The sequence below is a fragment of the Heterocephalus glaber genome, unplaced genomic scaffold (assembly GCF_053883595.1).
Source record: "Heterocephalus glaber isolate CG9 unplaced genomic scaffold, H.glaber_assembly_v1.0 deba00001068, whole genome shotgun sequence".
In the NCBI taxonomy this organism is placed as follows: domain Eukaryota; kingdom Metazoa; phylum Chordata; class Mammalia; order Rodentia; family Bathyergidae; genus Heterocephalus; species Heterocephalus glaber.
In genome coordinates this window covers 695,481-1,176,339 of record NW_028258188.1, presented here as the reverse complement: position 1 = coordinate 1,176,339, position 480,859 = coordinate 695,481, and the positions used below count along the sequence as shown (strand labels likewise).

The 480,859-nt window shown below is 39.0% G+C and overlaps 7 protein-coding genes, 1 non-coding gene and 5 pseudogenes across 37 annotated transcripts; 7 read left to right on the top strand and 6 right to left on the bottom strand.

Annotated features, from left to right (window-relative positions):
- The first annotated feature begins 13,389 nt into the window (after positions 1 to 13,389).
- LOC147828465 (uncharacterized) lies at positions 13,390 to 14,279 on the top strand (annotated as a pseudogene).
- Positions 14,280 to 20,127: 5,848 nt separating this feature from the next.
- LOC101701986 (creatine kinase U-type, mitochondrial-like) lies at positions 20,128 to 21,299 on the bottom strand (annotated as a pseudogene).
- Positions 21,300 to 27,420: 6,121 nt separating this feature from the next.
- LOC147828464 (U6 spliceosomal RNA) lies at positions 27,421 to 27,525 on the bottom strand. The gene has a single exon (XR_015450775.1). It is a non-coding gene; the product is annotated as a U6 spliceosomal RNA (small nuclear RNA).
- Positions 27,526 to 39,047: 11,522 nt separating this feature from the next.
- Positions 39,048 to 48,287, top strand: Awat1 (acyl-CoA wax alcohol acyltransferase 1). Its single transcript, XM_004872602.3, has 7 exons — positions 39,048 to 39,236; positions 40,083 to 40,190; positions 40,436 to 40,506; positions 41,365 to 41,569; positions 42,590 to 42,761; positions 44,471 to 44,670; positions 44,887 to 48,287. Exons 1-7 carry the CDS (start codon positions 39,161 to 39,163, stop codon positions 45,039 to 45,041), a joined length of 987 nt encoding a protein of 328 aa, XP_004872659.1. The 5' UTR covers positions 39,048 to 39,160; the 3' UTR covers positions 45,042 to 48,287.
- A 13,117-nt stretch (positions 48,288 to 61,404) lies between these two features.
- Positions 61,405 to 98,878, bottom strand: P2ry4 (pyrimidinergic receptor P2Y4). 5 transcript variants are annotated; one of them, XR_002391662.2, is made up of 4 exons: positions 98,529 to 98,878; positions 64,553 to 65,598; positions 63,587 to 63,668; positions 61,405 to 63,158 (listed from the first exon to the last, which is right to left on the bottom strand). XR_002391662.2 is itself a non-coding variant. In XM_004872604.3 (3 exons), exons 1-3 carry the CDS (start codon positions 98,748 to 98,750, stop codon positions 63,650 to 63,652), a joined length of 1,287 nt encoding a protein of 428 aa, XP_004872661.2. In that variant the 5' UTR covers positions 98,751 to 98,878; the 3' UTR covers positions 61,405 to 63,649. The 5 variants fall into 5 exon arrangements, 4 of the variants coding, with proteins under 4 accessions (XP_004872661.2, XP_021106170.1, XP_087066011.1 ...); XM_004872604.3 differs by having other exon boundaries at positions 61,405 to 63,668; XM_021250511.2 differs by lacking the exon at positions 63,587 to 63,668.
- Positions 88,072 to 94,553, top strand: Arr3 (arrestin 3). Its single transcript, XM_021250513.2, is given in 15 exon segments — positions 88,072 to 88,263; positions 88,382 to 88,441; positions 88,999 to 89,046; positions 89,048 to 89,070; positions 89,732 to 89,867; positions 90,046 to 90,099; positions 90,218 to 90,248; positions 90,518 to 90,535; positions 90,538 to 90,583; positions 90,970 to 91,104; positions 92,715 to 92,795; positions 93,071 to 93,094; positions 93,575 to 93,627; positions 93,891 to 93,900; positions 94,415 to 94,553. Coding segments are annotated over 15 exon segments (1,008 nt in total). The 3' UTR covers positions 94,512 to 94,553.
- Positions 98,879 to 99,022: 144 nt separating the features above from the next.
- Positions 99,023 to 101,995, bottom strand: Pdzd11 (PDZ domain containing 11). 3 transcript variants are annotated; one of them, XM_004872608.4, is made up of 7 exons: positions 101,875 to 101,995; positions 101,120 to 101,219; positions 100,596 to 100,679; positions 100,332 to 100,388; positions 99,988 to 100,086; positions 99,685 to 99,745; positions 99,023 to 99,549 (listed from the first exon to the last, which is right to left on the bottom strand). In XM_004872608.4, exons 2-7 carry the CDS (start codon positions 101,204 to 101,206, stop codon positions 99,515 to 99,517), a joined length of 423 nt encoding a protein of 140 aa, XP_004872665.1. In that variant the 5' UTR covers positions 101,207 to 101,219; positions 101,875 to 101,995; the 3' UTR covers positions 99,023 to 99,514. The 3 variants fall into 3 exon arrangements, with proteins under 3 accessions (XP_004872665.1, XP_012923897.1, XP_087066012.1); XM_013068443.3 differs by having other exon boundaries at positions 101,856 to 101,954; XM_087209886.1 differs by having other exon boundaries at positions 101,784 to 101,953.
- A 19-nt stretch (positions 101,996 to 102,014) lies between these two features.
- On the top strand, positions 102,015 to 227,736 carry Kif4a (kinesin family member 4A). Of its 4 annotated transcripts, none has more exons than XM_004872609.3 (31): positions 102,015 to 102,171; positions 102,443 to 102,583; positions 102,693 to 102,807; positions 105,305 to 105,495; positions 106,974 to 107,066; positions 110,447 to 110,613; positions 110,845 to 110,939; positions 147,341 to 147,457; positions 149,287 to 149,462; positions 154,043 to 154,104; positions 168,685 to 168,817; positions 171,586 to 171,644; positions 171,756 to 171,861; positions 176,674 to 176,730; positions 177,719 to 177,904; positions 181,116 to 181,219; positions 182,438 to 182,582; positions 183,537 to 183,647; positions 199,336 to 199,419; positions 199,979 to 200,092; positions 206,345 to 206,500; positions 206,629 to 206,729; positions 211,155 to 211,284; positions 212,450 to 212,620; positions 212,995 to 213,102; positions 214,270 to 214,347; positions 214,706 to 214,804; positions 215,539 to 215,721; positions 224,509 to 224,625; positions 226,378 to 226,500; positions 227,006 to 227,736. In XM_004872609.3, the coding sequence occupies exons 2-31, from the start codon at positions 102,464 to 102,466 to the stop codon at positions 227,207 to 227,209; spliced, it is 3,705 nt and encodes a 1,234-aa protein (XP_004872666.1). In that variant the 5' UTR covers positions 102,015 to 102,171; positions 102,443 to 102,463; the 3' UTR covers positions 227,210 to 227,736. The 4 variants fall into 4 exon arrangements, with proteins under 4 accessions (XP_004872666.1, XP_021106173.1, XP_087066004.1 ...); XM_021250514.2 differs by having other exon boundaries at positions 102,059 to 102,171; positions 102,280 to 102,583; XM_087209878.1 differs by lacking the exon at positions 226,378 to 226,500 and having other exon boundaries at positions 102,059 to 102,171; positions 102,280 to 102,583.
- On the top strand, positions 158,506 to 161,810 carry LOC110347209 (protein DBF4 homolog A pseudogene; annotated as a pseudogene).
- Positions 227,737 to 229,990: 2,254 nt separating the features above from the next.
- Positions 229,991 to 240,812, top strand: Gdpd2 (glycerophosphodiester phosphodiesterase domain containing 2). Of its 14 annotated transcripts, none has more exons than XM_021250520.2 (17): positions 229,992 to 230,244; positions 231,423 to 231,473; positions 231,893 to 232,005; positions 232,258 to 232,361; positions 232,665 to 232,758; positions 232,961 to 233,020; positions 233,251 to 233,349; positions 233,525 to 233,618; positions 233,767 to 233,912; positions 234,037 to 234,119; positions 234,313 to 234,463; positions 237,133 to 237,354; positions 237,570 to 237,718; positions 239,478 to 239,625; positions 239,772 to 239,854; positions 240,028 to 240,122; positions 240,213 to 240,812. In XM_021250520.2, the coding sequence occupies exons 3-17, from the start codon at positions 231,901 to 231,903 to the stop codon at positions 240,263 to 240,265; spliced, it is 1,686 nt and encodes a 561-aa protein (XP_021106179.1). In that variant the 5' UTR covers positions 229,992 to 230,244; positions 231,423 to 231,473; positions 231,893 to 231,900; the 3' UTR covers positions 240,266 to 240,812. The 14 variants fall into 14 exon arrangements, 10 of the variants coding, with proteins under 10 accessions (XP_021106180.1, XP_087066008.1, XP_021106179.1 ...); XM_004872615.4 differs by having other exon boundaries at positions 229,994 to 230,244; positions 240,094 to 240,122; XR_002391665.2 differs by lacking the exons at positions 240,028 to 240,122; positions 240,213 to 240,812 and adding an exon at positions 239,205 to 239,310 and having other exon boundaries at positions 229,991 to 230,244.
- A 9,989-nt stretch (positions 240,813 to 250,801) lies between these two features.
- Dlg3 (discs large MAGUK scaffold protein 3) lies at positions 250,802 to 314,503 on the top strand. Of its 8 annotated transcripts, none has more exons than XM_004872618.3 (21): positions 250,802 to 251,226; positions 254,362 to 254,415; positions 254,670 to 254,720; positions 255,136 to 255,260; positions 255,473 to 255,642; positions 255,943 to 256,079; positions 256,421 to 256,565; positions 257,166 to 257,325; positions 258,858 to 259,014; positions 259,606 to 259,708; positions 284,530 to 284,644; positions 302,120 to 302,296; positions 302,536 to 302,611; positions 305,377 to 305,422; positions 307,075 to 307,116; positions 308,366 to 308,416; positions 308,979 to 309,080; positions 309,564 to 309,736; positions 310,148 to 310,257; positions 311,032 to 311,123; positions 312,249 to 314,503. In XM_004872618.3, the coding sequence occupies exons 1-21, from the start codon at positions 250,867 to 250,869 to the stop codon at positions 312,353 to 312,355; spliced, it is 2,553 nt and encodes an 850-aa protein (XP_004872675.1). In that variant the 5' UTR covers positions 250,802 to 250,866; the 3' UTR covers positions 312,356 to 314,503. The 8 variants fall into 8 exon arrangements, with proteins under 8 accessions (XP_004872675.1, XP_004872674.1, XP_087066003.1 ...); XM_004872617.3 differs by lacking the exon at positions 305,377 to 305,422 and adding an exon at positions 303,422 to 303,521; XM_087209877.1 differs by lacking the exon at positions 254,362 to 254,415.
- Positions 314,504 to 374,097: 59,594 nt separating this feature from the next.
- Positions 374,098 to 374,318, bottom strand: LOC101702330 (small integral membrane protein 15-like; annotated as a pseudogene).
- Positions 374,319 to 396,964: 22,646 nt separating this feature from the next.
- Positions 396,965 to 401,936, bottom strand: LOC101709868 (small ribosomal subunit protein eS24-like; annotated as a pseudogene).
- Between the last annotated feature and the right edge of the window lie 78,923 nt (positions 401,937 to 480,859).

Sequence of the window (480,859 nt, the reverse complement as noted above, 5' to 3'; positions counted from 1 at the left end):
ATTTATAGCTAAGTGGATGCACATTGAGGTGATACTCTTAAGTGAAATAAATAGGACACACATGAATAAATACAGAATAGTTTCTTTGGTGTGAGAAACTGAAAGTGTAAATAAGGACTAAATGTATAATAGGTAATGTGAAATAGGAAGAAAAGGGGCAAAGTGGAAGGAAGTGGGAGGGCTAGGGGAAAGGATAGAAGGGAGTGGGATTAATATGAGAAAATGGAAAAATAGGAACAAAATCTTTGTAAATAGGGAGAAATGGAAGGGTTGAAGGGAGGACTGGGCAAGGGTGAAAAATAAGAACCAAGAGAGACTATGTAAAGGTGCAAATTTCTAATGATGAATGTCATTATATAGTATACCTAAAATGTATCAATGATTAGAATGAATAATCGATAATGTAAAATAGGAAGAAAAGGTCCAAAGGGGTAGGGGTAGTGGGAGGGGCAGGGGAAAGGAAAGAAGAGAAAGGAAAAATGATGAGAAATGGAAAGAATGGAAATAAAGTCTTTGTAAATAGGGAAGGGTGGAGGGCATGAAGGGAGGGCTAGGAATGGGGAGAAAATAAGAACCAAGATGCATTATGTAAAGGTACAATTCCCAATGAGAAATGTAATTGTGTTGTATACCTACAATGTACCAATAAAAGAATTTAATTTAAAAAAAATGTGTTTAGAGGTGACTCAGTTTATAACCAATAAAATTCTCACAGTAATGCTCAAACTCCTGTTTACATTGATACCACATAAACTGATTACAAGCTGAGTCCAGCTGAACTAGGAAGAGAATTGTAACAATAGTATAGCAGAGGGAAGAGGGGATCAAATTACATAAGGTCTTATAGGTCCGGGAAAGTGCTTTGGACACCATTCTGAATTCCGTGAGAAACCACTGAAAAGTTTTAAATGGGGAATTAATGAGGTCTGATCCCCTTTACAGTACTCTTAACTTGTTTTGGTCTGTTTTCTTCAAAACTGAACATGTTTGCTCTCTCCCCAATACATAAGAAATGTCAAATTGATTTTTTAAAATTAAGAAAAGCTATGGCTTAATATTGAAAAACAGTATTTTGACTTCTGACTGCATTGATGATGGATAAGCAAGCCAAGCAATAATTTTGGCAAAAACAAACACAAAACATTGTTTCTCCTGAGAGCACATAAAAATAGGCAGAGCGAGATATCAAAGGAAGACATTTCATGCACAACAAAGTATACATCTAGTTTAACAGCTACAAGAAGAAAATGGATTGCTATACCACTAGAGCTGAGGGAGAAGGTATCAGCAGGTCCCAACATCAAAGCACTGAAGAAGTTCCTGCCAAAGTTAACTGCACTCAGGGAAGAGGAAGGCTACTAGTTGCAAACAAAGGCCTAATATCAATGAAAGAAGACCAGGTTTTTTTGTAATCTAATGCTGTCACAAATCCACAGAGCAGAGACCTACAAATCAAAGCCTAGCTGGCTATAAAACAGGTCGCTGAATTATTATATTCTCGAAGGAGCTCAGCCATAAAGATTGGGGTTATTTTTGGTACCAGGGATCGAACTCGGTTCCTTGCACTTGCAAGGCAGGCGGCGAAACCACTGAGCTAAATCCCCAGCCCTGCCATAAAGATTTGATTGAAATAATTGAGCAAGGAATCACTGAGTTGCCAAAGAAATTACTCTGCTCCAAATATTTACCATGTGCCACTACACATCTCACTGGCAACAAAAACTTTCCAGAGAGGTGATTCTATTTTAAAATGTACTTGGGCTGGCCCTACAGCTTGCTTCACTAGCACCTATGGCTGCTCAGCTGTTCAGTGTCCTGTGACTCTTGTCAGTATCACTGCCAGGAGGGTAGAGATGCTTCAGTGCAAAGACTTCAAAGTGGGACAATATATTTATAAAGATTCATAAATAAGTTATGGAACACAAGCACCAAGTAACTACAAACTACACAGCTCCTCTTGCATGTTTTTGTTTTGTTTCCTTTTGGTTTTGCAGTACTGGGGATCGGACGTAAAGCCTTCTCACTGAGCTACACCCACAGCGTTTTTAATTTTTAAATTTTGAAACAAGTTCTCACTACATCACCTAGTTGTCCAGGCTATGCTTAATCTTACCATCCTACTACCTCAACCTCCCGAAGTGTTTGGATTGTAGATGTGCACTACCACTCCCATCTCTATGCATGTTTTCCAGGTGCCAATATAACTTGTAAGGATTTTAGTGGCAACACAACATACTCTACTGGAATAAGGTTATTTTTTCTCAAGCTCTTATCTTACTGAAATGTAAATGGTCATTTTTACAATTTGCATTGTCCTTTTTTCTTTCTTTTTTATAACTTATTCTTTTCATTAGTACATATTTGTTATATACATTGATCACATTCCTCACAGGGAATTTGTATTTGTACATAACACATCTCAATTCTTCTTATTTTCCCACTCCCCTCTGCTCCTTTGAACCCATCTTCCCCTCCCCATTTACAAACATTTTTGTTTCCATTTTTTCCCTTCCATTCTCTTTTTGTCCTTTTCCCTTCCTTCCCTTCCTCCTCCCTACTCCCTTGTTCCCCTTCCCATTTGAACATGTTCTTCCTGCTTCCCAATATCTGTCCTCCATTGTGCTCTTTATTTGCCCTTTGGGTTTCTCCCACAAGAGAAATAATGTGATATCTAAACTTGTATGTCTGATTTATTTCACTTAAGATTATGGTCTCAAAGTGTATCCATTTTTCTACAAATGATCCAAATTTATCCTTCTTTATGGCAGAGTGGTACTCTCTTGTATATAAATATCACATTTTCTTTATCCATTCTTCTTTTGATGGGCATAAGGACTATATCCAAGATTTAGTTGTTATAATGAAATGGCACTCAGAGGGCGGGCAGACCAAGGAAGAGAGCTGCACTCAGAGAATTGAATTTATTCTCTAGTTAGGGGCCCAGTGGAAGTCACCTTCCAGAGTCTGAGCCCTGTTTCTCCATTTGTTCTCATGTTTATCTGTTCTTTATCCAGGGTGGGGAAGCAAGCAGAATTTTACAGAAGCAGAACTTAGTAAAGGGTAGGGAGGTAAAAATTATTTTTATAGTTTATCTCTAAGACATAGGGAGGTGGGCAACTGTGTTTCAACAGTGCACCTTCCAGACACAGTGACCTTCGTGAGTTTAGCAGGAAGGGCAAGCCTTAGACTGTCAGCCTTGAGACTGTCAGTCTCTGCCAAGTTTTTAGACTGTCAGTCTCTGCTCTGTCTTTTGTTTTTTCCATTTCAATAACTTGTGCTGCTATAAACATGGGTATGCATATATCACTATAGTACAATTCTTTTAACTCTTTTGGAAAGATACCTGGAAGGAGAATAACTGGGTTAAATGGAATCTCTAATTCTACTTTCTTGAGGAATCCCCATACTGACTTCCACAGAGGTTTTACCAGGTTACACTCCCACCAGCAATGGAAAAGGATTCCTTTTTCCCAACAGCCTCACCAGTATTTGTTATTGGTTGATTGCTTGATGATAGCCACTCTTTCTAAAGTGAGATGGAATCTCAGTGTTGTTTTAATTTGCATTTCTCAAATGACCAGTGATGTTGAATATTTTTTCATATATTTACTTGTCATTTGTACTTCTTCTCCTGAGAAGTGTGTATCCATTTCAGATGTCCATTTTTTAATTGGGTCTTTAAATTTGGGAGTCTGATTTTTTTTTTTTGGTACTGGGGATCGAACTCCAGACCTTGTGCTTACAAAGTAGGCACCACAATCACTGAGCTAAACCCCTGTCCCTGGAGTCTGATATTTTTTAGTTCTTTATGTATTCTATATGTTAGTCCTTTGACTGAGAAGTAAATTTTTTTCTCATTTTGTGAGTTGTCTATTCATTCTTTTGGTGGTTTCTTTTGCTGTGCAGAAGCTTTTGAATTTAATGTGATCCCAGCTGATGATTCTTTGTAATATTTCTTGTGCTATTGGGGTTTTCTTCATTAAGTCTTTACCTATATCTATGTCTTCTAGAATTTTACCTATTGTATCTTCCAGCAGATTTTTTCTGTTTTAATATTTAGATATTTGATCCATTTCAGTTTTAGTTTAGTGCATGGTGAGAAATATAGGTCTAGGTACAAGTTTGGACATGTGGAAAGCCAGTTTTCCCAGCACCATTTATTGAAGAGGCTATCTTTCTTCTAATGAGGTGTTTGGCCCCTTTTTCAAAGATAAGGTAGCCAACTGTGCTATGAGTTTTTCTGCATCTTCCATTCTGTTCCACTGATTCTCAGGTCTGTTTTTCTGCCAGTGCCATGCTGTTTTTATCACAGTAGATTTGTAGTACAACTTCAAATAAGGGATGGTTATGCCCCTTGCCTTGCCCTTGTTGCTCAGACTTGCTTTTGCAATTCTAAGTCTTTTTTGGTTCCATCTGAATTTTAGGATTGTTTTCTCTAATTCTGTGAGATATGCTACTGGTATTTTGATTGAGATTGCATTAAATTTGTATAATAGTTTAGGAAGTAAGGCCATTTTACTATATTGGTTTTGCAAGAACAGGGAATATCTTTCCATTTTTTGATATTCTCTTCAATACACTTTTTCAGAGCACTGTAGTTTTCAATCTTTCACTTCCTTTGCTTGACTGATTTCTAAGTATTCCATTTTTCTTGATGTGGCTGTGAAAAGTGTGATTTTCCTAATTTCCTTCTCAGTGAGTTTGTTATTTGTGTATAGGAAGGCCATTGATTTTTGAGTATTGATTTTGTATCCTGCTATGCTGCCACATTTGATTGTTAAATCTAGGAGTCTTTTGCTGAAGTTTTGAGCATCTTCTATGTAAAATATCAAGTTGTCAGCAAATAATGATCATTTAATTTCTTCCTTTCCTATCCATATTCCTTTCATTTCTTCCTCTTGTCTAATTTTTCTGGCTAATGTTCCAGAAGTATATTAACAGGAGTGGTGATGGTGGGCATCCTTGTCTTGTTCCTGATTTTAGAGTGAAAGCTTTCAGTTTTTGTTGGTTTAGTATGATTTGGCTGATGGTCTGTCACAAAAGGCTTTTATTGGATTGAGATAAGGATGTTCTATTACAATTTTCTGTAGAGTTTTTATCATGAATGAGTGTTGGATTTTGTCAAATGCTTTTACTGCATCTATTGAGATGGTCATGTGATTTTTGTCCTTGGTTCTGTTAATGCGGTATATTACATTTACTGATTTGCATATGTTGAACCATCCCTGCATCCCAGGGATCCATCCTACTTGGTGATGGTGTATGCTTGATTATTTGTTGCATTTTGTTTGCCAGGATCTTATTGAGAATTTCTGAATCTATGTTCATTAAGGACATTGGCCTGTAGTTCTCCTTTTTGGTTGACTCCTGCTCTGGTTTTTGGTATGAAGGTAATGCTTGCTTCCAAAAAAGAGTTTGGGAGTATTGCTTCCCTTTCAATTTCATTAAAGAGTTTGAGGAGTAGCAGCATTAGATCTTCTCTAAAGTTCTTGTAGAATTCAGTGAATCTACCAGGACCTGGACTCGTCTTTGTTGGTAGTTTTAAAATTACTTCTTCAATTTCATTGACTGATATTGGGTTACTTAGATTTTTTTTTTTTTGCAGTACCAGTGATCAAACTCAAGACCTTGCACTTGCCAGGCAGGCGAAGTTCCACTGAGCCACATCCCCAGCCCAGAACTTTTATGTCTTCTTGATTCAACTTTGGTAATTTTTATGTATCTAGGAATCTGTCTATTTCTTCTGTGTTTTCCATTTTATGGGAGTACAGTTTCTCAAAGTAGGTATCGATGATCTTCTGGATTTCTGTAGGATCTGATTTTATCTTTTGCATTCCTAATTGCATGGATTTGGGTCTTTTCTTTTCTTTTCTTTTATAAGGTTGGCTAAGGGTTTCTCTATTTTATTTAATCTTTCAGAGAACTAATTCTTCCATTCACTGATTCTTTGTGTTGTTTTCTTAGTCTCAATTGCATTAATTTCTGCTCTCATCTTTATAATTTCCTTCCTGGTATGGCTTTTGAGTTTAGCTTGCTCTTCTTTTTCTAGAACCTTGAGGTTCAACATTAAGTTATTTATTTGAGCTTGCTCTGTTTTTCTGATGTGGAAATTCATCACTATAATTTCTCTTGTAGGACCGCTTTCATTGCCTCCCATACGTTCTGGTATGTCATATTGGCATTATTGTTTAGTTGTAGAAACTGCAATCTCTTCTTCAATTTCATCTGTGACCCATTAGTTATTAAGGAGGATGTTATTTAATTTCCCTATGTTTATGTAGTTTTTGTTGTTTCTTTTGCCATTTTCTTTCAATTTCATTGCACTATGATCTTATAATATGCATGGGATAACTTGAATTCCTTTGCATTTTCTTAAGCATATTCTATGGGCTATTATGTGGTCTATTTTGGAGAAAGTTCCATGTGCTGCTGAGAAGAATATGTGTTCTGATTTTGTAGGGTGGGATACTCTGTAGATATCTACTAAGTCCATTTGTTGAAAGGCTTGATTCAGCTCTGATATTTCTTTGTTGATTTTTTGTGTAGTTGATCTGTTTGTGACCGTGGGGTATTGAGGTCCCCCATTACAATTGTATTAGTGCTTATGTGGTTTTTCATATCCATTAGTGTTTGTTTTATATAGTTCAGTGTGCTGGCATTGGTGCAAACATTGTTATCACTTCCTCTTTGATTATTCCCTTAACAAGTCTATAGAGACTTTCTTTGTCCCTTCTGATCAGTCTTGGTTTGAAATCCACTTTGTCTGAAAATAGAATAGCTACCTCTGCTTTTTTCCCAGCTCCCTATTGCATGGAATATTGTTTTCCATCCTTTGACTTTCAGTCTATGACTTTCTCTTTGAGTTAAATTGCTTCTTGTATGCAGCATATTATTGGATCTTGTTTCTGATCCATTCCACCAATCTGTTTCTTTTGATTGGAGATTTCAGTCCATTCACATTGATGTTTATAGGTATGCATTGATTTATCCTTGTCATGTTATTATTTTCCTAATTGTTGGTTCCCTTTCTTTCCCTTCTGTTTAATTTCTTCCCTTTTTAGATCTCCCCCTAAAGCCTCATGCTTTCTCAGAGGTGGCTGAGTCTAGAGTGTGTGATAGACTCATGGTGGGGCTAGGCCCAAGGGCACTGGGATTAAGGGCATGAGTGCTACCTACCCTAAGTAGTCTGAATAAGATAAAAGGGGCAGAAAGATGCTGTTAAGGCTTCTTGTTGCCTTTGTGTGTTCTGTGGCCATGATCTGTAACCCCTCTGCCATGTGCCACTCTGCCTTGGAGCCAGCAGACTATAGACTGAAACCTCTACAAACTGTGAGCTAAATAAACCCTTCCTCTTTAACTTTGGGTGTCAGGTATTTTGTCTCAGCAATGAGAGAAAAGTAACTAACATACTTTGCCTGGTGGGTTCATCCTACTGGGATTCATGAAATTGTCTTCACTGCCTTGTTCTGGAATATCTTTCAGAAATTTTTGGAGTACTGGTTTGATAGTTGTGAATTTCTTCAAGTGTTCCTTATCATGGAAGGATCTTATTTCTCCAGCAGTTGTGAAAGATAATGTGGGGTTCATCAGTCTGGTTGGAGAATTGTTTTCTTTTAGGGCTTGAAATACTTCACGCCTTGACTTAAGGGTTTGTGTTGAGAAGTCTGCTGTGATTTGTTTCTTTTCTCTAATAGCTTTTAGTATTCTGTTTTTGTGTTGAATTTCTGGAATCTTGACTATTATATACTTTGGTGTAGTTTTTTTCTGATCATGGCTATTTGGAGTTCTATATGCCTTCCTGATCAGTACTTCAATTTCTTTTTTCATACTTGGAAAGTTTTCTGCCATTACTTCTGTTAACAGGTTTTTATGTCCTTTGTGCTATCTTCTGATTTTTCATTGATTCCAATTAATCTTATGTTATTCTTCTTTGCATCATCTAGCAGCTGTTGGATTGATTTTTCATTGTCCCTTGCTATGTTTAAAAAGTCTTTCATTTGATGATTGCTAACCACAAACTTGTCTTCTAGATATGATATTCTATCTTCACACTGGTTGATTCTGCTGGGTATAATTTTGATAGAATTTTTAATCTCCTGGATATCTGTTTTAATCTGTTTTATAGAGTCCAGTACTTTTCTATGTTGGGCATTCATGGTTTCCATCACTTTCCTAAGCTCCTGTATTTTTTTTGTCTGTATCTACTCTAGGCACACTAACCAAGTCCTTCATTATGGTCACCATCTCTTTAGTTATCTGTGTAATTATTTTTGATTTTTTTCTACAGCCTCATTTATCTGCTTTGTTACTTCTGCCATGACCATTTCAGAAAGTTCATCTGAGTGACTTTTGACTTCTCCCACCTCAATGCCCCCCTGGATTTTCCTCAGGCAAGCTGAAGGTCTGGTGTCGCACCTTGCTTCCATGTTTTCTCATTTTCTATTTTTTGTTTTCTGCATTGATGCTTATAAATTGCTTACAGTAGGTAGCTTTATTATTAGTATTGAGACCTCTTTAGGAAATGACTATCTTCCAGAGATGTCTTCTGAGTGTAGCTGGCTTTTGGATTTTGAGTCTTTCCCAAGATCCTGCCTCTACAATTTATTAGGGATAGAAGGTTGCTGCCTGTTTGTTCTAGCACCCAGTTCTTTGGTAGTAGATTGTGGTATTGTTTATGGCCCCTATACTATCTTGGTATTGGCATACAAGGAAGAACAACTGATCACAGCAACTATGTCACATTGGCTAAAATAGTACAATCAGTATTAACAATACCATCAAGCACAATCTAGAAAATGACAACTTGTGATAACTATGATAACTATGAATTTGCCAACTTTAACCCTAGGTACATGATTTAAAGTTACATAACAAAACCTAAAACAAATTAGAAATTATATACTGTAAATATCCACTCAATAGAGCATTTTTCTGGGGAGAAAATTTAAAAGGGATAAGAGGAAAAAATGGAAATAAAGTCTTTGTAAATAGGGAAGGGTGGAGGGGGTGAAGGGAGGGCTAGGAATGGGGAAAAAATAAGAACCAAGATGCATCATGTAAAGGTACAAGTTCCCAATGAGAAATGTAATTGTGTTGTATACCTAAAATGTACCAATAAAAGAATTTAAGGGAAAAAAAAGAGGAAGAAATAGAGAAATAGAAGAAGAGAAAGAGATTAGAAGCAAGGGTGACAGACAAAGGGAGATTACTCAAGCTTCAGGAAACTAGCGAAGAAGATAGAATGGAAAGGAAGAAAAAAAACAAAAACAAGAACCCAACAAAACAAAGGAAAACTAGAAACAGTGTTCACACTCATGAAAAAACAAAAAAGAAACAATCGAGAGAAAAAAAAAAAGCAAATGACCACAACCAAAACAATTTTTTTAAACCCAAAACAAAGAAAAAAAAAAGATTTCTCTGTGATTTTAAGCCTGTTATTTTCTTGGGTCTACAGTTTTGTGGTAGTGTCCAATTCAAGGCATAACTCTGCTGTCTCTGGTATACAAAGGAGACAGACCGAGCCCAGATCTGTGCTGGATGATCCTAACAAGCCTGCAGTTGTATTAGGGTGGGGTAGGAGTTCTGGTGCTTTCAACTCTGCAGAAGTTCAGGCTGATCCTGGCCACTGGTTGTGTGGTTGGGTCCTGAGTTGTTCAGCCTAGAACACTCTCTGTGTCTCTTGCTGGCCTGACCATGGCTCCTTGACCATGGACATCTCCCATGGTTGTTCCTCACCCAATCACTGTGGGATTTCAACACCTTGAACCCTGGCATGAAGCTGACCCACAGCTGTGCTGAGTTCTGGTTGGCCCCTCCGTAAAATGGCATTCAGCTAAGCACCCCCTCCAGGGGACACAGCATTTGCTTGAACTAGAGTCATTCACCAGCTATTGTAATGCACAGCATCCACTGCTTCATTCCACATGTTCATTTCTCCCTGGAGGCCTCTGGGGTCATCTGCCTTCACTGTGTGCTTTGAGTTCAATCTCTTCACTTTCTCTGTGGGCTCCAATTTTCCCATCAGATCCTTCCTGGGTCCTGGGGATCCACCTCCCTCTTTCTTTTCTTCCCTAAGTTATTATTTTTCAGTGTGTAGATTCTAAATCTTTGAGATGTTGATTTATTGCTGCTTACTGCTCCACTGTCTTTCTGGAAGTCCCATTGTCTTTTTCTTAAGCGGTTGAGAGAAGATTGATTTACCTGGATGTCCTGCTTTGGATTTGTTATTTTCCATTGTAGGGTTTTGTGGAATTGGGAGCCTAATTGATATTGATTTCATTCTTATTTCAAAGCAGATTATTGGGACTTCAGATCAAAGTACAGTGGTGCCTCAGTTCATGAACTTAATTGCAACCGGAATTGTGGAACAAATTCTCCATCCAAAATCATGGAAAGAATTAATTTATGAACTAAGGTACCACTGTAGCTACAGTATAGATTTTTTTCAATTTTTATTTTTTATTAGTACATGTTTGCAGTACAAAATGATTTGGCACATGTACATAACATACCTTAATTCTATTTTCATCCCCTTTTCTCCCCTCCCTCCAACTCTTGGTCCACTTCCCTTTCGGAAAAGATCTCTGTCTCCCTATTTCCTATTCTGTATCTTTTATTTTGCTCTTTATTTACATTTTAGTTTCTCAATGAGATATTTAAGCTTGGTATTAAAGTAGACATTAAAGTAGATATTCAAACATTAAAATAAGATAGTGAATAGTGCTGGAGCAAAAACTGATACACAAGTCAATGGATCAGAACACAGAGCCCAGAAACAGATATATTAATACACACTCACACACACACACACACACACACACACACACACACACTGAATACAGAAGAAGCCTCTCAAACAGGGAAGAGGTGAATTGTTTGCTAAATGATGCTACAGGGGAAACAAACTATTATTTGAGGGGGAAGAGCTATAATGTCATCTCATACTATATACCTAAATATATTCTAATTAGATCACACAATTTTATTGAAATTATCAAACCATAAAAATAATAGAAGAAAATACAAGGAGCCTCAGAAAATAGGCTCAACATTTAAAGTCCCTCAGCATGTGGTTCCCTTGTAGACTCTTCCCATAGGAGAAAAGGGAGGGGGCCTCTTCTGAGCCTAAAATGTTTTTTCTCTGGCCCTGATGTTTTCTAGGCCAAAGCAAGATCTGAACCCAATGACACAACACTATTATCTAAATACATGGCAAAATTAATGGTCAAGGTCTCTTAGGGTTTGTGGAGCTGAAAAGAATGAAATGGAGTCTCTACCCAGCCATCCCTCAGCTGACTTCCCTGAGGTGCCATAGGAGCACACTCACTTTTATTCTGTATCTGCATAGCAAGAAAGTATCAAGAGAGACAATGGAGATGTTGGAAGGGAAGTAGATGGGAGGAAGGTTCCTCGTTGGGAGGGCCCTTCAAACTCATTGCTGCCCCCAGGCCCAAGATTGTAACAGAAAACCCAGCCTTCCTGGGCCTCCACCACACAAACCACCACAGCCTCAAGGCATAGTGTCTGAGGAAGAATTAAAAATATTTTAGGGCTCCCAAGACCTAGTGGTGATTTTTCTCAATAACCAATTTCCTCCAGTAATTGGAAGAAAACAGAGCTCAGGAATAGCCTATAATAGGGAACTGATGAGTCAGAAAACAACAGTCAGGCTGATAGCTGGAGGAGGACTCCACTCCCTTTGCAAACCCAACTTCCTAGAAGCAAGCCAAGTAACACAGCCCAAAAGCATCTGTGCAAACAAATCTTCCCTGAAGACAAGCAGAGCCTTGGAGATGCTTCATCTTTATCCCCAAGATCTCTCACATCATATGACATATGTAGGTTTTGACAGCACATGGTATTTCTAGAGGATTAGCAGTTCAAATGTGTCATCCTTACATGTCACTCCATGCTTTCAAGCTATTGCTGCATTATTCATTCATTATTTTTGCAAATGCTTACAGAGCCCTTCTACGTAGCAGGCACTGGTCTAGATGCTGGGATCACAGCGCTGAATAAGGCAAAGACCCTGCTCTTCTGGAGTTGACATTTTAGTTAGAGGAGGCAGACAATCAAGCAAGCAACACCAGCAGGTAGCAATAACTGCCATTAATAAAAAGTAAGATAATAAGGGAGCAGTGGGCTAGGAGGTGTCCTATTTGAGCTGGAGTAATAAGGAAGGTCCTCCCTGGATATATGTTACTTGGACAGACATCTGAACAAAGTGAGGCAGGCAGTCATGCTAATGTCAGGAGAAGAACGGTCTAAGGAGAGGGACTAGAAAGAAAAAACCCTGAGGGAAATCTACTTGGTATTTTCAGGGAACAGCAAGATGGCCTGTTGACTCCAAAGAATGGAATGAACAGGAGAAAAATGGAAGAGAAGATGAGAGAGCCAGAAAGGGACTAGAATGAGCAGAACCTCATAGTCCAAGTGGATTGACTTTGGATATTTTTTCTAAATGGCAGAAGGAATTGTTGGAGGGTTTAAAGTTTCTTTATTATGAAAGTTTTAAACATACACCAAAGAAAAGATAGTGTAATGAACTTTATAAACTCATCACCTAGATTCAACAGTTATCAAGATATTACTGCTTGCTTCATCTATTTCATTTTTGTTCCCTTTCTTTTCTTTGATCGTTCGCTTTCTTCCTGTCTTTCTTTTTTCCTTTCTTCCTTTCTTTTTTCTTTCTTTTCTCCTCCATTTTACCACAGAAGTATTTTACAGTAAACTTCACCTTTATGTATTTTACATCTAAAAAGTATTGCCAAGAATTTTTATATTTCCATTTTCTTGCATAAAAATAAAACTATTGGCCAAGCATGTTGGTGCACATGTGTAATCCCAGCACTCAGGAGGCTGAGGCAGGAGGATTGCTATGAGTTCGAGGCCACCCTAAGCTACATGGTGAGTTTAAGGTTAGTCTGAACTATATAGTGAGACCCTCCCTCAAAAATAAATAAATAAACCTTCCTTCCATCCTCCCTCCCTCCCTCTTTTCTCTCTCTCTTCCTCCCTCCCACCCTTCCTTTCTTCCTTGCTTTCTTGCTTCCTCCTTCCCTTTTTTTTTATTCCCTCCTCCACTTCTTGTCATGCCAGATCCCTAATCTTGCCATTAGGCGGCACAGACTTCAAATTGTCTTAGAAAAGGGAAAAATTCGCCTCTGTAAGTAGAAACTTTAGGGTTGAGAGACTTGGCTCTCTCAGAGCTCTCTAGCTAAAGATGAAAAGGTGATAAGGTCCCACCCTATAAACTATTGTTGATGTTTGGAGACAGCGGGAGATTTGTTGCTTTTAGACATACAGAATTGCTCTGAATTATTCAAGGACTACAGTTCTTCTGCAACCCTCACTTCAAAATATCTGGCACCTCTTAGGCTACAGGTCAAGGTGACATAAGGCAAGAGCCAAAGAGAAGATTAGCTAGACTGTTTGCTAAAATGAAGACCAAAAATGACATGACAGAAAGAAACATAGACGCAAATGCGAAAATACTAGCTGAAATCAAGCAAGAAGTTGTTAAAGAAGACTGCAACAATAAAAATGCTGAAAATGGAGAAAACAAAATTATAGAGGCACTAGCTCTTAAAAAAGAATTGAGGAAATAAAAGATGAAAAAAGTGATGACACTGGAAAAGAGGGAGGAGAAAAGAAAGAAGCAGTGACAGCAGAAGAAACACAAAATGGAAAAGATCAGAAAAACAAGGAAGATCAAAGTAAAGAAGAGAAAGAAGAAGATGAAACACAAGGTCAAGAGGGAAAAGAGGACAAAGATAGAAACAAGAAGGGAGAAGATGGAGAAAGGGAAGATTATCAAAATGAAAAAAGAGATAAAGAGGATGAAGATGGAGAAAGGAAAAAAGAGGAAAAATATGGAAAAGAAAAAGGAGGTGATGAAAAAGAGAAAGGTGGAAAAGAGAAGGAAGATGGAAAAAAAAGGATAAAGATTGAAAAGAGAAAGGAGATAAAGAAAAGAAATACGAAAAAGAGATATGGACAGGAAGATGAAGGTGGAAATGCAGAAGAAGATGGAAAGGAAAAAGAGAAAGATGGAAAAGAGGCAGAAGGAGAAGACAAAGAAGATGTAAAAGAACATGGAAGAAAAGATGAGAAAGATGCGAGAGATGAAGATGAAAACAAAGCTGAAATTGGAAATGAAGCTGAAAAAGATAGAAAGAGAAGCTGAAAAAGATAGAAAAAAAGAGTCTCTGAATACTGTTTAAAACTGCCCTATATAGTTTCATAATTTGGTAAAATGTAGCTTCATGTAATATTAAAAGAGATAAATATTTTATCACATGTTTTATAACTTTTTTGACATTTCATGACACATACTTTTTATTAGTCACAAAATGCCTAACATGAAATTGAATCTAAAAATTTTGTGACAATAGTAGTGGAATATATAAAAAACATGCTTTCAAATTTGTCAGTGAATTTTGCTTTCTGTATGTTCTGTTTCAATCTTTGAACTTGAATTATATATATGAATATATATATATGAATATATGAATGATAGAATATAGAATGATAGTTTCACAATGTAGGGGGTTTCCAAAAGAATAAGTTTCATTCAACATTCTTAGGGTACTCTAAATCACTTTTATAAAGAAGGTGAACCATTTTCATTTAAGGCTATGAGTTAGCAGTACCTTTCCTAAGTATAATTTTATTAATAACTTTGAAAAATATAAAATTGTAATTATGCTTTTCAAAGAAATACAAACATTTATTTTAGAAGGGTAGTTTCAATTGTATGTGTTTGTGAAAAGTTTTCCTACAATGCACAATTTTTTACTGGATGTATCTTAATTAAAAAGACTCTTCAAAAATGACTGTAGTTTGTTATATCTCAAAACTGTGTCTAGTGAAACATTGTAACTAGATTTTTATATTGTGATGCTGATGACAGCATTTAAAATTTTTCAATGAGATACAATTATCATAAGATTCACTACTTTAGTAATTTCTAAGTGTGAAGTTCATTGTTTTTAGTATGTTCATAATGCTTTGCAAACATTACATCTGTCTACTTCCAGAGCATTTTCATCACTCAAAAAAAAATACTCATTAATAGTTTCTCCTTTTTCTCATCAACTATGCACCACCCTCCATCCTCTGCCAATGATTTCAAGTTCTGTGAAATTGCCAAATCTGAACAGTTCAAATAAATAGAATCATGTAATATGTGTTTGTGGCCTTTTGTGCTTGGCTTCTTTACCTTGGCATAATGTTTTCAGGTTCATCCTTGTCATAACCTGTCATTACTTCATTCCTTTTTGTGGTTGAGTAATAGTTCATCTCATCAAAATAACCCATTTTCTTTTTTGATGGACATTTGGACTTCTACATTTTGTCAGTTATGAATAATGTTGCTATGAACATTCATCTACATGTTTTTCATTTCTCCTGAGTATATATCTAGGAGTGAAATTACTGGGTCTAGCAGTAATTCTGTGTTTAACCTTTTGAGAAACTTCCAAACATTTTCAAAATTGCTTCAACATTTCGTATCTCTATCAGCAATGTATGGAAATATTGACTTTTCCATATCTTTGCCAATACTTTTTATTGTCTGACTTTTATTAAATTAAATTTCACTTGAGTGAAAAATAAATAAATAAATAAAGCTATTAGCACACCTAATTGAATTAATAATTCCTTGGCATAATATAATATTCAGTCTATTGTCAAGTTGCCCTCATTGTCTTCAAAATTATTTTCCCAGTTCACTTATGATGTGCATAAATTATTATAATGTGCAATAGCCCCTTGTCTCCTCTCCCCCCTTTTTCATACCAGTGATTTCTTAAAGAAACTAGATCATTGTCCTATAAAAAGTTCTGTACAGTATTTATAGTTGTCTGTTTTCCTCCTTGTGATGGCTTTAAACTTGTCTTTTTTCCTCTTATTTCCTGTAAACTATAAGTTAATCTGAAGCTTGTTTAGATCCAGGTTCAATTTTGGAGGCAGGAGTACTTTTAGTGATTTCAATCAGAAGTATGAGTGATGACAGTCTGATGTTTTATTGCAACACACAACATCAACCTTTCACCTCACAATTTTAACAGCCATCGATGACCATTACCTGTCATAACTCTTTCACCATAGGTTGTACAATAATGTTTTTTATTTCTGTCATTCTCTCCAACAAACTATTTGTTATAATACCATATATTCAGATTATTCTCACTTCCGACTATGCCCCCTCTAACCTGTTACGTTCCTCTCCCTACAAGTAACCATCTTTGTTAATTTTTCCTTCTAGACTTCTTTTTGCAATTAGAAGTATTTATGTGTATAGATATAAATATGTATATATGGGTAGGTATGTATATGTACATACTCTTATTTCTTCTAGCACAAAAGGTACATTAATGTATACGCTAGTCTGTATCTTTCTGTTTTCACTGAAAGATGTCCTGGAAATCCTCCACATTACTGTCTAGAGCTCTTCCTGGAGAGGTTCTGAGTAGGGGAATGGCCAAAGCTAACTTTGGGTTTGGAAGTCTTCATCTAGCTGAATTATAGAAAATAGAATTTAAAGGGCAAGTACCAAAGCAGGGGGTGTGGAGGCATTAAAGGGGACAGCAAAAATCTAGAGAGACATGGTGGTGAGCCAACTGGCTCATGCAAATAAAGAAAACTCGCTGGAGTTGATCGGGCCCTGGATCTCTGAGTAGAGTTGCCACAGCAGCACAGACACCAAGCAGATCTTTATCTGATTTAAGGCATATTTTATTTAGAATCTCTGTCATATGCACTGAACCTGCATTCTGACACACACAAATTATTCTAGTTCTAACATGCTTTTATATTATTTTATTAATTTTATTGGTAAATTTTAGGTATACAACATAATGACATTTATCATTGGGAACGTGTACCTTTACATGATGTATCTTGGTTCTTATTTTTTCCCCATTCCCCTCCCCTCCCTTCAACCCCTCCACCCCTCCCCATTTACAAAGACTTTCTTTCCATTTTTTCCTTTTCTCATGTTAATTCCATTCCCCTTTTTCCTTTGCCCTACCCCTCCTACTTCCTCTTCTCCTTTGTACCTTTTCTTCCTATTTCATATTATCTATTATACATTTTAGTCCTTATTTACACTTTCAGTTTCTCACACCAGAGAAACTATTTGGTATTTACATGTGTGTCCTATTTATTTCACTTAAGAGTATTGCCTCAATGTGCATCCACTTAGCTATAAATATCTCTAATTTCTCATTTTTTATGGCTGAGTAGTACTTCATTTTATTTTAAAACCACATTTTCTTTATCCAGTCTCCAGTTGATGGACAATTGGGCTGCTGCCAAGTTTTAGCTGTTACAAACTGTGCTGCTATGAACATGGGTGCACATATATCATTGTGGTATGATTTTTTTAAATTCTTTTGGGAAGATACCCAGAAATGGAAGAGCTGGGTCAAAAGGGACTTCCAATCCTAGTTCTTTGCGGTATCTCCATATGGATTTCCACAGTGCTTGCACCAGTCTACACTCCCACCAGCAGTGGAGTAGGGTTCCTCTTTCCCCACAGCCCTGCCCGCATTTGTTATTGGTTGATTTCATGATAGCAGCCATTCTTTCCGGGGTGAGGTGGAATCTCAGCATTGTTTTCATTTGCATCTCTTGAATGACCAGTGATGTTGAACATTTTTTTATGTTTACTTGCTATTTCTACTTTCTCTGAGAAATGTCTGTTCATTTCAGATGTCCATTTTTGGATTGGATCTTTAAATTTGAGAGATTTGATTTTTTTAAGTTCTTTATACATTCTAGATAGTACACCTTTGTCTGAGGAACAGCAGGTGAAAATTTTTTCCATATTGTGGGTTGTCTCTTCACTCTGTTGGTGGTTTCTCTTGCTGTGAAGAAGCTTTTTAATAAAAAGAGATCCCACTTGTTGATTGTTTGTGCTAGTTCACGGGCAAGTGAGGTTTTGTTCATGAAATCTTTTCCTATACCAGTGTCTTTAAGAGTTCTACCTAACCTCTCTTCCAGCCAGTTAGTGTTTCTGTACATATTTAGATTTTTAATCCATTTTGATTTTAGTTTAGTGCATGGTGAAAGATATTGGTCTAGTTTTAATCTTTGGCAAGTTGAAACCAAATTTTTCCCTCACTATTCAATAAAGAGGCTATCTTTCCTCTAGTGAGGGTGTTTGGCTCCTTTGTCGAAGATGAGGTGGCTGAGTGTTTCTGGAGTTGTTTCTGCATCTTCTAATCTGTTCCACTGGTCCTCAGGTCTGTTTCTTTGCCAGTACAATGCTGTTTTTATCACAGTAGCTTTGTAGTATAGTTTCAAGTTGGGGATTGTGATACCCCCTACCTTGTCTTTATTGCTGAGAATTGCTTTTGCTATTCTAGATCTCTTCTGGTTCCAAATAAATTTTTGGATTGTTTTCTCAAGGCCCATGAAGTATGCTGTTGGAATTTCAATTGGGATAGCACTGGATCTATATAGCAGTTTTGGAAATATGGCCATTTTTATTATGTTCGTTCTTCTTACTCAGGAGCAAGGGATGTCTGTCCATGTTTTCATATCCTCTTTGATCTCTTTTTTCAGAGTACTGTAGTTCTCAGAGTAGAAGTCTTTGATTTCTTTTGTTAGGTTGATTCCTATGTACTTCTATTTTTGGAAGCTATTATGAAAGGAATTGTTTCCCCTATTTCTCTCTCAGTGAGTCTGTTGTTCGTGGACAGGAAATCCATTGATTTTTGTGTGTTGATGTTATATCCAGCTACGTTACTGAATATGGTTATTAAGTCTAGAAGACTTTTGGTGGAGTTCTTAGGGTCATTTATATAGAGTATCATGTCATCTGCAAATAGTGACAATTTAACTTCTTTGTTTCCTATCTTTATTCCTTTTACTGCTTTCTCCTGTCTCATTGCTGTGGCTAATGTTTCCAAAACTATATTGAACAAGAGTGGTGACAGTGTACATCCCTGTCTTGTTCCTGATTTTAGTGTGAAGGATTTAGGTTTTTGACCATTTAGTATGATATTGGCTGTTGGATTTTCATAGATGGCTTTTATCAGATTAAGGTAGAGACCGTCTGTTCCAATTTTTTGTAGGGTTTTTATCAGGAATGCATATTGGATTTTGTTGAAAGCTTTTTCTGCATCTATTGAGATGATCATTTAGTTTTTGTGCTTGGCTCTATTAATATAGGGTATTACATTTATTGATTTGCATATGTTGAACCATCCCTTCATCCCTGGGATGAATCCCTCTTGGTAGGAGGTATGATCTTCTTGATGATCTTCTGCATTCTATTTGCCAGTATCTTATTGAGGATTTTTGTATCTGTGTTCATTAGTGAGATTGGCCTATAGTTCTCCTTTTCGGTTGAGTCTTTCTCTGCTTTGGGGATCAAGGTGATGCTTGCTTCCCGGAATGAATTTGGGAGTATTGCTTCCCTTTCAATTTCATTGAAGAGTTTAAATACTACTGGCAGTAGTTCCTCTCTAAATGTCTTGTTGAATTCAGCAGTGAAGCCATCAGGGCCTGGGCTTTTCTTAGTGGTAAGCTTTTAATTACATTTTCAATTTCATTGATTGACATTGGGTTGTTTAAAATTTTTAGGTCTTCTTCATTCAACTTTGGTTATTCATACGTATCTAGGAATCTGTCCATTTCTTCTGTGTTTTCCATCTTATTGGCGTATAGGTTCTTTTTTTTTTTTAATAGCAAGGTGTCTTTACTAGGATGGAGGCAGGGGGTGGGGGGGACAGGTTCAGCGCAAGTAGAATTATCCACCCCTAAATGGGCAGAAGTCCTGGGGATCTTGAGTCATCTGCTGGAGATGCTGAGTTAATGCCTGTTGTGGATAAGAGGTGCAGGAATTCGGATATCCTGGCCTCTCTCCAGACGTCGCTCACGGTCAATCCAATAGTTCACTCCATCGATGACAAGCTGTACCAGCTCCACCTGGAGGACACTAATCCTTGATCTCTGCTTCCCACAATCTGTATTTCTGTCTTTAACAACGACTGACTCTCTTGCTCTGGAAATTCATTTTCAGTTGCCTCCCTGCCCAACCAGAATTTCATTTCAGACTCTATTACATTCTCGCAGCTCAGTCACTGTCAGTTCTCAGCTCTTGTAGACCTGCACTGCTCCTCCCCTCACTCCTCAGAACCTCACCTCTGACTTGCCCAGCCGATCCAAGTTAGAGATGTCAAAGACGCTGCCTGTGGCCACAGTGTCTACTCCTCCGGTACCACGCTTCTGGAGTCTCAGGTTCTCCAGGATCTTTGGGAATTGGTTATCTTTGTTTAGCAGGGGTAGTGTGATGTGCACTCCTGCCCAAAGTCCAGTGCCCAGGTTAGATGGACAGGTCAAGATGTATCCCAAATGCTCGTTCCACATAAACTCCCAGCCATGCTCCTGGATCAGCCACTCCACCTCTTTGAGGCCCCGGCAGAATCTTTCAAACACTCTCTTCATGTTGCCACCCTTCTCCATGGAGATGACCCTCGTGTGATCCTCCTCATTCACCCGGATCAAGAAGCTCTTCTCATTGTTATGCCAGATTCCACGAGCATCCGGCCAGTCTCAAGCCATTCCTGCTGCAGTCAGCAATGGGAACACAGGCTTATCAGACAGGAAGTGGTCATCAATAAGCTGCTGCTGCTCAGCCTCTGTCATCTCACTGAGCCTGTAGTACCGTCCAGCCAGGTCACCCTTTAGACCACTCAGCGCATCCACCACAACACGTTCCACCTCTCGTTGCTCAGCCCGAGTGCAGGCTGGAGGCAGACTGAGCCCCCGGATACTTCGGCCAGTTCTGACTCGTGAGGACAGTGCATACCGCTCATCAAAGTAAACAGAACGGATCTTACTGGCATCCAGGTCAGTGGTGTGCTTCATGGTCCGGGGGTCACATCCATTGTGCCGCTCTTGAATCACAGGGTCAAACAGCTCAGCAAATACCTCATAGGTCTCCTCATCTCCAGCCACCATGCCCACAGTCTTGATGAAGGGGTGGCCAGGGTTGTCCATGCCAGTCTGGATGCACTGATCAAGGGTCCAACCAGTGGGTGTGGTCTTGTCGAAGAGCTGTGCATAGACTGCTGGGGTCAGGTTACTGGCCATGCAGTTGTTGTGCTTTCGGAGGTCTGGGTACTCAGCGCTGTTGGGTGCACTGGGTGTGAGGCTGGGGTTGAGCTGGAATTGTTAGCTCGCTCCTCCTTGTCCTTCTCCTCGGCTCCGTACCTTGGTGTATGGGTTCTTGGAGTAGGTATTGATGATCCTCTGATTTCTGCTCGGTCCCTTGTAATTTCACCCATTTCATTCCTAATTGCATGGATTCGGGCCTTTTCTCCCTTTTTCTGATAAGGTTGGATAAGGGTTTGTCAATTTTGTTTATTCTTTCAAAGAACCAATTCTTTGCTTCATTGAGTTGTTTGTTTGTTTGTTTGTACTGGAGATCAAACTCAGGACCCTGTGCTTTCAAGGCAGGGGGCAGAACCACTGAGCTAAATCCCCAGCCCTTGCTTCATTGATTTTTTGTATCATTCTCTTAGCCTCCATTGTATTGATTTCTGCTCTGATCTTTATAATTTCCTCCCTTCTATGAACTTTGGGTTTATCCTGCTCTTCTTTTTCTAGAAGCTTGAGGTTCAGTATCAGGTTGTTTAATTGAGTTCGCTCTGTTTTCCTAATATGAGTGTTCACTGCTATGAATTTCCCTCATAGGACTGCTTTCATTGTGTCCCATAGATATGTTGTATTGACATTGTCATATAATTCTAGAAACTGTCTAATTTCTTCTTTAATTTCCTCTGTGACCCATTGGTTATTCAGAAGTGTGTTGTGCAATTTCCATGTGTTTACGAAATTCATCAGTTTCTTTTGCTAATGGTCTCCAATTTCATCACACTATGGTATAATAATATACAGAGGATAACTTCAATTCCTTTGCACTAACTTAGACATGTTCTATGAGTGAGTATGTGGTCTACTTTGGAGAACAACCCATGTGCAGCTGAAAAGAATGTGTATTCTGATTTTGTGGAGTGGAAGACTCTGTAAACATCTGTTAAGTTCATTTGTTCAAGAGTTTGATCGAGTTCTAATATTTCATTGTTTATTTTTTGTCTAGTTGATCTATCTACTTGTGATAGTGGGGTATTGAGGTCCCCCACTACTATTGTATTAGTGCTGATTTGATTTTTCATGTCCATTAGTATTTGTTTTATATAGTTGGATGCACTAATGTTTGGTGCATATATGTTTAGGATTGCCATCTCTTCCTCATGGAATGTTCCCTTTACAAGAATGTAGTGTCCTTCTTTGTATCTCTTAATCAGTGTTGGTTTGAAATTCATTTGTTCTGCAAAGAGGATAGCTACTCCTGCTTTTTGGGGGGGTTCCTGTTGAATGGAGTATCGTTTTCCACCCTTTAATTTTCAGTCTATCAGTTTCTTTTTGAATTAAGTGTGTTTCTTGTATGTAGCATATTGTTGGATCTTGCTTCTTGGCAATTCTGCCAGTCTATTTCTTTGGATTGGTGAATTGAGACCATTAACATTGATGGTTATAACTGATATGTATTGACATATCCTTTTCATGACTTTTTATTTTTGTTGGATTCTACCCCTTTGTGTTTAATTTCTTGTCATGCCTGATGGATTCATTCTGCTGGGCTTCCTGGGGTTGTGATCCTCATTGTCTTTCCCTAGGATATTGTCTCAAATTTTTTGGAGTGCTGGTTTGGTATTCATCAGGTGCTCTTTGTCATAAAAGTATCTTATTTCTCCATCAATTTTGAAAGATAGTTTTGCAGGATACATCAATCTGGGTTGGAGGCTGTTTTCCTTTAGGGCTTGAAATATGTCACTCCAAGCTCTTCTTACCTTGAGGGTTTGCATTGAGAAGTCTGCTGTGATTCTGATGGGATTTCCTTTGTATGTGATTTGTTTCTTTTCTCTAACTCCTTGTAGAATTTTGTTCTTTTGTTGGGTTTCTGGAATCTTAACTATTATATGCCTAAGTGTTGATTTTTTTTTTGATCATGCCTAGTTGGAGTCCTATATGCTTCACTTATCTGTATGTCAAGTTCTTTTCCCCTACTTGGGAAGTTTTCTGCCATTACTTCTGTGAACAGTTTTTTTTATGTCATCCACACTCTCTCCTGTTTCTTCATTGACTCTGATCAGTCTTATGTTTTTCTTCTTTGCATTGTCTAGCAGTTGCTGGATTGATTTCTCATGGTCCCTTACTATTTTTAAGAAATTTTTCTTTTTCTGGTCACTAATTGCCATCCTATCTTCTATATCTGAAATTCTGTCCTCATATTGGCTCATTATGCTGTATAAACTTTCAGTGGAGATTTTAATCTCCTGGAAATCTATTTGCATCTGTTTTATGGATTCCATTTGTTTCCTATGTTGGGGTTCCATCATGTTCCTCAGCCCCTCTATTTTTTTATCTGTGTCTGCTCTAGATTTATTAATCATGTCTTGCACTACAGGCACAATCTCTGTTGTTATCTGAGAAATTTTTTATGATTTCATTTTTTCCAGATCCCCTTTTGTTGCCAGTTCAGAAAGCCCAGGTGGTTGAGTATCAGATTGTTTCACTCATTGCCCTTTGGGGTTGCTGTAGGTGATCTGGAAGTCTGATTTTGAGACTTGATTACGTGTCTTCTCATTTCAACAGATGCAGCATCCTTCACCTTTGTTGAGGCAACTTTTTGCTCACCCAGTGGCCTTCAATTCCCAGCAAGCCACCTAGTGGCCTTTCCTCTGCTGCTCACCAGTGCACCAATTCCTGGGTTCAGAATGTTTGCCTTCTGGATCCCTGAGCTGACCTGTTGTCTGGGCAGTCTTCTGGCTGGGGCCTGTGCACACTTAGGATGGTATCTAGGAGGGCCTCTGGTTAAGGCCTGTCCCCCTACATAGAAAACTCTGGGAGGGCTTTTGGCTGGGGGCTGTGCACCCCAGTCCCTGGTTCTGAGCTGGCTTTTGTCTAAGGTCTCCATGCACTTATTGATGGTATCAGGGTGGGTCTCTGGCTGTTGCTTGTGTGCCAGTGCAGCTCTTTTCTGGGAAGGCCTTTGGCTCTGGCCTGTGTGCCCATGTGGCTAGGGTCAGGGCAGGTGCCCTGGCTGGATCTGCCTGTAGCCACACTGCTCTGGTCCACACCACTGCTCACTGAGATCTCTAACATGCTTTTATCATTTCAACTGAAAGTCAAGACACCACCTTTTTGTGTTGATTGAGTTGGTTATGTCAACCTGAGCAAAGAAGAGGTGAATGGGTATTTGAGGTAGAGGGAAAAACATGAGTAAGACTTCCAAGGCTGTGAAATTTGGCTTTTATCTCAAAACAGTAGCCCTTGAAAATAGTAAAGACAAAAGGAATTTTCAAAGCATTAAATGGTAGTAAAGGAAATGCAAATCAGGGACTAGGAAATTAGAATAGAAACCCAGCCCTAGGCCTTGCTTCTACCCAACAGGCAGTTAGTCACTGATGACCCAAAATGACCTACTTTCTCAAAGATTTGACATAGCTAATCTTTGATTTCACTTCCTACTCTTTGCTCTAGTTTTTGCTCACTATACTTCAGCCACACTAGCCCATTTGTTCCTCCTTAAATGGATTACTCCTGCTCCTGACTCAGGACCTTTGTACCTACTGTTTTCTCTGTCTACAATGACTCTTCCTCTAGATAGCCACATGCCTTCTCTGACTGACCTATCTAAAATTGCAACCAACCCCTTTCCTGTCCACCCTATTCTGGTTTATTTTACTTGGTAAAATGCAACACTACATGGCATGATATAATATTGCATGTCTATTTGTTGTTTGCCTTCCCTTTCTAAAATGTAAGATTGTGTCTAGCTCACCTTTTTAACCCCAATACTTAATACACTGCATGAAACACAGTCAGCATACAAATTTTTTTTATTGAATGAATGGTATATAAACTGTCATTCACTAAGCCCTTCTACTAGTACTTTTCTTCAAGCAGTCTTAGCTAGAGAAGATGAGAGGCATCAATAGTGGGGAGAGGAGAGCTAGGATGGGAAACTTGGCCCTGAGCCTAAAAGCACAGGGGAAAGAGCTTGGAGAGGACCCAAGAGGCTTAGCTTAGCACCATTTTCAAGCTGAGAAAAGCTCAGATTAACTTTTGTGGAGACTTACATTTTTATTTATTTATTTACTTACTTACTTACTTATTTTTGGTACCAGAGATCAAACTTGGGACCTTGCACTTGCGAGGCAGGCAACATAACCACTGAGCTAAATCTCTGGCCTGAGACTTACATTTTCTGTAACTAACTAAACCTACTTTTTGTACAGCCCTTTCTTTTCTCCAAATTTATGAATACTCTTCTAAGAAAATCAAACTTTTTAAACCCTTGGAAGAAAATAATAATATCTTAATGACCTCAGAGAGGGGAAGATTTTATTTAAAAAACACAAAAGGAGCCTGGCTGTGGTGGCACACACTTGTAATCTCATCACTCAGGAGGCTGAGGCAGAAGGATCATTGCAAATTTGAGGCTAGCCTCTGCTACATAGTGAGTTCAAGGTCAGCCTGAACTGCATAGTGAGACCCTGTTTCAAAAAAAACAAAAAACCATAAAAAACACAAAAAGTGCAAATGTCAAGGGAAAGTATTGATAAATCAACCATATTAAAATTAAAAACATAAAATTTCTAAAGACAATGAAAAGATAGTCTACAAGGTAGGAGGAAAAGGACTAATTCAACCAATATTTCTGAGTACTTACTATGTGCCAGGCACTGTAAACAGTCCTTCAGATATATCAGTGTGTGTGTGTGTGTGTGTGTGTGTGTGTACAGCTGGTCCCTGAGTCCTGTAGTTTGAACCTTGGTGTCCCCCAAAGACCCATGTGTTAAAGACTTCAGTGCTATTGGGAGGTGGTGGAACAAATTTTAGGAGGTGGGGCCTGTCCAAAGGAATCGAAGTAATTGAGAGTGTGCCCTTAAAGAAGGTATTGGGACCCTAGCCCTGTCCTCTACCTCTCACTCTGCTTCTTGGCCATCATGAGAATACTAGGCCTCTTCTACCATGTGTTTCCACTATGATGTACTGTGTCACCTCAGGGACAAGGCAATAGGGCCAAGCAATCATAAACTGAAACCTCTGAAACAGTGAGCCAAAATAAACTTCAGGTATTTTGGTACATGTTTGCAGAACATGTTTACATTTCTCACGGGGTGTTGGTATATGTACATAACACATCTTAATTCTTTGTTCATCCTCTTTCCCTTCCTCTCCTCCCCCTCCTTCCCCCCCTCCATCTCTTGTCCCCTTCCCTTTTGCAAAAGATCTATCTCCCTATTTACTATTATCTTCTTTTATTTTGCTCTTTATTTATAGTTTGGGTTTCTTATATAGTGGTGCCTCGATTCACAAATGCTTTTGTTTCCCAACAATCTGGAAAGTGTTTGGCAAAATTTTGTTTTTGTTTGCAAACTCCATCAGGTGATGAACATGACCACAACCATCTTTCTCACACAAACACAAACATGGCCATCTTTTCCAGAATTGTGGAACAAATTTTAAGTTTGTGAACCGAGGTACTTCTGTAATAAATTTGTGTATCTGATTTATTTTACTTAACATTGTAGTCTTAAGGTAAATCCATTTTTCTACAAATGACTCAAGTTTATCCTTCTTTATGGCACAGTGTGTATAAATGCCACATTTTCTTTATCCAGTCTCTATTGATAAACATACAGGCAGCTTCCAGATTCAGCTATTATGAATTGTGCTGCTATAAACATGACTATTAATGTATCACTATAAAATGATGAGTTTAACTCTTTCAGAAAAATACCTAGAATGGAATAGCTGGGTCAAATGGAATTTCTATTTTTAGATTTTTGAGAAATCTTCATACTGATTTCCATAGTGGTTGGGCTAGTTTACATTCCCATCAACAGTGTAGAAAGGTTTCTTTTGCCCTGCAGCCTCTCCAACATTTTTTCTTATTTGATTTTTTGATGGTGATCTTTTCCCAGGGTAGTGATGCTGAATATATTAAATACATTTACAGTATTTTCTTTTTCTTTTCTGTTAGTGTATGTTTGTGATACATAATAGTTACATTCACTTTGGAAAATTAGTATATATATGTGATATATATGTGATATATAGTATATATATCACATCTTAATCCTTCATGTATCCCCTTTCCTTCCTCTCCTTCCCTCCCATCTCCTCCATCTCTAGATCCCCTTCCCATCCCCACAAAGTCTGTTTGTCTGTTCTCTATCATCTATCTTTTATTTTGCTCTCTAATTATTTACATGATGAATTTCTCCCATAAGAGAAATCATGTGATATTTAAGCTTCTGTGTCTGATTTATTTCATTTAACATTATGATCTCAAGGTGCATCCATTTTCCCACAAATAACTCAAATTTATCAAGAAATATGGAATACTTTATACATTTGTGTATGATCCTTGTGCAGGGGCTATGCTAATTTCTGTATCCTTCCAATGCTTAGTATATGTGCTGCTGAAGCAAACACTAATGTATACTTTTCTTTGGGTTTTTGGTGATGGTGGCCTCACTGTCTCTGTCTAGGTGTTCCATAGGTGTTTCTTGCTGTGCTGGCTTAGTGGTCATGTATTTATTCAGAATGTTTTTTGTCATGGAAAGCCTTTACTTCCCTGCCAATTTTGAGGGCTAATTTTGCAGTATATACAAATCTACGCTGACAATTCTTTTCTTTGAAGAAAAGAATTGAAAATTTCACCAAGATCTCCTGAGAAATCTGCTATTATTCTGATAAGCTTGCCTTTATGGGTTACTTGCTGTTTTTCTTTAACAGCTTTTAGTATTCTCTCTTTCTGTTAAATTTCTGGATTGTGGTTATGATATGCTGTGGAGAGTTTCTTCTCTGGCCATGGCTATTTGAGGTTTTACATGCCTCTTCTACTTGAACATTGAATTGAATTCTTTCCCTAGATTTGGAATTTTTTTCTGCTATGATTTTGGTGAATAAATTTTTATGTCCCTTGTGTTATCTATCTTCTAATTTTTTTGCTTTATTTTTGGACAGGGTCTGGCTATTCAGTTCAGGCTGGATTTGAACTCACTATGTAGTCCAAGAACCCATGGCGATCCTCCTGCCTCAGCCTCCCAACTGCTGAGATTACAGGCATGCACTACCAGGCCCAGCTAATTTTTCCTTTATTTCTATAATTCTGAGTGTTTTCTTTTTGAGTCATCTAGCAGGTGTAAGATCCAGTTTCCACAGTATCATGTTGGATTTAGGGTATCACTGAGTACATGATCTGGTACATCAGCTTTGTCTTCAAGTTCTGACACTGTCCTCACATTGGTCAAACCTACTATGTGTACTTTCCATTGAATTTTTCATAGCCAGGATTTCTGTTTCATTTCTTTTTGTAATTTCTAATTCTTTTCCAAAATGGTCTTTAATATTTTATATCATCTTGTTTAACTCAATCAGCTTGTTGTTTGTCTCTCCTTTAAGCTCACTGAGTATTTTATTAATTAAATTCTTTTTCTGTTTATTTAAATCCTCTTTATGCTCATTAAATTTCTTAAGAATTTTCTTATGTGTTTCCTCTTTTATCTCTTCAAACATTTTGACCATTTTCTTTTTGAGTTCTTTGCCTGTAACTTCCTTTACTTCAGTGCCTGTAAGATCAGCTTTGGGGGGTGGTGGTTAGGGGTTTTGGAGGCACCTTGCTGCTTTGGTTTCTTATGTTTCTCTTGCTTTTGTGTTGAAGGTTGAAGATTTATTAGGGTAAAAATACTCTGTCCCTACTGTGGAAATCTCTACAGTTAGATTCTATCTCCCTGTGATGTATCCTTGAGTTTGGTTATGTTTTGGTATTTATATCTCTCTACAACTTACTCAACACAATCAAGTCAGCCCCAGTCACTGTGTTGCAAGGAAAGAACAATTATTGATTGTTGGGAGCAATGCTACATAATTCTAGGGATAAATCATTTGGTTAGCCTAGTTCTCTTGCCTACAGCCCAGCTACAGAATAACTCCAGTTTGGCCTCCGGTCACAACTGAGACTTCAGTGATCCAGTGATGCTGTGATTCTCCAGGACAAGAAACATCCTGGGAGAACAAACACCTGCTCAGTTCCTCATTGTTCTTGGACTGATTAACATCTTGTTTGCCGGAGATGTACTGAACTCTCTGCAAGCCTTCCGTTACACCTTGTTTATCCCAATGTGAACTATTGAACTCTCTGCAAGTCATCTGTTACATTTGTTTCTCCCGATGTACTGAATAAAAGGTGTGGTAAGCTGGGGGCTTTTGTCTTTGCTGCCCAGAGCAGCACTGATCAGACCCAAAGCTCAGCTTCTTCTCGGTCTCATTTTTCTACCTTTCCTGTAATTCGCCGTGTGCTGCCGTGGCTCGCAGGAGACCAGGACTAACTGCAGAGGTTCTGGTAACGTCCCCTTCCCCTGTCCCCTACAATTGATTATATCAGCATCTACAGAACCAATCATACATCAATCATATAATTTAAAACTTGTTTTGACAATTTCGTACTTTTTTTCCTTTTGATAATGCAGCAAGGCAATGGATTGGTGCTGATGACAAGTAGGCCGGGATGTAGAGGATGAGGGAAGGAGTTAGGAAGAAGAAAAGAAATAAAATAGTTCAGCAAGAAGGGAAGATGAAAACAGAGATAGCAGCAATTGAAAGTAAGGAAAGAGATAAGATTTGCTGAAGTTATTTTTATATCTGGAATGGAAGGAAGGGGGTGTTGAGAGGTTATCTTCAATGGCAGGGAAAAGAAAGAAGCAGGAGGGAAGTATGACTGTAGATTGAGGGAAGCTGTAAAGAGTTGGAGCCAGTTAATAAATGTATAGGAAGCTTGTGTTTGAATCCTGCACGCCCAATTTTTGGTGCAAGTTACTCTAATATGACCATGAAATATACTTTTTAAACTAAAGCACTACATAACATTCTCCATTTCACATATACAAACATCCATACATAGATGATATAGATATCAGATGAAAACAGACCAGGAAAAGAAAAGAGAAAAGAAAAAGAAAAGATAAAGACAAAAAACATTGATAAAAGAAAATAATAAAAAGCACACACACACAAAAATTAGAGAGTTCTCTTTGGGTGGACAGAGCTCTGTTAGATTTCACTGTGTTCCCATGGGCATGACTAGCTAGCTGAATGTTTTGTATGTTTTGTCTCCATCCTATGATCAGACACCTTTCATTGGCTTGAGGGGTTGAGGGAGGCACATCAGGACCAGTCAACCACTCAGTTCACTGATTTCTGGGGCAGGGTGGAGGGACTTCTTCAATTCCACTTCCTTCCCTGGTGATCCTTGCAGCTATTTATGACTGCTTCCTACACACTGCTGTGAGTGAGTGCACCATGCAGCTCCCTTGGATCTCCTACTCCTCTGTGCCTTCTCCTAGCTCTTTGTCCATGCCTCTCATAGAATTTCTATATAGCCCAGGAGTTCGGTGGTGCCTGGAGTTGGAAGGGGTAGGCATTTGCATAGAACTCAGTAGTCTAGATGCCAATGGGAGGGTGCTCATGTGGGTTTTTCTTTTGTGGTGAATGGGACAGATCCCACATGAGCACCATGCTCTGTGGTGGCTCAGAAGGCATAGCGCTTTGTGGAGTTTGGGGAATATGCCTACTGTGGCACCAGGCAAGTGACTCTTCTCCACCCCCGGATCACTCCAGTCACAATCACTGCCTGCCTCTGCCTGTTTCAGGGTCCCTATTCAGAACCACATTCTTGCTTTGTTCAGTCCCAAAGACTCATTGGTCCCAACTCAATATCTGCCCTCTGATTTTCTGGCCCCTAATCTTCTTTAGAGTCCTAATCTGAGGAGTCTTACCTCTGTGCATATTTCTCCTGTGCCCAGTCTCCCAGTGGAAAGGGAACTGGGACAGGTGGGCCCTGGGGGAGGGGTGAGCAGCTGGGCACAGATCACAGGCACCTGGGTGCAGGTCACCTGGGCTCAGATCACCACCACCTGGGCCCAGATTACAGCCACCAGCTGTTTCCCCAGGCTTCTTCCCTCTTCCCTCAGCTTCTTCCTTCAGAAGTTGGGTACTTTCCCAAAATAGCCCATTTGCCAGAGCTGAGTGCCAGGGCTGAGAAAAGACCCTGATTTTCCCTCTAGACACTGAATATTCCCTCTGAGACTGAATATTGTCTGCTGAGTTCCTCCTTTAAATTGCCTTCCTGTGCCTGGATTTTTTTCTTTTGCTTCTGTTTCCAGTAACTGCAGATCCTGGCAAGTGACCTCCATGTATCTCGTGAGTGCTGCTAGCTCTAATCCCCCATCTTCTCTAACCAATTTAACAATATTTTCAAGCTTATGATAGGTTTATCCAGATGTAACCCCAACATAAGTCAAGGAGTATCTGCGTCAAATGCAGGCAACCTTACTCAATGTATTATTGTTTAGGGAGACTTACATGCATATGTGATAAAATTACAAATAAAAGCAAGCCAATGATAGACAAATATATAAGTGTAGTGGTTACTTACGATGGGGGAGGACATGGGGAAATAAGATCAGGCAGAGGCACACAAGAACCTTGGAATATAATAGTAACATCTATCTCTTAACGTGGGCAAAAGAACATGTGTTCATATTATTATTCTTTCATATATATGATACATTTATTTCATAATAGCACAAAGACAAAAATGAAATGGAAAATCTATCAGATCTTAAAGGATTATATGCTGTTTTTAAAAACAAGAAGATTGGAAAGGAGCTGGAAGGCCATGTTGGTTTCTGCTAGTTCATCCACTGTTCTATGCCAAATCATTCTGATGTTGACTGGCACCCCATTTTCTTCCAGGGTTACAAATTAGCAGCAGTTGAGCCTAATCTTTTCCAGTTGTGTTTAATTTAGACCAAACAGTTACCTTTGTTTTTAAAAATTAAAATGGGAGCCAGGCGTGATGGTGCACACCTCTAATCCCAGCACTCACGTAAGCTGAGGTAGGAAGATCACAAGTTCAAGTCCAACCTGGGCAAATTAGTGATTTAGCAAGAGCCTGTCTCCAAATGAAAAATTTTAAAAGGAGTGGGGATGTAGCTCACTGCAGAGGACCTAGGTTCAACACACATACCACAGAAAAAAATTGAAATGAAAGCTGGGCCTAGTGGCACAAGCCTGGCCTGTAGTCCCAGATACTTGGAGGCTGAGGCAGGAGGGTCACTTAAACCCATGAATTCTGGACCAGCCTAGGTATAAAAAAGAAAAACAATTTTATAAAATAAAATAGAATTTGAAATGGTTTGAAAAAACAAAAAACATATATACATGTCTGCATAGAGATAAATATGCACAATATTAACAATTATTGAATTTAAGAGGTAGATTATATGCAAGCATTCAGTATATTGTTCTTTTAACTTTCCTATATGTTTGAAGTTATTTACAATAAAAAGCTGGAAGGCCTTTATGAGCACGCCCTCTCTGGGTCACCACACTCCCCACAATTCCCTATTAAAACTCTCTGCCTAGAGCCCTCATTTCTAGTACCTCTGGTCCCTAGAGATGTTTGGGTTTGCAATCTCTGGCTCAGCTTGTAGGTCTTGACTCCTAGATTTCCCTGTCTCCTGAATATAAACTGGTCATGGTATTGGAGCATGGCAGATGTCCTTCTCATTCCCATAGGCTGAATAAACCATACAGGAAGTTTTGTTTTTAGAACAGGTCAAGGACAATAAAAGCTGATGCAATTCCCCTCCACCCTGCAATGAAAGGTAGCCCTCTCCATTCACCCCCAGCAGCTACAATAACTTTGACAAATGCAACTATATTGTATAAGACAAAGGTAGGCAGTAGAAAAGTCAATCCACACTAGCCAGCTTCTCCCACAAGATTAAATGGAGATGTTTATGATTCTTTACAACTCAGAGCCAAACGTGAAAAGAATGGGTAACTAAGCTCTTCTAGAACATGAAATGGGGTATGTGACTGTGTCAAGGAGATAATGTATGTGATGAATGATTGTTACCTGTGGTTATGGGCAGCTGTTCCTGAACTTGTAAGTTAGGAGTTCCTTGAAGTTGCATATTTGCAGCCTATAAACTTCCTTTTCAGATTGATCAGCTCTCAGTTTCCTACCATCCAATCACCTTAGGGAAATGGAAGCAGCTTCCCAGTTAGCATTTGCTTAGCCACATTCTGCGATATGACAGCTTCTTTGCAAACTGCGGTTCTCACTCCCACAGCTACTACACTGCACTGAACAAAACCTCAGTCGCTGCCACCCCCAGCTTGGCTATTTCTACACACACCATAGTGCATGAATTCATCCAATTGGTTAGCATACAAAACAAGCTTAGAAGGAGCATGAAGATAGCCAGAGGCAGGCAGGGCAACTTGGGGTTTAATCTGCAGTTAGCCAGTGACACTGCATAGCAGGCCAGGCCAGCATGCCAAACCAGGTGGGTAAACGACAAAATCCCTGATGGCTGTAATTACATAGACAGAGATCAAGGTCACTTGGCTCTCTCAGCTCCAGTAATCTCTTACCTAGGACTATCCTTGGGTGGTTTTCCCTGACTTTATCACCTTTTGGAATGGTCTTGCATTTTGGTTTACTCTTGCTTTGACCTCCCCACCTTGCTGACTTCTCAGATTTCAGATCTTCAACTTGTTTCTTGATATCTAGATCTCCATATGAGTAGGCATGAGCTTAGGAAAATTTTGACACATATCTATCCTTCTCTGTGACCTACTTTAGGTAGTTGCTGTCCACATCCTATTGTGACAGAACTCACTTGAAAGTTTGTTCCTGCTGTGATGAATCTTTACAGGCCAGGGACTGAAGATAAGCAAAGAAGAACTTGATTCCCAAAGCTGCAGCATAAAGAAATAACTTCAAGCTGTGATTTAGGGGCAAGACAATACGTTTCATATGTGGTGCTGGAGAAAGAAATTCCTATTGGGAAAATGTAGATCAATAAAGACAGATGGGGGATCAATAGATAGGAAAGAAGGTCATCCATAAAACAATGATGAAACTATGTCATCCGCCAGGATTTATGGTTAACACAATTCTATGAGGTCATGTCAATAAAAACAATAACAATTACAAAAGGAAAGGATCAGTGTACTTACTAATAACCGGGTCTCCACATCTTTAGGCTTCCTAATCTCTGTTGGCAATTACTTCATTTTCTTTGATACAATTCAGAGTGGCCCAGTCCACCTACATACCAAAAAAGTCTCCAGATGCCCTAGATATTCTGGCCTAGGAAACTGCAAAACACTCCTACTGTTAGCTTAGATGAGACTAAATTCATTTTCTTTTTTCCCAAAAGAAAAAGAAAACAATCCACAAGCATAGCAACTGACATGCTGATAAAACACTGATGTCTTACCTTAGTTTATCCTGGGTACAGACTGACATCAATGATCCATCACTTACAAGTCCCATTTTTCCAGATTTCACCTCAGGACTGGCCTTGGCTTGCATTTGAGTATTCCCTCAGTTTGAGCAGTGATGATTCTAAACTGCAGCACTACCAGGGCTGATAGGATGGAGGCATCACAAAACCTGCTTCTTCGGCTGTTTAGAGACTCTTCTCAGACCCAGTCATCCACTTGGAGAGAGAGGCTGAGTCTGCTGACCTGACTAGCTGGTCCCTGGACACTACCCAGGTTAATGGTGGCTTGAGAATGCCTCTCACTTTCTGCATCACTAAGTACTAAAAATGGCTAGTAGAAAGGACACTGAGCAGTGCTGCTGAAAGGGCTGTAGGTAAAGAAGGTTTCTGATCAGTGACTTTTCACCTACAATTGAAAGACCTAGAAATTTCACCAGATTGTAGAAGAATCTGGTCTAAAAATTAGTGCTTCTTCTGTAGTAGAAGATTGTAATATGGGCATGGTGGCACACACCTATAATCCCAGCACTCAGAAGGCTGAGACAGGAGGATGACCACTAGTTCAAGGCCAGCCTGGGCTACATAGTGAGTTCAAAGTCAGCCTGAACTACATAGTGAGACTGTGTCTCAAAAAAAAAAGATTGGTTAAATGGATTATGGAATTATGGAATACCCCTACAACAAAATGTTAGAAAAACATTTAGCATAGAAGAAAATTGACATGGAAATTGTCCACAGTGTGCCATTAGATGAAAAGACAGGTTATAAAATGGGATATAGAATATGATCTCACTTTAATTAATTATATAAAATAACTAACATTTAACTTTTAATATGAGCATATTTTATATGAGCAAAGCATTGAGTAAAGTGCTTTGCATGAATTATTTTATGTAAATGGCAATCCTGTAATGTGAATATATATTCATCATCTTGCAGATGAGGAAACTAACACTAAGAGGTTAAGTCATTTGCCACAGTTCACTTAAATGACAGAACTGAGATACAGACCCAGGTATGTTAGATTCAAGAACTCAAACTCTTTAATAGTGGCACCATTATCTATGCCTACATTTGTAGAGAAAAAAGTCAAGAAAGATGGATAGCAAGATGTTACTGGTTCTTGTTATTATTTTTTCTGTGAAGTGAGATTGTGTGACTTTTGCTCCCTTTATACTTTCTCTAGAACTCTAAAAATTATGTGATTTACATGGATTAATTTCATAATCAGGAAAAAAAGATCAATTTCCATTCTGAAAAAAGCCAACAAGCTATTATCTGCAACCTGTACACAGCAAGCTACTGAGGAATAACTTAATTATTACAAGGACTCTTGAATTCTCTACCAAACCCAGTTGTATAGAATGAATAAATAATATGCTTGTACATATTTTCATGCTTGTACATATTTTTATGCTTGTACATATTTCTTTTCAAACATATGCAAATACTATCTTTATGTTTGTGCATAGTGGCTTTAGTTTGTCATATATTTCTCAATTGATATAAAAAATACAACTGCTATCATGTAGAGGTCCATGTCATTTTTATATATATATATAGAGAGAGAGAGAGAGAGAGAGAGAGAGATCAACTTTCTGTACCTTGAGTATCTTCTGTACAATTTACATCTTTTTTTTCAGGGAGGCAAGAGGAAATAGAGGGGGAAACTGAGAATTCATAAATTATTAAAAGTTAACCTGGGAGGCTTGCTTCCTGGAGAAGATAGTTTATAAGGATGAGAGAATGTGGAGATGGAGTTGGCCTAGGATATTCTCTTCTGGAAAGACAAAGTGCTAATCTCCCCTGTATTGCCTGCGACAAGGCCCCATCCTTACCCACAGGGTAATGTCAACACACCAGCAGGTCAGTGGGGCTGCAATGCCTGAGTACTAACACTTGCTGTAAGGCCAGGCTGGTTTCCAGTCACCAGGAAGACTTGGGTTAGGAGGGCGCTCAGAACAGTAAGGGAAGCAAAGTGTGTGAGACTTTCTGTTTTGCCAAACTGCCTTGAAGTTCAGCATCTCCCTTCCTTTCTCTTTCTTCCTTTTCTTTCATAATGTGTCCTTTGTCCTCTACTACTGTATAGCTTATTGTCTCCCACTTGAAGTCCCCAGGAAATACTCTCCATAGAACTCCAGTCATCTCATTACACATTAGAAACCACTGGATCACAGACCTGAAACATAAGACACGTGTTGATTGTTCACTCAACGCTGAGGCCCTACAGCTTTTCAGGCATGAAGAACAGTTACACCGACAAAGAAAATACAGTCTCAATCCCTTTTGATGCATACAATTTTCAGATGGAAAAAGCAAAAAACATACACACACACACACACACACACACACACACACACACACAACCTGATTTGCTTTAATGGGCATGAAGTTAAAAAAGGTAAGAGACAGATCTGAGAGATGAGCAAGGGCTTTGCCCTTTGCCTCCCCCTCCCACTTTGGCCTGTATGTGGGACTCACCTAGGACCTAGGCTCCACACCCCATCTCATGGAAGCTGGATCTGAAGCTCAAAACACTGGCCAAGGAAAAAGTCTTTAATAACTCAAGGATAAGTGAGGGAAGAAGAAAGTGAGGTTGCTCTATACTAAAAGCAAATTAGGATCTTGCCAAAGAGATTATATCTGAATCCTATCCAGTCTGTATTCAGCTTCCAATCTGCAGGAAATACAGAAGAACATGCTGACATGCACTGTGACCAGCAATAAGCAAAATTCAGACTGTGGAAATTCAGAAAGGCCAAATGATATGGTTCTTCAATAGCAAAATCTTAAGGAAAGGAAAAGAGGAACCTGTACATTAGAACAGACTTGAATGCTTCAAAACTTTCAAGATCAAGAAAAATAAGGAAATGCTAAGAAACTGTCACAGATTGGAGGAGACTAAGGAGACCTGATGATTAAATGCAACACAGAATCCTGGTAGGATCCTGGAGCAAAAATGAACATGAGTGGAAAAACTGATGCAACCCAAATAAAATCCAGAATTTAGTTAATAGAAACTCACCAATATTGATTTCTTAGTTGTAATAAATATGGCATGGTTACATAAGATGTTAACATAGATGGGAAACTGAGTGAAGGGCATAGGAAACTCTCTGTACTATCTTTGGAATTTATAAATTTAAAATTATTTCAAAATAAAAAGTTAAAAATAGAGAACAACTAAAAGACTACTCATAGGGGAAGTACATTTGGGTTTAAAAAAAATAGAAGCTAGGCATGGTACCACATGCCTGTAATCCCAGGACTCTGGGAGGCTGAGGCAGGAGGATCACAAATTTTAGCCCAGATTGGCCAATTTAGTGAGACCCTGTCTCAGAATAAAAGAGATTTTTAAGAAGGCCCTGGGTTCAATCCCCAATATACAAAAGAAGGAAGAGAGGGAGAAGGCACAAGAGGGAAGAAAAAGGAAGGGAAGGAAAGGGAAGGGAAAGGAAGGGAGAAATGTTAGAATAATGATTACTTTAGAAGGAGAAAGAGGGTTGTGACTGGAATGGGGCACATGGAAAAGGTTCTGGGGTCAGTAGAAAAGTTCTCCTTCAGCTAGTGGTAATTACAAGGTATTTGTCTTATAATTAAGGCATACATTTGCTTTAAGTATATTTAAGTACACTTTCTTAAGTATTTGTATTCTGTTTTACAATGAGAGAGAGAAGGGAGGGAGAGGAAGAGGGCAAGGGAGAGGGAGAGACAGATAAGAAACATAACATCCATCTGGGCAAGATGGTACCGTAATCCCAGCACTCTGAGAGGCTGAGAGCAGGGAAATTACAAGTTCTAGCCCAGCCTGGGTGGCAATATAGCAATTTAGCAAGACTCTGTCTCAAAATAAAATTTTAAAAGAGCTGGAGATTTAGCTCAGTATGAAGGTTTTAAATTCAATATCCTCCCCCCCCGGGGGGGGGGGTGAACCCAAATATAACAAATTGAGCTTGTTGGAATGAATGGGGTATTAGATATTGTTAGGGAATTGTTAGATTTGTTAAGGGTGATAATAGTGAAGTTATTATGGAAGAAAACACAGTAAACACAGTATCTGTATTTTTAGTAGATGCATACTGAATAATTTAGGGATAAGACACGTTTTAGAATTGTTGTCAAATACTCAAAAAGGAGTGGGGAGATAGCTGAAACAATATGGAAAAATGTAAATAGCTTTTTTTTGTTTGGTTGGTTTGGTTTTTTCTCCAGTGCTAGGGACTGAACAATAGTTGTTGAAAATGAAAATTTCATTTTTGAGTTTTTTATATGTTTGGAAATTTTTATAATAAAATGCTACAGGAGTGAAGCAGCCCCAAACCAGGCTGTTTCAGCAGTACAGAGACCCAATCCTAGGCACCCTTCACCCCTAACCCCACAGAACTCCCTTCCCACCAGCCATCTCCCTAAGCTCCCAACCCCTATAACCTCTGTGAGGCCCGTGAGGAGGTTTTCCCTGTTGGTCTCTATGTCACTTGGACTGGATGATAATCACTTTCCCCTTTCTCCATCCTGATGTCCTAATAATCTCAGGAAAGAAAGTCAAAGGCCAGATGGGCTGGGCCAGACCTGATGGCACAGTCTTCACTGCTTTATAGCCCGGCCCTACTGTGGGTGGAATTGGGGGTGGGACAAAGAGGGGAATGGGCAGGTGCCAACTTCTCATAGTCATATGCGTCCACTATTGAGTGAGCTTCCAGAAGCTGGTGACATCTTCCCTGGAACACTGCTCTGAGAACTTTGCCTCCTTCAGGTTCCAGGGCATCATGCCTTATTCTAAGCAGCCTAATAACTTCCAGATTCTGAGCCTTCTGCAATGGCCCTTGAGCTACCTTGCCATATGTGAGTACCAACCCAGGAGTGCACAGTAAGAAGCCAAAGTAAAGGCCAGTGCCAGATCTGGGGTGATGTTGATGATCATGGGATGTCTCATCTCTGGCTTTTTGATTATATGAGATGTACTAGTGTGTAAAGACAAGGAGTTTCAAATATGGTGAGTGAAGAGATTGAATTTGGGGCAGAGTAAGGAAAGAAGTGTGGTAGAACAGGGTCATGGTAGAGACGAGTAGATCCTCACTATCTAGCCAGGGAGTGCTTTCTTATGGGGAGTGAGACAGAGGAATCATTAGTGTTTATAGACTTAGAGAAATCTGGCCTGTGTCTGAACAGTAGAGTTTCTACTCTGGGAGGGAAGTGGTAGTATGGAGGAGGAAAGAGAGGCAATGGAAGGAGCAGTGAATGGACAAGGGGACAAGAATGGTGCATGGGAAACAGTAGAGAGATGAAGTTGTTCGGTGGGCAAGATATACAGAGAAATGGATAGTATAAGTGCAAAGGAAGGTGGGCTAGAGATGATTGATAGGGAGTGAGACAGGAGACAAGGAAAAAAAAGGTGTTGGCCAAATAAGAGAAGGGGGGAAGCAGGTGGCATGCAGAGAGCAGAAGTACCTCTATGGCACCTGGCAGAGAGGCAGGGAGACAGGGTTGACAGGTAAGAGGAGAAATGCAGCTTGCATGTGGTAGATGAGAGAAGACATTTTTGAAGGCTAAGTAGCCATATATGATGGATGGGCAGGATCTGGCTTGTGCTGAAGGCCGGGATAGTATGGAGGGCTAGCTGGTAATGAGACTGGACATGGTCAAGTACTGCTGGAAGTACAAATTTGATCTGACCGCATTCCTCATCAGTTTGGATCTTGCAGCCATTGTTTGTTTATCTGCTGTTTACACCCTTGTGGCCACTACCAGCAATTTACTTTGTCTGGTTGTTCCTGGACTGGAAGACCCCAGAGCAAGGTAAGACTCATGGACCTAGAAAAAGAATGCTCCACCTTAACCTGCAACCCTGCATGATGAATCCCACTCACCAGACCTCAGGTCTCTCCTCCATGTTCTCAGAGCCATAAGAGCTAGTCTGGATGAGACCATCCTGGTACTTCTTCCTTTCTCACCTCATTAGCAGAGTTATGGTCCCAATAAACTGGTAGGGAAGCCCTGCGTGGCACATGCTGACTCACCTCCCTCTGGCATTTTTGTCTCAGGTGGCAGGCGTTCAGCCTGGGTAAGGAACTGGTATGTCTGGACTCACATCAGGGACTATTTCCCCATTATGGTAAGAGGCTTTTCCCTAATGTGTCCCTTCCAGATCCCAAAATGCCGGGCATTTATATAAATAGCTAGGATTGTCCATAAGGAAGATGAAGATCTCGAGATAGTCTCAGCCCAGGCTAGATAATTTTGGGATCCTCTGTACTCTGCTCAGATACTTGGACCCCCTTGGCAGGACCTGCCAGACTGCAGGCAGAGACCAAGCAGGGTTCAGAGCAGTTTAACAACCATGAAGCAAAAGCCTCCTCTGACCTATTTGTTTGGGCTACAGAGAAGTGAATAGGAGGCGTTTCTCTGCCATCAAGGAGCTCACCTCTAATGAGAAGGACAGACAAGTATATAATGAGAATTTGGTATAAGGCAGAGAAGTAGTTCAGATGGTGGATATTAAGGATATAGTGCTATCTAAGCAGAGTTTTCAAGGTTCAATTAGTTAGCTACCAGTATGTGGGTGCTGGAAAGGAGTTTGAAGACAATACCAGGATGAGGTTCTAGAAATATACTGTTCTGCTGAACCCCTGGGCATTTTGGAGTAGACAAAAAATACTGCCTTGATTGTTAGAGCAGAGCTTCCTGGCCTTTGTCACATAACAGAGCTAAAACAAAAAATGGTTATGTGCATAAAGCATACTGACATAAATGGCCAAGCCTACTTGAAGCCAAAGGCAAGTGGCCAGACAGTTGTGCCTTGCCTAGGTCCTGCTTTTTTATCCCAGAGCTAAGGAGACCTATCTCTTGGCCTCCTGAAACCTGGGCCTACCCTGTTTATTGGAAAGCTCTCTTTCAGAAAGCAACCCCAATTCCTGAAGGATCTTCACGTAGCTCATTTTGTCCCCTCTGGCCTTTCTATCCATGACTGTAGATCCTGAAGACTGAAGACTTGTCACCTGAGCGCAACTATGTCATGGGAGTTCACCCGCATGGCCTCCTAACCTTTGGTGCCTTCTGCAACTTCTGCACTGAGGCCACGGGCTTCTCAAAGACTTTCCCAGGCATCACTCCTCACTTGGCCACTCTGTCCTGGTTCTTCAAGATCCCCCTTATTAGGGACTACCTCATGGCCAAAGGTGTGTCTGACCATACTGGAGCTTCTGGTCCATTTCTCTCCTTGAAAATGTACCTTTTTAGGACCCCCATGATCACAGCATAGTGGTTCAAAGTATGTGCACTGGAGGCGATACTCTTAAGTGAAACAAACAGGACACACATGTGTAAATACCGAATAGTTTCTCTAGTGTGAGAAACTGAAAGTGTAAATAAGGACTCAAAGGTATAATAGATAATGTGAAATCGGAAGAAAAGGGGCAAAGGGGAGGGGGAAGTGGGAGGGGTAGGGGAAAGGAAAGAAGGGAATGGGATTAATATGAGAAAATGAAAAAAATGGGAACAAAGTCTTTGTAAATAGCGAGGGATGGAGGGGTTGAAGGGAGGGCAGGGGAAGGGGGAAAAATAAGAACCAAGAGAGTATGTAAAGGTGCAAATTTCCAATGATGAATGTCATTATATTGTACATCGAAAATGTACCAATAAAAGGATATACAAAAAAAAACAAAAAAAAACAAAGTATGTGCACTGGAACTAAACTGCCTGGGCTTGAGCATTGGCTCTTGCCACTTGCTGTGTGATTTTTGGGCAAATTAGCTAACCTCTATGGGCCTGAGTTTCCTCATTTAGAAAGTGGTGCTGATGACAATAATCTGACCTCAGATGTGGCATAATGAGATAATGTAAGCAAAGCATTGGACATTAACACCTGGCACAGGGCATGTGCTCAATAAACAGTAGCTGTTGTTACTAATGGAAAAAGAAAGTAGAATTCTAGTCAAAATATGGAAAGTCCATCTGGTTATCCCACTGAAAACCTTCCTGCTGTAATTTCCATTTCAGTGCCTTCTCCAAAGTGTAGGTATTGTCTCAAAATGAAGCATATTCTGTTTTTCCACAGCCTTCTCTTCACATTCTTTAGTCCCATCTAGTTGAGCCTCTTCTCCTAGGACCCACGGATACAAAGAAGCCAGTGTGTTCCCTCTCTGCTATTTTCCCTTCTGATAAGTTTGTTCCTCTTTCTTCTCCTCAATTCTCTGCAGGTGTGTGTTCTGTGAGCCAGCCAGCCATTGACTACCTGCTGAGCCACGGCACTGGCAATCTCGTGGGCATTGTCGTGGGAGGAGTGGGAGAGGCCCTGCAGAGCGTACCCTATACCACCACTCTCATCCTCCAGAAGCGAAAGGGCTTTGTGCGCACTGCCCTCCAGCATGGGTAGGTATCCCCCAAAGGAGGAGTGGGTGACCCTCTCAGAGTAGCATGACCCTGTAGGTGATGTCAAGATAAGTCCCACACAAGTCTTTCCTCAAGGAACTTTCTAATGAGTAGAAGAGATGAGCAAGAATTTCAAAATTGTTTATGTCGTCACTACTTCTGAGTTTCCAGGAAGCCAAACCATAACCCCAAGCAGCTGGGCTAAGGCTACCTTAGCAGATCATGACTGATAGAGATAATCTACATCTGTCTCTTAATGATAAGTTCAAGAGGCACTATAGTATGCTGTACTGAGTTTGTGTGGGAGCAGAAGTAGGGGCCTGATTTAAAAGCCTGGCTCCATTGGGCTGGGGATTTAGCTCAGTGGTTTCGCCGCCTGCTGTGCAAGCACAAGGACCCGAGTTTGATCCCCGGTACCAAAAACTAAATAAAAAATAAAATAAAATAAAAGCCTGGCTCCATGGGCTGGGAGTAGAGCTAGTGGTAAAGTTATGGCCAGGCATGCACACAGCCCTGAGTTTGATCTCTAGCACCATACACAATACACATAAAACAATAATAAATTAAATAAATAAAATTCTGGCTCCTTGATGTACCATGAACTTTGGGACAGGTTACTTAAACATTACTGAGCCTTGGGGTTTTCATCTTCATAATGTGGCTACTGATCATTGTATCTATTCCTTAGAGTGACTGTGGGCTTTGAATAAATCTATCCATATAAAACACCTACCACATGCCTGGTATGCTGTAAGTAATAAATTTTAGCCACTCTGACTTAGGGGCAAAGAGGAGCCCTAGGCTAGAGCTACAAGTTGCCCTATCAGGCCAGCATTCTAGCCCATGTATGCAAGTTCAATTGTCCTATTCACATTCATAGAGGCGGGGAGTCTATCTTCTAAGGACCTTGTCTGGGGGCCCTGCCCATGAGTCTGGAGCATAAGGTAAGCCAGGGAGCTTTGAACTGGGAGGAAGCGGTCCTGGGTTCTAGCCCAGGTCCTCCCTGACTGCCTGAGTGGCCTTCTCCCTTCCGAACCTGGGCTTCAGATCCCCCGCTGTGTCTCCACTGTCTTTGTTGTAAGGATCCAGTAAGAAAGATATGTTGAAGTGTTGAGAGATGGGTATTAGCAGGTCATAAAGATTTACATGAAAGAAACTCTGTTCCCTTTACTCTTCTCTCAGTTAAGAAACTTAACTATCCTGATTCTCTACTTAGGGCACTATTCGGGGTTTGATCTCATGGTCTCTGGGCAATAACTTTTCTCTTCTCTAATCCCATCACTCACGAACAGCTCCCTTGAGTGAGGGGCATATTATATATGTACATCTATGCAGAGTTACCCTCAACTTCTCTGCATGTTAACCAACAGAAGCAGTCAGGTGTTTCCCTCCTTGATGTTTCCTCAAAGCTTTTCATGCTGTGGGTCTCTGGTGGTCTCTCTGGCAGAGTCCAACACCTCTTCCCTCCCTATACCCCCATTTCTTGCCCTCGTAATGCTGGCCCAGAGATAACACTCTCACTGCCCTGGAAAATTTCAGGACAAGAGTCTCTAGATAGGGGTGTTCTGTTTGGAACAAGAAGAAGTGCCTTAGGTCACTGGGATTTTATCATAATACCATAGATGTGGGCCTGACCACAAACAAATGTTCTTCCAAAGTGGTTCCCATTCTAGCCTGTGTTTGAAAAATAAATTGGAGTTTTCCTACAGGGCTCATCTGGTCCCCACCTTCACTTTTGGAGAAACTGAAGTGTTTGACCAGGTGCTATTCCAGGAGGGCAGCAGGATGTACAAGTTCCAGAACTTCTTCCGCCGAATCTTCGGTTTCTATTTTTGTGTCTTCTATGGACAAGGCTTTCACCAAGGCTCCGTTGGTCTCTTCCCATACAGCAGGCCTATTGTCACTGTGGGTAAGTGTTGCTCTCAATCCCTGAGGGCACTTCAACTTTCTTAACCTCCATCTCAGCACTCCCTGCCCTGACCCCATTAAAGAAGAGGGCAGCAGAGGGGGAGAAGCTGGGAGCCAACTTCGGCTTCCAGAGGATTGGGCACAGGAAGAAGAGGAAGCTAAAGGAAGCAGAGATTCTAGCACTTTCACTCTTCTCTTTTCCCATCTCTCTTGGCAGTCGGGGAGCCTCTGCCACTGCCCCAAATTGAAAAACCAAGCCAGGAGATGGTGGACAAATACCACGCACTCTATATGGACGCCCTGAGCAAACTCTTTGATAAGCATAAGACCCAATATGGCTGCTCAGACAGCCAGAAGCTGCTTTTCTTGTGACTGAAGACACTGCATGCATGCCTGAGAGCACTGGAGCTCCTGCCTTGGAGAGGAGACTCAATTGCTGCTAACCCAAAAAAAGGCCTGGAAAGGGAAGAGAGACTAGGGAGGCCCTGAGTGGTAGAGGAGGACATTAGAAGTTCCTTCCTGGCCACCGTGAAGCCCTCAAAGGAGCTGTTCCTGAGGAGTGTCAGAGGGGAGCATCCCAAGACATCTCTGCTGGCTCCCCCACTCTGAGCCTGACACCCAAGGTACTGAAGGACTCGAATGATAGCCAAGCATTCTTCAATCCATTTTTCAAAAATCTTAATACAATTTTAAATTTATATATAATTTGCATATCACAAATCTAACCTGTTAAGGTGCAAAATTCAATCGTGTTTAGTATATTCACAGAGTTGTGCAACTACCGCTGCTACCTAGTTTTAGAATGTGTTTCAGCACCCCTAATGAACCCAGTACACATAAGCATCACTGCTCACTCCTCTAGGCTCTGGAAACCACTAATCCACTTTATTTCTATGGATTTACCTAATCTTAACATTTCATATAAATATAATAAGTAGTCTTTCATGATTGGCTTCTTTCTCTTATCATGTTTTCAAGGTCCACCATATCTTAATATGTCTTTTTATGGCTCAATAATATTCTGCTGTATATATATATATACCTCATTTTCTTTTCTTTTTTTTGGTATCAGGGATCGAACTCGGGACCTTTCACTTGCGAGGCAGGTGCCAGAACCACTGAGCTAAATCCCCGGCCAACATTTTCATTTTTATCCATTCATCGAGTGCTGGGCATTTGGGCTGTTTCTAAGATTTAGCTATTATAAACTGTGCTGCTATAAAAATGGGTGTGCATATAGCACTGTGGTATGATGCTTTCAACTCCTTCAGGAAGATACCCAGCTGGGTCCAATGGGACCTCTAATCTTAGTTTTTTAAGGAGTCTCCACACTGATTTCCACAGTGGTTGCACCAGTCTATACTCACACCAACAGTGGAGAAGGATTCATTTTTCCCCACAACCCCACTGGCATTTGTTACTGGTTGATTTCTTGATACTAGCCATTCTTTCTGGAGTGAGATGGAATCTCAGTGTTATTTTAACTAACATCTCTCAAATGGCCAGTGATGTTGAACATTTTTTCATATATTTATTTGCCATTTCTACTTCTTCATCTGAGAAATGTGTATTCATCTCAGATGCCCATTTTTGGATTGGGTCTTTAAATTTGGGGGGAGGAGTCTGATTTTTTTTCAATTCTTTATATGTTCTAAATACTAGTCCTTTGTCTGAGGGACAACTGGCTAAAAATTTTTCCCACTCTATGTGTTGTCTTTTCACTCTGTTGGTGACTTCTTTTGCTGCACAAAAACTTTTTAATTTGATGTGATCCAAGTTGTTGATTCTTTGTAGCATTTCCTGTGAGACTGTGGATTTGTTCATGAAGTCTCTGCCCACACCTATGACTTTAAGAATTCTACCTGTTCTCTCTTCTTGCAGACTTAGTGTTTCTGTTTTAGTATTTAGATCTTTGATCCATTTCGATTTTAGTTTAGTGCATGGTGAGAGACAGGGGTCTGTTTTTAGTCTTTGGCATGTGGAAAGCCAGTTTTCCCAGCACCATTTATTAAAGAGGCTATCTTTCTTCCAGTGAAGAAATGTGGCCCCTTTGTCAAAGACAAGGTGACTGAGTTGTGTTTGGGGTTATTTCTGCATCTTCTAATCTATTCCATTACTGCTAAGGTCTGGTTTTTTTTTCCTGTTGTTTTTATCACAGTAGCTCTGTAATATTTCAAGTCAGGGATTGTGATGCCCTGTTGAAGTATTTTCACAGTCTTTTATGATTTTTTTCAGTCTTTACTGCATTAGCAGACGCTGTGGTACTGGGAATTGAATGCAGGGCCTTTACATTGAACTACATCGCCAAACCCCTCTTTTTCAAAAAAAACATTTTGTATTTTGAGACAGGATCTCACTAAGTTGCTAAGTTGCCCAGGTTGGGCTCAAACTTACAATCTTCATGCCTAAGCCTCCTAGATTACAGACGTGTGCCACACCTGGCTGCATTTCTCAAAATTATCTGAAAATGGAACCCTTGTTTCAAAAAACACCTATTAACACTTCACAGCACACTTAGAGTTCCTCTAGATACAGTCTTAGAAATGCTGGCCTGAAGGATAAAATTCAACCTCCTTACATCAAAGTAGGAAATATAAGAAAGATGCCTGGTTTGGCTTGGGAGCTGTCAGATTGGGAGACGCCTTTGTAAGAGAAACTAGATTTATAGACTGAAACAAACTTTCATAGGGATGATCAGATGGTCATTGAATAAAAGGAGAATTGGATTTGAATTACTCCTTGATGGGTTGTTTCTTCCAAGAAGGGGAAATGAGAGCAGAGTTTCCCAGGAATGTCTCATGCGCACACATAGGAACAAGGCTATCTGTGCTTCATGGTCATAGCTCCCCGGAAGAGTAAAAGAACAGATGAACAGCAGTTTAAGCCTTTGCTATTTTTTTTTACCAGCCATATAATTTATTTTCAATACAACAGAAAAACACCCTTTTAGCCAAGTCCTCCATCAATGTTTCATAGACATTTTAATATCCATATATATCCTCTAGAACCAGATTAGGTCTTAAGGCACTTCCTTTAAAAATGCAAGAACCCTATAAGCAAAATGCTATCACAAAAAGTCCTTTGAATGAATTCTGAGGTAAAACAGAAAAGTTATTGAGTGCCAAAATTTTACAATAACAATCGTGATCCATTAGTTTTGTATTATATGACAATAAAAGTTATCCATGTGACACCATGAGAGCCAAAGGTTATAATGGGGTGTCACTGCCAAAATTTAAATTAAAAGCTTACTTGTACAATAAAATCCTTGTTATTAAATAAAGAAGGCAAAAATTACATGTATGAAATTTAGTCTTATTCATTCTTAAGTAAGAATAGAAATAAAAAGTGTAATGAAACCAGTTTTCATTTCATTTTTATAATAGTAGTATTACAAGTAGAGAATATAAGTGGAAATGAGAAGAAAATGAATGTTTGTTAAACATTATTCAGTATTGCTGACATTAGATTACTAAGATTCAGTTCCATACATGTTCGACTTTGCTGATATTCTGATTAGGCCATTCTAAAGTTGATAAACTGTAGAAGACAATGTTGAAGAAATAATTTGATTAAACTTTACTTGTGTTTCAATCATTAACTTTAATTATTGGGTGACTGAGGGTGAGGTAACTTCAACTTAAATATACATTGCCATCAAAGAGTACCAAAGTGTTCGCATTCATTTACCTAATATTTCACACCAGGGGTCCATCTTTAGTCAACATTTTCCTTACTGGTATCAATCTAAAGATTTTCTTTAAACTAAGAAAGGATTAGTCATTCCAATGAGCAGATACAAACAGCAAAACTTTAATGTGTACAAGTGTTAATTATTTTACTGCCATAGACAGAAGTCTCTTTTGACTATTTCAGCTCTGCCCTAAAGCCATTTCATATATGTAAATTTTTTTTTTTCAAAAAAAGATGTTATAGGAGACAAATTATATACAAAAGTGAAGGAAGAGATTCATTCTCTTTCTGTCTGGACAGGAAATAATACTTGGCATTGGGGCGTGGCCAAATACAGAACTAAGAGATCTTCAAAACCTTCACACTATGAATTCCCCATTCAACGCTCTGGCCCCAAGCAAACAATCCTTACCTCTCAAGTGTGTGGGGCAGGTTTGTTTCAAGAATCCCATGGATTCTTGATATTCCCACTGGGAATATCACCATCTCTGGAGTTCTGGAAACTTTTCTAACCCTCCTCCCTCTAGTCAAAGCACTGCCACAGTTATTTTCTTTTCAGATAAAATTTTTATTTCAGTTTAAAATCAACAACTATATCAATTCATCAATGAGTAACTATTGATTACAATGTCTACTATATAAGGTAGGGTATTAAATGCATCTAGCACAAGAAAATTATAAGAAAAGCTTTTGAGAGTTTCTTAAACTCTTCTAGATTTCACAGATCATTTACTAACACATAATGAGAATTCTATAAGTGTATAAGTTATATCAAAACTTGGAATTTTTTAAATAACTGAACACTTACATATGTGACCTATCTGTATGCAATCTTTTTTTCATATTTATACACATATGCACAAATATGTAATCACTTAGAGTGAGAGCCATAGCATTTCTCACAGGGTTTTAGTTTAAATAATAATATGAAATGAAAATAAAAACAAATGCGTGATAGAAAAACATTAGAAAATGTCAGACAGAAATGAAAGTGATTGTTAAGGTGTATCAAAGGGGAAATTTAACTGTGAGGATACTCCCACGAAGAGAGAGTTAAGTGATGACCTCCCCATTCTTAGTTCTGGGTCATATCTCTATTAATGGCAGTCCCAGCATACATTTTTCAAAAATAGTAGGTAGCAAATTCATAGAACAAAAAAATATATTGAACCATTCACATATCCCTTAACACCCCTATCACTCTTTGTGTGTATATTTGCCTTTTAGAATGTAAAGAAAGTGAGGGAGTTTGGTCAATGGAGCCTAACTATTACATACAATATATTTTCAATTCCAACTGATGATTTGTGGTGATCTTGCTGTGTATTAAACTTCTGGGTAAAGACTTTCCATACATTATCTCAGTTAATCTCATGACATAGGTATAATTTGCCTCATTTTGCACATTCAAATATTAAGATTCAGAGAAGTTAAATGACTTAAACAATGCTATACATTAAATCATTACAGACCAAGAATCCACACTGACAGCCTAATTTAAAAGTGTCTGATAAACCCTATTCTAGACAGGAATCTGCCTCACTTCCTCAATCACCACTGTGGCACAGACCTTAGACATATGGCTGTAGCTTTGGTCCTTTTATGAATGTTTTTAGATGCCCTTAGAACTTCCACACAACAAGTCCCAAGCACTCAAAATTGCACTGGAGACTAGGTAGATGCCTTTCCTGAGAATGTCTTGAAGAGCTGAAGTGTCAGTAACTCAGATTTTTTTTCACAAATCATGTTGTTCCTGGAAAGGGGTTCACCTCATTGTCTAATGTATAAAAACAGTATTGAAACTCAGATTTAGCAACATCCCTTTGCTTTTTCTTTATTAGGATCGTCCAGGCACTCTTCCTCAAAAATTCCCTCTTCCCATATCTTTCTTCCTCATTATCACTCTCTCCCCCGTAATGGAATTTCTCCATCTCCCTTTCTCTTTCTCCATTTCTCTCTGAATGGTTTTGAGATACCCTAATACTTTAAGCATTTGCTCCTTACTCTGGATACCATAATGACTTCATACATGATGATCAGTAAGGGAAACAGTCATACTTCATACATGATGATCAGTAATCATGGAATATAAGTGAGAAGAAACTTTTCCAATGAGTGGCCAGGATGGTGACCTGTAGTGACCAGGGCTTTGTCTGAGGAAAGGATGGAGGCAGAAAGTGAGCAGAGCCGGGCATAGCGGCAGGCATGTCTGTAGTCCCAGCACTCAGTAGGCTGAAGCAGGAGGAGAGCCTCCAGTTCAAGACCAGCTTGGGCTATATAGTGATCTCAAAGCCAGCCAGAACTACATAGTGAGACCCTGTCTCAAAAAAATGAAAAAATGAGAGAGAGAGAGAGAGAGAGCAAGAGATCAGCATACTTAAGTGATGTCCAGAGAGCTGCCCCATGGAAGGGAGAGCTGTACTTGGTCATAGGTTTTTAGATGCAGGCTATGAAGGTGTTCAACACCTCTTCATACATATATCAGTTGATTGGTCCATCATGAAGGCCATCAAAGGTCTCTCACACTCTGGTTCCTATTAATCTTATCAACATTATCTTCAATCAGTCCCCATCATGATCTAAAGTACTACACTGGATAACATCGTATTTTCTGAACATGTTCACATCACATTGTTTCTACCATGGTAAAGCCCACTTGTCTTTTAGGCCCACACCAAATATCACCTAGTAACTGATGACTTTAGCAGGTGGAATGAATGGCCCTTTCCTTCATTCTTCCATAGCTTCTTGTTGGTTCTACTATGGGTCTCACCATATTATACTACAGTATAATTATTTACTTCTAGGAAATCCTTTCCTACTAGTTGAGAGCTTCTTGAGAACAGGAGCTACCTCATATTTGTTGCAGCATTCTTTTTTTTTTTTTGTACCAGGGATCGAACTCGGGACCTTGCGCTTGAGAGTCAGGCAGCAGAACCACTGAGCTAAATCCTGGCCCCTGTTGCAGCATTCTTAATGTCTACAACAGGACCTACAATGTTATAGCTATAGCATATAAATATACTATATAGTATATAGTATAGCTATAGTATATTTATATTTCCAGGCAGTAAAGAGTTTCATGAGATCTTTCATAGAAGAAAAGCACTAACAACGCAGATAAAATCAGGATATATGGGTCAAAAGTATGCTAAATAATGAAAGTCTAATGAATTAAATCATGTGGCAAAAACTACATAAAAGAAAAGCGGATAGAAGTTTGGGGGAAATTTTATATTTATCAAAAATATTTGGAAATTGAAGATTTAATATAGCTTCAACAATCTGCAAGTAAGCATCAGTACACTGAAGCTCCATGAGCAGAGGAGCTATGAGTGTGTGGCTTGCTTCTCTATCCCTACCCCTCAGCCCACTGCTTGACTCACTGTAGGTGCTCAAGATGTAACTGTTGAACAAATGAATCCAAATGGTCTATGATATGTGGGCAATTTCCAATTTTGCTAAAGCAAGTCATTTAGCTAGTGAATGAAGTGAACTGTATCAAAATTGAAACTCGGCTTTGTCACTCTTTACGTATGGGAAAGCCCATTAACTATTAAGGGTATATAAAGGAGAAATTTGCTATTTTCAGATATACCTTTACTGTACTTCATGAATAGATGGAAATCAGAGGGTTTCAAGATGTAAACCTTGAGATATAGTCTCACACATCAAAGACCTCCTTTGTAATTTAATTGCAGACCTCAACACTCTGCTGACAGAATATGACAAATCTAGTTGACAAAAAGTTGATTTTAAAAAGTGTGACATCTGAGCAAGGTGGTATGTACCTGTGGTCCCAGCCACTTGGTAAGCTGAGTCAAAAGAGTCCCTTTCACTCAGGAGTTCAACACCAGCATGGGCACCATAGCAAGGCTATGTCTCAAACAAAACAAGACAGAGGAGAGCTGGGGGCATGGTTTAGTGTTAGGACACTTGCCTGGTATGCACAAGGCTCTGTGTTCCATTCCCAGAATAGCCCCACCAAAAAGTGCAGAGATCAATCGTACATCAAATAAGTATGACAAAAACTTAGTGAGCAGGACATGGAATTACACTTTCTTTATAAATGTACACAAATCATTCACAACTACTATTTACATTTTTGAACATTTAAAAACAGTAAATAAAAAGGCAGAAATTCTACATACTATAGTCATTGAACACACTTCAGTAAACTTAGAAATAAATAATAAATATAGAATTAGTGTCTACAGCTAAGGGAGAATTAAAAATATTCTCTTGACACTTGGCTCTGAAATTTAGAGAATATGGAATATGTTGGGAGAAATGAATAAAATATAATTATGCATGTAAAATGTATGGAAAAACAAAATGATCCTGGAGTATCTCAAAAAGTCAGAGAGCAAAGAGGTGCTCAAATAATGAAAGGACAGGACAGGCATGGTGGCACACACCTGTAATCCCAGCACTTGGGAGGCTGAGCACTGGGCAGGAGGATCGCTGTGAGTTTGAGGCCAGCCTACGCTACATAGTGAGTTCAAGGCTAGCCTGGACTACACACTGAAAACAAACAAACAAAAAACAACAACAAAAAAAGACAGGACAGAGGTATGTCAAAGGGACACAGGAGCAATCTGAAAAGGCTCCCAATGACCTACCCTGAACAATTTAAGCAACAAGACAAAAAGCATAATATTGTATTGTAATTCAAATATATTAGTAATATAGCCAATAATATCCACTTTTGGCTATAGTAAAATAATATAAATTAATGTAGTTACACAATAATGAGTTTATAATATAAATGATATTTTATAAATATTTATCAGTACTATATCACATATGATTATATATGACATATGAGCAAATACTGATATAAATAAAGTATTGACTATTTGAACAAATGGCAGGAAAGGGCGAATCTCCTTTACAAAAGAAGTGCTGTATAAATAATATACATGGGTACCTCCCCCTCCAAGAGATGGTGCTTAATCCCCTCCCCACCTCCAAGTACAGGCTAGACTTAGCAACTCAATTTCAAAGAAAAAAAAAATTTCTGAAGAAGATAGTAACTCTGCATTCCAAAAATATCCCAAATTGAGGGATATTTTTACAAAATACTTGGCCAGTACTCCTCGAGATCATCAAAGTCATGAAAACAAGGAAAGACTGTGAAACTGTGACTAAGGAAACATAATGACTAACTACACTAGATATCCTGAATTGCATCCAGAAACAGAAAAAAGATATTAGTAGGAAAACTGGTGAAGTCCTAATAAAGTCTGGAGTTTAATTAATAGTAAATTAATGTCAGTTTCTCAGCTTTGACAAATGTGTTATGGTTATACAAGATGTTAATACTAGGAGAAACTGAGAAAGGGGTATACAGGAAAGCTGTGCATCATCTTGCAGCTTTCCTGCAAATATAAAATGATTCTAAAATACACAATTTATTTAAAAATGTATGAGTTGCTGCTAAATCCATACTAAGAGGAAAACTTACCACTTTTAAATGGTTTATTAGTAAGAAGAGAAGAGGGGGATAAAGGGGTATTTCAGTTGGCAGAGTGTTTGTTAGTATGTACAATTCCCAGTACAACCAAAATAATTATATCGCCACCTTAAAAGCTGAGGCCAGGCATGGTGGCACACACCTGTAGTTCCAGCATTTGGGAGGCTGAGGCAGGAAAATCACCAGGAGTTGGAGGCCAGCCTGGACTACATAGTGAATTCAAGGCCAGCCTGAACTACATAATGAGACCCTGTCTCAAAAAAACCAAAAACAAAAAAAAACAACAACAACCAAAAAAAGCTGAAAAAGTGAAGGGAAAGCTAATTAATCATAGCATATATAAAATAAATCTAATGCCTAATGGTCTTTTTTGATGAACAAACTTGTTTGCTTTTCATAGATTGTATTGTTAGTAATAATTTTAGATTTACTGAAAAATTGAAAAGATGGTACAGAGAATTCCCATATACCCTACACCCAGTTTCCCTTATGGTTAACATATTAGTATGGTATACAGTTGTTGTTATAATTTTTTTATTAATACGTGTTTCCAGCATATAACTTTTACATTCCTTGGGCCGGGGATTTAGCTCAGTGGTGCCACACCTGCCTCATAAGCGTGAGGTCCTGAGTTCGATTCTGGTACTGCAAAAGAAAAAAAAACTTTTACATTCCTTGTGTGAAATTAGTACATGTACATAACACATCTTAATTATTTTTTCATCCCCTTTCCCTCCCCTCCTTCCCTCCCTTTCTTGATCCCCTTCCCGCCTGAGAAAGGTCTATCTCCCTATTCCTTATTTTGCTCTTTGTATATAATTTGTGTTTCTCATATAAGAGAAATCATGTGATATTTAAGCTTGTGTGTCTGATTTATTTCACTTAACATTATGGACTCGAAGTGCACCCATTTTCCTACAAAAGATTCAAGTTTGATTAAAGAATCAGTATTGCTGCATTAGTATTAACCATACTTTATTCAGGTTTCCTCAGTTTTTAAGTCCTTTTACTGCTCCATGATCTCATTCAGGATACCACACTACATTAAGTATTATGTGTCTCTTGGCTCCTCTAGGCTGTGATCGTTTCTCAGACTTTCCTTGACAATTTGGAGGAGTGTTGGTCAAGTACACTGTAGGATGCCCCTTTATTGGAATTTTTATGATATTTTTATCACAATTAGACTGGTGTTATAGGTTTTAGGGAGGAAGACCACAAGATAATGAGTCATTTTCATCACATCATTACACAGTACCTACTATCAACATGATGTTTCACTGTTGATGTTGACTTTTAACACTGGGTGAAATAGTATTTGTCACATTTCTCCAGTGTGTAGGTACTCTTTTCCTCTCTCTTTTCACACTGTAATCTGGGAAGACGTCTCTATGCATAGCTCACATTAAGGAATAGGGAATTATGGTTCCTTCCTTGAGGATGAGACATCTACACAAATTATTTGAAATCCTTCTGCACTAGAGATTTGCCTCTAGCAATTTTTAAAAACTTCGATGAAGCCTAATTATTTCATATAATTATTGGGGGGTTTTTTTGATCCTAAGAAAATTTTGCCTACCCCATAGGGTTCTTTTTGCTTGTCTTTCTTTTCAGATCCTTCTGTAGTAAGAGTGCATTGCATTGTAATAATGAAAAGCAAGTTTTAAAATTCAAAAAGAATTCATAAATTTTCAGATGTAAGGTTTTTTCCCCCTACATTTTAAAAAGTTTTATTTCTAATTTTTTTTGTTTTTTATTAGTATGTGTTTGTGATATATAATTAAGTACATTCACCTTGGGTAACTGGTACATATACATACTGCATATTAATCTTTTAATTCACTCATTCCCAGATACCCTCCCCATCTCCACAAAGTCCACCTACCTATTTCCTATCAATATATTTTCTTTTTTGTTCTTTAAATTATTTATATTTTGGATTCCTCTTACAAAAGAAACCATGCAATATTTAACTTTCTGCATCTAATTTATTTCACTTAGCATTATGGTCTTAAGCGTACACATTTTCCTACAAATGACCCAAATTTATCCTTCTTTATGGCTGATTAGTACTCCATTGTGTATATATACCACATTTTCTTTATCTATTCATCTATTGATGGGCCTATAGGCCACTTTCAGGCCTGTTGGTTTGGCAATGTCTTCACAAACCAAAAATTAAAAACCCAAGTTTTATAAAACAGATGTATAAATACCCATAAAACTTTGCAAAAATCATCTCTGACACACCAAAACTATCAATATGTGAAGAATCAGTAGCAAAAACATTTTAACTGTGGTACCATTTATTTTGATGGAAAGTCTGGGTCACAACCAAGTCAAGGGAGAAACAAGACCAACATTGCAGGAGTGGGGCATTTTTCATCTTTCATGTCTACTAGGCATCCAAGTCAGAAAATCCCCTGGCAGTTTTAAATATGATTCTGGGTACAGTAAAGAAGTAAAAGTGGATTAGATCACATGGGAGAGGGAGGAAGGGAAGGAAGCAAGGAGGTGGAAGGGAAAGGGGAGGGTGAAGGAGAGGGAACAAGAAAGAAGCGTGAGGAGAGGGGAGGGAAAGGGAGTGGGGGTAGGAAAGGAGAGAGGGAGAAGGAGAAAGAAGGAAAGAAGAAAGAAAGAAAGAAAGGAGAAAGAAAGAAAGAAAGAGAAAGAAAGAGAGAGAGAAAGAAAGAAAGAGAAAGAAAGAAAGAAAGAAAGAAAGAAAGAAAGAAAGAAAGAAAGAAAGAAAGAAAGAAAGAAAGAAAGAGAGAGAGAGAAAATTGCTTTTGAGTCTACTGTGGACAGCTCAGTTTTTCTGCTGTCTTCTCACTTGGTAGGCTGGTCCTAATCTACTTAGGGGCTGGATTTTCCTTGATAACCTATGGCCCTGATAGCCTCAGACACTCACTCATTCATTCACTTTGTTCGGTAATATTTGTTGATTACCTATTAAGAGCTAGGCATTTTGGGAGACACAGAAATAAGACAGACACCCACCCTTTGTGCTCAAGAATTTTTGCACTTTCCTTTTGGTAACAAGCCACATCTCAGCTCATTCTGGAAATAACAGCCCTAGAAATTATGTGAAGTAAACCAATCAGTGAGTTATTCTGATATCTTTGGAAAGAAATGGGAGCATCTAGGATCTCAGAGTAAAAGAGGAGTATAAATGCATGTAGACAGATCTTCATTACAAATGGTATTTGATATTGGTTTTAGTCACTGTCATTGGTTGATATCTTGTGTAGGGATAAATCCAAATTGGAAGATAATCAAATATTTTTTATTAACTATTTCTGAGTATCTTACCTTCCCTAAATTCTCTTAGGTATTTGATACCATTCTCTACTTTCTTAATCTTTTTTTTTCCTTCATTCAAATTGTTTGGTCTTTTACAAAATAATTGTTAAAATCCCTCTTTTTGAAAGTCTCTTCCTTGATGCAAATGCCAGAGTTCCAAACTGTGTCTTTTCAAACCATCACTCAGGACATCCTTCAATGATCAGTTCTTAGCCCTCTGCTTCTCAAGATCAAACGTTAATTTTTTTGTCATGATCTAAACTATTACTTCTAAGCAGAACCAGCTCCAAATTTAGAATTCTGGCTGTTAATCCAGCTACATTAAAGTTGTAAATTGTTGGGATCCCTGCCCACAGGAACAGTATGTGATGTTTCTTCATTCATTACTCCATTGACTTTTCACCACAGCCTGTCAGCTAGGTATTACTGTACCAATTTATCAATTGAAGTTTAGAGAGATCAAGTAACTTGGCCTAATCAGCTGGGGATTGTGGGATGACGAAGTAGAAATGTGGGAAAAGTGAAAATTCAAATATGCCACCTCTTTCCCACATCCAGGAAGACCAAGAAGTGAGTGGCCTCTGTAGTGGAATAGGAGAGGCTGATGTTCCTTCAGAACATCTTCCCGTTGCCCTCCTCAGCCCCACTGTTCCTAACAACTCTATAGGTCTGTAATTTCTTGGGGGTTCTTGTTCTGTCTTAAAGTGGAAATATACCTAGGAGAAGAGACAATAAACCAAACTACTAACATATAATCATTATCTATCAAGCACCATTTATTAAGCAAACAGGATGATATAGTAACAACCATTTATATTTGCTTAGCTCTCTAGATTTGCAGAGCCTCACTATAATCTGAAGAAGTTCTTAGGGCTGAGATTATGATTTTCATTTTATAGATGATGAAATTGTGGCTGAGAAAGTTTAAGTGACTCATCCAAAGTGAAACACTTGAGCTCCACTTTCAGAGTCAGAGTTCAAACTTAGGTCTTTTGATTTTCAGTCCTATGTTCTTTCTCTTCTACCCAGTAACTCAAGAGGTAAGTAAATAGCAATTCAAGATAATAGTATAAGTAATGTTAAAAGGTATTAAAAGTGCCAAGTGGGTGATATAAGTAATAATTACAGGTGGAATGACCAGGAAGGTCACTGGTGGTAAACATCAGCCTACAGGGCCTCAAAGAGGAAGTGAGACTGAAATCTAGCCTTGGAAACTGGGTAGGAAAAGGACAGCAGGAGACCAAAGAGAGAACATTCTAGTGTTGGTGACAGAAAGAATAAAAGTACAGAGGTCAGAAATTGTAAGTCTTGTTTGGAGAAAGAAAGAAGAGACTGACTTAACTAGAGAAGAGAGATTTGTATTTAGGAAGAATGGTAAATAAGATCGAAAAAGCCCTCTTGAATTTCTGACTAAAAGATTTTGACTTGTACACAATAGAAAACCATGAAAGAGTTTTGAGTAAGGGAATGAAATTCTGAGAAGAGTGTTGGGCATGTTAATTTGTCAATGTGCATCGTGTAGGATGCATTTGTGTGAAAAGAGACCAGAGGTAAGGATCAATTAGAAATCTGAGTCAGTCAGGGAAAAAGTGACAAGAGCTGCTATTGGAATGGTAGCACTGGGACCATAAAAGGAGGCCAATTGGAATCAGCAAGCCAAAACAAACAATGCCAGAATCTGGTGATACAGGGAGAAAGAAGAGTGGAAGTTGCCTGAGAGTTTTCAGGTCTAGGTGAGTTGAAGACAGAAGATGCCATGAGCAGAAATGAGCCAAACTGGTAGGAAAACTGGTTCAGGGAGTTTCATTTTTCATATCTTGGGTTAGAAATAACAGTGGCAGATTTAAGTGAAAGTGTCCAGGGGGCAACGGAAGACATACAGCAGAGCTTGGGAGAAAGGTCAGGTTTAGAAGTAAGTTGGCATCATGGAATGGAAGGAGCCATGGCAGTCTGGAGATCTAGGGCCCAACCTCTCATCTGCCCCTAATTTAGTAATTCATAGGTAAGTCACCTCTCTGAGTCTGTTTCCTCACCTGGAATGTGAAGGAGTGCTCAAGTCCTACATGATCTCTGAGGAATTCTCAAGGACCATGAGTCAACTAAAAATAGTCAGTTGCATATATGTTCTCTAAAAAAAAACCAATAATCTGATGAGGGACTGTTATTAAATCATCCCCAAAGGCTATGCCTCTCTGACGGATCTCAGGAACTCTATTCACTTAGGACATAAAAAAAGAAAGAGATGTCAACAAAGAAGACAGGAAGTAATCGGAAAGATAAAAACAGAAGTAAAAAGATTCTAAATTAAGGGGATAAAATGAAGAATTAAAATTATGGTATTACAATAAATGGAATAAATAGTTATATGAACTATAACAAAGAACTAACACCTATATTAAATTAAAACTAAATTTAGTTATAAGTGTTGCACCCAGTGAGAAAGAACCAACCAGAGACTGATATTAAATCCACACAGGAGTTTAATACCGGCCGGGACCCGAGCTGAGCATCAGACTCGAGCCTTGACTGGGGGTTGACAAACATGTTTTATAAACCTTTGAGGCCAACAGTTTCTAGGCCCCCCTATGGGATGGAACTAGTAAAGCAAGCAAAAGGTACAGAAGCGGAACGTCCTGCTGTTAGAACATTTGTAAAACAATAGTTGATTAATTGTTATTTCTAAAGAGACTTTCTAAGGGGAGGAGGTTTTTAAGCTTCCTCCTTCTGAGTTCATCTAAAGGGCAGGCAGGTGGGTCAAGCAGCAATATGGAGTCTGTCTTGCTAACTAGGGTCCTTCAATAAGAATACCACTAAAATGCCAACTGGAGAAGAATGTAAACAACAAATATAAGGGAAAGTGTGTTCAGTCCCATGACTAATCACGTTCATGAAATTAACAGAATAGGAAGCAGACCAAGAGATGGAGGGAGGGAGGGAGGAAGAAAAGGAGAGGCAGTCGTAAAAGAATCCTGATGTGTTGTGTACATGTAGCAACTCCCAATAATAAATGTAATCATTATGTACTGCAAACATGTACTGATAAAAATTTTAAACTAAAAAAAATTAACAAAACAAATTAATTTTGAAACATCCAAAATATTTCTTACAAAGTTTGATGATAGAACTGCAAGGGAACTGGAACACTTATCTGTTATGACATTGAAAATCTGTGCAGTCATTTCAAAAACCACGGTCCATAAAAATGTTCATGCTCTTTAGTCTGATAATCCCACTCCTGGGAATTTATCTTAGAATTAGGAAATTATGGAAAAAAATCCATACACATTAAGATGTTAAGGACACAGAAAACAAAATATATTATATATGTAGGCAAACTGACAAAACTTGGGACATGGAAAAATGAAAATTGTTGTGTAGGATTTAAAAGTATGTATTTTCTCTTAAAATTGCCTTTAATGTTGTCCTAATGAGATGCTTAAATGCTGTCTTTATTAAAAAAAAAATTCAAAGAGGCCATGCAGTAGAATCAAGTGAAATACGTCAAAGAGAAATGTAGAGAATGGATCATTAGAGGTTTTGCTTAAGAGGTAATTTTGTACTGGTGAGTGCAGGAAAATAAGAAGGAACTCAGGTTCAGAGAGTTAAGGAGCAATTTTGTGTTGAGGAATAGCAAGGTTAAGGTATCAGTGGTAAAGTTTTGTATTTGCTGTTTTTAAGGTGCTATGAAATCAGTGATAGAAGAGACTGACAAAGATGAAGAGATATAATAAAAGAACAAGAGAGAGGACCCCCTCTTCTTTTGGGATTACAGGGAAGAAAGACAAGGTAAATAAAGAAGCAGTGTTATTTTGAATGAAGTAGAGAGAAATTGGGGTATTACATCCTCTGTTTTGCAAGAGGCAAAGTAACTTTCCTAAGCAATCACACGAGTAGGATGGAGTTGGGGCCTTGAGAAGGAGAAAAATACACAAAACAGTCACTACGGACATTTGCTAGAAATGCAGCAGGGTAAGATGAAGTTCCCTAGGAAGTGAAATTTTAGTGGGTCAAACCAGCCTTTATAGCATTGGCCCCAGGTGAAAGCCAAGGTGTTTAACTAAAGCTGGAGTACAAGGGAAGGCAGACCTGAAGTAGCAGACCAGGAAGTCCAGGCAGTTAGTCTCCATTAAGCAGAAGTGATGGAGGAGAGAGCAGGCTTACTGAGCTTGGCTGATGGGTAGGAGAGGTGATGGGCTAAAGGGAGACAATGGAGATGAGGAGCAGCCATGAGACTGGGAAACTAGTAAGCAGTGGAGAAGGCCAGTTCACTCTTTTTTATTAAATTAATTTTATTGGTACATTTTATTGGTACATTTTAGGTATACAATTCATTTACATTTATCATTGGGTGCTTGTACCTGTACATGATGTATCTTGGTTCTTATTTTTTTTCCCCCATTACCTGTGTGCACCCCCTCCACCCTTCCCTATTTCCACAGATTTCATTTCCATTTTTTTTCTTTTCTCATAGTTTTCCTTTCCCTCTTTTCCTTTCCCCTTCCCCTCCCTTCACTCCTTCGTCTTTGGACCTTTTTTCCTATTTCAAATTATCAATTATTCATTTTAATCATTTTAACCCTTATTTACACTACCAGTTTCCCACACTAGAGAAACTATTCGGTATTTACACATGTGTGTCCTATTTATTTCACTTAAGAGTATGGCCTCGATATGTATCCATTTAGCTATAAATGACTCTAGTTTTTCGTTCTTTATGGCTGAGTAGTACTCCATCTCATAAAAAAAAACACATTTTCTTTATCCAGTTTCCAGTTGATGGGTATTTGGGCTGCTTCCAAGCTTTAGCTATTACAAACTGTGCCACTATGAACATGGGCACACATATTTCACTGTGTTATGATTCTTTTAATTCTTTTGGGAAGATACCCAGCAGGGGAATAGCTGGGTCAAATGGGACCTCTAGTCCTAGTTCTTTGAGGTATCTCCACACTGACTTCCACAGTGGTTGCACCAGTCTGTGCTCCCACCAACAATGGAGAAGGGTCCCTTTCTCCCCACAACCCCACCAGCATCTGTTGTTTGTTGATTTCTTGATAGCAGCCATTCTTTCTGGGGTGAGGTGGAATCTCAGTGTTGTTTTCATCTGCATCTCTCGAATGACCAGTGATGTTGAACATTTTTTCATATATTTGTTTGCTGCTTTTACTTCTTTGTCTGAGAAATGTCTGTTCACTTCAGATGCCCATTTTTGAATTGGGTCTTTGAATTTGGGGGGTCTGATTTTTTTCAATTCCTTTTATATTCTAGATCATAGTCCTTTGTCTGAGGTACAACTGCTAAAATTTTTTTCCCATATTGTAGGTTGTCTGTTAGCTCTGTTGGTGGTTTCTTTTGCAGTGCAGAAACTTTTTAATAAGATGAGATCCCAGTTGTTGATTCTTTCTGCTAGTTCCCGTGCTGCTGAGGTTTTGTTCATGAAGTCTTTTCCTATGCAAACATCTTCAAGAGTTCTATCTTATCTTCCAGCAAGTTTAGTGTTTCTGTCTTAATATTTAGATCTTTAATACACTTTGATATTAGTTTAGTGCATGGTGATAGGTATGGGTCTAGTTTTAATCTTTGGCAGGTTGAAATCCAGTTTTTCCAACACCATTTATTAAATAGGCTATCTTTCCTCCAATGAGGGTGGTTGGCTCCTTTGTCAAAGATGAAGTGGCTCAGCATGTCTGGAGTTATTTCTGGATCTTCTAATCTATTTCACTGATTCTCAGGTCTGTTCCTTTGCCAGTACCATGCTGATTTTATCACAGTAGCTTTGTAGTATAGTTTCAAGTTGGGGATTGTGATACTCCCGGCCATGTCTCTGTTGCTTAGAATTGTTTTAGCTATTCTAGGTCTCTTATGGTTCCAAATGAATTTTTGGATTGTTTTCTCTAGTTCTGTGAAGTGTATTGTTGGAATTTCAATCAGCATTACATTGAATCTCTACAGTATTTTTGGAAGTATGGCCATTTTCACTATATTGGTTGGGAGAGGTCCTGGGTAAGGAGGGTCTCAGATATCTAAGGAGAAAGAAGGAGATCTTTAAGGAAAGGAAAAGGGGCCCAGGAATACTAAAGTCATTTTTCTGTAGTCAGCCCCAATCCAAATATCCAGACAGAGAGACCTCTTACAACCCAGCAAGAATTTGGTATCACTAGACAAGTAAAAGATTGGAGACAGATCAGTAAGGGTGGGGTGAAAGAAAGGCAAGACTTGGATCTGACTCAGAAAATCAACTGGCTAGAAGACAATTTCAGAGGAAAGGGCCTGGAAATATAAGCCCACCCCTCCCATGAATGCTTGCAAAGAACTTCTCATTTTCCAAGGCTTACAAAAGATAGCTTCCTAAATTCCATGTTCTCACCCAATCCTATAAACCCATAAGTGCTGAGAGAGTGCTGGAGCAAGGAGACAAGTGAATGGGTGGGAAATTCTGAAAGGACCATACTAGACCCAGTTGCCTGGCCTGGCCTCAGAGTCCCTTGATGTGAAGGAGCTCGTTACAGATTTATCATTTATCTGGGAAGGATCTAGAGAAAGGGGAGAGACAAGAGAAGAGTAAGTTATGGACATCAATTTCTGTCACTGCCACATGCTCTGTACAAACCTGCTCTACCTCTGGGTACCAGCACTTGGAGCCATTAACTCAGGAGTTCCTCCCTCTCAGTCTGAACCACCCACTCTTTCATTAAAAACAGGAGAGCTATCAAACATGTTCTCAGCAAACATGTAAAGGAGGCCCAGTCCCATTCCTGTTCCTGGAACAGCTTGGGTCCTGCCCCTTCAGGCTTCCCAGAGTCCCCACCCTCCTGGCTGCTCACCAGTTCATAGTGCCATGCCTCCAGTGGCTTGTGGAGCCCTGGCACACAGGCTCCCTGAGATTGCACCCTATTTCAGCACCTAGGTAGGCAAGACTATCCTGTCTTCAAGAGGGAACCAGGAAGTGGGTGTGGGTGCTACACATGGCACATATGGCATGTATGATATGCCAGTGCAGCCTACTTCCTGCTTCTGGCTATCACTATCAGATAAATCAGACCAATTCTACAATTACCCCACCCTCTCCACCCCTGCAGTTGAATGCTCTTATCTGGCTGGAGAAATGCATGCCGTGGGAGGATGTGGGGGAAGTTGAGTAAGGAAGAGGACTGGAGAAGCCTTGCAGAATCCAGAAACAGGACTAATGTCCCTGGGAAAGGACAGAAACAAAAAGAAAGTAGAGGTAGTGAAGTAACCACTACTACCTTTATCTAAAAGGGAGAAGGGAAACGAAGCACTTTGCCAGGGGTCACTAAAGAAGACCCTCACCTCTGCCCCACACTCACTCCTTTTCCCTTCACTTCCCAGCTTCCAGTTTTACAATCTATCTTCCCTAGGGGCAGGGAAGCGGCTGTTGTGGGAGGTGCTTGCCCACCTGCAGCTGCTATTCTCAGGCAGGGACACCAGCGCCAGGGAGGAGGCAGCTGTGCGGGACTGGGGTCTGCCACCTCTGCAGAGGTGTTGGAACTGGCGTCGGTACTTGTCCCCAGTGAGTAGGTAGAGCACGGGATCCAGGCAGCTATTGGCACTGGCCAGGGGCCGAGTCACTTTGTAGGCCACGTTGACAATATTCAGCGTCTGGCAGTCAGCTTCCAGTCGCCTTGCTAGGTAATAAATGGTGCGCGTGATGTGGAAAGGCACAAAGCAGACAGCAAAGACAGTCAGGACTACAGTGATGGTGCGGAGAGAATGGAGACGAGAAAATGACTGTGCAGACCCTGGCAAGGGCTGATATAGGCGCTGGACCATGAGCCCGTAGCACACCAGAGTGACCAGACAGGGCAAGCCAAAGAGCAGCCCCATGATCGCTGAGCTAAAGTGCACGTAGTGGGCAAACTTCTCAGGCCGAGTGGTGTCATGGCACAGAATCGTGGTCCCCCTGGTGCTGGTTGTGACAAAGAACAGGTTGGGGACAAGGCAGCCGGCTACTACCAACCAAACTCCTAGGCAGAGAAGGGCTGCAAAACGAGGGCGGCCCCAGCGTAGTGCCCGCAGTGGGTGGCAGATGCCCAGGTAGCGATGCACACTGATGCAGGTGAGGAAGAGGACACTGCAGTAGAGGTTCCAATAGAAGAGAAAACGAATGAACTTGCAGAACCCAGTGCCAAAGGGCCAGTGGTTGCGGGCTGCATAGTAGTAGACGAGGGTGGGCAGTGACAGCACATACAAGGTGTCTGACAATGCCAAGTGAAACATGTAGGTGGCTGTTGCATCCCAGGGTCGGAGTCGAAAGAGGAAGAGCCAGAGAGTTGGGGCATTGAGGCCCAGGCCCAGCACAAAGACAACTGTATAGCTCACAGGCAGCAGGATGAACTTGAACTCCTCATTAAACCAGCAATCCAGCTCCACCTCATCTTCTCCAAGACCAGGGCTGGGGCCCAAGGAGGTGAACAGCGAGGACTCTGCAGTGGCCATGGCCTCCTAGAGACAGAAAGGGCAGAAGTAAGGGTGGCCGGATTTCCCTGGTGCCTCCCCCATGGTGCCTTCACCTCTGATCCTGCCCTGGTCCCAGTTCCCTGTACTGTATGTGCCCCTGACACCTTCCCTCCACCTGGATATACCCCAGGAGCTTCATCACCACCCTTGCCCAAGAAGTTTGGCACATCTCCTACCTGCTCCCTTTGAAGCGGAGCCCAGTTGACTCTGTCACCCTTTCCCTTGGAAACCAGAGGGCAAATTCAAGGGGGTGGGGCTTAGGGCAGGTCCTGTCCCTCCTCCTGTCCCATCTCTGGAGATCATCACAGCTAGAAAGGACCTTGGAAACTATCTAGTCCAACCCACTCAGCATACAGATTGGGAAACTGGAACTCAATAAGATTATGATTTAACTACTTCGAAATGATTGTGGGAGGGAGTACTGTACACAAGGACACATCCAAGTTTACAGAAGAGCCAGGCCCTGGAGATAAGTAAATTACAAGAAGATAATATAAAACTGTGGAAGCAGAAACATGGGAAATAAATTTTAACATGGGGAACTACAAGACAATACATTGAAAGATTTTAGAAAATCTAAACTACAAAGGTTAATAAAAAATATGGTAAACTTTATTACAATAAAGCATATTGTCTTTAATTCTCCTCAAAATATTCCTCCTCACTTTGAACATACTTATTCCATTGTTCTTGCCATTTACTGAAGCAGTTTTGGAACCCCTATTTTATGAGTGTAATAAATTTATGAGGTGTAATAAAAAATACAGTGAATGCTGTTGCTGAGTGCCATGCAAAGGAGAGGAAAGCTCAAAAAACATGGTGTGCCCTCATCCACCTTATTCACTGGATCTGGCACTGCATGATTTCTGGCTCTTCTCCAAAATCAAAATGATCATGAAAGAAATGTTTTGATTCCTTCAGGACAGCAAGGTAGCCATGACAGCACAACTAAAAACACTCATGAAAGAGAACTTCTAGAACTGCTTCAGAAAATGGCACGATTTGTGTAGAGATGGGAAAGGGATCTAGAAGTGGGGGAGGTGGAACAAGGTGGGGGGGAGTAAAAAGGATCAAGATTCTATGTGTATACGTATCACAAACACGTGCTAATAAAAATTATTTTAAAGGTAGCAAGAACAATTAGATAAGTGTATTTGAAATATTGGGGGTATTTTGAGAGGGATGAATGGCAATGTGTCTTTTACTATAATAATTTTTTTAAAAATTAAATATAACCCTATTTTTGGCCACACCTCACACATTTTAACTCCATATGCTAATAATTATAGCAAATGTTTATACAGCCTTTACTATGTGCTGAGTACTGTTCTAAGGATTTTATAGTTATTAATACCTCACCAACTATGTATGAAGTAGGTTCTATTATTGTCCCTACTTTGCTGAAGAGAAAAGTAAGGCCTGGGTAATTTATTTTGCTAATTAGTGGTAGAATCAATTTTTGAAACCAGGCAAGCCTGCTTTTGGACCAGACTGTAGTATCTATGACTTACATTGGCATGCTTAGTTGCCCCTCTAAGCAACTGGCCATGATCCATGGAAGGATCAACAAATATTTACTGAGAGCCTTCTGTGTGCCTGGTCCAGCTCTAAGCACTATGAGTGAACAAAACAAACACTACCTCCTAATCTAGTGATGTGTACATGCTGCTGGGGGTTAATAAAGTTAATGAGTAAAATATGCAGATTGTGATCACTGTTACAGGGAAAAATAAAGGAGGAAAGGGAAATAGAGAATGACAAGAGGAAGAGAGAATTGCTGTTTTAAATACTAGGGTGATTTGAATAAGGACAGGGTACTGTGAGGAAGGGGAAACAGAAGATGAGGTCAGAGAATTTGTCAGGGACCAGATCATGAAGGTCCTTTGAGGTCATTGTAAGGGTACTGGATTTACTGAGTGAACAGAAGGCTTATAGAAAAAGGCTTATAAGGGGCTGGGGATTTAGCTCAGTGGCACCAAGCCTGCCTCAAAAGCACAAGGTCTCATGGTTTGGGTTACACTGTAGAGGGCCCACTGGCCAACTCTATGCTGAGAATAGACTGCAGAGCTGGAGGCATGGGAATGATTAGGCAAGAGACTGTTGCCAATAGGGATGATGGTAACTTGGACACAGTAGCAGAGATGACAAAAAGTGGCTAGATGCTGGATAGATTCTGAAGGAGAGACAAGATTTACTGATGTGGGGTGTGAGAAAGAGGAGTAAAAAATGACTCCAAGGGAAAGATAGCCTATTTTAAAAATGGTCTTGGGAAAACTGGCTATCCACACGCAGAAGATTGAATCTAAACCCATGTCTCCCACCAAGTACTAAACTAAAAAATAGATTAAAGATCTAAATATTAAATTAGGAGCATTTAACCTGCTGGAAGATAAAATACGTAAAAATTTTGAAGTCATAGGCATTGGCAAGGCCTTTCTGAACAGGGCCTCAGTTGAACAAAAAATAGCACCAAGAATCAACAAATGGGATAAGATCTGGGCATGGTGATGCATGCCTACAATCTAACCACTTGGGAAGCTGAGGCAGGAGGATCACTGTGAGTTTGAGGCCAACCTGGGCTACATAGTGAGTTCAAGGGCAACCTGAACTATATAGTGAGACTCTGTCTTAAAAACCAAAAAAACAAACAAAACAAAAGGGATCATATCAAATTTTAAAACTTCTGCACAGCAAAAGAAACAACCCAACATAATGAAAAGAAAACCTACAGAATGGGAAAAATTTTGCCAGAGATTCCTCTAACAGAGAACTCATATCAAGAATATACAAAGAACTAAAAAAAATTAGACCCCCAAAATGGAAGACCCAATCAAAAAATGGGCAAGCAAAAGGAATAGACACTTCACAGAAGAAGTACAAATGGCCAATAAATGCATGAGGAAATGCTCAACATCACTGGCCATTAGAGAAATGCAAATAAAAATAACACTGAGATTCCATCTTAGCCCAGAAAGAATGGCCATCATCAAGAACTCAAATAATAACAAATGCTGGAGAGGATGAAGGGAAAAAGGAACTCTTCTACACTGTTGGGGGGAATATAAATTAGTACAACTACTATGGAATAAGTGTGGTAATTCCTCAAAAAACTGAAACTAGAAATTCCATTTGATGAAGATATTTCCCTTCTAGGCATGTTTCTGAAAGTGTTGAAGATATCCTATTACAGTGATACATATATGCCTATGTTTATGTCAGCACAATTCATAATAGTTAAATCTTGAAAGCAGCCCATATGTCCATCAATAGATGAATAAAGAAAATGTGTTTATACACAATGGAGTACTACTCTGCCATAAAGAAGGATAAATTTGAGTCATTTGTAGGAAAGTGGATGCACTTTGAAACCATAATGGTAAGTGAAATAAATCAAACACAGAAGGTTAAATATCATATGGTTTCTCTTATATGAGAAACCCAGAGTAAAAATAAAGAGCAAAATAAAAGACAGATAATAAGAAGTAAGGAGATAGATCATTCTCAAAAGGGAAGAGGAGCAAGAGATAGAGGAAAGGGGAGAGAGAGGAGGTATAAGGGATGAAATAAATGGAAATTGAAAGGTGTTATATACATGTACCAACTCGACACAACAAATGGAAACATTATGCACAGCAAACGTATTTTAAAAAGGAAGGGGATCAAGAGATGGGTGGAAGGGGGGAGGGAAGGGAAAGGGGATGAAAAAGGAATTAAGATGTATAACGTAAATGTACCAACTTCCCACAAGGAATGTAAACATTATGTACTATGTACATGCACTAGGAAACTAAACTAAAATACAAAAAAAATTTAAATAACCCCGAGATTTCTGATTTCAGCAACTAGAAGAATGAAGATGCTGCTGACAGGTGTAGGGGAAGGCTGTGAAAAGAGCAAGTTTGGGGAAAGATGAGTTCATTTCAGCCTATAAATGCTGAGATGTCTAGCTGGGCATGGGTGCACACCTGTAATCCCAGCACTCTGGGAGGCTGAGGTCGGAGGATTGCAAATTTCAGCCCAGCCTGGGCAACTTAGCATGACTTAAAGAGACCCTAATTTTTCTTAATTTTTGTTAATTTGGGTTTTTGTTTGTTTGATTGCTTGTTTTTGTTTTTTGAGAGTGAGAACACTGTTTTTAGTTTTGTTTTATTCTTGTTTTTGTTTTCTCCTTCTTTCCTTCCTTCCTGTCTTCACCAGTTTCCTGAAGCTTGTGTAATCTTTCCCTGTCCTTCAGCCTTGCTTCTAATCTCTTTTTCTTCTTTCATTTCTGTATTTTTTTCCTCTTCTCCCTTTTAAATTTTCTTCACTTAGAGTAAAATCACTCTATTGAGTGGATATTTACTGTATATAATTTTCTGATTTGTCTTACATTTTGCTATATAACTATAAATCTTGTACATAGGGTTAAAGGTGGCAAATTACTAGTTATCTCACTTTGTCATTGTCCAATCTGTGTGTGATGGTATTGCTATTATTGATTGTACTACTTTAGCCAACCTGACATAGTTGTCGTGATCAATTTATCTTCCTTGTATCCCAATAACTAGATTGTCTGGGACTTATAAACAATACTACAGCCCAGTACCAAAGAACTGGGTGGAAGGCCAAACAGGCTGCAACCTTTTATCCCTAATAAATTAAAGAGGCAGGATCTTGAGAAAGACTCAAAATCCAAAAGCCAGCTATGCATAGAAAGCAACTCTGAAATATAATTTCCTAAAAAGGTCTCAATACTAGTAATAAAGTTACTTACAATAAGCAATTTACAATCATCAATGCAGAAAACAAATTTTTAAGAATAGAAAATGAGAAAACCTGGGAGCAAGATGCAACCCCAGACCTCCAGGTCACCCAAGGCAAATTCAGGGTGCATTGAGGTGGAAGAAATAAAAAACCACTCAGATGAACCTTCTGAAATGGTAGTGGCAGAAGTGAAAAAGCAGGTGAATTAGTTTCTAGAAAAAAAAACCAAATGAGAAATAATTACATAGATAACTAAAGAGGTGATGACCATAATGAAGGATATGGTTAGTGAATCTAGAGTAGACACAGATTTAAAAAAAAATAGAGTAGTTTAGGAAAGACATAGAAACCATGAATGCCCAACATAGCAAATCATCAAAAAGATTATACGCCATGACCAAGTCGGGTTCATCTCAGGAATGTGGGAATGGTTCAACATACACAAAGCAATAAATGTAATATATCATATTCTTTTTCATTAAGTTTATTGGTACATTTTATGTATGCAATACAGTTACATTCATCATTGGGAACTTGTATCTTTATACGATGTACCTTGGTTCTTATTTTTTCCCCATTCCTCTGCCCTCCCTTCAACCCCTCCACCCAATATATCATATTAATAGAACCAAGGACAAAGCCCACATGAGCATCTCAACACAGGCAGAAAAAGCATTTGGCAAAGTCCCGCATCCATTCATGATTTTTAAAAAACTAAAGAAAACTGAAATAGAAGGACTTTATCTCAATCTGATAAAAGCCATCTATGACAAACCAACAGCCAACATCATACTAAACCGACAAAACCTGAAAGCTTTCATTCTAAAATCAGGAACATGACAAGGATGCCCACTATCACCACTCCTATTCAATATAGTTCTGAAAACATTAGCCAGAGCAATTAGGCAAGAGAAAGAAATAAGAATAGGAAAGGAAAAAGTTAAATTATCATTATTTGCTGATGATGGATACTCTACATAAAAGAACTCAAACACTTCACCAAAAGATTCCTGGAATTGACAACTAAATTTGGCAGCATAGCAGTATACAAAGTCAACACTCAAAAATCAATAGCATCTGAACCAACAATGCCATCCCTATAATAAAACCACTTTCTACATCCTGCCAGATCTGACTTCTAATTGTTTGTTTTGTTAAACAAATTTCTATCTATGTTCATACTTTTTCTTCTATTATCTTTATCCAGTTTTAGGATTAGCACAATGTTGAGTTCCTAAAATGAGGGGAGAAGTGTTCCTTCTTTTTCCTGCTTTAATTGTTTGATATAATTCATCAGTTAAAATGTATATGAGCCTGTTGTTGTCATATAGGTAGGTTTTCAAGCTAGGAATATACTTTCTTTATTAGGTGCTATTCAAATTTTATATTTCCTCCAGAGTCAGTTTCATTAATTTGTCTTCTAAGGTACTTCATAGAAGTTGTCAAATTTATTTCCAAAAAGATTTTTGTAATATGCTTTCTATATCCTTTTAAATGCTCTAAAATCTGTGGTAATGTCCTCTAAGTTTTGATATTATAATTTTTAAAATGTGTAATTGATATTGTGTAATAGGAAGAAAAGGTCTAAAGGAGTAGGGGAAGTGGGAAGGGTAGGGGAAAGGAAAGAAGGGAAAAGAAAAAATATGAGAAAAGGAAAAAAATGGAAACAAAGTCTTTGCAAATAGAGAAGGGTGGAGGGGGTGAAGGGAGAGCAGGGGAAGGGGAAAAAGATAAGAACCAAGAGACTCATGTAAAGGTACAAGATCTCAATGATGAATGTAACTGTATTTTATACCTAAAATGTACCAATAAACTTAATGGGGGGAAAATCAATAGCATTCCTGTATACAAATAATAAACTCACTGAAAGAGAAATTAGGAAAACAACACCTTTCATAATAGCATAAAGAAAAATGAAATACTTAGGAATCAATCTAACAACAGAAGTGAAAGACCTCTACATTTAAAACTATAGTACTCTGAAAAAAGAAATTAAAGAAAATATCAGAAAATGGAAAGATATCCCCTGTTCTTGGATAGGCAGAACCAATATAGTGAAAATGGCCATACTTCCAAAACTGTCATACAGATTTAATGCAATCCTGATCAAATTATTAACAAAATACCTGAAAGAACTAGAGAAAACAATCCTAAAATTCATATGGAACTAAAAGAGGTCTAGAATAGCAAAAGCAATTCTCGGCAACAAGAGCAAAGCCAGAGGCATCAGAATCCCCAGTTTGAAGTTACACTATGAAGCTACCATGTTAAAAACCACATGGTACTGGGAAAAAAAAGACCCAAATATTAATGAAACAGAATAGAATATGCAGAAACAACTCTAAGCACACTCAGCTACCTTATCTTTGACAAAGGGGCCAAACACCTTCACTGGAAGAAAGATAGCCTCTGCAATAAATGGTGCTGGAAAAACCGGCTTTCCACATGCCTGAAAATTGAACCTAGACCCATATCTCTCACCATGCACTAAACTAAAATCGAAATTTATCAAACATATAAATATAAAAACATAAGTACTTAATCTGCTGGAAGATAGAATAGGTAAAACTCTAGAAAATATAGTAGTAGGCAAAGACTTCATGAACAAAACCTTGATCACACAGGAAATATCACAAAGAATCAACAACTGGGATCACATCAAATTAAAAAGCTTTTCCACAGCAAAAGAAACCACCAAAAGAGTGAAGATACAACTCACAGAATGGGAAAAATTTTACCAGCTACTCCTCAGACAAAGAACTAGCATCTAGAACATATAAAGAACTCAAAAAATCAACCCCCCAAATTTAAAGGCCCAATCCAAACATGGGCACCTGAAATGAATAGACATGTTTTAGATGAAAAAGTACAAGCAGCAAATAAATATATGAAAAAATATCACTGGTTGTTCAAGCAATGCAAATTAAAACAACACACCCAGATTCCACCTTACTCCAGAAAGAATGTCAAGAAATGAACCAATAACAAATGCTGGCGGGTGTGTGGGGAAAAAGGAACCTTTTTCCACTGTTGGTGGAGTGTAAACTGGCACAACCACTGTGCAGGGTCACTATCGAGATTCCTCCAAAAACTAAAACTAGAGATTCCATCTGACCTAGCTTTTCCCTTTTAGGTATCTTCCTGAGTTAAAATGCACCATACCACAGTGATATATGGAGCACTATTTATAATAGGTAAGTATTGGGAACAGCCCATATGTCCATCAAAAGATGAATGGATTAAGAAAATGTGGTTTTTATATACAGTGAAGTACTACTCTCCCATAAAGAAGGATAAGCTTGAGCCAGGCCTGGTGGTGCATGCCTGTAATTCCAGTACTTGGAAGGCTGAGGCAGGAGGATCTCAAGAGTTCGAGGCCAGCCTGGTCTACATAGTGAGTTCAGGGCCAGCCTGAACTACAAAGGAAGACCCTGCCTCAAAAAAAAAAAGGATAAACTTGAGACATTTTTAGGTAAATGAATGCACCTCGAGACCATAATTTTAAGTGAAATAAATCAGCCACACAAGTTTAAATATCACATTGTTTCTCTTATGTGAGAAACCTGAAGGTTAAATAAAGAGCAAAATGGAGGATAGATATTGGGAAGTAGGAAGAACATGTTTAAATGTGAAGGGGAACAAGGGAGGGGGAAGGGGAAAGGAAGGAAGGGAAAAGGGGATTTTAAAAAAGAGAATGGAAGGAAAAAATGGAACCAAAGTTCCTGTAAATAGGGAGGGGAAGAAGGTTTGAAGAGAGGGGAGGGGAATGGGGGAAAAGGAAGAATTAAGATATATTGTATACAGATACAAACTGTCTATGACAAATGTGGTCATTATGTATGGCAAACATGTACAATACTACTAAAAAAACCACTAAAAACAGAACTACAAATGACCCAGCCATACCATTATTTAGTATAAATAGTATATTCCCAAGAAATTAAAGTCAGCATTCTATAGTGAAAAAAAAAAAAACAAGTTTTGCTCAGTTGACCAGGCTGGCCTCCAATTTGTGTCCTCCTGCTCAACCTCCCAAATTGCTGGGATTACAGGCATGTATTACCAGGCCCAGCCTATAAGATATTTTTTTAATATTACTTTGTTTTCAAGGATAAACCTGGCCTCTTCAGAGGAGGTGGAGTGTGATTTCAAGCTTGGTGCACACCCAGGTGGAAGTGCCACACTAGAGAAGCCCAGCCTGAGGCAGCCTCTTTCTCCTACTACTTCAAACTGGCTTAGCTCTGTTAACAGCTCACCTGACAGTTTTGATAGATCTGTTTGTCCCTAGACACAGCTGCAGCTGCTGCTGCCACCACTGCCACCCAGTGGCTACTTCAGGAAAAGACCTCTTCCAACATTCCCCAACCGGAAGTCCTAGCTTCCACTATTCTCAACAGGGCCAAAAGGAAAGAAGGGCTGCAAGGCCAGTCACACTCTTTGAAATTCTTCTTTGCTTTGGTTTCTGTGACTTTGAATTACTCTTCATCTCCTGTTCTTCTGGAGTTCCTTCTGACTCCTTTGTCCTTCTTCCCTGAAATGTGGCCCTTCCCCCAAGGAGCTTCTCTTTCCCTCCCCTCTCCTTCCTCTCACAACCTTCTCCACCACTTCTCTCCAGCCCCTCAAAACATCCATTCCCATGACTTCAAGTCCACTTAGACATTATCAATAATTCTAATGACCAAGTGACTCCAGCATACAGATTTCTCTCTAATCAAAAGCCTTCCAGGTGAGCCCGGGATTTAGCTCAGTGTTTCCGCTGCCTGCCTTGCAAGGGCAAGGTCCAGAGTTCGATCCCCGGTACCAAAAAAACAAAACACAACAAACAAAAGCCTTCCAGGTGAAGTTATGATAACATATGTTCTAGAGGGTTTTTTCCTTCAAATTATTTGTGCTGTTGTCCAAAAAATGCCTTCTCATTCAGAGTTAAGAAAGTAGGTATTAGGTGGGTGTGGTGGCCCATCACTGTAATCTCAGCATTCAGGAAGCTGAGGTAGGAGGCTCGCTGCAAGACCAGCCTGGCCTACATAGCAAGTTCAAGGCCAGCATGAAGTACCTAGCAAGGCCTCATCTCAAAAACCCAAAACCCCAAATCAAACTAAACACAAAAAAGTAGGTTCTGGTGCTGAGGATATAGCTCCATGGGAGATCATTTGCTTGGGATGTGCATGACCCTGGGTTACACCCCAGCATTGCAAAAATAACTAAAAGGAGCACCTTGCCCATAGTAAGTATTTCATAATAGTTTGTTGAAAGAATGAATGACTGTTATAGTTTGTTGGGTTGAATGGTTTCTGCATGTATAATTTAAGCCCTATATATGTTGTTTGGTATAACATACACCCACTTGGCTGTTTGCCATCCATTCTATTTACATCTGGAATTTTGTAGGTACAAAGTTTATCTTCTTTCCCCTGACAGAGACAAATAAGGTGTATGGATACCATTATCGCTTATGCCCTTCAATTCTATTACTCCTCCAATTTTTTCCAGTCCTCTCTTTCCTGGCCCCTCACATCTAATATTCATAAGTATCTTGATAAGTTTCCCTGAAATATTTTTGTTTCCTTGGGGACTAAAGAAAGAAAGGAGGAGAAAGACATCTCTTTCTTTAAGTAAGGAGAGAAGGAAAGAGAAAAAAAGAAGGGAGCAAGGGAGGGAGGGAGATAAGTGATATAATACAGACTTTGGAGTCAGACAGTCCCAGACTTGAACTCTGGCTCCATCACCTACCAGCTGTGTGACTGTGAACAAGTCTTCCTGAAACTCCATTTCCTCATATATGGAATGGGGACACTGTCACCTAGGTTTTTGTTTGGGGAAAAAATGAGGCAATGTACATAAGAACCCAGCTTGGTGTCTGGCAATTATCATCCTCATCATTGTTAGTAGAAATTAAAATATAGGTGCATTTGGAGGGTGTGAGAGGTTCACCTTGATTGCTTGGGTTTTCTTTATGAAGTGAAAAAATGAAGTCACCTGCTAAGGATAAGTAGAAGAAGACAGTTACTCAACCTTGATGAAAAAAAGCAGTAATTTGAAACTTACTAATAAAACTATAGTAAAGTGACTGGTTCCACACAATTGTATCCAGGTTACACAATTATATCATGTGTTTTCTCTGTAGTGTGCCCTTTGAGTCTTTCTAAACATCTGTTCTTTATCTCCAGCAAATCTGTTAACCTTAGAGCAAAGGCTGGACCACTTTGTTCAGCACCCAGGATAGTGTGACAAATCTTTGTTTCTGTCGCTGGATCCATCTATCTCCTTTGCACCTCTGCCAGTGACCTAATAATGCCCTTGTCCACATCCTACTTTAATCTGTTGGTTTGCTTTCAGTTGTAATAGTAACAATTCCAACTCATTTGACTTTTTTTTTAAAAAAGGAAATGCACTATCTTGTGTATAAGTCCAGAGTGGGTGACTTTGGAGTTGATTTATTCAGTAGTGCAACAATGTCATAAAAATTCCTGATATCTTCTATCTTTCTCATCTGCAACCCTCAGCATGTTGTTTGCAGCTCTCATGGCCACAAGGTGGCCACTGTAGTTCAGGAATTGCATTCAAACTTGGTGATATGCAATGGGAAGGGAGGAAGGCCTCTCTTCCTGTGTTTATCAGTCGGGAAACCCCTTTCAGAATCTTCCCAGCATACCTCCCTTCACATCTCAGCCATCATGCATGTAACTAAACCAGTCACTGATCAAGGGGGGTGAAATGACCATGATTGACTTAGAGGAGCATAGGAGCCAGGTGAAATACACTTTACAAATGGGGATTCTGCTCACAAAGAGGATGGGGGAGATGGCTATTGGGTTGGTAAACAACTCTATCTGCTATAACCCTTACTAAATAGCCCACACCTTCCTCACACAGAGATCATTTCCTAACTGGAAGGCTTGATTGAGAGTATCATTGGGGTGTGCAGAGCAAGGGTGAGTAAGGACCTGGAAATAGCTCTCCCATCAATCTATGCTAGAGACCATAAACTCCACAATCAACAAAGCATTCCTTTGCCTTCTTCTCCATGCATTCTTGTAAAATGCAAGTACTCCTGGTCAAAGGGGCACAGGGGAATTTGGGGTAATGAAAATGTTATATATCTTTATCTTGGTGGTGGCTACATATGTGTATACATAAGTATATTAGTTTCCTATGGATGCTGTAACAAATTGCCACAAATTTATTGGTTTAAAACAGTACATACTTTTCTTTTATAGTTCTTGAGATCAGAAATATGAAAATATCAATGGGCCCAAATCCAGGTGTCAGCAGACCTGTACCTAAACTGCAACAGTCACCTTGTGACCATGAGAGACTATGGGAGAGAACCCATTTTCTTGCCTCTTCTGCTTCTTGAGCTGCATTTCTTGGCAATAGCCCCTTTCACTGTCTTCAAGCCCAGCAGCATAACATCTTGCTTCAGGCCTCACATTGCCTTCTATCTCCATAGTGAAATCTCCCTCTGCCTCTGTCATAATGAAACTGGTGATTATATGTATTTAGGGCCCACCTGGTTAATACAGCATAATCTCACCATTTTAAGATTCTTAATTTAATCACATCTACAAATCACCCTCTATCATGTGAGGTAACATTTGTAGATTGCAAGGATTAGGACCTGATATCTTTAGGGGTTATTATTCAGCTTACCACGGTAGGTAAAAATTCATTGAGATGCTCTTAAAATTTGTGCATTTTGCTGTATGTAAATTATACCTCAGTCAAGAAATGAACACGCTAGACAGGAAACTATAAAGCAGACAGACTTTTGGAGATGGAAAGGAGATGGAGGAGGAAAGAAGAGGGGGTAATGGGGAGGAAAATAACAAAATATGTTATATGCATGTACCAATATACCAAAATGAATCCCATTCTGTATTACTGATACAGTAAATCCTCGACTTATGAACATTTGAGTTGCAAACTTCACGGGTGGACTGTATAAGACTTACTTTGTTGGTTCATGAACAAATTCAACTTATGAACAATTCTCCCAGAATGGAACTTATTCGTAAGTCAGGGGCTTACTGTATGCACTAATTTAAAGAGAAATGTGGGCTGAGGATTTAGCTCAGTGGTGCCACCGCCTGCCTCGAAAGTGCAAGGTCCTGAGTTCTATCCCCAGTACCAAAAAATAAAAATAAAAAATAAAAAGAAATGCACATACTCCTGGAAAAGGCATAATGATTTAATTTCCATCATAATAATGAGCTAAAGACCTAACAGGTCTACTTTCTTCCTACTGAGGGGAACCATGGGCCTGACTTGCAAGAGGGATAAGTACTTGGATGGGAAGCAGGTGCTATGACTGTGGGTCTGGTGAAGATTAGTACAAAAGTAGATTCATTCTGACCTTTCACGTCCTCACTGTCAACAGCCTTGGCAAGTATTTGAATCTTTCCCAAATGCCTAACATTAATTTCTATCCTATTCTGGTCCCTGAAGGATCTGGGCTTCTAGCTCTACTTGGGAATTCCTGAGAAAGAGAATTATAGCAACTAAATGACAAGGCCACAGAGTGCATATTGGCCAGGAATGTAAGGACTAACCCAGTTAACTGTGCAAAGAGATTACAGGGCTGCTGTGTACAGCCCTCAGTGAGAAGCCGGAGTTAGAGAAGGCTCTGTTCAGCCCTCTGAGCCACAGAAGACACTGCATGGCAGGGATCAAGAGCTGTGACTGTAGAAAAGAACTACAGAACAGCTAGTTCTAAGGGGAAGCAAAAGGGGCCAAGGTCCTGGATCCTGTAGAACTTGGAGGTTCAGTCTCTAAGTTCTCCAGGCTCACAAAGGGTAGGCCTGAGTCCTATGGGAAGGACAGTCAAGGACTGTCCTTGTTGTTGTCCCTGTCTTTGTCCTTGCTATCATGTCAGTCCTGACAGCTGCAGGGACAGAAATATCTCTGATTCCATGAACAGTCACACAAGGCAAGGGAAGCTTCTTAGAGCACGGACTTAGTTTTAGAGATTGGAGAGGTGGGGCAGGGGGAAGGGGGAGTTACTCTAGGTGTAGGTGATATAGAAGTCAATTGCCTGTTCCCTCCACTTGCTATGTCCCGTCAGGAGATCCTTTCCTAGGCCAGGAATCCTGGTACCCTCTCCAGCAAAAAATGAAGTTCAAGTCTCACATATATGTGTACATGCAGCTTATTACACTCAGCTCCTGGCTCCTGCCCCCACCACCTGCAGGAGATTGACTCCTGCCATACACATTACCTGGGATAATCAGTGCTTCTGATTTTTATCAGTTTCAAGAATCCAAAGTCCCAAATGTGAGGAGTGATTGAGGGCTGGAGAAGGGGCATTCTGTCCTCTACCCTTGGTTTTTATGTGGCCTGGAACAGCTGATCAATATATGCAAAGACTGGAGTGTGATACAAGTTCTCCTTTCAGAAACAAAGGCCAATACTTTGATCCCTTCTATTTCTGTCCCCCACAATGCTTCACCTTTAAGGTATTCAAGTCCATGTTGATCCCAGCCCTCTAGTTTAAGGCTTCACAAGGCCAAAACTGGGTAGTTTCCCCTCTTAAACTCTCCCACCTTTAATATCATCAGAATTCCTTACCCTCACTCTGTTCTAGCAACAACAACTTGTTAATCTTCTAGCCACTAATCTTGTAGCCACTAATCTGCTTTCTAAATTCTTGGTACCTGGGCTGTTTATAGCAGCGTTTCATTCTTCCTCCTCCAAACTCTATTCTCTGACTCCCACCCATCTAAACACTCCAAGAGCTGTGAATATAAGAGGCTGGGGAGGCAAGCATAGCAACCAGAGCTGGAGGCTAATGTGAACTTCATTTCTCTTCCAGGTAATATTCCAAAGGCCCCTATCTCTAGCCCATATTGAGCCACATACCCCTTACCCTTAGTATCCCCCTTAATATGTTGGGGGAAGTTGAGGGGCATCTTTCCTGACACAAGCAGCAGGCATCCAGGCAGAGAAACCTGGAAACTCTCCTGAGATCACCCTTCAGACCAGGCCTCATATGCCCCATAGGAAAGCACTAGAAAGACACCTTCCTCTTTCCAAGGTTCCCTAGCATCTGGGGAGATGTTAAGATAAAGATGCAGATCTGAAAAAGTTAGTGAGAGAGATGGATAAGTTCAAGAAAGGCTTTCAACTTCCATAGAGGTTTCTGCAACCAACACCATGAAAATGAGAGCAACAGTCCCTTCTCTCCTACACTTTCTCTCTTCTTTTTTTTTCCTTTTCCTTCTTAGCTGAAGGTCAAGGTCATCATGAAGTGAACTCAGGGTTACAATCTATTGGAGGAACATAAGGAGACAAAATTAATTCATTTGTTCATCTTAATTCATGTATCTAACAAACATGTCTTGGCACCTACTGTATGCCAGGTGAGGTCCAGCCTCATCAAATCCAAGAAACACATTATCCTCACAATTTTCTGGATAGAAGCCTCTGTCCAGACTATTTCCAGACAAGTTCATTCTCTCTGCAGTCTCTCAAGAGTGCTCCAGTCATTCCACAAAGTCCAAACGTTTTTGGAGAATAGAGAATATGGTTTGTCACAATTTGTACAAAATAAGAGGGTTTCCCCTTGTCCAGGATAGGTAAGAGTATGGCTGAAGAAGTACCTTTGGCAAGAGGGAGAATGGGAAACTCTTGATGGTGGTGAGGTATCTGTCTATGGAGGGGAAAGTTAATCACACTAGGTGAGTTTGGATGGTATACTGCAGGCAGATTAAAGAGAATAGGGAACAAATGACAGAGCTTTCTTCTTTCTGTCACTCATCTCCAAAAAGGCTCATCATCAACTCCATGGCCAACATCTCCAAGTAAGTAAGAGCTCTTTCTAATTCTATGAAACTGTGAACTGCTTTCTACCCAAACTCTAATATTTACCTTTGGGGCAGAGAGAAACCTCTTCCCAACTTGTGGCCTTAAACTCAACCCCAACTGCCTCTACTTTTTCTCCATCTCATTCTCTTGTAGCTTCTTCTCCTAATCCTGGGACTATTTCCTTTTCTCCTCACTTTCCTTTCTTTTCTTTCACTTCCTCTCCTTTTTCCTCCTCTTCCAATTTCCCCTCTCTCTTTCTGGTTTTCTCCCCAAAGGGTGTTTAAGAAGACCAGCTCCAATGGGAAGGTAAGAAAACCTGGCCCAGCTGGGCAAATGAGAGGGTGAAGGGGTTATGTGGGTACATCCTTCAAAGTTTTAGGGGTTTGGATTGGAAGTTTCAGGGGATTCATTACAAAAAATGACTGTGAGACTGACATGGGAGATTGTTCTATAACAGCTTTCCATCTACCTGGGGAAACGGGACTTCGTGGACCACGTGGACACTGTGGGGAGAAGGGAATGAGAGCCAGGGAGTAAAAGAATACCCAGAGGAACCATGCAGAAAAAGGCTGATTGAATGGAAGAATGGGAAAAACCACTTCAGGGATCAACTTTTGTTTCATAGTGTGAGAATTTTTCTGACCAGGGTGCCATCTCTCCCTCTTTCCACAGATGGTGTAATCCTGGTTGAACTTGATTACTTAAAAGGTTGAAAGAGTAAGTGGAAGACCCTGTTAGTCTTGTATATTTCAGGGGTTCCAAACAGAAATGTCACATGCCAGACAGGCAACCTAAAACAGTGGACTAAGACAGAAGTGTAGATGAAAACCAGAAAGTGACAGGAACTGTGAATAACTTGTCTGATGGGGGCTGAAAACTGAGAATTCCAGCTCATTGTGACCAATTTTTTGGTTGTTCATAAGAACTGGAGGACTGAGGATGTATCTCAGCAATAGAGCATTTGTCTAGCATGCACCAGGCCCTGGATTTCATCCCCAGTACTGAAAAATTAAAAAGAACTGGAAATGAAGCTCAGAATAAGACCTTTAGGTGCCCAAAGTCAGAAAAGATCATGGTGCTCCTTCTCCAAATAATGTCGAGAACAAATATATTTCTAAAGCATAAATAAAATTGTTATTTTGCAAAATTATACAAAACTTACATGTGTACTGAAATTAATATGTTTGCAACAGGGCCATAATTCACATATCTCGCTGCTGGGTAGCTTGAACCACCAGTGGTACATGCATGACTGTCCCATCAGGTGGCTTTTTATTAATTTTATTAGTAAAAAGAACAATAAAAGTGATTAGATCTGTTTGTACTGCCAGTAGTACAAGCCACTCGATGGGACAGTCATGCATGTACTATTGGTCGTTCAAACCGGCAGCAACATGATAAAATATATTCTTTCTAAAATTTCTGATTGTTTCCATTATTGTTGGTGGCATCCTGCTTGGCTATTGATCTAACTATGAGTTTAGACTGTCTATGGAATGATTTAGTGCATTAGAGAACCATGTTTTTATGCAAATTTCCCGATTTTCAAATGTTGGCAACTCATTAAAAGATTTTAAAAGGCCTGGCTATATCAAAATACTTCTTTTTTCTGTAGGCTGAATGTGACCTTCAGGCTGCCATTTTGCAACCTCTGGTCTATGTTTTTCCATTTCTCTTTCTGTATAGGGAAACTGCCAAACCTTTCCTTTAAAAATATACAAACAGGGGCCAGGGACTTAGCTCAGCGGTACAGCGCCTGCCTGGCAAGCGAAATGTCCCAAGTTCAATTCCCAATACGAAAAAAAAGAAATGAAATAACAACCACAGGAAGCAACAGTAAGAAATATTACTCTGGTAGCAATAATATAGATCAAGAATACATTGAAAAAATTTTTCATTGCGTTTTTTTTCTTTTAATTCTCACTATGGATTATCCCCACTGGGAGCCAACTAGACTGAAAATTGGGTTTGATTTGAAAAAGGTTCAGAACAAGCTGATGAATACTAATTCAGATGTAGCCTTTAAATATTGAGGAATAAAGTATCCTTGATCTCTAAGATAAAACAAAGTAGATAAGCAATCTAGCAGGTTTCAAATATCAGAGGACATTTAAGGTACATATAGTCATGAATTAACCAATTTCCTTAAGGTCCCCAAGTACTTTATATTTCTAAAGGCTAAATAAGTTTTTCATATTTCTAAAACCTCAGTCAGTTTTTCACATTTCTACAAAATCTTTGGAATAACTCATAGAAATAAATATTTAGTTTTAAATAACAAAAATTTTAAAGACATTTTTAGTTAACTAGGTGTGGTGGGGCATGCCTGTGATCTGACCATGTGGGCAGAATGAAGCAGGAGAATGGAAAGTTTGAGCCTAGCCTGAAAAAATGCTCAATTAAAAGGCAATGAGATACCTAAATACCTAAGGTGGCCTTGTGTTTAGTTATAGAAACAAAACAACTCAGGGCATATACACAACAGATATTAACAGCAATTACCTCTGGAATGTGATATATTATGGTGGAGCTTTGATTTCTCTTTTTGGTTCTATTCTATGATGTTCATAAAATTAATATATATTAGTTTTATATTAAAACAAATATAAGTGAATAACACTAGAATAGATGTTGGCTTTTAAAACAAAATAAATGCTGAGCGTGGTGGTGCACACCTGTAATCCCAACACTCAGAGGCTGAGGCAGGAGGACTGCTGGGAGTTCAAGGCCAGCCTGGACTACATAGTGAGTTCAAGGCCAGCCTGAGCTGCATAGCGAGACCCTGTCTTGAAAAGAAAAAAAAAAGAAAGAAAGAAAAGAAAAACCAGCTATCTGGGGATGGTGGCACAGGCCTGTAATCCCAGCACTCTGGGAAGCTGAGGCAGGAGGTCTGCAAGTGTGAGCCCAGCCTGGGCATTTTAGTGACTTATTGAGACTCTGTCTCAAAATTTTAAAAAGAAAAAAAATTTAATTGGTGAAGTAGCTCAGTGTGAAGGCCCTGTCTCAATCCCCAGTACCACAAAAATAATTAGTAAAAAACAAGCTGTCTCCTAACACCAAAAAAGGATTATTCAAAGCTGCTAAAGAGCACATGAGAGCTTGGGTGGCAGCTGAGGACTTATTCTACAGCTCTCCCTACACAAGCAGACAAAGTGAGCCCAGAGCAATTCATCTGGTTAACATCCTCACCGCTGGCCCACAAGATCCTCTTCTGCCTCACCCCTTCTGAGCTTTTCTGTCTCGTTCCACATCTGTTTCATTTCCTCCCTCCAGCTTCCTTCTTCCAGCCGCCTATTTTTGTTGGTGCTGGGGATGGAATCTAGGACCTTCTGCATGCTAACCATGCACTGTCACTGAGCTACACCTCCAGCCCCACAGCCACCTCTTGTCCATCTCCTTTCTCATCTTCTGTCTTTTCCTTTCCTTTATCCCTTTGCTTTTCCTTTTCTTTATCTCTCCTTTCTTCCACTTTCATTGGCCATATTTGAGAACCAAGGTGAATTTATTTGTTGTATCTTCTGAAAATTGTTTGTCTTCATTGTAGAAAATTTAGAAACTACAAATAGTGCTCGCTTCAGCAGCACATATACTAAAATTGGAAAACACAGGTAAAAGAGAGACTGCAATCCTATCATCCTCAGTCATGAATAATCACTAATTATATTATAATTCTTACTTATCACATTTTTTGTTCAAATATGTCTATATTTTTATTTAAATGTTATACTATAAATAATATTTTATAACCTTTTAAACCTATGTCAGGATATAAAAAAACTGCAGGGTATGGTGCACACGCCTGTAATCCCATCATTCTGGGAGGCTGAGACAGAAGGATCACAAATTCAAGCTCAGCCTGGGCAACGTAGCGATTTAGTGAGATACTGTCTCAAAATGAAAAATTTTTTAAAGGGGCTGGGGATGTAGTTCAGTGTGCATATCTGGGGTTCAATCCCTAGTACTAAAAAAAAAAAAAAGGAAAAAAGATACATAGTACAACTTTTGTCGTTGCTCAGTACTATACTCTATGGTTGTACCATAATGTGTTTACAGTTTACCATAATTATATTTACAATTTTCAATTGTTGGACATTCATTTTGTTTTCAAATTTTTGGTATTATGAACAACCCCACAAGGCACGTACTTAGGGGTGTGTGTGTGTGTGTGTGTGTGTGTGTGTGTATTATCTAATAATTCCTTCAGCCTAAATGCTTAGAAGCTGAACTAATACCCAAAGGGCATCGTAAATTTTTAAACTTTTCTCTATTTATTGCCAAATGGCTGTCCAAAAGGTTTGTATCAACTCTCCCTCCTGCAGTATAACAGGCTGCCTATTATCCCAATCCTTATAAAAACATTGGTATCATTACTTTCAATCTTTGTTATATTTTTAATATAGATTCATTTTTCTTGTTCTTAATTTTAAAAGCAGATAATCTGATATTCAGTATATTGATCTCTTCAAAACACTACAGTAACTTGCTTTCTACTCAGGGGTACCTGTTGATAATTTTCTTTTTTCTGGGCCAGGGCCCCTGATAAAATAAAGATACCCACCTCTGTTCTACATCTTTCCTTGCTTCACTCTGTCACTGTGGCCTTGGACGGGTATTCCTCTAATCCATCCCACATTCCATTAATGCATTTCAGAGGGTTTTCTATCTTAAGTGTCAGCTGCAAAGTATGAGTTCATAACTGTTCAATTTCTGCCAAGATTCCTGTCAGTGTCATCGTCATCATCATCCATATCTACAATCATTATACAGTTTCCTTATAACTGTACATCAACTGCTCACAAGCATTCTAATTGAAATGAAGTTGGGAACCCATGAATCTAATCTTTGGAGTCAGACAGGCATGTATTGTAATCCTTAACTGCTTCTGAGTTCATTTAACATAATTGCAAAGTGCTGATAATAACAGAGGATTGTTGTGAAATCTAAATAACATATGTAGAGCTTCTAGTACAGTCTTGTTATTGACAAGCAAAATAACTCAGAGAACTCAAAGGATTTGTAAAAGTCTTATCCAAGCCCAAGTATTTTGACCCTAAATCTTTTAATTTGTTTATTTAGTTAGTTAGTTAGTTTGCAGTAATGGGGATTTAACATAGAGTTTTTGCACTGAGCTACATCTCCATCCTTTTTCAGGGGATGTGAGACAGGATCTCACTATGTAGCCCAGGCTGGCCTTGAATTCACAGCAATCCTCCTGCCTCAGCCTCCCAAGTGCTGGGATTACAGGCATGCAACACGATGCTTGTCTTCTGACCTTAAATCTTATTGATTCTTTTTAAATTATGAAAAAAGGCATAGAGAACTATATAGCGAATGTCTGTACCCATCCCTTTGCTTTTAAAAGAATTACAGAATCAAACTGAAGCCAGCCTCCTGTGTGTCCTTCCCTAGACTTATCTCCCTTTCTCCTTCCTTCATCCTTCTTCCCCCCCACCCCAGGTAACCACTAATTTCAATCTGGTGTGTATTATTCCCATGTTTCTGTACTTCTATTCTATACTTATGTATCTGTGATCAACTTTGATATTGCTCTACATACACGGTTTTCAACTTTATATAAATAGTAACATATAGTGCATATAATTCTGGTGCTAGCTTTTTTTAACTCAATAGTAAAAAACTTTAACCATGTCAATACACATCTTACTCCATTTCTGCTATAAAAAATACTTAAGCCTGGGTAATTTCTAAAAAACAAATTTATTTCTCACAGTTTTAGAAGGCCAGGAAGTCTAAGATCAAGACAATCAGCACATTCAATTGTCTGGTGACAGTTTCCCTATACTTCCAAGATGGTGCTTTCTTGCTGCCTCTTCCAGAGGGTCGGAACATTTTTGCCCATTCTAACATGGCAGAAGGTGGAAGGGCAAGAAGGCCAAATGTTGCATGAAGCTTCTTTCATAAGGACCTTAATCCCATTCACAAGGGAAAAAATCCTCATGACCTAATCACTTCTTAAACTGAGACTATCTTGATACCGTCACAATAGTTATTAAGTTTCAATACTTAAATTTGGAGGGGACACATTTAAACCATAGCATTACATGAAGCTCTAGTTCATTTATTTTAACTTGTTTCATATTTAATTATATGAATATTCTATAAATTTATTACCCATTCTGTTGATAAATATTTAGAGTATTTCCCATTTTACATTCTGGCAAACATTGAAGCTAAGGGCATTCTAATATGTATTTCCTTGTAAATGTGAGCAAGAGCTACTGTAATGTAGTAGAATTCTTAAGATATGAGCAAATTCAATTTTACTGGATAGTGCCAGTTCTCCAGTGGTTGAGTCATTGTATATTTTCACCAGTAGTGCATAAGAACTACAATTGCTCCACATATTCATGAACACTCAGCATTGTCAGATTTTATAACTTTTGACAATTTGATGGGTGTGAAATGTAATCCCATGTGGTTTTAATTTGAATTTATCTGATTACTAATGAGACTACACGTTTTCATATGTTACTGGCTATTCCATTTTGTCCTTTTGCAAAGAGCTTATTCACATTCTTTGAACACTTTTATATTAGTAGTAGTAATTAGTGTTAGTATTTAATTATAATTTATTTAAATATTTATATTATAATTATTAGTATATTATAGATGAATGGAAGTTCTTATTTATTTCAGATGCTAAATTTTTGTTTGATATATGAGTAACAAATATTTTCTCTCTGGCTTTCCTTTTCTCTTTCTTTTAAAACTTTTAACATAAAGGAGATTAAAACTTTTACTGTTAGACAAATGTATTACTCTTTTTCTTAATGATCGGACTGTCTTGATTGTATTACATTGCCTCTCTTTGTCTTCCTGTGACCCAGTTAAGGTCTCCTTTTCCACTCAGGCCTGACAGGTCACTCTCTTCCTCCTTTGCCTGCAGTGTTCGTCATGTTGACATGGGCTTTTCGCTATGGCCGTGATGACTTGGATGTCATTGGTCTGACATTCCACAGAGATCTGTATGTACAGACTCAGCAAGTGGCTCCAGCTGAGCTCAACAGCCCCCAGGTTCCCCTCACAGTCTTACAGGAGCAACTGCTACACAAGCTGGGAGACAATGCCTACCCCTTTACCCTGCAGGTACTGATCCCAAGTCCTGGGCAAGGTTTCAAGGGAAGATTAAGAGAGAAAGCTAAAGAAGAACAGAAGAGAGGAGTCCCTATTTCTTCTGTTCACTGATCTCATTTTGGTCCCCTAGATGGTTACCAACCCTCCCTGTTCAGTGACACTGCAGCCAGGTCCCAAAGACTTGGGAAAGGTGAGATCTGGGTTCTGAGAAAGAGGGTGTGCTAGTCAGCTTTCCACCACTGTAACAAAATATCTGAGATAATCAACTTAAAAGGAGGGAAGATTTGTTTTGGCTCACAGATTCACAGGTTTCAGTACATGGTCTTGTGGCCTAGCTGCTTTGCATCATTGTGGAAGCATATGTTAGAGGAGGCCTGTTTAACTTGTGGTGGCCAGGAAGCAAAAAAAGAGGCAGAAGGGGGCTGGAGGAGTCCCAATCAATATCCTCTTAAAGAGTACAAAGTTCCTCCAACCAGAACCAACCTCTTAAATGTTCTGTCATATCCAAATAGTGCCACAGGCTATCAAACAACCCTTTGACACATGGGCCTTTGGGGATCATTTTTCATATCCAATCTCTCCCAAAGGGGCAGACAGGTAGTGCCAGGGAAGAAGAACAGAGGTACAGATGGACAAGACTAGAGAAGTAGACAGCTAAGGGATGGGGCTAGGCATTTTCTTATAGGCCCACAGAGAAAGGAGAAACAGCATTGCAAATGAGTTCTCTTTGCCCCATCCTCTTTACAGGCTTGTGGGGTTGACTTTGAAGTGAAGAGTTTCTGTGCTGAAAACCTCCCCTGAGGAGAAAACCTCTAAGAAGTATTCTTGGTCCTCTCCCAAAACCCTGTTCTTAAGCTCCTGCCAGGAACCAGATCCTGTTCTTAAGACAAAAGCAGGACTACTTCTAACCTCTATAGCACCATACCCACTAATTCGGATACCCAGTTTTGAGTCTTCTACTTCTCTTCTTCACTCTAGGGCAGGAGTCAGCAAACTTATGTAAAGGGCCAAAAGAGAAATATTTAGGTTTTGAGAGTTACAGTTTCAGTTGCAAGACTCAACTCTGCCATTGTAGAACAAAGCTGCCACCAATCCTACATAAATAAATAAAACGTGGCTATGTTCCAATAAAATCTTATTTATAGATTCTGAAATTTGAATTTTACATAATATCCATGTGTCATGGAATATTGTTCTTTGATTTATTTCAACAATTTACAAATGTAATAACCATTCCTAGCTCACAGGCCATATAAAAATAGGCAGCAGGAAAAAAAATAGGCAGCAGGCCAGATTTGGCCAGTGGACTATATTTTCTAAGCCTCAGTCTACATACCTACATTGAGAATCTACAGGAGTTCTCTGAGGGAGCCTTTCTCCTGTCACTGTACTCAAGCATAGACTGGGCTATGGGAGTAGCATGGGGAGGTCTGTGGTTCCAAAAGGTGATGTTCTGGCTAACTTCCTGGTCCCTCCTCAGAGACTCTGTGCAGCTGGTTGTCCGGAAAGTGCAGCTTGCACCCTTGGAGTCAGGCCCTGGCCCCTATGCCCAGACCATCCACCGCTTCCTTCTGTCAGCTCAGCCCCTACAACTCCAGGCCTGGATGGACAGGGAGGTTAGTGACCAGACTTTCTGCCTCTGACCTGGAGACCATCTGATACTCTTTCTTCACCAATTTCCTCCTTGAGTGGGTAATGATGGGAACCAGTGCAGCAAAAATGTTAAGGAAATTCTAGGTCTTGATCTGAACATTCTTCCTCCAACCTTGTGATTGGCTTCTCCTCCTGCTTCAGGTTCACTACCATGGAGAACCCAGCTCTGTCAGTGTTTCTATCAACAACTGCACCATGGGCCAGGGATTTAGCTCAGTGGTTTCGCCCCTTGCTGTGCAAGCGCAAGTACCCAAGTTCAATCCCCGGTAAAAAAAACCAAACCAAACCAAACAAAAAAAAAAAACAACTGCACCACAAAGTCATCAAAAAAATCAAGATTTCAAGTGAGCTTCTTTACTTATAGCCCTATACCTGGCCCCCAAATTACTGATAGCTTTCTTTCTAATACACTGCTCCACTTACCTGTCTGTATTAATTTTGGTTTTCCCTCCAACACAAGCTTATTAAAATATATATATATCTTTGCCACTGAGCACATATTACTGAATCATATATGGGGTGCCCATGTATAAGATAGCATCTGTGAACAGTGAGCAGGGGTTTTATGGATGGCTCACTGATTATAGTCGTGTGCTTTTCCTGGCTTGTTCAGTTGACCAGATCACAGATATTGTTCTCTAGACAAGTACACCAAGACTGTGTTCATTCAGGAATTCACATGAGATGGTGCTGGGGATGGGGTCAAAGCTAAGGGTTGGGATGGTGGGAAGAGGGCTAAGAGGCAGAAAAGGGGTTTGGGGAAAGGAAGGAGGCAGGAATGAAGAAGGTTGAGGTGAGTGCTAAAATGTAGAAAGGGAAGGATTTTAGAACTAGAGGGAGGGGAACTAACTTGCCCTCAGGAGGACGGACCATCAGCATTCTAAGAGAGGGTAGAGGCATATGCATTCCCCATCAGAGCAAATCCCCCTACTCTTCAGAGTTAGATATGTCACTTCTCTTAGATAATCCAGTAGCATTTTGGGATTGTGTAAGATACTTCTGAAAGTGAAGGTATACTTGGCTGGCAAACCTAGCCTAACTTCTTCTCTTGTAATCCTTTCAAAGGGAGACTGTAGCTACTAACTCCAGTTTCTCCCAGAGCTTTGCAGTCACCCCACTCCTGGCCAACTGCCAGAAACAAGGCCTGGCACTGGATGGCAAATTCAAGCATGAAGATACCAATCTGACCTCTAGCACAATGTAAGATCAAGTGTAACTTCCAACCTCCATTTCCTACCTCTAACTTGTTCCATATACTATATATAGTTTCATTTTCAGTGAAGCCTACTTACTTTTTAAATATCTCTTGGCCAATGTTCAGACCCCTTCCAGGCCTGAGAGCCAACAGGAAGCTAAATGATGCCTATGGGACCAATGGTAGCCTTTGGCCATAGGCAGAAAGAAAGGAAAATGTGTAGGATAAAATCTTTATGTATAATTCACAGTTCACAGAGGCCTTACATATGTGCTATGTTATCTCATCAGAATCCCATTAAAGTAGGCTGGACAGGTACTCTTATTCCATTTTACACTTAAGGACCCTGGGACTCAGAGAAGGAACTTGTCCAAGGTTGTACAAATAACAGAGGTAGACAGGATTCTCTTATATGTCATCTGGCTCTAAACACGGATCTCTACAGCAGCTATTCTCCAGAGACTATAGTGTGAAAGACTAGGGAATGAGAAATGTAGGAAAAGGAGGATAAAAGGGACAATGATATGAAGGAACTGATAGAATTCTGTGATGTCTTTAATTTGGTCTTATGTCTTCAGAGGCCCTAGTGTTAAATGTGTCCTCCACCAAAAGCCATCTGCCATCTGAAAAGCATAAATTCATTGACCTCACTCTATGCCTTATCAACCAAGTAGCTATAGACTGTTATTGCTAGAAATACCTTTAGAAATCATCCAAATAGCATTATTTTACAGGTAGGGTATCAGCAGCCCAGAGGAATAAATAGACTTTCCCACAATCATACAGCTTTCAGTGTCTTATTTTTCCATCAGCAGGTTTTTATTGATCCCTATTAAATGGCCATTCCTATGCATAGCAATGTGTGGGATACAAAAAATGTTTAAGATAGTCTCTGCCTGGGCCAGGGATTTAGCTCAGCGGTGCCATCAGCTAACTGCCTCTCAAGTGCAAGGTCCCAAGTTTGATCCCTGGTACCGAAAAAAAAAAAAAAGATAGTCTCTGCCTTTAGTTAATGTATGGGCTAGATGAAGAACAAATAATAAAAGTGCAATCTAACAGTTAAATGTTAGTACATGTAGCTCAGATTATGAGTCCAACAGAAGTTAAAAGAAGCCAACATAATTGGCAATGCCTTCCTAGAAGAGGTAGAATGAGCTAGATCTTCAGAATGTGCAAGATCTGGATACCAGCGGAGGAAGAAATGAACATTCCAGACTGGGAACGTAGCATGTGCCCAGGCTAGAAGGTGAAAATCTACAGGACATTTTCAGACCATAGAAGGAGGACAGGTCTGCCTATGTTGTATCCCAGGTGATAGGGGAGTTAGGGCAGAGAAGGTTGGAAAGAGTAGATGAGGACAGATTGTTTGGGTCTTGAAAGTCAAGCAGAATAGTTTTATTCAATAAGGTAGGCTCTTCAACAGAGAATAATATGGTAAAACTGAATTTTAGGAAGAGAAATGTGGTCCCAATAGGTAGGAGAGATTACATCTTGGGAGATCTTCTGAGAGCAGATATAAAGTGATAGACTGTGGTGATGAGAATGAACAGGAAGGAAGTAGAGAACTAAATGAATTACTTCTCCCAAACACAAAAATGGATACTACAATTTCTAGTCTTCGACCTGGAATGAACAAGGAGCTGCTGGGGATCCCGGTGTCCTACAAAGTCAGAGTCAACCTGATGGTGTCTGGAGGGTAAGTGAGGGTTGGAGGTCTGTCTGGGCAGGGCTAGGGAGCCAAGAGTTTTCTATTGTTTTTTTCCCACCACTTGGACTTACCCAATCAAGCTGTTCCCCTTCTCTCAAACTAAGTTCCCAAACGTGTAAGCTCAGTGAGCAAGTCACTTTCTTTCCAGAAACTGATTCTGTGACTAAGTTGACCTTATTTATGATCCTTTATCTCCCAGTAAAATTAGGTTGCCTCTTGCTCATTTTTTCAGCTGCTAATTTTGGGTATTATTCTACCCACAGCATCCTAGGAGATCTGATAGCCAGGTGAGAGGCTATGCGGTGAGAGGATGGACAGAATGGGGAGGATGAGGGGATAAGGAAACCGAAAGAGTGACTAGTCAAGCCCCATGTGGTGGCACACACCTGTAATCTCATCTACTAGGGAGGCTGGGGCAGGAGGACCACAAATGTGAGGCCTGCCAGGGAAACTCATCAAGAATCTGTCTCAAAGGGGGAGGGGGATGTAACTCAGTGGTGGAGTGCTTGCCCAGCATGTATAAAGTACTGGGTTCAATCTCCAGTACCACACTAGTGTGGGAGGGGGTTGGGATATAGCTCCATGGAAGAACACTTGCCTAGAATGCACAAAGTCCTGAGTTTGACCCTGAGTATCACAAAAATAAATTAATTAAAAACAGCAGCTAGGAAGTCTGAAGGCATCCTACAACTGGAAAACTAAGGGAGGATGGTTCAGTGACTGGGCTTGTAGTGATATCAGTAAATCCACTTTGGGAATCCTTGCAGTGATGTTGGTGTTGAGCTGTCCCTGATCCTGATCCACCCAAGGCCATCTCATGGTGAGTGACCAAGCAGGGCTTACAGGAACAGTTGTGTCCAGGTTTGGAGGCCGAGAGGTTCTGATCTTATGTCTTGAAGACTAGCAGTTTGGGTAGAGATGGAATGTCAATAAGCAGGTTGGGTGTATGTGTTTTCTGGGGAAGTTTGTGCAGGAGGGGAAGAACTCAAAATGGAGGGGAAAGAATAAAAACATTTCTTCAGAGAACTGAAGAACTCATCAGCTTCAGCTCCATTTCTTTCTCCCTCCCCATGCCTGCTACAGAGGCTGCTAGGTAAGGGAATATGAGGCTTGGGAGCCCTCATTGCTACCCTCCATTTAATGACAATGGAAATGAAAAGGCTTCCCCACAGTGTTGCTTTCAATACATGTGCAGTAGAAACATATAGTTTGGCTTCCTGTCACAACTGAGTGCTTTTCATGTGCCCTCCTTTCCCTTTCTACACCTCCCACCCTCTACACCCTGCTCTTGTGGGAATCGTCCTTCCCCCTCATGCATTCTATTTCCCTTTTCCCTTCTGCCTGTCCACTTGCCCTTACTTTCTTCTTCCATTCTCCTATTCCTTCCTTCTGTGCCCCCACTCTGTTCTTACTTCTTTTCTAGCACTCCTAGGGGACTTTTGTGTTGGGAGAGTGGTGAGGGAAGCCAGTGTGGTCAATGTGTGTGGGGGGTGCTACTGAGAGGGGGTTTGGGGACTGAGCTGAGAAGCAGGGAGGGGATCTCTTCTCTGGGGTCAGGAAATGGTAGTGAATGGGGCTCCTAAGCCCCCATTCTCCTCTGCTGAAAGCTCTGAGGACATAGTCATAGAGGAGTTTACTAGGCAGGAACAAGGCGGAGCCGAGACCCAGAAGGCTTTGGCTGCGGAGGGAGATGAGGAGAGCTGAGCACCTAGATCTGACGCTCCTCTGTGTGGGAGCCCCACTGTAATGCTCTAATAAATCCTTTGGTCCAGACGTGCCTATCACTGTCCTTGCTATTTCCTCCTCGTGAAGAGTACTGAGAATGATCCTTCCCTTCCAACTCCCCTCTCCTTACTCCCGTGATTGTACTATCCTTAGCACATACTTTTCCCCTCTGTGGCCTCAGACTTCTCTCTGGCATTGTAGCCCGCCTTCCCTCCATGGATCCTTCAGTCTTCTCTCTGGCTGTGGCCATCCTCATCCCCACCCCATCATCCTACTCTTCGGATCACCCTACTGCTGTAGGTTGTGGCGCTGCAAGAGCCTGGGAGTAAGCTGAGAGGACAGGGCCGCGCCTAGACCTGGGTCCATCCTCACTGCCATTGGGGAGACAGCAGGTGGCAAAGGGCCAAATGGGGGAAGCCAGTTTTGCTCCCCACCCCCACCTGCTGCAATGTATGCTTTTGGACCCTGTGAGACCGGAAGCAGAGACTGGAGGTTTTGGCCTGGAGACCAACATGAAATACAAATACCAGGCTCTGTGCCAATCCAAATCAATATTCTGGGAGAGCAGAGCAGCCAGTGCTGGTCTGGGTTGGGCTTTGGAGATGGGAAGGTTGAATGGTATGAAGTGGGATGGGAGCTTCTCCTGGAAATGGAGTTCCTCCTCTTTGGGAGTTTGGAGTATGTGTGTGTTGGAGGTAGGGGTTCATGGAGACTGATGGGGAGAAAGGGCAATGGTTGGGCTATTTAACTCCCTCTCCTACAATGCCGAAGACATCCATCCTCATCTGCTTCATGAAGGAAAGATTGGACTGTTTCTTTGGCCAACTCACTTGGAGTGCTTTTCCTGTTATCCGTTGGAAGGGCTGGTAAGTTGAGCCAGGACAACCTCCTTAAGGGGCATTCTCTACTTGTGGTTCTAAGACTGCTTGGTATTGGGAATAGAGGAGGGGGGGGTCATGGAAAGTATGATTCTCTGTTGCAGGCAACTACTGGAATTAACTTCCAGTCTAAGACCATGCACTTAGTGGACCCAAAAGTGTTAAAAGTTCATACCATTAACTCTATTCCTTAACCCCTTCAGCTCATTAACAGGTTAGCATTTCCCCAAATTAGCCTCCCTCAAATTACCAAACCCTGTGATGATTCTTATTCTCTCTGCCCTTATTTATCTCCAACTGTAACATAAAGTTTAAGATGCTGTGAACCCTTAAATCTGCTGTTCTACAGGGTGTTTCCTTAATCACAATAGTATCTTGGGATTGGCTAGACCTGTCCTAGAACTTGGTTTGAGGCAACAGCAGCCACTTTTCAGATATCCAGTCTCCTCTTAGGTTCTAGTTTTTTTGTTTTGTGGTACTAGATTGAACCTAGGGCTTTTGCACTTGGCTACATCCCCAGATCTTCCTTTTTTAAAGACAGTCTCATTAAGTAGCCCAGGCTAAGCTTGAACTTGTGATCCTCCTGTCAACCTCCCATAGGGCTGGGATTCCAGCTATGCAGCATCCTAGTGCTGGGATTAAAGAGTTAGGTACTAGCTCTTAAAAAGCTAGTTTCTTTTCCATTTTTGCCATCTTCCTCCTAAATATTTGTTTTATACAGGTTCAGCTGCAGTTATGTGATGGCTGGCCAGGAATGCTTTTGCAGCCTAATTCTACAGCTTAATTTGTAGCCTAGCTGTATTTGCAATTCAACTATTGCAGTGGTTGTCTATGATAACACAAGTGAGTTACAGGATTTTGACAAAGAGGTTACGAAGGAAGCAATAGAGAGGTTGGTAAGACTAGTAAAGACAGGTACATTATTCTCTCCAAACTTCTACGAAGTGTTTCAACTCTGCAACATATTTTCTTGCAGACATTTCTTTCAAGGAGATGGTAAGTGGGTAGCTGTGTGGTAGGAAAGAGGCTACAATGTTGTCATTATGTTAGTGGGTAAGGAGACTGATCTGAACAACAAAAGGTCAGTGTAAGCACAATTTCTTCTGGCACACTTCAAATTCAAACTCTACAGGGAAGGCCCACAAATGCTATTTACTTGGAGAGAGTTATCAGTGTCAGAGAGCAGAAAGGTCATGGGTTTAAGGATTCAAGGGTTCCTGGCCATAGGGAAGCATCATTACACTTCACAAGGATCTACCCTTATCCATTAATTCTAGGTTACCACTTTCTGGGCCCTTCCATTGTTTCTCATTTGTCCAGACAAGTCTGCAGAACTATCTTCTGCTTAACTGATGATGGAAAAGGTCTTGAATAATGTTTATATTATTGGCTGAAAAGACTGTGTTGAGAAGGAAAGCCACTCAGTAAGTGCTTAAAAGCAAATGGACAGCACCACTGTCTTTTCCAGAGGATCATCTCTGGTTTTCTAAAAATCAGGATGTGAAATACAGAAATTTTTCCTTAAAAAAAAAAGAGCATATGAGACATCAGTATCATTTACCGAGAACCAAAACTGGTTACAATGTGAAAAATATAATAATACTCATTTCCTTTTAGAATATTTCCATTGTACTGTCTCTACTACCCACCACCACTTTCTTTTGGATAACTTCCCATTGTCCTATTGCAGGGTGGGGGGCAAGGTTCATCTTCCCACCATGCACCACAAAGGTCTGAAATTAGCCTGAAATTTTCATTTGCTTGTCACCATTCACACGTGCATAGCTATCTCTGGTACATGGTTTCTGCCCTTTTTTCCAGAAGTAACTTCACCTCTGGTGAAAGAAGGGAGTGTCCTTCTTCCCAGCTTTGCTGGGGTAGGGAACACACAAGCAGAGAAGGCAAACTTCCTTTGCTGAGTTGATGGCCAGGCTAATTTTTCTGCTTCTGTGGAACTTAAGGGATAAAGGGAATAACTTAGCCCAAAGTAGCTCCTTGGTTTGCCTTTAGGTGATGGGGATCAGTCAGAATTCCTCATGCTTTTGCTAGAAATTGTCCTTGGGAGTTGAGAGTTGACTGTAGTTATCTCATTCTATTACCTTCCATAACATATACTTCAGCGGTTAACATCTACCTGGAGCCTTTTAAGTATTCAGGCATCAAAACTATTGTTTCTATCAATAGCTTGGGCCATCTCTGCCTAATCTGATAGATTTATGTCATTTGGACTTTCCTTACAGCCTTATCCCCACCCTCAGGTATAGGGTTTACGTAGCTGGCCACTTACCCTCTTCTAGCTCCTAGGCATAGGAGTATACAGAACCCCCGAAAGTGCTACCAATTTTCTAGACTGCATCTCACAGCTTCTTGCAGTGCCTGGGAATTCTACCTTTCTTTCTCAAACAGCTGAAAGACATCTACAGGAAGTGCAGTTCTACAGTAGCTGGGATAATCTCAAAGGCCAATACAATTCATTCTCCACCATTTCCTTACATTCACCCTCAATAACTGCTCCTTTAGCCTCAGCCTGTTATTCTTACACTCTCCTGACACTGTATCTATACTTCCACAATGCAACTGCCTCATGCTGGTGTCCCAACACAGAAACATTTCAAGACCTCAAAGCGAGATCCTTCCCCCTCTTTTTATCATGTTTACCACACTTCTTAGATGAGTTTTTTTAATCTCTTAATCACAGCGTGAGTCTCGGACCTCAACATGGCCACCTCAGCCAATATATTTTTGTGGGAGTATCTAAACCTCTATTTTCTTTCTCAGATGGCCACTAGGGGTCAGCAGAGCAAATAGGCCCAGCATAGAATAAAAGATTTCCCAAGAAACAGAGACAGAAATTTACTTGCAGCTCTGTTGGCAAGGGACAGCGCCCGCCTAGCACTGTTACGGAGCCTCTAGAAGGAGTATTTCAGAAGAGCTGGGGTGGTATATATGGGAAGAGTCAGAGTTTCCTTATAGATATATCAGTATTTTCAACAGTGTTTCCCAGTGTTCAAAAAGACTTACCTTGCTTATTTAAAAAATCAGATTTCCACATTCTATCTTAGACCAACAGAATCACTCTCCAGGGGAAGAAATTATAAATATTCTTAAATTATCTTACATTCTTAAGCTCCACAGAATCCTTTCGAGGCAAATTTGAAGCTTTCATCACAGGGCACTTCATTCCTACTGCTATCAATAGATTGGTAACTAGATATCTAACAACATGGCAGAAAGTTCTTTGGGGTGGGGGTGGGAAAAAAGAGCAAAGTTGGTAGTTAGCCAATCTACAAGTTAGAAATTGGACACAATTTCTTATTGCTGCCTCTGAAAAGAAGTGCATCCAACCCTTGGTCTAAGTTCCAGATCAAAGAATCTAGCAAGGAAGAATTATATTAATTCTGTCCCCTCCAGACAATGTCCAAAGCTCCTAGGGGAAGAGTTACTGTTTTTTCCAGTACCCTTCACCCTATGCCATTCTTTGGTTACATTGTATATAGCTAGGGTTCTGTGGCCCCTCTAATGTTCTGGCCAGGCATAGAGGTTGCAGTTTCTTCCACTGATTTCTGTTAGAAGAGCTTTTTTTTTGTCTCAAGAGCATCTTATGTCCAATCATTATCATTCAAAAGTCACAACATTTATTCAGTATTGTGTTTAACTTTTGAGGGGCAAGGATGGAGAACAGGCAAATAGTGTCTCATTGGAGTCCCCAAAGTGTATATGAGAGTTCCAGTAGTATAAGGATGGGATGAGATGGCCAGGAAAATCAAATAGAAGATTCTTTTTTTCTACTGATTTTTGTAATCAAAATGTTAACATGTGTAAGCACCTAGCCTATGGCATCCAGTAAATGTGTTATCTTTTCTAGCTGGGTTCTCTACAGGCTAGGCTTATCCTAGACTTCACCATCCTTCTTTCATGGAATGAAGCTCATCGAGAAAACCAGGGAACTAAAAATACAGTACAGTTTGGGCAATGCAGTTGGCTGTATGTCTCTGCATCCACCCCACCCAATGTGTCAGGAAGGGGCTGAGGAAAGAATTTCCTAAGTGGCTTCCCTGGGGCCCAGTCAGCTTGGGCTGCAACTGTCTAGTGAGCTGCAACTCTCTAGTGCACAGTCCTCTCTTTTTGGCGATGATAATCTGGGGGGAAGAAAAAAGAAAAGAAGGAACAGAACAGGTTATTTTCACGCCTGAGCTCCCAATTTCCCATTCCTAACTTCTGCAGCTTCTAGTCATCAGTAATAGGGGCCTGTCAAGTAAAAAAGTGGCACTTACTGTAGGGAAAGAAGCGCACACGCATGCTGATTTCACGGGCTGTCTTCAGGATCTCAACAGCCTGGAAGAAACATAACAGCTTGTACAAATGAAGAGATGTAACCCATAGCAAAATCACAACAGGTGGAATGAGATTTGACACTCCAACCCTCTGGGTCACTAATAGCCACTTCCTTCTGGTTCATTTCTCAAGGAGAGATGCTTTTATATCAAATTACAGATTAGGCTAACTTTATCCAACATGTCCAACCCATCCAACTGGGATGGCTTCTTGCATCACCACAGCCCAAGTGCTGTGCTCACCTTGCTGTGCTCAATATCTTGGAAATCCACATCATTCACAGCCAGAACTTGGTCCCCTTCTTGAAGTCCTGCTCGATGTGCATCAGAGTCAGGAATCACCTGGGTGGGGTAATTTCAGAAGGTGAAGTTCAAATATAAGGTGCTATTGTTTTTTCTGTGACAATGCAGGGAGACACATGACTTGCTTGCCAAATGGAAAGTTTTGAATAAGAAAGGGGGTGTTACCATGTATGCCTATTCTGAGTCTATCAACTCACCATTCTCTGGGCTCTTGGGATATCAGGGTGCTACAATCTAATAACAAAGGGAAGTAGCTATTCCTATTGCATACCAGGTGTACACACCTTGGAGATGAAGATGCCTAGCTGGGAAGCCTTTCCTCCTCGGATGTTAAATCCCAACTGTAAGACAAGAGCACAGAATTGGAGCTCAAGATACACCAAAAACACAAGCACGGTGAGTAGCAGCATTGTATAACAGCTCAGGTGGTGTGTTCCTGAGGGAAATGAGAATTTGTGGAAGTGGTGTTTTCCAACCCATCCCATCAAACGACCAAGTTCTGGTATGGACAGATCTAGCCTAGAATTAGAGGCTCTCTATAAGCTTACCTGAGCTCCAGGAGGCTTCTTCAGTGTGACAATTCGGGGCAGAAACTGGGTCAACTCATTGTTGTAGTCTGGGTGGTATACTCTCTGCAAGGCAGCAACCCCAGAAATCTTACTACCAGTATTAGATGTCACACTTACCTTTTCTGGAAAACTAATGCATCATCCCGAAATCAGGAAAAGATCACAGACTTAATTTAGGTAGAATAAGTAACACTGTCCCAATAAGTAGATGTTTAGCATGAGGACATACCAGCAACCCAGTGGCTCCCCACTTTTCACATTTTGACAAAATGAAATGTAGAATTCCAGAATTCACTGGTGTAAATGGATCCTGACAGAAGCCTTCCACAAGACATTCCCAATGTTCGCCTGTTGCTCAAAATTCATCTTCTGTGTCTTTTGGCTAAAACAAGGGCTGAGATTCACTCTCCATTTAACTTTCTAACCCTGTCATCCTACTTTTCATGCATCATCTCATGCCCAGGGGAAAAAATTCCCTTCTTGGGAATACAGATGGTTCCCACCTCATGAGGAGGAATCCATGCTGGGGGATTCTCATAGGCAGGCAGGAAAACCACTGGGTAGTCATCATAAGGAATCCGGCTGTCCATCTTGGGCAAGGTCCTGGAAAGAAAGGGTGACTTGAAGTAAAAATGATTCAAAAGGGAGGGTAGTATACCAAGTTTCAGAAAGCAGTTCCAAAGCATCCAAGGCTGTCAGTCGACATTTAGGCACTAAGCTTGAAAGAGGAACTGGGCGTGGTAATGCACCATAATCCCAGTACTCTGGGAGGATGAGGGAGAAGAATCACAAGTCAGGGGCTAGCCTGGGCAACTTAGAGCGACCCTGTTTCCAAAATTAAAAAGGGTAGGGGATTAGCTCAGTGGTAAAGAGACCCTGGGTTCAATCTCCAGCTCGGGGTGGAGGGTGTAGATTAGAGAAGGACAAAAGAGATGAGAAAAACCTAAATATATGGATGCAAAGCAACTTGCTAGAGTACCACCCTAAAAACATGATCTCAATTATTGCAAAAATCCTGTAGAACAGATGTTACCGTCTCCATCCTAGAGAAAAGGAAAACAAAATCGTGTCTAAAAATATCTATTTTCTAAGTTTAAGGAAGTGCTAACCCCAGCTATCCACAATCACCCTATAATCTCTAGGGGTAATAAGTAATGATGGAGTCACCACATCCGCTCTTCCTTAACCACTGAGCCACCTTTAGATCCTCCTCCCACACTGCCAGAGTCTAGCGCTCACTACTGCGTAAACGTCTCACCACACCAGCAGCCAAGCCTCAGCAGCTCCAAAATAAAGACCCTGCCAATTCAGCCTGGGAACCGGAACCGGATGCCGGCTAACATCAAATAGGGGCGGGGCCGGGCTGCGTTGAGATTGCCCGCCCCTTCCTAACGCGTCATCCCGCGAGCGCCGACAAGCGTGCTCCGCCCGCAGGCTGTCTGCGCTTCGATTGGCTGGCGCCTCTGGGGCTGATTTGAAACTTGGCGGTTAAAGTTCCGTTTGGGATCCGGCGTCAGGAGAACGGGAAAGACCGCGGGAAAGGACGTTTAGTTTGGTGAGTTACGGGGCCACACCTTAGCTCAGATTTTGCCTTTCCCATACCTTGGGGCTTTAGGTTTTTTGGTTGCTGTTTTTGTTCGGTTTTTTTTCCTCTTCATTTCAGATGCCTACTTACTCTTGAGAAAGTCGGGCTGACCGGCCTATCCGTCGTGGCCAGATCAGAGAGAGTAACCTCCGGAGGCAGCGATTCCAATGCAGAGCGTTCTCCTATCCCTGCCAACTTACCAAGATCTTTTAGCAAACCTCTTCCCCGCTCTCCCCCGCAGAGACGGTTTTGCGCTAGGGTCATGAAGGAAGAGGTGAAAGGAATTCCTGTAAGAGTGGCACTACGTTGTCGCCCTCTAGTCCCTAAAGAGATCAGCGAGGGCTGCCAGATGTGCCTTTCCTTCGTGCCCGGAGAGCCTCAGGTGAGTAGCAGAATCCAGGACTTTTTCTCTGAATAGATGGGACTGAATTGCAGTGAAGGTCGTGGTCTAGCCTCTTTTCCCCTGATGCCTTGTCCCTTGCCTTCTGCAGGTGGTGGTCGGTAATGACAAATCCTTTACCTATGATTTTGTGTTTGACCCCTCTACTGAGCAGGAAGAAGTCTTCAATACAGCAGTAGCACCACTTATTAAAGGCATATTTAAAGGTGAGGCTATCTAATTTGCCGACGTTTCTTGAGCACGTACTTTGTGCCAGGCACAGTACTTGGGTTCTGCAAGTCCAGGAATGAGTGAAACATGATTCTTGCCTTCAAAAAGCCCACAGCTAACTGGCATGGTGGCATACTCCTATAATCTCAGCAGGCGGATCACTGAATATTTGAGGCCAGCCCGGGCTAAACTACACAGTGAGACCCTGTCTTAAAAAACCAAAACAAAACAAAACAAAACGCCTCCCAAAGTCCACAGCCTAATAACGGTTGTGAAACATAATAACATTTGTGAAACCTAATAACATTTGTGAAATACTCTACCCTTGAAGCTTGTTCATACTGTATTTTCTTTCTGTGGTTCTGTTAATCTTTTACTTGTACATATTTTTCTTTGTCCTGGAACCTCATTAGAGCTCTTTGATGGGTGCTGATGGTGATCAGTGTGCTAACCTGCTGGAGTTCCAGGCCTCAATATTCATTCTGTAGTATTTACTCAGGGATAAGTAATGTGGTTTTCAGACCTTGAAAGAATTCAAAGTCCAGGGGGTAGGAAGAGAGGTAGATGATACATAAATAATTTGGACTACATAAAAGTTTTAAAATTTGTTGCACCTATCTTTAAAAAAAAACATTTTAAAAGTTACAAATATACAATAGAATCAGTCCTGCTATGAAAGTAGCACAGTTTTCGTGCAAAGTGATATGAAAAACAAAAGGACATTAACTCTGTTTGGAGGATTTGGGATGAATTTCACAGAAAAGGGAACCTTTGAGATTGGTCTTGAGTGATGAGAATTCTTTTAGGTGGAGAAAGGGATTTCCTACAGCCCCTGAATACTATGACCAGTTAGGCTTTGATGTTGAATACCATAGCACTAGATAGTAGCCTGAAGATGTCTAATTGTTATCCTAGTACAGTGGTTATTCAAAATTCAAAACATTCATTTAAAAGAAGTAGAACAATAGCATACTAATGCTTTAAAGGTGAAAAATGCATTGTACCTAATCTGGTGTAACTGAAACAACTGGCAAAACTGGAATGGGATTTGAGGATTAGATGGTAGCAAGTAGCTATGCAAATTTCATTAGTATGATGGTTGTGCTGGATGTCATGCTTATAGTTTTAATAGTTACTACTTAATTAGCAAGTTATAACAATTGAGGTTTAGGTTGCAGTAAGCCCATCTATTGTCTAATTGTTTCTTTTTAAAACCTTGCTATGGATGTTAGCTGGGTTTATCTGCTTTTAATTTCAATCAGAACTTTTAATTCATAGGATGAAAGGAAAATGTTGAAGTAACTAGTAATCTGGGTTCTCTGATGAAACAGAATATAAACATTTTTACTAGAACTACACTGAAACAGAAATAGACTAGGTCTTTCTGCAAACAGACTGATTACATTGGTGATAACAGAAAGCATAGCTACTGTTCAGTAGTGAATTCCATTTATTTATTTATTTACTTATTTATTTTTTTGGTACCAGGGATCGAACTCGGGACCTTGCACTTTCGAGGCAGGCAGTGGAACCACTAAGCTAAATCCCCAGCCCATGAATTCCATTTAATAACTTAGAAAACACAAGCAGAAAAAAACAAAATATCACTTACTATACTAGGAGATAAACATCAAAATGTTAATAATGGATATCCTTTTGATCTTTTCATATGCATTTACTTAAACTTAACAGTTTTAACTTTTTGTCAGTTATTATCATGAACATCTTAAATAGATGATTTATCAATGCTCTATAAAAGTTAAGGATATATATCATGTTGAATCATACTTAAATAATGATTTTTCTGTGAGAAGCCAGATAATGTGGTTTGAGTACATTCTAAGTTCAGATAGGGAGTAGATACTTTTATAAATAGTAAAAAACAATGTTGCTGCCTTTTCAAATGAAGACTCTTAATCAAAGAAATACAAGCCAAAACTCCCTTCTATTTATATAGCTTCTAAGACTTTCTTTAAATTCCCATAATTTAAAATTGCTCAAGGTAGGCAGACAGAATTATGTCTCTGAAAGGCTTTTAACTGTGGTTTGATTGCTTTCATTATTTTAGTCATATCTAAGTATTTGCCTTTGTAGCTTAATTGAGAGGGCACAATCTGAGGTTGATATTCTTCTTTGCTTATTTTGAGTGGTATAAAGTCCTGGCATCCACAGAACTTTTCTTTGTGTCTGCTATTCCTAAGAAGTTCTGTCTTAGCCGGGCATAGTAGCACATGCCTGTAATCCCAGCCCTCACCCGTAATCCCAGCACTTGGGAGGCTGAGACAGGAAAATCTCTGCAAGTTCAGGACAACCTGGGCTACATAATGAGATCAAAGTCAGCCTGAACTACATAATGAGAGCGTCTCAAAAAAAACAGTCTGTCTTAAGGCTGCAATCTCACTTTTGTTACAAGTAATTGCTGAAGGAAATTGAGTATATTGGTTGAATGAAAATGTTTGAATGCTGCTATGCATATAACCTCTATTTTGCCAGGATATAATGCAACCGTCCTGGCCTATGGGCAGACTGGCTCTGGAAAAACTTATTCGATGGGAGGTGCATATTCTGCTGAGCAAGAGAATGAACCAACAGTTGGGGTCATTCCTAGGGTAATACAATTGCTCTTCAAAGAAATTGATAAAAAGAGTGACTTTGAATTTACTCTGAAAGTATCTTACTTGGAGGTAAGTGATTTATCTTTAATTATTCTTAATTCAAAATTATCTTTGGATAAAGAAATAAATCCAAATCAGATTTTTCCTGGCATGGTTCAGATTAGTAAATTGTATTTTTAGTAAGTAACATTTTAATAAATTGATAGAGAAAACTTACTGGCTCAGTTAGATCTGACTCCCACTTTGTTCTTATTAAGATAGTCTTTAATAATTGATTATTAGAGGAGTTCACATTGCCATATTAAAAATGATAAAAATTCTTTAATTCTAGTTTGGCCTCTATTACTGATTCCCTGTAGAGTGTGCAGAAAAGTATTTGATTTTCCTTCACTTTTGAGACAAGTTATAATGCACCTTAACACTGAGCTATGTAAGTGGTAGTAGAATGTGTTTATTTACTATGTGCCAGACACTGTTTTAGGCACTTGGGTATATCACATACTTGAAAGATATCAGTAAACAAAGCAGATAAAAACAGCTGCCCTTATAGGAGTTTGCATTCTAGTATATATCAGCATACAAGTAGATTGGTCGATTATATCTAACCTTATGATACCAAAAAGACATTTAATTTAAGCATGCAATTTTAAATTTAAGTGAATACTTCATCCTAAAGTTGAATCTCAGTATGTTAAGAGGCATAGGAGATACAGAGTTAGAAGAAAGGGAGTTAGACATCACTAAGATTACCCTTCTTGAGCTTAGATTACCCCAGTTGTGACCAAGATAATTGAATGTAAAAATAACTTTGGTACCTGGTATGTTAAATAATGGCATCGGCAATAATATCAATCAAATAATCATGCTTGCTATTTGTTAAACTTTGTTCTAAGTACTTAAAATTCTGCTTGCTGTTGAAATACTAGTTGCTACTTTTCCTTTTTGTTTCCTTTGCTCTCTACCTCCAACTTTCCCTTCCCCAAGGACCCATTGTTTACATTTTAACAAAGTATGTGAAGCTGATGCTGTTATGAAACTATCAAAGAACTGAATTTGGGCATTCATATAATTTTACATTTGTCTGCTTTTCCTAAGAGACTGTATTAGGAGGGCAGTCTCAGCTTTGGGGATATAGTTCAGTGGTAGAGCACTTACCTGGCATGTGTGGGTTCTGAGTTCCCATCCCTAGCACCCAAAAAGTAGGAGGGAGAAGAAGAGGGTACAGTTTCAATTTTCTTACAAGTAAATTTGTGAATTCATTTTTATAAAGTATCAAATGGTTACTTATAAGGTTAAATTCCTTTTTTTGTGGTGCTGGGGATTAAACCCAGGGCGTCATGCATGCTAGGTAAGTGACCTATCACTGAACTACATCCTCAGCCCCTCAAAGTCCTTTGCTTAATTCTAAAATATAATACGTGCTTATTGTAACCAAATTTTAAATATAGAAAGTTGCAGTGTATTTTAAAAGTTACCTATGACCCCACTGTTCAGAGATTACCACTGTTAACATCTTGTTTTTGCCACTTCATTTTCAACAATATCAGATTTACAATGAAGAAATTTTGGATCTTCTATGCCCATCTCGAGAGAAAGCCTGTCAAATCAATATCCGGGAAGATCCTAAGGAAGGCATAAAGGTGTGTTTGTCTTTCATTTGATGTTATTAAAAATGTTAGCAACTACTAAAATTCACATCCCTTTTCTTTGCCACTGGTTTTAAATGACTACTAACATCTTAGTCCTTCAGGTTTTATGTGGTTCTAATTCCTTTTGTTGATCTAGAATTCCTAGGTGAGGTCTTATGGGGAAGGAAGGTAGGGAAGATTCATTATTTTATCACCTTCCTGTTACACCCTGAAGGAGTGCTAATGTCAATTAAACATTTATTAATTATTTACAGAGTTATGAGGCTGAGCTGTCCAGTACGGTAACCACTAGCTACAAGTAGCTATTTAAATTTAATTTAATTAAAATTGAATAAAATTTTAAATTCAGTTCCTCATATACACTAATCACATATCCCTTGATAGGTATGGTTTATATTGCCATATTGAATAGCACAGATACACAGAACGTATCTATGATCATAGAAAATTCTGTTTTACAGTATTGTAATAGGATGCTATTAGAATGTGAAAAATTAAATATGACGTTTTAAAAATTTGCAATACCGTAAGAGTTCGGTTATTTGAGATTCTCTGGTATAGATACAGGATGAGGAAGCAGAGACTGAGTATACAGGAGTGGGAGAATCAGGCTGGAAATAAAAATAGGTACCACAGACTTAGAAAAATGTGGAGAAATAATAACTTAGACATCTCCTTTTCCTCTTCTCTGCACAAAGAATAAACATTAGCTGGGCATGGTAGCACACGTAGGAGGCTGAGGCAGAAGGATTGTCATGAGGCCAGCCTGGGCTACATACAGTAAGTCCCTGACTTATGAATGTGTTCTGTTCTGGTAGAATGTTCATAATTCTAATTCATTCATAAGTCTGACAAAGTGAGTCTTACACTGTTTTCCCTTTAGTTTCTATGGTTGCTGCTTTGCGCTTCCTAGCAGTCCCCTCCACATCACCTCTGCTTTTCCTCTTGCTTCCGGACATCCTGGGCTCGGATTGAGCTTGTACTATTGTACACTAAGCACACAGCAGCACAACTGTAACAATGTTCGGCAGACATTGATTTATTCGCATCTACGAATGTTTGTAATGTAAGGTCCATTTGTATCTGTGAAAGTTCGCAACTTGAATCTTCATAAGTCAGTGAATTACTATAGTGAGTTCAAGGCCATCCTGAACTACATAGTGAGACCCTATCTCAAAAAAACAAAACGAAGAAACATTGGAGGTTTGGGGTACAGGTAAGGGGCAGATGCCTGTGCTCCTGAGGGTTTTTTTTGTTTGTTTTGTTTTTTTCTCCTAGGGTCACTGTTAGCTAGGTACTAATGCAAATTTGAAGGATGAGGCCTGATAAGCTTGGAATATAGGAAGACTTTGGATAGTGGGAATAATAAACCTGGGCAAAATACATGGTATCATCAGAAAGAGTGTTGGTACTGAGCCAGCTCTTGATCCTGTTCTAAGATCTTTTATCCCATGCTAAGGCAAGAAGTAAATCCCAGCCATTGTTGGAGGTGCAATAGGCAATTCAAAAAAGCATGTGATCCTAACAAAGATTAGGGTGTATTAAGACAAGTTTGTAAACATTTTTTCAGATGAGATAGATGGGATTTAAGTAAGGAGAGGAAAGAAGTAAGAGTATTCTTGTAGAAAGGAATAGCTTCATCAGGAAAGCAGAATAGGTCTAGTCCAATCTGTCTGGATTAGAGGATTTGGCTGGGAAGTAACAGGACATATGTTAGGATCAGATTATGAAGCCAGGCTAAAGAGCTTAGTTTTTGAAAGAAGGAGAAAAGAAAGTAATAGCACAGCATAGAATAGAAAGTAATAGAACACCATAGAAATTATTGAATACTTCTGAACGGAAGGTTGCCATGGCTACTTTTATTAAATTTTTATCTTTTTTATCTTATGTGTGTATCTTTCCAAATATATTAGTTCCTGGAGTTTAGGAGAATATTTTAAAATGTCTTTGTATTCTCATCTAGCACAAGGCTTAATACTTAGGTGACATTTTAGGAAACAAGATTTTAGGAAGACTAAATAGAAATTAGTTGAAAAATAGAAAGACTAAAATGAGGAAGACAAATGGGAAAGTGTTGCTTTCTTTTTCAGACATGAATATGGACCTGAACTCAGGAGGTAGGTTTAGAAAGGAAAAGGAAAAGGTGGAGTCAAAAGAAGAATGTCTTGGCCGGGGATTTAGCTCATTGGTTTCGCTGCCTGCTGCGCAAGCGCAAGGACCTGAGTTCGATCCCCGGTACCAAAAAAAAACCCCAAAAAACCAAAAGAAGAATGTCTAAAAGCTGATGATAGGTGAGATATGGAAGAGTGGCAAGAATTGAAGGTGATCTGAGGTTTTAAGATATAAGAGCTGAGATATTAATAGAGATGAAGAAGCAGAAGAGGGAATCAATGTTAGTGGAAGGAAGATAAGTTTGTTATAATGTACTGATTTCAAAGTATACACAGCAGGGAGTTAGAAATAAAGAAATAGATATTAGAGCCACAGGTACAGATTTGGGACCTACGTAATAATAAAGTCATAGCATATTGGGACTAGAAGGGACTTTATAATCATCTAGTCCCATTCAAAAGATTTCAACTTGTATAAGTTCTCCCAGGTAGATACATACCAAGCCTAAGACTATTTCCCTGGCTTTCTAATCCAGAGAAAACAATACTGTGCTATTTCCTCTGGTAAAAATGAGATATAAAATGGGTCAGAGGTACTTGCAGGCACATGGAGTCATTTGGGGGATAAAGTAGTAAAGAGATACCATAATTGATTGTGGTGGACTTATTCTCCTTTGGGGCCAAAGTTTACTTGTGGCTCCCTGGAAGTCACCTAGCCATCGCTACCCTAAAATCTGGAGATCTTCTCTAGGTCCAGTATTGGCTAATACCCTTGTTTCTGAAGTTCCTGGGGAAAATTACAGACCTTGATTTCCATTCACTTCATAGAGTTGCTAGTTTAAGCAGTCCTCATTTATAGAGGTATTCTATTTGTAGAGGTTCTACTGGAACATCAAGACTTTTTTTTTTGAGGCAGGGTCTCACTATGTAGTTTAGGCTGGCCTTGAACTATGTAGCCCAGACTGGCCTTGAACTTGTGGCAATACTCCTTCCTCAGCCTCCCGAGTGCTAGAATTATGGACGAGTGCTAGAATTATGGACGTGCACCACCACGCCCAGCCAAGACATTTTCTTTAAAACCACCAATCCCTATTACAGTGGTACCTCAATTCACGAACTCAATTCTCTCCACGATTCTGGTCCCAAACTGAACTAGATGAGAACTGAATCAAATTTCCCCATAAGGTCAACATGGAACCTAACCATTAAATTTGATTCGAGGTATGAATCATAAGGGAATTTTTTCTTTCTTGAAATTAGATTATAGGACTCACTGAGAAGAATGTTTTAGTTGCCTTGGATACTGTTTCCTGTTTGGAGCAGGGCAACAACTGTAGGACTGTGGCCTCCACAGCTATGAACTCCCAGTCTTCCCGATCTCATGCCATCTTTACAATCTCCATAGAGCAAAGAAAGAAAAATGACAAGTAAGTTATATTTAAAGAGTCAAGGTTTTTTTTGTTCTATTAAGGATGAATACTAGGCTGCTTCTTCAATGATTTGGCAGATCATCAGACATTAGTATTGTAAGCATTAGTGACCAATGGGGCTGTTTTTATTGACTTGAAAGAAAACGATAGCTGGCAGATCAGCTTTGATACTCAGCTACTCTCAAGTTTGTGTACTATTTTCATTTGTGTGTTCTGTCATTATCATAGGAATAGCAGCTTTCGCTCTAAGCTGCATCTTGTAGACCTTGCTGGATCAGAAAGACAGAAGAAAACCAAAGCTGAAGGGGATCGTCTAAAAGAGGGTGAGAATAATTTAAGGTCACAATTGTAGATACAAACCTCTGTACTGTAGTTTGTTGGTGTTTTGACTGGGATATTTCAGGTCACATTCTAATAGCTATTAATTCAAATTAGAGGCTGATTTCAGAATGGTAAAAAAAAGTTATTTTTTTCCCTTGCACTCATTCTAATTCAGGTATGAGATTTGAATCTGACTCTTAGTTTGATTTCATCTTGTCCAGGAAAATTTTAGTTTTTGTTTTGTTTTACACCCCCTCAACCACTTAAAATTAAAAATCAATATTCTAATTCTGTCATTCCAAATATTCACTGTCCGCTCTAGTTGTTATGTATAAACCTCACCAGTGTGATTTACATACGTTCATCAAGTTGTTAGATTTAAATGATGAAACTCCTAAGGCTAGAAAAGCCCCACAGTGTATGTTATTAGAAACCTTCATCTAATATGATAGTAACTTGGTGATCTACATGTTTTGGGAATGGTTTTTTGAGGGATTATTAATCTGTCTAACAAAAATTAATATCCAACGTTTCTCAATTTCATTCTTTAAGGATTGCATAAATGATTTTGTCAAATACCTTGCTAAGTGCAGATATACTATGTCTACCATAATTCTTACAGCTACTAGCTTAGTAACAGTATAACAAAGAAATAAGGATTAACCTTTTTCTTAGTGAATTCAGGCTGCTTCTAGTGCTCATTCTTCCATTTGTAGAATCTTGTAAGCTATCCTTGTAATAATCCATTCTAGATTTACTGGTCTGTAGTTAATGGAATTAACATTTACCCTCTTTTTGAAAATTGAAATTACATCTGCCCAGTCTTCTGGAACATTTTTCTCCATGATTCCTCAAAGATCACTGACATAGCTTCAGCAGTCATGTTTGAAATTACTCTGTTCTCTGGGCTATTTGTAATTCGTTTGACCCAGGACATTTGAATTCTTACTAAAGTAGTTGAGTTCTCATTTACTACCTCTTCAGTTATATTCGGATTTGATTCCCTCTTTGGAACTAAAAAGGGGGAAACAAAAATAGTAATTGAGGAATTTTAACTCTGTCATTTATCATCAGAGCTGGGACAGAACCCTCATTCAGTTTGTTCTGAATATATTCTAAAATGCCCTTTTAGTTCTACATTTGCACTTTGAAATTTAACCTTCTTTGTACTGTTTTTAAAGATTTTTTTTTTTTGAGACAGGGTGTTGCTACGTAGTTCTGGCTGGCCTTGAACTCACTATGTAGTACAGGCTGGCCTCAAACTTGTGGCAGTCCTCCTGCCTCAGCCTCATAAGTGCTACCACACCTGGCTTTAAAGATTCTTATACCTTCTTTATATTCTTTTAAGTATACAGTCTCAGTTGTCTAATAGATTTATTAAGATATAATTCAAATACTATAAAATTTACCCACTTAAACTGTAATATCTGATTTTGCTATAATCAAGAGTTATGCAGGCATCACCACAATCTAATTTTAGAACATTTTATCACCCTGAAAAGAAGAACCATACCTATTAGCACTCATTCCTCATTCCCAACTCTTTCCCTAGCCTGAGACAAATACTAACCTACATTCATATAAATATAATCATATAATATGTGATCTTTTGTGACTTTTTTCACTTAGCATAAGGTTTTCCAGATTCATTTATGTTGCAGCATATATCAGTACTTCATTCTTTTAAATTGCTGGATTGTATAGCTATACCACATTTTGTTTATCCATTCATTGCTTGTATCTGATTTTGTGAACATTCGTATATAGTTTTCATGTGGGCAAATATTTAATTTTCTTTGAGTATATACCTATATACCTGGAATTGCTGGGTCATATGTTAACTCTTCAACTTCCTTTTTTAAAAAAATCAAGGTATAATTAACATACCATAAAATTTAACCTTTTTATAAGTATAAATTTCAGTGGTTTTTAGTATATTCATAAGCAATTGCATAACTATCACAATAATAAATTTTAGAATATTTTTATCACCTCAAAAATCATACCCATTAGGAATCACTCCCTATTTTCCGCCAAAGTCTGCCTCCTCCTCGTGACTAATTCTTTGTATAGATTTTTCTATACTGGGCATTTCATATAAAAGGAATTATGTAATTTGTGGTCTTTTGTCACTGACTGCTTTCACATAGCATATGTCTTCAACGTTCATCCATGTTGTAGCCTGTATCAATATATTTTTATTGCCTAATGATATTCTGTTGTATGGAAAAGTATATATTTCTCTGTCTATCTAAGAATGTAATTACTGGATCATCTGGTAGCTCTATGTTTAACTCACTGAAGAACTGCCAGATTGTTTTCCAAAGCAACTAGATCATTTTACATTCTCACCAGCAATATAGGAGGGTTCTTACTTCTCCACATTCTCACTTGTTTTGTCTTTTTAATTATAGCCATTCTAGTGGGTGTGGAGCGGTATTTGGTTTTCATTTATATTTCACTGATGGCTAATGTTTTTGGGCATTGGTTCATGTGCTTATTGGTAATTTGTCTATCTTTGGAAAAATGTCCATTCATATCATATTTAGGTCTTTGGTCTATTTTTAGTTAATTTTTGTATATGGTGTGAAATTGTTGTCCACCTTCAATTTGTATATGGGTATCCAGTTATCTCAGCATCATTTGTTGAAAAGACTATTCTTTTCCCATTGAATTTTCTTGGCCTCTTTGCCTAGACACACTTTTAGAGTCTCTATTCCACTCATCTTTATATCTATCCTTATGTTAGCATCATGCTGTCTTTATTACTGTGTATTTGTATTTGTAGTATGTTTTGAAATTGAGAAATGTGAGTCCTCCAAGTTTATTTTCAGGATTGGTGTGGGTTTGAGTTTTTGGTTGTTTTTTTTTCAAATTTTTAAAGCTTTTAAAGCTTGTTTTAAGCTTCTTGTGTTAAATTTGTTTTTTTTTAGTATCATTGTGAATGGAATTGTTTCTTAATTCTTTTTCAAATTGTTTATTGATCTTGTATCAGCAACCTTAACAGAACTTGTTTATTAGTGCTAATAGTTTTGTTTTTTTTTGGTACCGGGGATCGAACTTGGGACCTTGCTCTTGTGAGGCAGGCGCTGAGTCCTTATAGTTTTAATAATGTTCTTTAGGATTTCTATATACAAGATCATATCATTTATTATATCAAGATCAACTCTTGCTTTTTTCCAGGTTTCATTGGATAGAATATTGTTTTCTCTCCTTTGAGTTTTTTTTCTTTTTTTTTTTCTCGGTACCGGGAACTCAGGACTGTGCCTGCAAGCACAGCGCCACTGAGCTACATCCCTAGCCCTATCCTTTGATTTTTTAATCTGTGAGTTTTTTTGAATTAAATATTTTTCTTGTATACTGCGTATTGTTGAGTTTTGTTTCTTGATCCATTCTTCCAATCTGTGTCTTTTGATTAGGGAATTGAGACCATTCCCATTGAGACTTAATACTGAGAGGTACTGACTTATTCCTGTCATTGCATTATTTTCCTGTTGCTGATTTTCTTATTTTTTCCCTCTGCTGCTTGGCTGTTCATCCAATCAAGTGTATTCATTCTTTTTGACTTATTGGCATTGTTGGCTTCTTAGTTTTCTCATTGTTGAGACAAAATACCAGATCCCCACAAGTTAAGGGAGGGAAGGTTTATTTGATTTATAGTTCCTAGAAGTTTCAGTCCATAATTGGCTGGCTCCAAGGCAAAATGACAGGCAAAGACATCAAAAATCAACAAGAAACCATAACAGTGTCTTTCTGCTGCCCCCTTTTATCTTATCCAGACTTAGGTGGGTACTTAGGGTGGGTAGCACTCACACCCTTAATCCTAGTGCCCTTGAGCCTAGCATTGCACCATGAATCAATCCCAGTGTCACACACTCTAGATTCAGCCACCTCTGAAAAAGCCCACCTATGACTGCATAACGCTTTGGGGGGACATCTAAACACAAGCTATAATAGCTTCATTTTCTCTTTTTAAGATATCCTTGAGAAATTTTTGTAACACTGGTTTGGTGGTCACGAATTTCTTGAGGTGCTTCTTGTCATGGAAATAACTGCAGGATGCATAAGTTGGGGTTGGTAGTTGTTTGCTTTTAGGGCTTGAAATATTTCAGTCCCTCCTGGCCTTTAAGGTTTGTGTAGAGAAGTCTGCTGTAATTCTAATGGGTTTACCTCTATATGTGATTCATTGCCTTTCTCTAACAGCTTTTAAGATTCTGTCCCTATGATGGACTTCTGGTGCTTTGAGTATAATGTGGAGTGGAGAAGTTCTCTTTTGGTCCTGGCTACTTGGAGATCTGTATGCCTCACTTATCTATGTTTATTTCTTTTCCAATATGTGGAGGGTTTTCTGCCATTACTTCAGTAAACAAGGTTTTTATGCCATTTGTGTTGTCTTCTGATATTTCACTTACTCCAATTATTCTTAGTCTTCTTTGCATCATCAAGCAGTTGTTGGATTCATTTTTCATATTTTCTTGTTGTATTTAAGGTGTCTTTGAGTAGTAGTTGGTCTTTGAAGGTATCCTTGTCTTCTAATTATGAAATTCTGCCCTTAGATTGCTTGGTTCTACTGCCCACATTTTCAGCATGATTTTTAACCTTCTGGATTTCTGATTGAAACCTTTTCATGGATTCTAATTCCTTGGTAAACTGCTCATTCATGTTTTATATCATATTTGTTTAGCTCATCTAGCTTTTTTTAGTGTCTTCTAAGAGTTTCTGCATCTTATTGTTTATTACTTCCATTCTGTTTAATTATATCTTCATTAATCCTTAGTACCTCTTTGAACTGTTTTTCTAACCTTCTCTGTTATCCTTTCAACTTATTCAGCTCTGTGGCTTATGCTATTCTGCTCCTCTGTGCTGCCTAAATTGGCTTCAGGGAACTTTGGAATTTTTTTTTAATTTTTTTTTTTTTAAGTTTGGAATTTTTGGAGGCATTTTGTTGCTTTGTCTTCTCATTTCTATTGTTTTTGTTTGTTTGTTTTGTGTTGTGACTTGTGGGATGTTTATATTCTAAAGACTTTGTTACTGGTCTAGAGATTTCTTTAGTTGCTTTTCAGTGATGCTCTTTGGGGGTGGCTAAGTATAATCCTTTGCCACAACCCCAAGATTCTACCATCTGGTTAATTTAGGAGGGGAGGATGAAGTGTAGTTAGCCTAGGAAGCAAGTTCTCCGGGGATGTACTCTAGTACTGTTAACGTCACAAAGGTAATAGGAGTGTTGGCTTACAGAGAAATAGTAATGATGATGTGACCTTAATATCAAGCAACTCAGCTACAGTAGTATTGTCCAAGAAAAAGTAGATATTAACATACCATAAAAAACAATTATGGGGCCAGGGATTTAGCTCAGTAATGCCATGCCTGCCTGACAAGCGCAAGGTCCTGATTCCCGGTACCAAGAAAAAAAAATTATGTGCCACCCTTAATCCTAGAGGAGCAATCTGCAGTTATGGTGTAAACATTAAGACAACCTGGGTATGAACTTACAGCTAATATGTACTAAATGCAACAGCTGTATTTCCACTAATGGTAGAAAAGAATTCAACAGTAATTTTACAGAGTTAACCATCAAAAGATTAAAAAAACAGAGTTTGGGATTGGAGGAATCCAAGAGGAAAACTTTGAAACCTTAAACTCTATGGTATGAGAAGGAGGGGAGAAAAGTGGCCCCGAGGATCTTATTAGGGAGTAGAAGGATTGTTTGTAGAATTAAGTAAAGGTAAGAGAAAAAACTCGTGTGAAATAGTAGATAAAAGAAAAAGAGAGGGCCAGGGATTTAGCTCAGTGGCACCTCACCTGCCTCGCAAGAGCAAGGTCCTGAATTCGATCCTGGTTACTGAAAAAAAAAGAAAAAGAGAAAAAAGAAAGAAATTATATAGGGAGTAAAAATGAGAGAAGTAATTAAAGGGAGAAACATTAAAAGGGAGAAGAGGAAATAAAGAAGAAAGAGATAAGAAGCAAGGCAGAAAGACAAAGAAAGATTTCCGGAGCCACAGGAAACTGGTGAAGAGGAGGGAAAGATAGAAAAAAATAAATAAATAAAAACAGCTCACTCACAAAAATCAAACACAGAAAGCCAAAAAAAAAATGGAAATTTCTCTGATTTTGAGCATGTGGTTGTCTTCCAGGATCTGTAATTTGGGGCCAGTGTCTAATTCAAGACATGTCCCCGCTCACACTAGTAAATAAAGAAGATAGTCAGATCCCAGATCTGTGGTGGATATAGTTACCAACAAGTAGTAGGATTAGGGCAATGGTGCCAATTTTGGGACTTTCAAATTCAGAGCAAGTCAGACTGAGCCTGGCCTCTGGCTGTGGGAGTGGGGCTTGAGTCTTTTAGTTTAAACCCCTCTTCTTGGCCTGATCATGGCTCCCTGACCACAGCTGTCTACTGTGGCTGTCCTTCACTCAGTCACTGTGGGAGCGTAACACTGGGAGCACTGAAATGAAGCCAGACCGCAGCTGTTCTGAGTTCCAGGTTTGGTGTTCAACCACTCTCTCCAAGGGATAGAATGGCGCTTGGACTAGAGTCATTCACCAGCTGTTTAAGCAGATGGCATCCACTACTCTGTTCCACTACTGTGTTTTTCCCTGAAGGCCTCTCAAGTCCCCCACTTTCACTTTGTCTCTGTAGATAAATGCTTCCTTGCTCATTACCCATGAGCTAAGAACTAGGAGAAAATATAGATTATGCCTTCCTTTTCTCACAATGTGTTCTGCCTTTTCAATTTCTCTATTGGCTCCAGTTTTCCTGTCGTGTCCTTTCTGAGTGCCAGGGACCTACCTACCTCCTCCTTTTCTTCCCCTAGTTGTTACTTTCCAGTTTCTGGATTCAGAATATTTGAGAGGCTGAGTTTTGTTGCTTACTACTTTGCCATTTTCTGGGAATTCCTTAATTGGCATTTTAAAGATTTTGAATGCTATTACATTAAAGGAGGAGAAACTGAAAGCCTTTCCTCTAAAATCAGGAACAAGACAAGGATGTTCTTTATCACCACCACCCCTGTTCAACACAGTCCTCAAAACATTAGCCAGAGTAATCAGGCAAGAGAAAGAAAAGGGATATGTATAGGAAAGGAAGAAGTCAAAATATCATTAGTCATAGATGGAGTGATTCATTACTTACAAGACCCAAAAAATTACACCAAAAGTGTCTGGTAGTTGATAACTAAATTCAGCAGCTTAGCAGCATACAAAAGAAATACACAAAAATCAGTAGCATTCCTACACTATACTAATGAACTCACTGAAAAAACAATTAGGAAAGCAATACCATTCACAATAGCATCAAAAAAAATTAGATGAGATCGGGTGCATTCAGGGTGGTATGGCCGTAGACAGCATCAAAAAAATTAAATGCTTGGGTGTTAACCTACTTAAGGAAGTGAAAGACCTCCACAAAGAAAATTCCATCACTTTAAGGGCCTGGGATTTAGCTCAGTGGTTCCATCGCCTGCCTCACAAGCGCAAGGTCCCAAATTCGATCCCCGGTACCAGAAAAAAGAAAATTCCATCACTCTAAACAAGGAAATCGAGGAGGACATCAGAAAATGGAAAAATATCCCCTGTTCCTGGTTAGCCAGTACCAACATAATCAAAATGGCTGTACTTCCAAAACTAATATACTGATTCAACACAATCCCAATCAAAATACCAACATTATTTTTCATAGAGCTAGAGAAAACAGTCTTGAAATTTATATGGAATCAGAAGAGACCCTGAACGGCAAAAGCAATCCTGAGTAACAAAGCAAAGCTGGTGGCATCATAATCCCAGACTTGAAGTTGTATTATAAGGCTACAGTGTTAAAACAGCATGGTACTGGCACAGAAACAGTCATGTAGATCAGTGGAACAGAATAGAAAAAGGAGAAACAACCCCAGGCAAATACAGCTATTTTATCTTTGATGTAGGACCCAAAAATATGCCCTGGATTAAAGACAATCTCTTTAATAAATGGTGCTAGGAAAGTTGGATAGCCACATGAAGAAGATTGAGTCTAGACACATATATCTCACCATGTACTAAACTCAAATCAAGATGAATCATAGATCTGTGTTAAAACAATCTATTAGAAGATAAAATAGGTACAACTCTTAAAGACATAAGCGTAGTCAAGGACTTTCTGAACAGAACCCCAATATAATATAATGCTGAATTTAATACTGAGAATCATCAAATGGGATCATATTAAAGAGCTTCTGCACAACAAAGGAAACAACAGAGTGAAGAAGAGACAATCTACAGAATAGGAAAAAATTGTGCCAGCTATTCTTCAAATAATGGATTAATATCAAGACTATATAAAGAACTCAAAAAATTAGGCCCCCCAAATAAACGACCCAAGCAAAAAAGGGGCAACCAAAATGAATAGATACTTCTTAGAAGTACAAATGACCAATAGATACCTAAAAAAATACTCATCATCACTGGCCATCAGAGAAATGCAAATTAAAACTATACTGAAATACCATCTTACCCCAGAAAGAATGTCTATCATCAAAAACTCTAGTAATACCTAGACGTAGTGGCATATACCTGTAATCCCAGCACTTGGGAGGTTGAGGCAGGAGGATTGCCATAAGTTTGAAGCCAGCCTGAATTACACAGTGAGACCCTGTCTCAAAAAAAGTCAAACAAACCCTCTAATAATAACAAATACTGGCCAGGATGTGGGGAAAAAAGAATGCTACTACATTTTTGGTAGGAAATAAACTATGGTAGTACAATCACCATGGAAATCTGTGAATATTCCTCATCAAACTAAAAATGGAAATTCCTTTTGACTCAGCTCTTCCCCTCCTAGGTATCTTCCCAAAAGAGTTTAAATCACTTAACAGGGATATGTGCATCCCCATGTTTATAGTAGCACAATTTATAATGGCTAGATTTTGGAAACTATATATATGTCCAGCAGGTAAATGGATAAAGAAAATGTATTTATACACAGTGGAATACTATGCAGTCATAAAGATAATCTTGAGGCATTTATAGGCAAATGGATGTAACTTGAGAACAATGTGAAGTGAAATAAATCAGACACACAAGCTCAAATATCATATTTTTTCTCTTATATGAGAAACAAAGAACAAAACAGAAGAGTGATAAATAGAAAATAGGGAGAAGTTCAAATAGATTCATCAGATTACAAATTCCATTGTTTAAAAAATATTTCAGATAGGGAGTGGTGGCACACACCTGTCATCCCAGCACTTGGGAGGCTGAGGCAGGAGAACTGCAGTGAGTTTGAGGACAGCCTGGGCTACATAGTGAGTTCAAGGCCAACCTGAGCTGCATAGAGACCCTATCCCAAAAAAGCAAAAGGAAAAAACCCCAAAATATTTCATTACACACATATCCAGTTGTTCCAGCACCATTTGTTTAAAAAAACTTCATTTACCTACTGAATTCACTTAGTATCTTTTTTGGGGGGCGGGGATACCAGGGATCGAACTCAGGACCTCTCACTTGCCAGGCAGGCACTGCGCCACTGAGCTACATCCCCCGCCCAACTTAGTGTCTTGGTGTATTTAGTTGACTGCAGTAAGTCCCAGATTTATGAACATTTAAGTTGTGAACTTTCACAGGAACGGACCTCTCATTGCAAACATTGGTAGATACGGACAAATCATGGAAGTAGCTCATGTGTCTGCTGGACATTGTCACAGTTGTGCTGCTGTGTGCTTACTGTACAGTGTATAGTGTAAAGTATTTTTGTGTGTGTTTGGTTTTTTTATGCTTTACATTGTATATGCCAACGGTGTGTAAGATTCACTTTGTCTGACTTAGGAATTAATTGGACTTACAAATGAACCAACTTAGGAATGCTCTCCTGGAACAGAACTCATTTGTAAGTGAGGTATTTGCTGTATATTTGTGTGGAAGCTATTTCTAGACTCTGTTCTGCCCTTTGAGTTTTAAATTTAGAGGGGAGGTTTGAGACAGGGTCTCGCTGTGTAGTTCAGGCTGGTCTTGTGGCAGTCCTCCTCCTCAACTTCCTGAGTGCTGGGATTACAGGCTTGTGTCACCACACTGGGTGGTTTTTAAAATCTTTAACCCTTTTAATGTCTAGATTATGGTATGTTGTCTTCTCTGGAAGGCATGTTCCCATCACTTTTTTCAGAATTGTTTTGATTATTTTCTCTTCTAGATGAATTTTAGAATAAGATTGCCAAGTACTATGAAAAGTATTTTTGTAGTTTTTATGGAGGATTAAATTCAGTTAATAAAATAAGGAGAATTTTAGTCTTTCCATCTAGGAGCACAATCTCTCTGCATTCATTCAAGTCTTCTTTTATGTCATTAGTAAGGTTTGTAGTTTGTTTTTTTTAAGGAATATTCACTCCAGTTTTTTTTTTCCCCCATTAAGTTTATTGGTGCATTTTAGGTATACAATACAGTTACATTCATCATTGGGATCTTGTACCTTTACATGATGTATCTTGGTTCTTATTTTTTCCCCATTCCCCTGCCCTTCCTCACCCCCTGTAGTTTTCTTAATATAATTCTAATACTACATATTTTGTTAGGCTTATTCCAGAATATTATAATTTTTATTACTATCTTAAATATCTCTATTTTTCTATTCCTGTCTAGGAAAAGTAATACATTTTAAATTTTGATCTTATATCTCACCACCTTGTTGAATTGGTCTCCTAATTTCTCCTCATTTTTCTGTCAAGTGTCATGAATTTTTTTTTTTTTTTTTTTTTGGTACCGGGGATCAAACTCGGGACCTTGCGCTTGCGAGGCAGGTGACGGAACCACTGAGCTAAATCCCCGGTCCAAGTGTCATGAATTTTTGAGGTGCATATTCATGCTGTTTTCAAGTAGATGTTTTGGTCTCTTCCTTTCCAACATTTCTATCTTACTTCTTATCTTTTATCAGTATAAGGTTGAATAATACAAGTGATAGTAAATATTGTTTTCTTTTTTATCCCAACAAGAAAGTTGCTAGTGTTTCACCTTTAACTCTCTACTGTACATTTCTGGGAGAAACCATTATCAAGATAAGAAAGTGCACTTTTATTCCTAATTTGCAAAGAGTTACTTTTTTTGTATATGTGTGTGATGCTAAAGAGTAAATCCAGGGCCTCACACATTCTAGCCACATGTTCTATAACTGAGCTTCACGCCAAGCCCAAGAGTTACATATTTTTAGAATAAGAAATGAGTGCTGAATTTTGTCATTGATTGAGAATTAATTATTGTATATTTTTTTCCTTTTTTAACCTACTGACAGATTGAATTATAAAAATAAATTTTCTGTTATTTCCTGAATTGATCATGAGAGGTATTCTTTCTGTATACTGCTGGATTTGCTGTCTAGCCATCTATCTAATATTTTCTCAAATTGTTTCTATGAGATAGTGGCCTATAACTTTTTTGTATATATGTTCTCCTGTCTGGTTTTAGTTTCAAAATGTTACCAACAATATAATATCAAATGTGTTGGGAAACTTTTAATTCTTTTCTATACTCAGATAAGTTTATATAACATAGGAGTCAAGTCATTTTTTAAACTTTTTTTTATTAGTACATATTTGTCATTTGTATTGATGCCATTCATCATGGGGAATTTGTACCTGTACATAATATATCTTAATTCTTTTTTTCCCCATTCTTCCATCCCTTTAAACCTTTTTCCCCTCTGCATTTACAAAAAGTTAGTTTCCATTTTTTCTCTCCATTCTCTTTTCCTTTTCCCTTCCTCCCTTCCCCTCTCCTCCCTCCCTTAAATGTGTTCTTTCTGCTTCCCAATATCTATCCTCCATTATGCTCTTTATTTACCATTTGAGTTTCTCACACAAAGGAAACAATGTGATATTTAAACTTGTGTGTCTCATTTATTTCACTTAAGGTCATGGTCTTGAGATACATCCATTTACCAAAAAATGTCTCGAGTTTATCCTTCTTTATGACATAGTAGTACTCCATTGTGTATAAAAACATCCATTGATGGGCATATGGGCGGTTTCCCAAGATTTAGCTATTATAAATTGTGCTGCTGTAAACGTGAGTATGCTACGGTATGCTTTTAACTCTTTCAGGACAAAAAGGGGAATAGCTGGTTCAAGTGGAACTTCTAGTTGTATATACATCTACTCTGTTTTCTTTCTATTACATTTGACAGGTTGGTTGACTAAATCTACTTTTTTTCTATTTTATTTTGTATAAATGAATTCTCAGGTTGTTTTATTTTATATAAATACTACATTTATTCTTTATATTATTTCTTGAGTTGAAAGATTGGTTCACTTCTTTCCTTCTCTTTTTATTTTCTAAGAAAGCTTTACAAGCTTTACAAGCATGTACAAAGAAGTCAGTATGGTAAAATGAGCCCTCCCCCATACTTATTATGCAGTTGCAACAATGATCAATTTATGTCCAACCTTCTTTCATCTATAGCCCACCCACTTTTTCCCTTTGATATTATTTTGAAAAACTCCCAGATTTGTTTCAGTTTGCATCAATAAAAAACTACAAGTTTTAAAAATATACTCACCTAAAATTAAAAGCAATACTTTAATATAATCTAATTAATGTTCAAATTTCCAGTTGTCTCATAGATTTTACTTATTTGGATCAGAATCTAAATAAAGTCCACACTTGATAAGTCTTTTAAATTTCTTATCTATTTATTTATTTAGGTTTTTTGAGACAAGGTCTTACTGAGATTCAGACTGGCCTTGAACTCACTGTGTAGCCCAAGCTGGCCTTGAACTTGCAGTGATCCTCCTGTCTCAGCCTCCTGAGTGGTGGGATTACAGGCATGCACTGCCATACCTGGCTTTTATTTTTTAATTTTTATTTTTTTGATACTGGGGATTGAACTCGGGTCTTTGCGCTTGCGCAGCAGTCGGCGAAACCACTGAGCTAAATCCCCGGCCATGCCTTGCTTTTAAATCTTTTATCTGTAGATGTTTCTCCTTCATCTCTCCGTACCCATCAGGTTCATGAAGTTTATTGAAAATTCAGGTTGCCTGTAGAATTTTCCAGTCTGAATTTCACTGATTCCATATACATGTAGTTTAACATGTTTCTCTTTTGCCTGTATTTTCTGCAAATTGGTAGTCAGATCTAGATATTTAATTACATTCAGGATCAATTTTTTTCTGTTAGTAGCACATATTGTTTCGTTTTGTCTCTTTTGGTGGTATAGCTTATGTATTTACTATTGTCCTTGTCTGAAAAGATATATTTAAAGCCATACATTTCTTCTAAGTGCCACCTGTATGTAATATTACAATTTTGAGAACTAGTGTTCTTGCTTTTCATTTCTAAATTGGATGATATGCGTTTTTCATTTTCTCTCTAACCTTAGGTAGAAGGTGCTTCTATTTCCTTTTGTAAATTCCTAATTTATTAAATTATGATCAATGAATGTGTTATTTCTTGAAATTTAGTGTGATACTTGTTCTGTCTTTATTAAAAACATATATAGTGATATATATTACATAAATATGTATTATATATACAAATATATACTTATATAAATTATATAAATATTTATATAGTCACATATGTATTATAATGCACATATAATTATATAAATATTTTATATATTCATATATGTATTATATTTATATAACATATGTACTTTATGTTTATATGTATATATGTGGTGATGGATTGAATCCACAGCCTCGTGCATGGTAGGCATGCTACATCCTCAGCTCTCCATGTACCTGTATATTTTTAAAGTTTGTACAGTATTTCTTTTGGATACATAATTATATAATTCTATATTTACCTATTAAATTATCTTGGTAATTTTATTATTCAAATCCTCATGTTCTTTCTTCTATGTTCTGTTTACTTCTATGTTATTTTCTCAAAATGTGAACAAGGATTTGTCAATATCTCTTTTTATTTCCTAGTTTATGTTATATATTTTTAAGCTAGGTTGCCAGCTATATAAAATATTAAGACATACATCATCTTAGAGCAAGGGTGGTAAACCTGTGGCACACATGCTACAGCCAGGTGTTGGAAAACTCTAAAAGGTTCTCCATCACTGTCTTAGAGGATTATATCTATTTTGTCCCATTGGTATTACCTCATCTACTTTCTGTTAGCCCATATCTAGTAGTCTTTTTCTGTCCCTTATTATAAGAGAAACTATGTAGCTTGATTTCATTCATTCCTACCAAATCTAATATTCTCTTTTAACAGGGGGTGTTATTCTACATATTTTTATGTGTTTGTTTGGAGGTTTCTAGTCACTGACAACTTGCCCACTGGTCTAATCTTCCTCTGGTGCCACAACCAATTTCCTTGACCATTGTCCTAGGGTTCCTCCCTATTTTTGAATTCACTACATTCAAGTCTGCAGTACTATAGTGGAGTTGATGCCACCATTTTATAGCAGTTGTCTCATGTATTTAGCTCAGTGGTTCCGCCACCTGCCTCGCAAGCGCAAGGTCCAGAATTCGATCCCCGGTATGACAAAAAAAAGGTGCTTTAATGTACATTTTTTTATGTTAGTCTGATTCGTTTGCTTACAACCTATCAGGAATTTAGTACGGTTCCTTATCTACCAGTGATGGTAACATCTGTAAAGACTTTTAGAGACTAAAGGATTTTATTCAGTTACATTAGAGGGTATGACATACATATTCTGAATTTCTCATTTTAGCTTCAGAGTTTCTCACATGTAAACTACAGTCATATCTTGGTACTCAGCTGCTTTGAAACTCATCAAATTTGGTACTCGATGCATTTTGACAAGAAATTTTTGTCCTGGTCGTTCATTTGTTTTGTACTCAAAGTGCACTCTAGAACATAGCAGTATCAGTTGCCTAATGACTTGCTACTCTGTTCAGTCAAAATATTTTTTTGGTTGCTTGTCATGTTTGGTACTTGTTGCACCTCTTGGAACCAATTAACAGTAAGTACCAAGATACCACTCTACAATTTGAATATTACCCTCTTAGAGTTGTGGGGATTAAGTCAACTCACATTTGTAAAACACATAATAATTCCTAGTAAATAGTAACCTCTTCATAATTATTAATTCCTTCTTTTGTGTTTTTACTGGTTATAAGAGGTGAGGAATATTAGGGCCTTACTAATTTTTATAAACAATCTCAGCTGAACTAAAACTGCTAGACGCTTGATAAGGTGCTTGGGACCTTGAGGTAGATCTAGAGAGTGAAAGAGGGTTTTATAGTTGTGGCTTCTATCAGTGGAATTCAGTTTTCTTTAGCTACTAAATCACCATTCCCAAACACAAGTCTCCTATTAGGGGGAATTGCTTTCTCTCTATCCAGAGATAAGAAAGTTGTTAACCCTTCTGCAATATTTTCAGAGGGTAGATACAGCCTATCAAAATATTACTACTACTGGGCATGAGGGAAAGGAAATGTACTTCTCTCAGATTTGATTTGAGAGGCAAAGTTGATGAGAAAATCATGATTGAGTCCTAGATCAAGTGAAAGATGCCAATAACTGAAGGAAAGCTAGTGAGAAAACAAGAAATAAGTATGGACAAATGCCACATAATGATGTTTTGGTCACTAATGGACCACATGTACCGGTGGCCTCAAAAGGTTATGTCTCCTGGTAAATCATACTCATCTAAGTTTGTGTAAGTATACTCTGTAATGTTTGCCACAATGATGAAATGGACAACTCCTAGATACATAGAAATTACCAAAGTTGAACGGAGAAGACCTAAAACTTCTAAACAACCCAATGTCAATCAATGAAATTGAAAATGTGAATAAAAACTTAACAATGAAGAAAAGCCTGGGTCCTGATGGCTTCACTGCTGAATTCTACAAGACATTTAGAGAACTATTGTCACTACTGTTTAAACTCTTCAATGAAATTGAAATGAAAGCAATACTCCCGAATTCATTCCTGGAAGCAAGCATCACCTTGATCCCCAAAGCAGAGAAAGACTCAACCCAAAAAGAGGACTATAGGCCAATCTCACTAATGAACATAGATGCAAAAATCCTCAATAAGATACTGCAAACAGAATGCAGAAGATCATCAAGAAGATCATATACCCTGACCAAATGGGATTCATCCCGGGGATAAAGGAATGGTTTAACATAGACAAATCAATAAATGTAATACACTATATTAAAAGAGCTAAGGACAAAAACCCTATGATCATCTCAATAGATGCAGAAAAAGCATTCGACAAAATTCAACACCCATTCATGATAAAAGCTCTACAGAAAATTGGAATAGATGATCTTTATCTCAACCTGATAAAGGCTATCTATGAAAAACCAACAGCCAACATCATACTAAATGGTCAAAAACTAAAAACCTTCATGCTAAAATCAGGAACAAGACAAGAATGTCCACTATCATGACTACTGTTCAATATAGTTCTGGAAACATTAGCCACGGCAATTAGACAAGAGAAAGAAATTAAAGGAATAAAGATACAAAAGAAAGAAGTTAAACTGTCATTATTTGCTGACGATATGATACTTTACATAGAAGACCCAAAATACTCCGCCAAAAAACTTCTACACTTAATTGACAGATTCAGTAGAGTAGCTGGATATAAGGTCAACACTCAAAAATCAATAGCCTTCTTGTACACAAATAACAGACTCACTGAGAGAGAAATTAGGAAAATAATTCCTTTCACAATAACATCCAAAAAATGAAATATCTAGGAATCAGTCTAATGAAGGAAGCAAAAGACCTCTACATTGAGAAATGCAGCACTCTGAAAAAAGAGATTGAAGAGGATATAAGAAAGTGGAAAGACATCCCCTGTTCCTGGGTAGGAAGAATCAATATAGTGAAAATGGCCATACTTTCAAAACTGCTAAACAGATTCAATGCAATCCTGATTGAAATCTCAACAGTATATTTCACAGAACTAGAGAAAACAATCCAAAAATTCATTTGGAACCAGAAGAGACCTAGAGTAGCAAAAGCAATTGTACGCAACAGAGACATGGCAGAGGATATCACAATCCCCAACTTGAAAGTATACTACAAAGCCACTGTAATGAAAACAGCAGGTACTGGCAAAGAAATAGACCCAAGGATCAGTGGGTTGTTTTTGTTTTGTTTGTGGGATCAGGGATCGAACTCAGGACCTTGCACTTGTGAGGCAGGTGGCAGAACCACTGAGCTAAATCCCCCCCGGCCCAAGGATCAGTGGAATAGATTAGAAGATGCAGAAACAACTCCAGACATACTTAGCTATCTCATCTTTGACAAAGGAGCCAACCATCCTCACTGGAGAAAAGATAGCCTCTTTAATAAATGGTGCTGGAAAAATTGGGTTTCAACTTGCCAAAGATTAAAAATAGACCTGTATCTCTCACCATGCACTAAACTAAAATCGAAATGGAGCAAAGATCTGAATATTAAAACAGAAACACAACCAGCTGGAAGAGAGGTTAGGAGAACTATTGAAGACATTGGCATAGAAAAATATTTCATGAACAAACCTCAGTCGCATGTGAACTAACAAAAAGAATCAACGGCTAGGATCTCATATTATTAAAAAGCTTCTGCACAGCAAGAGAAACCACCAACAGAGTGAAGAGACAACCCACAATGTGGGAAAAATTTTTACCAGCTGTTCCTCAGTAAAGGTCTGCTATCTAGTAAATATAAAGAACTCAAAAAAAAATCAGACCACCCAAATATAAAGACCCAGTTCAAAATGGGGATCTGAAATGAGCAGACATTTCTCAGACAAAGAAGCAAAAGCAGCAAATAAACATATGAAAAAATGTTCAACATCACTGGTCATTCGAGAGATGCATATGAAAACAACACTGAGATTCCACCTCACCCCAGAAAAAATGGCTGCTATCTAGAAATCAACCAATAACAAATGCTGATGGGGTTATGGGGAGAAAGGAACCCTTCTTCATTGTTGGTAGGAGTGCAGACTGGTGCAACCCTTGTGGAAGTCAGTATGGAGATTCCTCAAAAAACTAGGATTAGAGGTCCCATTTGACCCAGCTATTCCTCTGCTTGGTATCTTCCCAAAAGAATTAAAAGAATCATACCACAGTGATATATGCTCACCCATGTTTATAGTGGCACAGTTTGAAACAGCTAAAACTTGGAAACAGCCCAATTGCCCATCAAGTGGAGACTGGATAAAGAAGATGTGGTTTTTTTAATGAAATGGAGTACTACTCAACCAGAAAGAATGAGAAACTAGAGACATTTATAGCTAAGTGGATGCACATTGAGGTGATACTCTTAAGTGAAATACATAGGACACATATGTGTAAATACCAAATAATTTCTCTGGTGTGAGAAACTGAAAGTGTAAATAAGGATCAAAATGTATTATTGATAATTTGACATAGGGAGAAAAGGTCCAAATGTGTAGGGGAAGTGGGAGGGGCAGGAGAAAGGAAAGAAGGGAAAAGAAAAATATGGAAACAAAGTCTTTGTAAATAGGGAAGGGTGGAGGGGGTAAAGGGAGAACAGGGGAATGGGGAAAAAATAAGAACCAAGATACATCATGTAAAGGTACAAGATCCCAATGATGAATGTAACTGTATTGTATACCTAAAATGTACCAATAAACTTAATGAAAAAAATAAATCTTCGTTTAATTAGAAATGATTTCTCATTTGTGTGAAATTCAAATTTAATTAAATATCCTGGGGCCGGGGATTTAGCTCAGTGGTGCCACCGCCTGCCTCACGAGTGCAAGGGCCTGAGTTTGATTCCTAGTATCCAAAAAAAATCCTGTTTTGGTTTTTGTTTTTATTTTTTACTTTACATGTTTAATTATTTACTAAATCTAGTAAACCCCAATTCAACCTTGAGCCTATGGGATTCATACATGCATATAGTTGTAGTTCATTTATTTTATTTTATTATATTTATTTTGTTTTTCTTTTTGGTACCGGGGATTGAACTCCTCGGGTCCTTGCGCTTACAAGGCAGGCAGCTGAACCACTGAGCTAAATCCCTGGCCCACATTCATTTTATATAGTATTCCACTGATGAATAGTTTATCCTCTTAATAACTAATAATTGATACTTTGAAATAGGAAAAAGTCCAAAGGGGCAGGGGTGGTGGGAGGAGATGGGGAAAGGAAAGAATGGAAAGGAAAAATTATGAGAAAAGAAAAAAAAATGGAAACGAAGTATGTGAATAGGGAAGGATGGAGGGGTGAAGGGCGCACAGGTAATGGGGAAAAAATAAGAACCAAGATACATCATGTACAGGTACAAGCACCCAATGATAAATGTGAACGTATTGTATACCTAAAATGTAGCAATAAAAGAATTTAAGCAAAAAAAAAAAAAAAGAATAGTTTATCCTCTTACTGTTAGATGGACACTTGGTTAATTTCCATTTTGGACTTCTCTTGAATAGTACTGCTATGAATATTCTCTTACAGGTATTTTCATTGAATATATGTACCCAAATTCCTTCAATCCTTATTCCTTCTGTAGCTGCAACCCTTAAGACAGACTTGTCAAAAAAGTTCATTGTGCTTAGCAACACTTGTGATTCACTCTTAGTTTCATTTCTGTAGTAAGATATAGCACACATACATTAAATTGCATAAATCCTGTATATATTTTGCTAAATAATTACTTCGTGAACACCTATGTAACTACCACTTAGGTTGCCAAACAAAATACTTGCAATACCCATGTGTATCCCTCTCAGGCTATGACTCTGTCCTTCCCTCTCCAGGTAACCATTCTACTGATGTTGGTGATGGTTCTATTGCTTTTCTTAATAACAGTGCCACCTGCATATATATCTCTAAATTGCATTTGGCTATTGTTAATCTTTATGCAAGTGGAATCATACTGTATGTAATCTGTTAAATCTTACATCTTCTACTTAACACTGTATTTCAGATTCCTCTGTTACATATAGTTATAGTTCATTTATTTTCATTTCTGTGTAGCATTCCACCATATGATTATACCAGTATTTATTCTTCATACTGTTGATGGATATTTCAGTTTCCAGTTTTTGGGTATTATCAACAATGCCCTAAGAACATTCTTTTTCATGTATCACGATGCAGGTGTATTAAAATTTTCTAGGGTATAAACCTGGAAGTAGAATTACTAGGTCACTGGGTACCCATACTCTAAACTGTCTCCCAAATGTGAGACTCCCTTTTGCTCCTTCTCCACCAACACTGTTGTATTCAAATTTTTAATTTTTCAAACTGAGTCATTGTGGAGTGATAGTTCACTGTGGTTTTAATTTTTATTTCCTTGATGGCTTTGGCCTGATCACCTTTTCATATGTTTGTATATTTTCTTTTCTATAAAATGCCTGTTCATATCTTGCTTGTTGTTTTTCTAACGAGTGTCTATCTTTTTAAAAACTGTCCTTAAGGCTGGGGATTTAGCTCAGTGGTGCCGTTGCCTGCCTCGTAAGCGCAAGGTCCCTAATACGATCCCCGGTACAAAAAAAAAACAACAAAACTGTTCTTAAAAAGTAGTTCTTAATATACTGTAGTCACTGGTAATTGTATTTATTGAAAATCTCCATCTTCCTGTATGTTTTGCAAAAATCTTGTTCATCTTTGACTTGTCCTTTTACTCTCATTTCATTTATACTTTGTTTTGTGTCTTATTTAAGAAACTCAATACCTCAAGATGCTGAAGATATTCTTCTATATTATCAAATAAAAGCTTTACAGTTTTGCCTTTCACATTTAAGCCTTTAACCCATGTACAGCTGATTTTTGTACATGATATGATATAGGAGTATATTTTGCCATATAAGTACCCATTGTCGCTGGTACTATTTATTTTAAAATTCATTTCCCTACTGATAAGAAGTGCCATTTTGTTATATATTAAGCACCTCCAAAATTCCATGGTATGCTTCTGGGTTCTCTATGAAAATAAAATTCAGCTGGCATAATGGCACATGAGAGGCTGAGGCAGGACTTGATTTTAGGCATTCTAGGTCAATCTGGGTAACATAGAGAAACCCCCACCTCAAAAAAAAAATTCAGAATTTGGTCTTTTAAATCTATGTACATAGTATCTTTCTCTGTTTAGTAGGAGTTCTGTAAAATATTTTGAAATAATTTTTCTGGTAGAAGTCATATACATCTTTCATTCTGTTCTTAGGTAATTTGTATTTTGACAGAATTGTGATATTTTAAAACATTTTATTGAATTATAATAGGTAGACAGAAAAATAGGTCTACCATAAATCTATTTATTGGTTGCTGAATTCTCATGAACAGAGTAAACCCAAGTAACATGGTCTTTTATTTATCTTTTACTTTTTATTAATATGTATTATTTGTACATATAAACAGGATTCAGTTCCCATGTGGATACTGCGTGCACTGATCAAATCCGGTCTCTTTTTATCTGCCCTATATCACTCCACTCATCCCAAACCCTATCATTGCATTCAGATTGACTTTTAGCTTCCATATATGAAAAAAGATGTGTAGTACCTGTCTTTCTGTGTCTGGCTTATTCACTTAACATGATGTTCTGTACCTCCATTAGTATTTTACTGCAGATGACAGAATTTAATTGTTCTTCATGGGTGAATAATGCTTCCATATCTCTGTTGTGAATAGTGCTGCAGTAAACTTGGGTGTGCAAGTATGTCTTTGGTATGCTGATTTCATTTCCTTTGGATATATACCCAGAAGTGGGATAGCTGGATCATACAGTAGATCTCTTTTTAGTTTTTTTCAGAAAACTTCATGCTCTTTTCCATAGTGACTGTACTAATTTACATTCCCACCAATAGTGTGGAGGGGTTCCTTTTCTACATCCTTGTCAGCATTTGTTATTTTTTGCTTTTTTGATAATTGCCATTTTGACTAGAGTGACATGGAATCTCAGTGTAGTTTTCCTTTGCATTTCCCTGATGGCTAAAGAAGCTGAGTATTTTTTCACATAATTATTGGTCATTTGTACATATTTTGAGGTGTCTTTTCAGGATATTTGCCCATTTTGATTGGATCACTTATTTTGTTAAGTTTTTTGAATTCCTTATATATTCTATATATTAATCCTCTGAGAAAGATTTTCCCCCATTCTGTAGGTTGTTTACTTTGTTGATAGTTCCCTTTTCTATTCAGAACCTTTTTAATTTGATATGCTTTCGTTTCTTGAGGTATTAGAATCCTATTCAGAAAATTGTTGCCTGTTTCAGTGTCCTCAAATGTTTCTTCACTGTTTTCCTCTAGTAGTTTCAAAGTCTCAGATCTTACATTAAGATCTTTCATTGATTTTGAGTTGAATTTTGTACAGGGTGAGAGGGGCCTTGTTTCTGTCTTCTGCATGTGAATATCCAGTTTTTCCAGCACCATTGGTTGAAGAGGCTATCTTTACCCAAGTTATGTTTTTGGCCCCTGTGTCAAGAATCAGTTGGCTGTATAGATACATAGACATTTCTGAGAACAATTTTGTTCCATTGGTCTAAGTGTCTAATTTTAATGCCAATGCCATGCTTTATTTTGTTACTATGGCACTGTAGTATGTTTTGAACTCTAGTATTGTTATTTCTAGCATTGCTCTTTTTGCTCAGGACTGCATTTGCTGTGGGGTATTTTATACTTCCCTATGAATATTTCCATTGTTTTTCTAGTTCTGTGAATAATGGTATTTTTATATTGATGGGGATTATATTGAGTCTAGCTTTGAGTGGTGTGGTCATTTTAACAATATTAATTTTTCTAATCTATAAATATGGGAGATCTTTCCATCTTCTAGTGTCTTTGATTTCCCTCATCGGTGTTTTATAATTTTTATTGTAGCTGTCTTTTTTGATTAGGTTTATTCCTATGTATCTTAATTTTTTGAAGCTACTATGAATGGGATTATTTTCTTTTTTCTCAAAAAGTTCATTATTGGTATATGAAGCTAATGAGTTTTGTCTGTTAATTTTGTGTTCTGCCACTTTGCTGAATTTATCAGTTCTAAGAGTTTTTTTGGTGAGTATTGAGGTTTTTCTATATAAAGAGTTTTTATCAATTATAAACAGGGACAATTTGACTTTCTTCTTTCCTATTTGTATACCTTTAAAAATTTATTTTCTTAGTTTTTGATATATGAGAATAAAATTTATTTTGGTGATACTGGGGATTGACCTCAGGGCCTTTGCACTGAGCTACATCCTCGGGCCCTTTTAAAATGTTTGTATTGAAACAGGGTCTCTAAGTCACTTAGTTGCCCAGGCAGGGCTCAAACTTACAATCCTCCTGCCTCAGCCTTCTATACTGCTGGGAATAGAGGCAAGTGCCATCATGCCCGGTTCAAATTCACTTTTTTTTTTTTTTTGGTACCGGGGATCAAACTCAAGACCTTGTGCATCCAAGGCAGGCACAAGCTAAATCCCCGGCCTACAAATTTACTTTTTAATATTGACTTTGTATCTAGCAACTTGATTCTCTCTGGATTTGGTTATCTGTCTTTGCCTACCTTGTTAAAGCCACTATGTATAAGATCACCAAGGATATTTTAATTAGCAGAACTAATTGATTCTTTTCAGCACCCATCTTAAATTCTACCTTTCTGGGGCATTGACATTTAAATATACTTTTTTTGAAACTCTTTTCTTGGTTTGTAACTCTTTACTGTTCCTGTTCTTCCTCTAACTCAAACTATTTCTTTTTAGTCTCTTTTGTCTTTTCTTCTTCCTGTTCCATTGGGGTAATCATTGCACTCAGTGTCATCTCCCCAGTGAGGAATGTGTATCCTCTACCTTCTGCTGTTTCCTCCACAGAATTATTATGGAGATACTCCTGCTTCCAGTCTGTCCCTGCAGCTTCTGCAAAGTCCATGCCTTCACCCTGCACATATAGATAAAAAAGCTTCATAAGTCTTTGACCTCTACAACCCACTCCATTCTAAATACTATAGCTAGATTAAGCTCCTTAAAATCTATTTTGTACATAGCATCTCACCTGAATACAAATTTTGAAGTGCAACATCACTCACTGCTTATAGGATGAAGTCTAAAAACCATAGCCAGGCTTCCCTTTGTATCCTGGTCCTAACCTATTTCTTTGGACTTCTTTTATAGCTTTGGTATCCACACACTCTATTTGAGCTATATAGTCCTCATAACATGCCCAGCTAGTTCTGGTATTTACACAGTTGCATCATGGCTAACTCTTCTTGCCCAGGATGTAGTGTGTACCTGCCTTAACTCCACTTTTGCAGTCAAACTCTACAACATAGCCATCTTTCAAGGCCAAGCTTATGTCTTAGGGTTTTTGATATTGCCTTTTTTAACTATTTCATCTTCTGATGCATTTTTTTTCTCTTCTTGGAAATTCTGTAATACCAGGAGACTACAGTGTTATTTCCTGGCTCCTTCGTATTTCCAGTATCATCTCCTATCACTTTCCCACAAATTGCAAGGTTCAGCATACCATTCCATTCATCATTTGTCCACACAGTTCTTTTGTTTCAGATATGAGGGCTATTGTGCCTGAATGTTTTCTGGTGTTTTTCCCCCTCTTTACTCTCTCAGAAATGTGGTTTTATCAAATATCCCAGCTCCTTCTATGTTTTGCTTTGTTTATTTTATTTTATTTCTTGCAGTGCTGGGGAACTGAACCCAGGGCTTTATGCATGCCTGGTAAGCACTCTACCATTGAGTTATACCTCCCAGACCTGTGTGTTTTTAACCTCTCAAGTCTCTATTGGCTTTCTCCCTCAGCATAGAAATATATTGTTTCTCTTATTTTAAAAGAAAGCAAAATCCTTCATCTTCCTCTTATTACTTCACTCTTCTCTTTCTCTTTACCCCTGTTTTTTTCCACCCCTGCATCCTCATCCCATTGAAACTATCGGTTGTAAAGATCAACCAGTGACTTAGCAACTGAACGTGTCAGGCCCCTTTGAGTTCTCCTCTGACTTGGTGACTCCACAATGTCTGACACCCTGACCTTACCCTTCTGGACAATCTCATTCCTCCCTTGACTCAGTGACACTGCCCTTTCCTGATTTCTTCTCGCTTTTCTGAGGAATTTGTCTTAGGTTCTTCTTTTACCTGCCCTTGTGTGAAATAGCCCAGGTTCTTTTTTTTTTTAATAACAATATTTATTGGTACATTTTAGGCATACATAATGATCACACTCATCGTAGGAAATTTGCGTAGGAAATGATCTACCCTGCCTCTTTTTTCCCATTCCCCGCTCCCCTCAAGCCCCTGGTCCTCCCTATGTACAAAAGCTTTGCTTCTATTTTTCCCTTCTATTTTTACTTTTTTTTCTTGCCCTTCCTTTGTCCCTCCCTTCTCCCTTGTTTCCCTTCTTATTTGAACATTTTCTTTCCATTTGCTAATATCTACTATACATTTTGGTCCTTATTTACACTTTTTGTTTCTCACATGAGATAAACAATACCATATTTAAATGTGTGTCAGATTTATTTCACTTAAGAGTATGGTCTCAAGGTCCATCCATTTAGCTGTAAATGTCTAAAGCTCATCCTTCTTTACGGCAGAGTAGTACTCCATTGTATTAAAAAAAACCACATCTTTATACATTCTTCGTTGATGGGCATTTCAGCTGTTTCTAAGATTTAGCTATTACAAACTGTGCCACTATAAACATGGGTGTGCATATATTGCTGTAGTATGATGCTTTTAATTCTTTCAGAAAGATACCAACAAAGGGAATAGCTGGCTTGAATGGAACCTCTAGGCTTAGGTTTTTGAGAAATCTCCACACTGATAGCACTCCCACCAACAGTGGAAGATTCCTTTTTCCCCACAGCCTTACTAGCATTTGTTATTTGTTGATTTCTTGATGATAGCCATTCTTTCTGGAATGAGCTGGAATCTCAGTGTTGTGTTAATTTGCATCTCTCGAATGACCAGTGATGTTGAAAATTTTTTCATATATTTATTTTGCTGTTTCTACTTCTTTATCTGAGAAGTGTCTATTCATTTCAGATGTCCATTTTTGGACTGAGTCTTTAAATCTGAAGGGTCTGAAAGGATGGCAAAAAATGTTTCCCACACTGTGGGTTGTATTTTTACTCGATGGTTTCTTTTGCTGTGTAAAAGCTTTTTAATAAGATGAGATCCCAGTTGTTGATTCTTTGTGATATTTCCTGTGCAATTGGGGTTCTTTTCTTAAAGTCTTTTCCTACACCAATGTCTATAGGAGTTTTAGCTATTCTTTCTTCCAGCAGATTTAGTGTTTTGTTTTACTATTTAGATCTTTGATCCATTTCAATTTTAGTTTAGTGCATGGTGAGAGACATGGGTCTAGTTTTAGTCTTTGTTATGTGGAAGCCAAATTTTCCAGTACCATTTATTAAAGAGACTATCTTCCAGTGAAGGAATTTGGCCCCTTTGTCAAAGATTAGAGTGTGTTTAGAATTGTATTTGCATCTTCTAATTTGATCCACTGATTCTTGGATTTGTTTGTTTTTTGTTTTTTCTGTTTTGTTTTGGCCAGTACCATGCTGATCTTACTACAGTAGCTTTGTAGTATAATTTCAAGTTGGATATTGTGATGCCTTCTGCCTTGCCTTTGTTGACCAGAATTGCTTTTGCTATGTTAGGTCTTTTTTGATTCTAAATGAATTTTAGGATTGTTTTCTCTAATTCTGTGATATATGCTATTGGTATCTTGGTCAAGATTGCATTAAATCTGTGCAACAGTTTTGGAAGTATGACCATTTTTGTGGTGTTGGTTCTTCCTACCCAAAACATAGGCTATCTACTTTCTGATATCTTCTTTGATCTCCTTTTTCAAAGTACTGTGATTTTCCATGTAAGGGTCTTTTACTTCCTTCATTAAATTCATCCCTAGATATTTCTTTTGTTTTTAATGTTATTGTGAAAGGTATTATTTCCCTAATTTCTCTCAGTGAGTTTGTTATTCCTGTACATGAAGGCTATTGATTTTTGAGTGTTGACTTTGTATCCGGCCATGCTCCTGAATTTGGTTATTAAATCGAGACAGCTTTTGGTGGAGCTTTTAGGGCCTTCTATGTAGAGTATCATGTCATGCGCAAATAATGATAATTTGACTTCTTCCTTTCCTATCCTTATTCCTTATATTTCTTTGTCATGTCTATTTGCTCTGGCTAATGTTTCCAGAACTATATGGAATAAGAGTGGTGACAGTGGACATCCTTATCTTCTTCCAGATTTTAGAGTGAAAGCTTTCAGTTTTTGTTTATTTAGTATGATGTTGGCTATTAGTTTGTCATGAATGGCTTTTATCAGACTGCGATCAAGACCATCTTTTCCAATATTGTGTAGGGTTTTTATCATGAATGAATGTCAGACCTTGTCAAATGCTTTTTCTTTATCTATTGAGATGATCATATGATTTTTGTCCTTGGCTCTGTTAATATAGTGTATTAAATTTATTGATTTGCATACGTTGAACCATCCCTACATCCCTGAGATGAATCGTACTTGGTCAAGGTTTATAATCTTCTTAATGATTTGCTGTATTCTGTTTGAGGATTTTTGCATCTAAGTTCATTAGGGAGATTGACATGTAGTTCTCTTTTTTGATTGGATCTTTCTCTGGTTTTGGTATCAGGGTAATGCTTGCTTCCAGGAATGAATTTTGGAATATTGCTTCCCTTTCAATTTTATTAAAGAGTTTGAGAAGTAGTTGCATTAGGTCTTCTCTAAATTTCTTGTGGAAATCAGCAGGGAATCCATCACCTGGGCTTTTCTTTGTTAGTAGTTTTTTAATTATATCTTCAATTTCATTGACTGATATTCGTTTATTTGGAGTGCTTATATCTTCTTGATTCAGTTTTGGTAATTCAAATGTATCTAGGAATCTGTCCATTTCTTCTTTGTTTTCTGTCTTATTAGAATACAAGTTCTTCAAGTAGCTATTGATCTTCTGGATTTATGCAGGATCTGTTGTGGTTTCACTCTTTTCCTTCCTAATTGCATAGATTTGAGTCTTTTCTTTTTTGATAAGGTTGGCTAAGGGTTTGTCAATTTTATTTAATCTTTCAAAGAACTAATTCATTGATTCTTTGTATTTTTTTAAGCTCCATTGCATTAATTTCTGCTCTGATTTTTATAATTTTCTCCCTCATACAAGTTTTGAGCTTGATTCACTCTTTTCTAGAAGCTTGAGGTTCAACATTAGGTTGTTTATTTCAGCCCACTCTGTTTTCCTGATATGGGTATTCACCACTATAAATTTCTCTGCTTTTATTGTATTCTATAAGTTCTGGTATGTTGTATTAGCATTATCATTTAATTGTAGAAACTGTCTGATTTCTTCAATTTCATCTGTGATCCATTGTTTGTTGGGGAGGGTGTTGTTCAATTTCTATGTGTTTATGAAGTTCTTTTGCCATTGATTTCCAATTTCATTACACTATGGTCTGATACTATGCCTGGGAGAATTTCAATTCCTTTACATTTACTTAAGCATGTTCTATAAGCTAGTATGTGGTCTGTTCTGGAGAATGTCCCATGTCCACTTGAGAAGAATGTTTATTCTGATGTTGTGGGGTGGAACATCTATTAAGTCCATTTGTTCTAAAGTTCTAATACTTTATTGTTTTTTTGTCTAGTTGATCTATTTGTAACAGTGGGGTATTGAGGTCCCCAATTACAACTGTATTAGTGCTTATTTGATTTTTCTTGTTCATTAATATTTGTTTTATATAGTTGAGTGCACTGCTACTTGATGCATATATATTTATGATTGTTATCTCTTCTTGGATTGTTCCCTTTACAAGGATGTAGTTACCTTCTTTGTTTCTCTTAATCAGTCTTGGCTTGAAATCCACTTTGTCTGCAAATAGAATAGCTACCCCTGATTTTTTCCAGGTTCCTGGTTTATGGAGTATTGTTTTCCATCTTTTGACTTTCAGTCTATGAATTTCTTTTTTAATTAAATGTATTTCTTGTATGCAACATATTGTTGGAAACTGCTTCCTGATCCATTCTGCCAATCTGTTTCTCTTGATTGGTGAATTGAGACCATTAACATTGATGGTTATAACTGATAAGAATTAAACTATCTCTGTCATGTTATTTTCCTGTTGTTGGCTCCCTTCTTTCCTCTTCTGTTTAACTTTTTGCCTTGCCTGGTGGATTCATTCTGTTGGGGTTCATGGAGTTGTAATCCTTGTTATCTCTTTCTAGAATATCCTTCAGAACCTTTGGAGAGCTAGTGTGGTGGTCATGAATTTCTTCCAACGTTTTTTGTCATGGAAATATCTTATTTCTCCATCAGTTTTGAAAGATAGTTTTGTGGGGTATATCAGTCTGAGTTGTGTCAGGTAAGAGGGCCGAAAACCAAGACCAGACCAGGCCACAGCAAGCCTTTACTAGGGGAACAGATCCGCCAGGCTGTCTCTGAACAAAGGAGAGACAAAAAGCAATATGGCCAGGACAGCAAGTGCCTTTTATAGGAGCGGGGGTGGGGCTTGTAGGAGCTGAGGTGGGGTTGAGTGAGGTAGTGGCTAGGGAATGGAGGAGTCGGTGACATCACTAAATGGTAGGAGGTGAGCGAGTATTAGGTTACTCTCTAGGTGGGATCAGGGGCATGCTGGGAAGAAGGGTTTGTTCTTTGGTGGGAGCAACCATCTTGGCGTGACGTCACACAGGGGAGGGGGCAAGGCACAATAGAAACAGGGCAGCTACTATACATAATAGCTTCTGAGGTAGTGGGAGACCTATCAGGTTGGAGGGTGTTTTCCTTTAGGGATTAAAATACTTCATTGCCAGCTGTCCTGTACTTGAGGGTTTGTACTAAGAAGTCTGCTGTGATTGTGATGGGCTTTCCTTTATAGGTGATTTGTTTCTTTTCTCTAACAGCTTTTAATATTCTGTTCTTGTGCTGAATTTCTGGAATCTTGACTATTATATGTTTTGAGAAGGGTTTTTTTTAATCATGCTTTGCTTATCTGTATGTCATTCTTTTTTCCTGTTTTTATGAAGTTTTCTGCCATTCTGTGAACAGGTTTTTTTATGTCATTTGCACCTTTTTTTGGTACCAAGGATCGAACTTGGGACCTTGCGCTTGTGAGGCAGGTGGCGGCATCACTGAGCTAAATCCCCAGCAACTCTGATCAATCTTATGTTATTCTTCTTTGTATCATCTAGCACCTGCTAGATTGATTTCTTTTTCTTTTTTAGTACCGGGGATTGAACTCGGGTCCTTGCGCTTGCGCAGCAGGTGGCAAAACCACTGAGCTAAACCCCCAGCCCCAGGATTGATTTCTTATGATCCCTTACTATTTTTGAGAAATCTTTCTTTTCATGATCACTAATTGCAATACTGTCTTCTATATCTGATATTCTGTCCTCACATTGGCTCGTTCTTCCATGTATACTTTCAGTGGAGTTTTTAATCTCCTGCATATATGTTTGAATCTGTTTCATGGATTCCATTTCTTTACTATGCTGGGTGTTCATGGTTTCCATCATTTTTCTGAACTCCTCTTTTTTTTTTTAATCTGTATCTGCTCTACAGTTAGTAAGCATGGCTTTCATTCTGGTCACCAACTGTAGTTTTCTGAGAAATTATTTATGCTTTGATTTTTTTCTAGAGACTCATTCATCTGTTTTGTTACTTCTGCTGTTACCACTTCAGAGAGTCCAGGTGGGTGGTTTTTGGATTGTTCCACCTCATTGCCCCCTGGGTTTGCTTTTGGTGAGCTAGAAGCCTGGAGAGGGGTGCATCTTGTTTAGGTGTCTTCTCATTTTCTATTTATTTTTTAGTTTAATTCCTGGGTTGATGCTTGTAAATTGCTTATGGTGAGTACCTTTAATGCCAGTATTCCAGACCCTTAGGAAATGACTACTTCTCAGAGGTGTCTTCCAAGTGTAGCTGGCTTTTGGGTTTTCACTCTGTTGCAAGATCCTACCTCTTCAGTTTATTGGGAATAACAAGTTTCTGTCTTCTTGGCCCAGCCACTGGTTCTTTGGCACTGGCTATAGTTTTGTTGTTTTTTTTTTAAGACCCTTAGGCACTCTCAGTCTTGGTATACCAGGAAGAACAACTGATTACTACAATTATATGCAATAAATAGGCCTTTAATATGGTGATTTTATCCTTAGGGAAGAAGATTTTAGAGGGATTGGGGGAAAGATAGAGAGATAGAAGAAGAAGAGATTAGAAGCAAGGCTGGAGGACCAAAGAAGATTGTACAAACTTTAGGAAAGTGGTGAAGAAGGTAGGATGGAAAGAGAAAGAAAGAAATGAAAACAAGAACAGAACAACAAAAACCCAGAAACCATGTTCAAACAATCAAGAAAAAACAAAATAAATCAAGAACCAGAAAAGAAGAAATAAAAAGAAACTAGAAAAGAGTCAAGAAAAAAACGAAATAAATCAAGAATAAGAACCCCCCCCAAAAAAGAATAAGATCCAGAGAAGAGCATATAATTTTCTAGTTTGTTTTAGATTTTGTTATATAACCACAAATCTATTTCACACGGTTAAAGGTGGCAAATTAATAGTTACCACAGTTTGTCATTTACTAGGCTGTATTTGATGCTATTGTTATTGCTGATTATACTACTTTAGCCAAGGTGACATAATTGTACTAATTTTAAAGTCCAATTCAAGACGTGTCTCTGCTGTCACTGGTAGACAATGTGAGTAGACAGAGTCCAGAGCCAAACTGATTAATCCCAGAAAATCAGCTGTAACTTTGGGGTGGGGTAGTAGATTATCCCAGATGGTCTGCACCTTTAGTTCCATTGACATTCAGTCTGGCTTCTGGCTGTGATGCTGGAACTGAGTTTTTGAGCCTGCAACATTCCAAGCACCTCTTGCCATCTTGAACTATGCTCCCTGCCAATGTGAACTCCACTCCCTAACCTTCCACTGACTTGAACTTGGCACCCTCACTGAGACACCGGGAGCCACTAAATGGAGTCCGCCCATAGCTGTTCTGAGTTTTGAGCTCAGTTGACCCCTCTCCAAAATGGCTACTGGGCAATCACCCTCTCTTGGGGGATGTCTGAACCAGAATAACTCACCAGCCACTGCAGTCTGCTGCATCCACTGGTGTATTTCTCTGAGGAGGCCTCCGGGGATGTCTGAACCAGAATAACTCACCAGCCACTGCAGTCTCCTGCAACCACTGGTGTATTTCTCTGAGGAGGCCTCCGGGGTTGTCAGTAGTCACCATCTATCTATAGGTTTGACCCACCATTCCCATGTCATGTGTCGAGGCTCTGCGAAAGAACACTGCTTGTTATCTCCCTCCTCTTTGTTGAAGTCTTTTCACTCTCCCAGTGGACTTCGATTCTTGCTTTAGATCCTGGTTTCCCGGGACCCATTTCCCTCCTTCTTCTCCTCATGCCACTATATTCTAGTGTCAGGACACCAAATCTCAGAGAGGCTCTTTCTCTTCTGCTCACCGCTTCACCATCTTCTTGTGCAATTATATTTCTTGAAAACCTTCCATCTTTTTAGTTTTTTTCTTTAGACTTTCTGGACTTAGGATCTTTACTATCTTTTTATTTCACCTGAAGTTTAGAGGTTATTTTCTTAAAGTCTAGAGTACTGATATTTGTTCATGACCCTTGTTCCCCTACAACCAGATTTCCATTATTTCACTTCTATAGTCAGTTATTCCTTATGTGTCAACTTGAAAGCCAAGCATTCCTTTTTCGCTTACAGTATCATTTGGGTGAAGAAATTGCTATCTGAGCAGATAAGGGATTTTTTGGGTATTCTACTTTTACCCTTATACAACTTAGAAAATATCCAAATTACCCAAAATTCTCTACTCTGTTAATAATAACTTACATGTAGGACTGAATATGTGGCTTAGCCATAGAGTGTTTGCCTAGCATATGTGAGACTTTTGGTTCATTCCCCAGCACTGCATGCATAAATATATAATATGAGGATAGCTTTTAACAGATCACATTTGATTTTTATCATAGTCCTGTGAAAATAGACATTGTCCTTATATTATGGATTTTTAAAAGTTTCAGTTGTTTGTCCAACATTACACACATTGGTAAGTGGCAGAACTAGCCTTTAAACTAAGATTCTCTGTTTATAATACAGTGTCCTCACTATATCCCCTCTCGGTTCTAGCCTCTGGAAGTTTTCTGATCCATTTCAATAACAGATCATTCTCTTTCTCTCTGACCAGGCATATCATATCTATATTATTTTACTCCAGCCTTTCACCTTAATTTGCTCCACCATTCTACCAGCCTTAGGCTCATACATATTTTTTTCACATATATAGCAGGGTTTCTCATCTCATTGACATTTTGGGTCAAATAATTGGTGGAAAGGGAGCTACCCTGTGCATTACGGGACAGTGACCCTTGGTCTCTGCTCACTAGTTGCTAATTCCACATGCTTGTCCATCAAGTTGTGTCAACTAAATGTCTCCAGATATTGTCAAATATCCCCATCAGAAGCAAAATTGCCCCTAATTGAGAGCCACTGCATATAGAGTTAATTTTCCTCCTATCTAGCTTTTCTCTCTTGCTACAAATGTACCTTTCTATTCCACTTGTAAAATCTATTGTAATGTTCCTCTATGGTAGCTTTGAAGTTATATTTCCCTTTTAATGTAAAAACCTCATTTATTTGTTTCCATAGTGAGCAAATACCCAATGGAACTGAATAACATTCTTGACTCTCCTTACTCTATCTGTTCTCAACCTTAAAGTGAAAACAACACGTCACATTATTTTTATGGGCATTTTACTCTGTAGCCATCCTTGATCAGAAATTTTAAGCCCTGCAAACATATTTTTTAATCCTTCTCAATTTATCATTTTAATGTCTTAACAGAAAACAAATTCTATTTCATGATGATTTCTTTCTAGTAAGATATTCATGCCCCCTTAGCTACCATTACAAAGCCTCAACTCTCATTTGAAGAAGAAAAAAACCTAGTAATTCTAATTACTTTATCCTTAAGTCTGTGTTTTTTGCTTTCCATGATGGCGAACCTTTTAGAGCTTTCAATGATATAAACAGCCTGCTGTGACACATGGCCATAGGTTCGCTACCACTGGCTTAGACTCTAAAAACCGTAGATTCTTTTCAGGTTTCATCTCAAAATTTGTTTTGTTCTTATATGAAACTATAGATAGAAGTTTTGTTCAGCATCTTCGAAAAAATACCAGCAGTCTCTCCTTTATATACAGATAGCATTTGGACTAATAAGATGGCACAATGTTCTATTTGGCTAAAAAGGGAAAGAAAAGGAAGGAAAGAACTAATATAAGGATTAGTGTAGGTATTGGCAAGCAGATTTGATAAATCTCAGCAGGCTCTTCTTCCTGGGTGGGATAAATAGCTCTGCAAAATAGTGTCTCTTCCAATTGGCTAAAAAAGGAAAAGAAAGGGATGGTTCCTTAAAGAAATTGGTTTTGTTTTAGATTGGGGAGATTCAAGCATGTGTGTGGACTCAAAAATTTGTGAAGGGAAAATAAATTGGAGATCTAAGAGAAAGGGGGAAAAAAGATCAAAGGATCAAAGGTCGCAGAAAAAAATGAAGGGAATAGAAACATGGGCAAAGGCAAATGACAGGGGCTTGAGAATAATGGCAGCTATTTTTTCTGAAATAAGGGAAAGGAGAAAGGAGTGAGTAACAGCTAAGGAATTAATGCGAGATGAGGAGAAGGACAATTAGGAAGCACTTGTGGATAACTTCAATCTCTATAAAGTATCTGGTGAAATCATCTACTAATAGAGTGGAAGTAGATGTACAGTCCTGAAAATGATGAGTGTTTAAAATAGCTGACATGTTTAATGAGATTTGGTTGATCAAGTAAGAACGAGGAAGAAAAGATTGACGATTAACTAAGAGTTCAGCTAAGGTCAGTAGTGTATTGTAATGGATCCAGTCCATTTAGTTATATTATTTCTTCAGCATTGTAGCATGCAAATACAGACACATACATACACACACACACACACACACACACACACACACACACTCAGAGTTGGTTTAACCTATTCTATGGTGGGAATGGTAGAAAATCATGAGTCTAGTGAGTGCTTGGGAAAACAAAGCTGAAATGGTTGAACATGGGGTTTGGAAGAAACACTTTGAGTCCCAAAAGAGGCTGATCTACTGAGAATATTAGAAAATGTCAGTAAATTGATAGTTGCAATAAAGGTGAAGAACAGAACCCATGAAAGATGACGTTAGAGAGGAAACTGAAGTTAGGGTCTTATAAATCTACTCGTTTCAAATTATAAGGGAGCCCAAAGTATGGCTGAATAAGTAAAGGCAGACTAGAACTAACAATAAGGATGCCATGTGTCTTACTCCATTTATGCTACTTTAACAAAATACTTCAGGTTGGGTAATTTGTAAACAATAGAAATTCATTTGTCATTCTGGAAGCTGAGAAGTCCAAGATCACAACATCAGCACATCTTTTCACTGCATTTTTACAAAAGTGGAGGGGATAAAAAAAATGAACACTTTGTCCTCACATGACAAAAGGGACAGAAGGGCATAAAGTCCTGGCTAGTTTCCTCCAGCCCTTTTAAAAGGCATTAAGCCTACCTATAAGGCAGAAACTTCCTGGCCTAATAACCTTCTGAAGGCCTTACCTCCTAATACTGTTGCACTGGAGATGAAATTTCAACACGAATTTGGGAAAGGATCCACACATTCAACTATAGCACCATTATTTATCACTTAACATTGTTTTATATATATATATATATATATATATATATATATATATAGTGTCTTATTTAATTCCCACTACAACCCAATAAAGTGGATAGATTTGCTTCATTTTATGAGGAACTTGCCCAAGATCATATCTCTAATCATTCACAGAGCCAGGATTGGAACCTAGGACTGTCTGACATCAAAGGCCATGCAATTAACCAGTGTACTATATAGCCTTTCCACAGTAAACATAATAGTGGGAAGTTAGGTGCTTTAGAGGAGCCTCAGAATTAGAGTGGAAAATAATCCTTATCCTTTTCGAAGGAATAAGTGGAAAGGTATTCCAGTATGGCATAAGAAAGAACATAGGACTTGACTGAAATCCTGAGATGGAATCTTAGACCCACTACTTACTAGCTGTTTGACCTTAGACAATCCATTTAACCTCTGATCTAGCTGCCTTAACTGTAAAATGAAAATGATAGTAAAAGTAATAATAATAAGATTGTAAAAAGTATTCATCCAATTTCATAGCATTTAAGGATTATGCTAATTTATGTAAAAATAAATAATTACAGATAGTTGTTGTCATAGTGATAATTTTCTTTGTGTGTTGTTTCCATGGAAAGGGCAAGAAGTGATGATGGACTCTGTTGTGCAAATTCAACACTTGGGCATTTGTCCTTTGACATAAACATGCACTCTGAAAAAAAAACAGGATTAAGAAGTTTCCTTAGGATTAATAACAATTATATCTATGGGATCTTTATTTCTTTCCTTTTTCAGAAATATAGGTAGGTTAGATTCTTTACTGAGCAATTTACCAATCACTTTTGTGCTCTGCTATTAGGTATTAATATTAACCGAGGCCTCTTATGCTTGGGAAATGTAATCAGTGCTCTTGGAGATGACAAAAAGTGTGGCTTTGTGCCCTACAGAGATTCCAAATTGACTCGACTACTTCAAGGTAAGCCCAAAGTGCCTCTAAAAATAAGAGAGGGTAACTTAGAATGATAGTGCTAAGAAAGCAAAGGTGAAACTGCTAAAAGAAAAACAACAACAAAATTACTATTTGGGCTATCACATACACAGCTGTCTAATAGGGGGGCTAGCTAGCTCTTGGTAATCAGGTTTCTAAGATAATGAAAAAATATTTTCATATGCTTTTGAGAGCCAAAAATGTATAGATGTACTTAGTGCTTTGCACCTGAAAATGAACTTTGTTACTGTTTCTTTAATTAATAATGCTGCTCAGCAGAAATCTCTAGAGAGTTAAAAATCTACCAAGAGGGGGCATCCTAAGAATGTTTAATCTCAATAGTGGCTTTATTTAACTTTCCTAGGCCACTTCTCAATTGTTTTAACCTAATTAACTACTGAAATCATAGTTTCTCTTGGCAATAGGGACACATGCAATAGGATTCTAAAAGTTATATCATTTTGGACATCAGAAACTAAAATCAAAATGGATCAAAGATCTAAATGTTAAAACAGAAACAATCTGCTAGAAAATAAAATAGGCATAGGCATAGACAAGGACTTTCTGAACAGAACCCCAGTTGCACAAAAAATAAGGGCATAAATCAACAAACGGGATCATAGCAAATTAAAAATCTTCTGCACTGGGCTGGGGATTTAGTTCAGTGGTTCCTGTGCCTGCCTCGTAAGCACAAGGTCCTGAGTTCAATCCCCGGTACCAAAATAAAAAAAAAAATCCTCTGCACAGAAAAGGAAACAACAAATAGAGTGAAGAGAGAGCCTACAGAATGAGAAAAAATCTTTGCCAGTTGCCACTCAGAGAGAACTAATATCTAGAATATATAAAGAACTCAAAAAATCAGACCCCTGAAAATAAAAGACCCAACAAAAAATGGGCAACTGAAATGAATAGACACTTCTCAGAAAAAGTACAAATGGCCAATAAATACATAAACAAATGTTCAGCATCTCTGGCCATTAGAGAAATGCAAATTGAAGCAACACTGAGATTTCATCTTACTCCAGAAAGAATGGATATCACCAAGAAATCAAATAATAACGAATGCTGGAGCATCGGGGGGAAAAGGAACTCCATTATGGAAATTGGTATGGAGACTCCTCAAAAAACTGAAAATTAAAATTCCACTTGACTCTGTTATTCTCCTAGGTATCTTCCCGAAAGAGTTAAAGACATCGTATTACAGTGATACATGCATACCCATGTTTATAGCAGCACAATTTATAATAGCTAAATCTTGGAAGCAGCCTATATGTCCATTGACAGATAATGGATTAAAAATGTGGTATTTATACACAATGGAGTACTACTGTGCCATAAAGAAGGATAAAGGAATAATTTGTAGGAAAGAGATGTACCTTGAGGCCGTAATGTTAAGTGAAATAAATCAGACACACAAGCTTAAATATTGCATGGTTTCTCTTGTTAGAAACCTAAAATATAAAGAGAAAAATAAAAGATAGGTAATAGGAAATAGGGAGGTAGATCTTTTGCAAAAGGGAAGTGGACCAAGAGATGGAAGGAGTAGGAAGGGTAAAGAGGGGGAAGGAGATAAAAATGAATTAAGATTTGTTATGTACATTTATTAACTCCCCATGAGGGATGTAATCATTATGTACTGCAAACATGTACTAATAAAAAAAAGAAAAATTGAAAAAAGAAATCTTAGTGTACTAGGAAATTTGTAAGTACCTAAGAATTTTTTCTTGTCTGAGTTTGAAGTAACCAACCCAAATGAGCAGCTTGTGCATGTATCCTACTTGATTTCATTTTATCCATTGTTCTTTGTTGTTTTTCAGATTCTTTAGGAGGTAATAGCCATACTCTTATGATAGCCTGTGTGAGTCCTGCTGATTCCAATCTAGAAGAAACGTTAAATACCCTCCGATATGCCGACAGAGCAAGAAAAATCAAGAACAAACCTGTGGTTAATTTTGATCCCCAGACAGCTGAACTTAATCATCTTAAACAACAGGTATAAAGGACTTAGATTTTTATGGGAAAAAATTACAGGTGTGTGAGGGGAATAATAGAGCTTCTGTTTCTCAGCTTCTCTATCAGAAATTTAGAGATGTTCCTTAAGCATTGTTAGAGTATCTCTTAAAGTAAATCCTATTAATGTGTTTGCTGTCATTTGAGATTGGGAATGGCATTGGGGGTTTCACTGATTAAAAAGTAAGCAGTGAGAGATGAAGCAAGAGAGGTAAACAGAGGCCAGATCCTAAAATTTTGTATTTGACCTATTAACGAATTTGCAACACAACTGGAAGGTAAGAAGAACCGTTGAAGGGTTTTAAGTAAGAGAGTGATTTAAGGAAATCTGTGTTTTAAGATCACTCCAGCAAGTATAGAGAAAGTAGACCAGGTGGACATGGCTAGAAGTAGGAAAATGTATTAGGCTGTTGTAATAACCCTGGTGAAAATGACAATAGCAACTGAGATAAAGAGAAGGGGACAAATTAGAGAAAAAATCAAGAAGAAAGTAGAATGGGCATGATTTACTTGATAACAGATTTGAAGTGAGAAAAGAAAGGTGAATGGGAAGAGACTAGGTTGGTTCCCAAGATTTTGGCTTGGACAAATAATAAGTGATAGTGCTAATCATTGTCAAGAAATGCAGGAGGAAAACCAGGGTCAGATAGGATAATGGAGATAAGTTCAGTTTGGGCCTGTCAGTAGAAATGCTGAAACACAGCTGGCTGTATGGGTGTGATATAGAGAGATGTGAGCTAAAGACATAGGTTTAAGAGTCATCAGCATTTTGATGGTATCTGAAGTTAGGGAGTGGATGAGCTCAAAGAGTGCCTGTCACATTAAAAGCACTCACTAAATATTTGCTGAATGACAAATAAAGAAAAGAAGATTAAAATCAGAACTCTACAGAACACCAGCACTTAAGGAATGGGGAAAGGAAAGAAGACGAGAGAGACTTCAAAGGAATAGAGAGGAAGAAATCAATATTATAATGCCCAACGGAAGAGCATTTCAAGGAGAGTCATTGAAAGTATACATTACAAAGAAGTCTAAGATAGGGATTGAAAAATATCCATTGACTTTTATCAACAAGGAGGCTATTGATGACCTTTTTAAGAAAGGCAAGGAAATGCAAAGAAAAAGTTGCTGCAGAAAAACTTGATAGAATGGTGGATAAGGAAGTACAGGAAGGCAGTAGTCTCTTCTTTCAAGAAGGCAAGGTGAGAAAAGGCAATAACCAGGTAATCAAAGGTTAAGGGATGTATGTCTCTTTTGGAAATGTGGAAAAGACTTGAACAGATAAAAGAACTACTTGGGAGAGACTGAAACTAAGAACAGGGACTCAGTCAAAATCATCAAAGTGTGAGTACTGTAGTCAGATAATAGGGTAGAGGGCTTGAAATCACTCTGGGCAGTAATGGAAGACCTAGCTAGCTTGGACCATAAATTTGTGGTGGTATTAATATGACTGGCTGTGCAACAACTTAGTTGCCCTGGTAGAGGAACTGAGAAGGTAGAAACTGGATTGGTTCAGGTTTAAAGGGGTATTATGGTTTCTTGCCTTTTAACATTTAGAGGATGGTTCTCTGCCTACAGGAAATCAAGTGTTTCCCAAGTGTCTGGTGCACACTCCCTCTCTGGATTTTCTCCTCAGCAATAGCTACTAGTCAGTTAATCTCTTTCCTTTCCTTTTCCTTCCTCTCCATTCTTCCAAGGATTTTTATAGCGAATATAAGCAATTTACCTTTTCATGATATAATCTGAATTATAAAATGCCACATTCCATTCTGTCTCCTGTTATGCTTATTCCATTTGCCAAAATGCCCTTCCTGTTCACTTACTTGCTCATTCATTCCAACAATGAATATCTATTGAACAATATTATGTGCCAGATACTATGCTGGAATACTTTATTCAACGATGTAGCATTTGCTGCGTTTGTGGAGCTTATTCCTTAGCATGAGGTACAAACACTGAACACTTAATCAATAATATAATATTATAAGGGGCTGGGGATTTAGCTCAGTGGTTTTGCTGCCTGCCTCACAAGCACAAGGTCCTGAGTTCGATCCCCAGTACCAAAAAATATATATATATAGATATATATATAACATTATATAATTATAAATCAAGATAGTGTGCTCTGAAAGTATGGAACAGCATCTTCAGTTATATATTCAGTCTGGGAAGACTTCTCTGAGGTAGCAACATTCGACCTATTAAGAAAAATAAACAGTGCAGAGAAGAAGGAAGAAAATTCTAAGGAGAAGAAACAGTATGAGTAGCAGAGTACCATGGATCATTGACACTATAAGTAAATGGCCCAGGTTCAAATCCTGTCTCTATAGCTTACTAGCTATGTACTTAGGGCAAGTTTTCTTTACTTCAGTTTCCCTGTCTGCACAATTTAATAGAGATTTGTGAAGGTTAAATGAGTTAGTACATATTATGCACTTAGAACAAAGAATGTCAATGTGGCTAGCATGTAGAGAGCAAGGAAAGAGTATTCCAGTATGAGGATAGAGGGAAGCCAGAGGCCTGGTCAAAGATTCATGGACTATTTGAAAAATGATGTTAAACGGGATGATAACACTGAGAATTTACATTTTTAAAAGACGGTCTGGAGGGCCAGGGATTTAGCTCAGTGGTTCCGCCGCTTGCCTTGCAAGCGCAAGGACCCGAGTTTGATCCCTGGTACCAAAAACAAAACAAAACAAAACAAAAACAATTTTGGGCCGGAGATTTAGCTCAGTGGTTCTGGTGCCTGCCTCGCAAGCGCAAGGTCCCGAGTTCGATTCCCGGTACCAAAAAAACCAAAAACCAAAAAACAGAAAAAGATGGTCTGGCTATGTGAAAATGGATTATATTGGCAATAGAATGGATTTGTGGAGACCATTTGAGGAGGTACTACAGTAGGCCAAGTGAGAAATACTGCTGGCTTGGACTTAGGATGGTGACAGTAGTGATGGAAAGAAGTAATCTAATCAGTGAATTGGATAAAGAAATGAGAGTATGATACCCAGATTTTTTGCTTGTGGGACTGAATATTCACTGACCTGGGGTTTACTGGAAAAGGACCAGGTTTAAGGATAACATAACCAAATGGAAATATCAAGTAGATAATTGAATCTAAAGCTTTAACATTTAGAAAGATCTGGGATTGAGATAAATTCAGGAGTCACCAGTTTGTATATGGTAATTAAAACAGTAGGCAGAGAAGAAACTTTTTGAGGAGAATATAAGGAGACAGAACAAAGTGAGAAGACTAACACTAAGCTTGAAGGACTTGACCATTTAATGGATGAGTGGAACAAACATGAACCCAGAGAGACACAGAGATATCCAGCTAAAAGAGTAGAAGAAAAACCGGGAAAATGTGGTGCCTGACAAGCCAAATGTTACCAATCAAATAAAATAAAGGTTGAAAATGCCCATTGGCTTTAGTGACATACAGATCATTGGTGACCGTAGCAAGTTATTTTAATGGAATAGTGTGAGCAAAAATCAGATTGAAATACGTTGAGGAATTAGAGGTGAGCAAAAGGAAATAGAGGCAATTAGTATGGGCTTTTCTCTCAACCTTTAACTGGGAACAAGAGAAAAACGAGGCAATAGAGAAGAAAGTATATTGGGAAAGATGCTTTTGTCTTAAAATAGGAGAGACTTCAACATACTTTAATCTCAGTAGAAAGGATACTATAGAAAGAGAAAAGTTGAAGATACACAAGAGAGAAGGCATAACATATGGAGTAAGAGTCACAAGGAGGTAAGAGTAGAGCTCATTGCACAAGTGAGGATACTAGTCTTAGGATCAGAATGGCTCCTCTTTTGTCATAGGAAGGACTGGGAAAGATGCTTGCACACATACCCTGGTTTAAGATCCATATCCACAAAGCCTACCTTAGCTATTTTGATATTTCATTGATTTGCTCCTTCTCAGAACCCTAAAGCAGTTAATTATACCTGACATTTTAATATTGTCTTATTTTCTGCTATTTCAGCCTTTAGGCTTATCTTATTCAACTAGATGTAACCTTAAGAGTAGGACCATACTTTATTTTTATATGCCCCCTACATTGTCTATCCCAGTGCTGTGTTTGATTTTTTAAAAATAGGCATTCAGTAAAAAATCCTTAAGATGCTTAAATAAAAGGGACATCTTGCTGGTTATGATGGCACACACCTATAATCCTAGCACTCTAGGAGCCAGATGCAGGAGGAATTACAAATTTTGGCCCAGCCTAAACAACTTAATGACTAGGTAAGGTCCTGTCATAATAAAATGTTATAAAACGCTGAGGCTGTAGCTCAGTGCAAAGTCTCTGGGTTCATCCCCAGTACCACAGAAAAATAAAAAAGACATGACTCATCTTCTAAGTAATAGTTATTCACGCAAAATGCAGATTGCCCTTTTATCATTGATGCATTAACCATGATGCCTTCTGTAGTACCTAAGATCTACCATTGATTTCATAGGCATTGAGTAAAATTATCCTACTGCTAATAGTAGTAATTTCACTGCCAAGAAATAAGTAGCTTTTGATTGATGACTAGCTGATTATTTTTCTTTGCTTCTCCCAGGTACAACAGCTACAGGTCTTGTTGCTGCAAGCCCATGGAGGTACCCTGCCTAGATCTATAAAGTAAGAGTCATAGATTAATTTAAACATATTCTAGTAGTGGCTGTTTCTCCTGGTAGTTGTTTTCCTCAAATATCCTAGTTTCTGATAGCAGTTAGTGGATCTTAGCAACCTTGCTGACTACTAAGGACTTAGCTAGTTATCTTTGAAGCAATTTGATTTAATAGAAAGAGCCTCAAATTTATATATTAGAATGCTACTATTTGAAGGGCTGCTGCTGTCTCTTCTTCCCCTTCATTTATATGACTATTTAGTTCTGTCTGCATAGATGCCTGGGTATTTATTTTATTCTATGGGTTAATATCCAATACTATCATTCGTTTTAGTCTTCAGATTGTTTATTTTGTTTATTCACAGAGCTCCTCCAGGTTAACTCTTATGTGTGCGTGGTGTGTGTGTGTAACAAGATATTTAAGCATTTTCATAAGATATTCCAAAATGTATTTTCTCTGCCCCATGTCTGAAATTAACTATATCTCCAAGGAGCCGTGGTTTTGTTTGTTAAAAAATGGTGCTTAGAAACCAAGATCTGGGTGCTGGCATTAGTTGCCCTCATTGTTACTGGTATCACTGCTTCTAGCCGCTCTCAGTGTGTAGAGCTCAGAAATATCTGCATGCATGTATAATAACCCACACATACACTCATCTGTATTTTTGTGTCTATCCATATCTAGTATTAGAAACCATGATTTTATACTTTTAACTGTGATCCTATTCTGACACTACAGGGTTCATTTTAGTCTTCTCTCCTTTTTATAATATCTTTAATAGTAAGAACCCTTCTCATTATCTGCAATCTGTATTTACATGTTCAATTCTAGTATATACATAAAGAAGTTTCAGCATTGCTAACCCCTGTGAGAAACACTTTTATGAACTGGATTACAACATTTATGTACAGTTTTTTCGGCTTTTAAACTTTGAGTATCCAGGCAGGATATATTTTCCCATAGTTATTGTTTATATTCCATTTTGGGTCACCCTCATATCTTGATTAGTTTTAATTGCTTGATTATATCTTAGTTTTGTGAAGTATTATAATGGATTTAAGAATCTTGTTATGTAAAAAAATTTACCAAGGGGCCGGCAATTTAGCTCAGTGGCACCATGCCTGCCTTGCGAGCGCAATGTCCTAAGTTCGATCCCTGGTACCAAAAAACAAACAACAAGAATTTACTCAGAGCAGAGAAATGCAAATAAAAATCCCAATGGGATATCCTTTCACATCCATTAGGATGACTACTGTTAACTAATTAAATAAATATAAATATATACAGTAACAGAAAATAACAAATATTAACAAGGATGTGAGGATATGAAGAAATAACCCGTGTGTACTGTTCTGGGATTGTAAAATGATATCACTACTGTGGAAAATGGTATGGAGATTCCAAAAAAATTTAAAATAGTCCTATATGATCCAGCAATACAACTTCTAGGTATTTTTCCAAAAGAATTGAAAACAGAGTCTTAAAGACATATTTTCACAACCATATTTATAGCAGCATTGTTCACAATAGCTTAAAAGTAGAAACAACCCAAATGTCCATCAACAGATGAATTGATAAACAAAAGGTGGTTAGTGAATTCAGTAAGACCATAAATAGGTCTCAGACCTCATTTTCCCCACAGAACAATCAAAGATTAACTAACAACTATCTACAAATAAAAATATCTTGTTGAAAACTCCAAAACATGGAACTAAGTCTGAGTCACTTGGCATGTTTTATGGAACTGAATTGAAATTTACATTGAAAGGATAGGAGAAACTTTCTCACTTTGACAATATCACCTCTCCCCCTCTTGCCAGTGAGCGCAGCAGGATTCTCCAGGGCACATGGTTTCTACAATGGGGAGAGAACCAGGAAGGTGGAAATCCAGCTTTCCTAGCATTCTGAACTGTTTCCTAGGAAGCCAACTCCATCTCATAGGAAAAAGAAAATATAGGGGAAACTATAAAGATAGACCACCTGAAATATGGTAAAAACAAAGTTGGGGGCGGGCCCACAAAGACCAGCCTACAGTTTGGTAAAAGCTCAGTGTTCCTACTGGCAATAGTGCTCCATCAGAGGTACCATCAAACCAAATGGATTACCCATAAAACCAAATGGATTATTCCAGAAATAGAAAGTTTTGCTACCTGGCTTCAATCTTTAGATGACCAGCCTCCAGGCCAAACTTCATACCCTACCCCACGGCCCAATCCAGGGTAGAAGACCCCAGCAGTAAATTTCCACAAACAAGTATAAGATCTGCCACACTGGAAACTTCATCAGTGCTCATAGCAGCCTCAAAGTCCATCCTCAGACCCCACTCAGGGAGGAAGACAACCACTGCAGCAAATTTAGACAAGAAGCAGACTCTAGTTCTGTCACATCTGGAAGTTTAATCAGCACTCTGCTCAACCTCAAAGTTCACACTCAGATTGTACCCAGGGAAGGAAACAAATCTTAACTGTACATTTCTACTGAGCAATTGCTCATTCATCCCTATCCACTTAAACCCAGGGCTCCTTCTGAAACCCTGTCCAAATGCTCAATTCAAATAGCAGTACTTTCTGGTCAGGGAATACATCCTGTAGTCCAGAGAGATCAGAAGCAATAGAATTGCCCATTCAGCAATTTAGTCTGATAGCAGAGCTCAGTTAGTAGTCTTGCTACATGCCAAAGCCTACCTGCCTAGCCCACAGATTCAGAGTAAAGGCAGCTGTCTGGTCATGTAGAGAAATAGAAAGTAATTTTCGCCTGTCCAGGGTAATTACCAGCTGGCTCATCCAGAATCATAGACTAACTAGTAAAGGTTAAGCTAGAAAAGGTGACGTTCACCCTAAGTATATTAATAGCAATGTAAGAAAGGACGCAAGGATTACAGAGACTTGAGAAATTATGATAATTCCAAAGCTCCAACAATGGATCCTAAAGAAAGTGAGATCTATAAAAAAAATAGAGTTCAGAGTAACCTTCTTTAAAAAGGTCAGTAAAATGTAAGAATATACAGATAAAAAATTAAATGAGATTTGCAAAACAGTATATGGACAATATGAGAAGTTTGACAAAGAAATAGAAACAAACACAAAGCAAAATAAAAATTCTAGAGATGAAGAGTACAATGACTAAACTGACAAATGGAATAGAAATTTCAACAGTTGGCTTAACAAGGCATTCAAAAACAGAACATTTGAAATTACCCCATCATGGGCTGAGTATGTAGTTCAGTGTAGAAAGCTTGCCTAGCATGCATGAGGCCCTGGGTTCAGTCCCTAGTACTGCAGAAAAAAAAAAGGAAAGCCTACTAGAATTATGAGATGCCATATATAATTTAAAAAATAATGGAAGCTGGATTTGGTAGTACATGCCAGTAATCCCAGCCCTCTGGGAGGCTGAGGCAAGAGAATCACAATTCAAGCCCAGTCTAAGAAGTTTAGTGACTTAATAAGGCCTTGTCTTGAAATAAAAGCTAAAAAAGGGCTAGGGATGTAGCTCAGTTGGAAGGCTCTGGGTTCAATCTCCAGTACCCATAGATAGATAGATCGATAGATAGATAGATAGATAGATAGATAGATAGATAGATAGATAGATAGATAGATAGATAGATAGATGGATGAACCCAGGCATGGTGGTACACACCTGTAGTCCCAGCTACTAAAGAGGCTAAACTGAGGAGAACTACACGTTCTAGGCCAGCTAGGGCAGCTTAGTGAGATCCTATTTCAAAATAATAAAAAGAACTGTAGATTTAGCTCAGTACTTGATGGGGTCAATCCCCAGTACCAAAAAAAAATCTTCCAGGTATAGGAAGAGCAAAGATCAACAATTAGATTTAGCTCAAAGAGGAATTCACCAAGCTATATAATAAAGCTATCAAAAATCACAAATTAAAAATTCTGAAAAAAAATTCTGGCAGCAGTTAGAGATACATAGGTCACATATAGAGGAGTTCCAATATGATTCTAATTGGACTTCTTAGAACAAAACCTGCAGACCTGGAGAGTGGGATGAAATATTAAAAGTTCTAAAGGAATAAAACTCCTGTTATGGCTTGTATCTAGATGTAGTTCCAAAGCCTTATGTGCTCATAGGCTGGATCATGGGTGTGTGATACTGGATTAAGGGTGTGATAACTGGATTAGCCCTCTGGTTCTAGGTGTGCATGGTGGATTTACTCTAGAGCGAAGACCTGGGTGTGGGTGACACCATCTAATAGGCTTATTGCCTGGATAGAATAAAAGGGAAAGCAGAAGGAAGGTTGTTGCTTCGTGCCTGCCTTGCCATGGACTATTTGTCCTCTGCTTTGGAGCCAGCTGATTATAGACTGAAACCCTCTACAAACTGAGCTAAAATAAACTTTTCCTCCTTTAACCCATGGGTGCCAGGTATTTTGTATTTAGGATACTCTAGAACTTTAATGGTTGTATGTGAGGTAATATCTCTAGTATAAGGGTTAAAAAACAAGATTATTAATATCTATAGCTAATAAATTATCAAGGAATACGTACTACAGAATGATGTAAATTCAAGATCAAAAATAGAAAATATGGGAAATAGGAATAAAGTGTAGAATTGCATTCAATTAAAGTTAAGCAGCTTTAAATAGATTGTTATAAGTGTAAGATGTTCTTTGTAATCCTCATGATAACCCAAAAGGAAACATTTGTAGAAGATAGATACATAAAACAAAAAAATTCAAACCACAAAGGAATACAGCATGAGAAGAAATAACCAAAACAACCAAATAACAACTAAATGGCAGTAGTCCTTACCTATCAATTACTTTGAATGTAAATGTATTAAATTCTCCAATGAAAATACATAGAATAAATAGAATTAAAAAAAAAAAACAAGACTCAACTACATACTGCCTAAAAGAGATTTACTTTACTCTAAAGGACACTCATATACTGGAAATAAAATGATATAAAAATATGTTCCAATCAAATCAAAAGCAGAAATGAGTACGGATACTTATCTCAGGTAAAACAGACTTTAAGTCAAAAGCTGAAAAGAAACAAGACTTTATATAATAAAGGGGTCAGATTAAGAGGATATAATTATATATGAGGTGTGATTTAAAAATATAGTGAATTTAAAAATTTTTTACAGTAAAAGACATGTTGCCATTAACCTCCCTTAAAATACTACCCCTCACTCCAAACACACCTATCCCTTTGTTCTTGCCACTTTCTGAAGCAGTTCTGGAACTCCACTTTCATGAGTGCCTTTAGTTGCACTGTTATGGGTACCTTGAAATCCTTACTGGAATCACAACATTTACCTTTGATGGTCATTTTGACTTTGAGAAAGAGTCAGAAGTTGCACAGTGCCAGATCCAGTGAATAAGGTGGATCATCACACACCATAATGTTTTCATGAGCCTGCCTTTCCATTGGACGTCAGTTGGCAGCATTTGATCACATCTGGTAAACACGCTCCAGAAAGCAGCAAAAATGATGGAATAAGTGTGTTTGAAGCAAGGGGGGGTATTCTGAGGGGAGTTAATGGCAGTGTGTCTTTTACTCTAATAAATTTTTAAAATTTAAACATTCACTGTACATTTTGATCATGTACAGCTATATTGGAACATAGGAACACTTAAATATTTAAAGCAAATATGAAAGGACCTGAAGAGAGAGATCAATTGTGATACAATAATACGTAGTAAGGGACTTTAATACCCTACTTTCACTATTGGACAGAAAATATCCACACATAATAAGGAACCAGTCTTTCCCCTTCCTCCTCTATGGCTTGGAGCCAGATCCAGCTATGGAAAGTCGGCCTAGAGGTTCAGCAGCTCTACTGCATGGAGACTGACTAACAGAAGGAAAGAGGTGCCTGTTCTACCTGTCTGCAAGCATGGAGAAGCCTTGTTTTCATGGTCATCTAGCTCAGCACCCTGCCTGGACCCAATCTATAGGTACCAGGTGGCTGCCATGAACTCCAGAGCAGGAAGAGCCACATCAAAGGACATTTCCAGGGTGGAATCCAAGTCAAAAATGCAAAAAACAGACCATGCTTGAAATCTCTGAAAACTAATAACAGACTAGTAAAATCCAAATATAAGCCACTTTGGGTAAAAGTATTTTACCTTGACTTAACTTCTGTCACCTTATCTGAAAAACTGAAAAAAAACATAAAGGATCCAGGAGGGTGAATTGAAAAAATTATCAGCAAAAATACCGCTATTTTATTTCAAACAATAAGGATGGAAAATTTGCACAAATAATGAGTTGACTTTGTACTGTACCACATCCAGAATCTGTATATACTGCAGAAACCATTTCATCTCATCTCAGTCATGATGGAAGCTAGTATAAGTCTCCAAACACAGTTTTTATAGTGTGTTTAAGCAAAGGAAAATTATTAGTTGAAAAAGGTATCAAAGGTTAGATCTTATTCCTTCAAATAGTATATTATCAAATGACTTATTATGGGGAGTAAAAAGTCTTCATATTGATGACATTAGCGACTACACTAAATAAAAGAAAAGGGGTGTATTTACTCAAGAAATTGAGTACTATTGTTAGAGACACAGGGAAAAAAGTTGGTATTGAAACAAAAAACAAGTCTATGGCCATACTACCCTGAATGCACCCGATCTCATCTGAAACACAAAAAACAACAGGAAGACTCAAAAAGTCTTTTATAAAAATAGAAGATAGGAGCCAACTTTGTAGGCCATTTTATGTTAAGTTGACCAATATGGCTTTTATAAACTATTCTGTTCAGAAGCCCTGCCATCCATTTGTTGTAGATAAGCTGATATCCAAAAGCAAACTCGGGGTAAACTAAGTCCAAATGGATGGTGTAAATTTGATGGAACCCCAATTCAATTCCAGTTGAAAGAGAAAAAAAAAGATATTGTGAATGTTGCTTATAGGAATATGAAGATCTTGAAATTCACCTCACTGGGCAACATAAGAACTTTGCAAACAGTAACCAGTATCAAGTTGTTGATGATACTGTATCTGAGTTAATTTTTGATTTTGTGGAATCTGAAAGAAATACGCCTAGAAAAGAAAAGAATAAAATAGGGTATTTGATCCCTTTCTCCTATTTCTTCAAATATCTAGAAAAAGACTAAACCAAAAGAAAAGTTAGAATTCCAACATATTTCTCAAAAGAACTTCAGAGAAAATAATGTACATATGATTAAGCAGAATTTCCTGTATGAAGAAATGCTGGAACCTAAACTAAAGCTTGCATTCATTTCAGAACCCGTTCCTTACCCTTAAAACAAATTGCGATGACTTAATGAGAAAATGACTACTGAATGTCCTATATAAATGCAGCTGAAAATAACAAAAATAGAATTTTACACAGCTACCTCCATGTAAAAACAAACAGGAATACATTCTTGACATTTCTGAGCATAAATGAATTATAAATGTCAGTGACTTAGAAGAACTAAGTATAGATCATTGTCCAAGTAGGCTACGCACATCTATACAAATTTCTCATTTCAGTATGGGCAATTGTGCATCTCAACCAAAACAAAAGTCAGATACTATGCTTTATCTAGGAAAAGATACAGGGAAAAGAACCTTCATTCAATATTTGGTCATGATTATGGTCTGATAACAAACAGTTCAAAAGAGCACCTAACAATAAAGGCAAAATGTCCATCCTGTCATCCTCTTGAGGAATTTATTGAATGTAAAATCAAGAATACGAACAATTTCTTTTGGTAAAATCTACCAAAAAGTGAGAATATTATTAGGATGAAATAAAAGAAAATCTAGAAATGTTACCATGTGATGGATCTGACAGATAGATTCCAAGCTCTTGTGTAATTGCCAAGGGTACACCCAATGGTAAAAGAAAAGCTGCTACGTTTATTTAAGATAATGGGAAGATGTGCTGGGGAAGATCCATTCCAGCAGAAACAAAAAGGGTAGCAGGAACAGAAAAGTGTTTTCAGGGGCAACAGGGAAATAAAAAACACAGCACAAGGCACAGATAAATCAGGCTTTCGATATAAAAATATGCACCTTTGCCCAGGTGCCTCTCATTGGGTCTCTAGGTAAAATTGACAGGAATGATTGACAGGGTGTTGAATCATCTTCAAAGGCTTTTAGTGCACAGGACTTTTCCACAGTTCTTTCTGATTAAATTATAAACATGAGATGCAGTCCGTATTTAAGAACCATTAACAAATTTCTAGTGGGGAAAGGCTATTCAAGGTCAGGTTTGGAAATCTAAGGAGCATGTGCTTTGGCCTGGGGCTTCAGAGATTTTCTGGGTCTTTCTCATTTTATTTCTGCTTGTCTTAGAACAATGGAAGGAGGATTGGCCCTGGAGTGCTGCCCAAACTAGTGAGTGGAGGGAAGTGGTCTCCCAGTCCCCATTGTACTACTAGAAACAAGTGCTGAATCAGATAACAAAAGAACTATATTTCTTATTGTACAAGAAGAAAACCAAATTTGTAGCTCACCAGTACCATCTCTACTGGACTTATTTCAGACTAGTGAAAAGAAATAAGAATTTTTGGGTTTCACAAGCTACTGAAAACTGTGATATATGTAATATTTTAGATATTTGGGAAGAGGACAAATATTTGTTCAAATAATCAGCATTTTTATTTTCCCCTTCAATTTGTACATTTACTGGCTTTTAATCTTTAAAAATGCATATTTGAGGGCCGGGGATTTAGCTCAGTGGTTCTGCTGCCTGCCTCTCAAGCGCAAGGACCCGAGTTAGATCTCTGGTACCAAAAAAGTAAATAAATAAAATGCATATTTGAGAAGTGGTAAGATAGTCTTACAATTTTTATATATGTGTACAGTAATTCTTAGGATTTTTGCTGACTTTGTCTATAGAGCCATATTTGTATATTACAGGTGATATTTACATTTTTACAGTATTGAACACATATTATAGAAAATTATAAAATAATCTGGACTCATTTACATACTTTAAAAAAATGAATAAGGAAACGTTGGATTTGACTGACACCTTTGGCCAAATAGACCTAACTGACAAAAAGAACATTCCATCCAACAACAGAAAGCATACTTCTCCGATTCAGAGAGAACATTCTCCAGGATAAATTGTATGTTAGGCCCCAAGACAATTTGTATCATATTTAAGAAAACTGAGATATGAAGTATGTTTTTAGCCACAGTGTTATGAAACTAGAAGTCAATAATGAGGAGTTTTAGAAAATTTCACAAATACATGAAAATTAAATAATACAATCCTGAAAACCAATGGATCAATGAAGAATTTAAGAGAAATCTAAAAATATCTTGACAAACAAAAATGGAAACACAAAATACTAAAACTTATGAGATGCAGCAAAAGCAGTAATAATAGCAAAAATTTTTATTAACAAATGCCTAGATCAAAAAAGAAGATCACAAATAAACATGCTTCAAGGATGAAAAAGCAATCTAATCCCAATGTTAGCAGAAGGAAAGAAACAGTCATTTTTCCTTATCCACAGGGGATATTCCAAGACCTTCAGTAGATGCCTGAAAGGGGATAGTATCAAATCACATGTATACTGTTTTTTCCTATACATACCTACCTACAATAAAATTTAACTTATACATTAAGCCACTATAAGAGATTAACAACATTACTAATAAAATGTAACAATTATAGCAACATATTATACAGTAGTAGTTTTTGCTTTGGGGCTATTACTAAGTAAAATAAGGATTACCTGAACACAAGCACTTTGGTAACATGACAGTCAATCTGATAACCAAGATGGATACTAAGTGACTAATAAGTGGGTGGTTCACAAAGCATGGATTTGATAGACAAAGGGATGATTCACATCCCAGGTGGGACAAAGCAGGATAGCACAAGATTTCATTATGCTACTCAGAATGACACACAATTTAAAACTTATGAATTGTTTATTTCTGGAATTTTCCATTTAATATTTTTAGACAGTGGGTAAGAAAATGAAACCATGAATAAATGAAAACATGGATAAGGGGTGACTACTATACTCTTATGGTATACATGTGCCAAACATTAATTCAACCTCTCTGTGTATGTGAATTTTGGTTGTTCTTAATATTTTACAATTACAAACATGATCCAGTGAATTACCTACTGTGCATATACAGAGTCCACTAAAAAAATGTATGGACACTTCAGGAAAAGAAAAACTTGTAAAATATTTGATACAAAATTTATTGAGACTTCATGAGATTAATACAAGTTACCTTTGGCCTCTATAATTACAAGAGGTGCTCAAGTGGTGGCCATCAGCTTCCAGACATTTATTAGTATGGCTAACTGCTGCTTGGGTAACCTTGGCCATTAAGACTGCTGCACGTGCATTTTCAATTTCTTCTCTAAGGTCTGGCAGTATAATGGGTTTTCTGCACCATCCTCTAGGGTCCCCCATATGAAAATAACACCATCTGCTGAAAAAACATCCTACTATTTATCTTTTCCTGAAGTGTGCATACAGTTTTTTGGGTGGACTCTGCACTTCTGTATTGTTAGATGTTTATCTTCAGCTGGGGTTGGGGATGATGCTGAATGCCTGTAATCCCAGCTATTCAAGAGGTGCTGATTCAGGAGTATCACTCAGACTGAGCAACTTATTGAGACCCTGTCTCAAAATGGTAAAGGACTGAGGATGTAGCTCAGTAGTAGAGCAACCCTGCATTCGATCTTCAATACTAGGACAAAAAGTTTATCGTCTGGGTAGATTTCTAAAAGTAAGATTGCTGGGGTAAAAGGTAAGTGTATGTGTAGTTTAGTTAAGTATTCCCTTCCAGAAGAGTTGCACCAATTTTCATTGCCACAAGCAGTATGAGAGTGCCTGTTTTACTACAGCCTCACTAATGGAAAATGTTGCTATACTTTTTCAATTTTCTCTAGTCTGATAGGCTAGAAATGCAGTCTTAGTGTTCCAATTTGCATTTCCTCATTCCTTTTATCTCTTCCTTGGTAAAATGTCTATTCATGTCTTTTCACATTTTCTGTTGGGTTTTGGTCCTTTGTTTCTTTTTTTTTTTCTTCTTCTTTTTTTGTGATACTGGGGATGGAACTCAAGACCTTGCTTTGTTTGGTATTTTGAGACAAGGTTTCACTATGGAGTTCAGGCTGGCCTTGAACTCACTACATAGCTCAGGCTGGCCTTGAACTCCTGGTGATTCTCCTGCCTCAGCCTCCCAAGTGCTGAGATTACAGGCATGCACCACCAAGCCCAGAATTGGTATTTTGTTTCTTGTAAAAATAAATTATGGTAAAATATATGTAATATAAAATTTATCATTTTAATCCTTTCTAAGTGTACAATCAAGGTGACATTAAGTACAATGTTATGCATCCGTTACAGTGGTAATGGTAACACCATTTAATATTTCCATCTATAGTGTATATAGGCTCCAATTTCTTCATATTCTTACCAATACTTATTTTGGTATTTTTTAATAGCAAACCCTAATTTTGGCCCTTATTTTTTGTCAGTTCTTTGAATATTAATGATACTAGCCCTTTATCTGTGGTGTATTTTACAGATATTTTTCTCAATTTGTCAGTTGTCTTTTACTTTTGTTGTGGTGTGTTTTGGTCGTGCAAAAATTTATTTCTTTATTTCTTTACTTGTTTATTTGTATTAGAGATTGAAACTGGAGCCCGTCCACTGGGCTACATCCCCAGCCCTTTTTTATTTTTTATTTTGAGACCAGATCTCCCTAATATTTATTTTATCTGTACTATTCAGTGATTTTTAGTAAATTTATAGCTGTACAACGATCACCACAATCCAATTTTAGAACATATTTGTCAACCCAGGAAGATCCCTTTTGCCCATTTAGTGTTGCCAGCCCAATCAGCCACTAAAACTGTTTCCTGTCTGTATAGATTTACCTGCTATAGACATTTCATATACATGGAATCATACAGTTTATGATTTTTTGTCAGCTTCTTTAACTCATGTTTTTTGTTTATTTTGTAGTGCTGAGAATTAAACCCAGGGCCTTGCACATGCTAGATAAATGATGTATTACTGATCTACATCCCTAACCATCAGTCATGTTTTTGAGGCTCATCCATATTATAGCATGTATCAATATTTCATTTCCTTTTATTGCTGAATAGTATTCTGTGGTCTGAATAAACTACAATTTGTCTATCCATTTGCCAATTGATAGACTTTCACATTATTTTCCACTTTTTGACTATTATGTGTAGTGCTGTTGTGAACATTCACTTGTAACTCTTTATGGTGGGCATGTTTTTGCTGGGTAGATAGATACCTAAGAGTGGAACTGCTGGATCATATGTTTCACTTTTTAAAAAACTGCCAAACTATTGTCCAAAGTGGCTATACCATTGACATTCTCTTCATGCTTCTAGACTTTGATTCATAATTAGAAATAATTTCATCTGCAAAAATAGTACTCTAAGAAACAATTGAATCAAATTCAATTCAATGTTTTACACAGAAATAAAGATGCTATTTCTTTTCTCAAAACTGTATTTATATTTTTAAATACATTCCACAAGGCTGCTTACAAAAAGCACATTTTACATATATGAATATTTTTACATTTTGTCCTTGGATTATGATATTTTGTTTTTGGTTGAGTGTCATTGGAGCATTTGTATTTATTTTTTTGTGTCAATTTGCACCTGCTCAACTAACTTGAATTCCTAGCATTGCCAACTAAATAGGATGTCAAATAGGAAACACTGGTTTTCTGTTGAATTTTCTTTTTTGTCTGATTTTTATCTAGTCCTTGCCCTATTTTCTACTTTACTCTTAAAGTTTTTCCCATCACATGTGTATCCTATTTCATGTCATGGTCCTATACTGCTTTGTTGTACTCTTACCAAGAACTCTTTTATTCCTTACTACTCTGAGCTTTTATATCCAGTGTTCTCTGCATTCCTGTATGACCTATCTATGAAGTTAGCATAGTAGTTGAGAATATGAATTCTCAAATTAGACATGGAGCTCAAATCCCAGTTTCACCAGAACCCACTAGTTGTGTGGCTTTGGCTTATTTAACCTTTTTGTGCCATAGTTTTCTCAGTTGTGAAATTGGGGTGGCAATAGAGCTGTTGTAAGAATTAAATACATTTAATATCTATACAGACAACATTTATAATAGAGCCTAATACACAATGCTACAGATGTGTTAGCAAAGTTACAGTGTTTTAATATTCAAGCATTAACCTCAAATTGCACTGAACCACTTACTCCTAAGTGCTGAATTTTCCTTGGAAAAAATCAACAATTGACTAAAATGTGATTCTCCTATTTAGAAAAATGTTTTAGGGGAAAAATTATTGAGTTAAAAATATCATTACTTTGAAGCTAATTAACTTACATGAACGGCATGGAAGTTTTCAGTTTATAAGGAAATAAACAGTAATCTAATGCTAAATTTAATAATAGTTTATTTTATAATCCTTGTTTTAATACAACATTCCTTCATAAGAGCCTTAGCAAATTCTTAACTGTAACATGAGATCTTACGTGTGGCCTTGCCATTAACTTTTTGATAAATAGCTGGCTGAGATCTTCTGTAAGAATTGATAGAAATCTTAAAGTGGGTGAGGGGTCATCTCCTCTTCCTGAAATCCTTTTCTGTCCTTTATTGAGATAGAGAACAACTGCTCCCTGTCCTTTTTTTCTCTATCATAGCCTTGACAACTATTCATTTTTCCCTTCGGCTTTCTTCAGATCAAATCTTCATATTTCTTTTGTCTCTTTTTAACCAGTCTTTTCAATCTTTTGAACATTTCCTCCCAATGAATTTTAAAAAATACCCTATATCTATTAGTCTCCTTCTTTAGCCTAGAATTGTTACCAGTTAATATGCATACTTTCCAAAGGTTCTTGTCTATATGCATGTATTCTTTTAAGCTCTTCTGTCCCTTCCAATCATATTTGAAATGGACACCACTGTTGCTATCACCCACTCTAAGCGGTTTAAAATCAGTAGGCAAGAGGCTGTAGAATCATCACTTTCAAGCAAAACAAGCATTTAGAAGGGAACACTTTAAAAGAATTGTGAAAGGTGTTTTCAGTGGCCACTGCTCATCATTTCAACTTTCTGACTTGTTAAATTCTATTTATAACAAATGTGTAACAAACTGGTATTGAGCTAGTTAAATTTTAACCTTGAGCAGTATCACTTCTATCTCTTCCATATCTCTTTCTTCCCTACTTCCCTAATATTTTTAGTACATGTTTGCAAGTATATAGTAATTTCATTCATCGTGAAGAATTGGTACATGTATATAACACACACCAACTTCTTTTTTTATGCAGTGTTGGGGATTGAACCCAGGGTCTTGAGCCTGTGAGGCAAATGCTCTACCACTCAGCTACATCCGCAGCCCCTACTTCCTTAAGCCAAAATAAAAGTTAGTCATTCCTGTTATAACCATATCTGGCTCTAAATTATGACCTTCTTCCAAGCATTAAAGTACTTCATAAATGTGTTTTTTGTTCATGCAGTATGCTCACTGAGAGGATAGATAGGATTAGACTCACTTTTCCCAGTTGTGAAGTAATTTGAATCCAGTCCCCACCCAAAAGTTTTGTGGAATATGTTTATATGTTATCAGGTAGTTTTCTAAAATGTTACTTTCTTTGTTTTAGTGTGGAACCATCAGAGAATCTACAATCCCTGATGGAGAAGAATCAGTCCTTGGTAGAAGAGAATGAAAAGTTAAGTCGTGGTCTGAGCGAGGCAGCTGGTCAGACAGCCCAGATGTTGGAGCGAATCATTTTGGTGAGGCCTCAAGACTGAAATACAATCAGCTTGGACATTTACTACCTTTACTTTCCAAAATATTTAACATGCTTCTCATTATGTAAGACAAATTATGTGGAAAGAAATGTATTTTTTTTTTGCTATTTCCTAAAGGGAGCCCTGTGTGATAACTACATGGGTATGTAATCAAACATGCAAAATAGGTAAAATAATTACGGTGAATACCTATATATCTACCACAGAGAATCTACATGCATTCCATTTTAAAAGATTTTTAAAATACCAGAAAGGAAAGAACCAAGTGCTTTTGTTATTGTAAGTTCTGCCTAACATCCTTAAGACAGGTTGAACATCCCTAATCTGAAAAGCTGAAATCAGAAATGTTCCAAAAATCCAAAACTTTGAGTGTTAACTTGGCACTATAGTGAAAAATTCCACACCTGACCTCATGTGACAAGGCACAGTCAAAGCACGGGTGCTATAAAAATATAGAAAATGAGCTTTAGGCTGTGTATAAGAAGTATATGAATCATAAATGAATTCTGTGTTTAGACCTGAGTCTCATCCCTAAGATATTTCATGATGTATGCAAATATTCCAAAATCCAAAAAAATTGAAATACAAAGCATTTCTGGTCCCTCGCATTTAGATAAGGGATATTCATCCTGTACCAAGGAGCTGTTTCCTCACTAAGATTTTTAGTTCTTCTCTAGCTCCCTTTCTCTAATATTGTTACATTTCCTATCCCATCCGAACAGCTGCCATGGTGAAATAGGACATCTGGGAAATTAATTTTAATTCACTTTCCATATGATTAATTTCCAAATAGTAGACCACTATGTGACTGATTATACTAGTTTTTTTATTACTTATATATGTTTGTGGTACATAATAACTACATTCATTGTGGAGAATTAGCATATATTTATATATACATATATATGTATAATCTTGATAATTTTATATCAATGTTCCCTCCAGTCCTCCCCTCTCCCCCTCTTCCCTGGATACCCTTCCCCATCTATAAAATGTCTACCTCTCTGTTTGCTACCATCTTCTTTATTTTACTCTTTAAATTTGTATTTTGGGTGAGAAACCATGTGATATTTATCCTGTGCGTGATTTATTTCACTTAACATTATACTCTTAAGATCTACCCATTTTTGTACAAATAATTCAAATTTGTCCTTCTTTATGGCTAAGTAATACTCCATTGTGTATCTACACCACATTTTCTTTATCTGTTCATCTGTTGATGAGCATCTAGGATGTTTCCATAATTTAGCTATTGAGGTTACACCAGTTCTGAATCCTACTGTCTGTCTAATAGTTACCTCCTGGATCAGTATGTGCTGGCTCTCACTAAACATTTTTTTATTCATCTAAATACATCTCAATCATTTGTTGCACAACAATTGCTGCAAGCAAAAATGAGTTTCCACCAGAATGTAATTGAACCTCTGTAACTTACATACCTTCGTGTATGTTTGCTCTCTAGTCAAAAAGAGGTAAGCTGTGGGCCGGGGATTTAGCTCAGTGGTTTCGCCGCCTGCTACACAAGCGCAAGGACCCAAGTTTGACCCCTGGTACCAAAAAAAAAAAAAAAAAAAAAAAAAAAGAGGTAAGCTGTTTAAAGTTTTCTTTAAAGGAAGCCAAATCCTACATCAATTATATTGTTCATTGCTAGCAGAAGGGTGAGAGTGGAGCCAGGCATGGTAACACAGCAGTAGTTCCAGGCTGAGGCAGGAAAACTGCAAGTTCAAGCCTAGCCTGGGCAACCTAGCAAGATCCCATCTCAAAATTAAAGGTGGGGGTGGATATTGCTCAATGTAAGGCCCTGAGTTCATCCCTAGTACCTCAAACACAACAAAAGAAAAAAAGAAGAGAAAATGAGATCCAAGGGATTTTATATATTATTTTCTGTCTCCAATGCTGTATTTTATGCATTTGAAGCAACTCTAGAAGCCATGTCTAACATGTATGTGAGTGTGGATGACATAACAGACAGTGCTTACTATTCTAGCCACATATCATCTGACCTCTGCAGGGTTGTTACAGTGGCTGTCCGAGGTAGGCTTATTATTTGATATCTTGTCAAAATTTCATAACAAACATGACATTTTTGTCCACTGTAAACTTTCTTACCCAAATTGTATAATAGCCAGCGTGTCACAGATTCTGTGATTGAAATAAAACTGAAAATATCATTTTCCCCAAAACATAGCTGCCTTCTGCCATTTCTCTTTGCACTAACATCACTCTTGTGTTTTACCTCTTTTCTTGCTTTCTTTTGCTAAAACTAGCCTATCGTATCAGACATTGTAACTTAAAAAAAAATCAGCTCACATTTAGTGTGAGGCCCTTTTATGTTTTAAATGCCCTGATACTGGGGCTAAGAAACAGTGCAGTGTAGAGGCAGTTTAAAGTGATTTTTTTTTTCAAATAACAGGGAATAACATGCCAGGAAGTATTGCTTCTTCCTCTAGTTGCAAATTTCTTTATGGAATAAAGGCTTCACACTCCACTCCATAGTTTAAACTTCATGACAAGCATAAAACCCAGCTGCTCGGATGATATTTTTAGTAGTTCATATTGACTTTAGGGCTAATTTCCATGACTGTTAAAAAACACATTGGCAGGAAATAACCAAAGACCATTGAAACCTCAATTAGAGCAAAAGAAGCAGCTTCTCTACCCAGGTTTTCATCCATAGGCGATGCGAGAGCATATAATTAGGTGAGCCTGTCAAGGACTGCCACTTATGATCTTTTGGGTCTTTGTTGCAGACAGAGCAAGCAAATGAAAAAATGAATGCCAAACTAGAAGAGCTCAGGCACCATGCAGTGTAAGTTTCCTACCAGATATTTGTGTCTATGCTACCTTTGTTTCTCTAATCATGGATCTTCTGGTCTTTACAGTATGATTAACTCTTGAGTTCTTTTGCTTGAATTTTCAGCTGTAAACTGGATCTTCAAAAGCTGGTGGAGACTTTGGAAGACCAGGAATTAAAAGAAAATGTGGAGATAATTCGTAACCTGCAACAAGTGATTATCCAGCTCTCGGTAAGCCAAGTAGAAGCACTGTATACAACATGTGTTACTTTCATTTGTTTCTCTTGAAGTATATAGGTATTTCTAACTGGGCTTTTGCTGAAACTACTGGACTGTGAGCTGCTTGAGGGCAGAGACCATAAATCATTGAATATGATCTAAACATTGAGTTTGTTAAAACACTCATAAGCCAGGTACAGTAACACACACTTATATCTTAACTATGCAAGGGGACAGAGCTATGACAATCACAAATTTGAAGTCAGCCTGGGCAACTTAGTGAAACCCTGCCTCAAAATAAAAAATAGAAAGGACTGGGGATGTAGTTCAAGTCCCTTTAACACTCACACACACACATACAAACACACAAACACACTCATAGGTCACATGTAATGATACATTGATACAGTATTTCCATATTCTAGTCAAACACCATAAGCAGCAACATAGCTAGACAAAACTGTCTAGGTAGCAAGAGTAGCAGTCATTGATTTGCTGTCTTCTCAGTGTAGGCTAATTCAATAAGGCCCCCATTTTAAATAAGCTGGGTTCTGACAGATAGTTTAAAGCAGCCAGGAATACTGTAGGTCTCTTCTAACCAATAATAAATACATTTGAATGACTATTCTGCCATAAATTTTTATTTATTTTTAGAACTGTTACAGTAGGTGTTGGGTATGTTTTAGGGATAGGGGAGATTATTTATTTACTTTTTTGTACCAGGGATCAAAATCAGGACCTTGTGTTTGCCAGGTAGGCGCTGTGCCACTGAGCTACATCCCTGGCCCGATTATTTATTGTTTTTTTCCCCCATAAGAAAAATTTTCACAATCCTACCACCCTAAAAGATCTATTTTTATGTTTGGTATTCCTCCTCTTCCTTAGTCCTTAGGCATATATATGTTTTTTAAAAATTAAAATCGTACCATAACATTATATTAAGAGGTTGTAGTTAGGTTTTTTAATCTACACAATATTTATTATTGGTAAGCATTATTTGTAAATGCCTGGTGGTAATTTGTAGTTCTTGTAAGGAAGTTTTTATTTTGCCAGAACAGTCAGTCTCCTATCCCTGGTTTCACCCAACACTTTTTAGAGTTGCCAATAGAGTATCACAAAATTATCCATTATATATTTACTGTGTGTGTGTGTGTGTGTCTATGCATGTGTGTATGTTCCTGGGGAATGAACCCAGGGCCTTGCACATGCTAGACAAACCACTGAGCTATATCCACAGTCCTAGATTTCTTCTTAAAGAGTAAATGAAAAAACAAAACCAAGCAACGTTAGCAGGAGAAAAGGTTATGATGACCACTTCTAAGAAATTAAATGAATAAAGTCCCCAAAACTAGTAGGCAGTGTTTTAGATAAAATACTTCTATATAAAACTCATGATCAGTCCGAAGTGACAGTTCATTTATCCAACAGTTAGGGCACAGTAATTGAGAACTTAAGCTCCAGAGTCAGACACATTCTGGTGTGAAACCACTTCTGCCACTTATTTACTATATATCCTTGCTAGATGTTGTATTACTGTCAAAAGGAAATATTAAGTGACTTAAATGGAAGTTAAAAGCATTATTCAGTTGATGTACTTGGGGAGCACCTGAACTCTAGATAACTGCCCAAGTGGAGGCAAAATGGAGTTTTATAGGGTGAAGAGAAGAAAAACGTGTCCTGTGGTTTGGCTCAGGTGGCAGTTTTTATTGTTAATTGCTGTGAAACTTTTGGTTAGAGGTTGTTCCTGTCTTTATCCTTCTTCCTCAGGATAGTGATCAGTTTATTTTTTAAGAGTTCTTTTTGCAAGCTTTGTAGTTTATAAGTTGGTTAAAGTTCACAAATAGGAATGATAGCACAAAAAGTGGGAAGGAGGTGAGGATTGAAGACAAAGAAAACCAAGAACCCTTTATTCTATCTGTTTTAATCCTTTCATATTAGCAGTATGAGCAAAGTGCACTGGGAGCACTCAGGAAGGGATGACTAACTGTTAGCCTAGAAAATTCAGGGAAGTATCACAGAAGAAATCAGCTCCTAAAATAGGAATTTGCCATACAGACAAGGAAGATAGGACAGTCTATACAGATGAAAAGCTGTATGCAGAAGAGGTACAAAAGTTTAGAAAACTGTAGGATGTTCAATGTGGCTAAAGTATAGAATGCATACCAGAGAATGGCTATCATAAGAGAAATGTCACCATCTATAGCTCTACTTAAATATAACTGAAACATCTGATATGTGAAGATCTTGTGTAAATTGCCTCTGAATTAAAATAATCTAAGCTGAAGGAGCCTACTGGAGCCCAAATTAACAAGCTTAGAAAATAATGATCCAGGACATCATTGTTCATGGCCACCACACCAATCTTAGAGGGTTTCATACTGCCTCACTTCTGGACCTTTTGAGTCACATGGCAAAGATGAAAGAGACCTATGAAACTAAATTAATAAAATAAGATAAAGCATCCTCACTTAGGATCTGGCAACACGACTGGTGCCTGGTGTGCCTGTAGAGGAAGTTGTTAGTGGTAGCTGACTCAGAGGAACTGTAGAATTGCTGTCTGACACTAAAATGCACTTGGCACACTCAGTAGCAGAGTGCTAAAGATTGCCACAAGCTGATAAAGTTCCTGGCTTGCATCCACTGTCACAGTTAGGCAGAGTAAACCTTTTTATCCAAGGCTCCTGCTGGACCCTTGAATCAGAGTTCTCTACATCTATTGTTTGGAGACCCTCCCAGCTACATATTTTTTTGGAAATACACAACAATGTATCCTGTGGCTCTTATTAAGACTCACTACAGTGAAAGCAAAATGTTTCAAACATAAGTGCTTGTGGCCTTCATTCTGGATTAAAACTATTTTTATTTTAAGTGATGGATGAACACCCTCTTTTCAGTTTTGAAGGCAACCTTTGTTCCTAGATATTCCTCCTAGGGCTTTAAGCGCCAAACTGTAACATTTCTTCCCTTAAAATATAATTCAAGCAGACCTACCTATGAGGAAATTCATGCTGTCCTTTCACTTCCTACAAAATCAAATAATATTCTTGTTTATACTCTCTCCTCAAAGACCAGTTTTATAAAAAAGCATTTTTGTGTGCCTGGTAATGGTATTACCTTCAGCCTACAAGTACAAACTTCATTTTGGAAGATTTTGATAGTTAATGTAGCACAATGTACTCTAACCTTAATGCCCTGACCATTACCTTTAGCAAATCATATCTTTTACATACAAGAGATTTTAAATTGTAGCCTTAGAACGGGGCATTGGAAGAGAAGAGGTCCATTAGATTAAAATATCTAATTTTTACATATTTACATTTAAGATTGTAAAAGCAGAATCCTATGTTCATGCAAAACATTTTGCTGTAGCCCTAAGCTTAAACCTTAACATTGTGAAATTTCATTAAACCAAAAGCCAAAGATTAATCCATCTACTTTGATCCTGACCTTCTGGAAGGTACTAGAAAAAGGTCTCCCTAATATTCACAGATAGCACTATAACCATTGCTTGTACTGAAAATTGAAACATAGAAAGAGAGAAAAGAATGACTATTAACCTACAATAGATTGCCAGGCTCTGGTTTTTTAAGAAGAATTTAGTCTGTCTTATACTTGGAAAATCATCACTACTGTAAATCAGATGAGAAAGATTATGGAAACCTTAGAGCTTCCTTTGAGTGCTTTTTGAGCCTGACTGGTTGGGAATCTGGGCAGAATACAGGAAATGCTTTATAAACAGCACTTATTAAGGGTCTCTCCACTCCTTGCCTTAAAGATACTGAGAGTCAAGTTTCGATAACTATGGTAGCACATTCATGTAATCCCAGCACCTGGGAGGCTGAGGCACAAGTCCAAGGACTACCTGGGCTACATAATGAATTCAAAGCCAGCCTGAACTATACCTTGTCTCAAAAGAAAAAAAAAGCTATGTAATGTTTCACAGTGCTGGTATAGAGACTATTGACTCCATGTACTAACCCTAAATTCTTTTTTTTCTATTAAGCCAATAGCTCTTTTACCCATGACTTCCTTAGTCCTGTGACTTCCTGGAAACAATACTTTCTTCCCAGGGCTTTGCAGTATCACTTAAATAGAAGCAATAATCTATATGTTACAAGGCCAAATAAAGCCTAGATTCCAGTGATGAGAACAGATCTTGCTCATATGATAGTCTATGAATAAATTAGTCCTAATGAGTGGATTTACATTTCTCTAAAGAAGGAATTTGCCTACAAAAGAAATTCGTCATTCTCTTGGGAAGAGGGAACTAGTACTTACCCTTTTCCTCCTAGTAAACCTACAGCAGTAGTTTTGTATGATCAGTTCTTATCTATAAGAGAGACAGAGGTGCTACAGTACATTTTGGCAATGAGCACATTTTTCTGGGGTACCTACCTAGGGCACTGATGTTATTTAGGATGGCATGCCCATAAGAAGTGGCTAGGCTTGTATATTAATAGAGGTAGACTTTGTGGTAGAAACATAAAAAGAAAAGGTAGAATTCTATAAAATGGGGTAAACTTTAGCTTCTTGAGCTGGTTGTTTTCCTCTCAGCGATTTGTAGCAGAGCAAGAATATTGCAACAAATATGTCAGTTGTCATATGACTTTTTTTTAACAAAGACTACACAGTTGCCCCTTATGAAGAAGAAAGACTTTTGAGAGTTAGGAAATGGAAATCTATGTCTGTCAGGATATCTGACTTGAAAATAGATCCATCACCTTAGATGATCCTTGTGTATACTTGAAAAAATAACCAATATAAAATCAACTAATGAAATTTACTTCAAAATATGTTCCTAAATGGAAACATTTGTCACTACAGGATGAAACTGTTGCTTGCATGGCTGCAGCCATCGATACTACAATAGAACCAGAAGCTGTAAGTAACCGGCCCTTTTATATGGAGCCAGGAGCCCTAACTGTACTATTTCCTATAATGTATCACTTTACTGAAAAAGAGAATCTGTGATCACTACCATTTTCCTTAGAATGCCCTGGAAATCCAGAAATCTTTAGTATAAATCTCAGTTATGTAAAATCTTTGACTTAGGCTCCATCTCTAATAGTATAACTAGTGATAAATAGAACTGCTCAAGGGTATCACATTCTGCATTTGCCATGTGGCTTACTGATTTCTTATTAGATGTTAATATTCTGCATCAGCTGTCTAGCAAGTTAAAATGAGGAGAGAATAAATTTGGTCCAGATAGCATTAGAGGAGAAATGGAAGAGATTTATTTTTTTCTGAGCATACTTTTCTGTGGATGGAATGATTAGGGGTGAAAATAACCAAAGAAATTATTTTGAGTGATCAGATCTCAAGGATAAATAAAATGTATTTGATGTTGCAGAGTAAAGTCAAAATGAAAGGTCAGAAAATGGTTCACTTGAGACAGCCTTTTACCCCTAAAATGAATATATATTGGTAGTTTTCATATTCTGAAAGAAGAAAAATAGAAGACAAATGAGGCACGAAGGGTCAGTTAGATGAGAATAAACGAGTCCTTCTTTTCCCTTTCCACCATTCCCAAAGTGCCATTTCCAGTGCCTTTTCTCCTCTAAGGACCCCTTGGAAGGAGGTAACAGTAAGGAATGTTGGCCAGATCAATAAAGAAAAGAAACTTACTTGGCTCTAAAAACGTCAAAATATTTGAGGGTACTTCTGTGAACACTGAAATAGACTAGCTTAATTCATTTCAGATGTTTGAAGCAAATATTGTATGAGAAGCCGCAGTAGTGAAGGAACAGAGGTATTGCTAATGGAGGAATGATTGTAAAACTTGATGAAGTAGTGCCTAAGGAACTCCAATTTCTAGTATCTCTTACAAACAAGTATCCTCTGTTACCCTGATCATTATCTTTTCCAGCAAGTGGAAACCAGTCCAGAGACCAGCAGGTCTTCTGATATTTTCACCACTCAACACGCTCTACGGCAAGCTCAGATGTCAAAGGAGCTGATTGAGTTGAATAAGGCCCTTGCACTGAAAGAAGCCCTAGCTAAGAAGATGACTCAGAATGACAGCCAACTACAGCCCATTCAGTTCCAGTACCAGGTAACATATTTTCTAGAAAAACATTTGTTCTTGTGTATCATCTTTGGCTGAATGGATAGAAAAAAAGCACACCATTTTTGGCAATGAAAAAATAACATGATATGCATGATCTGACAGTAGAAGTGTACTTTTTTTAACAATGTGTTCAGGATAAGGGACCTGTATTTTTGTTCCATTTAATCTCATGGCTTATGCCATAGGTATTTAACAAATAATTTAATAATATTATAATAAATATGGTCCCTACATGTAGAGAAATTGTATTCTAATAACTTCTTGGTTTCCAAGAAAGGCACATCCCTTAGTAGGTGTTCTGAGTTACAGTATGGATTACGAAAAGACTAGTAGTAGATGCCACATGAGTTGGCAAGTCACTAACCTTTTCCCTAGTGGTAGTTCTCAGTAGCCCAATAAATTAATAATCAGGTCTTTACTTTCTCTGTCCTGGTTCACTTCCCTACGTCTGTTGCCTAGCCATCAACCTGGGACTATCATTCTGGGACTTTGCTTCAGTTCTCATCTCTTTGCTGAAACACATTCCATGCCTTCCTTCTCCTTGGTTTACCTCTTTGCTTTGGTGGAATATAACCCCAATAGCTTTCTGAGGAAGTATACATGAAAGGAAAATGTTTTAAAGCTTTGCATATAGGAAAATAGTGGTTTTTTAAAAATTCTTAAACTCATTAGTTTGGCTGGGTTTATAACTCTATGGAAATTGTTTTCCTTTAGAATTTTGAAAGCCTTGCTCCATTGTCTTCTATTTCCAATGTTGTCTATTATGATTCTTTGTAGTTGACCTGTATCTCCCCACTCTAGAAACTTTCAGGATCTTTTCTTTGTCCCCAAGTGTTATTTAATTTCACAACTATGAGCCTGAGCATGGTTCTTTTCTCATTCATTGTCCTTGGTGCTTAGTGGGTCGTTTCCATCTAAAAATCTGTGTTCTTTGGGAAATTTTCTTATATCATTTCTTTGATAATGCCTTTTCTCTATTTTCTCTTTCTTGCACTTCCCCTTAATCAGATATTGCATATCTTAGATTTTCTTTCTGTTTTTCTTACTTCCTTTCTCCTATTTCTATTTGTCTTTTTATTTCACTCTGAGAATTTTTCCTTCCACTTCTTTGGCTATTAATTTCTAATATTTATTTTTGATCCTCTTAATTATTTTTTCTATTCTTTTTTTGTTAATGCTCTGCCCATATCCAAGGATAGGATTAAAGTTTATCAAGGTTTTCTTCTCCCTGCCTTGCCTCTCTGTATCCTTCACATTTCCTTTCTTTAATGTTTATTCTCTTTCATGTAAGAAGATGTAATACATACTGTATATGTAGCAGTATATTGTGTAATATATTACATATTATATGCAACAGTATATTATGTAACATATATGTAAAGGTTTAAATGTGCAATATATACATTTTTAAATGTCTACAAAATATGTTTATAAGATTTACACCAAGATGATAAAAGTGGCTAATTCTGGAGAGAGGACTAGAATTTTGGAAGAGAAGAAGCAATCAAAGGGACTTGACTTGTATGTGTTGTCTGGATTGTTTTTTGCAAAGACATATTTATAAGCTACTTCTATGAGTAAAAATAAATATATATTTTTTATATATTATTTTTATTTTCTTTATTATTATTGGTAAGTTTAAATATGTAGAGTAGCTATAAAATAATGAGTTTGATTTTCAGTACTTATACTTAATTTGCTCAGTTTTTTGCTTGTAAAATAGCTCTAGCCTATTTAGAAAGCTTTTCTGATATAACCCTACCTAGCCTCCCTCTGCTTCTTTGTGTCAATCCACTACTGATCTGGGACCTCTATACAGCCTCCTTTGTTGCCAACCACTCAACAGTTTCCTATAATCTTTTTTAGCTATAAGAACAAAATAGAACCTGATCATTGGGTTTTCTCAGTCTTGGAAATTGCTAGATTTCAGTTTCTATAATTTGTTTTCTAAATGTATGCAGAAGTGCAGTTGCTATTGATTGAACAGATAATTTTGAAAGTTCTGATATTTGTGCAGCTCTTTACAATTTATAAAATATCTTTAACTTTTTATCTTAATTGATCTTTCCTGCAACTCTGTGAGGTAGGTGTTCTTAGGTTTTTTGTTTCTTTACACTACAGAGAATTGAATCCAAGGCCTCATGCATGCTAGGCAAGTGGTCTACTAATAAGCTACATCCCCAGCTCTTTTGGGGGGGGGGCGGGTACTGGGGATTGAACTCGGGACCTTGTGCTTGCAAGGCAGGCGGCAGCACCGCTGAACTAAATCCCCTGCCCCCCAGCTCTTTTTTATTGTTTCATTTTGAGACAAGGTCTTACTAAGTTGCCCTAGCTGGCCTCAAATTTGTGATCTGTCTGCCTCAGCCTCCCAAATAGCTGAACTATAGGTGCGGCTAAAAGTGCAGGTGTGCCACCACACCTGGCTCATGTTACTGTTAATTAGTCACGAAAATAGACAAACTCTTAAAAGGCCTAAGGACTATCACTAGGTCCAATGATTCACTAGAAGTAAATAGTCATAGTTAAGGTATATAACACATGGGCCAAGTCTGTAGGAAACCAAGTACAAGCTTCAAAAAAATCCTCTCACAGTGGAATCACACAGGAGGTCCTTCATTCCTCCATCAAGGGGTTGTGATCATGTGTGAAATGTTCTGTTTCAGAAAGCTAGGAGTCCAAGGCTTTTACCAGGAGTCAGTCACGTAGGCATTCTCTGCCTTATACATACCAAGATTCTAGACTCCCAGAAAAAAGGCAAGTATTCATGGTAAATCACATTGTTTGCACAATTTAGGCATTGGTGAGCCACTCTTATCAGTTAGAGAATGGCAGGAACCCTACCAAAATCTTAGTTCCCACACACGTGCCAAGAGCCAACTTCACAAGGCTTTTTAAGGATAGCGGTCTTCAGCCTGGTATAATTAACTCTTTTCTGACAAAAACTAAGACCAAAAGTGATTTTTCATAAAATACTTAAATAAGATAGTGGGTATTATAGTCAAGACTCACTTTGGATTCCAAGTTTATACTTTTCCTGCTACATAACTAATTTCCATTGAATCAAGAGCAAATGTTTTTAGTGTACAATTGAAGTGGTGAAATTTAATTCACAGTTCCTCAAGACATGGAATGTTGAAGTGATTTTCTTCCTGTGCTATGAAATGCTTTATTTCTCTTTGACCTATAATCTTTCTAGGATAACATAAAAAATCTAGAATTGGAAGTCATCAGTCTGCAGAAGGAAAAGGAAGAATTGATTCTTGAACTTCAGACAGCAAAAAAGGATGCCAACCAAGCCAAGTAAGAATAAAGTCAATGAAAGTTAAGTCCTTACTATGTATAAGGAGCTTAGAGGGAATAGAGAAGTAGAAGACCAGTTTACTGTCCCAAAGGATTTAAATCTAGAGTGAAAGGAGACCTAAACATGAGAAAAATTAAGTAATTAAGATATTAAAATAACATTCAGCGTAACAATAAAAGAATGCCATAACATAGTATACAATTAGTAGTCAAATAAATTTCTTAGGCAGTAAATGTGTTAAGAGGTCAGAAGCAGTCAATTCAAGCTGACTGATCAAGGAAAGATTTATAAAAAGTTAGCATGGGGACATGTTTTTGAAAGATTATCAGACCTACTAGACAAAAAACAGTTTCCTTGCCCCTGCATTGATGGTAAATTAGCTTGTGGATACATATTAATGTCCAGGCTAGTGATTAAAAAATCATTCTGACTATCCCTTAATTAGTTAAGAATATCCTCAGTGACTCTGTTTTATATCTATTGAATCTGAAGCTCATGTTAAAAAGTTATACTGAATGTTTACTTTCTGTTTAGGTTTATGTAATAATCATCAGAATTATTCCTTACATGTAAAATGAAATGAACAGTCTCAAAGAACTATGCTTTTGACACATATTGGTGGCAAGGAGTATATTAAAGCAGTTCATTGTTGTATATATTATATTTTTTAAATGTTTTGGTCTAGTATGAAGCTCTCATTGAGACAGTTTTGGTTGTTTGGACAGTATTTATTTTTTTTAAAGATGATTATCAAGGTTCTGAGACTCTCATATTGAATTTTTAGCTATAAAGATTTTATTTTTCCCTTTTTATTAGTATATGTTTTTGATATATGATAAATACATTAATCATAGGGAATTAATACATATACATATGAAATCTAGATCCTTTTTAGTCCCCCACCAGCCTGTCTCCCCCATCCCAAGATCCCCTTCCCACCTCTACATAATCTATTCTCTCTGTTTCTTATCATCTTTTATTTTACTCTTTAAATTATTTGTACTTTTGGTTTCTTACATAAGAGAAACCATGTGATATATAACCTATGTCTGATTAACTTCATTTAGCATTATGGTCTCAAGATGCATCTATTTTCCAACAAAGGACTCAAATTTATATTTCTTTCTGACTAAGTAGTTCTCCATTGTGTATGTATACCACATTTGGAGTCCAACTCTGTTGCTGTTAGTCTTCACTCCTACTGCATCTGTGTTTAGGTTGAGTGAGCGCCGTCGCAAACGTCTCCAAGAGCTAGAGGGTCAGATAGCTGATTTGAAGAAGAAACTAAATGAACAATCCAAACTTCTGAAACTGAAGGAATCCACAGAGCATACTGTCACCAAACTGAACCAGGAGATACGGGTAATAAACTCTCATCTTTGTATTTACTGCATTAGAATTTACAGATGAAGTTCTTCCATTTAGAATTATACCATACATGTTCTTTCAGGTGAGAAAGTAGCAAGCACAACAATAATTTCAAGTGTGAGTATTTCCACAAATATCTCTTTGACAGGTATTTTGCAGGTTATCATCTATAATCTGAATAATAAAACTATGCTTTGATATTCAATTTCTCTTTTTTTTACATTCAGAGTTCAATGTTAGATTCTCTGAAATGAAAGGACAAAGATCTCTCTCTCTCTCTCTCTCTCTCTCTCTCTCTTTCTCACTCCCTCCTTCTCTCCCTCCCTTATTTTGAGACAGTGTCTCAACTACTGTATACAGTCCAGGCAAGCTGTGGAACTTGCTACGTAGCCCAGACTGGCCTCAAACTCATGATTTTCCTGGCTTGCCCTCCTAAGTACTGGGATTACAAGCATGCCCAGCAAGACATCTCAATATTTGGTGATGATATCCTGATCACCTTCCATGAGTATGTAATTTTATAAAATAGTAGCAAAATGATAGACACCTAGAAAATATTCTCAGTTATTGAATGTTCAACACCTAACATCTGCCAAATGGTGGTTATAAGTCACTTGCACTGAAACCTTTAAAATATAATGGTTGGTGGGTGTATTTGTCCTTGAGGCTTAGTAAGTATTTCCTTGAAATTTCATTTATATACTGTGAATTTAGGGCTGTATTTAGCTTGTAGGTACAATTTTCTTTTATTTCTTCTAAGTGTTCATTTGTATAGTCTATACTTGGAAACCTTGTAGAAACATAGAGGTATTGCAAGCCTACTCAGAAAATCTGTTGGTGGCCTTCTCAGCTTAGCTCTAGGTTTTCTTAATGGTAACTATCCATCTGCACATAAACCTAGAATAAAATACAGATGACTAATACTTGTACTGGCTTTTGTTTTTACAGATGATGAAAAACCAGCGAGTACAGTTAATGCGTCAGATGAAAGAGGATGCTGAGAAATTTAGACAGTGGAAGCAACAAAAAGACAAAGAAGTGATCCAGTTAAAAGAACGAGTAAGTAACGAAAACTTCTCAAAAGCTCAGCTAATAAATTCTTCTCTAGACTGATTCCAAATATTAAAGATTGTCTTCAAATACCTGGTATCTCTGAAACTAACATTTTCATGAATTTAACAGCTTGATATTAAGTGTCTACTATGTGCAAGGTATGGTCTACTAGGTACCATAGGAAATAGAAAAATGAACAGTGCATGAGCCCTGCCCTTTGAAGAATGTTTTGTCTAAAGAAGAAGGTAAAACATAAGCATGAATTTCTCAAATACAAGGAATAAAGAAATCTGGGTTTTATGAATGGTATAAAAAAATAGTATCTAAGAGAAAGGAAAATATACTTCAGTTGGAGTAAAAACATGATAGTTGAACAGGCCCTAAACAAGAGAAAGGATTTTGATAAAGATAAGTACAGATGTTCCATCCCAAATAGGCTGAACAGCAGGAACAATGACAGAGATGACAATTTTGTAGATATATTCAAGAAAGAGTGAGTGGTCCGAGTAGGATGAGGATAGCAGTAGCAGATTCAGCTGGAAAGGCAAATTGAACCTGTATTGTTAAAGATCCAAGAAGTCTGAAATTTATTTTGTTAGTAATATAAAAGTGTTTATGGTTTTTGAGGAACAAAATTAAATCAACAAAATATCTAAAAAGATATGTCTAGAAGTAATGTGTAGAATGAACTAAAGTGTTGAGAACTTAGAGACTAGAACACATGAAGATCTTGCATGATCCAAAAAGATTGTAAGGACCTGAATTAGAGTAGTAATAGTGTTCTTGGGAAGCTCACTGGAAGAAACATTGATTTGGGGAAAATTCTAGAATTGGCCAGAATTAATGTGTTGGGTCAAAAGATAAGGAAGAAGGAGAAGCACTTTTAAAATAGCAGCTTGAGCTTTATGGACTTTCTTTCCAGCAAAACAGCCACAACAATAAAAACAAAAAGTCTCTGGAAACTGTCCTAAGGACATACAGCAAATGAAACATTTATAATTAAATCTCTGTGAGAACAACAAGAATCCATGGCATCTGAGGTATGGCCATTTATTCAAGAAAATCTATTAAATCTTGATATAAACTGCAAGAATCCATGACATCTGAGCTATGACTCCTCATCCCTCAGCCTCCCGTCTGTGACTGTAGTTTCTTCTCAGTAGGACCAGACCTGTAGCATTTTTCATTTCCCATAGCTCCATGTTGCTAAATCTCTATTTTAGGCAATAACAGCTAAGAAGTCTGGCACCCTTTCTTTCACAAAGTTCCCAAGCAGTACCCCTACTTCAGAAGGCTAAGAATACTGAGCTCTGATCATCCAAACCCCCCTAATCATGAGCTATAGATTTCATGTCAGGAGAGGCAAGCCAAGAAGAACAGAATACTGTATACCAACCCCTACCCAGAACCCTACTTGTAAAATCATTCAGAGAAGTAAGATGCTGTTCCCACACCCTGCTAACAATCAGTAGTGTAGAAGTTCTGCGTACAGGAAAAGCAGGCCATAGAAGTAGTCACAGAAATGTAGCCTTTCCTAAAGTGATTGACTGTCTGGAGATAGAATTTAGGGAATACATATAAGATTCTTTATTCATTTATTTTTTTGGTACCAGGGATCGAACTTGGGTCCTTGCACTTGTGCAGCAGGCGGCGAAACCACTGAGCTAAATCCCCAGCCCCAGAAAATTATCTTTCAAGAATGAAGGCAGGGCTGGGGATTTAGCTCAGTGGTTCTGGCACCTGCCTCGCAAGCACAAGGTCCCAAGTTTGATCCCCAGTACCAAAAAAAAAGAATGAAGGCAAATAAAAACATTCTCAGATAAACAAGAGCTAAGAAAATGTATTACTAGAAAACCTGCCTTATAAGAAATACTAAAAGAAATAAAAGCATGTGATGCTAGAGAGTAACTTGAATCTGCACAAAAAACAAAGAGGACCAATAAAGGTAATTTAAGTAATTCTAAGAGTATATTTCTTTTCCTTTCTTTTACTTGATGTAAATAGCAGTTGTATAAAACTATATATATAATTATATACATATAATGTATAGGCCTATAATATATAGAAATGCAATATATTTGACAACAGCTCAAAGGAGGTGAATGGGAACAAAGTTGTATTTAAGAAAATATCTGGTAATGTGAATACACAGGAGGAAATGAGAAGAGTCAGAACTTTTCTGAATGAAAAAGTTGGTATAATAAATTATAAATATGTACTTGCTCCTCCCCGTCTCTCAACTTAAAAGATATAAATGATAAAAAATAGTAATTACAATAACATGTGTGAGAGTTATTTATAGATGTTATGTGCATAGCAATAGCACAAAAATGGAAAAGGGAATAGGGTCATACAGGAATAACATTTCTATGTCTCATTGGGTTTAAGTTAATATAAATCTAAAGATTCTGATGAGTTAAGGTGTTTATTGTAAGCACTAGAGCAGCCACTAAGAAAATAAATTAAACGATATAGTGACATAATCATTAAGGAATTAATGTTACACTGGAAAATAGTACAAAAAAAGCAGAGAAGAAACAAAGAAACAAAAAGTATGTGACATGTATAAAGCAAAAAGCAAACTTTAAGACAAAAATTCAACCATATCAGTAACATCAGATGCTCCCATGGGATACACTGTCTGGCAGATGTGGCCACTTCACACTTAACCCCAACAACACTAATGCTACAACAGAAAGATTTTGCAAGCAATCTGCCGAGTTTTACAGGATTCTGATCATAAATACCTGAAGGATTGGATAAAGGAAGAATTCAAAAGAAACAAAAGTGCCCCCAAAGAGTATATAACCCAGATGATGATTACTTAAGGAAATACTGTATGCAGCTCAAAGAGTTAGACAAAAACACTTGCTTTAGCAAAATCTTAAGTATGACATTGTTCTGAAGGATTTTCAAAGTTTCCATATATTTCGTTGGGTTTAGACTCAACAGTGAGCAGTATAAAGAAAAGTGGAACTACTTGTATGTATGGTACTTGAGTAAAATATCAGAAGATAGAGCATGGTATGTCATAGAAAGCAAAGAAAAGCACATCAAAAAAATTGCCTTCACACTAAAAAACATACCTCAAGTTTTGAAAATGTTTCTGTGTCATTAGTTTTTATAAGAAGCAAAAACCACTAATGGCCAGTTAACACATGAGAAGATACTTAACACAATCATCAAGAAATTTAAAATCAAATCCACCGTGAAATATCACTTCATATCCACTAATATGGTTACAGTTAAAAAAGGAAATAGTAATGTTACTGAAGATGTAGAGAAATAGGAACCTCATCTATTGCTATAGGAATGTAAAATAGAATAGCCACTTTGAAAAGTAGACTCAGTTCCTTAAAAGGTTTAATAGACTTACCATATGACTTACAAACTGTGCTGCACTGTTTCAAAAATATTTTAGTATATATGCTAATTTGTTTCATTTATACTACTTGCTTCTCTTAGTTCATTAAAAAGAAAATTTTGTTCTATTGTGTTTCTTCTTTGTAAGAATCTCTTTTGTCTGTCTTGTAAGCTTAGTAATTACTTTGAAGATAGTGATACAGTGTATTAACTTTTCTTATTCTCTTACTATTTTGTTATAAAATTTTGCTTTATTTTCACATAAATTTTAAGAATTATGTGCTAAAAAGGTTGGACAAAAGATAGAATAAATGGTACATGTGTAAGAAATCACAATAAATATCAAAAACATTTTTTTTAAAAAAAAGAGAAACTGTGCTTTTAGGTTTATAACCAACAGAATTGAAAACACGTTTACAAAAATTTAGTTTGTAAATGTTCACAGTAGCATTATTCATAACATCCTAAAAGTGGGAACAATCCAAATCTTCATAGACAGATAAATGGATAAATAAAATATAGTTACAATAAAATATTATTCAGAATAAAAAGAAATGAAGAACACTTACATGCTTATATGTTCACAGATGAACATTGAAAACATTCCTAGGTGAAGAAGCCAGTCACAAAAGATCAGAATGTATGACTCCATTTATATGAAACTCTGGAATAGGCAGAAAGATTAGTGATTGCCTAAGGCTGTGGGTAGAATCGAGAGTTGAATATGGATCTTCTTTTCAGGGTGACAAAAGCACAGTATTCTAAAGTTAGATTGAGATGTTGTACAACTTTATCAATATACTCAAATTCATTGAATTATACATTTAAAATATATGATATATGAGTTCTATCCCAAAGATGTGTTTAAAACAGCATGAGATGTAGAGCAGGAGGTATACTGACCTAGGGAGTTAAAACCTTGTACATTACTCCTCAGGATTATTAAGGAATGTTCTTCAGATATGCTATGGTTTGACAATCAGAAGACTATCTAAAAAGATATGACTAGACATCTAGTTCTTTGTTGGAAAAAAAGAAGCTTCATGAACACATTGAAGCACCTGCCAAAAAGAGGACTTCAGGCAACTTTATGATGAAACTTCTATGATAACCTTAATATCTACATGGAAAGAAACTTTTAAAAATGAAGGAAGATCTTAAGTGCATTAGTTTCTCCTCAGTGAAAAGTAAAACTAATGATACATATATATTTCAGAGACAAAATAGTATTTTACAACTAAAGTTAAGTTCAGAATACTTTGAAAGAGACCAAACTTATACAATTAATTTAGAGAGAGATGTGGAAGTTAAAGCTTGTGGAAGATGCTGGGATTGGCAGGTCTGCAAACCCAAGTCCTCTGTGCATCAAAGGAATAGAGCAAAGAAGCTAATCCAGTAATCTGAAAGATGTAGACAAAATTATACAGAATACTAAAGGATATCTACTTCTGGACTGTGTGCGAGAAGACAAACATAAACTGATAGTGGCATATGATACTGACCTAGATTGCCAAGGTCCACCACCACCTCCCATTTTCTCAGACCCCACAAGAGAAAGTAATTCTGAATACTCTTTCACAGGGATAATCTAATGCAAAATACTTGCATAAGCAAATTTTCTGGGTTTTTAGATAGATGTATATATTAGTCAAACTATTGCAAAATGATCTGACAAACATCTATGAAGTTTCCAAAAAGAGAATACTTTGGAAATACTTTTATGTGTATATCATGGTTGAAATACAGACTCAAATATGGCTGTTTCTAGTAAATCTAAAGCTTGAAACTAAAAATATCCTTTTATGAGGTGTAGAAGTCTGTAACTTTTGGTGATGTTCTTCCTAGCAATATTGTACATAGAACACTTAAGGAGCATTTGTGGTTTGAATTTGCAAGATGCAAGTATTAGACTTCAAGAAAAATCTAAGCTGGGATTTGTTTTGTTTTTATAGTTCTGGAGTTTGAACCCATGACCTTTGTACTGAGCTACATCCCCAGCCTTTTTTTTTTTTTTTTTTTTTTAATTTTGAGGCAGGGTTTTGCTAAATTGCCCAGGCTGGGCTCAACCTTATGATCCTCCTCCTGCTTCAGTCTCTCACAGTGCTAGGATTGCAGGCATGTACCAGCATGCCTGGCTCTGATTTTTTTTTAAGCAATTAAAACACTGAAAGTTCTTATTTTCCAGAGGCTAAGATTACTGTAATGTACATGCTGTTAACTTTATCTCTAAAGAACCGTTTAATTTTTAAATTTATATGCTTTGATTATCCCCTCTGAATTATAAGACATGTCTTGTTATTTAGCCCAATAGAAGATTTATTTAGCAATTTCTTATGTATGAAACCAGTCATTAAGGTACTGACCCAAGTGGAACTGCTGGTGAAACATTTTATTTGTCTTGAAGTGATCTTTATCAATAAAGTGGATTAAACAAATTACATTTCTAGGTGTTCACAGTAAACTATATTCTTAAATTTTTTTTTTTTTTTTTTTTGGCGGTACCAGGGATCCAACTCAGGACTTTGCGCTTACAAGGCAGGCGCAGTGCCACTGAGCTAAATCCCCAGCCCTAACTATATTCTTGTTTAAATGTTAAACTTTTGCTCTGAAAGTTTAATTTTAAGATATTTTAATGTTCAGTATATATTTGAACTACAATAAAGCAATCCTTTTTTATTTTATTTTGTTTTATTTTTGGGTTTTTTGAGACAGGATCTCACTATGTAGTTCAGGTTGGCCTTGAACTCACTATGTAGCCCAGGCTGGCCTCCAACTCACAGTAATCCTCCTGTCTCAGCCTCTCGAGTGCTGGGATCATAGGTGAGTGCTACCACTCTTGGCCCATTTTGTATTTAAAAGATGTTTTAAGTATAAAAGTTTTGTAGCACAAGTAACTAAGCTGATTTATTATATAACATATTGATTGCTCCTGTGTCATTCCACCATTTTAAATCGTACCAGTAGATTGGAAATTTTAGGTTCATGGCACAAGAACTGCTGTGGATGTGCCCACAGATAGATAACTTTCTAATAGTTAAGGAAAGCAGAATATATTCTCTATTATTTATATTAATGTAGTCATGCCAGCAGATACTTGTATGAGATACAAGAATATAATCCATATAATCCCCATCTTTTATGAATGAGAAAGGAAAGTGCTAGTAAAAATAAAAGGAAGCAGCCTTCATGTACCTTGTAGAAAAAAAATGAGATTATGTATAATAACATTCCAAGAAGACCAAAAATAAATTGTTGCTCTCTCAAACTAGAAATTGCCAGAGGCTATTTCCTTGTATGAGTCAAGTATTTGAGAAATTATATTAGTATCAAATTTACTATTTTTGTTTATTGGAAGAAGTAAATCACTTTTTACCCACTTATTTGTATAAAAAAATGCTATACTGTGTCTTGCTTTTCTGCCTCATGAACTTAAGCCAACATATTCATATTTATTTGACTTAATATTAAAGAAAAAGTATTTCCCCTTATTTAAAATTATTTAATTTTTAATTTTACAAATGAAAAGGATAGTATTAATGTGACTGGATTAAAAAGTCTAATCATAAACAGATTATAAGACAAGATTAAAAAACAAGATCTATAATAAGATATGCTGTCTACCAAAGGTACATATTAGAATGAAAGATACAAAAAATTTGAAGGTAAAAATACAAGAAGAGATCTACCATTCAAACAACCATGAAATCTGAAGTGGCTGTACTAATATCAGACAAAATACTTTAAAACACAGACTATTACTAGAGATAAAAAGGACATTTTATGATAAAAGGATCAACCCATCAGGAAGACATAATTCCAGTCATATGTAATGTAATAGTGGTGATATATTCTGAAGAATGTATTGTTAGGTGGTTTTATCCTTGTGAACATCAGAATGTATACTTATACAAATCTAGATGGTATCAGTCAACAGACACAGAAAACAAAATATATAAGGCTGCATACTTTTTTTGTAAGAAGGATTATACTCGAAAATAATATAGTACAGTAATTACATAAACTAGTAGCATAGTCTTTTATTATCATTACCAAGTATTACGTACTGTACATAATTGTATGTACTGTAGGTTTATATGATTTACAGCATAGTTTGTTTACACAACACAAACATGAGGGTAATGTTTTGTGCTATGATGTCACTACCCAGTAGGAATTTTCTAGCTTCATTATAATCATATGGAACCACCATCATAAATGCAATCTGTCACTGAGAAAAATGTTGTTATGTGGTGCATGGTTGCATAAATATACATGTGTACCTAGTAATAGCCCCCAAATATAGGAAGCAAACACTGGCATAAATGAAAGGAGAAATAGACAAATCATGTTACATTTAGAGACTTCAATAACCTACTTTTCAATAGTGAATGGAACAAGTAGGCATAAGATGCTCAAGAATATCAAAGATTTCAACAATGTTATAACCTAGGATTTTCACATCTGTCTTCATAAGAAATATCAACATGTAGCTTATATGCTATACTAAACTATAAACTAGACTTAAGCATCTATAGAACATTACAATCAACTTGAGCAGGCCATATCTTCTGCTCAAGTGCACAGGGAACATTTTCTAGGACAGACCATATGCTAGACAATAAAACATGCCTCAAATAAATTTTAGAAGATTGTAACAATACAGTCTTTTCCAACCACAGTGGTAAGAAATTGGAAGTCAGTAGAAGAAAGGAATTTGAGAAGCTCACAAATATGAGGAAATTAGACAATACAGTTCTAAATAAATAGTGGGGCAAAAAACAAGTCACAGGAAAGGTAAAAAAAAATATGATGAATGAGAACAAAGATAACATACCAAAAGTGCAGTGAAAGCAGTATTTAAAGGGATTTTATAGATGTAAATACCTATACTAAGAATGAATAAAGAGCCAGGTGTTGTAGCTCACAGCTGTAATCCCAGCTACTTGGGAGGCAGGAACAAAAGGATTGCCAAGTTTGAGGACAGCCTGGGCAACTTAGTGAGACTGTTTCAAAAGAAAAGTTTAAAAGCTGGGGCTGTAGCTTAGTGGTAGATGGTCCCTAGATTTCATCCCTAGTACCATCCAAAAAAAAGAGATAATACACCATGACCAAGTGAGGTTTGTCTGAAAAATGCAAGAAGACTTATTTAACATCTGGAAGTAAGTTAATGTACGGTATTGGTGAAATAAGGGACAAGAACTACATAATCCTCTCAATAGACACAGAAAATGCAGTTGACAAAATCTAGCACTGTCATGATAAAACCACTCAAGAGTTAGGAATAGAGGGAAACTTCCTCAACCTGATAAAGAACACTGTTACCATTTTATTTATTTATTTTTGGTACTGGGTTTGGAACTCAGGACCTTGTGTTTGCCAGGCAGGCACGGTGCCACTGAGCTACATCCCCAGCCCTGTTACCATTATTCTTGATGATGAAAGACAGAAAAGATTTCCCCCTTAGGTCAGGAACAAGACAAGGATGTCTGTTCTTGCCACTTCTATTCAACGTTGCCCTGAAGGTTCTAGCCAGAAAAACTATCTCTGTTCGCAAATGACATTATTGTGCATATAGAAAATCCTAGTGAGGCACTAAAAGTCTATCAAAACTAATATATCAGTTTAGCAAGTTTGCAGGATACAAAATCAATATAAGAAAATTAGTTGTATTTCTGTACACCAGAAATTAACCATTTGAAAATAAAATTAGGAAAACAATTTCATTTATAATAACATCAATATGAATAAAATATTTAGGAATAAATGTACCAAAGAAGTGTAAGATTTATACACTGGAAACTACAAAACATGAAATTAAAGAAGACCTAAATACGAAGTCGTAAATAGAAAAATACCTCATGTTCATGGATGGGAAGACTTAATATTCTAAAGATTGATTATCCCCCAGATTGATTTGCAGATTCAACACAGTCTGAATCAAAATTCCATCTGGCTTTGTGTGGAAATGCAAAGGGCCCAAGAACAGTCAAAGCAATCAAAGAGAAGAACAAATTTAGAGATGTCACATTTCCTGATTCTAATACTTCCTACAAAAGCAACATTTAGTAAGACTATATAGTACTATGTCAAGATAGACATAGATCAGTGGAATAGAACTGAGAGTCCAAAAATAAACTCACGCACCTATGGTCAATGAATTTTCAACGTATTGCTAAGGCAAATCAGTGAGAAAAAATAATCTTTTCAATAAATGGTGCTGAGACAACTTATATTCATGCAAAAAATAGTGAAATTGGAACTTGCCTCATACCATATATAAAAATTAAAAATAGATGAAAACCTCAAAGAGGTAAAATTATAAATCTCTTAGAAGACATATTTGTGACTTTGGATTAGGCAATTTTTTAAAAACATGACACCCAAACCAGAAACAGCCAAATTAAGAAATTAAGTTACAAAAAGAAATTATGTTACACAAAACTAAAAGCTTCTGCACTATAAACAATACCATTATGAAAGTGAATAGCCAACCCACAGAATGAATGAAAATATTTGCAAATCATATAGCTGATAAAGATCTTGTATTTAAAATATTTAAAGAACTCTTACAACTCAGTAATAAAGATAACCCAGTTTTGAAATGAACAAGCAATAAGCACACAAAAGGGTGCTCAATGCCATTTGCCATGGGGGAAATGCAAGTCAAAACCACAATGAGGTTATTTCACACCCATAGGGGTTTCTAGTATCAGAAAACTATTGACAAGAGTAGAGAAACTGGAAACCTCATGAAACCTCATACATTGCTGGTGGGATGAGAAAATAGTGCAGCTGCTTTAGCAGTTTGGCAGTTCTTTAGGAGGTTAAGTAGAAATAGAGATATCATGTGATCCAGTAATTCCACTCAGTTCTGTCTACCCCAAAGATATGAAAACAAGTCCATGCCAAAACCTGCACATAAATGGTTGTAGAGCGGTATTCATAATAGCCAAAAAGTGGGAGAAACCAAAATGTTTATCAACTGCTAGATAGATAAATAAAATGTATGTCCATGTAGTAGAATATTATTCAGCCATAAAAAGAAATAACTACTGATACATGCTACAACACAGATGAACTTTGGAAACATTATGCTAAGTGAAAAGTCACAAAAAGGGGACATATAGGATTCTGTTTATACCAGGTGTCCAGAATATGCAAATCTATAGAGACAGAAAATAGATTAGTGGTTGCCTAGGGCTTTGGGAAACAGGATGACAGTATTGAGAGGTGATAGCTAAAAGGTATGAGATTTTTTTTGTGATAATGAAAATGTTCTAAAATTGACTGTGATGTTATGTCAACTGAATATGCCAGAAACCATTGAATTTATATTAAACAAGTGAATGAATTATATAGATGTCTTACATTTCAATAAAACTTTAAAACAGAAGAGACATCTGTAAAATGATGACAAGTTTACATTGCACAGGAAGGTATATTTCACATTGGCAAGAGTCTTTTTTTGTTCACTTATGTATTTCCACTGGCTAATTACTAGCATATAATGATTACTCAATGTTTATTGAATGATTTTATTGATAACAAATGCAAAACTTCCCTTTTAAAAAAAGGAAGTGAAGAGAGCCTAAAAATTACTCCGTGCTTTTGAGTTAATGGAAGGTCAAAGGAAACATGTAGTTTGTGTAATAAATTTGGTTTTAGGAAAATTATCTTTGGTACAGAACGACCTAAAAAAGATAATAGATAGTATAAACCAAATTCAAAGATGTTGGGCTGGACTTAGTAATTAGGGAATTATCTTGCATAGATGTAAACTGAAATCACAGGACTAATGAGATGATGGAGATGAAGAATATGTAGAAAAAGAAGAGAACCTTTTTATTTCATTTATAAGAATGAAAGCAATGGAATTTGGTGGGGAAGGTGTGGTTTGTTTTTGGTTTCATTTTGTTTTAGAGATTTTAATCTGTTCTAGGCCATATTCAAATTTCATTGAATGTTCTTGAAATACCTTTTACAAGTATATGCACCAGGATTCAATCAGAGTTCACAAACTGCTTATGAATACCTTCCTTACATGCATTTCTCTGTCTGTCTGTCTCTCTTTTTGTTCTTATACCTTGTATAACTGTCTTACTGGTCAGCCCCTCCCCTTCGTCACATTCTTTGGGGCACTGATTTGTTGAAGACACCTGGCTAGGGCTAGTTCTCACTGTCACTGCTCAAACATCTCAAGTCTTTCCTGTCCAAAAAGCAAAACAAAACAACTACCACAAAATGCATCTTCTTTCAACCTACTTTTTCTTCTTTTCCTTCAATTTATTGATTAAATTAGATAACTTTGTTGTCTCCATTTTGTCACTTTCCACTTCTTGTCTCAATCTTGATTTTACCCACTGCTATAACTACTCTTTTAAAATCACCAATGATCCCAATTACTCTAACTACTTACAACTCTTCAGTTATCTTACTTGGCTTTTCAGCCACATTTTACTGTGGTACGATCTGTTCTTCTTCAAATATCTTTACTTTAGTGAAACCTCACTGCCTAAGTTTTCCAGCTCTCTGTTTTGCTCCTTCAAGTTTTTTGTCAGCTCTTCTACCCCTACCTTAACATTAAATACCAGAGGAGATTCCAGGACTGCCTTGAGCATAAATTCTGTTTGTACTCTACTCTTTCCCTGAATACTTTTTTCTCCTTACATGGCTTCATTTATTATCAGTGATTGACAAACTCAAATTTCAATTCGCACCCTGGTTTATGTTTGTGTTCTATGGATTTAAATCCAATGATTATTCTACATCCCCATTTGTATATCTCATAGAAATGTCAAACTCAGCAAGTCCAAAACACACTGCATTATGTCTTTACCTCTTTATCCACCACTGTTACCCCCAATTTTCCTCTATTAGATCCTTTCCGTGGACAGTAATTCCATTTTTACTTTAATTGTGAAGATTCTAAAACATCAATATAATAATCTTTACCCTTTCATCATGTATGCATATATTACTCTCTAATGCAGTACCATCAGTGACTCAAACCAGAGACCCCCTAAGAGATCTTTAACTTTATCCTCTCTCCCTTATTCCTAAAGTCCAACATTATGTTCTCCCTTTTTCACCTTTAAAGTATCTTCTCATCTGTATTAGTTTTCTAGGGCTGCCGTAACAAAGCACCACATATTGAAGTTTATTACAGCAGAAATTTATTTTCTTGGTTCTGGATGCCAGAAGTCCAAAATCAAGGTGCCATCAGGACTGATTCTTTCTAGAAGCTGTGAGGGATAATCTCATCCATACTTCTCCCAACATCTGATAGCTACTAGAAATTCTTAGGGTTCCTTGGCTTGTAGCCACATCACATATAATCCCTGTATCATACTTCATATAAAGATACCAGTCACTGGATCTAAGATCCAACGTCTTACCTAGTATGATATCTCAGTTTGATTATATGTGCAAGATCTTGTTTCCAAATAAGGTCACAGCCACAGGTACCAAGAGTTAAGACTTCAGGATTTTTTCTTTTACAGACACAATTTTTACATAGTATAGTAGTAAAGAATCTCTGGTATCAAAATGCCTAGTTCCGCCACTTTCTATCTGTCTGATCTTGGAAAAGTTACCTACTCTTTGTGAGTCATGTTTCTCATCTGCAGAGAAGAAATGAAAACATTAAGAAGTTTCTGTGAGGGTTACACAGATTAATACTATATGTAAAGCGCTTGATACAGATCCTATACATAATAACTTTCATAACTACTAGTTATTATTGTTATACCCCCTCATCTTTACTTACCTTACTTGGAATGATTCTTGCCACATTTACTTCTTTCCCTTCCAATGTGTTCTCCATACTGTAGCTAAAAAGAACTTGCAAATAACAAAAATATGCTCCTATCACTGCTTTGCTTAAGACTGTTTTCACCTGCTTCAGAATTTCCACACCAGCTCTACACTGCTCTCCTCAGCCTCCCACCCCCTTTACCTTCACCTGATTAATATTTACTCTTCAGATTTCAGATTGGACATACTTCCTCCAAGGTTTTGGAGATTCACACGTTACTGTCACCCTTCATTTCTGTTTCATGATACTCCATATACTTGTTCTTTTTTAAAATAAATTTTATTTTATCCCATTCCGCCCCCCAAACTCCCTGCCCTCCCGATGTACAAAATGCATACTTGTTCTTGTTACTTATTTTTATTTTGATTAAATTCTATTAGAAGAGCAAAGCAACTGCCCTAGCTTTGGCTCTTATTACATGGTCCCAGTACATAATTTGAGTGCAATAAATGTGCTCAATAGTTTTTTTTCTGAAGTAATAAATGAATCAGTCGAGTTTTAATAATTTGCACGCTCTTACTTGGTATACTGCTGCAAATAATTCACATCATGCAGTATCCGGTCTCAATTCTGTCTTAGCCATACTTCTGCCTTCATCTTTGCATTCCTAAATTCTAGCACAGTGCTTAGCCCCTACAAGCGCCCAATAAGCTATACTAAACATCTTCGAAAGTGGGTGGGTGGCTGTCCTAATAATGCCTGTATTTTCCCCCTTCTTATTATCGCCGAAGCCCAAGAACCCTTGTTTGCCGTCCATCAGCCCATTCTAACTACCAAAGCTCTAAAATGAGCCACGTCCCCTCCCTCAGCTCCAACTCTAACTCAAAATTCAGACCGCTACCTTTTCATACATTAAAGTCGGTAACAAAAATGGAGTGAAATTACTGACCCAAACTAATCTCAAGCAGAGGCGTCCACATCTCACCTCCTATCCTCCCACCCGGGGGCCCTGCACATCGTGGGTGTCTATTCAACATTCACCCTGCCACTGAGCATAAGCGGGTGAAAGGACCGTGGCTCGGCTTGCCTCCTGACCACCTCACCCGAAGCAGTGCGGCCAGCCACTGCCTGTCCTGGCCTAGGTTGTTTCCTGGCACAACCTAGCCTCGTCCATGCCTCCTGACTATGCTGCCCCTTCAGCCCGAGCCCCGGAGCCTCACTCACTGTTCTTGAGGAAGCGCTCCTCATGCAGCACAGCGCCTGCCTTCATGCCCAGCAGGGCCTCCTGCAGCAGCCAGTATAGAGTCAAGGCAGTGGTTACCCGCAGCCGCCCAGGGCCCCAATCAATTCTCCCTCCGCCGAAGATGTGGCGGCGGCAATGGAATTTGTAAGGTTGAAAAAGAATTGGGATGCTGTGGGAAAGTTATTGGGAATGCTAATGATGGTGAGAGTGAAGCTGTAGAAGATCCTCAGGACTGTAAAGATACCACTGAATTTACTAAGTGGGAGATTTCAGGACAATGATAACTATTTTCAAGTGGATTATGGAATGAATAGTAATAACAAGTGAAAGCACCAAATACAGACCTCTATGTCAAGAAGTTTGGTGGTGAGAAGAATGCTGGGTTTTCTCTTTTCTCTGGACTAGTTTAATCTCCTGGCTGTGTTTCTTTAATTCTCTTGATTTATCATATCAACACACATCATACTTTATTATAAGTATATGGTATTTTGTTTGTATTCTCCAGTGCTCTGTAAGAGTAGTTACCACATCATATTCATCTCTGTATCCCAGAAACCTAGCACAGTGCCTAGTGTGTAAATGGGTTAAATGAAATGAATTTTTCTAGTATGCTGCCAAATACATGACTAAAATGGCTGGCTATGCTTTCCAGATTAAGGAACAAGTGAAGCCATTAGGAGCTTAATGGATTAGTAAAATAGGGAAGGGGCTAAGAAATCCGTGCAGTAAATGTAGTGTGTTCAGTTGAAGCAGGCAATATCCCACTAGATTTCTTGTCTTTTTCATCTTTAATCTCTGAGAAGAGAGGATATTCCTGATTTCAGTAATAAGCTGGTTTTGTTCAAGAGTGGAAAACTTCTCTTTACCTTGATTGTATGGGTGGCTGGCTATATTGATAGGCTTTCTTCTTTTTGCCAGCTACTGTATTTTAACATGGATGAACTAGTAGGTTTGAGGGGGGAAAGAGTAGTGGTCTATTTATCAGGAGACCTGAGTCCCAGCTTTATCAATAGCCACCTATGTAAAAGACAGTTCATTACATGATCTTTAAAATTCCTTCTAGGTCTTATATTCTTTAGTATTGCCAGTAATTGACTTAAGACTGATAATTAAAGAATTTAGCTACAGAACAATGAGCTGAGCAAGGAAACCATCTTTTCTTTACATACAAACATGGTTTTAGAAGTACCAGTTCTTAACTATGATAGGAAAAATTGAAAGCAGCTCACTATATTGTATTTATCCCTATATATCAAAGATGTCTTGACTTTTAGATATAAGGTTTTATTTTAGCTAGCTGAACAGCAATTAAGATCTGACTTTTTTATTTTTAGGACCGTAAGAGGCAATATGAGCTGATGAAACTTGAAAGAAACTTCCAGAAGCAGTCCAATGTGCTCAGGCGTAAAACTGAGGAGGTAAGTAAGAAAATCCAGGCTGCTAGGTCAAAAGTGTTGTCATCTTCAGGTGTAGATGCTGCCAGTGTTATGAGAAATCAGGGATTTCAGTTATGACCAAAAATTCCGAAATCTTGTTCCCTGTTTATATGTTATGAACGGTGACTAGATAAAAACATGATGGGAAATGGTAGTTTTCAAATAAAGATTCTTTTTCTAATTGGGTTTCATTCCAAAAAACACAGAGTAATACTGATATGTGACATTTCCAAGCATTTTTAGTCTACAGAACATCGCAGGGATTTAGCTCAGTGGTCCCGGCACCAGCCTCGCAAGCACAAGGTCCCAAGTTCGATCCCCGGCACCAAACAAACAAAAACAAAAACAGAACATCCTTGAATGTATTTCTCCCCTGTGCTCTAAAGTAGTAACTATTCACTGGTATATCCATGGAGACTTGTAAACCTGGTTCCTATAGGAACTTAAACCTAGAATTTCTTTTTCTACTAATATGCTGTAAAATTAGAATGTTCTTCTTATTACCTTTCATTCAACATAACTGTGTGCCCTTTTTATTTAGGCAGCAGCTGCCAATAAGCGTCTCAAGGATGCTCTCCAAAAGCAACGGGAGGTCGCAGATAAGCGGAAGGAGATTCAGAGCCGTGGAATGGAAGGCACTGCAGCTCGAGTGAAGGTATAGACAGCTTTAACTGCCTTTTCTCTTTTTTTTTTTTTTTTTGATACCGGGGATTGAACTCGGGTCCTTGAGCTTGCGCAGCAGGCGGCGAAACCACTGAACTAAATCTCCGGCCTGCCTTTTCTCTTATGAGCACTGGAGACAGGAAGAAGTGAGAAATAGCTTTCTTTTGGTTTAGAAGTAAACACTAGAAAATTTAAAGTTTTACCTCAAACCCTTGTTTACTAAAAGATACAAATATCTTTACCCTTTTTTTGCCCTTTCTCTGCCTTTTTTATTCTATCTGGAACCCCAGCCAATTGGATAGTGCCTGCCCATATTGAAGGTAATCTTCCCCATTCATTCTACCTACTCACGGTGCCAGTCTCCTCTGGAAACACCTTCAGAATACAACACAAATAATGCTTTTCCTGTTCTGTAGCTTTTCTTTAATCCAGGGAAGTTGATGCCTGAAATTAACCATCCCATGAATAAAGCTGCTATTTTTTTTTTAAAAAAGCCTCACATACAAGTGTCTTTATAAACATATGAAATCATTTCACTTGGGTAAATAGCTAGGAGTAAGACTGCTGGGTCATAAGTTAAGTGTATACTTTATTTTATTTTATTTTATTGGTACCAGGAATTGAACTCCAGACCTTGCGCTTGCAAGGCAGGCGTCAGAACCACTGAGCTAAATCCCTGGCCCCTATACTTAAGTTTATAAGAAACTGCTAATTTGTTTATCCAGTGCTGGTATATAGAGATACAATTGATTTTTGTATATTAACTTTTATCTTATGTTTTACTAGTCTGCTAGCTTTTTTGTAAGTTCTTTGGAGTTTTCCGTGTAGAAATCATGCCACCTGTAAATACAATTTTATTTCTTCCTTTCTAATCTATATATCTTTTAACTTTTTTACCTGCCCTGTTCTATCTGCTAAGACCTTCAGGGTGATATTGAATAGGACTAGAAAGAGTAGACATCTTCCTGTTCTTCTTAATCATAGAAGGAAAGCATTCAGTCTCTCACCATTAAGTATTATGTTAGCTGTAAGTTTTTCATAGATGCCCTTTATCAAGTTTAGGAAATTCTTATCATCAATTTAATGTAAGTTTTATCATGAATGGATATTAAATTTTGTCAAGTGCTTTTTTGTCTCTAAGTTGTTGATTTGGTGAATTACTTTGAACAGTGCTCAAATGTGCAACCAGCCTTGCATCTCTTGAATAAACTCCATTTGGTCATGATACATCATCCTTCGTATGTATTGTTGAATTCAACAATACAGGTAGTAGCTGGCTTACTTAGACTGTTTTGACTTTACAGTGGTGTGAAATATGTATTCATTAGAAACAACTTCACGTTTTGGATTTTGATCTTTTCCCAGGCTAATAATATATGGTAGGATACTCTCGAGATTCTGGGCAGTAGCAGCGAGTTCTAGCTCCCAGTTGGCTGTGCAATCATGCGGATAAACAACTGATACTCTATAGTGTACTGTGTTGCCAGCATTTTTGATTATTGTGTTAAGTGTTTTTATATGCCATCATGACTACAAAACACCTATCTTTTTCTCCTATACCCATACAATCATTTTTTTCTCATGTTCAGTATAGTATTCAATAAATCCATGGGATATTCAATACTTTATTATTATAAAATAGACTTTTCATTAGGTGATTTTGCCCAACTGTAATATAGGTGTTCTGGGCACATTTAAGATAGACAAGGCTAAGCTATTTATGATGTTCATTAGATTAGGTAGATTAAGTGCATTTTAAATTTGGGATATTTTCAACTTACTCTGGGTTTACTGGGATGTAACCCCATTATAAGTTGAGGAACATCCGTATATAAAATAAAGTTTTGGTTTAAAATTTTTACATCTATGTTCTTGGTCTATAGTTTTCTTGTGATGTCTTTGGTTTTAGTATCAAGATAATGCTGGCCTCATAGATTGAGTTAGGAAGTACTCCCTCCTATTCAGTTGTCAAGAAACCTTTGTATAAAATTAATACTGTTTCTTCCTTAAAAGTTTGATAAAATTCACCAGTAAAGCCATCTGGGCCTGGAGAGTGTTTGCTTGATTGTTTTTACTTTTTTAGAAGAAAGGTATTTAGTAAAATTGAACTTTAAAAAAAATTGTTGTCAGTGCTGGGTGTAGTGGTGCATGCCTATAATTCAAGCAACTCAGGAGGCTGAGGTAGTAGGATCTCAAGTTCCAGGCCAGCCTGGTCGACTTAGCAAGACCCTGTCTTACAATAAAAAGGTCTGGGGGTGTAGCTCAGCAGTAGAGCACTTGCTTAGCATGTGTGAGGTTCTGTGCTCAAACCTCAGTACCACAAAAAATCCACAGTGGTGTCATTTCTCTCATTTCTGTTACTGATATTTTTTTGTTTTTACCTTTTTCCTGAGGTTTATCAAAGAACCAACTCATTCTGGTGAGTGATTAAAATGGTAACTTTTATGTTATATATATTTATATATTTTATCACAATAAAACATTTTTAAATTCAGCTCATTAATTTCCACCCCAATCTTCAAGTATTTATTTATTTATTTATTTTAGTTTTTTGAGACAGGGCCTCACTATGTAGTTCAGGCTGGCCTTGAACTCACTATGAACTCTCGGCAATCCACCTGCCTCAGCCTCCTGAGTGCTGAGATTATAGGCATGTGCCACCACGCCTGGCTCCAATCTTTATTATTTTGTTACTTCTGCTTAGTTTGGATTTAATTTTCTCTTATTTTATTAGTGTCTTGAGGCAAAAGCCGACATCATTGATTTTCAATCTTTTTTTATATATAGTTTTATTTTTTTTCCCCTGGTTCTGGGGATCAAACTCAGGACTTTGCCCTTGTGAGCCAGGTGCGGAACCACTGAGCTAAATCTCTGGCCCCAATTTTCAGTCTTTATTGTTTTCTAATATAGGTATTTAGTGCTAAAAATACTATAGTACTTTTACTAAAACATCCCACAAATTTTGATATTATATTTTATTTTCATTCAATTCAAAATATATTCTAATTTACCCATTGATTTCCTCTTTGACCTATGAGTTATTTAGAAGAATATTATTCAGTCTCCACATAATAGGGGATTTTTCCAAACATCTTTTTTTTATTGATTTCTAGCTTTATTCACTCATGACCAAACAACATACTTTGTATGACTTGAATCTATTTGAACCCATTGTGACTAATTTTATGACCCAGAATATGGTCAATCTTGGTAAATATTCTATGTGTACTTGAGAAGAGTGTGTATTCTGTTGTTGTACAGAGCATTCTATAAAAATCATATTGACTTGATGGGTTGTGCTGCATTCCTAACATACCCTGGCCGAAATTCTGCGTACTTGTCCTACCAACTATTGAGGGAAGAGTATTGAAGTCTCCAATAATTTCAGATTTTTCTATTTTTCTATGTAGTTCTGTTTCTGCTTAATGTATTTTGGAGTACTGTTGTTAGAGGCATGAAAGTTTAGGATTAATTGACCCCCTTGTTATTATGAAATGAACTTCTTTATCCTAATAATAGTCTTTATCTTAACATCTACTTTTGGTAATATTAATACAGCCCTCTAGCTTTCTTTTGATTAGTTTTAACATGATATTTTGTGACCCTTTTAACTTATTTGTGCCTTCATTTTTAAAATGAGTTTCTTAAAGACAGCATATAGTTGGTTCTGTTACCTTGTTTGTTGACTTATGCAGTCAAACCGTGGATTTCAAGTATCTTGATCAGTGAGTGTTTCACAAGACCAGAAAACATTTTTAAGAAATTTTAACTTGATAAACAAGCAATGTCTTGCAGTACAAGTAGTACATCATGCCAAATGTCACATAATCACAACTCATTTCTCTCTCTCTCTCTCTCTCCTCTCTCTTCTTTGATATATAAGTGCTTTGAATGAATTCTTCTCGCAAACCAAGGTTTACTGTGTATGGTTTTGTTTCACAGATTTTGGTGCTTTGTTATTAAGGACATAAACATTCAGGCCATTCAGGCTCATGTTCTCTTTTAAACAGTTGACATCTTTGTCATGATGAAATGATCCTTTTATCACTGGTAGTATTTTTTTCACAGGAATTTTACCTTATTTGATATTAATATAGCCATTCCAGCTTTCTTTTGATTACTGTTAACATAGTATACTATCTTTTGTTTTACTTATTAAGTTTATTGGTACATTTTAGGTATACAATATGATGACGTTCATCACTGAGAACTTGTACCTTTACATGATATATCTTGGTTCTTATTTTTTCTCCATTCTCCTGCCCTCCCTTCAACCCCCCTACCCCTCCATATTTACAAAGACTTTGTTTCCATTTTTTGCTTTTCTCATATTTTTTCCTATTTCACTTAAGAGTATAGCCTCAATGTGCTTCCATTTAGCTATAAGTGTCTCTGGTTTCTCATTCTTTATGGCTGAGTAGTACTCCATTTTATATTTAAAAATACATCTTTTTTATCCAGTCTCCAGTTGATGGGCAATTGGGCTGTTTCCAAGTTTTAGCTATTACTGTGTTGCTATAAACATGGGTGTAATTCTAGGCAGCAAAGACAAGGTAGGGGGAGTATCACAATCCCCAACTTGAAACTATACTACAAAGCTACTGTGATAAAAACAGCATGGTACTGGCAAAGAAACAGACCTGAGGATCAATGAAACCGATTAGAAGATACAGAAACAACTCCAGACATACTCAGCCTGCCTCATCTTTGACAAAGGAGCCAAACACCCTCACTGGAGGAAAGATAGCCTCTTTAATAAATGGTGCTGGAAAAATTGGGTTTCAACTTGCCAAAGTTTAAAACTAGACCTATATCTCTCACCATGCACTAAACTAAAATTGAAATGGGTCAAAGATCTAAGTATTAAAACAGAAACACTAAACCGGCTGGAAGAGAGATTAAGAGGGATTTAGCTCAGTGGTTTTGACGCCTGCTGCGCAAGCGCAAGGACCCAAGTTCAATCCCCGGTACCAAAAAAAAAAAAGGAGAACTCGAAGACATTGGCATAGGAAAAGAGTTCATGAACAAAACCTCAGTCACATGTGAACTAAAAAATCAACAGCTAGGATCTCATCTTATTAAAAAGCTTCTGCACAGTAAGAGAAACCACCACAGAGTGAAGAGACAACCCACCATCTGGGAAAAAAATTTTTACCAGCTATTCCTCAGACAAAGATCTACTATCTAGAATATATAAAGAACTTAAAAAAATCAGACCCCCCAAATTTAAAGACCCAGTCCAAAAATGGGCATCTGAAATGAACAGACGTTTCTCAGACAAAGAAGTAGAAACAGCAAATAAACATATGAAAAATGTTTATTGGGCCAGGGATTTAGCTCAGTGGTGCTGCCACCTGCCTTGCAAGTCCAAGGTCCTGAATTCGATCCCCAGTAGCAAAAAGAAAAAAAATGTTCAATGACACTGGTCATCTGAGAGATGCAAATGAAAACAACACTGAGATTCCACCTGGAATCAAGAAATCAACCAATAACAAATGGTGGCAGTGTTACATAGAAAATGGAACCCTTCTCCACTGCTGGCGGGAGTATAGACTGGTGTAACCACTGTGGAAATCAGTATGGAGATACCTCAGAAAACTAGGATTAGAGGTCCCATTTGACCCAGCTATTCCCCTGCTGGGTATTTTCCCCAAAGAATTAAAAGAATCATACCACAGTGATATATATGCACCCATGTTTATAACATAATATATCTTCATCAAAAGCAGATAAGTTCTCAGGAATGGCTAGTAGCTTTTTTTGTTTGTTTTTGGTGCTGGGGATTAAACCTACAATGTTGTGTATCTTAAGCACATCCTCTACCACTGAGCTGAATCCCCAGTCCCTGATGTTACTATTTTTAAAAATTAATTTAGCAAATTATGTTTTTTTTATTAAAATTACCTTTCATTCACTTTAAAAATTATAATGGTTATCTATTAAATAAAATAGTAGAAATAGTCTTCAATTCTGTATCATAACTAATTAAAGGCAAAAAACAAATGTTAAGAAAATGGGGAAAGTAAAGACAAGATACATAGAAATACTAGGATATCTACAGAAATATTTTCTGTAGAAATCCTCTTTCTTGTTCCCTTTTGGGATATTGTTATTAAAGCCTCTTCGAGAGATACAAATGGAAATCTCACTTCTAATTACTTGAGCTCTGGTCCAAATGAAATTAAGTCTGGAGCTGAATCTAGCTCATCAACCAATGATTCCTCATCCCTGATTTCTCTTCTAGAATTGGCTTGGAAATGAAATTGAGGTTATGGTCAGTACTGAGGAAGCCAAACGTCATCTGAGTGACCTTCTTGAAGATAGAAAGATCCTGGCTCAGGACCTGGCTCAACTCAAAGAAAAAAAGGAATCTGGGGAGAATCCTCCTCCTAAACTTCGGGTAAGTGCCCTTATGAAAAAAAATGTTAGCAATACTCAGACTCTACATTCCCTAGAAATCCTCACTGCTTTAGAAGATTACTTTCCTTTGAGAACTTTACCCTTAACACTCACTATTCTTCTTTACAGAGGCGCACATTCTCACTTGCTGAAATGCCTGGTCAAGTTTCAGAGTCAGAGGATTCTATTACAAAGCAGATTGAAAGTCTAGAGACTGAAATGGAACTCAGGTAACAGGACTACCTTTAAGACATAAACATTTATGCTTGGAACCAAAATACAGCCTATCAACCTCGTCATTCAAAAGCTCATTTTTTAAAAGATTTATGATGGTAGAAAAATAAAAGAAACAATATTTTGAACCATATACTATATTAGACATGTTAGATACATTGGAGATCATTTAATTTGGTTTTAGCAATACATAACTAGCTGTTTATCTTTAGATACACATATAAGTCACTCAACATTTAAGTTCCTGCATTGTGCTACACTCCATGCAGTGCAATAAACAGAAAGAAGTATGGCACTATCTTTGCTGCCAAGTAGAAATTATGTATTCGATGGAGTCATTTGTTACAATTTCACAAATGTGGTAAAGTATTGATCACTTCCAGTTGGTTATGATGAAAGTATTTACACCACAGAAACTGGCAAAAACTACAAATCGGGGCTGATGTTTTATTTTTGAGGATCTCACTAAGTTGCTAAGTTGCCCGGGCTGGACTCGAATTTGCAATCCTCCTGCCTCAGCCTCTTAGAATGCTAGGATTACAGGTATGCACCACCGCAGCTGACTAAGGGCTAGTTTTTTAAATGCTGGCTGACAAACATACACCTGCACACCACATCATAAGTAAATGATTATGTACATACTATATAGGGCAGGTGCCAACTAGAAAGAATAAGGGACATGGATTGTCAGAGAAGACAAGAAAGGGCATATGATATGACTCTGAAGTGTTCTCTCCTGCCTCTTCCCCAAGGCTGCCCTGACTCTTCATCCCTCACTATTTTTTTTTTTAATGCTGGGAATAAAACCCAAGGACTCATGCATGCTGTACTACTGAGCTACATTCTCAGCCCCCACTTAATCTTTTGCTAATCTTTGTGTTCTTTCACCGCCTTTAGGATTTATAGTACTTAATTATGTGGCACAGATGATACAGTTTATCTTTGTGTTGAGCATTTGTTTTATGTTTTAGTTTTCTCGATCTAAGGGATTGAAGAAAAGGACTACATATTAGACAAGGCTTCTCAAAGTGTAGTCTGCAGGGCCCTGAGGGTCTCCAAGATCCTACTAGGGAGTCTGACTGGCAAGTATTTGCATAATAATAGTAAGACCTTACTTACCTTTTTTACTATGTTGACATTTGAATTAATAGTGCAAAAGCAATAATGGACAAAACGGTTGACACCTTAGGCTGAACAAAAAATGTGGCACCTACATGAACTAGTGGTCAGTTAGTTGTACATGACAGTTTAAAATTGTTTAACAAGCCAGTCTCACTTAAGAGTGGCTTTGATAAAGCACTGAAAATTGTTAATTTTACTAAAACACCACCCTTCACATCTTTTTAATATGTGTGATGAAACAAAGAATGCATGAAACACTTCCACTACATACTCAGCACAGTAGTCATCCCAGGAAAAGCACTATGCCATTGTTTGAGGCGTTAGTTCAATGGCCTTCTTTTTCATGGAATATCAGTTTTATTTAGAAGAATAACAGAGGTAAACTGGTTAGTCAGACCTGATTACTTGGCAGTCATGTTCTCAGAAATGAACAATGACCCTATCACTTTAAAGAAAACAACTGACAGCATTTGTTACCAAAGATAAAATTAGAGCTTTGAAGAAAAACTTAGAATTTTGGAAAACTTGTATTTCCTACTATAAGCTTGATTGCTTTTCACAGCTTTTCTGATAAGGCCAGTAATGATATTTAAAAATATGATTTTAAAAATATATTTTATAATAAAATATGTTAATTTTTGAGGACCTGTATGATTCAGTGGACTACTGTTATTAAAAAGACATGTTAGAGAATCATGTATGGGCAAAAGACCAAATTGCATTTATTTGACTTACCCAAATGTGGTATTTTATTATAATGCATCTTGTATCTATTTACATTTCAAGCCATTCCAAACCATTTAACACCCATACAAGTACCAGCCCAAACTGAATAATTGTTATTCGCATTGATTGTTCAAAATCTCTCTCATTTGTTTTTTATCTTTGCCCTCATCTCCAGTTCTCAACTATGAAATCAAATTTCCTCTTAACCTCTGAATTTTCCCCCAAACACTCTGACTTGACTTATGTCTCGTACTGTCTCAAGTAGGAATCTATTTTAGCTCTGACTGCATGGAACTTTAACAAGGGCATTGGCCATTGATTGTGCCCTGTCCAGGCCAACTTAATCTCACATCACTTCCCACACTCCCACACCATCACTTGCTCTAAATTTCCTCAGAATTCTGCCTCAGAATTTCCCTGAAGACAGCCACTACTGAGGTTCAAAGACAACCCAAACGTTAACATATTGTTTCCTAAGATAGATTTTGTCAAAAGGACATCTGTTCTCATGTTTCTGAGGCCACCCCTATATTTTAAGTGTTTTACATACGTACACACTCCCATATACGTATGGAATTTTTTGTAATGTAAATTCACAAGCAAAAAAATAGCTCACCATATTGATTTAATATGACAGTATTAAAAGTTTTTTAATAATAGTTTTAATTGATCAGTAGGTACTAAGTTGTAGTTAGGCGTAAGAACCTCGAGTGCTCTTCCACATGAGAGTGATTATAGCTAACAATGTACTGTACATTTCAAAAAGCTAGAAGAAAGGATTTTTAAAGTTTTCACCATATAAAAATGGCAAATGTTTGAGAAGATATGTTTAACCTGACTTAAACATTACACTACATATATACATATCAAAACATCAGTTTTTGTGTATTAGTTGAAAAATAAATTTAATTTTGAAAATAAAAGCCAAAAGAAACAATAATAGTTTCCAATTCTACATTGTAACTAACCTTTAAAGAACTACCACTCCACAAGCTATACCATAGTCTTAAAGAATATCCATAATTATCTGAAAATTGCTAAAATACTCCTCTTTTTTCTAACTACATATCCACTTGAGGCCGGGTTGTCTTCATTTATATAAACTAGAATGGCATGTCACAAAAGACTTAGTGCATAGGAAAGTGTGAGAATCCAACTGTGTTGGCGCTAAGCCAGACATTACAGAGATTTGCAAAATGTAAACTGTAAAATATTCCCACTCTTCTCCCGCAATCATTTTTGGTCTTGGAAAATGTATTTTTCATAAAATATATTTATGTATAATAAGTTTTTAATTTTTAAATGAATTAATCTAAGTTTTCTGTTTCAGTTTATAATACTATAAATATTTATATCTGAACAGGATTTCTTGGAAGTCCTTAATTTTTTAAAATGTAAAGGGGTCCTGAGACCCCAAACTTTGAGAGCTACTGTCTTAGATTACTTTTGTACCCATCTTCCTTACAACTACCTAACATAGCACTGCATGTTTTAAACACCTGCTGGTATTCTCCCTCTCACTTAACACAGCATATGTGAGAAGGAAACTAATTAATGTAATTAAAATATTATGTACACTTTGTTCTAGACCATACTTGATCAAAAAGTATCCAGAAGCTATAAGCAAGGTCAGGGTATCTTTTTAAAAATTTTTATTACTACATGTTTACAGTACATAATGATTACATTCACAGTGGGGAATTGGTACATGTACATAACACAACTTTTTTCATCCCCTTCCCCTCCCCTCTCTCCTCCTTCCTTCTCTTGGTTGGGTCAGGGTATTTAGTCTTAGAAACTTCTCGGTCCTATGTCAGGGAAGTCAAGATAACTTCTCATAACACCATCAATTTGGTGTTGATTCTAGCAAAGAGAATCTACCTGTTCTTGGGAGATTTTCCCTCAGGTCTCTAACCCAAATGTTATCCTTGCATGCACGGGCCACTGTATCACAGTTGGAGTTTATATAGGACTTTAAGACAAAGTCATAGTATAATCAATGCACACAACAAAAGCCTTGCTCTAATAAATCTTTTCAAGTCCCACTATATATGACCCATTTCTTTCAATCAATAGTAAAATAAAAACCATTTGGAGGGGCCAAGGATTTAGCTCAGTGTGTCTGGCGCCTGCCTCACAAGCGTGCAAGGTCCTGAGTTCAATCCTGGTACCAAAAAAAAAAAACATTTGGATAATCTCTTGGAATCTATCTATAACATGTTTTGAGATATGTATAAAATTTTAACCAGATGGCCCAATTTTTGTTTTTTGTAGTACTAGAATTGAACCCAGGGCCATTGCACTGAGCTACATGTTCATTTTTTTTATTTTTTACTTTGAGACAGAGTCTTGCTAAGTTGCCCAGTTGGGCTTCAACTTGGCATTCTCCTCCCTCAGCTTCCCATAATGTGGGGATTATAGGCATTTGCCACCATGCCTAGCTTCAATCGTTATTTAAATGATTATTTGACTGATTATTCCATTCATAAAATTCTTAGAAGTTTCTGCTTAGAGTGCTTCCCCTTCTTGGTGTTAAGGCTACTCACAATAAGCCTTGCTGTCTCTCCCTGAAGGAGTGCTCAGATTGCTGACCTCCAACAGAAGCTCCTGGATGCAGAAAGTGAAGACAGGCTGAAACAACGTTGGGAGAATATTGCTACAATTCTAGAAGCCAAGTGTGCCCTGAAATATTTAATTGGAGAGGTAAACATCACTCTCTCTACCAACAACTAGGGATTTTGGTGGGCAGGTTGAAATAAGATACCTTGAAATACTGTCATAGGTCATTGCCAATTATCATTACAGAAACCCCAATGGCACTAACATTAGAGTTTAGTGGTTAAACCTTGGAAGAAGCAAGTACACACCAATCACAAAAGTAATGACTCACAAATTGATACTTGTCAGACCTGGCATATAACAAGTACTCATTAAATGTTAGCTGCTGTTAACTAGGAAAAGACCAGGATGCCTTAGTAGGCCATGGTTAAACATAAACTGTTATATATTGTACTATTTTAAAGCACTAATTAAATGTATATTCAAAAAGTTTAAAAAACAGTCTAGAAAAAGGAAAACTTAAGCATCTTCTGCTATATAAAAATGTATTTTAAGGAAAAGCATCTTCACTGACTTGGAAATAATACATCATCTTACATTGTCACAGAGGAATGAAAGTTAATTACCACTGGTGATTGAGGCACTTTTCACTCAAGACAAGAATACAAACTGCCCAAATTCACAAGTTCAAGCAACACCACCCTTTATATGTTTTGTGTTGGCTTAACAGGCTTGTCATACTGAAGAATCTGATTAGTCTTGTGAAAATTGGTATTTATGATGTTCACCATCTAGGCTACTAGTGAATGTGAAGCTAGGCTAACACAGGATATGAATCTAGCCTAAAGAGCCGGATCTGCAGCTTCAGCTAATGTGCCTACGAGTTCTGACATGTGAACACAGACATTCTAAGACAAGTCAGAATTGGTCATAAGGATGTGTTCTGTGAATTTCTCTTTAAAATTAAGGAAAAAGTCCTTAAATGTCAAAATATTAGAGTTGTCAGATACTATTTGTGTTAGGTTTATTCTTGTCTTGGAACAGAGAAAGAAATAAAATGTCCTTAGCCGTGACTTCCAGCCCTAGGATATATGTCTCAGTAGAAATACAGTCTCTTAGCCTAGGAATAGAACAGTAGTATTGTTAGTATTCAGTGTCAGAATCTCTATGACATGAAAAAATAAGAATGAATTTTGACATGGAGGAATTTTTCGCAGACCATTTCAAGAAAGCTGCCACTTTCCTACCTAATGAATGGGGAAAGGTGGATCATTCTTCAAGTAAACTGATCTTCTTTTATCCCACCCAGCTTGTCTCATCCAAAATACAGGTCAGTAAGCTTGAAAGCAGCCTGAAACAGAGCAAGGCCAGCTGTGCTGACATGCAGAAGATGCTGTTTGAGGAACGAAATCATTTTGCTGAGATAGAGACAGAGTTGCAAGCTGAACTGGTCAGAGTGGAGCAACAGCACCAAGAGAAGGTAAAATAGCAAGGCCAGAAGCTATAGTGGAGACACAAACTACCATTGCCTTTTATTGTTGGTTTTAAAAAGTAGTGACTTCCTTCAAAAGCTATGTTGTCTTTTCCAAATTTTGCCAATTAAAAAATCTGAAACAGAGAGAAGTGACTTGTCTAAGTTTACAGCTATCAGTGACAATGGCTCTTAGCCTTTAACTTGAGTCCCAAGATTAATGTGCTAAGAAACATCGTTGCTATGCTTACCACATCAAGCCATATGAGCAAAAGACAACATTTACCTCTAAATCACAATGAGGTAACCTGGCTTAACTAGGTTGAAATTCCTTTTTCTTCTTGCTCCTTTAATATCACCCAGTGTGTTGTGTCTTTCTGCAGGTGCTGTACCTTCTCAGCCAGCTGCAGCAAAGCCAAATGGCAGAGAAGCAGCTGGAGGAGTCGGTCAGTGGAAAGGAACAACAGCTGCTGAGCACACTGAAATGTCAGGTATGAGAAGGAGGAAAAGGTCTCCTGAGATGGGCTTCATAGGCCTAACTGAGAATCCTGTCTCTTTTATTTAGACCATTGTCCTTACAGCAGAGTTATTACATTCTGGAGAAAGGCTTACAGTGGTAGCCTTTTTCTTCGTGGCCCAGGTTAGGGGTAATCAGAGTATAGACACATGCAGAATAACTTTGTTTTTGGTACCAGAAAAGCAGTACATACTCCATACCAGACTTTGAAACCTCCTGTTCTTTTGCCTCAACTCAGAGCTCTAAAGAGTTGAGGAAATAAAATCATCTAGTAGTTAGAATCCTGGAGGCATTCAACTGTATATTCCTGAGTTTGTTCTGAGCTGAGATCTGACATGTTTATAAAATGCCTGGGGTCTGAATTCCTTCCAGAAGCTGAGAACACCACACCCTTTAGTAGCATGTTGGAGCACTATTTTAGTCCAAATTAGAATCTTTTACTTGCATGACCATCCTCTAGGGTTTCCTTGGCATCTCCCACCTAAGACATAACCAAACTAGTTAAAGTTGTAGGTATGAATCCATTTTTTTAAGTGCCAGGATGTTTAATCAGGCTTATTAGAATAGCAAATAAACTGTCTAGTCTTCATTGAGAAGGATGAATGGAAGCACCTAACAAGGCTAACCCTCTGTGGGTTTCTGAATCAGCATCCTAATGTGAATAGGGGATACAGTGGTACCTTGGTTCGTGAACTTAATTCTTTCCACAATTCTAGTTGCAAATGGAATTGGATGAGAACTGAATAAGATTTCCCCATAAGGTCAACATTGAACCTAACCATTGAATTTGATTCAGCTCTTGTCCAATTCGGTTTACTACCAGATTCATGGAAAGAATTAAGTTCGTGAACCGAGGTACCACTATATGAGACTAGAGAATGGGAAAATAAAAAGGCGGGTTGTTGGACAGAGCCCATGAGGAATGTGGTCAAGCCTGCTGGAGAGCATTGGAATAGAAGTGGCATTCAAGGCACTTAGGAACTGGGAATAAGACATTTTTCAGAGTGCCAATCCCTGCTGTGCAAAAACCATCTGCTGCCAGCAACTTGGCAGCAGTATGTTTTCATCTATGTGAGTTGTGTGGTAACCCACATGTAATGCCAAAAATAACCCTGCCTATCAATGCACTATCTGGAAATAGGATGAAGAGCTTAAGAAGATGCAAGAAGTGTGTGAGCAAAATCAGCAGCTTCTCCGGGAGAATGAAATAATCAAGCAGGTAATACAAGATTTCTCAACACTTAAGCCCCGGGAGACCCTGTTGCCACCAAGGATAGTGGATGGGAGCAGCCGTCAGTTTGGTGGCTTGGCTCTGTTTTATGAGATCTGCACTGAATTTCTATGTGATACCATCTTGTGCATTTCAAAGTGGCATAAATACAAGTTTTTAAATATGCCCTTTTCTGAATTTAATACTGATTTTAGAACATGGGAATCTGTAAACCTACTCTACTGTGGTCCTGCCTCACTTTACTACAGTTTAAAATTGAGCTAGCCTAGGTCTGGAATCCTTGTTTAAGCAATGAACACTCCCAGAATCTGCCCTACATTATACACTGTCTTTCCTTTTCAAACAGAAACTGACACTCCTCCAAGTAGCCAGCAGGCAAAAACCTCATATTCCTAAGGATATCCTTCTATCTCCAGACTCTTCCTTTGAATATATCCCACCTAAGGTAAAATGCTTAGTGCCTATGATACCTTTGTATAGCATAGGTTTGGGATGAGTGTACTAAAATCACTTTATAAGGGATTAACAGTTAAAATTCCCAGTCAGATGTGGTGGCAGAAGCCTGAGATCCCAGCACTTAGGAGGCCAAGGCAGGAAGATCGCCATGTGTTTAAGACCAGACTGGACAAAAAGAAAGAGAGAGAGAGAGAGAGAGAGGAAGGAAGGAAAAGAGAGAGGGGGGAGGAAGGAAAAAAGGAAGGAAAGAAAGAGACAAAATTCCCAAATTTTAGTATCTCACTAGAGAGAGACAGGCAGACAAAATTCCCAAATTTTAGCATCTCAATTTTCCATGACATTCCAGATAAAACTATAGTACAATCCTAAGGAAAACAGGTATTCTTCCACAGTAGACTGACTTTTGGCCATACACAAGCATTTTGTAACACAACTGAGGAGGAGGAGGAAGAAGGGAAAAGAGCAATGTTCAACTGTCCATCCAAAGATACTTATCACATCAGGAGTCCTCCCTTCCTCCCTCAGATTGACCAGTCTCCAGTTTCTGTCCCTTCAAGGAGTCTGAGGCCAAAGATCAAAGCAGACTTTTTTCTAATTAATAAAGCTGAGTGGGATATATTTGAGAAGCTCTGAGAATATCACTGGCAACAGCTACTGGAAAGATATGATGCCATATGTATTTTTTAAATTTTTATTGAATAACCACTTGAAATATTTTCTTAGCCAAAACCTTCCCGTGTTAAAGAAAAGTTCCTGGAGCAAAGCATGGACATCGAGGATCTAAAATATTATTCGGAGCATTCTGTGAATGAGCAAGAAGATGATGATGGTTATGGTGATGATGGTGACGATGAAGAATGGAAGCCATCAAAATTAATTAAGGTGTCCAGGAAGAACATCCAAGGGGTAGGAACCAGCTCTTTAACTCTGTCACTGGTTCTTCTCATTAGTATTCACTGTCATTGGAACAGCTTTTTGAATCCAGGAATATGCTGGCCCCAGTCCTGCAAATGACCCCCTTTGATCCTATTTAGAAGCATTGACTCCACTAAGAGGGGCTTATTGGGCCAGCTCTGAGTAGAACCTGGAGTAGACACGTTGGCTCTCTGTTTTTTTAAGATCTTACTAGTCTGAATATGTAGTGTTCTATACCATTTTGTTGAAACTGATTCCAAAGTGATCATGTCAGTCCATATTTTTTATAGCACCTTGTAGTTCATAAACCATTCTCATATATATAATCTTTTAATCATCACAAAAAAATCCAGATGTATTTATCATGTGCATTTTACAAATGGACTTCAGACTCACAAGAAAGAAATAACCAAAGGTCATAAAACCAAGTGACATTTAGGACTTGAAACAGAATATTCTAACATTGAGTCTAGTTTGTTTCCACCACATTATGGTAACATCAGTAATAACTGCAGACCAGAAGCTGAGTGGGTACTTCATCATCTTTGCCTTTTTGCTTATAAATCTAAAGGCAAACAGATTTACAGAGAAAGCTAATAAAGATCAAACACATCAAGTTAAGGCTAGTTAGCAAAAATCTGACTTTGAAGCATACTTTATTTATTTACAATGATAGTTATCAAATATAGATGTTTTATGTTCAAATATTAACTTCCTAGGTACTACAGTTTACCACCATGACCCTACTGTGCCCTGCAGCCACATTCTACTCACAAAGGACAGTTCACAAATTACCTTAGCTGTTTTCCTAGAAGCTTACTTGATTTGATTAGCTGATAGTATACCATGTGGGAAACCAATCCTTATGAAACCACAGCACCAGAGCAAAGCAAGCCATAAGAAATAGATGGCCATGGAGTGTTAAGTCATATGGCCAGTCAGATTTTTCAGGAATGCAACATACCATGTACTCATGATGGGACTAAGAGCACATCCTTGGCCTCAAAAAGCTTATAATTTTGAGTGGAAGGGGTTGTTTGCTTGAGACTTTTTTCCTTTTTTTTTGGTACTGGGGATCGAACTCAGGACCTTGCGCTTGCTAGGCAGGCGGCAGAACTACTGTGCTAAATCCCCGGCCCTTGCTTGAGATTTTTTTAAAGATCCAGTCTCACTGTTTGCCAGCTTGGCCTCAAACCTGTGAACCTCCTGCTTCAGTCTCATGAGTAGCTATGATTATAGGTGTGTGCTAGCATACCTGGCAAGAGCTTATAATTTAATGGAAAAACAAAGCAAAGAAATCAAAGGATAGGGCCAGGGATTTAGCTCAGTGGGTCCGGTGCCTGCCTCGCAAGCGCAAGGTCCCAAGTTCGATCCCGGGTACCAAGAAAAAAAAAGAAATCAAAGGTTAACTAGAACCTCAGCATATTCATCTCAGGAAGATGAATTTTTTTTTTAGAGCCAAATGAAAGCTATAGTTTAAGAAGATGCCATCAAAGGAGGTGGCTATTACTACATTATAAAGTAGAAAGGAAACCACAGTCTTGGGAGCAACAGGGAGAACATTTCTAGCACAATGAATGAATAACATCTTGCAAAGACTATAAGATGGTAGAGCACAGAGGGTTGAGACACTTAGAGAAAATGGGACAGAATATGTCTGTCTTTCATTCATTTACTTGGCAAACATGAACACTCCCCTGTAGTTAAAGTGGAGAACATGAGCTGAATGTAGATTTAAAGGTCTTACTACTGCTGCTACTACTGTTAGTTATGCGTATGAGGCAGAGTTGAGAAGCACACATAGAAACAACTGGTAGAGGGCCTAAAACCACTGGAAAGGAGTTTTCCAACTATGAAGCAAATATGAGTATACTTGTTCTCAAGGAAAGTTTAATATATTTGTTAATATTGCTCTAACTTAAAAGGAAAATTATGGAAGTATAGTAAATATTGCAAGTAAATAATACCTGCTATCAATGTGAAATCCTAATTCTGAAACAGTAAGAGTTTATCCTTTTTAGGCCTTTCCCTAATTTTATAACTTGAGAAGTATGTACCACTGGACTTCAAGGGGAGGAGCAAATTGGCATAAAGTCTAGTTTTTCCCTTTTAGCAACTTATGTGGATGCTATGACCTCTGTTGATCGGATTGCTGTAGACACATTAGCTATGCATGAATTCCATCTTTCTTATTATTGCTACAGCCCAGCTGAAGATGGCTGGTATTATCACTTGGTTACTGAAAAGGAGACTGCAACAGCCACATTTTCTGCTTTTACTAAGGGGATGCTAAGGGTAGGTCATGTGCAGTAGTAGAAAAAGTAGCAAGTTAGAAGCCAGATAGTCACAGGTTCTAGTCATGAGTTTGCCACTCATTCTTTGGGTGACTTTGAGCAAGTCACTTAACGTCCCTGAGCTTAAGATTCCTTATCTATTCAATGAAGAGAATAGACTAGGGTAGGTGATGTATAGGATCCCTTCTAGTGCTAATGTCCTGAATCAAAGTAAAAGTCAAAGTTATATAAATGAGGTTTAATAATGTTACTTTTATATGGTGTTATATAGCATCTGAGAAGTTAAAAGAGGGAATATATGTAAAGAGCACCTTGTGAAGGATAAAATATCATACAGGTATTATTATTATTAAAGCACTGTAAACATTTTACAAATACTTTCATTTGTCACCTGTGCGAGAAAAGGGGAGCAGATGTTTTTGTTTGTTCCTTACTAATGAAAGAGTGGAGATGAACTTGGATGAAGTGACTTGTCAAAGGTCATGCCAAGTATTAATTTTAGGACTAAGGCCCAGATCTCCTAATTCATAGCCTGCTTTTATCCATTTAAAATTTTTGACCAGGGCCAGGGATTTAGCTCAGTGGCACCACACCTGCCTTGCAACTACAAGGTCCTGAGCACGGGAGGGGTGGGGCGGGGGTGGGGTGTGGATCTGAGCAGATCTTATCCTTCCAAGATACAATATAACACTGAACTTAGTTCCAGAAGAATCATAGGCTCTAAAGCAGTCATTCTCAATCCCAGCTCTGCACATTGGAATCCCAAAGGAAACTTTTAAACATAGGGAACTTGGGATGCCATCTCCAGGTATTCTGATTTAATTAGTCTGTGGTAGGCCTAGTCTTTTTGAAAAGCTCCCCAAACATTTCTTATTTGCAGCCAGGGTTGAGACCACAGGCTAAAGGGAACCCCATAGGTCTTTTACCTGTGCTTTTCACTCTATGTAATGAAACCTTGAGGTGGGCACAATGGTGTGTGCCTATAATCTCAGCTACTCTGGAGGCTGAGACAGAAAGTGAGTTCAAGGCCAGCCTAGGCAACTTATCAAGACCCTGTCTCAAAATACAATACAATAAATATAATACAATAATATGGGCTAGGAGTGTAGCTTAGTGGTAGAGAACTTACCTAATACATGCAAGGCCCTAGATTGAATCCTCAGCACTTCAAAGAAAAAGAATCCTATTACTTTTCACCCATAGTACTGGGATATGCCGGTGGCTTGTCAGCATTTGTGATATATACACACCCCACACACATACATATATATTTGCAGTTCTGTCTGTGTCAGTTATACTCACTCTCTGACATTCAGATCTGCTTCCTAGGATGAGAGAGAATGAGATGAAGTCATAGCTCATGCACATGGCATTTGTGCGACTACATCTATCATGTGTGTAATGACTATTCTATAGTACCACAACAAATGTTTATCTAGCCTCCACTTGCTTGGAGACTAGAGTAAGGAGAAGCTCATAGTCTCACAGGGCTGCCCATTCCACTAATTGTTAGAAATTATTTAGCTGAAATGTTCTGTCCTATAATAAATCATCCCATTAATGGGTCTTAGCTATGTCAGAGCCTCATTGTTCTTCTTAATGACAGCCCTTCAGATAACTCTGCCCTCATATTTTCCCTTTGAATAAAATAAAGAAACATGGACAGGGTAACAGCACTTTTGAAGCATTTTGATGAATTTGTAAATGGTCAAAGGGTCATACCCGGGTAACATCAGTCATGGTTCAGTGTTATCCTTGTGAGCTATCTCTAGGGCGTGTCACAGAACTGTCTTTTGCTGTGTCTTATTCAAAGCAGCCAAGATTTTGTGTAAATTCATATATCTTTCTGGAAGCCAACTTGAAAATACTATCCAAAGCCTTAAAAATGTTCCCATCATTCTTGCTTTGACAACACATATACTGAAAGAAAATGTCCCTATTCTCTGACCCAGTAATTATACATCCAGGAACTTATACTAAGGAAAAATGGTCATTGGCATGTAAATAGATTTATTCATTTAAAAAATCTTTTCTGAGTACCTATGTGTCAGTTACTGTTTCTAGGTGCTAAGAATACAACAAACAATACAGATGAGACCCTTGCCATTATGAAATACATTCTTATGGGGAGAGACATACAGTAACTAGAAAAACAAAATAATTTTAGATGGTAATATAGAAAAATAAAAGAAAATACAGTGAAATCGTAAAGAATGATGGAGTAGAAAGAGAGTATTTGGGAAAGGAAGACCTGTGTAAGCTAAGATCTGAACAAAGTGAAGGAGCAAATCAGGAGAACAATCAGAGGAAGAACATTTCAGGGAAGGGGAACAGCAAATGCAAAGACCTCAGGACAGGAAAGAACTTGGTGTCTCAAGGAACAGCTGAAAAAGCCAGTGTGGCTAGAATGTGTTAAGCTCTCATAGGAACTTAAAGACAGCAAGTGAGTTTTCTGGGAGATGATGGGAGGAGGGAGAAAGTAGTGGAAAAAAGTAAACCAAATAAGGTGTTATAAAATTCAGAATAAAAAAAGAAAGATATATGTGTCTTAGACTAGGATGGTAATGGTAGGAACTAAGGTAAATAGAATAAATTAATCATCATTTGGGGGAAAATTTAACATTAAAATGAAGGTTATACAAGAGAGTTACAGACAACTGTATTCTGTAAATAAAGAAAAGTTTTAATCTAAATGATATTAAGGAACATGGGATAAGGGAAAGAATGTTAAATATTAAATATTGTTATATTAAATACATTTTAATAATAATAAAAAAGAAGACGTGGGAGAGAGCAACACAAGATGAAGTCAGAGGTAGTCAGTCCAGATCAAGGAAGACCTTGTCAATCGAGGTATGGTTTAGATATTCACTACAACATGATTTATAATAGCAAACAATTCCTTTCAAAACAATCTTAATACCTAATATTAGGGGACTGGTTACATAAATTGACATGTCCACATGATGAAATGTTACAACTATTAAAATCATTTTTTACTTCCAATTTTTATAAAGAGATATATGATATCCACAGAACCAGGGGAAAAACCAGTTTCCTTTACCTTCACAACTACGAAACAAAGGTAATGGTTGTCATATGTAAAAGGCTTAAGGGTTTGAAGTTGATTGATCATAAACTCAGTATGAATCCACAATGTGTTTGTAAGAGTGGAAAATGTCACTATCAGGAGAATGGATAAATTGTGGCGTGTTCTTAGAGTGAAAATGAAATGGAACTGCAGCTACATGTTAGCAACACATAAGATGCTATTTAGATAAAGTTTAAACATGTGAAACACTTCCTTATATTTTTTGTAAAACTCCTGCATGGTAAAAGACGTGCATAGGAGCCGGGCATGGTGGTGCACGCCTGTAATCCCTGCACTCAGGAGGCTGAGGCAGGAGGATCACTGGGAGTTCGAGGGCAGCCTGAACTACAAAGCGAGACCCTGTCTCAAAAACCAAAAAGAAAAAAAAGGGCCAGGGATTTAGCTCAGTGGTGCTGCTGCCTGCCTCACAAGCGCAAGGTCCCAAGTTCAATCCCCGGTACCAAAAAAAGAAAGAAAGAAAGAAAAAGACATGCATAGGAGTGATAAATACCTAATTCAAGAGACTATTTACTCCTGGGGGACAGAGAGGCAAATGGAGTCAGGAAAGGGTAGACATGAGACTTGAATTATATCTTTACTTTATTGAGGGGAGGAGGAATGAGTTGGGTTTTTCTTCTTACTATTGTTGTCTGTGCTTTTGTATGCATGGAAGAAATGGTGCCCTAAAATAGGACACATTATTTCAAATACCGTATGGTCCAACTGACCTAGGGTATAATGAAATAATTGCTCCCCATGTTTTCTGAACTCCAGATTTTTGCCTGACTACGTTTGCTTTTTGATAGCCATTCACGCTATTGACATCTCAAATGCCTAGGCCCATTCTGCACAAACTACTTATAAGCTAGATTTTCTCCCATATTCTATTCATGTGGCTAATTTGGGGGGAACCTAAATACCACACTTAGACATATCCCTGTTATATCTTTTCTTTCTACTTTGAACCCATAATTTCAGCCTGTCAAAATATTTTTGGATTGTGATCCTGTTGTCATACCTATTAATCATCCTCCAAGCATTGTGCCACTGTTAGAGCTGATAAATATTCCTACCTGGTAGACTGGTTATAACATTTCATATTTATGCTGGGTGTGGTGGTGCATGCCTATAATCCCAGCACTTGGGAGGCTGAAACAGGAGGATTGCTGCAAGTTTGAGGCCAGCCTGGGCTAAATAGTTCAAGGACAGCTTAAGCTACATGGGGAGACCCTGTCTGAAAAAAAAAAAAAGATTTCAGGCTGGGGATTTAGCTCAGTGGTTCCACTGCCTGCCTTGCAAGCACAAGGACCCGAGTTCAATCCCCAGTACCAAAAAACAAAACAAAACAAAAAAAGATTTCATATTTATATATATGAAAGTACTCTAGAAACTATAAAATATAAATGTGAGTTGGAAAGTACAGTTAGTCTAAAAAAGACATCAAGCAACTTATGCTCAGTCCTTAAATATACCGAACTATACAATATGCCCAACTCACTGTTCTTCAGTTTGCTCATAAAACTGTAAAAGTAAAAAAAAAATTTGTCGTAAAAGTCTGTCAGTTGCCTTGCATTATTATAATATTCCTCTCATCTATCCATTAAGTATACTACCAGAAAAAGAAAATGGGTTTGTCTGCCATGACTTACTTTGGTAAACCTGTAGTAATTCTTTTTTTTTTTTGCTTCAATTCTTTTATTGGTACATTTTAGGCATACGATACGTTTACATTTATCATTGGGTGCTTGTACCTGTACATGATGTATCTTGGTTCTTATTTTTTCCCCATTCCCTGTGCTCCCTTCATCCCCTCCACCATTCCCTATTTACAAAGACTTTGTTTCCATTTTTTCCTTTTCTTATAATTTTTCCTTTCCCTTCTTTCCTTTCCCCTTCCACTCCCACTTCCCCTACCCCTTTGGACCTTTTCTTCCTATTTCAAATTATCAATTATTCATTTTAATCATTTTAATCCTTATTTACACTTTCAGTTTCTCACACCAAAGAAACTATTTGGTATTTACACATGTGTGTCCTATTTATTTCACTTAAGAGTATGTCCTCAATATGCATCCATTTAGCTATAAATGACTAGTTTCTCGTTCTTTATGGCTGAGTAGTACTCCATTTTTTATAAATACCGTATCTTCTTTATTCAGTTTCCAGTTGATGGGCACTTGGGCTGTTTCCAAGCTTTCACTATTACAAACCATGCTGCTATAAACATGGTTGCACATATATCTCTGTGGTATGATTCTTTTAATTCTTTTGGGAAGATACCCAGCAGGGGAATCACTGGGTCAAATGGGACCTCTAGCCCTAGTTCTTTGAGGTATCTCCATACTGATTTCCACAGTGGTCGCACCAGTCTACACTCCCATCAACAATGGAGAAGGGTTCCTTTCTCCCCACACCCCCACCAGCATTTGTTATTGGTTGATTTCTTGATAGCAGCCATTCTTTCTGGGGTGAGGTGGAATCTCAGTGATGTTTTCATCTGCATCTCTCGAATGACCGGTGATGTTGAACATTTTTTCATATGTTTATTTGCTGCTTTTGCTTCTTGTTCTGAGAAATGTCTGTTCATTTCAGATGCCTATTTTTGAATTGGGTCTTTAAATTTGGGGGGTCTGATTTTTTCGTTCTTTATATATTCTAGATAGTAGTCCTTTGTCTGAGGTACAGCTCCTAAATTTTTTTCCCACATTGTAGGTTGTCTCTTAGCTCTGTTGGTGGTTTCTCTTGCAGTGCAGAAGCTTTTTAATAAGATGAGATCCCAGTTGTTGATTCTTTGTGCTGGTTCCCGTGCTACTGAGGTTTTGTTCATAAAGTCTTTTCCTATGCTAGTGTCTTCAAGAGTTCTACCTAATAACTTATCTTCCAGCAAGTTTAGTGTTTCTGTTTTAATATTTACATCTTTAATCCACTTCTTAGTTTAGTGCATGGTGATAGATATGGGTCTAGTTTTAATCTTTGGCAGATTGAAATCCAGTTTTTCCAACACCATTTATTAAATAGGCTATCTTTCCTCCAATGAGGGTGGTTGGCTCCTTTGTCAAAGATGAAATGGCTCAGTATGTCTGGAGTTATTTCTGCATCTTCCAATCTATTCCACTGATCCTCAGGTCTGTTTCTTTACCAGTACCATGCTGTTTTTATCACAGTAGATTTGTAATATAGTTTCAAGTTGGGGATTGTGATACCCCCTGCCAACCTGTGGTAATTCTTGGAGACCAATAGAGAACAAAAGGAGAGGACTGAGGACAATGACATTTGATAAAGATGATGGTACTTTCCATTTTTTCTAGATAAGCTTGCAAATGAAGGAAAGATATTTTAAACTAATATTCTCATCCTTTCAGTAATACATCTTCCCATAAACCTATTTTTCAGTGTTCCTGCAAGGGCTGGTGTGGGAATAAACAGTGTGGGTGCAGGAAGCAAAAGTCGGATTGTGGCATGGCCTGCAGCTGTGACCCCACAAAGTGTCGGAACCGCCAGCAAGGCCAGGTAGGATCAGTGCTGTTTCCCCTCACCACACCCTCAGACCTCCCACTAGTTGCCATCCTTTTCTTCTGTCTTGCACCCTGAAACCTAGAATGTCCTCTGCAGCTCTTCCTACATTTTCACTTTGCTTCTGCACCCAGTAGAAGAGACACTTCACTTTTGGTCTTTATTCCTTGCTGTTCGTTTGTCATCCATTCCAGGAGATTCCCAGGTATTCAGATCCCCAACCCCAGTCTTGGTGGTAAAGTTTCGGTCCAATTTCTGAGGCAGCAACAAGAACAGGAAAGCAGGCATTTACAGGCATATAAGCATACAGGATCAAACTAGTCCAGAGGCTTAGCTGGAACTGAATGAGCCACATGCTGAGGTGGCAGTTTCCAGGAAGGAAGTTAATCCTCCTGATATCTTGAGATACTAGTTATTAGCCCCTCTCCAGGGAACCAAGCTGTTCCCGAACTCTAGGAAAAGACCCACAGGAACCAGGTCTTTATACTAGCCGCTGTTATGAACCAAGTTAACTATAGCTATCTTCCTTGTATTGCTCCTGAGAATAACAAACTCAGGGAAACAAAATGTGCCCAGAAAAGAGCAGCACCAAGCAGATCGGATTTCTGGATTTGCCAAATACCTGCCCATCCATGGCAAAAGCTCATTGCTATAGCTGTCTATGTGAAATACAATAATTCCACCAAGTGTAGTGTAATGATCGTTCATCATGCATTTCTTGAACATCTGCACATAGACAGTTTTGCAATGGATCTTTTGTTAAAAAGATTTCTGAGATAAGTAAGCCCCAGAGGACTAAAGTGCCAAATTAGAATTCAGGCTAAGGATCATAGAAGTATCAGGGACCTTAAGAGTTCCCAATTTCCATGGTTTTTCTGTTTGGGTTCTAGAGTCCTATAGTTGCTTGCTACATGAGAAGGGCCTGGACAAGGGTGGGGGTGACCTGAAGCTATCCAATCTCATTTATCCAAAGCAGCTAGCTCTTTGTTTACATATTAAGCTTCCTCTTAGGATTACAGTTGTGAAAATCACTGGTCTAGTCCAGTGCCTCCATTTTATAGAGAAGGAAACTAAAACCTAGAGATAAGTGTAAATGATACACTTGATATGACACAGCTGGTCATGACAACTAAGATTAGACTTCAGGCTTCTGACTTTTTTTTTTTTTTAGGCTTCTGACTCTTAATGCAGCTCTGTTTCCACGACAACAGACTATAATTCTAATCTGAGCTCTACATAGTCACCTTGTTACCTAAGGGAATTCTTTCACTTGGTTTCCGTATCAGAAAGGAATATTGGCCCGGGATTTAGCTCAGTGGTGCCACCGCCTGCCTCTCAAGCACAAGGTCCCGAGTTCGATCCCTGGTACCAAAAAAAAAAGAAGAAAAAAAGAAAGGAATATTACTAATACAGGCAACACCCTATAGTAGTGCTAGTGCAGACTGTAGAGAGGTGAGGTTTAATCAAAGAAATGACCAAGGCCTTCCTTGTTTTGAACCTTGCCTCATATGTCCTATGTTGCTATCCTCAGACCTTTGCCTTCAAAGGCTGCCTCCAAGCATTCCTTCATTCCTTTAGGGAGAGAGCATTTTGAACCCTATGACCTCTCTGAGTACAATCTCCCTAATACTTACTCAGACTGACTGGTCAGGCACTCAGAGCTGGGACCTCCCTGGTTAAAGAGAAGCACACTGAGTTTGTAACCCTGGTAGCACAAATGCAGAATATGCCTGTCTGCTTGGTTTTCAGGATAGCTTGGGCACTGTGGAGCGGACTCGGGATTCTGAAGGCTCCTTCAAACTAGAAGATCCCACAGAAGTAACCCCAGGATTGAGCTTCTTCAACCCTGTCTGTGCCACTCCCAATAGCAAGGTACGGGAGCTAGAAGACAGGCACTAGAAAACTATGTTAGCATCCTTCTCTGCATTAGCTATGACAGAGCCTGGTGAGAAAAAGATATAATCAGCTTACTGAGAACTGGGAATCAGGAGTAGACTAGTGTAGGGTTTTATTGTTGTTGTTGGTTTGGTTTGGTTTTTTGCATTACTAAGGATAGAACCCAGGACCTTATGCATGCAAGGTAAATGTTCTGCCACTGAGCTATACCCCCAAGCCTTCTTAAGTTTCATTTTGAGATATAATCTCACTGAGGTTCCCAGGCTGACCTTGAACTTGGCAATCCTCTTGCCTCAGCCTCCTAAATAGCTAGGATTATAGGCATGCACCACCATACCCTGCTAGAATGTTTTTTTTAAATTCAGCTATCTTAAGGACACCTCATAATACTGGGAGTATATTAAGCATTTGTAGTGACTCAACTAGCCTGGCCTTCTGCCCCTATCCAGGGTCTATTCATATCTGTCTCTGTCTTTCCTAGATCTTGAAAGAGATGCATGAAGTGGAGCAGGGGCTATCAAAGAAGACTGCTCCGGCTCTCTCTTCTTTTGACCTCCCAGAATCAAAACATATTGCAACAGAATCCCAAGAAAATAAAGCTCCAGGGAAGAAAAGGAAGCGGGCTCTGGCCAGCAATACCAGCTTCTTCTCTGGCTGCTCCCCTATCGAAGAAGAGGCCCACTGAGTTGGATTCATCATCTAGACCCCTATCTGCCTTGGGAGACTTGTTCAGGTTGCAGTCAAGAGAAATTTTTAATGACTACTCTGGATTTCAGGTGTCTTGCTGTTGAGGGGACAGAATGTTACTAAAAAGATGGGAACCTTTGTTGAATGTTGGCCCTCAGTCTCCTGCCCCTTGTCCCAGACTGCTTCTACTCTTTCTTCTCCAGAAGATACTAAGCCACCTACTGAAGAGAGAACCAACTGACCTTCCCCTAGTGACTTGTCAGGAACCAGTCCCCAGTAGGATCTAGCTCTTCCTTGCTTTTGAGCAGTTGTCTTCTATGTCATCTCAGCTTATGGAGGAGCCTGGCCCAGAATGGAAGCCTGACTCAAATCCTTTGCCTCACCTCAGGAATAGAGCTGGAATCTTTCCTGCCTTCACTCTGGATTTTAAGTCTTTTAAGAAGACCTTCATTTGTCTGCCATGTTAGTGAAGTAAATGAAGTATTTTAAAATGTTAAATAAATAAAGCTTAACCTGTCTACTGTTCAGGAAGATCCTTCTGCACTACAGGGAGAAATAAAATTTTAACCTGTGTTCTTAAGCCTCTGAGCTTAGAACTATTAGGGAGATTCATCACAGGTTCCTAACCCTTCCTGCCCTTTTTGGGAAAGTTGCTTTAGGGATGGAACCTGGGCCTTGTGTGTGCTAATAAGCACATGCTCTACCACAGGGCTACATCCCCAGCCTACCCTAATCTTTCCCAGAGGATAGTGTAGAATATAATGTATTTATGTTGCTTTGCTACCCTAGGAAATTGGAGCAATGTTTCCAGAGCCAGTAGCCTCACCACTGTAGAACCTGCCTGGCCTCCAGATTTGGGAGGAAGGAACCACATTTACTAAGCAGCTCAATGTTCCTGCCATGATTTTCTTTATCCTTCACCACAAAAATGCTCAGGATATTTGCAAATGAGGAAACAGAATGTGTTAGTCAGTTTCACATCACTATACCTGAGATAAACAGCTTACAAAGAGAATGGGTTGATTTTGATCCACAGTTTTGGACATACCAGTCCACGCTCTCTTGGCTCTGTTGCTTGTGGGCCTATGGTAAGGCAGTGTGTCACAACAGAAGAAAGTGGCAGAGCAAAACTCATTTCATGTCCAAGATGCAAAACATAGGAAGAGGAAGGAGGGAGGGGTCTCCCAATGAAGTGAAGACCTCTGCCAGGCCCCTCCTCTTAAAGGTTCCACAGCTCTCAAAGTGTGTCATGGGCTGGAGACCAAGCCTTAAATACATGGGCCTTTGGGGGACATTTAAGGATCCAAGGTATAGCACTGAGGTACCAAGAAGTTAGATAATTTATCTAGAGTCACAAAGTTAGTGAGTAAGTAATAGAGCTAGGACTTGAACCCAGATCTCGTGTGTCTAATGCCCTGCTGTCTGCTTTATGGACATGGGATAGGCATGGGACCACACTACTGTTCAGTTCCAGGGCCGAATAGCGTTGGCTTCTTACTGTCTCCTTTGAAAGGGGAAAGAAGAGGCAGGGGTTACTCCTTACTATACATCAGGCTCTCCATCTCTGCTTAAAATTAGGAGGGCAGCCCTGGAATGCCATACACAGGCTGCCAACTGCACATGTAGCCTTCTGAGATTTCCCAAGCCCTGGGGACCATATCCATAAATGTTAAATCCCAGTCCCCTTCCCCTACAAAACTTTCAGTACTGGCCCCAAGAACTGGAAAGCCAAGACTCTAGAATCCACCCCTGAGCAAGCAAAGGAAACTGAACTGCAACCTGCTTAGAATAAAGCTGGGAGAGAACTGGGTGACCCGCTGGCCCTCGGCCTCCTGCCAGCAAGCAACCCTGCTTCTCTTTGCATTTTAATTCCAAGGGAGCCTCTGTGGTTGCCAGCTAGAGCCTCCTGATACAATGGGAAGGCAGAGAGGGAGGGGGAGGGCTCTTGGCAGAAGAGAGCTAGTCTTCCTTGTCACTGTTGGAAATCCAGTGCATGTAGGGGGAGGGGGCAGGCTTAACCCAGGAGAGGATATCCTTTCCCAACAACACCCTGCTAGCCTCCAGACCTAAATCACTGCATCAGCCAAAATGCAGAGAGGGACTCTGATCAAGCCAGCCCCCAACCCACACCGACCTCTGTGCCTTACCCGAAGCTGACTACAGCTTGCTAGGCCACCCTCTCCATCTGATGCTACAGTAACAGCGTCTTTTGTATGTGTTCATCTTCCAAAAGCCTGCAACCCCAACATACTATACGCCCTTCAAGCGATTCTTGAGAAGAAATTAAAGATTCTCTGGACACAACAGCGGCAATGATGCAAGTCTTGATGTGTCTTGAATGAACATCTGTGTCAAGTGATGGGGGAAGGGAAGGACTGCAAAGTATCACCTGGAATCCACAAGGCCCATGGGGACCCCTGGCCCAGAAACTGAGCAAGCTGCTGCCCAGAGTTCAGGAAGTAGCTTTACAACTACATCTGTTATAGATGCACCTTGCAGAAGTGGAAGTAGGAGCCCAAGAGAAAAGGGGGGCTAATAAATTGAGGCTATAGTCCCAGTGGGCTTGAGACTAGACATTAGACTTCCTCACACACATGTAGGCCTTTCCAGGGGGCTGGCAGGGCCCCTTCTCACTGCCAACTTGCAGATCACCTCCCCCCAGCTTCCCACACCATTCCCTCAGCCCTGCCTCCCTAAGCAGGACAAAGCCTCAGCAGTGACTGAGAGGGAAATAAAGGGAAGGACAGAAAAGGCTGCACAAAAGAATTCCTCTCCCCCAGTCCCCCTGACCGCCAATGAGTAAAGAAGCAGATCTGCTCTCCCTCCCACCCTTGCTGGCCCAGGCCAGAGAGCAGCTGTATACCTCCAGAGAGGACACATACATTGTCCTGTAGGTGGCAATAGTACCACCTGTTTGACCGGTGGGGCTGAGCCAAGGACTGGAAGAGGGAGGAGGCAAACAACTCAGAGAGAAGCTGTAAAGCAATACAGACCAGAGAGCAGAGCAGAGAGCAGAGCTGCGGCTGAGAAAAGGTGTGAGGGTTTGGAGGCTGAGGGCTACAGGTGGGAGGTGGGGGGTGAGGACCGGCTCTGCCCGGCAGGGAGGCAGGGGTCAGGCCCAGCACTTGGGCAGCACCCGACAGATCCCCTGCTTAGGGTTTCAGATCCCCTGCTTAGGGTTTCTAAGCTGCTGAGACTCTGATCCAATACAACAGCCAGCTCTTGGAGGGAGGTGGGATTCTGGAAGGCAGTCTGGGGTGCAGGAGTAGGACCCCAAGGGAGGCTGAGGTTCGGACTGGGGTTCAGAACAGGGCCCTGCACGCCAGCCTCAGAATGGGCAGAGACAGGGTCCTCCCTTTGGCTTGACTGTCTCTTGGGAAGGAGCTCAGGGACAAGGGAGAGGTTTCCTTCCCCCACTCCAATCCCTACTCCTTCATCCCCTACCCCAGCCCTCCTTTCCCAAGGCAAGCATAGAGTAAGGGAGGCAGCTTTAGGAGCAGCCACATTCTTCCTCTTTACAGGGGCATAGCCAGTTTACCCCCTAAGACTACACAGCCTCTAGGGGAACCTGGACAACAAGTGGTCCTGTCTCTTAGGCCACACACATGCACATGCGCGTGCGTGCGGACACACACACACACACACACTTTGGGTGTATCGAGGGGCTCCTTTACATAGTGTCATCTAGAAACCCGTTTGTACTGATAGCCACTAGTGCACACATAGATACATATGCTGACACAAATCACACACCACTCACATGGAGTCACAGTTACATGCCCAGCTTGTAGATCATTTTGATCTCACAGCCAGAAGCATAAGGCACAAGGATCCCCAGCCCCAAGATAACCATGTCCCCATACACATGCACCTTTGTCCTGTGTGTGTTGTACTTTCACCAAAGCTAACTCAGAGGGTGGGGCCCCTGCAAGGTGGAAGGTGGGGACTGGGTTTCTGGTTGAGGTGGGGGGATGACTGGGCAGGAAAGGACAAGACTGTGGGGGGAGTGCTTGGATTTCCCAGATTGTGCTTTTAAGGAAAAGTGTCCTTTAGATGGCTGGAAATGACCCCCTCAAGTCTTCCTCTTATTGGAAGTGTCCTCTGCTCTATGGATAGTAGACACAGAGAATCTTTTAGTGGGGGCTTTGTGGTCTGTATAATCTCCGTATCCATAGCAACTAGCCAACTATCTGGGCCTCCCTTTGCCCCAGGTCAGAGCTGGAACCTCTGCTTCAGATTGCTCCTACTTCCTGGGGTAGAAGGTAACTAAATCAACATGGGGCTGCCTCAAACTTGGCCAGATTTGCCTCAACTTGCTGAACTGAGTTTGCCCCACCCTGGGAAGTTTCTCCTGAGTCTCCACCCTGGCCACTCCATTCCCTTAGCTGGATGTTGTTAAGTAGGGAGGAGCTGGAGAAAATGGGTATGCATTCTGTCTACATGTCCCACTGACTTTCCAGATACCAACGATAAAGGTAAAAAAGAAAGACCCCAGACACTACCCCCCTTTGCCAGGCTTGGAGCCAGGGCTTTTCGCCTCACCCAATCCTGTGCTCTGGGCCTGGCCTGCCCAGTGACCTCCCTCTGCTGCTGAGCCCTCAGGCTCCTCAGATACACTGGGAGAGAGGCTGGGATTTGCCCTCTGCCAAGGTCCCTGATGGCCAAGTGTGCTTTCCCCTAGGCCTCACCATGGCTGAGTCCCCTGGCTGCTGCTCCATCTGGGCCCACTGCCTTCACTGCCTGTATAGCTGCCACTGGAGGAAATGCCCCAAAGAGAGAATGCAAGCCAGCAAGGTGGAGTAGGGGTGGATGGGGGAGGCTGGAAATTAGAAGACAGAGGATGACTGGAGGGGATAAGGAGGCCAGTTGTGCTCATAGGCAGTTGGGAGGAAGGGATTTTCTCTCCCCAGGAGAAAATCTCCCTCAAATATGGAAAAAGCTGCCCAGAGTAGACAGGAAGGGCAGGGCAGGAGGCACCCTTATCTCCTTTGGGGACTCATCATGAAATGGAGATCAGCTGTGAGCTTCTCTCCTGCTCCTTTGCAGTGCGACTGTATCTGGTTTGGCCTGCTCTTCCTCACCTTCCTCCTCTCCCTCAGCTGGTTGTACATCGGGCTCATCCTTCTCAATGACCTGCACAACTTCAATGAGTGTGTCATGGACCGACCCTCTTCCTCAGCATATTTGTCAACCTATGCCCCGCCCTGGCCCCTGGGTGCTCAGCTCCCACTGTCAGCCCATGCCTAACCCCTCAAGCTTGGCTGTCCTGTTACCCAACCTCCCTAGAAAATCCCTCCACAAAATCTCCCCAACCCTTGGAGCCCCTGGCCCTATAAAGTGCTTGCCCCTCACTCCCTTCTCATCCTTCTTTTGGAGCCACCCACCCCAACTCCTCTCAGGCCACTATTGCAACCCCTTCCTTCACTTGGACATCTCCTTCTCCCCTCCCACAGATTCCTATTCCACCACTGGGGACACTGGATGGACTGGTCCCCAGCATTCCTGCTGGTCATCTCTCTACTGGTCACATATGCATCACTGCTATTGGTGGGTCCAGGGGTGGCTGGTCCAACTCCCATTTTACCCATTTTTTCCTGCTTGGCTCTACCTTCTTATTCCCATTCTGGCCATTGAGGGAAGGGGGCTGATTGCTGGGTGGGAGAGAAGGCAGTGTCAGCTGGTAAAGCCCACGTCAGTGATCTTGTTCCCCTCTTGGCACCTCCTAAGTCCCACTACCCCTTGCCCCCAGCTCCTGGCCCTGCTCCTGCATCTCTGTGGACAGCCGCTGCATCTGCACAGTCTCCACAAGGTAGGGCAGGGGTGGCGATGAGTGTGAGAGGGGTGGCAGGGCCATTTGCTGAAGACTGTTTTATCCTTGGGGTTGAGCCCCACACCTGAAACCCAGGAAATATTTGTTGAGTGAAAAAAGGAAAGTGGATGTGTCTAGGAAAGGGAAAGATACTGTCTCAATAGAGAAGACCCAGGTAACCATTAGCTCAAGCTGACAAAGAGGGGCCCATTCATCCCTGCCCCTCCAAGGTGCTGCTCCTCTTCATTTTGCTTCTTGTGGCCACTGGCCTTGTGGGACTGGACATCCAGTGGCGGCAGGAGTGGCATAGCTTACGTCTGTCATTGCAGGTGAGTAGCCAATCTTCAGTGACCAGGTGGGAGCCTTGGGCTGCAGTCAATCCCAGATTATATATTGCTCCCTGGTCCCTCAAGCCAGCAGGTAGCTTAGAAATTCTGAAGGTCGGGCTCCAAGAAGGGGAGGGGCACTAGGAAGAAAGCCCTCCTCACCAGCTTTTGTCAACAGGCCACAGCTCCATTCCTTCATATTGGAGCAGTCGCTGGAATCACCCTCCTGGCCTGGCCTGTGGCTGATACCTTCTACCGCATCCACTCAAGAGGTGCCAACTCCACCCCACCCTCCTTCACTGGTCATCCATACTTCTGGCTCCCTCTACTCACCCAGTTTCTAGCACCTGCAGCCTGATTTCCACCCTTAGAGTTCCTCCACTACCCTTTCCCCAAAGACTGTCCTCCCACTCCCCGCAGGTCCCAAGATTCTTCTACTCTTCCTATTTTTTGGAGTTGTCCTTGTCTTCTACTTGGCCCCTCTGTGCATCTCTTCACCCTGCATCATGGAACCCAGAGACTTACCTCCCAAGCCCGGGCTGGTGGGACACCGAGGGGCCCCGATGGTGAGTGGTGGGCAGAATGCTGGAAGGGTGGGAAGGGTCTGCTCCTTGGGCTGCAGCAGTCAGGCCTGTGGGTACCCAGACTCCTGCCCTCCCCTACTACCTCGTCACCAATTTCCTTTCTCAGTTGGCCCCCGAGAACACACTGATGTCCCTGCGGAAGATGGCTGAATGTGGAGCTGCTGTGTTTGAGACTGATGTGATGGTCAGGTGATGGAGGGTGGGGCTCAGGGGATCTGGGGAGTGATGGACACATTGGAAGAGCTCAGGAAAAGATAACCAGGGCCGAGGATTTAGCTCAGTGGTGCCACTGCCTGCCTCGCAAGTGCAAGGTCCAGTACCAAAAAAAAAAAAAAGATGATCAGCCCCAGACTTGGCCCTCTGACGCACACTGTACCCTCAGCTCCGACGGGGTCCCCTTCCTCATGCATGATGAGAAGCTAAGCAGAACCACGGATGTAGCCTCTGTGTTCCCATCCCGAATCACAGCCCACAGCAGTGACTTCTCCTGGGCAGAACTGAAGAGACTTAACGCTGGGGCCTGGTTCCTAGAGGTGAGAATGGCATCTGGGAAAAGGCAATCACCTGCAGGGACACTCAGAGAGGACAGAGTTCATTCCACTGATAAGTTTTTGCTGAGCCCTGTGCTGGCCAGAAGGAGCAGTGTCTGCCTTCAAGTCACCCCACCTACAGTAGTAAAGAAGAGAGCCTATTTAACAGGCAGCTAGAACAGGAAACCTAGAACAATAAAAATACATTTCCTGGGCAAAAAGGAGAGAGAAAAATCACACTGCTCTTTGGCCACAGGTGTAGGAGCGATCAGGAGTGGATTTGCACAGGAGAGGAGGCATAGCAGCCTGTGATATAAGAGTTTGCTCCTGAGATGGACAAAGCAGGCCAGGTGTGGTGGCACACACTTATAATGCCAGAGCTGAGGTAGGAAGATCACAAGTTTGAGTACTGCCTGGGCAACTTAGCTATACCCTGTGTTAAAAATAAAAGTACTGGGGATATAAGTCAGTGATAGAGTGTCCTTGGGTTCAATCCCCAGCACTGCAAAATAAATAAAGTAAAATAGAAGGGACTAGGAATTCTTTTTGCAGTGCTGGGAATGAAATCCAGACCCTTGCACATGCTAGGCATAGTGCTGTGCTGCTGAGCTACACCCCCAATCCATGGGACAAGGAATTCTAGTCAGAGAGAAGAGCATGTATAAAAACCAAGTATGAAAAAATGTGTTCCTAGAGAACAAAAAGTGGTTCAACACAACTAGGAGATACAATTCATGGAAGTGGTGGGATGCAAAGACTTGGTCTTAAAGGACTTTGAAAGCCTGGCGTGGTGTGCAAATCTGTAGTCCCAGCACTTGGGAGGCTGAGACTGGAGGATTGCCATGAGTTCGAGGCCAGCCTGGACTACATAGTGAGTTCAAGGCCAGCCTGAGCTACATAGTGAGACCCTGCCTCAAAAGACAAATTTAAAAAAAAAAGGAAGAAGGGTGTCTTTGAACGCCAGACCCAGAAATGTTATCTTCAATCCTGTAGGTGGTGCAAAAATATTTAAAAGGATACTTTATTTTTCATTTCTTCTTTTCCTGATTACAAAAGTAATACCCATTCATTGTAAAAGAGTAAGTCATCAGAGAAATAAAGCAGAAATTGAAGTTCTCCCATAATCTAACTCATCTGAAATAGTCACTGTTGGAAATACACACACATATATTTATATAAATTTATATATGTACATAATTTATAAATATATTACATTTAAATTACATATATATTGTGCATATAAATTATATACATTTATACATTATACAAATTTATTATATAAATTTATATGCATATTTTATGAAAGTATACATATATTATGAATAAATTATATTACATAAATATATAAATATATATATATATTTAGTACTTTAAAATATATAATGTATATATACACATTATATACACTTTATTTTTGTATATACATTTTATTTTGCATAAATAGGATCATGACATAGACTGTAGCAATTTGCTTTTTTAAAAAATTTAACTATAGGGCTGGGGATTTAGCTCAGTGGCACTGTGCCTGCCTCGAAAGCACAGGTCCTGAGTTTGACCCCCAGTGCCGCAAAGAAAAAAAAATTAACTATAAGCAGGCATAGTAGTGCACACTTGTAATCCCAGCACACGGGGAGGCTGAGGCAAGAGGATCACAAACTTGAGTCTGGCCTGGGCAACTTAGTGAGACTTAGCCCCAAAATAAAAATAAAAAGGGCTGAGAATCTAGTTCAGTGTGAAGGCCCTGAGTTTAATCTCCAGTGCCACAATCAATCAATATAAAAATATAGCTATATATGATGGCATATCAAAGTGATTAAGAGCTAGGGATGTCTGGGCTTGAATTATGCCCCCATCACTTACTAACTATGTGACCTTGGGCAACATTTCTTAGTCATTCTGTGCCTCGGTTTCCTTGTTTGTACAATTGGAATAGGAACAATACCTACCTTGTAGCATTATTGGGAGGATTAAGTCAGTTAATACAAAGTTCTTAGAACATTGTCTTGCACAGAGTAAATACTACAATAAGTACTCAATAGTGTTAGCTTTATCCCTGTCAGGGATTAGAAGATGAGATCATTCCTTGATAACAAAGGGAAAGAGAGCAGAATGGCAGAAGCTTGGAATAGCCACTGGGTGAATGGGAAAGGGAGCAGATTAACAGCAAGTAAAAGTTTTGCTAAGCAGCACTGAGCAAGAAACAGAACTACAATGCCAACTGTCCCTATGGCAGTGTTCATCCCTCAGATCTAGGGGTAGAGAAGGCAGATAGTGAATCAAAGTTTGAAAATTGTAGGGCAGGTGGGACAGGAAGGGAGCTGGTAGCACTGTAGAAAAGAATTTGAAGCTATGGATGGACCATGCCTAGGGATGCGGGTGCAGCGAAAGAAAGCTGATGACTTGAGAGGAAACCAAGGGTTAAGATCCCATAAGATGGAAGAGAAGGTGTAGTTGGAGAAAGAAATGAAACTAGAAGGATAGGAGGTTGAGGTCACAGAGTAGGGTATGGTATTAGATGGTCGGGAAGAGAGCCACAGTTTAGAAGAAGAAAGATCAGACTCAGAGATAAGCAGCAGCATGACACTAAGTGAGGGACATAAGAGGAGATGGCAAGGATAAGGGGAAAGTCTGGGGGCTTCTTCTGGTATTGAAATGATTTTCCTTTCTCATAGAGGAAACCCTTCTGGAGAGCCAAGCAGCTGTCAGGGCCTGATCGGAAAGAAGCTGAGAATCAGACAGTACCAACATTAGAAGAGCTATTGAAGGCAGCAGAAGCCCTCAACCTTTCCATCATGTTTGACTTGCGCCGACCTCCACGAAACCACACATATTATGACACTTTTGTGAACCAGACATTGGAGACTGTGCTGAGTGCAAGGGTGCCCCAAGCCATGGTGATGTTGCCATGGCTCCCAAGAGCCCCATTTTGTCCTCCTTCCCACTATGCCTTTTCAAAGCCTTGATTTTGAAACTGCCTCTTGCCCCAGTACCACATCCACCCCAACCCAGCTCACATAGTCCATTCTGTAGCCAAACCTCTCTGCCCCTCCCCTGTCCCTTGAATCCCTAGGTCTTCCTCATCTTCATGCCCATCTTCCCTGAACCACAGATCCTTTGGCTACCAGATGAAGATAGGGCTAATGTCCAACAACGGGCACCCAGAATGCGCCAGATATATGGACAGCAGAGAGGCAACAGAACAGAGAAGCCCCAGTTTCTCAACCTCCCCTATCAAGACTTGCCATTGTTGGATATCAAGTGAGTGCCAGAGAATAGAATCGAGGTGATCCCATGGCCTAATGGAAGGGAAGAGCCAATGCAGCGAAGGCAAAGGCAATTCATTTATTTACTCATATGACAAATATTTATTGAATACCTGTGTATCAGGTAGTATATATTTCAGCTTTTGGGGGTGCAAACATACATAAGACAGACAAGGAATTCCACTTTCATGGAATTTACGTACTAGTGAAAGAGCTAGATAGTAACTCACTTAAAATGCATGCATATTGAGTAGTGCTAAGTATTATGGAAAAAAAAACCCAGGGAGATGTAGTAGTGATTGGGGTTCAGAGTGAGGGGCTAGTGCAGGAGGCAGGGCAGCTACATTAAGAAGAATGGATAAAGAGGTGATGTCTGAACTGAGACCTGATGGTTACAAGAAGCTAACTATGGGAAGAGCAGGGATAACACCCCAAAGATCAAGGGTAGGCAGGGGCCAAACTGGGCAGGGTTTTGTAGGCCATAAGGATTTTAGCTTTTATTCTACACCAAAAAGACCAGAGTAGGGTTGGGGGCATAGCTCAGCAGTAAAGGATTTGCCTAGCATGCAAGAGGCTGTAGGTTCCATCCCCAGGACTTAAGAAAACACACACACACACACACACACACACACACACACACACACACACACACACAGAGGTGTAAGAGAGGATAAATTTAGGAAAGAATTGGGAGAGTCCCAGATGTGAACTGGGCTGCAGAAGCTGACCCAGCAGTAAACATGATCGATTTCAAAACATGAGGTTGCCAAGGTCTTTTATAATGTCCCTGTGGTCGGATAAAAAAATGTGAACCTAATGATAGCTCAGTTACCATAAGTATTTCAAGGACCCTTCCCCAAGTTGTCACCGTGGAAGGAAACATGACAGAATCTTTCACCTTCACCTTGTCTGGTCAAAATGGACTGCTGATCATGTTTCCAAAAGATGTGAATGGGTAATGAATACACTAATGACAAGTCAAGGCTTTGAAAGGCCTAACTACTTTAAAATGATGGGTCAAAACTAGCAAGATGAAATGCAACAGAGATGTAAAGACCTATATTTGGGACCCAAAAGAATTTCAATCACACAAACACAACAGAGGAGACATTGGCACCAGCAGGGACATATCTGAAAAAGCCCAGGGCATTGAACAGTGGGCATAGTGAATCGTCAGTGGGAGATGGCATTACCAGACCTAACCTGACTCCGGTCTGCCCACATATAGGCATAGTGTCCAGAGGCAGGAGGAGATAATTTTGGCCTACTGAAAGCTGCTCCAAGCTCACCCAGGATAACATGTTGAAAAGCAGGCTCCATATTTTCAAAGGAACATTGATAAAGTGGAGCAAAGCCAGATTAGAAAAGCTTGTACGGTAAAGGAAATAATAAACCAGGCCTCAAGAGTAATAGTTGAAGGCACTGAGCACGTTGGGCCTGGAGAAGTGAAAGCTTAAGGAGGTTTGGCCTCTGTTCCTCAGGCCTCTGAAGAGCTATCATGAAACAAAGGAAAGAGACAAATTTGTGTGGCTCCACATAGCAAAGTTAGCGCTGGTGGATGGAATCTACCAGGAGACAAGAGTCCAGGTATGCAAAAAAAAAAAAAAATCACCTTTGGTCAAGGGATTGCTATGCAGAGTTAGAAGTGATACTAGCCTTGGCAGTGAGACTAAATTCAAGAACATGCAGGGAGCTGCCACCCGTGCCTCATGCACCACCATTCTGGATGTCCCATTTCTTTCCCACTTTGACAGGGCACTGCACCAAGATAATGTCTCAGTGAACCTATTTGTAGTGAACAAGCCCTGGCTCTTCTCTCTGCTGTGGTGTGCGGGGATCGATTCGGTCACCACCAACGATTGCCAGCTGCTGCAGCAGATGCATTACCCCATCTGGCTTATTGTAAGGGCTCTGGGACTATTGCCATTCCCTTTCTTCTCCCATCTCTGATTCTCCTTAACCCTGTCCATTTTGTCCTTACTTATTTTCTCCCATATTCCACCTTTGGGAGTCTGGTCCCTGACAAGGGTCTTTCCCTATTTCAACAGCCTCCTCAAACCTACTTAATGATGTGGATCATTACTAATTGTGTCTCCACCCTGCTGCTTTTGTGCATCTTCCTCCTCCAAGGGTAAGTGCTTTTTGCCTCAGCTTTCTGGGTCCTTACTTTCTCCAGATCCCTAGTGATGAGGCTGATTCAGACTCATATGTGCTGCCTGGGACTGGGGTTTGCTTTATTCGTTCCTTTGAGATCCTTAAGTCCTTTTTTATATCGCCAAATTGACTTGAACCTGGGAAAAACAGTTTGAGGGTTGGAAGGTCCTGCTTGAAGCTGGCTGAACTCACAAAGGAAAGCTTTTCTTCCTATAGGAGATGCGCTAAGGAGAGAGAGAGAACTGGTAAGGACTTTCACCCCTCACCTCACTTTCTCCTCCTAGCCTTCCTTTCGCTCACTCCATATGTGACCCACCCTCTGTTCACCTCTCCAGGCTTAGAAACAGCAGTGCTGCTGACCAGGATCAACAATTTCATGACAGAGTGAACACCCTGCCCTGCCCTTGCCCCATGTGGAGTCTAAGGCCTGTCTTCATTGGTTACCTGCAAAAGAGGGAATGGGGCTGAAGTGGACTATTTTGGAGTAGTGTGTTTTGGTGGAGGGCAATTTTGCCAACAGGAGGTTTGAACCACAAGGCCCTCTGCCTAGATGATGGGCAGGCCTCAAGCTGCCAGGAAATCTGCTTCTCTTGGGGTTTTGACATGGGGCAGTTGAGAAGACAGTGAGTCATGAGAAGTTTCTCCTAAAATGAAACTAGAATGAGGAAGTAAAAGAGCAATTGCCAAGATAATGTCTTAGACTTGGGTGCACGCATTCTTGCATAGAAGGCACAAGGTGTGTCGGGGGTGGGACAGCTTGGGATAAAGATGGATAAAATGACCTTTCCTGGAGCACTCTAAGAAGATGGCGACACAGTCCCCATTTCATGCAATTCAGCAAGGGCTAGGAGATAAAGAGCCCATCTAGTCATGTAATTCTGTATTTACAGGTGGCTTTTTGCTGTACACAATATTTTCTTCAAGATTGGATGGTTCCCGTGGCTTGTCTGTTAATCTGTTACTTAAATCCTATTTGATCACACTCTAATCTTTTCTGCGCTGGGGCTGGGAGGGGACACCTTCCGTCTAGGGTTGGATGTAACATGACATTAAAGGGTCATGATGGGGAGATTCGTGGGTTGGAGGTGGGAGGAGAACCACCTGCTACAATAAAGGACTGCCAGAGGGGAGGTTTACAGGAGCCGCCTAGGGAGCCGTTCATGGTGGCACAGGCACCCAGCGGAGGGTTGCGTTGTAGCTCCATCTTGTGGTCACCTGCCTCCGGAGGAGGGCCGCCTCCGTCGTCACCGTGACGTATTTTCTGAAAGCTACCTGTTTTCCGTGCCTATTGGGGACTTGGGTCCTTGACTTAGAACTCGGGGGCCACAGTCTGATTTCCACAGGTTTTCGTAACTTTTTTTTTTTTTTTTTTTGTACCGGGGATCGAACTTGGGACCTTGAGCTTGCGAGGCAGGCGCCGGAACCACTGAGCTAAATCCCCGGCCCAGGTTTTCGTAACTTTTGTTCCATAGGTTTCGTTTCTACAGGTTTCTGGTCCAGCCTTCCCCTCCAGGAGCAAGTGTCCCAGTGTATTTGCTGCTTGTGTGTCCCTGGCCTAAGTAGTTGAAGTGGCCAGTGCGGAGCTGGCATAGGATGGGGAAACTGTAGAAAGGGGGAAAGGAAGCTCAGGCAAAAACGAGGAGAGGGCCCTGTGGCTGACCCTACAGTCCTCCATTACACTGACATTCCCCTTGGTTCCCCTAAGTCCAGTCGAATTCAGGGGCTGATCAGTCAGGAGACTCGATTCGCGATTCCTGTTCCCTTGCCGAACTGGGACCTGGGCCGGGGATTTAGCTCAAGTGGTTCCGAAGCCTGCCTCGCAAGCGCAAGGTCCTGAGTTCGATCCCTGGTACCAAACAAACAAACAAACTGGGACCTCTGGACAGGACACTAGCCCCGGGTTGTAGGGTCGCCACGGGAACTACAATTCCCAGTATACCTCTGGGCATTTCCGGTCCCCTTTCGTTCTCGACGCCCCTCCCCCTCATTTCACACACATGCACATAACACTCTCATGCACATACATACTTAGGCAGCCGTCCACAGCAACATACCTGGCCTACAGTTGGTGCGGGGGTCGGGGCACGCGGGGAAGCTGGAGGCTCACAGGCAGCCGGTGCCGCGGTTGCTGCCCCGGTCCAGGTCTTGGGTGTCCACGTAGCCTTCCACCGGGCAGGTCTCCTTCACACACTGCTTTTCAAGCCGTATTTCCTTACTTTTCGCTGTTCCTGAACTCGCCCCTCAGTCAGGCTGACTACTGACCTCAGCTCTGGAATCCCCAGCCTGTCAGGTGCTGCCGGCCTGTCACCTCTTAGCATGTACCACCACCCTTATCCCTTCTTTCTGTCCCCCGTCCGTTCCCCAGGCTAGCAGCACTATCGCCTTCTCATCCCTCCCCTCCCCTTCTGAACACAAACCAGTCCATCTCCAGCTTCTCCACCCCCACAGCCTCAACCTTCCAGCTCCCAGGCTCTCAGCTGCAGTCCTCTAATCTTAGCTTCCAGACTCCCCACCAGAATGCCAGCGCCTAGTCCCAGCCATTGCTTCTAGCCCCTAGCCTTGGGAACTGAGCCCTAGGCCTGTCATGGAAAATCCTTTCTCTCTTCCCAGGAGGACTGGGCAGCTATACTGCACTTAACCTCTGTGAGGCCTTGCGGGAGGAGGGCCAGGGGGAGCTGCTCATTGGGGTTCACTGCAATTATTCGTTATTTTTAGCTGGTGAGTCACAACTCCTGGCATCCTGGTTTGGGGCTAGCAGGCTGGGCTAGGGGGATATTAATAGAGCGGAGGCACAGCCCCGACCCAGTTCAATTTGGAAACAAGGGGAACAAAGATCCTTCCTCTTGCCATCCTACTTTTGTGGAGATGCTGTGGACTGAGGCAATGGCTGGGCCAGATGTTCTCTGGTTGCCAGTAACCTCAGCCTGGTATTGCTACCTTGGAACTCTTGAGGGAAAGCCCACAAGGACATTCCTGGGCACAGCTCTCCCCTAAACTTGCCATGGCTTGGGACTCTGCCACAATGAAGCTTCTGTTGTACTAACTTCAAGGGAAGAGGCAAATCTTGATGGAGAAGTTATTGTGGTTAAGGCCTTGGCCTGCTGTGCTATTCCTGGGCCAGAATGCTAGGTAGCTGGAAGGAAAAGCTGTGGATTTCTGGTACCCAATGACTCTCATAAAGAGATGGTGTTTCAGGGCCTGGGATTTAGCTCAGTGGTGCCGCCGAGTGCCTTGCAAGCACAAGGTCCCAAGTTCTCTCTCCAGTACCAAAGCTGGGATCCCCAAACCAGACATAAAACTAGGAAGCTGCCGAATTCCGTTTACTACCTTCCATTCTTTTATTTCTTTCCCTCTTTCTGGGCTCTGCCCCTATTCACAGGGGTCTACCAACCTCATGATCTCTCCCTTCTCCATAGAGAAACCTAATTCAGGAAAGCCATCAAGAAACTTGCCCCACTAAGGTATGGATGATCATTTACATCCTGTCATTCCTGGGGGCCATTCTACTTTAATGGGCTAAAGTAGGAGTTTCCCAAATGCATACATACATTGGGAATGATCAGGGAAATCTTGATACCTTACTGGACTATTCACCAAAATTATTGCCACCCTCTCCCAATTTGCTAGAATTCCCCTTGACTACAGATGCTCACCCATAGCAATGCTCATTGTCCACCCTTTGTGAATCAGAAAGCTTTGCCTTGAATGATCTAGGTCTCAGGTCCAGATGAAACCACATTTGGGGTGAGGATGCTCGTTTGTCCACACACAAAGACTGAGGTCACTTGATGAAGCTCTATTTTTAAGAATGAGCTCAGATTATGAGACAGCAGCCAGCAGCGCCGCCCCAGCCCCTCTATTTGCTGAAGGGCGGGAGAGGCGGTGGAAGAAGAGAGAAAAGGTTTCTCTCCCCGAAAATCCCTTCCCGGAACACCTCCATAGCCTCAGTCTCAGCACTGGCCCGGTCGCCTAGCAACCACGGCCTCCTGCAGGGGCGTGGGGCTGCTTTCGGCCGATAGGGGGCGTCTGTCTCCCTGGGGCCTTGGGCTAGCACCCTGGGAGGCCCTTTCCTTAAGTGTCAAAGTGTTTCAGTGTAGCTGATCTTCTCCCAGGCTTGTCAGCCTGGTCTATTCTGAGTGTCAGAGAGCCTGTGCATGGGAGAAGCTCACTATAAATCTGAAGAGATCTTATTTGTATTCATCAAAAAATGAAAAGAGTGTAAGGAGAAAGGAAAGATAGGAAGAAGTCAAAGGGGATGGGGCAGGACAAGCTTGTAAGGACAATTAGGCCTTCTCCATTCACACCAGTCTTAGCAATGTTTATTCCTCAATCAGAGTAGTTCAGAAGACCTAAAATATAGGGAGCTTTTTCCCGAGCCACTCTTTAAGATGTAGAAAGGAGTCCAGCAAACTGCTGAGCATGTAAAAGACTGCTGAGATGTAAAGACTGCTTACCAGTCTAGCCTACACTTGGTCATTAAAGAATGTATTTATTGGGTCGGGGTGGTGCCGTGCCTGCCTCACAAGCAGAAGGTCCCAAGTTCAATCCCCAGTACTAAAAAAAAAAAAAAAAAAAAAAGTATTTATTTATTCAATAGTAAGTTACACTAATTCAAGTTACACTAATTCACTGTATCAGGTGGTGTGTTAAGTGTTATACATTTAATCATCACAAAAATGCTTTGATTTTCCATTTCACAGATTAAAAAATTGAGTCTCAGAGAAGTTAAATAATATCCAAGGCCACACAATTGGTGACTGAGTTGGATCTGAGCAACTGCTGTGTGCTAGGATCTAAGAATATAGAAATCATGACACTTCTGTCTTTACCTAATGATATTTAGTCTCTTCCCAGCACTGAACTAAAGATGTCATCTCCTTAATGAAACTTCTTTAAGTCCTCCCCTACCCGAGAAATGTTGAGAACATGCTTTTCTGTGCACTCCTCTGAAACAGCCCTTTTCACAAGTATTGGAATAATCTGCTTCCATATTTCTATTTCTCAAACTTTGAGAACCTTGGCAACAAGGCTTGTAAGTTCATCTCCACTTGGATGTCTAATAGGCCTCTCTAATTCAATATGTTCAATTCTGAACTGGCATTTTCCATCATAATGATCCTTTCTAAAGTCACCTTCATCCCCATCAAGAGCAATTTTACTTTCCCAGTTGCTCTGGCAATTTTTTTCTTGGCATTTTACCTATATCCAACCCACCAGCAAATCCTGTCAGCTATATCTTCAAAATATACTCAGAATTCTGCCACTTATTACCTCCAGTCTTACCACCGTAGTCCAAGCCACAACCCCCCTTTAGTTTGATTACTCCTGACTAATCTTGCTGCTTCACCCTTGTCCCCTGTGGCCTGTTGTCCATAAAGAAACCAGACCAATCTTGCTAAAATCAAGCCATATCATCGTAGTTCTCTGTACAAAACCCTCCAATGGCTCCCTAACTCTCTGAAAACAAAGCCACAATCCTTACAGTTGTCTACAGGGCCCTATGCAATCTGTTCCTTATTAAATTCCTAATTTATCTCTTGGTACTCTTCCACTTCCTTACCCTGTTTCAGCCACTTGGTCTTTCTTTCTGTTCCTTGAACAAGCCACATAAACTCTTACCTAGGACCTTTGCACTGGTTGTTCCTTTGCTAGATTTACTTTTCTGAGTGATTCACTTTCTCACCTCCCCTAAAGTCTTTGCTCATATATCAACTTTTCAGTGAGGTCTACCCTGCCCAACCTATTTAAGATTTCTTCTATTCTAACTTCCAGGTTATAGTAAATACTGGGTATAGAAGACCAAGATAAATGACACCATGAGGGAAAAAACAGACAAATCCAGAATGTAGGATATTCTACAAGACAACTGATTAGTACTCTTCAAAAACTCAACATAGTTAATTTTTTTTAAAGATGGGGGACTTTCAGTTCTGGATCCCACCAGAATAGACAAACTTTTCCCTATTCTTCACACTAAGTACAGTAAAACCTTGACATTGTATATAAAACAATCATAAGACTCTGAAAGGACAAAAAGGCAGACTGACTTGAAACCTCAGTGACCTGAACTTATGGTGACGAGTTCTTTAGATTTTCTTGTTGCATTGTATATCTCAGACTGGGTGCTGGAGAAACTACCATCTTGGAAATGGCACCTCAAATAGATGGATAAAAAGCTCTAATAAAAGCTTTTCTCTCAGGCCAAAAGACCAGCGTAGCCAGACAGAAAAGTCATAGACAATAACCAGTGCAACCAAACATCACATAAAAACTGTAGCTTCACTCAAGCCAATAAAGGCCAAGTGGAGAATGTAGACTTTCATGCTGTCTGGGCTCCCCCACTCTCTCTGGGGTGGTGTGAGAGAAGGCTAACTAGAGAACCCAGACTTCCATCCCCAGAGGGTAGCAAGGCCTCCCTTGGGTGGTAGCAGAGTGATAAAGGAAGCATAGTAGAGAGTCAGTTTCAGTACAAGAAAGCATTAATGAGGCCTCTGCTCTCCCCTTCTTCCTCTTCCCAACATATCTTCTACCTCCTGTCTGTGGTGTCAGTGCATGCTGTCTAAAGAACAGCAAAGAGGCGCTTCAACCCCTCCCAGCCAGGAAGGCATAGTGAAGGCCTGCTAAGGAACTAGAATCTCCATCCTTGCTTAGCAATAAAGAGTAGCCCTGGTATATCTACTGATTCCAGTGGAGGAACTTGAACTTTAACCGTTATCTGGCAGTAATCAGGCAGTAGCCCCTTCCTCTGATGGCAATGGTATCAAAGAAGCCTACCAAAACCAAAAGATGTAAATAAAATCCAGAGTCTCAGAACAAAAATTCTGAGGATGCAATAGAAAGTCACTCATAATATCAAGAAGTAGGAGACCCTCAAGTTAAATGAGAATTGATCAACAGATCCCAACATAGTGATAGAAGTTTCAATTATTTGACAAGGTCAAAAGTGGCCAACATAAAAAGTTTTGATGAGTAGTTATAAACAAGTTTGAAACAAATAAAAAATTAGAAAGTTTTGGTAAGAAAATAGGAGATATAATGAAAAATCACATAGAAATTTAAGAACAGAAAACTACAATAACCAAACTAAAAAACTCAGTGGATGGGCTCAACAGAAGGATGGAGAGGACAGAGGAAAGAGTCAGCAAACTTGAACATAGAGCATTAAAAATACTCAATGTGAATAGTAATGAGCAAACACATGCCCACAAAAAAAGAAACTGATCCTCAGGGTTATGTGAGACTACTATAATAAAAGAACTAACATTTATGTTATTAGAGATCCAGAAGAAGAGATAGACAATGAGGCTGAAAAAATATACTCAAGAAATAATGATTGAGCCAGGTGTAGTGGTGCAAGCCTGTAATCTCAGAACTTGGGAGGCTGAGGCAAGAGGATTACCATGAGTTCAAGGCCAGCCTGGGCTACATAGTGAGTTCAAGACCAGCCTGAACTACATAGTGAGAACCTGTCTCCAAAAAAAAAAAAAAAAAAGCAAACAAACAAAAAGAAAGAAAGGCTGTTCCTTGAACAAGCCACATAAACTCTTACCTAGGACTTTTGCACTGGTTGTTCCTTTGCTAGATTTACTTTTCTGAGTGATTCACTTTCTCACCTCCCCTAAAGTCTTTGCTCAAATATCAACTTTTCAGTGAGGTCTACCTTCACTGAAAATTTTTGAAATTTTCACAAATTTAGCAAAATACAGATTTAAGAAAGTGGCCAAACCTCAAACAATATATTCAAAGAAATTCACACCAAGACATATCATAATCAAATTCCTGAAAACTAAAGATAAAGAAAAGTTGAAAGCATCAAGAGAAATAAAAATACCTTACCTATAGGAGAAAAACAAGACCAATGTCAGTGTATTTCTCATCAAAACCCCTGGACACCAGAAACAAATGGCACAACATATTTCAAGTACTTAAAGAAAAGAACTGTCAATCCTGAACACTACATCTGGTAAAAGTGTCCTTCAGAAATAAGAGGGGAATCAAGACATTCTAAAAAAAAAAAAAAAACCAACAAAATCCCCCAACAACAACAACTAAGAGAATTTGTGCCAGCAGACCCATTCTACAAGAATCCCTAAAGAACTTCTCAAAACAGAAAGAAAATCATAGAAGAAATTGTGGAATCTCAGGAAAGAAGGAAAAAATAAATGAAGCTAGGCAAGGTGGTGCACACCTGTCATCCCAGAACTCTGAAAGGCTGAGACAGGAGGATGGCAAGTTCAAGCCCAGCCTGGGCAACTTAGTGACTTAGCAAGACCCTACCCCAAAACAAAAATCTTTTTTAAAGGGGGTGGGTGGGGATGTGTCTCAGTGGGAAGGCCCTGGATTCAATCCCCAATACCACAAAATGAAAAAGTAAAAATATGAGTACATAAAAAAGACCTCCCTTCTTCTGTTTTTAAAATATGAAAGGCAAATTTGCCAGACACAATGTGCATGCCTATAGTTCCAACTGCCCATGAGGTTAGAAGATTACAAGTTTGAGGCCAGCCTGAGCAATTCTGGGGATGTAGCTCAGTGGTAGAGCACTTGCCTTGCATGAACAAGGCCCTGGGTTGAATCTCCACTACTGAAAAAAGGGAAAATTTGGCTAAAATTCCAAATATAGACTGAGCCTTAGATGATATGAGAGTATTATTATTTTTCTTAAGTGTCATAATAATATTGTGGTTATGTGGGAGAATGTCTATTACCAAGAGATGCACACTGGAGTATTTAGAGGTGATGCACATTGAAACTTACATTCAAATAGGTCAGAAGAAAAGTGTGACTATAGAGATGAATAGAGAAAATACAGCAGAACATCACCTACCACTGGTTGGTTGATGAGGAATACATACTGGTGCTCACTGTACTATTCTTTCAACATTTTTGTATATTGATAAATTTTCATTTTTAAAACAGGATAGATATGTGTTATAGATATGTGTAAATATGGTTAAATGTTCATGAGAATCCAGTTGGTGAGTAATTGAGTGTTCACTGTAAAATTCTTTCAATTTGTCTGTATGTTTGAAAATTTTCATATTAAAAGATAGGAATAAAAAACTTGAAGAAAAAAAATCCCAAACCAGTGTCCTCCCCTAGCATTTAGCATTCTCAATCTGTCTTACCATGATCTACTTGTTCTTTTACCCATAGCACCTATCCTCACATGTACTGTATAATTCACTTATTTATTGTGCTTACTTATTACTTATTTATTGTTTTTGTCTGTCTCCCCTCACTAAAATGTAAGTTCCCCAAGGATAGGAATTTGTTCTGTTGGCTGCTGTATCCACAAATCCTGCAACAGTGTCTGCTATGAATATTTGTTGAATTAAAGATGAATTTCTATCCTTAGCATCTATGTCAAGGTCTGGTACAGAGTAGGTATTCAATGAATGTTTGTCAAATTGAACTCAGATCTAAGGTCTGCAGGAGAACTTAAATGGACCTCTTGTATTGGGGCGGATCAGAGGATAGACTTTGGAGTCAAATGGCCAGGAATTGCATCCTGGTTCTGCCACTTTCAGCTGTGTAACTTAGCTGTGTTAACACTTGTTCTTTTTTTTTTTTTTGTACTGGGTATCAAACTCAGGACCTTGCACTTGCAAGGCAGGCATGGTGCCACTGAACTAAATCCCCAGCCCTCATGTCAATACTTCTGAGTCTCAATTTCTCATTAGTAAAATTCTAATAATAATGTTACTATCTTGGTTGAGTTTTTGTTTGCATGTGAAGCACTTAAGACTTTGTAAAGACTCAATAATTGGTAGCTAAAGGCAAAACCAAAGGAACAAAAAGAGCCTTCTGGCTTGTCATCTTTCCCTCCCTCCCCCAACAGTTGGAGCCGCTAGAGGCTAAGGAGATAACCGTGGATAGTTATTCCCAAGATCTTTTCCACACGCACAGAATGGCTTCTTTCACTTCAGGTCTCTTCTTATCCCTTCTCTTGTCCTGAACCCTTTTCTCTTAGCATCCTGAAGCTCCCTCCCCCATCATAACTAGGATAGGAGTGTGGGTCAGGGATAAGGGCTTACAGTTTTCTGCTACTGCCTACTCTAGGGTTTGAGTTCCCTCGCTGGTGATGTAAGGAGGTCAAGTGTGAGGTCACAGCCCTTTCAGGGGTCTAGAGGATGAGAGAACAATAGTCTGGAGGAGAAGGCATTGACAGGAGAGCAGGCCTCATATGCTGCCCTCTTCCTTGGTCCCTTGTAGGAGAGAGCACCTTCCTCACCCTGTTCAGACGCTCTTTGATCGGTTGCCTGGAGTCTCCACTTCTGGTGGCCCTAGCTCAGAGCAAACCTGGGGACCCATTGAGCATCTTTCTGCAACTCTCTCTTGGAAGTGGGGTGGGGCAGGGCTGGGGACGGACTGAAATTGGGGATATAGGGGTACAACATAGTGAGCTTGAGCTCTCCAGCGATCCAAGCCCCTCACCCCACCCTAGGGTTGGCAGTGCCCCAGAGATCCGGGAAGCTGGGGCTGCTCCTGGGGGCGCCGCTGCTTCTGTTCCTTTAAGAAGCCGCTGTTTAGCATTCCTGCCGCTGCCGCTGCCTGACTCTGCGCGCTGATTGGCTGGAATCAACTGAGAAGGGAGCCGGGGAGAGATGCTCTTGACTCCACTCAGAGCCATCCTGGGGACCAGAGCAGAAGCGGTCCTCGCTGCACCCAGCCTCTGCCTGGGCTCCCATTTCTTCTTTGCCGCTGGGCTTCGGCCCAGGAGCTACGACGGGCGACACGGAGCCGCCAGTGCTAGAGGGGGAGCCGTGGGTGCGGGGCAGCGTGGGGGCAGAAGCCCCGGGACGCCCGCCCGGCCCCAGGCCCCGCTCCGCCCGGGCGCCCCCACGGGTGCCCCCCCCCTCCTGGTCCGAGCAGTGTGAGTGTGCCCGGGAGCCCGGCGGTGGCGGTGGCGGCGGCGGCGGCGGCGGCGGCAGCGGCGGCGTGGAAACTGGCGTGGGCTGGGGGGTCCGAGCCGCCGGGGGCAGTGCCATGCACAAGCACCAGCACTGCTGTAAGTGCCCTGAGTGCTATGAGGTGACCCGCCTGGCCGCCCTGCGGCATCTTGAGCCTCCAGGCTACGGTGAATGGGGGCAGGTGCCTGACCCCTATGGGCCAGGTGGGGGCAACGGGGCCAGTTCTGGTTATGGGGGCTACAGCTCGCAGACTCTGCCCTCGCAGGCAGGGGCCACCCCCACCCCTCGCACCAAGGCCAAGCTCATCCCTACCAGCCGGGATGTGGGGCCAGTGCCCCCTAAGCCAGCCCCATGCAAGAGCACCCCCAAACTCAACGGCAGTGGCCCCAGCTGGTGGCCTGAGTGCACCTGTACCAACCGGGACTGGTATGAGCAGGTATGGACCAGCAGGAGGGGGATGGTGGGTCAACCCAGGAGGGTTGGGGAGCGGGAGCCTACAGGCCTGGGGTGCAGCAGGGATTGCCGAGGGCTTTAAGCTTATGGACCCGAACCCTAGCATTGCAGTTAGGCAAAGAGAGGTGGGCTCCCTGTGTGTCTGTTTGGGGGGGGTCTCCATTTGGGGGGGTTGGGAGGAGCCTTGAGTGTCGGGATGAAGGCCTGGTGGAGGGGCACATTTTCTTATGTGGGGGAATTGGGTTAGTCTCAATGAGGGGTGGTGGCAGTGTCTCTGTCTGGCAGGGGGTGGGAGGTTCTGCGGGGGTTGTGTGTGGTGTGTGTCTCCACAGGAGAGGAGGAGGGGGCATGGTGCTCTGTGTAGGGGGAGTGTATGTGTGCGTGCGTGTGTGTGTGTGTGTGTGTGTGTGTTGGGATGTGTGGAGGAAGGCAATGGAGCTCCCATGCTCCCATGAATCTATGTAAAGGAACCCATGTGCCCAGCTTGCCGAGCTTCTTCCCTCCATGCCATGAGTCCCTCTCCGTCCCAATCCCTTTGTGTGTGAATGTGCACATGGATGTATGGGAATGTCTCTCAATGTGGAGGTGTCTCTAGATGAGACTGTAAGGATAGCTATATTTGCTTTTCTCTTTGCGTGTGGTTGCATGTATATGTTTGAGCATGTGGCTGTAAGAGTGTGTATGCATGTGCCTCTGTGTATGTGTGTGTCTGTGTGTGTGTGTGTTGTCCCTGGTGAGAGGCGCTTGACAGGCAAGGGAGTGAAGAGGGAGGAGGAGGCAAGAGACATGTCCCAAGCAAGGCTGAGAGGCTGCCAAGGACGGACTCTTTGTCCAAGCAGCTCTGAAGTGTGTGTGCTGGGGTCGAGGGGGGGTGGTGAAGCAAGCTTCTTCACTCTAGAGCAGGCATGGTGCCTGGAGCTAGGAAAGGGGCAGCTGCCCTGGTGCAAGGACTGGCCCTGGTGCAAGGACTGGCCTTGGTGGAGCATGTCCGCCTTGGGTACCTTTAGATGTGGGAAAGCATAGCCCTTCAGCCCTGACTTGGCAGAGCTTGGGATCCCCTGGGTGCTAGGCACAACTCCGGCTTCCACTCTCAGCCTAAACTGCCAGCTTAGAAAATGGAAGGAGCATCTGTGGGAGAAGCAGCAAAATGGAGGCTGGGCAGGCAGAGCCAGGTCCCTGGCACGCATGGTGGAGGGCCTGTCTGATATTTGGCTCTACAGCCCCCAGGTTGGGGAGAGAGAAGGAGGCTTTACTGTCAAGGGCAGGTATGGACTGCCCCAAGCTGGTGATCAGAACAGCTGCCTCTGTCCTCCTCTGGGGATAGGATGTGTTCTTGCTTAGAAGCAAAGGTGGGGACTTCTGAGGGCGGGGGCCTCGGGTTTGGTCTTCTGTCTGTCCATACTTACTGCTTCCTGTGTTCCTTGTCTTGGCCCTTTGCCATCTCCAGTGAGTCTCCTTTTCCCCTTTCCCCCTCTGTCCTTTGGCCCTCTGTCCTTTGCAAATACCCTCTCATACTTGTCCTGCTCAGCTGGGAGACAGGTGCCAATCTCAAGGCTGGGCCAGTTAGCTAAGGTTTCTTTGCCAGGTCTTATCCCTGGGTGGCTCCTGGCCCTAGGGACAAAGTCCCTGAGTGGGGGTGGGGTGGGACCTGGAGGATCGATCACTGGGAGCTGGGAGTCTCTGGGTACCATTCAAACTGGGCTTGAGGCATGGCTTGTCACATGTGGGCACACACGGCACACCAGATGCATACAAGAGTCTCATGGGTGTCCTTTTGCCTGTATGTCTGTTGCATGGCACTTGAGGCAGCTCTATTGGTTTTGGGTCTCTGACGAGCCATCAGTTCTTCCTTCTGGGATCAGGGACCAGGGTAAGGCTGCATCTGGAGTCCTCCCACCAACTCCCAGAGATGCAGGGCATGAAGTCCTAGAGGCCAAACCCATAAATGGGGAAGGCATGACTAGCTAGCCCTCTTTCCCTCTCCTCTCTGCTTCTTAAAGCCATAGCTTTGTGGAGTGGAGGTGGGAGGGGGAAGCAGAGCTGGGTGTGTGGAGGAGCCCATACCCTGGGCTTCCAGGTCTCTTCTTCTGAGGCCAGGGGTCAGGAAAGGGACAGCATGGCCAGAGAAAGATGGGGGAGGTATTAGGATACCTGGGCAGAGAGGCAAGAGGGTTCCTCCATTCTTGGAGATGAGAATGGGAACCAGTGAGCAGGTGCTATCTGTCGATCAAGAATCAGGCCGGGGATTTAACTCAGTGGTTTTGCTGCCTGCTACGCAAGCGCAAGGACCCAAGTTTGATCCCCGGTACCAAAAAAAAAAAAAAAAGAATCAGATTTCCACTTGAAAAATGACCATAATTACATCCTGTCTCAAAAGCTACCCCTATGTTTCCAACCCCTATGCTTGACTAACCCTGTTTTCAACCTCTTCTGTTGCCTCTTCCCATGGAGACTGCATGTTGAAGAGTGTGGACTCTGCTACTAATCTATCTAGGTGTTATCAGTTTCTCCCTTGTTGGGAGTCTTGTTCACCTTGCTCCTATCCTGCCCCTGGCTTGGCCTCTGACTCCTGGTCAGATTCTACCCTAGCCCTCTCTGCTGGGGACACACAAAGGGTTCAGGATCAAAAGTCCCTTGGGAGAAAATGGCTTACAGTTTTGACTCCTTCTGTTCATTTGAGGAATTAGGCTCCTGGAGGCATTGAAGGAGGTGTAGATTGAGGGCTCATGATGTACTCAGAAGGGGACAACTTTCCTTTCTCCCATGAGTCCTGATGGGGGAATGGGATAAGTGGCTAAAACATCAGGGTCTTGACAACTTGATTGAATCCAAAGAGCACCTTGAGATCCATGCTGTGCCACTAACTGCCAGTATGTCCTTAGGCATGTCTCATGCCTTCTCTGGGCCTCATTGTCACCATTTGTCATATGAGCAGGGTTGGATAAGATGGTGTATGATTTCCTTCTGGCTCTGATGTGGTGGGAATTTATGATCTCTGAGTCAGGGAAAGATGTGGTTCAGAAGGGGAGGGGTTCCCTGACCAGGCCTCTGGGTGCCCCATGGATGCTGGGTGTGGTGCGGCATACCCGCCATGCTCCATCTCTGCCATCCCCCTTAGGCCAGCTCTGCGCCCCTCCTAGTGAACCCCGAGGCCCTGGAGTCCAGCCTCTCGGTGAGTGCGCCACTGGCTGGCTCAGGCTCAGATGACTGATCTGGGCTAAATGAGCAGCTGGGTTTGGCTTGCTGTGGTTGGAAGCAAAGGGAGGGGAGTAGCCCCCTTGGGGTCAGTCGGTCCACATCTGTGGCTTAGAGGTACCCTAGGGTATACTCAGGCTCTCTGTGGGAGCGGGGCAGGGGCAGGCTGACTGGGAGCAGATAGCTGAAAGGGTGGGAGACACTGAGGGAAGTGCCTGTGTTTTCCCCTAGGTGAATGGCAGCGATGGCATGTTCAAATATGAGGAGATAGTACTGGAGCGGGTGAGTCTGCCAGTGGGGAGGGCTCAAAAAGGGAGGAGAGGGTGGGAGCCAGGAGAGGGGAGGGCCCTGAACAGTGATTTCAAGACTCCTGGGGGAACTTACATGGAGAGGATGGGGAAACAGCAGCCCTCAGAAGCTGCAGTGCTGCATCAATCAATCAACTCACTAACAAATATTAATTGACCTTGCTGGCTGAGGCCTGGGGACTTGAGGAGGGGATGGGTTTGCTAAGGCCTCTCTGCCAGAATGGTCAGCACAGGCAGGGAAGCTGCCTGCCAGGTTTCTGATGAATGTGTCCCAGCCTACCATGAGACCTTGAGAACCTGCTCTGGGACAGAGAGGGAAATGGGGTGTCCAAAATCCTGCTTTGTGTTCTCAGAGTGTACAGACTGTGCCCTTCCATCCTCTTCTGCAGGGCAACTCTGGCCTGGGCTTCAGTATTGCAGGTGGCATTGACAACCCCCATGTTCCTGATGACCCTGGCATTTTTATTACCAAGATCATCCCTGGTGGAGCAGCTGCCATGGATGGGAGGCTGGGGTAAGATAGCCTGGAAGCAGGGTTGTGGGTGGCAGGGGCAGGATGGAGATGAGGGGAGGAGAGTTGGGCTAGCAGGATGATCCATCCAGGAAATCTGAGATGGGGGGGGGGGAGAGGAGGGAGAAGGAAGGAAGGGGACAGGAGGGCTGGATTTGGGAGAGGGGGCAAAGGGGCAGTGGCACAGTGTCATGCCTCTCCGGCTTCCCCCACAGGGTGAATGACTGTGTGCTTCGGGTGAATGAGGTGGACGTGTCGGAGGTGGTGCACAGCCGGGCTGTGGAGGCACTGAAGGAGGCAGGGCCTGTGGTGAGGTTGGTGGTTCGGAGGCGACAGCCTCCACCTGAGACCATCATGGAGGTCAACCTGCTCAAAGGGCCCAAAGGTGTGTGTCTCCACGTTCCTGTGCTCTAGCCAGAGCCTGTGGCCCCAGGTTCTGGGTGGCTCCATGGGGAATGGCCTTATTTCTAGCATGACTCCCCCAGTTCTTACTCATAGAGCCTTCTTTTTTGACTTAAGGCCTCACCCTTACTGACCTTGGAACAGCAGCTTAATGTTTGGGATTTCTGGGGGGAAGGTTCTGGGGGGCTGGTGGGTTGGCTGGGGGAGTAGAGTTGGCTTTGGGACTGACCGAACACTCTTACTTCTCGTGGCCCTCTTTCATTCTCTGCTGGCTGTCGCCCAGGCCTGGGTTTCAGCATTGCTGGAGGCATTGGCAACCAGCACATCCCAGGAGACAATAGCATCTACATCACGAAGATCATTGAGGGGGGAGCTGCTCAGAAGGATGGACGCCTACAGATTGGGGACCGGTTGCTGGCGGTGAGACAGCATTTATGGGGATTCCCAAATGGTAGGGTGGGTAGGAGGAGCTCCAGCACCCTCTCACTCTACCTAAACCTCACTCAGGGACAAGGTATCTTGGGGGAATTTCAAGAACATCATTTGAGTTGTGTTTATCCAGATACCAAAACCTCAGCTTTGTTTGTGCAGGGGCTCCCTCCCACCCTACCCCTACCTTCTGGCTGTCTTGTGTCCTCACAACACTGTGCTTGGACGTCTGTTAGCACACTGTTGACTTTCACTGAAAGGGCACCCCTCAGGGGTTCCAGGCAAAGCCTTCCCTTCTCCCAAGTTCCAGCCTGAGGCCTTTCCTCTTCTAGGTGAACAACACAAATCTGCAGGATGTGAGGCATGAGGAAGCTGTGGCCTCATTGAAGAACACATCTGATATGGTCTATCTGAAGGTGGCCAAGCCAGGCAGTCTCCATCTCAATGACATGTACGCTCCCCCGGACTACGCCAGCAGTACGTATCCACTGACCCTTGCCCTGGCCTGTAGCCCTGTCTCTGGTTTGGGGAAAAGAAAATGTGCCCTTGTTAAGAGAGAGCAAGTGCAGGATAGCACTCAAAAGAACCAAGTCCAGACCCAGCTATGTCCTTTGGAGCTGAATGACCTTGGACAATTCCATTTTACCTGTCTTTAGTTTCCTCTTTGGCAAAAAGGAGCTAATGATATATGTGCTGCCTTCCTCATAGGACTGGTGCAAGGATCAAATGAGATCATGAATGAGAAAGCCCTTGGGAAACTGTATTAGGGCACCAGAGATGTGAGGGATTATTATTAGTCATACCTCTAGTCATACCTTTCTTTGTAGACTACTTTGACTTCAGTTCTTTCTAAGAGTCACAGGAGTGAGCCCAGGATTTAGAAAGGGACTGTAGAAGAGGAGAGGGGGGTGTACAGAGTGAGAGGGGCAGCCTGAGGAATCAGCACCCCTGCCCAGAGTCTCTTTTGCACCTGAGGTGTAGTGTGGGTGGAGCGGCCCTTGGAGGGGGCTGGGCTCCCTTGCCAGGGGTACCTTCCTGAAATGTTTCTGAACTTTCCTCTCCTTTTCTTGATCCCAGCTTTTACTGCCTTGGCTGACAACCACATAAGCCATAATTCCAGCCTGGGTTATCTTGGGGCGGTGGAGAGCAAGGTCAGCTACCCTGCTCCTCCTCAGGCGCCCCCCACCCGCTACTCTCCTATTCCCAGGCACATGCTGGCTGAGGAGGACTTCACCAGGTGAGACCCTCGCCCCAGCCCCACTCATTCAACCGAGGGAGGGGGGGAGGAGAGGAATCCAATTTTGGATGGTGACAGACCTTGTAGTACAGCCAAGGAGAGGATGAGGCCTTGATCACTCCCCGCTGTGAGGTGTGTGGGTGGGGGCACTCTCAGCTCTTGGGGCTCTAGAGGGAGTAGAGAAGGTTGCAAGGAAAGGTTCTACAGTCAGAGGGAGTACCGAGCTAAGGGGTGGGGAGGAGCAATAAGGGGTCTGAGGAGGTCGAAGCCGCAGAGTTTCCCGCCCTGGCAGAGCTACAGCCATTCCAAATGATTGAATAAAAGAGTTCAGCCGATGGCCACGGCAGGATTCTGACAGGCTGGCCAGCTGGATGGCCTCTCGGGGAATGGCCCCGCCCCACTGTGGCGGTGGCGGCGGAGGCGCCTACAGGCGAACTGGTCGGGCAGGCCGGGATTTGGGGGATAGGTTTGCGGGGTGGGGCCTAGTAGGTTGCTGGGCCGGCTGCGGTGGATCCGGAAGGGTAGGCGACAAGTTTGAACCAGAGGAGCCATGGAGAGGGCTCCCAAATTCTCAGGCTCTGGCATGGCCCTGGGCCTGGGCTCGGCCTCGGCCTGGAGGAGGGCTTCGCAGAGGTGGGCCTGGCCTCTTCGTTCCTTGCGGCCTGGAGGGGATGCCAGGTAGGAGTGGAGGAGCCAGAGCATCCAGGACTGGGGAGGGAGCCTCCCTTGCACCCGAGACTGGGACTGAAGGAGGAAGAGTCTGGCTTGGGGCTCCTCCTGGAAAGATGCTTGTAAAAGTGAAGGCAGTGGGACAGTGCGCTGGGAGTCGGTTGTATGGACGTACATGTGGGGCTGTTTGCTCTCACTTGGTGATTCTGTGACCATCTAGAGAGAGGTTCCTCGGATGTGGTTGGTTTTAGTTGGATTTTTCTATTCTTATCTCCTCTCTTGAGTTCAGCCCCAAGTGCCTTTTGGAGACAGGGGATTTTTGTCTTCTCTGTCTCCCACCTCACCTAGCAGGGGTGTACCTAGTGGTAACTATTGAGTATGTATGTTGTTGGGGAAGGTAAGAAGGGTCATAGTTGGTGGGTGGAATTTTGAGACTGCAGAGGAGCAGGTGAAAAATAAGTGTGTTGTGCACCCAACCCAGGTTCAGGGCCTATCACACTGGTTGACAGGATAGGAGCCTGGGGAAGGAAGAGGATCAGTGAGTGGGCTCTGAGATTTGGGCTCTAGAGTTCAGGATAGAGGTGTGTTGACTTGAGAGAGTAGTAGGCTGTCCATTGGGAAGTTGACTAGGAGGCCTCAGGAAGGAGAGAAGAGGAACTGAAACTTGGCACCCGACAGAAAACAGTAGCCAAGAAGGTTTCAGGAGAAGAAAGAAGGAACAGGCTATCATACATAGGGACACAAGTTCTTACTGCCTACAGCAAGTATAGGTCTTTGTTCCAGGCTGGACCTCACAGGGGCAATAGTTCCTATATCCCCTTGTCCTGACCTCCCCTGACATATTTCCACTCATTTTCCATCAGAGAGCCCCGAAAGATCATCCTGCACAAAGGCTCCACAGGCCTGGGCTTCAACATCGTAGGAGGAGAGGATGGAGAAGGCATTTTTGTCTCCTTCATCCTGGCAGGAGGCCCAGCTGACCTGAGTGGGGAGCTGCGCAGGGGAGACCGGATCTTATCGGTGAGACAAAGGCGAGGTGGGAGGATGAGAGCTGTGCCAGTCTAAAGGGAGGAGGGAAGACCTTGCTTCCTCCAAAGAATGCTTCTTCAGATGAGGGAAGGCTAAGAACTGGAGAAAATGTATATTGTCTTTATAAATATCCTCAGTGAGAGATAGGAAACCAGACTCATTTTTGAGGAGGAAATGTCCCTTGGGTTTGGGGAGGATACTGGGGATGGAACCCAGGGTTACTCTACCACTGAGCTACATTCTCACCCTTAAAATTTTTTTTTGAAATTTGAGAGCATGCCCAGGAATGACTTGAACATGTGATCCCCCTGCCTCAGCTTCCCAAGTGCTGGGATTACAGGCCTGTGCCACCACACCCAGTTGTTTCTTGGATATTAACCCTGACTGGCATTTAACTTCCACAGAGATAATTATTACATTAAACATGTCATATCCTTTAGGTCTCATTTTGGGGGCAAGGATGGAATTTTTGGAAAGACATTTAAAATGCTAAGAGATGGGCTACCCATCTCCCTTTCTTGTTAGGACAGAGGACTCTCTTTCTTGCTTTGGGGGTGGCTCATAACTCCTCTCTCTGGACAGGTGAATGGGGTGAACCTGAGGAATGCAACTCATGAGCAGGCTGCAGCTGCTCTGAAACGGGCTGGCCAGTCAGTCACCATTGTGGCTCAGTACAGACCTGAAGGTAGGTGAAAGGAAGGTGGGAAGAAATGATGGTGGCGGAAATTCGGTTTATACTGAGAATTGGCTTTTCCCCATCATAGGTAACGAAGCCACTTGACCAGGTCCTTACTACTCTAGTACAGTAACCTCTTACTCTTTCCTTTTGCTGGCGGACCCAGGTTGGTTTGATGACTTGGGAGCACCTAGGAGGGCTGTGCTCAGAGCTTGCTGATGAGAGTTGCAGTGGAGCAGAAGAACAGTAGTGGGCAGCAGCCTACACGGGAAGAAGCATGGAGATTAGGGTGACTGGAAAAAGGAGAGGGAAGACTGAAGGCTTGGAGGGGAAGACCAGGAACTCTGTGCCCTGGAACTGGAGAGCATTTCTCAGTTAGAAGGATATCAGGGGGGAAGAGATTCGACTTCTTAAGAGATCTTGGGCCAAACCCACTTGATTCTCATTTTCTTCCCCTGATCAACATGACTGTGAGAGACCCAGGAACGCACGAAAAGGTGATACTGTGCCTTTGGAGTAGACGATGGGGGAGTGGACCCTCTCCTACTGGGGGCCTTCTTTGTGTTCTCAGCTAGCAGTCCCCGGGCCCGGGCTAGTGGGCGGGGCCCGGGTATGTAAATGAAGGTGTTTGATTGGCTGCCGCCAGCCAAAGGCCAGGTGCCGAGGTGAGCTGCGAGAAAGCGCGCGGCAGCCTGCAGGCCGACGGAGTGGCCAATGGCCGGTGGAGCGCGGCCTCCTGCCGCTCACCCCGCCCCCTGACAGAGGCGGAGGGCGGTGGGAGCCCCTCCTTTCTCCCCCATCGCGCGCCTCGGGCGTCTCCTCCTCTTCCCTACCCTTCACTCCCCTCCCCCTTCTGCTCCCTTCTCCCCGCCTCCCCTCCTCCCGCGCGCCCCGCTTTGTGTCCGTGGTATCCCGCGCGGGACGGAGGGACTGGCTGGAGCTGGCGCTTTCTCTGCATTAGATCCGGACTCCGACTCGGCGCCAGGTGAGGTGGGGCGGACGGGGTCAGGCTCCCTTACAGTCTCCCCAGCCTTTCTCCAAAGCTCTGTTCTCAGACTCTTCCAACACTGTGCCTCCAACTCTGCCCTCTCCCCCGAGAGCTTTCGCCGCGTGTCCCCAGCCCCTTCTGATCTAGGTCACTTGCATCCTTCTTTCCCATTACCTCAGACCAACAAGCTCTCCTGTGAGTTACCTCCCTACACTTCTGTCCTCCATCAAAAGAAGTCTCAAGCCAAGGGTGGCAGGCCCTCTCTTCTTTTCTTCCGAGCTCAGGGGATCCAGAACGAGCTCCAGCCATCGCTGCACCAGGCTGCCCCTTCCACTGGGCCCTGTCCGGGCTTGACCTCTTTGCCAATACTTCCCACCCATAAATTGTGACCCCTTCGCGCTCTAGAGCCACAGTCCTGGCCCCGTTCACCTTCCTGCCAGCTGCTGCGCCCTCGGTGGCACCCAGATCCCTTTCCCAGGGGAATATGGGGAATTTTCTGTCCCCCGAAGCCTGTCTCCCCCTAACCTCGAGGAACACCCACATTGGCTTGGTATTTTTGTGCCTCTTCCCTTTTGTTCTCCCCGCCCTTTAAGCTTAGCCTTTGTCCCTTAGGGCCGCTGTGCCTATGCTCACTGGACGCCTAGGCCTTGTGGTTAGTTACTAAGGTGGAGGAAGGGACTGTCCCTGGCAGGTGCTCTAATTCGGAGAGGAGCAGGGAAGAGAACCCAAAAGCACCCACTTTTGTCCTCTTGGCCACCCTGCCCTGTGCTTGTCCTGGGTTCTCAGAGCGCGGAGGGAAAGAAGAGAGGGCCTGCCAACTTTGGCTTGAGACTGCTTTGATGGAGGACAGAAAAGTAGGGAGGTAACTAACAGGAGAGCTTGTTGGTCTGAGGTAGTGGGAAAGAAGGATGCAGATGGACACTTTTGAGTCATTTCTCTCCATGTTTGGCATTCTGATTACTGACAAGGAATGCACCTTAGGGTTATTGTTTTTATGATTTCTGCGTCTGCTGTTTACTTCTCAATAGAGGGCTGTTGGATGTTTATTAGCAACTGATATTTATCCATTGTGTCCCCACAACTTAGACAGTGGAGGTTCTGCAGAGGAAGTGGTTTCTCTTGCATATTTGTGTGTGTGTGTGTGTAGGAGAAATTGGTGTTTCTTTCGGTTTTGTTCTCTGATGCTGGGCACATGGAAGCAATACTCTGAATTTGTCTGGTAGTGGTATGCTGGAAATTGGTGGCTACATAATTCTGTGACTTCTGTTGGGGGAATGCAACTGGTTTGCATAAAAAACTGTAAGTTGTCCAGGTTAAAGGGATTCCTGCCATGTTTATTGCTCTCTGAGCATAGTTTTGAGAGTTTATATTGTGGGTTGAGGTGCTGTGTTGTGTCAGTCTATCATTTGCTATACAAGGTCTACTTTCTCTTGGAATTTAGTTGAATCACGTTGTTAAGATAGTGACATCCCAATCTTATTTCTTTCTTGGGTTTATTAAATACAGAAGAGCCCCAACATGTAATAGCTTTTTTTTTAAATTTGAAAATGAACCTTTAGAGACTTGTTTAAAGGGACTATCAAGAATTCCACATTAGGCTCTGAATTTTCTTTGATAAAGTGCTAGTTTTTAAAACTAAGGACTCCATGTTGATCATTTTATGAATACATGAAATGTAGTTCTTTGGAGGATTGCATCATGGTGGGTATTAATAAATGAATAAAACAAATATGTCTGTTTGCAGAAATAGCAGAGACTTTGCATGCTATTGGCCAATTAGGTGCTCATTATTTGGATTTTTCACATAGAATGTGAGAGCTGGAAAGGATCTTGTAGTCCACCCACTGAATGTGCAGACTGGACTACCCAGTGGAGTCAGGACAGGACTTGCCTAAAGTCATGGAGAGAAAGTTGCTGAGGGTCAGCAAGCCATTCAATCCTAAGGTCTACCAGTTGGGACACATCATGGTTCTAACAACTGAGAGACCTAAGGCCTAATTTAGAGTGAAAGAACAACAGGAAAAGAGATTGGGGAAATAACAGAAAGACAGATTAGGGAAGGAATGAGGGAAAGATGTGGAAGAGATGGGACTATGCACCGAGGCATCATTGCCAAACCAGTGCACTTTTAGCTGGATAGCCTGTACCTTGAGGGCTTAAAACAGCTTTGACTAATAAGGGCAATCCAAGTAAGAGCATCCCCCCTTTTAAACAACTTTAATGAGGTATGTCATATACTGTACAATTCCCCCATTTAAGACTACAATTCAGTGATATGAAGTTGTGCCTCTATCACTACAATTTTTTTTCCAGTTTTAACCATTCATCTTTATTGATAAAATAGGCTCCTATGCCAATACATACTCTCATACATAAATTTAGTCCTGTAAAAAAAAATGGGGTGGAAAACTGTTCTAAAAACAAAGTGAATGTCTTTCAGCACCCAAGACCTTAATTAAAACTTATCCAAGCAAGAAGACTAATACAATTTTTCTTTTGAGACAGGATCTTGGTATGTAGTTCAGGCTGGCCTCAAACTCAAGGTGATCTTCCTGCCTCAGCCTCCCGAGTGCTGGGATTATAGCCATGCACCACCACACCTGACATCACTACACTTTTAAACATTTTCATTACTCCTCTCCTTTTAATACATAAAGAAGGTGCAAGCATTGGAAGTGTGATAGGTGAAAACCATTTGCTTCTTAATGTACCTCCCCTGGGACACTTAGGGGCAGGATGGCAACTTGGGAATGCTCTAACCTTGAGATTTCTTTCATATGTCTGGTTCAATTGTGTAGTAGACCCACCACGAAGCACAGTGTCTTTCTCTTTGAACTTGTATTATGCCTAGCATGGGTACTTCACACATATTTTCATGATGAAGCTTTGGAAAATATTAAAATAAAAATAGAAATAATAGGGCGGGGATTTAGCTCAGTGACACTGCGCCGGCCCCGAAAGGGCAAGGTCCTGAGTTCAATCCCCAGCACCGGAAAAAAAAAGAAAAAAAAAAAAGAAATGATAAGGTACCACAGTGGAAGATGCTGTTTAATAGTTTCACTTCTGTTTGCTCCAAACTGTTGTGGACACAGCAATCCTACGTATTAGCTAAAAAGAGCTTGATTGTCTTGGACATATATAATCCTGCTTAAAATTCAAATTGAAAATTTAAACAATTGGCTTTTGGCAAGGACTTTCTTCCAATCTTTTCTAAAATGAAAAATGTTTTTCTGTGACTTGTGGACTTGCTCCCCCAAGGGAAGGATAGGCTTGGTATTATAACATTTTGATATCACCTACATTTTCCCCTTAGTCACTATGCATCGGCCTCTGCTTATAAACTGAGCTAATATATTTCTGGAAGGCCTTTTTGTTTTTAAGAGTAGAACCTGATCTCCAAATTAGAAGGTTAGCCAGAAATTGGTCACTACAGTAGCTAAATAGGAAACTAATCCTTTCTGACCAGTCTTTTCAACTGGAATATAAATCCAGACAGGGTAGGAGTACACTTGAGTGAGAGAGAATGAGAGTTTTTCCTATAACTTATTTTAAGGTGATGATTAAATGTACTTTCACCATGGAAACTCCTTTGGGTAAGGCCTGGAAGAGTTAGGAATCAGTTTTGACAAAAACTTGGAAGAATAAGAAGAATATTTTCTTCATAGCATTTATGTAACCATCCCATCTCCCCCATCTGAGAATGAAGAATGCAAACATAAGTGCTAACCTATCAGCATGATCTCTCTGGAGCACAGTGGCCAAAGCATACCAAGGCAAAGAAAGTTCTGAAATTCCTACTGCCATTATTTTTAAAAAAGCTAATGAAAGGAAGAGAGAAAATGAATTCCTGGTAACAGCATTTCTACAGTGAAGAATTTTAAAGGCAGCTCAAGTTCATTTTACTGTTCCTAGCACCTAGTCTGGAGCCTGTCATGTAGTTTGTTGAATTGAATTATTGAGTAGCTTTATGTTACAGATACTTTTGTAAGCATTAACTTTCAGGATATCCCTCTGGGGTAGGTAGTATTATCCCATTTTACAGATGAGAAAAGTGAGGATCAGAGAGGTTGAATGACTTGCTCAATGTCGCAGTAAATAAGGGGCATAATCAAAGTGTGAAGTCAAATTTCCCAAGAACTTTGGATTCAGGGCTTTTGCCTTTAGGCCATAATCACTTTTCACTACTATAGGAAGCTGGGAGCCCCCTGTCCCACCCAGATCCACCTGGACACAGCACAAGATGCAACTCTGAGACTCTTCAGGTGTCAGAAGCTGTTAACAGATGGAATAAAACTAACTCACAAATCTCAGCTTTTTATTCTTGATGGCCACAAACTCCTGTCCCAAAGGAAGAAGTAACTTGTGGGGAAAAGGACTGCCAGAAGCCCCAGGGAGACCCTCTCACTTGCAGAAAGGGGGTTTAGAAAAACTGCCAGGTACTGTGGGGAGAAGTTCCAGGAGGCGCCAAAAGGTAGGAGTTGGTTGGTTTGACTTAATAGCAAATGTGTGGAGGTTTAAGAATAGTAATGTAATAAGTAGGCAGCTCTCATTTTTTCAAGTGAAATGGAATTGTATTTGTCATTCTTTGTGTGTGTGTGTGTGTGTGTGTGTGTGTGTGTGTGGTGCTGGGAGATCAAATCCAGGGCCTCAGGCATGCTAGGTAAGTGTTTTTACCACTAAGCTATTGAGCTACAACCCTAGCTGTCATTCATTTTTTAATGACTTTATAATTCACCCATTTAAGGGTATATGTCAGTATTTTTAAGAATGTTCAGAGAGTTGTATAGCTGTCACCATAATTGATTTTAGAATTTTCATCACTCTTTTACTTTTTAGTTATCTCCCCAACCTCCTCACCTTCCCATCCACCTCAGCCCCAGGCAAAGGTAAACCACTAATCTATTTCCTGTCTCTACTGGGTTTGCCTATTTCAGGGGTGGGGAACCTACGGGGAGCTTGCCACAGCTGGCTGTTTGTTATCATTGAAAGCTCTAAAAGATTCCCCATCACTGGCCTATTTGAATAGTTCATATAAATAGAATCATGTAATGTGTCTTTTTTTACCGTACTGGGGATCGAACTCCAGACCTTGTGCTTTCGAGGCAGGCAGTGGCACCACTGAGCTAAATCCCCCGGCCCTAGTATGTGTCTTTTACTTAACTTCTTTTACTTAACATAAGATTGCAGAAGTTTGAGCTGAGTGTGGTGACACACGCTTGTAATACCAGCACTCAGGAGGCTGAGGCAGGAAGATTGCTGAGAGTTTGAGGCTAGCCTGTGCTACAGTGAGTTCAAGGCCAGCCTTGAGACCCTCCCTCAAACAAACAAACAAAAAAACAAACAAGATCGACTAGGTTGATCTATGTTATAGTATGTATGAGTATTCCCTTTCTTTTTATGGCTGAATAGTATTTCATTATATGTATTTATCACATTTTATCAGTTTCCACTTTTTGGCTATTATGAATAATGCTCTGAAAACATTGGTGTGCATGTTTTAGCATGGCCATATGTTTATTATATTTCTCTTTTGAGTATATATCCTTTCGAGTGGCATTGCTGGATCATATGGCCACCTCATGTTTAACCTTTAGAGGAATGGCCTGCCTGTGTTCTCACAATCCCACCAGCAGTGAGAGGGTCCCAGTTTCCACATACTCCCCAACACTTCTATTATTAGTCTGTTTTATTCTAGCCATCTTGGTGGTATGTGTCTCACTGTGGCTTTTGTTTGCATTTCCCTGATGAATAGTGACACTGAACACCTTTCATGTGCTTATTTTTTGCTGTTCAATTTTGCTTTGCTCTGTCCCTTCCTTTGATTCTCACCCTGTTTCCCGATTGACTTGAGACCAGAGAAAACCAACTGTGTTTGTTATTAGGCGAGTGGTCAGAAGGCCAACTATCTCCCACTCTGCTTGCTGTGTTTTGCCAGAGGGGGTTAAGACTTGGGTGGAGATAATTTTAGCTAGAAACATTGACCTGATGAAAATGATAGGGCCCAGGTTGTTTGGAATGAGCTTATTGAGATATAATTCAAATATCATACATATCATACAATGAACGCATGCATTTAAAGTGTAGAATTAAACAGTTTTTAGAATTTTAAGAGTTGTACAGCTGTTAATCAGTTTTAGAATATTTTCATCATCCCCAAAAGAAGCCTTGTCCCCATTAGCAGTTTCTCCCCATTTGCCCCAACATCTCCCTTCCCCCACCCCTAGGCAACTACTAATTTATTCTGTGTTCCTAAAGTTGTCTCTTCTGGCTAGTTCATAGAAGTGAAACCATGTAGAATGTGGCCTTTTGTGTCTGTTTTCTTTCACTTAGTATAATGTTTTCAAGTTTCATCCACATTGTAGCATGTATCAAAACTTCATTCCTTTTATGGATGAATATTCCATTCTATGATTATACCATTTTATTTGTTCATTCTTATGTTGACAGACATGTTGGATATTTCCACCTTTTTTTTCTTTTCTTTTCTTTTTTTCTTTTTTCTTTTTTTTGTCTAGAGCTAGCTGTGTGTGTTTTGGGCTTCTCTGTATTCCATGTAGCCCAAGGCCATGGTAGTTAGATTTGGCAGAGCTTCCTCAGCCTAGCTAGACAGGTGCTTTCTCATCCTTGCTAGGTGATTTGAGTGAAAATCCTAGGAGCTTTGGTGCCTGTAGGATATCAGTTCTTGCAGATGGGGCAGAATGGTTAGAATAATATACAATAATGGAATTAATTCTTTCTTATGCAATTATAACTTTTTAGGATTTCTTTTTAATTTAATCAGCTTGTTGAAATCTTGACCCTAATATTGACACTGTTGCTTTATTTAAAACTTTACTCTTATATTCCATGATAGGGCAATGGTTTTGTCTTTTTAAAGAGAGAAATAGAAGTAGAATAATTTAGGCCTACCACTGTCACCGATATTAAAAATACTGGTTTTGCTTTTTTTATGTAATAGTTTATGTATTATATCTTGGCTGAGAAGCCAAGGCCCTGGGTTCTAGATCTGAATTTATCTTTATAGCTGAATAATCTTAGACTAGTTAACCCACCTCTTACGTACGCAATTTCCTGATCTATAAAATAAAGGGACTGTGCAACATTATCCTAATGTTTCCTCTAACTCAAATTCTATGTAGATAAATGAAAGTGAGTTGTGGATTCAATTTATAAGTTCCTATTTATACCTAGATTATTATTAAATCATGTAGTCTTAAACTAATAACAGTCTTGTTTTAATAAGGGTCTTGTCTTCGCCTATTTTTTCCTGTGATAATGCTTTTCTTCTTTTAGTCTCTTGAAATAGAAAATGGATTTCTTTATACTTTTCATGGAATTTGGATTTTTTTTGTGATGCTGGGGGAACAAACATAGGTCCTCAATTATGCCATATATATATATATATATATATATATATATATATATATATTTTTTTTTTTTTTTTTTTTTTTTTGCGTACTGGGAATTGAACCCAGGGCCTTCGCACTAAGTTATATTGCTAGCCATTTAAAAATTTTTATTTTGAGGCAGGGTCTTGCTAAGTCACTAAGCTGCCCAGCCTGGGCTTGGACTTGTGATCCTCCTCTCTCAGCTTCCCAATGTTCTGGGATTACAGGGAGGAACATGCCACCCAACAAAAGCAAAGGTTGGGGATTGGGATGTGACTCAGAGGTAAAGCACTTGTCCTGGGTTCAATCCCCAGTACCAAAACAAACAAACAAACAAACAAAGACCTATAGAAATACATATGTTCTTTTCTCTTTCTTTTTTTCAGTACTAGGTGTTGGAACTTAGGCCTTTGCTTTGAGCTACATCCCAGCCCTTTTACATTTAAATTTTTTTTCCATAAATTTGTAATTTTTTAAAAAAATTTGAGGGCCAGGGATTTAACTCAGTGGTTCCGCCGCTTGCCTTGCTAGCGCAAGGTCCTGAGTTCGATCCCAGGTACCAAAAAAAAAAAATTGAGACAGAGTCTGAATACCTCAGGCTCAGTTTGAACTTGGGATCCTTCTGCCTCAGCTTTCCAAAATACTAAGATTACAAGTGTGTGCCACCATGCCTGGCTGGAATCTAGATTTTCAAAAAGGAGAAAGCATTAAGTGAAATTGGGGTTAAATTCCAGACTAGATTATTAAGAATGTTTTGTAAAAATATTGTACTTGGAAAAAGAAGTAGGGATTCCAGAAACTAGTATTGGTTCATCAAGGTCAAACAGCCTGACCAAATTTTCTCAATGGACAGGGTTACTGGACTATATATCAGGAAAATATAGTAGATGAGGTATATCTAGATTTGTCAAGGCATTGACAAGGGTTCTTTGGCCCACTTTTGAAAAAAATGGTCAAGTGATAATACCAATGATATGTTTATGTGGATTTATCTAGAACTGATTAAACAATAGCAAAGGAGAATGACTGATGAGCCAGGAATAGTATAGAGGGAAGTTTCTAGTGGAAGTGTGTCCTGTCTTTGTCCTGGGGCCTTTCCTGTTCCATCTGCCTCCCCACTCTCCTCAAGTTGTATTTATTTTCTCTTGGATATAAAAGTATTATATTTAGATTTGTAGAAAATTGGAAAATACAGAAAAATTCAAATCCATAAAATTACCTCCAGAAATAACCATTGTTACATGTGTTTAAGTATTTCCCTGAAAAGCTTTATGTATTTATATTTTATGTGTTTGTATCTCTTTTAAGAATGAGATTACTATATTGAAGCAGTTTCATACTCTTTCTATTAGTTCAACCTCTTTTGTGAATATTTTTCTAAGTCATTATATGTTCTTTGAAAAGTGTTTTTAATAGTTTAATAATATTCCATCATGTATGTGCCATAATTTGGGTAACTATTCCCCTGGTGGCGGATGTGGGCATTTAAGTTCTTTCCAACGTTTTGATCATAATTTGATGGATATCCTTGCACAAGGTTTTTATAAATGTATAGTTATTTCCTTGGAAGAGATTCCTTGAAGTGGAACTATGGAGTCAAAGGTTATGACATGTTTAAGGCTTTTGATACATTTCTGCTAAATTGGCCTCTACCTCCACTGGCAGTATAAGAACATTTAAGGTGTTCACTAATGTGGAGTATCATTTTTTAGGACAACCTCTGGAAATTTGTAGATAGAAATGTTATTTACTTAGTATTTTAATTCATATTTCTTTTGTTAATGATAGAATTGAATATTTGTGTATGTATGTGTTTATTGGTCATTTTTAAGTGGATTGCCTGTTTATACCTGTTTCCTACTTTTCTATTGGGGTGTATTCATCCATTCTTATTGATATACTCTATAGACATTTTAAATGTAATTAGAATATTAATTCTTTTTCAGATATATTGCAAAGACTTTTCCCAGTTTGTAATTTGCCTTTTTGCTTTTATTTATTTATCTGGTGCTGGGGATGGAACCCAGGGTCTTGCACATGCTAGGCAAGTAATCTACCATTGAGCTATACCCCAGCACTTTTTTTGTTTTATTTTATTTTGATATATAGATCTTTTATGTTTTTATATAATCAAACCTTTCAGTGTTTTAATTTGTGTGTGTATTTTACCTTTGCCCATGGATTTGGAAGGGCATTTTCTACCCTGACAGCAAATAAATACTCATCTGTATTTTATTCTAGTTATTTAGTGCTTTGTTTTATATTTAAAATTTTAACCTGTCTGGAGTGTATTTATGATGTAAGGTAAGATACAAACTTATTTTCTATTCCAAATGTTAATGATTTGCCTTAGTACCATTAAAGAAGCCATCATTTCCTTGCTGTTTTGAAGTACCACCTTTATTTTAAATAAAATTCTTTTATACACACATATTTAGATTTTGGGCTTCTAATTCTGTTTTGTAATATTTTACTGAGATTATCCATTCCTGAACAATGAACAGAGATGTTTTGAGGACTATAAACAAGAGGAGTATTTCTCTAATCCCATTTTCTGGGTTCCTTCCACAGAAATTTGACCTAAAGGTAATTCAGTTGATACTGCGTAAAGATTGTCAGAGAGTTTGTGATCCTGAGTTAGTGACTATTGTGAAGAATATATGTATCTAGTCTCTCCATTGACCTGGTAAAACATAAAAACTTATTATATGAGCTGAAATTAGCCAGCTTCATTATAAGATGTGTGTATTTTGGTCACTATGTTGGATCATCCCTGTAAGTAGAAAAAATTGTTGTAAGCAAGTGTACTTAGCACTCTGAGGGCAGGGAAAAGGTATAATTCTGTCTTCATTCTGATGTTTTTTGGATGAGGCGTTTTGTCTTGGGGTGATCTTTATATGTACTTTGGCTTGTGGGTTAAAGGAGCCAAAAGCCCTTTTAATCTTTAATTTGAATATACTACATTAAATTCCTTTGAGATAGAGAAAAGGCCCTATTTGAAACTTTTACCCTGATCTGCTGGGTGAAACAGAATAAGTGAGAAGGGCCAATGGTGGCACAGCCCTGTGAATACTGTTTCTTAGCTCGATGTGAGATCAAGGCACTTTTCAAATGTTCCACTCATTTCAGACCAAGTGGCAGAATCAACAAAACATTTATATAGTAAAGCACTTTAGCCCAGTAGCTAGTTCTTCCTGTATCCCCACTAAGCAATTTGAGACATAGAAACATCCAGTCAATAGGGGTAAACTGGATTTTTTATGGTGTGCTGATCTGGTATATCTTGTTTGCTGTTTTCTTCCTAGTATCCTTCAGGGTGCTTTCCAGAACCCTGGCTCAGTGTGTGTATCGCTGAGGAAGCACACTGTGAGAGCGCAGGGTCCAGAACAGTGACACTCAGGTTTCTGTTCAGGGTTAGTCATAGTTTTGAGCCATGGTTCTAAAAGTAAGGCTGAAATTATTTTCCTCAAGCAATATTTTCCTGTATTGAGGTGGTTACCATTTTTCTGCCCTCTCATATAGCCCTAAGAATTACTTTTGCAGCTTATACTTACAGATTCTGTATCTTCTTGATCCACCGAGTTTAGTATTATTTGCACATATGAAGATTCTTTTTTCCCAGATTGTATTAAATAAATTAAACTAGATTAGTCCTACGTTTGATTCCTTATGAACGTCATTGATTTGATTATACACTCATAATTATGTCATAATTGGAAGAGACTTTAGGCCAGGTGGTGGCAAAAGCCTATAATCTCAGCTACTTGGGAGGCTGAGGCAGGAGGATAGAAAGTCTGAGGTGGACCTGGGCAACTTAGTGAGACTGTCTCAAAATAAAAAGCTCAATGTGAAGGCCCTGTGTTCAATTGCCAGTATGGGAGAAAGGAGTGAGGGGAATGAGCTTCAGAAATTGTCTATTTTCAGAGGTATTAGATTCTTTCAATAGTGGATCATAATTTGAAACTAACCTAAGTAATAGACTTCTTAATATTTTTGAGTCAAATTTGTGATTTCTAGAAATATTACACTATTTGGCAATTCATATACTTACTTCATACTAACAGGTATTTTGATGGACTTATTTTACTTTCAGCATAACTGATGATTTCCTTTAAGCCCCAGGGCAGCTCAGCCATGGCAAATGAGGGGTGTATGTGTTTGAGATTTGAACACATGCACTTCCATAAGAACAGATGAACTCTTTGGGTAGCTGTTGATTTTGAGAGTAGAGCCAACCAAAACATAAGCTATTATTTAGCCATGTCTTTCCTACTCAGTATTTGTGTGGGGTCTCAAGGTCAGAAAGTTATAATTCTCTGTTTTACTTGATTTTTATTTGCACTTTCTGATTGTTCCTGTCTCCATCTGTGTGTCTGAAGTCTGTCATCCAATTATCTTCCCAGCGTCCTTATCATTTCCAAACTTGATACACATGGCTTTTATTCTGTTTTGTAGCTTTTCCTTTTTATATCTTAATTCAAATCATTGGTAATCTGTATGCATGCAAAATAAGTACCCTTGGTTATTGACATTTGTTTGTCTGAACATTTTTCTGCCTTTAATCAAATAAGACCAAATAATCTTATAGCTTGAGAAACTGAGCACCTTTCAGCTTTCCAAATTAATATCAAATGTCATTTTTTTTATTTGTAAAAGACTTCTGACACCAGGAAGGTAGATTTGACAGCAAAGTCTTAGAGAGATATATTTGCAGTCTTGGCTATGTGTCTAGTTTTCATTGGTGAACATTGCTGTTTCAGTCCCCTTTGATGCATAATATTGGGCTGTTAACTGTATCTCCAGACCTCTGACATATCAGCGTTTTGCAGAAATGGTTTGTGGTCTTGTTGGTCCGTTTTTAGCATGTTTGGGTGGGTGTAAAGAGATAGCATGTATTCTCTTTTCTTATATTTGTTCCTGACAAGCCAGAATTTGACAACTGCAGAGTACAGGTTTGTCCTGTCAGATCTCTATATCAAGTTAGCACCTTGAATAAGTTGACTCAACAAGGGTACAGATCTCCACACTAAACTTTGAGAAGAAACAAAAACCACATCAAGGAACTTGTAGCTTACTAAAGGAAATGATGGCACCACACATTCTGGGCACTAGATTTTATGAGGGCAAGGTAATGGAGGGTCTGGAAATCATATTAGTTGAAAGATGATTAAAGAAATAATAATATTTAACCTGGACTTGAGAACTTAACTTCAAGGACATGATTACCATTCTCCATTATGGCTGCTATTAACCTACCTTTTCCTCGTTTTCCAGGAAAACACTCAAAAGTTGCCTTTGATCCTTTATCATCCTGCATCCAATCAGATTCCAAATTCTAACTCTTTTAGCTCTGAAGTATTTCCTGATTCTTATCCTTTCCTTCTATCCTCATTATCCCATACTATGTCAACCTTTGAAATTATTGTCTGTACTAATAGAGTAGCTTCCTGGTCTCTCTTGTGTCCTCTAGTCTATATTACACTTCCAGAATATTTTTCCCTAAAACTTAGTTTTAGTTGGATTATTTTCTTATGTAAACACTTAACAGTGGTTCACATAGCCTAATAAGAAAAGTCCTATCTCAAGCTCTTATAATCTGGCTTCCAACCTGCCATTGTTCCACATCTCCAGCTGCTCTACCTTCTATTCAATCTTAGTTGTTCTGGAGCTTGCTCTAGGCTTTTCCAGCTCTCCAACCTTCTTTTGTTTTTTGTTTGTTTTTGTTTTCTGGTTTGTTTGTTTTTTGGTCCAGAGATCGAACTCAGAACCTTGTGCTTGTGAGGCAAACACAGTGCCACTGAGCTAAATCCCTGGCCCGTTTTTGTGTTTTTGAGACAGGGTCTCTATGTAGTTCAGACTGGCCTTGAATTCACTATGTAGCCCAGGCTGTCCTCGAACTCATGGCAATCCTCCTGCCTCAGCCTCCTGAGTGCTGGGACTACAACTGTGTGCTGCCACACCCACCTCCAATCTTCGTTTAACTATTCCTTCACACTGCTAGGAAGAAGAGAACCCATCATGTTTTAGACACTAAAATTAGGACCTGCTGGCAGAATACATGACCCTCAATCCAAGAATTTTCTCTTGAATAATGTTTTCTAATAATTAAGAATTAGCTTCTCAGCCTTGGACATTCTTGAGCAGGTTAGCTGGTTTGGGTCTGTAAAAGCAGGGACTACTAGGCGGATGAACAAGAATAGAAAGCATGGTACTCTTGTCAAGAAACTTAAATCTGAATGTGATACTGCATACTTACTCCCCCCACAGTAGCCACACACACACACACACACACACACACAAACACACACGCACACCTCTGATCATTTTATTCCTTTCCTTAAAATTTGTCAGTGGCCTCTTCCCATTACTCTTAGGATAAAGGCAAATATCCTTATCATAGTTTATAAGGCCTTGTATGATCAGACCCCTGGCTCCCTGTTATTCTGATCTCTTGCCAGTATCCCTGGACTGTCCTGTGTTCTGTGCATTTTGCACCCTCACAAAATACTGTTCCTTCTATCTGTGAGGCCTTTTTCACCACTACCGCCCCTTCCCTCAGACTTACATGTCACTTTCTCAAGCAAACCTTTGATGAACCTTGCTCTCCCCTTAGTAGGTTGGGTCATCCTTTTTCTCCCTTAGTGTTTTCTTCATAGCCATTATCACAGTTGTAATTGAAGAGTTTTTGTTTTGTGATTGTAATTTCTAGAAACTTTTTTTTACAGTACTGCAGATTGAACCCAGGAGCTCTACTACTAAGCTACATCCCCAGCCTTTTTTAAATTTTTTGTTTTAGCAGGGTTTCACTAAATTGCTCAAGCTGGTCTTGAACTTGTGATCCTCCCGCTTCACTTGGTTTATGGACATGTGTCACTGTGTCCAGCCTCTAGAGAGCATTTTGATTACCATTATATTCCCAGCAGCTAGCACAATGCCTGGCACACAGTAGACACTCAGTAGATATTTGATTAAATAAGTGAATGGATAACTTCTGTGATGAGGAAAGAAGGATGTTGAAGCACATAAAGAATGTTCAGTCTCAGGCAATGGAGAAAGCTCCAGGAGCAGGGAATAGCCGGTAACTGAACAAATTGTGTTCAAGGGGGTTTCAAGCAGGCCGGTCCAAAAGAGAACCTGTGTAATGAGAGATAGGATAGATAGATTAACAGAAAATAGTTGTAGCAGTCCTTGGAAGTTTAGTTAAGATAGTAAAGTAAAATTTTCTAGTTGCTGTTGAGTTAGACTTGGGAGGGCTATAAATGGAAACTTTAGAAAGTTTATTCAAATGAGTCTAAGATGGATTATAATTTGGAAAATAGGGGCACGAGACCAGTTAGGGCAATGTAGCAATGGCCCAGAGACTATTAGGACACAATGTGACCTAAATCAAGGCAAGGGGTAGTGGGGAAAGAGACAAAACAGCTAAGATACCAGGAACAGTGGCACACCTGTTGTCCCAAGTACTTGAGAGGCTGAGGCGGGAGGATCACTTTAGCCCAGGAGTTCAAGACCAGCCTGGGCAACACAACGAGACCCTATCTTTTAAGAAAAGTAAACTAGTCAAGAGAAGTTAAGAGACAAAATCAACAGTAAGGCAATGACAGTGAAAGAAAAAGATGGATTTGGGAAGAAGTTGTTAGTGCATGGATATAGACAATGTATGCATGGAAGTTAAGCTTGGAAAGATACATACTGAAAATACTGACAGTGGCTATTTCTGGGTAGTGGGATGGGAAATGATACAGAAATGTCCAAAGTAAAGAGTTTAATTTTTTTTTAAATCGTGCATTACTTTTTAAATTAAAAAAAGCATAAATTCATGAGCTTTATTTGTAGGCACATTGGACAGTGGCCTCTTTAGCTCTCTTTATTTCACGTGGGATTTGTGGTTGTATTGCCACATTTTATTTTTGAGAGCTTTCTAGTTCTCTCGCCTGGGCTTCCGTTTGAGACACTAGGATCCTTGCCCTGTCTCTTCTCTGAACTAACAAAACAAAACTCAATTCTGTACCTGAAGACCAGCAGTTTCAAATTTTATTGGGCATGGGAATCACCTTGATGCTCATTTAATGCAGATTCCTGGGCCATACTCAGTAGGTTCTAATTCAGTGTATCAGGAATAGGGTCCAGATCCTGATTTTTTTTTTTTGTGCTGGGGATTAAACCCAAGGCCTTCATGCTGAGCTACATCTCCAGCCTCTTTTATTTTTTATCTTGAGACAGAGTCTTGCTAAGTTGCCAGGTGGGACTCAAACTTGCAATATTCCTTCCTCAGCTTCCTTTAGTGCTGGGATTACAGGCGTGCAGCACTGTGCCAGGCTAATCCTGATCTTTCAGATGTACCTCGCCGTCTGGGAACAACCCTATTTCAGTAGTTACTTCAGGCTGTGTCCTCTCTAACTTGTTTCTCTGTGAAAAGCAGCTGGTAAAAGGAAAGGAGGAACCAAAGGATGATTCATCAGGGATATTGTTGTGGGTAACAAATGGTTGGGTTCATCTGAATGTGAAAAAAATGAATAAAGTACTGTTTAACAGACATGAAATTTTGGTAATAAGTGTTATTTAAAGTAGCCTGTTTGAAGGGGCCGCTCTGGGTGGGAAGCTGGTCAGATGGGGCAGTGACTTAGACCCAAGAGATGCCCTCCAGCAAGCAATTGGTGATTCCTGGAGGGGAAGGGAGAAGGAAGAACCTAGGTCAGTCATGAAGTCTTAGAATTCAGATCTTTTTTGTTAGTGTATGTTTGTGATACATAATAGTTGCATTTATTTGGAGACTTGGTACATATATATGATTTTAAAAATCATTTTCCATCCTTTTATCCCTTTCCCCATCCTTCTCCCTTCCCCAGATTCCCTTCCCCTTCACTAAAAAGTCTGCCTCCTTATTTCCTACCTTCTCTTCCTTTATTTTACTCTTTCATTAATTTATATTTTGGGCTTCTCATATAACAGAAACCATGTGATATTTGACTCTGCCTGATGTATTTCACTAACATTATGATCTCAAGATCTATTCATTTTCTTGCAAAGGACATGATATTATTATATATATATTATATATATATAGTTCACATATTCTTTATCCATTTATCTGTTTAAATTTAGATTTTTTTAAGTCAAGCTTTTGTCCTGGTGAAATCATACTTCTAATATTACGATGAGGTACTATCTATCTTAAGTCTGTTCTACCCATTTTTTTTTGTTGGAATGACTTTTTCCTTTGTTGTAGAACAAGGTCTGTTAACCAGATGCCCTTTGTGGGTTATTAACATCTCAAAAGGGTGTTTAAAAAATATAAACCCCAGTTGCTCCCAACAGTCAACCTCAAGAACAAAAGTAAATAGGAGTACTTTTTAACTACCTTTCCAAGCCCTCAGTGAAACTGGCAGCCATCAGCGAAATAAACCATTAGGTTTATTAGTTTGAGAACAGAAGCTTCGGCTTGGACACAGTTTTCTAAATTATTCCTCATTTATCCAACAATCACTTATTCAGAGGCTACTCTGTGTCTAGTGGGCATTAGATAACTCTACAAATAGAAGTCAGAGTCTGGGAAAAAATGAATAAAATACTATTTAATAAACTTGAAATCTTAGTAGCACATGTGAAAACAAATAGTAGATTCCTTAAAGCAATAGCTTTGTTCTCTTTCTGTGGTCTATTTTAAGTGGGCCCTCTGGCCCAGAATTATCAGCCTTAGATTAGGAGCTCTGAGGAATTGGTGGTTTGGTGGTTGCTTTTTTTTTTTTTTTTTGTATTTAAATTCTTTTATTGGTACATTCTACAACACATTTACATTTCTCATTGGGAACTTGTACCATTACATGAGTATCTTGGGTCTTATTTTTTCCCCATTCCCTTGCCCTCCCTTCACCCCCTCCACCCTTCCCTATTTACAAAGACTTTGTTTCCATTTTTTCCATTTCTCATAATTTTTCCTTTCCCTTCTTTCCTTTCCCCTGCCCCTCCCACTTCCCCTACCCCTTTGGACCTTTTCTTCCTATTTTGCATTATCAATTATTCATTTTAATCATTGGTATGGTGGTTGCTTTTTAAAGGATTTTTTTTTTTGTACTGGGGATCGAACTCAGGACCTTGAGCTTGTAAGGCATGCGGTGGAACCACTGAGCTAAATCCCCCAGCCCTTTTTTTTTAAAGGATTTTAAAAAAAGAAATGTAATTCCTAAGCAACACCCATGACCAGCTGTGAAGTTGGAGTTCAGTGCGCAAGTCAGTTCCAAAGAAGGCAATATACAAACAATTTTCAAGAAGGGCAAATGGCGTATGTATACATTGTGTGTGTCTGTGTTTCTTATTGTTTTGGGTTCTATTCAGTTCTTTTACTCATCTTCCCCAAGAAAGGGCTGCCTGGTCAGACATCTGTGTCTCACTTGGTTCTCTGTGTGAGAGTTTGAGGGAGAGCTAGAAAGGAAGGAGGGAGAAGTAATGCCCCACCAGGTTAGAGAATGAGCCCTGGGGTGGAGCCAGTGCCCTGGCCTCTCTAGAGGTGGATTGGCCTGTAGTCCAGACTTTGTGACAGATCTATCACAATCTTCTACCTTTAGATTGGGACACCTCCTTGATACTGATGAGAACCCCCAGCACAGGGATATTGTTTGGCTGTTGTCTCTCTTTTTCCTCCAGCCCTTAATGGGTGAATCAGTGACTCAGCTGCTTCCTCCAGAATTTCAGGGACAGGAGTAGATAATGAGGACAAATCACCCTAACACCAGTGCGTGATGAATGAAATAACACATGAATTTAGCTGGTTAGCTTCATTGATGTCATGGTGAACAAAAAGAAACTTGGTTGAGAAGAGACTATTTGCATGACTCCCAACTTCACTCCTTCCCCCTTAGGCTTCTTAATAGTTCCCTTTTCACCCAGATGAAGGACAGGTTGCTTTGCCAAGGCAGGTGTGAGAGCAGGTGCTTTGTTTCCTCCTGCAGAGTCACACAGACTAGGTGGGGATGCTTCTTGCTAGTCGTCTCTGGTATATGAAAATGCTTTTGTGGATTTTTTTCTCCTGAAAGTGTATTTGTTTTTTAAAGCAGTTGCCCAACATTCAGCCCCTAGTATAAATTTTGACATCCTTTAAAGTCAGCTGGTCAGAGTGTAGTATGCCTGTTTTCTGCTATTGTCACAGCCTGTGTTTTAGATATACCCCATTTCATGAAGCAATTATAGACTTGAAAAATGTGTAATTGTCTGTGTGTTGGTCATATATCATATTTTAAATGTACTAGGAGAATTTCATAGCCAAGGAGCCCTATAAAAACAACCCTCTTATAATAATTGTATGGCTAGAGTTCATTTTCCAGTGTCAGATATTCTTAAATTGGGGATAATCCTGCAGCTGCATTTCCAGAGTGATAACACTGTGTCAGGCAATTGGGGTGGTCTCAGAGGGCCACAAGTCTGGGTATGGATTAATGGCCTCACTGACTAAATGGTTTGGGAGGTAAGAGGTATCAGCAGACTTCTAGGTTTGGGAGAATTTATGTTTTAATGTTTAATTGTTATCAAAACTAAAGAAGCTATTGTTAGGAGGGAAATAACTCAGGAGATCGTTAGCTGCAGTTCTCCTCATATGGTTTTGAGGTTTGTTCTTAACCTTTACCTGTGTACTGGGTTCCAGTACCACCTCCTCGCCCCCCAAAAAGTCATCCCTGAAAAAATTGTCTTCCTCGCCTAACAGTGAGATAACCACCTCTGGTCCTTTCCAGCCACCAGCCATCTGTTCTTTGCAGTCTGCTTTTTGGGAAAGTCTTCTCATCCATCTGCTCTCCTTGGGCCTTAGTACCTGCTCTAAAGACTTATAAAGCTTGCACTGGAACCTCTTTCCAGTTGTTATTTTTAAATTTTATTTTATTTGTACATGTTTGGAGTTCATGTAATTTACAGTCGTCTTGGGGAATAGTTACATGTGTATATTCCAGCATATTTCTTTCTTTTTTCTCTCCCTCCTCCCTCCTCCTCATTTCCTTATCCTATTTTTCATCCCTGTTGATATTACTTGTCTGAGCTTATGTTAGGGCATATAATGTTTATATTAATTGGAGTTATTAGGTACTGGTACATGGCATATCTTTATTATTCTTATTTCTCCTTCTCCTCCTCACCCCTCACCCTAATTCCCTTGGATCACTTCCTATTGCAAGAGATCCATCCCCTTGTGCCTTTTAATCCATCCTTTATTATTTTCTTTATTTGTACTTTGCCTCACTCAAATGAGAGATACCATACAGTATTTAAGCTGTGTATGTCTGTGTGTCTGATTTATTTCACTCAACGTTATATTTTCCAGGTGCATCCATTTTCCTACAAATGTCTCAAATTTGTCATTCTGTATAGCCGAGTAGTTTTCCACTATATATAATCCCACATTTTCATTATCCAATCGTCTGTTGATGGGTATACAGGCTGCTTCCAGGATTTAGCTATTACGAATTATGCTGCTATAAACATTGGTATGCATGCATTGCTGTAATATCATGACTTAAACTCTTTGGGGAAGATACCTAGCAGGGGGATCGCTGTGTCATATGGAATTTCTAACTTAAACTCTTTTTTTTTTTCTTTTTGGTACTGGGGATCGAACTCGGGCCTTTGTGCTTGTGAGGCAGGCAGTGGAACCACTGAGCTAAATCCCTGGCCTAATTTAAATTCTTTAAGAAATCTCTATATTGATTTCCATAATGGTTGTACTAGTGGCATTCTCACCAACAAGGAGGTGGGAAGGTTCCTTTTTTCACACAGCCACATCAGCATTTGTTATCACTTGATTTCTTAATGATTGCTATTCTTTTCAAAGTAAGATGGAATCTTACTGTTGATTTAATTTGCATTTCTCTAATGACCAGAGATGTTGAACATTTTTTATATTTATTGATCATTTGTATTTCTTTCAGTGTTCTGTTCATTTCTCTTATTTCTTGCCTGGGCCTTTAATTTTAGGTGGTTTAATTTTTTTGAGTTCTGTGTATATTCTAGATTTTAGTCTTTTGTCAGAGGCAAAAAATTTTTCCCATTCTGTTGGTTGTCTCTTCACTCAACTGATTGACTCTTTTGCTGTACAGAAGCTTTTCAGTCTTACATAATCCCATTTGCTGATTCTTGCTGCTATTTCTTGTGTGATTGAGGCTCTGTTTAGAAAATTCTTTTCTACACCTATGTCTTCTATTTTATCTTCCAGTAGGCTTAATGTTCCTGTTTTAATGTTTAGACTTTTGATCCATTTTGATTTTAATTTAGTATATAGTGAGAGATAAGAGTCCAGTTTCAATCTTCTACAAACAGATAACCACTTTTCCCAACACCACTTGTTGAATAGGTTTTCTTCTAATATATACTTTTGGCCCTTTTGTCAAAGATGAAATAGTTGAATATGTCTGGAGAGGTTTCTGTATCCTCAATCTGTTCTATTGATCCATGTACCTATTTTTGTTCTGGGACCATGCTGTTTTTAATCACTATTGTTTTGTAGTATAGCTTGAAGTCAGGTATTACTATACCTCCTGCTTTGATCTTATTGGCCAAAATTGCTTTTGCTTTTCTGGGTCTCTTCTAGATCCATATGAATTTTAGTATTATTTTCTCTAGATCTATAAAATATGCTGTTGGTATTTTGATTGGGACTACATTGAATCTGTATAAAAGGTTTTTTTTTTTTTTCCGGTACCAGGGATCGAATTCAGGACCTTGTGCTTGTGAGGCAGGTGCAGTACCACTGAGCTACATCCTCGGTATGGTCATTTTGACAATATTGGTTCTGCCTATCCAGGAGGAAGGGACATCTTTCCATTTTCTGGTATCCTCTTCAGTCTCCTTCTTTAGAGTACTGTAATTTTCTTTATGGAGGTCTTTCATTTCCTAGGTATTTCATTTTTCTTGAAGCTACTGTGAATATTATTTTCATAATGTCCTTCTCCTCCCATTCCTTATTGGTGAACACAGATGCTAATAATTTTTGTGTGTTGATCTTGTATCCTGCCACATTGCTGAAGTTTTTTTTATTAATTCTAAGAGTTTTTTGGTCGTGTTCTTTGGGCCTCCTATGTAGGGTATCACGTCATTTGCAATTAATAATAATTTGAGTTCTTCCTTTCCTATATGTATCCCTTTTATTTCTTTCTCTTGCCTAATTGCTGTGGCTAATGTTTCAAGTACTATGTTCAATAGAAGAGGTGATAGTGGAAATCCTTTTCTTTTTCCTGATTTTAGGGGGAATCCTTTTAGTTTTTCCCCAATTAATATGATGCTGGCTATTGGTTTGTCATAAATAGCCTTTATCATATTCAGGTATGGTCTTTCTATACCTGTTTTCTTCAGGGTTTTTATCTTGAAGGAGTGTTGGATTTTGTTGAAAGCCTTTTCTATATCTATTGATATGATCACAGTTTTTGACCTTGCTGCTGTTTTGTGATATATTATCTTTATTGATTTATGTATGTTGAACCATCCTTGCATCTTGGGATGAAACCTACTTGGTCATGATGTATCATCTTTTTGCTAATGTCTTGTTGAGGATTTTTTTCATCTGTTTATTAAGGAGATTGGCCTAGAGTTATCTTTTTTAGTTGGATATTTATCCAGTTTTGGGATCAGGGTGATACTGGCTTCTGTAAAGGAGTTTGGGAGCACTCCATCCCTTTCAATTTCTTTGAAGAGCTTGAGGAGCATTGGTGATATAACATCTTTAAAGGTTTTGTAGAATTCAGCAGTGAAATGGGGAGGGGCAAAGGATCCTAATGGTGGTAGAGGTATGTTATATATTTAGGTGGGATAACAGAAAAAAATGGATATAGAATCCATAGTAAGAAATGGGGATGAGAAAGGATTCTCTGGCTAATATAAATATTAGAGAAAAAGTTAAAAGGAAATGGATGAAGAGGGGGAAGGAAAAAAAAAGAAAAACAGAGGAAGGATAAGAAACAGGAAAAAGAAGTCGAGTGAAAAGATGGATAAAAATGGAAGAAATTGGGCTGGAGATTATGCTCAGTGGCACTGTGCCTGCCTCGCAAGTGCAAGGTCCCGAGTTCAATCCCCAGTACCAAAAAAAAAAATGAAAGAAATAAAAAGGGAAAAGGGAGAATTCCTTACCCTCTATAAACTATATTGGAAGAAAAGGACGAGAGGAAGAGAAACGCACATACACACTCTTAACGGGGCAAATAATGGAATAAAAGTGTGTGTGTGGGGGTGAATAGAAAGAAGAAAGCAGCAAAAATAAAGTTTTCTATTGTTTGGACACGTGGCTCTTTTCCACAGCCTAGGAATAAGGAGGAGAGCTCAAGCCAAGATGTGACTTTGATCATGCTGGAAGTCTTAAGGTGGCAGTGTATCCCCAGAATGGTGCTGGATGCAGACCTCCACATACAATGGGGACAGGGCACCAATGTGAGCTTCCAATCCCATGTAACTCTGGCTGAACCTGGCCTCTGAGTGCAGGAGCCAGGTCCATGTTCACCAGCCCCAGCCCCTCAGCACGACTCCCTCCAGCTTGCTCTCCAACCCCCGGCTGTCTCCTGTGGCTGTCCTTCCCTCATTCACTCTGAGAACTTGATAGTGTGGAGCATAGCTTCCAGCCATGGAGCTGCTCTGGGACCCAGGTTCAAATGCTGAGCCCTTCACAATAATTGTGTCCCTGCTGGCTCTTTTTCTGCAATTGTGGCAACAGACGCTGGACCAAGGTCACTCACCAAGTATGTATTATGGAAAGGACACTCTGGGAGCAGTATCCCATGTTTTCCTTGCAGGTTCCAATTGCTGCTGAATCTTTCACATCTTTCCTTCTCAGTGGATCTTTCCTCAGCTTCTGTGATGTGATTACTCCTCTTGTCAGCCATATTGAATCCTCTATTCCAAACTTTTGTCCAAGATCAGGTCCCTTGTTTGGCTGATACTTTTTCTGTCCCATGCAGAGGAGAAACAACATAGAGCCAGCTCTGTGCTGGTGGTGGCTGAACCAAGGTGTGGAGTCCATAGTTGTGGAGTTGGTTGGGGACCAGCCCGCTGGTCTGAGCATTCCACCAGGGCAGTGCCCAGTTGTTATTTTTTATTTTTTAAATTTTTTTGGGGGGGGCTACCAGGGATCAAACTCAGGACCTTGTGCTTACCAGGCAGGCACTGTGCCACTGAGCCAAATCCCCAGGCCCAGTTGTTATTTTTTAAAGGATCAGTGAGATTTTGAGGCAGTAAGAGCTGCTTCCATTTGACATGCCCAAATGTAACTCCTTTTTCCAGGGCCTTTCTTTCCTTCTATGTGGCTGAGGGTGGAGGGAAGTCTGTCTATGTTTGGAGGAGAGACTCTGCTTTATCAAAGGAAAAGATTGGGTCAGCTCTGGCTGCTTTGAATATAAGTGTCCTCCTGGCTTTTTGGCCATAGGCATGTCGGCTCAGGAGAGCTCCTTGTGTTCATTCTTTTTTTGTCTTTTTCCTTGTATCCCTGACAGAGTACAGTCGCTTTGAATCGAAGATACATGACTTGCGAGAACAAATGATGAACAGCAGCATGAGTTCTGGGTCTGGGTCCCTCCGAACAAGTGAGAAGAGGTCCTTATATGTCAGGTAAGTTGCCCTTCTGAGCACTGGGGCTGGTCCTGGATGAAGGCAGCTCTGCACCAGCCCAGCCCTTCTTGTTTAACTTGTGGGCTAGGGATTGTGTACTCCCAGTACTAAAATAACACTTTGGACTGTGTGCTCAGGTTGTGTATTTTATGGTCAGTATCTCTTTCCTTCTGTGAGCTGGCTTCTTCCTTTTGCTCATGAATGACTCAGTATGTGAAAATTTCAGTTTGTTCTAATTGTTACGATTGTTAGGTGATTGTTGCTAGTCAGCATTCAAATAACACTCGAATGTTCAAAGTATAGTACTTTGCTTGCAATCTGTGCTTTGAGGGGAAAACTTGGCACCCCCCCATCCCCCTCCACATATGTATATTAGACATCAAGATTTGTATCTGAGCATATCATCACTGCATTTTGGTACAGTACATTTTTGAGAGATCAAAGAATTGACAGGTTGGTGCATTCTGAGAGTTTCATTGTGTTTCCACCCCCCCTTCACTGCTGGTTGTATTGGTCTTCTGTGCCTGTGAATCACGGGATGAAGTGGTGTGTGTTCCCCAGGAAGGGAGGGGTGAAGGGAACAGATACATAAAATTGAGCTATTGCTGCTGAAAGCAATTTGATGATGTGATCAGAAGTGGAGTTTCTGACTCTTGTGGTACAGTATGGTACTGTCAGGCCAGGTGCAAATCTTTTGGGGTGTTGAACTGAAGGAAGGCTATGAAGTCCTCTTAGAATTAGGAATAGTTTCCTTTTTCATGCCCTGGCTTCTTGGCAAAACTCCAGCAGTTTGGTGCAAGTCCATTGTATCTCCTTAAGGTCAAAACTCTTAGAGAAAGTGGTGGTAGGATTACTCGCCAGAGCCAGAAGTAGCTAGGTGTTTTTAATGCTTAGGTGTGGGGTTGTTTCCAACTCTGTGGTTGGACTTTTTCTAGTGGACTCTGATACCTGCTGGGGGTGAGAGACTATATTTGCTAGTTGCCTGGCAACATGACGATTGCTCCGTCCTTGGGGTATGAGATGATGAAAGCTAACCAATGTCAATGCTAATTTCAGTTCTCTGGGAGCTTGCTTTTCTTCTTCCCCAGTTGGTAGGTAGTCCCTGACCTTACTGCAGGGAGCAGAGCTGAGGGAGCCGAGCTGAGGGAGCTGTCTCTGAGCCTGAAGCCCTCTAGAACCCTTGGATTTCTTTTCTAAAGTGACCTCTCAACTCTACTCCTTGTACATGGAGAGGATTTACTGAGCTCGCCTCCTGCTGTGAGGGGAGCAGAAGGCTGGAGTCTCCCTCCCAGAAAAGAAGACCCTGTTTTCTGTCAATAAAGCCCTTGCTGCTGGGCGTGGGCGACACACGCCTGCAGTCCCAGCCCTCGGGAGGCTGAGGTTGGAGGATTGCTATGAGTTCAAGGCCAGCCTGGACTACATAGTGAGACCTTATCTCAAAACAAGGACAACAACAACAAAAAATAGGATAAAGCCCTTGCTTCTGGTCTGCAGCCTAGACCCTGGGCCACTGATGGGGGAATGTGAAATGTGCTGATACCCCCAAATGGGTAATACTTATGTGACTTGGTCAGGATTGTTCCGTTCCTGTGCTTCCAGCCCCCGCAGATGTGGCACTCCAGTGTGCGTGGGAAGCTGCTCTTTAGGCAAGACAGTTTCTTTAGAGAGCTTTATTTTTAGATTCCTCCTCTCCACCTATCCCGTGCTGGAGTTTTCCCTGCCTGGGCAGGGGGAGTGTGGTATTGGCTCTCGATCTAGAACACCTTCTGTGGCCCAGGCAAGAGATACGGTCAGCCCAACTCTGGGGAGGAGAGGCAAGACTATGAGTCTGCTTCTACTGAATCCTTTTATATAATCAGTCCACAGTTAACCTTGTCTAGGTGACATCTGTATCCTCTGAGGAAAGTAGATATGGTTTAGAATAGAAGTTATTTGTGATCACTAGACTCAATCAGGGGAAATGTTTTATGACTATAGCAGTGAGCTGAGGTCCTTTGCTGGGCTAACTCCCATATAGAACCTGGGTTGCTCTCTTCCCTTCTGTTCCTGTTTTTAGACTTTTACCGTATACTTGGTTCTTTTTCTTTTGCATGTGAACATATGTAAGTTTCTTCCATTCTTAAAAAAGGAAAAGAATCCCTTGATACTAAGAGTCCTTTAGATTATTATCTTCTTCCTCTTCCTTTGCTCATTGCATTTGCCAAATTCTGTACCAGGAAACTCTAGTTCCTCAAGATGTTAATAAGTGTTGTATGAAAAATCAGTTCTTTGGTCCATGGGCAAATACAAGCTTAAACAGGTAAACGGATTCTTTACTGTGATTAATGTCCAAGAGGGACTGTCTGGGCAGTGTTTTCCCAAAAGATTTGAGCCTAGGAATCTTATTTGGAGAAACCTGTCTTAACATCCAGGCCAGAAGATGTTGGAGTTGTCTCTATGTGCTTCTTCTACTTCTTCCGAACACTTCTTCAGTAGCCACATGGGAAGTAAGCACCACCTTTTCAGCATGGTGGTATGGTTCCCAGTGGCCCTGGAAGGCTCCAGAGGAGCAGAGGCCAGACTTTTGGTCAGGAATCAGTGGTGAACCCTTGTCATCAAATGCAATGAGTGGTTCACTGGTTCTCTGACATTGGTCTGACCTCTTCACTACATGTGTTTCCACAAGGTACCTGCTTTCTTCTTTAAAGAAAGGCTTCCTGTCTTCCTTCCTGACCATTCCCAAATACCTTTCATTATTAGCTCTGGCCCCAAAATGGCAATGTCATTTATTTTTACAGCTTCAGAGCCTGCCATTGTGAATGACAGTCCTGATCTCTGTACTGAACTCTAGACCAGCATATCAGAGGCTAGCTGGACATGTGCATATATAAAGCTCCCCTCCCAGTGTTTAAATAAGCAGCATGTTCAGAACGGGCTTCCCTCTTCATCACCTCCTCCCCCTCACTTTCCTTAAGTTAATTGCCTCAGCCTATCATGTGGAAAAGGGATTAGATTTGTTCTGTCACCCAAGGCACATTTCAGCTCAATGTAAGGAAAATAGTGCTCATGATGAAAACTGTCTGAAATGGAACGCACTGCTTCTGGAATGAGTAAATTTGATCTCTTGTCACTGCCGGGCTTACAGAAGAGGCTTGGTGACTGTTTGCCCAGGTGTTGCAGAGGGGTTGAAGCTAAAGCAATAATCTTCTGGATCTGATCTGCTCAAGCTTTTGGTAATTTCCCAGTGTCTTTAGATTAAAGGGGAACAAACATTTAGGGACAAACACCCAGTGTACGTCACGACCATTGTTATTCCCTTTAAATGGCTTTTAAAATCCTTTTAATAATGCTCCAGAGAAGACAGTATGATTCTTGTTTTGCAGATGAGAAAACTGAGAGTCCAGTTAGATAGCTAAGAAGTTCCCATATTGGAATATTTACTGGGTTGCTCTGACTGTAATGTATGATTCTTTCACCTTCTCCCCAACTTGCTGCTAGAAATTGGCTGGAGTGTGGTAAAAATATACATCCCAAGCTTCTCTTCTAGTGATTTGGATTCAACAGGTTCAGGCAAGTGTATGTCATTAACAAAAACCAGGATGCTCAAGACTGATGGCTTGTGTGCCACAGTAGACATTAATTTCTGTATCATGAGAGCAACTAAATGCATCACTTCTTTAACTTATGTGTTGTGGAGATCATGGCTAAGAATTTGGGCACAGGGCACAGGGGCAAGGGTAGGTTCATGGTAGCAGCAGAAAAGATTGAGCAGCTCACGGTTAAAGTGAAGGCAACCTTTTCAGTTAGAGTTTCACCTCCAATTCTTTTTGTTGTTCTTTCCCTCTCTGACATGTTTCTCCTCCCTTCCCCTGAGTATCTGTCGCCCTCTGTAGTGCATAGGTTTGCAAAGCTATTTTGAAGTAAATAATGCCTTCTTAAAGCTGCACTGAAGCTAGAGCAGGTGAAACCCTAGGGAACTACAGCTGTAGTAACCATGGGGTGATAGGATTTGTGGAGCAAAAGCAGGAGGGAGAAGGAAAAATAAGGGTTTGGGAAATGGAACTTGGCTTAAAGCTTTAAAAGCTTTAAAAGTTATGAGGGACTTAATGAGAAAAGTCACTGAGCCTGGTGGCACAAGCTTGTAATCCCAGCACTTGAGAGGTTCAGACAGCAGGTTTGCTGTGAGTTCTAGGCCAGCCTGGGCTGCATAGCAAGACCCTGTCTCAAAAAACAAACAAACAAAAAAAACAAAAACAAAAAGAAAGATAGAACAGCCTTCCCCACCCTTCACCATGCTAGAATCAGATCTTTTTCTAATTTTAGTTTTTATTAGTACATGTTTGCAGTACATAATGATTACATTCATCATGGGAAATCGGTACATAGAATCAGATCTTAAATGGATCAGCAAGATGAGCCAAGCCCCTCTGTCTGACCAGCCTAGGCCTTTTGTTCTGCAGATGAATTTGTCCACTGGAAGAGACCACAGAAGCTACCTGTCTTGAGTCTCTGGCTCAAGGTTGGGATGACTAGGTATTTAACTCAGTTCATTTGCATGGGAAGGAGTACAAAGATGCGGGTAGATTAGAGTGCCATGGATGACTTTGATTTCTGTTTTATGAATGAATGATCTTGTCTTGTAAAGGGTGCCAAGAGGCTCATAGTACAGGTGTAGACATAACCTTTGCAAGTCTGTCAGGGTAGGCGGCTGCATGCTTTGCAACCCTAAGACATTAAGCAGGCAGTTGGGTAGTCCTAGCCTCTTGACTGGCCATCTGCTATGCCAATCTTCTTCCCACTCTGGGAAGGAAGTCATGTTGGGGCATCTCAGTCTTGATCCAAGAAACAATGTCAAAAATATTGGCTTGGTCATCAAAGAAGGCTTAAGAGTGCTCCTTCCTTTCAACAGCAGACATTAATTGTGCAACTACTCTGTGCTTTGTCCAGGGTGGTGCTTGGTAGAGTCTGACTTTGTCTTCATTAATGAACTTCAGTAGGGGATTAAGATGTCAACAAGGCAATATTGGCAAGCTTCACTATCTGACAGAATTTGGGGGTGGTGATTGTATGTATGTATGTATTTATTTATTTGCAATGCTGTGGAATCAAACCCAGGGCCTCATACATTTTAGGCAAACCTCTACCACTGAGCTACATCAACCCTGATAACATGTATTTTAAATGCAACAACAATGTATGTAAGTGTTCAGGACTACCAGAGGGCAGGATAGTTCCCTAAATTAGTGACTTTTGGAACTGCCTTGTCCCAAATACCAGTCCTTGGCCTTTATTCATAGTGCTTCAATGCATCCTATCATCTGTAGGTTCTCTGAGCTCTGAACTGTTACTCGTTATAGATTGATTGGTCCTTGAATGTCTCTCCAACTTCATAGTTGCTCTCTAAGGCATGAAGCTTTGAAATAGACCAAGGAGCAGTCCCCTTGTCTACATGCACCCTTCAAGGTGCACTGGGGAGGACTAACTCACTTTCAGGATGACCCACCCTGTATCTACCTGAGCACTCAGGTTTGGGATTTTAGGCTGCTCTTCAGGAGTTGTTGGAAACTCTAACTTTCTTACCAAGATCAAGGGCTGATGAGTGACGGCTGCGTTATGGTTTTTTTATGCATGCATTATATAGCCAGGCAAGGAATGGGCTGCTCAGTCTTCAAATAATATGTGTTCTTTATCCAATACCTCCTGGCCAAAGGAAGAAAGTGGTATCCTGTATCTCACTTTGTACTAGGGCACACAGTGAGGCTGATAATGGGGAGGTCATTCTGTTCAGTAGCTTGCTGTCCATCTGCCATTCATAAGCATTCAGAACCTCATGTGGAGCAGTGGACTTGGTCTCAGTCCACTAAGGGCTTGTTATTTTTTTTTTTTGAGACAGGGTCTCACTATGTAGTTCAGACTGGCCTTGAACTCACTGTGTAGTCCAGGCTGGCCTCAAACTCACAGTGATCCTGTTGCCTCAGCCTCCCAAGTGCTGGGATTACAGGTGTGTGCCACCATGCCCAGCTCCACTAAGGACTTCTATGTTGACAATATATGAAAGCTCAAAAAAATGTGAGGATTAAATTGAAATAAGTAGAAAATATAAGGAAGGGTTTATGTCAAAGGTATGGTATAAATTTGGAAGAAGGAACTGTGGATGGGCAGGTCACAAGGCAGGGAGTAACTTGGGCCAGGTCTCAGAGGAGTTGCTGAGGGAGGTGATGGGGCTGACAGTTGAATCTCAGAATCTCGGGCTAGACAGATGGCTTGGGCTGCAAGTAGGGAGATGGGAACAGTACTAGGTGAGTTTAGCTGGAAGGAGACCCTTTGCCTTTGATGTCATTAGTGTTAAAATATTCTTGTTTGCTTTGTATAGAGAAGAAACCTACCTGACAGTTTCTTTGATAATTGCCATTTTTGTTGTGTTCCAGTTTGCTAATAATATATCATGGTGGCTGTGCCAGGTGCTTAGGATTGTCTGGATCTTTCAGACCTAAACCCCACCATTTAGGATCTGAACTACAAAGACTTCGCTTGGTAATCTATTTACTTAGAGCCAGTTACATTCTTGCTTTCCCATCCAGCAGAGAGGATCCAGCTGAAAGGAAGATTGGCAAAGTCCCCCAGAGCACCATGTGCATTATCCCAGTGAGTGTGTGTGTGCATCACATAGGGGATTTTTTTTTATTAATTAACTTTATTATCAAACACACACACACATACAAAAAATTAAAACCACTCAAAGAGAACAATGCAAGGGGAAAAAAACTACAAAATTATTGAAATACAGTAGAACTCAACCAAAACAAAACTGAAAAGCACTTAAACATTTTTCCATATAACTTAAAAAAGCATCTCAAGCACCAACAAGACACCAGAGGATGTGATTTGTTTCAGAAAGATCCCCAAAACCAACACTGAACAAATAGTGGTCTGGAAAAAAAACTCCAGTTAGCTAGCAGACTCCACATAAGCCAATCTTCTCCCTAATTTAAATTTGATACAGTCATGTGACACGCGATGGAAACACAATCCGAGAAATATGTTATTAGGCGATTTCATCCGTGTGTATCCTTAATTACACTCTCAGTTTCTCACACTAGAGAAAGTATTCGGTATTTACGCATGTGTGTCCTATTTATTTCACTTAAGAGGATGGCCTCAGGGCCAGGGATTTAGCTCAGTGGTTCCGCTGCCTGCCCTGCAAGCAAAAAGACCCAAGTTCAATCCCCAGTACCAAAAAAAAAAGAGGATGGCCTCAATATGCATCCATTTAGCTATAAATGTCTCTAGTTTTTCATTCTTTATGGCTGAGTAGTACTCCATTTTATAAAAAAACCACATCTTCTTTATCCAGTCTCCAGTTGACGGGCACTTGGGGTGTTTCTAAGCTTTCGCTATTACGAACTGTGCAGCTATAAACATGGTTGCATATATATCGCTGTGGTATGATTCTTTTAATTCTTTTGGGAAGATACCCAGCAGGGGAATAGCTGGGTCAAATGGGACCTCTAGTCCTAGTTCTTTGAGGTATCTCCATGCTGATTTCCACAGTGGTTGCACCAATCTGCATTCCCACCAACAATGGAGAAGGGTTCCTTTCTCCCCACACCCCCGCCAGCATTTGTTATTAGATGATTTCTTAAAGCAGCCATTCTTTCTGGGGTGAGGTGGAATCAGCATCTCTTGAATAACCAGTGATGTTGAACATTTTTTCGTATATTTATTTGCTGCTTTCACTTCTTTGTCTGAGAAATGTCTGTTCATTTCAGATGCCCATTTTTTTTGTATTAAATTCTTTTATTGGTACATTGTAGGTATACAACACAATTACATTTCTCATTGGGAATTGTACCTTTACATAATGCATCTTGGTTCTTATTTTTTCCCCATTCCTAGCCCTCCCTTCACACCCTCCACCCTTCCCTATTTACAAACACTTTATTTCCATTTTTTCCATTTCTCATCATTTTTCCTTTCCCTTCTTTCCTTTCCCCTGCCCCTCCCACTACCCCTACCCCTTTGGACCTTTTCTTCCTATTTTACATTATCGATTATTCATTCTAATCAATGGTACATTTTAGGTATACAATATAATGACATTCATCATTGGAAATTTGCACCTTTCCATAGTCTCTCTTGGTTCTTATTTTTCACCCTTGCCCAGCCCTCCCTTCAACCCCTCCAGTCCTCCCTATTTACAAAGATTTTGTTCCTATTTTTCCATTTTCTCATATTAATCCCCTTCCCTTCTATCCTTTCCCCTAGCCCTCCCACTTCCTTCCCCCTTGCCCCTTTTCTTCCTATTTCACATTACCTATTATACATTTAGTCCTTATTTACACTTTCAGTTTCTCACACCAGAGAAACTATCCGGTATTTACACATCTGTGTCCTATTTATTTCACTTAAGAGTACTGCCTCAATGTGCATCCACTTAGCTATAAATGTCTCTAATTTCTCAATTTTTATGGCTGAGTAGTACTCCATTTTATAAAAAAACCACATTTTCTTTATCCAGTCTCCAGTTGATGGGCATTTGGGCTGTTTCCAAGTTTGAGCTAGTACAAACTGTGCTTCTATGAACATGGGTGCACATATATCACTGTGGTATGATTCTTTTAATTCTTTGGGGAAGATCCCCAGCAGTGGAAGAGCAGGGTCAAATGGGACTTCCAGTCCTAGTTCTTTGAGGTATCTCCATACTGATTTCCACAGTGCTTGCACCAGTCTACACTCCCACCAGCAGTGGAGCAGGGTTCCTCTTTCCCCACAGCCCCACCAGCATTTGTTATTGGTTGATTTCATGATAGCAGCCATTCTTTCTGGAGTGAAGTGGAATCTCAGCATTGTTTTCATTTGCATCTCTCGAATGACCAGTGATGTTGAACATTTTTTCATGTATTTATTTGCTATTTCTACTTCTTTATCTGAGAAATGTCTGTTCATTTCAGCTGCCCATTTTTCACTTGGGTCAGATGCCCATTTTTGAGTTAGGTGTTTGAATTTGGGGGGGTCTGATTTTTTTCAGTTCTTTATATATTCTAGATGCTAGTCCTTTGTCTAAGGTACAGTTGCTGAAATTTTTTCCCACATTGTAGGTTGTCTGTTAGCTCTGTTGGTGGTTTCTCTTGCAGTGCAGAAGCTTTTTAATAAGATAAGATCCCAGTTGATTATTTGTGCAAGTTCTCATGCCACTGAGGTTTTGTTCATAAAGTCTTTTCCTCTGCCAATGTCTTCAAGAGTTCTACCTAACTTATCTTCCAGCAAATTTAGTGTTTCTGTCCTAATATTTAAATCTTTAATCCACTTCGATCGTAATTTAGTGCATGGTGATAGGCATGGATCAAGTTTTAATCTTTGGCAGGTTGAAATCCAGTTTTTCCAACACCGTTTATTAAATAGGCTATCTTTCCTCCAATGAGGATGGTTGGCTTCATAGGGGATATTTGAAAGGTCCCCTTTAAGCAACATAGATTTAATATCTCTGGGATCACCTCCTTAGGAGGCAGGAAGTAGCCTTGAAAGCTGCAGAGCTGAAGACTGCTAGGCGGAGGTGTTCAGACTCCAATCTGCACACCTGAGCAGGTTGCATGCGCTGGTCAGCGTGATGGTGTAGCTCTGGAAGACTTCCTTGTTGCCTCCTGTCATTTTGATTTTTCTGGGCCCCACTCTTTATTCTGCTCTTAAAATAATACATTTTTCTGGTCTGGCCTAGATGTTTAAAAAGTTGTAGGAATACCCAGAAACCAGCAAAATCTGGTTCTCCCTAGCTTCTTAGAGGTGCCTGGCCATAACTGAGGAGGAATATGTTCAGGGCTGAGAAGTCATCTGTCATGTACATGGAGCACTGTAGCTATGGTCTGAGGGTAGTAATATTTCCATAAGCATTATCCTTTCATGATGCAGTGTTTCCCACTGACCTCGCCAGTCATTAACTCGGAGGCTTCCATTAAATTCTTTTATCTAGACCCAGAAAGAATGAGGGGTTTCTGAGGTTTCTGGTCTCCCAACACACCCTCTTGTCAGATAAGGTCACATGTAGCACAGACACGCATGCAGGGTGACAGATGGGTTAATTACGGCCTTTCTTTAGGTGTGTGAAGACAAATAAGTTTGCTTTTTTCCTGCTTGCTTTCCTTTTAAATCAGAAGTTAAAATGGTTGGTTGGTTGCTGTGTCATCTGGGCCTTGCATGTGTAAGCTTTCACTTTGGGGACAGTGGGTCCGTCTGGCAGTATTTACCTTGACTTTCTTAGAGCCTAGCCAGAAGACAAAGAGAGCAGGGAGGAACTATCAGTGATCTGGAAAAATGGGCTCCTCCTCCCTTTCACAAGGCTTAATGGGAGGTGTCCTGTCACTTCATTAGGATACCACGCTGTTTCTTTTTTTTTTTCCAAGAAGTTAAGAATCTGTTTTATTCCAGAGTATTGCTTCCCTTTCAATTTCATTGAAGAGTTTAAACAGTAGTGGCAATAGTTCTTCTCTAAATGTCTTGTAGAATTCAGCAGTGACACCATCAGGACCTGGGCTTTTCTTAGTTGGTAAGTTTTTAATTTTCAATTTCATTGATTGATATTGGGTTGTTTAGAATTTTTAGGTCTTCGTTCCACTTTGGTAATTCATTCGTATCTAGGAATCAGTCCATTTCTTCCGTGTTTTCCGTCTTATTGGCGTATAAGTTCTGGAAGGAGGTATTGATGAACCTATGGATTTCTTCTGGGTCCATTGTAATTTCATTCTTTTCATTCCTAATTGCATGGATTTGGGCCTTTTCTTTTCTTTTTCTGATAAGGTTGGCTAAGTGTTTGTCAATTTTGTTTATTCTTTCGAGAACCGACTCTTGGCTTCATTGATTTTTTTCTATCATTCTCTTAATCTCCATTGCATTCATTTCTGCTCTGATCTTTATGATTTCCTCCCTTGTATGAGCTTTGGCTTTTTCCTGTTCTGCTTTTTGTAGAAGCTTGAGGTTTAGCATCAGGTTATTTAATTGGGCTCGCTCTGTTTTCCTAGTATGAGTATTCACTGCTATGAATTTCCCTCTTAAGACTGCTTTCATTGTGTCCCATAGATTCTGATATGTTGTATTGTCATTGTCATTTAATTGTAGGAACTGTCTGATTTCTTCTTTAATTTCCTCTGTGACCCATTGGTTATTCAGAAGTGTGTTGTTCAATTTCCATGTGTTTATGAAATTCTTGCAGTTTCTTTTGCTGTTGATCTCCAATTTCATTGCACTGTGGTCTGCTAATATACAGGGGATAACTTCAATTCCTTTGCATTTACTTAAACATGTCCTATGAGTGAGTATGTGGTCTATTTTAGAGAACGACTTGTGTGCAGCTGAAAAGAATGTGTATTCTGATTTTGTGGGGTGGAACACTGTAAATATCTGTTAAGTTCATTTATTCAAGAGTTTGATTGAGTTCTAGTATTTTGTTGCTTATTTTTTGTCTAGTTGATGTATCTATTTGTGACAGTTGTGTATTGAGATCCCCCACTACTATTGTATTAGTGCTTATTTGATTTTTCATGTCTGTTAGTATTTGTTTTATATAGTTGGGTACACTAGTGTTTGGTGCATAGATATCTATGATTGTCATCTCTTCCTCTTGGATTCTTCCCTTTACAAAGATGTAGTGTCCTTCTTTGTCTTTTAATCAGTGTTGGTTTGAACTCCACTTGATCTGCAAAGAGGATAGCTACTCCTGCTTTTTTTCGGGTTCCTGTCGCATGGAGTATTGTTTTCCACCTTTTAACTTTCAGCCTATGAATTTCTTTTTGAGGCAGACAGCGGAACCACTGAGCTAAACCCCCAGCCCCAGAATTTCTTTTTGAATTAAGTGTGTTTCTTGTATTCAGCATACTGTTGGATCTTGCTTCTTCACCCATTCTGCCAGTCTATTTCTTTTGATTGGTGAATTGAGACCATTAACATGATGGTTATAACTGATAAGTATTGATTTATCATTGTCATGACTTTTTCTTTTTGTTGGATTCTCCCCCTTTGTGTTTAATTTCTTGTCATGCCTGATGGATTCATTCTTCTGGGCTTGCTGGGGTTGTGATCCTCATTGACTTTTCCTAGGATATTGTCTAAAATCTTTTGGAGTGCTGGTTTGGTATTCATGAAGTTCCTAAGGTGCTCTTTGTCATGAAAGTATCTTATTTCTCCATCAATTTTGAAAGATACTTTTGCAGGGTACATCAATCTGGGTTGGAGGCTGTTTTCCTTTAGGGCTTGGAATATGTCACTAGAAGCTCTTCTTGCCTTCAGGGTTTTCCTTGCGAAGTCTGCTGTGATTCTGATGGGCTTTCCTTTGTATGTGATTTGTTTCTTTTCCCTAACTGCTTGTAGAATTTTGTTCTTCTGTTGGGTTTCTGGAATCTTAACAATTGTATGCCTATGTGTACATCTTTTTGATCAAGGCTAGTTGGAGTCCTATATACCTCATTTATCTGTATGTCAAGTTCTTTTCCCCTGCTTGGGAAGTTTTCTGCCATCACTTCTGTGAACAGTTTTTTTTATGTCATCTGCACTCTCTCCTGTTTCTTCCTTGACTCCAATCACTCTGATGTTATTCTTCTTTGCATCATCTAGCAGCTGCTGGATTGATTTCTCATGGTCCCTAGAGCAGTTTTTCTTTTCCTGGTCACTAATTGCAGTCTTATCTTCTAAATCTGAAATTCTGTCCTCACATTGGCTCATTCTGCTGTGTAGACTTTCAGTGGAGTTTTTGATCTCCTGGAAGTCTGTTGACATCTGTTTTATGGATTCCATTTGTTTCCTATGTTGGGATTCCTTCATGTTCCTCAGCTCCTCTATTTTTTTTTAATCTGTGTCCTCTCTAGATTTATTAATCATGTCTTGCACTATGGGCACAGTCTCTGCTGATATGTGAGACATTATTTCTGATTTCATTTTTTCCAGATCCTCTTTTGTTGCCAGTTCAGGGAGTCCAGGTGGTTGACTATCAGAGTGTTCCATCTCGTTTCCCTTTGGGGTTGCTTTAGGTGATCTGGAAGTCTTGTTTTGAGGCTTGTTTACTTGTCTTCTAATTTCACAGGAGGGGGGGCATGTCTTGGCATCTGTGTAGCTCACCTCCTCTGCCCCGGAGTAGTGCTATGGCGGCCAGGAAGCCTCCTCCTCTGTGCTGGGAGTGGTGGTACAGTGGCCTGGAAGCCTTCTCCTCTGAGCTGGGAGCAGTGGTACGGCTGCCCAGAAGCCTCCTCTGCCACCAGCTGTTCTTGACAGAGATTCTCACTGATAGGTGGCCACAGTTTAGCATGCTTCTTAAAGATCAGAAGATAGCTGACAGATTTTTAAAATTTAATAAGGTCTAATTTACATACCTTTTCTGATTACATAAAATACATGGCATGTAAGAGATCGTTTGACTTTAACACTCTTCTTTTACCCCGTTCATTCCTGTATGAAAGATTAGCCCAGTAATAATAAAATTCTGGGCAATGAAGTAGATCACACAAGGTCTACTAAGTGAATGTCACACTCCTTAGCTGAAAGGGCCAGGCTGTCTGCCGCTGAGCCAGATGTGGATGTGCTGATGATCTCTGAGTGCACCCTGTGCTGTTTGCCTTCAGGCCTTCGCTTACTCCCTTTCCCCCTAGCCAGAAGGATCTCTCCCTACCTCTACCTTTGGAAATCCTGATCCTTCTCTGAGCCCCAATTCAAAATGCAAATCTTATTGAAACTTCCCCAAACCAGATGTGATCTTACTCCCTGTGGGTGCTTTGGGGCCTTTGTTTAACCTCCTTTTATGCCTCTTGCCATGACACACTCAGTTTACTGTAACCACTGGCAGGCAGCAAGCTTCACAAGGCCAAAGGCTTACTTACTTTGCTTTTCTATTTCCGATGTATCTAACACAGTGCCCACAGAAAGATGACTCAGTAAATATTGAAAAAATGGAACGGTGGCATTTGCTAGACATATCCAAGTGGAGAATTAGTCCTTTTTTAAATACACATGACTATGACTAAAACCTTATGACATTTTCTGAGATTTAAAAGCCCTAGTCGGAGAGTTGCCCACCATGAAACTCTACATGAGGCCCTGTGCATATCTGCTTTCATTATCTTTGAGGAAGTTTTCTAGCTCTTGGTACAATAGGCAAAGAGACAGAGTGGATTTAGAGAAAATCCACATCATGGGTTTGGAAAACAGATAAAAATCCTGACAAAGGAAGGAAATGTGCAGGAATTGGAAATGTTTAGAGAAGACCTAGGAAAGGCCCAGACTCAGTAAATGCTACAGCTGGCAAGAAACTTGAAGAATAGCTAAGGAATTTTCTTTATTAGATAGGAAGTTGGACAAAGTGACCTCTGAGGATCCAGTTTTCTGCAGAGTTCTTTGCTATTTGAAGTTCTGATTGACAGAAAAGGAAATTCTTAACTCAGCTTTTTCATTCACAACTGAAAATATTGTAGTTCAGAATTTCAAATTCAGACACTATGCTTCTATATCTCTTAGCAAAGTCAAGACTAAAAAAACCATTGTACATCCTGTTGTTCAGTTTTCCTTGTTCACTCACCATTCATATATTCATTAAACAAAATCCAGATGGATACAGGTACCACTTTTTGTAGGGAAATTAGAATTATACAATCTCTCTCTCTCTCTCTCTCTCTCTCTCTCTCTCTCTCTCTCTCTTTTGTCTTGTTTGCCAGGGATCTTAAAGCCAAGCATGGACCTCTTCTGAGGTAAATGACCCAAGCCAGTGCCTGGTATATTTGTTTCCCCACTTTCTTTTTAGTTGATATACATTTTTTGAAAATTGTAAAAGGAACACGTGCTGTGGTTTAAAAACAAACCAAACAGTACAATTCCCAACATGTATTGGTATCAACTGGTATTCTTGTCGAAAAATTTGATCTCTTTATTTTGTTTTTACGTAGCTTATGCAGTATGTGTTTTAATGTTGTAAGGTACCTGATATTCATCTTGGAAATAAACTGTTATATTAACCTATTTAAACCTCTGGTGCTTAAAAATTGCAAGTAATTGGATTCCTGGCATCCAGAAAACATGTTTACATTAACTTTATCATATGTTCTTCATCTAGTTACTACAGTTGCTAAAGGTCGGGGATGGTTCTGGGATACACAAAAATATATATTGTGTTTTAAACTTGCAACCAGTAAACTCTGCATTCTAATCTTCTACATACTCTCCTAATCCCTTTTGATATCTTTTGACTTTCTCAGATTAATCTGTGCTTAGTCTAAGTTCTGTTCTCAAATTTTGAAGCCCATGATGGCATTGTTTCTCATCGTCACTTAGAATAAGATTGCCTTACACACTGATCTTCATAGAAATGGCTGACAGATGCTTGCTTTGCTATAGCACAAATGGAATTTGGCAGTGATAAATGCATTCCAATTTGAGTCTTGCACACAGCCTGCCAAGGAGCTCACCTTCTTGTCTATTGACCTCTCCCTCTGTTCTTCATTAAGTGTGTGCATTGAGGGAAATAAAGGGATTTTTGTTAAAAGTTTGGGTGTGTTCATTTTCAAATCATTTGACATTTGTTTATTTTTCTGTGACAAAGTCTTTCTATGAAGCCCAGGCTGGCCTCAAACTTGGAATTCTTCTGACTCAGCCTCCTGAGTGCTGGGATTACAGGTGTGCCCCACCACACTGACACTGAGTTTTAAGGATTCTGTTTCAAGAACTTTAAAAAGTAGATGGGTACACACACTACTCTGGGATTTTACTATATTTTCTTTCATTTGGGCTTGCACATGGAGACATAATATATTGGACTTGGAACTTCCAGCTGAGGCACAAACCACCAGATTGCAAGTAGAAGTGGAAGTGTAGGAACTGGGTTCTGGACAGTTTCCTGAGCCATGTGTGTGAAAGTATGAAAGCACTTCCATTAGAAGAGATGAGGTAGATGGGTAGAGCCTAGATTACAGGAAGAAAAAAAATACAATTTCTCATTGAAGCCCCCCAATTGTCATGATTCTCTATGAGAAATAGTTCCACTGGATAAGAAAAATAGAGATTATCCCAGGTAAGTTGGTTCTTGGAAATAAGCTGGCGCCAAGTACCAGGCCAGTCTCCCCAGGGCTTACTTAACATTTGCCTCCAAATCTCCCTTTCTCCCATTGTTCTGTTACATATGGGTCAGATTGATGTTTCCAAGGCTCTTTTGCTGTGCTACTTCCCTACTCTCAAATTTTCAGAGATCACTGGATTAGGTCTATTCAAGGCCTTCTGAAATTTGCCCCAGGCTTTATTTCCAACCTCAAGTCCTGACTTCCAGCTGCAGCCAAGCGGGTCTCTTTTTCCATGAGTCTGCATGGTACAGCTCCCTACCCACCTTCTCCCACCTTCCCCTTTATTTCCTCTGCTCTATTTATAGCATGTCACACAGTGTACAAGAGCATGTGTATTAGTCAGCTTTCCTGATGCTAGGACAAAACACCTAACATCTACCACTTAAAGGAAGAGAGGTTTAATTTGGCTCACAGTTTTGGGGTTCAGTCTATGGTTGTCTGGCTTCAATGCAGAAACAGCCTGGTCAAAGGACATGGCAGAAAGTTGTGCACCTAATGGCAGTCAGGAATTAGAGTGAGAAGGGAGGTACTGGGGAAGGAAGGCACACAAAGGCACACACCCAGTGACACACCTCTTCCAACCAGCCTCCACCTCCCAGTAGCATATTTAGCTGTGTACTCATCTATGGATCAGTCCACTGAGGAGTGTAGCACCCCCATGATCTAGTCAGCTTTCACACCCCCACCTCTGAATTTCTGGGGGACTTTCTAGATCCAAACTAACAGCATGCCTTGTCGGAGGACCTGGGTTCTGTCCCAGGTAGTGCGATATGTGGTCTAGGTCCAGGTCAAATTATTCTTTTTCCCAGAACTCTTGTTCCTCCATATGTCAGAGAAAAAGAGTGAATCAGGAGACTTTAGTGTTCCTTGCGACTGGATCATTGTGGTTATATGTTAGTGTTAGCTTTTTCCTTGGCTGCCTTGTAATATAGGTGCGTCCCCCCTCTACCCCATTTTAAATATTTCTGCAGCATATAAGAACAGTAGAGTCTCTTACCTTTCATTGTTTGGGATTGTAGTTAACCTTTTTTTGGGGATTCTATCTTCAACTACTTTTCAAAAGTGTGCCTGTGAACTGACAGACACCTTTGGTAGAGCTGGTTTCCTAGGATGTGTGAGGGCTAGTCAGTGGCTTCTACTTTGGGCTTCTTCCTTGTATCAAGAAGCTGGGATTCATAAAAGATTTTTCTTATTCCCTTTGTTGGGGAAATGAAATGTTTCTTGAAAATGAGGTGTGTTTACCATTTGGGGGACTAAAAGAAGGATGCAGTCTCCCAGAGAGGTCTTCCTGTCCTATGGGAAGCTGCCACGTCTGTGCTGTGGGGGTTGGCCTTCCTCCACCAGGCTTTTGGGGTGCCTGTCTCCAGGATTTGAGGGTTGAGGTGATGACTTCATCTTTTACTGTGTGTTTCAGGGCCCTGTTTGATTATGACCGGACTCGGGACAGCTGCCTACCAAGCCAGGGGCTCAGCTTCTCTTATGGTGACATTCTGCATGTCATTAATGCCTCTGATGATGAGTGGTGGCAGGCAAGGCTGGTGACTCCCCATGGAGAGAGCGAGCAGATTGGTGTGATCCCCAGTAAGAAGAGGTAAGTTATCATGATCAGGAGGGAGACCTTCCCTGGCCTCTTGCTGGTGTCTGTCTTGTTTTCCTATTGTGCTGTAAGTTACTGGAGAATGGCATATGTTCCTGATTATGCCTTTTTGGTAGAGAGTTGGTACTCAGGTTTTCATTCAGTGAGCCAAAGAGTGACTGCTGTCTGTGCCTGCTGCTGCTGCTAAGACCATGTGCTGGCAGCAACAGGACTCCTTTCTGACTCCCAAACAGGGTGGAAAAGAAAGAGCGAGCTCGATTGAAAACTGTGAAGTTCCATGCCAGGACGGGGATGATTGAGTCTAACAGGGTAAGTGGGGATTGACCTCTAAGGAAATCAGCCAGAATATGAAGAGGGGTGAGAGGCCTGGAGTTTGGTCTGAGGTATGAGATAACTGGGAAGCACAGACGAATGTCTTTTTTTTTTCAGGGGGCTGGCTCTGTCCTGTCAGGAAATTGACTATTTTTCAGAAAGCAAAGAGAGAGGGAGCGCTTACAGTCTACGGCTAGTCTGGGCCCCTCCCCCTGGGTTACTGGCTATGGAAGATGTGTTGGAGTTGGCTGACTTACCTGGGAAAGATGCAACCACTCATGGGTATTTCTCTGGCTACACACCCTGTTGGAACTGTGGGTACCTTGAGAAGAACCTGGTATCATCTTGCCAGAATGCCCACTCCAGAGTTTCCACCTCCCTTCAGAATACATGAGGCAGGAGGGCTCTTCATTTATGCCTTTTCTTCTATGAGCTTCGCAGGCCAAAGAACTTCCGGAGCTGTAGAGGGAAGAGAGGCATGGAGTAGATGACTGTGTCTATCAGTGGCACCCACCTTAGGGCATGTGTCCAGGAGGCTCCGGTGACCTTTGTTCTTTAGGAAGTACAAGTGAATGCTGTGAGGCTGGACTAGGTAGAAACTTCTAACATCCCTACAACATTTTCCTGTAAACATAATTTTCCTCTTACATCAATTTTCATTTAATCTCATAGACTACATTTGTGAGAGATGGTCTTTTATTTAGCTCACCATTGTCTCCATTTTAGTTTTTCTTGCATGCTTTAAAATCCATTGTTCTGTTTTTTTTTTCTTCTGTCCTTCCCCTCCATCTTCATGTTCTTTCACAGTCGATCAAAACGAAACGTAAAAAGAGTTTCCGCCTCTCTCGAAAGTTTCCATTTTACAAGAGCAAAGAAAACATGGCCCAGGAGTGCAGCATACAGGAACGTAAGTAGCAGCAGAGTCCAGAGAGCAGACTGCCCAAAGCCCCGCCCTCTTGTCCTCAGTTGTCCCTTCCCTCAGGAGGAATCTGGGTGAGGGCGTGAGCGCCTGCCTGCACACACTTGCTTATTCACAGTTATTGCAGAAATTGGCCTGCGCTGGGAGATGTTGGGGCTTATTTGTCCAGCTCCTCACTTGGAATGAATGTTGGAGGTTCTGAAGTAGGACTGAGGTAGGATTTCAGGAAGTCCCTGGCACTGGCATTGAAAGAGCCAGATGGAGCTCTGCTATTGTGTTGAGGAGCAGTTTTTAGCCAGTGTCAAGGTTAGAAAAATGTTTTTTGAAAAGAATAAGGTCAAGGGACTGGTTGTTGCTCCCCTGGCTCCTTCCTCTTATGTTTTCTTTCCCTTAACTCCACTCATCTATGTCAAGAAAAGAGCCTGTCTTTTCCCAGATCCCTGAAGATGGGGCTGCTTCTGGAATCCCATGCATGTGCCTAAGTACACAGGGCATCCACAGGACTCGCAACAGGCTCACCGTCATCCCAAAGTGCCCGCAAAGCCAGTTTCTACAAGAAAGCCCTTCCTGCGTAAATGAGTTCATGTGGAAGCAGTATTGTTCGACATAGTTCAAATAAAGATTTATTGAAAAACACAAAGCTGATTTGGTAGGGGAAAAAACCAGTAATGCTGAGCTACATCAACTTTGAGAACCAACTTAAACCAGGATAAGTCTTGTGACTCTACCGTGTTCTTCAAAAATTAACTGTTCTGACCTTAACCTAAACAACAGGTCAGGCTTGATAGTTTCTCATTTGTGTCATTTTGAATAGTAAACATCTTTCATTTACCAGTGACTCCTCTGTCTTACATTGAGGGATCTCGCAGCCTGCAGCCTGCAGCCCGAGGCTATTGGAACTGGCAAGGGACGCCTAGTTCTGATAGGAAATGGCCTTTGTTTAGGCCTGCCTGAGTATGAGTATGAGTATGGTATGTGTGAGTTGTTGCTGTCTGTGGTGTACCTGGTAGGTACAAGGTGGCCTTGTTCATATGAGGAACAGGTCTGATCATCCTGGGGTCCTTCAATGCCAAGTGACAGAGGAACTTGGTCTACTTCTAAGCAGTGTGAGGCCATCTGAGACAGGCCTGAGGTGATGTCACCACAGTTTACCAGATGAGTCACAGAACCTCTAGGTTGAACTTATCCTGGGGAGATGTCTCTGCTCAGTGGTCCAGCAGGGGTGGTGAGTGCACATTGGATGACACAGTTGAAAATGTCTACTGCCTGTTCTCTACAAGTCCAGATCATCAGGTCAGCTTTAGCAGCCACACCCTAGACAGCAGGAAGCTTTCCCTGAGATTTGGACAGAGTGAGGCAGTGGTGGGCAAAAGCTCCTCGAGGTGATAGTAATTGTCTCTGCCAACCTGATACACAGGGACATATGTCTTTCATGTACCCACAGAATGAAATGTGATTTCAAGGGCAGAGCAGAGACCTGTGCTCTACAACTACAAATTTGGTCAAAGCAGGTACTCAAAGCCTTGGAGTGTCACCTGCTGTTTCCTGTGGGCCTATGGCTGTAGACTACCTCAGAAAGCTAGTCCACTCCAAGGCCCTCTGGCAGCAAACTGAGTAGTAGCAACTCCAGGTATCTTACCTCACCTGGAATGTTCTTTCTGTAGCAAAGTTCTTCACTTCGATGTAGTTCTAGGTCTTCGTGGCGTTTCATACTTCTGTCACTAATGCTCACCTGGTTCTGTATTCTTCCTTCCCCTTGTCTTTTTTCTGTTTTTTTCTCTTCTCTCTAATTCTTCTCCCACCTTCCCTTCCCTCTCTCTGTCCTTGCTGTCTGTGAAATCAGGACTTCCCTGGGTTAAGTGACGATTATTATGGAGCAAAGAACCTGAGTAAGTGAAACTTGCACACCATTAACTATATTTGTGGCATGAATGGAGATAGGGGGGCGAGGGTGTAGGGGACATGGGTGAGGTTGACGGGTGATGGGAGGACAGTGTTTGTGAGAACTCTATTCCTACGGTAAGGGGAAGTACATGTGACTCCAAATGTCACACTTTTGCCCTTGGTCCCTGGTACCCTAACAGTTCCTTAGCATTTGTGTCTGTGTTTACATTCTACATTTCCAAGTGGTAGGGCCCAAGCCTGGTATCCCACCTTAGAAGTCAGGTGGACCCGAGTACAGCTCTGGGGAGAGCACACAGCTAATGTCCATTCTGTGGTCAAGGGGAAGTCACCTTTTTACTGAATTTTTCTCTCAGGGACAACAGTCTAAAGAGCTGGGCTGAGGAATTGCAGCTCTTGTAGTTCCCCTAACTAGGGGCAAGGGTGCCATGAACCCAACACCTGGCCTAGCCCTGCAGACCCAGAGCAAGCTAAGGGGCTGAGCTGGCCTGGTGGGAGCCCCAGTGCCACTTACGAACTATATATAGCTTGTCCTTTATCTCAAGAATACTTTGGCCTCTCCATTTTGGAAAATAATCCCAGAGTGGAAAGTGAAAGGACCTGGATGATGAGGGCTTAGCAGCTGACCCTGCTGCAGGTATAAATGGATATGTGGCCCCACCAGATGGCTTTTGTCAATGTATACTCTCCTTCAGTAAACCTTAAATGCTGAAGGTAAAGGAGTGTCAGCAGGGATTGTTCAGGAACTAGCCACAGGTGGCAATTCAGCAGGTCCTTCCTGGGGGTGGAGGGCACGGCATGTCATGGTCTGGAGCAGTGTGGTTTTGGCTGAAATGAGCAGTGTCTCTCCATAGTTGTGTCCATGTCTCATTTTCATCTGCCTGTCGCTGCAGGAGGGGTGGGCTTCGTTCGTGCCCTCTGTGAAAATGGCTCTCTGCTCAAATTTTCTATGCCCATACTCAGAGATGGGCAGACTCCCGCTCTCTGAGACAGGAGCACTACCTTGTTCTCAAGATATTTGTGTTGGTTTGTTTTGTGTTTTGACATGTCTGTCTTAGGGTGGACAGAGGCGCATGCCTGATTACCGCTGAAGCCCGGCCCTCCTCAGGAGTAGTGGCAGAAGGGCTGTGGGGCCACAAAAGGACACTGGAGACTGCTCACCCCATACAGCACTTAGCCTTTGAGTTGTGGAGCATCACTGGGTTCCATGCTTTGGGGTGGGGTCTTGGGAGGAAATTCACCAGCAGCATGGTCCATGGTCCCTAGCCTTCTCTCTGCAACCTTCCCTACCTTTTTTTTTTCCCCTGCCATTAGCCTTGGGAGCTTCATTTTGAGACAGGATTTGGAAATCATCCAAGTCAATTTACTTGATTCAGATGAAGAGTGATGCTGAAGGAAGTGAGGCTTCTACTGCTGAGGGAGGGACTTGGCAGATGGAAAGGCTGTGGGGACAAGTAGGAGGTAGCCAGGGCATCAGAATTGGAGCTGTGCCTCCCAGTTGGTGGCCTGGATGTGGCAGGCCTGTTGTGGCCTGACTCAGTTGACAGCTCAGTGTCTCCTGGAGCATTTGAGTTTTGTGCTGCATGTGACCTCTCAGTGGTGCGTTCTGAATTGGAGTCTCTTTCTTGTTGGCTTGCAGAGGGAGTGACATCCAACACCAGTGACAGCGAAAGCAGTTCCAGTAAGTGTGTGTCATTCCCCCCATGTCATGTAGCTCTGCCATGTGTCTCAGCCATCCTCATTACAGTGTTGCATGGCTGCCATTCCTGCTCAAAGGCTGCTGCTCCTTTTAGCCATGTGCACTTTGAGACCCTGGAAATGCTGTAGCCAGTTCTTTGTCCCTGTGGGATGGACTTTGTCCTGTTGATTAGAGGAGAATATAAGCCCTCTGCTTCTAGCTAGGACCTGACTTGAAAGCATCTCTCATCTCATGGCAAATCCCTGCCATGTGCACTGTGGGCTGAAGATGCTACCAGCTTTGCAGATTTGTTCAGAGATCAAAAAGAAAATAGATCCTATGGGATACTGTCTTGAGTCTGCCTCTCCAGGTTGCTAGGACTTGCTTGTCTTTGGTGGGATTCTATGATTTGGAAGGAAATTACCCAGTTTTCCTTCAGAGATCCCTAGACTAGACCAGAGAAGTCACAACTCAAACTTCATGACCTTTTTGGGGACATTGGCCCTTCAGGAGCTGTGGTGGCTAAAGACCTTGAAAAATCTGCCTGGGGGTTAGGCTCAGAAAAAACCTTTTAGCAAGCATCCTGGGGCTTGATGCAGATATCACTGCCTTTCCTGGTATTGCAGTCAGCTACTTTGGAGCCTCCAAGTTCCCAGTGCCAAGTGGCTGGGCGACTCCTTTAGGAAAACCTCATCACTGCCAGGCCACATAGTGCTAGGCCACATGGAGCTCCACCATGAGGAAAGAGCAGGCTCAGCATTGCTCTTAAAGGGCACTGGGAACCTTGGTCCAGCCATGCACCACTTTTCTGGATACTTCTTGGGGGAGGGTAGGTAGACCCACCCTTAAAAGGGCAAAGTTTTGTGGACCTGCATGAGTGCCTTGACTCCTACCTATAGGTAAAAGGACTTGGACAAGTGTGTGTCAACCCAGTGGGTCTTTCCAGAGCAAGGGAGCCACTGAGTATAAAAGACTCTTACCTGTAAGAACAGTTGCTAAAAAGTTTGAGTAGTTTTAGGAAAGGCATACTGGCTGCAGGGCCTTGGCTCTCAGCTTAGCAGTATTCTGCTGTCTGAGAAATGCTGACCCTACCTGGCCATGGAGCTGCCACTGCTTGTTGCCAGTGGAAAGCAGACAGGACCAACAGAAACCCCTTGAGAAGGCAATTTTACAGCATGGGTGTGCTGAAGTGAATTCTGTACAAAGGGAGGCAGATCATGAAGTGCTAACCTGTCTCCCTTTTTTGTTGTAGAAGGACAAGAGGATGCTATTTTGTCATATGAACCAGTGACACGGCAAGAAAGTAAGCCCCCCCCTCCTGAGTCTTGCTTTGTGCCAGTCTCCCTGTGGCAGTGGCAGGTTCCCACAGTGGGCAGCTGTGGAAGGGCTGAGAGAGGGAAGGCGGCTTACTGTGCATCCAGCCCTGGCTGCTGAAGGCAAGGGGAGGTCTGCTTCAGTGGTGTTGCTGCCACTAAAAGAGGCCCAGTCCCTCCTTAGAGCAGCTGCTCTGTAATACCTTGCTGAGCTGCTGGTGTCCATGCAGAGAGCTCCTGAATTCATCAGAATAGGGGATGTTTCAGGCACACTTGCCTGGGACTTAGATATTCTTTTTTTTTTTTTTTGGTACTGGGGATCAAACTTGGGACCTTGCCCTTTCAAGGCAGGTGGCAGAACCACTGATTTAAATCCCTGTCCCCACCTAGATATTCTTAAAGGCTCTATGTAGTCAAAAGGCAGACAATGGCCATGGGTGCCTCCCCATCTTGAGTGGTGGCTCCAAAGCCTCCATGTTCTAGCCAGACTTGGAGGGGGGACAGGCTGCCAGCGGAGCCTCTGTTCACTGTCTCCATGTTCTCCCTCCCCAGTTCACTACGCAAGGCCTGTGATCATCTTGGGCCCAATGAAGGACCGAGTCAATGATGATCTGATCTCTGAGTTCCCGCATAAATTTGGATCCTGTGTGCCACGTAAGAGCCCAGGCAGGCCCAAATGAGTGAAGCTTGTTGCCTGGGAATTGCTGCTTTTTTGTGGAAAGGATATAGGATCAGGTTCTAGGGCTCTTTGGAAACAAGACACATCTGACAGGCTGAAGAGAGTTGGCAGCAATAAATTCCCCCAAAATTGATAAGGTCAGGAAGGCCATGATTTGATGAACCATTTGTTACTTTTACTTAATCCCATGCCAAGTTTCATACCTTCCACAAGCCCTGGCTCAGGAAACCCCACCTTTCTGGTCTAGTTTAAATTAAAGCACATATACCACACCCCATCCCCCATCTCCTGGAGGTTGGAAGAAGTAGTTAAGACAAACTTCCTCCCAAGTGCTCCCCCCACTCCCATCCCATACTCATCTGAAAAATTATTAGAATGGCTTTGTGACCCTCCCAGGTGGGAGAGGATCAAGTGGACTTTTGTGGCTCAGCACAGATCACTTTCCTTTCTTCCTTCAGACACCACCCGGCCTCGGCGCGATAATGAGGTAGATGGGCAGGACTATCACTTTGTGGTGTCCCGAGAGCAGATGGAGAAGGATATCCAGGACAACAAGTTCATTGAGGCGGGCCAGTTCAATGACAACCTCTATGGAACCAGCATCCAGTCCGTGCGGGCAGTGGCAGAGCGGGTAAGAAGAGGAGGTGGCTGCTACCTGTGCACCTCAGAGGGAAGGCAGAAACACTCAGACCACATGTCACTTGTGTCCTCATCCTTCTACCACAGGGGCTACTAAGTGGCACTGTTGACCAAAGCCATGGCAGTTCTGCCAGTTACCAGCCTCTCGGTAAAGGTATCTCTCTCCTTCATGAAACTCACACTGGAGCATCACCCACTAAGGAATAGAGACCTACCCCCAGGCAGATATGGCCTTTTCTCGGTAGTGGAAGCAAAAAAATGTGGCCTGAGGACCTCAGGGAGAGGGTCTTCTGGGCCACTCTGGGTGGCCCTGCCTGCCCCCCTGCCTCTATGGGTGTTTGGAATGCCCCTTGGGGGTTGGGTAGGTAGGGTGTGGTGGGCTAATACAAATCTGCTTTTTCAGGGCAAACATTGCATCTTAGATGTTTCCGGCAATGCTATCAAGAGACTGCAGCAAGCACAACTTTACCCCATTGCCATTTTCATCAAGCCTAAGTCCATTGAAGCACTTATGTAAGTGTTTGCTGAGACTCCAAGAAGCCCAGCTAGGATGGGACCCTGAAAAAAAATGGAGACTACAGTGATTTGTTGGGCTAGGATGGGACCCTGAAAAAAAATGGAGACTACAGTGATTTGTTGGGCAGGGGAGGAGTCTTAGTTACTTTTTCTCATGGCTGAGACAAAATATCTAACTCTCAAAGTTAAAAGAGGAAAGGTTTTTTGGCTCATATTGTAGAGGTTTCAGTCCACAGTTGGCTGGCTCCAAGGCAGGGTGGAATAGCAGAGGGGCATTGCAGAGGAGAAGCAGCTCATGGTAAAGCAGACAGGCGAGAGCACATTAGTCCTCTTTCTGTCCCTTATATTTCATGCAAGCTACCCACCCTAGGGCAGGTGCTGCACTCACACTCTTAATCCTAGCCAGAACTATGCCAAACCAGTCAGTGGACTGATTTAGTAATCACACACCCTTGATCCCAGCACCACACACTCTGGATCCAGCCACCTCTGAAAAGCTCCCCCTATGACTGCATGAGGCTTTGGGAGGACATCTAGACACAAACCGTAACAGGAGGGATGCAGTGAAAGCTTGAAGGAAACTCGGTGCCACAGTGCCAACCACCAGCTTGTTCCTTCTGTTTTGAGTACCTGGAAGATATGAGGAAGAAGTTAGCCACAGTCCACTCAGAGAATAGTTTAGCAGATTTTTAGGAAACATGGGACAATTGTTTATGTTAATCAAAATGTAGGATCTCCTTTGGAACTGTTTTTCTTCTGTGTTGTTGGCAGGGAAATGAACCGACGGCAGACATATGAACAAGCAAATAAGATCTATGACAAAGCCATGAAACTGGAGCAGGAATTTGGAGAATACTTTACAGGTAAGAACCCCTGCTGTCCAGCCACAGGTTCTGTGGGACTAGCCAGACATTGCTCCTGAAAATGTCTCAGAGAGCTTTAGACAGAGTTTAGAAAGCTCGCTCAGAATTTCTGGATGCTTTGGAGCTGTTGAGCTCAAACCTTTCCAAAGTACTCAGGTTCCTTCCCTTCAGCTATAGCTGTTTAGCCAGTTTACAGTGTGAACTGCTCACCAAATGCAGCTTTGGATTGTTGGTTTGTTCATTTTGTCTTCTTGTCCCTCCTAGATTGTGGGGTCCTGTATTATTCTGTTTCCCTTGCCTCCAGCTCTTCCTCTTCCCATACTCTGCCTTGCATGCTTTAGGTGCTGAATAAACGTTTGTAAATGATGATTTCTTGGCGTGGTGTTCAAGTTGTCTGTCGGCCTGTGTGCATGTGCGTGTGTGTGTTTATATGCTCACCTACTTTTTCTAGAAGGTCAGCCTCTAAAATGTGGGGAAGGTTCCTATGTGATTATCCCTCACCTATTAAAATACAGTGACATATGTATGTGTGTGCAGGGAAGTTCAAATAAATACTCACTGGTGGCGCTGATAGGCTAACTAGTTAAGAATTCAGAAATGTCCTCACCTACCTTGGGTCCATGGAGCTCCCTTTAACACCAGCTTCTGTGTCCTTGATTGTTGGGGCGGCCTCTGACAGAGAGCAGATGTGACAGCTCCAGGGGCACTGCCTTTTGCCAAAAAATTGTGGCTTTCTGTCCTTCCTCTGGATAACTGGGATTTTCCCAGTCTTTGAGTGAAGCTGTTTAGAATCAATCACAAGCTGCTAGCCTTATGGCAGCCAAGAGCAACATGAGCTGCCATGTGTGGCATGTAGTGGGCGCTCAGTAAACATCTTTTGAATGAACACATTTTCCTGTTTGCTACTACTTGATCTCACTGTCTCAGAGAGGGGCTTCTAGCCAGCTCCCCTCCTGCCCTGAACTCACAGAAAGCTGACTAGTGAAAACAAAGCTAAACTTGACTTTTGTGAGCATCCATCATGGCTGGGGGGCATTGTAGGACTATTGGGAGAAGCAGAATGGCCAGGGTTTGGGGGATGTGCTGTGGACCACAGTAATAATTTTGTTTTCCTCTTCACTTTAGCCATTGTACAGGGTGACTCACTGGAAGAGATTTATAACAAAATCAAACAAATCATTGAGGACCAGTCTGGGCACTACATTTGGGTCCCGTCCCCTGAAAAACTCTGAAGATTCCCCTCCAACCATTCTCTTGTGAACAGAAGAAATCAAGTCCCTCTTCCCTCCTCCCTCTTCATTCCTATCCCTATGGGGAGAACAAATGACTACTGTTCTTATCCCCTTTTTTAGATATGTCAAAAATTGAGTTTTCTAGTCCTGTTCTTTCTTTTTTTAAATTTTTGTTTTGTTTTAGTTTATTTTTGGGGATGATGCCATCTCACTCATCATGTGACTGTGCCCATTCCTGCATGGACCTTTCCCAAGCGCTAGCACAGGTGCAAATCCATCAGAGCCATTGTTTTCATAAAAACCAAGCAGAAGCGAAGAGAAATGAGGAGGACTGATGGAAAGACAGACTCTGGACAGCTGCACGGCTTGTGAAGTGAGCTAAATGCACCATGTGATGAGGTGCTCCTGGGCATTTCTACCCACCTGTACTACTGTCTTGCAGCTCAGAATGGTGCAACGTAATGGCAATAGAAAGTATCTTATTTATATATATATGTAATTTATATAAAATATATAGAAATTATTATATATATATTATATGCTCTCCTATAATATATATATATATTCACACACATTGGGACTAGAAAATCTATGGAGACTTCATCAGTGGTACTGTGTTATTAGAGAAATGCTTTAATTTTCGTATTCCAATCAGGTGGCATCTTATATTCTACCTGGTTGGGAAGAGATTGAAAATGGTTGTAAGCGCTGTACCAGGGGCACTTGCATTTGTCATTCTCTTGAGAGCTAAGGTTATTGGAGGCGGTCAGCCTGGGGCCTGAGAGAAAGGGCTTTTGCTTGGGCCAAGAGGGTTGGAGACCTGACCCCACAGCAGCTGCTGTCCCTGAGGTGCAGTCAGTCCTGTGCGCTGAGAGACACAGAGAATGGCTAATTATGCTCCATATAAAATTGCCTATTGTTTTATGCCACCTGATGTGTCTGCATGAGAGATTTCCTTTTTGTTCATTTTTAAGCTGCTGTTAAACCAAAACCATGTTGTGCTACTGTGTCAGCCTTTTCACTGTTCCAAATTTTACTTTTACTATTTAAGTGAATGCATAAACTCCAATTTGCCAATGTTCTAAAGGCTTATGAGGTACTGAAGGAGCCAAGCCTTTGGGGATAGTAGGTGACCCAGACTTGGCCATCCAGTCAGCAAAGGGAAAGCAGGAACTGGTGAGGGCTGAGGGTAGGAGCTGGGGCTCTGAACTACCATGCTGGCCTGTCACTTACCTGCCAAGGACGTGCTGGACTTGGCTGAGGTTTCTTTATGGGGCTGCCGACGGGCACAAGGGGCACTTGGCTTCTGACTCTGCTGGGACAGCAAGACAGTGCCAGGCTTGACCAGCTGCAGAATGAGTTTGATATATATATATTTTTTTCAGCTGCTCCATATGCCCTACCCTAGCCACCTCACCAACAGCTGGTAGCTTACTGTTTCTTCAAGAAGAAAGTAGACTTTAATGCTGTAAATTTGAGCTGTAGAGCTAAGACTTGCTTACTGGTGAGCTGTGAAACCTTGTTGCTTTTTTCCCAGAATCTAATAGCAGTGACTGTGGTCCAGGGAGCTTTTCTCCTACCACCAGTGTAGGCAGCAGGTGTGGTTCTGGCCCCACCCCACCGCACTGTACTCCTTTGAAGCCAATGTGCCTCCCTCGCCTCCATGCCAGAGGGATGACGCAGGGGAGAACATAAAAATGCTTGGCCCTAGAGTTGAGCCACTAGGACAGGATGGTGCAAATGACACAGTGTTGAACATGTTTTAAGCACTACCAGCCAAATTCAGGAAATCTGTTCCCAGTTGTCCTACCAGCATCATGAGGCTAACTGTAAAATGTGGGGCCCAGAATGAGGGCAAAGAATGGGGGCAGCAGCTTTCCCTTGGGCAGTACACTGGAGTGAAGGCAAAGTGGGGTCAAGTGATAGCTGATTGCAACTCCAATGAGGGAGGTGAGCAGGGAGTGTTGATTTTCTGGTGGTAACCAAGTGACATGTTGGTGGGAATGATGCTCAGCCCTCCCTCTCTCCCTTCCTCCCTCCCTCCCAGGGAAGAAGAACAAAGATTCAAAGTAAGCATGACACTAGTTGGTTTACCAGTGTTCCTTCCAAGGAGACATATATTTTTTAATAAATGATAGTTGCAATGAACTGTGGCTCAGAGATCTTCTTGATGCAGCCGAGTGGTGGTGGGGTGGGGCTCAACAGTGGGGAGGACTCTATCTTTGCCTGAGACAAAAGACCCTCTCTGTGAGGCGGACAGTCCTTGGGATGGGTGGGTGTGGCCCCTGGGTGGTGTGACAGGTCCTTTGTGAAAGCCCTATGTTCAGTCTTTCACCTTGGCCCAGAAAAGCACCAGCTGGATGAGGGGTCCACTTTCTTGGAGGTGAAATGTGGAATTTTTCTAAAAGCTATACAAGGTGGGGTGATGCCTGCTGCAACTAAGGTGCGTGATAGAAAAAGCAGTGATAAAAATGGTCAGTAAATGCTGCCTGCCAGCTGCCAGTGTTTCCAAGAATGAGGATGTGATGGGCCCAGGTTGAAGATGGCACCCACATCCGTGCTGCCTTCCAGAGGGGCAGAAGTGCTTGGAAGGTATTTCTAACCTGGTTGATGCCTCTGTAGCTTGTATGGAGTGGTGCCATAATAAAGGTCAAGAGCCATGACTGAATGAATGAGCAACCCAGTAGCATGTGGGCCAAGCCCTAGGGAGGATAATCACTCTCAGTTGTTTGTGGAACTTTATGGTGTATGGCAGTGATGGTGAACCTATGGCACGCATGCTGCAGTGGGCTGTTTGTATCATGGAAAGCTCTTAAAGATTCACCATCACTGGTGTATGGGCTCCCACTTTCCCACATTCTCTGCTACAAAGCAGCCCCACAGTAGGAAGGCTCCAGAGGTTCTCTAGGAGTTGTAAGGAAATTCAGCTCCAAGTGCAAAGGGAACAAAGATTTGGCCTATAATCACACTGTGCTGAGACTATCTTCACAGCTGATGTCCTTCTTAGAGGAAGTTCTGTAGGAGTTGTAAGGAAATTCAGCTCCAAGTGCAAAGGGAACAAAGATTTGGCCTATAATCACACTGTGCTGAGACTATCTTCACAGCTGTTGTCCTTCTTAGAGGAAGTACAGGTGAAGAAAAGCTCACTCCAGTATGAGAGGCTGAGCAGCTTGGAGACACCAAAGGGAGGCCCACCAGGCAGGGCCTGTCTTAATCAGGAGCTAACATGGATCCTCTCTCAGGTCTGCTGCTGACACCACAGCTGATCTGTATCTTCATCTTGAACAGGAAGAACCTCATACAGTGATTACTATGACTAAAACTTCATTCAAACATAAATGGCCAACTTTTTCTTAGGTTGAAAGTATTTTTCTAGAAATTAGCTAATGAAAGCAAAGTCTTTAAAGCCAGTGTGGATGTTGAAGGGCTCAAAGATGAAGCTAATAAGGATGCAGAAAAAAGTAGGATTGAGTCACAGGATTGGGAGAAACTGAGCAAAAACAAGATAGGACTGAGAAGGGGCTCTGGGCTTGAGCAGAAAGATCACTACTAAAGGCCACCAGAACCTTTTCTGCAGGGACAATACCTGCCTGATGCCAACCACTGAAGCCAAGGTATCAGAGATCCTGCAGCAGGCAATAAGATGAGCAGGTGTTCAGACCATTGCTTTCTCAAGACCACTGTCTAGTGCTGAAGTCCAAGTCTGAGGGCCAACTGTTGAGCTCAGCTGTGGCTGTGGCCGTCATTCAGTCTCATTATTCCCAAGTTTTGTCTTTTATCATGTTAAGGATTTCATGGTCTCAGTTCCATTAATCTTTTTTCAGTCATTTCCTTGGCATCTCTAGGACATTTTCTTGTCATTACAAATAACTTTCTGAAGCTCTGTTGTGCCCAGATCGCGAAGTTCCCAAAGACCACCAAGGAGCCGATTCCGATGTAAACACACGAGGGTCATTTATTCAAGCTCCAGCAGGGGCACTCAACCGTCACCGATGCAGCGGATCAGGATTGAGAGCCCCGAATTCCAAATCAGCAGGGTTTTTATTGTGGCTACCACAAGGTTTGGGGATGTTCCATTTAGCAGTTACATGATTGGTTGATATTTAGCAAGCATGGGGTGTACATCGGGGCGGGGGGGGGGTTGAGGGGTGGCTACATGTAGAGTTTATGGGAAAAAGGAACAATCAGCACATTGACGGAATGTTCTATAGATAATGGGTCCGGGAGCATCTGTTTTCTGGGCAGACAGAGGATTGAGTTAGGAGCTGTGTCTCTTTTTTATCTGTTGTCCCACAGCAAGGACATTTTATCATTATTTTATGGGCACAAAGGAGACTAGGGGAATAGTTGACTTCAGTGAAGTGGAATTTATGTCAAGGCCACTTCACTGTCTTATTTTAAGATGGAGTCAAACTTTAAAATGGAGTTAGTTAGGTCTCACAGCTAAACTTCCAGTTTCCTCAAAAGCCTCATTCTTGCCCCTTCACTTACAAGTAATGGTAGAACTGGCTCCTGCACACCTCAGTTCCTCATCATTGAACAGGATGTTAATCTCTGTTCTTTGCCAGAAGCCAGAACTTCAGCAATGAAGCCCAAAGTAGATGTTATCTGCAGAGCTGGTCCAAACTTATGCTCTGGGTGATGCACACAGGGACCTTTTTCCACTTTCTATTGAATGAGGTGACTGCACACTTCTTCCTGGGCAGGCCAACCACAAGTGGCTACCACTTCTAAGAACTGGCAAATGGGTTGCTTGGGAGAGGACTTCCCACCTGTCCTCTCCCAGTGAAGAACATGGCAAGAGGATGCCCTGATTGGCTTTGCTGTCACCCAAGGGGGCCTCCCAGCCACCCTTGGGAACAGCTAACCAGTGGTCCCCCTCCCCCAGGCCCTATTCCCTACAGAGAAAGTCCAGGCTCCTTGGCATGGCCCTTTCTCCTTTCAGGCTCTGGTCTTTTCCCCCTGCTTCAATCTTCTGCTGTCAGCCTCTCCGTGGGAGTCATCTAAATTCTGTGAATGCACTGCAACCCTTGAGTCTTGGCTCCTGTTTCTTTTCAGTCCATAAATGCCCTCACCATCACCTCATCTTGCTTAACTAGAAGACTTAAATGCCTTTTCTGAACCACCTTCCCTCTCCCTCCTGCACCAGAGGTAGAATTGACCTTCCTTCTTTTGTATTCCTTTGACATCACTATAACAGCTCACTTTTATTTCCTGCTTGCCATATGCCAGGCACTATATTAAGTGCTTTATGTATACTACCTCACCAGCTCTATGAGGTGGGTGCCCTTCTTATCCCTGTTTACCAGATAAGGAAACTGAGGCACGGGCTTGTCACATGACTAATACAAAATGTGAGTGAAAAGTATGGTGAATGTTAAATTCATTACAGTAAAAGACATATTGCCATTAATTCCCCTCTCACTTTGAACATATCCCATCCTTCTTGTCACTTTCTGGAGCAGTTCTGGAAGTCCCCTTTCATGAGGCCTTTGGTAGTGCTATTGAGGCTGCCTTGATGTCCTGATTGATTAAAAATGTTTATCTTTTATGGTCATTTAATTTTGGGGAAGAGCCAGATTCAGTGAATAGGTGGATGAAGACATTATGAGCCTGCCTTTCCAATGGATGGCACTCAGTGGCAGCACTCACCATATTTTTGATCACATCTCAGAGACACAAAAGAGGACTTTCAGAACTGCTTCAAAAAGTGGCAAGAATGATGGGATAACTGTGTTAGTAGTGAGGGTGAATTTTTTTTTCCCCTCTGTACCGGGGATTGAACTCAGACTCTTTCGCTTGTGAGGTAGGCATGGTGCTACTGAGCTAAATCCCCGGCCCGAGGGTGAATTTTTGGAGGGGGATTAATGACAGTGTATCTTTCACTGTAATAAATTTTATTTAAATCATCCCTTGTAAGCGACAACTATAAGCCAAACAAGCCATCTGGCTGCAGCTGTGGTGCTCTTAAGCACCCCCTGGTCTGTCACTTTTCCATGCTTAGAACATTGTCCTGCCCTCATCTCTACTCCTGTCTTCCTCTCTAACCTCCTCTTTTTTTTTTTTTTTTCTTTTTGGTACTTGGGACTGAACTCAGGTACTTGGGATTGAACTTGCACTGAGCTACATCTGCATCCCTTTTTATTTTTTATTTTGAAATGGTCTTGCCAAGTCACTACGTTGCCTGGGTTGAGATTGACTTTGGGATCCTCCTGCCTCAGTCTCCCAGAGTGCTGGGATTACATGCATGTGCCATGTGCCTGGCTTAGCCTCCTCTTTGAGAGCAGACTGTAGATCAGTGGTGGCAAACTGATGGCTTGTGTGCCATAGTTGGCTATTTGTCATTGAAAGCTCTACAAGGTTTGCCATCACTGCGATCTTACCTGCAAATCCCTAGCAGTTAGTGCATTGTCCACCATAGGGTAGGTGCTTGGGCAAGAAGAGCTGCACTAGGATTGGCTAGGGCCTGAGGGAAGTGATCAGACTAGATCTAAGCCTGTGGGGAGCATGAATTGGTTTGTTTCCTGGGTTCTTTGCACCTTCCACTGGAGTCTTGCTCCAGCCTATGCTGCCTCATTTTCATCATGCAGTCCTTCAGCTCTATTTTTTTCTTTTCCCTCTGCTATCTTCTCACCCAGAGCGGAACTGTTCACCTGCTCCAAGTCCCTGTACTGACCAGTGCTCTACTCAAAGCTCAGCACAAACTTATCCAGTACTAAAAGCTCTCAAGGCCAACCCTTCCCCCCAGGCATGAAATTCAAAGAATATGAAGATGCTAAGTCCCTGCTCTCCCAGTCCCTGTCCACAGGTTCCCTCAGTCTGCAGCTTTGACAACTTTGCTCTCTGCAAGTTCCATCATTGTTCCTCTCATGGTCAAACCCTGATCTGTCTGCTTAAGCCATCACATCCATGTCCAAAACATTGATTATTTACATCTTCAATGTAGTCCATTGCTGTCATTGTCATGGCCCCTATCCTTGTAGTCAGGAGCTCCTGTTTGGGGAGCACTTACTGTGCTTGGTGCTGGAAGGACAAGGACAAAGCAAATACAGTTCCATCTCCAAGGAGCTTATAATCTAGAAAGGGAGTGTCAAGGAAGTAAATGACTACAGAGTGACACATTAGGGCAAAGGTGATGAAGGAAATGCATAGGTTGCATTGACAGAAGCCACAGTGGTGGACGGGTGTCTGCTTAGAAAAGGCACCAAGTGAAGGCTTTTCTGAAGAGGTGACATTCAGGTTGTGACCTGCAGTATCAGCAGAATGGGGAGGCCAGTGATGTGGGCTGTGGGGAGGGAAGGATTGATTTCACACCCTGGCCCTAACCTGCTTTTGCCAAGTACCTCATGATGTTTCTCACCAAACCAGTGCAGACTCCTTACCTCTTTACCTCCGAGTAAGCTCTGTCTGGAGTGATTCCAGGACCCATCTCTTCTTTAATGAAACCCTGCAAGCTCCAGCTCGAATGTCACTTATTATGATGATATTGCAGATGATTCCAGAGGAGCTCCCCCCACCTCCTCTCACATTACCCTAGCTTTACCGAACCTACTCTGTCCTTCCTTACTTGGTAGCTATTTGTTCTTTTTCAACTAGACGAAAAACAAGTAGAAGGCTGGGGTTACATGTGCCCTGTCTTTCTGCCCCTGAGAGCAGCTGATGATGGCCTTGTACATAACAGATGTTCAATAGACAGTTGCCTAGCTTCCCCTTTCTGGGCCTCACTATCTTACTTGAAAACATGAGGAAATTGGACAGATTTCAAGGGCCTCTCCTAGCTCTCACATTTATTGATGATAAAATAGTAGATTTCTAAAGGGCATGAATTATGCTGAATCCCTTGCAAAAAGACAGTCCATGCCTTTCTGTGAATTTGCAGTTTAAAAAAGAAAGTAAGGAAAATGACAAAAGGCTTAAATGTAGCTGCCAAAGAACATGGCACTTGAGCACATTTGGTTTATACACAAACATTACACATAGGCAGGCTCAGTGCCTGCTGTGATCAGGCAAAGGATCCCTGGGAGATGCTAGAGTAGGACCAGGAGAAATTGCCTTTTCCCAGTTGGACAGTGTTCAGATCCCAGAACAGCCTAAAGAAATAGAAAACTTGGAGACAGAATCACTTTTTTCAGTTGGATCAAGAAATGGTTCTGGGGAAGGAAATACAGCAACAGAGGGGCCAAAAGTAGCCCTAGGGGCTCTGGTAGGAGGGTTGAGGTAACTACCTAGCCCCTAGGGCAGCTATTGAGATGATGGCAGGGTGGCATGGGTGGGCAGGCCTACAGGAGACTAAACCAGGCCCTCCCATCAGAGTGGACACCTGACTGTGCTGCCTTGGCTAATTCTGGAAAGAGCAGCTGGCTTGGTGCTATCACTCCCCTCCTCATACTTCCCTTGGTCTGGCTTTTGCTCTCACTGCTCCACAGAAATTGTGCCCTCAAAAGTGATGTGCAAGTCACTAGTTCTTCTACTGTCACAGGCCTCATTCTCATCAGCCGTCCTGATATTTGACACTATTCATTATCCTTTCCCTCTTGAACCTTTATCCTTGGCCTCACTGACACTACTTTTTTAGTTTTCCTACATTCCTTTTCCTTTAAAAAAACATTTTTATTAGTATATTTTTGAGGTACATAATGATTATCTTCCTCATGGGGAGTTGATACATGTATATAACACATCTTATTTTTTTCATGCCCTTCCCCTCCTTTCCACCCTCCTCCTTCCATCTCTTGATTCCCTTCCCTTTTACAAAAGATCTCTCCATTTCCTATTATCTATCTTTTAATTTGCTCCTTATTTATATTTGGATTTCTCATATAAGAGAAACTATGCAATGTTTAAGTTTGTGTGTCTGATTTACTTCACTTATCATTATGGCCTCAAAGTGTATCCATTTTCTTACAAATGAATCAAATGTATCCTTTATGGTAGAGTAGTCCTCCATTTTGTATAAATACCACATTTTCTTTATCCATTCATCTGTTATGGATGTATAGGCTGCTTTCAAGATGTAGCTGAGTTGTTCTGCTATAAACATTAGTATGCATATATCACTGTGAAATGATGTCTTTAACTTTTGGGAAGATACCTAGAAGGGGAATAGCTGAGTCAAATGGAATTTTTAGTTTTAGTTTTTTGAGGAATCTCCATACTGATTTCCATAGTGGTTGTACCAGTTTACATTCCTACCCACAATGTAGAAGGGTTTCTTTTCCCCCTCCTGCAGCCTTGCCAGCATTTATTATTATTTGATTTCTTGATGATAGCCATTTGTTCTGGAGTAAGATGGAGTCTCATTATTGTTTCAATTTGCATTTAGGCAAATTGGCCAGAGATGTTGAACATTTTTAGTGTATTGGTCATTTATACTTCTTCTGAGAAGTGTGTACTTATTTTTCTCTACCTCTTGGCAGTTCCTTCTTTTTTCTTCCTCCTTAAATGTTGGTAATACTGTTCTTGGCTCTCTTCTCTTTCCACATTGAATTCATTGGTGATTTCCTGACTTCAGCACTCATACAACTCCCAAACCTTAACCCACCCAGACTTGAAAACTTTGCAGTGACTCTGATTATGTCTTTACAGCAGTCCTTGCTTCCACTTTCACTGTTTTCATTGTTATTGTCCCAATTTAATTCTTTAATTTTTTTATTTGTTCCACAAACATAGAAGTGTGTGTCAGGCCTTGGGGATACAACAGTGAGCAAAACTGATATGTCCCCTGTCCTAATAATTAGAGCTTACTCTCTCAGTAGTCAGACACTAAACAATCACACAAACAAATATATACTTACTAACTACTAGGTTAGTTTAATGAAAAGTGTGGGGCTTTATTAAAGGGTGAAATAGAGAAATTACAATCCCTCCAAATTAGTCTTCCTTCTTCTACACCTCTATACTCTACTTTCTCCAGTCCAATTTACCCACTTTTGCCCAGATTAATATTCCCAAGGTCTATTTTTGACCCTGCTACTTCCTAGCTCAAATGTTTTAAATGGTTAAGCTGGCCATGAGGACATGAGCCTGTAGTCCTAATTAGGAGGGAGGCTGAGGTATGAGGATAGCTTGAGTCCAGGAGTTCTAGGCCAGCCTGGGCAACATAGTGAGACCTGGACTCAAAAAAACAAAACAAAACAATCAAGCATTCCTTTGATGGATTATGCAATACCAATACCAATACCAATCCAAAGAGTGGAGATCCTCAGCCAGAGAGTGGAGATCCTCCAACCCACCTTTTAAGTCTTTTCCCCACTAATCCTCTTTAAGCAGTTTATGCTCCCAAATATACCATCCCTCACACAAAGATTTCACCAAACTGTTTCTTTTGCTTAGAAGACCCTTCCCCTCATTCCTTATGTACAAATCATATATATCCATTAAAGCCTAGCTGTTTCTTTACAAAGCATTTCCTGATTTCTCTCTCTCAAGTCTCAATACTTTCTTCTTGATATCATACCACTCATCATCTATCTTTAATACTACAATTGCTCTAATACAATGACTGTGAGCCCAGCCTTTTTCCCTATCAGACTATAAGCTCATTGAGGGCTGGACCTGGTCTAAACCACAATTATTCATTGGCTAGATAGACAAATGAATGAATGAACAAAAGAATGAGTGAATGAATAGTCGTTACAAGCTTCTCTAATTGATGTTGTGGAGGGGGCTGTAAGTACGCAGATATGACTATTGTCTTTGATCATATATTCTCACAGATATTTAACAGAGAGCAGTGGGAAAACTGTCAAATCAAACAAACGCTGCCATTTCCACCTTTCTCCAACTCTTATTGAAACAAGTGTTACTCCTGTAGGGATGAGTGGCCTTCACCAAAGGAGGGATAGAAATCTCCAAAGACTATGAAGTGTGGGCAGAAAATTCAAGGAATGGGGAGACCGGGTGGTGTTTTAGAATAGAAAAAAATATATAGAAGATGAAATAGCTGTCTTTAGTGATAGAATTTTAGAATAGGATTTGTTTTGTCGGGACCATGGTTTAAAATACTGGATTGCTAGGCTGTTGGCTAGGGACACAGTTCTCTATGATAACTGAGAAAAATGTGTTTACCCAGAGCTTTGCTGATCTGATAAAGAGAACTTTAAATTGAAAATGGATGGGAAAGAAGAAAAGTGTCCTGATAATATTAAAGTCAATTTCTATGGATGATACCAGATATGGCAGTATGAACAGCACTGGGGGAGGTATCCATTAAGCCTCAGAAGGATATATCTGGGAAAAGAGTCAGAAATAGAACTTACAGCTTCCACTGCTTATGTATCATTGCATGGCCCATGCATTAGGTTCAGCCATATGAAATTGCCAATTTTCAACTCTGTGACCTACAGAAATGGTAATTTCATATGGTTCAACCTAACAGTAAACAATGAACTTAAAATATTAAGGTAGCTCCATCCCAGGCTTCTAGGGCAGAGAAGGTGAGCCAGTCCCAGCACCCGGAAGGAAGCTCCCTGCCTCCATCCCAGGCTCCTAGGGCAGAGAAGCTCAGCTGGTCCCAGCATCCAGAAGGAAGCTCCCCCACTGCCATCCCAAGCTCCTAGGGCAGAGAAGGTGAGCCGCGTGGGTGCCAGAAGCACCCCTCCCCCATGGAAATGAGACGACACATAGATAAGCCTCAAAAACAGACTTCCAGATCACCTACAGCAACCCCAAAGGGAAACAAGATGGAACAATCTGATACTCAACCACCTGGACTCTCTGAACTGGTAACAAAAGAGGATCTGGGAAAAATGAAATCAGAAATAATTACTCAGATAACAGCAAAGATTTTGCTCATGGTGCAAGACATGATTAATAAATCTAGAGAGGACACATTAAAAAATAGAGGATCTGAGGAACATGATGGAATCCCAACATAGGAAACAAATGGAATCCATAAAACAGATAAAAATAGATTTCCAAGAGATTAAAAACTCCATTGAAAGTCTGCGCAGAAGAATGAACCAATGTGAGGACAGAATTTCACATATAGAAGATAAGATTGCAATTAGTGAGGAGGAAAAGGCAAATTGCTTTAAAATTGTAAGGGAACACGAGAAACCAATCCAGCAGCTGCTAGACGATGATAAAAAGAATAACATAAGACTGATTGGAGTCAATGAAGAAAGAGGAGAGAATGCAGATGACATAAAAAAAACTGTTCACAGAAGTGATGGCAGAAAACTTCCCAAGCAGGGGAAAAGAACTTGACATACAGATAAGTGAGGCATATAGGTCTCTAGCTAGCCTTGATCAAAAGCAATCTACACATAGGCACATAAGAGTTAGGATTCCAGAAATCCAACAGAAGAATAAAATTCTACAAGCAGTCAGAGAAAAGAAACAAATGACATACAAAGCAAAGCCCATCAGAATCACAGCAGACTTCTCAATGCAAACCCTCAAGGCAAGAAGAGCTTGGACTGATGGATTTCAAGCCCTAAAGGAAAACAGCCTTCAACCCAGATTGAGGTACCCTGCAAAAGTATCTTTCAAAATTGATGGAGAAATAAGATACTTTCATGATAAAGAGCACCTCAGGAACTTCATGAATATCAAACCGGCACTCCAAAAAATTTTAGACAATACCCTAGGAAAAGACACAGGATCACAACCCCAGGAAACCCAGCAGAATGAATCCATTGGGCGTGACAAATTAAACGCAAAGGGGGAGAATCCAACAAAAAGAAAAAGTCATGACAAGGCTTTTAAAACTTTTAACTTCATCTCCCTAATGAGTGTATAATTCAATCTTGTTATTGTACTGATTAGTATTTTTCTGATTCTAGAATTGCACACCTTTCCTTGTGCTGTACTGGCTATTTATCATCTTCTTATGTCTACTTTTTAAATGGGTTGTCTATTAATGAGCTCTAAGAATTCTTTATATATTCTAGTCATAGGTTATATGCATTGTAAATATAGTCTGTTTAAGGACTACTTTTCATTTTAATGATGTCATTTAAAGTTCTAAATTTTGATGGAATCTCATTTATCAATTTTTTTCTTTTATACATCATGTCTTTTGTATCCTAGGTAGTTCTTGCCTACCCTGAATTCATAAACATTTTCCCTTATAATTTCTTCTTAAAGTTTTATACTTTTAGGCTTTCTTATTTAGGTTCATAGATCCCTTCAAGTTATTTTCATGTATGGAAAAAAAAAGGGTTGAGGTTAATTTTTTATATATGGATACCAGGTGTTCTAGTGCCATTTGCTGAAAACACTATCTCTTCCTCAGCTCTTGAATTGAGTTTATACTCTATAAAATGCTAATGTTAAATAATCTTTCAAAACTCAGTGGACCATATATGTGTGGTTCTATTTCTAGATTCTCTGTTTTATTCCAATGATCTATATGTCTTTCCTTACAACAACACTGCCTTGATTACTGTAGCTTTAGAAGACGTCTTAAAATTAGGTACTAAACGTCATCCAACACTGTTTTTGTTTTTGTTTTTGTTTTTAACTTTTCTAGGTCCTTTGTACTCCTACATAACTTTTAAATTTCAATATCCAATTCTTCATTTATAGCAAGTATACACAGACCTGAATTTGTATATATACCTTGTGTTTTCTAATCCTGCTAAATTCAAGTACAAGTTCTAGGGGCTCCTAGAGATTTCTTAGTATTTTCTCTGTAGATGATCATTTCACCTACATAGAAAGATTTTGCTTCTGCCTTGCCAATCCTATCCTAGTTGTGTCATTTTATTGCCAGACTATTTTGGTGGGGCCTAGGTTTCAAAGTTTAATGTACAGATAAAGAATAAGCATATCTGCCCTTGTTCCCCACCTTAAGGAGAAAGCATTGTATCTTCTACATTCATATAAGGCATTCTTGCTGGAAGTATGGAGTACATGTCTTTGATCTGTTGAGAAGATTCTGTTCTACTTCTAGTCTCCTGATAGCTTTTACCATGAACAGCTGTAGAATTTAGTCCATTACTCTTTCTCCAACTAGTGACAGGATCATATGTCTTTTTCCTTTCCTCTGTTAAAATGATGACTTTTGGGGGTGGATCTTCCAATGCTGAACCAACACTGCCATCCCTATAACAAAACCCTTTTCTACATACTGCCAGATATGACTTCTAATAGTTTGTTTTGTTAAACAAATTTCTATCTATGTTCATACTTTTTTCTTCTATTATCTTTATCCAGTTTTAGGATTAGCACAATGTTGAGTTCCCAAACTGAGGAGAGAAGTGTTCCTTCTTTTTTCTGCTTTAATTGTTTGATATAATTTATCAGTTAGAATGTTTATGAGCCTGCTGTTGTCATATAGGTAGGTTTTCAAGCTGGGAATATACTTTCTTTGATAGGTGCTATTCAAATTTTATATTTCCTCCAGAGTTAGTTTCATTAATTTGCCTTCCAAGGTACTTCTTAGAAGTTGTCAAATTTATTTCCAAAAAGATTTTTGTAATATGCTTTCTGTATCCTTTTTAAATTCTGTAAAATCTGTAGTAATGTCTCCTAGATCTTAATATTGTAATTTTAAAGATATATAACTAATATTGTGTAACAGGAAGAAAGGGTCTAAAGGAGCAGGGGAATTGGGAGGGGTAGGGGAAGAGAAAAAAGGGAAAGGAAAAAATATGAGAAGAGGAAAAAAATGGAAACAAGGTCTTTGCAAATAGGGAAGGGTGGAGGGGGTGATGGGAGGGCAAGGGAAGGGGAAAAAAATAAGAACCAAGAGGCTCATGTAATGGTACAAGATCCCAATGATGAATGTAACTATTTTATACCTAAAATGTGCCAGTAAAGTTAATGGGGAAAAAATATTAAGGTCACACATACTAGCTAAGAGGTGCCACTAAGACCTGGACCAATGCATCTTATAAGTAGATTTGGGCATTAGAAGAAGAACGTTATTAAGAAGGTGCCCTTTGGAATGGGAAGTGAAATTGTGCTATATGCACAGAAATCTAGAAAGGTGAGACAGAGCCCTCTACAGAGTTCTGGCTAAGAAATAAAGTGAATGGAAGAAGAGTCACACAGTGAAGTACATGGCATGCCACGACTCTACAGAGTGGCCAAAATGAATGATGTCCCCAGGCATGGTGGCACATACCTGTAATCCCAGCACTCAGGAGGCTGAGGCAGGAGGACCACCTTGGGTTCGAGACCAGCCTAGGCTACATAGCAAGTTCATTGACAGCGAGAACTACATACAGAGACCTTGCTAAAAAAAAAAAAAAAAAAAGAATAATCTGTTCTTGATGGAGGCAGATCACAAAAATTGCATAGAACAAGATACAGCAGCAATGAGGGACTTTGGTCAGAGTTACTGGAGATTCATTTACCTAAAAGCAGAATGTTCAGAAATTGTTTTTAAAATTTTTGTTGGTACCTCTTTTCAGTACTAAATGACTATGTAGATTCACTGTGGGGGATTGGTACATGTACATAACATCTCAATTCTTTTTATCCCTTTCCCCACACTCCCTTTTTTGCCAGCATCATATTTATTTATCTTATAAGTCCTTATAAAGTTAATGATCATACATACAGATTAACAATCAGACCAACAGGAAAAAACCACATAAAACACATAAGAAAATTATACTATATCAAGGTATACTTTTAGATACATTGTCCATACTGAATTGCAATAGCTTTTTTTCTCATTCTCTTTTTTTCTGTTATCTGTCTTTTATTTTGCAATTTATTTATATATTGAATTTCTCATATAAGAGAAACCATGCAATATTTAAGCTTTGTGTGTCTGAGTTACTTCACTTAATGTGATGGTCTTAAGATGAGTCCATTTGCCTACAAATGACTCAAGTTTATTTTTCTTTATGGCAGAGTAGTACTCCATTGTGCAAAATACAGCACTTCCTTTATCCATTCATCTGTTGAAGGACATGCAGGCTGCTTCCAAGATTTACTTATTATGAACTGTGCTACAAATGAGGGTATGCATGCATCACTGTAATATGATGTCTTTAACTTTTTTGGAAAAACACCTAAAAGGGGAATAGCTGAGTCTAATGGAATTTCTATTTATTTATTTAGTTAGTTAGTTAGTTTTAGTTTTTTGAGGAATCACCATCCTGATTTCCATAGTGGTTATATCAGTTTGCAGTCCCACCAACAATGAAGATGGGTTCTTTTCTCCCTATAGGCTTACTAGCATTTGTTATTGGTTAATGTCTTGAAGACAGTCATTCTTTCTGGAATGAGATGGAATTTCAGTGTTGTTTTAATTTGCACTTTTTGAATGGCCAGGGATGATGAATATTTTTTCATGTATTTATTGGACATTTGTACTTCATCTAAGAAGTGTCTATTCATTTCAGATGCCCATTTTTGATTAGGTCTTTAAATTTTGGGGTTTAATTTTTTTAGCTATTTATATATTTGAGATATTAGTCTTTTGTCTGACGAGTAGCTGGAAATTTTTTTTTCCCATTCTGTAGGTTGTCTCTTCACTCTGTTTCCTTTGCCATGTAGAAGCTTTTTAATTTCTTTTTTTTTCTTTTTTTTCTTTTTGGTACCGGGGATTGAACTCGGGACCTTGCACTTGTGAGGCAGGCACCGGAACCACTGAGCCAAATCCCCGGCTAGAAGCTTTTTAATTTGATGTGATCCCATATATTGATTCTTGATATTATTTCTTGTGCAAATAGGGTTCTGTTCAGAAAGTCTTTCCTACACTGATGTCTTCAAGAGTTTTACCTATTTTGTCTTCCAGCAGATTAAGTGTTTCGGTTCTGTTGTGTAGATATTTGATCCATTTTGATTTTAGTTTAGTGCATGGGGAGAGATATGCATCTAGGTTCAACCCTTAGCATGTAGATAGCCAGTTTTCCTAGCACTATTTGTTAAAGAGGCTATCTTTCCTCCAATGAAAAGATTTGGCCCTTTGTCAAAGATAAGGTAATTGGGTGTGCCTGGAATTGTTTCTGTATTGATCTATAAGCCTGTTGTGTGTGTGTGTGTGTGTGTCTGTTTGTGTGTGTCTGTGTGTGTTTTGTTTGTTTGTTGCTGTTTGTTTTGTTTGCTGCTTTTATCCTGTAGCTTTGTAGTATATCTTGAAGTCCAGGATCATGATGTCCCTGCCTTGCCCCTGTTGCCCAGATTTCTTTTGCTATTCTAAGTCTCTTCTGGTTCCATATGAATTTTAGGATTGCTTTCTCTAGTTCCATAAGGAATGCTATTGGTATTTTGATTGGGATTGCATTAAATCCGTATAACAGTTTTGGAAAAGTTTGTTACTGGTGTACAGGAATGCTATTGATTTTGTGGTGATGACTTTGTATTCTGCCATGCTACTGAATTTGGTTATTAATCTTAGGAGTCTTTTGGTGGAGTTTTTTGATTTTTATGTAGAAGATCATGTTATATGCAAATAATGATAATTTAACTCTGCTTTCCTATCTTTTTTATTTCTTTCTCCTGTCTAATTGCTCTAGCTAATGTTTCAAGAACTATATTGAACAAGAGTGGTGATAGTGGACACCTTTGTCTTGTTCTTGATTTTAGAGGGAAAGCTTTCAGCTTCTCTCCATTTAGTATCATGTTGGCTGTTGGTTTGTCATAGATGGTTTTTATCAGAGTGCAATAAAGACCTTTTCCCTTTTTTTCAGGGTTTTTATCATGAATGGATATTGGATTTTGTTAAATGCTTTTTCTGCATCAATTAAGATGATCATGTGATTTTTGTTCTTGCTTGTCTTTATGTGGTGTATTACATTTATTGATTAGTGTATATTGAACCTACTTGGTCATGATGTATGATCTTTATGATAATTTGCTGCATTCTGTTTGCCAGTATCTTATTAATGATTTTTGCATCTCTGTTCATTAAAGAGATTGGCCTGTAGTTTTCTTTTTCTTTTTCTCTTTTTTTTTAGTACTGGGGATCGAACTCGGGTCCTTGCTCTTGCGCAGCAGGCAGCAAAATCACTGAGCTAAATCCCCAGCCCTGTAGCTTTCTTTTTTGAGTGGGTCCTTTCCTGGTTGTGGAGTCAGGATAATGACTTTGGTAGAACTGCTTCCCTTCTGATTTTATTAAAAAGTTTGAGGCATATTGGCATGAGATCTTCTCTAAAGTTCTTGTAGAATTCAGCAGTGAATCCATCAGGACTTGGGCTTTTCTCAGTTGGTAGTTTTAAAAAATTACTTCTTCAATTTTACTGATTATTTGGATCATTCAGAATTTTTATATCTTCTTGGTTCAGCTTTGGTAGTTCATATTGTGTCTAGGAAATTTTGTATTTTATTAGAGCGTAGGTTATCAAATTAGTTAGCTATGATCTTCTGGATTTTGGCAGAATCTGTTGTGATTCCGCCATTTTCATTTCTAATTGGCTGGATTTGGGTCTTTTTTCTTATTTTGGTAAGATTGGCTAAAGGTTTAATCTTTCAAAGAACCAACTCTGATTCATTGATTCTTTGTATTTTTTAGTCTCAATTCCATTAATTTCTGCTCTGCTCTTCATAATTCCCATCCTTTAACTAGCTTTGGGTTTGGATTTTCCTTGTTTTTCTAGGACCTTGGCATGCATCAATATGTTATTTATTTGAGCTTGCTCTATTTTTCTGATGAGGGAGTTCATAGCTATAAACTTTCCTCTTAGGACTGCTTTCATTGTGTCCCATAGGTTGTGGTATGTCATACTGGCAATATTGTTTGATTGTAGAAATTGTCTAATTTCTTCTTTAATTTCATCTATTACCCATTGATTATTCAAGAAGGTATTATTTAATTTCCATGTGTTTTCATAATTTCTGTGGTATCTTTTTGCCATTGATTTCTAGTTTCATTGCACTATGATCCAATAATATGCATGGGATAATTTCAATTCTTTTGCATTTACTTCAAAATGCTTTCTGGGCTAATACATGGTCTATTTTGGAGAAGGTCCTATGTGGTGCTCAGAAGAATCTGTATTCTGTTATTGTTGGATGGAACACTCTGCAGATATCTGTTAAGACCATTTATTTGAATGTTTGGTTCAACTCTGATATTTCTTTGTTGATCTGTCCACTTGTGACTGTGGGGTATTAAGGTGCCCTATTACAATTGCATTGGTGTTTATCTGACTTTCCATGTCCATTAGTGTTTGTTTTATGAAGGTGGGTACAGTGGTATTTGATGCATTTATGTTTATAATTCTTAACTCTTCCTGTTGAATTGTTTCCTTTACCAATATGTAGTGACATTCTTTGTCTCTTCTGATAAGTCTTGGCTAGAAATCCACTTTGTCTGAAATTAGGATAGCAAGTCCTGCTTTTAGGGGGTTCTGTTGCATAGAATATTGTTTTACATCTTTGACTTTTAATCAGCGAGTTTTTTTGAATTAAATTTTTTTTGTATATTGCATATGGTTGGGTTTTATTTCTGTCTTTTGATTGAGAAATTGAGACGATTCACATTGAGAGTTATTACTGAGAGGTATTGACTTATTCTTGTGATTGCATTATTTTCCTATTGCTGATTTCCTTATTTTTTCCTTTTTGCTTAGCTGCTTATTCCACCAGGTGTATTCATTCTTTTTTAAAAATTAATTTTATTGGTACATATTAGGTATACAATATAATGACATTCATCATTGGAAATTTGCACCTGTACATAATCTCTCTTGGTTCTTATTTTTTCCCCATTCCCTTGCCCTCCCTTCAACCCCTCCATCCCTCCCTATTTACAAAGACTTTGTTTTCAGTTTTTCATTTTCTCATATTAATTCCATTCCCTTATTTCCTTTCCCCTACCCCTCTCACTACCCCTTCCCCTTTGTTCCTTTTCTTCCTATTTCACATTATCTATTATACCTTTTAGTCCTTATTTACACTTTCAGTTTCTCACACTAGAGAAACTATTCCGTATTTACACATGTGTGTCCTATTTATTTCACTTAAGAGTATTGCCTCAATGTGCATCCATTGAGCTATAAATGTCTCTAATTTCTCATTTTTTATGGCTGAGTAGTACTCCATTTTATTAAAAATAAACCACATTTTCTTGATGGGCGATTGGGCTGCTTCCAAGTTTTGTTTTGTTTTGTTTTGTTTTTTTGCTTCCAAGTTTTAGCTATTGCAGACTGTGCTGCTATGAACATGGGTGCACATATATCACTGTGGTATGATTCTTTTAATTCTTTGGCGAAGATACCCAGCAGGGGAATAGGTGGGTCAAATGGGACTTCCAGTCTTAGTTCTTTGAGGGATCTTCATACTGATTTCCACAGTGGTTGCACCAGTCAACACTCCCACCAGCAGTGGAGCAGGGTTCCTCTTTCCCCACAGCCCCACCAGCATTGATTTCGTGATGGCAGCCATTCATTCTGGGGTGAGGTGGAATCTCAGCATTGTTTTCATTTGCATCTCTTGAATGACCAGTAAGGTTGAACATTTTTCATATGCTTATTTGTTATTTCTACTTCTTTGTCTGAGAAATGTCTGTTCATTTCAGATGCCCATTTTTGGATTGGGTCTTTTAATTTGGGAGGTTTGTTTTTTTAAGTTCTTTATAGATTCTAGATAGTAGACCTTTGTCTGAGGAAGAGCAGGTGAAAATTTTTTCCCACATTGTGGGTTGTCTCTTCACACTGCTGGTGGTTTCTCTTGCTGTGCAGACGCTTTTTAATAAGAAGAGATCCCACTTGTTGATTGTTTGTGCTAGTTCATGGGCAACTGAGGTTTTGTTCATAAAATCTTTTTCTACACCAATGTATTCATGAGTTCTACCTAACTTCTATTACAGCTGGTTCATCATTTCTGTTTTAATATTTAGATCTTTAATCCATTTCAATTTTAGTTTAGTGCATGACAAGAGATAGGGGTCTAGTTTTAATGTTTGGCAAGTTGAATCCCAATTTTTCCAGCACCATTTATTAAAGAGGCTATCTTTCCTCCAGTGAGGGTGTTTACCTCCTTTGTTGAACATGAGGTGACTGAGTGTGTCTGGAGTTGTTTCTGCATCTTCCAATCTGTTCCACTGCTCCTCAGGTCTATTTCTTTGCCAGCATCACACTGTTTTTTTCACAGTAGCTTTGTAGTATAGTTTCAAGTTGGGGATTGTGATACCCCCAACCTTGTCTTTATTGCCTAGACTTGCTTTTGCTATTCTAGGTCTCTACTTATTCCAAAAGAATTTTGGATTGTTTTTTCAAGGTCCATGAAGTATGCTACTGGAATTTCAATTGGAATTGCATCGAATCTACATAGCAGTTTTGGAAGTATGGCCATTTTCACTATGTTGATTCTTCCTACCCAGGAGTAAGGGATGTCTTTCCATTTTCTGATATCCTCTTCAATCTCTCTTTTATAGTGCTATAATTTTCAGAGTAGAGGTCTTTGATTTCTTTCATTAGGTTGATTCCTAAGTTTTTCAGTTTTTTGGATGCTATTGTGAAAGGAATTGATTGCCCAATTTCTCTCTCAGTGAGTCTGTTTTTCAAGTAGAGGAGAGCTATTGATTTTTGTGTGTTGACCTTGTATCCAGCTACTTGACTGAATTTGGTTATTAAGTCTAGAAGACTTTTGGTGGAGTTCTTGGGGTCTTCTGTATAGAGTATCATGTCATCTGCAAGTAATGACAATTTGACTTCTTCATTTCCTATCTTTATTCCTTTTATTTCTTTCTCTTGTTCAATTTCTGTGACTAATGTTTCCAGGACTATATTGAACAGAAGTGGTGATAGTGGACAGCCCTGTCTTGTTCCTGATTTGAGTGTGAAGGATTTCAGTTTTTGACCATTTAGTATGATATTGGCTGTTGGTTTTTCATAGATGGCTTTTATCAGATTGAGGTAGAGACCATCTATCCCAATTTTTATAGGGTTTTTATCATAAATGCATGTTGGATTTTTTCAAGTGCTTTTTCTGCATCTATGGAGATAATCATATGGTTTTTGTGCTTGGCTCTATTGATATTGTGTATTACATTGATTGATTTGTGTATGTTGAACCATCCCTGCATCCCTGGGATGAATCTCACTTTATCAGGTTGTATGATCTTCTTGATGATTTTCTGCATTCTATTTGCCAGTACCTTATTAAGGATTTTTGCATCTATGTTCATTAGTGAGATTGGCCTATGGTTCTCTTTTTTAGTTGGGTCTTTCTCTGGTTTGGGGATCAAGGTGATACTTGCTTCCAGGAATGAATTTGGGAGTATTGCTTCCCTTTCAATTTCACTGAAGAGTTTAAAGAGTAGTGGCAGCAGTTCCTCTCTAAATGTCTTGTAGAATTCAGCAGTGACGCCATCAGGACCTGGGCTTTTCTTAGTTGGTAAGTTTTTAATTACATTTTCAATTTCATTGGTTGATATTGGGTTGTTTAGAATTTTTGGGTCTTCTTTGTTCAACTTTGGTAATTCATACTTATCTTGGAATCTGTCCACTTCTGTGTTTTCCATCTTATTGGTGTATAGGTTCTGGCAGTAGGTATTGATGAGCCTCTGGATTTCTTCTGGGTCCCTTATAATTTCATCCTTTTCATTCCTAATTGCATGGATTTGGGCCTTTTCTTTCCTTTTTCTGATAAGGTTGGCTAAGGGTTTGTCAATTTTGTTGATTCTTTGGAAGAACCAACTCTTGGCTTCATTGATTTTTTCTATCATTCTCTTAGTCTCCATTGCATTGATTTCTCCTGTGATCTTTATAATTTCCTCCCTTGTACGAGCTTTGTCTTTGTCTTGTTCTTCTTTTTCTAGAAGCTTGAGGTTCAGCATCAGGTTGTTTAATTGGGCTCACTCTATTTTCCTAATATGTGTATTCACTGCTATGAATTTCCCTCATAAGACTGGTTTCATTGTGCCCCATAGATTCCGATATGTTGTATTGTCATTATCATTTAATTGTAGGAATTGTCTGATTTCTTCTTTAATTTCCTCTGTGATCCATTGGTTATTCATAAGTGCATTGTTCAATTTCCATGTGTTTATGAAATTCTTGCAGTTTCTTTTGCTATTGATCTCCAATTTCATGGCACTATGGTCTGCTAATATACAGGGGATAACTTCAATTCCTTTGCACTTACTTAAACATGTTGTATGAGTGAATATGTGGTCTGTTTTGGAGAAGACACATGTGCAGCTGAAAAGAATGTGTATTCTGAGATTGTGGGGTGGGACACTCTGTAAATATCTGTTAAGTTTATTTATTCAAGAGTTTGATTGAGTTCTCATATTTTGTTGCTTATTTTTTGTCCAGTTGATCTATCTATTTGTGACAGTGGGGTATTGAGGTCCCCCACTACTATCGTATTAGTGCTTATTTGATTTTACATGTCCATTAGTATTTGTTTTATATAGTTTGGTGCACTAGTGTTTGGTACATATATGTTTATGATTGTCATCTCTTCCTCTTGGATTGTTCCCTTTACAAGGATATAGTGTCCTTCTTTTTCTCTCTTAATCAGTGTTGGTTTGAGCTCCACTTGATTTGCAAAGAGGATAGCTACTCCTACTTTTTTTCGGGTTCCTGTCACATGGAATATTGTTTTCCACCCTTTACCTTTCAGTCTATGAGTTTCTTTTTGAATTAAGTGTGTTTCTTGTATTCAGTATATTGTTTGATCTTGCTTCTTGACCCATTCTGCCAGTCTATTTCTTTTGATTGGTCAGTTGAGACCATTAATATTGATGGTTATAACTGATACATATTGACATCATTGTCATGACTTTTTTTTGTTGGATTTTCCCACTTTGTGTTTAATTTCTTGTCATGCCTGATGGATTCATTTTGCTGTGCTTCCTTGGGTTGTGATTCTCATTGTCTTTTCCTAGGATATTGTCTCAAATTGTTTGGAGTGCTAGTTTGGTATTCATTAGGTGCTCTTTGTCATAAAATTATCTTATTTCTCCATCAAATTTGAAAGATTGTTTTGCAGGGTACATCAATCTGGGTTGGAGGCTGTTTTCCTTTAGGGCTTGAAATCCATCACTCCAAGCTCTTCTTGCCTTGAGGGTTTGCATTGAGAAGTCCACTGTGATTCTGATGGGCTTCCTTTGTATGTGATTTGTCTCTTTTCTCTGACTGCTTGTAGAATTTTCTTCTTCTGTTGGGTTTCTGGAATCTTAACTATTATATGGCTATGTGTAGATTTTTTTTGATCAAGGGTAGTTGGAATCCTATATGCCTCACTTATCTGTATGTCAAGTTCTTTTCCCCTGCTTGGGAAGTTTTCTGCCATCACTTCTGTGAACAGTTTTTTTTATGTCATCTGCACTCTCTCCTGTTTCTTCCTTGACTCCAATCAGTCTTATGTTATTCTTCTTTGCATCATCTAACAGCTGCTGGATTGATTTCTCCTGGTCCCTTACGATTTTAAAGAAATTCTTTTTTCCTGGTCACTAATTGCAATCTTATCTTCTAAACCTGAATTTTTGTCCTCACATTGGCTCATTCTGCTGTGTAAATTTTCAATGGAGTTTTTCATCTCCTAGAAATCTGTTTGTATCTGTTTTATGGATTCCATTTGTTTCCTATGTTGGGATTTCATCATGTTCCCCAGCTCCTCTACTTTTTTATGTGTCCTCACTAGACTTAATAATCATGTCTTGCACTATGGGCACAATCTCTGCTGTTATCTGAGAAATTGTTTCTGATTTCATTTTTTCCAGATCCTCTTTTGTTGCCAGTTCAGGGAGTCCAGGTGGTTGAGTATCAGATTGTTCCATCTTATTTCACTTTGAGGTTACTTTAGGTGATGTGGGATTCTGGTTTTGAGACTTGTTTAAGTGCCTTCTCATTTCAACTGTGGTTGCAGGGGCAGAATGTGTGCTGCTGGTGCCTGACTGGCTCACCCCCTCAGCGCTGGGGGTCATGGTACAGTGGCCCAAAAGGTTCACCTCCTCTGTTCTGGGTGCAGCTTTGCTCCTTGGTTCTTGGGGCAGTTGTACTGTGGCCGAGAAGGTTCTGTATTCATTGTTTTTGACTTATTGACATTGTTGGCTTCATTGTATCTTTCTAAGATATCCTTGAAGATTTTTTTGTAATGCTGGTTTGGTAGTCATGAATTTCTAGAGGTAGTCTTTGTCATGGAAATGCCTTATTTCTCTACCAGTTTAAAAAAAAAATCTTGTAAGATACCTAAGTCAGAGTTGGCCTTTAAGGTTTGTGTAGAGAAGTCTTCTGGAATTCTAATGGGTTTACCTCTCTATGTGATTTGTTGCTTTTCTCTAAAAGCTTTTCAGATTTCTCCCTGTGATGGACTTCTGATACTTTAAGTATAATGTGGAGTGGAGAGCTTCTCTTTGTGTTGAGGCTATTTGTGTTTCTATATGCCTCTGTTGTCAGTGTGCTTATTTCTTTCCCTATATTTGGGGAGTTTTCTGCAATTATTTATGTCAAGAGTTTTTTTATGGCATTTGTTTTGTCTTCTGATATTTAACTTCTTTCAATTATTCTTAGATTAGTCTTTGTGTCATCTTCATTTTTCATATTCACTTCTTCCTTTTAAGGTGTCTTTGTGTAGTTGGTCTTTGAAGGTGTCACTGTCTTTTAGTTCTGAAATTCAGCCCTCACATTGGTCAGTTCTGCTGCTCATACTTTGAATATAATTTTTAACCTGCTGGATTTCTGATTGAAACCTTTTCATGGACTCTAATTCTTTGATAAACTGATCATTCATGTTTTATATAATTTTGTTTAGTTCATCTATGTTTTTATTTGTGTCTTCTGAAAGCTCCTACATCCTTTTGGTTATTATTCCCATTATCTGTTTAGGTATATATTCTCTAATTCCACTGAGTACCTCTTTGGTCTGTTTTCTAACCTCCTCTGTTACCTGTTTGACTAATTTGGGTGCCTGGATTGGTTTTGGAGGAGTTGTGAGTTTTAGGAGGCATTGCGTTGCCTTGTCTTCTCATGTTTCTATTGTGTTTGTTTGTTTTTTCTCATGTTTCTATTGTTTTTTGCTGAGGCTTGTTGGTGTTTATACTCTAAAGACTTTGTTGCTGGTATAGAGATCTTTTCAGTTACTCTTCAGTGACGTACTTTGGGCATGGCTAAGTATAATCTTTTGCCACAGCCCTAAGATCCAATCACCTGAGTTAATGTTGAAGGGAAAGATGCAGCATAGTTAGCTCAGCACCAAGTTCTCTGGGAATGTACTGTAGTATTGTTAATGTCACAAAGGTAATCTGAGTGTTGGCTTATAGAGAAATGGCAACAGTTATGCAACCTTGTTAATGTCAGGCAAATCAGCTATAGTAGTATCATCCAAGAAAAAGTAGATATTAACATAAAAAACCAATTACATACTACCCTTAATCCTAGAGAAGAAATCCTCAGTTATGGTATAAACATTATGGCAACCCAAACATTTACTTATAGCTAATATATACTAAATGGAACATCTATATCTCCATGAATGGTAGAAAAGAATTCAACAGTAATTTTACAAAGTTAACTATCAAAAATTAACAAAGCTTATGGTTATATAATTTAAAATATGGGGTTTGGGAATGGGGGAATGCAAGAGGAAAACTTTGAAACCTTAACCTCTATGATATGAGGAGAGAGAAATGGTACAGACAATCTTATTGGGGAGTAGAAAGGTCTTTATAGAATTAGGCAAAGATAAGAGAAAAAACTGTTGAGAAATAGAAGATAAAAGGAAAAGTGGGAGAAAAAAGAAAGAAATATAGAGAATAAAAATAAGAGAGAAATAATTAAAGGGAGAAAAATTAAAAGGGAGAGGAGCAAAAAATAAAAATAAAAAAAGAAGAAAGAAAGAGATAAGGAGCAAGGCAGAGAGGCAAAGAAAAATTTCCAAGCCCCAGGAAACTGGCAAAAAAGAAAAGAAGGAAAGAAGGAGGAGAAAAAGTAAAACAAAACAAAACAAAAAACAAAAAATTAAAATTGCACACACACACAAACAGAAAATGAAAACCAAATAAAAACAAAAAAAATTTTTTCTGTGATTTCAATTGAATGGTTTTCTTCTGAGATCTATAATTTTGGGGCAGTGTCCAAATCAAGATGTACCCCTGCTTACACTGGTAGATAAAGAAGGTAGTCAGATCCCAGATCCATGCTGGATGCAATCACTAGCAGGCAGTAGGATTAGCCAGATTGAGGGTGCCAATGCTACAACTTTCAAACCCATGGCATTTGAGGCTAGGCCTGGCCTCTGGCCATGGGAGTAGGGGCTAAATCCTTTAGTTTAAGCCCCTCCCAGGGTCTCTTGCCAGCCTGACTATGATTCCCTGGGCACAACTCTCTTCCATGGTTGTCCCTCACCCAGTCACTGTGGGAGAATAACGTTGGAAGCTCTAAAATAAAGCCAACCCATGGCTGCTTTGAGTCCCAGGTTCAGTCAGTCCCTTCCTGGAACAGTGTCTGACCACTCTCTTCAGGCGCTCTGACAGGCACTTGGACTGGGGTCACTCATCAGCAGTTTAAGCAGATAGCATCCCCTGGTATGTCCCACTGCTGCTGGAGTCCCCTGCTTTCACTTTGTAGATTTGGTCTTCCTTTCTTGTGAGCCATCAGCCAGGAACTGAGGAGAAAGTGTAGATTGTCTCTTCTTTTTTCTGCATTATGTTCTTTTTCTTCAATTTCTCTGTAGGCTCCAATTTTCCTGTCAGATCATTCCTTGGTCCCAGGGTTCCACCTACCTACTTCTTGTCTTTCCCAAGCTGTTATTTTCTAGAGTCTGGATTCTAAATCTTGGAGAGGCTGAGTTGCGGTTGCTTATCACTCTGCCATTTTCCTGGAATTCCCCTAGAAATGCTTTACTTATCCTACTGACAATATTATTTCTCAGAATGTAAACAACAAAAGGACTGCTTATTATTAATTACCGAATTCTGACCCATAGCAAATGGCTGATTGCCAAAGAGGAAACTTGAAGAGTGACTATATTATTTCAGAGTTTGTGAGATCATGAGGCTGGACACAATAAAGTATTTTGCCCTAGAATTTAAGAAGGCAATTTGAAAGTTTGGAGAATAAAAAGGTAGCATTAAAGGCAAGGAAAGAGCACAGGCCCAACAGATCTGGCTTTACCTTAGAACTATGGCATTGATCAACCAGCTATATTATCTTGAAGAGAGGTAGGGAAGAAGGGAAGAAGGAGAGAGGGAGAGAGAAAAGGAAGGGAATAGATGAAGAGTGGCATTGAATCTCCTTCTCAACGTTTACAATTAATGGCACATGTATTAGTGCTTAGCATTTAGTAAGTATGCCTCAAATGTTAATTTTCTTCTACTTTCTTTTTTTTTGGTATTAAATTCTTTTATTGGTAATTGTAGGTACACAACACAATTACATTTCTCATTGGGAATTGTACCTTTACATAATGCATCTTGGTTCTTATTTTTTCCCCATTCCTAGCCCTCCCTTCACGCCCTCCACCCTTCCCTATTTACAAACACTTTATTTCCATTTTTTCCATTTCTCATCATTTTTCCTTTCCCTTCTTTCCTTTCCCCTGCCCCCCCCACTACCCCTACCCCTTTGGACCTTTTCTTCCTATTTTGCATTATCGATTATTCATTCTAATCATTGGTACATTTTAGGTATACAATATAATGACATTCATCATTGGAAATTTGCACCTTTACATAGTCTCTCTTGGTTCCTATTTTTCACCCTTGCCCAGCCCTCCCTTCAACCCATCCATTCCTCCCTATTTACAAAGATTTTGTTCCTACTTTTCCATTTTCTCATATTAATCCCCTTCCCTTCTATCCTTTCCCCTAGCCCTCCCACTTCCTTCCCCTTTGCCCCTTTTCTTCCTATTTCACATTACCTATTATACATTTAGTCCTTATTTACACTTTCAGTTTCTCACACCAGAGAAACTATCCGGTATTTACACATGTGTGTCCTATTTATTTCACTTAAGAGTATTGCCTCAATGTGCATCCACTTAGCTATAAATGTCTCTAATTTCTCAATTTTTATGGCTGAGTAGTACTCCATTTTATAAAAAAACCACATTTTCTTTATCCAGTCTCCAGTTGATGGGCATTTGGGCTGTTTCCAAGTTTTAGCTATCACAAACTGTGCTTCTATGAACATGGGTGCACATATATCACTGTGGTATGATTCTTTTAATTCTTTGGGGAAGATCCCCAGCAGTGGAATAGCGGGGTCAAATGGGACTTCCAGTCCTAGTTCTTTGAGGTATCTCCATACTGATTTCCACAGTGCTTGCACCAGTCTACACTCCCACCAGCAGTGGAGCAGGGTTCCTCTTTCCCCACAGCCCCGCCAGCATTTGTTATTGGTTGATTTCATGATAGGGTCCATTCTTTCTGGAGTGAAGTGGAATCTCTTGCTGGTGCACCTATGTTTATAGTGGCACAATTTGTAATAGCTAAGGTTTGGAAACAGCCCAAGTGCCTATCAACTGGAAACTGGATAAAGAAGATGTGTTTTTTTTTTTATGAAATGGAGTACTACTCAGCCATAAAGAATGAGAAACTAACGTCATTTATAGGTAAATGGATGCATATTGAGGCCATACTCTTAAGTGAAATAAATAGGACACACGTGTAAATACCAATAGTATCTCTAGTGTGAAAAACTGAAAGTGTAAATAAGGATTAAAATGATTAAAATGAATAATTGATAATTTGAAATAGGAAAAGGTCCAAAGGTGGAGGGGCGGCGGGAGGGGAAAGGGCATGGGAAGAAAGGAAAGGAAAAATTATGAGAAAGAAAAAAAAAAGGAAACAAAGTCTATGCAAATAGGAAAGGGTGGTGTGGGTGAAGGGCGCATAGGTAATGGGAAAAAATAAGAACTAAGATACATCATGTTCAGGTACAAACACCCAATGATAAATGTAAATGTATTGTATACCTAAAATGTACCAATTAATATATAAATAAAAAAACAAAAAAAACCCAGCAGATACACCTAAATTAGGGCTCATGCTACAAAGTAATTACCCTGTACTCCTCAAAAAAATGTCAAGACCATTTGCAGGAGATAAAAAAGACATGATAACTAAGCGCAATTTGTGATCATGAATTTATGAAGGACTTTATTAAGATAATCAATAAAATATGAATAAGATTTGTGGAGTAGATGGTAGAACTGTTTCACTCTTAATTTCCTAATTGTGATGGTTGTCCTGTGGTTACCTAGTAGAGTATTCTTGCTTTTATGAAACACACACTGAGGTGTTAAAGAGTAACAGGACAAGATGTTTGCAAATTAATCTCAGCCCTAGTACAAGAGGACAACCGAACAGTTTGGAGGCAGCAAAGGGAGGCAGGCTTGACACCTGCCATGGCACACCCACTGAAGAGGGCCATGTGTCTGCCAGGAGCTAAGGTGGGTCTCTTCCTATTTCTGCTGTGAATGGTACAGCTGATCCATTTCCTCATCTTGAACAGAATTTTCAAACCTCAAAATAGTAATAGAATAATAGCCATGACTAAATGAAATATTTTTAAACAGAAATGACCAACTTTATCTTAGGTTGAAAGCATTTTTCTGTTAATTAGCTAATGAAAACAAAATCTTTAAAGCCAATGTGGAAGTTGAAGGGCTCAAAAGTGATTCAGAGAGAAACAGAAGGAGAATGAAAATGGTAAAATGTTAACAAATAGGGAAGCTGAGTGAAGAATGTATGGTAAGTTCTTTGTGCTTACCTGTAATTTTTTTTAAAATATGAGGCATTTTTTGTGTGTGTGGTACTGGGGCCTTGCGCACGCTAGGCAAATGCTCTGCCAATAAGCTAATCCCCAGCCCTGAAAGTATCTCAAAATCAAAAGCCAAAAAATGTTAATAGAGCAGGGCATGGTGGCACATGGCTTTAATTCCTGTTACTCAGGAGGTTGAGGCAGGAAGATCACAAATTCGAGTCCATACTGGGCAATTTAGCAGGATCCTGTCACAAAATAAAATAAAAATAAGGTCTGGTAATGTAGCTCAGTACTGGGTTCAAGCTCCAGTACTAGAAAAAAAAAGTAAGTCAGCTGAGGGAGAAAAGTCAGCATCATTTTACAGTACACTAATGTTAGTCTAGGCAGAATCAGGCTGCTGAACTGTGCAAGGGTCAGACCTCACTGGAATGTGGGACTTGGCTCTTGGAAGGTGAGGTGATAAGATCACATGAAGATGAACAGCTAAAGGGACTGAAGATGTTTAATCTGAAGGAGAAAAGGCCTGGAGGATAGAGAGGTCATGACTTCTGTCTTCAATCTCCAAAGGGTGTCTCAGACTGAGATAGCTGACTTGTTATAGGGAGACAGATTCTGTTTAGTATGAAGGAAGGCTTTTGCCAATAAAAGAGAGAGGAAAAAATAGAAGAATTGACAGTTTCCTGTCATAGGATATATTCTAATAGAGATTGGCCAACCAGTTCTCAAGGACGTCAGAAAGAGATTTCGTGAATTAGATAAATGCTGGGCTCAATGACCACTGAGGTCCTTCCAATAAAGGTTATGATTTACTGTTATCTTCAGGTATTGGGAATCAAATGCTACCTGTGTTAGATGGGGATGAACATTCCCTTTTGTGCATATGGGGCATAAAGTACGGTATCTTGCTTTTGAATAGACTATTTTGATACAATCCTTAGAAGTCTGGAAAATTCATTTGTTCCCTAGCAATGAGCCTCATATTTGAGGCTCACTGAGGCAAATATCAAATATCAACATACTTTATTTAAGAAAACTTCATTTAACAACAATGAAATTAGGTCCTAAGGAAACAGAAACAAAAGCTCAAGAGAACGTTTGGCAAACACTGAAATATTCAGTGGCTCAGGATGATATATCTTCTTTAAGTTGCTAGGCACTTGCTTACTCATATACCTTGCTCCAGTAGCTTCTCATTCTTCATTTAAAAGTGAGCCCTTTTGTAATACAATGCTTTCATGAGCTCACTATACAAAACATTCATCTGGGAAGGAAAATAGCAAATAGATTTCTTGAGAAGAAAAAGAAATATTGGAAAGCTCCCAAGGCCCATGATGATGGCATGAGAGTCTAACCCTTACCTTCTGCAATCTGAGGAGCCATTGGGGGAGAAAACATCGTCCTTCCTATTTTGAAGAAGAGGAATTCCAAGGCTCTAGTCCTGCTTAATTAGGTACAGACAGCTCTTGTAAAGGAGAGGTACTTAAAACAGAAAAGATCCTTTGCTCTTATTTGGTAACAAGGTTCTTTTTGTCCACCAAACCTCTCCTGGTTAGCTAATGGCCCAGATGGTTGAAACTGAGAATAGTTCCTGGAGAAAATGCCTATTTAAATAGCCACTGCATTGAGCAGAGGGTAGCCCTTCCCCTTATGCACTGGCAATGACAGTGATGCATTTTTCCAGAGCTTACCCTCGGCAGTCCTTGTAATCAGATTCCAGTTGCTATCTCTAAGTTCCCGATGTTCTCCATCCTTCCCGGCTTTCACTCCAAGGAATTACTGTGCATAGTCCCCTAATTCTTTTAGTTTCATTTTCTTTTTTGAGACAGGGTATCACTATGTAGTTCAGGCTGGCCTTGCACTGACATGTGGCCCAGGCTCGCCTCAAATTCATGATGATCTTCCTCCCTAACTTTTGAATTTATATGGAACCACTGAGAGGAACAATGATGAAGATCCCTGACTAACTAGGGAAAGTCAGGTTGAGTCCCTGTGGAGAGCCCAACTACAACCTCTCTGACCCCTAAGTCATACCTCCCACCCCTTGCTTTCTCCCTCCTCACCTGAGTTTCATAGCTTCTCTTGAGGGAGCCAAGGTGGTCAAGGAAACTCAATGCCAGGCCATACCATTTTTCAACAGATACATATTTGCTCCTGCTATACATAAATATTCCAGTATTCCAGGACTTGATCATCAGCCAGAGAATCTCCATTTCTGGGTAGCATTCCTGAAATCCAGGAACAGTGGATGTTTTAAAGTTATTACTGTCATAAATCATTGTAGCACTCCTTGTACCAGCACTGTTTCTTATTATTACTCAACAACAGGTGCTCTGCTAGCACTAAGGAATGCTCTCCTCCTGGAGAGGAGGAGAGCACCTTGAAGGTTTGTCAGCTGTGGAATGTCCCATTGCAAGACCCCATGAAGTGACACATAAATGGAAAAAGCAATGAGGCCCTCTTAGACTGAAAGAAAGAATTACAGGTGGATTCCTGCTCTCCCAGAAGCAGGAGAAAAACTTGTGTCTGGTTGGGGCTTCCCTACATATCATCCTCAGTCAGTTATCTCCCCAGTCCCTTCCTCTACTCTTCAGAGATTGTCAATAAGCAGTTTTATTGAATCTCTTACTTTCCTTGATCAGAATCAATTTCTATCCTTTGAGTAGAAATTATATTAATCTTTAGTGTTGACAATATCTACCAAGCTATAAACAAAGAACATAATTTTAAAGATGGTCACTTAGCCTTATCAGTGGTCTTCAACATGACTAATCCCAAACTTATGTAAGCTTCTTCATAGTACTTTGCAGTAATGAAAAGAATTAGTGTAAGTGACCTTCCCGGTCTTGTATGGGCGATGGAGCACAAAGAGAAGCATTGACATTAAAGCCCTTCATCTTCAAGACAGGTTTCAGGCCCTTGAAGGCGGGGTGGGGGGTGTGATAGGAGGCCTGGGTAGCAGCTTACTGACTCTTAAGGATATTGTTTCAGCTGTCGTTCATTCATTTGGATTCATAAAAAGTTACTATGCGTTAAACACTGTGATAATGAAGGCACCCAAGAAGGATAAGACAAAGAACTCTTATGCCAAAGGATACACAATGCCTGTGGGAAGACAAGGCATTCACATTTAAAGATGACCTCACAGGGGCTAGGGATGTAGCTCAGTGGTGGAGTGCTTGCCTAGCATGAGTGAGTTCTACCCCCAGCACTGAAATAAAGATGACTACCACATATGCGATTAAGGGCTGGTCAGAGTGACAAAGACAATAAGTGCTCTCTGGTTCAGTAAGAGATGAGTGACAAGTTAGCTCACACTCAGGGGCAGTGTAGTCTTTGCCTGAAATACCACTCTCCATCCTTGTCCACTTGGTAAACTACTTTTTCTTCAAATGCACAAGCAGTTATTGTTTGTCCCCATAGCAAGCTTTACATCCATCAGTTATAACTTATATCATATTGTTCTGAAATGTTATACATTTATCTCCTCCAGACTATTGAGTTCTTTAGGGTGTAAGGATTTTTTTGTTTATCTTTATATTCTCATAGTTCAACACTATGCCTGGCACATAATAGGGGCACAACACAAGTTTTCTGAATAAATTAATGAATGAAAAAATGATTCAATATGCAGTCAACTGTGATCTTCTCAGTGAAGCTTTTCCCTGACCCTCCACGATTTCTTTCTCAAACTTCTTTGTTACTCTATTGTTCATTACACCATAATAGTATTTCTAACACTATGTTGTCTGTGTCCTTCACTAAGTGGGGAATTCTCTGAAGGCAAAATATCATTTATCTTTGTGTACTTACAGCCTAGCAGTGTCTGATACAGAGTAGGAGTGTTGTGACCTTAACAAAATGAATGAAAAAGTGAACAAACAAATAAACATGACTTTAAGGAAGATGAGTAGGATCTAGATATGTAGAGAAAATATTAGATACATTTCCATTGCTGGGACAAAATACCACACATACACAACTTAAAGGAGGAGAGGTCTATTTCGCCTCATGGTTTCAGAGGTTTCAGTCCATAGTCAGATGGATCCAAAACAGAAACATTGTGCCAGAAGGGTGTAGTAGAGGAAAGTTTCTTACCTCATTACAGCCAGGGAATAGAGAGAGCTAGGAAGAGCCAGAGAGATAGGAAGGGGCTGGGAATAGGATACACCCTGCAAAGACTCTCCTCCAGTGACCCACTTCCTCTAACTGGGCCCCACCTCCTAACAGCTCATTCAGGTATGAATTGGTCAATGGACCATTGATAAGGTTAAATACTCCTATGATCTAATCACTTTTAGAAAGTCAACTTCTGAAAACATGAGCCTTTAGGGGGACATTTTTGATCCAAACCATGACACAAAAATTATACAAAATGTCTAGAATAGGCAAAAATCCATAGAGAAAGTAGCTCAGTGGCTTCCAGGGACTAGGGGAATAAGGAATGGGGAGTGACTGCTAATGGGTATGAGGTTCTCTTTTGGGGTAATGGTGATGGGTATACAATTTTGTGACTATACTAAAAAAACCCACTGAATTGTACACTTGAAAATAGTGAGCTTTATGATATATGAATGAAATCTCAACAAAAATAGATATATAGAAATAGAGAATGGTGTTCCATATGGGCAAAACAGAATAAATGAAGACATAGATTATATTTGAGAATGAGTGCATCTCAGGAAGACTAAGAGCTGTTTGACCTAAGCAGACAATTTATGTAGAGTTAATGGGAAATGAGACTAGAAATGTAGGATGAATTTCATAAGCATTTCCTAAATGTGCTTCCTCAGAACACCAGTGTCATGAGAAATGTTAACAGATGGCTTGTGAAACTAGGGTTCTTTATGAAATAAGTTTTGGAAATTTTGGATTCTATATATCTCTATATTCTATATATCTATATATCTCTATATCTAAGAATTTTGCATTGCAGGCCACAGTTTGGAATTTATCCTGCTACAGATGGGAAGGCACTGGAACACTCTGAGAGGGAAAGTGATATGATGAAATTAGTTTTAGTAAGACTGAGATGCTAGTGTCAGAACAGATCCAAGTGTGGAAAAACACAGAAAAGGAGATTCTTGTGTGTGTGTGTGTGTGTGTGTGTGTGTGTGTGTGTTTCTGGGGATCAAACTCAGAGTTTAATGCATTCCAGGCAAGCTTTCTTCCAGTGAGCTACACCACTAGTACAAGACTTGCTTAAAGGCAATAGTAAGAATCTAATTGTAATTTAAAAAATGTGTAATTGATATTGTGTGACAGGAAGAAAAGGTCCAAAGGTGCAGGGCAAGTGGGAGGGGTAGGGGAAAGGAAAAAAGGGAAAAGAAAAAATATGAGAAAAGGAAGAAATGGAAACAAAGTCTTTGCAAATAGGGAAGGGTGGAGGGGGTGAAGGGAGGGCAGGGGAAGGGGAAAAATGAGAATCAAGATACTCATGTAATGGTACAAGATCCCAGTGAGGAATGTAACTGTATTTTATACCGAAAATGTACCAATAAAATTAATGGGAAAAAAAATTTTAAAAATATAAAATAAGATTCTGGTTCATGGACACACACACACACACACACACACACACACACACACACACAAAATAGTAAGAATCTAAAATGCAGTGATGGAGACCAAACTAAAATGCTAACAATGGAAAGATGTAAGAAACATTCCAAAGGAAGAATCAATAGAACTTGGTAACTAGTTTGATTTGGGGACTACAAGATAGGTCAACTCAAAATGCCTCTAAAGTACATAGTGTGAATGACAGAGAATGCTGGTATCACTGAAAACAATTGGAAAGAAATGTTTCTGGGGATAAGGGATCAAGATAATAAGTTCTATTTTAAACATGTTGAGTTTGAAGTAACTTAGAAGATATCACACAGACAGTTGCAGACATGAACTGGAACTCAGGTAATAAAGCATATCAATTCACTTAAAAGACAGAGTATAGCATACAGAGAAGAGAAGAGAATATTGAAAATATTCTTAGTTGAGTGATAAGAAGGAAAGGTAACACAGAGGAGTGACGACAAAATGAAGGACAAGAGAAAGCTGGGTGTGGTGGCACACACATTGTAATCCCAGCACTCTGAGACGCTGAGGAAGGAAGATCACACATTTGAGCCAAGCCTGGGCAACTTTGTGAGGCCCTGTCTCAAAAATAAATAAATACATAAAAATTAAAAAGAGACAAGAGAAAAGAGAGGGTTTTTTTTTTTGTTGTTGTTGTTGTTTGTTTGGTACTAGGCATTGAACTCGGGACCTTGCACTTGTAAGGCAGGCAGCAGAACCACTGAGCTAAATCCCAAGTCCAGAAAAGAAAGTTTTGATAAGGAGCTGGTGGCCAATACTGGAGGTCAGGGTAAAGATGCCACCATATTTGTCTATAAGATGGTTAATTAGTGGCCTTGTGGAGTAAAGTGTGATTAACAGTGCTTAGTTAGGGGAAGAGTGGCTAAGATGAGGACAGACAGTTTAGCAGGGCCTTGTTGGTCACATTCAGGATTTTAGTTTTTATTGAGAGCAAGGGGAAACTACTGAAAAGGATAAAGCAATGTCACACATACTTGAAACATTTAAAAAATCATTCTGGATGCTGGATGGAGAAAGGTATAGAAGGAAGTATGAGTAAATATGAAACAAGTTAAGAGATTCCTGCAGTAGCTGAGATAAAAGAAGATGCTTGAACTAGGTTGTTGATGTTAGAACCTGGAAAGAAGTAGATAAATTTAAGAGATATTTAGCAGGTAAAATTGACAGCTCTTGGTGATAAATTAGCAATGGGAGTGAGGGAAGTGTGAGGATGACTCCTAGATCTCTAGCTTGGGCAACTGGAGGAATGGCAATGCCATTCAGTGGGTTAGGGAACATGGGAATTATATTTTAATTTGCATTAGCTGCCTTCATGCCACAAATTGCTTAAGATAATCATTAATCCTCAAAAAGGAAATGCATCTGCCTGGCTCAGAGGAAAGGGCTTTTGGGCCGCCTTCTGTCCTGCCACTCCCAGCCCAGAGTAAAGGGCTTTTGGGCTGCCATCCATCCTGACCCTCCTGGCCCAGATTAGGGGCTTCAGATCTGCCATCCCACTGCTCCTGGTCCAGAGGAAGGGGCTTCCCAGCCACCATCCATCCCGCCACTTCCAGCCCAGAGGAAAGGGCTTTTGGGCCACATTCCGTCCTGCTGCTCCCAGCCCAAAGGAAGGGGTTTGTGGGCCACCATCCCTACCACCTCTCCTGGCCCCTGTCCCACCTTTCCCAGCACAGAGGAGGTGAGCTGCACTGGTGCCAACAGCATGCCCCTGCCCCCTGAGTCGAAATGAGAAAACACATAAATAAGTCTCAAAACCAGACTTCCAGATCACCTACAGCAACCCCAAAGGGAAATGAGATGGAACACTCTGATACTTAACCACCTGGACCCACTGAACTGGCAAGAAAAGGGGATCTGGAAAAAATGAAATCAGAAATAATTTCTCAGATAACAGGAGAGATTGTGCTCCTAGTGCAAGACATGATTAATAAATCTAGAGAGGAGCTCAGGAACATGATGGAATCCCAACATAAGAAACAAATGGAATCCATAAAACAGATGCAAATAGATTTCCAGGACATGAAAATCTCCACTGAAAGTCTACACAGCAGAATGAGCCAATGTGAGGACAGAATTTCAGATATAAAAGATAAGATTGCAATTAGTGACCAGGAAAAGAAAAATTGCTTCAAAATTATAAGGCAACATGAGAAAGCAATCCAGCAGCTGCTAGATGATGCAAAAAAGAATAACATAAGACTGATTTGAGTCAATGAAGGAAGAGGAGAGAGTGCAGATGACATAAAAAAAAAACTCTTCACAGAAGTAATGGCAGAAAAATTCCCAAGCAGGGGAAAAGAACTTAACATACAGATAAGTGAGGCATATAGGACTCCAAATAGCCTTGATCAAAAAAAATCTACACATAGGCATATAATTGTTAATGTTCCAGAAACTCAACAGAAGAACAAAGTTCTCCAAGCACTCAGAGAAAAGAAACAAATCACATACAAAGGAAAGCCCATCAGAATCACAGCAGACTTCTCAACACAAACCATCAAGGCAAGAAGAGCTTGGAGTGACATATTCCAAGCCCTAAAAGAAAACAGCCTCCAACCCAGATTGATGTACCCTGCAAAACTATCTTTCAAAATGGATGGAGAAATAAGATACTTTCATGACAAAGAGCACCTTAGGAACTTCGTGAATACCAAACCAGCACTCCAAAGAATTTTCCACAATATCCTAGGAACAGACATTGAGGATCACAACCCCAGGAAGCAAAGCAGAATGAACCCATCTGGCATGATGAGAAATTAAATGTAAAGGGGGAGAACCCAACAAAAAGAAAAAGTCATGGCAATGACAAGTTAATATGTTTCAGTTATAACCAACAATGTTAATGGTCTCAATTCACCAATCAAAAGAAATAGACTGGCAGAATGGGTCAAGAAGCAAAATCCAACAATATGCTGCATACAAGAAACACACTTAATTCAAAATGAAATTCCTAGACTGAAAGTTAAAGGGTGGAAAACAATACACCATGCGACGGGAACCCGAAAAAAAGCAGGGGTAGCTATCCTCTTTGCAGATCAAGTAGACTTCAAACCAACACTGATTAAGAGAGACAAAGAAGGACACTACATCCTTGAAAAGGGAACAATCCAAGAGGAAGAGATGACAATCATAAATATCTATGCACCAAACACTAGTGCACCCAACTATATAAAACAAATACTAACACATGTGAAACGTCATGTATGCACTAGCACAATTGTAGTCGGGGACCTCAACACCCCACTGCCACAAATAGATAGATCAACTAGACTAAAAATAAGTAACGAAATACTAGAACTCAATCAAACTCTTGAACAAATGAACTTAACAGATGTTTACAGAGTCTTCCACCCCACAAAATCAGAATACACATTCTTCTCAGCTGCACATGAGTCATTCTCCAAAATAGACCACATACTCACACATAGAACATGTTTAAGTAAGTGCAAAGGAATTGAAGTTATCCCCTGTATATTATCAGACCATAGTGCCATGAAATTGGAGATCCATAGCAAAAGAAACTCAAAAAATTTCATAAACACGTGGAAATTGAACAACACACTTCTGAATAAGCAATGGGTCACAGAGGAAATTAAAGAAGAAATCAGGCAGTTCCTTCAATTAAATGACAATGACAATACAACATATCGGAATCTATGGGACACAATGAAAGCAGTCTTATGAGGGAAATTCATAGCAGTGAATACGCATATTAGGAAAACAGAATGAGCCCAATCAAACAACCTGATGCTGAACCTCAAGCTTCTAGAAAAAGAAGAGCAGAACACCCCGAAAACTCATACAAGGGAGGAAATTATAAACATCAGAGGAGAAATCAATGCAATGGAGACTAAGAGAATGATATAAAAAATCAATGAAGCCAAGAGTGGGTTCTTCGAAAGAATCAACAAAATTGACAAACCCTTAGCCAACCTTATCAGAGAAAGGAAAGAAAAGGCCCAAATCCATGCAATTAGGAATGAAAAGGGTGAAATTACAACAGACCCAGCAGAAATCCAGAGGATCATCAATACCTACTTCTAGAACCTATACACCAATAAGATGGACAACACAGAAGAAATGGATAGATTCCTAGATAAATACGAATTACCAAAGTTGAACAAAGAAGACCTAAAAATTCTAAACAACCCAGTATCAACCAATGAAATTGAAAATGTAATAAAAAACTTTTCAACTAAGAAAAGCCCAGGCCCTGATGGCTTCACTGCTGAATTCTACAAGACATTCAGAGAAGAACTACTGCCATTACTGTTTAAACTCTTCAGTGAAATTGAAAGGGAAGTAATACTCCCAAATTCATTCCTGGAAGCAAGCATCACCTTGATCCCCAAAGCAGAGAAAGACCCAACTGAAAAGGAGAACTATAGGCCAATCTCACTAATGAACATAAATGCAAAAAACTTTAAGAAGAAATTATAAGGGAAAATGTTTATGAATTCAGGGTAGGCAAGAACTACCTAGGATACAAAAGACATGATGTATAAAAGAAAAAAATTGATAAATGAGATTCCATCAAAATTTAGAACTTTAAATGACATCATTAAAATGAAAAGTAGTCCTTAAACAGACTATATTTACAATGCATATAACCTATGACTAGAATATATAAAGAATTCTTAGAGCTCATTAATAGACAACCCATTTAAAAAGTAGACATAAGAAGATGATAAATAGCCAGTACAGCACAAGGAAAGGTGTGCAATTCTAGAATCAGAAAAATACTAATCAGTACAATAACAAGATTGAATTATACACTCATTAGGGAGATGAAGTAAAAAGTTTTAAAAGCCTTGTCATGACTTTTTCTTTTTGTTGGATTCTCCCCCTTTGCGTTTAATTTGTCACGCCCAATGGATTCATTCTGCTGGGTTTCCTGGGGTTGTGATCCTCAGTGTCTTTTCCTAGGGTATTGTCTAAAATTTTTTGGAGTGCCGGTTTGATATTCATGAAGTTCCTGAGGTGCTCTTTATCATGAAAGTATCTTATTTCTCCATCAATTTTGAAAGATACTTTTGCAGGGTACATCAATCTGGGTTGGAGGCTGTTTTCCTTTAGGGCTTGAAATCCATCAGTCCAAGCTCTTCTTGCCTTGAGGGTTTGCATTGAGAAGTCTGCTGTGATTCTGATGGGCTTTGCTTTGTATGTCATTTGTTTCTTTTCTCTGACTGCTTGTAGAATTTTATTCTTCTGTTGGATTTCTGGAATCCTAACTCTTATGTGCCTATGTGTAGATTGCTTTTGATCAAGGCTAGCTAGAGACCTATATGCCTCACTTATCTGTATGTCAAGTTCTTTTCCCCTGCTTGGGAAGTTTTCTGCCATCACTTCTGTGAACAGTTTTTTTTATGTCATCTGCATTCTCTCCTCTTTCTTCATTGACTCCAATCAGTCTTATGTTATTCTTTTTATCATCGTCTAGCAGCTGCTGGATTGGTTTCTCGTGTTCCCTTACAATTTTAAAGCAATTTGTCTTTTCCTCCTCACTAATTGCAATCTTATCTTCTATATGTGAAATTCTGTCCTCACATTGGTTCATTCTTCTGCGCAGACTTTCAATGGAGTTTTTAATCTCTTGGAAATCTATTTTTATCTGTTTTATGGATTCCATTTGTTTCCTATGTTGGGATTCCATCATGTTCCTCAGCTCTTCTATTTTTTATCTGTGTCCTTTCTAGGTTTATTAATCATGTCTTGCACTATGGGCACAGTCTCTGCTGATATGTGAGAAATTATTTCTGATTTCATTTTTTCCGCATCCTCTTTCGTTGCCAGTTCTAGGAGTCCAGTTGGTTCAGTACCTGATTGTTTCATCTCCTTTCCCCTAGAGATTGCTTTAGGTGTTCTGGAAATCTGGTTTTGAGGCTTGTTTATGTGTCTTCTCATTTCAATTGGGGGGGAGTTGTGCTGCTGGCACCTGCATGGCTCACCTCCTTGGTGCTGGAGGTGCTGGTATGGTGGCCCAAAAGGTTCACCTCCTCTGCGCTGGGGACAGCTCTGCTCCTCGGTGCTGGGGTCAGTGATACAGTGGCCCAGAAGGTTCACCTCCTCTGTGCTGGGGGTAGTGGTATGGTGGCCTGGAAGTTTCACCTCCTCTGTCTGCATACTTCTGATGACTAACAATGTTGAACATCTTTTCATGTTTATTGGTCATTTCAATACCTTCATTAGATAGATGTTAATTTAGGTTCTTTGCTTACTAAAAGTGTTTACTTGTCTGTATAGAGTTGTAAGAGTTTATTATATAGTTTAAACACAAATATCTTATCAAGTATATGAGTTCCAACATTTACTCTCCAATTCTTTCAGTTGTCATTTTACTTCCTTGGTGGTGTCTTTTACAGAAAAAAAAATTTACTGAAATTTAATTTGTCTACTTTTTATTTTATTGGTTGTGCTCATGGTTCCACATCTAAGAAACCACTGCCTAACACAAGATCACAAAAGATTTAATAGATAATGTGAAATAGGAAGCAAAGGGGCAAAGGGGAAGTGTAAGGGGTAGAGGAAAGGAAAGAAGGGAATGGAATTAATATGTGAAAATGGAAAAATGGAAACAAAGTCTTTGTAGACAGGGAGGGGTGGAGGGGTTAAAGGGAGAGCAGGGGAATGGGGAAAAAATAAGAACCAAGATGGATTATGTAAAGGTGCAAATTTCCAATGATGAATGTCATTATATTGTATACCCTAAATGTACCAATATAATTAATTTTAAAAATATGTTTTTTTAAGAGTTTGATAATTTTAGCTCTTACATTTATGTCTTTTATTCATTTTGTGTATAGTATGAAATTGGGGTCTGGATTTTCCTCTTTTCCGTATGGCTATCCATTTGTCCAGAACCATTTATTAAAAAGACCATTTGTTTTCATTGTATGGAGTTAATAACTGTTTTAAAAAAGTTAACCAAACTAGACAGGGTAGTAGCACTCAGGAGGCAGAGCTAGGAGGATCACTTGAGCCCAGGAGTTTGATACCAGACTGGGCAATACAGCAAGATCACCTCTTCAAAAAAGTCAATAAATGTGCAGTTTTGATTTTGGACTCTATTGTACTTCATTGATCTATATGTTTATCCTCATGGCAGTACCATACTGCCTTGATTATCTGAAGACTTATAGTAAGATAATTCTGTAATAATAGTTAAAAAACTTAATATAATTTTGCATTTCAAAGAAGCTTAAAGAAGTAATACATCCATATTTTCATAGTTTGCTATGTTAACTTGCATTTTTTGGTTCTCTTCATTTCTTCCTGTGGCTTAGTTATCTTCTAATGACATTTTCTTAATCTAAAACACATTCCCACCTATCTCCTTTGTGGTATTATTTTCCCCCCCATTAAGTTTATTGGTACATTTTAGGTATAAAATACAGTTATATTCATCATTGGGCTCTTGTACCATTACATGAGTATCTTGGTTCTTATTTTTTCCCCTTCCCCTGCCCTCCCTTCACCCCCTCCAACCTTCCCTATTTACAAAGACTTTGTTTCTATTTTTTTCCTTTTCTCATATTTTTTCTTTTCCCTTCTTTCCTTTCCCCTACCCCTCCCACTTCCCCTGCTCCTTTAGACCTTTTCTTCCTGTTACACAATACCAATTATACATTTTTAAAATTACAATATCATGTGGTATTATTTTTTAAGACAGATTTTTAGAGCAATTTCAGGTTGACAGCAAAATTGGCTGGTAGCTATAGAGATATCCTATGTACCTCCTGCCCCTCCATACTTAGCTCCCCCATTATCAACATCTCAACCAGAGTGGTGCATTTGTTGAAACTGCACCTGGATTGGAACACCATTATTACCCAATGTCCATAGTATACATTAGGGTTTACTCTTGGTGTTGTACATTTTATGGGTTTGGACAAATGTATAATGACACGGGTGCACTGTTGTAGTATTATACACAGTGTTTTCACTGCTGTAGAAACCTTCTGCTCTGCTTATTCAACCATCCTTTCCCTTAGCCCCTTAGCAACTGTCATCTTTTTAACTTCATAGTCTCCATAGTTTTGCCTTTGCCAGAATATCATTTAGAAGGAATCAAATAGTATGTAGCCTTTTTAGATTGGGTTCTGTCACTTAATAACATGCATTTAAGTTCCACCGTGTCTTCTCATGGCTTGGTAGCTCTTTTTAGTGCTCATAGTATTTGATTTTCTGGAAGGACCACATTTTATATATTCTGTGTTGTGATTTTTATATTGCATTTTAAAATTTTTAAAAATTTTATTAGTACATGTTTGCAGTACATGATGACTACATTCATTGTGGGGAGCTGGTGCAGGTTTACATTACATTTTTGTATGTTTTAAATTTTGTATGTAGATTTTTTTTTTTTGGTACCAGAGATCAAACTCAGGACCTTGCGCTTGTGAGGCAGGCAGCGGAACAAATGAGCTAAATCCCCGGTCCAGTATGTAGGTTTTAACCCTTAAATGCCTAATGATCTATTTTTGGAATGCCCATAACAATGGAACATAATGAAATGTTTTCTCTTCAAATACTTATTCCTTGAATTTTTCTAAGTAACATATATGGATTTCATGCAGAAATTTAAAAATTTTCAATTTTCAGCATAAATGGGTTAAGCATAACAAACAAGCATGCAATGGGCCTTATACATTTGTTTTTAAATCAGTTAAAAGGAGAATAAATACACATTTATACTGTTTTTTAAAAATTACATAATTACTTTTACTTGTATTATTTGTCTGTGTGTTTGGACTCAAATTATTAGTGTCCCTGGCTATCAGCCTAAAGATTTTCCTTTAATATCTCCAGTAGACAGGTCAGCTAGCAACACATTCTCTGTTTTTGTTTATCTGAAAATATCTCTATTTCTCCCAAACTTTTGAAAGATAACTTTGCCAGTTATAGTATTCTTGGTTAACTCTTATTTTCTTTCATTAATTTGTTTCTGGTGAGAAGTCAGGTGTCAATCTTTGTTGGGGCTCCCTTCTATATGAAAGTCATTTTTCTTTTTGCAACTTCAAAATTTTTGCTGTATTTGGCTTTCAGTATTTTTAGTGTTATATTTCTGTATATTTCTGTGTGTTTTTTACCCCCTGCCCCTTACTGGGGATTGAACTCAGGACCTTGCGCTTGCAAGGCAGGTGCGGCACCACTGAGCTAAATCCCTGGCTCTATTTCTATGTGTTTTGAGTATTTTAATTGGAATTTGCTGAGCTTCTTGGATGTGTAGATTAATGTTTTCCATCAAATTTGGACAGTTTCAGCCACTATTTCTTCAAATTTTTTTTGTTCTTTTCTTTGCCATCCTTCCAATACACCCAATATATAAATATATATACTCGTTTACTTAATGATGCTCCACTTTTCTCTAAGGCATTGTTCTTATTTTTCTGTTCTTTTTCTTCAGATCGCATTATCTATCAATTTATCTTTAAATTTGCTAATTCTCCTACAGCTCAAATCTATTGTGAAGATGCTAGTGAATTTTAAATGTCTCTTACTGTAGTTTTCACCTCTAGATTTTCCATTTGGTTCTTGGAAAATAGCCTGTATCTTTATTGATATTTTCATACTTTCTCTCTTTTTTTTCCTTCCCCTCCCCTCTTCCCCCTTCCTTCTCCACTCCTTCCTCCTTCTCTCCTCCTTTTCTCCTTGGTCCACCTCCTCCTCTTTATTCTTCTCCTTTTCCTCCTCCTCCTCCTCCTCCTTCTCCTCCTCCCCTTCCCCTCACCCCCTCCTTCTCCTTCTCCTTTTGGTACTGGGGGGAAAACCCAGAACACTACCACTGAACTATATCTTCAGCCCTTTATTTATATTTAAAATTTTGAGATAAGGTCTCCCTAAGTTGCCCAGGCAGACTTCAAACTTACAATCTTCCTGCCTCATCCTCCCTCAGTGCAGGGATTACAAGTGTGTGGCACTGTGCCCAGCTCGCTTTTACTTCTTTAAGCATGGCTTCTTTTAGTTCTAGAAATATATTTGCAGAAATTGTTTTGACATCTTTGACATTTGGGCCCTCTCACAGATAGTTTGTGTTGCTTGTGCCCCCCCCATAGGTTACATTCTTCTGCTTCTTTGACTATCTCATATTTTTTTATTTTGTTGGAAACTGAGAATTACAGGTAACCCATTGTAGCACCTCTGAGATTGATTTCCTTCACCCCAGGACTTGTTACTGTTATCTGCATGTTTATTTGTTTAGTAACACGACTGTACTATTTTAGCAAAGTATATTTCCTTCACATGTAAATCTCTTGTATTGTTTCTCAGAGGACACAGTCTTGGTTATGTGCATGGTACCCTAGGATGATAGTCTTTTATTTATCTCTTTTTGTGCTACTGCTTCTGGTATCACTACTGCTACTGCTACTGGTACTACATCTTGCTGTTAGGCTCCACTAATTGCATGAAGATTACTGTATTATTTTCCTCAATGCTCTAATGCATGAATTGTTCCATAGTCTGATCCAATTGGATTCCAGCAATTGTGCAGGGACGGTTTTTGAGGTTTGTTCTGACCCTGGCAGGGCCTTTCTTAACTCTCTTTCCATGGTTCTTTCTGGTAATATAGCTGGGCTATGAATTACCTTCTGACTCAAATAGAGACATCTTCCATTGTCTTGTTTACCACCAAAATATCCATTGTTTGCAAGAGTTTGGCTTGAGTTTCTCCACACAATTAGTCAGTTCCTCTGGGAAAAGGCTGGAAGCTCTCTGTTCTTATGGGCTGCATCTCCCTTTGGGCAAAATCTCTGTGGGGCAAGCAGTAACCCTTTTTTCTCTCACTGGCAACCTTACCTTCAAAGCAGGGTGCTGGGTAGGGTGGTGGTTTCTGGTATTTTTGGCTTGAAACTTTAAATGAGCTGGGATGAGGGCAATCAGGACCTAAATATTTCTGATCTGACTTGCCCAGGATAGATCATCTGGTCTATGTATGAGTGAGTGTTGGGAGAAGGAAGGGAGCTCTCATTCTCTTGTCAGGAATGTAGTTTTTGTATCTTGGAGCTAAGTTTAGGGTAAGAAGTGTTGGCAGCCTGGCCTTCCTGGCAGGATATCATATCCCTTGACCAGGAGCTGAGAGCATTGGAAACATTGTCACATTTGCTTGGAGTAGAGCTTCCATCATGCTGAGCTGGAGGAGGGACAGGGATGGAGCAGGTGATGGGCTCTAGTGCCTCAGATTCTTATGGTTCTTTACCAAGATTTAGTAGATTCTCTTGAATAGATCTTTTTTCATTTTCTGTATGCTCTTAGGAAATTTTCTAGAGACTTTAAATGGAAGTTTTATTTGTTTGTTTTGCAGTACTGGGGATTGAACCCAGGGTTTTGTGAATAGTAGGCAAGGGCTCCACCACTGAGCTACATTTCCTAGCCCTTTTTAAAAATTTTACTTTGGCACAGGGTCTTGCTGAATTGCCTGGGCTGGCCTCCAACTTGTGATCCTCCTTCCTCAGCCTCCCAAGTGTCTGGGATTTCAGTGTTAGCCCCTGTACTCAGCTTAAATGTTTATTTTTCTATTTTCACTAGCTATGGTTGTTTTGTTGGGAAGTAACTCCATGGAGCTTTACATGCTACCATTCTAGAAATCTCACTTTATTGGTAAGGAAACAGAGGCTCAGAGATATGGCACCACTTGCCCAAGTCACACAAGTATGTTTGTGATACAGACAGGACTATACACCAGGGGCACTGAGTCCTGGTCCTGGTTGCCCTCTTTATTTTAATATTATTGCAAACATACCTTCTAAATTGCTGAAAATCTATCCTGCCATTCTCACTTGATGTTTTAACACAAAGAATGTGCGTGTTACTGGGGATTGAACTCAGGACCTTCTTTCTCCCTGAGCTACATCCCCCGACCTTTTTTATTTTTATTTTTTATTTTGAGACAGGGTCTGGCTAAGTCACTAAGTTGCCCAGGCCAGGCTCAAACTTGTGATCCTTCTGCCTCCCAAAGTGCTGAGATTACACATATGCGACACTGTGCCCACCCAGCTTATAATATTTTTGAATTGACAAAATTATAGAAATTGGTAACACGTTAGTGATTTCCAGTGGATTTAAAAAAAATTTCCAGTGTTTAAGGCATATATGAGAGAAGTTGGGGGAGGCTATAAAAGGGCAACATGAGAACTTCTTATGGTGGTAGAAACGTTTTATATCTTGACAGTAATAATTCCAACATCCTGGTTATGATACTGTGCTATGGTTTTTAAAGATGTTATCATTGGGGGAAGTTGGGTAAAGAGTACACATATATCTATCTGTGTTATTTCTTACAAGTGCATGTGGGTCTATAATTACTTAAAAATAAAATTTTAATTAAAAATCCATCTGGGGGCTGGGGATTTAGCTCAGTGGTGCTGCCGCCTGTCTCACAAGCACAAGGCCCGGAGTTTGAGCCCCAGTACCAAAAAAAGTTTATAAACAGGGCTGGAGATTTAGCTCAGTGGTTCTGCCACCTGCCTCACAAGTGCAAGGTCCCAAGTTCGATCCCCGGTACCAAAAAAAAATCCATCTGAATAGTCTACTTCCTCTTAACAATAATCTAGAATACAAACCTATTACAGAATACGTAGGCTCACCTGCATAAGTTTATGTCATCTCTCCCTCAGTTTTTTCACTGTCACTAGCTTCTGAGTATCAACCTAAGCCTTTCCTTTGAAATGAAATTTCCTAGCAAAACTGGTAAAGTTGTATGTTTTGGTAGAAAGAGCCTGTAAATGATAAACAATGGACTGAATATTTATGCCCCTTCCAAACTCATATGTTAAAATCATAATCCTCAAGGTGATAGTATTATGAGCTTGGGCCATTGGGAGGTGATAAGGTAAAGAATGCAGAGTCCTCGTGAATAGGATTAGTGCTCTTATAAAAGAGATCCAGAGAGATACCTTGTCCCATCTGCCATATAAGATTACAGTAAGAAGATGATCCATCTATAAGGAAGCAGACCCTCAACAGAGACTGAATCAGTGCCTTGATTTTGTACTTCCTAGCCTCCAGAAATAGAAGTAAATTTCTGTTGTTTATAAGCCACCCAATCTATAGTACAGTATTTTATTATAGCAGCTCAAACTAAGACATGAGATCAAAAGACTAACTCTCATTCATTATTAACTTGACTGTTTTAAATCTTAAAAATTTCCTCATTTAAGTTAAGGATAATAGCACAGTCAGCTTGACAGAATTGCTATGAGAGGGTCATATGAGATAATGGACATAAGAGTGCTTTGTAAACAGTAACGCTTGATGCTGTGATGCTGCTTTGTGTAATAACCATTTTGCCAGTGTATGGAGGCATTCGGTAAAGGTTATTTGCTGAATAAGTCATGAATGAGTGGCTGGTCATTAAGCAACTCAGTCAAACAAACGCAGAATTTTCTCCCAAATATATAAAACAAAGGAGATGCATTGCAAATCTAAGCAAACAAGAAAAAGCAACATATACAAGATAAAGAGCCAAGGGATTATTAAACTAATGTCTGTATAAAAAAATTAATCATTCACTCATGTTGAAGGAATGAGCACTAATGAATGGGAAACTCATCAGAAAAGTAGAAAAATACTAAGATTGGGCAATCCAGGAGCCATAGAATTGGAACTGTAATAAGACAGAATAAAAGTGGCAAAACCAAAATGCTCAAAGAAGTTTTGTTCTCATATAGAGACTATGGAAATTGATCAATTTGCAGTTATAGTATGATCTAATTTTAATTTGCATTGGTTACTATGCCAAACACATTTGAAGGACCAGATAAAGCTCATGGCTTAGGAATGGAATTTTCTCTTCTTCCCAAAAGATAGTAAAAGAAAAGGTAGAAAATATTCAATGCTGAAGTTTTTGTTTCAACTTAAATTCACACAGGCAGTATCTACATAGCTGTAGGAGAATGCTAGGCTACTCAATGGAATTTGTAGCAGGTGGTCAACCTGCTGTATTGTTGCACTATCTGTTGTGATTTATAGATGTTTATTTGCATATGAAAAAACAATTGAGTCCACAGCAGTCAAGATCCTTAGATATTAACATGGATGCAAACAATGACTTTCAATGTGACTTTAACCTTCTCAATATTTTATAGCTCCCTTATAATAGCAATATCACCTTACATGTGTATGAGCTGTTAAAGTTTACAACATACATCCCATTTGTATTGATTCTTATAACTCCAGTGTGGGACTATCAGAACATATTATTCCTATTTTATAAGTAAGAAAGCCAAACAACAGGAGAATGATATTTATATGCAAAAACAAACAACAATAAAACACTTAAACCTCCTATCATACACAAAAGTTAACTCAAATATATTACAGACTTCTCTTTAAGACATAAAAATAGGAAAACAATTGAATAGTCATTTTTCAATGAAAAAATGTGAACAGTCAATAAGCACATGAACAAATGGCCAACATGGAACTACAAGTCAAACCACAATGAACTACCACTCCATACTCACTAGGATGTCTACAATAAAAAAAGATGGACTGGATGTGGTAGTATATGCTTGTAATTTCAGCTATTCATGTGGAGGCAGGAGGATTACAAGTTTAAGGCCAACCTGGGCAACTTAACTAGACCTTGTCTTAAGAAGTAAAAATAGGGCCGGGATTTAACTCAGTGGCGCTACACTTGCCTCACAAGCGCAAGGTCCTGAATTCGATCTCTGGTACTGAAGAGAAAAAAGAAAAAAGAAAAGAAAAGTAAAAATAGCTGGGGATGTAGACCTGTGTGACCTGGGTTCAATCACCAGTGTAAAAAAAAAATGGGTACTAATAGTTCTGGTGAGGATGTAGAGCAATTGGAATACTCACACACTGTTAGTATGAATATAAAATGGTGCCAGTTTCATGGCTCTAGAAAACAGATAGCAGCTTTTCAAAAAGTGAAGCATAGAATAACCAAATGATCCAGCAATTCCACTCCTAGATATATATCCAAGACAATTGAAAACATATGCTATACAAAGACTTGTACATGACTGTACATAGTGGCATCATTCATAATACCGAAAAGTGTGAACAACTCAAATGTCTATCAATTAATACATGAATAAATAAAATGTGGTATAACAGTTTAATAGAATATTACTCTAAAAAAGAATGAAATATTGATAATGGCACTATATGAACAAACCTCAAAAACATTATATTCAGTGAAAGAAGCCAGGCACTGGAGTCCACATATTGTAGGAATCTAGAAAGAGAAAGTCTGTAAAAGTAGAGAGCAGTTCTGTGGTTGCCTGGGGCTGAAGCTAGGAGCAGGGACGGACAACAAATTGGCAAAAAGGAAACTTTTTAGGGTAATAGAAATGTTCTAAAACTGAATTGTGGTGATAGTTGCACAGCTCTATAAATTTGCTGAACTGTATACACACAATGGGTGAACGTTATGATATGTAATTATGCCTCAATAAAGCTAATTTATAAAAAAATCACTAAAGAAACCTGCACTAAAAAGAACAAGGAATCAGCAAAGAGGGACTAAAAGATGTTTTCCCTGTCTCCTTTAACACCTGTCTGAGAAACAGTGGTAATAATAATAAGCCTTTCCACAAGGTTAATATTATCACAGGGGAAGTATGATTCTACCAGGCTTTGAAATACAAAATAATTCAAGATGCTTGGTGGTACTGCTATTTTGACCTAATCCATAGTATATTCATATTGAAAGAAGGGAAAGGAAAAATTATGAGAAAAGAAAAAAATGGAAACAAAGTCTATGTAAATAGGGAAGGGTGGAGGGGATCAAGGGTACACAGGTAATGGGGAAAAAATAAGAACCAAGATACATCATGTACAGGTACAAGCACCCAATGATAAATGTAAACGTATTGTATACCTGAAATGTACCAATAAAAGAATTTAAGCGAGGACCGGGAATTTAGCTCAGTGGTTTTGCCACCTGCTACGCAAGCGCAAAGACCCAAGTTCGATCCCCAGTACCAAAAAAAAAAAAAAAGAATTTAAGCGAATAAACAATTTCTACTTTTTCCTATTTATATTTCATAAACCCAGGGAAATTTTGTAGTCCACAGCTACATTGTAATGTGAATAGACCCTAAAACATATCAGAAAGCATTATTCTATATAATTTCCAAAATACATGATAATTCAGTTCTTTAAAATTAGCCGAAAATTTAATATCATTGACTTACAGTGTGGCTAATAAAGCTCAGAGCATCTTCAAAATAGCCCCAAACTTCTTTCAGGGAACAGAATTCTGCACTCGATACCCAATCTGGCACTAAAAGTTTGACCAAATTGAGTATGCATTTGCTGAAAATCAAAAAAGAGAGAAATCAACCTATAAGGAAAGAAATCATTGACTTTATGACTAAGTAAAACCTGGAGCTCATCCCAGACTAAGAGCTTCAAAACACTTCTGTTCTTCCTTCACTTTTATATGGCCTCTAACATCTGAAGACAGATGTTTGAAGCTATAAAAGGGGTCAGCCCATCTTTCCTTTTATCAGGAAATCCTAGCATGAAACCTCCACTCCTTCCCACTCCTCCATCAACTTTTAAATTTTCTTAGGGGGTCTTTGACTATAGTTCTTTTGGCTATTTAAAAGCCTGTATTAGGTACTGAATTATGTTTATTAACCTGTATTTCAAAACATCAATTGATTCTTTCTTTTTGTGAAGCAATAAAGCCCTGTTCAAGGCCCTGAGAGCAATGGAAGGATAATATGCAGGCATTTCCATTGCTAACACTAAAGGAAGGTAAGAAAAAAATAGTAAACACCATAATCTTATCCATCGGTTTTCATCCCAGGCTACAACTTGCTTCCTCTAGTGAAACTTGACTGAAACAGATTAGCGACCATATATATATAGGTATGCGCGCACACACACACACACACACACACACACACACATGCACACACACAATAAAGATGAGTTTTATAAAATGATGAATCCACAATTGTTTTAAAGATAGCCTCTTCTTTCTGGGCAGAGTAACATGCTAGGATTGCCAGGTTATATCTTTTCTTCAGTAAACATTAACAGAAAACCTACTATCATCTCTTTGACCCTACACACGGTTATACAGGTGAAGCAGCAATCTTATGAATAACAGTCAAGGAGGGGCACACCAAGAAAGAAAGAGAAAGCAGATCAGTAAAAGGTACTAACCAATAGCAGATTTAACATAATATACTGTCTTTTTCTTGCCAGATGCTAAAAATAGGAAACAGTTGACAAGACAGTATCAGAAATAACTAACCCCCAGATTCTTTTAACAGGCCTCTAGAATTGGAGTTCCATTATACAGGAGCTGTGGTCAGAATCATGTGTTCATCAAGTATACATGCTTCATGGCTCTAGGAATTCTGTCTCAGCAAGACTAAGGAAAGGCAAATGTGATTGTTGCATGCTTGAGGTAACCTAATCACTTTATTAACCACACTACTGCTTCCTGAGCAGGGTGAGAGAAAAAGGGAGGATAATTAGGCCATTTCCTGTAGTGTAATCCCCCACCAAAGGCTCTGAGCCCTCAAATACTACTTACAGCTGAACCAGAAATCTGAGAGTAGCAATTGAGTTATAACTATTTTCGATATTTCTCTGTACATTTTAAATACATAGCTAAGATTGTATCACCTTTGATCAGTGAAGCAATTACTATTTCTAGCTAGCTGAGAGAAACCAACATTTTGAAGTTTGAGCTCCCCCTATTGTGTAGTTACATAATTAAATTCCACACATAGAATAAATTTGAGTACATATTATGAGCAACGCACTTCCCTAGAGTTTATAAACACAATAGGTGCATGTAATTTTTTCATGACCCTAAGGATATTATACTTTCATAGAGTGAAAAAGATAAATGCACAAAGGACTGTAATACAAAATAGGGAGAAAAAAGCGCTTTGAGGAAAAGTTATTCACTGGAGGAAGGAAGAGTAAAGAGAGCAAAGAAAATAGCAGGATCTAAATGGGCACTAGCCTTAAAAAGCATAAACATAGATCTTACATGCAATTGTTTCAAATGTTTTACTTTTTTTTCCTTAAATTCTTTTATTGGTACATTTTAGGTATACAATACTTTTACATTTATCATTGGGTGCGTGTACCTGTACATGATGTATCTTGGTTCTTATTTTTTCCCCATTACCTGTGCGCCCTTCAACCCTCCACCCTTCCCTGTTTACCTAGACTTCAGAAACAATGTCTCACATGGATCATTTGAGAAGTCGCCTAAGAAAGAAGCAAAAATGCAACATTCTCTGTGATTTCATTTCATTATTCTCTCCTGTTCAATCTCTCTGTAGACATTTTCCTGTTCAGGAAAATTTATTTTACTTTCAATTTGAGGGTCATCCTAGCCCCTGTAGACAGATTTTTTTTTTTTAACCTGGTACTGGGGATCAAACTAGGGACCTTGCACTTGTGAGGCAGGTGGCGGCACCACTGAGCTAAATCCCCAGCCTGGCAGATTTTTTTTTTTTAACATTTTCAAATCTATAAGCTCACCACTAATTTTAGCACCTTGTAATACATTCATTAGGACTGCCTATACATTTTCTGAAACCTTTTCTATGTTGCTAAAAATTAGCCTGAAAAAGTCCCGCTGCTATTGAGATTCTAATTAAAACCAAATGTTTACCTGCCTCTGTGAACTTACAACTATGCCTATGTTCACTCTCATGGCTGAGTTAAATGGAAAATATGGTGCCTCATAAACTAACAGCTGTTTTCCTTTCAGCAAAGTAGAAGTCCCCAAAGTGTTTCATTTAGTCAGTCAACAGTACTTTTTGAGTTCACCACAGGAAGTATCTTATATCAGATGCCATAAACCATACTATGTTAAGACAGTTTTCATTCACCCTTAGTAGAGTAAACATTAAAAAAATTTTGAAGTATAGCATGCACGCAGTAAACTGAAGTGCTCTAAGCTTTAGCAAACAGCTTGATGGATTTTCATGTATGTTTAAACTTATTTAATCACTACCCAGATCATAATAAAGAACAATTTCCGACACATTAGAAGGTTCCCTTGTATTCCTTTCCAGTCAATGACACTTCATGAGAGGTAACAAATATTTTTACTTCTGTCATAATTGATTTTATTGCTCATTCTTGAACTTTATTGCGCATTCATAGAAATATAACTTTTGAGTATTAACCTTGTATCCTGTGAGTTACTAAATTCACTTATTAGTTCTAGTAGCTATTTTGTAGATTTTTTGGAATTTTCTTTTCTTTTTTTCTTTTTTTTGGTACCAGGGATAGAACTTGGGTTGGCATTTTCTATATAAAAAATCATGTCATCCTCAAATAGTCTTATTTAATTTCTTTCACTATATATGTTTTTTCCTCAATTCTTTTGCTTGTCTTATTACACTATCAGGGACCTCTATATTGAACAAGAGTGCTGACAATAGATATCCTTGACTGGGGGAAAGTATTCAATCTTTCATTGTGAAGTATGACAATAGTTGTAAGCTTTATTTTTGTAGATGGCCTTTAACAGGTTGAGGAATTTTTTAGTTTTCTGAGAGTTTTATCATCAAAATTTTAAACAATCTTGCTGAATTTTGACAGATACTTCTGCATTTACTGAGATGATTTTATGTTTTTCTTTTATCTGTTCATATAGTGAATTGAATTTATACTCTTGAATCTGGGATAAACATCACTTGGTTATGATGTATTATGCTTTCCATGTTACTAAATTAAATGTGATAATACCTTGTTGAGGCTTTCTACATCTATTTTCATGAGAGATATTGGTCTGAAGTTTTCTTATGTGTCTTTGTATAGTTTTGATCTCCTAAAGTGAACTAGGAATTGTGCCTTCCTCTCTTTTTATTTTTGGCAGTCCTGGGGATTGAACCCTGGGCCATGTGCATACTAGCAAGTGCTCCCCCACTGAGATACATTCCTATTCCATGCTCTCCTCTTTTTTAGAGAATTCATACAAAATTGGTATTACATGTTTTTTAATTATTTTGTAGAATTCTTCAGTGAGATTTCCTTTGTTGGAAGATTAACTATAAATTCAGTTTATTTAATAGATACAAGACTATATATTCTCCCAAGGGAGCTTTGGTAGTTTGTGATTCTTAGAAAAAAAATTTGTCAATTTCATCTAAGACTTAAAATTCATGGGCATAATTAGAGAAGTGAAAATTGAAACAACACTGAGATTCCATCTTACCCCAGAAAGAATGGCTATAAAGAAGAAATCAAATAATATCAAATGATGGAGATCTTGGAGTAGGGGAAGGAATGCTTCTATGTTGTTGGTTGGAAAGTAAACCAGTAAAACCACTGTGGAAATCAGTATGGGGATTCTTCAAAACACTAAAAATAGAAATTCCATTGACCCAGCTATTCCCCTTCTAAGTATCTTCCTAAAAGAGTTAAAGACATCATATTACAGTGATACATGCACACCCATGTTTATAGAAGCACAATTAATAATAACTAAACCTTGGAAACAGCCTATATGTTCATAAACACATGAACAGATAAAGATAATGTAGCATTTATATACAATGGAGTACTACTGTGACATAAAAAGGATAAACTTTAGTCATTTGTAGGAAAACAGATGCACCTTGAAACCATAATGTTAAGTGAAATAATTCAAACACATAAGGTTAAATATCACATAGTTTATCTTATATGAGAAACCCAAAATATAAATAAACAGCAAAATAAAAGATAGATAATAGGAAACTGGGAGGTAGATCTTTTTGCAAAAGGGAAGAGGACGAAGAGATGGAGGGAGGGGGGAGTGAGAAGAGGGGAAGGGGATGAACAAAGAATTAAGATGTATTATGTATATGTACCAACTCCCCATGGGGACTATAATCATTACCTATTGCAAATATGTACTAATAAAAAATAAAAATTGAAGTCAGGCATGATGGTGCACACCTATAATCCCAGCATTTGGGAGGCTGAGGCAGGAGGTATCAGAGTGAGTTCAAGGACAGCCTGGGCTGTATAGTGAGTTCAAGGCTAGTTTGAACTACATAGCAAGACCCTGTCTCAAAAAAACCAAAATAAATAAATAATATTTGAAACAAAAATCATGGGCATAATGATGTTCATAATATTCCCTCATTATGCTTTTAAGTTTCTGTAGGATTTCTTGTGATGGCTCCACCTTCATTCTTGATACTGTGTTTTACTCTGCCTAGATAGAGTTGTATCTCAAAAAAAAACACAAAGAACTTTGGGTTTCATTGATTTTATCTGTTGTTTCTGTTTTAAATTTTATTGATTTGTGCTCGTATCTTTATTTCTTCTTCCTATTCTTTTGTGGTACTGGGGGTGGAACCCAAGAACTACAGCCTCAGTTCTTTTCATTTATTTATTTATTTAGTTTTTCAGAACAAGGTCTTGGTATGTAGTTCAGAATGGCCTTGAACTCACTATGTACCCCAGGCTGACTTTGAACTTACAGTGATCCTCCTGCCTCAGCTTCCTGAGTGCTGGGATTATAGCCATGCACCACCACTCCTGGCCTAGTTATTTATTTATTTTTTTGTTCTTGTTTTTTGGTACCTGGGATTGAACTCGGGTCCTTTTTTTTTTTTTTATTAAATTCTTTTATTGGTACATTGTAGGTACACAACACAATTACATTTCTCATTGGGAATTGTACCTTTACATAATGCATCTTGGTTCTTATTTTTTCCCCATTCCTAGACCTCTCTTCACCCTCTCCACCCTTCCCTATTTACAAAGACTTTATTTCCATTTCTCATCATTTTTCCTTTCCCTTCTTTCCTTTCCCTTGCCCCTCCCACTACCCCTACCCCTTTGGACCTTTTCTTCCTATTTTACATTATCGATTATTCATTCTAATCATTGGTACATTTTAGGTATACAATATAATGACATTCATCATTGGAAATTTGCACCTTTACATAGTCTCTCTTGGTTCTTATTTTTCACCCTTGCCCAGCCCTCCCTTCAACCCCTCCAGTCCTCCCTATTTACAAAGATTTTGTTCCTGTTTTTCCACTTTCTCATGTTAATCCCATTCCCTTCTATCCTTTCCCCTAGCCCTCCCACTTCCTTCCCCTTTGCCCCTTTTCTTCCTATTTCACATTACCTATTATACATTTAGTCCTTATTTACACTTTCAGTTTCTCACACCAGAGAAACTATTCAGTATTTACACATCTGTGTCCTATTTATTTCACTTAAAAGTATTGCCTCGATGTGCATCCACTTAGCTATAAATGTCTCTAATTTCTCATTTTTTATGGCTGAGTAGTACTCCATTCTATTAAAAAACCCCACATTTTCTTTATCCAGTCTCCAGTTGATGGGCATTTGGGCTGTTTCCAAGTTTTAGCTATTACAAACTGAGCTGCTATGAACATGGGCGCACATATATCACTGTGGTATGATTCTTTTAATTCTTTGGGGAAGATCCCCAGCAGTGGAAGAGCAGGGTCAAATGGGACTTCCAGTCCTAGTTCTTTGAGGTATCTCCATAGTGATTTCCACAGTGCTTGCACCAGTCTACACTCCCACCAGCAGTGGAGCAGGGTTCCTCTTTCCCCACAGCCCCGCCAGCATTTGTTATTGGTTGATTTCATGATAGGGTCCATTCTTTCTGGAGTGAAGTGGAATCTCAGTGTTGTTTTCATTTGCATCTCTCGAATGACCAGTGGTGTTGAAAATTTTTTGTGTATTTATTTACTATTTCTACTTCTTTGAGAAATGTCTGTTCATTTCAGATGCCCATTTTTGGATTGGGTCTTTAAATTTGGGAGGTCTGATCTTTTTAATGAACTCGGGTCCTTGAGCTTGCGAGGCAGGGGGTGGAACCACTGAGCTAAATCTCCGGCCCCCTAGGTATTTATTTTTGAGACAGGCTCTCATTAAGTTGCCCAGGCTGGCCTCAAATTTGCAATTCTCCTGTCTCAGCCTCCCAAGTAATTTAGATTAAAGGCGTGGGCTATTGTGCTATTTTTTCTAGTTTCCTAAATTAGAAGCTTAGATTATCTGAGGTCTTTTTTCTTTTTTCTAATAGAGGCACTTAATGCTTAATATTTTTGTCTAGATGCTGCTTTATCTGTTTCTTTCAAGTTTGTAAATGTTGGGTTTTCATTTTCATTTACTTCAGAATATTCCCTTTTACCTTTGTCACTTCCTTTTTGGCCCATTGGATTATGTAGAAGTATGTTGTTTAATATCAAAATGTTGGGATATTTTACAGATAATTTTGTGTTACAAAGTAAGTTAATTCCAGTATGGTCAAAAGAAATGGTTTGATATTCTAATACTTCATATTTTTTTGTCATGCTGGACATTGAAGCCAGAGTCTCACAGATGCTAGACAAACACTCCATCACTGAGCTAAGATTTCTATAAAGAATACAAAATTCATCTCAATATCTAGTTTCATTTTTACATTAGAGATATTGGACACTTATTATAACTTAAAATTCATTATTAAGGGTTCAGAAAATATTAAATAAACCATTAAATAATACATTGAATAAAATTACTGAACCATGAATTTATATAAATCATGTTTAATAGTCAAGTTTCCCTTGTATTACTTTACTGAAAGAACCCTTTAGTGTAATTTTTCTAATAACAGCACATCCTCATTTTGACATAATTTACCCTATTCATGCAATTACTACTATTCTCAACAAATTTTTTCCAAACTCCAAAGCTTTCTTTACCTTTTATGAAGTATGACTAAAGTGTTAACTCTTTCAGAGTCTGTTAAAAGAAATTTGCAGCCAGGTGTGGTGGCACACGCCTGTAACACCAGCTACACAGAAGGATGCTGAGAAAGGAGGATTGCAAATTCAAGGTCAGACTGGGCAACTTAGTAAGGCTTTATCTTAAAATAAAAAATAAAAAGGGCTGGGTTGAAGCTTAGTGGTACAGTCCTTGATTAGTATGTGAAAGACCCTGGATTCAGTCCTCAGCAAGGGGGCAAGGGAAGGGTTGAAATTTTAATTTTCACCTGCTTGATTAAAAAGAATAGAATGTCACTACTACATGAATTAAAACAAAGAATAGAATAAAAAACAAAAGTAGTATTTCCATAGTCAGCAAATTATTTGAAAAGCCATTTACACTACATCACAGTTCCAATTAGCATAAGAAAAATGGTTCTAAGTTGTCTTAGTTACTTTTCTTGTTGCTGAGAAAAAATACCTGACAAAGTTAAAGGGGGAAGGTTTATTTAGCTCACAGTTTATAGAGGTTTCAGTCCATAATTGGCTGTCTCTAAGGTGGACTACTATGGAAGACAGGACTTGAGGATAAACAGTTCATGGCAGCCAGAAGGTAGCAAAAGCAACAAGGGACCTTAATAGTATCTTTCTGCCCCTTTTATCTTATCCAGACTACCAGGATTAGGGCAGTGCCAAACCAATCAGTGTACTGGTTTAGTAGTTACATGCCCTTAACCCTAGCATCACACACTCTAGATTCAGCCACCTCTGAAAAAGTCCCACCTAAGACTGCATAAGGCTTTAGGGGGAAATCTAAACATAAACCATAACACAAGTGTTTGGCATTTTTACTGCAAGCTTTAGATCATAGTGTTACTCTTCTCAGCAACTCATCTCTAAGAAAATAACAGTGTTGATAAGTACAAAAATTATTGTATCCAGTATGTGGTATTATATGTAGTCAAGATAATAAGAGAATTCTTCATAAAACTATGTTTAAAAATGTAGAATGTCTTTAATAATTATTAGTTGTCTCAAAGGCTAAGACAGAAAAATGGGGAAAATAGAAGTATTCATTAATATTTTGTTTTGAGAAGCCAGAAATAATTCTATTCCAAGAAATAAGCAATAATGACAAAATATGTGATTAATATGCTTTATCTCTCTTAAGCCAAAGCATACTTTTTACCTCAGAGAGGGCAATTTTAATATCTTTTTGTACAACAGACCCCATTTTAAACCACTATCTATAAAGAGTTAATAATCTAAAGACATTTTTCTCCACAGGATGTTTTAATTTCAGTAAATAAGCTGAAAAATGGTAAATGACTAAATCAGGTTTAAAAATTTGTACTTCAGGTTGAGTATCTTATCTGAAAATGATTGGGACCAGAAGTGTTTTGAGTTTTTTCAGATTTTGAATATTTGCATATGCCGATGAGATATGTTAAGGATGAGATCCAAGTCTAAACACAAAATTTATGTTTCATACACATCTTATACATGTAGCCTGAAGATAATTTTATGCAGTAGTTTTAGTGCACCTGTGTTTTGACTATGATCCACCGCATAAAGTTGGGTATGAAAATTTCCACATCTGGCATCATGTCTATACTTAAAATGTTTATAGTTTAAAGGGCATTTTGAGTTTTGGATTTTCAGATTGGGGATTCTCAAGTTGTATAATAAATGCTAAGTTACATTAACATCCAATAGATTCCAATAACCTTCAATACTCAAGCCTAAAGTTACTACAGTATTGAGATAAAAACTAGCAAGATTTTTTTTCTATATGGTCAGGTTTCATTTAGCAAATTAATACCATTATGAAATTCAAAGAAACCTTAGTGGATCCTGCCAAAGCTGCATAATTTTCCAAATAATTTTTCTCTGATTGCAGAGTATGTTTATCCTTTCAATCTTTTAAAAATTGTTTAGCTTTTGCAATATTTTCTGAATTTTTTGTTTCTTCTTTTGCTGCTTCTCTCTGAATTCGATTGTCTTACTCTATTTCCAGGACATTATAGCACTTGCTGGGAACAGTGGAATAAAGGCCAAATAACTATTTTAAGGAAGCCATGTGAGTTCTTTGCCGCCCATTCCACAACATACTCAATGAAACTTTATGTCAAACATCTTTGCAGCGGCTTTAGGAAAAGTGAAGCTTGAGTAGTAATATCTAACTTTCTTTGTCCTGGGATTACAATCACAATCTCAAAAGAGCCTCAGTTATTTGTCTTCTTTCATTCCACCTTACACTTCTGAGAGGTTTAAATTCTTAACAGGGCCACTGGCCTGTGAGAGCCCTGTTCACTCATGCCCCTCAGCCTTAGCAATCATAGGCCCTTGTCCTGCCACTGGCCAGGCAGGCCCACACAGCTGGGGTCACTGGGAATCCTGGGTTAGAGACACCACACCTTGTGCTGCCACTCCATGGCCATTTCTACTGAGCACAGGGACAACATCATAGCAGCAGCTGCCACCACCTTCCGCTGCATTATGCCAGAGGCTCAGACTCCCTGCAATACTTTTCAATTTTTGAGGTCTGTTTTAATACTTGGAATATGGCTTATGGTGATGAGTGTTCCATTGTTCCATATACATTTGAAAAAAAGTGTATTTTGCTACTGTGAGGTAGGGTGTTCTATAAATATCAATTAGATCAAGTTGGTTGGTAGTTGTTCATGTTTTCTATATCCTTATTATCAGTTGACTTATTCTACTGATTACTGAGGGAGGAGCAATGAAGCTGTAACAATAGCATTAGATCTATTCTTCATTTTAGTTCCATCAATTTTTGCTTCATGTGTTTTGGAGGTCTATAAAACAATTCGTTTTACAATAGCAATAAAAAGAATAAATATATCAGTCATTCACAAGATGACATTCTCTTCTTAAGGAATCCTATAAAATGACATTAGAATTAATAAACAAGTACAATAAGATCAATATAAAAGTGAATTCTTTTTTATATAGCAGCAACGAGCAAGCTCAAAATAAAATTAAAACAATTTTATTTGCAATAGTTTAAAAATGAAATAGGAATAAAATGAACCAAGTGTATGACTTTTACCCTAAAAACTATAAAACATAATTGAAAGAAAGATGTAATAAAACAGAAAAGTATCCTATGTTCATGGATTAAAGGATTTAATACTGTTAAGATGATAATATTCCCCCAAATGATCTATAGATTGAATGTAATCCCAATCAGAATCCCAGCTGGTGATTTTTTCCCTAAAGAAAAAAAAAACCAACAGGCTGATTTTAAAATTCATATGGAAAAACAAGCTTGAAAGAAGAATAAATTTGAATGAATAAAACATTTCTTGATTTCAAAGCTTACTTCCAAGCAGTGATAACAAGACAACATGGTACTGGCATAAGGATAGACATATACATCAATAGAATAGAATCTGCAATCTAGAAATAAGAATGTGTCTAATTTTCCACAAAAGAGAAAAGACCATCCAGTGGCAGAAAGAATAATCTTTTAAACAAGTAGTCCTGAAACAAGTATATAGCCATATGATAAAGAATGAAGTCTGAGCCTTTCCTCACACCATAGACAAAATTAACTCAAAATGGACCAAACATCTAAAAGTAAGGGCTAAAATTCTAAAATTCATAGAAAACATAGAGACAAAACTTCATGACTTTGTATTTGGCAATGGATCCTTAGTTATGTCATCAAAAGCCCAAGCAACAGCTGTGGATTTAGCTCAGTGGCGCTGTGACTGCCTTGCAAGTGCAAGGTCCTGAGTTCGATCCCCTGTACCAGAAAATAAATACACAAATAAATAAATAAATAAATAATAATAAAAGCCCAAGCAACAAAAGGCAAATAGATAAGTTGGAACTCAATGTATTTTAGAGGACATTATCAAAAAGGGAAATAGCAATTCAGAGAATGAGAGGAAATATGTGCAAGTCATATACCTAATCAGGGTAATAATAAAAAGATAACCCACTTAAAAATTGAGCAAAGATTCTGTGATGGTTTGAATATGGTTTGTCCCCTCCACAGAGCACATTGAAATTTGATTGCCATTGTGGTCATGATGGGAAGTGAAGCCTTTAAGAGGTGATTAGGTAGTGAAGAGGGATTAATGACTTTCTGGAGGTGGTGGGTGAATGCTTACTATCCAAGGACTTAATTAATCACTGTAAGAACAGGTAAAGTGAGGCTGCTTCTTGTGTTTTCTCTCTTCTGTATGTACTTCTTTGCTTCTTCATTTTCTACCATGTTATGCAAATAAATGCCTTCACTCTGTCTTTGGACTTTCTGCTATCCAGAATTACGAGCCAAAATAAATTTATTTCCTTTATAAATACCTAGTCTCAGCACTCTGCCATTGCTATTCTGATTTTTTTAAAATTAAATTCTTTTATTGGTACATTGTAGGTATACAACACAATTACATTTCTCACTGGGAATTGTAACTTTACATAATGCATCTTGGTTCTTATTTTTTCCCCATTTCTAGCCCTCCCTTCACACCCTCCACCCTTCCCTATTTACAAACACTTTATTTCCATTTTTTCCATTTCTCATCATTTTTCCTTTCCCTTCTTTCCTTTCCCTTGCAGCTCCCACTACCCCTACCCCTTTGGACCTTTTCTTCCTATTTTGCATTATCGGTTATTTATTCTAATCATTACATTTTAGGTATACAATATAATGACATTCATCATTGGAAATTTGAACCTTTACATAGTCTCTCTTGGTTCTAATTTTTCACCCTTGCCCAGCCCTCCCTTCAACCTCTCCAGTCCTCCCTATTTACAAAGATTTTGTTCCTATTTTTCCATTTTCTCATATTAATCCCATTCCTTTCTATCCTTTCCCCTAGCCCTCCCACTTCCTTCCCCTTTGCCCCTTTTCTTCCTATTTCACATTACCTATTATACATTTAGTCCATATTTACACTTTCAGTTTCTCACACCAGAGAAACTATTCAGTATTTATTCATGCGTGTCCTATTTATTTCACTTAAGAGTATGGCCTCAATGTGCATCCACTTAGCTATAAATGTCTCTAATTTCTCATTTTTTATGGCTGAGTAGTACTCCATTCTATTAAAAAACCCCACATTTTCTTTATCCAGTCTCCAGTTGATGGGCATTTGGGCTGTTTCCAAGTTTTAGCTATTACAAACTGAGCTGCTATGAACATGGGCGCACATATATCACTGTGGTATGATTCTTTTAATTCTTTGGGGAAGATCCCCAGCAGTGGAAGAGCAGGGTCAAATGGGACTTCCAGTCCTAGTTCTTTGAGGTATCTCCATAGTGATTTCCACAGTGCTTGCACCAGTCTACACTCCCACCAGCAGTGGAGCAGGGTTCCTCTTTCCCCACAGCCCCGCCAGCATTTGTTATTGGTGGATTTCATGATAGCAGCCATTCTTTCTGGAGTGAAGTGGAATCTCAGTGTTGTTTTCATTTGCATCTCTCCAATGACCAGTGATGTTGAACATTTTTTCATGTATTTATTTGCTATTTCTACTTCTTTGTCTGAGAAATGTCTGTTCATTTCAGATGCCCATTTTTCGATTGGGTCTTTAAATTTGGGAGGTCTGATCTTTTTAAGTTCTTTATAGATTCGAGAGAGTAGACCTTTGTTTGAGGAAGAGCAAGTGAAGATTTTTTCCCACATTGTGGGTTGTCTCTTCACACTGCTGGTGGTTTCTCTTGCTGTGCAGAAGCCTTTTAATAAGAAGAGATCCCATTTGTTGATTGTTTGTGCTAGTTCACGGGCAACTGAGGTTTTGTTCATAAAATCTTTTCCTACACTGATGTCTTCAAGGGTTCTACCTAACCTCTGTTCCAACTGGTTCAGAGTTCCTATTTTTATATTTAGATCTTTAATCCATTTTGATTTTAGTTTAGTGCATGGTGAGAGATACAGGTCTAGTTTTAATCTTTGGTAAGTTGAAGCCCAATTTTTCCAGCACCACTTATTAAAGAGGCTATCTTTCCTCCAGTGAGGGTGTTTGGCTCCTTTATCGAAGATGAGATGGCTGAGTGTGTCTGGTGTTGTTTCTGCATCTTCTAATCTGTTCCACTGGTCCTCAAGTCTGTTTCTTTGCCAGTACCATGCTGTTTTTATCACAGTAGCTTTGTAGTATAGTTGCAGGTTGTGGATTGTGATACCCCTGCCATGTCTCTGTTACCTAGAATTGCTTTTGCTATTCTGGGTCTCTTCTTGTTCCAAATGAATTTTTGGATTTTTTTCTCAAGGTCTATGAAGTATGCTGCTGGGATCTCAATTGGAATTGCATTAAATCTATATAGAAGGTTTGGAAGTATGGCCATTTTCACTATATTAATCCTTCCTACCCAGGAGCAGGGGATGTCTGTCCATTTTCTGATATCATCTTCAATCTCTATTTTCAGAGTGCCATAGTTTTCAGAGAAGAGGTCTTTGATTTCTTTCTTTAGGGTGATTCCTAGGTCTTTCAGCTTTTTGGATGCTATTGTGAAAGGAATTATTTGCCCTATTTCTCTTTCAGTGAGTCTGTCATTGGTGTAGAGGAAAGCTATTGATTTTTGTGTGTTGACCTTGTAACCAGCTACTTGAATGAATTTGGTTATTAAGTCTAGAAGACTTTTGGTGGAGTTCTTGGGGTCTTCTGTATAGAGTTTCATGTCTCCTGCAAATAATGATAATTTGACTTCTTCATTTCCTATCTTTATTCCTTTTATTTCTTTCTCTTGTCTAATTGCCATGGCTAATGTTTCCAGAACTATATTGAACAAGAGTGGTGATAGTGGACATCCTTGTCTTGTTCCTGATTTGAGTGTGAAGGATTTCAGTTTTTGACCATTTAGTATGATATTGGCTGTTGGTTTTTCATAGATGGCTTCTATCAGTTTGAGGTAGAGACCATCTATTCCAAATTTTTGTAGGGTTTTTATCATAAATGCATGTTGGATTTTGTCAAATGCTTTTTCTGCATCTATGGAGATAATCATATGGTTTTTGTCCTTGGCTCTATTGATACAGTGTATTACATTGATTGATTTGCATATATTGAACCATCCCTGCATCCCTGGGATGAATCCCACTTGATCAGGGTGTATGATGTTCTTGATGATCTTCTGCATTCCGTTTGCCATTATCTTATTAAGGAGTTTTGCATCTATGTTCATTAGTGAGATAGGTCTATAGTTCTCCTTTTCGGTTTGGTCTTTCTCTGCTTTGGGGATCAAGGTGATGCTTGCTTTCAAGAATGAATTTGGGAGTATTGCTTCCCTTTCAGTTTCGTTGAAGAGTTTAAACAGTAGCAGCAGCAGTTCCTCTCTAAATGTCTTATAGAATTCAGCAGTGAAGCCATCAGGGCCCGGGCTTTTCCTAGTTGAAAAGTTTTTAATTACATTTTCAATTTCCTTGGTTGATATTGGGCTGTTCAGAATCTTTAGATCTTCTTCATTCAACTTTGGTAATTCATATGTATCTAGGAATCTGTCCATTTCTTCTGTGTTGTCCATCTTATTGGCGTATAGGTTCTGGAAGTAGGTATTGATGATCCTCCGGATTTCTGCTGGGTCTGTTGTAATTTCACCCTTTTCATTCCTAACTGCATGGATTTGGGCCTTTTTTTTCCTTTTTCTGACAAGGTTGGCTAAAGGTTTATCAATTTTTTTGATTCTTTCAAAGAACCAACTCTTGGCTCCATTGATTTTTTTTTGTATCATTCTCTTAGTCTCCATTGCATTGATTTCTCCTCTGATCTTTATAATTTCCTCCCTTGTATGAGCTTTGGGGTTGTCCTGCTCTTCTTTTTCTAGAAGCTTGAGGTTCAGAATCAGGTTGTTTAATTGGGCTCATTCTGATTTCCTAATATGCGTATTCACTGCTATGAATTTGCCTCGTAAGACTGCTTTCATTGTGTCCCATAGATTCCGATATGTGGTATTGTCATTGTCATTTAATTGAAGGAACTGTCTGATTTCTTCTTTAATTTTCTCTGTGACCCATTGGTTATTCAGAAGTGTGTTGTTCAATTTCCACGTGTTTATGAAATGTTTTGAGTTTCTTTTGCTATGGCTCTCCAATTTCATGGCACTATGGTCTGATAATATACAGGGAATAACTTCAATTCCTTTGCACTTACTTAAACATGTTCTATGTGTGAGTATGTGGCCTATTTTGGAGAATGACCCATGTGCAGCTGAGAAGAATGTGTATTCTGATTTTGTGGGGTGGAAGACTCTGTAAACATCTGTTGAGTTCATTTGTTCAAGAGTTCGATTGAGTGCCAGCGTTTCATTACTTATTTTTTGTCTAGTTGATCTATTTGTGACAGTGGGGTGTTGAGGTCCCCGACTACAATTGTGCTAGTGCATACATGACGTTTCACGTGTGTTAGTATTTGTTTTATATAGTTGGGTGCACTAGTGTTTGGTGCATAGATGTTTATGATTGTCATCTCTTCCTCTTGGATTGTTCCCTTTTCAAGGATGTAGTGTCCTTCTTCGTCTCTCTTAATCAGTGTTGGTTTGAAATCTACTTGATCTGCAAAGAGGATAGCTACCCCTGCTTTTTTTCGGGTTCCTGTCACATGCAGTATTGTTTTCCACCCTTTGACTTTCAGTCTATGAGTTTCCTTTTGAATGAAGTGTGTTTCTTGTATGCAGCATATTGTTGGATTTTGCTTCTTGACCCATTCTGCCAGTCTATTTCTCTTGATTGGTGAATTGAGACCATTAACATTGATGGTTATAACTGAAACGTATTGACTTGTCATTGTCATGACTTTTTCTTTTAGTTGGGTTCTCCCCCTTTACATTTAATTTCTCATCATGCCAGATGGGTTCATTCTGCTTTGCTTCCTGGGGTTGTGATCCTCAATATCTGTTCCTGGGATATTGTGTAAAATTCTTTGGAGTGCTGGTTTGGTATTCATGAAGTTCCTAAGGTGCTCTTTGTCATGAAAGTATCTTATTTCTCCATCCATTTTGAAAGATAGTTTTGCAGGGTACATCAATCTGGGTTGGAGGCTGTTTTCTTTTAGGGCTTGGAATATGTCACTCCAAGCTCTTCTTGCCTTGATGGTTTGTGTGGAGAAGTCTGCTGTGATTCTGATGGGCTTTCCTTTGTATGTGATTTGTTTCTTTTCTCTGAGTGCTTGGAGAACTTTGTTCTTCTGTTGAGTTTCTGCAATCTTAACAATTATATGCCTATGTGTAGATTTTTTTTGATCAAGGCTATTTGGAGTCCTATATGCCTCACTTATCTGTATGTCAAGCTCTTTTCCCCTGCTTGGGAAGTTTTCTGCCATTATTTCTGTGAAGGGATTTTTTTATGTCATCTGCATTCTCTCTTGTTTCTTCATTGAGCCCAATCAGTCTTATGTTGTTCTTCTTTGCATCATCTAGCAGCTTCTGGATTGATTTCTCATGTTCCCTTATAATTTTGAAGCAAATTTTCTTTTCCTGGTCACTAATTGCAATCTTATCTTCTATATCTGAAATTCTGTCCTCACATTGGCTCATTCTGCTGTGTAGCCTTTCAATGGAGTTTTTCATGTCCTGGAAATCTATTTGCATCTGTTTTAGGGATTCCATTTGTTTCTTATGTTGGGATTCCATCATGTTCCTCAGCTCCTCTCTAGATTTATTAATCATGTCTTGCACTAGGGGCACAATTTCTCCTGTTATCTGAGAAATTATTCCTGATTTCATTTTTTCCAGATCCCCTTTTGTTGCCAGTTCAGTGGGTCCAGGTGGTTAAGTATCAGAGTGTTCCATCTCATTTCCCTTTGGGGTTGCTGTAGGTGATCTGGAAGTCTGGTTTTGAGACTTATTTATGTATTTTCTCATTTCGACTGGGGCGGGGGGCTGTTAGCCCCTGCACAGATTACCTCCTCTGAGCTGGGAGAGGTGGGACAGGGGCTGGGAGCAGAGGTAGGGATGGTGGCCCAAAAGCCCTTTCCTGTGGGCTGGGAGCAGCGGGAGGGATGGTGGCCGGGAAGCCCCTTCCTCTGGTCCAGGAGCAGTGGGATGGTGGCTCAGAAGCCCGTACCTCTGGACCAGGAGCAGCGGGACTGCGTGCTGTGGTCTGATGTCCGGTGTCCTCTACGTCTTTGTAGTGTGGAACCAGGTGGCTGTTCAGAGGAGTGGGGGCTGGGGGGTCCAGTGGATTGTTGCTGGGGCGCAGGCTGATTCGGCGTCTTCCACACGACTCAGGATCTTGGCAGGGCATGCTCAGCCCTGCCTGTCTTGCTATTCTGTTATAACAACATAAAACAAAGATAAAGTTGGAATAGATATTTCTCTAAAGAAGATATACAATATCCAATAACCACATGAACATATTCTTGATATTACTGGTAATAAGAAAAATTAATCATCAAAAAACTGATACGAAAAGATTGATAACACTATAGAATGGCCAGAATAAAAGAAAAAGACAATAAAACTGTTGTCAAGGAGGTTTAGAAATCTGAAAGCTCATATGTTGCTTGTGGGGATGTAAAATGTTGCAGATACTTTGGGAAACACTTAAATGATTAAACATAGAGGTACCATATGACCTAGCAAATCCACTCAGGTATACACTCAAGTGAAAATATATTCACATAAAAGCTTGTATATGGTTACAGCAGCATTACTCATACATAGTAGCCCAGAGATGGAAAAAATTCAAATGTCCTCATTTATTGATGAATGGATAAATAAAATATGGCATATCTATACAATGGAATATTTGATAATAAAAAGTATCCAAGTACTGATACATGCTCCAATGAGGATGAACTTTGAAAATATGGCAAGTGAAATAAGCAAGTCACAAAACTCCGTGTATTATATGATTCCATTTATGTGAAACATTCAGAATATGCAAATCTATAGAAAGTGGATTCATGGTTATTTAGGGATGTAGGGGAAATGCAAGGATTGGTAAAGGGCTCAGAGTTTCTTTCTGAGGCAATGAAATTTTCCAAAACTGATTGCTGATGGTGGTTGAATACATCAGTGAATATATTAAAAACTATTCAATTATACACTAATGGGTAAAACACATAGCAAGTGGGTTCTATCTTAATAAAGTTGTTTTCCAAATTGAATTCCTATTCTACATATTCCCTGGTATTCAATCTTTTTCTTCCTGATAATGTTTGTACTATATCACCCCTATTTTTGTATCAGAAGTTGATTCCTTTTACTATTTTGCAGTATTCCATTGCATGAACATAACACAATTTATTTAATCCAGCCTCTTGTTTATTAACATTAGAGTTATTTCAAACTTTTAGCCCTTAAACATAGAGCTTTTGCACATTCTTATACACTTTTGGTGAATAGATGTACTCATTTCATCTGAGTATATATCTAAGGGATGATGCTGCAGGGTAATGGCTGGGATATATACATATTTGGTTTTAGCAGATACCATCAAACAGTTTTCCAAAGTGGTTGTACCAATTCCACTTCTGTGTCCAGTTGCTTCACATCCTCATTAATACTTGGTATTTTAATTGTAATCAGTTCAGTAGTTGTGCACATTGTAGTCTCAATTGGCATTCCTTGGTGAGTAATGATGTTGAACATTTCCTTTGCTCATTGACCATTTTTTATCATCTTTTATGATGCTCCACACAATTCTTTTGTTCAATTTTTACTGGGCTGTTTGTCTTTTCTTGTTGAGTTGTGGTTCTTTATATACTTTGGAGTTTGTCAAGGTAATATATTAGCATATCCTCTTCCTGCCTGTGGCTTGTATTTTTCCTTTCTTAGTGGTATATTTTGACAATCTGAAGTTCTCAACTGTCATGAAGTCTACTTTATCAATGTTTTTCTGTGTAGTTAGTAATTTTTGATATTCTCCTCCTGTGATTCTTCTTAGAAATCTTAACATTATGACCCATTTTTTTGAGATGAGGTCTTACCATTTTGTCCTGTCTATCCTCGAATTCCTGGGCTCAAGTGATCCCCTTGCTTCAAGCTCTCAAGTAGCTGGGACTAAAGGTGCACACCAACGTGCCCAGCTTATCTCCAATCAATGTTTGTATATATGAAGAAAGGATCAAGTTTCATTTTTCCCATTACACATATTTAATTGTTCCAGTATTTTAAAATATAACAAACCTTTCCCCATTGTATAGCACTGGTCATCTTTGTTGCAAATCAAATGACCATGTGTAGGTCTATTTCTGGACTTTATTCTGGAGTCTGTTTCTGATGTGTTGTTTTGGTTTGGCCTTTGTCCAGTTAGAGAATACATTTAACATTCATTTAGCGTTAAATAGTAATCCACTGCATACAAGGTATGATTGAAAAATATGGTGAATGTTCAAATTAAAAAATTTTATTACAGTAAAAGACACATTGCCATTGTTTCCCCCAAATACTCCCACTTGCTTTGAATCCATTTATGCTATTGCTCTTTCCATTTTCTAAAGCAGTTATGGAAGCCCTCTTTCATGTCTTTAATTGTGCTGTTGGGGCTGCCGCCATGTCCTAAATCAACCCAACTGATTCAAATGAATTTACTTTTCATGGTTATTTTGACTTTGGAGAAGAGCCAGAAGTTACATGGTGCCAGATCCAGTGAGTATGGTGGGTGAGGACAGATCAGAATGTTTTTACAAGCCTGCCTTTCTGTTATATGGCACTTGGCAGCAGCATTCACTGTACTTTTGATTATACTTCATAAAGACACTCACAAAAGAAGACTTCCAGCTGGGCATGGTGGTGCACACCTGTAAACCCAGCACTCAGGAGGCTGAGGCAGGAGGATCATTGTGAGTTCAAGGCCAGCCTCAACTACATAGTGGGATCCTGTCTTTACCCCCCCCCCAAAAAAACCCAACCAACAAAACAAACAAAAAAACAAAAACAAAAGAGGACTTCCAGACTACTTCAGAAAGTAGCAACAATAATGGGATAAGCATGTTCAAAGTGAGGGGGACTATTTGGGGAGGGTAATAGCAATGCATCTTTTCTGTAATACATTCTTTTTTTGTTTTTTGGGGTTTTTTTGGTACCGGGGATCGAACTTAGGACCTTGTGCTTTTGAGGCAGGTAAATTAAAATAACACTAGAGCAGTTTCTAATCAGTGGACAGCGATGTTGAGCATTTCTCCATGTATTGATTGGCTGTTTGTTTTTCTGTGAAGAGTCTATTCATTTCACTGGCCCTTTTTTTATTAAGTCTTTTTATTTGGGGTGGGTATAGGGTTTTTTTCCAGTTCTTTATATATTCTAGATACTAGTCCTCTGTCTATGGAATAGTTGGCAAATTTTTTTTCCATTCTGTAGGTTGTCTCTTCACTGTGTTATTTCTTTTGCTGTGCAGAAGCTTTTAAATTTGATGTGATCCCATTTGTTGATTCTCAGTACTATTTCCCATTCAATTGGGTTCTGTTCAGACAGTTCTTGCCTATGCCTATGATTTCATGAGTTTTACCTATTTTATTTTCCAGCAGTTTCTGTTTTAACATTTAGATCTTTGATCCATGTTTATTTTAGTTTAGTACATGGTGAGAGATATGGGTCCCTTCAATCTTTTGCCTGTGGATAGCCAGTTTTTTGAACACCATTTATTAAAGAGACTATCTTTCCTCCAGTGTGTTTTTGGCCCCTTTGTCAAAGATCAAATAGTTGAATGTATTGGGGTTTATGTATCTTCTATTCTGTTCTATTGATCCTCATGCATGTGTTTGTGCTAGTTGATGAATGGATAAAGAAAATGTGGTATTTACACACAATGGAGTATTACTTTGCCAAAAGAAAGGTAAACGAGTTATTTGTAGTAAAATGGATGCACCTTAAGACCATAATGTTAAGTGAAATAAATTAGACACACAAGGCTAAATATCACATGGTTTCTCTTATATGAGAAACACAAATTATAAAAGAAGATAGATAATGAAGAATGAAAAATAGAAAATAGGGAGGAGGGAGGGAGGGAGAGAGAGAGAGGAGAGGGAAAGGAGAGAAAGGGGGTTTAAAAAAAAGAATTAAGATGTGTTATGTATAGGTATCAACTCCACACAAAGAATGTAAACATTTTGTACTGCAAACATGTACTAATAAAATAAATAAAAAGAAATAGCTTTACTATTATGAGCCCTTCAGATAGATGAAACTCCCAATCAATATATACATGAGGCAAGAATTATTAGCCCCACATCTCAGATGCAAAAATTAAGGCTGAGAGATTAAATAATCTGTCGATAGAAACACAGAAAATTAATGGAGCATTAGGAATATTATCCCAGATAATCTGATTCACAGTCTGTTACTGGAAAATATGTAGGGGAGAAGAATGATTATGACTGGAAGTTTGGAAAATAGAACCTAGAGTGCGTAATTTTTGAAGTATTTGGTCTGAAGAAGAAACAACCTAGACAATACTTTGAACTGATCTTGAATCAAGATAAGCATAGATAGTTTTTCAGGGGTAGCAGGGGAAGAAAAAAAAAAACAGAGGTAGCAGGGAAAGGGTAATAAATGAACCTAAGAAGTGAAATAGATTACTAAGAGGCCTGGAATAACTCCAGTGCAATGTTGAACAGAAGTGGTGGTAGTGTATACCCATTCTCATTTTCTGATCATTAAATACGAAATGAATACTGTGTTTATGTTTAGGTAATATTATCTTTAGATAACATTTAGTTTGTTGAATGTTTTCATCATGGATCGCTATTAATGTTGTCAAAATGCTGCTTTTGTACATATTTTTTTATTTATATATATATTTATTGGTACATTTTAGGTATAAAATACATTTACATTTATCATTGGGTGTTTGTACCAGAACATGATGTATCTTAGTTTTGATTTTTTTCCCCCATTACCTGTGCACCCTTTATCCCCTCCACCCTTCCCTATTTACACAGTTTGATTCCATTTTTTTTCTTTCTCATAATTTTTCCTTTCCCTTCTTCCCTTTCCCCTTCCACTCCCACCATCCCCTAACCCTTGGACCTTTTCTTATTTCAAATTATCAATTATTCATTTTAATCATTTTCATCCTTATTTACACTTTCAATTTCTCACACTAGAGAAACTATTCAGTATTTACACATGTGTGTCCTATTTATTTCACTTAAGAGTATCGCCTCAATATGCATCCATTTAGCTATAAATGTCTCTAGTTTCTCATTCTTTACTGCTGAGTAGTACTCCATTTTATAGAAAAACCACATCTTCTTTATCCAGTTTCCAGTTGATGGGCACTTGGGCTGTTTCCAAGCTTTAGCTATTACAAACTGTGCTGCTATAAACATAGGTGCACATATATCACTGTGGTATGATTCTTTTAATTCTTTGGGGAAGATTACCAGTAGGGGAATAGCTGGGTCAAATGAGACCAGTAGTCCTAGCTCTTTGAGGTATCTCCATACTGATTACCACAGTGGTTGCACCAATCTACATTCCCACCAACAATGGAGAAGGGTTCCTTTCTCTCCACACCCCTGCCAGCATTTGTTAATTGTTGATTTCTTTTTTTTTCCCATTAAGTTTATTGGTACATTTTAGGTATAAAATACAGTTACATTCACCATTGGGATCCTGTACCTTTACATGAGTATCTTGGTTCTTTTTTTTCCCCTTCCTCTGCCCTCCCTTCACCCCCTCCACCCTTCTCTATTTGCAAAGACTTTGTTTCCATTTTTTTCCTTTTCTCATATTTTTTCCTTTCCCTTTTTTCTTTCCCCTACCCCTCCCACTTTGCCTGCAATTTTAGACCTTTTCTTCCTGTTACACAATATCAGTTATACATTTTCTAAATTACAATATCAAGATCTAGGAGACATTACCACAGATTTTACAGAATTTAAAAGGATATAGAAAGCATATTTCAAAAATCTGTTTTGAAATAAATTTGACAACTTCTAAGAAATATCTTGGAAGACAAATTAATGAAACTAACTCTGGAGGAAATATAAAATTTGAATAGCTCCTATTAAAGAAAATATATTCCCATCTTGAAAACCTACCTATATGGCAACAGCAGGCTCATATACATTTTACCTGATAAATTATATCAAACAATTAAAACAGAAAAAAGAAGGAACACTTCTCCCCTCAATTTAGGAACTCAACATTGTGTTAATCCTAAAACTGGATAAAGATAATAGAAGAAAAAAGTATGAACATAGATAGAAATTTGTTTAACAAAACAAACTATTAGAAGTCATATCTGGCAGTATGTAGAAAGGGGTTTTGTTATAGGGATGGCAGTGTTGGTTCAGCATTGGAAGATCCACCCCCAAAAGTCATCATTTTAACAGAGGAAAAGAAAAAGCCATATGATCCTGTCACTAGTTGGAGAAAAAGTATTGGACTAAATTCTACAGCTGTTCATGGTAAAAGCTATCAGGAGACTAGAAATAGAACAGAACCTTCTCCACAGATCAAAGACATGTACTCCATACTTCCAGCAAGAATGCCTTATATGAATGGAGAAGATACAATGCTTTATCCTTAAGGTGGGGAACAAGGGTGGGTATGCTTACTCTTTATCTGTCCATTAAACTTTGAAACCTAGTCCCCACCAAAATAGTCTGGCAATAAAATGACATAATTAGGATAGGATTGCCAAGGTAGAAGCAAAATCTTTATATGTAGATGAAATGATCTTCTACAGAGAAAATACTAAGAAATCTCTAGGAGCCCCTAGAACTTGTACTTGAATTTAGCAGGATTAGAAAACACAAGGTATATATACTTGCTATAAATGAAGAATTGGATATTGAAATTTAAAAGTTATGTAGGAGTACAAAGGACCTAGAAAAGTAAAAAAGAAAAGAAAAGAAAAAACAGTGTTGGACGACGTTTAGTACCTAATTTTAAGATTTCTTCTAAAGCTACAGTAATCAAGGCAGTGTTGGTGTAAGGAAAGACATATAGATCATTGGAATAAAACAGAGAATCTAGAAATAGAACCACACATACATGGTCCACTGAGTTTTGAAAAATTATTTAACATTAGCATTTTATAGAGTATAAACTCAATTCGAGAGCCAAGGAAGAGATAGTGTTTTCAAGAAATGGCACTAGAACACCTGGTATCCATATATAAAAAATTAACCTCAACCCTTTTTTTCCATACATGAAAATAACTTGAAGGGATCTATGAACCTAAATAAGAAAGCCTAAAAGTATAAAACTTTAAGAAGAAATTATAAGGAAAAATGTTTATGAATTCAGGGTAGGCAAGAACTACCTAGGATACAAAAGACATGATGTATAAACGAAAAAAATTGATAAATGAGATTCCATCAAAATTTAGAACTTTAAATGACATCATTAAAATGAAAAGTAGTCCTTAAACAGACCATATTTACAATGCATATAACCTATGACTAGAATATATAAAGAATTCTTAGAGCTTATTAGTAGACAACCCATTTAAAAAGTAGACATAAGAAGATGATAAATAGCCAGTATAGCACAAGGAAAGGTGTGAAATTCTAGAATCAGAAAAATACTAATCAGTACAATAACAAGATTGAATTATACACTCATTAGGGAGATGAAGTAAAAAGTTTTAAAAGCCTTGTCACGACTTTTTCTTTTAGTTGGATTCTCCCCCTTTGCGTTTAATTTGTCACGCCCAATGGATTCATTCTGCTGGGTTTCCTGGGGTTATGATCCTCAGTGTCTTTTCCTAGGGTATTGTCTAAAATTTTTTGGAGTGCCGGTTTGATATTCATGAAGTTCCTGAGGTGCTCTTTATCATGAAAGTATCGTATTTCTCCATCAATTTTGAAAGATACTTTTGCAGGGTACATCAATCTGGGTTGGAGGCTGTTTTCCTTTAGGGCTTGAAATCCATCAGTCCAAGCTCTTCTTGCCTTGAGGGTTTGCATTGAGAAGTCTGCTGTGATTCTGATGGGCTTTGCTTTGTATGTCATTTGTTTCTTTTCTCTCACTGGTTGTAGAATTTTATTCTTCTGTTGGATTTCTGGAATCCTAACTATTATATGCCTATGTGTAGAATTTTTTTGATCAAGGCTAGCTGGAGTCCTATATGCCTCCCTTATCTGTATGTCAAGTTCTTTTCCCCTCCTTGGGAAGTTTTCTGCCATCACTTCTGTGAACAGTTTTTTTTGTCATCTACACTCTTTCCTCTTTCTTCTTTGACTCCAATCAGTCTTATGTTATTCTTCTTTGCATCGTCTAGCAGCTGCTGGATTGATTTCTCATGGTCCTTTACAATTTTAAAGCAATTTTTCTTTTCCTGGTCACTAATTGCAATCTTATCTTCTATATCTGAAATTCTGTCCTCACATTGGTTCATTCTACTGTGCAGACTTTCGATGGAGTTTTTAATCTCCTGGAAATCCATTTCCATCTGTTTTATGGATTCCATTTGTTTCCTATGTTGAGATTCCATCATGTTCCTCAGATTCTGAATTTTTTTATCTGTGTCCTCTCTAGATTTATGAATCATGTCTTGCACCATGAGCAAAATCTTTGCTGTTATCTTAGTAATTATTTCTGATTTCATTTTTCCCAGATCCTCTTTTGTTACCAGTTCAGAGAGTCCAGGTGGTTGAGTATCAGATTGTTCCATCTTTTTTCCCTTTGGGTTTGCTGTAGGTGATCCAGAAGTCTGTTTCTGAGGCTTGTTTAAGCGTCTTCTCATTTCCATGGAGGGCAGTGCTTCTGGCACCCACGTGGCTCACCTTCTGTGCCTCAGGAGCTTGGGATGGTGGCAGGGGAGCTTCCTTCCGGGTTCTGGGACCAGCTCACCTTCTCTGCCTCAGGAGCTTGGGATGGCGGCAGGGGAGCTTCCTTCTGGGATCTGGGACCTTATTTGTTGATTTCTTGAAAGGAGACAATCTTTATGGGGTGAGGTGGAATCTCAGTGTTGTTTTCATCTGCATCTCTTGAGTGGCCAGGGATGTTGAACATTTTTTCATATATTTAATTGCTGTTTTTACTTCTTTGTCTGAGAAATGTCTGTTCATTTTGGATGCCCATTTTTGAATTGGGTCTTTGAATTTGGGAGGTCTGATTTTTTTCAGTTCTTTGTATAATCTTGATAGTAGAACTTTGTCTGAGGTAGAGCTGCTAAATATTTCTTCCCACACTGTAGGTTGTCTCTTAGCTCTGTTGGTAGTTTCTCTTGCAGTGCAGAAGCTTTTTAATATGATGAGATCCCAGTTGTTGATTCATTGTGCTAGCTCCCATGCTACTGAGGATTTGTTCATAAAGTCTTTTCCTATGCCAATGTCATCAAGAGCTCTACCTAACTTATCTTCCAGCCAGTTTACTTTTTCTGTTTTAATATTTAGATCTTTAATCCACTTTGATCTTAGTTTAGTGCACAGTGATAGGTATTTGTCTAGTTTTAATCTGTGGCAGGTTGAAATCCAGTTTTTCCAACACCATTTTTTAAATAGGCTATCTTTCCTCCAATGAGGGTGGTTGGCTCCTTTGTCAAAGATGAGGTGACTGAGTATGTCTGGAGTTGTTTCTGCATCTTTTAATCTATTCCATTGTTTCTTTGCCAGTACCATACTGTTTTTTATCACAGTAGCTTTGTAGTATAGTTTCAAGTTGGGGATTGTGATAACCTCAGCCATGTCTCTGTTGCCTAGAATTACTTTTGCTTTTCTAGGTTTCTTCTGCTTCCAAATGAATTTTTGGATTGTTTTCTCTAGTTCTGTGAAGTATACTTTTGGAATTTCAATCAGCATTGCATTGAATTTATATAGTAGTTTTGGAAGTATGGTCATTTTCACTATATTGGTTCTTCCTACCCAGGAACAAGGGATATCTTTCTATTTTCTTATATCCTCTTCAATCTCCTTTTGCAGAGAGCTGTAGTTTTCAGTGTAGAGGTCTTTTGTTTCCTTTGTTAGGTTGATTGCTAGATATTTCATTTTTTTAGATGCTATTGTAAAAGGAATTATTTCCTGAATTTCTCTCTCAATGAGTCTGCTATTTGCGTATCAGAAGGCTATGGTTTTTTGAGTGCTGACCTTGCATCCAGCTACTCTACTGAATCTGTCAATTAGGTCTAGAAGACTTTTGACTGAGTGTTTTGGATCTTCTATGTAAAGTATCATATCATCAGCAAATAATGACAGTTTAACTTCTTCATTACCTATCTTTATTCCTTTTATTTCTTTCTCTTTTCTAATTGCTATGGCTAATGTTTCCAGAATAATATTGAACAGGAGTGGTGATAGTGGGCATACTTGTCTTGTTCCTGATTTCAGTGTGAAAGTTTTCAGTTTTTGACCATTTAGTATGATGTTGGCTGTTGGTTTTTTCATAGATAGCCTTAATCAGGTTGAGAGAAAGACCTTCTATTCCAATTTTCTATAGCATTTTTCTCATGAATGGGTGTTGAATTTTGTCAAATGCTTTTTCTGCATCTATTGAGATGATCATGTGGTTTTTGTCCTTGACTCTGTTAATATAGAGTATTAGATTTATTGATTTACGAGTGTTGAACCATCCTTGCATCCCTGGGTTAAATCCGACTTGGTCAGGGTGTATGATCTTCTCGATGACCCTCTGTATTCTGTTTGCCAGTATCTTGTTGAGGATTTTTGCATCTATGTTCATTAGGGAGATTGGCCTCTAGTTCTCTTTTTGGTTTGGGTCTTTCCCTGGTTTTGGGATCAAAGTAACACTTGCTTCCAGGAATGAATTTGGAAGCCTTGCTTCCCTTTCAATTTCCTTGACGAGTTTAAAGAGTACTGGTGATAGTTGTTCTTAAATGTCTTGTAGAATTCAGCAGTGAAGCCATCAGGACCTGGGCTTTTCTTTGTTGGTAAGTTTTTTATTACATTTTCAATTTCACTCATTGTGATTGGGGTGTTTAGAATTTCTATATCTTCTTCATTTAATTTTGGCAATTCATATGTATCTAGGAATCTGTCCATTTTTTCTGTGTTTTCCATTTTATTAGAGTACAGGTTCTCAAAGTAAGTATTGATGATTCTCTGGATTTCTGCTGGATTTGTTGTGGCTTCACCTTTTTCATTCTTAATTGCATGAATTTGAGCCTTTTCTTTCCTTTTTTTGATAAGGTTGGCTAAAGGTTTATCGATTTTATTTATTCTTTCAAATAACCAACTGTTTGATTCATTGATTTTTTTGTATTCTTCTCTTAGTCTCCATTGCATTGATTTCTGCTCAGATCTTTATAATTTCCTTTCTTGTATGAGCTTTGGGTTTGTTATGCTCTTCTTTTTCTAGGAGCTTGAGGTTGTGCATTAAGTTATTTAACTGAGTTCTCTCTGTTGTCCTAATATGGGCATTCACTGCTATAAATTTCCCACTTAGAACTGCTTTCATTGTGTCCCACAGATTCCTGTATGTTGTACTGGCATTATCATTTACTTGTAGAAACTGTCTAATTTCTTCTTTAATTTCCTCTGTCACCCATTGGTTGTTCAGGAGGCTTTTGTTCAATTTCCATGTATTTGTGGGAGTTTTGGAGTTTCTTATGTTATTGATCTCCAATTGCATTGCATTATGGTCTGATAATATACAGGGGGTAATTTCAATTCTTTTACATTGACTTAGACATGGCCTATGAGCTAGCATGTGATCTATTTTGGAGAATGACCCATGTGCAGCTGAAAAGAATGTGTATTCTGATTTTGTGGGGTGGAACACTCTGTAAACATCTATTAAGTCCATTTGTTCAATAGCTTCATTGAGTTCTAGAATTTAATTGTTAATTTTTTTTCTAATTGATCTGTCTGTTTGTGATAGTGGGGTGGTGAGGTCCCCCACTACAATTGTATTAGTGCTTATTTGGTTTTTCATGTCCATTAATATTTGTTTTGTATAGTTGAGGACATTTGTATTTGGTTCATAAATATTTAGGATTGCCATCTCTTCCTCTTGGACTGTTCCTTTCACAAGGATGTAGTGACCATCTTTGTCTCTCTTAATTAGTTTTGGTTTGAAATCTACTTTGTCTGCAAATAATATTGCTATGCCTGCTTTTTTCTGGGTTCCTGTGGTGTGGAGAACTGTTTTCCATCCTTTTACTTTCAGTCTATGGATTTCCTTTTGAGTTAGGTGTGTTTCTTATATACAGCATATTTCTGGGTTTTGCTCCTTAATCCATTCTGTCAGTCTATTTCTTTTGATTCTTGAATCGAGGCCATTAACATTGATAGTTATAATTGAGAGATATTGACTCATCCTTGTCATGAGGTTTTACTGTTGGTGGCTCTTTTATTTCTTATTTTCCCCCCTTTTGCTTTAGTGTCTTACCTTGCATGGTGCCTTCTCTCTGCTGGGCCTCATGGAGTTGTGACCTTCAATGTCTTTTTCTAGGATATTGCTTAAAATTGTTTGGAGTGCTGGTTTGGTGCTCAGGATGTTTCTCAGGTGTTCTTTGTCATGAAAGTATCTAATTTCCCCATCAATTTTGAAAGATAATTTTACCAGATACAACAGTCTAGGTTGGAAGTTATTTTCTTTTAGGGCTTGAAATACTTCACTCCAGACTCTCCTTGATTTGAGGGTTTGTGCTGAGAAATCTGCCATGATTCTGATGAGCTTTCCTTTGTAGGTGATTTGTTTTTTTTCTCTAATTGCCCATAGAATTTTGTTCTTCTGTTGGGTTTCTGGGATCTTGACTATTATATGTCTAGGTGTAGATTTTTTTTTTTGTTCATGGCTGGTTGGAGTTCTATATGCCTCACTTATCTGCACGTCCAATTCTCTACCTCTGTCTGGGAAGTTTTCTACTATTACTTCTGTGAACAGTTTATGTCAATTGTACTTTCTCCTGTTTTTTCCTGGACTCCTATGAGTCTTATGTTATTCTTCTTTGCATCATCTAGCAGCTATTGGATTGATTTCTCATGGTCCCTTACTATCTTTAAGAAATCCCTGTTTTCATGGTCCTTAACCACAATCCTGTCTTCTGTATCTCATATTCTGTCTTCAGATTCTCTTAGTCTGTTCTGCATGCTTTCAATGGAGTTTTTAATATCCTGAATATCTGTTTGAATCTGTTTCATGGATTCCATTTCTTTCTTATGTTGGGCGATCATGGTTTCCATTTCTTTCTTATGCTGGGCATTCATGGCTTCCAGCATGTTTCTGATCTCATCTATTTTCTTATCTGTTTGTGCTCTAGAGCTTCTAATCATGTCTTTCATTCTGCTTGCCATCTCTGTATTTATCTGGGAGATTATTTCTGTTTTGAATTTTTCTAGAGCCTCATGCATCTGTTTTGTTACTTCCTGTGCTATGAGTTCAGGGTGTCCAAGTGGTTGCTTGTCAGACTTTTGCACCTCATTTCCCCCAGAATTTCCTTTTTGGGGTGTGGAAGTCTGCATTTGTGCCTTGCTTAAGTGTCTTCTCATTTTTGTTTTTGGTACTGTCCTTGGTTTAATTCCTGGGTTGATATTTCAAAATTGCTTAATGTAGGTGTATTTATTGCTTGTGTTTAGAACTCTTGTGGAATGATTGCTTTTCAGAGGTGTCTTCTAGATATAGCTTGTGTTTGGTTATTTTATTTTCCTTATACCAGGTTGGAAAATGACTCTGAGGCTATTTTATTTTCCTTATACCAGGAAGGAAAACTAATTAGATCAATCACAACATGTTAGCCCAAAAGACATAGTGAGCAATACCATAGCATCAAGCACAGCTTAGAAAATGACAATTTGTGGTAGTTATTAATCTATCAATTTTAACTATGTGAGTTAAATTAAAACCGAGGACCAACCTAACATAAGTTTATAATGAATAAGCTCTTCAATATAGCATGTTTCCCCTTTGGGTGGGGAGTTAAAAGGTGTTGGGAAGGGAGGGAGAGGTAGAAAGAACAGGTAAGATTAGCGGTGAGGCCAGAAGACACAGAAAGATCGCACAAACTCTAAGAAGTTGTTAAAGGCAAGAGAAAATGGCAGAATGAAAGAACAAAGATGTGAATAGAATCACCTAACAGCAACAGGGAGGCTAGATACCAAATTTACTTTCCTTTAAACCTAATGATAATCAAGAGAAGGAAAAAGAGAAGAAAAAAACAATAAGTGAGAAATCCGAATTCAGTGCAGAAAGGAACAAATGGGGAGATGAGGAGCAATGTGGGACAGCAAGAGAATGAGTGAGAGAGAGGGAAAAAAGATAAAAGAAAGAAAAGTAAGAAAAGTAAAACTTTGAAGAGTAGAGAGAAAGTAAAAATTAAGAATTGAAAATAGGAGAAAAAAACTTTTTTTCTTTTTTGCAAATAGCACTAGAAATTATCGGCCTCCTTCAGGGTATGTCTCTGCTGTCACAGTAGCCAACGTAGGAATCCCTGTGCATGTACGAGTCAATGAGTCTCAGCAAGGCAGCAGCCGACCAAGTACTACAGTGGCCAGGTGTGCCTTTATTGTAGAGATTCTCTTTACTTTTCCGCTGAGCTTCAGTTTTCATCGAGGAGCCTGAGAAGCCCTCTTTCTGTTACTAACTTCTGCTCTATCTTGTGGCGCTCAGGACAAGGGTCTTTATAATCTCCTGTGCCTCTGTAGTGTGGGACCAGGTAGCAGAAGAGCTAGAAGGTAGGGGGCGCACGGGGGGGCGGGGGGGGTGTTAAGGGGATTGGGACTTGAAAGGCCCCCGCGCGGCTACGCAGACCTCACCGTGGAGTAGCTTCAAGCTGCTCCTGTCACCTAGCCCGTCCAGCTTAGAGAGCTTCGGAGGGGGGTTGGGCTGCAAGATGGCCCCGGACCTCACAGTGGGGTGGGCGGGGCCCGGGACAGCCGCGCGTAGCTTCCTTTTGTTCATATTTTTTGATGTCCTTATAGCTTATTAGTCTTCTCATTCAGATAGTCACTGCAGAATCTTTACTTCTTTGGATTTTTGCCAGCACCAACATTGGCCTTTCCAGTCCCCCTAACTTTCTTCACTCTGTTCTTGCATTCCTTCCACTGTTTTCTTGAGTTTTTTTTCTTCTCATGCAGGCCATGTCTTGCAAGTCTATATTTGGGGTTATTTTTCTTTGCATAATCCAAGGAATCATAAGTCATACCAAGCCAGTTGTCTTGTTGCCACTGAGCAATAAAGAGGGAATGAGAATTCAATAGTTCAAGCAAGTTTATTGCTAAATCCGAGAGGGATCTGTCTGTGCAAGCAGAACAGAGTATGTGTCTCTTACAGCCTAAGAGGCTTTTCAAATAGCATGTTTTGGTGGGCTTTTGAGAAAGTGGGTCAGAGAAACCACAGGAGGACGTGTCCTCTGTGACCTGCTGACATGTCCTTGGGGAACTACTCATAACCTGCTGGACATGTCCTCTGTGACCTACTGATGTATCCTCTGTGGCCTAAGCAAAACAAAACCGACATTTCTCTGAGATGGTGTATGGGCTCTTTCAAACTGGCAGTGTCCCTGTCGAATCTCTCTCATTCCTGGCTTGAAAGAGGCTTAGGAAAAATGGACCATCATTTTTTTCTTGGCTACTTCCTGCTGAGAGGGGGCAATGAAGTCCCCCCCCCCCACCAGGGATCAAACTCAGTACCTTGCACTTGCAAGGCAGGCATGGTGCTGCTGAGCTAAATCTCCAGCCTGAAGTTGTTTTTTATTTCCTTCCTGTTTTGGAGAAGTAAGATTGTTTGAAGGTGTTCTCAAGTAGTTGCCTAGTTGCCTGGGAGATGAGTGCTATTTTTTCCTGAAAAAAATCTTTGGAATAGATTAATTATATGGGGAAGAAAAAGAAGGAAAAGAAGAGTAAAATCAAGGAGCTCAGTGCACTCATGCTGGGGAGTGGAGTCTGGGGAATCAGGTACTGGGAAGAGGTTGGCAGGGTTTAAGACTGACAAGCAGCAGTAGGTAACCAAGGGCTGTAAGAGCTGTAAGTGCAGGCCTTGAACTCAGGCAAGAGAGAGAAAGTTTAAAACACGATGGCTGAGAAGAGATCAGAGAGGTTGTGTGAAGAATGTACCTGTAGGGGTTCATGGAAAGTAATCTTTTGGGCCTTGGGGGTAAGGAGTGTAGCTGATGCTAAGACTTGTAAACCTTAAGAACTTTTATTACAAGGTCAAGCTGCTTGGATAAATAGGCAACAGGCTGGAGGGAGTCTCCAGCTGGCTGTGCAAGTAGCCCTAATGCTTTTCAATTCTTCTGGCCTGAAATAGAAAGAAAGGTTTATTAGTATTAGGTAGGATCAAAATGACAGCCCTAAGGAGTGTCCACATGAAAGCCCAAAAGGAAACGTGAATTAAGTGTTTCTTGCACTCTTTCTAGGGGATCTCTTTGGGAAGCCTCATAGAGGGGTTTTGCAATGAGTGACAAATTTGAGATCCAAAGTCTGAAATAAGTAGGAAGTCCCAGGAAGGAAAGGAGATCTTGTTTTGTGGTGGGGAAAGGAAGATTGTTAATAACCTCTTTTTGGGAGGGAAGTATGCACCGAGTGGTAAGGACGAGGTGAAGGCCAAGGTAAGTGATCTCTAGTTACACAATCTAGGCTTTGTGTTCTGAGACATGGTGTCCTTTATTTCCCCAAGAATTTAAGAAGGGAGATAGTGTGGGATATAGAGTCATTTTTTGAGGGGCTACAAAGCAAAATGTTATCAATGTATTGGAGCAGGTTACTAAGGGCAAGGTCTGGCAATTGGAAGTCCTTTTGTAATGCTTGGCCAAAGAAGTGGAGGCTATCTCAAAATCCTTGGGGAAGAATTTTTTATGTGAGTTGTTGGATGAATAGAGACATGGGGTCTGTCCAGGTAAAGGCAAGAAGTTGTTGGGAATCAGGACTGAGGAGGATAGTAAAGAAAGCATCTTTGAAGTCTAAAACAATAAAGTATTGGGTACTGGGGGATATGGGAGAGAGGGTGTAGGGGTTGGGGATCACTGGGTGAGTGGGAACAACATTTTCGTTAATCTTTTGGAGATCTTGTACTAATCAGAAGGAGATATCAGTTTTTTTTTTCAGGAAGGATGGGAGTGTTGTAGGGGCAGTAGGTAGGGAAGAGAATTTGGGCTTTAGGAGAGTGGTTGATAATGGGCTGGAGGCCAAGATGTCTGTCCAGGATAAGGGGGTGTTGGTTGACTGTGACAGCTCCAGTAGGGACCCTCAGGGCTATTTTGAGGTGTTGGTGGTATAAGGATATGGGAGGGTTTTTGTGTCCCAAACAACATGGTCAATTTGTGATTTGATGAGTTGGATGGCCTCATAGGGGAGGGTGTCATTAGAGGGTACAACTGGTAAGATAAGGAAGGGCTCAGAAGGAAGTAAGGGAATATATATAGATGCTCCCAAGTGATGAAGAATATCTCTTCCTAAAAGGGGCACGGGGCAGTGGGGGACTAACAAAAAAGAGTAAGTAAAAGTTATATGGCCTAAAGAACAGTATAAGGGTGGAGTCATTTCTATTAGGCCCTTCATTTTGACAACTGAGATAGAGAAGGCCAGCAAAGGTCCTGAATATTCGATAAGAAAAGAGAGACTGGCCTCTGAGTCAGCCAGAAAGGAAACCAGTTTTCCAGCCACCACCACTGTTACCTGTGGATCCATTGATGATGTTGTGGAGGGGTACTTGGGATCTGGGCCACGTCAATTGGCAGCTGAAGATAAGGACATGAGGGCCCCCAGGTCTTCTCCGGGTGTGTCAGGTTGCTTGGAGGGGAAAAAACTCAGGAGAGGGGCTGAATTCCCTGGCAGGCAATCCATTTTCCAGGTATCAGGTGGGAAGAAAGAGTATGAGAATGTGTCTGGGGAAAAAAAGGGAAGGTTTGAGGAAGAATGTTCAGTATCACTGGTCATTGGAGAGACGCAAATGAACAGGACGCTGAGATTTCACCTCACTCCATAAAGAATGGCTGCTATCATGAAATCAACCAATAACAAATGCTGGCGGGGCTGTGAGGAAAGAGGAACCCTGCTCCACTGCTGGTGGGAGTGTAGACTGGTGCAACCACTGTGGAAATCAGTATGCAGATACCTTAAAGAACTAGGACTGGAAGTCCCATTTGACCCCGCTATTCCACTGCTGGGGATCTTCCCCAAAGAATTCAAAGAATCATACTTCAGTGATATACATGTGCACCCATGTTCATAGCAGCACAGTTTGTGATAGCTAAAACTTGGAAACAGCCCAAATGCCCATCAACTGGAGACTAGATCAAGAAAATGGTTTTTTAATAAAATGTAGTACTACTCAGCCATCGAAAATGAGAAATTAGAGACATTTATTGCTAAATGGATGCACATTGAGGCAATACTCTTAAATGAAATAAATAGGACACACATGTGTAAATACTGAATAGTTTCTCTAGTGTGAGAAACTGGAAGTGTAAATAAGGACTAAAAGGTTTTATAGATAATGTGAAAAAGGATGAAACATGGCAAAGGGGAAGGGGAAGTGGGAGGGGTAGGGGAAAGGAAAAGAGGGAATGGAATTAATAGTTGAAAATGAAAAACTGGAAACAAAGTCTTTGTAAATAGGGAGGGATGGAGGGGTTGAAGGGAGGGCAGGGGAAGGGAAAATAGTAAGAATCAAGAGAGTACATAAAGGTCCATATCTCCAATGATGAATGTCATGATATTGTACACCTAAAATGTACCAGTAAGAGGATATACAAAAAAAAAAAAAAAAAAAGAAAGGCAGCCCAGATCAGGAAACAGATCACCAGTACGCTTCCCTGCAATCAACCTCCCACCTGGTGTCTGTAGGCTCCCAGAGCTGAATGAGATTGTCCTGTATGCTTAAAAAAAGCTTGTCCCCTCATCAGAGTACAGGAGGTTCCCGTCTTTGTGGTGTTCTCAAATAGTGAACAGGGAGGAAGGAAAAAATATTATGAAAGAATAAAGGGTATGGCAGATTGATTGGCTTTCTCTGGGTGCCAAGAAAAAGTTGACTGGACTAGAATCTTACCCTCCCAGTAGTGGTGATGGATTAGCAGCTGGTAGTGGATGTCTACTTTGAGGTCTGGCAAGATAGTTCTGGCACTGGAGTTCACAAAAACTTGGGGGAAGGGAAGGAAGAGTTGATTACCCAGTTGGGTGGTTAGGGTTTGAAAATTATCTCTGGGGATTTTGAAGGCTTGTCAATGTGTAGCCTTGCCCAGAGCCTTTGCAGTCCCACCACAGAAGGCAGTTGAGCCCATGCAACCAACTCTTTGGGAAGGAGGGGAAAGAGTGTGAGAAACAGGAGGCTCTCAGGATCTGGGAGTAAGCCCTGGATGACGTGTCACTGCCCATAGCTTTCTAGGTGGCAAAAGAGCTCCTGCTCTCAGCTCCTGGTCCTGGGTTTCAGCACCAGATGACTGGGAAAGAGACGAACTCAACAGTCCAAGCAGGTTTATTGCCAAACTGGAGAGGAACCTCTCTGTGCAAGCAAAACAGAGAGGGTGTCTCTTACAGGGTTAAAGACTTTTTCATAGCATTTTTGGTAGGCTTTTGAAGGAGTCCAAGAAATGTCGGGCTGATAACCTGCTAGCATGTCCTCAGCAGACAGCCTGTAACCTGCTGAACATGTTCTCTGCAACATACTGACATGTCCTTGGGGGACTGCTCATAGCCTGCTGACATGTCCTCTGTGACCCAAGTAAAATGAAACCTATGTTTCTCTAAGATGGTGGGTGGGCTCATTCGAACTGGTGGGGTCCCTGTCTAGGCTCTATTAGCCACCAAAATGGGTACTGAATCCAAATAAAATTACATCTGGTGTGATTTTGTACATTTTGGTGAGATTTTCCTGAATTTCTATCTTAGGCACTATTGCATTCCCTGGGTAAAAGATATCAATGACTATTCGTTTCCTTTGAAGTAGTCAGTTTGTCATAAACTTCCTAGTCAGGATAGTTCCTGCGTCATTCATGATGGCAGCAGATCCTCAGGCAGGCAGGCAGGAAAAGTCCCTGCATGTATTGAGATGATTATATTTCCCCCCTTTATTTGTTTGATGTGCACTAATATTTGTATATTGAATTCTTGAGATGAATAGTAACTAGTTGTGAGGTATCCTTTTTATATATGCTAGATTCAATTTTCTTAAAGATTTTAAGGTTTCTTTTCATTTATAACTTAAGATATGGACCTATATTTTTGTTTATCTGAAATATCCTAAAAGGGATATTGGCAACCTAAGCTTAATAACCTTTCTGGCAACATAGTTATGCTAATCTCATAAAACAAATGTGCTTATTTTTTTGCAAGAGATATCTGTACAGGAGTAGTAGAAAGCCTGTTTAGCATGCACAAGGCCTTGTGTCTGATTCTCCAGCATCACCAAAAATAAATTAAGGGATGAAAAGTTTTCACGCTGAAAGAAATGAATAGCATATCTAGATAAAACTCACTAAGTCTAGAAAATGCTCAATTATAGTGACATATCAAATTAAAGTGAAGATTTAAAAAAATGGTGGAGTAGAGATCAGCAGCAAAACACAGTCTCTATAGCACCTGGAATCAAGACATCTGGAAAACAACAACTTGGTGAAGGGAAAAAAAAAAGAAGTAGACCTCCAGGTATTGGGAGAGAGTTAAATGGAAAACTAGAAACTATAGAGAAGCTGGAGAAATGGACCACAATGCAGAGAAAAGAATGAAGCAATCTGAAAAGCTCACCCCAACTCCTGGGGAGGGGGTATTGGCTCCACTGATGCAAGGTAAGTCTGGAGAGGGTCAGCAGCCCCAGGGAGAAACAATGGATCAGGCTGGCGGTGGTAGCCCCAAGAAAAGCCCATAGTTACTGTAAGCTGCAAAAACAAAGTGGGATTTTACTCTGAAAGTGACTCCTTCTGTACAGCAGGTTACAGTTGGAAAAGAAATCCAGTGCAGCACCTACCGTATTTGAGAGCATTTACCCAGGAGCTATTTTGGAAAGGGGATAATTGTTTAAGACTGTGCCACAGAACAATTTCAGAAATATACTACTAAGGTTTCTGGTGTCAACCTACCACAGTGGCTGGGTGGGATATGGTGACAAGAGATAGTCACAGAAACGGTGAGAGCTAGATGTAGACCCCTTGAGAAGTTTAAGCTCAGTTTGGGAAGGACATGGAGGCACTTCCTCTGTGGTGAGAAACCAGGACAGGGATGTGTAGCTTTCAGAGATGGCTGGGCCTGAAAGTGCTGCCATTGAGTCCAGTGTTCTTCTTGACTTTCCACTGCCTACATCCAGGACAGAATTCAGTGATCTGTTTCCTTTCCCCATCTACCAATGTAATCAATGATACACTTCAGCTTGGATGGGTGCCAAAGCCTGGAGTGTGCAGACAGAGGGGCTCCTGGAGGAGGGAGTCCACCTCACAAACCCACAGGCTGTAAAGCTAGGTGGAGAAACTCATGACTTGGGATGCACAGAAAGACACAGAAAGTGAGAGCTACCAGAGTGACTTAGAATTGACCAACCATGCTCAGTGGGAAAAGTGGGACAGAATTTATTCACACACAAAAATGTGAGTGTAGAAACAAAATTGGTCTTAGCAGTGACTCATTGTCCCTCCTCCATATCTGCTGGATTTTAAGACTACAGACCCTGGAAAGAAACCATTCATTGAAAACCACAGAAAAATATTTTTGACTCATTTTTTTCTTCATTGGTTTTTGGGGATTTGGTATTTTTTTCTTTTCCTTTTAATTTTCTCTTATTTTTCCTCTTATTTTGGGGAAGGGTTTATTTTCTTTATTTTGCTTTCTGTTTTTTTTTCTTTGTTCTTTTCTGGTACTTTCTAATTTTATTAATTTTCTTTTACTCCTTAATGCAATATCTTCTCACACTTGTCTATCTTTCTCATCTTCTTTTTCTTATATTTTTCAAATTTTACTTCTTTCATTGTTCTATTTCCCATCTTCTCTATCTTTACTACTAGTATAACCATTAAGCTTTATTAATCTTTAGATAGTTAACTCTATGTTATTATTGTTGAACTTTTTGTTGTTAATGGTGGTATAGTTGTTGCCTTTAATAGATACTCTATGTCAATATTTGGTTTGTCTTTGTGTCTACATTATAATTATAGATCTTTTTTTCTATGATTAAGGGAGGTACAGTAGTAGTATTTACTGGTTCTTATGGTATGTCAATATCCAGTTTGTCTTTGACTCTATTATTTTTGCTGATTTTGTTGCTATTGCTAGGATGGCACAGTTGTTGTTTTAATTATTTTTTTTCCTACGGAATATCTAGTTTGTCTTTGTGTTATCAAAAATACATTTCTGGACAACTGAGTACTGGACCAATTACACTGCACCGTCCCTTACCAAATTAATGGAGGTGGTTGGATCTTAGGAAAGAAGAAAAAACCTATAATTAGACACACCCAGACTCCATCATTGAAAAGCAGACACTAAGAAGTCTCCATACTAGCAACAAAGTTTTTCCAATATAATCAACCCACAAACCACACACACACACACACACACACACACACACACACAGAGTAAAAACTAAGGGAAACATGAGAAGACGAGGCAACAAAATGACCCCCCCATTGCAACTCCCCCAAAACTGATCTATGAGGCATCAATGGAGAGGAAATAAAAAACCATTCAGCTAGCTTACTTGAAATGATAAAAGGGGAGACAAAAAACAGGTGAATAATGTGCTCAGTGAGCTTAAAGATATAACTAAACAGATAATGGACTTAATAAACAAAAAAATCAACAAGTTAGCAGAAGACACTAATAAAAGCTCCACAAAACAATATAACACATGAACAACCAGTTTAGAAAAGAATTAGAGTTCATTACATTGTACCAAAGAGAAATCCAGGAGATTAAATATTCTATTGAAAGTATGGGCAGGAGAAGTGACCAATGTCAGGACAGTGTGTCAGAACTAGAAGGTGGGACTGATGCTGGTAACCATATATTCAGAGATACCTTAAAACAAACAAACAAACAAAAAAGAATATGAAAAATGGATCTAACAGCTGCTAGATGATGCAAAGAAGACTAATCTAAGATGAATTGGAATTAGCGAACAATCAGAAGACAGCACAGATATCACAAAAAACCAGTCTTGTTTTTTTGGTTTTTTTGGTACTGGGGATCGAGCTCGGGTCCTTGCGCTTGTGCAGCAGGCGGTGAAACCACTGAGCTAAATCCCCGGCCCCAAAAAACCAGTTTAAAGAGATTAATAGCAGAAAACTTTCTAAATGTGGAAAAAAGACTCAGCATAGAGATAAGTGAGACATATAGATCCCCAAATAGCTACAATCAGAAAAGAACTTCTCCAGCATACATCATAGTTATAATCCCAGAAGTCCAACACAAGGACACAATCTTAAAAGCTGTTGGAGAAAAACAACTAATCACTTAAAAAGGTGGACCCATTAGAATTACAGCAGACTTCTCAGCACATACCTTAAAGGCCAAGAGAGCTTGAAGTGAAGGGTTTCAGGCCCTAAAGGGAAACAACTTCCAACCCAGACTGACATATCCTGGCAAACTATCTTTCAAAACTGATAGGGAAATAAGGTCCTTCCATGATGAAGAGTACCTTAAAAATTCATGACCACAAAAGCAGCACTCCAAAAAATTCTGAAGGATACCTTATAAAAGATGTAATGCAGCCAACAATACCAAAATCTCTAATGGAATAAATACACCCAGCACAGTGACCAGTTAAACTGGAGAGATAAAAAGGAATCAGCAACAGGAAAATAATGAATGAGAGGAATAAGTCAATACCTTTCCATAATAGCTCTTTTTTTTTTTTTTTTTTGTACTGGGGATCGAACTCAGGTCCTTGCGCTTGCGCAGCAGGCAGCGAAACCACTGAGCTAAATCCCCGGCCCTTTCCATAATAACTCTTAATGTGAATGGTCTCAATTCCCCAGTCCAGAAACAGATTGGCAGATTGGATCAAAAATAATGCCCAAGACTATGCTATATAGAAGAAACACATGTAATGCAAAAAGAAATCCATAGGTAGAGATCCAACCTTATTGTAGGCAGCTAAGTTAGATAGAAATTAATATATAGTCAGAGACTGGGCTTTCAAAGAGGTCAGTGAAAAATACAGATATTAGAATTGTGGCTGGAGGTACATCTGAAGAAGGCAAGGCCTCAAGATAAACTCACAATGGCCCAATTTACATACTTCCCTAAGAGATAAGCACAACTATAATTAGTACCACCCAGTCCATTAAGTCCATATATGCATCAGACACCCAGGTGGCTGACCAGAACACATGGACCCATTCCTTTCCAAAATGTTCCTGTTTTAGAAGTCATAAGGAAGCCAAGGTTAATGATGTTATACTACCCCAAAAAAGGGCCTCGGTAGCAACCTCACTCAGGATCACTCCTGTCTCTCAGGAACTATCTTTCAATAACTCTTTCTTACTCCTAACCTCTGTTGTCCTTTGGAATTCATTCTTCAATTTCAGGGACATAAACTTGGCACATCTAGCAGGTTGGGAGTTATACTTCTTTTATATCGATATGACTGAGTAGAGGAAGGGTTGCATCAGAAGTGCTTAGAGAGGACTCACTAAAGCTACAGTTACTCTGTAATGGGGGAGGTTCTTGCACTCTGAAAGAGAAAATTAGTTGGAAATATGATACTTGTAGATCAAACCTAACATCTGGATAATTGAGGAGAGGATGTGAAGCCACCAGCCTGGTCCTCCTTGTTCAAGCCCCTGCCCCTCCAGAGAGCAGCCTTTAAGAGAGCATTCCAAATAACCTGAAGGAATGAATGAATCAATGGGTGTTGCAGAGTCAGGACTCCTGGGTCAGATTCTGCATATATCAGCCTCTTCTGCCCATCACCTCTCCTTTAAATGCTGGGGAATGCTACAGCCCTGTGGCATCCACACCAGTGCTCACTGAGGGCAAGGGAAGCCCTTCCCATCCTGGGTAGAGAGAGGAAAAGCAAGTGAACAAGGCCTACAGATTCCAGAGGGCACATACTCCTGTCTGCTGCCTCTGTTGGACCCCTGCTTGAGGGTGAACTCCATTTCTACTCCCATGGTTCCTTAGCTATGAGCAAATGCACAGGGCAATTCTTGCAGATCCCCTGCCAGTGCATGAACATGCTCAAGGATTCCTGCTGATCCCAGCAGAGTGCCAGCTCATCCCCTGACTGTGGACCCCCTGCCAGCACACAAGCATTTTACAGATTCTTGTGAATTCCTGCTAGTGAACAAACTGTGCCTGCTGACTCTGCTATCATGCCTGGTAGAAAAGAGTCCCTAAGCCAAGCTCAGGAAGTGTCAAATTGTGTCTGAGAACTGGAGAGGATAATTCTTGACACTGAGTTTGTTTGGGTTTTACATGTATAGTAATCAGACCTCAACTAAGGCAGGAAGAGAATTTTGTGAACACTCAGGCTATTTAGTCTAGCAGTCTTGTGTGCATTTCATGGGCATTCTCTTATTAGAATATTTGAGTTCCCACTGGCCTTTTTTGGGTTTTGCTTTGCTTTGTTTGCTTTGATTTAGCTGGTATTTATTTTCTTGTCCTCTTCTCATCTTCTTATTTCATTTCTTCAGCTTAAGCTTTTGTACCAATACTATTTTCTCATGTTTTACTTGTTTCTCCTACTTTATAAATTCTTCCTCTCAAGTTTTGTTTGCTATATTCTGCTTTTTCTCAGTCACTCCTGTCTTCTCTTGTATTAACATTCTGTCCTCCCTACCCTATTCCTTTTGCTCTTCCTTATTTAACTTAGCCCCATATTCCTTTGCCTCTTTTCCCTTTACAGGTACACAAATATATCAACAGGTCCCAACAACCTCATAGTTTTCCTTAATCACAGATTACACTCCTTCCTTCTATATTCCATCCTTGCCCCCACAAATAACTTCTTAAAACCCTCAAAACTAACCCTTCAATCAACTAAAAGACTTCCAACAAAATCTAACTCCACATTTAATTTTTTTTACCTATTACCATTTCTCCTATCCTCTCCCCCTACTGACTTGTACTCCTCTTTCATGCATCCCTCCATTTCTCCCACTTCACAGGATAACTGCTAATGACAATAGAATATAGACTTCAAAGAATATTAGTAAAAGGTGAAAGTGTAATGCAAGGTTTACCACATATAAGTGATATATGATTGGATCTGTTGATGCTATTATAACCAGAAGTAATTCTTTCCTTAAAACACAAGGACAAAGTCCAAACCACTTAAAGTAAATAGGTGAATAGGTAAATCCCACCTTTGGAAAAGTAAATTAAAAACATATCACTGTAAGGGATTATTTTACTAAAAATATCTTCATATCAATTACAATCTCTCCTTACCCTACTTGCACTCAACCCTATTTGTAGGCTACTACATCCTTGTAAATGGAATAATCCAAAAGGAAAAGAAGACAATCATAAATGCATATGTTTCAAATACTACTGCAACCAACTATATAAAACAAATAATAACAAACATGAAAAATCAAATAAGCACAATACAATAGTAGAGGGGGACCTCAATACCCCACTGTCACAACTAGATAGATCAACTAGACCAAAAATAAACAATGAAATACTAGAACTCAACCAAACTTTTGAACAAATGAACTTAAAAGATGTTTACAGAGTGTTCTATCCCACAAAATCAGAATACACATTCTTTTGAGCCTCACATGGGTCATTCTCCAAAATAGACCACATACTCGCTCATAGAACATCTGTAAGTAAATGCAAAGGAATTCACATTGTCCCCTGTATTTTATCATATCACAGTGTGATGAAATTGGAGATCAATAGCAAAAGAAAACACAAGAATTTCATAAACACATGGAAATTGAACAACACACTTCTGAACAAGCAATGGGTCACAGAGGAAATTAAAGAAGAAATCACACATTTTCTACAAGTAAATGTCAATGCCAATACAAAATATCAGAATTTATGGGATACAATGAAAGCAGTCTCACAAGGGAAATTCATATCAGTGAATGTTCACATGAGGAAAATAGAGTGAACTCAAATAAACAACCTAATGCTGAACCTCAAGCTTCCAGAAAAAGAAGAGCAAGAAAAACCCAAAGCTCACACAAGGGAGAAAATTATGAAGATCAGAGCAGAAATCAATACAATGTAGACTAAGAGAATGATACAAAAAAAGTCAATGAAGCAAAGAGTTGGTTCTTTGAAAGAATAAACAAAATTGATAAACCCTTAGCCAGCCTTATCAAAAAAAGGAAAGAAGGACCGAGAATTTAGCTTAGTTGTTCCAGTGCCTGCCTCACAAGTGCAAGATCCTGAGTTGGATCCCTGGTATCAAAACAAAAACAAAAACAAAAAAAGGAAAGAAGGGGCCAGGAATATAGCTTAATGGTTCCACCACCTGCCTCGCAAGTGCAAGGTCCCGAGTTTGATCCTCAGTACCAAAAAAAAAAAAAAAAAAAAAAAAAAAAGGAAAGAAAAGACCCCAAAACATGCAATTAGGAATGAAAAGGGTGAAATTACAATGGACTCAGAAGAAATCCAGAGGATCATCAATACCTACTTAGAGAACCTATATGCCAATAGGATGGAAAACACCGAGGAAATGGACAGATTTCTAGATACATATGAGTCACTAAAGTTGAACAAAGAAGATCTAAAAGTACTGAACAACCCAATATCAATCAATGAAATTGGAAACATAATTGGAAACTTACCAACGAAGGAAAGCCTGAGTTCTGATGGCTTCACTGCTGAATTCGACAAAACATTTAGAGAAGAACTATAGCCACTACCGTTTAAACTCTTCAATGAAATTGAAAGGGAAGCAATACTCCTGAATTCATTCCTGGAAGCAAACCTCACCTTGATCCCAAAAGCAGAGAAAGACCCAACCAAAAAAGAAAAGTATACGCCAATCTCCCTAATGAACATAGATGCAGAAAATCCTGAATAAATTACTGGCAAACAGAATGCAGAATATCATAAAGAAGAACATATACACTAACCAAGTAGGATTCATCCCAGGGATGCAGGGATGGTTCAATATATGCAAATCAATATATGTAATACATTATATTATTAGAGGCAAGGACAAAAACTATATGATCATCTCAATAGATGCAGAAAAAGCATTTGACAAAATACAACATGCATTTATGATAAAAACCCTACAAAAAATTGGAATACACTGTCTCTATCTCAATCTGATAAAAGGCATCTATGAAAAAGCAACAGCTAACATCATGCTAAATGATTAAAATCTGAGATCCTTCATGCTAAGATCAGGAACAAGACAAGGATGTCCACTATCACCACTCCTGTTCAATATAGTTCTGGAAATATTAGCCACAGAAATTAAACAAGTGAAAGAAATAAAAGGAATAAAGGTAGGAAATGAAGACACTAAAGTGTCATTATTTGCAGACCACATGATATTCTATATAGAAGACCCCAAGAACTCCACCGAAAGTGTTCTAGACTTAATGACTAAATTCAGTAGAATAGCTGGATAAAAGGTCAACACACAAAAATCAATAGCCTTCTTGTACACAAACCACAGACTCACTGAGAGAGCTATTTTTCACTGGAGAAACAACTCCTTTCACAATAGCATCCAAAAAAATGAAATACCTAGGAATCAATCTAATGAAATAAATCAAAGACCTCTACTCTGAAAACTACTGCACTATGAATAAAAGAGACTAAAGAGGATATCAGAAAATGGAAAGACATCTCTTGCTCCTCAGTACAAAGAACCAATATAGTGAAAATGGCCATACTTCCAAAACTGCTATATAGATTCAATGTAATCCCAATTCAAATTTCAACAGCATACTTGACAGAACTAGAGAAAACAGTTCAAAAATTCATTTGGAAAAAGAAGAGACCTAGAATAGAAAAAGCAATTCTAGGCCTTTCCACCTCTCCCATCCCAGAGGAAGGGGCTCCTGGGCCACTGTTCTACAGCTCCCAGCCCAGAGGAAGGGGCTTCCAGGCTGCTGTTCCATTGCTCCCAGCCCAGAAGTAGGGGCTTCCATTCCACCTCTCCCAGTGCAGAGGAGGTGAGCCATGTGGGTGCCAATAGCACCCCCCTCATTGAAATGAGAAGACAAGTAAACAATTCCCCAAATCAGACCTCCACATCACTTACAACAACCCGAAAGGTAAACAAGATGGAAAACTCTGATACTCAACCAATTGGAATCGCTGAACTAGCAACAAAAGAGGATCTGGAAAAAATGAAATCAGAAATAATTTCTCACATAATGGCAGAGATTGTGCTCATAGTGCAAGACATGACTAATAAATCTAGAGAGGAGCTCAGAAACATGATGGAATCCCAAAATAGGAAATAAATGGAATGCATAAAACAGATAAAAACAGATTTCCAGGAGATTAAAAACTCCACTGAACATCTACACAGCAGAATGAGCCAATGTGAGGACAGAATTTCAGATTTAGAAGATAAGATTGCAATTAGTGACCAGGAAAAAAAATTGATTCAAAATTATAAGGGACCATGAGAAATTAATCCAGCAGCTGCTAGATGATGCAAAGAAGAATAACATAAGAATGACTGGAGTCAATGAAGAAACAGGAGAGAGTCCAGATGATATAAAAAAACTGTTAACAGAAGTAATGGCAGAAAACTTCCCAAGCAGGGGAAAAGAACTTGACATACAGATAAGTGAGGCATATAGGACTCCAACTAGCCTTGATCAAAACAAATCTACACATAGGCATATAATTGTCAAGATTCCAGAAAGCCAACAGCACAAAATTCTACAAGCAGTGAGAGAACAGAAACAAATCACATGCAAAGGAAAGCCCATCTGAATTACAGCAGACTTTGCAAGGAAAACCCCAAAAGCAAGAAGAGCTTGGAGTGACATATTCCAAGCCCTAAAAGAAAACAGCCTCCAACCCAGATAGATGTACCCTGAAAACTATCTTTCAAAATTGATGGTGAAATAAGATACTTTCATGACAAAGGGCACTCCAAAAAATTGTAGATAATATCCTAGGAACAGACAATGAGGATCACAACCCCAGGAAGCTCAGCAGAATGAATTCATCAGGAGCAACAAGAAATTAAATGTAAAGGGGGAGAATCCAACAAAAAGAAAAAGTCATGACAATGATAAGTCAATGCATATCAGTTATAACCACCAATGTTAATGGTCTCAATTCACCAAACAAAGGAAATATACTGGAAGAATGGGTCAAGAAGCAAAATCCAACAATATGCTGCATACAAGAAACACACTTAATTCAAAACAAATCTCATAGATTGAAAGTTAAAAGGTGGAAAACAATACTCCATGTGACAGGAACCTGAAAAAAAAGCAGGAGTAGCTATCCTCTTTGCAATTCAAGTGGAGTTCAAACCAACACTCCTTAAGAGAGACAAAGAAGGACACTACATCCTTGTAAAGGGAACAATCCAACAGGAAGAGATGACAATCATAAATATCTATGCACCAAACTATATAAAACAAATACTAATGAACATGAAAAGTCATATATGCAGCAATACAATAGTAGTGCGGGACCTCAATACCCCACTGTCACAAATAGATAGATCAACTAGACAAAAAATAAATAATGAAATATTAGAACTCATTTGAACTCTTGGACAACTGAAATTAACAGATGTTAAAAGAGTGTTCCTCCCCAGAAAGTCAGAATACACATTCTTTTCAGCTGCACCTGGGTCGTTCTCCAAAATAGACCACGTACTCACTCATAGAACGTGTTTAAGTAAGTACAAAGGAACTGAAGTGATCCCCTGTATATTATCAGATCATAGTGCCATGAAATTGGAGAACAATAGCAAAAGAAACTGCAAAAATTACATAAACACATGGAAATTGAACAAGACACTTCTGAATAACCAATGGGTCACAGAGGAAATTAAAGAAGAAACCAGAAAGTTCCTACAATTAAATGACAATGACAATACAACATATCAGAATCTATGGGACACAATGAAAGCATTCTTACAAGGAAAATTCATAGACGTAAATATACATATTAGGAAAACAGAGTGACCCCAATGAAACAACCTGATGCTGAACCTCAAGCTTCTAGAAAAAGAAGAGCAGGACAAACAGAAACCTCATACAAGGGAGGAAATTATAATGAGCAGAGCAGAAATCAGTGCAATGGAGACTAAGAGAATGATACAAAAAATTAATGAAGCCAAGAGTTAGCTCTTTGAAAGAATCAACAAAATTGACAAACCCCTAGCCAACCTTATCAGAAAAAGGAAAGAAAAGGCCCAAATCCATGCAATTAGGAATGAAAAGGGGGAAATTACAACAGACCCAGCAGAAATCCAGAGGATCATCAATACCTACTTCTAGAACCTATATGCCAATAAGATGGACAACACAGAAGAAATGGACAGATTCCTAGATACATATGAATTAACAAAGTTGAACAAAGAAGACCTAAAAATTCTAAACATCCCAATATCAACCAATGAAATTGAAAATGTAATTAAAAACTTATCAACTAAGAAAAGCCTGGGCCCTGATGGCTTCACTGCTGAATTCTACAAGACATTTAGAGAGGAATTACTGCCACTACTGTTTAAACACTTCAATGAAATTGAAAGGGAAGCAATACTCTGAAATTCAGCCTGGAAGCAAACATCACCTTGATTCCCAAAGTAGAGAATGACCCAACCGAAAAAGAGAACTATAGGCCAATCTCCCTAATGAACATAGATGTAAAACTCCTTAATATGATACTGGCAAATAGAATGCCCAAGATCATCAAGAAGATCATACACCCTGTCCAAGTGGGATTCAACCCAGGGATGCAGGGATGGTTCAACATATGCAAATCAAAAATTGTAATATACTGTATCAATAGAACCAAGGACAAAAACCATATGACTATCTCAATAGATGCAGAAAATGCATTTGAAAAAATCCAACATGCATTCATGATAAAAACCCTACAAACACTTGAAATAGATGGACTCACAACTCTGCCTCAATCTGATAAAAGCCATTTATGAAAAACCAACAGCCAATATCATACTAAATGGTCAAAAACTGAAATTCTTCACACTAAAATCAGGAAAAAGACAAGGATGTCCACTATCAAGACTCTTGTTCAATATAGTTTTGGAAACATTAGCCATGGCAATTAGACAAGAGAAAGAAATAAAAGGAATAAAGATAGGAAATGAAGAAGTCAAATTGTCATTATTTGCAGATGACATAATACTCTATATAGAAGACCCCAAGAACTCCACCAAAAGTCTTCTAGACTTAACAACCAAATTCAGTAGAGTAGCTGGATACAAGGTCACACACAAAAATCAATAGCTTTCCTCTGCAAGAACAATAGACTCACTGAGAGAGAAACAGGGCAAATAATTCTTTTCACAATAGCATCCAAAAAACTGAAATACTTAGGAATCAACCTAACAAAACAAATCAAAGACTTCTCTGAAAACTATAGCACTCTGCAAAGAGAGATTAAAGATGATATCAGAAAATAGAAAGACATCCCCTGCCCCTGGGTAGAAAGGATCAACATAGTGAAAATGGTCATACTTCCAAAGCTGCTATGTAGATTCAATGCAATCCCAATGGAAATCCCAGCAGCATACTTCATAGACCTCGAGAAATCAATCCAAAAATTCATTTGGAAGAAGAAGAGACCCAGAATAGCAAAAGCAATTCTAGGTAACAGAGACATGGCAGGCGGTATCACAATCCACAACTTGAAACTATACTACAAAGCTACAGTGATAAAAATAGCATGGTATTGGCAAAGAAACAGACCTGAGGACCAGTAGAACAGATTAGAAAATGCAGAAAAAACTCCACACACACTCAGCCACCTCATCTTTGAAAAAGGAGCCAAACACACTCAGTGGAGGAAAGATAGCCTCTTTAATAAATGGTGCTGGAGAAATTGGGCTTCCACTTGCCAAAGATTAAAACTAGACCTCTATCTTGCACCATGCACTAAACTAAAATCGAAATGGGTTAAGGATCTAAATATTAAAATAGAGTCACACAGAACATGCCGAGTGAGCCCAGTGCAGACAGGCAGGTCTGCCCACATCCTACCAAGATCCCCAGTCACATGGAAGAGGCGGAATCACCCCACTGCAGACAGGCAGCCACCTGGTTCCACACTACAAAGACGCAGAGGACACCAGACCACCAGACCAAGGTACTGAGTCCCACAGCTCCCGGCCCAGAGGTAGGGGCTTCTGAGCAGCCATCCCACTGCTCCTGGTCCGGAGGAAGGGGCTTCCCGGTCACCATCCCTCCCGCTGCTCCCAGCCCAGAGGAAAGGGCTTTTGGGCCATCTTCTGTCCTGCTGCTCCTGACCCAGAGGAAGAGGCTTCCAGGCCACCCTCCCTCCCACCACTTCTGGCCCAGAGGGAGGGGCTTCTGAGCCACCATCCCACTGCTCCTGGTCCAGAGGAAGGGGCTTCCCGGGCACCAACCCTCCTGATGCTCCCAGCCCACAGGAAAGGGCTTTTGGGTCACCATCCCTACTGCTGCTTCTGGTCCTTGTCCCACCTCTCCCAGCTCAGAGGAGGTAATGTGTGCAGGTGCTAACAGCCCCCCACCCCAGTCAAAATGAGAAAACATGTAAATAAGTCTCAAAACCAGACTTCAGGATCACCTACAGCAACCCCGAAGGGAAATGAGATGGAACCCTCTGATACTCAACCACCTGGACCCACTGAACTGGCAACAAAAGGGCATCTGGAAAAAATGAAATCAGAAATAACTTCTCAGATAACAGGAGAAATTGTGCCCCTAGTGCAAGACATGATTAATAAATCTAGAGAGGAGCTCAGGAACATGATGGAGTCCCAACATAGGAAACAAATGGAATCCATAAGACAGATGCAAATAGATTTCCAGGACATGAAAATCTCCACTGAAAGTCTACACAGCAGAATGAGCCAATGTGAGGACAGAATTTCAGATATAGAAGATAAGATTGCAATTAGTGACCAGGAAAAGAAAAAGTGCTTCAAAATTATAAGGGAACATGAGAAATCAATCCAGCAGCTGCTAGATGATGCAAAAAAGAATAACATAAGACTGATTGGGCTCAATGAAGAAACAGGAGAGAGTGCAGCTGACTTAAAAAAAAACTCTTCACAGAAATAATGGCAGAAAACTTCCCAAGCAGGGAAAAAGAGCTGGACATACAGAGAAGTGAGGCATATAGGACTCCAAATAGCCTTGATCAAAAAAAATCTACACATAGGCATATAATTGTTAAGATTGCAGAAACTCAACAGAAGAACAAAGTTCTCCAAGCACTCAGAGAAAAGAAACAAATCACATACAAAGGAAAGCCCATCAGAATCACAGCAGACTTCTCCACACAAACCATCAAGGCAAGAAGAGCTTGGAGTGACATATTCCAAGCCCTAAAAGAAAACAGCCTCCAACCCAGATTGATGTACCCTGAAAAACTATCTTTCAAAATGGATGGAGAAATAAGATACTTTCATGACAAAGAGCACCTTAGGAACTTCGTGAATACCAAACCAGCACTCCAAAGAATTTTACACAATAGCCTAGGAACAGACATTGAAGATCACAACCCCAGGAAGCAAAGCAGAATGAACCCATCTGGCATGACAAGAAATTAAATGTAAAGGGGGAGAACCCAACAAAAAGAAAAAGTCATGGCAATGACAAGTCAATATCTTTCAGTTATAACCACCAATGTTAATGGTGTCAATTCACTAATCAAAAGAAATAGACTGGCAGAATGGGTCAAGAAGCAAAATCCAACAATATGCTGCATACAAGAAACACACTTCATTCAAAAGGAAACTCATAGACTGAAAGCTAAAGGGTGGAAAAAGATACTGCATGTGACAGGAACCCGAAAAAAAGCAGGAGTAGCTATCGTCTTTGCAGAACAAGTAGATTTCAAACCAACACTGATTAAGAGACACAAAGAAGGACACTACATCCTTGTAAAGGGAAGAATCCAAGAGGAAGAGATGACAATCATAAATATCTATGCACCAAACACTACTGCACCCAACTATATAAAACAAATATTAACGGATATGAAAAGTCATATATGCCCTAATACAATTGTAGTGGGGGACCTCAACACCCCACTGTCACAAATAGATAGATCAACTAGACAAAAAATAAGTAATGAAACGCTGGCACTCCATCGAACTCTTGAACAAATGAACTCAACAGATGTTTACAGAGTCTTCCACCCCACAAAATCAGAATACACATTCTTCTCAGCTGCACATGGCTCATTCTCCAAAATAGACCACATACTCACACATAGAACATGTTTAAGTAAGTACAAAGGAATTGCAGTTATCCCCTGTATATTATCAGATCATAGTGCCATGAAATTGGAGATCCATAGCAAAAGAAACTCTAAATTTCATAAACACGTGGAAATTGAACAACACACTTCTGAATAACCAATGGGTCACAGAGGAAATTAAAGAAGAAATCAGAGAGTTCCTTCAATTAAATGACAATGACAATACAACATATCGGTATCTATGGGATACAATGAAAGCTGTCTTAAGAGGGAAATTCATAGCAGTGAATACACATATTAGAAAAACGGAATGAGCCCAATTAAACAACCTGATGCTGAACCTCAAGCTTCTAGAAAAAGAAGAGCAGGACAAACAGAAACCTCATACAAGGGAGGAAATTATAATGAGCAGAGCAGAAATCAGTGCAATGGAGACTAAGAGAATGATACAAAAAATTAATGAAGCCAAGAGTTAGCTCTTTGAAAGAATCAACAAAATTGACAAACCCCTAGCCAACCTTATCAGAAAAAGGAAAGAAAAGGCCCAAATCCATGCAATTAGGAATGAAAAGGGTGAAATTACAACAGACTCAGCAGAAACACAGAGGATCATCAATACCTACTTCCAGAACCTATATGCCAATAAGATGGGCAACATAGAAGAAATGGACAGATTCCTACATACATATGAATTACCAAAGTTGAATGAAGAAGACCTAAAAATTCTGAACAACCCAATATCAACCAATGAAATTGAAAATGTAATTAAAAACTTATCAAGTAAGAAAAGCCCAGGCCCTGATAGCTTCACTGCTGAATTCTATAAGATATTTAGAGAAGAACTACTGCCACTACTGTTTAAACTCTTCAAAGAAATTGAAAGGGAAGCAATACTCCCAAATTGATTCCTGGAAGCAAGCATTACGTTGATCCCCAAAGCAGAGAAAGACCCAACTGAAAAGGAGAACTATAGGCCAATCTCACTAATGAACATAGATGCAAAAATCCTTAATATGATAATGGCAAACAGAATGCAGAAGATCATCAAGAAGATCATACACCCTGATCAAGTGGGATTCATCCCAGGGATGCAGGGATGGTTCAATATAGGCAAATCAATTAATATAATACACTATATCAATAGAACCAAGGACAACAACCATATGATTATCTCCATAGATGCAGAAAAAGCATTTGACAAAATGCAACATGCATTTATGATAAAAGCCCTACAAAAAATTGGAATAGATGGTCTCTCCCTCAAACTGATAGAAGCCATCTATGAAAAACCAACAGCCAATATCATACTAAATGGTCAAAAACTGAAATCCTTCACACTCAAATCAGGAACAAGACAAGGATGTCCACTATCACCACTCTTGTTCAATATAGTTCTGGAAACAGCCACAGCAATTAGACAAGAGAAAGAAATAAAAGGAATAAAGATAGGTAATGAAGAAGTCAAATTGTCATTATTTGCAGATGACATGATACTCTATACAGAAGACCCCAAGAACTCCACCAAAAGTCTTCTAGACTTAATAACCAAATTCATTCAAGTAGCTGGTTACAAGGTCAACACACAAAAATCAATAGCTTTCCTCTACACCAATGACAGACTCACTGAAAGAGAAATAGGGCAAATAATTCCTTTCACAATAGCATCCAAAAAACTGAAAGACCTAGGAATCAACCTAAAGAAAGAAATCAAAGACCTCTTCTCTGAAAACTATGGCACTCTGAAAAGAGAGATTGAAGATGATATCAGAAAATGGACAGACATCCCCTGCTCCTGCGTAGGAAGGATTAATATAGTGAAAATGGCCATACTTCCAAAACTTCTATATAGATTTAATGCAATTCCAATTGAGATCCCAGCAGCATACTTCATAGACCTCGAGAGAAAAATCCAAAAATTCATTTGGAACAAGAAGAGACCCAGAATAGCAAAAGCAATTCTAGGTAACAGAGACATGGCAGGGGTATCACAATCCACAACCTGCAACTATACTACAGAGCTACTGTGATAAAAACAGCATGGTACTGGCAAAGAAACAGACTTGAGGACCAGTGGAACAGATTAGAAGATGCAGAAACAACACCAGACACACTCAGCCATCTCATCTTCGATAAAGGAGCCAAACACCCTCACTGGAGGAAAGATAGCCTCTTTAATAAGTGGTGCTGGAAAAATTGGGCTTCAACTTACCAAAGATTAAAACTATACCTGTATCTCTCACCATGCACTAACCTAAAATCAAAATGGATTAAAGATCTAAATATTAAAATAGAAACTCTGAACCAGTTGGAACAGAGGTTAGGTAGAACCCTTGAAGACATCAGTGTAGGAAAAGATTTTATGAACAAAACCTCAGTTGCCCGTGAACTAGCACAATCAACAAGTGGGATCTCTTCTTATTAAAAGGCTTCTGCACAGCAAGAGAAACCACCAGCAGTGTGAAGAGACAACCCACAATGTGGGAAAAAATCTTCACCTGCTCTTCCTCAGACAAAGGTCTACTATCTTGAATCTATATAGAACTTATAAAGATCAGACCTCCCAAATTTAAAGACCCAATCCAAAAATGGGCATCTGAAATGAACAGACATTTCTCAGACAAAGCAGTAGAAATAGCAAATAAATACATGAAAAAATGTTCAACATCCCTGGCCATTCGAGAGATGCAAATTAAAACAATGCTGAGATTCCACTTCACTCCAGAAAGAATGGATGCTATCATGAAATCAACCAATAACAAATGCTGTGGGTAAAGAGGAACCCTGGTCCATTGCTGGTGGGAGCGTAGACTGGTGCAAGCACTGTGGAAATCAGTATGGAGATACCTCAAAGAACTAGGACTGGAAGTCCCATTTGACCAAGCTATTACCCTGCTGGGTATCTTGGCCAAAGAATTAAAAGTATCATACCACAGTGATATATGTGCACCCATGTTCATAGCAGCACAATTTGTAATAGCTAAAACTTGGAAGCAGCCCAAATGCCCATCAACTGGAGACTGGATAAAGAAAATTTTGTTTTTTAATAAACCAGAGTACTACTCAGCCATCAAAAAGGAGAAATTAGAGACATTTATAGCTAAGTGGATGCACATTGAGTCAATACTCTTAAATGAAATAAAGAAGACACACCTGTGTAAATACTGAATAGTTTCTCTTGTGAGAAACTGAAAGTGTAAATAAGGAGTAAAAGTTATAATAGACAATGTGAAATAGGAAGAAAAAGGGCAAAGGGGAAGGAAGTGGGAGGGCTAGGGGAAAGGAAAGAAGGGAATGGAATTAATATGAGAAAATGAAAAAATGGAAACAATGTCTTTGTAAATGGGGAGGGGTAGAAGTGTTGAAGGGAGGGCAGGGGAAGAGGGAAAAATAAGAATCAAGACAGATTATGTACAGGTGCAAATTTCCAATGATGAATGCCTTTATATTGTGTATCTAAATTGTACCAATAAAATAAAAAAAAAAAGAAAAAGCAATTCTAGGCAATAAAGATGAGGTAAGGGGTATAAGAATTCCAAACTTCAAACTATACTACAAGCTACTCTGATAAAATCAGCACAGTACTATTTGGGCCTGGTGGTGCAAACCTGCAATCCCAGCACTCAGAAGGCTGAGAAAGGAGGATCACCACGAATTTTAGGCCAGTCTGGGCTGCATAGTGAGTTCAGGGCCAGCCTGAACTAGAAAGAGAGACCCTGCTTCAAAAAACAAAACAAAACAACAACAACAAAAAAATCCAGCACAGTACTGGCAAAAATTAGAGCTGAGTATCAGTGGAACTGATTAGAAGATGCAGAAAAAACTCCAGACATACTCCACCACCTCATCTTTGACAAAGGAGCCAAACACCCTTGCTGGAGGAAAGATAGCCTCTTTAACAAATGCTGCTGAAAAAAGTTGGTTTGAACTTGCCAGAGATTAAAATTAGACTTTTATCTCTCAACATGCACTAAATATTAAAACAGAAACACTAAACCAACTGGAAGATAGGTTAGGTAGAACTGTTGAAAACATTGGTGTAGGAAAAGATTTCATGAACAACAACTCAGTTGCACGTGAACTAGCACAAAGTATCAACAACTGGAATCTCATCTTATTAAAAAGCTTCTGCACAACAAGAGAAACCACCAACAGAGTGAAGAAACAACCCCCAATGTGGGAAAAAATTTTTACCATCTATTCCTCAGACTAAGGTCTACTATTTAGAATATATAAAACACTTAAAAAAAATCAGACCTCCCAAATTAAAGATCCAATCCAAAAATGGGCACCTAAAATGAACAGGCACTTCTCAGATAAAGAAGTAGAAACAGCCAATATACATACGAAAAAATGTTCAACATCACTGGTCATTCGAGAGATGCAGATGAAAACAACACTGAGATTCCACCTCACCCCAGAAAGAATGGCTGCTATCAAGAAATCAACCAATAACAAATGCTGGCGGGGTCGTGGGGAAAAAGGAACCTTTCTCCACTGTTGGTGGCAGTACAGACTGGTGTAACCACTGTGGAAATCAGTATGGAGATACCTCAGAAAACTAGGATTAGAGGTCCCATTTGTCTCTGCTATTCCCTTGCTGGGCATCTTCCCCAAAGAATTAAAAGAATCATACCACGGTGATATATGTGCACCCATGTTCATAGCAGTACCATTTGAAATATTTAAAACTTGGAAACAGCCTAGTTGCCAAACAACTGGTGATTGGATAAAGAAAATGTGGTTTTCTTATAAAATGGAGAAACTAGAGAAACTAGAGGCATAGCTAAATAGATGCACATGAGGCCATACTCTTAAGTGAAATAAATAGGACACACATATATAAATACTGAATAGTTTCTCTGGTGTGAGCAACAGAAAGTGTAAATAAGCATCAAAATGTATAATAGATAATATGAAATAGGATGATATGGCCCAAAGGGGAAGGGGAATTGGGAAGGGTAGGGGAAGGGAAAAGAATAAATATGAGAAAAGGAAAAACATAAAATTTTGTAAATAGGGAAGAGTAGAGGGGTGGAAGGGAGGGCAGGGGAATGGAGAAATAAATAACCAAGATATATCATGTAAAGGTTCAAATTCCCAATGATAAATGTCACCATATTGTATACCAAAAATGTTCCAATAAACTTAATGAATTAAAAAAAAGAATGTCTTAGACAGACACAACAAAGCCAACAAAGCCAAAAATCCAAACAGAATAAATTCAAGCAAGGCTAATTGATAAACCAAAAAAGAAAAGAAACATTAAAGAGTCATTAACAGAAAGAAAAGTACATTGATAGGAATAAGTCAACAGCTTTCAGTAGTTGCTATCATTTTTTTTGGTTTTGTTTTTGAGACAGAGTCTTGCAATGTAGTTAAGGTTGGCCTTGAATTCAGTATGTAGTCCAGGCTTCCCTTCAAATTGCAGTGATATTTCTGCCTCAGCCTCCCAAGGGCTAGGTTTATAGGCATGCACCACCACATCTGGCTTAACTGTCAATGTGAATGGCCTCAACTTGACTCAAAAGACAGATTGGCAGACTAGATGAAAAAGCAGATTCCAACAATCTATTGGATTCAAGAAATTCATTAATCAAAAAATATGTTCATAGTCTATAACTCAAAGGACAGAAAACAATATTTCATGCACCAGGAACCTGAAAACAAGCAGAGGAGTAGCAATTTAACTGTCAGACAAAGTAAACTTCAAGCTAAAACTCATCAGAGGAAACAAAGTAGGTCACTACATATTAGTTAAGGAAAACTCCAACAAGAAGAAATAATATTCGTAAATACATGCACAGAATAATGGAGCACCTAGCTGCATAAAACAAATACTGTTGGACATAAAAGATCAAATAAGCACTAATAGAATCATAGTGGGTTACCTCAATACCTTACTTTTGTAAAGACAGATTAAATGAAAAACCATAGAGAAATATCAGAGCTGAACCACACTCTTGAAATTATGAATTTCATTAATATTTACAGAGTGCTCTACCTTACTGAGATAGCAGCACATGAAACTTTCTCAAAAATAGATCACATACTAGTCCACAAACCCTGCTTAAATAAATATGAAAGAATTGAAATTACTCCATGTTTGCTATCAGACCATTATACAATTAAACTAGAAATCAATCACAAAAGAAACCATAGAAATTATGGGAACACCTCTAAACTTAATAACAAACTACTGAACAGCCAATGGGTCACAGAAGAAATCAAAGAAGAAATTAAGCATTTCTGGAATCAAATGACAGTGGTGGTACAACATGCAGAACCTATGGGACACAATGAAAACTGTACTAATAGAGAAGCTTACTGCAATCATTGTACATATTAGAAAAACAGATACAGCTCAAATAAATAATCTTATGAGGAACCACAAGATACTAAAAAAAATTCAAACTACCCCCAAATTAAGGGAAATCATAAATATCAGAACAGAAATAACTTTGGGACAAAAACAATATAAAGAATCAACAAATTGAAGAGCTGGTTCTTTGAAAGAATAAAAAAAATAGATAAAACCTTAGTCAAACTTACCAGAAAAAGAGAGAAAAGACTCATATCCATGCAATAAAAAATGAAAAATGTGAAATCACGACACCATTGAAATCCAGTATATAGAAACTACTATGAAAAACTGTACTCCAACAAATTAAAAAATCTTGAAGAAATGGACACATTCTAGACTCATACAAATTATTGAAACTAAACCAAGAAGGAATACAAATTTGAATAATGCAATAACAAGCAAGGAAATTGAGACAGTAATAAAAAGACTACCAACTAAAAAAAGCCCAGGATGGATGGATTCACTGCTGAATTGTATAAAAACTTTAAGGATGTTATAACACCAATACTCCTCAAATTCACTGAAATTGAAAGGGGTAGGGTTTCCAAAATAATTTCTGGAAAACAACACCACTCTGATCCCCAAACCTGAAAAAGACCCAACTAAAAAAGAGAATTACAGGCCAATCTTCTTAATGAATGTAAATCCAAAAGTCCTCAATGATATATTTGCAAATGGACTTACAGCTCATCATCAAAAGGATCAGACATCATGAACAAGTAGGTTTCATCTTACAGTTGCAAGTATGGTTCAACATATGCAAATCAATAAATGTAGTACATCACATAAACAGAATCAGACAAAAACTACATAATCATATCAGTAGATGTATAAAAAGCTTTTGACAAAATCCAATACCCTTTCATGATAGCAACCATTAAGAAACTAAATATAGAAGGATCTTGCCTAAATTGTATAGGACCCCTTTATGACAAACTAACAGACAACATCATATTCAATGGGGAAAAAGTGAAAAATTTCCCCTTAAAATCAAGACACCACAAGGATAGTCATTATCACCACTTCCATTAACCATATTACTTGAAACATTAGGGAGAACCATCAAGCAAGAAAAAGAAATAAAAGAAATATGTATAGGAAAGGAAGAAGTCAACTTATCATTATTTGCTGGTGATATGATCCTCTACATAGATGACTCAATGAATTCCACCAAAAAACTATTAGAATCAATAACCAATTTCAACAATATGGCAGATACAAAATCAACACACAAAAATCAATATCACTTGAGAATACCAATAATGATCCCAATGAAAATAGTTAGGAAAACAATACCATTCTCAATACTATGAAGAAAAATTAAATACTTAGGAATCAACCTGATCAAGGAAATGAAAGACCTCTACAATGAAACTACAATGAAAAAGGAAATTGAAGAGGCCATCAGAAAATGGAAAGATGTCCCCTGTTCCTGGATAGGCAGAACCAATATTGTCAAAATGGCCACATTCCCCAAACTGATAAGTAGATTCCATGCAATCAGTAAACAATATCGACAATATTCCTCAAAGAACTAGAGAAAGCAATCTTAAAATTCACATGAAACCAGAAGAAACCCAGAATAGTGAAAGCAATCCTGGGCAACAAGAGCAAAGCAGGAGGCACTACAGTAACTGAGTTCAAGTTATACTACAAAGCGACAGTGTTAAAAATGACATAGTATTGGAACAAAACAGACACGTGGATCAGTGGAAGAGAACAGAGGATGCAGAAAAAATCCAGACACATTCTGCTATTTGAACTTCAACAAAGGGTCCTAAAACATACTTTGGAAGAAAGATAGCCTCTTTAACAAATGATCCTGGGAAAACTGGTTATTTATATGCAAAAGATTAAAGCTAGACCCATATCTTTCATTATGTAATAAACTGAAATCAAAATGGATCAAAGATCTAAACATTAAAATAGAACCAATGAACCTACTGGAAGATAGAGTAGGTAAAACTTGAAGTCAAAAGTTGAGGCAATGACTTTCTAAACAGAACCCCAGTTGCACAAGAAATAGCACCAAGAATCAAATGGGGTTATATCAAACTAAATTTCACAGCAAAAAACAAAAAACAAAAAAATAACCAACAGAGTGAAGCCAGGAGATGACATTTAAGATGAAGATAAGGATTGAAGCTCCCCTGAAGAAAGAAAGCAGCCAAAGATCCTTCAAAGACAAACCACCAAAACTATTCTGAAGAAAAGCAGCCTTTCAAGAAAGATCAGCTGAAATCCTTCCCTCTTGTTTTCCTTTTTTTTCTTAAATTCTTTTATTAGTACATATTAGGTATATAATATGTTGACATTTATCATTGGGTACTTGTACCTGTACATGATGTATCTTGGTTCTTATATTTTCCCCATTACCTGTGCATCCTTCACACCCTCCACCCTTCCCTATTTACATAGACTTCATTTCCATTTTTTTTCTTTTCTCATAATTTTTCCTTTCCATCCTTTCCTTTCCCCTTCCCCTCCCACCACCCCTACCCCTTTGAACTTTTCTTCTTATTTCAAATTATAAATTACTCATTTTAATCATTTTAACCCCTATTTACACTTTCAGTTTCTCACACCAGAGAAACTATTTGGTATTTACACATGTGTCCTATTTATTTCACTTAAGAGTATGGCCACAATATACATTCATTTAGCTATAAATGTCTCTAGTTTCGCATCCTTTATGGCTGAGCAGTACTCCATTTAACAAAAAAACACATCTTTTTTATCCAGTTTCGAGATGATGGGCACTTGGGCTGCTTCCAAGCTTTAACAATTACAAACTGTGCCGCTATAAACATGAGAGCACATATATCGCTGTGGTATGATTCTTTTAATTCTATTGGGAAGATACCCAGCAGGGGAAGAGCTGGGTCAAATGGGACCTTTGGCCCTAGTTCTTTGAGGTATCTCCATACTGACTTCCACAGTGGTTGCACCAGTCTGCACTCCCACCAACAATGGAGAAGGGTTCCTTTCTCCCCATACCACCGCCAGCATTTGTTTTGATTGATTTCTTGATAGCAGCCATTCTTTCTGGGGTGACGTGGAATCTCAGTGTTGTTTTCATCTGCATCTCTCGAATGACCAGTGATACTGAACATTTTTTCACATATTTATTTGCTGCTATTACTTCTTTATCTGAGAAATGTCTGTTCATTTCAGATGCCCATTTTTGAACTGGGTATTTGAATTTGAGGGGGTCTGATTTTTTTCAGTTCTTTATATATTCTAGATAGTAGTCCTTTGTCTGAAGTACAGATGCTAAAAAATATTTCCCACATTGTAGGTTGTCTCTTTTTTTTGTATTAAATTCTTTTATTGGTACATTGTAGGTACACAACACAATTACATTTCTCATTGGGAATTGTACCTTTATATAATGCATCTTGGTTCTTATTTTTTCCCCATTCCTAGCCCTCCCTTCACACCCTCCATCCTTCCCTATTTACAAACACTTTATTTCCATTTTTTGCATTTCTCATCATTTTTTCCGTTCCCTTCTTTCCTTTCCCCTGCCCTTCCCACTACCCCTACCCCTTTGGACCTTTTCTTCCTATTTTGCATTATCGATTATTCATTCTAATCATTGGTACATTTTAGGTATACAATATAATGACATTCATCATTGGAAATTTGCACCTTTACATAGTCTCTCTTGGTTCTTATTTTTCACCATTGCCCAGCCCTCCCTTCAACCCCTCCATTCCTCCCTATCTACAAAGATTTTGTTCCTATTTTTCCATTTTCTTATATTAATCCCCTTCCCTTCTATCCATTCCCCTAGCCCTCCCACTTCCTTCCCCTTTGCCCCTTTTCTTCCTATTTCACATGACCTATTATACATTTAGTCCTTATTTACACTTTCAGTTTCTCACACCAGAGAAACTATTTGGTATTTACACATCTGTGTCCTATTTATTTCACTTAAGAGTATGGCCTCAATGTGCATCCACTTAGCTATAAATGTCTCTAATTTCTCAATTTTTATGGCTGAGTAGTACTCCATTTTATAAAAAAACCACATTTTCTTTATCCAGTCTCCAGTTGATGGGCATTTGGGCTATTTCCAAGTTTTAGCTATTACAAACTGAGCTGCTATGAACATGGATGCACATATATCACTGTGGTATGATTCTTTTAATTCTTTGGGGAAGATCCCCAGCAGGAAAATAGTGGGGTCAAATGGGACTTCCAGTCCTAGTTCTTTGAGGTATCTCCATACTGATTTCCACAGTGCTTGCACCAGTCTACACTCCCACCAGCAGTGGAGCAGGGTTCCTCTTTCCCCACAACCGCACCAGCATTTGTTATTGGTTGATTTCATGATAGCAGCCATTCTTTCTGGAGTGAAGTGGAACCTCAGCATTGTTTTCATTTGCATCTCTCGAATGACCAGTGATGTTGAACATTTTTTCATGTATTTATTTGCTATTTCTACTTCTTTGTCTGAGAAATGTCTGTTCATTTCAGATGCCCATTTTTGGATTGGGTCTTCAAATTTGGGAGGTGTGATCTTTTTAAGTTCTTTATAGATTCGAGATAGTAGACCTTTGTCTGAGGAAGAGCAGTTGATGATTTTTCCCACATTGTGGGTTGTCTCTTCACACTGCTGGTGGTTTCTCTTGCTGTGCAGAAGCTTTTTAATAAGAAGACATCCCATTTGTTGATGGTTTGTGCTAGTTCACAGGCAACTGAGGTTTTGTTCATAAAATCTTTTCCTACACTGATGTCTTCAAGGGTTCTACCTAACCTCTGTTCCAACTGGTTCAGAGTTTCTATTTTAATATTTAGATCTTTAATCCATTTTGATTTTAGTTTAGTGCATGGTGAGAGATATAGACCTAGTTTTAATCTTTGGCAAGTTGAAGCCCAATTTCTCCAGCACCATTTATTAAAGAGGCTATCTTTCCTCCAGTGAGGGTGTTTGTCGAAGATGAGATGGCTGAGTGTGTCTGGCGTTGTTTCTGCATCTTCTAATCTGTTCCACTGGTCCTCAAGTCTGTTTCTTTGCCAGTACCATGCTGTTTTTATCACAGTAGCTTTGTAGTATAGTTTCAGGTTGTGGATTGTGATATCCCTGCCATGTCTCTGTTACCTAGAATTGCTTTTGCTATTCTGGGTCTCTTCTTGTTCCAAATGAATTTTTGGATTTTTTTCTCAAGGTCTATGAAGTATGCTGCTGGGATCTCAATTGGAATTGCATTAAATCTGTATGGCAGTTTTGGAAGTATGGCCATTTTCACTATATTAATCCTTCCTACCCAGGAGCAAGGGATGTCTGTCCATTTTCTGATATCATCTTCAATCTCTCTTTTCAGAGTGCCATAGTTTTCAGAGAAGAGGTCTTTGATTTCTTTCTTTAGGGTGATTCCTAGGTATTTCAGTTTTTTGGATGCTATTATGAAAGGAATTATTTGCCCTATTTTCTTTCAGTGAGTCTGTCATTGGTGTAGAGGAAAGCTATTGATTTTTGTGTGTTGACCTTGTAACCAGCTACTTGACTGAATTTGGTTATTAAGTCTAGAAGACTTTTGGTGGAGTTCTTGGGGTCTTCTATATAGAGTATCATGTCATCTGCAAATAATGACAATTTGACTTCTTCATTACCTATCTTTATTCCTTTTATTTCTTTCTCTTGTCTAATTGCTATGGCTAATGTTTCCAGAACTATATTGAACAAGAGTGGTGATAGTGGACATCTTTGTCTTGTTCCTGATTTGAGTGTGAAGGATTTCAGTTTTTGACCATTTAGTATGATATTGGCTGTTGGTTTTTCATAGATGGCTTCTATCAGTTTGAGGGAGAGACCATCTATTCCAAATTTTTGTAGGGTTTTTATCATAAATGCATGTTGGATTTTGTCAAATGCTTTTTCTGCATCTATGGAGATAATCATATGGTTTTTGTCCTTGGCTCTATTGATATAGTGTATTACACTAATTGATTTTTATATATTGAACCATCCCTGCATCCCTGGGATGAATCCCACTTGATCAGGGTGTATGATCTTCTTGATGATCTGCATTCTGTTTGCCATTATCTTATTAAGGATTTTTGCATCTATGTTCATTAGTGAGATTGGCCTATAGGTCTCTTTTTCAGTTGGGTCTTTCTCTGCTTTGGGGATAAAGGTGATACTTGCTTCCAGGAATGAATTAGGGAGTATTGCTTCCCTTTCAATTTCTTTGAAAAGTTTAAACAGTAGTGGCAGCAGTTCCTCTCTAAATGTCTTGTAGAATTCAGCAGTGAAGCCATCAGGGCCCGGGCTTTTCTTAGTTGATAAATTTTTAATTACATTTTCAATTTCATTGGTTGATATTGGCTTGTTCAGAATTTTTAGGTCTTCTTTGTTGAACTTTGGTAATTCATATGTATGTAGGAATCTGTCCATTTCTTCTGTGTTGTCCATCTTATTGGTATATAGGTTCTGGAAGTAGGTATTAATGATCCTCTGGGTTTCTGCTGGGTCTGTTATAATTTCACCCTTTTCATTCCTAATTGCATGGATTTGGGCCTTTTCTTTCCTTTTTCTGACAAGGTTGGCTAAAGGTTTATCAATTTTGTTGATTCTTTCGAAGAACCAACCCTTGGCTTCATTGATTTTTTGTATGGTTCTCTTAGTCTTCATTGCATTGATTTCTCCTCTGATCTTTATAATTTCCTCCCTTGTATGAGCTTTGGGGTTGCCCTGCTCTTCTTTTTCTAGAAGCTTGAGGTTCAGCATCAGGTTGTTTGATTGGGCTCATTCTGTTTTCCTAATATGCGTATTCACTGCTATGAATTTCCCTCATAAGACTGCTTTTATTGTTTCCCATAAATTCTGATATTTTCTATTGTCGTTGTCATTTAATTGAAGGAACTGTCTGATTTCTTCTTTAATTTCCTCTGTGACCCATTGGTTATTCAGAAGTGTGTTGTTCAATTTCCACGTGTTTATGAAATTTAGAGTTTCTTTTGCTATGGATCTCCAATTTCATGGCACTATTGTCTGATAATATACAGGGGATAACTGCAATTCCTTTGCACTTACTTAAACATGTTCTATGTGTGAGTATATGGTCTATTTTGGAGAATGACCCATGTGCAGCTGAGAAGAATGTGTATTCTGATTTTGTGGGGTGGAAGACTCTGTAAACATCTGTTGAGTTCATTTGTTCAAGAGTTCGATGGAGTGCCAGCGTTTCATTACTTATTTTTTGTCTAGTTGATCTATCTATTTGTGACAGTGGGGTGTTGAGGTTCCCCACTACAATTGTATTAGGGCATATATGACTTTTCATATCCGTTAATATTTGTTTTATATAGTTGGGTGCACTAGTGTTTGGTGCATAGATATTTATGATTGTTATCTCTTCCTCTTGGATTCTTCCCTTTACAAGGATGTAGTGTCCTTCTTCATCTCTCTTAATCAGTGTTGGCTTGAAATCTACTTGATCTGCAAAGACGATAGCTACTCCTGCTTTTTTTCGGGTTCCTGTCACATGCAGTATCTTTTTCTACCCTTTAACTTTCAGTCTATGAGTTTCCTTTTGAATGAAGTGTGTTTCTTGTATGCAGCATATTGTTGGATTTTGCTTCTTGACCCATTCTGCCAGTCTATTTCTTTTGATTGGTGAATTGAGACCATTAACATTGATGGTTATAACTGAAAGATATTGACTTGTCATTGCCATGACTTTTTCTTTTTGTTGGGTTCTCCCCCTTTACATTTAATTTCTTGTCATGCCAGATGGGTTCATTCTGCTTTGCTTCCTGGGGTTGTGATCCTCAATGTCTGTTCCTAGGCTATTGTGTAAAATTCTTTGGAGTGCTGGTTTGGTATTCACGAAGTTCCTAAGGTGCTCTTTGTCATGAAAGTATCTTATTTCTCCATCCATTTTGAAAGATAGTTTTTCAGGGTACATCAATCTGGGTTGGAGGCTGTTTTCTTTTAGGGCTTGGAATATGTCACTCCAAGCTCTTCTTGCCTTGATGGTTTGTGTGGAGAAGTCTGCTGTGATTCTAATGGGCTTTCCTTTGTATGTGATTTGTTTCTTTTCTCTGAGTGCTTGGAGAACTTTGTTCTTCTGTTGAGTTTCTGCAATCTTAACAATTATATGCCTATGTGTAGATTTTTTTTGATCAAGGCTATTTGGAGTCCTATATGCCTCACTTATCTGTATGTCAAGCTCTTTTCCCCTGCTTGGGAAGTTTTCTGCCATTATTTCTGTGAAGAGTTTTTTTTTTTAAGTCAGCTGCACTCTCTCCTGTTTCTTCATTGAGCCCAATCAGTCTTATGTTATTCTTTTTTGCATCATCTAGCAGCTGCTGGATTGATTTCTCATGTTCCCTTATACTTTGGAAGCACTTTTTCTTTTCCTGGTCACTAATTGCAATCTTATCTTCTATATCTGAAATTCTGTCCTCACATTGGCTCATTCTGCTGTGTAGACTTTCAGTGGAGTTTTTCATGTCCTGGAAATCTATTTGCATCTGGTTTATGGGTTCCATTTGTTTCTCATGTTGTGATTCCATCATGTTCCTGAGCTCCTCTCTAGATTTATTAATCATGTCTTGCACTAGGGGCCCAATCTCTCCTGTTATCTGAGAAATTATTCCTGATTTCATTTTTTCCAGATCCCCTTTTGTTGCCAGTTCAGTGGGTCCAGGTGGTTGAGTATCAGAGTGCTCCATCTCATTTCCCTTTGGGGTTGCTGTAGGTGATCTGGAAGTCTGGTTTTGAGACTTATTTACGTGTTTTCTCATTTCGACTGGGGTGGGGGGCTGTTAGCACCTGCACGAATTACTTCCTGTGAGCTGGGAGAGGTGGGATAGGGGCCGGGAGCAGCAGTAGGGATGGTGACCCAAAAGCCCTTACCTGTGGTCTGGCAGCAGCCGGAGGGATGGTGGCCAGTAAACCCCTTCCTCTGGACCAGAAGCAGTGGGATGGTGGCTCAGAAGCCCCTTCCTCTGGGCCAGGAGCAGTGGGGCAGGAGGTGGCCCAAAAGCCCCTTCCTCTGGGCCAGGAGCAGTGGGGCAGGAGGTGGCCCAAAAGCCCTTTCCTCTGGGCTGAGAGCAGCGGGAGTGATGGTGACCGGGAAGCCCCTTCCTCTGGACCAGGAGCAGTGGGACAATGGCTCAGAAGCCCCTACCTCTGGGCCGGGAACTGTGGGACTCAGTACCTTGGTCTGGTGGTCTGGTGTCCTCTGTGTCTTTGTAGTGTGGAATGAGGTGGCTGCCTGTCTGCAGCGTGGTGATTCGGTGTCTTCTGTGTGACTCAGGACCTCGTTAGGGCGTGCACAGACCTGCCTGTCTGCAGTAGGCTGATTCAGCATGTTCTGTGTGACTCAGGACCTCGGTAGGGCATTGTAGGTTGTCTCTTAGCTCCATTGGTGGTTTCTCCTGCAGTGCAGAAGCTTTTTAATAAGATGAGATCCCAGTTGCTGATTCTTTCTGCTAGTTCCCATGCTTCTGAGGTTGTGTTCATAAAGTCTTTTCCTATGCCAATGTCTTCAAGAGTTCTACCTCTTATCTTCCAGCAAGTTTAGTGTTTCTGTCTTAATATTTAGATCTTTAATACACTTTGATCTTAGTTTAGTGCATGGTGATAGGTATGGGTCTAGTTTTAATCTTTGGCAGGTTGAAATCCAGTTTTTCTAACACCATTTATTACATAGGCTATCTTTCCTCCAGTGATGGTAGTTGGCTCCTTTGTCAAAGATGAGGTGGCTGAGTATGTCTGGAGTTATTTCTGCATCTTCTAATCTATTCCACTGATCCTTGGGTCTGTTTCTTTGCCAGTACCATGCTGTTTTTTTGTTTTTTGTTTTTTGTTTTTTTTGGTACTGGGGTTTGAACTAGGGTCATTGCGCTTGCGCAGTAGGCAGCGGAAACCACTGAGTTAAATCCCTGGCCCCTATGCTGTTTTTATCACAGTAGCTTTGTAGTATAGGTTCAATTTGGGGGTTGTGATACCCACTGACATGTCTCTGTTGCCTAGAACTGATTTTGCTATTCCAAGTCTCTTCTGATTCCAAATGAATTTTTGGATTGTTTTCTCTAGTTATGTGAAATATATTGTTGGAATTTCAATTGTCATTCCATTAAATCTATTTAGTAGTTTTGGAAGTATGGATATTTTCACTATATTGGTTCTTCCTACCAAGGAACAAGGGATGTCTTTCCATTTTCCTATATCCTCCTCGATATTCTTTTTCAGAGTGCTATAGTTTTCAGTGTAGAGGTCTTTTGCTTCCTTTTTTAGATTGATTCCTAGATATTTCATTTTTTGGATGCTATTGTAAAAGGAATTGTTTCCCTAATTTCTCTCTCAGTGAGTCTTTTATTTGTGAATAACAAGGCTATTGTTTTTTGAGTGTTGACCTTGTATCCAGCTACTCTACTGAATTTGCAATTATGTCTAGAAGTATTTTGGTCGTGTGTTTTGGGTCTTCTATGTAAAGTATCATATCATCAGCAAATAGTGACAGTTTCACTTCTTCCTTTTCTATCTTTATTCCATTTATTTCTTTCTCTTTTCTAATTTCTGTGGCTAATGTTTCCAGAACTATGTTGAACAGGAGTGGTGATAGTGGGCATCCTTGTCTTGTTCCTGATTTTAGTGTGAAAGTTTTCAGTTTTTGACCATTTAGTATGATGTTGGCTGTTGGTTTTTCATAGATAGCCTTAATCAGGTTGAGATAAAGACTTTCTATTCCAAATTTCTGAAGTGTTTTTATCATGAATGGGTGTTGGATTTTGTCAAGTGCCTTTTCTGCATCTGTTGAGATGATCATATGGTTTTTGTCCTTGACTCTGTTAATATAGTGTATTACATTTATTGATTTATGTATGTTGAACTCTCCTTGCATCCCTGGGATAAATCCAACTTGGTCAGGGTGTATGACCTTCTTGATGACCCTATGTATTTTGTTTGCCAATATCTTATTGATGATTTTTGGGTCTATGTTCATTAGAGAGATTGGTCTGTAGTTCTCTTTTTTGGTTGGGTCTTTCCCTGGTTTTGGAATTAAAGTAACACTTGCTTCCAGGAATGAATTTGGAAGTATTGCTTCCCTCTCAATTTCCTTGATGAGTTTAAAGAGGAATGTTGATAGTTCTTTAAATGTCTTGTAGATTTCAGCAGTGAAACCATTATGACCTGGGCTATTCTTTGTTGCTAAATTTTTTATTACATTTTCAATTTCACTCATTGTTATTGGGGTGTTTAGAATTTCTATTTTTTCTTCATTTAACTTTGGCAATTCATATGTATCTAGGAATCTGTCCATTTCTTCTGTGTTGTCCATTTTATTAGAGTATAGATTCTCGAAGGATCTGTTGGGTCTATTGTTGACTTCACCTTTTTCGTTCTTAATTGCATGGTTTACAGTCTTTTCTTTCCTTTTTTTGATAAGGTTGGCTAAAGGTTTGTCAATTTTATTTATTCTTTCAAAAAACCAACTCTTTGATTCATTGATTTTTTTTGTATCGTTTTCTTAGTCTCCACTTCATTGATTTCTGCTTTGATCTTTATAATTTGCTCTCTTGTAGGAGCTTTGAGTTTGTTATGCTCTTCTTTTTCTAGGAGTTTGAGTTTCTGCATTAGGTTATTTATTTGAGTTCTGTTTTCCTAATTTGTGCATTCAGTGCTATGAATTTCCCATGTAGAACTGCTTTCATTATGTCCCATATATTCCTGTATGTTGTATTGGCATTATCATTTACTTGTAGAAACTGTCTAATTTCTTCTTTAATTTCCTCTGGTTGTTCAGGAGGGTTTTATTCAGTTTCCATGTGTTTGTGGGGGTTTTGCAGTTTCTTATGTTATTGATCTCCAATTTTCTTGCACTATGGTCTGATGATATACAGGGGGTAACTTCAATTCTTTTACATTTACTTAGACATGTCCTATGAGCTAGCATGTGGTCTATTTTGGAGAATGACCCATGTGCAGCTGAAAAGAATGTGTATTCTGATTTTGTGGGGTGGAACACTCTGTAAACATCCATTAAGTCCATTTGTTCAATCACTTCATTCAGTTCTTGAATTTTCTTGTTGACTTTTTGTCTAGATGATCTGTCTATTTGTGATAGTGGGGTATTGAGGTCCCCCACTACCATTGTATTATTGCTTATTTGGCTTTTCATGTCCATTAATATTTGTTTCATATAGTTGGGGGCATTCATATTTGGTGCATATATATTTATGATTGTCATCTCTTCCTCTTGGATTGTTCCCTTCACAAGAATGTAGTAACCATCTTTGTCTCTCTTAATTAGTTTTGCTTTGAAATCTACTTTGTCTGCAAATAAGATTGCTACCCCTGCTTTCTTCTGGGTTCCTGTGGTATGGAGAACTGTTTTCCATCCTTTTACTTTCAGTCTATAAATTTCTTTTTGAGTTAGGTGTGTTTCTTATTCACACCATATTGTTGGATTTTGCTTCTTAATCCATTCTGCCAGTCTATTTCCTTTGATTGGTGAATTGAGGCCATTAACATTGATGGCTATAATTGATAGCTATTGACTTATCCTTGTCTTGATGTTCTACTTTTGTTGGCTCTTTTATTTCTTATTTACCCCCCTTTCCCCTTAGTGTCTTACCTTGCCTGGTGGCTTCCCTCTGTTGGGCCTCCTGGAGTTGTGACCTTCATTGTCTTTATCTAGGATATTGTTTAGAATTGTTTGGAGTGCTGGTTTGGTGATCATGAAATTTCTCAGGTGTTCTTTGTTGTGGAAGTATCTAATTTCCCCATTGATTTTGAAAGATAATTTTGCAGGGTACAGCAGTCTAGGTTGGAAGTTATTTTCTTTTAGAGCTTGAAATACTTCACTCCAAGCTCTCCTTGCCTTGAGGTTTTATGTTGAGAATTCTGCTGTGATTGTGATGGGCTTTCCTTTGTAGGTGATTTGATTCTTTACTCTAACTGCTTGTAGGATTTTGTTTTTCTTTTGGGTTTCTGTGATCTTGACTATTATATGTCTAGGTGTAGATTTTTTTGATCATGTCTAGTTGGAGTTCTATATGCCTCACTTATCTGTATGTGCAATTCTCTGACTCTATCTGGGAAGTTTTCAACTATTACTTCTATGAACTTTTTTTTATGTCAATTATACTTTCTCCTGGTTTTTTTTTTTTTTTGTACTCCTATCAGTCTTATGTTATTCTTCTTTGCATCATCTATCAGCTGCTGGATTGATTTCTTGTGGACCCTTACTATTTTTAAGAAATCTCTGTTTTCATGGTCCTTAACCACAATCCTGTCTTCTATATCTGATATTCTATCTTCACATTCCCTTAATCTGCTGTGCATGCTTTCAATGGAGTTTTTAATCTCCTGAATATCTGTTTGAATCTGTTTCATGTTTTCCATTTCTTTCTTATGCTGGGCATTCATGGCTTCCAGCATGTTTCTGAGCTCATCTATTTTTTTATCTGTTTCTCTTCTAGAGCCTCTAATCATGTCTTTCACTCTGCTCACCATCTCTGTAGTTATCCAGGAGATTATTTCTACTTTGAATTTTTCTAGAGCCTCATTTATCTGTTTTGTTACTTCCTATGCTATCAGTTCAGGGTGTCCAGGTGGTTGATTATCAGACTTTTCCACCTTGTTTCCCCCAGAATTTACCCTTGTTGGGGTAGAAGTCTGAGTTTGTGCCTTGCTTAAATGTCTTCTCATTTTTGTTTTTGGTACTGTCCTTCATTTAATTCCTGGGTTGATTCTTTGAAATTGCTTATTGTAAGTATCTTTGTTGCTTATAAATTAGAATCCTTATGGAATGATTGCTTCTCAGATGTGTCTTTCAGATATAGGTGGTATTTAGGTTTTGAGTCTCTAATGACTCTGAGGTATCTCATTTTCATTATACCAGGAAGGCCAACTGATTAGATCAATCACAACACCTTTGCCCAAGTGATACAATCAGCAACACCATAGCATCAAGCACTGCTTAGAAAATTACAATTTGTGGTAGTTATTAATCTATTACCTTTAACTGTGTGAATTAGATAAAAATGGAGGACCAGCCCAACATGTGTTTATAGGAAATATACTCTTCAATATAGCAACTTTACCTTTCAGGATGGGGAGATAGAAGGAGTTGGGGAGGGAGGAATAGATCTGTAGAAGGATAGGGAAAAGTTAGCAGTGAGGCCAGGGGATACAGGATGATCATAGAAACTTAGAAGCTTTTGAAGAGAAGAGGAAAATTCAGATTGAAAGAACAAAGATGAGAAGAGAATAAACTAACAGCAATAGGGAGGCTAGAAACTGTAATTATTTTCCTTTAAAACTAATGACAATTGAGAGAAGGAAAAAGAGAAGTAAAGAAAAATAAAGAAGAAATCTGAATTATGGACAGAACAGGAACAAAAACAGAGATGAAGAACAATGTGGGATAGAAAGAGAATGAGTGAGAGAGAGAAAGGAAGGAAAAGAAGGAAAAAAGAAAAGGAAAATAAAAATTTGAAGAGCAGAAAAAGAAAAAAATAAAAAGTAAAAATTAAAAATAAGAGTGAAAATTTTTGTTTGAAAATAACAAATAAAAATGAAGGGCCTCCTTCAGGGTATGTCTCTGCTGTCACAATAGCCATTGTGGGCATCAGTGTGCAGATATAAGTCAATGAATCTCAGCAAACCAGCAGCAGACCTGTGAGAGTCAGGCAGATTTCTGGCTGCAAGTCCCAAGTTGAGCTCCCTGTCCTCCTGCAGGGTTGAACTCTGCAAGGTTCTACTGCAGGTTTCAGCTGCCCTTCCCCTGAAGATAGTCCACTTTCTGATGGGAGGTAATGAGCCTTCCAACTTACCAGTTACGGTGGTCTGGTGTGCCTTTATTGCAGAGATTCTCTTCACTTTTCCAGCTGGCTTCAGTTTTCACGAAGGAGCCTGAGAGAGGCCCTCTTTCTCCTGTTCACTTCTGGTATATCTTCTGGAGCTCAGGACAATGGCCTTTATGACCCTCTGTGCCTCCAGTGTGGAACCAGGTAGCAGCACAGCCAGGAGGCCAGAGGCAGGGGTCTGGGGGAGAAGCTGCAGTTGCCAGTAAGGCTCAGCTGGTCCCAGGGGGGTGGGCACAGGGATGGAGTGGGGCTCCACACAGCCACGGTCCTCACCCTCCACTGGCTGGTCACTCCTTCTTTGTCTCTCTTAATCAGCATTGGTTTTAAATCCACTTGTTCTGCAAAGAGTATAGGTACTCCTGCCTTTTTTCAGGTTCCTATTGCATGGAGTATTGTTTTCCACTCTTTAACTTTCAGTCTATAAGTTTCTTTTTGAATTAAATGTGTTTCTTGTATGCAGCACATTGTTGGATATTGCTTCTTGACCCATTCTGCCAGTCTATTTCTTTTGATTGGTGAATTGAAACCATGAACATTGATGGTTATAACTGATATGTACTGAATTTTCCCTGTCATGACTATTTCTTTTTGTTGGATTCTCCCCCTTTACATTTAATTTCTTGCTGTGCCTGATGGATTCATTCTGCTGAGCTTCCTGGGGTTGTGATCCTTGTTGTGTTTTCCTAGGATATTGTCTAAAATGTTATGTAGTGCTGGTTTGGTATTCATGAAGTTTCTAAGGCGCTCTTTGTCATAAAATTATCATTTCTCCATCAATTTTGAACATAGTTTTGCAGGGTACATCAATCTGGGTTGGAGGCTGTTTTCCTTTAGGGCTTGGGATATGTCACTCCAAACTCTTCTTGCCTTGAGGGTTTGCAATGAGAAGTCTGCTGTGATTCTGATGGGCTTTCCTTTGTGTGTGATTTGTTTCTTTTCTCTCACTGCTTATAGAATTTTGTTCTTCTCTTGGGTTTCTGGAATCTTAACTATTATATGTCTGTGTGTAGATTTTTTTTTGATCAAGGCTAGTTGGAATCCTATATGCCTCACTTATCTGTATGTTAAGTTCTTTTCCCCTGCTTGGGAAGTTTTCTACTATCACTTCTGTGAACAGTTTTTTTATATCATCTGCATTTTCTCCTGTTTCTTCATTAACTCCGATCAGTTTTATGTTATTCTTCTTCACGTCGTCTAGCAGCTGTTGGATTGATTTCTCATGGTCCCTTAGAATTTTAAAGCAATTTTTCTTTTCCTGGTCAGTAATTGCAATCTTCTCTTCTAAATCTGAAATTCTGTCTTCACATTGGCTCATTCTGCTGTGTAAACTTTCAATGGAGTTTTTGATCTCCTGGAAATCTTTGTATCTGTTTTATGTATTCCATTTCTTTCCTATGTTGGGATTTCATCATGTTCCTCAGCTCCTCTATTTTTTTATCTGTGTCCTCTCTAGATTTATTAATCATGTCTTGCACTATGGGCACAGTCTCTGCTGTTATCTGGGAAATTATTTCTGATTTCATTTTTTCTAAATCCTCTTTTGTTGCCAGTTCAGGGATTCCAGGTGGTTGAGTATCCGATTGTTTTATCTCGTTTCTCTTTGGGGTTGCTTTAGGTGATCTGGAAGTCTGGTTTTTGAGACTTGTTTAAGTGTCTTCTCATTTCATCAGGGTTGGGGATGTGTGCTGCTGGTACCCATGTGGCTCACCTCCTTGGTGCTGGGAGCAGTGTTATGGCAGTCCAGAAGTTTCACCTCCTCTGCACTGGGGGAAGTTCTACTCCTGGGCACTGGGGGGTGGTGGTACAGCACCCCAGAAAGTTCACCTCCTCTGCACTGGGGGCAGCTTTTGGAGTAAATTTTTTTAAAGATTGGATTTTCCAATCTTCCCCAAGAGCATACAATGCACTGGGTTTCTCTTAATTTATTTACCATTGTTTGGTTAATGATTTATTTAAATTATTCACATGCTATCCTCATAATTTCAGGAAATCTTTCATTGCAAACATGCAATCTTAAGAAATATATATCTTGAACAACCCAGAATAGTTTTTATAAATGTATATTTTAATTATTAAAGTATTTCACTGAGAAATTCAAACACAGAAATAAAATAAAAAGTAAAATTCCCCCAAAGTCCCTAATTCTGATCATCTTTCTAGGGCATGATCTATAAATTTAAGGTAGGCATTGGATATTTAAGCAAAAGCAGTGTCTTAGTCATTTTTTTCTACTACCATAACAGAACACCACAGACTGGGTAATAAATAAAGAAGGATTTAATTCTCACAATTTTGGAAGCTGGAAAATCTAAAATTGAGGGGCTGCATCCGATGAGGGACTTCTTATTTGATAACATGGTGTAGCACATCACATGGCATTTATTAAAGGTCCCACCTGACAATACTATCACAGTTGTAAATTTCGACCTGAGTTTTGGATGAGACATGAAACCATAACATTCCACCCTTGGCTCCCCAAAATCCATGTCCTTCTTACTAACTGTTCCAGCATCAACTCAAAAGTCCAGAGTATCATGTGAATCAGATATGAGTAAGACCCATGGCAAGATTCACTCTGAAGCAAATTGACTCAAACTGTGAGCCTTTGAAATCAAAGTAAGTTATATATTTCCAAAATACAAGAGTGGATAGATATTACCATTTTATATAGGGGAAATAGGCAAGAAGAGAAGGGTAATGTCTCAAGAAATGCCAAAGCCCAAGAGGGAAAACATTAAGTTTTTTTTACCCTGGTTCCTTTTTCTTTTTCCTTTTTCATGTTCATATATTTTGGTCCCATCCATCCCTCCATTACACTCCCTTTCACTCCTCCCCCTTTATTCTCTTCCTCTAATTATGGTATAATTTCTACTTTCATGTCATTTGTTCTAGATTCCACATATTAGGGAAAACATGTGATGTAGTACTTGTCTTTGAATCTGGCTTATTTCACTCAACATGATGCAAATGACAATTTCATTCTTTTATGGCAAAATAATACTCTACTGTGTATATGTGCCAAATTTTCTTCATTTGTTCATCTGTTAATATGTACCTAGGCTGGTTCCATATTTTGACTAGAGTAGTATGCCACAATAAGCATGGATATTGCAGGTGTCCCTATAGTTTGCTAACTATTTCATTTGGGTATATTCCAAGGAGTGGTATAGCTGGGTCATATAGTAGTTGTATTACCTTTTCCTGTTGCTGCAAAAAAATACCCAACACCTGCAACTTAAAGGAAGAGTTTACTGGCTTATAGATTCAGAGGTTTCAGTCCATGTTTGGCTCAGCCACCTCAGAAAAGTCCCACCTATGATGATATAAGGCTTTTGGGGGGACATCTAGATACAAGTCATAAGAACAGTGATGTTGAATATTTCTTTATGAATTTGTTTGCCAGTTGTACTTCTGAGAACAGTCTATTCATTTTCCTTGCCATTTTTTGATTGAGTTTTTCTTTGGGAATGGGCCTAAGTTTTTTACTTTTTTATATATTGTAGATTAGTCATCTATCTGAGAAATAACTTCCAGGAATTTTTCCATTCTGTAGGTTGGCTTTTCACTCTTAGTTGTTTATTTTGCTATACTGAATCTTTTTGATATGACCCCACTTTTTGATTTATTACTTGTTTTATGAAGTTGGGTGTGGCATGATTTATATACATATATATAGTTGTTATCTCTTCCTGTTGGAGTGTTCCCTTAAACAATATGTAGAATATGTGACTTTCTTTGCCAGTCTGTGACTTTTGACTGGGGAACTGAAACCATTCACATTAAAAGTTACTACTGATCAGTATTGACTTATTCCTGTTATTGCCTTATTTTCCTCTTTCTGATTCCCTACCTTTCCCTTATACTCAACTGCTCGCCCTACCAAGTGTATTCATTCTAGTAAGTGTTGAGAGCCATTCTATATAATTTTGGGGTAAAATCAGTTCATAATTAAATTATGATTAGGACTGTCTAAGGTCCAATGTCTGCTTGCCCAGGAGCCAGCTATGGCATGTGGAAACAACTCCATTTTGTCTCCAGTCACAAGTTGAGGCCTCAATGGTCCTGTGATACTTTGACACCCAAGGGCAATATTACATCAGCTGAAGATATCCTGGTTGAGAACTGAATAATAATAAAAAAGAAAAAGGTTTCATCTGGGGGAAGAACAGATTTCTTATTAGTCTGCTATCTCATCCCTCCTACTATTGTAAGAATGCTTTGCTCATCTCACTGTCCTCATCAACATAAGAACTTCATCAACATAAGATCCTCAGTGACCTAGGACACTTAGTGACCTAAGATCTTCATCAACACAGGACTACTGGTGCCCTCTTAGTCACCTGATACTCCCTCCAATTATTGTGTGCACCCAGTAAATAGTGGCTACCTCGGAGTGTCTTTGTCTTTGTCCACTGTGAGGCACTGACCTCCCAGGCCCCCATGTAATTATGAAATTATGTATGTCTCTATTGTCTTTTGTTCTTTAGCTGTTACTGTCTCCCTTTCTAGGCAGATCAGAGGATTGATCAGCCTCTGATAATTAAACCTTTTGTCATTGTCGGTTTCATATTTTTCTGTTTTTATTGTATGAAGAAATAAAATAAAACTTCATAACAAAATAGAGACTAACAATAGTTAATACACTGTATCATTACCTCCAAAGTAGTTACTCAGAATATAAGATGTCAACAATAAAGATCTTCTCTTACAAAGAAGAAACAGATAATAGCACAAAACTTTCTTTTCAATGAACTAAGAGAAACTAGTAATATAAATGAAACAAACTGGCATATGTATTTAAATATTTCTGAAACAATGGCATAGGTAATTTGGGGAGTTATTTGAACTTTCTCCCTACTTCTTATTTATCTCATATTTTGGCCTTTGTATATAGTTTCTCATATAAAAAACTATTCAATATTTAATCTCATGTCTGACTTATTTCACTTATCATTATGTTCTCAAATTGAATTCATTTACCTAGGAATGCCTCAAGTTTATCTTTCTTTATGGAAGACCAGTACTCCATTGTGTTTAAATACCACATTTTCCTTATCCATTCATCTGTTGATGGACACATACACTGTTTCCAAGATCTAGCTACTTTAAATTGTGTTGCTATAAACATGGGTATGCATGTATTCTGTAATATGCTGATTTTAACACTTTTGCAAAGATGTCTAGAATGGCATAGCTGGGTCAACTGGAATTTCTATTTTTAGATTTTTGAGTAATCTCCACTTTGATATCCATAGTGGTTGTACCAGTTTACATTCCCACAAACAATGAAGAAGGGTTCCTTTTCTCCCTCAGCTTCTTCAGCATTAGTTATTGGTTGATTTCTTAAAGATAGCCATTCTTTCAAGAGTGAAATGGCATCTCAGTTTTGTTTTAATTTGCATTTCTCAAATGGTCAGTGGTGTTGAACATTTTTTCATGTATTTATTGGCCATTTGTACTTCTTCGTCTGAGAAGAGTCCATTCATTTCATATGCTCATTTTTTAATTGAGTCTTTAAATTTGGGGATCTAATTTTTTGAATTCTTTATATATTCTAAAGCATATGAAAATTTTGACCAAATATGTCAGCATGAACTTTATAATATTAAGTAATCATCTAGGTAAAATAAGAATATAAAGCAAGGATGAGATATCAGGGAAGATGTGGTAGATGATAAAAGAAAATAAAATATGTGTTATTTCACAAATAGACAAAATGAAAAGAAAAAATAAAACCATCTCCCAAACAAGGTAAATTTAGAAGTAGTAAAAGCAAGAAAAGACATCACTTGATAAACAGGAAGAGATATAGAAAACAAGAAGAAATAAAATAGAAATTAAATTGATTGTAACTTCTTCCTGATTGCCGCGTTAATTAATGACTTAAGTAAAATCTTTGAGACATGTTTATTTTATATTCATAAGAGAGTCACTGTTATATGTTCAAAATATTGACTGAGATGCCCAATGGATACACTTAACAGATCTGGGTAAATTGTGTCCCTGCAGAAATGTAACTCATATACTGCTTAAACTCATCATTTCTTGGCTTCTAGATTGAATCACAAGTTGCAGTAGAAGTTATCAGAATCCCTATTTCCTTTTATTGTTCCTTCCTTCTTTTTTTGAGACAGGACTATGTTGCTCAAGCTGGTCTCAAACTCTGGACTTAAGTGATCTTCTTGCTTCAGTCTCTGTAGTATGGAGATTATAAACATGCACAACACAGTGCTTGGCTTTTCATTTTCTTTTCTATGGAGTTTATGTTTTGTATTAGTTTCGGGACTAAACCAGTCATGTCTAAACCATAGCCAGAGGGTGACATGCTGCTCTGGACAACTAATAATGTGGACCCACAAAATCATACACTTTTAACATTATTAGATGATTTTTGTGATTTTTTTCATGATCTGATTGCATGGTGCAGACTGTATAATTAACAGCAGAATGCTGTGTAGGGGAGGATGTGGTGTGGTACTAATACTGCCTCTCATAACTGCCCTACACAATCAACTGAATGGAAACCCTATGTATCAGATGTTACATGCACATGTGCAACTTAGCAAATAAAATGCAGTGATTACAAATAGTATTTCAACCTATTACACATGTGTGCCTGTGAAGATGGGCATTTACTGCTGTTAAGCAGATGCATTTTATTTAATTATTAAACTTGGTGGTTTTGTGTTATTTCATAGAATAATGTTAAAATAAAAAAGGAAGTTTTGTTGCTTATATACATTTACTATGTTATATATTTTATATGTGGCCTAAGACAGTTCCTCTTCAGTCCATGTGGTCTAGGAAAGCCAAAAGGTTAGATACATGTGGTGTAGATAGTAAGTTAGTTTCCCTTGATAGCAGTAATGACTGGGAATATGGTTTTATGGTCTGGCCACCTGGTGATCTCTGTAATTGAATTAATGAAGTATCTACTCTCTGATGGGTAAGAAGCTACAGAGAATTTAGTCTTTATGTGGTTCTATTTGTCCTTTTTGAGTTCAAATTAATACTTTCATGCCCCAGAGAAGGATAACAACACTTTGATATCTGAACTGGAGAGTTTCTGTGTTTACTCTTGACCTATAGATGAAATTGTAGATCTCAATTTATAAGATCTCTATATATTTGTGTTTATATGTCTATAATTGAGAAAGTCCTTGACATTGCATTGTGAAATGTTTTCCTGTCTCTGGAAGGTATTGGTAAATTAAGTTATAAAGTCATCTAAATTAAATGATCTGTGTTCTAATTATTTTATAGACATAAAGAAGGACTTATATACATATAATTTTAAATTTCCAAGAAAAAGTAAGTTGAACTTTTAATATTAAAATGCATTAAACTAAAAATATTCTTACAAAAGATTCAGATCACTAAGAAACATTTTAAGAATTCAAAATTAAGGTAAATCTTTGGCAAATGAGATCAGTTTAATAATGCGCTCCTTGGTAGTTACTTGTGTGAAGTATAAAATAAGTACACATTTTCTTTGACTCAGGTCGGTTTTATTTATTTATTTATTTATTTTGGTACCGGGGATCGAACTCGGGTCCTTGAGCTTGCACAGCAGGCAGTGAAACCACTGAGCTAAATCCCCGCCCCATGGTCAGTTTTACCTAAATGTAAATAGATTTACTGATTAAATAATATTATTCTTATATAACATTGAAGATTACAAAATTGTAACTAAAATAGAATCATGACACTGACAAAATTTTTATTTCACCCGCATCTACATTTTGTAATATGTTAGATTTAAGATAATTTCCGCAACACTTAGTTAACTTAAAATATTGGACCAATATTTTTGAGTTAATAAATGGGTACTCATCAGATATCTCATAATTTTAAGTAAAATATAATACCTAAACATTGAGGATTAATCATAGTTTTACATTTGTATACTGTTGCTTCTTATTTTGCTGTAGAGAGGTAATATCTGTGGATCATGTTAGTGAGTGTGTTCATTTTTCTCTTTAAAAGGAATGGTAGCTGGGCATAACAAAAAGAATTATAAGCTAAAGCTCAGCTTAGGCAATTCAGTGATACTCTGTTTCAAAAGAAAAAGAATAAAAAGGGGCTGGTAAATTAGCTCAGTTCAAAGTTCTAGGTTCAATATCCAGTACTGTAAAAAAAAGGAGGGGAGTGGGGGAATGGTTGTGGACATAGAAAGTCGAGTAGTTGTGCATACATATGTTCATGAGCTCTGCTATTAGGCATGTGAGTGACTGATAGTTCTCAATTACAGCCCTCAAACTTTCTCTTTGAAACAGAAATTATTTTTGTTAAAAGTTATAATTAAAAGAAGGAATTGAAATTATATTATGAGCAAAAGTGACAAATGGATATGTGCTCCTATTTTTCTTGTTGTTTGTTTTGTTTTTTTTGGTATCTGGGATTGAACTCAGGACCTTGCACTTTCAAGGCAGGAGGCGGAACCACTGAGCTAAATCCCCAGTCCTATGCTTCTATTTTGAAAAGAAAAAGTAGTTTGTTCTTAGTATTGTAGATAGGTAAGTTAATTAGATTATCTTGTAGGCAGTTAGACAAGGCCTTCCTTAAGGCACCAGCCCTCCAGGAGACAACACAGCAAGGAGCAAACATGGAGAACAATTGAGGCACATTCACTGGTTAGCATTATAAAAAGGAAAAGAAGTACTACTTCCCCTAGAGATAGATAGCAGTGATTGATATTCTAATTGGGAAATTCCTTGTGTGTGATTTGACTTCCCATTTGATCCCCATTTAATCAATATTACCTGGGTGACTGTACTTGTAATCTTCTGGTTGGTCATGGTTTTCCCCCACCTCATGCCTACCTTGTAAATTTCCATTGGGTCTTATAGTTTTGTCCCACTTTGTACCCACCTCAAAACATGGCTTTGCTGTATAAAACATCTTTGAAACATGGGATGGGTGGGCAACCCACTTTCTGGTCCCCCTTCTGTATCTCTTAGAGAGAAGCTTTCTTTCTCAATAAGTTTTTTGTACTTTTTTTTTTTGGTACCAGGGTTCAAACTCAGGACCTTGCTGTTGCGAGGCAGGTGCTGGAACCACTGAGCTAAATCCCTGGCCCCAGTTTGTCCTACTCTTAACCTCCATTGTTCCTAGAATTCATTCTTTGATTTTAGAGAACAAACATGAGGTGGCTGAGTGTGTCTGGCATTGTTTCTGCATCTTCTAATCTGTTCCACTGGTCCTCAGGTCTGTTTCTTTGCCAGTACCATGCTGTTTTTTATCACAGTAGCTTTGTAGTATAGTTTCAAGTTGGGGATTGTGATACCCCCAGCCATGTCTCTGTTGCCCAGAATTGCTTTTGCTATTCTAGGTCTCTTCTGGTTCCAAATGAATTTTTGGATTGTTTTCTCTAGTTCTGTGAAGTATATTGTTGGAATTTCAGTCTGCATTGCATTGAATCTATATAGTAGTTTTGGAAGTATGGACATTTTCACTATATTGGTTCTTCCTACCCAGGAACAAGGGATGTCTTTCCATTTTCTTATATTGTCCTCGATCTTTTTCAGAGTGCTGTAGTTTTCAGTGTAGAGGTCTCTTGCTTTTTGTTAGATTGATTCCTAGATATTTCATTTTCTTGGATGCTATTGTAAAAGGAATTGTTTCCCTAATTTCTCTCTCAGTGAGTCTATTATTTGTGTATAAGGCTATTGTTTTTTGAGTGTTGACCTTATATCCAGCTACTCTACTGAATCTGTCATTTAAGTCTAGAAGTCTTTTGGTTGAATTTTTTGGTCTTCTATGTAAAGTATCATATTATCAGCAAATAATGACAGTTTAGCTTCTTCCTTTCCTATCTTTATTCCTTTTTATTTCTTTCTCTTTTCTAATTGCTGTGGCTAATGTTTCCAGAATTATATTGAACAGGAGTGGTGAAAGTGGGCATCCTTGTCTTGTTTCTGATTTTAGTGTGAAAGTTTTCAGTTTTTGACCATTCAGTTTGATGTTGGCTGTTGGTTTTTCATAAATAGCCTTAATCAGCTTGAGACAAAGACCTTCTATGCCAATTTTCAGGAGCGTTTTTATCATGAATGGGTGTTGTATTTTGTTAAATGCCTTTTCTGCATCTATTGAGATGATCATATGGTTTTTGTCCTTGACTCTGTTAATATAGTGTATTACATTTATTGATTTACGAATGTTGAACCTTCCTTGCATCCCTGGGATAAATCCAACTTGGTCAGGGTGTATGATCTTCTTGATGACCCTCTGTATTCTGTTTGCCAGTGTCTTGTTGAGGATTTTTGCATCTATGTTCATTAGGGAGATTGGTCTGTAGTTCTCTTTTTAGGTTGGGTCTTTCTCTGGTTTTGGAATCAAAGTAACACTTGCTTCCAGGAATGAATTTGGAAGCTTTGCTTCTCTTTCAATTTCCTTGATGAGTTTAAAGAGTAATGGTGATAGTTCTTTAAATGTCTTGTAGAATTCAGCAGTGAAGCCATCAGGACCTGGGCTTTTCTTTGTTGGTAAATATTTTATTACATTTTCAAATTCACTCATAGTAATTGGGGTGTTCAGAATTTCTATATCTTCTTCATTTAACTTTGGCAATTCATATGTATCTAGCAATCTGTCCATTTCTTCTGTGTTTTCCATTTTATTAGAGTACAGGTTTTCGAAGTAGGTCTTGTTGATCCTCTGGATTTCTGTTGGATCTGTTGTGACTTCCCCTTTTTCATTCTTAATTGCATGGATTTGAGCCTTTTCTTTCCTTTTTTTGATAAGGTTGGCTAAAGGTTTATCGATTTTATTTATTCTTTCAAAAAACCAACTCTGATTCATTGATTTTTTGTATTGTTCTCTTAGTCTCCATTGCACTGAGTTTTGGTCTGATTTTTATAATTTGCTCTCTTATATGAGCTTTGGATTTTTTATGCTCTTCTTTTTCTAATAGCTTGAGGTTCTGCATTAGTTTATTTATCTGAGTTTTCTCTGTTTTCCTAATATGGGCATTCACTGCTATGAATTTCCCACTTAGAACTGCTTTCATTGTGTCCCATAGATTCCTGTATGTTGCACTGGCATTATCATTTACTTGTAGAAACTGAGTAATTTCTTCTTTAATTTTCTCTGTGACCCATTGGTTGTTCAGGAGGGTGTTATTCAATTTCCAGGTGTTTGTGGGAGTTTTGTGGTTTCTTGTGTTATTGATCTCCAATTTTCTTGCACTATGGTCTGATAATATACAGGGGGTAATTTCAATTTTTTTACATTGATTTAGACATGACCTATGAGCTAGCATGTGGTCTATTTTGGAGAATTACCCATGTGCAGCTGAAAAGAATGTGTATTCTGATTTTGTGGGGTGGAACACTCTGTAAACATCTATTAAGTCCATTTGTTCAATAGCTTGGTTCAGTTCTAGAATTTTGTGGTTAACTTTTTTACTGGATGATCTGTATATTTGTGATAGTGGGGTATTGAGGTCCCCACTACCATTGTATTGGTGCTTATTTGGTTTTTCATGTCCATTAATATTTGTTTTGTATAGCTGAGGGCATTTGTATTAGGTGCATATATATTTAGGATTGTCATCTCTTCCTCTTGAATTGTTCCCTTCACAAGGATGTAGTGACTATCTTTGTGGCTCTTAATTAGTTTTGGTTTGAAATCTACTTTGTCTGCAAATAAGGTTGCTACTCCTGCTTTTTTCTGGTGTCCTGTCACATGGAGAGCCATTTTCTATTCCTTTACTTTCAGTCTATGAATTTCTTTTTGAGTTAGGTGTTTTTCTTGTATACAGCGTATTGCTGGATTTTCCTTCTTAATCCATTCTGTCAGTCTATTTCTTTTGATTGGTAAATTGAGGCCTTTAACATTGGTACTTATAATTGATAGCTGACATTAGGGAGATAGGAGAGATAGGCCAAATCTAGACATATTCCTTTTGTGCCCTCCAATGCACAAAATGTCAATAACTCTTCTGTTTTCTAGCAAAAGATACAGAGACTGAAGATGGACTTGGACAGAGCTAGCAAATCAGACTAGTACTGTTAGGTCCTCGGCCTCCAATGAATCGACACTGGCTCTGGACTGGGCTTTGCTTACAATGGTAGGTACAAATGCTCAGGGTGATATAAAAGAGTCAGAACAGAAGATATTGTACCAATTTGAACTGCTGAGTCACATTTCTTTAGATCAAGAAACATACTTTATAGTCCTTAATGTTCAACATTGACCAGAAAGATATTCTTTGAGTAATAGATAAGAAAAGTGGAACAGGCAATTGAAACATTGGTTGTCTAAAACAGGGGTACAGGTATAAAGATCTGGCTTACACATCTTCATAAGTGTGTGCCCATTCTTAATGCAGGGTAGAGGGTTAGGGAGTGTCTTCACTAGGTAGACTCTTCTGTTTTTCTAGTGAATCTGGGGAGGACAGGTCAGGGAAGGATGCTAGTATGATTATAATTCTTCTGAGGGGGATAGAATACTGGTATGATGACTATATTTTTCCTTCCTTCCTTTCTCCTCACATCACTTCAACTTTTTGTTTCCTACCTGATGGCATGGTTGCAACACCATGGCTTCAACAAATGCTAAACACACGAATTATTCCTAAACAAGCGTCTACAACTATAATTTAAGATCTTTATGTTAGAATTCCTAAGAGTCTCATGGGGCATGTGATGTCTTCACCCCATCTGGAAAAAATGAGGTTAATGCAGCTGTACTGCCTAGTGATCAAGAGAGCCACTAGTTCTGTATCTATGTAACCCTACTCTATACTTGTATAAATGAGAGTGGACTTAGGAGGAGCCATTTGCTAAACTAGCACTATTGTGCACAACTTTGACCAGCACTGTAGCTGAATCTAATGTTCCTTCCAAATATGGAATTTTGTTGGTTAAAAAAAATGAAAACAGAAAAATAGTAGCTGAAAGTAAAGCATGAACAAATATAATATTGTTATATTAATATAATAATAATTTTAAAATGTAATAAGGAAAATCCAATATTACATCAACACCTCAAAAGAAACTCAGAGCTAGAAGTGATACTTTTAGCTCAATTATACCAGATGCCTGAAAAAGTGAAGCTGAGACCACTCTTGTTTTGGAACCTGACAAGATTGTATAGAAGCCTGGAAACCTCAGTGTCCTCAACCTAGGAGACAATTTCATATGATAATGATGAATTGCAAATTACTACTGACTAAATGGGACACTAGTAATGTGCCAATATCACTCAACTGTTAATGATTCTTTTGTTATAAGGAATCTGTTGTCAAAGACCAGGTGGTAGCTGTGGTGTAAGAATATTTGGTCTGTGTCCTTTGTTTCTGGCACAAAGCTTCTAAAATCCTTGGGGAGGAAAGGGAGAAACCTCAATGAAGAAGCAACACAGATGGCAGGTAAGCGTATGACAATATGCTTCACAAAATATGTCATTTTAAAAAATGTAAAATAAAATGAGATACTACTACACATCTATTAGAATGCTCCAAATCTAAACCATTAACAACACCAAATGAAGGTAAAGATATGGAGCCACAGGAACTTGCATTTATTGCTGATTGAAATGAAAGTGGTATAGCCATTTTGGAAAACAGTTTGGCAGTTTCTTACAAAGCTAAATACAGTTCTACCACACAACCTAGAAATCACACTTTTTGAGATTTTTCTTAGGCACTTTCTCATCACAGGGACACAATACCTGACACACACAACTTAACGGAGAAAAGGTTCGTTTTGGCTCTCAGTTTGTAGAGGTTCCTTCCCAGAGTCGGCTGGCTCCAAGACAGGGTGACATGGCAGAGGGGCATGGCAGAGGAGATGCCATTTATGGAATGGCAGCAAGAAGGGGGGGGGAACCCCTGCCAGGCCACATCCCCAGGGACCAACTTCCTCCCAACATCACATTTAGCCATAAGCTCATCAGTGGATGAATCCACTGAGAGTTATCATGCCTCCATGATCCAATTACCTTCCCAAAGCCCCACCTATGAGTGCATCAACCTTTGGAAGGACATCTAGATATAAACCATAACAGAATTTAATCCAAAGGAGCTGAAAATTTATGATCATAAAAAACTCTGCACATACTTTATTCATAATTGGGAAAATTTAGAAGTAACCTAGATGCTCTTCAATAGGTGAATGGATAAATAAAATGTGGTACTTCATACAAAACAATATTATTCCATGCAGAAATGACACTATCAGTCACAAAAAAAAGAAGAATTTTAACTACATATTACTAAGTGAAAAAACCCAATATGAAAAGGCTACATACTGTATGTTTCCAATTATATAACATTCTGGAAAAGAGAAAACTATGGAGACAGTAAGGGGTTGATGGGGAAGGGATGAATAAGTAGAGCACAGAGGACTTTTAGGGCAGTGAAAACACTGTGATACTGCAATAATGGATACATGTCATTATATCTGTCTAAACACATAGAATGTAGAGCATCAAGAATAGCCTCTAATTTAAACTATGGACTTTATGATGATTATGATGTGTCAGTTTAGGTGCAGTTGTAATAACTGTATTCCTCTGGTGGAGGATGTTGTAATAACTGTATTCTTCTGATGGAGGATGTTGATAATGGGGATGTTTGTGTATATATGAGGACAGGAAGAATATGGGAATCTCTGTACCTTCTTCTACGCTTTGTTGTGAACTTAAACTGCTCTAAAAATACCTCAAATAAAAAATAAATAAAATGAAAATTCAGCAGAATAAAAGACCATTTTCTGAAACAACAATAAATATGGGAAGTATTGACAAGCTCAACTAAGGAATACAAGAAATAGGGTAGAGTATACTGGCCTTATCAGAAAGGAGTCTAGCATTATTAAATTAAGACTACTTCAGGAAAAGTGACACTTTTCTCAGGGATAAATCCTAAAAGCCTTAAAAATTTATATAAAGTAACTTCTTACAGCAAATTTTGTTAACTTGAATTTCTGCCAAGTTAAAGTTGATGTCTTTACTCCCAATTACTCCATATAAAATACTCTAGAAAAGGACCACTAATGCAAAGAAAAAGTACAAATAAGAATGAGGACATGGAAAAGATCTATTTAAGAAACAAATCAAACTAGGCATGGTGGTGCATGCCTGTAATCCCAGCACTGGCATGAGGCTGAGGTAAAAGGATCACTCTGAGTTCGAGGCCAGCCTGGACTACATGGTGAGACCCTGTCCCAAAAAAACAAAAGAGAGGGAAGGGAGGAAGAGAAAGTGAAGAGAAGAGAAGGAGAGAGAGAAGGGAAAAGGAGAGAGAAAAGGGAAGAGAGAGAGAGAGAGATTGCTAATTTAAAATTAGAGAAATTTTAAAACAGAAAAGAAATATAAAACTTATCCAGTCCAGCTTTTAAAATTTTTCAAATGAAAAAATGTAGCTTAGAGAAGTTAAAGGTTGCCATTCCCTAAGGTAAACCAGAAGTTAATGAAATAGCTGAAGCTAAACTTTAGTTCTTTAGAGGAAAAGGAAAGGAAAAAATAACTAAGATGTGTTATATACATGTATCACTCCTATGAGAAAAGTAATCATTATGTACTCCAAACACGTACTAATAAAAAAGTAAAAACTAAAAAAAAAATTAGTTTTCTGGACCCTTCTCTTTGAATTATGTCATACTTTTTTACAAGTTAGTCTAATTTTTGTTATCTTGAGCTCTGACCTCTACTGGAAAACACTGCTAGAAGATGTTCTCTCTTATTACATCTACTTGAAAACAATAATGTATATTTTAAAACTATTCTACAATATATATTATTAATTCAGAGAAAATTCCCTCTGTTACTTCACTTTCAAACTGGTATGAATGAGTGAGATTTGAGTCTATGCCACAATTACATGGAATATAAAGCATTTATAAGTTTGGTGTTAAAGATCTTATAAAGGATTGATACTCAATTATTTAAATAAATTGAGTGGCAATTATGTTTGAAATGCTATCCTAGGTTCCAGAGATATAAAGATAAATACAAAGAGTCCTATCCTTCAAGGAGTTCTTGCACTCTAATATTTATCAAAGTTTGGTCTCTGAGTTTTCTTCTATAAAAAACAACTTTGTTGTGGAAAATTTCAAAGATATTCATATTTTAAAAGACAAGTATAATAAATCCCCATGTACCTATCATCCAGCTTCAATAATCGACTTATCATCAATCCCATCTCATTGATAACTCCACTTACTTTTCCTCCAATATTATTCTGAAGCAAATTCCAGACATTACATCATTTCATGCATATATATTTCAAGAATGCATCTCTAAGAGATAAGGAAACTCTTTTTTAACAATATAACCATGTTTCACTTAAGAGTATGGCCTCAATATGCATCCATTTAGCTATAAATGACTCTAGTTTCTCGTTCTTTATGGCTGAGTAGTACTCCATTTTATAAAAGAACCACATCTTCTTTATCCAGTTTCCAGTTGATGGGCACTTGGGCTGTTTCCAAACCTTAGCTATTACAAACTGTGCCGCTATAAACATAGGTGCACATATATCGCTGTGGTATGATTCTTTTAATTCTTTGGGGAAGATACCCAGTAGGGGAATAGCTGGATCAAATAATTTCTCAGTATCAAATATTTGGTATGTTCATTTACAACTGCTTAATATTTTTTGTTGTTTGAGTCCCATTCTAATTGATCCATAGAGCCTATAAAGAAATGGCAAATCTTATGATATGTACTTGAGTAAAATTTATATTATGATAAAGTAAGTTATAAGTCCCATGTTATCTCAAACATAGATATCTCCCAAAATTTTAAATTAAAAAATATATTGCCTCTAGTTGAAAATATAAAAAGCAAAGCAGCAGTAGAGATACAGTATTACAGAGTTCTTGTTCAAGGAGAGAATGCAGAAATGGGTGATATTTCTAAAAGTTATCCCTAATCAAAACCTTGAATGAAATTTTCTTTCAAATCGTTGGGAGGTAGTATTATGAATGAAAAATTGTTGATCAAATTCTTCCATAGATTATTAGACTTTTGATAGTATTATGGTAGCATAGAAACTGTGAACAAAAACACTGGAATACTCCCAGCTGAGCTGAATAGAATCAGAATCAACAAGCTATCCAGGTTATAGGTTCTCTGGAAGAACTATGTCTGTATTTGTGTCTACTGGTAAGGAAGGGAGAAACAAATGCAATATTATAACTAGACCATACATAACATTATTGAGAGCTTAATTAAATGCCTACACTGTTTTATATATATTAACATACTCTGGTTTCTCTTCAGATCACATAAATATTTTGCCTTTTATATGTATTAAATCACTCAGTAATTACAGAAATCCCATGAGGTTCTATATTATTATTATTCTCTTTTTACAGATAGAGAAGTGGAAGCCAAGAAATCTTAAGAAACATGCCCGAGGTTACACATCTAACAAATAACAGAGCTAGGATATAAACCCAGGAAGACTGGTCCTAAAGCCTATATTAATTTGGGCCAGGGATTTAGCTCAGTGGCACCGCACCTGCCTTTCAAGCTCAAGGTCCTGAGTTTGATCCTCAGTACCGCAAAAACAAAAACAAAAAAAAACTATATCAATTTTATCCACTGCACCATACATCTCTCAACAAATGTTTCTATTAAAAGTTACTATAATTTTTCTAGTGGTGAATATATAATTTCTGTTGAAATAATGTACTTATTTTCAAATTCCAGCATTTGAGAAACCGTTGGAAGAACAAGACACAACAGATACCTGTGTAATAAAATAATATACAAAGTGATTCTTAGGAAGAAATATATAAGAATACATACTAAGTTATTAACTTTGATTATCCCAGGAAGCAGAATTGAGAAAAGACATGGTAAGGAGAGATAGATCTTATTGCATTCATAGTTCTTTGTATCATTTAATGGTTGCAATGAAAAAACAGCAGTTTTGTGATTTTGAAAGTAGAATGTAATAAAACAATTTTGAAACAAAAATGTTGCCTATAACAAATTAATAAATGGTTCCACAGTTTGCATCATTGTCCAAAATCACCTGCTAGAACATCAGATATTGTGCACACATTTTTATATTTTTCTTTCTGTAAAGGAAACTGGAACTGGTCCTCGAGTCTCACATAAAATAGTATCACTAGGCTTTGAAGGGCTCTGGAAGTATAATGACTAACAAAATAAAGTACAGTAATTGATAGTTTCAAATCTGCAAATGCTTTAAAAATACCTTCTGTCATAAATGATCTAAAATATTTACCTGACTGAAGGTATGCAAATATATCAACTCCTTTTGGTTTTTATTTTTTGTGATACCATTTCCCATTGGAAGTGTTGTCTGAAGTATAATTGACTTACAGGAGAGCCACTCTAGAATACTTCCGCTTTCCCATTTTTTTCACTAGCATTTTCTCAGTCACAACATTAGTAGTTGTCATGTACCAACCCCACAACTTTCTCCTTCACTATTATATATAAAAGTATGAAACTTCCCTTTTGAAAAACCCTTTACCTTCCTAGAAAGAAGGGAGAAGATCAGATTGAACTGCTATATTTTTTAGTTTAGTTTTGTTTTGTTTTTACTTTGAGCAGTGGGTTAAGCAGTTGAGCAGCAGTTATCGACCTCATCAACACTATTTTGGCAGTTTACCAACCAAGAGTAAGGTGAGTAGAGAACATTCTTTCAACAGAATGTGGGCTACTTACTTTAAAGCTGTAAGTACTTGTTGTGAATCTTCTGAATGTTGAGCGAAATATTCCAAAGTTCTTCCTGCCACAATTTGCTGTCCATTCTAAAAGGAACAAATATAATATGTTAAATTACATCTCAAAGTGATACTTATATTAAGTTATCTACATTCTTATCCATTAAGGTCAAGAAAACAGTCTGAACATGCTCATTTTGTGTTCTCAAAAGAGCTACTGCAAGACGGTAGAATGAAGACAAAACTCACTGACAAAAAAAATAAGTTCACATTACCCCCAGAAACTCACAAACACTCACGGCTTTGTTAACACTGCCTTGAACCCTTTTGGGCTAATTTTATTGTGCTCTTTATTCCTGTTTTTTAGCGTAATAGAGAGAACTCCAGATTGTCAGATCATCTTCATTTCCAGCATGCTAATTCCCCAAAAGCTCTGGACATACCCTCTTCTGTCTTTTTCCCATCTCTCCCCAACTACCCCAATCCTTCTACTATTTTCTCTGTTATTCAGTCCACTATCAGCAAAATCTCCCATGCAAGCAACCTCTTCTCTAAAAGTTCCCTCCACATTATTGCTCTAACACACTGATGGTGAACCTTTTAGAGCTTCCGATGATAAGAAACAGCCTGCTGCACCACATGTGCCATAGGTTTGCCACCACTGCTCTAATGGAGGTTTCTGCCAAAATTCCTGCTTGCCCTTTTACCCCTGGTCCTGGAGATGCAATAGGTACCTTTCTTGCTTTTCACTGCCATTTAGAAATTATCTATGCTTCTTCCCTGAAACCCCCAACTTTGAATTTCTTGTCACCAGACTATACCACACTCTATTGCTCTTTGTTACTGTGGTCAATCAGCTCTGAAGCCATTTTTTCTCACTTGTTGATGATTTAGTTATTGCTAAGGGTTTTTTTTTTGCCCCTAAACCACTCTTGTCTTAATTTTTGTCATTTTCAATACATAAGGATATATTCCTTTCAATATCTAAGCCTCTTAGTGAATTCCACTCTGCCAACTATCTTAGCCATTCATTCTCACAGTTCTTCACTAGATCCTGTCATTACTAATAACTGCAACTCTTCCATACCTTTAGTCAGGGCTGAGAATAGGGTGATCAGGTAAGGTGAGAGAACCAGCTAGGGCACAAAATTTAGGGAAGCACTCACTCTTTGGATTGTACAAAGTACCAACCCTATGCTTGCAGGACCCTGAAAGTGAGAACCTCCTTAGTGGTGCTTTCTAGGAGCCTCATTCTGTCACCCTAGTCACTTGCCCAGGTTCCAGCTTGACATGGTTCACTTTCTGACCACTGCTTCTTACCCTCCCACCTCTCCCCTCTATCACCCTGACTCTAGCAACCCTTAAACTGCAGTTACATCCCTAACTCTTCACTGTCCCTCACACTTTTAACATCCTTCTTTATACCCAGTTTAAATTCCACAGGGATTAATAATAACACTCCCCTTATTCCTGGATTCTCTTGCCCCTCTTTTGCTTCATTGTATTCATACAGTAAAACCACAAGTATGGTTAAGTCCAACATTCTATTGAGCCTACATCCATTTGGCACAGTGTGGCCAGAGAAAAATCCATACATCTATTTTCTTTACTTAAGAATGTCATAAATTGAGCCTTAATGCTACTGGCAAGTAGATCACACTTCTGTAGTCATTCAATTTCCTGCTTTCTTGGGTGATCAGCTTACATTTTATCAAAACCCCAGTATCTTTTCTTCTAAGGTCATGACTAGGAGAAGAAAAAAGAAGAGGAACCAGCAAAAGAGGATAAAAAGAAGGAAGTAGGAAGAAAACAATGATAACATGGGTATCCTGGAAGCCAATCATATTTCAAAGAGAAAAGAATGTATTGACTATTGTTGATATGTAAAATACAATGGGGACTGAAATTAAACATTGCAATTTACAATGTCAAGGTCATTGGTGATCTTGGCAATAATAGTGTTGGTAAAACTTGATAAAGGTTCAGGAGATATGGAGGAAAGGAATTAGAGACAATAAGTAGAGATGACATTTTAGAAGAGTTTTACTACACACAGAAGAAAAGAAATTGGGCAGTAGCTGGTGAGAGAAGGGTCAAGAGGATTTATTTTTAGGTTTTGTTTGGTTAAGATGGGATAATTGAGTGTGTTTATATGCTGATGGGATAAAAACAAATAAGAGAACAAAAAAATTGACAAGTTGAGAGAGCAAAAATGTCAAGAGGTGATGTAAACAAGTGCTTAAATTATAGAAATGGCATTAGGAAAGAACATAGCTAGTCCACCCATGATAGCAGTTGAGAATGCAGAATATACAGTGTAATTGCTGGTGGTGGAACTCTATGGAAGTTCTCTTCCTGACTGCTTCAGTTTTCAGAACCTAGACTATACATATTATCTCTTATGTGTGTATGGGGATGAATTTTGTAAGGGGATTGAAAGAGAAGTAGCTTATTTTAAAAGGAGAGATGGCAAAGTTTTACCTGCTTCCTAGTCTTACTATCCTTTCTAGGCTCTTTATCATTTTAAGACTAGATTATCACTGTAGTCTTCCATCCTGTCCTGCCTTTAATTTCTACCTATTCAGCTCACCAGGCAAACCAAAATTATTTTCCCAAAGCAATGCCTTTACATACATTACCATCAGTGTTTCCTTATTATTTCCTTATTCCAAGAAAATAATCAGTATTATATAGTCTGGTCATGGCAAGTCTTCTACTTTATCTTGTATTTTTATTTAAACATCATAACAATACAAACCACTGTAACATTACACCCCAGATCTAGAATGGTGAAGAAATAAGTCGTCTATCACTCTTAACAAAATGCCAAACATGTTCCCTTTTCCATGTTTTGTCATTCTTTATTTTAAGCAAAAATTCTTACATATCAAATTACTACCCTTTCCAAAGCCTAATTTAAGGTTTCCCTCCACATAGAGACAGACTTTTCAAATCTATTCCAGTTCTCAGTGTTCTTCTTCCTCTGAATGTCAGTAATTTTTAACATGTATATTAGTTATTTGGACTTTATCCTATATTTGGTCTTACATTACTAATACATGCCTTGTGTGTTCAAATTGACTTGTAAGAACTTTGAGGACCATATTTGTAGTATCTAGACCAATATCTTGTGCAAAGTAATTGACAAACACGATTTGAACAGTATGTATTTTTCTATTAATAAGTAGGCAGGAGAACACATAAAAGAAGAAAAATGTTTGGCAGATGCAGACACATGTCTGCACAGACGTGTTTGTGTAGAATGAGGAAGAAGAGGAAATGAAAGAAATCCTGTAGCAGGAAGCCCCAAAGAAAATATCTTTTTAAAGGAAGGTTTATAAATTTACATTTGATATAAATAGCAGAAGAGAGCTAGTGGAAGAATTATGGAATTGTAGTTCTGAGTAGAAAGATGATTTTATCTAGGAGAAAGAATCAGAAACTAAAGTAGTTTAAAAAGATGAATCTTCATAGTTTACAAATCACATTTCCAAACATCTTATCAGTTAATTTTGATAACAGTCCTAAAGATAAATATGATTTTTGTGGTGCAAATGAAAAAATTAAGATTTAAAGAAGTTAGCACTGCCACTTATTAAGTGGCAGTACTAACTCAAACCCAGACCATGAGCTCTGGAGCTGTTATTATGCTTTTCCTACTCCTATATATAATTAAAACCAAAATCTTGCAAGTAAAAAATATGAGTGCAAGTATTTATTACACTGAAACTAATGTTTTGTCATTGTGAACAAAATGTCCACAGAAATTTAAACCACCTATTGCAACAGATGAAAGAGGTAAATTTCCAAATAGATACTGATTTATTTCTGTGGGATGGCATTTTAAACCTGGAATTTCCTTTAAAAACTAATGTCTTGATAATTTTATTTTTTAGGTTATTTTAAGCACAAATCTGTTCCTCAGTTTGTTTCATTTACCTTAGTTACATTATAAAGAAATGAAGACAAATTTAAAAATTCTGCAACGAAGTTTGGTGTGAAAATATAAGGCAAAACAGAGTAAATGAATGTCTCTCCTTTAACTGATAATGACTGTATTCATTGTCTTTCAGAAAGGAGAAGTGGGCTAGGATTTAGCTCAATGGTTCTGCCGCCTGCCCTAGCAAGCACAAGGTCCCGAGTTCAATCCCCGGTACTGAAAAAAAAAAGAAAAAAAAATAAAAAGAAAGGAGAAGAGGTTAAAGTCTAGTAGATAGATACACATGAATTACCTCTAGAGCAAACTGGGCAGCCAAACATAGGAGCATGGTAGATGAACCTCTGCCTGCTATCAGACCATTATCTTTTGGTTCTTCATCTGTGAGTAAACTTTCTAAAGTAGTGATTGCCTGCAAAGCTGAAAAACAAGGAAACAATGGAAATATGAGATATTCTTACCATAGATAATACTTATCTATAATTAATTCTAGTACAGTGTATTTGGAACTTATTTTAAGAGAAATAATATCTTCAGAATATTAGTTAAGGTTCATAAAGTCATATGCGTTGGTAAATTGCCAAGTAGTATTTGAATATCAGAAATAGGCCCACCTATTCTGAAAATAATGTGTAGGCTAGATATATTTTTGTACACTCATAAAATACAATGAAATATAAAACAAAGTTAAAATGGCTGTATTATATTCTATTATATGTCTTAAAGGTGGGGTATAATAGAGTAAATATATATACTAGAGACTTTAAGTAACAAATAACAAAGAGTTATAGCTAATAAGCCAAAAATGAGATAATTATAATTAGAAAATTCAATTAAAAAGAAATCAGAAAATAACAACAAAGAACATAGAGCAAGTAATGTGATGCTAAATTTAAATCTAATTATATTAATAACAATGTTAAATATAAATGACTAAATTAATCTGATAAAAGGCAGAGATAGATTAGATTAAAATAAAACAAAACATAGTTTTCAAATATATGCTACTTACAAAAACCACACTTTAAATATAAAGACAAAATTTGTTAAAATGATGGGGTAATAACACTATAGTTGAGGTAACCAAAAGAAAGTTGAAGTAGCTATATTAATATCAGACAAAGTAGATTTCAGAGCAAAGAATAATTAGTAGTGTTAGAAGGGTATTTCACGATAATAAAGAAATCAATTCATCATGAGCACATAAACCTAAATGTTTCCACCCCAGATAACAGAAGTGCAGAATGTAAGAAGCAAAAAAGGTAGAACTGCAAGGAGAAATGAACAAATCCATATTTATAGCCGAAGTTTTAAATAATATTTTCTAATAATTGGTAGAATAGAAAATCAGCAAAAACACACTATGCTTAACACTATCCATCAAGTCGACCTGATTGACACTTATAAAACACTCAACCCAACACCAGCAAAATATATATTCTTTTCAAGTACAAATAGATATTTACCAAGAAAGACAATATTCTAAGCCATAGAACAAGTTCTAATGTGCTTTAAGGGATTCATCATGCAAAGTACAATCTTTTACTAAATGGAATTAAATTAAAAATCAAGCTAGCTGCAGTGGCACATGCCTGTGATCACAACTTAGGAGGCTGAGGGCAGGAAGATTGTAATTTTGAGCCAGCCTGGCCAATTTAAGATCTTTTCTCAAAATATTTTTTTCTTTTACCCAGTTATTTTATTAGTACATGTTTGTAGTATTTAATGTTTATATTCCTTGAGGGGAATTGGTACAAATGCATAATACATCTTAATTCCTTTTTAATCTCCTTTCCTTTACCCCCTCCCCTCTTCAAAATAATTTATTTTTATTTTTATTTTTTTGGTACTGGGAATTGAACTTGGGACCTCGCACTTGCTAGGGCAGACAGTGGAACCACTGAGCTAAATCCCTGGGCCCCAAAATAAATTTTTTTAAAGCCTGTGGATGTAGGTCAGTGGGAGAGTGCTTACCTAGCATACCAAAGGCCTATGTTCAATTGGAAAAAAAATTAATAAAAGAACATTCTCTGGAAAATCAGTAAGTATTTGGAAAATAAACAACACATTTCTAAATAATTCATGAATTTAAAAAGAAATAAAAAGTGAAAACAGAAGGTATTTTAAACTGAATTAAAATAAAAATACAACATACCAAAATTTGCATACTGTCAGTAAAACAACAGTTATAAGATTATTTATAGCATTAGCAATCTATATTACACCAGAATAATGTTCTTAAATCAATGGGTGCAGCTTTCAACTTTGGAAAATGGAAAAATAAAATCAAAACTCAAAGTAAGCAGAAGAATGGACATGCTAAAGATTAGAATGTAGAATCTTGGAAAATAGCTCAGCAATAGAGTGATTATCTAGCATGTGCAAGGCCTTGGGTTTGATTCCTAGATACACAGAATTAATGAAAGAAGATTAAAATGTAAATGAATGAAACAGAAAGCAGAGAAAAATTAAAGAAACCAGAAGCTGCCCCGACTTTATCCCAGGCTCCTAGGGCAGAGAAGGTGAGCCGATCCCAGCACCCAGAAGGAAGCTCCCCCGCTGCCATCCCAAGCTCCTAGGGCAGAAAAGGTGAGCTGCGTGGGTGCCAGAAGCACCCCTCTCCCGTGGAAATGAGAAAACACATAAACAAGCCTCAAAAACAGACTTCCAGATCACCTACAGCAATCTCAAAGGGAAACGAGATTAAACAATCTGATACTCAACCACCTGGACTCTCTGAACTGGTAACAAAAGAGGATCTGGGAAAAATGAAATCAGAAATAATTACTCAGATAACAACAAAGATTTTGCTCATGGTGTAAGACATGATTAATAAATCTAGAGAGGACACAGATAAAAAAATAGAGGATCTGAGGAACATGATGGAATCCCAACATAGGAAACAAATGGAATCCATAAAACAGATACAAACAGATTTCCAGGAGATTAAAAAAATCCATCAAAAGTCTGCACAGCAGAATGAACCAATGTGAGGATAGAATTTCACATATAGAAGATAAGATTGCAATTAGTGAGAAGGAAAAGAAAAATTGCTTTAAAATTGTAAGGGAACATGAGAAATCAATCCAGCAGTTGCTAGACGATGCAAACAAGAATACCATAAGACTGATTGGAGTCAATGAAGAAAGAGGAGAGAGTGCAGATGACATAAAAAAACTGTTCACAGAAGTGATGGCAGAAAACTTCCCAAGCAGGGGAAAAGAACTTGACATACAGATAAGTGAGGCATATAGGTCTCCAGCTAGCCTTGATCAAAAGCAATCTACACATAGGCATATAATAGTTAGGATTCCAGGAATCCAACAGAAGAACAAAATTCTACAAGCAGTCAGAGAAAAGAAACAAATCACATACAAAGGAAAGCCCATCAGAATCACAGAGGACTTCTCAATGCAAACCCTCAAGGCAAGAAGAGCTTGGAGTGATGGATTTCAAGCTCTAAAAGAAAACAGCCTCCAACCCAGATTGATATACCCTGCAAAACTATCTTTCAAAATTGATGGAGAAATAAGATACTTTCTTGGCAAAGAGCACCTCAGGAACTTCATGATTACCAAACCAGCACTCCAAAAAATTTTAGACAATACCCTAGGAAAAGACAATGAGGATCACAATGCCAGGAAACCCAGTGGAATGAATCAACTGGGTGTGACAAATTAAACACAAAGAGGGAGAATCCAACAAAAAGAAAAAGTCATGACAAGGCTTTTAAAACTTTGAACTTCATCTCCTTAATGAGTGTATAATTCAATTTATTATAGTACTGATTAGTATTTTTCTGATTCTAGAATTGCACACCTTTCCTTGTGCTATTCTGGCTATTTATCATCTTCTTGTGTCTACGTTTTAATTGGGTAGTCTATTAATGAGCTCTAAGAATTCTTTATATGTTCTGGTCATAAGTTATATGTATTGTAAATATGGTCTGTTTAAGGACTACTTTTCATTTTAATGATGTCATTTAAAGTTCTAAATTTTGATGGAATCCCATTTATCAATTTTTTTCTTTTATACATCATGTCTTTTGTATCCTAGGTAGTTCTTGCCTACCCTGAATTCATAAATATTTTCCCTTATAATTTCTTCTTAAAGTTTTATACTTTTAGGCTTTCTTATTTAGGTTCATAGATTCCTTCAAGTTATTTTCATGTATGAAAAAAAGGGTTGAGGTTAATTTTTTATATATGGATACCAGGTGTTCTAGTGCCGTTTCCTGAAAACACTATCTCTTCCTTGGCTCTAGAATTGAGTTTATACTCTATAAAATGCTAATGTTAAATAATCTTTCAAAACTCAGTGGACCATATATGTGTGGTTCTATTTCTAGATTCTCTGTTTTATTCAAATGATCTATATGTCTTTCCTTACACCAACACTACCTTGATTACTGTAGCTTTAGAGAAAGTCTTAAAATTAGGTACTAAACATCTTCCAACACTGTTTTTGTTTTTTTTAAATTTTTCTAGGTCCTTTGTACTCCTACATAACTTTTAGATTTCAATATCCAATACTTCATTTATAGCAAGTATACACAGACCTGAATTTTTATATATACCTTGTGTTTTCTAATCCTGCTAAATTCAAGTACAAGTTCTAGGGGCTCCTAGAGATTTCTTAGTATTTTCTCTATAGATGATCATTTCATCTACATATAAAGATTTTGCTTCTGCCTTGCCAATCCTATCCTAATTGTGTCATTTGATTGCCAGACTATTTTGGTTGGGCCTAGATTTCAAAGTTTAATGGACAGATAAAGAGTAAGTATATCTGCCCTTGTTCCCCACCTTAAGGAGAAAGCATTGTATCTTCTCCATTCATATAAGGCATTCTTGCTGGAAGTATGGAGTACATGTCTTTAATCTGTTGAGAAGGTTCTGTTCTACTTCTAGTCTCCTGATAGGTTTTACCATGAACAGCTGTGGAATTTACTCCAATACTTTTTCTCCAACTAGTGACAGGATCATATGGCTTTTTCCTTTCCTCTGTTAAAATGATGACTTTTGGGGGTGGATCTTCCAATGCTGAACCAACACTGCCATCCCTATAATAAAACCACTTTCTACATACTGCCATATCTGACTTCTAATAGTTTGTTTTGTTAAATAAATTTTTATGCCTTTTCATACTTTTTCTTCTATTATCTTTATCCAGTTTTAGGATTAGCACAATGTTGAGTCCCTAAAATGAGGGGAGAAGTGTTCCTTTTTTTTCTTCTTTAAATGTTTGATATAATTTATCAGTTAAAATGTATATGAGCCTGTTGTTGTCATATAGGTAGGTTTGCAAGCTAGGAATATACTTTCTTTAATAGGAGCTATTCAAATTTTATATTTCCTCCAGAGTTAGTTTCATTAATTTGTCTTCCAAGCTACTTCTTAGAAGTTGTCAAATATATTTCAACACAGATTTTTGTAATATGCTTTCTATATCATTTTAAATTCTGTAAAATCTGTGGTAATGTCTCCTAGGTCTTGATATTTTAATTTTTAAAATGTATAATTGATATTGTGTAATAGTAAGTAAAGAGCTAAAGGAGCAGGGAAGTGGGAGGGGTAGGGGAAAGGAAAGAAGGGAAAAGAAAAAATATGAGAAAAGGAAAAAAATGGAAACACAATCTTTGCAAATAGGGAAGGGAGGGCAAGGGAAGGGGAAATAAATAAGAACCAAGAGACTCATGTAATGGTACAAGATCCCAATGATGAGTGTAACTGTATTTTATACCTAAAATGTACCAATAAAGTTAATGGGGGGAAAAATCTATAGCTAATATAATACTCAATGGTAGAAGACTGAATACTTTTCATCTAAAATAAAGAAGACAAGAATATCAAATCTCTTCAATTTTAACCATCACATTACTGGAAAATCTAATAAGCACAACAAGGCAATAAAAAATAAATTGCATCCACATTATAAAAGAGGAAAATTGTCTTTATTCACAGATAACCTGATTATGTAGAAAATCTGATGGAATTCACAGGAAACTAATAAGTGACTTTACCAAAAGTTTTAGGATACAGAATGAATATAAAATCATTTTCATTTCTTATATATTAGGTACAAGCAATCAGAAACAGATTCTTTAAAAATGTCATTAAAAATAAAATACCATTTAAAAGAGCATAAAAAGGCATATTTATTGATAAATTGGACAAAAAATGCCCAGGACTTGCACACTTAGAAGTAGAAAACATTATTTTGAGAAACTTAGGAAAATCTGAATAAATGGAGGTATGTAATATGTTAATGAGTTGGAAGACTCAATGATGTTAAGATGTCGATTTTCCACAAATTGATTTATAGATTCAATTATAATCCCAATAAAATTTCATTTGTGCAAAAATGGAAAAATTGATTCTAAAACTCATATGGATATACAAAGAATTTGAAACAGCCAAAGCAGTTTTGAAGCTAAAAAAGTCAGGGGACTAACACTACATGATTCAGTATTTATTACATAGCTACACTAATAAAGACAGTGTGACAATGGTACAGATAGATAATAGATTGGATAAAATAAAGAATCCAGAAAAAGACATATACATATATGACAGCTGATTTTTAAAATAAAGATGCAGGGCTGGGAATTTAGCTGAGTGGTTCCGGCACCTGCCTTGTAAACGCAAGGTCCTGAGTTCAATCACCAGTACCAAAAAAAAAAAAAAAAAAAGATGTAAAGGTGATTCAACTGAGAAAAGACAATTTGTTAAACAAATGATGCTGGAACAATTGCATAACTGTGTGCAAAATTAAAAATGAACTTCACTGCAGACATGGCAGCCTAGAGGCAGCAATGCTCAAGAGACACTTGAAAGATGCTCACCAGGATCTGCAAGTACGCAGAAACAAGAAGTGAATAAAAAATCAAAACAGGAAGGCAATTTGAAAAAGAAGTCCACCAGATGAATTCCAGTATGAGGCCACCTCTCATTCCTGACACAGCTTACAGATCAGGTCTAGTGAACATGCCATCTTGGGAAAGGATGCCCCCCACCGAGGGAACAAGCCATGTACAACAGTGGTGGTGGGATCCCTGTACATTCAGTATCCAGCCTAGCAGTTCCTGCCCAGTGCCCACATGTCTAAGTTCCCTTCCCACTGGGAGATGGAGTCCAGTGAGCAAGAGAGGGCTGCCTCAGATTGGGGCACTAAGGAAGGCCAGAGAATCATTCCAAAGGTGGTGACTGAGTTAGGACCACTGAGCCCTAGGCACAGTGAGTGATCATCAGACAGTGAGTTGCAGGGATGTGCAGCTGTGAAAGGTGTGATCCATGGGTGGCGAAAAAGACACTGGAGCATTCCCAGAGTGGCATTTTCCTGCCACCCCCTACCCCAAATGCCACTGAGCTCTATGTCCATGTGGTAACTCACCTACTGCCCACCCTCGACAGGCCTCAGAGCTTGGCAACTGCATGAGATCCATCCCACCACCCATCAAAAGCTGCTCAACTCAGCAACCATGTGACTTCTAAATGCTACTGAATTCCAAGCAGATAGGCCATCCTCCATAGAGCCCTAAATGCCATTGAATTTGTGCACTGTGCAGAGACTCTTTTTGAGAGGCATGGACAGAGAGTTTGTCATGAGTGCAAAGCCAGAGAGAAGTGGCAGAGTCAGAAAGTGTTGCACAACCTATTCACCAACAGAGGTGTAGAAAGAGCACATGTAAGCAGCTGCAGGGATTATTTCAGAGGGAAAGAGATAGAGATGCAGAAAGCCTCTTCAGAGATCAGCAGAAGACCAGGTACAGGACCAGTCCTGCTGTCTCCTCCCCCCACACTGCCTGATAAAATTGAAGGTGACAGATCATAAGACAGAGATGAAAACCTTTCAGCTAGTCAAGCTCACAGAAATATAGCTGAAACCTAACAAAGCACTGCCTACACAAGGAATGAGAAACAATCCTGGCAGTCCAGCTGGACTCTCATGCCCCTTTACTCACTGGTAGACAAGAGGACAAATTATCAGAAGGGAACCAGCACAGGCACTGCTCAAGGTATCCAACCTCCTAGTCACAACCACTGGAGACTGGAGTTCAGCCTCTCAAAACTGGTGCAAGACAAGGTGTCTCCATTTTTTAACTAAACTGGGAACAGCACACTGACTGAAATCAGACTGAAGTATAACTAGGACTTTACTTTTGTGTCTTTCCAGTTGTGTGGAGTTTTTTTTCTTTTCTCTTTTCATCTGGTGTGTGTGTGTGTGTGTAATGTGGAGAATGAGAATTGATTGGTGCTTTAGTTTTGATAGTATTTTTCATGGACATGTCAGGTTTATCCTCATGAAAAATTGGGTATGGAAGATTCAAACACAATCTTAATGTCAGCTTATTAATAGATTCTAACCTTATAGCTTCCCTCAACTTAAAGTTATACTGTCCTCCCTTTTCTTCTTTTTCCCCAACTCCACAAATAATCTCTCACCTTCTTCTTCTACCTCCCTCCAATTCAGATGTAAAAATAGTATCACAGAAGTCCTATCTCTTCTTTTTTTTTGCTTAAATTTTTTATTGGTATATTTTAGGTATACAATACATTTACATTTATCATTGGGTGCTTGTACCTGTACCTGATGCATCTTGGTTCTTATTTTTCCCCATTAGCTGTGCATCCTTCTCATCTCCACACTTCCCTATTTACATAGACATCATTTACATTTTATTTCTTTTCTTTTCTCATAATTTTTCCTTTCCATTCTTTCCTTTCCCCATCTCCTCCCACTACCCCTACCCCTTTGGATGTTTTCCTATTTCAAAGTATCAATTATTAGTTATTAATCCTTATTTACACTCAGTTTCTCACAGTAGAGAAACTATTCTGTATTTACACATGAGTGTCCTATTTATTTCACTTAAGAGTATGGCCTCAATATATATCCATTTAGCTATAAATGACTCTAGTTTCTCATTCTTTATGGTGAGTAGTGCTCCATTTTATAAAAAAACCCACATTTTTATCCAGTTTCCAGTTGATGGGCACTTGGGCTGCTTCCAAGCTTTAGCTATTACAAACTGTGCCGCTATAAACATGGGTGAACATATACCTCTGTGGTATGATTCTTTTAATTCTTTTGCAAAAATACCCAGCAGGGGAATAGCTGGGTCAAATGGGACCTCCAGCCCTAGTTCTTTGAGGTATCTCCACATTGATTTCCATAGTGGTCACACAGGTCTGCACTCCCAATGTTAATGGCCTCAATTCACCAATCAAAAGAAGTACACTGACAGAATGGATTAAGAAGCAAAATCCAACAATATGTTGTATACAAGAAACACACCTAACTCAAAAAGAAATTCATAGACTGAAAGTAAAAGGATAGAAAATGGCTCTCCACATGACAGGAAACCAGAAAAAAGCAGGAGTAGCAATCTTATTTGCAGACAAAATAGATTTCAAACCAAAACTAATTAAGACAGACAAAGACGGTCACTATATCCTTGTGAAGGGAACAATCCAAGAGGAAGAGATGACAAACCTAAATATAAATGCACTGAATTCGAATATCCCAAACTATAAAATAACAAATATAATATTAATGGATGTGAAAAACCAAATAAGCATGAACACAATTCTAGTGGGGGCCCTCAATACCCCAATATCACAAATAGATCATCTAGACAAAAAATTAACAACGAAATACTAGAACTGAACCAAGCTATTGAAAAAACGGATGTAATAGATATTTACAGAGTGTTCCACCCCACAAAATCAGAATGCACATCCTTTTCGGCTGCACATGGGTCATTCTCCAAAATAGACCAATGCTAGCTCATAGGACATATCTAAGTCAATGTAAAAGAATTGAAATTACCCCCTGTATATTATCAGACCATAGTGCAAGAAAATTGGAGATAAATAACATGAGAAACTACAAAATTCCCACAAACACATGGAAAATGAATAACTCCCTCCTGAACTACCAATGGGTCACAGAGGAAATTAAAGAAGAAATTAGACAGTTTCTACAAGTAAATGATAATGCCAGTACAACATACAGGAATCTCTGGGACACAATGAAAGCAGTTCTAAGTGGGAAATTCATAGCAGTGAATGCCCATATTAGGAAAACAGAGAAAACTCAGATAAATAACCTAATGCAGAACCTCAAGCTCCTAGAAAAAGAAGAGCATAACAAATCCAAAGCTCGTACAAGACAGGAAATTATAAAGATCAGAGCAGAAATCAATGCAGTGGAGACTAAGAGAATGATACAAAAAATCAATGAATCAAAGAGTTGGTTTTTTGAAAGAATAAATAAAATCAATAAACCTTTAGCCAACCTTAACAAAAAAAGGAAAGAAAAGGCTCAAATCCATGCAATTAAGAACAAAAAAGGGGAAGTCACAACAGACCCAGCAGAAATCCAGAGGATCATCAATACCTACTTTGAGAACCTGTACTCTAATAAAATGGAAAACACAGACGAAATGGACAGATTACTAGATGCACATGAATTGCCAAAGTTAAATGAAGAAGATATAGAAATACTAAACATCCCAATTACAAAGAGAGAAATTGAAAATGTAATGAAATATTTACCAACAAAGAAAAGCCCAGGTCCTGATAGCTTCACTGCTGAATTCTACAAGACATTTAAAGAAGAACTAACACCATTACTCTTTATTTATATTTCTTTATTTTTTTGCTTAAATTCTTTTATTGGTACATTTTAGGTATACAATACATTTACATTTATCTTTGGGTGCTTGTACCTGTACATGATGTATCTTGGTTCTTATTTATTCCACATTACCTGTGTGCCCTTCACCCCTCCACACTGCCCTATTTACATAGACTTGGTTTCCATTTTTTTTCTTTTCTCATAATTTTTCCTTTCCATTCTTTCCTTTCCCCATCTCCGCCCACCACTCTTACCCCTTTGGACCTCTTCCTATTTCAAAGTATCAGTTATTAGTTATTAATCCTTTTAATCCTTGTTTACACTCTCAGTTTGTCACACTAGAGAAACTATGTGGTATTTACACATGTATGTCTTATTTATTTCACTTAAAAGTATTGCCTCAATATGCATCCATTTAGCTATAAATGACCAGTTTCTCATTCTTTATGGTGAGTAGTACTCCATTTTATTAAAAAAAAAACCACATCTTCTTTATCCAGTTTCCAGTTGATGGGCACTTGGGCTGTTTCTAAGCTTTAGATATTACAAACTGTGCCACTATAAACATGGATGCACATATATCTCTGTGGTATGATTCCTTTTTTGTATTAAATTCTTTTATTGGTACATTGTAGGTATACAACACAATTACATTTCTCATTGGGAATTGTACCTTTATATAATGCATCTTGGTTCTTATTTTTTCCCCATTCCTAGCCCTCCCTTCACCCCCTCCACCCTTCCCTATTTACAAACACTTTATTTCCATTTTTTCCATTTCTCATCATTTTTTCCGTTCCCTTCTTTCCTTTCCCCTGCCCCTCCCACTACCCCTACCCCTTTGGACCTTTTCTTCCTATTTTACATTATCGATTATTCATTCTAATCATTGGTACATTTTAGGTGTACAATATAATGACATTCATCATTGGAAATTTGCACCTTTACATAGTCTCTCTTGGTTCTTATTTTTCATCCTTGCCCAGCCCTCCCTTCAACCCCTCCATTCCTCCCTATTTACAAAGATTTTGTTCCTAGTTTTCCATTTTCTCATATGAATCCCATTCCCTTCTATCCTTTCCCTTAGCCCTCCCACTTCCTTCCCCTTTGCCCCTTTTCTTCCTATTTCACATTACCTATTATACATTTAGTCCTTATTTACACTTTCAGTTTCTCACACCAGAGAAACTATTCGGTATTTACACATGTGTGTCCTATTTATTTCACTTAAGAGTATTGCCTCAATGTGCATCCACTCAGCTATAAATGTCTCTAATTTCTCACTTTTTATGGCTGAGTAGTACTCCATTTTATTAAAAAAACACATTTTCTTTATCCAGTCTCTAGTTGATGGGCATTTGGGCTGTTTCCAAGTTTTAGCTATTACAAACTGCCCTGCTATGAACATGGGTGCACATATATCACTGTGGTATGATTCTTTTAATTCTTTGGGGAAGATCCCCAGCAGTGGAATAGCGGGGTCAAATGGGATTTCCAGTCCTAGTTCTTTGAGGTATCTCCATACTGATTTCCACAGTGCTTGCACCAGTCTACACTCCCACCAGCAGTGGAGCAGGGTTCCTCTTTCCCCACAGCCCCACCAGCATTTGTTATTGGTTGATTTCATGATAGCAGCCATTCTTTCTGGAGTGAAGTGGAATCTCAGTGTTGTTTTCATTTGCATCTCTCGAATGACCAGTGATGTTGAACATTTTTTCATGTATTTATTTGCTATTTCTACTTCTTTGTCTGAGAAATGTCTGTTCATTTCAGATGCCCATTTTTGGATTGGGTCTTTAAATTTGGGAGGTCTGATCTTTTTAAGTTCTTTATAGATTCGAGATAGTAGACCTTTGTCTGAGGAAGAGCAGGTGAAGATTTTTTCCCACATTGTGGGTTGTCTCTTCACACTGCTGGTGGTTTCTCTTGCTGTGCAGAAGCCTTTTAATAAGAAGAGATCCCATTTGTTGATTGTTTATACTAATTCATGGGCGACTGAGGTTTTGTTCATAAAATCTTTTCCTACACCGATGTCTTCAAGGGTTCTACCTAACCTCTGTTCCAACTGGTTCAGAGTTTCTATTTTAATATTTAGATCTTTAATCCATTTTGATTTTAGTTTAGTGCATGGTGAGAGATATAGGTCTAGTTTTAATCTTTGACAAGTTGAAGCCCAATTTTTCCAGCACCATTTATTAAAGAGGCTATCTTTCCTCCAGTGAGGGTGTTTGGCTCCTTTATTGAAGATGAGATGGCTGAGTGCGTCTGGCGTTGTTTCTGCATCTTCTATGTGGTATGATTCTTTTAATTCTTTGGGGAAGATCCCCAGCAGGGGAATAGCTGGGTCAAATGGGACATCTAGTCCTAGTTCTTTGAGGTATCTCCATGCTGATTTCCACAGTGGTTGCACCAGTCTGCACTTCCACAAACAAGGGAGAAGGGTTCCTTTCTCTCCACAACCCCGGCAGCATTTGTTATTGGTTGAATCTTGATAGCAGCCACTCTTTCTGGTGTGAGGTGGAATCTCAGTGTTGTTTTCATCTGCATCTCTCAAATGACCAGTGATGTTGAACATTTTTTCATATATTTGATTGCTGCTTTTACTGCTTTGTCTGAGAAATGTCTGTTCATTTCAGATGCCCTTTTTTGAACTGGGTCTTTGAATTTGGGTGGTCTGATTTTTTTCAATTCTTTATGTATTCTAGATACTAGTCCTTTGAGGTACAGCTGCTAAAAATTTTTTCCCACATTGTAGGTTGTTAGCTCTGTTGGTGGTTTCTCTTGCAGTGCAGAAGCCTTTTAATAAGATGAAATCCCAGTTGTTGATTCTTTCTGCTAGTTCCTGTGCTATGGAAGTTTTGTTCATAAAGTCTTCACCTATGCCAATATCTTCAAGAGTTCTCCCTATCTTATCTTCCAGCAAGTTTAGTGTTTCTGTCTTAATATTTAGATCTTTAACCCACTTCGATCTTAGTTTAGTGAATGGTGATAGATATGGGTCTAGTTTTAAACTGTGGCAGGTTGAAATCCAGTTTTTCCAACACCATTTATTAAATAGGCTATCTTTCCTCCAATGAAGATGGTTGGCTCTTTTGTCAAAGATGAGGTGGCTGAGTATGTCTGAAGTTGTTTCTGCATCATCTAATCTATTCCGCTGATCCTTAGGTCTATTTCTTTGCCAGTACCATGCTGTTTTTTCACAATAGCTTTGTAGTATAGCTTCAAGTTGGGTATGGTGATACCCCCAGCCATGTCTCTGTTGCCCAGAATTGCTTTTGCTATTCTAGGTTTCTTCTGGTTCCAAATGAATTTTTGGATTGTTTTCCCTAGTTCTGTGAAGTATATTGTTGGAATTTCAATTGGCATTGCACTAAATCTATATAGCAGTTTTGGAAGTATGACCATTTTCACTCTATTGATTCTTCCTACCTAGGAACAAGGGATGTCTTTCCATTTTCTTATATCCCCTTCGATCGTCTTTTTCAGTGTGCTGTAGTTTTCAGTGTAGAGGTCTCTTGCTTTTTGTTAGATTGTGTCCTAGATATTTCATTTTTTGGTTGCTATTGTAAAAGGAATTGTTTCCCTAATTTCCCTCTCAGTGAGTCTGCTGTTTGTGTATAAGAAGGCTACTGTTTTTGAGTGTTGACCTTATATCCAGCTACTCTACTGAATCTGTCAATTAGGTCTAGAAGTCTTTTGGTAGAGTTTTTTGCGTTTTCTATCTAAAGTATCATATCATCGGCAAATAATGACAGTTTAACCTCTTCCTTTCCTATCTTTATTCCTTTTATTTCTTTCTCTTTTCTAATTGTTGTGGCTAATGTTTCCAGAACTATATTGAACAGGAGTGGTGATAGTGGGCATCCTTGTCTTGTTCCTGATTTTAGCATGAAAGTTTTCAGTTTTGACCATTTAGTATGACGTTGGCTATTGGTTTTTCATAGATAGCCTTAATCAGTTTGAAATAAAAGGCTTCTTATTAAAAGGCTTCTGCACTGCAAGAGAAACCACCAACAGAGCTAACAACCTAGAATGTGGGAAAAAATTTTTAGCAGCTGTACCTCAGACAAAGGACTAGTATCTAGAATACATAAAGAATTGAAAAAAATCAGACCACCCAAATTCAAAGACCCAGTTCAAAAAAGGGCATCTGAAATGAACAGACATTTCTCAGACAAAGCAGTAAAAGCAGCAATCAAATATATGAAAAAATGTTCAACATCACTGGTCATTTGAGAGATGCAGATGAAAACAACACTGAGATTCCACCTCACCCCAGAAAGAGTGGCTGCTATCAAGATTCAACCAATAACAAATGCTGCCGGGGTTGTGGAGAGAAAGGAACTCTTCTCCCTTGTTTGTGGAAGTGCAGACTGGTGCAACCACTGTGGAAATCAGTATGGAGATACCTCAAAGAACTAGGACTAGATGTCCCATTTGACCCAGCTATCCCTCTCCTGGGTATCTTCCCAAAAGTATTTTAAAAATCATACCACAGTGATATATGTGCACCCATCTTCCTAGCGGCACAGTTTGTAATAGCTAAAGCTTGGAAGCAGCCCAAGTGCACATGGACTGGAAACTTGTTAAAGATGATGTGGTGTTCTCAGCCATAAAGAACGAAAAACTAGAGTCATTTATAGCTAAATGGATGCATGTCGAGGCCATACTCTTAAGTGAAATGAATAGGACACACATGTGTAAATACTGAATAGTTTCTCTAGTGTGAGAAACTGATAGGGTAAACAAGGGTTAAAATGATTAAAATGAATAATTGATAATCTGAAATAGGAAAAAAGGTCCAAAGATGAAGGGGTGAAGGGAGGGGAAGGGGAAAGGAAAGGAGGGAAAGAAAAACTATGAGAAAAGAAAAAAAAAAACTGGAAATGATGTCTATGTAAATAGGGAAGGGTGGAGGGGGTAAATGGTGCACAGGTAATGGGGAATAAATAAGAACCAAGATATATCATGTACAGGTACAAACACCCAATGATAAACGTAAATGAATTGTATACCTAAAATGTACCAATAAAATGTACCAATAAAATTAATTTAAAAATAAAAAAATAAAGAGAAACAATTAGCATAGGATTGGCAAGGTATAAATAAAATTATTATATGTAGATGAAATGATCATCTACAGAGAAAATACTAAGAAATCTCTAGAAGCCCCCAGAACTTGTATTTGAATTTAGCAGGATTAGAAAACACAAGGTATATATAAAAATTTAGGTCTGTGTATACTTGCTATAAATGAAGAATTGGATATTGAAATTTAAAAGTTATGCAGGAGTACAAAGGAATCATAAAAGTAAAAATTTAAAAAAAGAAAAAAAAAAGAAAAGTAGAAAGAAAAAAACCACGTTGGAGGACATTTATTACCTAATTTTTCTTTTTTTTTGGTACCGGGGATCAAACTCAGGACCTTGGGCTTGCGAGGCAGGTGGCAGAACCACTGAGCAAAATCCCCAGCTCTTATTACCTAATTTTGACCTCCTCTAAAGCTACTGTAATCAAGGCAGTGTTGGCGTAAGGAAAGACATATAGATCATTGGATTAAAATAGAAAATCTGGAAATAGAACCACACATATATGGTCCACTGGGTTTTAAAAGATTATTTCACATTAACATTTTATAGAACATAAACTAAACTCAAGAACAGAGGAAAAGGTAGTGTTTTCAGCAAATGGTACTAGAACACTTATTATCTGTATGTAAAAAATTAACCTCAACCCTTTATTTCCATACATAAAGATAACTTGAAAGGATCTATCAACCTAAATATGAAAGACTAAAACTATAAGAAAATATTATAAGGGAAAATGTTCATGAATTTAGGCTAGGCAAGCTTTCCCTTTAAAATCAGGAACAAGACAAGGATGCCCACTATCATCACTCCTGTTCAAAATAGTATTCACAACATTATCCAGAGCAATCAGAGAAGAGAAAGAAATAAGAACCACATATAAAAAAGGAAGAGGAGAGAGAGAGAGACAGAGATACAGAGAGAGACAGAGACAGAGAGAGAGGAGACAGAGAGAGAGAGAGAGAGAGAGAGAGAGAGAGAGAGAGAGAGAGACTGCTCCCTGCACCTCAGAGCTGGACTACTCATCTTGAATCCTGATTTCTTAACTCTACCTTCACTTGTGATGAGAACAGAAGACATCTGGACTTGGAGGAAACTTTGCTCTTAATTTCCACATTGATGAATCAAGAGTGGAAAATTTGAAGAGGTGTGAGCAGAAAAAAGAAATTAAACCTGTGCTTGTGTTCCATTTTTCTTTGGACCTTCAAGAGAACAGAAGACAGAGCCTGAGAGGAGATAATTTTTGTAGAGAAGTGAGGAGGTGGTGGTAGGTGGGTAGGTAGAAGATTCCAGTATAAAGCAGAGTGAGGTGGCCTTGCATGAGTCACTTCACATCTGTGAGCAGCAGTTTCCTTGTGTATTAAAGGAAGATAGTAAGTATAACTTTCTCCTCTCATTTAACTGTAGATATTTTACATTAGTTGGGGCTTCCAGATGAATTTCTTTGCTTTGTTGCTACAGAATGATTTATTGAAATATTCATGAAGATGCTGGGGCTCCTAGAACTGCAGCTTGACCCCTGTGGTAAGGGCAATGAAGAAGCCTTAGCCTTGGATCAGTCTCACAGCCCTCTCTCCCTACAGCTCACAAAGCTCAGCCTCCAGCAGAGAGGGAACAAATGTTGACTGAAGAACAAGGATGTGCTCGGCCACACCCATAGACAGAAGAACTTCCAGAGCTACTATTTGTCCATGGTGACAAAGGAAGAAATAGAGCCAGTGTCTGAAGTTTGTGCATAGAACTTTCCATTCTGCTCCTGCAGACCTTTCAAACATTGTGAGGCCACAGAGACATCTAGGGACAGCTCCTCTGTTCTCTTCCAAGTCTTAAAAATTCTGTGCAGGGCCCTCAGATAACTAGAACATGATCTGGAACTAAATCCTGGAGTCAGCAGGTCCATTTAGCATTTCCCTTCATTGAGTCTTTTCTCCAAGTACATGAAATAGATGGACCACCTTCCTATTATGTGGACACATTGCCTGGTAGCAAGGATTGTGCCTGTTCATCTCTCTGGTCACTTTCCTTCTCACCTGAGCAAAGAGGGCCACACATGCATGGAATCCCACTGTTACTTTCACCAGAAAACTGCCAACTGCTCTGACCCAGTGTATACACTGACGGGCTCCTCAGGAGGAGCCAGCCAAGAAGACAGCTCCGTTGAGAGGAACCTGAGTCCACATGAAGCCATTTAAAGAGTCGGCCAACAGAATCAATGTGGTTAAAATGTCCACATTACCCAAAACAGTCTATGGATTTAATTCAGTCTCTATCAAAATTTCAATGGCGTTTCTCATAGAAATAAAAAGGAATCCTAAAATTCATATGGAACTATATAAAAGACTTGGAATAATGAAAGCAATCTTGAGTAAGAGCAACAAGGATGGAGGCATTATACTACCTTATTTTAAGTTATATTACCAAGCTAATCAAAATAGTGTGGTATTAGCATAATAACAGACAAGAGAACAGAATAGAAAGTTCAGAAAAAATTCACATGTATATGGTCAACTACAATTCAACAAAGGTGTGAAGAAAGAAATATACACAGTGGGGAAAGGATAGTCTCTCTCTTTTTTTTTTGGTACCAGCGTTAGAACTCAGGACCTTGTGCTTGTGAGGCAGGCGCGGGGCCACTGAGCTAAATCCCCGGCCCAGGATAGTCTCTTTAATAAATGAGAAAACTCGATACTCACATGTAAAAAATTGAATTGAGTCCTTATATCATATACAAAAATCAACTGAGAATGGATTAAAAATTTAAAGATAAGACCTGGAACCATCTGATTCCTAGAAGAAAACATGGGAAAGCTCCATTGAATTGTTTTCAATAATGATATTTTTTTTAGATATGACAACAAAAACAAATATGAAATAAACAAGATGATATTAAACTAAAAAGTATCTGTACAAAAGGAAATTAAAAAATGAAATACAACTGACAGAATGAGAGAATATATTTGCATCCATATACCTGGATAAATGGCTAATACCGAAAATATATAAGGAACTTACATAACTCAGGAAAAAGCAAGTAATTCAATCTAAAAAGTCTTAAATAGATATATTTTCTCTTTTTATGTTCTTTTATTGGTACATTTTAGGTATACAATTCATTTACATTTATCATTGGGTGTTTGTACCTGTACATGATATATCTTGGTTCTTATTTATTCCCCATTACCTGTGCACCATTTACCCCCTCCACCCTTCCCTATTTACATAGACTTCATTTCCAGTTTTTTTTTCTTTTCTCATAGTTTTTCTTTCCCTCCTTTCCTTTCCCCTTTCCCTCCCTTCACCCCTTCATCTTTGGACCTTTTTTCCTATTTCAGATTATCAATTATTCATTTTAATCATTTTAACCCTTGTTTACCCTATCAGTTTCTCACACTAGAGAAACTATTCAGTATTTACACATGTGTGCTTTATTCATTTCACTTAAGAGTATGGCCTCGACATGCATCCATTTAGCTATAAATGACTCTAGTTTCTCATTCTTTATGGCAGAGTAGTCCTGCATTTTATTAAAAAACCACATCATCTTTATCCAGTTTCCAGTCCATGGGCACTTGGGCTGCTTCCAAGCTTTAGCTATTACAAACTGTGCCTCTATGAACATGGGTGCACATATATCACTGTGGTATGATTCTTTTAATTGTTTTAGGAAGATACCCAGGAGGGGAATAGCTGAGTCAAATGGGACCTGTAGCCCTAGTTCTTTGAGGTATCTCCATACTGATTTCCACAGTGGTTGCACCAGTCTACACTCCCACCAGCAATGGAGAAGGGTTCGTTTCTCTCCACACTCCCTCCAGCATTTGCTATTGGTTGATTTCTTGATAGCAGCCACTCTTTCTGGGATGAGGTGGAATCTCAGTGTTGTTTTCATCTGCATCTCTCGAATGACCAGTGATGTTGAATATTTTTTCATATATTTGATTGCTGCTTTTACTGGTTTTTCTGAGAAATATCTGTTCATTTCAGATGCCCATTTTTGAACTGGGTCTTCGAATTTGAGGGATCTGATTTTTTTCAGTTCTATATATATTCTAGAGAGTAGCCCTTTGTCTGAGTTACAGCTGCTAA

Coding starts and splice junctions, on each gene's coding strand:
- Awat1 (XM_004872602.3), top strand. CDS start 39,161: ATGCCTTATTCTAAGCAGCCTAATAACTTCCAGATTCTGAGCCTTCTG. Junction 39,237..40,082: donor CTTGAGCTACCTTGCCATAT/GTGAGTACCAAC, acceptor ATTCCTCATCAG/TTTGGATCTTGCAGCCATTG. Junction 40,507..41,364: donor GGGACTATTTCCCCATTATG/GTAAGAGGCTTT, acceptor CCATGACTGTAG/ATCCTGAAGACTGAAGACTT.
- P2ry4 (XM_021250511.2), bottom strand. CDS start 98,750: ATGCACTTCTTTTCAGAGGCAGCAATAAGAAATTGTGTCCAATTTCTA. Junction 65,599..98,528: donor ATTCTGTGGAGCTTAAGAAT/GTAAGATAATTT, acceptor TTCTGTCTCTAG/GAGGCCATGGCCACTGCAGA. Junction 63,159..64,552: donor CCTGAGAATAGCAGCTGCAG/GTGGGCAAGCAC, acceptor CTTTCTCCTTAG/ATATCTGAGACCCTCCTTAC.
- Pdzd11 (XM_087209886.1), bottom strand. Junction 100,680..101,119: donor CATGGATTCCTCCTCATGAG/GTGGGAACCATC, acceptor GCTGCCTTGCAG/AGAGTATACCACCCAGACTA. Junction 100,087..100,331: donor TAGGCATCTTCATCTCCAAG/GTGTGTACACCT, acceptor TACCCCACCCAG/GTGATTCCTGACTCTGATGC.
- Kif4a (XM_004872609.3), top strand. CDS start 102,464: ATGAAGGAAGAGGTGAAAGGAATTCCTGTAAGAGTGGCACTACGTTGT. Junction 102,584..102,692: donor TCGTGCCCGGAGAGCCTCAG/GTGAGTAGCAGA, acceptor TGCCTTCTGCAG/GTGGTGGTCGGTAATGACAA. Junction 183,648..199,335: donor TGATCCAGTTAAAAGAACGA/GTAAGTAACGAA, acceptor TTTTATTTTTAG/GACCGTAAGAGGCAATATGA.
- Gdpd2 (XM_021250521.2), top strand. CDS start 231,901: ATGGCTGAGTCCCCTGGCTGCTGCTCCATCTGGGCCCACTGCCTTCAC. Junction 234,464..237,132: donor CTGGGGCCTGGTTCCTAGAG/GTGAGAATGGCA, acceptor CCTTTCTCATAG/AGGAAACCCTTCTGGAGAGC. Junction 239,855..240,027: donor TGCATCTTCCTCCTCCAAGG/GTAAGTGCTTTT, acceptor TGGGAAAAACAG/TTTGAGGGTTGGAAGGTCCT.
- Dlg3 (XM_004872617.3), top strand. CDS start 250,867: ATGCACAAGCACCAGCACTGCTGTAAGTGCCCTGAGTGCTATGAGGTG. Junction 259,709..284,529: donor GGCTCAGTACAGACCTGAAG/GTAGGTGAAAGG, acceptor TATCCCTGACAG/AGTACAGTCGCTTTGAATCG. Junction 303,522..307,074: donor GGAGTGCAGCATACAGGAAC/GTAAGTAGCAGC, acceptor GTTGGCTTGCAG/AGGGAGTGACATCCAACACC.